This window comes from Euprymna scolopes, chromosome 2, assembly GCF_053919585.1.
Source record: "Euprymna scolopes isolate OS-2025 chromosome 2, ASM5391958v1, whole genome shotgun sequence".
Lineage (NCBI taxonomy): Eukaryota > Metazoa > Mollusca > Cephalopoda > Sepiida > Sepiolidae > Euprymna > Euprymna scolopes.
The window spans coordinates 120712042-121147218 of NC_136483.1; the positions used below are offsets into that span (position 1 = coordinate 120712042).

A 435177-nucleotide genomic window follows, 5' to 3' on the forward strand; every position below is an offset into this window, starting at 1 on the left:
CCCGTGTTTGAGGATTTTTATGCTCAAATGTTGGTTTTTGTCCCAACGTTGACAAATAGCTTTTCTCATTCTTCACCAAACCTTTGAAAAATAAATACTTTTGAATCTTCGAATTTCCCCCAAGTGTAGGAAAAAATTATTTCGAATATCCGCGTGTGTTCTTTTTTTTTTTTAATCCTTTTGGTCGTCAAATGTTTTCAAATGGCTGTTTTGTTTTTGTTTTTTGTTTTTTAGAGTGAATTCTTGCCCGAATTTTCGTCATTCAGTTCTTGTCAGCAATTATTGTAGATTGATCTAGGAAGTTCTTGAATCGTCCTCGTCGCCAGTTGTTTTAGACCTGTGCTAGGGATTACAAATGAAATAAACCACAAATAGTGTAAAGTGTATAAAATATAAAATGTATTTATCATAAAGAATACAGGAGCCACTAAAGTTGTATGAGAGGAACGTGTTCATAGCATGCGGTTAAACATGGTATGAATGTCTCCATTTAGTCTCTGAAACCTGAGGTATTCATATTACTGGTTGATTCCACTTAGTTCTGAAATAGGGGTGATTTGTACCCAACAACATTTACATGTATACACAAATATGAATGTATATTTTTTTGATTATCTTTTTTCTTTAAACAGAAACACACAGGGTAAATAAAACCAATTACTCTTGCTTTTTCTGTGTGTTTTTGTTGTCTGTAGTGGCTCAGTCCTTCATTCTTTGTTAGAATAATTGGTCAAAAAGGCACAAAATTGACAAGTGTTATATTACCAGTGAGTGTAGAGAATGTATGTATAAATTCTACTTAGTGTGTTTTTCGTGAGAGACATGGAGAGGTTTTTGTTGGCAACCGATTGAAGAAAGGAATGCAATCAAATGTGTCTGGTTGCATTTTATTGTTTCTTTCCCACTTGTGTCCCGCATTTATTTATATTAGTCGAATTCCTTTGTCTAGGAGTGATGTCAAATTATGGTCAAGTTTTGAGACATATTTATATCTTTACTCTGTTCGCTATTTTTGGAAATCTGGTGTTTTCCAGGATCATCCGATTCAAAATCTGGCACTATCCAGCGATAATCCAACATAAATACAAAATATGCATACATTAAAATATCATATTTAAGCATATTTTACAACCAGACAATAGGTTTTATATATATATATATATATATATATATATATATATATATATATATCCTATTTAGAATAATTAGTTTAATTGTAATTGTCATGTTAATAGCTTTGACTACCATCTTGGATGCCATATTTGGAAAAGCAGAAGGTAAAAACTTGATTACTTGGATATGTTGTCCCATACAGCATAACAGAGCTTTTCTGCAAAAATCAAACATTTAATTCTGGAGTGAATACAGCTACAAGAAAATTACAAAGTGACGTACACCAATTTCAGGAAATAAATTAGTTTGTGATTCACTTAAAGTTTGTTTTGTTTTACTTCAGGCTCCTGAAGTGATAAGAATGAAAGATGAAAATCCTTACACATTCCAGTCTGATGTGTATGCATATGGTGTGGTCTGCTTTGAACTTATGACGAGTTCTCTACCATATACACACATCAATAACAAGGACCAGGTATGATAAGTTTCTTATATCTTTCTTTTTATTGTTTTTATTTTATTTTATTTTTTTTTGCCTCATAATGTTTTTCTCCCTCCTTCTCTTTCTGTTTTTCCTTGTTTCTTTTCTCTTCCCCTCTCCATTTTATCTCCTCTCTTTTTCTCCTCTCTCTCTCTCCTTCTCTCCCTCTTATACTCCTTTTCTCTTCCCTATCTTTCTTTTTATCTTTGCACATTGTCAGTTGTCTTTTATAACTTTAAACAAATTTCATTTTTTGCACCTCCTGTTACGGATTTGTTCCTAGTCTTGGGGTATTGGAACACCGCAAACATATCAATGAAAAATAAAAGAGTAAAAAAATAAAAATAATTTGAAAAGAAAAATAAATTTTTATTAACAAAGAAAAGAGAAAACAAACTCAAAAATAGTAAAGAAAACGAATGTCTAATAAGCTGATTATAATCTATAGTGTAAGGGAAATAACTCTGTTTTCTAGTTATTTCCCTTTAGATAGAAGTAAATGTTTTTATAGTAATGTTTGTTTTTATTTTTAGACATAAATGCTTTTTGGTCAAATATAATTCAGAAAAATCTATATTTACCAGTTTTTGATGAAAGAGATTTTTCTCTGTATCATGTTTGGTTCATCTGTTATTTTAACGACCCGAGTTTTCTTGTTTTCCTTCGGTCGGAGTTATAATAGGTGGTTGCCTCTCATTGCGTCCCAACGTCGTGTCATAACTGAGTTAAAAATATCGATCTTTCACTATTCATAGCTATTGCTAGAGAAGGTTCTGGAACAAACGGTTTAGAATGTTTTTTGTTCCATGTTTTGAAAATCTCCAGAGATGCTAAAAAAAACGTTTTACATTCAAATTCTTAAGTAATGCTTTTTATATTATTTTATATAATCTTTTGTTATTTCCTTTTAATTAATTTATTATTTTTATTATTATTATATAATATGTTAAGTATTTTTATTTTGTTATAATTAATATCTATTAATTATATTTTATTTTTATTATATTATTATTTGGATAATTAATATTATAATTATTAATTATATTAATAATTATTTTTATTATATTTTTTTATTATATATTATTTGGATAGTTAATATTATCTTTTGTGTAATAAATCATAATTTCCTCATATCATAAGAGGAAAATATATCATTCTATGACACCTCCTTACATGCATTTGAAATTATTTTTCTAATCTTTTTCTAAAATAAACATTGATAGCTCATCAATGAATATTTCAATGCTTAGTTTTCTGTTTTAAAACTTTTCTTTTCTCTATCAGATCCTCTTCATGGTTGGTAAAGGTCGTGTACGCCCTGACCCTACTAAATCCAGATCAGACACACCGAAAGCTTTCAAACGACTGATGATGGAGTGCTGTAAATATGATCGAAACGAAAGACCTTTATTCCCACAGGTACACAGTTTCATTTCTTTTACTTCCCATATTCGACTCTGTGCTCTTCTCCTATAGCAGTTGCATCAACTTTCATTGACATAACGTTAAATGTGATTTTCATCAAGGTTATATTTGGATCTTAACACGAAAGTATTTTGCAAAACCTATGAATAAACAGGCATAAGTGTTATGCCTTTATTTCAGACTTTATGGCATGGATAGGAGTAGATTAGATTGGACGATTGTCTAAGATGGTCACACTAACTGGTATCTCCATAATAATAATGTCAGCCTCACAGATATGCCCACAAGGAAAGTACTGTTACTACATCTAAAGAGGGCTGCTCTCTCTCCTACCTTGATAAAATACAAAATCAACTTTGAAATCTAGTGGGGCATATTCTCTTCCCATTCAGCCTTTTATCACAGAAGAAACATTGCTAGTTTTTCTCTAATCTAGGGTTAATTTTGAGGGTAGCTGCTCGACTGAGCTTCAATCTCTGGTTCCACTGTATAAAACATTCATGGCAAAAACTCGTCTAGCTAGAAACACTTTAAATAATTTTCCCTTTTTCTTTGGTACATTGAGCTAAACAGAACTTCCATGAGAAGAATTTCTTATTGAGCACTACCAGTCTGGAACAAGATACCACAATGCTGCTTCCTAGCTGACTACAACATGGTTATTTTCAAATGTAATATTATTGCGTTGTCATTTTAAATAATCAAATTCTGGCCACTTTCAACCATTATCTGCAATCCTCAAAATGTTTGTCTTACCATCTACCTCACAAACTCTTTAACCCTTAACCTCTTAAGTGACCTTTAGGCCTTGCTAAACAGTGATTCATTAGTACAAAAAAATGTATAATACATGTTAGCATTTTGTGCAATTCTTTTTTGACAAAAAACCTTGAAACCTTGGTTGTAGACCAACCAGGTTGCAACACGGAAAAGCATAAAAAGTCTTGCGTAGCTTGTGGAGTTAAAGTCCATCAACAAAAAGAACTGCTGCTGCTACTATTATCAGCATAAGTGCACGTAAGTCAAATTGCATTTATCCCTAACTCATACCAGCAATTGCTCTCTACACTAGTGAAGAATTGATCAACTCAATCAAATATCACATCTATCTCTCCCCAATGCTTCATTTCTGGGAGTTTTTTTATCAAGAAGGGGACCCCCCTTTGCCAAAATTTGCTACTTCTAATTTGTCGGAGGGAGAAAGTTTGTTTTCATTAAAAAGAAAATGTTATTGTCCAATTTAATGTTTAGCAATATCCACTTACACTGAGTTGCTATTGAGCCAAGCATTTTATCATATTACGCTATCTCCATTCACTAATAATGTCAGATCTTTGTTTTGTGCTTTCTTCGTAGTCATAATTCTAACACCTGCCTCTCTCACCAACATCTGTATTATCTATCGATACCTTGTTTTTACAGCTTCTCCATGAATTTCACTCTGCAAACATAGAATGCTGATCACTGCTCTCACATTCCACAATTGCAATCGTCCAACTTGCTTCTCATGCTCTCCATCTTCCAAATAAAACAGTTATCCATTGCAATTTACTACTATTAAATATTTCAAACACTTCTGAGATGAAAGGGTGCTTCTATATTATACAAACAAAAAAAGTATTGAATTTCAAGTAAAATAAATGGTATCTACATGACTGTCATGTCGTAAATGGTAACATATCCAAACATTACGGAAAACGATAAAGTTGAAAAATAATTAATAATGAAAAACTGTTTTCAATAAATTTATGAGGAATAAATTTTGTTTGATATTTTTAATTGTATTTGTCACGTGATAGAAGCAACAGAACTTAATTATCTCCCCTGTCAACTTCTCTTTTTTAGTACACATAATATAGTGATTTTACTTCCTTTTACAAATTTCTTTTTTCATTAATAATTATTTTTCTACCTTTATCGTTTTTTTGTAATTTTTGGATATAGTACTATTTGTTTCACTTGAAATTCAATTTTTTTTTTCATTTGTATTATATAGAAGTGCCAATGAAAGAATATAAAAGCGATTAACAAATCTAACTTGAACATCATGTACGGATGCACAAATTATTTTTGTTCATTATTTTTTTGCTCTTTTAAATTTTACACTTTTTTTGCACCCTTTGTTTTGAACCCCCTTTTTTTTACTTCTTTAAAAAGACTATCTTTTAATGTTTCTTTTCTTTTTGGTTTTTAAATTTAATTTATTTTACATTTCAGATCCTTGCCTCACTTGAGTCACTGAAGCGATCACTTCAGAAATTGCAGAAAAGCCACTCCGAGCCAACTTTGCGACCGCAGTCGTCTGATGACTTTGACCTGTTTAATATGTGTGCATCTCCCAAAACACCTATCAACTGTCAGTATACGCAATTCCAGTTCTACGGCCTGGATACCTGAGTGACCCTCCTAAGATCAGCAACACGAAACGGCAGCTGTAAAAGCAGCAGCAGTGGCGGCAGCAGTAGTTTGGGTGGGGAAAATAAAAAAGAATGGCTCTGTGCTGTGGGGTGGGGGCAAATGAAGGGGAGGGAAAGAAGAAGGAAAGAGTAGCACAAATAGTGAGGAGTAGGAAGAGAAGGAAGGTATGAATGTTATTGAGAGAGTAGGAGGATGAAGACAATTGAGCAACTCCTCCACTTATATCCTATATTGTTTTTTTTTTCTTTTTTAAATTTCTTCTTTCCATCTTCTACCCTAAATGCAGGTACTCCATATCTCTCAATCCTCTCCCATTCTCCCCTTTATTCACTCGGTATCTCCTTTTTCTCCTTCCCTCCTCTCCAAGTAGCCATTTTCATCTACTGGTCTCTTAAAATTCTGTTGTTGAGCAAGTATCTCAACTCTACTTTTGAATGATACTGAAACACCAACAAGATTTTAATGAAAATAAAAAAATAAAAAAAAACAGGAAGCTTCTTTTTTTTTTAACAGGGGTTTTGGGGTGGGTGTAAACATATATGTAATATTTCTGTGGGTAGTACCATGTCTTTCTTTCATTAGGAACTCTGGACATCCAAAGAAAATGACAAATGTAAAAAAATATATATAAAAAAAAACTTTAAAAAATGCATGGATTTCCAAAAAGTTTAAAACAAAACTAAAAAAAAAAAAGAAAAATTAACAAAACACATTTTACTTTAAAAAAAAAAAAAAAAAACATTTAAAAAAGGTTGGATTTCAAGAAAAAAAGGGGGACCCCAATTTCTGGCTGTTTTTCTTATGTATATATTCTTGGCTGGTCAAAGAGGTCAAAAGAGGCAATAACAGGGGGCTATTTTGGTTTTTGATTCTTTAAAAAAAAAAAATAAAAAAAAAAAAACAGACAAATTTTCCTGCTTACTTGCCAGTAAAATTAGGCAGTTCACATTCAGAACAAAGTTAGGCAATTTTTGTTTACTTTGAAAATATTTCTGTTTTCATACATAAGAACACTTACTGTTCACAAACTGAACATAATGGTTAGGCAGTTCAGATTCACAAGGCAGTTTGTGTTCAAAAAAAGAAAAGCTGATCGTTCTCCTTTACAAAAAAGAGGACAGGCAGTCGTCATTCACAAAAACAAGAGGACAAAGTTAATTAGCTTAATAGGACATATTTAGGTCATTCTAACTTACCAGACAAAATTTACGCTTTTCCAGTTCATCAGAGGACAAGAGTTAGGCAGTTCTTGTATATGAGAAGATGACAGGCGGTTCTTATTTACAAGGCGGCAAATTTGCTGCAGATCTAATTTACAAAAAGGCTAAGTTATGCCAATTTGTGTTCTCAAGTGGAAGAGTATGAGCTTCATGACCATTCATAAAGGAAAGAGGACAAAGTTACGTACTTACTGTTTATAAAAAGTGAACTCACGTCTACTGTTCACAAGAAAGATTCATGAGTTAGGCGATTCTTGGTTATAACAAGATGACATAAAACCAAACAAAAATTCTGAAGTGACTTTGGAGACGAGATCGGATTCATTTTTAGGATGCGTCTATTCAATCTGCACCTTAGATGATGAAAATGATATTTCAAACAAACGGGTGACACCAAACGATGGACAGAGCTTCTTATAAGTATGTGTGTTTCAAACTTAAACCTGATGGCAGGTTGACGGACAGAAATGCTCTGATGCATCCAATAATAAACATCATTATCACACGAACATTACAAAAACAAGGTCTCTGTTGTGTGTGAACGCAAAGAATTTGTTTGGTGAAGTTTTTTGTTTTTTTTTAATTTGCAAAATTTTATTTATTTATTTTATTTTCAATGATCTATTTGTTTTTGTTTACTGCAATATGCCCCCCTCCATCATGTCTGTCTTTGAAGAATTTTATTCTTTCATAATTATCAGTAAAATCTTTTTCATTGTATAAAGAAATATACAGCTAATGGCAGATATTTATTTGCCAACAAATACATTAAAATCATTAAAAAAGAATCGTTTTGAGTATTTGTGAACATGTTTCCCACAGTGTGTGACTATGTGTCTGCCACATCTCTTATATGTTCTTAATGTTCTTAATGTATAATAACAAATTCATTTTTTATGTTCTTAATGTATAATAACAAATTGTACTTATCACTTATCGTACAGTTTATTATTGATATAGTTCCATCCAAAATGATATCGAATCCTGTTTGTCTAAGATCTACTGTCTTTAGTTCTGTTTCAATTTTAAGTGATTTTCTTGTTATGATTTGCATGTGTATAAAATGAAACTTTTTTTTTGTTTTCTTTTCCAGAATAAGATTTAATTTATTTTCTTTTTATCTTGAGATTCTTCAGCATAAAATGCAAATACAGAGAGGCAACTTTTTATGAGCAAAACATTGACAACAAAAAATAAGACATTACACGATTTACTTTATTCTTATTTTGTTGGATTATTTATCCATATATGTATCTGGGTTGATTGTATATAAAAGATTTTGTCTTGAAAGGTGAGTAAATGAGTAAGTTAAAGTGCCATATTGGGTTATATCTAGATAAAGATATACAAATATGGGAAGGCTGCAGTGCTAGATTGAAAAATCTTTAGAAGGTACTTGTACAGTTTAATCAAGACATTAAAAAATGTAAATATCGAAAAAAAAAATGTTATATTGTACATATCCGTTATGGAATGAAGTTCTAAAAAAAAAAAAAAAAAAAAACTTTCACTTAATTTCCAAGTAGTTTTTTATTTATTTATTGTTTTTTATTTATTTATTTATTTTTTTTTTTTTACAGTGAAAAAACAATTTATGATACCAAGCAAAAGGTTTCATTTTTAAGAAGAAAAGCTAGTATTGAAGATGGGGAGGGAGTGTCAGCATTTTAAACTGTGGCATGTTCAAAACATTCAAAGATGGCTACCTTCAACACGCTGTCATAAAAACGTTTTTTCTGCTGTAAAAAAAACAAAAAAAAACTACTCAATCAAATGAAGTTAAATTTTTTTTTCCGGAAATCTTCAGTTCAAAACGGATACGTACAATATAACGGTTTTTTTTATATTTTCATTTTTTAATGTTTTTATTAAACTGTACACATACCCTTTAGAATTCTGCAACAACAGGAAAGATGTCTTCTGTCCATTTGCAAGAGACAGTTTCACTGTTTACATTTGAATTATTTTTGTAAAGAATGCACCCTATCAAATACTTGTGTATGTAACTATGTCAATAGCAAAAACAGCATTTCATGGTTACAGTAGCAACCTTCAGACAATGCGAATAATATGGAATTGTAGTGTCAGTTTGTAATTCTAAATTGTTCTCTTGCATATCTGCATATTGATATCTGCTGGTATCAATAGTTTCTTTACATGCATTTCACTTTAGCTGATAGTAAATACTTTCTTTAAATAAGTAAGGCAACTTCCAAACTTTCCCCTTTTCCCTCTCTCTAGCTATATATATATATATATATATATATATATATATAAGCTAGAGAGAAAGAAAAACTCAACTTTATAGGTATATATGGGAGTGGGCAAGTGTGTCATATATATATCTAGAGAGAGAGAGACACACACACACTCGCCTTCCCCCATATATACCTATAAAGTTGGGGGTTTTTTTTTTTTTTTTTTTGTGGCTCTGGCATTGATGTTAAAAACCTACTTTTTTTAACTTTTAATATACTTAGTCATGGATATGTGAACAACTACATACTCGTTTGAAAAAACAAGTGTTATTTATTTTTTATGGTTTCTTATTAGGTGATTGGTTTCATTTCACTATTATGCGGAATTCTCCTAACAAATACCCCGGATATCTTAGCACTAAGTGAGACTAACCTACACTCCTCCATCCCCTCTAACTACTTTAACATGCCCGGATATCTCCCACTCTGCCCTAAGGACTCTGACAGATAGATGCACTATATTCGAAACACCCTCCCCTTGCCTAGAGAAATAAAACTAGAATCTGACGATCAAGCCTTTATGTGCTTTAGACTTAACATGCAACATAGCATTAGTTAGTTTTATTTTCTCTACCGCTCTCCCTCTACCCAGGACTGTACCCTAATAAACAAAGTCTCTGACAGCATAGATACAGCACTCTCCCTCGACACTAGCGCACAAGTGCATGTATTTGGGGACTTCAATGTCCACCACAGTAACTGGCTTGGATTTTCTACTTACACAGATGCAGCTGGTAGCACAACACATAGCTTGTCTATATCTCATTCCCTATCACAGATGGTTACGTTTCTAACCCGTTTCCCTGACCAGCAAGAACAACACGCACCACTTTTAAATCTGTTTCTGACCACAGTTCCCAATGATTGAGTTATGAATGCCCACAGCCCACTTGGGAACGCTGATCATGTATCATAATGGCTGAAATCGCCCTAAACTCCAGAGCCAAAATTGAAGAGCCACTGCTCAAAACAACGAGATATTATAAAAAGGCTGACTTGGATGCCATCAGGGATCTCATCAGAGACGCTCCATGGCGAAATATCTTTTCACTTCCTGCTGAACATTGCGCAAATGAGACCACTGAATGGTTCAAAACGGCAATTGAAGCACATGTTCCCACATGCAAATGGTTTACTTCAACTTGTGCAGCTGCAATAGTGCAAAGGCAGCATGCGTACCACAAATTTAACCGACATAAGTCCAGATCAAACAGACAAAAGTATATAGAAGCCAGAAGTAACTGTAAAAAAGAAATAGCGACAGTTAAGAGAGAATTTACTGAAATCACCAAAAAAAGACATCGAAGCACAAAAATTAGGAACCCGTGACTTCTTGAAAATCTATGACAGTGTAGTAAATAATGGGCAATCAACACTTCCCCCACTATCCAACAATCATGAGGTTGTTTGCTCAGCAACCAAAAAGGCTAGCATGTTTGCCAGTCGGTTTGCCTCCAACTCCACACTGGACCCTGCTAACCACCCCCTCCCTGACTTTCCTTTGTGGACAGACGTTACACTAGACGATCTGAAAATCACTCCTTCTCAGGTGCATGCTATCATAAAAAAAATCTTGACACTTCAAAAGCATGTGGACCTGAAAAAAGTGCGCCGCCGAAGTAGCTCCAGTTCTCTCCAAACTTTATAACAAATGCCTTAATGAATCTTGCTTTCCTGCCTGCTGGAAAACTGCTTCTGTAGTGCCAGTTTTCAAGAATTCTGGTGAAAGAACTGACCCAGTAAATTACCGCCCCATTAGCCTCCTCCCACTTTTCGCCAAAATATTTGAGCCAATAATTAACCAAGCTCTAGTCCATCACCTTACAGATGCTAAACTTCTGATTGACCAACAATATGGATTTAGGCAAGCCCGTTTCCCACCAGGCATCCTAACTGTAATCTCTAAGCGTATATACATTCACTGGACAAAGCAGGGGCGGGTAGAGCGGTAGCTCTAGATATATCTAAGGCTTTTGACAGGGTATGGCATAAGGGTCTTCTCAAGAAAATCAAATCATACGGCATCACTGGAAGAATACATAACATAATTAGATTCTTAGATAAGAGAAAAATCCAGGTTGTCCTCGATGGTCGTACATCTAAACAATATGATATAAATGTGGGAGTGCCTCAAGGGTCTATCCTTGGACTTCTATTATTCCTAATATTCATAAATGACCTCCCTGACAAAATTGTCTGTGAGATGGGTATATATGCTGATGACACCACGCTCTATAACAGACACGACAGGGAAACAAATGAACACATATCTAAAGAAATGGCAGAAACACTAGAGGATGACCTCTAATCTGTAATGGAATGGGGACAAAAATGGATGGTCATGTTCAATGCTGCCAAGACTAAACTTTTTTCCTTCAATAACTACAAGATACCTTCCCTACCACCAATAGCAATGGCCAAAGACTCTTTATCTGAAAGTACATCTTTTAAACTCCTCGGCCTAACATTCACAGGAAGCGTGTGTTGGAACAATTACATTGAGAGCATTGCCAGGACGCTGTGAAAAAGGTAGGTTCTCTCTACCATGCTAGAAAGCTACTAACGCCCAAAAGTATCTTGTACCTCTATAAGGCCACCATTTGGCCATGTATGGAGTATGTTTGTCATATTTGGGCTGGTGCATCTGCTACTAGTCTCTGATTCCTGGACAAGGTTGAAAAGAGAGGCACCAACCTAATAGGTCCTGAACTGTCATCTAAGCTTCAGCCTCTGTCCCATTGATGAAATGTAGCATCCCTCTGCCTGTTCTACAAGTCTTTTAACAGTGAATGCTCTGACAAACTGCAAGCCCTTGTACCCCCCTCAATGTAAATATCCCCGACAGACCCGACAAGCAGCAAAATCCCACCCCTTCACAGTAGAGATCTCTAGATGTAAGAGAGCCTTCTACTCCAGTAGTTTCTTCCCCAGAACCGCTAGACTTTAAAATTCCCTTCCAGGTTCCTGCTTCCTCAACTGTACTGACATGCAGAAGTTCAAGTAACGTGAACTGACATCTTGCTGTCCAGCTCCCCACATAGTACCCCTGTAGAATATGCCCCCTAATAAAAGTGGCAGTGTGCCTTGTTTAGGGTGAAAATGTAATAAAAATATTTTTTTAAATTCTATTTATGCATAGTTTCTACATTCTGCATAATTGTGTAGAATTTAAGATGAAATTGTTCTAGTACACCAAAAATTCATATATAAAGTGACCTTGTCAGTGTGTGTGTGTGTGTGCAAAAATTTCTTACCAAACTCCTCTCTGTATATTTGGTCTAGAGTTGAAATTTGATATATAGGGTATTTGGACATTTAGCACACTTTTGATTTGGTTTTTAACTAGTAAAATAGACGCTATGGGGTCAAAATTGAAAAATGTATTGACCTTGGTCTTGGGTAAGTTGACTATACTCTTTTTTTTTCTGTGCATACACTAATTAAAAGTTATAGGTTAAACATTATTTTTTGCGGTTTTTGTATATGGATTTAGGTCATATGCTAACAGATAAGACTGAAGAGCTATGTGTTTTAATTTCGATTCTAGCTGATGACACACAAGTCATTTTTACTTTTGATATCACTACTATATATTGGGTACAATCTATTGATGTTGATTCAAAATGGATGCTCATGGTTGGTAGGTTGTTTTTTTTTGGGGGGGGGGTAGTTTTTCTTTTTTTTGTACTGGGAGATTTTATGTTTTGGGGCATTAAAAAGACATCATTTTTTTCTGTTTTGCAAAAGGCATCCAAATTTACTTTCCCTAAGAAAAACTTTCTTAATTTTGAATTTCCTGTTGCAACTTTTAATTTTTAAATGTTTGTATGGCGTGGGTATCTAATAATTTGCGAACAGTAATTACGCATGAGTAAATGAGGAACTGTGTCTTCCAACACTGAATCCTAAGTTATTGCATTGTTATAAAAGTTTATCCCCAACTCAATGAATCGTCTCTATAAAATTCTTATGGATTTTCACAAATTTAGAAGACGAAAGAAAAATCGAAATGCAATGTGTAATTATCAGATGCTAGAAAAACACAATTGTAATATTTTCACATAAATTTATTCATAAAGATTGGATGTATTAATTTACAATAGATGTTATATTGTAATATTAAATAACTGAAGGATTGGTATGTCATAAACTAAATAACTTAGTATATATATATATATATATATATATATATATATATATATATCCATCCACAGAGAGACTCTTGTATCACATCAACTCAGTGTGACGAATAGCACCCATCCTAAGCCAGGCTTGAACCCACAACTATTTGGATAACCTCTCGACTATTGGCTGACTTTTGGCAATGGATATCTCGATACTTTTTATATAAATATTGTCAACTACTTGAGTGCCCTATTTCTATCTTTACAAAGAGCTTTGGATTGCACTAATTGTGTGTGTGTGTGTGTGTGTGTGTGTGTGAGAAGCATTTAAGCTAAATTCAAATAAGAAATATATAAAAATACTAGACTACCCATGATCCATTGGGTAAATATGTTATATTAGCTATGGAATTCATGTATGAGCGTGACACTTGTGACGTAAAAAAAAATAGTTTTTTTGTTTTTTTTGACATAACAGAAACGTTTCTATGAAAGTATATTAAAATGAAAAATCACGGATGGATCACTCAAACATGAAAAAAAAATCATCCCTATTCGTATAAAGTTACCTATTTTTCCGAATAATCACTCAAAAATCGAAAATTAAACATGATTTTCCTACGAATTGAACGCAGACGAAAGTCATTTAGCAGCAAAAACGCACATGAACCTACTGATGAGAAATATAAGAATGAAAAACCCATATTGGAATCCTTCAACCAAGTTATAGAAACTTAAAATCTAAAAAAGAATAATTAATAAAACCTGAAGCAAAAAAATAAAACCTAAATAAATAAAATAAAATAAAACTAATATTGAAACCGATTAGTAAATGTGTCAACAAATTCACCATTCTCACACAACTATTTTGTATCTAGAAATGTAAACAAAAAATAAAAAAAGAAGGAAGGAAGGAAAAGAGACAGATAGAGAGTAGTAGTAGTAGTAGTAGTAGTCTTGACTTTAGTACAATTGTTCTTATGTTTGTCAACGGGTTAAAGTTGTTTAGTTGTAAGAAAATAGCGACAGTATAGTTGTAATAAAGAATAGTTGCAAAACACCCCCACTCTTCCCATGTTAAATGATAATTTCGAAATAATAACGTTAATATTCCAGTGTGCATGTCAAAATCTGCAAAAGAAGCGATTTGTGTTTATTTGTTTACGTTGTTATGGATTAATGTTTATGCGCGCATGCGCAACCGGATGTCGTAAACTGGAAAGCGGGTTACATCACTCGTTACATTTGAGTTTTATAATTATATAGATATATAAAAATAAGCAAAAGGCATTTAATAAGTATCTGATTTGCACTTTGATTTTTAAAAAGCCTCGTTTGCTGTTAATACACAATACCTTTGTGTATAAATTTTATAAGTTATATATTATTTTATATGAAAGATGTAATATTTTTATATTCATTCACAAAATATGAATTGATGTTCCTTCTGCTAGTCATGATAATAAAAACTGGTTTATTGACTCAAGTTAAAAATCTGACAATGTAATCTTTTAAATTATACATAAATATTCTCACTTGAAGTAGATATGATCTTATGATAATATTGTTTTATTAAATTATATAATGAAATAAAGGGGATATAATTTTAAGGATTATGATCATAAAAACATTATTTTGTAAGAATTAAATTATAGTTATAATTTCTCATAGATAGGTGAACACTTTAGTTTTTTCTATTTTTTGGGGGTTTGTGTTTAGTCTGTTAAGAGCTCTATTCTCCCTTGTGTGATACCTTTGGCATGTCTGATATCAATAAAGCCCTAGGAATGAAACTGTTCAGAGGTTGTCAGATAGTGTGTCTTGCAAAAGGATTGGTATTGCCAGCCAAACATGTGTTATATGATGTCCACCAAGCAGAAATCCCTTATGACTCCCCCCCCCCCCACACACACACCACCACCACCTCGGTTGTTTATGAGATCGTTTGCCATTTTCAATGGCTAAATTATGAAAATGAAAAGTGATTTAGAGGGGTCAGTGCTAAAGAAAAACAACCTCTCAAAAATTCCTGGTTATCTAGTCATTTCCTGTTTGTGATTGAAGTTGTAAAAGTATGCCAACAAATTTTGTTTTTAATTTTCTTTTTTATTGTTTGTTCAACGATGAACACCACTTTAGTTAACTCTGGAATTTGTCACAATTTCTATTTCAACAACGATTTTATAATTTTGTCTTTTCCTTTGTTCTTGCCAACTCTGACAACGGAAGTGATGTGATATTTAATGTTTGCCTTTTATAATACTGGGCATGTCTATCTGTCAAACCTAATTTAGTATGAATGAAATAAATTTTAATTGGTCAGTTAAAAGAAATCATTTCAGATGAGAAAGAAGGGGGCGCATATAAAATGTGACTCTTTAGAATGACTAAAGTATGATATTAAAAATGTACTGCTAAAAAACAATTCAGCAGTTTTATTAAGAAATAAACTAAAGCAGTAAAATAAGTCATGTAACTTCCCCTCCCTCCTTAAATATTGAAGTAAATTTAAATTTGCAAATCAAAAACCAATAAATAAATAACATGCTTGTTTTCATTATTCATATTAATGATAATGCTGTATAATTTAGTCAGGTCCAGCTAATAAGTATTAATATTAAAATAAATATAATGTTGGACTTATTTTTTTAAACTTAAACTACAGTTATCACCTAACCGATTGGTTTGTTTTTATAGGTTGAGATGGAAAAAAATAATTCAATACCTCTGAGTAGGAAATTAGAATTATCTCCATTGTAAAAAAAAAAAAAAAAAAAAAAAAGATGGCATACTATTTCCATTGCATCCCAATTTATATACAGTTTTATTAAAGTTTTTTTTTTTGTTTTTTTTACATTACAAACTATTCAAATCAATTACTGATTACTTTTGATTAAATATATACGAAATTCTATTAGTCTTACATGCAATGGAACATAAAAAAAATAGGTAATCTTATTTTTTTCTTATTTTGTGCCCCTCATCCCTCACCCATTCTGTTAATTTCTTGTAAGAAAATATTTACATTTTTAGCAAGATAATTTAATGAGATAATTTTCTAAATAGAGATATAGATATTGAAATAGACACAAAAGAAAGATTTCAAAAACTAAATCTACTAAAGAATTTTTTATTTTTAAATAAAGTAATATACTTTTGGACAAATTAAGATTAAAAACATTGCCTACAAACACGGCAGGCAGATTCATCAGTTCCTGTTGGAGATCCACTTTACCATCTCTATCTGCCTTTAATGACTAAACACTATCATTTTACTTCATATGAGATTATATGTATATATGTATGTGCATATAATGATAACAGATTTGGATAAAACCCAATAAATGTACGAGATAAAATGGAAAAAGCGGACATACTAAAACCAAGTTAATTCCTGAAATGATAATATTTCATCTGTATTGTTCAGTCTTCATCAAAAATATACAAAGGATTGGTCTTTTTAATTTACAATTGAAAACTTCGACATGAGAAGAAATAGAATGGCTGAAAGAAAAGGAAGAGAAATATTAAGTTTCTTTTTACAAAAACATTTAATGATTTTAAAAAAATTCTTTTTCTTTTAAACAGTTATGATGAAGAAGAAAAATTTTTTTGTTGAAATTCATTTCAAGCAAAGATGAACAATGAACACCTCATCATTTGTATTGTCTTACTATATCTGCTTGTTTCCATTTATTTTTATTGTCATTTGTAAATTTGGCTTGAATTTATTAGATGGAAACTAAACAAAAATCCGTGCATATTTTAATGTTGAGTAATGTTGATTTGATGCAGAGAAATGAATTTTTGGCGAAACATGGCATGCATTTGATTGCAAACGAAATAAAACAAGAATTAAAGATATGTGTCAAATATCACGTGTCATTGATACAAAATTGCATTTGTCGGTCATATAAACAAAAATTTACATAAAAAAATTATTAGAATTTTTGGAAGATGTTAAAACCTGAATCATAAAATCTGTTGCCAACTTAATTGGATTCACCATTAAATAATCCCCCCCCCCCAAAAAAAAAGTTAAAACAAAATTAAACCAAATCTACCACGAGTTAAGGCCAAGAAAGTGCATATTTTTAGGAATATATGAAAACCAACAAATAAACAGTGAAGAAATGACGTTTGTAAAACATGTATTTCATCTTTTGGATGATTTGATTAACCATTTTGCTTACTTGATCTCTTGAAAATGTAGCTCTCCTAAGTGTGTCTTTAAATGATATCAGGTGACGAAGTCACAATTTGGAAGTGTTAGTGATTGTGGAGATGGTCTTTAGTTACTATTGCTCCTATGAAAATGTAAAAACAAAACAAAAAAAAAGAAAACGCATGATCTTCAAATTGGAAACAATTATTAGCTTATTCCTGCATTAATTGGGGTGGATATCTGAAACCCTAACACCCATGAGAGGATCGTTATACACAAGTCGAGCATTTGTTTACGGCATCTGATATTCCCAAACAGCAACCCATCTTAATACTAATCAGATGCAATTTTACCTAACATGATATGATGGGAACCGGTGTGTCAATGTAAATTAAAACTATTGCTAATTAATGTAAAGTGCATAAAAAATGAAATTTTCAAACTAATTTTTACATATGGAAATGATCTCTAAATGTTTTTAATGTTTAAAAAATCTTATAAATCATTTCCACTATTAAAAAATGTCACTTTCCACCATTTTTTTTAACAAATCCTCAGGTGTTAACTTTTCTGGAGCTTTACTGTTAAAAAATTGTTTTCACACATTAAAATCAGCCAGGTTCATAAGAGAATTTCTTTCTAATGTGTTTTACACCAATTATGTTTTGGAGTTTACAAGTTTTTGTTTTAACTATTTTGGACTATTATTTATCACTTTGGAGAAACTCGAGTATTCAATCATATTTTGGATTTTAATGCTTCAATTGATTTTTAAAGAAATTTATTTCTATTAAATTGTATTGAGGTTTTCATTGAAATGCGAAAAGAAATCCAATTTAAAATCAATTCCTGACGATGAGTTTGTATTTTTTATCTCTATGTTATTTTATTTTACTTTTAAATGTTTGTATTCAAACAAGTTCCACGATTGGCCGAATCAATACAGTTGTGGAATATGAAATCCGTTATCGCCGAGTTTAAATCCCATTTCAGATTTTTTTGTTCAGTTCTGCACTAATACTGTTGAAAGGTATAAATTTACCCCACCACTGAGTAAAATAGTGGCTTGTGTTCAACTAGAGGTATAGAATTGTTTCTAAAATGTATTGTTTTGCCATTGACTTGAAAGACAAACCAAACTCGTTAATGAAGAAAAATTAAATTATTTTCTCTGATCATCTATATTCTGCATGCTTACCCAGCACGGATGACTTGTGCAACCACTCTTTCAGGCATTATCACCACCCTTTAGATGGGATGGATTTATTGCCTGGCAGCTTCGTCTCTGAGAAAATACCAATGGGATCAATCAGGTTGCTTTGTACTAAGTCCAGAGTGTCCTTTGGGGGTGGGGCGTCTCTACATTAAAATGATTGTATCTGTTTTCTGTCATGTACATATGGAACGTATTCATTAAATTATTGATTTAGTTTTGATATAGGGATTGTTAAAATATACCAGCTACTTGTTATTCGGTCAAATGTTGGATAAAATACATTTTTGGGGTTGTATATTTCTTGTGAAATAGGGTTCAAACTTTTTAATGTACACACTGTCCAAAATGTCACTGACGCGTTTATTTTTGATGCTATCTTTCTGTAATGTTAACACAATCTGATTAAGACATTGGGAAATTTTTTTTAAAAATGCAAAATTTAAACAATCTTTATTCATGAAAAATAATGTCTTTTAAATGTTGCCCATTTTCAGCTTTGCATATTTGTGCTCTTTCCAAAACATTATGACAGATTGCAGAATCTCTGGATTGTGATTTAACTCCCTTATTTCGTTCCTGATATTTTCCTTCAATTCTTGCAGAGTTTGAGGTTTGTTAACATAGACCCTTTCTTTAAGATATCCCCACAAGAAAAAGTCAGGGCTAGTCAAGTCTGGGGAATGTGGTGGCCATTTGACATTGCCATAGTAAGAGATAATGTTGTCGGCAAAGAATTGCCTGATTTTGATAAAACAATTTCATAATTTGCATACGTTGTTCAATGCTATACTTATCCATAATTAATTTCCAAAATATTATCTGTAAAATAGCTTAGAGAAAAAAATAATCATTAATGGTAAAATGAGGTAGATTTTCTGTCCTTCAGTGTCTTTTTGGACACCCTGTTTATATAATTAACTTTTATGCTACATTTTTAGTCTTGGGGACTTTTTGATAATTTGTTTTTAAGTTATCAACTATTATGTTTTAACCTCTGCATTTTTTTATTTTTAAATTCCGTTAAAACTTTGTGTAAAAAGAAATGTTCACAATTTTTGTTTTTGTGTTAAAGTATTCATTTTTTGGCGGGGGGGGGGGGGGGGGTAATCAAATTTAAAAATGGAAAACTATTTTTATTGCATGTGATAAAAAGAAATGGTCATCAACGATTAACAAATTTAAATTAAATTTACAATCTCAATGCTTTATAAAATGTAAAAAAAAAAAAAAAAAAAAAAAAAAGAACACTTCATTTCAGATCAGTACAATTTAAAGCCAAGAATGAATGTGTGCAAAAAAAAAATTTTTTAATATCACAAAATAGGGGAGGTAATCCAACGATTTTTATATTATAATTGAATCAAATAATTAGTGATAATAATTGAAGAGCATGTATTTTAAGATAAAAGGAATTGTGTATGCAAGGGCACAACCGGACACAAAGACAGTCTGCCTCATATAAAGAGAAATTATTTTAAAAAGAAAACAAAAATGCTTAACTCTAGAAGAAATCCCTGCTGTTGCTGTCTAAACCAAAAACATTTTGAAAGAAAAAAAATATTTGGAAATTGAAATAAAATTAATGAAAAAATACAAAATGATTTAAATTTTCTTTCCTTTTCTACTAATGATGGAAAATGTCTTTCAAAAATTTTTTTTTTTTTTTTTCATAAAATAAGAAAAAAATGAACTATGAAAAAGATGTAATCTTTACAATATATGGAGATATAATTTCATTTTATAGATACACATATATACTACATTAAATTATATAATGTGTGTATGTATGCACAGAGTGTCATCCAAAAAAATGGGCCCTAAATTTCAATAATTTCTTCATTTTCTGCAAAATTAAATGAAACTTTGGTGATATAACTGGTTTATTATGTATTAATCATTTTATCATCTCCATTTAAGTCTGGAGTTGAAACGCAACACAAATTTCTTTGTGATATCCTTACCAATCAATGTATGGCTTTAATCTTCTTTCTTCAGTTTCATGATCATCTTGGGTTTCCATACATAGTTCTGTCTTTAAAGTAGCCCCAGAAAAAGAAATTTGTGGAGCACTAAAAATCAGTCTTGAAACTGATCACACAGCCTCTAAATTTTTCTTTCAACAAATCCTAGGGTAGGTGAAAGGTGTGAGAGCTTACTTCATTTTCCTGTAACCCGAATATTACAATCAGCAATGGATACAGAATCTGTAGCTTTATTTTGCACAGTGCTTCAGACTTTTCTGAACAGATCATGTTATCAATCAGCCTAGCAGTACATTTCTTGGTACATTGTTTTATATATATATATATAGAGAGAGAGAGACAAGGGATGTGCAATAAGTAATGCCTCTGACCCACTTCCAGTTGTCTGCTCTATCTGCAATTTTGTATGTGCAATGATTTATATCTTTACGGGTTATGTGGCAAATTACAGCTCTGAACTAATTGTGGTTTCTGTTTTACAGATGTTTGAACTGAGTCAGGTGTGAAATCGAGCCTGTTGAATGTCGAGCAGTGATCCGGTTTTTGTATTTGAAAGGACGCACACCACAGAAGACTTTTGATGAAATGAAAGAAACTTATGGTGATAATGCCCCATCATGTGACCTTGTAAAATGCTGGCATCGTGAATTCAAACATGTCTGGAAGTCTGTGGAAACAGCTCCCAGACCTGGTCTCCCCCCTTTCTGCCATTGATGAGGCATCTGTCCGTCAAGTTGAGGCTGCCATTTTGGAAGATCGGTGCATTACTATTCGCCAAATAGCCCAAGATGTCAAGATTAGTATATGCATAAGGTGTCTGCCAGATGGATTCCCAGGTTGCTCACACCATTCCAGAGGCGAGAACGCGTCGAGTGCTCGAGGATGAATTTGGAGATGTGCCAAGAAGATGAGTCAAAGTTTTTCAAAAGACTGATTACACAGGATGAAACCTGGGTCCATCACTATGATCCAGAGACCAAAGCCCAATCAATGCAGTAGAAGCACTTGGACTCACCACCTCCAAAGAAGGCAAGGGTGCAGCCCTCCGCTGGCAAGGTCATGCTCACAGTCTTCTGGGACCAGGACGGAGTAGTGATGACAGATTTCCTGGCAAATGATACCACAATTACAGGAGCCTATTATGCTTCACTTTTGAGGAAATTAAGGGAAGCTATCAAAATCAAGAGGTGGGGCAAGATCAGCAAAGGTACCCTCCTCCTGCAGGATAACGCTCCGATCCACAACTTGCATGTCGCCGGATCGAGCATGTGGTTATGAAATCCTCTCCCATCCTCCCTACTCTCCTGACCTTGCACCCTCTGACTTTCACCTCTTCCCAGCCATCAAGTTGTTTTTGAAAGGAAAGCGTTTCCCAGATGATGCAGCCTTGATTTCTGAAGTCACGTGGTTGGAGGATCAACCTGGGGTGTTCTACAAAAACGGTCTCCAGAGCTGCATCAAACGATGTAGAGAAAGACTAATAACTGTGCCAAGTTTCGTTGCTCTACTGCTATGGGAAGTGGGTCAGGGGCATTAATTATTGCACGCCCTTCATATATGTGTGTGTGTGTGTGTTACACACCTGAACTACATTAATATATTTACATATGCAATCTGATGCGGACAAGCTTTATTCATTCGGATGAGTTAAATAAATTAATTGGGTAGTCTCCAACTAACCTTTCTCGTCCCTTGATCCAATGTATTCGAGACCTTTTAAAATGGTTGTAAGTAATAAATTTCACACGATAATCATTTACGAGTCGCATTGTCTGTTTTGGGAAAGATTTCAAATGCATTACAAGGAAACACTGGTTGACTGACAAGTGAAATTGATGAAAATGAATAAAGTTTTTCAATGCAAATAATCGTATTTTAAGCCATTATTAAAATATCAATGGCTTTTGTACTGGAACACTGGTTCAGTCGATCCCTCAACAAGACCATTAAAATGCAACAGAGATCATTCAACCACAGGCCATGCTCTCTAGTAGTGGTAACAAATCGCTGATAGAAAATTTGTGAATTTGGAGCTAAGTTATTATTTTCTGAATTCCTTAATAAACATTGTAAACGTGTTTTGTATCTTTTAATTTGTATCTTCTTAATTACCCAAAATATTTTATTTTCATTCTATTTTAACTTGTTAATTATTTTTTTCTTTGATAAATTTTGTAATTAAACAATTTTACCTAAGAACATTTACACCAAAACTGAACTGGTGTGAAATATTTTTCTCAATTTTTCAATTTCACAATAGTTGTTTTTTTATCAGTTTATCACAAAATTTGAATAAAAGATAACATTAGCATGCCATAACTTCAATCAATCGTAATTCCGTCAACATTTATTTTTTATATTTAAATATTGACAGTTTTAAAAAAAATGTTCCATATTTGAATATGGAAATATTTTTTTAACTTTGCAAAAATACTAATAGTGTTTTTTTTGTTTTGTTTTTTTAATTTATTTATCTTAAAAAATGAATAAGCTTTCGATATTAACAAATCTTTATCAGGTTCTAACATTTTTTTTTTTTTTTTTTTTTTTGTAAGTCATTTTTTAATCTTACAAAGTTTGTTATTAAATTTGTTGATAATTTTTAAAATCTTTATTCGGAAAAATGATAAGACAGAAAAAAATTAATTGAAAACTTAAAGGATATTTCCTAAGTACAAAGTAGTAGAAATTTACTAAGGAATTTTACTTTAAAACATTATTCTTCATTTTATAAAGTTTTTTATTAAATTCATTTTTAATTTATAAATCTGTATCTGGGGTAAAAAAAAAAAAAAAAAAAAAAAAAAAAAAGATAAGGCAGCAAAATTAAATTAAAATTTAAAGAATGTTTCCTATAAAAGTGTAAAGTAGAATTTTTTTCCAAGTTATTTTTAAAAGTAATTCATAGTATTTTCATAAAGTCTTTTTTTTGTTTTTTAATGTGTGAACTCCGATCAAGAACAAAAAATATGTTTCTTAATTTTTCAATTTCACAAAAATTTTGTTTTGATTTATTGCAAAATATTTTTAGCAAAATTCTAACAAAATGTGAAGTTAGCGTTCCATAACTTCAATCAATAATTATTATTTATATAAATATATATATATATATATTATTGTTTATATAAATAATGTTATTATTTAACAACCAACTTTTTAGAGATAAAAAAAAATCGTTACTTGGCTTTCTACTTTTTATACTATCATTCAAATATGAAACGATTTTTTCAAAGTGTCAATATTTTATCTTAGATAAAATATTTTATCTAATACGATGAAATATTTTATCTAATAAGATAAAATATTTCATCATATTAGATAAAATATTTTATCTAATATGATAAAATATATGATAAAATATTTTATCATAGATAAAATACTGACACTTTGAAAAAATCGTTTCATATTTGAATCATAGTATAAAAAGTAGAAAGCCAAGTAACGGTGTGTTTTTTTTTTTGGGGGGGGGGTTAAAAAGTTGGTTGTTATTGATGATTTTTAAAAATATTTATTTGGAGAAAAAAAAAATAGACAAAAAATTAATTTAAATCTTGAAGAATACTCAATACTTTAAAACAAAAATGTTTTTCATTTTAGGAAACTATTAAATTCATTGGTAATTCTTAAAAAAGAATATCTCTTATAAAATATAAAGAAAAAATTTTTCTAAGGAAATGTTTTTTTTTTTTTTTTTTTTTTTTTTTTAATTAATAGTATTCTATTTTTTTTAGGATGCTCCTCCTAAAATATCAAAAACTTGGGGAAAGAAAGTCATTTTGTTTGAAGGGGAGTTCAAATAGAAACATTGCTTTCGACACTGTTTGCAAACCACGCATGCACGAACCGTCGTTATGTTCTTCCATTTTAAATAGCTAAATTTGCACATTATAACATCATGTGGATGTATTATTGGCAGCTCCCGTAACTCTCGCTTCTCCTAATAGTCATTTTTCTGACAAAGAGAGAAGAAAAAGCTGTATTCTAGGTCGGCAGTATTTTTGCGATGTCAGAAAAGTCTGTTTCTATGTCTATCATTGTGGCCATGTCATTAATAAGGGTGCTGAAGGTAAACGTTTTATCTAGGCTGACATCATCCACCTGATAGTCAGGGACCCAAACTTTAGATTAACCATTCAAGAGGATGTCCTATCAGCAGGTGCAAAGTACTGGGGCTGCTGTATTGCCATTTGGTGAATGGATTCTGGACCATGCATAGCTTCTGGTGGGGCTTGTGGATGCCATATTAGTGGGTAATTGTTACAGCTTTACCTTATGTGCTACAAAAAAAAATATTTCTTCATTTCTTTTTCTCTCTTACTTTCCCTCTCAGCCCTGCTTTAACCAAGTCTGTCAACCTGTTCCACAAATCCCAAAACTTCATGAAAAGTCTCCAGAAAAATACACAATTAAACCCAGATCTCCATCTTCCAACGTAGATCCCCACTACCATGTTTCCTTCTCCAACATCAGGGGTCTACGTTCCAACTTTCCAGAGGTTGAAACCACGGCCACCGAGAGTAAGAAGAAGACCTTTTAACTGAAAAATGTCTGCAGGCAATGTAGGTAAGATTTGTTAGACTGTCAGTACTATATCAGGGCCATTTGCAAAAAGAGCAATAAAACATTTTTAAAAAGAAAAAGGAACACAGTTCGATTAATACTTAAACTGAACTTTATTCAATATAAAATATAAATATTATCTATGTAAAATTACGTGATTTTAAAGCAATATACAATACTGATAAAACTGAGGGAACATATGTTCCACTATTAAGGATTATTACGATATTATGTTCTACCGTTAACAATAACTACGATATTATGTTCCACTATTAAGGATTATTACGATAATGTTCCACTGTTAACAATTACTACGACATTATGTTCCACTATTATAGAGTATGAAGGTTAAGGCTCAACAAATGATCAGAAAGTGTGAAAGTGGTTTCAGAAATTCTGTAGTGGTAGCGAGAATCTAAAATGTACAGGACAAATGTGGTTTCAAAGAACATTTTAAAGCAATTGTTGAGGAAAACTTGCGTCAGAGAAATGTCATTTTGCATCATGTAATAACAGACATGAAATTGTGTATAGTTTTAGTATAATATACTAGCAGTTCTGCCCGGCTTTGCTCGGGCCCTATGTGCTGTTCATAAGATTATGTGCATATGTATATATTAAAAAGTGTGAATATATAAAGTAATGCCTTTCTGTATAATAGTATTCCTTAACTACCATAGAGAAAAAACAGACAGACATTTTCACTTTTATAGATATATAAATAGATAGATTGGATGTAATATATAGTAATGATTTAAAAAGTATACGAAAAAGACTCATGCGCCACCACCGAGAATCAAAACCAAAACGTTCTGCTCACAATTTATTTTGCCTCTGCCGTAAATGACTGGGCTATGGAAACATGTTTACTTCAAGGCTAAAAATTAAAACATGAACCAATAGCTACTACGTTATGCATTTGTAATGCCGGCGTTCGACCTTCACCTGGCAAATTTCATTTTTTTAAATTTTCACACTTTTGCACCGATTTTTTTCTGGGCTAAAACCTAAATATAAAGTTTTACATGGATTCAAATACCTTATATATTAAGTTTCATATCTGTAGACCAAAAACTCTAGAAGGTAGGCAAAATTTGTAAAACAAAAATATATATGTATACATAAATATATATGGAAACAATTTTGTGTTTACTATAAACTTTTTACGCAAATATTATGCAAGTATAAATCATGTAGAATATCTGCATGAATATAATTACACATAAGTTAACTAAAGATGATTATCCCATTAGAAAACTGAAGCAACAAATAGGGAATTAATTAAAATGAATGTTTAAAAGAATATGCAAATTAGCTAGATCTTTTGCTAGTGAATGCATTTCCACAACCCATGTATAAGAAAATTGTATTTTCTTTTTAAATAAATAAAAAAGAGGGTTTTTAATATGAATATCAATACACACAAAAGAAAAACGAATTTATAGGAGTATAGATTGTATTATTATATATATTCTACCTACGTATTGAGCACTTTTGAAGTAAATACTTAAAGTTTACGCATAAATCTATACTTTCGTATATTAATTTTATGTGAGTAAATGAAGTAGTTATATATATATTGCATGTTGATTTTGTCACAAATCAGTAACTGTTTGTGTAGCGATTAACTCACATAAGAATTGAGACAAAAAGAACATTTGGAATCAACAAATTTTTAATCTCAATACCAAATGATGCTATTTCATAAATTACATATGAATTGACAATCAAGTACTTTTGAGTCTGTGTTGATTGTAGAGGATGTACAGAGATGATATCTCTCTACAGTGAAGGGGTGGGAATTTGTTGTTAATCCAAGTTATTTATGAAGAGGGGAAAAGTGCTATGAGTTAATCATAGCACTTGTTATTAAAGTACTTGTAAAGCAGGTATGAGGATGTAAGATTGTTGTGATGAGACGGGTTGGAACTTGGTTGATAGTGCAAGACCAGTGGTGGGATTCAATTTTTTTAAGAACAGGTTCTAAGAAAATGTTAATAAGAATAAAGAATCTACTATAATGTAGTTATGAATACGGGGTTTACGTAATTTTAACAACCGGTTCGCCAAACTCATAATATTTTAAGCACCGGTTCACACGAACTGGTGCAAACCGGCTGAATCCCATCACTGTGCACGACCTATTAAATTGGAGACCCCTTTTTTGGACTCGGTCTAAGAGGGAGAAATTAGTGGGAGATGCACCAGCCTAGATGTGGCAACTTCATACTTGGGCGAATAGGTGCTTTGTAGAGGTACAGAATACTGTCAGATTTGATTAGTTTTCTTGCCTGGTAGAGGGAGCCCATCTTGCAGCAGCCTTGGCAATGTCTTCAGTGTATTTGTTCCAATTCATGTTGTATGTAAATGTTAAGCTGAAAAGTCTGAATGATGAACTCTCAGGTAGAGCATTAAGTTATGGCAATTGGTTGTTGAGAAGGTTTTTTTGTAGTTGTTAAAGGAAAGAAACTTGGTGTTCTTAATAAATGTTGCCATCTTTTTTCATACCGATTTCACTACAGACTTGGCCGGCCAACCTTCCTGTGATTTAAGACATCCAGAAGGATAAACATGACTATAATAGCATAAACGATACGCACTTAAAATATAATAAATCCCCTAGCAGAATGCGTTGAGTTTGATCAGATTTCACGTTGCAGATCAATCTAATGTGTGTTGCAGTTGAATGACACAAAACTAAGTGACGGCCTGATATTTACTGCCATACATTATAGTACTTTAAACATGCGGTAATTGTGTGGTTGGCTCGTGCATTTTGTTTATGTTTACGCTTTTGTTTTACTTTGAGAAATGGATCCAAACCATATTTCTTATCTATGCGGAAATCTTTTGATTGGTCGATTACTCTAATGCAATAAGTATGACAAAAACACATCATCCAAGGAGGCTGTAAAGTATAACAGCTGAGACGTTGATTGTTTCATCTCGGTTATCAGAAAAGCACAATGAACAAGACGGTTTCTATATAAGCAATCACAATAACGATGATAGTTCAAATGATGTAATCAATAAAAATAATAGCAAAACCCTAAATTGGATTTTCACCTTTTCAACTTTTTTACCATAATTTTTTTTAAAAGTTGAACTCCAAATTAAAAAAATATCAACTTTAAAATTAAAAAAAAAAAAATTCTAATTATAAAATTATGCACCTGTGAAATTAACCAACCGGATGTTATAATTAGTTTTCATTAAACAAATTGAATAAATAACCAATCAACTGTTTGGCTTTAATTACACATCTGTGATTCGATTGTTTGTAAATTAATCGAATGCGTCTTTTCATACTAATTCAATGTTCATCTATAATGCAGGTTTTTTTTCTTTCTGATATTGCCTACAAGCAGATCAAATAAATGTCATTTTTTAATTTATATTTCGTTGAGAGCTTTTACTCTCGAATTAGAAAAGTTCAACTTTTCTAATTCGAGAGTAAAAGCTCTCAACGAAATATAAATTAAAAAATGACATTTATTTGATCTGCTTGTAGGCAATATCAGAAAGAATGACAAAATTGATTCATACAAAAATTCAGTTAGATTGGGAACATACAACGGATTTGGAGAAATGGTTGAATATGCAGTTACTAGTATGAAACAATTTTGTGTGAACCCTGAAAAGAAGAATGGCGACTTTGGTTGTAGTTTGTCTTCGCACATGTGGTCTTGAGCCTAAACCGTTAACTGCATGGGGGTTTATACATCTGCATAGAACAAAGATAAATATGAATAAATGTATTTTAGCGTCCAAAAAGAAAAAAATTTTTTTAAATCAGTTCCCATTTCGATCCTCTCTCGATATGATATTATCTTGTGTTTGCCATTTCACTGCAAGTGGCTGGCTAGAATGAAACTCCAGAATACAGTATTCATTTATCAACTTTACCGAGTTACATTCTTCATCCTAACTTTATCCTTAACTATCAACTTCATCAATGAACCTAAAATTCTATTTGGTTGGTTGGTTGTTTTACAGCATATCAACCCTTTTCGGGTTATTTAATGCCGAATCCAAAGATTTTGAAGAAAATTTTTTTAATAGAATATATTTGTTGTTTTCAAGTCAGTTTCTATTTAACCCATAGTTGGAACCCTAACAGGTACTACCACTCCGGGTCAGAGTGGACCTGGGAGCAATGGTAATTAAAGGGTGGCTCCACACTCCCCAAAGCCCACAAGCTGGGGCCTCACCACTGGATATAGTTTAAGGTCATATCCAGGACCCCCATTGAGAGACTTTTACTCTCTGCAGGGGGGGGGGCAGTGTATTCTAATGCCCCACCGACAGGGCCAAAATTCTATTTGGAAAATGGCCTCCAGTCTGTAGAAGAATGAGGCCAAAAGTAGATGATCACATCAATGCTATCTTTGGTTTAACAATTATAAGAAATTTTTCCAAATACTGACTGCCATACCTTTGCTGAGAGGTCGACATTTCAACTCCTCAGCTTAAAATTCATAGGCAGCATGAATTGAAATAAATATATAGAAGATACCGACAGTCTGCTGCAAAAGAAGGTGGGTTGCTTCTATTAGGCTAGAAAATTTATTACAATTGCCAGTGGATACAATACTGCATACATAGGCACTTGCTTATAAAAGATACTGGCTGGTGTAAGAATTTTTTTTTAACCTGGTAGAAGAAGCCTTGTAGTAAACTTAGCAGCATCTTCTATCATTGATTATTGTAACAGAAGGATTTGAAGTTAGATTCCAGTTGCAGTTAGAAGTTAGTGAGGAAAAGTATGTGATGCAAGATCCTGTTAGAAATGAACCTTTAGACTTCTATGAATGTGTTTTAACTACCTGCTAGAGTAAAAAAAAAATCTAAGAATTGTGTCAACCTACATTACGAGAGGGGAAAGTAAACAACATCCCTCCCTCCATTGTGGGATAACAGAAATAATTTATTTTTAAATAACTGCACTACTTTAAATTTAAAATAAAAACTTTTTTTTTTTTTTTATAAATTCAGACTATCAAAATTTAAGGGCCAACTTCCTTATTTGCTCAAAGATAAAGATGGGGTGCAGCTAGTTAGAATCAATCAATAAGAATGGCATCAACTCCAAAGAGAATTTGATATTGCCAATATCAACAAATTCTTCATCTAAACTTGCAAACATAATTCCATCATTAATAAGCTAAACATATAGATAATAAAAGAACTTTTATATAAAGAGGGTGAGTCAGATGAGGATGGTTTTATAGGGTTCACATAAAATATCTGAAACCCTAACCCTAAATTTCAACTACCCTGACAAGTAATGCATATAGTTGCATATAAAATTAATACAAGACTGTTACATAAGCTGTTATGAAGTATATTTACTCATAGAAAAATTAGTTTGTATGCCGTTTCCAAAAAAAATGGTAATTTTAGGCAGCACCAAATTAAAACGATTTGAAATATTAACAAAATTATCAGATTTTTTTTAAGTGAAAATGCTATCTCTATGGAAGCATCATTTTTTTTTGCTAAAATATTTTAATCCTTTAATACAGTGTAGCAATAGCCCACCACTTTGAAAACCTTAAACTTCTTTTTGCCCACCAGTATGAATTTTTTTTTTTTTTTTACATAGGCATCACCACTTATAAAGGCCAAGAGGACACTCAAGGATAAGGGTTAAAGAGTGTACAGTAGACATTGGACGGACAATATAGTAATCATTAGTAATGAAAATTTGGTAAATTTGCTAACTTATATAGAACGGCTCATCAAGAACTTATTTACGTTAGACTTGAACACAACCATATTGTAGTCAGCCGGAAAGCAGGAAAACGGAAGACAATTCCACAGGCGTGCAGTTCTAAGAAAGAAGCTTTGTTCATGGAATCTATGTTTAGGTTTAGGCACAGAAAAAGAGTGGGGGGAATTATTGATAGTGTTTGCAGCTAGACGAGTGTTTCTTGTGAAAGTTTGGTGAGGGGGGACCATAGATTGAAGCTCAGTTGAACACCTTCCATGAAAATAACAATACATCAGAGACAAACTCGCAACATCTCTTCTGTGAGATAGAGGTTGCAGGGAAGAGAAAAGGACATCTCCTACGAGGCTACGAAGTCTATTTTGAACTCTATCAAGGCAGGACAAGTCCTTTCTAGCAGCTCCTGCCCAGATGTGGCAACAATATTCCATCCTTGAACGTACCTGGCTCTTATATAGATAGAGAATAGCATCAGCAGTAAGATATTTACCGGATCGATAGAAAGATCCCACCATTTTTCCAGTGGCCTTGGCAACAGATTTGATGTACGTGCTCCATTTAAGATCAGGAGTAAAGGTCAAGCCCAGAAGCTTGTCAAAACTTGAGGCCTCCTGAAGACGAGAGCCATTCATTTCAATTGATGCCAGATGTGGATCAGAATGTTGATGATGTAAAGAGAGAAGCTTGGTTTTAGATGCATTAAAAGTAACCAGCCACTCCTTTCCCCATTGTACAACGTGATCAAGATCAGAGGAGAGAGAATCGGAGAGAACTTGGTTGTTTACTGTCTTAGATGTGCTACCATAGATGGTAGTGTCGTCAGCAAAAATGTCTACGAATGATTGGAAGATCATTAATGTAGATCAGGAAAAGAGTTGGGCCCAGGATGGACCCCTGCGGGACACCGGCATTAATACTGTGAGCTTCTGATTTTTGCCCCTCAACTACTACTCTTATGAACCTATCAGAAAGAAATGATTTAATAATTGAGAAGACATTTCCAGCTATACCATAGCTAGAGATCTTAGGAAGTAAACCTTTATGCCATACCCTATCAAAGGCCTTAGATATGTCAAGAGCAATTGCCCTAGAAAGCTTGCCTCTGTCGAGAGATTTGCTAATCCCATGAGATATAACTGTAAGCACATCTGCTGTAGATCTAGCAGAACGGAAACCATATTGAGTGTCACTAAGAAGGTTATTTTTGTTGAGATGGTTGATTACTTCTGTATTTAACACAGATTCCAACAACTTACTCATGACGCATAGGAGACTTATTGGCCTGTACTGAGAGGGGGATGAGCGATCACCTGAATTCTTAAATACAGGGCATACTGATGAGATTTTCCAGGGAGATGGGAAACTATTCTCCTTAAGACAACGTTTAAACAGTTTTGTAAGTATGGGCGCTAGTTCAGGTTGAAGTTTTTTGAGTACTATAATTGGAATACCGTCAGGGCCAGTTGCTTTACTGGAATCAAGGTTTTTGATTAGCTTGGCAACATCACATACAGATATACGTATATCACATAGCGTGTTTTCTGATACAGGAGGAAATATTGGGGGTTGGTGGCCTTGGTCGCAAAGGGTAGAATTAGCTGCAAAGTTCTTGACAAAGAGTTTGGCTTTGTCTGATGCTGACGAGATTACCTCAGGTCCATTGATAATAGTTGGGATGGAGCACACGCTTCTGTTCAGGATTCTGTTTGATATTTGCCAAAATTGGTGGGAACCAAGCCGCTGCTCAGCTACTTTGGACTTAACAGATTGAGCATACAACTCTCTTGCGTTCTTTATTACTTTCTTACAATGGTTGCTGGCAGTCCTGAAAGCGGCTTTAGTTTCCATACATCTATTACGTTGGAAGCAGTGGAAAAGGTGATTTCTGTGTGCAATGGCAGCAGCACATTCTGGAGAAAACCATGGCTGGCTGTTAGGTTTTTGCTGAAACTTTTTCGAGGGTATGAAACGGTCAATACCTACAATTAACCATTCCGTCAGGTCTAATACTATAGAGGACACATCCTTTTTAAACATGGAATGCAGAGGTAGATCAGATATAAATGTACGGAAGCTATCCCAGTCAGCCTTAGTGTATCGATATACTGTACGATGGAGATGAACGTCTGGGGACATATTACATTTCATTTTTATCTTAATTGATACAACTGAGTGGTCGGAAGATCCAAGAGGCGACAGAACAGAAACTGAACATAGTTCAGGGCAAGTTGTGAGAAAAAGGTCTAGTAGGCTCGCATACTGGCCGTCATTGTCGGGCACACGGGTGGGTTCCTGAACAATCTGAGTGAGGTCATAGGCAATGGAGAAATCATGACAGAACCTCCCCTCATCATCGGCCTTGTTTGAGTGGGTTAACCATTCGACGTTGTGAACAATTTAGGCAATCTATTTCAACCACAAAAGTCCAAACCATCATCTCTGAACATATATATCATACACTTATCTAAATTAGTAGTGTTTAATATATCAAGACACTATCTGACATAAAAATTAATTTGTACAATATTATTGAATGTATATTTAACATAATCAGATCCTTCTTAGCTTAAACAAAGATCCAGATTGTTCTTAATGAATATGTGGGCAAATCAAATATCCTCATATTGAAGGCAATGGCTGAATTCTTTGGAAAATGACTTCCAATCCATAGAAGAATGAGATAAAAAATGGATGGTCACATCAATGCTATCTTTGGTTTAACAATGGGAATTCTATATTTTAACTAGAAATAAAAACATGATTAAAAATCAATAATTTTATGATTCTATATACTCCCCACCCCCTCATATCTGGGACCACCATAAAATATTAGGAAGTAAATATGAATGGATCCATTGTGTTCTGCAAACGAATTGATGTCATAGACAGTTTGTCATTATTAACCAAGGCAAAGGGTCAAGATAGAGAATTTGGAAGTTTCAATTGAAATAAGCTGAGAAATCAAGGAAAGATCAGATGTATTGGATTTCCGTTAGAAAGTAAATCTATTTAGTGGACTTTGTTGAGAAGAGATGTTTAAAGAGAATGACAGGAGACAGTTTTAAGGACAACGTCGAGAGATGAATCAGAAAGGTTACCAGTGAGTGGTCTCGGCAGGTGGATTGGTTCGATTGGATTTCAGTTAAGCCTTAGCTTAAAAGATGGGAATAGAGCTAAAAAGTAATGGCACTAACGACAGGATCCCAACAATATGGCAATGTTCAATAAGTTGAGATTTTGGCAATGTCTTTATCTGCATTTGTTGTTAAATGCACAAATCATGTGAGCCATGTTTCACTCCTGGTTATCGATTGCACAACAATCAATATGGCCAGAATAAAAAAAAAACAAAAAGAGAAAACCATAGCACAAATGGTCAGTTTTTGCAGTTCAATTCTAGTAGGGATAACCCAATAATTTTTTCCATCTCTCCTCAACACTATCCTAGTCTAATAATAAACCCAACAAGCATTTATTTATAAATTTATAGTTGCAGATCCGTCCTTTCCCCTAAAAAGCAGTGAGACATAAGAAAATAGAAGTACAAAAGAAAGCAGATCAAACTGATGGAGAAACAGACAAGTCTTCGGGAAATGAGTCCTTATTTATTTGCTTCCTTACAAAATTAGGCACAAGGAAAAGGGCATTATGGATTGGAACAAAAAATTAAAATTGCCTTAGTTTAGAAGGATTTCTCCTTGACTGATTGAGGATAAGGCATATGATGTATAGTATCAGAACAGATACTACAATTTGATCTTGAAAAAGGCCTAGTAAATCTAACATTGATCATTTCATGCACCCGTTCAGTAGGAATCGCTGTATTACAGTCTCTCACAAGCTGTGACTAGTAATTGACCGACATATTAATCAAAAACCTTTCTCTTTTTTTTTTTTAGCTAATTGAATCGTTGAACAAAATGTACAAAACTTTTATGACAAATGTTATTATGCAGTGGAATTTAGGTTTGCTTCATGAATAAGCAAAATAAAAAATGTTTCACACAAAATCATGGCTACTTTATTTGTAAAAGAAGGAAAATGGAACCAGAAACTGACAGAAGTTATATTTAATACTAAAAGAATTATTTGAAAAATCGAAAAATAAAAAAATGAGTTTCATCAAACAAAAACATTATTTAAAAACATTTGCTTAAATATATAGATATGTATATATATAGAATATAGATATGTATAGATACATTATATACATATGTATTCTCTCAGAATGTATGTATAAAAAATCAAAATTTATAGGTATGGATAATCCAAATAATTTGTCATTTTTTTCATCTCTCTTCGATGCCATGGTGTTGTATCTTTTCACTCCCTGCAGAACAGTGTGTAAATGAGATTACTGATTGGTTCAAAACAGCAATCAATTGAAGCACACATTCCCACACAGACGTTCTTTAGCAAACCACACTCTCCACAATGATTCGCTCTCATTGTGCAGTTGCCATTGCTCAAAGGCAGCATGCATTTCACAGATTTATCAGACAAAAGTTTGCAGGAAATAATTGTAAGAGAGAAGTAGCCACAGCCAAGAGCTGGTATTCAGAAGTCATTAAAAAACGTATAGAATTGCAGAAATTAGGGACTCGTGATTTCAGGAAAATTTATAACAGCCTAGTAAATAATTGTCAATCAATAATCCCCCTATTATCCAAGAACTTGGAGTTTGTCTGCATAGTAACCACAACGGTAAATCTGCTTGCCCGATGGTTTGCCTCAAACTCCACTTTAGATCCAACTACTACTCCCTACCAAATTTTCCTTTGTGGATTGAAACCATACTCAATGATCTGAAAATCACCTATTCCCCTGTTCATAATGCCATAAAAAACCTAGACACCTCAAAAGCATGTGGGCCCAATATTATCCCAACTCTTCAACAAATGTCTTATTGAATCTTGCTTTCCATACTGCTGGAAACTGCTTTTGTTGTACCAGTTTTTAAAAATTATGGTGAGAGAACTGCCCCACTAAATTATCGCCCCATTAGCTGCCTTCCTCTCTTCACCAAAATCTTTAAGTTCTTAATCAATCAAGCACTAGTTGCCACTTCAAAGATAATAAAGTTCTTTCTGACTGACAGTATGGATTTAGGCAAGCCCGTTCTACTGCAGATATCCTAACTGTAATCTCTAAACATACATACTATGCACTGGATAAGGGGAGGCTAGGTCACTAGCCTTAGGCATATCTAAGGCCTTTGACAGGGTTTGGCACGATGGTCTTCTAATGAAAATGAAATCCTATGGTATTACTGGACACATACTCAAATTCTTCTTAGAAAAATCCAGGTTGTCCTCGATGATTCTACAGCTGAACAACATGATATAAATGCAGATATGCCACAGGGGTCAATCTTTGGACCATTATTTTTCCTGATATTCATTAATGAACTACCTGATAAAATTGTCTTTGAGATGGGTATATTTGCTGATGACACTAACAGACTTGAGGAGAAAATTAATGAATACATATCTAAAGAAACTTTAGAGGAAGACTCTCAGTCTGTAGTGGAATAGGGCCGTAACTGGATGGAAATGTTTAATGCCATCAAGACTAAGTTTTAATAATTATAAGAAACCTTCTCAACCACTGATTGCCATGGCTAATGATACACTACCTAAAAGTACTTCCCTCAAGCTCCTAGATAGTGTTAAAAATAAAAATTTGCCAACCTAATGTCCCACACTTTCGGCTAAACTCCAAGCTCTGTCCCATCACCAAAATGTGACATCCCTGTGGCTGTTTTACAAGTACTTTAATGGTAAGTGCTCAGATGAACTTAAGCACTAGTACCCTTCAATGTAAATACCTCCGACAAACTCAACAAACAGCAAAATCCCACCTCTACACTGTAGAGATCCCTAGATGTTGTAAAGCCTTCTACTAAAATAGCTTCTTCCCTCAAACTGCTAGACTTTGGAATTACACTCAGGCCTCTGCCTCCCTGACTGTACTGACATGCAGAAGTTCAAGTGTAATGCTCAATTCCCTACATAGTATCCTGGTAAATCTGGTCCTTATTAGCAGCCCCTTATGACTTAGTGGCACTGTGCCTTGTTCGGGTGAATAAAAAAACCTGTCCAGCTTACTTATCAGATCAACGAAAAATGTTTCACAAGAAAATTGTGTCCTATTTCAATCAGTAACTTTTAGCCATTCCAATTTGGCATCGAGCAGACAAGACAGACATTTTAAACAAAAGTTGGAAGTGAATAAGACACTCAGTTATTTCGATGACCATAAATAACCCCTCCTTGCCACTCTCATAGCAAAATGTGACTCTACCTACTCACCTAACTACCTACATACCTACTTACCCTCCTCCCATACTTACCTATTTAACACCCTACACCTATCAACCCATCACAAATTTGGAAGGTGGACAGTGAAATAAAGTAAGTAGTATTAATAAAATAAGAGCGAAAGGCATGAAAGGCTGCGACTGGAACAGTTGACTTTGAAACAAAGACATCCAGCATTATCCGGAGCAATAGCTTGAAAGTTGGAGACCAATTTTTTTAACATTAAATATTTCTTACTTTCTTTAGATTATGCTTGTCCTGTACTATACTCAAATGTCTAACTTGAAGCATTTGTGTTGTTCCTTTAATAAATATACAAAATTTATCATCCATAATAAAGATGCATGTGTATTTACTTGTATCTCTATATTTAATGAATTTATATTAAATTGAAAGAAATACACGCACTTCGATCCCATCACAAAATTGTTAGTAAGTAAAAAAACATGCCAGACGGGAACCATTTTAAAAGATGAGAAGAATCGAGTAAATAAGTTAGACAACCTCGTCATCTGAAATGACTTCGAAAAATAATCCTCCATACTAAATAAAAAGTCGATGACTGCTTTTTTCTATAAGTTATTTGAAATAATAATCATAATAATAATAATAATAATAATAATAATAATAATAGTATCAGCTTATAAAAAAAATTAATTACTGACGTAATTCTATCATAGTTACTCTAAATATAAATTCAACACTGTTTAAGTCATCAAAAATCCTATTAATAATTTATATAAGAAAAATTAAATTACTGGCATAATTTTATGATTCTATAGTAGTGCAAACACTGGCAAGGCATAAATTTTTCCATCATTTTTTATATATGGGGGGGGGGGAATTAGGTTGTCCTACAGGAGATGTTCTAGTAGTTACACCAGAATAGGAAAGCTTGAATGAACTTTAATTGGTTTCTGTCTAACCAAATATCACTTGATAACGGTGTGAAACAAGGTGACATCATTGCTCCCACATTATTCTGCACATATTTTGTTGTGATGCTGCTGCATGTTTTTAAGGATTGCAATATTGGGGTGAAGATTCCGTCTCGTACATCAGGCAAAATTTTTAATTTTAGACGTCTCAATGCAAAGTTAAAAAAACTCTAGAACCTCGTATGTAGATGCTGCAGACCTTGTTTTACATTCAGAGGAGAACATGCAATTGATTATGGATAAGTTATCAAGGACATGTTAAGCTTTTGGACTCATTATCAGAATGACATATGTTGAATCAAACATCTTTGTTGATGGTAAGAAATTAAAGATAACATTCCATATATCTTGGTAATAGGGATTGTACATTTGATGCTGAGATACATCACAGAGTAGCCAAAGCCAGTTCTGCTTTTGGCAAACTGGAGTAAACGCGTATTGTCAGATCAGGGAATTACATCAAAGACAAAACTTAGTATTTAGGCAGCATGCGTTATTACTACTCGGCTATATGGGTTAGAGACTTGGATAACATATAGAAGGCATTTCAAGCTATTCGGACGATTCCATCAAAGTTATATTTGGATAATACTTAATATTAACTGGAAGATTTTTACACCTGACTCTGTAGTCTTCGAACGATCAAATAGCATCAACATAGAAATGAAAATCATTCAAAATCAGATGCGCAAGATTGGACACCTGGTTAGAATGAAAGGTAAAAAATTCTCTGTTTTATGGCAAGATAGATAGAGGGAAAAGACCATGACATAAACCAAGAAAAAGGTTTAAGGATTCTCTGAAAAACGACTTGAAACTATTTGAAATGGAAGTAAATTTGTAGCAGAAACAAATGGAACTTTTTTCTTCCTCAAATCAAGGCCTCTCCCCTGTGGTATTTGACCACATACTGACCAATCAGGGGTACGGCGCATTGATCCTTCCTATCCCCTAAGGAAATCGGCCAGCATCTGGTTTCAGGAATAAGAACTCGCCCTTACTAAAAGAGACACCAAACAGAACGGACCTCCCTTTTCTTCTTTCTCTCCACCTCAGTGATTTCTAACGGTATCGACGATTCCACTGGGAATAACTACCACGATAGCACTAGGTAGCCAGAGTCCAGCCTTTGACCAGGAACATATCACATTCTCCTTAATAAACCTTTTCTGTGTTACATTTTATGAAGTTGTTGCGTTCGTCATTTCAGAAGCTTGTATTGAATTATTTATTTTATTAGGTTGTGCATTAAAAGCATTCTAAACCCTAAAAATTCCTGGGAAGCCCAATCAAAAAACCGAACATTGTGGAGGAAAAACAGAGAAAGATGTAAGAATTTTGAAGAGTGATGTGTATATCATGCTACCTTAAAGCATACTTTAAGCAGACGTAAATATAGTATCAGAGAATATACAATGGGAACTGAAGTACACTGTCAAAAGTTGGATTTGTAAATCATCTTAAATCACACAATTAAAGACACGAGGGACAATTTTATGAGGAGGCTAGTACAGAACAACCTCCAGTTGTCATATTTGTGGGCTAATCTGCAAATCTAAAAGTGTTCTGACATGACAGTCATAGTGTTAACATGCAAGAATAACAGTTTATGTCACATATGTGAACGTTCATGTAGGACTGAAGCTGGGTTAAAAATTCACCTACATGCACACAACCGCACAGCAGTTAACTGAAGAAAAGATGGCAAACTTCAAAAAGAAGCAATCATCATATTTCATGTATCACATAAAATGCTATAATCATACATGAAATATTTACTTATTTGCTTATTATTAATCTTCATCTTCTAGTTGTTTCACAATGTTTCGAACAACTCACCCCCTTGGCCTTTGTCAGGTGGTTAACCGTAATGGGATAGGAATGTTGAGTTCCCTTAACTGTATCCTCAATAATTACTGCCTTCCATAGTTGTTGTCGTCTCAAACAGTGCTCACCTGGAACTGTAGAGATCCAACGTCTCTATCCACTGTGCCACGGGCCCCGAATGGTACAGTTGGGGGACTCAGCATTCCTATCCCGTTGCGGTTTACCACCTGATGAAGGCCAGAGGAATAGTTGGTCAAAACGTTGTGGAACAACAGCACCAAGATGAGGAAATAAATAAATAAATATATAAATCACTCATCTCAAAAGGATTCCAACAATTATAATATTTTATGTATTAATTTTCAGTATTTACTTCATCAGTGCTCAATACATGAGTAGAGCTAGAAAGTAAGCTATGAAAATACATGGCAATTAAATTACGCCGAATCTTCTATGTTACATCTTCATATATGGCAATTAAGCTACACAGAATCTTCTACATTTCATCCCCATTGGGAAGCGTTCGGCTAGAATTCTAGCATAACAATTTCTTATGAGGAGGAAATGTTTCATTCCATTATCAAGTGATATTCGATTAGACAGATTAGACCAATTAAAGTTCATTCAAGCTTTTATATTCTGCTGTAACTACTGAAGCATCCCCAGAAAACTTGTAGAACAGCCTAGTTTCCCAAAACACACACACACACATACTAGTTGTTACCCTCTATAAAAAAATGACAGAAAAAATTATGCATTGCCAGTGTTTGCACTACTATAGAATGATAAAATTATGCTTAATTGTTATATATTTTCACAACTTACAATATCTATCTATCTATCTATCTATATATATATATATATATATATATATATATATATATATATATATCTTCTTCTATCTATCTTCTATCTATCTTCTTCTATCTATCTATCTTCTTCTATCTTCTATCTATCTATTCTATCTATCTTCTATATAAATAAAATGAACTCATTTTTTCTCGTCTGATTTTGACATTAATAGGATTAAAAATCAAGATATTTCATGCAAATATAATATGCACAAACGGCAGAACAATATCTGAGGTGTGTTATAGGCTTATTATTTCTCAAATTCCTCGATAATCTTAGATTTCTATACTTTTTCTGCTGAGAAGTCACGGCCAAAATCGGTTAAGATCAATGGAAGTGGTAAAATATTTTCTCTCTAATAAATTCCTCCTCCCCCTGCCACCACTTAACACCGTTTGGGGATCGTTCACAAGGAACAGTTGAGAAGAAAACACCGGTTTGGCTTCGTAGTTCTTTCATGTGAAGTTATTTAAAATCACTAAACTAAGCTGCAGTGCTCTGTGGTGTAGTGGTTAGCGTGCTGGACAATTCACATTATATTTTCACGTTCGCGCCGACCTACCGTAGTCGTTTTTTTTTGTTGTTTTTTTTTTTCCTAAACAACTGGAATGGACTTTTCTTGGTGGCCGAACTGTTAACGTTGCAGATGTTTTTTTTTTTTGTTTTTTTTTTCCACACTTTATTTTCCTACTTTTACCTACCATAACATTTTTTAAAACTCCCCCCCCCCGTCCCGGAAACAAACACTCGGGCAACGCCGGGTATCCCCGCTAGTATATATATAAAAACGTAATTATTGATTCGTTCAAAGTCGATTAAAATAAATTTGTCTAATTCTTAATTTCTTATGTTATTGAAAAAAAAAAAAAATATCATCCCGGAATTTTGATAAAATTTTCCATTAAGGCCCGTCTCAAGTTCGTATATGATAAAATACTTTTTTGGGTGGCCATTGAGTTCCATAGCGACCAGTAGACTTAAAATAGCACGGATCGGTAAGTGCACTAGCATCATTTGTTTATCTTAATTTTTTATTTTTTCCTGGCGAAGCCTACCTAAAATAAATTTGTTTAATTCTTAATTTCTTATGTTATTGGAAGAAAAAAAAGGTAAATATGAAGAATTACTCCACCCTCGAAAATTCCTTTAAAATTACCACTTTTAGAGGTTTTCGGGGTCGCTGAAAACGAAAATAACGTTTATAATTAAGGCAAACGAATAGTTTCCAAGATATGAAGACATGTTAGTTTAAAAAAGTGGAGGATCACTTTTCCATAATAATTTAACGTAAAATGATCACCCACTTTATGGCCTTTTTTGGCGGGGGGGATTTCTTTCTTCCCTTGGAAAATCCTTTAAAATTACCTGTTTAAATTGGTTGGAGGGCCGGAGCGTGTTTTGACGGCCGCGGCCCCTCCACCGCCCCCCACTAAATGTAAACAGAATTTTTGTAAAATATTAAACAGTTCTTCTGTTCGGTTAATGCTGGCACGTTACTTATGTTAAAACAGTTAAACTGCATAAGCACCTGTTAAAAAACTATACAAATTCTATAATTGAATATCCCCCTCCAAAAAAAAGAACGAAAAACAAACCGGCAATTCACCCCTAAAAAAAAAATATCAGTGAGTGCATTTCTTCATATCTTGGAAACTACGTGTTTACTGGAATTTTAAAGGATTTTCCGAGGGTGGAAAGAAAGTCCCCCCCCCCTCCCAAATCGTGACCACAAAGTAGGTGATCATTTTATGTTAAATTATGATAGAAAAGTGATCCCCCACATTTTTAGAACTAACATTTCTTCATACCTTAGAAACTACTCGTTTGCCGTAATTTTAAATGTTATTTTCGCTTTCAGCGACCCCGAAAACCTTTAAGAGTGGTAATTTTAAAGGAATTTTCGAGGGTGGAGTACTGGAGTAATTCTTCATATTTACCAAAAAAAAAAAAAATAGCATCCCGGAATTTTGATAAAATTTTCCATTTTCTCACGTTCGTATATAACAAAATACTTTTTTGGGTGGCCATTGAGTTCCATGGCGACCAGCAGACTTATCCGCTCATGTAAATTAAAAAAGTTTGTAAGTGAGAAATTATCAATAAACGGTTTAGTTACTTTTTTTTTATACTTCATGAAAAGAGTTAAGCCAACGTAAGTACGTGAGAAATTATTAATAAATGTTTAGTAACTTTTTCCTTTTATTATTCTTAAGGAGTAAAACTTTTTTTAATCATGAAAGGAGTTAAGCCAACGTAAATGAATAAATGAATAAACGTTTGTGCATGTGACAAATTATCAATAAATGGTTTAGTTACTTTTTTTTTTATTATTTACGAAAAGAGTTAAGCCAACGTAAGTAATGTTTGTAAAAGTGCCAAAGGCAACGTAAGTAAATAAATAACGAAAATATTATGTGTGCATGCGTTAGCCTTGACTGAGGGGGGGGACTAAGGAACGACCATTAAATAAGTCGCCATGGAACTCAACGGCCAAGGAGTACCAAAATAGTTTTCAGGATATGAAGAAATTTCTTTTCCGAAAAGTGGGTGATCACTTTTCCATGTAAATTTACCTTAAAATGGGCACCCACTTTCTGGCCACCTGAGGAAGGGGGGCATTAATTTTCGTGTTTATTGCTTAAAGGTTTTTTGACAAGGCAGTTTAGTACGTGAGTGCATATTTAACAGCCTTCGCTTATGCTCGTGTGTAGCGTAAACAAAGGCTACATTTGTGAAATGGAAAATAGTCCCAGAGTTCAGGGGTTATTACCATGCAAAAGAAATCAAACAAAAAACTTTTTAGTCAAGAAACACACAGAAAAATTTAAAAAAATAGCATCAATTTTTTCTATCGAATTCATTTGCTGTTTTTATTGAAAACTATTTTCTCCCGGATTTTTGATAAAATTTTCCATAAAGGGCCGTGTGTCTCACGTTCGTATATAGCAAAAAAAATTTTTGTAGATTTTGGTGTGCTAAAAACGAATCTGCAAACCGTTTCCGTCACAAAAAAATAGTTTTTATGATATGAAGAAATTACTTTTTCGAAAAGTAGGCGATCACTTTTCCATGTAAATTTAACTTAAAATAAGCACCCACTTTCTAGCCATCTGAGAGAGAAAGGGGGGGATTTTCCCCATGTTTATTGTCTAAACAGTTTTCGTTTATGCATAAACGAAGGCTACGGCTGTGAAATGGAAAATAGTCCCAGAGTTCAGGGGTTATTACCATGCAAAAGAAGTCAAACAAAAAACTTTTTAGCCAAGAAACACACAGAAAAATGACCCTCTCTCAGGTGGCCAGAAAGTGGGTGCTCTTTCTAAGTTAAATTTACATTGAAAAGTGATCACCCACTTTTCGAAAAAGTAATTTCTTCATATCATGAAAACTTTCTTTTTGCGACGGAAACGGTTTGCAGATTCGTTTTTAGTACACCGAAATCTACAATAAAATATTCTGTTATATATGAACATGAGACGGGCCTTAAAGTAAAATAATACCGAATTTTTGGGGCAGATTTGCCGTTTAGTTGTACAAATATCCTCAAACCAGGTAATCACTAAAAGGGACTCTTAAAAGTCGTCACCTGTATCGAGCAAAAGTTTAAAACCACTGATTATATGTCAGCCTACGTCACAGTAACATATATTGAGTGAGTTCCTAACAGTATTTTGTATAGTTTTTTAGTTAAAACTCATTTTCCCAAAATTTCCCCAAACTTAACGTGTTTGATACAGTCTGCCGCCATTTATATTTTTCAAATATACCGATAAACACTGCATGTTTTTGAACCGATTAAACATTATACATTACATAAAAACACTACAATCTTATCCAGTTAGGTACAACATTTACTTTTCTTGCCTTTGATAACATTTATTTTTTGACAACTTCTTTGTATCTGTGTTTAGTAATACAAACACTTTTCATTTAATGTAACGTTTAGTCGGCTCAAAAAACAGTGTTTATCGGTGTATTTGATTTGGTTGGTTGGTTGGTTGTTTTTGTTTTACGGCATATCAACCCTTTTCAGGTTATTTAATGCCGAATCCAAAGATTTTGAAGAAAAATTTTTTAATAGAATATATTTGTTGTTTTCACGTCGGTTTCTATTTAACCCGTAGTTGGGACCCTAACAGGTACTACCACTCCGGGTCAGAGTGGACCTGGGAGCAATGGTAATTAAAGGGTGGCTCAACACTCCCCAAAGCCCACAAGCTGGGGCCTCACCACCGGATATAGTTTAAGGTCATATCCAGGACCCCCATTGAGGGACTTTTACCCTCTGCAGGGGGGCACTTGGCGTATTCTAATGTCCCACCGACAGGGCTACCGGTGTATTTGAAAGATACAAATGGTGGCGGACACTGTTGATTACGTTAAGTTTGAGCAAGTGAGTTAAAACTAAAAAACTATACAAAATACTGTCACAAACCAACCAATTATTTCAGCCTATGTCATGGTAACATATATTCGGTGGGTTTTTGACACTGTATTGTATAGTTTTTAGTTTTCGACTTACTTTCCCAAACTTAACGTATTCATCAGTCTGCCACCATTTCTGTTTTTCGAGCTGATTAAACATTTTAAATTATATAAAAACACTAAACAATTATCCAGTTAAGTAGAAACATAACTTACCTTACCTTTGCTTTCATTTATTTGTTTTTGAACAACTTTCGAATCTGTGTATAGTAACACCCCTCTCCCATGACTCAAATATTAATTACTAACTCACATTTTTGTATACAGAAAACAAAAAAAAAAACATTTAGCATTTCAACATTTTTGCTACGTTCAGCTTTATCCACTGATTGTTGATCGAGCCTAAGCCATGATTGACGGTAATCCCGAGGATCAGAATCCAATTCTGCAAGATAACCATTTCTTTTCATTTTCGCCTTTTTTTTTTTCTTTTTGGAGTGGATTGCTGTACTAAGAATATAAAAAACATGCATTTTCTCTTTTTATTAGAATTTTCCATTACACCAAATTGAGCCACAGCAACGCGTGGCAGGGTACAGCTAGTGTATATATATATATAAATATATATATATATATATATATATATATATATATATATACATATATGTATATATATGTATATACATATATATATATGTATATACATATATATATATATATGTATATATATACATATATGTATATATATGTATATACATATATATATATGTATATACATATATATATATATATGTATATATATACATATATATGTATATATATATATATATACATATATATATATATATATATATATATATATATATATCCTATATATATATAGCCTGGATTGTTTGTAAGTGTGTGTTGAGCAAAAAAAAAAAAAAAAGTTGCACTAAGCAGCCAGGCTCAAAGCTGTAACGCAAAGGAGGAAAAGAAAATGGAGGTGTGTAAGAGTGTGTGAGGGTGTTGGTTGAGAAAAAATAGTGATAGTAAGAAGGCAGGCTCGAACCCGTACCACGAAGGAGGAAAAAAAAAAGGCAGGCTCGAACCCGTACCACAAAGGAGAAAAAAAAAGTGATAGTAAGAAGGAAGGCTCGAAACCGTACCACGAAGGAGGAACAAAAAGTGATAGTAAGAAGGCAGGCTCGAACCCGTACCACGAAGGAGGAAAAAAAAAGGCAGGCTCGAACCCGTACCACAAAGGAGAAAAAAAAGTGATAGTAAGAAGGAAGGCTCGAACCCATACCACGAAGGAGGAAAAAAAAAAGATAGTAAGAAGGCAGGCTCAAACCCGTACCACGAAGGATTTTTGCTACGTTCAGCTTTATGCACGGATTGTTGATCGAGCCTAAGCCATGATTGACGGTAATCCCGAGGATCAGAATCCAATTCTGCAAGATTACCATTTCTTTTCATTTTCTCCTTTTTTTTTCTTTTTGGAGTGGATTGCTGTACTAAGAATATAAAAAACATGCATTTTCTCTTTTCATTAGAATTTTCCATTACACCAAATTGAGCCACAGCAACGCGTGGCAGGGTACAGCTAGTGTATATATATATATAACTATATATATCTACATATATACATATATGTATATATATGTATATACATATATATATGTATATACATATATATATATATATATATATATATATATATATATATAGTCTGGTTTGTTTGTAGGTGTGTGTTGAGCAAAAAAAAAAAAGGTTGCAGTAGGCAGCAAGGCTCAAAGCTGTAACGCAAAGGAGGAAAAGAAAATGGAGGTGTGTGTGAGTGTGTGAGGGTGTTGGTAGTGTTATAGTGATAGTAAGAAGGCAGGCTCGAACCCGTACCACGAAGGAGAAAAAAAAAGTGATAGTAAGAAGGATGGTTCGAACCCGTACCACGAAGGAGGAAAAAAAAGTGATAGTAAGAAGGCAGGCTCACACCCGTACCACGAAGGAGGAAAAAAAAGTGATCGTGAGAAGGAAGGCTCGAACCCGTACCACGAAGGAGGAAAAAAGTGATCGTAAGAAGGAAGGCTCGAACCCGTACCACGAAGGAGGACAAAAAAGTGATCGTAAGAAGGATGGTTCGAACCCGTACCACGAAGGAGGAAAAAAAAGTGATAGTAAGAAGGAAGGCTCGAACCCGTACCACGAAGGAGGAAAAAAAAGTGATTGTAAGAAGGAAGGCTAAAACCCGTACCACGAAGGAGGAAAAAAAAGTGATAATAAGAAGGCAGGCTCAAACCCGTACCACGAAGGAGGAAAAAAAAGTGATCGTAAGAAGGCGGGCTCGAACCCGTACCACGAAGGAGGAAATAAAAAGTGATCGTAAGAAGGTAGGCTCGAACCCGTACCATGATGGAGGAAAAAAAAGTGATAGTCAGCAGGCGGGCTTCAACCCGTACCACGAAGGAGGAAAAAAAAGTGATAGTAAGAAGGCAGGCTCCAACCCGTACCACGAAGGAGGAAAAAAAAGTGATCGTAAGAAGGCAGGCTCGAACCCCTACCATGAAGGAAGAAAAAAAAGTTATAGTCAGCAGGCGTGCTTCAACCCGTACCACGAAGGAGGAAAAAAAAGTGATAGTAAGAAGGCAGGCTCCAACCTGTACCACGAAGGAGAAAAAAAAGGTGATCGTAAGAAGGATGGCTCGAACCCGTACCACGAAGGAGGAAAAAAAAGTGATAGTAAGAAGGCAGGCTCGAACACGTTTTATGAAGGAGGAAAAAAAAGTGATCGTAAGAAGGATGGCTCGAACCCGTACCACGAAGGAGAAAAAAAAAGTGATAGTAAGAAGGATGGCTCGAACCCGTACAACGAAGGAGGAAAAAAAAGTGATAGTAAGAAGGCAGGCTCGAACACGTATTATTAAGGAGGAAAAAAAAGTGATCGTAAGAAGGCAGGCTCGACCCCATACCACGAAGGAGGAAAAAAAAGTGATAGTAAGAAGGCAGGCTCGAACACGTATTATGAAGGAGGAAAAAAAAGTGATCGTAAGAAGGATGGTTCGAACCCGTACCACGAAGGAGAAAAAAAAAGTGATAGTCAGCAGGCGTGCTTCAACCCGTACCACGAAGGAGGAAAAAAAAGTTATAGTAAGAAGGCGGGCTCGAACCCGTACCATGAGGGAGGAAAAAAAAGTGATAGTAAGAAGGATGGCTAGAACCCGTACCACGAAGGAGGAAAAAAAAGTGATAGTAAGAAGGAAGGCTCGAAACCGTACCACGAAGGAGGAACAAAAAGTGATAGTAAGAAGGCAGGCTCGAACCCGTACCACGAAGGAGGAAAAAAAAAGGCAGGCTCGAACCCGTACCACAAAGGAGAAAAAAAAGTGATAGTAAGAAGGAAGGCTCGAACCCATACCACGAAGGAGGAAAAAAAAGTGATAGTAAGAAGGCAGGCTCAAACCCGTACCACGAAGGATTTTTGCTACGTTCAGCTTTATGCACGGATTGTTGATCGAGCCTAAGCCATGATTGACGGTAATCCCGAGGATCAGAATCCAATTCTGCAAGATTACCATTTCTTTTCATTTTCTCCTTTTTTTTTCTTTTTGGAGTGGATTGCTGTACTAAGAATATAAAAAACATGCATTTTCTCTTTTCATTAGAATTTTCCATTACACCAAATTGAGCCACAGCAACGCGTGGCAGGGTACAGCTAGTGTATATATATATATAACTATATATATCTACATATATACATATATGTATATATATGTATATACATATATATATGTATATACATATATATATATATATATATATATATATATATATATATATATATATATATATATAGTCTGGTTTGTTTGTAGGTGTGTGTTGAGCAAAAAAAAAAAAGGTTGCAGTAGGCAGCAAGGCTCAAAGCTGTAACGCAAAGGAGGAAAAGAAAATGGAGGTGTGTGTGAGTGTGTGAGGGTGTTGGTAGTGTTATAGTGATAGTAAGAAGGCAGGCTCGAACCCGTACCACGAAGGAGAAAAAAAAAGTGATAGTAAGAAGGATGGTTCGAACCCGTACCACGAAGGAGGAAAAAAAAGTGATAGTAAGAAGGCAGGCTCACACCCGTACCACGAAGGAGGAAAAAAAAGTGATCGTGAGAAGGAAGGCTCAAACCCGTACCACGAAGGAGGAAAAAAGTGATCGTAAGAAGGAAGGCTCGAACCCGTACCACGAAGGAGGACAAAAAAGTGATCGTAAGAAGGATGGTTCGAACCCGTACCACGAAGGAGGAAAAAAAAGTGATAGTAAGAAGGAAGGCTCGAACCCGTACCACGAAGGAGGAAAAAAAAGTGATTGTAAGAAGGAAGGCTCAAACCCGTACCACGAAGGAGGAAAAAAAAGTGATAATAAGAAGGCAGGCTCAAACCCGTACCACGAAGGAGGAAAAAAAAGTGATCGTAAGAAGGCGGGCTCGAACCCGTACCACGAAGGAGGAAATAAAAAGTGATCGTAAGAAGGTAGGCTCGAACCCGTACCATGATGGAGGAAAAAAAAGTGATAGTCAGCAGGCGGGCTTCAACCCGTACCACGAAGGAGGAAAAAAAAGTGATAGTAAGAAGGCAGGCTCCAACCCGTACCACGAAGGAGGAAAAAAAAGTGATCGTAAGAAGGCAGGCTCGAACCCCTACCATGAAGGAAGAAAAAAAAGTTATAGTCAGCAGGCGTGCTTCAACCCGTACCACGAAGGAGGAAAAAAAAGTGATAGTAAGAAGGTAGGCTCCAACCTGTACCACGAAGGAGAAAAAAAAGGTGATCGTAAGAAGGATGGCTCGAACCCGTACCACGAAGGAGGAAAAAAAAGTGATAGTAAGAAGGCAGGCTCGAACACGTTTTATGAAGGAGGAAAAAAAAGTGATCGTAAGAAGGATGGCTCGAACCCGTACCACGAAGGAGAAAAAAAAAGTGATAGTAAGAAGGATGGCTCGAACCCGTACAACGAAGGAGGAAAAAAAAGTGATAGTAAGAAGGCAGGCTCGAACACGTATTATTAAGGAGGAAAAAAAAGTGATCGTAAGAAGGATGGTTCGAACCCGTACCACGAAGGAGAAAAAAAAAGTGATAGTCAGCAGGCGTGCTTCAACCCGTACCACGAAGGAGGAAAAAAAAGTGATAGAAAGAAGGCAGGCTCGAACCCGTACCATGAGGGAGGAAAAAAAAGTGATAGTAAGAAGGATGGCTAGAACCCGTACCACGAAGGAGGAAAAAAAAGTGATAGTAAGAAGGCAGGCTCGAACACGTATTATGAAGGAGGAAAAAAAAGTGATAGTAAGAAGGATGGCTCGAACCCGTAGCACGAAGGAGGAAAAAAAAGTGATAGTAAGAAGGCAGGCTCGAACGGTACCACGAAGGAGGAAAAAAAAGTGATAGTAAGAAGGCAGGCTCGAACCCGTATTATGAGGGAGGAAAAAAAGTGATCGTGAGAAGGATGGCTGAAACCCGTACCATGAAGGAGGAAAAAAAAGTGATAGTAAGAAGGCAGGCTGAAACCCGTACCATGAGGGAGGAAAAAAAAGTGATCGTGAGAAGGATGGCTGAAACCCGTACCATGAAGGAGGAAAAAAAAGTGATAGTAAGAAGGCGGGCTCGAACCCGTACAATGAGGGAGGAAAAAAAAGTGATAGTAAGAAGGCAGGCTCGAACCCGTACCACGAAGGAGGAAAAAAAAGTGATAGTAAGAAGGAAGGCTCGAACACGTATTATGAAGGAGGAAAAAAAAGTGATAGTAAGAAGGATGGCTCGAACCCGTACCACGAAGGAGGAAAAAAAAGTGATAGTAAGAAGGCAGGCTCGAACACGTATTATGAAGGAGGAAAAAAAAGTGATCGTGAGAAGGCAGGCTCGAACCCGTACCACGAAGGAGAAAAAAAAAGTGATAGTCAGCAGGCGTGCTTCAACCCGTACCACGAAGGAGGAAAAAAAAGTGATAGTAAGAAGGCGGGCTCGAACCCGTACCATGAGGGAGGAAAAAAAAGTGATAGTAAGAAGGATGGCTCGAACCCGTACCACGAAGGAGGAAAAAAAAGTGATAGTAAGAAGGCGGGCTCGAACACGTATTATGAAGGAGGAAAAAAAAGTGATAGTAAGAAGGATGGCTCGAACCCGTACCACGAAGGAGGAAAAAAAAGTGATAGTAAGAAGGCAGGCTCGAACCCGTATTATGAAGGAGGAAAAAAAAGTGATAGTAAGAAGGATGGCTCGAACCCGTACCACGAAGGAGGAAAAAAAAGTGATAGTAAGAAGGCAGGCTCGAACACGTATTATTAAGGAGGAAAAAAAAGTGATAGTAAGAAGGCAGGCTCGAACCCGTACCACGAAGGAGGAAAAAAAGTGATAGTAAGAAGGATGGCTCGAACCCGTATTATGAAGGAGGAAAAAAAAGTGATAGTAAGAAGGCAGGCTCCAACCCGTATTATGAAGGAGAAACAAAAAGTGATAGTAAGAAGGCAGGCTCGAACCCGTACCATGAAGGAGGAAAAAAAAGTGATAGTAAGACGGCAGGCTCGAACCCGTATTATGAAGGAGGAAAAAAAAGTGATAGTAAGAAGGCAGGCTCCAACATGTATTATGAAGGAGAAAAAAAAGTGATAGTAAGAAGGCAGGCTCCAACATGTATTATGAAGGAGGAAAAAAAAGTGATAGTAAGAAGGATGGCTCGAACCCGTATCAGGAAGGAGGAAAAAAAAGTGATAGTAAGAAGGCAGGCTCGAACCCGTACCACGAAGGAGGAAAAAAAAGTGATAGTAAGAAGGCAGGCTCGAACCCGTATTGTGAAGGAGGAAAAAAAAGTGATAGTAAGAAGGCAGGCTCAAACCCGTACCATGAGGGAGGAAAAAAAAGTGATCGTAAGAAGGATGGCTGAAACCCGTACCATGAAGGAGGAAAAAAAAGTGATAGTAAGAAGGCGGGCTCGAACCCGTACGATGAGGGAGGAAAAAAAAGTGATAGTAAGAAGGCAGGCTCGAACCCGTACCACGAAGGAGGAAAAGAAAGTGATAGTAAGAAGGCAGGCTCGAACACGTATTATGAAGGAGGAAAAAAAAGTGATATTAAGAAGGATGGCTCGAACCCGTACCACGAAGGAGGAAAAAAAAGTGATAGTAAGAAGGCAGGCTCGAACACGTATTATGAATGAGGAAAAAAAAGTGATCGTAAGAAGGCAGGCTCTAACCCGTACCACGAAGGAGAAAAAAAAAGTGATAGTCAGCAGGCGTGCTTCAACCCGTACCACGAAGGAGGAAAAAAAAGTGATAGTAAGAAGGCGGGCTCGAACCCGTACCATGAAGGAGGAAAAAAAAGTGATAGTAAGAAGTCAGGCTCGAACCCGTACCATGAGGGAGGAAAAAAAAGTGATAGTAAGAAGGATGGCTCGAACCCGTACCATGAACGAGGAAAAAAAAGTGATAGTAAGAAGGCAGGCTCGAACACGTATTATGAAGGAGGAAAAAAAAATGATAGTAAGAAGGATGGCTCGAACCCGTACCACGAAGGAGGAAAAAAAAGTGATAGTAAGAAGGCAGGCTCGAACACGTATTATGAAGGAGGAAAAAAAAGTGATAGTAAGAAGGATAGCTCGAACCTGTACCACGAAGGAGGAGAAAAAAGTGATCGTAAGAAGGCAGGCTCGAACCCGTACCACGAAGGAGGAAAAAAAAGTGATAGTAAAAAGGCAGGCTCGAACACGTATTATGAAGGAGGAGAAAAAAGTGATCGTAAGAAGGCAGGCTCGAACCCGTACCACGAAGGAGGAAAAAAAAGTGATAGTAAGAAGGCAGGCTCGAACCCGTATTGTAAAGGAGGAAAAAAAAGTGATAGTAAGAAGGCAGGCTCAAACCCGTACCATGAGGGAGGAAAAAAAAGTGATCGTAAGAAGGATGGCTGAAACCCGTACCATGAAGGAGGAAAAAAAAGTGATAGTAAGAAGGCGGGCTCGAACCCGTACCATGAGGGAGGAAAAAAAAGTGATAGTAAGAAGGCAGGCTCGAACCCGTACCACGAAGGAGGAAAAAAAAGTGATAGTAAGAAGGCAGGCTCGAACACGTATTATGAAGGAGGAAAAAAAAGTGATAGTAAGAAGGATGGCTCGAACCCCTACCACGAAGGAGGAAAAAAAAAGTGATAGTAAGAAGGATGGCTCCAACCCGTACCACGAAGGAGGAAAAAAAAGTGATAGTAAGAAGGAAGGCTCAAACCCGTACCACGAAGGAGGAAAAAAAAGTGATAGTAAGAAGGAAAGTTCGAACCCGTACCACGAAGGAGGAAAAAAAAGTGATAGTAAGAAGGAAAGTTCGAACCCGTACCACGAAGGAGGAAAAAAAAGAACCCGTACCACAAAGGAGGAAAAAAAAGTGATAGTAAGAACGCAGGCTCCAACCCGTACCACGAAGGAGGAAAAAAAAGTGATAGTAAGAAGGATGGCTCGAACGCGTACCCTGAAGGAGGAAAAAAAAGTGATAGTAAGAAGGCAGGCTCGAACCCGTACCATGAAGGAGGAAAAAAAAGTGATAGTAAGAAGGCAGGCTCGAATCCGTATTATGAAGGAGAAACAAAAGTGATCGTAAGAAGGCAGGCTCGAACCCGTACCATGAAGGAGGAAAAAAAAGTGATAGTAAGAAGGCAGGCTCCAACCCGTACAATGAAGGAGGAAAAAAAAGTGATTGTAAGAAGGCAGGCTCGAACCCGTACCACAAAGGAGGAAAAAAAAGTGATAGTAAGAAGGCAGGCTCCAACCCGTACCATAAAGGAGGAAAAAAAAGTGATAGTAAGAAGGATGGCTCGAACCCGTATTATGAAGGAGGAAAAAAAAGTGATAGTAAGAAGGCAGGCTCGAACCCGTACCACGAAGGAGAAAAAAAAAGTGATAGTAAGACGGCAGGCTCGAACCCGTATTATGAAGGAGAAAAAAAAAGTGATAATAAGAAGGCAGGCTCCAACCCGTACCATGAAGGAGGCAAAAAAAGTGATAGTAAGAAGGCAGGCTCGAACCCGTACCACGAAGGAGGAAAAAAAAGTGATAGTAAGAAGGATGGCTCGAACCCGTACCATGAAGGAGGAAAAAAAAGTGATAGTAAAAAGGCAGGCTCCAACCCGTACCACGAAGGAGGAAAAAAAAGTGATAGTAAGAAGGATGGCTCGAACCCGTACCACAAAGGAGGAAAAAAAAGTGATAGTAAGAAGGCAGGCTCGAACCCGTATCACAAAGGATGAAAAAAAAGTGATAGTAAGAAGGATGGCTCGAACCCGTACCACAAAGGAGGAAAAAAAAGTGATAGTAAGAACGCAGGCTCGAACCCGTATCACAAAGGATAAAAAAAAAGTGATAGTAAGAAGGCAGGCTCAAACCCGTACCACACAGGAGGAAAAAAAAGTGATAATAAGAAGGCAGGCTCGAACCCGTACCACAAAGGAGGAAAAAAAAGTAATAGTAAGAAGGCAGGCTCGAACCCGTACCACAAAGGAGGAAAAAAAAGTGATAGTAAGAAGGCAGGCTCGAACCCGTATCACAAAGGATGAAAAAAAAGTGATAGTAAGAAGGCAGGCTCGAACCCGTACCACAAAGGAGGAAAAAAAAGTGATAGTAAGAACGCAGGCTCGAACCCGTATCACGAAGGATGAAAAAAAAGTGATAGTAAGAAGGCAGGCTGGAACCCGTACCACAAAGGAGGAAAAAAAAGTGATAGTAAGAAGGCGGGCTCAAACCCGTACCAGGAAGGAGGGAAAAAAATTGATAGTAAGAACGAACGCTCGAACCCGTACCATGAAGGAGGAAAAAAAAGTGATCGTAAGAAGGATGGCTCAAACCCGTATTATGAAGGAGGAAAAAAAAGTGATAGTAAGAAAGCAGGCTCGAACACGTATTATGAAGGAGGAGAAAAAAGTGATCGTAAGAAGGCAGGCTCGAAGCCGTACCACGAAGGAGGAAAAAAAAGTGATAGTAAGAAGGCAGGCTCCAACCCGTATTATGAAGGAGGAAAAAAAAGTGATAGTAAGACGGCAGGCTCGAACCCGTAGTATGAAGGAGGAACAAAAAGTGATAGTAAGACGGCAGGCTCGAACCCGTATTATGATGGAGGAAAAAAAAGTGATAGTAAGACGGCAGGCTCGAACCCGTACCATGAAGGAGGAAAAAAAAGTGATAGTAAGACGGCAGGCTCTAACCCGTATTATGAAGGAGGAAAAAAAGTGATCGTAAGAAGGCAGGCTCGAACCTGTACCATGAAGGAGGAAAAAAAAGTTATAGTCAGCAGGCGTGCTTAAACCCGTACCACGAAGGAGGAAAAAAAAGTGATAGTAAGAAGGCAGGCTCGAACCCGTACCACGAAGGAGGAAAAAAAAGTGATCGTTAGAAGGCAGGTTCGAACCCGTACCACGAAGGAGGAAAAAAAAGTGATCGTAAGAAAGCAGGCTCGAACCCGTACCATGAAGGAGGAAAAAAAAGTGATAGTCAGCAGGCGTGCTTCAACCCGTACCAAGAAGGAGGAAAAAAAAGTGATAGTAAGGAGGCAGGCTCCAACCCGTACCACGAAGGAGGAAAAAAAAGTGATAGTAAGAAGGATGGCTCGAACCCCTACCATGAAGGAGGAAAAAAAAGTGATAGTAAGAAGGCAGGGTCGAACCCGTACCATGAAGGAGGAAAAAAAAGTGATAGTAAGAAGGCAGGCTCGAACCCGTACCATGAAGGAGGAAAAAAAAGTGATAGTAAGAAGGCAGGCTCGAACCCGTATTATGAAGGAGAAAAAAAAAGTGATAGTAAGAAGGCAGGCTCCAACCCGTACCATGAAGGAGGAAAAAAAAGTGATAGTAAGAAGGCAGGCTCGAACCCGTATTATGAAGGAGAAACAAAAGTGATCGTAAGAAGGCAGGCTCGAACCCGTACCATGAAGGAGGAAAAAAAAGTGATAGTAAGAAGGCAGGCTCCAACCCGTACAATGAAGGAGGAAAAAAAAGTGATAGTAAGAAGGCAGGCTCGAACCCGTACCACAAAGGAGGAAAAAAAAGTGATAGTAAGAAGGCAGGCTCGAACCCGTACCATAAAGGAGGAAAAAAAAGTGATAGTAAGAAGGATGGCTCGAACCCGTATTATGAAGGAGGAAAAAAAAGTGATAGTAAGAAGGCAGGCTCGAACCCGTACCACGAAGGAGAAAAAAAAAGTGATAGTAAGACGGCAGGCTCGAACCCGTATTATGAAGGAGAAAAAAAAAGTGATAATAAGAAGGCAGGCTCCAACCCGTACCATGAAGGAGGCAAAAAAAGTGATAGTAAGAAGGCAGGCTCGAACCCGTACCACGAAGGAGGAAAAAAAAGTGATAGTAAGAAGGATGGCTCGAACCCGTACCATGAAGGAGGAAAAAAAAGTGATAGTAAAAAGGCAGGCTCCAACCCGTACCACGAAGGAGGAAAAAAAAGTGATAGTAAGAAGGATGGCTCGAACCCGTACCATGAAGGAGGAAAAAAAAGTGATAGTAAGAAGGCAGGGTCGAACCCGTACCATGAAGGAGGAAAAAAAAGTGATAGTAAGAAGGCAGGCTCGAACCCGTATTATGAAGGAGAAACAGAAGTGATAGTAAGAAGGCAGGCTCCAACCCGTACCATGAAGGAGGAAAAAAAAGTGATAGTAAGAAGGATGGCTCGAACCCGTACCATGAAGGAGGAAAAAAAAGTGATAGTAAGAAGGCAGGCTCGAACCCGTACCACGAAGGAGGAGAAAAAAGTGATCGTAAGAAGGCAGGCTCGAACCCGTACCATGAAGGAAGAAAAAAAAGTGATAGTAAGAAGGCAGGCTCCAACCCGTACCATGAAGGAGGAAAAAAAAGTGATAGTAAGAAGGCAGGCTCCAACCCGTACCAGGAAGGAGAAAAAAAAGTGATATTAAGAAGGCAGGCTCGAACCCGTACCACGAAGGAGGGAAAAAAAGTGATCGTAAGAAGGATGGCTCGAACCCGTATTATGAAGGAGGAAAAAAAAGTGATAGTAAGAAGGATGGCTCGAACCCGTACCACGAAGGAGGAAAAAAAAGTGATAGTAAGAAGGCAGGCTCCAACCCGTACCACGAAGGAGGAAAAAAAAGTGATAGTAAGAAGGCAGGCTCGAACCCGTACCATGAAGGAGGAAAAAAAAGTGATAGTAAGAAGGCAGGCTCCAACCCGTATTATGAAGGAGAAAAAAAAAGTGATAGTAAGAAGGCAGGCTCGAACACGTACCATGAAGGGGGAAAAAAAAAGTGATAGTAAGAAGGCAGGCTTCAACCCGTATTATGAAGGAGAAAAAAAAAGTGATAGTAAGAAGGCAGGCTCGAACCCGTACCATGAAGGAGGAAAAAAAAGTGATAGTAAGAAGGCAGGCTCGAACCCGTATTATGATGGAGAAAAAAAAGTGATAGTAAGAAGGCAGGCTCGAACCCGTACCATGAAGGAGGAAAAAAAAGTGATAGTAAGAAGGCAGGCTCCAACCCGTACCACGAAGGAGGAAAAAAAAAGTGATAGTAAGAAGGATGGCTCGAACCCGTACCATGAAGGAGGAAAAAAAAGTGATAGCAAGAAGGCAGGCTCCAACCCGTACCACGAAGGAGGAAAAAAAAGTGATAGTAAGAAGGCAGGCTCGAACCCGTACCAGGAAGGAGGAAAAAAAAGTGATAGTAAGAAGGCAGGCTCCAACCCGTACCAGGAAGGAGAAAAAAAAGTGATATTAAGAAGGCAGGCTCGAACCCGTACCACGAAGGAGGGAAAAAAAGTGATCGTAAGAAGGATGGCTCGAACCCGTATTATGAAGGAGGAAAAAAAAGTGATAGTAAGAAGGATGGCTCGAACCCGTACCACGAAGGAGGAAAAAAAAGTGATAGTAAGAAGGCAGGCTCCAACCCGTACCACGAAGGAGGAAAAAAAAGTGATAGTAAGAAGGCAGGCTCGAACCCGTACCATGAAGGAGGAAAAAAAAGTGATAGTAAGAAGGCAGGCTCCAACCCGTATTATGAAGGAGAAAAAAAAAGTGATAGTAAGAAGGCAGGCTCGAACCCGTACCATGAAGGGGGAAAAAAAAAGTGATAGTAAGAAGGCAGGCTTCAACCCGTATTATGAAGGAGAAAAAAAAAGTGATAGTAAGAAGGCAGGCTCGAACCCGTACCATGAAGGAGGAAAAAAAAGTGATAGTAAGAAGGCAGGCTCGAACCCGTATTATGAAGGAGGAAAAAAAGTGATAGTAAGAAGGCAGGCTCCAACCCGTACTATGAAGGAGGAAAAAAAAGTGATAGTAAGAAGGCAGGCTGGAACCCGTATTATGAAGGAGAAAAAAAAAGTGATAGTAAGAAGGCAGGCTCGAACCCGTACCATGAAGGAGGAAAAAAAAGTGATAGTAAGAAGGCAGGCTCCAACATGTATCATGAAGGAGAAAAAAAAGTGATAGTAAGAAGGCAGGCTCCAACATGTATGATGAAGGAGGAAAAAAAGTGATAGTAAGAAGGCAGGCTCGAACCCGTACCACGAAGGAGGAAAAAAAAGTGATAGTAAGAAGGCAGGCTCGAACCCGTACCACGAAGGAGGAAAAAAAAGTGATAGTAAGAAGGCAGGCTCGAACCCGTACCACGAAGGAGGAAAAAAAAGTGATAGTAAGAAGGCAGGCTCCAACCCGTACCACGAAGGAGGAAAAAAAAGTGATAGTAAGAAGGATGGCTCGAACCCGTACCATGAAGGAGGAAAAAAAAGTGATAGTAAGAAGGCAGGCTCGAACCCGTACCATGAAGGAGGAAAAAAAAGTGATGGTAAGAAGGCAGGCTCGAACCCGTACCACGAAGGAGGAAAAAAAAGTGATAGTAAGAAGGCAGGCTCGAACCCGTACCATGAAGGAGGAAAAAAAAGTGATAGTAAGAAGGCAGGCTCGAACCCGTACCACGAAGGAGGAAAAAAAAGTGATAGTAAGAAGGATGGCTCGAACCCGTACCATGAAGGAGGAAAAAAAAGTGATAGTAAGAAGGCAGGCTCGAACCCGTACCATGAAGGAGGAAAAAAAAGTGATAGTAAGAAGGCAGGCTCGAACCCGTATTATGAAGGAGAAAAAAAAAGTGATAGTAAGAAGGCAGGCTCGAACCCGTACCATGAAGGAGGAAAAAAAAGTGATAGTAAGAAGGCAGGCTCCAACCCGTACCACGAAGGAGGAAAAAAAAGTGATAGTAAGAAGGATGGCTCGAACCCGTACCATGAAGGAGGAAAAAAAAGTGATAGTAAGAAGGCAGGCTCGAACCCGTACCATGAAGGAGGAAAAAAAGTGATAGTAAGAAGGCAGGCTCGAACCCGTATTATGAAGGAGAAAAAAAAAGTGATAGTAAGAAGGCAGGCTCGAACCCGTACCATGAAGGAGGAAAAAAAGGTGATAGTAAGAGGGCAGGCTCCAACCCGTACCACGAAGGAGGAAAAAAAAGTGATAGTAAGAAGGATGGCTCGAACCCGTACCATGAAGGAGGAAAAAAAAGTGATAGTAAGAAGGCAGGCTCCAACCCGTACCACGAAAGAGGAAAAAAAAAGTGATAGTAAGAAGGCAGGCTCAAACCCGTACCACGAAGGAGGAAAAAAAAGTGATAGTAAGAAGGCAGGCTCGAACCCGTACCATGAAGGAGGAAAAAAAGTGATGATAAGAAGGATGGCTCGAACCCGTAGTATGAAGGAGGAAAAAAAAGTGATAGTAAGAAGGCAGGCTCAAACCCGTACCACGAAGGAGGAACAAAACGTGATTTCTGTTGCCCAATCAATTAAACCAATTTCATTGACTGAGCTATCATCTTCTGCACACACAATTCACCATAATCTGACAGTGTACTTTCAATATCTCCAAAACTGTTCACCATGAATATATGAATATGATGAGACACTCCACACACACTTCCTCGCAGTTCTTGTCCCCCATTCACTAATGCATTCGTTTGGCCAGGCTACCACCAGCACAACATTTCCTGTTCATAAATTCCATGCTTGAATTCTGACACCAACAGGAGACCTGATGAACTTCAATCTAGGATTAAAGTATAGTATCTGTTCTGTCTTTGGTAAGATGATGATAAATTCTTCTAGACATACTTTTATTTTATCTCGACCCAACATATCCCCTTTTGAGGAGCTGAAATTTCTCCAATTTAAAAATCAATTGTGTCTAAGTTTGCCTACTTGTGGAAGGAAGGAGGTAAATAAGATAATTTCAAACTTCTTGTTTCAACATCAAATCAACACAACAAATGAAGAAAGAATGTGAAGAGATTAAAGAGTATATAAGATCCAAATGTAATCCATTTCAGCCTAGGTTATCATGACCTGAAAATAAATCACTATCAATTTTTGTTCTGTTTTTTTCATTAACTTGTTGGTCTCTAACTTAAAAAAATGGTGTTTTGGTGACATACCACATGACTCTGCTTAAGTTTATTGCCCCGAAGAATTCCATAACCGTTTATTCAAATATGAATTCATATCTGATGTCCCGCTTGAGGACTATATTAAATCACTGGCCTCATTTATTATTATTCTCTATGGCAACAAAACGCTCATAGTTTGGGCAAACTTTTACAGTGCACAAGTCTGACTTCAGTAGCACCATTCAGGGTCCACTGCTATTGCTGATGTTTCTAGCTACTATATCCAGCTGCAGCCAATGAACTTAGCACAGCAACTAATGCCCCTCTTTTCTAACCAGGCACTGGAATTCTATTTGTTCATCCAAGGACTAACACTATTCTTTTCAGGAAAATTTACTAATTATAATTTAATGTGTTGCCTACTGTTTTTAGTCTACCTAGTAGTCATCCAATCATGATGTAGTGTACACACGCGACCAGCATTGATTGAAGAGTGATGTGTTTTTCCAACCTCAGTGATATCAATGTGTTGACCACTAATGTTAGACAAGTAAATTGACAAATTGGTGACTGCCTCACCCCTCGAAGGTGATGTGGCACAACAAATAGAAATATTGACCAAAGCAGATTTGACTCACTACAGCTTTATACCAATGGGCAAAAAGTAGACTCAACAAACATATCCATCATGCTTCATATATTCAAAATTTCCTCCAGCAAAAGACATGTAATTATCAGCTACATCCAGAAATTCATATTGTGCAAAAAGTACCCAGAATTTTGATTGGCAAAGTCATCATCAAAAAAATCCTGTCAGTTTAAAATGAGCAAATACAGATGCATTGTGTTGATTACCTCGTTGATGAAAGACTCAACTCTGAACATTTTATGCGTTGACAACAGTGCAGACCTACTTGCACTTGTCACTTTAAGCTACTTCATCGATTTCAATAATTATGCAGACAAACTTGTACTTCAATCAACTTTGCAGTTGTAAATCTACACACTTTTACAAATCTTTGCAGATTCACTTTCAATGTGTGCATGTTCAGTAAGACTGTTGACGGAGATGTTGGCTCAGAGAGTGATGACAATAGACGAAATAACATGTTAATTTCTGCCACACAAGCTGAACTGTTCAAAGATTAAATATGCAGTTTTGTTAGGAGTGCTTAGTTGTAAATTAAATTTTAGAAAAATTAAAATCAGACCAGAAAATATAGTTGTCATTTTTATAAAATGTCAAAAGAGAATTACTAAGGAAAAATTATAACTTAAGTTCATGATTTTCTTGTTAAAGTACTTCAAGTCATAATTCTTGCTTAACTTTTTTCGGTTGTTTATAAATATTTTTGTTTTCATTTCAACATTGCTAGAATTTACTGCTTTATTATTTTTAAATTAAAGATAAAGACTTAAGGTTGAATATTATTTTTTAAAAAATATATAATACTGTGTACCAAAGCTCAGTATTACTAAGTTATCAGTAACAAATAAATTAACTTCCAATTTCTATGAAATTCGCCCAACTTACCCACCATGCACATTTGGAAATGAAACACACGGCTGACGAGAGAAGTATTTCCTGAAATATTGCAACATAGATGTGTCACTTTACCATCTGATGCAAGTAAGAACATTCTGCATAGTTTGTTTGTTCCACCATTACATCTTAAATTGCTTCAGTTAAATCCCTGCATTATTCTGCTTCCCTATAAACCGAAATTTCTTTTATGTATTATTATTGGCTCGTAAAGAGCTTTCACACAGGTCATCAAAGATCTCATTGAATACAGCCTGTGGTGTTCCCTGGAAGCTGAGTGACAACAAGTCTCCCCAGATTTTCCAATACTCTCCACCTATTTTGATAACATTTGCAAATAAATTTGCATCATCGTAACAGCTGCTTGCCATTGATGTCTCGTTGACAGTGGCCATTGGTCTTTACTGGAATTTGAGTGGCAATAAACCTCCCCAAAGACTTATACAGTGGAGGTCTGGTTAGTGCTCATTCCTCGGTCTTTCTTTCCTCCTTGATTACTTGGCTATTCGGTCTCATTCTTTTTTTGAGAGGAGGGGGACAGTGATGTGGTAATGAGGGGATAGGGGTGGGGTTAGAGAACTTATAGGTATGCAGCTCCAATGTTCTTGGTTCCATGTAGCGCTTCATGCTTTGTCTCTGTAGCAGTTTGTCTGATCTACACTTGTGGTTCATGTGTGTTAGTCTCCACATTCAAGGGGTTTCCCTAATATTTCTGCTGTTTTCATTATTGTTGTTCGTTATTATTATTATTATTATTATTATTATTATTATTATTATTATTATTAAAGGTTTAAGTTTGTAATAGTAAGGAGAATGAGTGTAATGACTGGTAACGAGGAATGGCCGACCCTCATCAATGCTAGCGTCATTTCAGCAACATGCACATAGATAAAAATTGCTCACACCTCACCAAAAACAAAACAATAATAAAAGTGTCAGATTCTGTATGATAGTCAAACAAACTTACACATTTATAATAAAGTTTTATTTAACAATAAAGATAAATCTTTTTTTCTTTTTTGTATTTTTATATGCGTGTGCAGTGTTGCTATGTGAGAGAAAATTCAGTCATTAAATGATTTACGAGATGCTCATAGTTATTGGAAACAGCTTCTTGGAAATAAATGTTAGGTTTTTTAGAACCAGGAATGGTCGTGAGGACATAATATATTTTTCTTAAATAGAGTCTGATAGGACTGTACCAAAAAGAGGAAAAGAGAAAAAAACTTCCTCCGACTGAGGCAATTGTGTTTTCTTTAGAGAAAAATGTTTCTTCTTTTTTCAACAAAAGGAAATAAAATTTGTTGTATTAGTTAGTTCCAGTAATGTGATAATTTTGCTCCATAAATGTGTCTGAAATGTTATTTATCAATTGTTTGAAAACATTGGTTTAAATTGGCTTAGAATATTGCAAAACTCTAAATAATTTATGGGACTGAAATAAAAATTAACCCCCAACAACATATCCGAACACGTGTAATTTAAGAAATTACTGTAAATAAGTAGGGACATGACGAAAGTATGGAGTATGCTATTAAACGCTGAAAAGTACTTTCTAGATGAGTGCAAAATTTGCCATAATTCACATTTCTTAGTAGGGTCGCCTCGGGCGATGAGTGATAAATTAATCCTACCTTTCAAAGAAGGAGATAACACTTGGGAGATGGCGTCAATAGAGGAGTGTTAATGCCAGCTTTAAGATACGGGAGAAATTAACGCACCTGACGATTTCATTTTACAACAAATCAACCAATCAACTACAACCAATTTGTGACGTCAGCAAGAGAACTGTGCCTGCCAGTGCGATTTTAGTTTCTCATGGCTCAACTAACAAAATATTCTAATCGGTAGTTGCATTTTTTTTTTTTTCTTTTTCGATTTACCTCAGGAATCCAGTACACCCCGAACCGCCTTTATTTTAAAGGAACACAAGTTTCCAATTTTGAGGAATTTCAGTTTTTGAACAGATTATTAAGAATTATTATTGGGTCGGATACGAGTCGAGTGATATAATCCCAAGTCCAGCGAGTCCCACCTTGCGACACACTCGCTTTCTCGCAACAAAATCAGTGCCCCGGAAAATTTTTATCATACTTAGAATAAAAATAATAACTACAAAAAAAGTAAGTATAAAATCCATTTTGGTGCTAATGCACTTACTGATCCGCGCTATTTTTTTAAAATCGTATTTCCAAGTTTAAACTTCAAGTTTTATGCTATTTTTTTTTATTCAATTGTAAAGTTAAAGTACAGAATAGGTACAAAACACCTTTCCCTCCCATGTTAAGAATGGCTTTTTCAATAATAACATTATTATTTCAGTACCTCCATTTTTGTCATATTTATATTTTTTTTCTTTTAAACTTTTATTTATTTTTTGTAAAAATCTTTTTCAAATTCTAAAGTTGTTGAGCTCATTTATCACTCCCATCCTCCATTATAAAAAAATAAAATAAACAAATCCTAGTAATACAAAATGAATCTTACCTTTGAATTCCTCGTAAAATTTAACGCGAGAAAAATTGTTTAATCTTAAGGTGCTAATGAGTACCTATTTACTATGCCTCCCCACGGGACAGAGTTAGACACCAGGGTCGTTTTTTAACGTGGAGAAAAGGTACAAAAATAAAAATTGTCTCAGTCGTGAAGGATTTCTCCTCCACCGAAAGAGAACAAGAAATAGAAGTGCAGCATCTGAAGAACAGATGGTATTTATTTGCTCCCCCACCGAGCAAATTAGGCACAAGGCCAATTTTTAATGTGAGGAGTGAAGGGAGGGGGAAGGGAAAAAGGGGACCAGCTCCCGAGAGGTGGGAAATGGGAGCTGGTTAAAGGTCAGGCATGTGGGGTTGCCCCCACATCTGGTCTTTGCTAGTCATAGCTTGCAGTATCTGCCGGAACAGATGGTATTTATTTGCTCCCCCACCGAGCAAATTAGGCACAAGGCCAATTTTTTAATGTGAGGAGTAAAGGGAGGGGGAAGGGAAAAGGGGGCCAGCTCCCGAGAGGTAGGAAATGGGAGCTGGTTAAAGGTCAGGCATGTGGGGTTGCCCCCACATCTGGTCTTTGCTAGTCATAGCTAGTCATAGCTGCAGTATCTGCCGGAACAGATGGTATTTATTTGCTCCCCCACCGAGCAAATTAGGCACAAGGCCAATTTTTAATGTGAGGAGTGAAGGGAAAAAGGGGACCAGCTCCCGAGAGGTGGGAAATGGGAGCTGGTTAAAGGTCAGGCATGTGAGGTTGCCCCCACATCTGGTCATAGCTAGTCATAGCTTTGCAGTATCTGCCGGAACAGATGGTATTTATTTGCTCCCCCACTGAGCAAATTAGGCACAAGGCCGTTTTTAATGTGAGGTAAAAACCAGCTCCCCTAAAAGGGGTCACTCTGGTTACCAAAAATAATAATTGTTCCAGTATAGAGGGTTTCCCCTCCATTGACTGGTACAAATTATCTTAAGTGCAGTATCTGCCGGAACAGATACTACACTTTGATCTTGTCCCGAAGGCCAAGGTGCTAATGAGTAATGCACTAATGCAGTAATAATGCACTTACTGATCCGCGCTATTTTTAAAATCGTATTTCCAAGTTTAATTAAAGTTTTATGTTTTTTTTTATTCAGTTGTAAGGTTAAAGTACAGAATAATAGGTACAAAACACCCTCCCCTCCCCATGTTAAGAATGGCGTTTTAAATAATAACGTTATTATTTCAGCACTGATCACTCTCTGCATGAGTACCGATCTTAGTATAGGGCTTTGTTTTCAATTCAATTTCCTGACAAACGGACAATATAATATTATTATATATTATTATAGCTTAACACCCGCCACTAAATTCCACAACGAGATTCTACTTTTTAGGCGATTACGTGTAAGCACCCTGAAAAACTTGGCGGAAAGAAGAAAATAACATTTTAGAATTTATCAGTCTCGCATATAAATTTAACGCAAAATGAAACTCCATTTCTGGGTCATGTTAGTGCTCTAGGAAAGTTAAATAATCTTTCTTTGCCATGGGAGATAAATTCTGTGTGTTTTTGTTTATGGGGGGGGGCATTATATATGTTTTGCAACCTTACACACTCATTGTTAGAATGGTTCGGAAATTGTGGATCATTTTGTGTTAAATCTATACACGAAATTCAACTATTTCAACTAGAAATTTTGAAACAATTGTTTTTTTTTTTTGTTTTTTTTTTTTTTTCGCCAAGTTTTTCAGGTTAGGTTAAGGTAGGTTCAGGTTCACGTGTATGAAATAATTACGTAAAAAAAAAATCTCATTTTTATTTTTGATGGAGGTGATTTAACTGAGTGTGCTAAAAGTGATTATATTATCAAAAAAACAAAAAAACACGTTTTTCTATTAGTTTTTTATTTTTTTTTATTTTTTTAATGTTTGTTTGTTTTCTTTTAACAGTCAATATCCGAGGAACGAAACGAACTACCCAGATAGCTTGATTCTTTAATCGCCAACAATAAACTTAATTCTGTTTTGGCAACGAACACGCGTTGTCATTCTCTGATTGTCACAAGTTGAGATTGCTACTTTTGTTTTAACTCCACACAACAACTCATAAACTAAATGTGCGCAACCACATGACGCGAGGAGGAAAAACTAAAATAGACATTTCTTTACCTCTTGTCAGGATTAACAGAGCGCGCACACAAAAACGATTATTAGCAACCAAAACGCCGGATGTGTGTATATATATGCGTCTACCTACCTGTGTCTGTACATATAAAAAAATAAAAACGATCGACAAATAAAGATGAAATTAAGACGATTATAAACTAAAGAAGGAAATTATTTTTCAAAAAATGAAAACGTAAGATAACAAAAAAGAAGAAGAAACTCCTTTAAACTTCTTGACACAATCCTTGACACACCTTCGTTAAATATATATAAGCACGCAAAAAAAAAAACAAAAAAAAAAAAACAAACATTCAAGTGGTTTCTGTTTAACACCTACACACCTGTATGACGTGACAACGTTTTAACATTTTTATTTCCTCAAGTGATGCCATGGGGTAAAAAGTTGAAAGATTTTCGTTATTCGAGAGTTTAAAACTAATTTCTTGATTATTTTAGTGGGCAATATTGTTATTAGAATTGACCCTGTCAACTAAGTTTATTATTTTAAATAAACTACCCCCTCCCATATACGCACACAAACACCTCGACAGTTATGGTTATTTTTAAATAATCATTAAAAAAAAAAAAGAAGAGTCCTTCCACTCTCCATTCATAGTTTTTTTTAAGAGTAAATTTGTTTTTGTCTGGTAAAAAAAAAAAAAAAAAAAAAAAAAATTAATCGACAAACCTTTTGTATCGTTCGATTGTTATAGTTATTAATTTTTAACAAATACACACACAAAAAATATAAGACCTCAAAAACATACCGTCAATTAATTTAACATAAAAAAAAGTTTTATAGCAATTGAATAACTTTCTAATCATGTCTTCGCGAAAGGAGAGACGAAGTACGTTGGCCTCCATTTGGTCACGTCCAACGGTTCATGAATTGGATTTTTTCGACAAAGGAAAATACCTGGTTGTCACTTCAACCTACAAAGATATCGTTCGATGGTGGATGACTGTTTTAAAGGTGTTCTATCCACAGGATTCCTACCGAGAAAAGGGGGACTTAATAAAGATGAAGCCGTGTCCGGGGGTCACGCTCAGGCTAAACAAAACATCTGGCATTTTGAAAATTGAAGGAAAGAACCATTGGACCTGGTTTGTGGATAACTTCGCTCATATTCTTGAACAAGGAAATTCGGATGCTGAATCTCTTGCCGAACATTCCGACACTTCGGTTACGCGATATTTACATTTGGACAAAAATTTAGACGAGGTAAGTGATTTTTTTTTCTTAGTTTTTGAGGTCTAATGCTATTTACTTAATTGTCATGTCGAAACTAGTAACTTATCTCAAAATTACGAAATATGATAAAATAGAAAATTAATTATTAATAAAAATAGTTTTCGAAAAAATTGCAAGTTAGACTAAAATAATAGGTTCTAATTTATAAGTTAGTTCACTTGTTTAAGTTATATTTTCAAAAGTAATAATGGTGGATCAATGGATCGTGACATCGTGAAAGTAAATATTTTATGTAATAATTCAGTAATATTGCGACATGACAAATAGACAACATTGGTTTTTAATGGAAATTCAATTTTGTAATTTGCGTCCTTCTAACGAACATGTGCCAAAAATAGGTTACTTCTATGGGAAGGGACCCATAATGTCCGAATGTTTTCGATGTGATTTATGGAAAAGATCGGACATGGCTGATTGATTGGCTGACCAGGCAATTAGTATCGGCATTAAATGGAACAAGTTTTTCACTTTTTTATCTTTACGTAAATTATTCCCTCTCTCCCCATGTGTGTTAAGAATGGGCTTAACAATTTTCTTCACATTGATAAGTGAATTAACTTTCTTTTCCATTTATAAAGTTTTTTTTCAACTTTTTATTCATTTATTGAAAGAATTTTTTTTAATCTAACCTAACCGGAAAAGGTTTCAGTGACCACTACATATGGCCAGAACAAATCTTCGGCAAAGACATTTTCATAGCAGTCACCTTTTCAAGCCCACGGATATCAGAACGTGCAGGATTACGTTGTAATTTGCCCAGCCACACACATAAGATAAATGAACTACGTTGTACTCCATGTGCAGTGATACAACAAACAAACTGGAATGTTCCAGAACACCCATATATAAACCTTTGCATGCGAAAATCAAATCAGTTTAGTTTTTAGGGAGTTGAGTTAATACTTTTTGGGCACTCCCTAATAAAATAAATATTTCAACACAAGCTACTGAATAAACGAGCAAACACTTCGTAAAACTTCACAAGGAAAAGGTTTATTGAAGCAAGGGTAAGATGCCAAAAAGATATATCAGGATAGAACTCGTCTGCCTTTGCCCGGTAGTTATTCCCAAGTGGGAATCGTCGATACCGGTGTAGGCAGAGAGAGAGAGAGTGAGGAAACAGGTCCGCTTTCTTTGACGTCTCGCTGGAAAAGGGAAGAGTTTTTTTCGTCCGGGACGGAAGCAGTTATAGTTCCTTAAAGGGTAAGGAAGATCCCTGCGCTATGCCTCTGATTGGTCAGTATACACAGTCAGGGGAGCCACTGACGCACAAGAAAAGAGTTCTATTTGTTTCTGCTACAAGTTTTATTCCATTTCTTTTCTTGTTTCCTCCATGACTGGAGCTAAAGTAACTCTGCCTTGGAAGGCATTAAAATTCCTTGTCTTGAATTTGCGCGTCAAGCAAATGAACCTTAATTCTCATCATGGAAAATTCCCACAGCAAATGAGAATGATTTTTTTCTTTCCAACAATGCTATTTTAAACTACTGTTTTCTTATGTGATGAACACACACACGCATGACGCTTAATTAGCTTAATGACTTTCTTTTCCCCTCAAAAAAATAACCATGAATGTTATTTTGTTCATAAAAATCAGTAATCTTAAACTTCATGGCCTTTTATGAGACACTCATAAAAGCTAAGCCTGTCTAATGAACACTTATTGCAAAAAACCTTAACGTTGGAACAATTTGAATTCATGTTTCTTAAATGCGTAACTAAACGTTGTTTCATTTCAATACAGCAATTTCAAGTTCAGTGTTAAGTGTTGTCGTTTTTCCAAAATTATTCACATTTTTTTTTATTTTATGTGTGAGGATAGGATGTAGTTTGGTGGAAGCCTTTTGGCAAATCACAGATTACGTTAAATTTACCTTTAACGGCACCGTGGATACAATACTACTTTTGACTTCTAGAGATTCCTGCACCTGCAAACTCGGTCTTTAAAAATTGATAGATCCTGATTATGAATTGGTGAACACCGACTCACACCCTTAACCTATAGGGTACATTTCTGTTTGCATTTGTTGCAATTTAGTGTTCCAGTACTAATTGACTGTTCGGCGACGGCTTCATCATTTCAGGCTTGTGTTGTAAATCGCAATCGTAAACATTCGGGCTGATATGCGTCCCTTTCTATAGAAATACTGTTTTTTTTTTTTGTTTTTTTTTTTGTTTCAGTAGGGGGAAGAAGACTGCAAATAGAGAGTAGAGGAGGCTGATAAACTGGAATGAGGCAATATTTATGAAGAAAAAGGCAACAAAATGCTGTGGCAATCATTTCCATTCACTGGAAGGATATTTGCTCATATTTTGAAACGTGTTGATATGATCACAAACTCCTATTGACTGTTAAGAGAGCTGAGTCGTGCATAACTTTGTGTGCGATAAAAAATTAAAAAATGTTGAAAGATCGTTAACACGGAAGAGAATGATCAATCGAAACATTTTAACGTTATAAGATGAATCTTGGTACGAATTACAAGACTTTAGCAAATTGTTACAATAGCCAACAAAACAAAAAGGGTGAAACAATAAATATACAACAAATATTACCACAATTAAGATAAGTTACTCTTCTACCTACCTTGATAAATTTTATTGTTTTAACTTATTTTAAAGCGTTCATTTGCAAAAGTAGTGTCAAGTATGTTCAGTTAGAACAAAAAATGGCGATTTTTGTAGCCACTTGGACCCTCGATAATTAAAAAATCGAAAATTAAACAAAATACTGGTAGAACATTTTCGTATGATTGGTGACATTTATTGGAGGGCTTTCTACCAGTATTTTAATTTTTTAGTTTAGAGTGATTATCAAGAGTTCAAATGGCTATTATAAAACCACTATTATTTTGAGGGCCCAACTATTCTAGAAAATAATCATTTTTATGTAGTATCATTTGAGAGTTGTAGCAAGAAAAGCCTTATGCCAATTAGCCTGTTAGCTTATAACTAGTTTGGACTTGAAACAGTTCAAATTAGAACCATTTGTTCAGAAGGAGTGGATGGTAAAGCATTCAGGAATTCATCTCTCAGTAATTAACAAAATTTGATTGTGCTTTTTTTTTTTCTTTTTTTTTTTACAATATATATCTGAAGGGTAACCTGAGTCTTTAAGCACCATGGAACCTTAGGCACCAGCAACTAGGTACTCTACACAAACTTCCCTATAGCATTACTATGGTACTTCTGGGGCAATAAACACCAAACTTGTCATCACTAACAAAGAGGCCTTGTTTCCCAAGAGTAGCATTTACTGAGCCAACCAAACATAGTCGTTTTGTGCCAGATTTTACAGATTTGAAGTCCTTTTCTAACTGGCTTTAAAACGTTTACGGCAGAAAGGCAACTGCACAAAATTTTTCGCTATTAAATTACTTTAGTCTGCAAACTATTTCTGTGCTTCTGAAGCAGTGAGATATATCAGTTAAGTGTCATATTTTTTTTTTACAAAAGTTAATTCAGGTTTTCATTTTTCGACACTTTAAAGTGTGTCAAATCTTCCTCCACACAAATGTAATTATGATTTCCACAAACATTTTTTATGTTAATTGCTTTGTATATGTTAATTGCTTTGTATATGTTAATTGCTTTGTATTGCTACACATCTAAGTATAATGCATGTAATAGCGTGTAATTTATTTGTTCCAAAAATATTTTCATCATTGGAAAAAAAGATGATGCTTAATGCCACATCCCTCATTACAAAGTTATAAAACAAGAAATTTGTAATTATTTACTGATAATAATACTTGGGTGCACAATACTTTAATGACCCGTTAAAACTTTGAGAGTGATAGGTAGTCTGAGCCATTGAGAGGATATGAGGCTGTCATGAAAAAGCAGATGTATGTCAATCAAGCCACCAAGTATTTTAAAATTAACAAGTCATTGCTCAGGATCACGTCTGAGGTAATCCACGTCAATGAACATATTGGAAACATATTGTCTTTGCTCATGAAAATGAACTTGCTGAGTGCATAAAGTTGATGTAGGATGGGGTTGGGGATTTACTTTCGAGATGGCCCCTCTTCATGAAGTTTGTCGAAACCACTATAGAACCAATAGAAAAGGACTTTTACATGATGATTTCGGCCTACAATGATTTCAAGCCAGAGATCATCAAAGTAGGATTCAGTTGTACAGGCATCTGTCCTTTCAATGCCCAAATTAGTCACTGTGAAAAGTCAGCCTCGTATCACTGCTCCAGCATATCCCTCCACATTTTCCTTCACACCAGCTTCTCCATTATTTGCACTGCACTCCCCCCTTCATCTTCATCCCCCTTTCCAGGACATTCATTCTCAGATATGCCTGTTTCCTTGATGAGTCATCTTCATCCAACTTATTGAAAGACTTCAAACTGCTGATTTCCCAATTCCAATCTTCATCATCTAGATTAGCTAGAATACAACAATTCTGATATGGGGAGAGCCTCACAGCAGATCAAAGTAAACAGGGAGGTATTTGCTGCTAAGGAGGTTGCTACAGCATCTAGAGAAAGGAGAAAGGGGTAAAAGAACACCAGAACAGAAGACGCCATGAAAAAGCTCACTGTTAACATTGAAGGATACTAACTCTGAGGAATGTTACAGAATGACATTTACTGGATTAAGTGTGGCATCTATAATTCATGGTATCACATATAGTGCACCAGTATTAAGATTTCACTTAAAGACTTCCCGAATGAGGAATGGCTGTGTGATTCTTGCACACAGTGTCTCTAGTGCTTAATGCCCTGAGATTTGGTGTCTATTGCATCAGGCGACTGAAATTTTTGGAAAGCTAACCTGAGTTTAAAAAATATTCAGTACTTCAAGGGACCCTTGGACCCTTCATTTGGATCCTGCGTAAACATTTTTTAATGACTGCTGCCTGAAAACGCATGCACAAAAGGTTTTAATAGGTTCATTTATCTAATTATTATTTTTTGAAATTTGCTTTATTTTATTTTGTGTGTGCTTTTATTTTATATTTTATTTTTATTTCATTTTATGTTAAATTTTAAAAAATAATAATAAAAATGAATTAAAATGAAATCAAGCACAAAATAAAATAAAATTGATATAATTAAAAAAAAAATAAAATACAGACATAAAATAAGTAAACGAAAGTGATAGAAATTCAATAGATAAATGAACAAATAAAAACCATTTGTGCATGCGTTTTCAGGGAGCAGTCATTAAAAAAAAAACGTTTACGCAGAGTCCAAGTTCCCCTTGAAGTGCCAAATATTCAGCAAGTATATTTTCTTCTCCAATGAACACAAATCAATTTTTATTTGTACAAACAAGACATTACAAATATATTTTGCATATGATAGTAAAAAACAAATTAAAATTAACTTTTATGAAGATGAAACCGTGAAAAAGGTGGTGCCTAATGCCCAGTTTATTATATATATATATATATATTAGTGGTGGGACGATTAATCGGAATCGTTAATCGTAAGAACCGTGTATTTTAGGGGAAATCGGAATTGCATCGTTAAAAAATACCTTAGATTTACGATTCTTTCATTATGATACTCTTATATTTTTAAGTTGAACTGTTTGTTTGAAGTGAGATTTAATGCTGTTAAAAATTTATGATAAAAACGTCATAGAACTTTTCATAACCTATTTAATATGATGTACAAGAATTTTATTAACTACTTTAAAGGCAATCTTTATTTATCTTAATGAGTTTCGAAATTTCTTTGAATTTTTTCTTTCTTTAATTCTTTGAATTAAAAAAACAACTTTTTTTTTTTACGTTTAGCTTAACTTGCTTTTATATTTCACCATTTCGATTTTAAAACCGACCTTGTCTAACTCTGCCCTCGTAGGGAGGCTAGTAAATAGGAAGTAATATGGCGACTGAAAAACGTTTTTCGACCACCATAAAAGCATTACAGTATATTTAAACCCTGAATAATTTCCGCTATGTGCCCTTGCTGTTCTAAGTTAACTAGCCACTACTTGTGTTTCAAATTTAAAAAAAAAAGTGCTTTAAAATAGTACAAACACTAAAGCTTTTTTCGTTTTCGAAGGGGGGTTTCAGGCGCCCCTATTATCCCAAAGAACCAGCTATGTAAACACTTTGCAATATTTTTCAATAATTATTTTTTAAAAAATTCGGGTTTGTATTACTGTACACATAGATTCGAAAAAGTTGTCAAAAAACAAATATATAACAAATAAATGTTATCAAAGGCAAGATAAGTTACTTTTCTGCCAAACTGGATATATTTTTTGTGTTTTTATTCAATGTAACATATTTATTCAGCTCGAAAAACATACAGTGTTTACCGATGTATTCGAAAATTCAAGATGGCGTCTGATTCTCTCTTTAGCACCATAAGTGTGGGGAAAGATGTTATAAATAAAATATTGTTAAAAACCCGCTCAATATGTTACCGTGACATAGGTTGACATATATTCGGCGGGTTTTTAATAGTATTTTGTATGGTTTTTTATTTATAACATCTTTTCCCACACTTACGGTGTTAAAGAGAGAATCAGACGCCATCTTGAATTTTCGAATACATCGGTAAACACTGTATGTTTTTCGAGCTGAATAAATATGTTACATTGAATAAAAACACAAAAAATATATCCAGTTTGGTAGAAAAGTAACTTATCTTGCCTTTGATAACATTTATTTGTTATATATTTGTTTTTTTGACAACTTTTTCGAATCTATGTGTACAGTAATACAAACCCAGAATGGCTTTTTAAATAATAACGTCATTATTTCAGCACGGATCAATAAGTGCATGAGTACCAAATTAAGAAATTATTTTCTAAAATATTTTGTTTATATATGTTTATATTTTGTTTTTAAGTAAAATTAAGAAATTGATTTAAAAAATATTGTTTATATCCATCATTCAAAAGCTTCACTGATTTCTGTTATTATGATTATTTATGATCTGTTTGATGGATGGATATATATATATATATATATATATATATATTATTATTTTTATTTATTTATTTTTTTTTTTTTGAGCGTTTATGTAATTATTAACAGGAAAATTGTTGAAAGTCAAAATGGAATCCGCACTATTTTTCAATATTATTTTCAGGTTTAATTAAAGTTTTACGATACCCTTTTCTTATTGTTTTTGTATTCTTTTGTTATTTTTATTTTATTTTATTTTATTTTTTTTGCGGGGGGGGGCGGATTTAAAAAACAAACAAAATGAAAGCAAAACAAAACAAAACGAATTTGGTGCTTATGCACTTATGTTACCCTTATTTTTTTTTAATGGTTTAAGTGCCTCGCCCAGTGTTTGAAGAGTTTAATTGTTTTTTAAAGGAAAATTGGTGAAAGTCAAAATTAGCATTTGTGGCGATAAACAAAAAGCTTTAGCATGTACGTACCTCTCATGGAATGTCGTAGATCGAAACACAGTGAAATGTTATTTGGTGCTAGTGCACTTATTGATCCACGCTATTTTTAAATAGTACTTTCAAGTTTAATTAAAGTTTTACGGTACCTGTTTTGATTAAATTGTTAGGTGAAAGTGCAGAATAGGTACACAACACCCTCCCGTCCCCATGTTAAGAATGGCTTTCTAAATAATATAATTATTTCAGCACGGCTCAATAAGTGCATGAGTACCTTTTATTTTCTTGAATAAAATAAAAGCTACTCGACTAGAACACTGCTGTTTTTGTTTTAATAACTATTTTTTATTCAAAAATAAAAATTACAATTGTTCAAAATGTTTTTTCCCAAAGCTATTTGTTTGTAATTACCATATTTTTCATGAACATGCTCTAAAAATGTTTCAAAATTATCTAATATTTTTTCACTTTTCATGTTATAAGCCTCTCTATACATGGCCTCATCGACATGAGACCATTTCATTTCTCCTACTGATCCCGATATGTATTTCAGTCTTCTTTTAATACGAGACCAGTAGGCTTCAATATTGTTGGTGCAAACACCAGTAAGTGGATCCACAAAATTTTGTGAATAGTTTACAGCCCAATGAACATAATGAAACTTGAAAATAATATTTAAAAATAGTGCGGATTCCATTTTGACTTTTACCTATTTTCCTGATACAAAAAAATATACCCCCCCCCCCAAAAAAAAACAGATAAAATCATAACAAAAATCATGCGCAAATGTTAAGCCAAAATAAATAATAATAATAAAAAACTAGGTCACCACGCAAAAATTCTTTCCTTGTAAAAATAACTTCTCCCTCAGTCGAACAACGTACAACATCAAAGGGGTAACATTCGTGTACATCCGCCCTTTTTCTTTATATTTTTAGATATATAAAATAACTCCTGAAATTGATTGTTATTATTTTCATGGTGCATGTTTAATTCATGGTTAAAATATTTGTTTTGACTTTTATCTTCAATGAAAGAAATTTTACGAAAAAAATCAAAACGTTTTCGAAATTCCCTTAATTGTATTTTCACTTTTTTGCTGTACCAAATTTTTTCGCTACACAAAAACTTTCGATTATATAATGGTATATTTCAAAACAACAATTCCATGAGAATCGGAATCGTACTTGGTATCGGAATTGTTAATCAACATTTTCCTGGAATCGCAATCAGAAAAAATTTAGGAATCATCTCAACACTAATATATATATATATATATATATATATATATACACACACACGTAGTGGTAGATTTTAAAATTCAAAGCATATAATTTCAAATATTATAATTCAACTTCAGAAATAAGCACTTAAAAATGTCATCCATATGTATGCATGTTTCATAGAAGCACTTTATTATTAAAACTACTTTAAATTAAAGCTTGAAAATGTACATAACCAAATATATCTATGTAATGTTACCTGAAATTGTGATTGATAAAATTAAATATACTGAAAAGGAAAATCATATACGTTTTCAAGTTTTTTCCTTGAATGTAATTTTGATGATAAAGTGGTTTTCTGAAATATATGTACATATGGATAGACATTGTTAAGTGTTTGTTTATTTCTGTAGCTGGATTATAATATTTGAAATTTTGATTAATATTTTGAATATTAAAATCTACCCAATTGATCTATGAAAGTTCTGATTGATAATCTATTACTTATTGGATTTATTTTCATATGCATTATTAAAAAATATCCTTGGCATTTGATGTTTTTACAAAAAATATATGGATTAATCTTAGCCAGCAAAACTCCTGAGTTGCTTTAATTTTTTAACTAAGAGCATCTTTTTATGAAATCGGAAGTTTAGGTTACTTGATGAACGTAATCAGTTGCCTGAAACAGTAGCTTTGTTATTGTCATAACCATGTAATTTGTTTACCTAAAATTAATATATATATAGAGAGAGGGAGGGAGGAAAGAGGTGTGCGAAGACATATTGCATATTATACATTCAAAATGGTTAGTAAAAAATGTATATTGTCTTGTATATTAGTATACTATTACAGTATTCTACTAGTATACTAGGATAGAAAGAGAGGGAGAATGTGGGGAGGCATATATTGCATGTGTGATTTATACATAAAAAACGTTTAGTAAAGAATATGTATATATCTCTGTCTCTACTATTATATAAAAGGAACTTTGTGTGTGAGTTCCCTATGGATTCGGAAACGGCTGGGCCGTTTTTTTTTTGTTTTTTTTTTTTTAATTTCACACGAAGGTATCATAGCAACAGAACTGAGATCCATATTCAATTAACAATTACCTCACTTCTTCATCCGTCCAAGTTGGACCACTAGAGCAAAGAATTAAAACAAAATGTGGCAGGAGTCAGATGTTCTGATGAGGTTGTGATTATTAGTTGTCCAGAATTAAATATCAATGCATTAGGCCGTTTCTAAAATTTTATTTTTAATCTTCAAATTAGTATTGCATGGAAACTTTTATCAAAATGACTTGATTCGGCATTGAATGACGTAGAAAAGGGTTGATATGTCATAATATAAGCAAACCAGTGATTTCTGATATAATAGGAATTGAAAAATCTCTTGGAATGAAAAATTTAAAAAAAGTTACGAAAGATGACATCAGCTGTTTTAATTTGTATTTCTTGTACACCTGCATTCCTAAAACTCTTTTTCTCTGGATTTTGACATACTTCCCCATTTCCAGGAGCCAAGTGCTCCCTTTGATCTTTTGAGAAGATCTGTTCCCCCTATCTACCCGGCTTTCATGGTGTTAAAGTGTATATGTTATGGTCTAGCACTTTAATTTTCGTTCTAAGGCTTTATGCATCATCACAAAGTATCAAAAACAAATTAATTACTAATGATTATATTGACCTTGTCATACTTACTGAATAACACAGAAGGCTTATATAATCATTTATTTGTAAGTTTTCAAAATCCAGGTGTTCAAAGGCAAACACCAAACAATGTTTGACTTATTTTTCTTGTTTTTGAAACAATGTTTTTGTTTACATATTTTTCAACAATTTAACCGTACTAATAAAATGGGAGAAAGCTTATATATTTTTAATGATAAACAAAAATTTAGACTTAATTATCGATTCGACAATTCAAACAATAAATATTAATTGTTATTTAATAGTAATGTTGGATACTGGGATGTGGCCATTATCAATCTGAGCTTTCATACCTTGATTTTTTTTTTTGTTAGGCAATGATAGCCATCATCTTGATAGTTTGATAACCGAACTTTTGCAAACTAAGAAAATCATCTCCTAACAGAATAAAATTCATGTGTGTTTGAAATGAAATTATCTCAATTATTTTTAGTAGTTAGCTGATATTTTTTATGCAGCAGGCATAGAACGGAGTAGGCCAGAGAGAACGAGAGAAAAAAAAAGTTAATTGTATTCATAATGTTTTCAAAGAGGAGTTAATTCCTAGGAGCATGATATCATGACAATGGAAAAAATAGTACACTAAAAATAAAAAGGAAAAGATAATCCTGGGATGATGGTATCATGACAAATAAAAATATACTACACAGAATTAGGTAAGCATAAACCGACTGTTAGAATGTTAGGAAAAAATTTTTTTCACATTCATTCATTTAGATAACATTAAAACACTAACTTTCATTGTTCATGTAAAATGCCAAAATAAACAAAGAGAAATATGTTAGCCAAAGAAGAACAATAACTTTATAATTTTCTAGTTAAAACAGACAAGTTCAAAAACTTAACATTCTTCCTTAGCTAGCTTTTTTCTTTGACGTCTTTAGATGGTGGCTATATTTTTTCCAGCCTTATTTTATTTCAGTATTTATTCACATAGTCAATGAAACTTGGTATAACAAAATTTTATTGGTTTGTATTTTAAAGGAAAAACAGTTTTATTTCAAACTACATATATTTATAATTTTTTTTAGGAAAAAAAAAAAAAAACGGTTAGCTGACACTAGTCAAGATAAATATAAAAAAACTTTTGCATATATTCATTTAGATTTGTTCCTTTAATTTGCCAAACAGCACATTCTGGAGCAATTCTAAAAGTGCAACCAAACTGAAAACAATAGTTATACAAAACTAGCATACATACACACCTTCAATATATGATAGTAATTTCTCTTTCAATATGCTTGTCCCCAGTCATGAATCCTAAATGCATGTTTGCTAGGCCTGTTATAGGTATTGCCTTAGTAAATTGTAAAATTTTCACAAAGGAAAAAGTTCTCTTTCATACATCACTCTCAACATAATCAATATTTTATAAATTTTAACAAAATGAAGATATTTTCCATTGCATTGAGTAGGGAGGATGGGGGAGGATTACATAACCACATGCCCGTGCTTCTGATCTGGCGACATGCGAGTTGTGGACCGGAGCGTTGTCCTGCAGAAGGAAGGTACCTTTGCTGATCTTGCCCCGCCTCTTGATTTTGATAGCTTCCCTTAATTTCCTCAAAAGTGAAGCATAATAAGCTCCTGTAATTGTGGTATCCTTTGCCAGGAAATCTGTCATCTCTACTCTGTCCTGGTCCCAGAGGACTGTGAGCATGACCTTGCCAGCGGAGGGCTGCACCCTTGCCTTCTTTGGAGGTGGTGAGTCCAAGTGCTTCCACTGCATTGATTGGGCTTTGGTCTCTGGATCATAGTGATGGACCCAGTTTCATCCTGTGTAAATCAGTCTTTTGAAAAACTTTGACTCATCTTCTTGGCACATCTCCAAATTCATCTTCGAGCACTCGACGCGTTCTCACTTCTGGAATGGTGTGAGCAACCTGGGAATCCACCTGGCAGACACCTTATGCATATGCAAATGGTCATGAATGATAGTTTCCACAGACCCTGTACTAATCTTGACATCTTGGGCTATTTGATGAATAGTAATGCGCCGATCTTCCAAAATGGCAGCCTCAACTTGATGGACAGATGCCTCATTAATGGCAGAAGCAGGGGCGACCAGGTCTGGGAGCTGTTTCCACAGACTTCCGGCCATGTTTGAATTCATGATGTGAGCATTTTACAAGGTCATATGATGGGGCATTATCACCATAAGTTTCTTTCATTTCATCAAAAGTCTCCTGTGATGTGCGTCCTTTCAAATACAAAGACCGGATCACTGCTCGACATTCAACCGGCTCCATTTCACACCTGACTCGGTTCAAACACCTGTAAAACAGAGACCACAATTAGTTCAGAGGTGTAATTTGCTACATAACCTGTAGAGATATAAATCATTGCACATGCAAAATTTCAGCCAGATCAGACAACTGGAAGTGGGTCAGGCGCATTACTTATTGCACGCCCCTCATACAACACATAGCAATAAAACACCGACTTTCAGAATATTTACTGCAAACAATACACATGGATCTATTAGTTTCTTTTCAAGAAACACTAACAAGCGCTCTATTTTCCCTAAATACATCACAATCTACATTGCCCAGATTTAGTCCTCCTTTAATAGGTTTTCAGATTGCGTAAGGACGGCAATAGTTTGTGCAGCTTTTCACATTCATTAACAGAATGTTTATTGGGCATATTAAAAAATATTTTGAAAAGACAAATGTAAATAATAAATCCTTTAGAGAATATACTCGTAGGGTTTCACAAATTGGGCATAAATTAACATATTTAGTTTGACAAAAAAAAAATCAAAACAAAATACATTTATTGATTAAAAAAAATTGACCTGAAGGTATTTATGCATAATAAAAGAATTACATTCATAGACATAAATAAACGTAAATACTCTTTACAGTCAATACTGAAAGTAAACAAAGGGTTTTTCAAAGGTATAACTTTCTATTCGACAGTTTAAATGCTTCAAAATCCATTTCATTTTTTCATATAAATACATAAACACATTATAAATGGTCAAAAAAGATTGTTAATGGATTTTTGTAAATATTGAACACAAAGGGTTTCAGATATATTAATGACAGCAATAGCTTCTGCATAGTTTCACATTCATTAAAGGAACCTAATTGGGTGTATTAAAAAGATTTTGCATAAAAAACATATTTATTTGCAAAAAAAAATATTTATCTGAAGGTATGTGTAATAAAATAATTACATTCGTATACATAAATAAACTTAAATATATTTAAAGTCAATACTGTAAAGATAAAAGTCTGAACTCTTACAAACTAGGAGGAGAATTAGAATCAGTTAAAATGTTGTATCGTCTTCATGCTCTTATTAATTAACAAATGGATACTTATGCAGAATACAGACCATGCTGAAATAATGTTGTTTATAGACCCAGTTTTAACATGGGATGCATCTAGTAATTTAATAAGCAAGAACTACACGATACAGTTTATTTCTACTTGAACATCATATGTGTAATACAAAACAATTGTGATATTATATCTAAACCAACGCAGCAAATCAGTATAGAGTAAAACAAAGAATAGGGTGCCTTCTGCTTTACACACATATGGAGCATAACACTACATCAATCATGGCTGCTATTTACCAACATTCAACGACAGTGACAGAGTTGTTACACAAGTAATCACCTTAATACAGTAGTAACTGCCAGTGCCCACCAGTGTTATTAAGTGAAAGTAAACATCTTAAAAAAGCACTATCTCCCAGTTACCACTGATACTAGTCATAACTGCCACTGGATGACACTGCACTCCACTGAATGACAGTGTCTAACAATTGAAGACAGGCGATTTCATTTCTGAACAGTCTAACAATTGTAAAGGCAGCCTGTGTTTGACAAATACCTCAAAATGCCACTACACGCCAGTGACCACCGGGTCTTGCCACTGGCATCCAGTGACAGCTAATTTCATTTTGGAGCAGTCAAATTTAGGCTGATACTGGTCATAGCTGCCAATGAGTGATAATGATTGCCATGAACCGACAGTGACAGTTGCAAAGGCAAGTAACTGCCCATAAGCAACACTAATCGCCAGTAACCACCGATGTCAACTATGACAGCCAGTTGATCCCATTAGCTGCAACTGCCAGACATGAAGCCACATGATTTCACTTTGACCACTACCACCAGTGCCTGCAATTTTCCAGAGTCCACAGTGGCTATTACTAGTAACCGCCACCATCTCTGTTCATATTTTTTTAGCTGTTTATCCATAGTCAGTAATTTATGTGACTCACATGATAATGCACTAGATAATCATAGGTTATTTTGTTTTTAAGGGGATAGGGGTCCTTCACAGAATCTATTTTGGCTTTGGGTCATATTTCCACCGGGAAACGCCAGTACACAGGTCCTGCTAATATATACTAACAGTACCTTTCTGGTGTTTCTAAAGGAAATTTTTTTTACCAGTTACAAATTGAGTTGGGACTGTTTTTAAGGTGTTACCAGAGGCTAATCTCCACTGCCTGTTTTAAAATTGAAATTATTTAAATACCTTCTTAAATTACAGGAGTTGATTCTGATGTCATGAAACGCCAACATAAACTAAAAAAATGATTGCTTCCTTTATATTATTTAAAAATTGATATTTTGTTTTATTGACGAATTACAGCATAATAATAGTGGAAGGATAAAGTATGAATCTCTTCTTCTTATACAGGTTAAAAAAAACGAACCTTTAATCTCACACTCCAAGTTCCTGTCTCAATGTTGGTAGTCATAGCTGCTTTGATGAGTCATAGAGATGATCAAACATATAATATTTTGATTGTAGAAATTCGCCTTTGAACCAAAGTACAATAGGTTTGTAACAACAGATGCCACATACAAATTTATTACATCTAGACTATTGACCACTATCTTATGTAACTTTAGAAGGACATTTTAGACACATTTGGTCGTTATGATAAATCTTACAGTTCATCCTAGGAACAACATCATCACCAGTGCAAACCTCTTTAGAGGAAGTAATTCCTATTTTTCCCTCTAAATAGCAAGTCCTTTTACCATTCCCAGGAATTACCAGGAGGTATTCTGCACTTTGGACAGATATGGAGTTGCACCTTCATAACTGGATCATAAACTCATTAACATAACATAATCTTTCCCTTTTCCGTTAAAAAAAATAATAAAAGTTTCCCCTGACTAATTCCATTCCTTCTGATTGGATGAGTTCTGGCCATTCCTATATTCCGGAATAACAGCATACTAGATGAACATTAATGTACCATTCAAACATGGCGTCGCAATTATACCTTCTTTTGCCCTATGAATTTGTTTCAGTAATTAATTATATTTTTTTTTCAAACATTGTTACGTTTTCTTTTTAGGTACTTCATTTATATATACTTTACGTAAATCTGCACAATTTACTGGATTTTCTTGCTGTATATATTTTTCCCAATTCTCTGTTTTTGAAGACAAACAACAAACATTTATTTCTTCTCTCTCGGTTGGTATTTGTATCTCACTATATATATTCTTCCCATTTTAAAACTGTTAAACTATTTTTATACTTAACTATGTTTATTTTCTTTTTACCACCTTTTATAATAAAAAATATATAGAAATACATAACCTTTCTTTAACAATTTATTTTTTAGTTATCACATAGCTTTTCAAATAACTATGTTTATTTAAGTTGATATCTTATATATTTCGTCAAACAGTTTAGATATTTTCCATTTTTTTCATCTTTCATACTTCAATTGACAGACCTGCACGCATGTTTGAAAGTTAGGGTCTGGTTTTAATCACAATTACTGATTGTTTACACGAATTTTAAGGTGAATTTCATGATATAAGGAATTAAATTCAGTGGAGTATTTTACTTAAATTCATTTTTCGAACTGATTCTTGACAAAGTGCACACATTGTTTTTATTTTTTTTTGGGGGGGGGATTTGAACATTAGGTCCACCTTCACAATTTTCTTTATAATGACTACTTTTAATGGTTTTCGACTATGCTGATTAAGAAAATCTCATTTAAAATTTGTGGAGATAAAGACCTGTATTATGCACTGTAATTCACTGGCTGCCAGATTTTGTACACATGTGCGATAAACAAATCTACTTCTTTTCTATCAATACTGCCACCCCACATTTTTTTTTTTTTCTGGGTATTCTGATATCGATTATGATGGTTAAATTTGAGGGCATTTTTCTTCTGCATCTTCTCACCAATAAAAAGGGGGTTTAAGATGCGGATGTTAGGGGTGTTTATTCCGAATGCCATTCTTAAGATGGGGAGATTGGTGGTATCTATTCTGAAAGCCGTTCTTGACATGGGAGGTTTGGGATTTTTATTCCAAACGCCATTCTTTATATGACAATACTCAAAGAAATGAAGTCGTATTTGTTTTGTTTTACACGTTAAAAAAAGATGATATAAAACTGGAATTTACTTTAATACTATTGGTGGAAGAGTTGAAAAGAATAAGAAGACTTGAACAACAAACGGAAACAGCTAGGACTGCTACCACGGATTTTGATCACTCTAAACATTTCATATACAGTGAGAATCCCTAACCTCTAAAATTTCTGTTTTTACTTTCTATTATTATTCTAATGGAACATTTTTCGTCATTTTATTAATTCATACTAATTTACACATTCCCTTAATTGCTTCTTTTTTTTTTTTTAAATTCAAACAGTACCTGTATGTTATCGCCTCAAACCAGCATTAATCCCCAATGAAAGCCAGATTATTTCATTTTGGCCACGCCGTCAATGTCCGCAATTGCTCAGAGATGGTAGTGGTCAGCAATAACAACTGTAGTTTACTTTTTTGTGAGGCGGGGATCAAGCTTCCATTGAGCAAAGCTGGTTAACGGGTCCTGCTAGTTAGATATATTATATAAAATTTGTTTATTGGCGGAAAATAATGTATTTCTTCACATTTGACAAATAAAAAATAGCCTTATGGAAACATAAAAGCATGTCAAATTATAGTTGTCGTCATTATAATTTTAATATTTCGAGCAGACCTCATATCTTTATCAAAAATAAATGTCAAAACTGTAGAGAAAAACTGGAATGTTCAACTTTGTGTGGCATTCATTCTTTGTTTTAATGTGCAATGTGTTAGATCCTTGATGAAGCAAATTTGTTTTTGTTTTTTTTAAATGAACATGCATACATTATTTTTTATTTATGATTCATTCTGTTACATAGAAAGGAATCTAATAGAGTCCTTGGTTATTTAATAAGAACCTAAATATTCATTTATTTACAGCAGTTTAGATCAGTTTCAAGATGGGGGGGGGAGCCTAGCCAAAAAAATTTTGATTTTCTTGAATTTTTAATAATAAACTATGTTTTTTGGCTTTTGTTAGCCAGTAGATCTAATTTGATTTGATCAAAATATGCTTGAGAAAGCCAAAAAGCAGTTTATAATTAAAACTCAAGAAAATTAAGAATTCTTATATGTATATATATTAACTGTACTTACAGGATGTTTTCTTCTTGATATTTTTGAAAATTTTCATTTTTTAGTAAGATTTTGAAAATGAAATTTAATAACTACAGTACTTTTTTATTATTATGGAATCAAATTGTTATAAAACTATAATTAATTTTGTTAAAATAATGTTCTTTTAATCTCTACTTATAAAATTATGATTCAACAAATTATAATTCAACACTTGTCCAGTGATACAAATGCAACATTTTAATTTTCCTGCAGCAACTCACAGCATGATGCATAATAGAGCTAAAGTTATAAGTATATAAGGTTCACAATATTTCCTGAGCAACACTGAATAGATCTACACTTATATATAAATAAATGTTTGGAAGTACAAAACTTATACAGATTTAAATAGAATATGCGGAAATTTCTCGAAAACTCTTCAGGAAAAAAATCAATAGCAAGCAAAATAATATTATTGGTGAAATTAAAGAGCACTACATGGGGATTCGGATGTGCCTAGAATTAAGAAGAGAAAAAAAAGATTAAAAGAAAGATTTAATCTGTATATACAGAATTTAAAAGTGACTAAAAATTGGCACAACGAGGGGGAAAAATAAATAAATAAAAACGAGGGGGGAAAAATAAATAAATAAAAACGAGGGGGGAAAAATAAATAAAAAGAGGGGGAAAAAATTTTGAAATACGAGAGGGGAAAAAAAGGATCAAAGTTCTCCAAGCAGAAATAATGCTTTTGTTGGCTCCTTTTGCCGGCATAAAGGTTTTCGAACCGCAATAGAGATAGACTCCAAAATTTTTAAATGGTTTTTGGAGTCTGCTCTGTGTAATAACTCAAACCACTCTATTTTATATTTATCAGCACAGCCAACCAAATGCTGGCTAATAGCAGAGTCCAAGGCTACAGAAGGAGGGAGACTACCAGATCCTACCCTCCCCTGTCTGATTTTAGATGGAACGTACTGGTTTATACTAGTTAGCATACACTACGAAACCTGCTTTTCTTTCTTTTCGCAAAGATAGTTTACCCTACACCCAAAATAGTAATACTGTTTATCAATTTAAATGCCAGTGCGATGTTGGTTATGTCGGGCGAACATCTTTGCATTTGCTAACTGTATAAACCATTTTTTTTATTCTTAATTCTTGGCACATTCAAATTCCCCCCCCGTAGTACTCTTTAATTTTGCCAATAATATTGTTTTGCTTGCTATCGATTTTTTCCTGAAGAAATGATAGCTGAAAGAGCTGTTGAGAAATATACAAATACACATAAATGACAAATTCTATATTTCAAATTTCAAGATGTTGACCATCTTACCATTTATTTCTTTAAATACATTGATATGCACAATTCTTGACAACACCTATTTCATAGCGCAGAATCAATCATGTAATTATTTCAAATTTTGAATTTATTCTGCCCTTAACTCATCAGAAGAAAAATAACTTATCAACTTTAAAAGAAAATAAAGGAATATGAGCATGATTACACAATTCAAAAGTTGGAAGAGAAGTTGCAGTTATTTATCAATGTGTTGCACCATCTTTAAATTTATTGAATTTTGTCATATATATATATATATAGAGAGAGAGAGAGAGAGAAAAGGTGTGAGGGCTATTTCAGGACATTTTTAGTACATTAAATAAACAATATTTGAACAAAAATATGTACTTAGATCAACTTGACACAAATATCCTTAATTATACTTTATTCTATGAATTCATCTTTTGTTTCCATGACTGCTTATATTCGGGCCCTAAACCATCCACAAACTGATATGAAGTGAACGCTATTCATTTCAGACATCACTTAGACAATAGCAGAAACTAAGGTACTATGAGAATGTTGATTAATATCTTTCAACAATGTTCTAAATGTAATAGTCCACGGAATTTAAACTTGGTGAGTTAAGGAGCCCACATTTTGGAGTCACATGACTGTAAATATTCTCTGATAACTAGTCTTGGCTTACAATGGCTTTCTGAGAATGTGCAGAGTTTTGTTGAAAGATATATGGCCTTCCAGTGCATATTTTATCTAAGGCTTAACAACCATTTTAAAAACATCAATAATATCTAACAGCATTGATCCTAAAACTTTGTGGGGAAAATGTAAGGTGGCATATCATGACTTTCACTGTTCACAACGAAAATCATTTTGCATCCACCACACCGATTACTTCAGGAGAAAATACACATATTCACCTTAAGGGAAAACATTGCTATCATAACTATCTAACTCCAGCCGAACCTTATGAACAAATGATTTGGCAATATACAAAAGTTACTGATTTCTAAATTATGTTTTGCAACTAAAACAACTTTGATTTCATGTCTTTTTATTTATTGATTTAACATCTTCTGAATGGGTTATCTGAAATATAAAAAAAGGAATAATGATATAAGTAATTTGAGTGTCTAATTAAGTTACAGCAATGTTCTCAAATAGCCTTCACACTGTGTGTGTGTTTTAGTATATCATCGAAAATGATAGAAAAATAACCAGTGTTAATATTTCTGTAAAATATTTAATATTTATGTAAAATCAAAATTACAGCAATAATTTAATTTTTCATAAATTATCATTTATGATAACTTAAAGAAAGATCGGCTTTTTATTTAGAGTGGGGGATTTCTTTCCAAATTCATTTCAGGTGATGGGAGTTGTCTGACTTGCTATTTGTTTTCTTGCTATTTGCTTATACTACTTAATAGGAGATAGAAAAAAGTTACTTTATTTGCTTGCTTTTGTGTTATGGGAATGATTTATATTTATTTATTTTACAAATAAATACAGATTGGTATTTATTATAGTGGAATATATATATACTAGCAGTTCTTCCCAGCTTTGCTCGGGGCCCTGTGTACTGTTTATAACTTTATGTGCATATGTATATATTAAAAAGTGTAAATATGTATGGTAATGCCTTTCTATATAATAGGCTTCCTTAGCACTGTAGAGAAAAATTGGTAGAGACCGCAGACGTCAATTTTTTTAAATTTCGACCCCTTAACATTTATTGTTCTGGGCTCAAATTCTATTAAAATGTTTGACCCATGTCCAAGTGACCTACATCTAAAATTACAAGTGTTTAGACCCAAAATTGGCGGAAGAGTTTTACAGAGTCTGCAAAGGTCAACTCTGTAAACTTTGAGCCAAATTTTCGCCTAAAAACTGATTAAAAAGCTTGCTGCATGTCTGAATACCCTTTATGTAAAATTTTCAATGTTTAGACCCAAAATTGGCAGAACAGTTTGCTAGAGACCACAAAGGTAAAATCTTTTGAACTTTGATCCCCTGAAAGCCAAATTTTCAGCCAAAAACCGATTAAAATTTTGCCTTATGTTTGAATACACTTTATGTTAAATTTCAAATGTTGGCTGAGTAATTTGGTAGACCATAGAGGTAATTTTTTTAAAACTTTAACCCCAATTATGACCCCTTAACATTTATTATTTGGGGCTCAAATCAAATTATAAAGTTAGATCCATGTCCACTAACCTATATCTAAAATTTCAAGTGTTTAGACCCAAAATTGAGGGAGGAGTTTGGTAGAGTTCTAAAAGGTCAAATCGTTGAACTTTGATCTCTTAGCAGCCAAATTTCTGGCTGAAAATTAAAGATTTTCCCAAACCTGACTACCCTTTATTTCAAAACTCGAGTCTGTAGACCGAAAATTTACAGTTATTTGGTAGGGAAGTGTACACAGATAGACAGACAGACATTTATATATATATATATATATACTAGCATTTCAGCCCGGCGTTGCCCGGATGTTTGGATGTGTATGTTGAACAAAAAAAAAACAAAAAACAAAAACAAAGTGATAGTAGGAAGGCAGGCTCGAACCCGTACCCCGAAGGAGGAAAAGTACGGGGGAAAAAACTTGACGTCTTTCCTGTATGACCACCACCAAACCGGAAGTGACGTAGGTTTTAATTAGTGCTAGACAATTGAAAGGAGAGGATGACTTTCAAAAATATCGGCGAAAAAAACGACCTTCCCCCCTGTAGAAAAGTGCCCAGTTGAAGGTGAAGATATTAATGTTTTTAGCCAATTTTTCGATATTTGTCGTCTGAAAGGTCGAACTTCAAAACGATACTGATCTTGGTAAAATCCGTCGCCCCTGTCGAAAGTTTTAGGCAGACATGCATATATACATACATACATACATACATTTATATATTGGTAACTAACAATTTTCGAGCCAAACCGATTAAAAAGCTTGCCCTATCTCTGAATGCTCTTTGTCAAATTTCAAATGTTTAGACCAGAAATTGCCTGAGTAATTTGGTAGAGACCACAGAGGTAAAAAAATTTTTAACTTTGACCCCTTTTATGACCCCTTAACATTTATTGTTTTGGGCTCAAATTAAGTTAGATCCATGTTAAAGGAACGTATATCTAAAATTTCAAGTGTTTAGACCCAAAATTGGGGGAGGAGTTTGGTAGAGTTCTCAAAGGTCAAATCGTTGAACTTTGACTCCTTAACAGCCAAATTTTTGGCCGAAACGGATTACAAAGATTTTCCCAAATCTCAGTACCCTGTATATCAAATTTCGAGTCTGTAGACTGAAAATTGACAGTTATCGCGTCGGGAAATGTACACCAACACGTTCACTTATATAAATTAAATGAAATACTCGAGTGCTGTAAGAATACAGGTTGTATAATACTGTAAACATACAGTCCAAATAAATATTAGTATCAATATTTATAAGACAATACCAGGCAGATAAAGAAAGCTCAAAATATATATTAGAAATTTAAAAAAAAAAAAGAGAGAATAAAACAAACGAATTGGGTTTCATCCAAGACTTATCTTGAATCTGAGTAAATAATTCTCGGACTTATTATTCAAGATAGTAATTACCTTTGAGGCGAGCCACTGAAAATCAGAAAGAAAACCTTTTTTTTTTAACAATGTGTCATGTATTCTGACCTGGTTGTTTGCCAGAACAATACAAAGAAATTGGGTAAATGAGCCAAAATAGCTTTTCACTTTCGAGTGTTGACTATGACACTTAACTATGGAAGGACGGAATGCATAAATAAACAAATACTTCTGTTCAATATGTTTTCAAGTCTAAAGGGTCATGAGAGTGGTACTTAACTTTGGCTTCATAGTGTTATGCAGAATGTGACACGCATGGCAAAACACTAGTCTGTCACCAGTTATACTCCCAGCAAGAGTATATATTTATACACCTTGATGGAGTGTTCATTTACGAACCCTAATATTCTCAAATGATTACCCATGTAAATACTACCTAGACTTAATGTTGCTTAACGTTCATGATTTGATGAGAACCACTGTGTCAACATGATTTACTCTAAAAGTTAACTGATATGAGTTGGACAATACTGAAAATGTCTTAACCTAAAGGAAGGGTCTTTTACAGAGATGCATCTAAAAATACTAGTTTCTAAAATTCATGAAATAAAGATGAAACTCTTCGAATAAAAGTTACAGAAATATATTTTAAAACATGCAACATGATCAAAAAGTATTGAGACTATTTTTAGATGTGTCCTTGCTTACCTACGAGAGGTTCTGTCACACTTAAATTTAAAATGGATGCATTTTTTTTTTATTGAGTTGATTTTTAGCTACACCGAGTCTAACATATTTGGAGTTTGTCCAAATCAGATGAAGGTTCTTTGTGTGGCTTTTATTTAAAATCTTTGAAGAAAAGGCCAATTTCTCTAAAAGATCATGAGTTAATGCAGCTCAAATTAGCATAAGATTTACAATAGCAATGAGATTAACACACTCCTTTGCACCAACCACTCCTTTGCATCAACCACTCCTTTGCATCAACCGACACAAACATCAAAAAGAACTCTACCAATGCATAATTTCATACCTTTTTCGATTTAAAAATTTGTTTTGGTGCAGTGATTTGAAGTCAGGTCAAATCCGTCCAATCATTTATGATTTTAAAAGAGTTTTCTACACATTTTATGTGACTCCATTGGTTGGTTAGTATCTATTTACTTGCCTCCCCACAAAGACAGTTAGGCACATGGTCAGTTTTTAAGGTGTGGAAAATTTAACTTCCTTAAAAAGGGGCACTGTAGGTTAGGACAAAAATAGAAATTGCATATTTAGAAAGATTTTGCTCCTTCATTGAAAAAAAAAAAAAAAGAAAAGTTTTTCAACCAAGTGGATCAGATAAAAATGGAGTTGAAACAAAACAAACAGGTGAGACCTGGTGTAGTATCAGCCCTCGTCGGACTATGCCAGCTTCCTTTGAATGAAGAAGTTTATAGGAAATTTCAAATTCACAAGTTGTCCACAACCACATCTATATCCCAATCAAGGGAAGATGACATATGATGCCTAATATTCCTAAATAGTCACCCATCCGATACTGTTGCTTAACTTTGACAATTTAATGAAAAACAGTGTGTCATTGTGATTAAACTGTATATGGAGTTGACACAGCTAAAAATGGTATTTCAGACTTTAGTGTGGCAGACCAACGGATTGACAGACTCTGGACAGTTTTTTTTATAGAGATATGTGGACACATGTAAAAATATGAATTTGTTTAATGGTGAAATAGGTATTTTAAACTTAAGTTTGACATGCCAAAAAAATATGCTATTTAAAACTTGAGATGGCAAACCAGCAAATAAACTCATGGAGTCTCTATCCACTTGCCTCCTCATGAGGGCAAAGCTTGAAAAGTGTAGCTCCATAAGTTGGCCAGTCTGTCGTTTAAGTTTCAAATAGTATTTTTATTACTAAATGATCAGATTGTCCTGGATATGATCTTGATCTCCATCTGTTAAGGTTAGGATTCCATTTACGGCTTAAATATAATCCTAATTCTGGATACATAAGTGAAACTGTATCCTGTCCCATATATATTTATACTTACATCATAAATATTTTGAAGATATTAACAACTTGAACCATAAACAATTTTACCAAAATGACTTGTTTTAACATTAAATAACTCAAAATGTTAATAAGGCATAAAAGGAAAATAGATAAATGCAAAGTTGGAATGAAATCGAAGATGAGATGGTAAAAGCATTTTCCATGCATCCCTGTAAGAGGCCCTGTTTGTCTGCAACACACATTTGGAATAATATTTTTATCGCTAAATGCAGATTTAATAGAAATATCTTAGGTTCTTGTTTAGTTACGTAAGACCCTAATAATCTTGTATATTTCTCCAGCTCTTCTGAACATTAACTCAATCTAATAATATTAAACCAGTAGGAAAGATGGCCAATTTACTAGATCTGAAGGTCTCTTTTTAGTCTTTTTCACCTTTTGTTTTTTGTTTTTTTTTGCAATGTTTCACTTTGTTCTTCTCTTTCATTCACTCTCATTGTTTTTTATTGAATACTTTTCTAAACGTTTTAACATTAATTATTTGAATCTACATTTCATATTCTGCACCTATATTCTCAATGTCACTGTGGTTTAATATCATTAGACGTATAAAAGAGATTGAAGAAAATTATAAATCATCTGAGAATGCTATGGATTTCTCAGTTTGGATTTCTACATTTCCAACATGCATCTATTTATAAAAATCACACTTTTATGCTAATAACATAGATGGCCTAAATGACCTAGAATTTTTCCACATTTACCTTGAATACTAAGCCAGTCTAATAATCAGCAATGGCTATGTTTATGACGCTGACTACGTTTATAAAAGCATAGAATATGAGATAGATGTAAATAAATAATGCTAAAACAGTTGTTTAAAAGAACAAAGAAATAAACAGTGAATGTTGAAGAAACCTGCTGAGGAACGAACAAAAAAAAAAATGGTGTGAAAAATGAACCAATGAAAACACAAATTCACATATCGACATATGAACCACCCTTGTACATACATGTGTGTTGATGTTTTATAGTCACAGATAAATGCAGCCATACATGCATACTTGTTACAATCATATGATGTTTACATCTATAGAATTACGTTCTTACTAATATTCCTGCAAACATATTAGCAAACAACCAGAAAAACATAGTTGCATGTGCAACTGCACAATTCTCCATTTGTCTACATGCACCCAAGTGTATAGATATGCAGATGCATGGATTTATTTGTATACTCAAAAAAGTTTCGTTAAATGCCTAAAAACAAAATTCTGATGCTTATTACAGTCTTGGGCTAGTCTACTGTCAGATGCCAGGTTCAATCCTTATCTGGTCATCCTTTTGATTTTTAATTTAATCTTGATATGATTTTTTTTATATAACTGGAGTCTGGTAGTCAAGAAATATTTAATCGTCTCTTTTTACAAATAAAGTTGTTGATAGATCTGTTAATATTAAACCTCTTTCTGATCTCTGCATTTCATAATGTTACTTCAAAAATAATTCTTAAATATTTAATTTCAAAGACATTGAGTTTCCCATTATGTTTTGCCAGTACAGTCCATATTTCATTTTCATATACAACAATAGGAACCATTAATGAATTGAAAAGTTTTAATTTAAAAGGCGTTTATATGTTCTGCCTACTCCATATCGCTAAGATATCCAAATGTAAAAATTTCTATTCTTCTAATATCAGATGAAGATCCTGGACCGACTGAACAAAGAAAAACAAATTCCTCTTCTTTTTTTTATTTATTTATTTTTTTTACTTTAACTATTTTGTTGTCTACTGATATATTCTCTCCAGAAAAGGAAAAGCTTTTACATTACTTGCTCAGGTTCACTTTTGTTCCCCATTTCAAGCTCAGATGTAGTGAGCTTCAACTTATCGAAGACAGCTGTAACCAGTGTGTTGTCATAAGCATAATGAATATTAATAAACAGCTAATTGCTAAGCACCAGTGTTGGTTACAGACTTTCAGTTCTTTCATTACAAATTTCATGAAAACGTTGAAGAGGACAGAAGGTAAGAGACAATTCTGGCGTACCCTTACAGTTACTGTAAACAAATTTGTGGTATGACTGTGTATAACAAGTGTGTATTCTGTCTACATACATTCACACTCATACTTATGTACATATATACATACATGAATACTCACACACACACACACACACACATATATATATACTAGCAGGCTCTCAATGTTGCCTGGTCAATATATGCATAAATATTATATTTTCATTCATGCAGATTTATCATTTATCATATTCTCTATTGATTATTATCCTATATATGATTTCAAAATTTAAAAAAAAATTGGACTTGGGTATAATCCGCTAGAATCAAAACCAGAACGTTTAAAATTCCAGGTTTAATTGTTATTTATCTCTCCAATGTCAATATTGTCTGAGCTACCAACAGATGGATACGAATAGTTAAAAATTAAGCAAGTTTGAGTTATGAATATTTAATTTTGCACAAGTAACAACAGAAGTAATGTTTTATTCGACTTACCAAGGTCAACTGTTTTGTTTTCGATTTTGACTTCTTAGTAGCAATTTTTGCTGGCTAAAAACCAAATCGAAAATGTTCTGCAGGTCCACATGCGCTGTATATCAAATTTCAAAACTGTAGACCAAATATTTAGAGAGAAGTTTGGTAGAGACTTTTTGCACACACACACACACACACACCGACAAGGTCGCTTATATATATTTCCATGTGCTAGAACGTTTTTACCTTAAATTTTACACGATTTATACAGAATATAGAAACTATGCATAAATAGAATTCACTGTAATAATGAAATCAAACCAATCATCTAATAAGAAACCATGAATAATAAGTAATTAACACTCATTTTTTAAAGGAATATGCAAATTAGTTAACCTTAATGTAGTCGCTTTCATATCCATGACTGATTATATTAAGAAGTTTGCTTTAATAATTTTTAAATAGAAAAAGTATGCTTTTAATATCAATGTCAGAGTGAGACAAGCTCAACCTTATGTTCATATATATAGTTTGTAATTTCATCATAGATTCACACACATGTAATTCACATTTCCTAACTAATATAGGCGTAACTGTATGCATGTGCTTCCACAAATATATAAAGATTACTACATATATACAAGGATTGACATATTATTTAATCATCGTTAACATCTCTCTTCCAACTTCATATATACATATGTTTATTTAAGCGCTATTTCAATTATTCTAATCAATTTTTAAGACTATGCTTGCCTATCTATCTATTCATGAGTGACGATTTGTACCAATGTCTACATACCATCGATCATTTTGATCAGTTGTTTAATAAGCTATGTTTATCACAAAATGTTAGGATTGCTAGCGTTTCATGGGCGTATAAGAGACACGAACCTAGTGACTTGAAAACATTTTCTCAGTATTTTCCAACTGGTCTCTGGTTCTCATTCTTTTTAATTTCCAGAAATGACTAGATAAAGATATGCAATTGCCTTATATCGTTTGTGAAGGAGTGAAGTTTGCATTTAAAATGGGGTGTGCTTTCAATGTGATGTTGAATCTGTGGGGTGAGTTAGCACTGTAAAGTTCTTGTGTATTTTGGCAGCAAGTCATTCTTAAGACATTAAAAACTATAGATTACTTTAATGGGCAATCTAATTCTCTTGCATTTTCTATAACACTTTGGCACTGGTTGTGGGCAGTTTTAAAGATGGTTTTGGTTTCAGAACATCTATTTCATTTAAAGAAATTGAAATAGTGAATTATTTTATGGTATGATAAAATTGTGGGGTCTGCGTTCGCACATGGCCTCCATAGAATGGAAATAGGCACAATCTTTAAAGACTTTTCATAGCTATCTGCGTAAGTATACTTTGATAATTATGTTTCAGTTTGAAGTTAACCAGTTTTTTAAACGTGTTAAAAATAACCAGACTTTCCAATTTGATAAAAGTTCCATTATAGCATATTCATTATGGGGTGGAGCTGGAACGGTCGAACATTCTAGCTCGAGGTAGATAAAGGCAAAAAGTATCCATGCATTAACATGGGAGGGGAGACTATCTTTAAGTACTATTCTAAGCTGGGAATGAGGCAACAGACTTATTTAAGTAGATATTAATAAGTCCTCACCTTTTTTTTTTTTTTTTTAATGGAGAGTAGATAATGCATGTGGATGTGTTATCGGCAGCTCCAGTAACTCTCACTTCTCCTCTTTTGTCCTTCAGTCCTCTGAGTCCAATGAGTGATTTTTCTGACAAAGGGTAAAGAAAAAGCTGCTTTCCAGGTCGGTAGTACTTTGTAAACTGTAGCCTGAGATGTCGGAAAATTTCTATGTCTATCCTTGTGGTCATGTCTCTAGTAAGGGTGCTGGAGGTAAACGTTTCATCTGGGCTGACGTTACCTGCCTGATAGTCAGTAGAACCTTGGATTAACCACTAAGGAGGCTGTCCTATCAGCAGGTGCAAAGTACCGGGGCTGCTATATTGCCATTTGGTGAATGGATTCTGGACCATGCAGTAGTCTCTGGTAGGGCCTCTCAATGCCATACTAGTGGGTAATTGTTACGGCTTTACCTTATCATGTGCTACAAAAAAAAAAAATTTGTCTTTTTCTCTCTTACTTTCCCTCTGTCCTGCTTCAACCAAGTCTATTGACCTGCTCCACAAATCCCAAAACCTCAATATGACAAATCTCAAAAAAAAAAAAAATAAACCTAGAACCCCATCTTCCAACATAGACCCCTACTACCAGATCTCCTTCTCCAACATCAGGGGTCTACGTTCCAACCTTCCAGAGGTTGAAACACAATTACAGGAGACGAAACCGGACATATTCTTTCTAAGTGAAACTGGCATAGGGCCAACCACTTCCCGAGACGAATTCATAATTAAAGAATACTCTAACTTAACATCTAAATCTGACCCCCAAGATCGCCATGGGCATGGAATATGTGCCTACATCAAAGATGGCTTTCCATGTGGAAGGGATATCTCCAGACAAGACCCTAATTTACCTTATATGTGCTTCCGGGTTGCACTAGCTTACACCACTGCATTTATATTTGCCCTCTATCGCCCCCACAACAGTGGGGTTACTATCTTTAAGAGCATATCTGAGAAAATTGACCACATCCTGTCTGCTCATCCTTCGCCTAACATTCACATTTGCGGTGACTTCAATGTCCATAATGTGGAATGGCTGACCCACTCAAATAAGACCGATGACGAGGGGAGGTTCCGTCATGATTTTGCCATTGCCTATGACCTCACTCAGATTGTTCATGAACCCACCCGTGTGCCTGATACTATCAGTCAGTATGCAAGCCTTCTAGACCTTTTGCTGACAACTTCCCCTGAGCTGTGTTCATGTTCCGTTCTATCTCCTTTGGGATCCTCCGATCACTCTGTTGTAGCAGTTTAGATAAAAATGAAATGTAATAAGTCTTCAGATGTACCTCTCCACCGTACTGTATATCGATACTCTATAGCTGACTGGGATAGCTTCCGTACATTCATATCTGATCTACCTCTGCATTCCATGTTTAAGAAGGATGTGTCCTCTATAGTATCAGACCTGACTGTAAACTTAATTGTAGGCATAGACCGATTCATACCATCAAAAAAATTCCAACAAAAACCTAACAGCCAGCCATGGTTCTCCCCAGAATGTGTTGCTGCCATTGTGCGCAGAAATCACTTTTTCCATAGCTACCAACGTAATAAACGTACTGAGACTAAAGCTGCTTTCAGGACTGCCAGCAACCACTGTAAAAGAGTAATAAAAAATGCATGAGAGCTATATGCTCAGTCCGTTAAATCCAAAGTAGCTGAGCAGCGGCTCGGTTCCCACCAGTTTTGGCAAATAGCAAACAGGATCCTGAACAGAAGCGTGCGTTCTATCCCAATCATCATCAATGGATCTGAGGTCATCTCGTCAACATCAGACAAGGCCAGACTATTTGCCAAGAACTTTGCAGCTAATTCTACTCTATGCGATGAAGACCATCAACTCCCTGCATTTCCTCCTATAACAGATAGCATGCTATGCAACATGCAAATATCTGTGCGTGAGGTTGCCAAGCTAATCAAGAACCTTGATTCCAATAAAGCAACTGGCCCCGACGGCATTCCAATTATAGTGCTGGAAAAGCTATAACCAGAACTTGCCCCCATACTTACAAAACTGTTTAAGCGTTGCCTTAAGGAGAAGTGCTTTCCAACACCCTGGAAAACCTCATCAGTATGCCCTGTATTTAAGAATTCAGGTGATAAGTCATCTCCCTCTCAGTACAAACCAATGAGTTTTCTGTGTGTCATGAGTAAATTGCTGGAATCCATATTAAATAAGAAATAGTCAACCACCTCAGCAGAAATAACCTTCTTAGTGACATGCAATATGGTTTCAGCTCTGCATGATCTACAGGGCAATTGCTCTTGACATATCGAAGGCCTTCGATAAGGTATGGCATAAGGGCCTACTTCACAAGATTTCCAGCTACGGTATCACTGGAAATATTTTCTCAATCATTAAGTCATTTCTCTCTGATAGGTTGATAGGAGTAGTGGTTGACGGGCAGAAATCAGAGGCCCACAGTATTAATGCTGGAGTCCCTCAGGGGTTTATCTTGGGCCCAACTCTCTTCCTGATCTACATGAATGATCTCCCAAAACACATACTTAAATCATTCGTTGACATCTATGCTGATGACACGACCATCAACACATCAAAGGCCGTAAATGACAAAGTTCTCTCTGATTCTCTCTCCTCTGATCTTGAGCACGTTGTACAGTGGGGGAAGAGGTGGCTGATCACTTTTAATGCATCCAAAACCAAGCTTCTGGGTTTGACCTTTACTTCTGATCTGAAATGGAACACGTACATCAGGTCTGTTGCCAAGGATGCTGGGAAAATGGTAGGATCCTTCTACCGCTCCAGAAGATATCTCACTACTGATGCAATTCTCTATCTGTATAAAAGCCAAGTACGTCCAAGGATGGAGTAGTGCTGCCATATCTGGGCAGGAGCTGCTAAAAACAGCTTATCCTGCCTTGACAGAGTCCAAAATAGACTTTGTGGTTTAGTTGGGGATGCCCTTTTCTCTTCCCTGCAGCCTCTCTTCCACAGAAGAGACGTTGCGAGCCTGTCTTTGTTTTATCGTTATTTTCATGGCAAGTGCTCGTCTGAGCTTCAATCTCTGGTCCCCCCTCACCAATCTTTCACAAAAAATACCCGTCTAGCTGAAACCACTGTCAGTAATTTTTCCCACTCTTTATCTGTGCCTAAATCAAAACGTAGATTCCATGAACAAAGCTTCTTTCTTAGAAGTGCATGCATGTGGAACTTTCTTCTGTTTGCCTTTTTCTCACCTGACTATAACATGGATGTCTTCAACATAAACAAGTTTCTGTTGAACCGCCCCCTTAAGTAAGACACTTATCAACTCTCCAATACTAACGATTACTACAATATTATCCTATTGATTACTGTACACGCAATAACCCTTATCCCCAAGTGGCCTCCAGGACTTAATAAGTGGTGACTTCCTTGTAAAAAAAAAAAAAATTTAGCAGAAGGGTAAACAGACAGAATGTGATCAATTTTCTCAGAGATACTTTCAAAGATAGTAAGCCCATTATTGTGGAGATGATAAAGGGCAAAGATGAAGTTATACTTTGAGCTACATGGAAATACACATACAGTCACAAATTTCATTTCCATGATGATCTTGAGGGGCGGCAGATTTTGATGTTATTTAAGTAACTTTTAATTATAAAATCATTTGTAGAAACTGACAGGCTGGTTTCACACAGAAAGAAGTGACACATTTTGATCTTCTGTAAGTTGATTTAAAACCTCTAGAAGGTTGGAACACAGACCTCTCATGTGGGAAAAGGAGATCTGATATAGTAGATATTCACTTTATAAGGTGGGGAACTAGGATTACACTTATTTTTTGTTTTATGTTGAAATTGGAAAGATTTGGAGAAGAGATTGGTAGATGGCTTTTGAGAATGAGTAAGCAGATTATCTTTGTAAACCAGAAAAAAGAAAAGCCCTAGCAATTCCCACCAATATATTTATTGGTGGGAATTGCTAGGGCCCACTAGAAACTGCTGCACAACCCAAGCTCGATTCACCAAATGGCAGTATAGCAGCTTTGGTATTTTGCACCTGCTTATTGGACAGCTTCATTGGGAGTTACTCAAAAATTTTGATCTTTATACTATCAGGTGAATAATGTCTGCCCAGGTTTAGTAGTTTATGCTAGTGCAATTTTATTTCAATAAAAAATTAACATTAAAAAATGTTTATGCAAATCAAATAGAGAAAAGAATTAAACACACACACACATACATATAGACACGAGAAATAGTCACAATTTTTTTTATAGATGTATTAAAAATTCTGAAAACCAGGTTTATGTAAGATTAAGTAAAGGCTCTGCTTACATTTGATGAACCATCAAGAGCTGATCACCCAGTTTCTCTCCATTGGCTTTCTTCTTAATAGAAAAAATGTGTTTATTTCAAGAATAATTTTAGAATACAGTTTTCAAAGTAAGGGCCCTATTTGTGTCACTGGATAGGTGAAACTGATTCACCAGTTTATTTTCAGCTTCTTTTAACCATTCCTATTACTATGTAGAATATTTTTTGCTCAGACAATTACTCAGAATCCAAAAATATTGTACACAATTGGGTTATTGTTAATTTAATGTTTCCACTGAATATACAGTGGGGTTATTTACCTGCTTACTTCTCGATGCAGCAGTAATGTTAGACAAGAAGTCCGTTTAACATTGGGGGTGGGGTTTCACAGTCTGAAAAGTTATTAAATTTAACCGTGATATTCTCAAGTACTGGCATCACACACATAGATGACTAACACATAATGTTAAAAATAGCAAGTGTATCATTTAATAGGGTGTCATTTTAGTTGTGAATTTTGAATTCTGGTGTATAATTTTATAAAATCGTTTTTTCCCACCTTAGCTGATTTCCACTTTCTGTTCTGAATATATCAGAAATAATTTCTGGCATTTCTGTTGATGCCCAACCCTAACCACCTTAGTCACTGGCAATAACTTTAATGCCATAACCAAGAAGATTAACTTGGTAGAGTGAGCCATCTTTTTGTAGCCTCAAGTCAATTCTTGTCTGATGGCTGATCTCTAGTCTACACTGGATTAAGATTAATAACAATTCTTTTAACTTAAGCTATGAGATTAACGATTAACAATCATAGTATGCAAAGGATCATTAGATATCTTTTCCTTATATGAGGGTCATTCCAAAAGTAATGCTTCCTATTTTTTATTTCCCTGTAATAGATCAGAGAGGATTTCAAATTGCATTGTTATGATGACTGAACTTGTGCACCTGAAAGTTTCATATCTCTGTTGCAGAAATTGACAATGTGAGATTCTAAGAAAGCAACTTTTATCATGAACATACGTCAGAAGCAGAGATGTGTCATTGAATTCCTTCCTGCAGAAAAAAATTAAATCAATCAACATTCATCAGCACCTGTTGAATCTTTACAAAGCCGATGCAGTTGAAGTCAGCACAGTTAGATGTGTTTGTTAATTTCAGAGTGACGACAGACATATGAGTGATAAAGTATGCTGCAGACGCTCATACACAGTCACGACCCCCAGAAAATACTGTGTACCTCGACCAATTTATTCGTGCTGATGGGCAGATAATGGTGAATGAAATGTGTATAGAGTTGAATGTGGATGTCGGTGTACTGGAAACGATGTTGTCATCACTAGGATACAGCAAAGTCTGCTAGGTGGCTTCCATAAATGCTTACACAGGACCAGAAGAACCAGCAACAGGATGTTTATTAAGACTTGTTGAATCAGTACAAAGCTGATGGAATCTTCAACTGTTCATTACTGGTGACGAGAAGTGGTGTCACCATTACAAGCCAGAGTTCAACCAGCAGTTGATGGAATGGCACTACTCATGCAAAGAAGTTCAAAATGTAAACATTTTTTTTTTGTATTCAATCTTCACCCTAAGCAAGGCAAGTGCCACTTTGAAGTTGGGGGCTACTATCGGGGACAATTTGCAGGGGCATTATGAAGGGAGATGAGTAGAAAGATGTTTGTTCACATTACACTTGAACTTCTGCATATCAGTACAGTTGGGAAAGCAGTATCCCAGAAGGGAGTTCCAAAGACTTGCAATTCTGGCGAAGAAACTATTGGAGTAAAAAGCTTTCTTACACCTAGGGATCTCTACTGTAAAGGGGTGGGACTTAGCTGCTTATCAGATCCGTCGGGGGTAGTCACGTTGAGGAGGTACAAGTGCTTACAGTTCGTCAGAGCAGCCACCATTAAAGTATTTGTAGAACAGGCAAAGGGATGCAACATTTTGTCGATGGGACAGAGGCTGAAGCTTAGATGACAGTTCAGGACCGATCAGGTTGGCGACTCTCTTTGAACCTTTTCCAGGAGTGAGAGACAAGCAGCAGATGCACCAGCTCAAATGTGACAGCAATACTCTATACATGGGCGAATGGTGGCCTTATAGAGGTACAGGATACTTTCAGCCGTAAGTAATTTTCTGGCACGGTAGAGAGAGCCCACCTTCTTTGCAGCAGTTTTGGCAGTGTATATATTCCCTGTAAATGTTAGGCCGAGGAGTTTAAAGGAAGTACTTTCAGACAGTGTATTCTTAGCCATCTTTTGGAACAGTAGGGGCATCATCCTCCTGGATTTCTTGAGTGTAAACTCTGACCATTATGTTGAAACGTTGACAAAGCTGAAGGCCCAGATTCCCTGTTTAAGGCCAGAGAAAGAAGCAAACATTTTGTTTGCAACATGACAATGCCAGGCCACACACAAGTTTGATGACTGTGTAACAAAGTTTAGCTAGACAATGATGTCTTACCGACCACTTGGCACTGTCAGACTTCCAGTTGTTACAACCTCTGAAGGCTTCTGCATTATGTGAGCAGCATTTTTCCAACAACAACACCAGAATTGCAGCTGTGAAATGCAATATTATTAAAGATCTGTGATTTTTTTTTTTTTTTACATTCTTATTTGACTTTCAGCTAAAGGTCTGTACATGAGAATATTTGGATCTTACTCTGTCACACTTATTTGTGTATTTAGAATTTTTTTTTTTCTTTTTTTTTTAAAGAGAGGGAGAGAGAACCCCTTCTTCTCTCTCTCTCTCTCTCTCTCTCTCTCTCTCTCTCTCTCTGGGATGAAGTGGAATTTTTAGTTCATTTTTTTGAGAATTAACATTATTTTATTTCTTTTCTCTGTGTTACTCTATCAAGACTTGCAAGTCTTGTCTGGCCTATTATTTACCTATAGGTAAATTTGATATTCAGTTTAGTAAAGCTATATAAAGAAATAAAGGAATGTGATTTTAGGATTATTGGTATAGCTTGTAATCTATTACTAATGATACTATTACTATCTTTTTAATGATCGATTCAGTTTACTATTTCAAACTAATGTACTAACATTCAATGTTCAATTTGGAGATGGGAGTAATATAGTATTTTTATTCTGTTATAATACAATTCTCTCAGGCATTATCTCCTCCTTTAGTGAGGGGATAGTGTAGCATATGTTCGTTTGTCATATTAGTACTAGCAAAAATATTCAGTTTCATAAGATTATGTAAATAGCATGCCATGCTAAGCATTTCATCATCTGTGCATTCGTTTTTATTTAACTAAACTTTGAAATGGAAATAATCCTAAAGATAATTTTGCTATGCCTGTTGAAATATTTACAGAGATGTGGAGTTTCCTGAAAGTCAAGAGTTTATTTTAAAACTTAACTGCAACTCTCAACCCTAACTGCTTCATAAATTGTTGACTCCAACTATTATTTCCCACCACAAAAATATGGAGACGGATAAGATTTAAAAAAAAAATTCTACTAAAAAACAAATTCGACTCTTCACAAAGATACTGAGTAGGATAAAAAAAAAATTCGACTCTTCACAAAGATACTGAGTAGGATAAAAAAAAAATTCGACTCTTCACAAAGATACTGAGTAGGATAAAAAAACAAATTCGACTCTTCACAAAGATACTGAGTAGGATAAAAAAAACAAATTCAACTCTTCACAAAGATACTGAGTAGGATAAAAAACAAATTCGACTCTTCACAAAGATACTGAGTAGGATAAAAAAACAAATTCGACTCTTCACAAAGATACTGAGTAGGATAAAAAAAAAATTCGACTCTTCACAAAGATACTGAGTAGGATAAAAAAAATTCGACTCTTCACAAAGATACTGAGTAGGATAAAAAAACAAATTCGACTCTTCACAAAGATACTGAGTAGGATAAAAAAACAAATTCGACTCTTCACAAAGATACTGAGTAGGATAAAAAAACAAATTCGACTCTTCACAAAGATACTGAGTAGGATAAAAAAACAAATTCGACTCTTCACAAAGATACTGAGTAGGATAAAAAAACAAATTCGACTCTTCACAAAGATACTGAGTAGGATAAAAAAAAAATTCGACTCTTCACAAAGATACTGAGTAGGATAAAAAAACAAATTCGACTCTTCACAAAGATACTGAGTAGGATAAAAAAAAAAATTCGACTCTTCACAAAGATACTGAGTAGGATAAAAAAACAAATTCGACTCTTCACAAAGATACTGAGTAGGATAAAAAAACAAATTCGACTCTTCACAAAGATACTGAGTAGGATAAAAAAAAATTCGACTCTTCACAAAGATACTGAGTAGGATAAAAAAACAAATTCGACTCTTCACAAAGATACTGAGTAGGATAAAAAAAAAATTCGACTCTTCACAAAGATACTGAGTAGGATAAAAAACAAATTCGACTCTTCACAAAGATACTGAGTAGGATAAAAAAAAAAATTCGACTCTTCACAAAGATACTGAGTAGGATAAAAAAACAAATTCGACTCTTCACAAAGATACTGAGTAGGATAAAAAAAAAAATTCGACTCTTCACAAAGATACTGAGTAGGATAAAAAAACAAATTCGACTCTTCACAAAGATACTGAGTAGGATAAAAAAAACAAATTCGACTCTTCACAAAGATACTGAGTAGGATAAAAAACAAATTCGACTCTTCACAAAGATACTGAGTAGGATAAAAAAACAAATTCGACTCTTCACAAAGATACTGAGTAGGATAAAAAAAATTCGACTCTTCACAAAGATACTGAGTAGGATAAAAAAAACAAATTCGACTCTTCACAAAGATACTGAGTAGGATAAAAAAAAAATTCGACTCTTCACAAAGATACTGAGTAGGATAAAAAAAACAAATTCGACTCTTCACAAAGATACTGAGTAGGATAAAAAAAATTCGACTCTTCACAAAGATACTGAGTAGGATAAAAAAATTCGACTTCACAAAGATACTGAGTAGGATAAAAAAACAAATTCGACTCTTCACAAAGATACTGAGTAGGATAAAAAAAAAAATTCGACTCTTCACAAAGATACTGAGTAGGATAAAAAAACAAATTCGACTCTTCACAAAGATACTGAGTAGGATAAAAAAACAAATTCGACTCTTCACAAAGATACTGAGTAGGATAAAAAAAAAATTCGACTCTTCACAAAGATACTGAGTAGGATAAAAAAAAAATTCGACTCTTCACAAAGATACTGAGTAGGATAAAAAAACAAATTCGACTCTTCACAAAGATACTGAGTAGGATAAAAAAACAAATTCGACTCTTCACAAAGATACTGAGTAGGATAAAAAAAAATTCGACTCTTCACAAAGATACTGAGTAGGATAAAAAAACAAATTCGACTCTTCACAAAGATACTGAGTAGGATAAAAAAAACAAATTCGACTCTTCACAAAGATACTGAGTAGGATAAAAAAACAAATTCGACTCTTCACAAAGATACTGAGTAGGATAAAAAAACAAATTCGACTCTTCACAAAGATACTGAGTAGGATAAAAAAAACAAATTCGACTCTTCACAAAGATACTGAGTAGGATAAAAAAAAAATTCGACTCTTCACAAAGATACTGAGTAGGATAAAAAAAAATTCGACTCTTCACAAAGATACTGAGTAGGATAAAAAACAAATTCGACTCTTCACAAAGATACTGAGTAGGATAAAAAAAAAATTCGACTCTTCACAAAGATACTGAGTAGGATAAAAAAACAAATTCGACTCTTCACAAAGATACTGAGTAGGATAAAAAAAAATTCGACTCTTCACAAAGATACTGAGTAGGATAAAAAAACAAATTCGATTCTTCACAAAGATACTGAGTAGGATAAAAAAAACAAATTCGACTCTTCACAAAGATACTGAGTAGGATAAAAAACAAATTCGACTCTTCACAAAGATACTGAGTAGGATAAAAAAACAAATTCGACTCTTCACAAAGATACTGAGTAGGATAAAAAAAAAAATTCGACTCTTCACAAAGATACTGAGTAGGATAAAAAAAAATTCGACTCTTCACAAAGATACTGAGTAGGATAAAAAAAATTCGACTCTTCACAAAGATACTGAGTAGGATAAAAAAACAAATTCGACTCTTCACAAAGATACTGAGTAGGATAAAAAAACAAATTCGACTCTTCACAAAGATACTGAGTAGGATAAAAAAACAAATTCGACTCTTCACAAAGATACTGAGTAGGATAAAAAAACAAATTCGACTCTTCACAAAGATACTGAGTAGGATAAAAAAAAAATTCGACTCTTCACAAAGATACTGAGTAGGATAAAAAAAAAAATTCGACTCTTCACAAAGATACTGAGTAGGATAAAAAAAAATTCGACTCTTCACAAAGATACTGAGTAGGATAAAAAACATATTCGACTCTTCACAAAGATACTGAGTAGGATAAAAAAACAAATTCGACTCTTCACAAAGATACTGAGTAGGATAAAAAAACAAATTCGACTCTTCACAAAGATACTGAGTAGGATAAAAAACAAATTCGACTCTTCACAAAGATACTGAGTAGGATAAAAAAACAAATTCGACTCTTCACAAAGATACTGAGTAGGATAAAAAAAATTCGACTCTTCACAAAGATACTGAGTAGGATAAAAAAAAATTCGACTCTTCACAAAGATAATGAGTAGGATAAAAAACAAATTCGACTCTTCACAAAGATACTGAGTAGGATAAAAAAATTCGACTCTTCACAAAGATACTGAGTAGGATAAAAAAACAAATTCGACTCTTCACAAAGATACTGAGTAGGATAAAAAAACAAATTCGACTATTCACAAAGATACTGAGTAGGATAAAAAAACAAATTCGACTCTTCACAAAGATACTGAGTAGGATAAAAAAAAAATTCGACTCTTCACAAAGATACTGAGTAGGATAAAAAAAAAATTCGACTCTTCACAAAGATACTGAGTAGGATAAAAAAAAATTCGACTATTCACAAAGATACTGAGTAGGATAAAAAAACAAATTCGACTCTTCACAAAGATACTGAGTAGGATAAAAAAACAAATTCGACTCTTCACAAAGATACTGAGTAGGATAAAAAAAATTCGACTCTTCACAAAGATACTGAGTAGGATAAAAAAAAACAAATTCGACTCTTCATAAAGATACTGAGTAGGATAAAAAAAAATTCGACTCTTCACAAAGATACTGAGTAGGATAAAAAAACAAATTCGACTCTTCACAAAGATACTGAGTAGGATAAAAAAACAAATTCGACTCTTCACAAAGATACTGAGTAGGATAAAAAAAAATTCGACTCTTCACAAAGATACTGAGTAGGATAAAAAACAAATTCGACTCTTCACAAAGATACTGAGTAGGATAAAAAAAAATTCGACTCTTCACAAAGATACTGAGTAGGATAAAAAAACAAATTCGACTCTTCACAAAGATACTGAGTAGGATAAAAAAACAAATTCGACTCTTCACAAAGATACTGAGTAGGATAAAAAAAAATTCGACTCTTCACAAAGATAATGAGTAGGATAAAAAACAAATTCGACTCTTCACAAAGATACTGAGTAGGATAAAAAACAAATTCGACTCTTCACAAAGATACTGAGTAGGATAAAAAACAAATTCGACTCTTCACAAAGATACTGAGTAGGATAAAAAAACAAATTCGACTCTTCACAAAGATACTGAGTAGGATAAAAAAAAAATTCGACTCTTCACAAAGATACTGAGTAGGATAAAAAAAAAATTCGACTCTTCACAAAGATACTGAGTAGGATAAAAAAAAATTCGACTCTTCACAAAGATACTGAGTAGGAAAAAAAAAATTCGACTCTTCACAAAGATACTGAGTAGGATAAAAAAAAAATTCGACTCTTCACACAGATACTGAGTAGGATAAAAAAACAAATTCGACTCTTCACAAAGATACTGAGTAGGATAAAAAAACAAATTCGACTCTTCACAAAGATACTGAGTAGGATAAAAAAACAAATTCGACTCTTCACAAAGATACTGAGTAGGATAAAAAAACAAATTCGACTCTTCACAAAGATACTGAGTAGGATAAAAAAACAAATTCGACTCTTCACAAAGATACTGAGTAGGATAAAAAAAAATTCGACTCTTCACAAAGATACTGAGTAGGATAAAAAAACAAATTCGACTCTTCACAAAGATACTGAGTAGGATAAAAAAAAAAATTCGACTCTTCACAAAGATACTGAGTAGGATAAAAAACAAATTCGACTCTTCACAAAGATACTGAGTAGGATAAAAAAAAAATTCGACTCTTCACAAAGATACTGAGTAGGATAAAAAAAACAAATTCGACTCTTCACAAAGATACTGAGTAGGATAAAAAAAATTCGACTCTTCACAAAGATACTGAGTAGGATAAAAAAACAAATTCGATTCTTCACAAAGATACTGAGTAGGATAAAAAAAACAAATTCGACTCTTCACAAAGATACTGAGTAGGATAAAAAACAAATTCGACTCTTCACAAAGATACTGAGTAGGATAAAAAAACAAATTCGACTCTTCACAAAGATACTGAGTAGGATAAAAAAAAAAATTCGACTCTTCACAAAGATACTGAGTAGGATAAAAAAAAATTCGACTCTTCACAAAGATACTGAGTAGGATAAAAAAAATTCGACTCTTCACAAAGATACTGAGTAGGATAAAAAAACAAATTCGACTCTTCACAAAGATACTGAGTAGGATAAAAAAACAAATTCGACTCTTCACAAAGATACTGAGTAGGATAAAAAAACAAATTCGACTCTTCACAAAGATACTGAGTAGGATAAAAAAAATTCGACTCTTCACAAAGATACTGAGTAGGATAAAAAAACAAATTCGACTCTTCACAAAGATACTGAGTAGGATAAAAAAACAAATTCGACTCTTCACAAAGATACTGAGTAGGATAAAAAAAAAATTCGACTCTTCACAAAGATACTGAGTAGGATAAAAAAAAAAATCTGACTCTAGAGCTTTTCTTTTTTTTTTTTTTTTAATTTACAAATTCCTGCAGAGAATTGTTGACACAACTAAATCTCTCTTTCTTTCTAATTTCAAATACATTAAAAAAAAAAACCCCAAAAAAACCCCCCCAAAAAAGTTTTTAAAAACATTAATATAATTTTACTTCATGAAAAAAGAGAAAATGAAAAATTATTTACATGAAATTGGAATACCTTTTTGGTGAGGGTGGACCTGTAAATTCACCCTTGTCCGTTCGTCTGTCAGCACTTTTCTCAATAACTATGTCTTGAAATTTTTTGAAATTTTACACAAATATTAAACATGATATGAGTAAAACAATAATAGAACGTATTTTCTGAGAAAACTCTGGTTGTTCCCCTAGAGGTGCCTTTTGGGTTAAAATGGCTAAAATTGACACTTTTGTGCTTATTAAAAAAAATTGATGCCTTGGATTTTAATAAAAATTTCTGAAAAGTTGTAACTAACTGATTTCTATATAATTTTGTTTGTCTGTACTTTGCAATAACACTTGGGTGTGCCCCAGGGGCTCTTTTAGGGCTAATAAAAACACTCCATTTTTGGGACCATTTTACCATATTTGTCCAAAATTTTCTGTGTATGTCTATTTAGTAGTTTTTCATGGTGCTGAACTCAAATTTAAATATGTTAAGGCTTTAGGACTTTTGGGGCTAAATTGAGAGGGAGGGAGGGATGACTTAGTCATTTTTTTTTTTTTTTTGCATGGTACAGAACTCAAATTTGCATATGTTAAGGCTTAAAACGGCACTGTTTGTTCATTTTCACCAGGATTTGACGTCCCCTGGGAACTTTTGGGGCTAAATGGGGTGGGGTGGGGCAAATGAACCTGGTCATGTTTTTTTATTCCTCGTTCACTTACGGAGGACCATACATGCTTCACTTGTTATTTTTAATTTTTAAATGTGTCGGCTGAGCTTTGTCTCAATTCAGTTTTGAATAGCATTTTCAATGATTTGTTTTAAGACTATCGGTTCTTGTTTTTTTTTTTTAAGTATGATGAGAACATTTTGTTGAATACTGATCTCCGCATCAACAAAATGTTCTCAATCTCTGAACTCCATATGAAAGCATTTCCTCTAATTTTATTTTTGTTATTGTTTATCTGATTATAGAAAGGATTATGGGTATTTGGACTAGGCTGATTATAAGGACACAGTGTTTAGTTACTTATCCCTGATCTGCATTTGACTGTAAATTGCTATAAAATGAAAAAAAAAAAGATGTTCATAGATCTGTGATAGAAAATAATAAGGAAAGGAAGGAATAGTGAATTGGAGGGGAGAGATAGTATTCTTAATATGATATAATAATAGTTTGTAGGTCAGGTATTCTTTCATCTTACTCCCTCAATTATTCATTCAAAATGATGCGTATGTTAAAGTTGGAGTTATCGAACTTGGTGGCTTTCTTCTATATATTTAGTTATGTCTCTTGTCTCGAGTGGATATTCAATATGGCATCCGGCCTTCAGTAACACGTGTTTATCCTCATCGTGGGCAGTACTAAGTGAACTAACAACACGTACTTCACCTTCTGATATTTTGTTAAAAGAATACATAATAAAACAGGCTCATATATATATATATATATATATATATATATATATATATATATATATATATATATATACTAACATTTCAGCCTGGCGTTGTCCGGGTGTTTGGATGTGTATGTTGAGCAAAAAAAAAAAAAAGTGGTAGTAGGAAGGCAGGCTTGAACCTGTACCGCAAAGGAGGAAAAGAACGGGGAAAAAACCTGACGTCTTTGCTGTTATGACCACTGCCAAACTGGAAGTGATGTAGGTTTAAATTAAGGCTAGACAATCGAAAGGAGAAGATGATTTCGAAAATATCAGCGAAAAAAGCGACCCCCCCCTCCTGTAGAAAAGTGCCCAGTTGAAAGTGGAGATACTAATGTTTTAGCCAATTTTTTGATATTTGTCGTCTGAAAGCTCAAACTTCAAAACGATACTGATCTTGTGAAAATCTGTTGCCTCTGTCGATATATATAATCTATACTCCTATAGATTTTTTTTTTTTTTTTTTGTGTATTGATATTCATATTAAAAACCCTATTTTCTATTAGTATTTATTTGCTTTCCCACCAAAGCAAAATCTGACACAAGGTCGTTTTTAATGTGGGGTTAAAACCAGCTCCCCGAAAAAAAGGCAAAAGGGGCACTCTGGTTGGGACCAAAAATAATAATTGTCTCAGTATAGAGTTTCCCCTCCATTGACTGGGACAAATTACCTTGTGCAGCATCTGCAGAACAGATACTATACTTTGATCCCGGCCCGAAGGCCAAGAACAACAGAAAAAAGGCAACTCTCTTTTCTATTTATTTAAAATGAAAATACAATTTTATTATATATATGCATTCACTAGCAAAAGATCTAGCCCATTTGCATATTCTTTTAAACATTCATTTTAATTAATTCCCTATTAGTTTATTCGCCTTTCTTATGGGATGATCTCTTTAGTTAACTATTACGTGTAATTATATTCATGCAGATATTCTACATAATTTATACTTGCATAATATTTGCGTAAAAAGTTTATAGTAAACAGAAAACTGTTTCCATATATATTTATGTATACATATATATTTTTGTTTAACAAATTTTGCCTACCAAACTCCTCCTAAAGTTTTTGGTCTACAGACAGGAAACTTCATATATAAGGTATTTGAATCCACGCGAAACTTTATATTTGGGTTTTACCCGGTAAAAATCGGTGTAAAAATGTAAAAAAAAAAAAAAAAAAAGAAATTTGCCAGGTGAAGGTCAAACGCCGGCATTACGAATGCATAATGTAGTAGCTATTGGGTCGTGTTTTAATTTTTATCCTTGCATTATAAATGTCTTCATAGTCCAGTCATTGACGACAGAGGCAAAAATAAATCGTGAGCTGAATGTTTTGGTTCAATTCTCGGTGGTAGCGCACAAGTTTTTTTTTTTTTTTTTTTTTTTTTAAACTTTTTCAATCATTACTACGTATTACATCCAATCTATCTATCTATCTATCTATAAAAGTGAAAGTGTCTGTCTGTCTACATTTCCCTATGCAATAACTCTGTCAATTACAGGCTACAGACTCGAAATTTGATATACAGGGTAGTGAGATTTGGTAAAATCTTTGTAATCCGTTTTCGGCCAGATATTTGGCTGTTAAGGGATCAAAATTCAACGATTTGACCTTTGAGAACTCTACCAAACTTCTCCACCAATTTTGGGTCTAAACAATTGAAATGTTAGATATAGGTTACTTGGACATGGATCTAACTTAATAACTTGATTTGAGCCCCAAACAATAAATGTTAAGGGGTCATAATAGGGGTCAAAGTTTTTAAAAAATTGACTGTTGCGGTCTCTACCAAATTACTCAGACAATTTCTGGTCTTAACATTTGAAATTTTACATAAAGGGTATTCAGAGATAGGGCAAGCTTTTTAATCAGTTTGGGTCGAAAATTTGAGCTACCAGTATATAAATGTATGCATGCTTGCATGTCTGCCTAAAACTTTCGACAGAGGTGACTGATTTTCACAAGATCAGTACTGTTTTGAAGTTCGAACTCTCATATGACAAATATCGAAAAATTGGCTAAAAACATTGATTTCTTCACCTTCAACTGGGCACTTTTCTACAGGGAGGGGGTCGCCTTTTTCGGCAATATTGTCGAAAGTCATCCCCCCTTTTTGATTGTCTAGCCTTAATTTAAACCTACGTCACTTCCGGTTTGGCGGTAGTCGTAACAGCAAAGACGTCACGTTTTAATCCCATTCTTTTCCTTCTTCGTGGTACTGGTTCGAGCCTGCCTTCCTTCTACCAATTTTTTTTTTTTTGCTCAACATACACCTCCAAACACCTAGGCAACGCTGGGCTGAAATGCTAGTATATATATATATATATATATATATATATATATAATTTTCCTACAAAATATATGTCTTGTTGGAAAATCATTAAAATGTAACATCCCAAATCAACACCTTTTTAAAAATATTTTCTAATTTTATTCAATTAATGTAATGACAAAACGATCCAATATATAATTCACAAAAATCATATTAGATAGAAAAAATCTTAAAGAAAAATGTGCGACCGTTATTTAAAAAAATATATTTTGTTCTATATACATAGTAGAAAATATATTTTTAAAAAAACCTTGCACGTTTTTTTATTAGAATTTTGTTAAATGTATAAAAAATCTCTTAAATAGATCAATATATTTTTTTAACTTATTTAAGTTTTTATAAATTATTGAGTTCATTTTATCCCTTGACAAAATAAGTAATCTGTTAACTGTTAACAGAAGGGGGAGTATGTACACATGTATATTATATCTAATGTATATGCGTGTGCATCTGTGTATATATGTATGTATACATACATGTGTGTGTATGTATGTATATATATATATATATATATATATATAAGAGCAAATAGTTAATAAAACATGTTAAAAAACACTTTGAAAAAGAGTTAAAAACATATTTAATCTGAAAAGGAAACACTTAATAAGCGAAATTTCGAAGAAATACTTTCCTTCTCATCAGAGGGTAGGAATTAGCAAACTGCGGGATCGGATTTTGCATACAAAAGTATTTGATGAAACTGCAAGTAAGTCAAAGATCTTACTTGAAAACAAAAAGTGAAGCAGAGGGAACATAGTGAAAAAAAAGGTGATTTCACGTGAATGGACAGCCAGGTGAAAGGAAAAGCATCCAATGACGGTAAAATCCAAAAATGTAAATCCATGATCAGATTGATCTGCCCATCTAACTCTGATTTAAGTGCTGTAAGCAAAAATATCTTAGATAGAATCATCCCTTCTATTAAAGAAAAAGTAAGTTTCCCTCTTTGGCTAAATTCAGATTCCGTAATTAATTGGTTTGTCTCCCTTAAAAATAAACACCTTTGACATCCAAAATTATTATCAATCAATTTCTCCAATCCTTTTAAATAAGGCTCTAATCTTTGCTAAAAGAAATTCTTACTTAACTAATTTAGAAATTAAATTAATTCTCCTAGCGAGAAAGTCCCTTATACAATTTAATAATAAGTTTTGGACTAGAAAGGACACCCTTGATAATCTTGATGGCCTCTTCTGACTCTGCAGAAGTTACCGATTTAGTGGGACTCTTCTTACTGAAAGAACTTAAATACCACTTTAAACATATCCAAGGGGGCCTTTATAGAGATGATGCCCTTTTTACTACAATAGCCAAGCCAAGAGAGTACAACAAAACAATTAAAAAATTACATAACTTCTTTAATAACTTTGGCCTTTCTATAATTATAGAACCAAACAAAAAAACTTCAAATTTTCTAGATGTTACACTTAAGCTTAACACTGAAACTCATAGCTCCTATCATAAACCCAACCTTACACTTTTATACATCTATAAATCTTCTAACCACCCCAACTCAATTATAAAATCCATAATACCATCCGTCTCTAGAAGAATTTCTGCTGATAAAAAACTTTTAATCAAAATTCTACTTTCTTCAATAATGCCTTAAGGAACCCAGGATACAAGGAAAAGAATACAACCATTATGCTCCTCCTGCAGGCCGCCTTAAATCTGTAATCACACACAATATGACTTGTAAGAAACCAGTTCAAATAAAAAGATCTGCCACTATCAATAAGAATGAACCAGTTTACATATATAATCCAAACTAAAATACTAATCCTAATACTTCTAACCCACCCAGTCGCATCAGAAGAAAGAAAAATATTTGGTTTAATCCTCCATTTAGCGTAAATGTCAAAACTAATATACCTAAAGAATTCTTCAACATTGTACAAAACTCTTTCAAATGCCCACACAGATATAGTTCTATTTTCAATAAAAACTCAATCAGGATTTCTTATTCAACAATGCCTAATTTAGCACAAAGAATCTTAACTTCTAATAACAAAAAAATTAAATCAGCCCAAAAAATCCCTTTCCCAAGTAAACCCAAAACTAACTGTAATTGTAATAACAAACATCTTTGCCTACTCAATAATGATTGCATCCATAAAGATGTTATATATTCATGCACAATTAGTGAGCTCCCACACAATCCTCCCATAACAGACTCTAATATTTTGTCTTCAAGTTATCCTTCTTCCCATCCTCCATCTGATATAGTTACTAATCCAATATACCACTCGAGCAGCCCCTCCATCTACAATCATACAACCAGCAATAATAATAACAATAATAATAATGAGAATAATATTTCTCCTAACAGCCATTCTAACACTAGCAACACTCATTATCCCCTCCAAAATAGTCTTCATACAATCATTGTCCCACCCTTTGTTGAACACTATGAACAAAATTCAAACTATTTAACTAATACAAATCAGCAAATTAATATTAATATCAGACCTCAAGCTTTTAATAAAGTACATACATATATCGGCGCTACTTCAACATTAATTAAGAAAAGAATATCAAACCACATTTCTTCTTTTAACAAACATAATTCTAATAATAACCAAGGAACTTCTCTAACCACTTTAATTAAAAAACTTAACTCTAATAATACCCCCTTCTCAATCAAATGGACTATCATAAAAAAAAGTTAAGTCTTATACTCCAGGCTCTAAGTCATGTCGCCTCTGTACAACTGAAGCTATAACTATAATTACTTCTAACAATAAAATAAATTCTAAAAACGAACGGATCTCTTTCTGTAAACATAAGTCCACATTTAATTATGGTAATTTTGAAATTACATAGTTATTACTTTAACCTTTTTGATAGATATATCATTTTTCTTAACATTATCGTTTTTTCTACATTTCTTAATACTTTATAACTTAATAATCCTATATTTTAATTCTTTATTTCTTCTTTGCTTGGCCGGTTTTTTATCTGCAATTTCCGTTTTAGTCTTTAAATATTCTTATCTATCTAATATATCAATCTACCCACACATTCATATCCTGTATGTATATTTACTTATATTTTACTATATGCATTTACTTATATACTTACTTTATCCGGAATTTGCAGATACCGGCCATCCTCTCCCCTTAAAATTTTTTTTATTTTTTTATTTTATATTTTATTTTTTTTATTTTTTATTTATTATTTATTTATTTATTTATTCCATTTAGTATCTTTTAACAATTCTTGCTGACATTTTCTTAAGTAATAACCTGTACATTTCAGTTGACCTATTTTTTTGCCCTATATTTTTTGCGCCTTTAACATCTTTTTGTCTGGGTCATTTTGACATTTGCTTTTCTATTTTATATTTAATTCTATCACCATTTAATTATTTTTCTCTCTCTCTCTCTTCTTTACTAATTTTCTTTAATTGTAGAAAGTATATCTTATTTTTCTTTTATTAATATTATTGTGAATTATTCCACGGATTTCGGCCTCTTGGATTATTTTGGACCATCTTGGAAAATTAAATTAACTTTCTTGGACTTACATTTTTGGATTTTACCGTCATTGGATGCTTTTCCTTTCACCTGGCTGTCCATTCACGTGAAATCACCTTTTTTTTTCACTATGTTCCCTCTGCTTCACTTTTTGTTATCTTTGACTTACTTGCAGTTTCATCAAATACTTTTGTATGCAAAATCCGATCCCGCAGTTTGCTAATTCCTACCCTCTGATGAGAAGGAAAGTATTTTTGAAACTCTGCAGATTAAGGACTATCCACTTAAGTGTTTCCTTTTCAGATTAAATATGTTTTTAACTATTTGCTCTTATTATAAGCTCTATCTACTGTTTGGTTTTCATTTGTTGAGATTGTCGGACTGACTTCCTCATCTTGGTTGTTATAGTTACAACGTTTCGGCTGTTTTGCCCTCCTTCATCAGGTGTTTTGTATCGAACTGGGAAACCGTTTGTTAGGAGTCTCGAACCCAACCCTTTATTATTATTATGGGGGTACCGTGTTCGGACTCCAGCTAGGCTCTGTTTTGAATGTTACTTTTCACTGCCTTCGTTCAGGATTGAACTCAGCACCTTTGGGTAACTGTAAACTTTGATACAACGTCTAGGACCACTCGGCCATATGTCACTAGGACAATTCTTAGTTGGTTTTGTTAATGTTAAACCTATGTTGTTATTCAAAGTTTTCTCTCTCTATTAGAGGTGTCCAAATTGCATTCAGCTCTATGCTTGGTTTGCTCAGTAGGTTGTTATGTCCGAGCATGTGAGCTGTTTCTTTAAGTTTTCTCACTTTCCAGTGGGTTTCTCTGTTTATTATTTTTACTTCATCCCCCCTCTCCATCCAGACATGGTTGGCTATACCTGATTTTTCCGTCTCCCCTTTAGTTACCGCTGTTCAGTATTCTTCCACCCTTACTTTGAGGGAGCGGCATGTTTCACCCTTGTAAACCTTTCTGCAACTGCATGGGATGGAGTATATGCAGTTCTTGGTCATGTTCTCCTTCACTCGTACCAGATGTCGTCTGAGTGTTGACTCGCTCTTGAATACTGTCCTGATGTTGTAGGGGGCACATATTCTCTGAATCTTTTCAAAGATGCCTCGTATGTATGGTAGGCAGACCGTTGATGGTTTTTGGGTTTCATTCTCCTCTCTTATACTATTAATACGTCTGGTGGATAGTATGCTATCGGGGTAGTTGTTACGATGGAGGGTATTCTTCAACCTGACCATTTCTTAGTGGTATGTAATGGTGTCGCTACTTATTGTCTCTGCTCGATGTTGTAGGCAGCGTGCAATTCGATGTTTGATACTGTATGGGTGATGGGAGTTGAAGTTAAGGTATTGTCCGGTGAAGGTAGGCTTGTGATATACGGATGTCTTAAACCCATGCTCTGTGCGTGATATGAGTATATCAAGGAAGGCCAGTTGGTTATCTTTTTCTTTCTCCATTGTGAACTGTATCAATGGTCTTATTGAGTTCACATGGTCTAGGAGAGCCTGGATGTCTTCCTGATGGGGCCAGAGTATGAAGGTGTCATCAACGTATCTTAGCCACATGGTTGGCTTTAAGAGAGCTGAACCTAAGGCCAAGTCTTCGAAGTATTCCATGTATATGTTCGCCGTCACTGGTGATAATGGCGAGCCCATAGCTAGCCTCTCCTCTTGTCAATATAGGTCAGTACCCATTCTGAAGTAGGTTGTTTCTATGCAGGATGTCAGCATTTCCATTAAGTTTGGCAATGGTACACATGTGCGCTCTTCTATGGAGAGGTCCGCAGCTAGTTTGTCTTGAATTACTGCTAGTGCCTCACTAGTTGGGACTTTAGTGAACAGGCTAACCACATCTAGGCTTACCATTTGGTTTGTACTGATGGGTGCTCCCTTGATCAGTTCCGTGAAGTGGGCAGAATTCTTTACATGTGTTGCTGACTTGCCTGCTAATGGGTTTATTATATCCACAAGATACCTGCTCAGTGGGTGGCATGCTGAGCCTCGGCAGCTCACTATGGGTCTGAGTGGAATACCATCTTTATGTATCTTGGGGAGACCGTACATATGTGGTAGCTTACTGTAATGCTGGACCAGCTGTCTATATCTCATCGGAGCGATGTGTTCCTTGTTTTTGGTAAGGATTTGTAACAGCTTTCTTTTGGTTTTCAAAGTTGGGTCCTTCTTTATTTTACCGTAGCTACCATCTGTGATTAGGCCTGCCATTTTTTTCAGAGTACCCCGTAATAATAATAAAGGGTTGGGTTCGAGACTCCTAACAAACTGTTTCCCAGTTCGATACAAAACACCTGATGAAGGCCGTAGGGCAAAACGGCCGAAACGTTGTGACTATAACAACCAAGATGAGGAAGTCAGTCCGACAATCTCAATAAATGAAAACACCTCATCTGAAAAATACAGACAATTACTACTATTTGGTTTTATTGAGCTTTTACATCTGGTTGAGATTACTTTATAAATATTAATTCTTTAATATTTATAATATGCTTTAGTTTTACCATCTTGGATCATTTTGGTAAATTTAATTGTAATTTTTATTTTATATATATATATATATATATATATATATATATATATATATATATATATATATATATATATATATGCTAGCAGAAGTACCCGTCATTGACTGGGTTCAAAAACAGCCTCCAGAAAATGGACTGTGATTGATGAAAGTATGATAGGTTATGAAAAGGAGGGGGTTGTAAAGAGATAGATTTTGATACTCAAAAATTTTACCCTAAGCAAAATATGATGAAAGTAAAGATAATTTTCGTGAAAATATATTTTTTATATCAACTTTGTTTCCATTCGTATCCAAGAGTGACCAACAAAATGATGTTTCCTTACAAAGAGAAAATATTATATATATAATAATATAAATATACAAGAAATAAATGTTACCATAGTCAATAAAAGTTACTTTTATGGAAGAAAAGTTCATTGCTTTGCATTTTTAAGTAGTTTCTAAAAAAAAATTTTTTTTTTTTTAATTCACGAACCGGTTTAAAAAAATATCAAAATGGCAGTGACTTTGAAATGGAGAGCCCCGTTTTTAATTTGAGGGAGGGGCACCTGAGCATTCTGTGTTAACAATTTAAGAGAGTTCTGTCAACGTAAGGAATATTTATAAACATATTTTAATGTTTTCCATTATTTTTTGCTTGAAGAATATTCGATTATGGCATGTGTAGTTTATATAAAAATTCATTTAAGTAGTTATCGCCTCAAATTTCATTTAAATTTCGGTTCGCTGAAATTATTTCAAGTAAAAAGCATTAAAAACTATTTCAAAACAAAAAAAAACATGAACTGAACTTTTAGTGACTATGGTAACATTTATTTCTTGTATATTTATTTTTTCATGTAGCCATTTGTTGGCGTTTCTGCTGAATACTCTTACTAAATAATATCGACGAAATATCGAAAAACAAAGAAACAAAAACAGTTTTGAAAAATAATGAAGCTTTACTTACTTTAGTAAAATAATCCGAAACAGCAAAATGGGATATTAAAAAAGTAAACACGTAATTACTTTAGATTTTTAAAGCAAAGAATCGATATGAATAAGAAGAAAATGGCGCCCTTTTCAAGCAGAACAGCTTTGTTTCAGTTTTACAGTATTGAACGGTGTAATATTGCGCCGTCGGATTCAGGGTTTTACTATTGTAATGTAAAGAACACACAGAAATGTTGTAATCAACTGAATTCCCTCTAGTACACTGTAAAAAAAAAAAAATGCTTAAACAGATATATGAATAAAAATAAAAAAGTTATGTAAATGTTTTTAAAAAGACATGTACTCACGTGAGCAGGATTTTTTCCTTCTTTTGACACAATAACAAATAACGTTCTTATTTTTTATTATTTATCTATTTATCTATTTTCGAAAGAGTGCCACATGCAAGTGGAGAAGGAAAAAAACAGTTATGCAAAATTTGTGTCAAGAATTGTCTAAAGTTCCGACTTTTTTTTTTGGCTTTAACTTTAATAAGAATGCGAATCTATGAGGTGAACTCAAAAAAATAAATAAAAGCTAACGTGAATTAAAATTAAAGTAAAGATGTTATTGTGGACCCTCACCCTTTTAAAAAACCTGGTTAAACTTTGTGACATATTTACATTCTATGGAGGTCAGGCGCGAACGAACACCCAATAATTTTATTATACCATATTTCTTCAAACTGAAACATAATTATCAAAGTATACTTACGCAAATAGATATGAAAGATCTTTGTTAAAGTTTGTGCCATATTTCCATGGAGTACAGACACTAACGCAGACCCTACAATTTTATTATACCATCCCTATTTAAGTTGAAACATACTTATCAAAGTATTCTTATGTACATCTATATCAAAAACCCTTGTAAACGTTTTTTTTTTTTTTTTTCATTTTCTATTTCCATACTTTGGGGGCCACGCGCGAACGCAGACCCCACAATTTTTATGAACCACCGTTCTGCCAGATCAAACATACCCATTCCTGATCTTCGATACATCCTCTATCATTATATGTAATCAGTTTTTTAAAATAGTCAACCATATAGGAGCCTATTTGTGATCAGACACACGCACAGACGTTCAGCTTCATATTATAGATATACAGTTGTACCAAAAAGAAAGTCCGCACTTGACATTTTCTTTTCAAAACCCACAAATTTAAGCTAAATTGAATGTAACTGTTTAAACAACCTATACCTTATTTGATTCGCCTTTTATCTCTTCTCTATATAAATAAAATGAAGTCATTTTCCCCCTCTGAGTTTTACCTTAATAGGATTAAAACTCAAGAGATGTCATGCAAATGTAATATGCACAAACTGCAGTACATTATCTGAGGTGTGCTATAGTCCTATTACCTCTACACTTGCTCGATAATCGTACATTCCTATATTTTTTCTCGTGAAAGTTCACTGCCAGAACCTATAAGAATCAATTGAAGTTGTAAAATCTTTTCTCTCCATTTGATTACTCCTCTCGCTGCTCCCCATTTACACTGCCGCTTCGTCGTTCACGAGGAACCAAAAATGAACGCACACCAGTTAGGGGTTTTGTAGTTATATACAAAAACTGAAATGCTTCCTACTATGGGAAATGCACAACGCATAATTATACATTGCTTATTTAAAATTTATTTCGAAACATTATTACACTAGTATAGAAAAAACTAGTCTATATTTTTTCTGCCAAAACCTGTAAGAATCAATGAAAGTTGTAAAATCTTTTCGCTCCATTTGATTACTCCTCTTCCTGCTCCCCATTTACACCGCCGCTTTGTCGTTCACGAGGAACTAATACAAACGCACACCGGTTAGGAGTTTACATACAAAAACTGAAATGCTTCCTACTATGGGAAACGCACGACGCATAATTATGCATTGCTTATTTACAATTTATTTCGAAACATTACACTAGTATAGAAAAAACTAGTCTCTCCTTTTCTTTTTCTTTCATTAACATATATTTCCTTTACATTCCGTTTCGTTCGCTTTCATTTTCTGTTTACTTTTTTCCGATTACTGCTTTACATATTAATTTTCCGGTTAACGCATTACAGATTGTAAGGTGCCAATTTTTTACTTACAGCGATTACGAACAAATCAATCTCCATTAGTAACAAATCAATTTAGGGGTGCTTTAACATATTTACCGACTCACATCGATCATTACTACATTTCAAAATATAAACAATGCATTTTTATATGCATCTCCGAAATGGATTTGTACATTGCATTTACTTCATAAATTAACTGAATTGGTAAACTCGCACTGAAATAAATTCTCATAACTTTCTTTCCCTCACGTGTACAAACATTTTCTTCCCTGGGGGAAATTACGTTTGGTCCTTAATCTTTAAATTCCTATTTCAGTCACCTAAATTAATTAGTGTGAAAGGAGCTTAGGAATTTCGACATAGAATGATATGCCCATACATTACGCCAAAACCATCGTTCACATTCCGCAAGTCAACTTCGATAGGTTTCTGGGTATGCTGACACCGTTAAGCCCTTCTTAACAGGGGGGAAGTTTGGGGTGTCTATTCTGAGACCAGTTTAATTGGAAATGTTTTGCTTTCATGAAGGAGAATGGGATAGTTTTACATGGAACATTTTTGGTTATTAAAAACAGACAATCACATGACATATTCATCAGTGTTTAATATGGGCGAGTGCCATTTGATAACCAAAACAAACCCAAAACATTTATTGGATAAAAATTTATCAAAATATAATTGGACAAACATTTAGTGAAAAATTTGCGTTAAAAAATTAGACTTTTAATACAGCAATTTCGTAATGAAAGCAACATTGGATTTTTATAAAATAGTTTCTTTTTTCTCGGACAAAGAAATATTACGAAAAGTTTTTTGGAACTTAAAGCAACTATATAATTCGAAAAAGATTCATTGAAAAGTTTGTGTAAAACATTTAAAAGTTTAATAAAACAATTTGGTAATGAAAGCAACATTTTATTTGTATAAAATAGTTTTTTTTATTTTTTTTATTCCAACAAATAAATAATTGAAAACGTTATTTTGAATTAAAACAACTTTGAAAAGTCAACAGTAAATTATTTTAAATGATTGTTTTTTCTTTTTCTTTTTTAACGGGGAAGTGGGTTGTTTTCTTTATTTCTTTATTTTTTGTTTTGTTTTAACGGCAATCGTTGTACACTTTAAATTTTGGGTTAATAAAAAAAATTACAACGGAGCGAAATTTAAGTTTCCCTTCCAGTTTTACAACAACCGAACAAATAAGGGGGATTGATTTACTAGGATGTTTATTAGAAGCTGAGCACTTATTAAAATTATTTTAGTGTTGAATTTTTTGCATTTTCGTTACATTGGCTACTTTGCAATCGCTGGTAGCCCACTTCAAAAACTGAATACAAGACGAAATTAAACAGAATTTGACCCCCCCCCTTCCCGATTCCATTTCATTTCCACCGAATTCAACCGAGCGTTGTTTAAATGTTGAAACACTAAATCAACATTTTATTTTTTTTTTTTTGCATAATTAATTAATTAATGATGGGGTATTTTTTTCTGTTGACAAAAAACTAATTTGTACATTCTCTTGAAAAAAAACAAAACTTTTCTCTACTTTCACCTAACTATTTACACTGTTCATATAAAACATTCATCTTTTCTTTTTTAATAACAATTCCGTTTGCAAAAAGAAACGTTTACTGCCAATTTTCTTTAAAAAGAAAATGCATGTTTTCCTGCAAAAAAACAATTTATGGTAAAAAAAAGGAATCTTTTTTTGAGGAAAAAAAAATTGCAGAAATTATTAAAAGTAAATAAACTATACAAAATGCAATTTTTCTTGAGGAATGTGTTCCATTTTAACAAACTGAGCCACAGCAACGTGCGGCCGGGTACAGCTAGTTCCTCTATAATTTCCGTCTTTTCTCACAAAAAATTCAAATGCAATATTATAATATTTTCTTTGTATGCACGATGGTGAAAACATCAATGTAAGAAATATTTTTTATATCGAAAATAAAAAAAATTGAGATCCTGGATCACTAAGAAAAAAACAAATTAAAAAATTGTACTATTTTTGATAACCTTTAATTTAGACAAATATTTAATTATTGTTTAAATTGTCAGGGTAATCAGTGATTTTAAATTGGCTTTTTTCTCACTTAAAATGCATTATTTAAAAAGGATTAATTTAAGTTATCATTACATGTTTAAGAATAAATCAGTAAAAAGGTAACTAAATATTCTAATTAAATAAACACTTCCTTTTTATTACAACAAAATAAGATTACCTAAATCAATGAATATTTTTTTAATCTTCAAAGATATAGAAATTAAGGTATAATAATGTTTCAATTACTCTATAAATTTGGAAATAACATTGACTTTGTGGCATTTTGGGCTCCCATAGAACTTATGCATGATGCTTTGTTTGCTGTTTTGATTGTGCAAAGCTGGATCTGTTACTAAACTCTCGCTTTTGGGGGTTAATTAAGCTTTTTTTCCTTTTTTTTTTTGTAAAAACAGGGTGTATTTCTGTTTTTTTTTTTTTTTTTTTTTTTTTTTTAATTCAATATCTTAAGATTTCACTAATTATCATGAAAACTAATATTTATTTTTCAAGGGATTTTTACAATAAATTTATTTAAATTTTTAATTTAGCTTAACTTTCCATGTAAAAATTTTTCAACTTTTTTCTTTTTTTATGTGTAAAAATATTTAAGTTTTCATTTTTCAAATGCAATAAAAAAAGTAATCGGAAACCTACAAAAAAAGTTGATAGATTGCCTTTCAAAACCATGGGCCCTATCAGTTGCCACTATTTAATTGCACGTACCGAACAATTTTTTTTGTATTATAATAATTCTAGTCATAATCTATTAGGTTACAACCCCTACCACTATTTATTCTACTTTAATTTCATTTGAAACTTATTTGTGATATATTTGTAAAGTCTATAACATCTGATGATTAACGACACAAAACTAAAAACTCACTAACTTAAAAAAGTTCATTTATACTGCACACTGCTTCGTATATACGGAAAGAAATGAAAGATGGACTGATACATCCTATGAGACTGGCATGGGAATATGTTCAAAGATTTTGTTGCATAAATCAAGTCTGGACTGATAAGAAATGACTGATATTGTTGTGGTCTTGAAGGCCAATAATATTCAAGACAAACACAGTAGTGTGATTAACAAATAATGTATTAACAGAAGTATGTTATCGAAGTACACATCATAATTCTGGGGCCATAACTGCCACAAATCGCTGCCCTGACAATTAGATGTAATTGCATTTATTGTCTGGGTAAATCCATTATTCCTGAAATGGGTATATCAGCTTACCCCATAACAGATATAGTAACATAAGTAGCCCTTTGTATTGTGCTTTTTTATATTTGATAATCATAGGAGTTGCATCAACCAATCGTGATCTACTTCTTCACATCTATAAAAAGCAACACTTTTTGCAAAGGTGACAAAGTATTAGAGAAGGAAATTGATTTTATATTGGGGAGGGGTGATACAATAATTATATTGATGAAATTGTTATAGCAAATAAATGAAATGTGATGAAAAGATGTAAAATTATGTAAAAATCAACAGAATAAAACAAAAAGACTCTATTAAATTAGAATTTATGTTGTAACATCTGGCTTTATAGCTCTCCGGTTATTGAAGAGCAAGAACAGTTATCTAATTTTCTGGTATTATGACCTTAAGGTGTGTTGGTTGTGGAACATGTGTGAGGGGGAGGGACTGTATCCTTCTATGGTTCATCTTTCATATTCATTGATCTCTCACCGAATCCAGCAATGCAATATGGTGACATTCACTAAGGTTTCCAGCTAGTGAGGTTAATTATGCAGCAATGTGACGTACATTGCTGCATAATTATGCTGCATAAATGTCCTCACGAAACTAAAAATAAAAAAGTTTAAATGCTTTTAGTTTAAGTAGATTAGAGATCTAATTTTCTTTAGCCGCGTTTCTATTTTTGAATAATTCTGTTTATAATTTAGAATTTCTTTTCATTTTTTTCATAGTATTATGATAATACTAGATGTACCTATAACCCGTTGAGTTACACTCACTGCCACTATTTTATTCTACTTCGATTTCATTTGAAAATACATTTTCTGGTAACACATTTTTTTCTTTTCGCAAAAATGAAGTTAAGTTTCTTTACTTCTATTGGATGACGTAGAAGTGCAAGGACATATGCCATCTAATTTATATACATATTTGTGGTATGTATAAACATTATTAGATGGCTATGCTGAAAAAGTCTTTCTCTAAATGCTTGCCAAGGCATTAAGAAATATTAGAGAGTAGTTGAATCAATTTCATGGAAAAGGGTGAAAAATACCTAGATAGCTAAAAGAGAGAAATCAGTGACTTGTTCCGTTAATTATAAATTACAGCTAATTAGAACAATTAAAACAAAATTATTTTCAAATCCTGGAATTAAGATATTTTAGCATTTATTTTGTGTTGTTAAAGTAGAAAAAAAGCCCTAGGGAAAAAATAATTCGCTCAGCTTTAGTATAAAGTATTTAATGCTGTAAATATTCAAATTGTTATTACATCTAAAGAAATAGTAGAATACCCCCCTCCCCCAAAAAATGTTGCTTTGATCATCTCTTTTTTTGCTTCAATTTTTTAACACTATTTCTGGCCCTGTCGGTGGGGCATTAGAATACGCCGACTGCCCCCCTGCAGAGGGTAAAAGTCCCTCAATGGGGGTCCTGGATATGACCTTAAACTATATCCAGTGGTGAGGGCCCCAGCTTGTGGGCTTTGGGGAGTGTGGAGCCACCCTTTAATTACCATTGCTTCCAGGTCCACTCTGACCCGGAGTGGTAGTACCTGTTAGGGTCCCAACTATGGGTTAAATAGAAACTGACGTGAAAACAACAAATATATTCTATTAAAAAAAATTTTCTTCAAAATCTTTGGATTCGGCATTAAATAACCCGAAAAGGGTTGATATGCCATAAAACAAAAACAACCAAGCAACCAACACTATTTCTACTGTAGGAATGAAACCATATCTGACTACATCTGGTTTGTTAGTTTCTTTGAAAAATTAGTCAACACTTTCCTCAAAAACTTGATGACCTCTATATTTTTTTTTTACTTTACTATTCATGTAAAAACTGCTCTTTTTTGTCGTCTTTTTAAGTAAATTACTATATTCTCTTCGCTTGTTTATTTACAAAATGGTTCAACACCCAAATCATAGAGACAGTAATTTTATTGTATTTTTTTTTTTTTTTTTGTAATTGTAAAAACAAAGATCAACTTATTAATTTGTTATAATTGAAAATTACATTAAAAAATTCATTTGTTTCATATCCGAAACAACTATGTGAATTAAGTTCTTTGGAAAAACCATGAGTGGGTTTATAAACAAGTGTTTATTGAACACGAAACCTATTTATTTTACACCTTACCAATTTGATTTAGACCGAACACCATTGAAATACTGACTTACATTTTTGTGAAACTTTTACACAAATTTTGTTCAACTATTGCTTTCAAACCTTCATTGTAACAAGTAAATTGCCTCGACGACGAATGGAACTTCTGAAACTACCTACTTGCTCTGGTGTTGATGTCATTTTAGAAAACATTATGATCATACAAGAAACGAATATTCATTTAATTTTTCATCTTTGGTATTAAGAACTTATGAAGCTTCAAAATTGTATTCTTAAAGAAATTATTTGAAATTAAAAACTACACTCCAAATTATTAAGCAAGTAGATTTCTATCTAAAATATTGCAAAAATAGTAATTGAAATCTACATTCTTAAAATGAATCAAAAAGTCAGCTCATACTTTTCAAACAACTCGTTATTTATTTTTGTCACTTTTGTTATTGAAGATCAGAAATAGTTGTCCAATTGTATCGTATTATGAGTTGATTTTCGCGTGCATTTGTTGTGAGAGTACAAATCCGTCATGCTGTATTCTATTAAGTCCTAGACAAATCTTGTGTCAACTTAAAGGTGGATTTAATCTGATATTTTAACATTCTTGATACACATGCACAGAAAGCTGCATGTGGAAATCACAAAAAAAATCAATTTTTTGTTAAAATCAATTTATATAGCTGCATTATAGCTTCTAAGAAATGATAACATGGAAAATGTAGTTTTTCATATTTTATTCCTCATCCATAAAAATGATTGAAGAAAACAATATAAAGAGGTACATATTACTTATTTATACATAGATATATTAAAATATACTGCAATGATTTTCCTAACATGTATCAATGAATATATTGATATTTATTAAATATAATTTATATGCTTAATTGATATTAATATATTGATATTTGTTAATATATTGATATTTGTTAAATATCATTATTTATATGCTATAAATATTCCTAAAAGTTATTTATGGAAATCAAATCTGCTTTACTTACAAAATAAGTGGGAAATTTTCTTGCTTGATATATTTGTAGTCTACTTGGCAAGATGCGAAATCTTTACAATATAATAAACTATGTAATTCACAATTTTGTTGTTTTAGCCTTTTTACTGGTGCTCCATTCTTCCTACGTACGACAACCTTTACGGTTTCACATGTGAGGGGGATACAGAGCAAACAGTAGTTATTAGTATAACCTGGTCCTGAATGTGACAATGCAATAAAAATTACCTCTATCTACAGGAAATGAATGAATAGCGCTGTTCAATATAAAACTTATGATTTTGTTGTTGCAAGTTTACACGTTTCACATTAACTTTAAGGTAAGTGCAACTATTTCAAATTCAAACATTTTTAATCAGTTAAAGTAGTATACTTGAAGCATTGTTTGATGTGTATATAAAAGAAATTTAGATTTACAGAAGTCAGAACAATGCAGAGATTTAACGGATAGACTCACATTGAAGCAACAAGGTATAATGGTGGAACCGACCATGCAGTTACGCTTTATCAAATCAATACATGTGTGTGTGTATATGTGCAATCATATATATATAATGATGTAATTAATTGAGGAAGTTTACGAGGTAAATGTAAAAGTAAGCTTCAGTCCAATAATCGTATTAACATTTATATTATCCCAACCAAGTTAAAAAAAGAAAAAAAATTATTGGAGGTATTCTGTCAAAAAATAAATTTGTACATGTAAATTTCTAATTTACAGTTTTTATTTATACTTATGGTGTATGTGTGCATGTGTGTATATATATATATATATATATATATATATATATATATATATATATAAGGTAAAAATGCACTTTCATATAAATAATTGAATTCATTCAAAAACATATTGCGAAAACACACACACACACATATATATATTAGTCTGTTTATGATACAAACATTATTGGTTATGTATGTGCATACCTGTTTCAGTGGAATCTCAATATACAACAATTACACACACACACACACACACACATATATGTCAAATTCCATGTCAAATCGATAGGGGGTAAAACCATGTCCGACACTGATTTTTTTCAAATTTGCTACACTTATAAATCTCCATGAAAGGAATTGAATGCCACTTTTTAAACATCTCAAGGTCAAGGGGTTCTTGAGGTATGACCTTGACCTTTTTACAAAAATGTGAATTTTTATGAAGAAGTGACCAACTTTAAAAGACGATATCTCTATTGTTTATGGGTCTACTAAGTTCATTCATATATCATTTTAAAGTACTTGGATTATCACATATAAATTTTCTGATTCCATACCTAAAAAAGTTCTAGATGTTCTAGATTCTGATTAACTGCCTCAACGCTAATTATATCACTATTTACCATAACAAAATTTGTGTTGCATTAAAAAAACAAAAAATAAAACAAATGAAGAAAATTCAGTTTCATCAACAGAATTTTTTTTTTTTTTTTTGTACTTTTTGACCATGAGGTCTTTATGCAAATATTAATCAGCATAATTTTATCTGGGAATATGTTTTTTCATGGTCAAATTAAAAAAGTTGACCTTGACCTTAACTTTTAACCTGAATTATCACAAAAACCGTTCTTTCAATTTCTTTTAAATTTTGACAGAAGATTTGTCTATCTTATGACAGTATATATTCTAAATTTCATGATGGGACTTTCACTAGATCTATCGTTACAAGCGTTTTAAAGAAGTGTACAAATTCAAAATGGCGGAACGTAGTACTTGCGACTTCATATAAAAAATTTTGATATTTCCCAATATGGTCAAGTTTGATATCTTTGTAAAGCTATTTTGATGCTGATTAATATTTACATAAAGACCATGGTCAAAAAGTAAAAAAAAAAAATTTGTTGATGAAACTGAATTTTCTTCATTTGTTTTATTTTTTGTTTTTGTTTTTTTAATGCAACACAGATTTTGTTATGGAAAATAGTGATATAATTAGTGTTGAGGCAGTTAATAAGAATCTAGAACATCTAGAACTTTTTTAGGTATTGGAATCAGAAAACTTATGTGACTATAATTCAATAACTTAAGTGTTATTTCTTCCGCCCGTCACACCAATAATTTCCTGGGTAAGATTGACACTGTTGTCCAAACTTCCAACTTCCAAACTTCTGTATACGTAACGCACCTTCTCTCAACTCCAAACAAACTTCTGCTAATTCAACTTATTTCTTCAAAATCCAACTTCAAAATGAACATTCCTCTAAAAAATCAACCCTCTTTTATCTCCAACCAGGAGCATCTCATTTGCATATCGGGTGGTCACATTGCAGGCTTATAAAGAGATAAGGCAGCCATTTTTGTTTCTTTCTTCTTCATTCATTTCATTCCACGACCGACCTGTTGAATTATGCACACGTGCTAGTTAGGTAAGTCGCACGTTTCCCTACACTCCTCCCTGATCTCATGATTACACACAGGGCAGGGGGGCAGTCGTCTTTGTCGGGTACTTCTTCGAAGAATCAGGGGAAGCACTTCCTCGTTGCCATCTTCCTCATTACCACCGTTATTGCCCCCAGTCTGTTCCATTATCCCCTCTTGTGGTTCCCTATGCAGTGTTTCACAATCAGGGCAAGGGGGCAGTATCCGTCTTTGTTGGGTACTCCTTCGAAGAATCGGAGACATCACTTCCTCGGTTCCATCTTCCTCAGTATGTTCCATCATCCCCTCTCGTGGTGCTATAGGTGGTGTTTCACAATCACGGCGGGTGGGCAGTATTCGTCTTTCTCGGGTACTTTGATGAGGAACTGGTGGTATTACTTCCTCATGTCCATCGTCCTCATCACTATTGCCACTAGTATGTTCCATCATTCCCTCATCTGGTTCTGTAGGTAGTGTTTCTATGCTCACCTATAGGGGCAATAGGCGATCAGGATCATCCCTGAACTGTATGTGATCTTCCTCATTATCCTCAGAATCAGAAGAGGTATAACAGGGGTGGATATCTTTTACATGACGTGGTACATCATTAATCAACATGGTCTGAGGACTTATGATTTTGTCTATTTTTCCTCTGCAAAATTTTACAGTGCACCCAGCATTTGGGGGTTTTACCCAAACACGGTCTCCCACTTGATATGGTGTATTGACAACGCTAACCACTGATGGTGTGACATCAATTCCTTTTATACGCTGTTCATAGCGGTAAATCCCATTAGCTGGTGCAGTTTCTGGTGTTGCATCGTCCTTTGGTGTCACAATGTACCAGTACACAGCTTCTGGAATAGAACACTGTGTCCTGGCCGCAATTCTTTTAATGGTGCAGTGACACCGCTCCGCTATACCGTTACTTTCTGGAAAATATGCACATCGGTAATGCATTCTAATCCCCCATTCCTGCGTAAATTTCTGAAATTCTTGACATCGAAACGTAGTGGCGTTATCAGTCAGAATACATTACATCCATTCCTACTCGATACCAGTTGTCCTCCACCTCAAGCTTCCCTTTTTGCCATTGGGACGGTGCCGGATCAAATCGCTGACACTCTTCACACGAGCGTATAGCTGCCTTGATTGATGCTCTTGTAGTTGAAGGACACACTCTTCGGACAAAATATGTTGTCCTCCGAATTCTGGGATGTCCACTCTGCTGATGTATTGTACGGATCTGGTCAGGTGTTAATTGATTTGTTACGGCCACGCATGTCTGTTGTGGAGGATCAGATCCCTGCCTCATTACATCAATCCACCTCTTTGGTACTCTAGTCAAGCTATCAGCCAAATTCTGCATCGACGAAACTAAGGTAATGTTCACCTGCAAGCTGTATTCATCAACTATACACTTTATTATGGCCAGTCTCCTTCGTACTAACATCTCACTTGCAGCTCCGGTCTTAACTCGAGCCTTTCCAGTCAAGGTGTCGGTCAACCAGTGGTAAACACAACGAGTCAGTGTGGAGATGCACAACCTTAGCCTGCCATTGCAATGCAAGATTAAGCCCTTTTAATGTGGCATCAAGTTCTGCCAAATTTATATGCTGGGCATCATTTTTCGGACGAAGCCAGCATGCATCTTCCACAACAGCACCCAACTGTTCCAACACAACACCTGTAGCCAGTGAACTTGTGTTAACCCATGCATTCAGTTCGTTTCCAGATACTTGCCACTCACCCTGGGCAGGGTCGTTTCTATGTAATCTGGACAACATTTCAGCCATCATTTGCTGGAGAGAATCATCATCCACCATGTCGTCCCATCCTTTGGTTACTGCAGTTACTCATCTTTTTAACTCTCCTGTTGCCGATCGGAGCCATCCACAGACAGGTAGATGTCCTACTAATTTACCGCAAATAGAAAACACAATGCGTCTTGTCAATACACTGGGTAACTCTGGAATCGCACTCCCTCGCTTCCATCGCAAAGTATTGCCCTTCTCATAGACCTCTAGATCTAACACAGGCACCCCGTCCTTTAGGCGCTTAGGGTCCTTGCTTATTAACCCAAACGATTCCATGCCTCTTAAAAATCAACCCTCTTTTATCTCTAACCAGGAGCATCTCATTTGCATATCGGGTGGTCACATTGCAGGCATATAAAGAGATAAGGCAGTCATTTTTGTTTCTTTCTTCTTCATTCATTTCATTCCACATTCCAAAAAAATGTTAAACATTTCTTTTGTTTGTATTAGAAGATAATCTATAGAACATTTAGTTTTAAGCTACTAGTAAAAATAAAAGCTAAGAGCATAAAAATATGATGTGGATTTATTTTAGCTGTGTGAAAAAAAAACATAAAACATGACCTTTTTCTTGCCCAGTCCTTCAGCATTAACACATCTGACAAGAAAGTGCTAAAAGATATTAAAATGCTTTGGTTTTTCAGTAAGTGAAACTTCTATCACCTATGTTAGACATCTTTTAATTTTTGAAGTCACAGTCCATTTACTTGAGACTACTGCCTGTTATAAAAATAAGTTCTCAATATATGTAGTAGAGGGATTGGTGAAGATAAAAAGCAATAAAAAATTATAAAAAAGATAATATTAATGAAATCGTTTTGCTGTTGAGTTTGACTTGGAAAATTCATGCTACAAGATTGACATTTTGCCAGTCACCATAAAAATGTAAGTTCTATTTTCATTAATTTTATGTAGAATTTTAGTAGATATTTTTATTAAAATGGTGAACCTGTAGGAGCGTCACTCCTACTAAAAATGTTTCTGTTCGGTTTAATGCTATTTTTCAGTGAATTATTATTGAATGGACACTTATATGCAAGATTATTAAAGAAAAAAAAAATTAAAAGTTAATATTTGTAAGGGGGTGCTCACTTTTTAGTTATGACGTTATAGTAAATCGATACCCTATTTTGTAAACACGGAAATGAATTTGTTTCTTTTGCCTATTTTTTGTACTTGTATTTTAGGTACTGTGTTGAAATAATGTTATTATTTCGAAAGCCATTCTTAACATGCGGAGGGTGTTTTTTAGGGACCTCCAAACGTTTGTGAAGAATTTTGTACATAATCCCGTGACGTCAGACTTGTGTTTACTTTACGAAATATGGAACGGCAGAAGCGAAGTAACGTTTTAAAAACCTTTGTTTACCTTCTTCAAACAATCTTTGTTATAATTTTGTTAGGTTTTAAGTTTTACACAGTTTAATGATTAGTAATATTCTAAACATTTATATATTAACTATAAAATACAGTGTTACTAAATATTTACGACTGTTCCTTTGGTTAATTATGGGTTTCCATATCTTATTTGGTAAAAAGGGACAAACTAGAAACCGTAGTGATCTTTGAAATAGTTTATTTTTCGCACAATAATAGTTTTCAATCGTCTTTAATCTGGCAATGAAATAGATGACAAGAGTCATGTTTATATTATAACTTAATATTAAAATTTAAGCAGTTTTTTTTTTAATCTATGTTGTATAGAACATTTTGAAATAATGGAGTTTTAATCTTTTAAAAATTAACTTTTAGGAAGTTTTTTTCTTCAATTCAACTGGAGAAAAAGACGTTATTTGAAAAGGATATAATAATATTAAATTTATATTAATTTTTTAATTCCAAATTCAAGGTAAGTTTTTGTCCAATTTGTGCATTTAAAATGTAAAAAAATAAATATTTTGTATTTCTTGGAACTCTTATCTTTCATAATAAATAGTAATTTCGATCAATTTAAATATATTTCGTTAAAATTTTGAAAAAAAATAAATATAGAGGTGGGGGACACGCACCAAAAAAATATTTCTCATATATTTTACGGAAATTTCATTGTAAAATGGATAAGTATTGAAAACTTCAGAAAAATCTGACCATTAGTTGATTTTTGCTAGATTTATCAAACACGGGTGTGTTTCACGTTCTGAATGCTTACTACGTGGGAACGTTGTTTTAAAGCGTTATTTATGTAAACGTGAATTTTCGTCTCGCATTTTTATTAATTTCATACGCTGAAAAAAATGGAAAAATTATTACTTGTTTATTATGCCCTTTTTTTAAATGGCACAAAAGTTATATTTATAATATTATAATAAAGTTACATCGTGTTACATATAAGGGGTTAATTCTGTGGCGAACTTTGAAGGTGCCTAGTGTTTTGTAATTATTTTGTGCTTCCACCTAAGAATTTATTAAAAAAAAGATATTATGAAACTTTAACCTAAAAAAACTATTGAAAAATAGCAAGTTACCAAAAATATATAAGCACTTTTTTTTCTATTTTGTAAATACGAAAGTAGGGTTTTTTTTTCGTGTGTGATGAAAACGAATATCACATTTAAATTTCCATAAATAAGTAGTTTTCCGGATATTTGATAATGTAAGTCTTTGTTGTAAGTGATGGTCATTGTTGTATGTGCAAGCACACATTTTTGCCGGCAAAAATATTTTCAAATTAGAAATAATAAAAGTCCGAGGATTAACCCCTTATGTACACCTGCATTTATATCATATGGTTTAGATGTACAACCGGCAATGATAATCTGGGTTCCTCTTTTATTTAAGAAGGATTTGATTATTTTAAGTATTCATCCAGTGACCTGATTTTCCTGAGAAGACTATCATGCCATACGCTATCAAAATACTTAGATATATCTAGGGCTACCGCCCTACCCTACCCTGCTTTATCCAGTGTATGGCTCAGAGATTACAGTTAGGATATCAACTGTAGACCAGGCTTGTCTAAATCCATATTGTTGGTTGGTCAGAAGTTTAGCATCTGTGAGGTGGTGGACTAGAGCTTGGTTGATTATGGATTCAAATATTTTGGAGAAAAGAGGGGGCTAGTAGGGCGATAATTTAATGGGTCAGTTCTTTTGGCAGTCATGAAAAGAAGATTCTTTGTTGTAAAGTTTAGAGAGGACTGTAGCAAACTAAGCAGAGCATTGTTTTAATAGCACAGCCTGGATGAGATCGGGTTCACATGCTTTTGAGGTGTTTAGGTTTTTGATGATTAAAAATTACATTTTTTGTGATCTTTTTTCACTTGCAGCAAACTTCTCTTGTATTTACATCAGATTTTTTTTTTTCAGACTTTTGGACTAAGGTTTAATAATTATCCTTTCTTAGATATAATCCTTTTTCAAGTGATCTATCCAAATGGATTCAGCCAGTAAGAATAGTCTTGAAAAAGGATGCTGCAACCCCTTTAAAATTCATAAGAAGAAATACAAAAAAGTTTTAAGGAAAATATCACAAGAATATGCTGATAAGAATAGACTGTTTAAATTGAAGGTGAAAGTGATATTTTTACAACCAAATGGACCCTCTCCATCTTTCTATTATCCATCACATCCAAATATATCAAGTTTGAAATATTCTGATATTCTTAGCTCAGTTGATCCAATAACTGAAACAGGAATATCTTATAAACTTTCAAAAAATGAGATGAAAAATGCATCATATATTTTAGAAAGAAAGATTATGAAAGAAAAATCTAAATAAATACTTTAATGTTCATTATTATAAAAATGTTTCAGTAAAACAGATTTTTCATTTTGAAATGTATCCTAATGAACACATGTTGATTTCTTGTGTATATAGTGTATACTTAAGACTTCTAAAAATGTCAAACTGTTTACCATCGCCATCAAATGTTGTTTATTCTTTTCATACTATAACCTAATTAAATCTCAACGCACTTTTAAAAAATTTTTATTACATCACTTTCTGTATCAAAATCTGTGTTGTATAAGAAAAGTATGAAAGTCATAAAACAGTTTGACTTCACAACCAGAATTTGCATAAAATTCAACATGTCAATAATTTTTAAGAACATGCATTTTATAAATTTTTCATTGAACAAAATTACCAATAAACAGAAATTGCCTTTTAGTAGATTTAGAATATTAGTCATCAAGAAAGATTTGTTCACCATTGAGATCACATATCATATAATTTAATAAACCCTTAACACCTTTCAAAATTCTTTTTTTACTATATATCACTTTTTCCATAACAAAATTCGTGGTGCATTAAAAAAAAAACGGTGCTTATGCACTTTTTGAACCGCGCTATTTTTCAAATTGTATTTTCAGCTTAATTTAAAGTTTTACGATATGTTCTTTTTTATTAAATTGTTACGTGAAAGTACACATTAGTTACAAAACAACCTCCTCTCAACATGTTAAGAATGGTTTCCGAAATAACGTTATTATTTCAGCATGGTTCAAAAAGTGCACAAGTACCAAAAAACAAATGAAGAAAATTCAGTTTCATCAACAAATTTTTTTTTTTTTACTTTTTGACCAAGGTCTTTATGTAAATATTAATCAGCATCAAAATAGCTTTACAAAGATATCAAACTTGACCATATTGGGAAATATCAAAATTTTTTATATGAAGTTGCAGGTACTATGTTTCGCCATTTTGAATTTGACCACTTCTTTTAAACGCTTGTAACGATAGATCCAGTGAAGGTCCCATCATGAAATTTAGAATATATACTGTCATAAGATAGACAAATCTTCTGTCAAAATTTAAAAGAAATTGAAAGAACGGTTTTTGAGATAATTCAGGTTAAAAGTTAAGGTCAAGGTCAACTTTTTAATTTGACCTTGAAAAAAAATATTCCCAGATAAAATTATAGATCCATTCAAGTACTTTAAAATGATATATGAATGAACTTTGTAGGCCCATAAAAAAGAGATATTGTCTTTTAAAGTTGGACACTTCTTCATAAAAATTCATTTTTGTAAAAAGTCAAGGTCATATCTCAGGAACCCCTTGACCTTGAGATGTTTAAAAAGTGGCATTCAATTCCTTTCATGGAGATCTAAAAATGTAGCAAGTTTGAAAAAAATCCATGTCGGACATGTTGTGTGCCCCCCTCCCCCCCCGGCAAATTTGTCGATTTGACATGGAATGAGCCATATATATATATATATATATATATATATATATATACATAATATAATATTCTACATGAAATATGTTATGTTCTTACTTCTATCAGGTGGTCAGATGGCATATCCATGATGCTATATATTTTGGGAAGTCATCCCTTTGTCAAGCATGTGTTGATTTTCAAATGTGGAAACCTACTGTAGTATCTACAGTAGGATCCACATAGATACTACAGTAGGATCCTCCTACAAACCTAAATTTCTTTTATATTACTTTTAATGTTTTTGTTTGAAAAAAAAGTCATAACAAACATAGTTTTAACAACAACAAGATGAGTCATACATGTTCAACCTTTTATGTTGTATTTTTAATGTGGTTTGTATAGACAAATCGAATAATACATGAAAGGAAATAGTTCAGAAAGGTTAGTTTAGGATAAAGATGAAAAAAGATCAGTTCGGTTAGTAGATTGCTTAGTTAAGTCCACTAAATCATTATCATTAGTTTTACTTAACCAAACATGGGTATTATCCACCATGATTTTTTTTGTGTGTCTAATTTAAAAATTGAGAAAATACCCCCCCACCTCCCAATACTCTAAAAAAAATGATAAAAATTGAGATAGTATAACCCCCACATTTATATTTAAAACAGAAAAAAAATGAAATGTGCTGATGAAAAAACAAAAATACCACCACCCCAATTTCCTCATTCTAAAATTAAGAAATCATTCGGTTATCATTTTACATTAAATTAATATCGGAAAATGATCCCCCCCCTTAAAATATAAATATGTATTTATTTTATTTTTTTGTAATTCGTTTTTGTATATATATTTTCAGCCTGTTTACATATAATTGACAAAAAAGCCCCCACTCCTCCACACACATACAAACCGAAAATAATAGAAAACCTTACTGGATAGAGTTTGTCCAAATGAATCCCCAAGATGAATATTTAAATAAAACACATGATGCTAGCCATTGGCAAAATAGAAAGATATTTTGTTTTCATTTGCATAATGAGAAATTTTTCTAGATGGGAACATTTTCCGCATGTAATATACTGAACTAGCAGGACCTGTGTGCCGGCATTGCCTGATGGAAGTATGACACAAAGCCAGAGCAGAATCGGTAAAGTCCTCCCCTCCCCCACAAACAAATAAAACTATGTTTGTTATTGGGGAGCCACTGCCGGCTCTGGAAAATAGTGGACACTGGCAGCTGTGGCCCAAATATAATTGTCGTCATTTACTAGCAGGCATTGATTGCCTTCGTAACTAGAACTCACTGATGGTCATGATCGGTGTTGTCCTCCGTTGGAATGCTCCTAACTGAAATTGTCTGTCCTCAACTCTTGGACAATTGCATCCACTGGATGTCTCTGGCAGGGAGTTCTTATCACTGGTAGTTAGTGTTGTATTGAGGTGGTGGACCTTGTGTTACTTTACAATTGTTGCTGTCGGTTCCCTCCATTAAGCTGTAAAAAATCCTGTTATAATGATGAGAAAAACGTAAAACACAGCAGAAACATAATGTTGTTAGTTTCAGCTATATGTGACTGCTTCCCAGTGTAACTGTGTTAAAAAAGACCTAGTTATTTTGAGGCATGTGGGAAGAGTAAATCTAAAGAGGGGGAAATATTTGCTACTGCTTATGTAGACCGCCCCCCCCAAAAAGGAAAAAACCTTGCCAAAAGCAGGTGTTTCTCTGAAGACCCCTGATACTTGGAAAATAGAAATCTAAATAATCAATTCATCTATTATGTTTATTTGAATGATTGTGTTTATTGATATACAATGTAATAGAGAATATTTCCAAAGTAGATAATGTTATTCGCCCTTTGAAAAAAAGTTATGCTGTTTATTTTGTTGCAAAAGCATGGATTACTATACATGGTAATTGTGTAATTAAGTAAATTTGAGCTGTTTGTCTTATTTAACGAAATGTGTATGAAAAATATTATCGTCTGAAATAATACAAAAATATAAATGGAAAAAATCAACATCTAAATTATACTTGCCTGTGAGCTTAAATATGGCAGGCATTGAATGAGTTCATTGAAAATGAATGTGGTTATCCAAAATGCATAATTATCAAGCAGCCAAAATTACAGAATAAAAATCCTAGAATCATGAAATCTATCAATGCAGTAACGGGTTGTCCCCTCTATAAACAAACTAGTAGGGTGCCCGGCATTGCCTGGTTATAAAATGTGCGTAAATATATTTTAATTTATGCAATGATCGTATTTATAATTATAGAGTAAATTCTCTGAGCTATCAAAAAAGGCTAAAAATTAAAGGACTTAAAGCTAAAAATGTATATGTACTCGTGCTTAGAAGTTAGTTTAATTACTCCTGCAAAATTCAACTTTTTTTTTCCAATTTTGATCTCTTAGCAACTATTTTGCCAGGCTAAAAACCAATTCAAAAGTGTTCCTGAGGTCCAAATACCTTATATATATCAAGTTTTAAGTCTGTAGACTAAATATTCAGAGAGGAGTTTTGCACACACACACACTCATATATATATATATATATATATATATATATATATATATATATATATTGTAATGGTTTTGGGGACTAGCCCAAGGGTTTGACGTATATTGGGATCCCGGATGGAAATCCCATGTGCCGGTAGCCTCTGGTTAGGAATTTCATGGGGAAATTCTCCTCCCAAACGCATGTTGTAAGGTAAAAGAGATATGCAGTGTGCCGATTGTAATGATAAATGCAAATGGCACTTGCCGAGGTTCGAACCAGCATTATCGTCATGAAACACCTTAATGACATTCACGTTAATAACACTGTGCAACACTAAAAAAAGTACAGGATATCTGCAGCAATTTTTGTATACCTAGTAACGTGGAAATTTTATTTCTGGCTTTCTTTTTGTTGAATTAGGTATAATTTGTGCAAAATTGCCACAGTCATAAATTTCAGTAAAAACGTCAAAAATGGGTTACTGACGACTTTGCAGTCACATATTGTGTATTAAATTATAAATCTTAAGAGAAAAACACAGTTTAATATACACATATTATGTACATTATTTGTTAAATCATTTATTTGAAAAAGTCAGCCGAAATGAGCTATTTTTCCAGATTTAAGAGAGCTAGATGACAGAGCTAGCTTGGTTAGCATAATATTTTCTAGACCAAGGGCTAATTTTTTCAAAAGTAAAAACATAATGCTGTAGCACATGGTTTGGTGTTCACCACCTTCCGAAAAGCCATGGTATTCATCAAGAAAGGCATTTTTTAATGTAGGCTAAAAAAATCAAGGAAAAGCTAAAACCTGCCTCAGAACCTTATTTGTAGGGCACGGGAAAAAATCTGAGGGTTAAAAATAGATATCCATTTAATAAAGTATTTTTTAACTAAAAACTACAATAAAGACCGGATTATTGTGTATTTTAATGTTTTAAACATAAAGGGGCATTTTATACATTCTTTTCTGAAAATTTACTAAATTAAATGCAAAAGATAGAAATGAAATTTTATCAACCCCTTACTTTATGTACGAAAGAATCTAATAACTTGCTAGTGGGCGTTTATAATGGCTTAACATGTTCACATTATGGAATCCTTATTTTTCTTTATAAAACAATTGACTTTTTTTCTTGTCTTTATTCTTTAGATGCAGTATAGGCTTTGACGATGACTTCAAGACAGTGCAAAAATGATCCAAGCAAATTCTGCTACATATGTGGCGAATTAACATTTGCTAAAGAAAGGCGCAACATTACCAGCCATATCAAGAAATTGTACAAGGCGTACTTTCATTTTGATATAGGAGACCAAGACAAGTCATGTTGCCTTACATGTGTGAAAACATTGAGCACATGGTATGCAAAAAAGAATGTTCACATGAAGTTTGGTGTGCCAATGATTTGGCGAGAGCAGAAAGATCATTCTAATGATTGCTATTTTTGTCAGCAAGACTATACGGGCTGTACAACAGCAAAAAAAAAGAAACACATTGTTTACCCAAATTTGCAATCAGCAATGCGTCCAGTTGAGTACTCAAAAGAATTACCTGTACCAAAACCCCCTGATCAGGAAATGTGGAGTTCAAGCAGTGGGAATGAACATTACAGTGATGAAACAGTAGAATTTTCTAATTCAGAAAGCAATAATAAACCAATACTATTTTCTCAAGATGCTCTAAATGACTTATGCAGAGATCTTTATTTAACCAAAGACAAAAGTGAACTTCTTGCATCAAGGCTTAAAGAACGAAATCTTCTTAGAAAAGGTGTGAAAATAACATTGTACAGAAAACGTGCACAAAACTTGCATGTTTTGTTCACTTTGACAGATGAGTTATGCTTCTGCAATGACATTGTTGGACTTTTTGAACAGCTGGAAATACAATATGATAACACCAACTGGCGAGTTTTCTTAGATGCATCCAAGGAAAGCATAAAAGCTGTTTTGCTTCACAATGGGAACACCCTGCCATCTGTTCCTATAGCTTACAGCACAACCATGAAAGAATCATATGAAAATTTAAAAACAATTTTAGCAAGCATATATTATGAAGTCCATAAATGGCATGTTTGTGCAGATTTCAAGGTTATAGCCATGCTCACTGGCCTTCAGCCAGGCTATACTAAATGTTGTTGCTTCTTGTGCTTATGGCACTCTAGAGCAAGGGCTGAACACTATGTACGCAAGCACTGGCCTGCTAGAGATGAAATTGAGCAAGGAAAACATAACATCAAACACAAACCACTTCTGCAAAGTGATAGAATCCATTTACCACCTTTGCATATTAAACTCGGTTTGTTCAAGCAGTTTGTGAAAGCACTAGACCAGGATTCCTTGGCATTTGCATATCTTGCAGAAAAGTTTCCTTCATTAAGTCGAGCTAAAATAAAAGAAGGTATCTTCATAGGTCCCCAAATTCGAAAAATTGTTCTTGATAAAACTTTTAACACACATCTCACGAGAAAAGAAAAATGTGCCTTTGAGTCATTCAAGAAAGTTTGTGATAACTTCCTGGGAAAACATTGTTCAGAAGTATGACCTTCACCGAGGTGAACGATTTATATGACCTTCACTGAGGTGCGCGACTTGACACACAAAAATAAACCGCCTCTTAATCACCTGCTAACGCACGCGTCTTTTCCGCAAACGTCCAATCCTAATACCCGTGCTCCATCCCTCAGACGTTCGGGATCCTTGCACTCCAACCCGAATTGAGCTAACTTTTCTCTGACGTGCGACGCAGATTGTACGTCTTCATTGACGTACACATCATCAATATAGGCTGATGTTGCGTCCTCAGTGGTCTTTTCCTGGGACAACACTGCATTTACGATGGTCTTCATGATTTGCGGTGCCACATTCAGCCCAAAGCCAAGCCGAGTAAGGCAGTATCTCTGACCCCGGAACCACACTGTCTGGAACGGTCACAATGTCTCATCCACTCGCACCTGCAAATAAGCCTTCCGCAAGTCTACTATAGACACATTGGAGCCCTTCTGGCGCCATTCTCTCAGCTTGCTGGCACACACGTCAGCATCGGCAGTGTACGTCTCAATGTATCTATTGAGTTCACGATAGTCCAGCACCGGACAAACTTTTGATTTGTTATGCTGGACTACCGCCATTAAGGGAATCAGACCCTTGGGTGGTCCCAGCTTGTTGGGGTAGGGGATCAGCCATCCATCCTGGATCCATGCCTCAAGTTCCTTCTCGTATTCATTACGGGCCTCGTCGGGTATCGAGTACTCTGCAATGCTATTCTTGAGTTCGGTTGGCGCCCTTCCTTCTGTCCACTTCCACGATGCAGTCCATGCTTTTTGGTGAGGGTTGTAGTCCACCTTAAAATCAGGCCGATCAATGTGAACTGCAGCACACACTGGGGTTTCCAAAAATCGCACAGACCCATCTCTTCCGATAACCACTCCCCCCAGTGCCTTAATAGCATCATATCCCAACAGTACATCGAATCCCAGTAAATCCCCTCGCATCACCAGCACATTAATCTTTGCGGCCACACCAGAGTCTGTGTGGACTTTGACAGTTCCGGCTCCACAGCAAGCTTGCGTATTGCCACCTATTGTGGTTACTTTGATGTTCTGCTTTGTCCAGTTTCAACACAACTTGGCACTCATGATGGTGTGTGAGCACCCGGAGTTGAGAAGAGCTGAACAAAGCACTTGGTCCACGTACACATTTATTGTCGGTTGCGCCTCAATTAAATCTTGTCCGGGGAACAGGGCGGCGCTGACATCCTGCCCCCTGATGCATTTCCCGCACAATTTTGGGATAAATGTCCATAACTACCACATTGGAAACAGCACGTGCGCCCCCGCCCCTTGTTAGTACAATTTCTTGCGATATGGCCTCGCTGGCCACAGCAGAAACATCTCCCATTGGTCGTGGGTCTCAAACTGGGACTCTTTTCAGCATTAGTCTTGGCTGCCTGCGCCATCATTACAACCGGTTCCCTCAGGTCCTCCTCATCTCTGATAATGACTTGAGCACGTTCTAACAAATGTTCCATGGGCGTTACAGATACGCTGGTGGAAGCCCTCAATAGTTGCTGATATACACTTAGGCCGCCTCCAGCCAATCTCAGGGGAATCACGGTATGCACCCCCTTTACTTCACAGAGGTTGCAGGTCAGCTCAACCCTTTCGACCCAGTCGACAACAGAAGTGGATCCGACGAATTCGGGTATCAGTTTTAAATCAAACTTTGCCCCAGCCATAGTTATCCAGGAAAAGAGACAAAATGAAATAGCCGAAATAGCTTATGACCTTCACCTTCACCGAGGTGAACGATTTATATGACCTTCACCGAGGTGCGCGACTTGACACACAAAAATAAACCGCCTCTTAATCACCTGCTAACGCATGCGTCACTGTAATGTCCAATGACAACAACAACAACAACCTTCTCACTCGACCTGCCTTTATATCACTATCTCAATCCCTTCTCTTGCGCATGCGCCTGTAGATTCCTGACAACCTTGAGACTTCCGCTTATAAAAACCCAAGTTTTGTTGTCGTGCATGCCTATACAAGGCACAAACACGAGGGCGTTTGTTGTGTTGGTAAGTACTATAAGAAGACTGTGCAAGTTGTGAATGATCTATTGCATCATTTTCATGATATGGGATGTAACATGTCTCTAAAAGTTCATGTGCTCCACTCTCATTTGGATTTTTTTGCTGAGAATCTTGGCCATGTGAGTGATGAACATGGCGAAAGGTTCCATCAAGATATTTCATTAATAGAAAAACGTTTTAAAGGAAAATGGAACACTAGTATGTTGGCAGACTACTGCTGGAATTGAAAAAAGGATGATGACACTCTACACAAGAGAGTTAAGAGGATAAATGTTGTTTAAACTGGTGAATTCGGTGGTTTTTTTTTTTCAAAATAATTAATAATATAGTACATGAAAATGGTACCTAATCCAGAGAAATAAATGTCAGATTTGAATCAGCCTACTTTTCTTACACCGAAACAGGTCTTATATGTCTTGTACTTTTTTTTCAATTCAAATTTGTTGCACAGTGAATTAGAATAAGGCAATAAGATACTGTTCTGATTATCACAATGAATTACTATAGGTTTTTTTACTTAGATCTGGTTTTAAAATAGATTTTAGAAGGGTGTTCAGAAAAATTGCCTCCTGCGTATAATGAGTAACATATTCTGCTTCACAAGTAGAAAGGGCAACAATTTGTTGCTTTTTAGTTTTCCAAGATATCATAGGTCCCGTCTTTGACAGTCTAAAACAATACCCTGCTATACTCTTTCTATCCTTAGAGTTAGCCCAATCTGAATCCGAAAAGCCTTCTAAATTTAGAGGATATGTAGATTTTTTAAATCTTAAAGATTGTTCCTTGATTCCTTTTAGGTAACGAAGGATTTGTTTTGCACGATTAAGGTCTTTAATTGTCGGTTTCGATAAGTTTTGAGATAGCTTTGTTACAGTGTAACATATGTCAGGCCTTGTTGCGGTCATCAAGTAGATGATGCTCCCTACCATTTCCCTGTATATTCGGTTATCTATGAATTTTGTTTCGGTCCCTATATTTTTATTTATGTCCATTTCGATGGGAGTTGAACGTGGCTTACAATCTTGCATTCCGAACGTGAGCAGAATTTTCTCAATGTATCGTGATTGGCTCATAGTTATAGTTTCATTTTCACAGGTAAATTTTATACCGAGGAACCATGACAGTCGTCCAAGATCGGCCATTTTAAATTTTTTATTTGATTCATTTTTAACATCTCTTAAACTGTTGTCACAGTTTGAAGCGAGTAATACATCGTCAACCCAAAAAACCAAAATCAACAATTTATTACCTACATTTTTGGTATACATGCACGCGTCTACGGGACATTGTTTGAATTTCTGTTCTATTAAATAATTATGGAGTGTTAAATTCCAATTGTGTGCACTTTGTTTTAGTCCATATAACGATTTATTTAATTTCCACATCCAATTTTTATTTTTCATTTTTCTCTGTAGATTTCACAGTCAATCGGAGCATTTAAATAAGCATTTTTTACATCCATTTGATGTATTTTTAAATTGTATTGAATGGCAAGTTGTAATAAAATTCTAATTGTCGTTAAATTTGTCATTGGTGAAAATGTTGTACAATATTCCACTCCAGGAATTTGTGAGAAACCTTTTGCCACAAATCTTGCTTTAAAAGTTTCACTGCCAGAAGCTGTGATTTTTTTGGAAAAAACCCAGTGTGAAGAAATCATATTTTTATCTGTTGGTTTTGCCACTATTTCGTATGTGTTATTTTCAGATAAAGCTTTCAATTCGGATGCCATAGCTTGTTCCCATTCTTGGTGATTTGCTGAATTAATCGCCTCATTATAACTTTCCGGTGCGCTGTTCAACAAATAACAGTAATCCACGGCGTAATCTTTTATCTTTTCAATTTGTAAGCAGTCTGGCCTTTTTCCCTCCCTTATTGGGTATCGACGTGTCTGGTTACTATTTTCGTCAGAAGTACTGTAATTGTCGTCGTTATTAATATTTTCATTGTGATCGATTAAGATGCTAGGCAATATTTCACGTTTTTCATTCACTGGATCGCCATTTTTTAAATTTAATGTATCCTTGAATTTTACACATCTAACCCTTTTTATGGCATTTTGAGCTGCGAAGTAGATTAAGTATGCCGGGCTATTTTTATCATAACCTACGAAAGTACCTTTTTCGCTTTTAGTATTTAGTTTACTGGTGTTTTCTGTAAATGCAAAACAATCAGAACCAAATAGATGCATTCTGTTAAATTTAGGTTTTACACTGCAAAACGCTTCATACGGCGTTTTTCCTAGCCTCTTATTGAACAATCTATTTCTGATATATGCTGCTGCCATTAAAGCGTATATCCATAAACTATGCGCTAATTTCAATTCGATAAGTAGGCATCTTGTCATCTCAAAAAGGGTTCGCCATGCCCTTTCAGCTGTGCCATTTTGAAAGGGGACTTGTTTTTCGTGTTTTATTTATGTATTTTGTCTGTATTCTCCTGTCTTATCCGTCCCCCCCCATGCTACAAAGTAAACAATAAAAACAAACAAAATGCCGGAAACTAATGATAAAAAAAAAAAAAATGCCGGAAATTATTCTCTATTAGAGTAGATAAACTTAGGACTTTATTTAAGTAGTATACTTCATATATACTATTACTGCAAGCTTGCCTGTATTGAAAATGCTTGCTTCCTTGCTGGCCAATCAAACCATCTAATATTGGTAGCCTTATGTTCCAGTACATTCGAAATATAATACAGTGCAAAGAAACAGTTACTCATGAAAACGAACCTCCTAAAGTAAAACCTTCAACTTCAATAATTATCTAAACTCGAATGTAAATTAATATTAAGCCGACTTTACAAATTGATAATTGTTAATTATTGGATTTTAATTAATTATAAGGTGAAACTCTAATGATTCAAACTCGATAGATAATGACAAACTTCCACCCATTAATATGGGAGGGGAGATTATCATCAAAAGTGTCCTGAATTGTTAACTTAGCACCGGACTTACTACTTAGATATAAATAAGTCACTTGTACCCCCCCTTTTTTTTTTCTTTTTAAATGGAGAGTAGATAATACAGTGGATGTGTTATCGGCAGCTCCAGTAACTCTCGCTTCTCCTTTTTTTGTCCCTCAGTCCTCATTCAATACGTGATTTTTCTGACAAAGGGTGAAGAAAAAGCTGCTTAAAGGTCGGTAGTACTTGGTGACCAGTAGTCTGAGATGTCGGAAATTTTTCTGTGTCTGTCTGTCCTTGTGGCCATGTCACTAGTAAGGGTGCTGGAGGTAAACGTTTTCTCTGGGCTGACGTTATCCGCCTAATAGTCAGGGACCCGAACCTTGGATTAACCACTAAGGAGGCTGTCCTATCAGCAGGTGCAAAGTACTGGGACTGCTGTATTGCCATTTGGTGAGTGGATCTGGACCATGCAGTGGTCTCTGGTGGGGCCTCTCGATGCCATACTAGTGGGTAATTGTTACGGCTTTACCTTTTCGTGTGCTACAAAAAAAAAAATTTTCCTGTCTTTTTCTTTCTTATTTTTCCTCTCTGTACTGCTCTAACCAAGTATGCCGACCTATTCCACAAATCCCAAAACCTCAACATGAAATATCTCCAGAATAAAAACTCGATTAAACCTAGAACCCCATCTTCCAACGTAGACCCCTACTACCAGGTCTCCTTCTCCAACATCAGGGGTCTACGTTCCAACCTTCCAGAGGTTGAAACCCAATTACAGGAGACGAAACCGGACATATTATTTCTAAGTGAAACTGGAATAGGGCCGACCACTTCCCTAGATGAGTTCATAATTAACAGATACTCTAATTTAACAGCTAAATCTGACACCCAAGATCGCCATGGGCATGGAATATGTGCCTACATTAAGGATGGCTTCCCGTGTGGCAGGGATATCTCTAGAGAAGATCCTAATTTACCCTATATGTGCTTCAGGGTTGCACTTGCTAACACCACTGCATTTATATTTGCCCTCTATAGGCCCCACAACAGCGGAGTTACTATCTTTAAGAGCATATCTGAGAAAATAGACCACATACTGTCTTCACATCCCTCGGCTAACATCCACATCTGTGGTGACTTCAACGTCCATGACGTGGAATGGCTGACCCATTCAAATAAGACAGATGATGAGGGGAGGTTTTGTTATGATTTTGCCATTGCTTATGACCTCACTCAGATTGTTCGCGAACCCGCCCGTGTGCCCGATACACTCGGTTAATATGCAAGCCTCCTAGACCTTTTTCTCTCAACTTCCCCTGAGCTATGTTCATGTTCTGTTCATTCTCCTCTAGGATTCTCCGACCACTCCGTCGTATCAGTTAAGATAAAAACGAAATGTAAGAAGCCCTCAGACGTACCCCTCCACCATACTGTATACCGATACTCTATGGCTGACTGGGATAGCTTCCGTACATTCATATCTGATTTACCTCTGCACTCCATGTTTAAAAAGGAAGTGTCCTCTATAGTATCAGATCTGACCGAATGGTTAATTGTAGGCATAGACCATTCATGCTATCTAAAAAAATCCAACAAAAACCTAACAGCCAGCCATGGTTCTCCCCAGAATGTGCTGCTGCTATTGTGCACAGAAATCACTTTTTCCATAGCTACCAACGTAATAGATGTACTGAGACTAAAGCTGCTTTTAGGACTGCCAGCAACCACTATAAAAGAGTAATAAAAAATGCAAGAGAGCTATATGCCCAGTCTGTTAAATCCAAGGTAGCTGATCAGCGGCTTGGTTCCCACCAGTTTTGGCAAATAACAAATAGGATCCTGAACAGAAGTGTGCATTCTATCCCAACCATTATCAATGGACCAGAGCTCATCTTGTCAGCGTCAGACGAGGCCAAACTATTTGCAAAGAACTTTGCAGCTAATTCTACCCTATGCGACGAAGGCCATCAACTCCCCATATTTCCTCCTATAACACAGAACAAGCTAGGTAACATAAAAATATCCGTGCATGAGGTCGCCAAGCTAATCAAGAACCTAGATTCCAGTAAAGCAACTGGCCCTGATGGCATCCCAATTATAGTGTTAAAAAAGCTTCAACCAGAACTTGCTCCCATACTTACGAAACTATTTAAGCGCTGCCTTAAGGAGAAGTGCTTTCCGACTCCCTGGAAGACCTCATCAGTTTGCCCTGTATTTAAGAATTCAGGTGATAAGTCATCTCCCTCTCAGTACAGACCAATAAGTCTCCTGTGTGTTATGAGTAAGTTGCTGGAATCCATATTAAATAGAGAAATAGTCAACCACCTCAGCAGGAATAACCTTCTTAGTGACACACAATATGGTTTCCGCTCTGCAACATCTACCGCAGATGTGCTGACGGTTATATCCCACAGGATTAGTGAATCTCTTGACAAAGGCTTCCTTTCTAGGGCAATTGCTCTTGACATATCAAAGGCCTTCGACAAGGTATGGCACAAGGGTCTACTTCACAAGATTTCCAGCTACGGTATAATTGGAAATGTTTTCTCGATCATTAAATCATTTCTCTCCGATAGGCTCATAAGAGTAGTGATAGATGGACAAAAATCGGAGGCCTGCAATATAAATGCTGGAGTCCCTCAGGGGTCAATCCTGGGCCCAACTCTCTTCCTGATCTACATCAATGACCTCCCTAAACACGTACTTAAATCATTCGTTGACATCTATGCTGATGACACGACCATCTACGGCAACACATCAAAGGCTGTAAATGACAAAGTTCTCTCTAATTCTCTCTCCTCTGATCTCGAGCGCGTGGTTCAGTGGGGGAAGATGTGGCTGGTTACCTTTAATGCATCCAAAACCAAACTCCTATCCTTACATCATCAACGCTCTGATCCCCATCTGGCATCAATTGTGATGGATGGCTCTCGTCTGGGTGAGGCCCCGTGTTTTGACAAGCTTCTGGGTTTGACCTTTACTCCTGATCTGAAATGGAACACATACATCAAGTCTGTTGCCAAGGTCGCTGGAAAGATGGTGGGATCCTTCTACCGCTCCAGAAGATATCTCACTACTGATGCAATTCTCTATCTATATAAAAGCCAAGTACATCCAAGGATGGAATACTGTTGCCATATCTGGGCAGGAGCTGCTAAAAACAGCCTATCCTGCCTTGACAGAGTACAAAATAGACTTCGTAGCTTAGTGGGGGATGCCCTTTTCTCTACCCTGCAACCTCTCTCCCACAGAAGAGACGTTGCGAGCCTATCCTTGTTTTATCGTTATTTCCATGGTAGGTGCTCGTCTGAACTCCAATCTCTGGTCCCCCCTCGCCAATCTTTCACGGAAAACACCCGTCTAGCTGAATCCACTGTGAAAAATTTCCCCCACTCTATATCTGTGCCTAAATCAAAACGTAGATTCCATGAACAAAGCTTCTTTCTTAGAACTGCACGCCTGTGGAACTCTGTTCCGTCTGCCTGCTTCCCACCGGACTACAACCTGGATGTGTTCAAGTCCAACTTTAACAAATTCCTAATGAACCGCCTCCTTAAGTAAACACTTCATCAAATCTCCACACTAACATAATGTACTTGCAATAACCCTTATCCCTGAGTGGCTTCCGGGCCTTGATAAGTGGTGATCACTGTGTAAAAAAAAAAAAAAAAAAAAAAAAAGAGTACAGCGCCGATTTCTCGTGTTTAATACGGTGGTTAATTAATAGAAGTTCAAAGTCTTTACTAGTAAATTCAGTCCCATTGTCTGAGCGAATACATTTTACTAAACCGTACAGGGCAACATCAGCTAAATATTTCTTAGTGGCGAGGATAGTGTCGGATTTGTTTTTTAGAAAATAAACCATAATTAAACTGGAAAAATCATCAATAAAGTTCAAAACGTACCTTAGATTATTTCCCCCCATCGGGCTGATCGGACCTGCTAAGTAACAATGCACAAGTGAGAGAATTTTTGTAGCTATTTTGTCTGGCGTTCGGCTTTTATCTTTTGTCATTTTCCCCTGTGCACACACATCACAATTTGGGAAATCGTCTGAAGGTATTATTTTCATGCCTTCGACTACATTTGGTAATTTTTAAATATCAGCTGTATTGCAGTGTCCTAGAATTTTATGCCAGGTTTCTAAGTCGTGACAGGCAGTTTTTGAGGGAACCATACTTTTTAAATGTCAAATACTGTTCCATTGGGGTATGTAAATTTTGATGTATTTTGGCCAAATTGTATATTCGCGCGTTGTTTAATTGCAGCCTGCACGGAAAATATGTCTTACTTAAATGTAGGTATGAACAGAGCATTGTTTAGAATACCTTAGATTTCGCCTTTATTATTTTTTAGGGATATTTTAGCATCGCCTCTTTTCAAGACTATATCATTTATTTGACTACTGTCGGCAAGTTCGACAAAATGACTTTGAGAATTAAAGTTTGAATCAAAATTAATAAAATCAGATTCCTTGGTGATAACGTGCGCTGTAGCACCGCAATCTACAAGGAGATTTTTACCGTGTGTGGTATTGTCAAAGTTACATGTGAATAGAAATGTATGTTCTTCCTCAAAGTTCTCAACATTTTTTTAAGGAGTCCATTTTAGAGCGTTTATATCGACATTGGAAACTTTTGTGGTTGGGTCATCCACAATTATAGCAGATAATTTTATTCTTTTTCTTGGGAAAATTACTTTTGGGGAATATGTTGCGGTGAGGTGCGTAATTTGGTGGTGCTTACTTTCGAGAAGCATTTTTGAACTTCATAATATTGCTGGAGTTATTATTGTCCACGAGCATATGATTAGTCTCTTCGTAACTGTGCAATGCCACTTTAAATTCGCTGAAATTTATGGGTTTGTCTTTCTGAGTTATAACAGTTGTAAATGGTTTAAAATCGGCTCGAAGTCCCTTGAGGGTCATTGATATCAACAAGCTATCACTTATTATTTCACTTGAGAGTTTTAAGGCATTGGCGGTTGTTTCTGCCCTTATAACGTAGTCGGTTATCGTTTCATCCTCGTTACGTTTCAAAGACGTTAATTCTGTATATAGGGATATTATTTTTGGTTTCCCTTTTGATAAATAATGTTCTCTTAATATGTTCAATGCTTTCCTCCCATCATCCAATGCGTCTCTTATAATCAGAGACAGACTTCTATCGTCTAAACATTGAATCAGTTCTGCAAAAACAGTCACGTTTTTTTCGAGAAATTCGGGGTCGTTTGGATTTTCTGTTGTAGATTGTATGACTTTGTGTAGTTTTCGAATCCTTAGATATCCCAGAAATTTTACCTGCCACAATTCGAATTTAGATTCCGATCCGTCAAAGAAAAGACGTGGCTGGGCGCATAACCTGTTAAGTTTTGAGACATTGTGTTGAACAAAGATCGCGGCGTAGTTCAGATCAGTAACCAAGATGGCGACCAAGAATCAAATGCGGTCCGTGGCGTAGTAAATGGCGAACTGATTGAATCCAAAATTCAACAATTTTTATAATAATTTTGGGATGTTTTCATTGGTTGTTTAGCACAGCCGTTGGTTATAAAAATGATTGGCGAATCCATTCGTCTCATACCCCCATTAGCACTCTGTTATTGAGGACATATTGGCTTTTTGAGTTACGAGAATACTCTTCTCCAACTCAACAGAATAGGGGTTTTAGATCGCCATTGTTCTGTTGCTCCTTGATTAGCATTCGCTGTGGCATGGATAAACCAGGTTTAGGTGCTACCACAGGTCTCAGGTGTTTTCTATCCAATGATCTGTCCTCTATGTTTCCCTTCTCTGTCGCTCTACTCCTTGTGGTAACCCTTATGGGTGTTTTATTTTGGTATTTATTGATATCATTTCCCAATATCATGGACACAGCAGTCATTGGTAAATCATTGATTACCCCTATTGTGGCCTCTCCCGAGTACCAGTCTGATACGAGGTGGACCTTAAATAACGGGACTGTTATTGGTTTGTTTCCTATGCCCTTTAACGGAATCGATCTGCCTACAGCTCTCACTGTTTCCTTGGGCATCTGTTTTCTTTTCAGTAGGGATTGGGATGCACCCATATCCCTGAGAATGTTGATGGGTTCCCCTCGACTCTCTTTATCTCAGGCGATATATCCCCTTAATATGAAGGGTTTATATCTTATCTATTTCCTGGGATATCACCCCTTGTAGTTTGCCTGGGATGTTCTGATTCATCTCTGTGAATCGTTTTGCCTGACATTTCACAGCTACATGACCCGACTTTCCACAGTTGAAGCATACTATGGGTCTCGTTTCCCATCCCAGTACTGGTCGGTTGGTTGTGTTGAGAGAGTTTCTGATAGGTGCCCACGGATTGTCGTTATTTGTACAACGCTCCCTAGCCTGTGAATGCATAAGTCCTTCGGGTTTTGCCCTGCTTCTATTATGAATCAATGTTTACTCGTTGGCTGACGTGGCTATATCGAGTGCAGTTTCAACCTTTTTGTCGGCTAGGTGCATCCTCATGTCATCGGGTATACAGTTTTGAAATTCCTCAATCAACAGGATTTGTTTCAACCTGTCAAAGTTACCCTCTACATTCTTGGCATTGCACTACTGATCAAAATAATTCTCTTTTAATTTAGCAAACTCTATGTATGTTTGTACCTTGCTTTTTCATAAGTTCCTAAACTTCTGTTGGTAAGCTTGTGGGACGAGCTCATACTCTTTCAATATGGCCACTTTCACTATCTCGTAATCGGCGCAGTCTTCCGACAGAAGTGCTGCATACGTCTTTTGGCCCTTACCGTTCAATACTGTCTGCAAAAGCATTGCCTAGCATTCTCTCGGCCAGTTGATGTTTAGGACGGTCCTCTCAAAATGTGCGAAGTAATCATTGACTTCTTTCCCCACAAATTTCGGGACTAGGCACACCTGTTTTGTCATATCAAATCTGTTTCTGTCTTCTCATGGCTGATGAGCTATATTCAGTTCGCTCATTCTCTGCTCTTGCTCGATTCAAGCTTTCTCTATCTCCATTTTCGCCATTATTCTCGTTTTTTGTAATTCGACTTGATCAGGCGTCATGGTCATCTTCTCTGCTAGTAATTCTTCCAGCGTTTCTTCCCTGAAGATGTCATTATCTACCATGTGTTCGTCTATTATTTTCTTATCAAGTGACTTTTTCTCATAGCTCCTCTAACCTCCAAGTCTAGTTTTTTCCCTATTATGATTAATTCTTCTTTCTTGAACCTATATAACCTATCTGGGGATGGATTTTCTATGAACTCGTCGATGTCCGTCATTCTGCCTTATTTGTCCGTGTACAATGTTCAGGTATTCAAATGAAGATTATTATTCAAGCAAGGCGGGGGGGTGGGGGTCACACTTGTTTGGCGTGTAACTGATCCTCCGGCGGTCCCCTATATGCTTCGTGTGTACTGATCCTTCGGGCGAGCCCCCATGTAATGGTTTTTGGGACTAGCCCAAGGGTTTGACATATATTGGGATCCCGGATGGAAATCCCATGCGGCGGTAACCCAAGGCTAAGAATTTCAAGGGGAAATTCTCCTCCCAAACGCATGTTGTAAGATAAAAAAAAAATATGCAGCATGCCAGTTGTAACGATATCACAACCAAATGCCACGTGCCGAGATTCGAACCAGCATTATCGTCATGAAACACCTTAATGACATGCACGGTTAATAATTAGAATAAGGCAATAAGAATGACAATGACACAATCGGGTATGAACGTACTAGAAATACATTAATTTATTTACATGAGTGTAATACAGGTGGATGCAAAAAAAAAAAGATAAAACAACAATAATGCATTTGGGGGTGCAGACAACATTACGGGTTGAGATGAGGAGGGGGGTGAGCGATAATAAGGTTTATTCATGGAGATGTATTGTCTCTTTCCCCCTTTTTTTGAACGAAAATCAAGTTACAGTTAATGTTCAGAATCAGACAGTAATATGTTTTCTTCTTTCTTTACACATGGAAAGAAGTCAATTTATGTATAGCTAAAATAACATTTGAGCATAAGGATATGGGATTGGGTTGAGCGGATTGGGGAGAATGAAAATTGGAGGATAGTTAGCTCTGTTAGTGTTAGTGATAGTGTTCCTGTCGAGTGTGCGTTGTTAACATAAATGTCCTTTCTCTCCTTTGTCACCGTTTTTTTTTTTTTTTTTTACTCAACATTATCCCTAACGCATGATTTTTCGGTATATAGTCTTCCATTGGAGGGATATTCATCTCCAAGAATAATATTCAGCCAAGGTAAATCCAAGCTTTGAGTTGATTTCCCTTTTTAGTCCGTTGGCGATCCGGTTTAAGTGGGCTGTATTTTATTCACCTCTGCAACTTTCTACGCTGGTGTTCAACTCCATTTTCTCAGGAGCAATGATTTCACGAAGTGTCCTCGTTGCTTGCAGCAGCCCAACTGAATTTCCTGCTCAAATCTTCTGTCCACATGTTTCCTTCTGAGTTGGTTGTGGGTTGGAGTTTCTGTCTGCCTCACATCCGTTCACATTCGCCATCTCCTCACAAGGCAGTGGGATGGGGTGGGGATTCTTGTCTCAGTGACTTCCTTGTGAGTGGAATGAAAAGAGGGTGGGGTGGGTTGTCTATTTCGACTTGGTTTTCAATCGTCGCTGCTTGACAGGTGTGGGTTGGGGAATGGGGTGTCTGCTTGACTAATACATACATTTATTATGACATAAGGAGAAAGGGGGTGTATAGTCTTTTCTTATAACAATATATAATATAAAAGTGAGCTTGTCAGTGTGTGTGCAAAATGTCTTTACTAAACTGTTCTCTAAAGAAATTAAACGTTCTAGCACAGACATGCTTATATATATATATATATATATATATATATATATATATATATATATATTGTTACACATGCGATAAAAGGGGGGAGGAAATTTACGACAAAAGCACATCCATCATTATCTTTGTAACACATTATCAAAGGAGGGGGGGGGGAGATAAAAGGGGAATTTATGGGAAAGCAAAATCCAAGTATTTATCGCACATGTGACACAGGTAAAAAAAAAAAAACAAGGCCTAGAGACACGAACACAATTGCGAGAAATAAAAACGAACACAGACACCAGTGATAATATTTCAAAGTTAATTTTATTATAAAATTTTAAACTATGGTAGGGAGTGGGGATGAGACTAAGTAGAAATAAAAGAAACGGATTACGAGGGTGTGAAAGGGGTATGTTGATATAATATCTGCAAATGCCGATGAGAAATATAACTATACAAAAAACCCCACCAATATCAACAAATACAATAGCAAAATGAACTCATATAATATATGAAAGAGAGAATTATTCAGAAACACACTTATAGTTTTTATTTTTATTTTTATTTTTTCCCCTTTTGTTTTTTGTTTTTTTCTGCGTGAAGTTTGACCTTCACCTTCATTTAATTTGCTTCGGACGACAGTTCGTAACATGTGATATTCCTGTATAGTATCCATCCAATGTTTCGGTTGTTTTGGAGTGCTGTGTCCCTTGTGCTTGTGGAGTTGACATTCTATTTTTTGATGACGCCGGCTTGTTCTCCCAGGCATTATCTTTTTCTTTCGTTGTTGATGGAGGGGAGGATGTCGACATTGGTTCGTTCTCTGTCGTTTGGTGAAGTGGAAATTTGTGTTGTACCAAAATGTCTCTTTCCCTCTCTCTCCCTCTCTTCTCTATACATTTCTTATCCCTCTCTTTTCTTTGTTGCTTAGCAACTAGCAGGGGTCATAAAGCATGTCGTTGACCAAAATGACCCGGTCAACTCACTAGCTTGTGTGCTAAACGTCTTTCTCACATCTCTCTTCTATACTGTCTCTTTCTCTTTCTCTCTTTAGGTTTAGCCTCTTCCTCTTTCTTTTATACTGTCTCTATCTCTCTCGCTTTTTTTTTTCTTTGTTCATTTTGCCTCAGCGACAAAATATGAAAAATAACAAAGAAAACGATACATTTCTCGTTGGCTTAAAATTAAATATTTAAATTTTCATTTAAATACATCATCCAATTTAAGGATTATGTCACAATAAGGCATGTCAGTGTGCTAGGACGTTTTCTTCCTAAATTCTATGCAATTATGCACAATGTAGAAACTAGGCATAAAAAGAATTAAGTGTAATAGTTAAATGAAACCAATTTCATAAAAATATAATAATTAATTAATGAATGCTCGTTTTTTTTGAAGGAATATGCAAATTAGTTAACCTTCATGAAGTTGCTCGCATATACATGACTGAGTATATTCATAGTTTGTTTTAATAATTTTTAAATAGAAATAGTAGGCTTTTAATATCAATGTCAGAGTGAGAAAAAAAACTCAACTTTATAATTATATAGATGACCTGGTGTCAAAGTGTAGTGTATTAGTAAATATTTTATAGGGAGAGAATATAATTACTACCCTCCATTCTGTAGAACACCTCTCTATGTGAATATAATGCAGTTTGAACTTATTACTTTTTTTCACTTTCTAGCAAAGTGTTATTTTTAGGAATTGGTCAAATTAGGCATGCAATACATAAATTTACATACAAACATTATCAAACATCATTAAACTGGTTAAAAATGAAGTTTTAGAGACTCCACTATAAATTATATAATTGGAGTATGTGGACAGAATGACAGAAATATAGAATGATATAATATTTATACAAATTATTTAAAAACTATATGTTGATGCAATATATATATTTATACTGTCAGTTTTTAAACTTATCATAAATCTATGATGTTACGTCAGAGCTATAATTATTTTTTGATAATGTTTTAAGATTTATTCATAACACATTTCAAGTAGCTCAGATCATAGAATATTAAAGAAAATCTCAAGGTTTCAATTTAATTTCCAGTTATGGCATCTGCATTATTTGTTGTGAATTTACTTCTTTTTTTTTTTTTTTTTTTTTTTTTTTTGTAGAAATGTAAAATATTGCACATATGCTATATGCAATATTTTCCATTTCTAAAATAAGTTTGGGTATTTGTTTAAAAAAAATTGTGGCAGACAGACACAGAAAATCTCACTTTGATGAGTTAATATAATTCTTTCCGTACATTGAAAGAATAATGTAGTAGCACACGTATATTGTCTTAGTTAAGTCTTTAACAAGCACACATATAGTGTCTTAGTTAATGCTGTGTTTGCAGCTAAAGATGAGAAGAAAATGTTTTTCAAAAAGAAACTAAGTTAAATTTATTAAACTGAGTTTAATTTCTTTTAGTTGCCTTTGTTTACACTAATTAGCCGAATGGATCTGATAAATCAGTACAGGTATAAGAACATACAGAAAAAGAACTAATTATTTTCCTGATAACAATTTAATGAAAACTTAGAGTTGCTGAGACAGAATTTTGAGGAAATTCTCTACATATTACAGCAACATTGGGGGGGGGGGGAACTAGAATTTGCATCTTTGAAATATTTGCTTTGAAATTCAGCACATCAGCTGTCAAACGCCATATCAAACTGATACTCCCCTTTTGTCTTGGAACAACTGTGACGTTTTCAGGGATTGACCATGATGTTGCTTTAACGGCATTGCACTGCATGTTGTGAGGCAAGAGTTTTGCTTCAAATCCAACTTCAGTTGCAACAAGAATAGTTTTCAGAAATTCTCAACTGCAGCTAGTGCCGTGTTCATCGGACTTCAAACAAGATTTCTTTGCAACATCAATTAAAAAAGTGGATGCGTTGTTATTAGATGCTAATATTGTATTGCTGTTAATGTCATCTGCATTATTTTCTTCTTAATTATGAGTCTTTTGCCAACAAACCATGAAGCTGTTGCTTCTGATCTGACTTTTTTTTCTACACAGAATTAACTATTGAGATTCTTAGCTTCAATGTATTTGGAGTCATTGCTTTTTCATTTAAGACATAGTTGATCCAGTTTGGACTTGTCTGATGGTGTAGATGGTGTAGTATGTGTTATATCACTGTTTAATGAAGCACTGCCTGCTCTGTCAGAGTACATACTCCTGTTGATCAGGACAGATGCAGTGTGATATGATCGTTTCTCATTTCTATCAAGATTGCTGTATTCACTAGTGAATGAGCCTTTTAGGTGACTGATGTTCCCCCCCCCCTTCATAAGAGATATTTTTTGTGGTCCTGAAAAAAGATGATAGCAAGGGTATTTATTGGCAGTTATTCAATAAATTTATGTCATTGCAATACTTCAATGAAAGTGTTAAGTATAAAAAATGGATGAAAAAATTAGCCTTTTCTGCTAATTTATGACAGCTGTGTAGGTTTATGTGTGTGTAATCTAACAAAATATGCATAAAAGCTTGCACTGAGTAGACAAGAGAGACGGTATAATTTTACAAAAATGTACTAATAATATCAAAATAGCCAAAACACAAGATTTGTTTTTAAACATTGTAAAATTGGAGGGTCAAATTTGATTTTTATCCAGAAATACATATTGAAGCTTGCTGAGATTGGTTGAAAAGGCCTGAAATGTTATTTTAATGAGTCTGATGAGTAAAATAGATAAATTGCCTATCCCCACTCAGGCAAATTTTTATTGAAAATTAAAAAATCAGGCAAAAAAAAATTATCATTTTCTGTACTAGTGAACTAAATACACTACGAAGCTCAGTAGTATCTGTGGTAGGTCTTATGGGTATTTTTGTGCATATTTGACCGTTACTGTCTCATTTGGGTTGTATATCTCTTACCAAGAAGAAAATGGGCTTAGAAGAACTACTTCTTTTACTTTTTTGATGAAAGATTTGATTTTTTGGAAACGGTAGAAAATAAAAACCATACATATTCTGAAAATAGAAGTATTTGTTGTGATAAAAATCAGAGAGAGGATAAAATTCCTTTAAACGGGATGTTTTTTATGAAAGTGGCAAAAAACATAAAAATATACCAAATTTAGACATGAATTCGATTTAATTGTGAACTGAAATTTACTGTTCACTAATTTTCTTTTCTTCTTAATCAGAACCATGTTTAGGGTGAAGGAGAAAAATAGTTGAAAAGTGTATGCAGACTATCAGATGCAATAAAAACAAGTCAGTTGTGAAACTGCATATCTTTGCCTAGCAATGTAAGAATCGGTCAAGGCTTATTTGAACAGAACCAAGGTTATTGCCACAAGTGTGACATTCACTTTTTCTGTGATCTTGATCTTTGACCTTGATATTCCAAAATAAAATTGATTCTAAATGCGGCCTGAAGTTCTATCATTAGTTTAAAATTTATAAAAATAAATTTTAAGATATAAATAAAATAAAAGTCAGCTTTGCTGTTTATGAATGTCCTATGTGATAGATTCGACAATATATTGTTATAAACCCCTGAATGCAATATTTGATTCCATATAAAAATTTATTCTAGAAAAATTGTTTTATCTTTGTACAGAGTTTTGTTTTCAATTGCACCATCAGACATACACGCACATATATTATGACACACACTTGAGTAATTCCATTGTCCTACTCGACACTGAATTACATACCAGACATATATCTTTTTAAGAGAGTGATGAACTGACTCGCGGAAATTTAGGTGACCAATGGTCAAAATAAGTAGCAGTTTGCATAGGTGTGTTGGGGGGACAGAGAATGTTCTTGATTACAGTGTTAACAGGATGTTGATTCATTTGTTGTTTGTTGTTATTTTTAGACAATGATTCTATACTATCGGTTCTATCAAAAGACTTTTTCTTATGTTTCTCTCTCTCATATATATATATATATATATATATATATATATATATATATATGTGTGTGTGTGTGTTAGCTTATCCATGTCCCAGCATTGCCCTAGAAATCAGAATAAGTGACAAAATTTCAATCTCTAAGCCCAACCTAAAATTAATGATGAATACATGATAATGATGTAAGTAGTATTGATACGAATAATAACAAAAAATTTAATACTTCGACTATTACTACTAATAGTAACAACATTACTAATAGTAATACTGAGAAAAATATAATCCAAATAATAATAATGATACTACAGATAGCAATATTTAAAATGATACTAATACTAATAAAAATAATCCTAAAGATAATGTTAATAACAGTAAGGAAAATAATAATCATAAAAATAATTGTAACAATTGATAATATTAAAATCGATAAGAATAGTAATAATATAACAAAATAGTAATAATAGAAGAAAAAGAATACTACTACTACTACTACTACTAATAATAATAATAATATAAATGTAGAAAATCAAAATAGTATTATTAATAAAAATATTAACAATAATAACAATATTTAAATCCCCAATGACATCAACATCAACAATAATAATAAATTTATAATGTCAGCATCCACTGGATGAGTGTAAAGTGGACTAGGGCCTTAGGAAGGCGTATTGCCACTCAAATTCTAGTGAAGACCAATGGTCATTGCTAGAAGTCAATAGCAAGTGGCTGTTGTGGTGATGCAAATTCATTTGCAAAGATTATCGAAAGAGGTGGAAAGTATTGGAAATCTGGGGAGACTTGTTTTTACCCAGATTCCTGGGAACACCACCAGTTGTGAACAATTTTTGATGTTGACCTGTGTGCAAAACTCCTAGTGAGTAAATGATGATGATGATGATGATGATGATGCTCGATTATGAGTTAGCAGAAAATGATGTTAGGCCAAATTAGGTTCCGGATATAGAAATCCTTGTTTTGGGTCGCTTACCCTTGTACTTTGATAATTGTTAGGTGAAGAATGGTTTGATAAGTAATCTTGCGTGATGAAAAAATAATGTTATTTGAAAAGCCGTTTTTAACATGGAAGAGCCTTTGTTAACTATTATGTGTTCAACAAATAATTTAGAAACTGAAATACTCTTCTAAAGTTATATTACAAATGAAGATTAATATCAGGATAATATATATACATAATAATATTGATATTTTCCGGTTACAGAAACAAACTGGAGTTTAAATAATTTGAGGTAAAAACAGAAACTGACTGAAACTAAATACAAAATCAACACAATACTTAATAACTCAGATTTTGTGTTATTTTATATTAATAAAAAAACAGTTTTTTCACAGGCATTTATGCAGAATACCTACCGAAGTGTTTGCAGTATATTTTCATTAAATTGTTAGTACAGAATAGTTTGAAAAGGCCTTGGCCGTATTCTGCATACCTTTTTTTAAATAAATAAAACTTAATATTTTTTTTTTTAGTTAGATAGAAATAAAAATATGAGCCATGCTTTTTTTATTATTTTTTAGATAGGATTTTCAAGTTAAATTCAATGCTTATAGTAAAAATAAAAGTAAAAATTTTCTTTTGAATAAAATAGTTCTGTTTTCGGGGGAAGGCGCTCTGTGTTGATGAAAAAAAAATGCTGTGGTCATACTCTGGTGTGAATGTCTTTGAATAAATTCAATGTTTACGGTATGTTTTTATTTTAAGTCTACAGACTCGAGATTTGACATAAGGGGTATTAATAAATTGGTTTTCAGCCAAAAATTTGGCTGTCAAAGGTTCAAAGATTTACCTTTGAAAACTCTACCAAACTCCTCTGCCAATTTTGAGTCTAAACACTTGAAATTTTAGATGTAGGTTACTTGGACATCGATCAAATTTGATTTGAGCCTAAAACAATAAATGTTAAGGGATAAAAATTGGGGTCAAAGTTTAAAAAAATTTGACCTCTGCGATCTGTACCAAATTACTCAGCCAATTTTTGATCTAAACATTTAAAATTTTACATAAAGTATATTCAGCCATAGGGCAAGCTTTTTAATCAGTTTTTGGCCGAAAACTTGGCTGCCAAGGGGTCAAAGTTCAAAAGATTTGATCTTTGCAGTTTCTAGCAAACTATTCAGCCAATTTTGGATCTAAACATTTGAAATTTTACATAAAGGGTATTCAGACATGCAGCAAGCTTTTTAATCAGTCCTTAGGCAAAAATTTGGCTTCCAAGAGGTCAAAATTGAAAGAGTTGACCGTTGCAGACTCTACCAAATTCCTTCGCCAATTTTGGGTCTAAACACTTGAAATTTTAGATGTAGATTACCTGGACATGAGTCAAACCTTTTAATATATATCTATATATATATCTCTCTCTCTCTCTCTCTCTCTCTCTCTCTCTATATATATATATATATATATATATATATATATATATATATATATATATATATATAGTCATGAATAGGGTCCGAGCAAAGCTGGACTGAACTGCTCGTAAATAATAAAAGAAAGGTTTAGTTAAGAGAAAAAAACGAATTTAATACAATAAATGATTGGATGACTAATGTTATGCATTGTTTTGCTACGGTACTCAAATAGATTTTTGATTGCAGGACCTGTTTTGTACAAATGGTTGTAAGAGACACAAAATCCCATTTTAACGTATGTAATGAAGCAAATTTAAAGTGAAAACAATGTTGGCTTCTTCTGTTTAGAGCCTCCATACATATTAGAATGTAATATAAAACGGAATGATGAAAAGAATAAAAAAAACAGCGTGCATTGTGTAAATATGTAACGTGAGTAGATGTGTATCTTCATTTTGGATGAGTAAGCAAAATAATTTATTTAAATTATGGTTCTTATATTCTTAAAAATTAAGTTAAAAGAAAGAACAATTATAATATGATATGTAATAATAGTTTTTTGTGCTTGGTTAAGTGTATTCAAAATCAACACTCCGAATGTTTTTTTGTTTTTTTTTTGAAAATACAAACTTCTATTCTGAATAGCGACTGTTTCTAATATAAATATCTGAACTATTCCATTATTTCATTAAACTAAGCATGAAAGTGAAGCGGTTAAAATTTTTAGGATAACATAGTATGTAGTAAATGGCTGTATTTAAAAAGATGAATAATATTTTGGTGGCATGTGGGTATGTATGGCTATGAATAAAAACATCCAGGCTCCATGGGAGGACTTAATTTCATGAGAATGAAACTCTTTACTACTACTTATGTATGATTATGTATTTGAGAGAGTGAGGCAAAGAGGATAAAATGTAACATTTATTAAACAGTGACGAAATGTTTTTGTGTGCAAATGTGCTGCAGTATTTGCTAGAAATGGTGAGTGTTAAAAATTTACATAGCAATTGCTTTTGTTCCCATACTGACGGAAGTTACAGGAGAAAAATCGACTTCATTTTATTAATATAGATAGAAGATATATAGTAAGTTTTGAAAATATATATGACAATTAAGTTACACAAGCTGACAAACTCTCATGAGGATGGAACATGAAAAATTCTGTGTAGCTTAATTGGCGTATATATTTTCAATATTTACCACCTAGCTCTACTCATGTATTGTATTGAAGTAAATACTGAAAATAGATACATAAAATTATATATATATATATATATATATATATATATATACACACACGCACACCTATTATTGAATTTAGGTAAAAAAAATGACACAAGACAAAAGTATGAATTTATTAAAATGTTGGATACAGTGCATAAAGGGAAAATATTGAAAGTTGTTAAATTAAAAAGAAATTATGTCTATATTTAAAAGTAGATGATGGCTCTCAGTTACATTCCTTCCTCACCAAAAAAAAAAAAAAAATTCTATTTAGGTGAATACCTTGAAAAAAACTAACTATTTTAGAATTTTGAGTTAGGTAATTAGTTTTGTATATAAACTAAATGTAAACATAAATAATGTAAAATAATCCCTTATTTCTAAACCATTCTAACTTTTTAGGGCAATTTACTAATTGTTTTTTAACTACTGGCACAATGATAAAAGTGCATGTAATCATCTAAAAAAAATATAACACAGAACTTAGGAAAAAAAATACCTGCTCTAAAACATTACAATGGTCCGGAAACAAAATCAGGTGAGTTTTACCATGCTGAGTCAGATTAAGATACAGGCTTCTGATAGGGCCTATCTGTAAATTCCTTTAAGTTTCAGCTTTGCAACCATACTAGCCTTCAAATTGAACCCTAGTTTCTACATCTTATTATTTATTTTATGCTAAATTTATATGCGAAACCGATTCCCCTGTCTACATTTAACAAGTCCGATAGCCATTTGTCGCGTGCTCTCGTGTAATGAATGAATACGTGAATGTAGGATTGACATGAAATTCTTAAAGATAAACTAAAATGACCGAAAAATGTGCTGAAATGACTTAAATATATAAAAAGTAAATGACTTAAAATGACTTTAATGAACTTAAGGATGAATTGAATGACCTTAAGAATGACTTGAATGCTTAAAAAATAACTGGAATCCTTCAAAAACAACTTGAATGATCTGGGGAATGACTTGAATGGCTTTGAGACTGACTGGTTGTAAAGTGGGTGATCATTTTACATTAAATTAATACAGAAAAGTGATCCCCCACTTTATATCACAAAGTTACAAACATAAGTACAGCATGTAGTAAGAACAGATACTACACTTTGATCTTGTTTATATATTTTATTGCTTTTAAAAAATTTTGAAAATACAATTAAGTAAAAAACAAAAGATTTTTGAACAACAAAATTAGGCACAAGGCCCTACAAGAAATTGGGGAGGGGAAGGGTTCAGGGTCTTTGTGACTAAAGTGATTAAAAAGTAATAAATACTACACTTTGATCTTGGCCAAAAGGCTAAGAACAGTATCTATTAACAACAGACATTTGATCTTAACCAAAAAGGCCAAGCACAAAAGTGTTACGGACAGACCGACAGGTTTATAGAGTCACTTGCACGTGACTAAAAATAATTGTTTTATTTTCAACAAGCTTTTCAGTATTTACACATGAATACCTTTAGGCAATTATGTAGAATATGACGACCATTCCATTTTATTTTTACTAACCTGACAAATGGAAATCTAAACTGAACAAACATTTAAACATGGTCAACTGCAAAATGAAAAAGAAACGAGCGACGGTGGTTGAATATATAATGCTTGCTGCCATGACTGTCCTGAGCAGAAAAGTGTTGGGCAAGAAAGACGAAAACTCACAAAGTAGTCATGTCAATACTACTTGTACCTGGAGGGGTCATGCCAATTGACAACCCCGTTTCTGGGTCGGCTTATCACACGCCGCTACCATGAACACCTCACTCACTTAACTGAGCTGTAGTTGATAATGTGAGTAGGCAGGTGTGCTTGCAGCCTGTTTGGACAGTCATTTAAAAATTGACAAAGTCGTGGTGTGCCTACCAACAATGAACACCACTCACCATACATACCAGGTGGTGCTGGTCAGGTAAAATGCAAAAATTCACACCAAAAGTTGGTTTGTATGATTTACGTTTGTTCAGCATCAGACTGCAGGTTCGTGAGTAAGTGCATCATTTCTGGAGGTTGTTGCACTACGAGATAGTCTAGAGTGTTCTTTAGATTGTCGTGTGGTGTGCATCAGCAGCAAAAGACGGCTCTGTGGCTTAGGATTATCATCATTTTTATTGCGGATGCTTCTACCTTTTTTCAAATTGTCTGTGCACTTAATTGTAATCCCTACATATATAGTTCATAGCCATCAACATATTGAACCTTTCTTTGTTGTTGTCCTTGTCATAGCATCCGCAGCTGCTCCTTGCTCCATTGCCAATTACTGCTTGCAGAGTAATCACATGCTTTCAATCTGGTTAGATATCCGTACAAGTGCTGCACAAGCAAAATACTCCCACCGTACAAAGCCATACAGGAAAAGCTATGTTGCCCATTGCCTAAAACTGGTCTTGTAGCATGTCGCTACTCACTGTCTTCCTCTACGTCCGATATTCTCCAACTAGGAACCTGCCAACATGTTTAGTCATCGTCGATGTGTCCACTACTGCCACTGTGAATGAAGACTTTCACTCTCATCTGGCAACACTTGAGATGTCTTGCTTGTGGGACTCGTGCTGCAGCAGTAATTTCTTATTCAGTAATGTGTAGTCTGCATCTTCTGACAGTTAAATTCACATGTGTCATCAGTTAGCCCGCTGTCCCTAAAGCAAAGGAAGATGGAGAATCATCAGAATTGTTTCACCATTTTCTGCCAGCTGATTATTTCCCATATCATCAATTCAAACGATTGCTGATTTGTATTACCGTCTAGTGAAGCATCCCCATCGGTAATCAATACTTCAAATTGGATTTATTGTGTTTACTAGATTTATTGCGTTTACTAGATGCAATTGTGAAAAGAGGATTGTTCACCGTCATTACACTAAAAGTTGCTGTTGTGTGATGAGGTGCAAGTGTTTCTCCTCCAAGGTCTCTTGCCATTGCCGAACATAATTCAACAGCACAAGTCAAGAAAATCAAACCAAGGTCGTCTACTAGAGTTTTTTTAACTCTTAACATCACTTACTTAAATCGATATTTTTATGTTTATATCCCTGTTGTAACTGCTGATTAGACTGAGCTAGTGTTCAGAAAAGAGCGAGAACATTTACAGGTCATTTGAACCGTTTGTAAATCTGATTCAAACATTTTTTAAAAACATCAATGGATTCATAATATTGAAACCTCGTTATTTTAAAGCATGTCTGGGTTAAAACCACAAAATACTTCCAAGCAATCAAAAATCTCCCACTTGTGTGAAAACTGAAAATATGTCGACATGACTGCAAGTATAAACTTTGGAAAATGGTTGATTCACATTAAATGCTTGTAATTAGCATTGATCTATTAAAAATGTTAATATATAAAGTTGTAATTGTTTGTTCACAGACTCATTTGTTTTAGGATACAGACAACCCCTCTTCCAAACACTATTCTAAAACTACATTTCTTAGTGTATTTTGATATAAGTATATTTAATTTGGATCAAAGAAAAGGGTCATAATAATAGTGTGGGTTTTGTGTTTGTCAGATGTACATAAAATGGAAATAAATCTAAACTCATGATTTTGGAGATAATATTTTTAAGTAAAGAGTGGGTGCATTTCCCTTATGATTTCATATTGTCATGTTATAAACAACAAAAATCAACAATCCATAATTGATTTTTCAATTTAGGATAGTTTTTAATTCATTGCTTCACATGTACCAATCAACTTGCTATAACTAACATTTTTTTTTATTTTGTCAAAATAAATTGTTTAAGAATAATGCTAAAATTCATCCATTTTCACTGTAAATAATAATGGACTTGATAAATCTGATGTTAACTTTGAAGACAAATGTATAGGCACATAAGAAATTTATTGTAGTAAGAGAAAAGGAAAAAAGGTGAAATTTTCAGAAGTCTCTCTGTGTCTGTCTGTCTGTCTCTCTCTCTCGCTTTCTCTCTCTCTTTCTCTCTCTCTCTCTTTCTCTCTCTCTCTCTCTCTCTCTCGTTATGTCTACTGAAGGATGGGTTTGTAAAATGAGTAGTGATTGTCCAGGGATATTTAAGGTCAAGCAAGCTAACAATAATGTCCCAATTTCATGGGACAGGGTGGTAAAAGGGGTAATAAGTGTTTGAAATCTAAATGTGATACATTCATCAAAGACTGTATCACATTTAAACTTCTTTTGGACGCCAGGTGACAGATTTAAAATATAAAGAAATGGGTGGGGGTATGCTTGTATTTTTGTGAAGGAGAACAAAAGAACTTCTCAAATAGTTTTGTGGAATGTATAGACAAACATTATAAACCTCCTTTTAACATTGAACTTCATGTAATGTTACGATTTTCAATGTTTGTTTCAGATTCCAATAATTTATTTTTTTCCAAAGTAAGCAATAATGCATGTGGAATTTAAAAAAAGACTAAGATATAAAATTCTGCCAAATTTAATAATAATATATTTTTAATTGTGAATTTAGCAAAGAATAAAATTTATTTGAAGCTAATGAGTATGTAAACATAACCTTCTTTATTACAAACAGTACAGTTAATGTCCATGTTGGTGGTTGAGAATGCCAAATTCTAAATTTAGTTTTGTTTCATAATTTACGTGGTGGTAATCGAGAATGTTGGATTTGATACCATAGATTCGGCTTTGTCTCATAGTCTAAAAAGGTGATTAGGATTCTAAATATTTGAACTGTAAGAAATAAGCCAGAAATAAACAATCTGACAATGCAATCTACACAAGAGCACAAACTGACATAGATATACTGCAACATAATGGAAGAGCACTTGATGGGTTCAGAGCTAGAAAATGGGCTGACAACAAGGTTTTACCTGACCCTCTAAATCAATTATAGTCGAATAACAGATGAACTGATACTAAAGGATAGTCGTTCCTCCTCCATTTTATGCAACTTGAAATAATATAGCACATGTAAACCATTTTAGCATGAACATGTGCTTGAAGGCAAAGGACAAGTAGGCCCAAGAAAATTTGCTAATATGTGGAAGCCTGTGTCTCCTGCTCAATCCATACAAATCTTTGTTGGCAGAAATGAACGCTGTCCAAAATACAAATTTTCAGGTTTTTTTCAAAGTCTTCCATTTTCATTGTGATACTTTTTATGAACAAGAGCGGAGGACCACTTGAAATAGAAAAAATAAAATATTAAATACAAAAAAACATTTCCATGCTTCAAAAAACCCTCATAACTTTAAAATCAATATATATATATATATATATATATATATATATATATATATATATATTAAGGCAATCATGAAGGGAAGACGTATTCCTTCAGAATTCATTTTATGTTAAAAAAAAAAAAAAAAAGACCGAGGAGAAAAGGAAAATGGATAACGACTAAAAAAATAAAAGTAGGGAAATAGAGAAAAAAAAAATCAAAACGAGTCAATTGACAAAGTTTTGTACCCCCAAGAAAATTATGAAATATATATATATATATGAGAGAAAAGAGAACCGTTTGAAATATTCAAATTGAGTTTTCGAAATACTCAACCCATTCTCTGTATGTATTTGTCAATTATAGACTATGAAATGATAAAACAAAATAATCTACAAATCATTCATATATAAAATAGAATCTATTAAATATTTATATTATAATATTATAAATTCGAAAATATTAAAACATGAAGTATAAGTTTTTACTAAAATAACTGGATTCAGTATTTAATAACCTGAAAAGAGTTGCAATGCCATAAAACAACTAAACCCAACTAATTACTTAAACTCTGTCTACCCTAATTCTATTCTATCCGGGGTTTGATTTTAAATAACATTTGGAAGCTTAGCAAATGTGTAGTCACCTGGTAAAATATATAATTTTTAATGTAAAATGTAATGCTACATATTTTTATGTGCACACATATGACGTGTACAAAGATAAATGGTAGCCAATCAATACCGAGATATTTTACTTCTCTTGTGCTAAATTACACTTTTAAAATTATTATATTACTCTATTAGAAAACAAATTTTAATTGGTTATTTGATTTGCTTCAAGAAATGTTTGATTTCTAGAATAAGGAGAAACATTTAAAAAATGGCTCTTGTTTAGAATCTGACTTTAAAAAACAAAAATACATATAAATCCTTATGCTGTATATACCTGCCATGGAATAAAGATGTCATATTCCAAAAATTATGTAAATTGATCAAGTAATTTTTTTTTTTTTTTTAAACTAAGAAAATCAAAATTTATTACAGAGCAAGGCACTATTTTTTGATCTGCCATTGTTTATAAATAAGTGTAAGATAACACAATTTGAACAATCGAGATCAAAATCAACTTTACTTTTAAAATTGCTAAAAATCGTTAAAAATTATTTTATATATTAAAAAGAAATTACTTAATCAATTTGCATGATTTTTGGAACATGACATTTTCATTCTGTGACGAGTATGAGCATCATATAAATTTTTTTCTGTATATATTTTTTAAATTGAATTCTAAATAAGAACCAAAAATATATATCCACCATAATTTTGATGATTTCAATTCTGATGTTAAGCATAAAAACCACAGAAATCGTTTTTGGTTAGACACAATTATATGAAATGGTTTAAGTGCTTTACATTGGTTAAACTAAATTTTTTCCAGTAATTATTTCCTATTTTTATTTAGTGCCATTTTTTACTTGTGTACACATTTAATAATAGTTTTAGCTGGTTAATTACTTACCTATGCATCAGTGTAATTACATTTTTTACTCATTGTCCAATCTAATTATAATATGCTTAAATACAGTTTAATTATATATTTTTACCTACCCTGGTCTAATATTTTGTACCTACTTATTTTTTACCTGTACAAATACACCATTTGTAAATGCATCCATGTATCTTTTAAAGCGGCTCCATCAGTCTCTCACGTAGGTTTGAAATTGTCATTTCATCATTAATCGTGCAAATTGAATATTCTTGCTTACGTTTAACTTTTATCTTAATATACTTTTCACCTGTCTAATTATTGAAATCCTTTTTTCAGGTTCAAGAATTCATAGATATGATTCCTGACGGTGGCGGAATCATGGGTCATGATTTTATTCTGCTTCTCTGGAAGTGTCTCCTGGACGACTGGTTTGGCGTTGGTGCAACTGTTTATATCGTAACACCCCGCATTGATGCAGAACGCCTCTTCAACATTTACCTCTTAATGATACGCAATAAAGGTACTGGCTTCAATGTTACCTTACTGACTCCTGAGAGAGGTGCTGAAAAGTTCAGCAAGATCCTCGACACGGCTAAGCAGATGATGAAGAAGACAAGGACTTCGCATCACACGCTCCTTGTGTCTGATGTCAAGCGCGAATGGGTCAGCAAAAAACTGGCTATTAGACATGAGGAGTTTTCGACAAATTTTGTTGCTGCATTTAAAGAGCACGAGGCTGAGGTGCTGACAACTACGGCCTACTTTCATAAGAGCCACTTCCATTTTAACCAGAAGGACACAGTGACGTACAATAAACTTCCAACATCAGAATTACGCAGGAATTATCTCCTCCCACTAGGTTTAGGTGAGAGGAATTTTTGAAGGATTATTTTCAAGGTGTTTTTTCACTCCTTTTTTTACTCATTTAAAAATGTGTTTTAAACAAAAGATTATTAATAAATGGACTATTGTTCCTACTATTTTTTTTTTCACAACACAAAACCATGAAAAAGACAGGTGAGGAGTCGGAGTCAGCAATTTTTCTGGGAGTCATTTTTTTTTTTTGCTGACTTTCGTATGTCTGTATTGAGATCACAACATTATCAGGCAAAAATGAACAGTGAAACAAAAACGGTCTGCCTCTGTAGATTTTAATTGGTTCCCAGTAAGTGGCAATTTCGATGGAAACTTTAAAAAATGGACCAAGGGGGCAGCAGCCGAATTGTTGTGATATAAAAAAAATAAAATAAAAATGGGACATTAGTCTTAACATGAATAATAATTACAATAATAAAACATAATTATTGCTGAATTTTTTCAAACCATTTCATTTCAGCCGCGTTTTGAAGTGTTTTACAGGTTGACCAACCAATAAAAATCAAAATTTCTTGCAATATATTTTTTAGAAAGAAATGAAATAACATTTAAAAAATTTATTTGTGAGGTTTGTGAGAAGACTGCGAAGTGATATTTATGATGTGTTATTATTGTCGGTCTTACTGAATATTTCACTTATTCATTCCAGATTGAATGGAATGAAAAAATAACATTTTTATTTGATTTTTTAATCTTTTGTTTGCATGTTTTTTGTTTTTTTTATTTGTATTAAATTTCACTTTATTAAGTGGAATATAATATGCTTAAAAAAACAGTTATTTTCTTTGTTTTTGATTTTCTTCCTTTTAGATTTTTCTCTCTCTCTCTCTTCTACCTCTCCCTTTTTCCTTTTCCTTTCCTCTCTCTTGAATTATTATTTAATCTTTTTCAAAACTTTTAAATTATCCTTCAAGAAATAAAAGTGAAAACGTTTAACCTTGTTTTTACTATATTTCTATCAAAAAACAAATATTTTTTTCTTTTAGTTAACAATTATCATCCACTCTTCCTTTCACCTGCTTTCAACATTCCACATACTTGTGCAATATAAATATTTTTAGAAAGGGAATATAACAACTATTTTATGAAATTTTCAGTGAACCACATGACACTTTTATTATGTCCATTTGATGTGGCATGAGGCAGCGGGAGGGTTGAATTTAATTTTGAGAGCTCAAAACCAATCAGTTATATTGATGCCATGAAATAATAATGGCTTTTTTTTTTTTTTTACACAGGCATCACCACATTATCAAGGCCAAGAGGCCACTCAAGGATAAGGGTTAAAGAGTGTACAGTAGAAATTGGAAAATATAGTAATCATTAGTAATGAAAATTCGGTAAATTTGTTAACTTATATGGAACGGCTCATCAAGAACTTATTTACGTTGGACTTGAAGACAACCATATTGTACTCAGCCGGAAAGCAGGAAAACGGAAGACAATTCCACAGGTGTGCAGTTCTAAGAAAGAAGCTTTGTTCATGGAATCTACGTTTAGGTTTAGGCACAGACAAAGAGTGGGGGGAATTATTGATAGTGTTTTCAGCTAGACGAGTCTTACAATTGTTTTGACCCTGATCTGTTTCAATGTGTAGGAAAGAATGGTAGGCCTATTACTTTTAAACACCAAAGCCTGTCATGTTTTTATATGCAAGTTTTTTTTGTTTTTTTTTTTCTGTGAAAGAATGAATAGGAAACCGATAATTCTTATATTACTATGTCATGGATAAATTCAGCCCTCCTGCCATACTTGCATTTGTTGCAATGTATCATCTCATGAGAAGCTCAGCCTTAAATAAACAAAATCTTTTTTAAAAAAGTTTTTTATATAGTTTGATGTTTGACATTTATATTTTAATAGTCATAATCTCTTAGAATCTTTTGATAATCAACAATTATTTTTTTAAATTTTAATTGTAACTTTAAATTTTACTTCTTACATGATAAGCAATATGGCTGCAGCCTGTAATATATCAAACTACAGTAGCCTAAAAAAACGGTCACTACTTTAATGTCCATGTGCTTTGCAGATTTTGTTAAAATTTAATTGTTCAATTTTATTTTCAAACTTTTGCAAATTACTAAAACACAAATAACTAAATCAATTATGTAAATCTTTCTCATTTGTCTCATTTCCAACATTAGTTTTTTTTTTCCAAATTAAACAAGTCTGAAATTCAGATTCGCAAATTATCAAGACATGAAAATATGGTAGAACCCCGAGATAGTTTTTTTGGTGTTTTTTTGCAGGTTAAGGTGTGGAATACAATGTTTTTCCGACCCCTGGTTACAGTATTTGCCCCGCCTTATGATGTTATTTGTAATGTTATTTAATTATATACATGTGTATTATATACTGTACTGTATTTTGTTATGAATTTTTAATATATACTGTATAAAATTTTGCTTATGCCCCGCCATACGGTGATTTCATCTTACAATACCAACCCCGGAACGGATTAATGCCGTATCGTGGGGTTCTATTGAAGTGACTTTTTGTGATACCGTTGACAGATACAAGCAACATAGCCGAAATTTGTAACAAAATATAATTAAAAAAAACAACAAAAAGCATCAAAGTAAAATGAGATTCAAAGAAATTCTGACTATTATAGTAACTGTATCAAAAATTGGACTGTTTTTTTTTTTATGGTGGTATGCTTGTAAAGAAGTATAATGTATGTTATAGTAAAGTATGAAAAAGTATTTATGACATTTAAGCTACACAGAGGCGTTTGTATTTCATCCTCTCGGGCATATGACAATTTCTTAATGCGATGAAATGTCTCTTTGCCACTTAATTGACATAAATATATTTTCATACTTTACTACGAAGCTCTATTAACATATGTTGAAGTAAATACTGAAAATCTGTACACAATATATTATCGCTTTAATAATATTGTATGTGTATACACTATGTATATATAATATATATATATATAAAGTGATTGGCATCAATATTGAAACCACACAATGACTCCAGTTTCGTCCTTACAGCACTCTCCTTAGATGGGAGCTGGATTAATACTCTTTATTGTTCTAGCTAACTGTATAGGTGCCAGTTCGTTCCTTGTAAGATCAGAGGAGTGCCTTAAGTTGGATTCCATAATGGTGCCAATTATTTTTATTTATTACCATCTCTATACTCATGCTATTGACAGACTAAGTTGTTTGAATCCATTCATAAAATTGAATTGATTCAGCAAATTGATCTGGCATTCTCCCTCCTGATTTTCTTATGAAATATATCTGAAATAAAAATAGTTATGAATGTGAAAAAAAAAATTTTTTTAAATCTTTTTTATAGACTGAATAAAATTATAAAATTTGATTTATTGTTACATTTTCTTTTCAGTTCTTTTTTATTAAAAGGTTTGATACTACTTGTGGTTTTGTTATCAATATTTAATGCCAAAACATTGATTTTTTTTGTTTGTTTGTTTCATGCATGTGAGAGTCCTTTAATTGAAATATAAAAGAAACAATAAAGTGTTCCATTTTTATTTCATGCGTTTGACAAGACTAATCTGAAAAAAAAATTGGGGGTTACATCAGCTGAAACATTGTGAGAATGTCCCAAGATGAGAACAGTGGTCTGAATAATCCAAATCAACCAAAAAACAGAAAGTTTCATTTCTAAGCTTAATGCTGGCAAGTGATGTTAAATGCATTAAATAGGAAAATATTTTTAACTAAATGTTGATGAGACCAACTGCAGAAAGAATGAAAAAGGAAACTGAATATAACTGAGTGAAAAAGTCTAGGATATGCCATTGTCACAACTGGTTTCAGTCTCAGTAGATTAGGCTAATAATGCTCAAGAAAAATCACACTTCCTTTCAGAGCTTTTATGTTGCAAGTGAAACATTTGCATTTATGAGTGATTTATTTTTTTCAAATGCCAACCATAAATAATAAAACCTTTATCTTTTGTATTAAATCCTTGCTATTAATCATGGTCTGTGGCGGCTTTCTGTGTTCAGGTTCAAATACCTTTTTATTTTACAGAAGCCTATCAAATGTGCCAATTTCTTTGAATATTTCACTCTATCCATTGTAACATTACCTTTGTCTTCTGGTAGTATTATATCATCATCACCTTTAGACGACTTTATGGTTTATAATTTTTGCTTTAATATATTTAGGTTTTGGAGGCTTTGATTTCTCTTGTGCTTGTCTTATCCATGTTAGTTCACCTCTTCGAGCCTAGGTTTTATTTAATGTTATCTCTTCATTTGAAGCTATCATGTCAAGTAATGGAATCCGTTTGATAGTTGAGGTGAAGTTTAGATCTTTGGTAAGCACTAATTCCTCTGCAGTTGTCAAAGTTTTTTTTTTATTTTTGTTTACAATGGTGAATGATGGATTTGAAGTTTTATATCCTTAGCTTTCAGTTTTTCTAATTTCTTTGGCAAGATTTGATCTCCTAAAATTCTTGCTTATTGGATGACATATTGAATGCAGGTTCTTTCACCACTCAGGAATGGAGCAAGGGTGTTTGAGATTTTGGCCTGTAATTGATGTTTCTTGCAGCGGTTGTTGTGGATTCTATCTTGGATGAATTCGTGACCTACTCTTTTTGCATTCCTTTGTTTTTTCCTGGAACTAACTAGTTAAGCATGATCAAACAAGCTTTTAGATCATGGCATAGAAATATGATGTGGTTGTTCATTTTTTTTTTATATTATTTTTCAATTTATTTCCATTTTTGTATTGAGTTCATACTGATTTGATGTATTTCAGAATTTTTTTTTAATTAGGATTGATAAATTGGATTACTGTTCTCATCTTGGATGTTATTCGCATAATGCTTCACCCAATGTGATCTTTGGCCTCACAAGAATATTTATTTTAAACTCAGGAAGTGCTATGGAATTTTGAATAGAACCTTTTATTTAATCCACAGGGGTAGTTTGACCGGATAGAAGTAATACGTAATTGTATTCTTAGTATCACCGATAATTGAACCTTCAACTGCTAGAAGACTGTCACTGAGAACTTTAAAAAGACAAGCCTGAAGGTCGAAAGTTACATTGGCCAAAACATTGTGAGAATAACATCAATTTTCATTTCAAAAGTTAATGAAGATATGGATATACATCTAACAAGGAATATATATAGATATATATATATATATACACACATCTAATAAGGCAAAATAGGACAAAACAAAACAATGTATCTTCTCGGTCTTCCTTTCTGTTCTTTAGTTTTTCATGTTTCTTGTTTAGTCTTTTTTTCTATTTTGTCAGCCATATTTTTTATTCCATTATTTTCTGATCTCTTTATCTTTTTTTTTTTTTGCAAATTTAATATCTCTAAACTAAATTTATTCATTTGGGTTTCTACTTTGCTATTCAAGTTTTGTTGGTTCATTCTTTTGCCTGTATTTTTCAACGTTGAGTCTTATAATTACAGGTTTGGCACCAGCATTCAATGATTTATTCTGTATTGAGTTGTGCAGGATGAATTTGTTTGTCTTTTTACTTTCCTCTAATTTTCCTTTCTTAGTGATGGTGGTATAATTTTATCCTGTTCCATACTTTCTTTGGTGTTTTCTATTTCTGTGAGATTTTTAGTTGCATGATTACTGGTTTCTACAGTTAATGTTTCTATTATGTTCGATTTCTATTTGTGACTTTTCATTGAGAGCGATTTGTAAAAGCAGCAGTTACAATAACAGCATCAGCAGCTGTTATTACAATGTCTGAAATATTTGCTCGATATTGATTAGATCAAAAACTTAATTTTGATTTGGATTTAACCAACTGGAAACAATTTTTCATGTGAGCAACATGCTACTTCCCAAAAGTTATTTAAGCAAATACTTTGGTGTTGTTCGATTTTGTTAGCCCAGAGAAGATAGCTATGTAATCATCCGATGTCACTCAGTTCAACCAAAACTAAACTTTACTCTTGGCGCACAAATCAAATCTGCCTTCAGTCTCAGGTTATTGGCATGGACACATAAATGATGACCCGTTAGCACATGGACTTACTCTCAATACCAGTTTGATACACACTTACGATATGAACTCTGCTAGCCTTTAAACTAATTCTTACCCTTATTTGTATGCATGAACTTTGGAATAAGTTTCTCCTATTGTGAACACTCAATACCATTTTCCTTATCCAGACTCGTGGACTTATAGTAATGTTTTTTTACTAATATCTGTTTATTAGATGTTTAAGATAACCAATAAAATTACTTTAAAAAAGGGGGGGGGTTAAACTGGAACTTTAAGTTCTACAGATTTACTACCTTTCTGTGTTCGTGTAATCAGTGGCTTGTATAGTTAATATTTCAATTACATTTCCACGCATTTACATTATTTCTAATTTTGAAAACTAAGTTTGACAACGTGTCTCATGTTCTTTATGTTGTTCAAGTGATTGCTTTTATAGCAGCATCATCATCATCAGTAATAGTAGTTTACTTACATACATAGACTAATTTTTCCTAGAAGAGACCAATCTTTGTGGTGAAAATTTTATAAGTAGGAATTAAATTGAATATATAACAAACTGATTAGCCGAGAATCAGCCCTACATTCTTAAGAGGTCAGCCTGGTGAAAGGTCATAACGAACATTTTTTAAGCACATCCTTGAATTAAGCTGATCTGCTAGGCCTCTTATGATTCATAACTTTCATATTCAGATGTTCTTTTTATTATTAAATCCTCGTTGTGATTGCTTTGATTTTTTAGGACGAGAAAGTTAAACAGATGAAAGAAAAATATTAATTTAAAAAAGAAAATGATGAAAAATAATTTTGTTGTGTTTAAAACCTTTCAACCATCATTTGTTAGAACAGCTAAAGAAGAAAAGAAAAGAAAAACGTAAAATGTGTTTTATTTAACAAGCAAAATATAACAAATCACACTAAAAGCGAAAAAAAAAAAAAAATTAAGAGAAAATTTTCAAAACAAAAAAGGGAAGATAAAAAATAAGTGAAATAGAAAGAAAATCTTACAAAAATAAAGAAAAAAAAGCAAGAAAAAGTAACAATAAAGAAAAGAAAAGGCAATATTGTAACACCTTCAGTTATCTCCTCTCAACATCGCAAAAAAGATGATTTTACTTTGTAAGATGATTACATGTGAACACCCTCCAAAACCTGAAGAAAGAAAATTTTAAAATACAATTATTTTAGAATTTAAAGTAGGGAATAAGTTTTGCATATAAATTTAACCTAAAACAACCCCCCTATTCCTTTTTTTCACGTCAGTTAACAATTAGTATAAGTTAGATTTGAGACATCCCCAAATCAGAAGCAATCAAAAGCATGTGTTATCATCGGTTAAAATAAAGTTATTTTTCTCTTAGGCCATGTGACACCATGAAAGGGGAGACCCATCTTCAAACTTATACTAAGTATAATACTTATTTTATTTTTTCTAAAGGAGAGTAGAAAAGATATTATGGATGCATTTTTGACAGCCCAGAAATTCTTGCTTTTCTTATTTTGCCCCTCACTCCTCATCTCAAATGAGCGACATTTCTGACAAAAGAAGGAAGAAAATGCTGGCAGATTTGTGCGAGCAGTAACCAGAGATTATTAAATTATCTTTCCATTGTATTCTTGTTGCCATGATAAGGATGCTGGAGGTAAACATTTTCCTGAGCTGATGTTATTCACCTAATAGTCAGAGACCCAAACGGAGTAACTCCCAAGGAGACTGTCCTTTGCAGATGCAAAATACCAAGGCTGCTGCATTGTCATTTGGTGAATAGTTTGAATCATGCAGTAACTTTTGGTGGGGCCTCTTGATGCCATATTAGTGGTTACTGTTATGGCTTTTTCTTTTCAATGATCTACAAAATCTTTTTTTTTTTTTTTCACTCATTCTTTTGTCCCTATTCTCTTTCTTGCTTCCTCGCTGCCTTGTTCTAAATAATTCTGCTGACCTGTTCCACAAAATCCACAACCTAAGTATGAAAAATTCCAACAAACAAATCAAGAGAAAACCTAGAGCCACAATTTCCAACATAGACCCTCACTACAAGGTTTCCTTCTCTAACATCAGGGGTCTGTGTTCCAACCTTCCAGAGGTTAAAATACAATTACAGGAGACCAAACCTGATATATTGTTTTTGCGTGAAACGGGCATTAACTCAACTGCTTCCTTAGCCGATTTCTTCATTAAAGGCTATTGTAACTTCACATCCAAACCCAACCCTCAGGACCACCATGAACATGGAATATGTGCTTACATTAAGGATATCTTCCCCCTGTAGCAGAGCTATTTTCAAAGAAGATCCCAGCCATCCTTATATGTGCTTTAGAATAGCACTTATAGCACAGCATTTATTATTTCCAAACAATGGAGTATCTTTGAGAGTATCGCTAAGCAAATTGATCATACAGTCTGCTCATTCCTCAGCCAACATTGACGTCTGTGAAAATTTCAATGTTTACAATATTGAATGGCTAACCCACTCAAACAAAACAAGATGAAACGAGATTTTATGATTTCTCCTTTGCTTATGACCTAAAACAGATTAAGGAACCCACTCATATGTACCTGATGCTGATGGGACAATTTAACAGTCTTCTCGATCTTTTTCTAACCACATGCCTTGAATTGCATTCATCCTCACTTCTGTCTCCACTACGATCTTCAGATCACTCAGTTGTCTCAATAAAGGTAAAAACAAAGTATGACAAAACCCTAAATGTCCCTCTCCATCGAACAGTGTATTGTTACGAATGCCTCTCCATTGGGAATAGGAACGACAAAGGAGGATTACGTGACAAAAAGAAAAAAAAAAGGAAAATAATTTTTGGTCTTCAGGGTTTGAATGCATGGAATATATCGAAGAGGGGGGGGTACTTTTCTCAGTAAAATAAAATAAAACAAAATAGGCACAAAACAGTGAGAGAAAACAGGCAACCCGGTCTTAAATTTTAAGTCAACTTTATTACAGAGAAAATAATAGGCTAAGGGAGGGGTGTGTGAAAAAAGGAATTAATTAAACAACAAAAGAAAAACAAATCATGAGGATGTGGGGGGGGAGTATTATGCTAGTGTCCAAAAATGCCAATGGAAAATACATCAATGAATAAAACTTTTAAAACAATAAAAAAATAATGGCAAAATAAACCAGTCACCGATACATTGCACGAAGAAATATATATAGAGAGAGGACTTACTGTTCATATTCTTTTTCCTATGTAAGGTTTCTTGTCAGTTTGTCGTTTTGGGGTTCCTTTCCCTTTTTTTTTTTTTTTAAATCTTTTTTTTATTTTAGGTGTTTGGTTCCGCAACTTATGTCCACAACTCGAATATTAATTTATAAAGTCCGTAAGTCATTCTTTTTTTTATTTTTTTTATTTCAGAATATTCTGTTCGAAACCTTTGTAAATTTGTTTCCTGTTTAGTTTTAACTCGTTGAGTGTCCACACTCATCCACAGCTTACGCCCATTCTCAACGATAGATAACCCGAAGTGGGGTTCATCATCTGTTCGCCATGATGGTTTTTCAGAAGTGTCCCTATAAAAACGTGTTCTTTTTTTCTTCTTCCTCCTTTCTCTTTCTCTCTCTCTTCCCTGTTTCCATCCATATTTCGCTTGTCTTTCCTTTACCCTTCTTTGTTCACTTTTTGGCGCTAAGAAACCTGAAACCAAACGGGGTCATAAAGTGTGTTGACTGGATAACCTCACCAAATCACTGACTCATACTGAAGGGGGTGGGAAGTGTTAATATCGGTTGAACGTTTTATTCAACTCTTTCCTCCTCTGTCTTTTTTTTCTGCACTCTCTTTTTCTCTCCTTTTGCTTCCGCGACAATAAGTCAAAATGTAAAGTTTTCTTTTAAAACAATCTATTTCTAGGATTATGTGACAGTATCAATATTCAATGATTGACTGGGATAACTACCGAATAATGCTCTATGTTTAAGAAGAATGTGTCCAGTATAGCATACGACTTAACTGATTGGTTAACCATCAGCATAGACAGCTACATACACTCTAAGAAATTCCAACAGAAACTGAATAGCCAGCCACTCCTAGATGTGCTGCCACCTTTGCAACCACTACTTCAATTACTTTAAATGTAAAAGATGTTTTGAAATTAAAGTTGCTTTTAGAACTGCCAGCAATCACTGAAAAAGGATTATGCAAGAGAGTCAGTTCATCAAGTCCAAAGTAGAAGAACAGAAGCTTGGTTCCCATGAGTTTTGGTGAATAACAAATAAGATCCTGAACAGATGCGTGTCTTCTATCCTGATCATCATCAATTGTCCTGAGGTTATTTTGTCAGATGCTGACAAATCCAAACTCTTTATTAATAATTTTGCATCAAATTCAACCCTATGTTTTGTTATCAGGGCCACCTACCTCCCGAATTTCCTCCCAAAACTGAAAATAATCTGAGCGACATTCACATATCTGTTTGTAATGTTACCACACTAATCATCACCTTGATGCCAACAAAGCAACTGATCCTGACAATATTCCAACAGTGCTCAATAAGCTGCAACCAGAGCTAGTACCCATTCTTGCAAAGCTATTCAATCGATTCCTAAAGGAGAAATGTGTCACAACATCTTGGAAAACGTCATTAGTCTGCCAAGTATTTTAAAAAATTGGAGATTAGTCTTCAGCTTCTCAGTACAGACCAATTAGTCTGTGTGTCAGGAGTAATTTGCTTAAATCCAGTAAAATTAAGTAAAAAAAATTGTCAAAAATTGTTGGATGCAACGATGACGATGATGATGATGGTGATGATGATGGAAAGAGAGAGCATTGTTAGGAAAGGTTTTAGTGGATTTGATAACTGACACCCCCATTAATTCTACCTATGAAAGCATAAAGCGGGAGGTGCTGCTCCGAACGTCAGTCTCAGCAGAGAGGAGTTTCCAAACGTTGGTCCATGACAAACTTTTAGGGGATCGTATGCCAACGGAGTTACTCCGTAGAATGAGAGAACTGGCAGAAGATGTCCCGGCCGACAGTGCCCTTATAAAGCAGCTCTTCATTTCGAGGCTGCCGTCTCAAGTAAAGGCAATTTTGGCACCTATGGTTGAGAAGCAATCTGTAGATACCATAGCAGCAGCGGCGGATAGGGTGATAGAATTCTCTAGGGGACCTACCACCACTGCGATCCCTCAGCCACAGGCTGAAGTTTTTACACACGCTGCTGCGACTGGGAATGCAAGCCGAGACGCCATGTCTTTGGCTATACTTGACGCTATTGAGCGTCTCACCAAAGAGGTGAAAAAATTAAACGCAACTAGATCACCATCGCCCATACGCCGCTACCGAGGTCGCTCGCCATCTCCCCATCGCCGCCGCCAGTCTAACACGCCAGGGCTATGCTTTTACCATAGCCGTTTTGGAGCAGAGGCACAGAGGTGCACAATGCCCTGTTCGTTTTCGAACCAGGAAAACTAAGGTCTGGGGACTTGTGCACGGCAAGCTCTCCACCGGGTATGCACACAAACCGTGCCTATTATAGACTCGCTATCCCAGGCATGTTGCTTGGTTGATACGGGAGCCGCTTGCAGCATATGGCCGCTAAAACTCCTCGGTAAAAAACCACCAGTATCGCCAATCACACTGCAAGCGATAAATCACTCGGCAATCCCCACATATGGTCAAATTTCTCGTTCTCTAGACTTGGAATTACGGAGAGACTTTACGTGGGTCTTCACGGTGGCCGACTTACCATACCCCATACTAGGCGTGGACTTTCTGCACCACTTTAACCTATTAGTGGACATGCGAAGACGTCGGTTGATAGACGCTAATACGGAACTTTCCGTCTCTGGGGTAAAAACAAACACCCCCGCTATCAGCCCGGTATTCTTCATTGCTGCGTCTGATGACCCATACCAGACTTTACTGCAAGTGTACCCGGAATTGACCAATTTAAATTTTGTGGTCAGCAAACCCACTCACTCAACAAAGCACCATATTGAGACCACAGGTGAACCTGTGTTCTCACGACCACGCCGCCTCCCTGCTGATGAACTTAAGGCAGCAAAGGCAGAATTTAGCCATATGCTGCAGCTGGGAATAATTCGCCCCTCATCCAGTCCATGGGCTTCCCCTTTGCATATGGTCCCTAAGCGTGATGGGGATTGGCGTCTGACTGGGGACTACCGACAATTGAATGCCATGACGGTACCCAATCGTTACCCAATCCCACACATTCAAGACTTTGCTTCCTCGCTGCATGGTTGTAAGACCTTCTCTAAGCTAGATCTGGTTAAGGTTTACCATCAGATCCCGGTGAATCCGGCCGACATACCCAAGACTGCGGTTACAACTCCATTTGGAGCGTTTGAATTTTTAACTATGCCCTTCGGTTTGCGAAACGCGGCTAGTACCTTTCAGCGCTTCATGGACAAAGTAGTGCGTGACTTAGACTTTGTCTATAATTATATAGATGACATTCTCATGGCAAGCGCCTCACCTGAGGAACATGTCACTCACCTCCGCCTACTGTTCGAACGGTTTCAGAAATACCAGGTGAGGATTAACCCTGGTAAATGCGTTTTCGGTGCTTCGTCGCTAGTTTTCCTGGGCCACATTATCAGCCCAGACGGTATATCTCCATTACCAGAATAGGTGAACGCTCTACAAGACCTTCAACCACCTACTTCACTTCGCCAACTAAGGCACTTTCTTGGTCTGTTGAACTATTACAGACGTTTCATCCCACACTTTGCGGATCTTCTAGCTCCTCTTTCCGACCTGTTACGCAACAGGAAGAAGAAAAACGAGCAAATCTCACTTAATGAGGTCCAACTAGAAGCGTTCAACGAAGTAAAAACAAAGCTAGCGATGACATCCTTACTTGCACACCCCGTACCTGATGCCCAGTATTCTCTGGTCGTTGATGCATCAGGCACAGCTGTAGGTGCATTTTTGCAACAGCAGCGCCAACAACAATTACAACCTCTCGCATACTTTTCGAGACGGCTAAAACCGGCAGAACAACGTTACAGCACGTTTGGCTGCGAACTTCTAGCAATGTACCTCGCAGTGAAACACTTCCAACATTCACTCAAGGGCCGTCAATTCGCGATCCACACCGATCACCGTTCGCTTACATACGCACTGCGTGCTAAACCGGACAAATATTCTCCCCGTGAAACTCGCCACTTGGATTTTGTTTCACAATTTACTAGTGATATCCGACATATTTCCGGTGAACAGAATGCTGCGGCAGATGCTTTGTCTCGCCTTCCCATTAATTCTCTGTCCTCACCATCGGATATCGACTTACAGCAAATGGCCCTAGACCAGCCAAGTCTGGACACTTTGGATCACGTCAGGGTCACCATTTTTAGTGGGGTAGTTATACCCCAGCTAATTATTTATCTTTTAGAACCCTCAATAAAAACGACAAACTCCTTTTAACATTAAACATTTGCAAGTATTTATTCAACGGGATAATAGTGGTGGAGCTCGAAGTTATTGAGTCAGGTCCAAGTCGGACTGTCGGTGCTGGGTGAGGAGGAGAGGAAGGTGTGTCTTCGCTCGCGGCTCTGTGCTGACTGTTGGATGTCCCCTGCACTCTTTTTGGGGACAGTAGGATCAATGCGCCCTACCTGTCGATTGGCCAGTCTATGGCCGAAGAACTTACAGGGAAGCATTAATCCGCCAGAGAGTATAGTTCATTGGGGGGGGGGTGCTACATCGTTACGATATCAATTTAATACACACACCCACTGATTTGTGGATTTTGATAAAGGAAAAACGGTTTTATTTCTTGATAATTTCTGTTGACATAAACGGCCATTAAAAAAAAAAAAAGAACACCAGCTGAAAAACAGACACTTCAAAATAAAGATATCTCAAAAAGAAAATGACAGAAATGGCGTCGTTTGGTGATTTGACAAATGCATTTGGATAGACCTCCAATATGAAGAAAGGCTGTTAACCAAATTCTGGGTGGTCAAAAAAATTATTATTGGGCCACCTGACATATAGGTCGGATGTAATGAGTTTCTTTCCATAAGGAAAACAAGATGGTGGATACAAAGTCAAGTGTCTGTTAGTCATTATCCGGGGAATTTGATCACCATAAAAAGATAACCAAATTATTTGTTTTTACTCATACGAAATGGCACTTGGAAGGAAAAACCCTTGGTTATGTAAATGAAGGATGGACCCTCCCACATGAATGATGGTGAAAGGTAGGGACCCTCTCACGGATGGAGGGTGAAGGCAACAAACTCTCTTGTTGGGAGTGGCAGATTAAGGGAGAAGAAGAAAAGGACATATTTTTTTTAAAAAACTACCTGACATTGGTTTTCTGAGAATTGTGAAATGGGATTCTAGGAATCAGAGGTGAGGTTAAGCCCACTTAATTCTCAATATAATGAAAGGCAAAAATAGCCCCTGACAGAAGACACTCTGCAAGCTGCCTTGGATTTTTCAGAGAGAAACCCCTGACTTATGTTTCACCCTATTCTAAACCCCTGAATCTACACTGTACAAAGACAAGTCCTCAGACTTAGTTATTTACCATAAATTTACTAATGGAAGCCGCCAGTCTCCAGAGCATTTGTATTTAGAGTCACAACTTATGAACGATCAGTTTTGTAACTTTCAGTGAATAAGTATTTTTTTTTTTTTTATAAGAAAAATTTTCTGTTTTTTCCTTTATTTGTCGAATTGAAGGTGCAGTTGATTTCAGATTTATCCTGACACAGACCAAGTCATTGTGAAAAGAGAACTCAGCCTGAAGTCAAAGCGACATACAGCCAACCCAAGATAAAAGTGTTGCTACACAAACTTAGGGTTGTGTACACTTTGTGTGTTCCTAGCATCTGAGAGGTATTTTCCAGTGACCAGTGAGGGTCTGGTCATCCTTGAAGGATCCGCCACTAGACAAAGTTGAAAGTGTAGCCACCAGAACTTAGGGTTAGTGCACATTTTCTTGCCCATGCATATGATCTGGCCCCTGCTGGGTTACAAAGTTTGTAACAAACTACCTCAGCAAAAACAACAAACTTAGTGACAAGTAATATGGTTTCTGTCCTGCGAGATCTACAGCTGATGTATTGACTGTAATTTCACAAAGGATCAGTGAATCGATCGACGGGAGTTTTCCTATAGCTCTTGACATATCGAACGCATTTGATAGGGTTTAGCATAAAAGTCTACTTCACAAGATTTCCAACTATGGAATAATTGAAAATGTCTTCTCAACCATCATCACAGCCCTTAACCGATCTTCTTCGGTAAAAAACAAAATAAAAAATGACATTAGGCAAACATGAAATGCACGCTTTCTCAGTTTTAAAAAAGATCTTAGCAAACGCTACATCGTTGGTTTTTCCCAAGACAGATACATCACTTGCGTTATTCGCAGATGCTTCCAATGTGGGCATCAGAGGAGTCTTATAATAATTTGTTGATGGTTTATGGTAACCATTATCCTTCTTTTCTAGAAGACTTCAAGATGCTGAAAGAAAATACAGTACTTTTGGTAGGGAATTGCTTACTGCTTATTCCATGGTAAAACATTTCCGATTTATGTTGGAAGGTTCAAATTTCACTATTTCTACCGATCACAAACCACTGTCACATGCTTTATTTGCTAAGCATGGCAAACATTCGCCCAGGGAAGCTCATCACTTGAATTACATCTCACAATTTACTTTGGACATAAAATATATCAAAGGCACCAAGAATATGGCCGCTGACACATTATCGCCTTTCAGCCTGTTTACGATACGGATCATCATCAGATCGCTAAGGAATAATTAATCTTATGATGATTTCCTAGTTTTATTTTTCGAAACGAGTTCCCTTGCCTTTCTCAAACGAGTTTATTTGGTGCGACACTTTGACTGAACACGAATGTCCATACATACCTTTCCAACACAGATGAGCAGTTTCTTCAAAATTACACAATTTATCGCACCCAGACGTCCGAGCGACACAGAAGTTGGTGACGTCACTCTTCTTTGGACTGCGATCAACCAAGATATACCCTTCAAGCAGGGTCAGCTAAGCCACTCCTAACAATACAGTGCTACCTAGCACTACAACTTCCATCAAATCTAGCAGACCCATAACACGTCCATTCTGTTTTGCTACCTATACCCAGTGAAAAACTTGCAGTATTTGTATTATTTCTTGTCTAGGAGGAGAGTCTTGTAGCACTCGTTATGGCTGGGTGGAACAAATCCATGGCAGGAACATTTCATAGCAATCACTGCTTCAATGCCCATGTGTATGAAGAATGTGTAATAACACGACGTTGTGATGCAATCACCGCACACATAAAATAAAAGGAACTATGTTATGTTTCCTCGCATATAAATACAGTAAACAGGCTGGAACATTCAAGAAGGCCTGTATATAAAGATTTTCCCGGTAAAAATCAAATCAGTTTTTCCTCTTAATTTCTCAAGAACAGCACATATTCAGAATAACTCCGTCACTGAGAGATGTTAAAATCCCGTCCTGAATTTAATTTCCCATCATGGAAAGTTACAACATTGAACGAAAATTTAAATCTTCTTTTAAACAATTTTGTTTCAAACTACTATTCTTATGATTTGAACACACACACACACACACGCATTCACTTACATGATTCGTGGACTGCTTTTCTCAAAAACAACCTAATGGACTTGAAGCTACATTTGGCACTCTGATCATAAAAACATCAGTAATTTCAAACCTTTTGCTATTCTCACAAAATCCTCACTTCACTAATCCTTCATTATGAACATTCAAAACAAGAAAGCAGTTATGTTCGAACAATTTAAACTAATATATAGATGCACTGAAACTAAAGCTGTTTTCAGAACTGCCAGCAACCACTGTAAAAGAGTAATAAAAAATGCAAGAGAACTATATGCGCAATCCGTTAAGTCCAAAGTAGCTGAGCAGCGGCTTGGTTCCCACCAGTTCTGGCAAATAGCAAATAGGATCTATCCCAACCATTATCAATGGACCAGAGGTCATCTCGACAGCATCCGACAAGGCCAAACTATTTGCCAAAAACTTTGCGGCAAATCTACCCTATGTGACGAAAGCCATCAACTCCCCATATTCCCTCCTATAACAGACGACACGCTATGCAACATACAAATATCTGTGCGTGAGGTCGCCAAGCTAATCAAGAACCTTGACTCCAGTAAAGCAACTGGTCCCGACCGTATTCCAATTATAGTGTTAAAAAAATTACAACCAGAACTTGCCCTCATACTTTCCAAACTGCTTAAGCGTTGCCTTAAGGAGAAGTGCTTTCCAACACCCTGGAAAACCTCATCAGTATGCCCTGTATTTAAGAATTCAGGTGATAAGTTATCCCCCTCTCAGTACAGACCAATAAGTCTCCTGTGTGTCATGAGTAAGTTGCTGGAATCCACAATAAATAGAGAAGTAGTCAACCACCTCAGCAGAAATAACCTTCTTAGCGACACGCAATATGGTTTCCGCTCTGCTAGATCTACAGCAGATGTGCTAACGGTTATATCTCATAGGATTAGCGAATCTCTCGACAAAGGCTTCATTTCTAGGGCAATTGCTCTCGACATATCAAAGGCCTTTGATAAGGTTTGGCATAAAGGCCTACTACACAAGATTTCCAGCTACGGTATAACTGGAAATGTTTTCTCTATCATTAAGTCATTTCTCTCAGATAGGCTCATAAGAATAGTTGTTGATGGGCAGAAATCAGAGGCCCACAGTATTAATGCTGGTGTCCCTCAGGGGTCCATACTGGGCCCAACTCTCTTCCTGATCTACATCAATGATCTCCCAAAACACATACTAAAATCTTTCGTTGACATCTATGCTGATGACACGACCATCTACGGCAACATATCAAAGGCCGTAAATGACAAAGTTCTCTCTGATTCTCTCTCCTCTGATCTTGAGCGCGTGGTACAGTGGGGAAAGAGGTGGCTGGTTACCTTTAATGCATCTAAGACCAAGCTCCTATCTCTACATCATAAACGCTCTGATCCCCATCTGGCATCAATTGAAATGGATGGCTCTCGTCTAAGGGAGGCCCTAGGATTGTATAAGCTCCTGGGTTTGACCTTTACACCTGATCTTAAATGGAACACATACATCAAGTCTGTGGCCAAGGTCGCTGGAAAAATGGTGGGATCCTTCTACCGCTCCAGAAGATATCTGATTCAATTCTCTATCTATATAAGAGCCAAGTACGTCCAAAGATGGAGTACTGCTGCCACATCTGGGTGGGGCTGCAAAAAACAGCCTATCCTGCCTTGATGGAGTACAAAATAGACTCCGTGGCTTGGTGGGGATGCCCTTTTCTCTACCCTGCAACCTCTTTCCCACAGAAGAGACGTAGCGTGCCTGTCATTGTTCTATCGTTATTTCCATGGCAGGTGCTCGTCTGAGCTCCATTCTCTGGTCCCCCCTCGCCAATCTTTCTCAAAAAACACCCGACTAGCTGAAACCACCGTCAATAATTTTCTCCACTCTCTATCTGTGCCTAAATCAAAACATAGATACCATGAACAAAGCTTCTTTCTTGGAACTGCACGCCTGTGGAACTCTGTTCCGCTTGCCTGTTTCCCTCCCGACTTCAACCTGGATGTCTTCAAGTCAACACAAACAAATTCCTGATGAACCGCCCTCCCCCCTAAGTAATGACACCTTACCAATTCTCCAATACTATTGCTACACTATCCCTTTGACTACTGTACACACAATAACCCTTATCCCTGATTGGCCATTGGGCCTTGATAAGTGGTGAGTGAACTCCATGTTAAAAAAAAAAAAAAAAAAATATTTCTTAAGACTTAAATACATGTTGCTTATAATACAGTGATTTCGTTTCTTATCAAGTGTTGTTATGTTCTGGAGTTTATTTTTATTTTTTTACGTAAGATTAGTGAAACCGGTCTTAAAAAGTGATAAATCCTGATTATAAATGGGTTATCCTACTGAACTACATTTCCTACAAGTGATCACTCCGCTGTGAGTTATTACCCACAATTGGTGAACCTCGACTCACATTCCACAACCTTTACCCTCGAGTAACCTTCGGACCTTGATAAGTTGTGACTCCCTTTAAAAAAATAATAAATAAATAACAATACGCCTACACTTTGCAGATATTTTTTAATTAATAAAAGTTTTATTGACAAAATGTTTTGTTTTATAAAATTTGGAGTGTGCAAGTCGACGGACGTGGTGCCAAATTCTAAACTCGTTTTCAATTTTGGAAAAGTTAGGTCACGTGATCGCAGTCACATAATTAATTGAATTAACTCTTTGACTTACTATGGATATAAACAACATGAGCCAATTTTAGAGAACTTATAACAATGTGGAAACATTTTAAGGAAAAACAAAATACTAAGAAATGAAAATCTTCTGTGTCCACTTTCTCCAGTATGTCAAAGGGAAACGATTGAGTTTTTTTTTGTTTTGTTTTTTTAACTTTTTTTTGAATATTAAAATTAACAAAAGTAACCAATTAAAAAAAAAATAAACAGAAAAAGAACGATAATCTGGAAAGAAAGAGAGAGCCTGTTTCCTCCGTTTAACTATAGGTGGCGTTACTGTCTGTTCACCCAGTTATAGAAGCACAAAATGTATATAATAGCACCCTTGAAATAAAAATAAATGTTTTTGTTATATTTTAATTTTAAACATTTTTTTTTGTTTGTTTTGCAAACATATTTAAGTTTTACATTTTTTTTCAAACATATTTACGTTTTTTTTTTTTTGTTTTTGCAAACATATTTAAGTTTTATTTTTTCAACCATATTTACATTTTTTTTTGTGTGGGCTCTGTATGAGCCCTTTCTAGTCTCGCACAAAAACACGCGTTCACATCTCAAGCCATTTTTCTTGTCATACATATACGCGCACACAAACATACGTGCGCACGTACACACACGTAGATATATTCACGTTCGTGTATATACACTCACATTCACGTGCATACACACACATGCTAACGTACACACATGTACGCACACATACGCGCACATGTATGCACACATGGGCAACGTCACTTCCCCTTTAAAGGAAATCCACACATGCACAAAAGACCACCGGAAACAACTATAAAAGCAAGAGACATAAGCTGCTTCCCTCTTTTCCATTCGGCTTCCGACCTGAGAGGTTGACGGACCAACCAGCCTCTTTCGGGGCGCACGCGCCCGCGCGCCTCACGTCAACTGCTACTATGTGTGGGGGCAAGAGTCAACAGACAGTACGTACACCTTACACGCTTTCTATCTCCATGAACTGAATTGACTTTCCCTCTCTCTCTCTCTCTCTCTCTCTCTCTCCCTCTACAACAATAGACTTTCCTTCTCACCAGTTAACAGCGAGAGACGCACGCCAAACTAGATTAACTTTCTCACTCTCTCTCTCTCCACAACAATAGACTTTCCTTCTCACCAGTTAATAGCGAGAGACGCACGCCAAACTAAACACGTGCTGTACCCTTTTCTTTCATTTGTTTCTTCACAAAATAAATTCTAGTTCATTTAATTCAATAAACGCGTTGTTCGTTTCTTCCTAAAAGCAATTCATTTTTCCTCTTTCCTAACGACTGGGGGATATGTATAATATATCCACCAGTCCACTAAAGCTCTTTCTTTGATCACGCGCATATATATATATATATATATATATATATATATATATATATATATATATATATATATATATATGCATATATATATATATATATATATATATATGCATATATATATATATATATATACGCATATATATATATATATGCATATATATATATATATGCATATATATATGCGTATATATATATATATGCATATATATATATGCATATATATATATATATACGCATATATATATACGCATATATATATATATATACGCATATATATACGCATATATATATATACGCATATATATACGCATGTATATATATATATGCATATATATACGCATATATATATATATGCATATATATATATACGCATATATATATGTATGCATATATATATATATACGCATATATATATATGCGCATATATATATACGCATATATATATACACGCATATATATATATGCATATATATACACGCATATATATATATACGCATATATATACGCATATATATATATATATACACGCATATATATATACGCATATATATATATACGCATATATATATACGCATATATATATACGCATATATATACGCATATACATGTATATATATACGCATATATATACGCATATACGAATATATATACGCATATATATATACGCATATATATACATATATATATATATATATATATATATATATATATATATATATACGTATATATATACGCATATATATACATATATATATATATATATATATACGTATATATATATATATATGTTTGCAAAACAAAAAAAAACAAATATGTTTGAAAAAAAAAAAACTTTAATATGTTTGCAAAAAAACAAAAAAAAAACATGTTTAAAATTAAAATATAACAAAAACATTTATTTTTATTTCAAGGGTGCCATTATATACATTTTGTGCTTCCGTAACTGGGTGGACGACAGACAGTAACGGAGGAAACAGGCTCTCTCTTTCTTCCAGATTACCAAAAGAAGTATTGTTTTGTTTGTAAAAAAAAAATAAAAATAAAATAAAGGTGAGCAGAGAACTTTTTTTCTATTCCACTAGAATGTGGAATCCCTTTTCACTTGCCCCTTTTAGAGATTTATAACGAACATAAGTTTTAATTAAAAACAAATAATGAATATTTTTATTTTTTGTAATTTTTTCTCACCATGGTCATAAAAAAAAAAACGTTAGCAATAGACAAGACACAGGCTGACACAACTAATTAGGGGAAAGCATAAAACTTCGAAATATCACAATAGTTAGACAATACAGAAAATGTGACAGTGGATGCATGCATTCTCACAATTCTGAGGCAGCATGTTCAGGACTGCAGAACACAATGCGAAAGGAAAACGTTGGTATATTCTTCAGCAAACACCAGTGTAGTAGTGTACTTACTACTGGGTCTAATGTGAATGTATATTGTGACAATATTATTGTCGCACGTTTGGTAATAGTTTTTAATCAGGAAGAAAGACGGAATTTTATCAAGGAAACGTTTTACTTTATATCATGCTATTTAATAAGTAAGGAAAATAATTATATAGTTAGAAGCAAAAGTATACAAGAGTTCCTCATTCATTAGCCTCGAATGCAGTCGTCCACTGGAATTTTGCTTCAAATGAACCATGAAAATCTGAAGGAAGGAAAGAAGGGAGATAACTTTCTTTAGTAGATGAAAATTAATCAAAAAAAAAAAAAAATTAAAAACGGAAGTTTATTTCCCTGTTCAAGATCGTATTTTCGCACGTGTTTTTTACGCTGGAAAGGTAAGAAATGAAACGAAGTAATAAAAATCGATCTCAACTAATATAGTTGAGATCGATTTTTATAGAAACAGTATTATTGTCTAGCATATTTATCATTTTCTGTGTTTCATTTATTTAATGAAAGCTATTAAATCTAGAAGGAAAACTTCGTGTAACATTCATAGCAAAACACGCTACTGTAGTATTTTGCTTAATGTCAATCATTGCATGATTAATTATTGTTTTAGATTCATTTAAACATCTTTTCAAAACTTTCTCTTCGGCTTTACTAAAACTTGCGCATTTTTTAAAATTATTGGTGCTTATGCACTATTTTTAATAGCTTTTTTTTTTTTTTTTTTAGTTTAATCCAAGTTTTATTATTATTAATTAATTGTTAGATGAAAGTTCGGTACTAGTGCACTTATTGATCCGGGCTGAAATTATTAAGAAAGCCATTCTTAACACGTGGAGGGGAGGCTATTCTGTACTTTAAACTTATAATTTAATAAAAACAGCATAAAACTTTAAACTTGAAAATACTATTTAAAAAATAGCGCGGATCAATAAATGCACCGAAAGTCCTAAATAGTGACAAAATACTGAGGCTATCTCGGTGGCCGTGAAAATACCCTCTCCTCCCCATGTTAAGAATGGGTTTCTGAATTATGTTATTTCAGCACGGTGCAATAAGTGCATAAGTACCAAGTTATTAACTACTACTTGTAGATTATTTAATTTCTTTCGTTCATGATTTATTTCAGGTAGCGAGTTAGATCTGTTACCACTTGAAAGTTGTTTCGTTCGGGGTCTTAATTTAAATATGAAGTTTGTTTTAGAATTTAGGACGACAGTTTAGTTTTGTTTTCGTTTGTTCGTTCGAGTGACTTTTGTTTTTTAAACTTTTTTTCGAACTTACCAAGTTGACGAAACGTCCCCTGTGCATAATTTCTTCGGTGCTAGTACAGAGAGTGATCCGTCCGCGCTATTTTTTAAATTGTATTTCCAAGTTTAATTAAAGTTTTATATGTTTTTTTAGGTTTGTACTGTACACATAGATTCGAAAAAGTTGTCAAAAAACAAATATATAACAAATAAATGTTATCAAAAGCAAGATAAGTTACTTTTCTACCAAACTGGATATATTTTTTGTGTTTTTATTCAATGTAATATGTTTATTCAGCTCGAAAATCATACACTATTTACCGATGTATTGGAAAATTCAAGATGGCGTCTGCTGACTCTCTCTTTAACATGGTAAGTTTAGGAAATGGTGTTATAAATAAAAAAACTGGATAAAATACTGTTAAAAACCCGCTCAATATGTTACCGTGACATAGGTTGACATATATTCGGCGGGTTTCTAATAGTATTTTGTCTAGTTTTTTTTATTTATAACACCTTTTCCCAAACTTACCGTGTTAAAGAGGGAGTGAGGCGCCATCTTGAATTTTCCAATACATCGGTAAACACTGTATGTTTTTCGAGCTGAATAAGCATGTTACATTGAATAAAAACAATAAAAACATATCAAGTTAGGTAGAAAAGTAATTTACCTTGCCTTTGATAACATTTATTTGTTATATATTTGTTTTTTGACAACTTTTTCGAATCTATGTGTACAGTAATACAAACCCGTCATATCTTTAAACTCAAAATTTATTCACAATGTAACAGCAATGAAAGTTCTTTGGTTCTGGTAAGTCCCTTTGCAAAATGGTTGCCCGATTTGCTACCATACGCACGGAGCCTTTAGTATGAATTCCTATTGTTGGAATGTCAGTTCCTTGTTCCATTGGAACATATATAAAAGCCAAGTACGTCCAAGGATGGAATACTGTTGCCATATCTGGGCAGGAGCTGCTAAAAACAGCCTATCCTGCCTTGAAAGAGTACAAAATAGACTTCGTGGCTTAGTGGGGGATGCCCTTTTCTCTACCCTGCAACCTCTCTCCCACAGAAGAGACGTCGCGAGCCTATCCTTGTTTTATCGTTATTTCCATGGCAGGTGCTCGTCTGAACTTCAATCTCTGGTCCCCCCTCACCAATCTTTCACGAAAAACACCCGTCTAGTTGAATCCACTGTGAAAAATTTCCTCCACTCTATATCTGTGCCTAAATCAAAACGCGGATTCCATGAACAAAGCTTCTTTCTTAGAACTGCACGCCTGTGGAACTCTGTTCCGTCTGCCTGTTTCCCACCGGACTACAACTTGGATGTGTTGAAATCCAACATTAACAAATTCCTAATGAACCGCCCCCTTAAGTAAACACTTCATCAAATCTCAACACTAACGTAATGTACTTGCAATAACCCTTATCCCTGAGTGGCTTCCGGGCCTTGATAAGTGGTGATCACTGTGTAAAAAAAAAAAAAAAAGGATCCATGAAGATCATGGAGAACACAGCAGGAAAAATGGCGCCTATAATCAGGCATAATGTGAGCCTCATGGGACTCAAGAAGAAATAAGATAAGATCCAATAATTGGATATTAACATGACGAAGAGTTTCTTGAATGTCATTCTGGATCTGAATAGGTTCAGCAAAATAAGTTGTCTCTACTTGTAGAGATATGTCCTTCGTTCACCGACTGCTTGGTGTCTATGAAGGAATTGTCTTGGCTCCCTAGTGAGGGAACTGCTGGTTTGAGTCTGTATCGTTCCGTGTTCTTTCTCAGACTGAAAAATAAATGCATGAATACAAAAAAGGTGCCAAGTCAAATCACCTGACACATTAAAATTTAAACCAATCACAGACCGCCTACTAGAACTGCATGGCCAGCCTAAAAGAAAGATGGTGGTTGTATGTGGAAATTTCTCACGCATTGCCAGGGAGGTGAGGAAAAAGTAATGAATAATCATTACTTTTCCTCAATACAAGTTAATTAATAAAACGGTCGGATAAACAACGAATAGCAAGTAAATCGAATAAACATAAGTCTTAACTTAGACAATTTTATAATTTCAATGTTTTAATTCAGTTAAATTTCTTAACTTTAATATGGTTATTTTTTGACAATTCAAAATTGAGATTCAATAATTATAACTTTAATTCAGTTAAACTTTCTTAATATTACCCTGCCAAGGAGGAGAGGAAGAAGTAGTGGATAATCATTACTTTTTCCCAATACAAGTTAACTAGCATGGGTGCCCGGCGTTTCCCAGGTGTTTGGAAGTGTGTGTTGAGCAAAAGTAGGAAGGTAGGCTCAAACCTGTACTGCGAAGGAGGAAAAGAATGGGGAAAAACGTGATGATTTGTTGTTATGACCACCGTCAAACCAGAAGTGACATAGGTTTTAATTAAGGCTAGACAATCGAAAAGAGGGGATGACTTTCGAAAATATCGGCGAAAAAAAGCGACCCCTCCCTGTTGAAAAGTGTCCAGTTGAGTGTGAAGAAATTGTTTTAGCCAATTTTTTGGTATTTGTCGTCTGAAGAGTCGAGCTTCAAAATGATACTAATCTTGTGAAAATCTGTCGCCTCTGTCAAAGTTTTATGCAGACATGCAAAGATAGATACATACATTTATATATTGGTAGCTCAAATTTTCGACCCAAACCGATTAAAAAGCTTGTCCTATCTCTGAATACCCTTTATGTAAAATTTCAAATGTTTAGACCAGAAATTGTCTGAGTAATTTGGTAGAGACCACAGAGGTCAAATTTTTAAAACTTTGACCCATATTGTGACCCCTTAGATCCATGTCCAAGGAACCTATATCTAAAATTTCAAGTGTTTAGACCCAAAATTGGTGAAGGAGTTTGGTAGAGTTCTCAAAGGTCAAATCGTTGAACTTTGACCCCTTATCAGCCAAATTTCTATCCTAAATGGATTACAAAGATTTTCCCAAATATCAGTACCCTGTATATCAAATTTTGAGTCTGTAGACTGAAAACTGGCAAGGGAAATGTACACAGAGAGACAGACAAACAATTTCACTTTTATATATAGTTCTGTATAATTTTTATGTTCTTCATGTAAATATAGTCATATCTTGCTAAGATGTGCAGACTGTTTTGATCATTATTGATCTCATCAAACAGCAAAAAAATTTGAAAATTTAAAAAAGTTGAAAAACTTTTTATACGTTTAGAGGAAAAAATATTTTTCCATGTCTAACGTATAGAATGGCTGAAAAGTCCTTAGATCGTTAGTACAGTGGTAAATCTCCAGCTTTGAATACTGCAGTTTCGATTTCGATTCTAACTGATGGCATTCAGACACTGTTTTACTTGTAACATTATGACTCTCTAATAAGATATAGGAAATCTGGACAATTAAAATATCATATTTAATATGTTCTAGACTACCCGTGACCCATTGAGTCAGTATGTTATATTAGCTATGGAATTCATGCATGAGCGTGACACTTGTGACGTAAAGAAAATAGTTTTTTTTTGACACAACAGAAACATTTCTATGAAAGTATATTAAAATGAAAAAAGAATATAGATAGATTTCTATGAGTCGTTCTGTTTATTATAATTGATTATTATTGAAAAAAAAAAAATTTACGGTTACTGAATTGTAAGTGGTTGGCCATACTTATAGGTAACTGTGCACTGAACAGATACCAAAATAAATTCAAATTTTGATATATCTGCTTTTTTTTTTTTTTTACATCGTTCATTTCTGTATTACGTTTAAGTTATTTTAAACCCCACTCTTCCCATGTTAAATAATAATTTTGAAATAATAGTGTTAATATTTCAGCGTCCCAATTGTTCCTTTGTGTTTTTTGTTTTTTCACGTTTAAATTATCCAAATAAACAATTGTTAATACTGTCTGCTTTTTTTTTTTTTTTTTTTTTTTTACATCGTTCATTTCTGTATTACATTTAAGTTATTTTGAACCCCACTCTTCCCATGTTAAATAATAATTTCGAAATAATAACATTAATATTTCAGTGCGCAGATCATGCGTGCATGCGCAACCGGATGTCATAAACCGGAAAGTGGGTTACATACATCGTTACAAGATCATTTGAGTTTTATAATTATATAGATTACAACTTTAATTCAATTAAATTTTTTTTTTTAATATTAATATATGTGTGCCACTGTTGTCAATTTTCAGTTTAAACTTCAAAATTCTCATGCATCCAGACATTAGCTAATTTCCACTATATGGACTGACCTGAGGAGCTTCATCCTTACAATTAGAACAAAACCACTCCCTTAAGGTATCTTGTTGATTAACTTCCACGCAACTGAAATGGTACCAGCTTTCACAGGAATCACAGCATACCATTGGCGATGTTCGATCATTAGGAACAGAACAGGTTGGACAGAAAAAGGGACTTCCTTCTTCTATAAACTCAGTTGATGCAATATCATCATTACCCTTAATTTCCAAGGGCACAAGGTTTATAAAAGGAATGGACCTGTTCGCACTCATCCTTAAGAACAACCGCGGAGCGAACATTATTGTCGCTTCCAGTAATTAATTTGATTATTTTACCAAGATTCCAGAATTGTCTGGTTTTGTTGGGAGTCTTAATAAGTACTATCTCTCCAACAGATAACTTGGGGGCACAATTGCTCCCGATTTTGGCATCGACTTCTCTTAATGACGAGAGGTAATCATTATGCCAGATACGGTGGAATTTTTCAACAAATTTATTCCTTATTTTGAGGGAATGTAATAAGGCAGTCCTATTTGGAGGGTCAGGACATAATTCAGCATCATAATTATTAATAAGCAAACGAGGTTGATATCCTGTTTGAAGAAAATGATTTGGAGTTAAAATACTAAAGTCTTTTTCGGCAGAAGCAATATAAGTGAGGGGTCTGTCATTTATTGCCTTTTGCACATCAGAAAGTGCAGTCAGAAATTCAAAATAATCCAACTTTCTTCTGCCAAACAGTTTCCTCAAACATTGTTTGACAGTTTTAATTAGTCTCTTCCAGGCTCCCCCCTGCCAGGCAGAGTAAAGGGGAATTGTTCGATGGACGATGTGTATGGATTTAAATTGTTCCTTCAACTCGTCCGATTCGAGCATGTTCGATAACAATATTCCGGGTGCAACAAAAGATTTCGCGATATCGGAATATATGAGTAGGGATACCAAATAAATTGGTAAACCTAATAAAGGCCAGCATAAAAGAGCGGATGCTCATATCCGGCAATAATTCCAAGTGAATTGCACGCAATCTCATGCATGTAAAGAGTAATATGTACATTTTAACTTCTACTCCTTCAACTTTGATAGAAAATTTACCGGTGAAATCCACCCCGATTTGTTTGAATGGGCGAACAAAGTTCACCCTATGAGCAGGCAATACTGACCCTGCAGGTGCCTTACAAGGCAGGGCATTTATTTTTTTACATATGGTGCAAGTACACATGAAGGCTTTCATGACTTGTCTCCCCTGAGGGATCCAAACCCCAGACAGCCTTAACTTACTGAGGGGGTTGTCATGTGACAACAGTTAAGATGAGCTTCCTTAATCACCAGTTTTGTTAAATAATTATTTTTTCCCAACAAAAGGGGAAACTTGACCTCGAAGGGCAGAATATCAGAATTCTGTATCCTTCCTCTGGTTCTAATTAACCCATCTTTATCAAGGAATAACCCTAAGGCAGTTATCCTAGGGGGAGGCAACTCTTTCCTTTTCCCACTATTTTTTAAATAAAGTTTCAACTCACATTAACATTTTTGAAAACCGACAACAGTAGCACAAAATGCAATGAAACATTAAAACATGACATTAATCACAAATCAAATATAGTAATTCAATTTAAACTTGCTAACGAAATGGTCGCCAGCAATTAATCTCAATTTAAATTAATCAATGATTTAAAATGAAATTAATAGCCAATGCATGCAATAAACACATTCAAAGTGTGACTTTTACAATTAACATTTAAATTGCGAAAAAAAAAATCATTAGCAGTTTCTTACTTCCTGCTTTTTTCTTTTTTTTTTACATCTACAGAATTTGAACCAAAGTTTTTTTTCTTTTCTTTTCAATTTAGTTACGTACAAATGATCCACGTGGGATCTTAATTCGAAAAAATGCAACTATAATACGCTAGTAATTTACGACCCCAATTTCAAGGTCAAATTAAATTATTATCTAACGCAATTTTAAACATAAGAAGAATTACAAATTTTTTTACTTACTATTTTTTTTTTAGAGTGACGTTAAACGAAACTTAATGTCTTATTAGTTTTTAGCGACATAAGTTACATTAACGAAATAATTACATTTCTGATTCAACGAAACAGAAAAAAAATATTTTATCTTTTAATCTGCTCAAATTATGAAAAAAAATTCTGCTTGTCTTAAATCAAGAATTTACACAAATTATAACTAATCATTACGTTGGCAAAAAAATGAGATGTTATTACGCTTTGCAAAAAAACTGAGAATATATTTAAACTAGCCATTTTGCATAAAAAAATGAGAATCTAAACATTTGCACAAAGAGAATCATTTTTTTTTTTTTTCTACATTTTGCAATACAATGAGACTGTGAGAAATTTCTTTCTTACACACTCAATTTCCTCCCTGCAGTAGCAAATGAATTCCACAAACAAAAGCCATACCTTTAAACTCAAAATTTATTCACAATGAAAGTTCTTTGGTTCTGGTAAGTCCCTTTACAAAATGGTGGCCCGATTTGCTACTATACGCATGGAATGTTAGTTCAAAGTTCCTTTGGGTGGATCCATGAAGATCATGGAGAACACAGTGGGCATGATGGCGCCTATAATCAGGCATAATGTGAGCCTCATGGGACTCAAGAAGAAATAAGATAAGATCCAATAATTGGATATTAACATGACAAAGAGTTTCTTGAATGTCATTCTGGATCTGAATAGGTTCAGCAAAATAAGTTGTCTCTACTTATAGAGATATGTCCTTTGTTCATCGACTGCTTGGTATCCATGAAGGAATTGTCTTGGCTCCCTAGTGAGGGAACTGCTGGTTTGAGTCTGTATTGTTCCGTGTTCTTTCTCAGACTGAAAAATAAATGCATGAATACAAAAAAGGCGCCAAGTGAAATCACCTGACACATTAAAATTTAAACCAATCACAGACCGCCTACTAGAACTGTATAGCCGGCCTAAAAGAAAGATGGCAGTTGTATGTGGAAATTTCTCACAACACCGTCAAATCACAAATATTACAAATTATTAGTTTTAAAATAAAAATAAAAATTATTAAAATTTAAAAATAAAAAAATATGTAATTAATATAAAATATATTATATAATTAATATAAACAAAATATGAAAATTTGTTCCATTCTGTTATGTAACCAACCCGGAACATTCTACATATAAACCGAGTCACCGGTTTTCACCGGACCCTTAAAAAACAGAGACTTCTCCCTGAACATTAACACGCTTTATTTGTCTCTATGTAAATAAACTTCTCTTTCAGTAATCAAACCACAGTGTATATTTATTTATTCCTTTCACGGATTATTTTATCGGAACTGTTTACTCCCAATATTTCATCCGCTAAAATTTTAATCACGTGATTACGGTGTAGCATCAATAAAATCCATTCATTCAAATGTTGCTTGTTATGGATTTAGCTGAATATGATATTAAAAATCACTTTATTGATACTTATGCACTTATGTTACAGGGCTGGCAGGTGTATTGTAACTATTCTGTACTTTCATCTAACAATTTAATAAACAAAATATATCGTAAAACTTGAATTTTTAACTTGAAAATACTATTTTAAAAAATAACACGGTAACATTCACCACTTTATTTTACATATTTCTTTTCCAAAGGACCGTTTGAATACATTGATTTAAATTTAAAATGTGTAATTATTTCTAAAAAACAAAAAAAAAAAATTCAGTTGTGCTTGTGCATAATGCTTCAATTTTGAATAATTTCACAATTATGAATGAATTAAAAATCACTTTATTGTATTTATGCACTAGGCTCGTAAGTGTATCATAACTATTCTGTAATTTCACCTAACAATTTAATGAACATCAATAAAGTAAAGCATTTAATGCACAAGCACAATTGATTTCTTTTTTAATATTTGCACAACACTTTAAATCAATGTATTCAAACGGTTGTTAGGTGAAAGTACATAATAGTTATGATACACCCACTAGCCCAGTAACATAAGTACCAATAAAGTGATTTTTATTATCGTATTCAGCTAAATCCATAACAAGCAACACTTGAATTAATGGTTTATTTTGAACTAGCAGGGGGTACCTGGCGTTGCCCGGGTGTTTGAAGATGTGTGCGTTAAAAAGAGGTGTAAAAGAAAAAAAGTTTTGGTTGGAAGGTCGGATTGAACCCTGAAACCTTGACACGAAGGTGGAAATGAAAGGGAAAAAAAGCCAGTCACCTAATCATCTGTGCCATGATGGGGAGGAACTGATGAGGGCGTTATATGAAGGTTTATGAAGCGAAATGAACAGGTGCGAGGAAGTCTGACCTATTTTTACGCTGCAAGAAGAAGCGAACACACACACATTTTCGCTTTTATATTTATAGATGCCCCCCCCCCCCCCGGTTTAGCTAATATATGACGGGAGTAAATTTTCTGTAAATGCAAACAGCAGACTTTATTTTGTAAACGAATTAAACCCATAATGATTTATGTTGAATTTGTTCTATTAGTGTCCAATCTGGCGAAGAATTGAAACTGTATTTGCCCCCCCCCCCTTGAAAGCAGAAGGACCCAAATATGTATAATGTTATTTTTATGTGTTTTATGCGCGTAAAATTGAAAGAATTAATGGCAAAAAAAAGGGGGGGGGGATTTAAGAAAGGTGTTACAAAATCATTTGTAGGTGTTTAGTGCCCAAGAAAAAGTGAAAAAAAAAAACGCCCTGAAAACTTACTGTGTAAAATGCAATTATGTTTATTTTATTTTGTTTTTATTTTTTTTTGTTGGTTTGTTTTCTGCAATAAAATCAAAGAAATGAAACAAACAGGAAAAAAGTTTAAATGGAAAAAAAACAAAAGAAGTAAATAAAACCAGAAAACTGACCGTGTATAATGAATAAATGTCTAATAGATTTTAGTCATAATTTTTTGTTATTGTTGGTTTGTTTTATGCAAAACAAGTATTTTGTATAATTGTTAGGTGTAAGTATAATGGTTTGTTATGTGTTTTGTTTTGTTTTCTGTTTTGTATTGGTTTCTTTGTTGTCGCTTTTTACCAATTGGAATGTTGTCTGGTTCCATATATATAGCGTATTAGTAATTGGACTTATGAAACTACCATAAATTCAATGTATAGAAATAAATAATGAATGAGTAACTAATCCGAAAATAAGAAGTCAGCTCTCCCCCTTAGTATCGCGTATAAAATCACTGAAAACATAATAGAAGGAAAAATACAGTAAATAAAATATATAAATCGAGTAATCGTTTGAACGTTTGAAGAACGCTAGCAGCTGACAGTTATAGTTTGTTGTAAAACCTTGAATCCAAGGCTAGTTCGTTTCGTTTAAGTAACCCTTCGAAGCACAGCCCCCCCCCAAAAAAAAAAGGAAAATAAAAGAAGAAAATGAAAAAAAGAAGAAATAAAAGAAATGGTATAAGTAACCCATGTAATAGATGTAATCAAAAGTTGCGTTTCACCCGATGGTAAAATGCCATTCCATTTTTTTTAAGCAACTAAGAACTCAAACCGGTGTTTCCTCCCAAAATCCCCTGTGGACGTATCTGCAACGGTCTTAAGTGGTCACGGGGGGGGGGGGGGTATGAATGTAATAGAGAGAAAAGATTTTACCACTTCCATTGATTCTTGCAGGTTTTGGCAGTGAACTCTCACCAGAAAAAATATAGGAATGTACGGTTATCGAGGAAGTGTAAGGGTAATAGACCTATAGCACACCTCAGATAATGTGCTGCAGTTTGTGCACATTACATTTGCATGAAATGTCTTGAGTTTTAATCCTATTAAGGTTTAACTCAGAGGGGAAAAATGACTTCATTTTATTTATATAGAAGATAGATAGAGAAGAGATGAATTCGCATGTACTTTAAAAAAAGTATTTCGTCACAAAAATGTATTGTAAAACTTGAATTTAACTTTTCTTTCATTTCTTTTTACTTTTTTAAAATCAGATTATTATCGATAAGAACTGACTTGTTCCTTTTGGTTTGTCTTATTTGAATTATATTGCAAAGAAGCCAGCAAACGAACAAAAGTGTCAAAAAAAATAAATAAATAAATAAAAATAAATGTTACCATGACTAATAAAAGTTACTTTTCTACCTACATTGCTCATTATTTTTAGTACTTATTTTTTTAGAAATAATTACACAACATTTTAAATTTAAATCAATGTATTCAAACGGTCCTTTGGAAAAGAAATATGTAAAATAAAGTGGTGAATGTTATTGCGCTATTTTATTTTTTAAATAGTATTTTCAAGTTTCAAGTTAATTCAAGTTTTACGATATCTTTTTGTTTATTAAATTGTTAGGTGAAAGTACAGAATAGTTACAATACACCTGCCAGCCCTGTAACATAAGTGCATAAGTATCAACAAAGTGATTTTTAATATTCTATTCAGCTAAACCCGTAACAAGCGACATTTGAATGAATGGTTTATTTTATTGATGCTACACCATAATCACGTGATTAAAATTTTAGCAGACGAAACATTGGGAGTCAAGAGTAAACAGTTCCACTTTATCTTTGGTTATCCGTATAATAGGCCACCTTAGGACATATCAAATTGGCGACGGAGATGAGATGCGAACTCAGAAAAAAAAAAGTGAGCATGTGGTGAATGCGAAAAAAAAAAAGTTCTCAGAGTTTATATCCGATTAAGAAAATACTTCTTAGAAAGCAAAAGACGAGTATTCACGAAGAATTTTTATATTCTTATTGACGTTTTTTTTTTTAACTTTCTGAAAAGTTGACGTCATATCGTCTCATGTTGAAAAGCAATTCAGAGGTGTTTTGTTTTGGTTAATACGATAAAATGAATTGTATCGTGGAAATTGTTTTTCTGTCATAAAAAATTCTTAAAAGAAGTTTACGTATTTGAAAAAGACAAAAAGGATGTAAACTGTTGATATTTGGTATGGTGAATTTTTTTTTTCTCTTCAAACATTTCTCAAGTGCTGACAATTTTTTTTTTCGTGACGAGATCTAAAGAGGAATATCTTATTTTTTGGAACAAAATTTTGTATACGTTGACTTTGTATTTGTGCGTTTAAACAAAACAAAAATATCTTCCGAACAAATAACAGAGTTAACGAAAACGATAATTGAAAGCTTGATTGCTCAGCAAAAAGCTCAAATTGAATTTCAAAAACGGATGTTGATTCAGCAAAAACGTTTTGAATCACACGTAATTCAGCAAACTACAGAGAATCATCTATTATGTGAAACTGTGTTGTCGCAAAAATCTGAAGATGCAGCATCTAGATTTTTTTCAGCAGAGGTATAGCCAACTCTCTAACAGAGTTCAAATACAACCCTAATGAGGTGATACATTCCCTGCCTATTATCGTAGGTTCGAGATGATTTTTACAAAAAGATGTGAGAAATGGTCGGACAAGGAAAGAATCATACTCCTACTTCAGAAATTGGGTATGGAAGAAAACACAAAATTTACAAATTTGATTTTACCAAAGAAACTGGAAGATATTTCTTTTCGGAAACTGTTTGAATTTTGTATTCGATATTTGGTGAAAGAGACAGCCTTTTTCATACAAGATATAAGTGCTTGAACATGCAAAAAGAAGAAACTGATGACATTGTCACATATGCAGGTAAAGTCAACGCCCAGTGTGAACTATTTAAATTAAAAGATTTGTCAGTTGACATGTTTAAGTGTTATATATTTGTTCAGGGATTGACAGCACCGAAGGACAAGGATTTAAGGTTAAGGATTTTATCGATTATGGAGCAAGATCTAGAAATTAACTTGTAAAAAGTGACAGAAGAATGTCAGAAATTGATAAATGTGAAAAGGGATACCATTAGGATAGAGGGAAAAACTACATCCCACGTCCTAATGGTAAAACAAAAAATATTTCCCAAGAACAAAGGAAAAAGTTTTGAATGTTGGAGCTGTGCGGGTTCGCACTTAAGAAAAAATTGCCCTTTTAAAGACCAACCTTGTGCCAAATGTGGTTTGGTTCGGCACTGGGAGGCTTGGTGTCCGCACCGAGCCTCCCAGTACTGAACTAAACAAAATAAACAAAGACAAAAATTTAAGTCTAAAGTAAATGTGGTGTTGTCAAAAGAAGTGAGACAAGGAGGTAAAAGAAAATTTGTCAATACCAAAATAAATGGTCACATAGTGAAACTACTTTTGGATACAGGTAGCGATATTTCAATTATCGACGAAGTGATCTGGAAGAGGATTGGGTGTTCAAAATTAGAAAAAAACATTTAAAATTGCCAAAGGAGTATCCGGCAAGAGATTAAAATTCTTGGATCAAAAACTTTTTCTGCAAAAGTGTCAGTTGTTCCAGGTATAAATTCTTGCCTCTTCGGAATTGATTGCATCATTTTGTTTGATTTATGGGAGCTACCCATGAATTCATTTTGTAACAGTGTGAATGTAGCTGAAAAGAAAAATTCCAAACAAAATGAGGATTTTCTTACAGTCTTAAAAAGTGAATTCCCAAGGATTTTTTCCGGGGGGTTAGGTATGTGTACTAAGACCGAAGTGAATTTTGAACTAAAGCAAAATGCGAAACCTGTTTTTAAGTCAAAAATAAATGTGCCTTTTTCTTCAAAAGAAGATATTGAAATTGAACTGCAGAAACTGCAGGACAATGGTGTAGTCGAAAAAGTTGACTCTTCTAAGTGGGCAATCCCCACTGTATATGTTAAAAAGAAAAATAAGAGGATTTGGGTATGTGCTGATTTTTTTACAGGCCTCAATGGATCATAGTTATCCACTCTCATCCCCTAAAGACATTTTTACAAAGCTGAATGGAGGGAAAATTTTCTCCAAAATTGATTTATCTGACTTTTACCTTCAGGTAAAAGTCAGCGAAGAATGTTCGAAGTGTTTGTGTATCAATACCCATTTAGGACTCTTCAGACTCAAAAGCTCCCTTTTGGTTTGAAAGTAGCTCCAGCGTTATTTCAGCAAATAATGGACACAATTTAGATTTTGCAATCGCATATTTGGATGACATTCTTGTAAAGAATAGATATGTGCAGGAACATAAGGAGCATATCAGAACAGTTTTCCAAAGAATTGAGGAATTTGATTTCAAATTGAGTGCTGAAAAATGTGAATTTTTTTTTAAAACAGATAAAATATCTGGATCAAATCAATGACAGCCAAGGCAGAAGACCGGATCCTCAGAGAACAGAAGCCATTGAGAGGATGCCAGGAGCAATGTTGCCCAGTTACAATCTTTTTTGTGTTTAGTACAATATTATGCTATCTATATCCCAAAAATGCATAAGTTGAGAGCACCATTGAACGAATTATTAAAAAAAAGGATGAAATGGATTTGGTCAAAGGAGTGCCAAAGCGCATTTGAAGAGATTAAGAAATGCTTTCTATCTGATTTAGCATTAGCACACTTCGATCCACAGAAGGAATTTAATTGTGATGCAAGTGATTATGGTATAGGAGCAATACTTCTCCATAGATTGGAAGACGGATCAACGAAACCAATAGTTCATTCTTCCAGATCACTTTTGCCTGCAGAAAGAAACTATTCTCAAATTGAAAAAGAAAGTTTAGCAATAATTTATGCAATTAAAAAATTCCATAGATTTATTCTTGGCAGAATTTTTACGTTGCAGACTGACTACAAAACCTTGTGGACTATTTTTGGATCTAAAAAAAGCATACCCACTCACACTGCAAACAGACTTCAACGATGGAGCATGATTCTGTTGAATTATAATTTTAAAATGGAGTACATTTCATCCAAAAATATCGGACATGCAGATGGACTATTCAGATTGATTCAAAAGTGTGCAGAACATTTAGAGGACACAGTGATAGTTGCATTAAGAAAGGAAAAAGAACTCTCCGGACTGCTGTGCAACACGATTCGAGAGTTACCAGTGACTCTGGATGACATCAATAAGGCAGCAGAAACAGATGAATTCATTGTAAGAACGAAAAACCAGATGCAATTAAATGACAAGTTAAAGAAAGACTGAAAAATTTTGCCATTTTCGATTTGCTCACAGACTTTATTGTATGCAGACAGTCGTCATACCGACCACACTGCAAAAGAGAGTGCTAAAAGAATTCCATAGTGGTCATCCAGACATATCCAGAATGAAGGTCTTGATGCACGGATATACATATTGGCCTAATATGGACTGGGATATCGAAAAAATGGTAAGAGAGTGTCAACGGTGTCAGCTAGCAGCAAAGGCACCACCTGTGGCCAAAGACGGATGCACCATGAATGCGGTTACACATTGACTATGCAGGTTCGTTGAATGGACATTATTCTTAGCTTTACAAAATCGACGGAAGTGTTTAAGTGTAAACATCCGACATTGACTAGTACTATAGATACATTAAGATGTTTCTCCAGTCGTTTTGGAGTACCTAAAGCAATTGTCATTGACAATGGCACCCAATTTACCAGCAAAGAGTTTGAAGAATTCTGCAAGGCCCTATCCATTGAACATTTAACAACTGCAATATACCATCCAAGGTTAAACAACCTCGCAGAGAGATTTGTTGATACGTCCAAAAGAGCTTTAAGAAAACACCAAGACATGGACACTGATGAGAAGAGTCTTAAAATTTTTTGTCTGTATACAGGATCACTCCTAACCCAAACACGAATGCCGGTTTGTCACAAGCTGAACTAATGTTCGCACGGAAAATCAGATCCGTATTTGACAGGATTTTACCAAATGCAACCAAGACAGCAGCAACAAGAGAAAATCACTCGACAAGGTCCTACAAACCTGGTGACAAAATATTCTTCTTGAACTATAGGACTGGGAAAAGCTTTTGGGAGGAGAGGATGATTATGAAAAGAATTGCGGACATGCTATATTTCGGTAAGAAGTAGTAAATTTGACTGTCGCAGGCATATGAATCAGCTAAGACTTCAACACACTGATGACTACAAACAGGCAGAAGATAATGAACTGCCCTTAGAGGTATTGTATGACTCTTTTAATATTCCTCTGCCCATAGCACAACCTACTCCGAGAGTAGTATCTTCTACTTCAGGTCAAAGAGTACCAGTTTTACCACCAGCTCCATCCCTCAAATGGTGTTGAGGAGAAAAAGTACAAGGATGAAAAGAAAAGTTAACCGACTGAGCCCCAGACCTAAAAACAAACGGTATTAAGCAAAATTCTCCAAGGAGAAATTGGCTTGGGGGAGGTGTTATGTGGAGATAGGTAACCAACCCGGAACATTCTACATCAGGAACCGAGTCACCGGTTTTCACTAGACGCTTGTAAAAAACAGAGACTTCTCCCTGAACATTAACAAGCTGTATTTGTCTCTATGTAAATACGTAAATAAACTTCTCTTTCAGTAATCAAACCACAGTGTATATTTATTTATTCCTTTCACAGAATACTTTATCTTTGATTGTCCGTATAATAGGCCACCTTAGGACATATCACATTCCCATCTAGTGGAAGAGTTGTGGAGACGGCGTGAGAAAGGACACGCATTTCCACGACGAATTATTAAAAGCATAAGACAACAATACACTTTTGAAGAAATGTTTAATTTTCAAAGTTGTTTTATTTTGTATATATAAATTTATATTTTGTTACGTGGTTCGTTACTTCAGATTTTATTTTGTTCATTTTTCTATCAAGACAATAATACACTTTCTAAAAATTGTTTCATTTTTTTTTCTGTTAAATAAATCATTATGAATATATAAAAATGTACATTTTGTTCGTTTACTTTATTTAATCAAGTGCTTACTTCCAATATTAAAATATTTTTTATATTAATTATTTTTTTTTTATTTTAAAACATTAATAATTTTTATTTTTATTTTAAAACTAATAATTCGTAATATTTGTGATTTGACGCTGTAAAATACTGATGTGACCCTTCTAGAGTTGTCAAACTTTGCCAGGACTTAACAGCAAGACTACTGGTATTAAATATGAAGAATTACTTCGAAAATTCTTTTAAAATTACCACATATAAGTTTTCGGGGGCACTGAAAACGAAAATAACGTTTAAAATTACCGCAAATGAATATTTTTCAAAATATGAAGCACTGTTAGTTTAAAAAAAGTGGGAGATCACTTTTCTGTAATAATTTAACGTAAAATGAGCACCCACTTTGTGGCCACCATTTTTTGGTGGGAGGGAGAGACTTTCTTGCCACTCTCGGAAAATCCTTTAAAATTACCACTAAGATATGAAGAAATGCACCCGCTTTATGGCCACCTTTTAGTGGGGGTGAGGGGGATTTATGTTTTTTGTTCTTTTTTTGGAGGGGGTGGGGAGGTGTATAGATTTTAATAGGCGCTTCTACAGTTTAATTAACTGTTTTTCCATAAGTAACGCGCCAATATTAACTGAGCAGAACAGCTTCCATAAGTAACTCACTGACATTAACCGAGCAGAAAAACCGTTTAATATTTCACAAAAATTCTGTTTACATTTGGTGGGAGGCGATAGAGGAGCAGAGGGTGTTGTCACAAATGCCACAAACCCCTCCCCCGCCCCTACAAGTTCTATAATTGAATATCCCCCTCCAAAAAAGAACAAAAAACATGAATCAGTAGCCTCCCCTCCTCCCCAAGAAAAAGGTGGCCATAAAGTGGGTGCATTTCTTCATATCTTGGAAACTACTTGTTTCCTGGAGTTTTAAACGTTAGTGGTAATTTTAAAGGATTTTCCGAGGGTGGAAAGAAAGTCCCCCCCCCCTTTCTAATGGTGGCCATAAAGTGGGTGCTCATTCTACATTAAATTATTATAGAAAAGTAATCCACTGTTTTGAAACTAACAGTGCTTCATATCTTGGAAACTACTCGTTTGCCGTAATTTTAAACGTTATTTCTGTTTTCAGCGCCCCCGAAAACCCATAAAAGTGGTAATTTTAAAGGAATTTTCGAGGATGAAGTAATTCTTCATATTTACCAAAATATTTTTGGTAAAACTTTCGTTCCATTTTAATCTTTTTTTTTTTATTGTGTCCCCCCACCTCCAAAATGAAACTAATTGGAAGAATCACATTCGACAATCATACTTTTTATATATAAAAAAATGAAAGTTTTTTTTTTTTTTTTTTTTACGAAAATAAAATTTTATTAACAAAAACGAAATAATTTAATTTTTAAATGAAAAAAAGTCAAATTGGTATAGTTTTTTGGTATTTTTTTTACATATCCAACTCACCATTCACATTGGAAATGTTGACTTTTATAGGTTTTAGGGTATGTTTACAAAGACTAAACACCTCAACCTCCCCATGTTAAGAACAGCTTTCGGAATAGGCACCCCCAACCTCCCCATGTTAAGAACGGCTTTCAGAATAAACACCCTCCAAACTTGTCAGCATGCCCGAAAACCTATAAAAGTTGACATGTAATGTAAAATGTACCAAATTTAAAATGGAACGAAATTTAAATTTCCGTTCCATTTTTATGACAACCGTAAAACAGAGCATTCTCCGCAAGTTTTACCGAGACATGTTATTTGTTAACTTTTTGCAATTTTTTCATAGTGGTAAGAAAATGGTGATCAATTTGTATTGATATTTAATGATGGAATGAATCCGTAAGTAATCGGGTTTGGTTAAAGTAAAAAATAAAAGGGTATGATTTGGCAGATTATATGGCAACAATTACTGTTTCATAAAATACGAATTTTTATTCAATTGAATGTCTAAATCTATTAGAGGAGTTTCCATTATTATCATTAAAGTTATTTGTATTTCTAATTACATCTTTAATGTTATCTTTCCAATAATTATTGATTGGAATTTATTTGATGAGTTTTGATTATTCTGACTTTACTCTCATTTTGATTAACTGGATATTGCTTGTCTGATTTGCAGAAATTGTATTCCATAGGATATTGGGACAGTATTCAGGAGAAACATCACTCTTTCAAAGAGTGATATCAACTCTTAATGTAAAGAATCTGCTTGCAAAGATCTGGTACACTGACTTTTAAAATGCATTTCCTCAACACAACCAATGAAAATAAATTCCTCTTTCATCTTTTGATTGCAGAAGTTCCCCTCTGAACCAAAGTATCATAGGTTTGCAACGGCAGATGCCATATACAAATTTATTATGTCTAGGCTATTAGTCACTATCTTATGTAACTTTAGAATGACATTTTAGACACAGTTAGTTGTTATAATAAAATCTTACATTTCATCCTTGGAGCAACAACATCACAATCACAAATATCTTTAGAGGAAGTAGTTCCTATTTTTCCCCTCTAAATATCAAATCCTCCTACCACTCCTAGTCAACACAGAGAGGAAATATACACATTATATATTGTGCTTGCACCCTTTGCAACTGGATCATAAACTCATAGACATAACATAATCTTTCCTTTTTTCGATTCAAAAATAATAAAGCTTCCCCAGACTAATTCCGCTCATTCCGATTGGCTGAGCTCTGACCATTCCTATATGCCAGATTAATGGTCTTTGCATGCTAAATGAACGCTAATGTACTATTCAAATATGGCGTCGCAATGATACCTACTTTTGCCTTCTGAGTAAATTGCTGTGTTCATTTTCTTACATTTTATGGCATCAGTTTGTATTTCCTCTCTCTCTTTCTCTCTCCCTCCCTATCCTTCTCTCTATATATTCTTCCCAACTCTTTCTCTCTCGCTCGCTTTTTACATTTCTTTTTATGCTGAAGAATAAAAAATATTTCACGGCGATGCCTAAGAAAAGCAACAAACATTTAATTCCTCTCTCGCTCGCTCACTACATTTGTTCCAGTAATTTTTTTTTTTCAAACATATTTATGTTTTTTTTGTTTTTTTTAGATGTACTTTATTTAAATATACTTTATTTAAATCTGTGCAATCTGTCATGTTCATCCCTGACTTAAAAATAAATGTTTATATATAAAAATATATAAAAATACATAAACATTTTTTATCAATTGATTTTTTTATTTTTTAATCACATATCTTTTCAAATAACTATTTATTGAAGTTAATATGTTATATATGTTGTCAGACTGGTTAGATATTTAAAAAATATATTTATTTACAGAAACATGAAAAGAAAACAAAGAATGTGTCACATCTTTTTACAGTTTTAGCAGTTTCAAAAAGATGGATATGCAACAGAAAATAGTTTAACAGTTTTAAAATCTGAATATTTCACATGTGTTAAAAAACATTAAATTGAAACAACATAAGTATGAATCCATTAGATGATATTGCCAAAACATTTATTTCTAAATTAGCAACGATCATAATAGCTTGCGCAGGTTTAAAAAAAAGTATATTTAAATAAAGTACATTTTTAAAAAAAATGTAACTATATTTGCAAAAACAAAACGTAAATATGTTTGAAAAAATATTAACAAAAAATATCTTAATATTTTGCCCCAAAATATATAAGTAAGCAGTTTTGAAGAATTATAGATGTATTGTCCATTTTGGGCTTCAATACTTCAATTGACAGACCTGCGGGTGTGTTTACAAGTTATGGTCTGGTTTTATGCACAATTACCGATATTTTTTTTTTTTTTTTTTTACACCGATTACTTATGCTACAGTTTTAACGTTAATTTCATTACATTATTTGTTATATACGTGTGTTTTCACCAATTTTGAATTTAGTGGAGTATTTTATTTAATTTTCTTTTCCGCACTGATTCTTGAGATTGCCACACATTATCTTTTTTGGGAGGGGGAGATTTTTACATTGGGTCCACCTTCACAATTTTCTTTAGAATAATGACTTTTATTGGTTTTGAACTATGAACTATACTAATTAAGAAAATTTCATTCAAATTTTGCAGATAGAAATACCTAGAGATATAAAGACTTGTATTATGCTCTGTAATTCACTGGCTGCCAGGTTTGTACGCACATGTGATAATCAAATCTACTTCTTTCCTAACAACACTGCCCCCCCCCCCTTTTTTTTAACATTTGCAGGTGGATATACTGACAACGATTATCATTGTTAAATTTGGGGGAATTATCTATGCACCTATGACATGGCTACATATGAAATTGTTACAAGAGAGTGACATAACGCTGATTAGAGAATGTTCCTTAGACATACATATGTACGGAGCACCTTTTGCATAATCTGCAAGTACTTTGTGGAGATGATTGTTGCAGGAAGAATCATACCTGCTATATCAGAAGGCAACTTTGGGTTTTTGGTGGCAATGTAAAGGGCCACCAAATCTGCATTTTTCTTTGTTTTTTCTTTTTGATTATAATACCTTCAAGAAGTGCTGCCACATTAATACCAATAATAAAACAATATTTGTGGTAAATCATATCAAACTGTTGGCATACACACAATATTCTATTGGTATTTTTTTTATTATCGCACATGTTGTAGATTATTGAAAAATAAAAACTGGATTCTACTTCTTAAGCGAATTACATGCAAACGGCCTGAAAAAATGTCTCCAAAAAAAATTTGTTTTCGCCATTGATCGCTCCCATGGCGTTTTTTTTTTTTTTTTTTTTTTAGATAATGTTTAAACATGAAAGCATATGTTAACTGAGATTTATCAACCTATTTGTGTTTCCACTATTTTTAAGATGTGAAATATAGGAACATGAAATTCTGTGGGAATGATCACCAAAATCATTTATACACGTCATAGGAGAGCCATAGTTGGGATTCATTAAAACATAGTTATACTTGCATCAGCATACGTTGAAATTGGAATGATACATCGACAAGTTATATAGGTCTTTCTGCAAGGAAAACATGCACATTTATATCTCCATTTTTCTTTAATACAAGTTAATATTTGAAATGACTGCATGTAACAAATTTTACATTAATAAGTATTTGAAAAAGAAATTTATCAAAATTACTGGATTCGCCATTAAATGAGCATGAAAAGGGTGGATATGCCATAAAATAAAACTGCTATTGAATCTGAATTATAGAAAATTATTCTTAAAATTGGAGCAAATTTTGATCCTAACACATTTTTAAACCCTTCCTCTTTTTAAACCTTATTGAAAGTTGAAAAATAAGGTAATTTTATTTTTAAATGATTATTATAATTACTTTATTAAAAAAAAAAACCCTTTAATTTATTACTTTATATGTTGATGTTAAATTTCTGGATTTTTTTGTTTTACAAGAATAACTTTTGTTCTACTTTGTCAATCTTCATGCTTTATCATTTTTCACATTCACATTTTATTCCTACCCTGCTATTACACCATGACCTTTTTGACTTGACGTGCCAAATTATATGATTCAGCATGTTTGAATGCCTGGGTGTTAAATTACCATATAATAAATCTATTTATGAAGAGTAAAGTGTCTGGAGAGAATATTTCTGTTGAAACATGTCTATAATGTTTTAACCTGTCCAATCATATACTTGGTTCAAAAATCTGATGGATTAAATGACATTTAAAAAAAGTCGATGCACTTGGAAATTGTACTTGCAAACCTAATCTGACCAATGAAATAATATTTTGGACGCCTAAACAACTTCATGTGAATGTGCCTCCTTCTGCTTAAGAATCTGGCAGTTTGTTTTGGCCATTAGAAGAATTTCCTCTTAATTGAAATAAATATTTTATTCGTTTTATTCTGTTTTTCCTGTCTTGTATTTGTCAAATGGATGCTGTTGCTGACTATGGAATGACGATACCAAGTTAAAATCCTATCATACCAGTTGTGCTCACTTATGTGGTTGTATTGTTAGAAAATGTTTGACATCTTTCTCTCCCTGGCTCTGGGTAAAAAATAGCAACTTGTTTTCACATTGAGTGTTGATAAAATCGTTTTTTTATGAGGTATGTAATAATTAGAATAAGAATTCTACCAGAATTATTCAACATTCATAATTACTTGAAAGATTCATATATGCTTTTGCTTTTAAACACAGAATATTTCCAAAAATGTTTGTAGTTTTTCTTTTTGTATTTGACTTTTTGAATTGTAACAACACTTTTTTTTCCTGTTTTCCAATTCTCAATAAAAATGAGAATGTATATTAACAAATTTTCATTCAAGTAAAAATTATTAAACATCTACATTTTTTTAAATGCAGGAAATGCTGTTAATATTTTTACTTGTCATCAGAAACGTTACTTTCTCCCATTTTTTTTTTTTTTTTTTTTTTTTTTGGAATACAAGATTTTTTATTTCATAATGACTTCTGACAGAAATATAGAAATGTTTTCTTGTTGATTTTTTTTTTAAATGAATATAAATTGTTTGTATCTAAGTAATAAAATGATCAATCTAGCAATTCATGGTCAAATGTAACTTTTTAAAATTTTTTTAAATATTATAATTTGAAACAATGTTTTTCATTTAACAGCATTACTTGTATGAAGCATTAGTCTGTGCTGCACTGAAACAACCTCTGCATGAATACAATGTTATCCACAGATTTCATATCATCGTTGTTTAACTATAAGTAATTTACGTGATTAAAATATGATTTATTCATAAATAGTGGATTGCAAATTGATTAAAGGTAAATAAGTCACAAATTTTATAAGTCGCCAAAGTATATTTGCTTTAAAACAATTTATGAAAATAGTGACAGAAAATTGCGTCCCTGCAGAGGGTTTTTTTGTGCAACACGAATATAGGCACAGGTTCTTTTTTTATGCATTGACTTCCTGCAGTAAAAAGTATGTAAATGTACTTGTAATCTTTAGACAAAGCATTTTTTTCTCTTTACCTTAGTGACAAATCTGTGCTAAGTTTATGTTTCAATGTAAGTAGTTTATGTGATTAAAATAGGATTTGTAACATTGCTAGTGTTGGTGGGACAAAAAAAATCCACATGGACAAAATTTTATTTGTGCAGAGGTCGTATTTTGCCACACAGACTTAGGGTTATGTTGTTTTTTTTTTTTCATACGGCACTCCTGTACGAGGTAAATAAATACATTTAAAAGTATGAAGCACAATAATGAGCTGCCAAATGTAGAAGATTGCAAAAATAAATATTATTTGTAAACGCTTCCTCCCAACATCAGTCATGCTCTAAAAAGAATGAAGAAAGAAGATAAATATTTGAAATTGCCCAGACGAAACCAACTTTTTGTTTGGTATGTTCTATTTACATAAAAAGTGGGAAGATTCTGAAATCCTTGTTCTTTACAATCTTTAGTTTTATTGAGAGAAAAAAGAACACAACTTTCTCCTCAAATAAAGACAATTTTAACTTACAACTTTCTCATGAAAAAAATTATATCTACTTATAAAAAAAATAGTAATTTGACATAAAGATATACGGTGTCTTTTTTTTTATTGTATTTGTTGAAAAGTTCTTTTCAGTTTGATACTAGTTCATTTTCATTCATTTTTTTCTGGTTGTTTACATATTTTTGCATCAGTCAGTTTTTTTCTAGTTCAAAAACTGTACTAGTGCAAAATATTGTAATTAATTTTTTAAAATGAAATATTTGTGTAATTAAGTTCAAAATATTTTATTTAAAATTTAACTTATAAATAAATGTTATTTTCTAGTTTAGTGATAACTTAAACATAATTTGTTATCTTCGCTGATAGAGAAGCTGAAATACTTTTTGTTTGAGACAATTAACAAAAAAAAGAAATTGATAATATAATTTAGCTCACTTCTATTGACATTTTAGAATATCTGACATTCAATCTGATATTCCTGTATTGCACACTAAGGTAGAAAGTTTGACTGTGTTGTGAGTTTAAAAGATGAAATAGTCATGTCATTTATTATATAAATCTCACCTGTCTGTTTAAATGTATGTATGTACGTCTGCCTTCAGAGGTGAATGGATTTTCACAAGATTGGTATTGAAAAATTGGCTAAAAACATTAATTCCTTCACCCTCAACTGGGCATTTTTCTACAAGGAGGGGTCACTTTTTTCACTGATATTTTCGAAAGTCATCCTCTCTTTTCGATTGACTAGCCTTAATTTAAAGCTTTGCTACTTCCGGTTTGGCGAGAGATGCAATTGCAAAGACCTCATATTTTTTTTTTTTTCACGTTCTTTTCCTCCTTCGCGGTACAGGTTCAAGCCTGTCTGCCTACTACCACTTTTTTTTTGCTCAACACACACCTCCAAACACCCGGGCAACACCAAGCACTAAGGGTAGTTTTTCATAAATATCAGAGTATCAATTCAAAGTAAGGGGACAAGTTTACCAACACAGATATCTTATTGAACAGTTATTTTTAGAGATGATATTCATTGAAATCTTTAAATGTTTGATAAGTCAATTCTAGTGTTTGTAAAAAACTAAAAGCAGGTGAAAGTTGGCGCTACCTTCTCTTTGAAAGGTTTATTTAGGAGAGCCTGGGAGGATGGATAAGATTTATAATAAATATGGAATGAGGATGAACTGAATGCAGAATTTTTCATGAGTACTTAAGGTAATTATGGTCGAGATTTGCATATCAATAAAGAGGTTGTTTATTTTCCTATACTGTCTGAATTATAAAAAGAGTTAATTTTTTTATAAACTTCATTTGCCTAATCTTTATCGGAGATGAATTGTTTAATTTATCAATATTCCACATTGATAATTTTCTGTAATTCTACTTATTCCCTCCTCTCTTACTATCTACGAATGTTAAAAGGAACATTAAAGGTTTGTGTGACTGGATAGAGTACTGGGCACGCAAGTTGCACAATTTCTATAAATACAACTCTCTATCATTCCTTTCTTCATGTAGCTGTGATAAATATACATGAAGCCTTTTTTATTTACTATTAATCAAATATTTAGCAAAATCAAAAGTCAAATAATGTATAGCATAACCATAAATTAAAAAAAAAATTTAAAAAAAAAAAAAGTAAGCATGACTAATTTTTCCCAATTATTTTTCTAAACATTCCACTTGACGATGCCAGGTAAACGCAGTTAATGCATGAATACTAAAAGAAAAAATAAACATATTTTTATCCTGGCCTGAACATCAAAATAAAATTTTTTATCAATTTTTATGAGGGTCGTTCCAAAAGTAATGCCTCCTATTTTTTTATTCTGCCCAAATGGATCAGAAGGAATTGCAAATTACATTGTGATGACTAAACTTATGCATTCATGATCTGAAAGTTTCATCTTTTTGTTGCAAATATTGACTGTGTGAGACTCTAAGAAAGCAACCCTTGTCATGGACGTAGAGAAGTAGAGATGCATCATTGAATTCCTCCGTATAGTTAGGAGATAGGTTTACTGATTTCAGAGTAGTGACAAAAAGCGTTCCAAACGTCTATGCAAAGCCACCATCCCAGAAAACACTGTGTTCCTCGACCAACTCATCCGTGCTCATCAACAGATAATGGTGAATGAAATTTGTGTAGAGTTGAATGTGGGTCAGGGTTAGGGTCAGTGCAAAAGCGAGGATACAACAAAGTGTGTGCTAGGTATGTTCCATGAATGCTCACGCAGGATCAAAACGACCGCTGACAGGATGTCTGTCAAGACTAGTTGAATCAGTACGATGCTGAATGTGATGGATTCTTGGACCACATCATCACTGGTGACGAGACTTGGTGTCATCACTATGAGCTGAAGTCCAAACGAAGTCTATGGAATGGCATTACTCACTCACACTCCCCAGCAAAGAAGCTCAAGATGCTGACGTCTGCAGGCAAAGTAATATGCACCGTCTTCTGGGACAGGAAGGGCGTCATCCTCCTGGATTTCTTGGACCAGGGTTAGTTGTCAACTCTAACTGTTACGTTGAAATGTTGACAAAGCTGAAAGCCCAGATTGCTTGTGTAAAGCCTGAGAAAAGGGAACCATTCCATTTGCAATAGGACAACACCAGGCCACACACAAATTTGAAGACCACAGAATGTGTGACAAAGTTCTGCTGGACAGTGCTGTCTCACCCACAGTATGGTCCAGACTAGTTTGGACCTCTTAAGCAGGCAGTATTTCCCTAACAACACCATAATCACAACCATGAAAAAATGGACTGCCTTGGTAAGCACTAACTTTTATGACTGATGCATCAAGGCTCTCATTCATTGCTGGCAAAAGTGTATTGAGAATAGTAGTGACTATGTAGAAAAATAAATTCTAGAGCACAAAAGTCACTCGTTTTAATGGTATGACCACTGTCTTCATAGCTTTTCTACTTTTTGAGTTAAAATTACTTTTGAAACGACCATTGTATGTCTGCAATTATTAATGATACATTTTTATGTTTTTATTTTCAGAAAATATTCAGCAATGATAACTCCACGTTTTGAATTGTCACAGGATGAAAAGTTCCTTTATATAAAAATTGATGCTTTACTTGCTAAGGTACGTAGTTGGCTGTTCTTGATTAGTTTTCTATATAAGAAATCTTTTGTTTAGGTAACTTTTATGGTTGACCTTGAATGCCCAAGAGGTATTTATTTCTAACCATCTTTTTATATTAAGCCTAACATTGTCACATTTAGCCCCCCCCCCCAGGAAGTAAATAACAGCTTAGTCACTGGTTAGAAACTTTCTTGCATAGAGATTGTTTATGGTGAGAATCATCTGCCACAGAAGAGTTCATCATAACTCTCTGGATTTATCATTGATTCATACACAAAGATCATAATTATGCTTAAATTACATTTTTGTCTTTATTGTTTCAAGGAGCAAGAGGGCAATGTAACTTAGGCTACAAGCAAAGGCATATCTCACACTGGCAAAGCCCATTCCCCCCCCCCCTATACATTATATCAAAAGTTACATTTAACTGTACACACTTGTGAGCATCTTTGCAACACATTTTGGCTGACATGTCTGATTCTATTGATAGCCATTTCCATTAATAGTTGTTAGCTTTCTACTTGTCGCTCTAAATGTGACATACTGTAACACTAGGCTTCTATTAGAATACTGTAATAACAGTGTAGAGAGTCACAACAATAAGCACCCACAGTTGGCGTGTGCCCTCTGTAGAGAAGCACTGACACTCTAACCTAAAACCTATCCGATACAAAAAATATGAAAATAAGAAGATTAATGCAAATTTAGGTGCTATTGTAGTTTGAGGTAGCAGCATAAAAAGACGTTTTTTATTTTTTTTCATGACCGTGATATCTCATTCATATGAGTTTGTTGTCAGTTGGGTAAAAGAAGACGACGAAAAGAAAAATATGATGGCTACTTGGATGAAGAAGCGAGTGAGTTGTGGAAGAGAAAAGTCTCTTGTGCTGACCAAGTACAATGCTGAGAGTTAAAGAGTTTCAATCTATTTTTTCTTTCTCTGCTTTCACATTTTCTCTATATTTATGTAAATAAAACCAAATGTGTGAGGGCTTTCAAAGATATCTGACAAGAATGATGAAAGCTATTCCAATCAAATGTAAAGAGGAATTCCTGTCTTTACAAGAAGATATGTTAATCGGATCTAACAACTTGGAATCATTATTGGACAAAAAATTTTCTATTAATAGATATAAATTTTGAAATTTGTTTCGACAAAAAACTTTCTTTGATGCAAAACTTTTTCTGCTTTTTTTTTTTTAATCTTGAACTTTTGTTTTATTTTGAACAGATTTCAGACACTGAAGTTTTTGTTGATGAAGATGAATTTTGCTTTTATTCGACTCCTTACTATCTCCGGTAAGTGACCATTTAATAATCTGTTGGGGGGGGGGGGGCTTCATCATTTTATTCATGTGGCAGCTATTCAAATTTTTTCATTGTTTTGTACCTTTAAATTAGTGATGGTATACTTATTGTTGAAATCGCTCTTCTTCCTCTCTCCTTTGCCTGCTCACATTCACCGCCATAATAAATGTAGAAGTATCATATGTTTACTATAACTTTTACCTTCCAATTATTACTCTCTCATTTGATATGACTAACATTCAACCTTAACACTCACTTATGTTAGCCATTTTGACATCCTCACCCATTACTACTTAGTGATGGGAAGAGGGGAAGGCACAGATAACGAAAAACAAAAATAAAAAAAAGTTTCTTTTAAAACTTATCTCTCCATGGAAGTATTGAATACAGTGGTGCTTCATAGCCAGCAGCTTCACTCTTAGATCTAGGCCAATGGCATCATCAGGAGGATACCATACCAGCCAGTCTCAGAGCTTTATCCTCAACTCCTAACCCGACTGGTACTGCAACTCCCTTCCATGTTAGAATTTCCATATTTGCTCTAGTGTTGACTATTGTTCTTTTGTTGCATATATTTTCATCCGTGTGATCTTATATTGATGTTTTTCATAGTTTCATTAATGAGCATCAAATTCTATTTAATTCAGCTAGGTTCATCCCTTTTCAGTCACAACCAAAGTGATCCCTTTCTGTTATTCTTCTTGCTTCTTTTTCTTTAAAATCCAGATCGATTTTTGATTAGGTGCAGAAAACTTTTTTCAAATTAACCTCTATTCCAACATAGTAATATTTTACCTTGCATCCATTGTCTTTGCACTCTTCACTCTTTTTGGTCTTTACCCATCATCTATTTCATGCGCTTTCGCTTGTAACATTTTTACTTCATGACTTGATTTGTCTATTTAATCTTAGTCGACATTTTGACAAAATGTGGTTCATTGTTTCTTTTTGCCCGCACTTAGCTTTACCCTAACCCTGCTCTTCTCCCAGAATGTTAAATTTGCTGGTGAATAAAGTACATCCTAAGTCGATTTTTATCATCCCATGCTCTTTCCAATTAATCTTCCTCCCTATCATTATCAACTTCAATTGAAAACACTGTTCTTATGCATTTCTTTTGCATTACTCTGTACCAACTTTGTTTCCCATTCTTTTTTCATACTCTTTCACCTCTCCTTCTTTTTTGCATTTCACTATTTTTCTATCTGAATTTTTGGCAGATTTTCCTTGATCTTTCCATCTTTAAAATATCTAAATGTCATCACTACTCTAACTTTTCTGGCTTCATATTCTTCCTCTAATGCAAAAGATAACTTGAGTGGAACCACACGTCTGTATAGTGCTGATGTTAGCATTTTTGCTAAACCTAGATATTTTCGGTTGTAACATCTTTTTATTCCTTTTCATGTTCTTCTGTGTTGATCCACTCTCAATTTTTTCTTTTCCTTTTTTTCATTTCATGGATCCTTGTTTTCAAAATGTCCTCCCTTTATTATTCTTATTCTTTTCTATTTCTCTAACCCGAATTGTTTTTCTTCTGCTTTTATATATTATCTCTGCTAATTTTCCCAGTTTTCCTTCGTTGTTTCTTTCATTTTTCCACTAGCTTATTTACTTCTTTATCAAATTTCTTAAAAAGGTGATTAAAACTTTAAAACGTCATCCTTGTTTTGCATTTAACTGTTTCCTTATTTCGATTCAGCAAGGTTTTCTTCCCACTATGATTTGAATCCGATTGAATTATCCCTAACGTTTCACAATCCATTAACCTGCACTGCTGAGCATCTTTGCTATTTTACACTTCTTCCCATAGTGAATTCTGATACCTCAAAAATGATCCAATGCCTTTCCATTACATGTCATTATCATTATTTCTGTTCCAAGTCCTTTTTCCATGTTATCTGTCTATATTGGTACCTTATTTTTCTCTGTTCCTGGAATTTTGATAGCCTTTTATTATTTTTACTTTGTGTTGCAATCATTATCCCGCATCCGAGGAGGAAATTCATTGATTCTCAGTGTCCTGTCATGCATGTGAAATGTCTTTTTGCTTTGTCTCTCATCTTCTGGGTTGTCTTTTAACATTCCTTACATATCCTTTACATTTTGAACAATACCTGTTCACATGATATTTTTATATATAAGCTTCTGGGTTTGACCTTTACTCCTGATCTGAAATGGAACATGTACATCAAGTCTGTTGCCAAGATCGTTGGGAAAATGGTGGGATCCTTCTACCGCTCCAGAAGATATCTAACTACTGATGCAATTCTCTATCTGTATAAAAGCCAGGTACGTCCAAGGATGGAGTACTGCTACCACATCTGGGCATGAGCTGCTAAAAACAGCCTATCCTGCCTTGACAGAGTACAAAATAGACTTCGTGGCTTAGTGGGGATGCCCTTTTCTCTTCCCTGCAACCTTTCTCCCACAGAAGTGACGTTGCGAGCCTGTCTTATTGTTATTTCCATGACAAGTGCCGTCTGAGCTCCAATGCGGTCGACATCTGGAAGGTGAATAAAACTATAAAACCAATTCATCGTTTTGGAGTGATTGAATCTTTGTCCAAACATGTTCCATCTCGCCTTCAAGACACGAGATGAATTCAGATGGACCAACACCGACGACGCATGAAGGTATGTCCAAATAATACATGTACCACACACACACACACACACACACACACACACACACAATGGCATATGAACGAATAGACTGAGCAACTAGACGATCACACAAGGTTAACCCTGATTAGATATAACACGCGACGTTCCCCCTTATTAGATAAATACACAACACCGTCTACCTGAAACCACTGTCAATAATTTTCTCCACTCTTTATCTGTGCCTAAATCAAAACGTAGATTCCATGAACAAAGCTTCTTTCTTAGAAGTGCACACCTGTGAAACGCTTCCGTTTGCCTGTTTCCCACTTGACTACAACTTGGATGTCTTCAAGTCCAACATAAACAAATTCCTGATGAACCGCCCCCTTAAGTAAGACATTTTATCAAATCTCCAATATTAACAATTACTACGATACTATCCCATTGATTACTGTACACGCAATAACCCTTATCCCCGAGTGGCTTCCAGGCCTTGATAAGTGGTCACCACCATGTAAAAAGAAACAAAAAAAAAAACTTCACCATCCACACATATTTTCTCTGCATCTGATTTCTCATCCATCTCCATTGGCTTAACTAATTTGTGTGCAACCTACATGTAATTCAACTGCACTTATTGTGTACCCAATGCTTATTAAACCACAGAAAATAAAGTTACACTCAACTGCTTTTCCATAAACTGAGCAGATGGACATTTTGTGGGAGGCTTTCCAACACTACAATCATTGACCATCACTTTGGTCTTGATAACATTCACTCTCAGACTGTCACTTAATTTATCCAAATCTTAACATGTGGATCTTCCATTGTATCACAGAGAAGCATTAAATCATTGTCATACAACATCTGTTCTAAACAAACCATATGAAAATCCCTGGACAATACTTCTAAGACACAAATGAAAATCAACAAATTCAATACAGAATCCTGATGTACTCCTACTTTAACATTAACACCGTCACTAAATGTTCTGTTAATTTTAACCCTCTATCAAAAGCTCTCTTCAAATCCATAAAAATCAAAATACAGGTTCTTTTTACCAAGGTTGCATTTATCTCAAAATATATATAATGTCAGTGGTATTTTGCTTAGGCATAAAACCAAACTGCATTTAATTTATGCTTATCTGAGTTGTCAATTATTCTGTAAACTATATTCAACAATCAACTTTCAACGTCTGTAATTACATCTGCAGCTCTTCCTTTAGCCTTGTAACAGTTCACATTTGGATGGAACAATCCCTTTCTGATCTGATTTGTTAAGTCTTGAGTCATCTCAATACCTCTATTTCATCCTTCAGTATTTCTGCAACAACACCTTACCCTTACCTTTCTTCTCATACAATTTCTTTCTCAATTCTTATGATTGAACCAGATCCAGCTTCTGCAACTTTGAAATGTTTTCAGTTCTATGAAAACTCAGTATTCAATCAATCTCTTATTTGAAAGCATCTCTCTTGTCCTCTTCATTCTTAGCTAATGTCTCATTGTCATTCTGAATGCACTTCTTTTCAACAATATTCATATTTGTATTTGCTATCTGTTTAGCTACCCTGAATACTTAATTCATTTGCTCAGCCTCCAGCTTTGCTTTGAAGATGACTCTTTTTGCTGAAATCTTTACCAGCTGATATCTAATATCCTTATTCACAAGACACATTTTCCAGTTTTGTTTGATGCATTTTTCAAGTTTTTAATTTTTTTTACTTAGATTACATTTACCTGGCAGTATTGTTGAAAATGGTGAAGAGCAGTGTACATACAATGAAGGTAAGTTGCTGTTGTGTGTAAATTGTTGATAATTTGAAATGCCATTTTAATCTTCACGCTAAACATCATACATTTTATAAGAACTAATAGTTTTTTTTCTCTTTAAACAGCTATCCAACAATTAAAAAAACAAAACCTTCCATATAAATAAAATGTTTTTAGATTTAATAAAATAGGCAAGAAAAATAAAACGGAAAATCTTTTTTATTGAAATAATCCACTGAATCAGAGAAATAGAAAAAAAGTGTTTTAAGCAAATGAAAATTAACAAAAAAAAAAAAAAATGGTGCAAAGAAGTGGAAGTTTCAACTCTAAATAGTATTCTTTAAAAAGTAAAATATGAAAAGTTGGGTTCATAAAATTGTTTTACTTTTTATTTTCCAATTGGCATCGATTCTTTGTCTATTTTTGACAATTGAGAGATATTCTTCTCTGATCAAGGTCCATGGAAAGAAAATTTTCTAGTTTGCCTTTTTAATTTTTTACCTATCTATACAATATTTGTGCTTATCTCAGCAATGCTGCTAATATGATAAATAAAAAGAATTCATTCTAACTATAGATAGTAGCTTTCCTTATAAAGAAGATAGTAGCTTTCCTTATAAAGAAGATAGTAGCTTTCCTTATAAAGAAGATAGTAGCTTTCCTTATAAAGAAGATAGTAGCTTTCCTTATAAAGAAGATAGTAGCTTTCCTTATAAAGAAGATAGTAGCTTTCCTTATAAAGAAGATAGTAGCTTTCCTTATAAAGAAGATAGTAGCTTTCCTTATGTAAAGAAGAAGTAGGTGACAACTGATTTTATATTTTTCAAGTTAATTACAAAAGTTTTAGCTAAAAATGGGGTTGTATAGTCTGACAGTATAAGGCCTTCGTAATATGTCAATATTTGTTTATTTTTCAGGTGGGGTGGGGGCATACTTCCACCAGGCAACGCCGGTACATGGGTCCTGTTAGTTTATAATAATAGAATAGGGAAAAAACTAAAATGAATGTTTAAAAATCCTACTTAATTAAAATATTGTAAACATTCAATTTTATATACCAATATGTTTGTAAAATTGAATATGTTAATGTTGAATGCAACTTACAAGAAACAATTCATATCTGTATTAATAAATCTGAGACAAGGCAATGTTGGGCATATACAGCTTTTGGTTCTTGTCCAGAATTCCCTAATTAAAACAACAAATATAAAGAAAAATCTGTATGATGTACGTACCCATGACAAAATAAAAATATATTAAAAAATCACATAAATTGATCCAGCAGTTTTATAAAGAAAATCATTTTTAAGTAATTAATGATAATTTGTAAGTATTACAACAAAATCTTACCAGTTTGAATTATTGTTGAGTTACCTTCCTTGTTTCTTTGCATTTTTTTCAAAATGGCAGGTAAGATAAAATTTGATTTTATTATTTAGAAATAAACTATTGAATCAATTTACATAAGTTTTGAAATGTGATATTTTCATGACAAATATTTTAAAAATCTATATGATGTATGTACCCATGAGGGTACATACATCATATAGAGTTTAAAAATATTTATTTTTAATATAGCAAAAATTCTGCACAAGAACTCAGTCATTTTAGTATAAAATGATGAAGAGTTTAAATATATGATGTTCTATTTCATAATATTCGTTAAGAATTAGTAATATAGACTGGCATGTGTTATCATTTGAACAACAGATGTGACACACACATTGGAAAGAATAAGACTAAAGAAAAAACTGTGGGATGACAAAGACGTTTAATTTATTAACAGTTTGTCTAAGAAGACATGTATTACATAAATAGTAAACTAAACAAAGAGCATAATTCTTCTCAAGAGGAAGAGAAAATATTTTGTTTGAATTTTATGCTGCAGAGGTAAAATGGAACTCTTGTGCCAGATGTAGCCTCTTGTATTACAATCAATAATATATAATCAATGAAAATAACTTTATCATTTACAATTCTTATATTTCTAAAATATTTGGAAGATGCAAAGAAATTGCTACCTTGAATTTTCACGTGAAGCCATTTATATATATATATATATATATATATATATATATATATATATATAAAATAATTTCTAGATGTAATTTATATTCAATCTATTATTTTGTTTTTATCATCAAGAGTAATTAAATATATTTTTTTCTTCAAAGGTGCATTCTCTCTAAAATTTTCCAAAAAGGTCCATGGCAAATTCTTTGACGGTTTAGACATGCTTACAAGTTTGCTCACCCCAAAGGGGAAAACGCATGCAAAGGCCCCTGTCATTGAAGTTATCTCGAGTAAGTAAAAAATAAAATCATTTTTTCTTGTTTCTCTATTTACTGATTTATAAATAATGATTTATTTGTGACTCTGTTAAATTGACATAATATACAATTGAGTTTCTCATCTTCTAGAAAACTGTACATACATAAGCAAATAGAAGAACCAATGATATAATTTGTTATTAAATTATTTCAATTGGTAAAAATTAAACGAGAGAAATTGTTTAAATAGTTTCTCTGGCATAAATTGACTCTGGTTTGAGCAGGACCTCTCTTTGTTGTTTTGGTTAAGAGCATATATTGCCTGTCGTGGAAGCTAATTCCAGCCGTGTCAGGAAATCTGTATTTTTCTCCTTCATAATGTTCTATGATTCAAGCTGCAGGTTTTACTATATCTGTTGCATATAGTGTTTCAACCAAATTAAAATCTGTAGTGTGTATGGAAAATCTTAAAAATTCATATAAGTTATAAACGAAGAAATAAATAAAAAAAATACATTGGTAAATCCAAGTAGACTTTAAGAAATATAGTTAACAAAGAATAATTAAAAATGAAATTTTAGTAATTTTTAGTCAGTTTGTACTTAAGTTTATTTCAATATAAAATGATAAAAGTTATTTTATTGTAAAACTACATAAACTTGACTAAATTTGAATTTATACATTGTTGCAAATTATTTTTTTGTTATGTATTTTTAAGAAATTCTACTTGGACGTATTAGTGTAATTTTTAATTGCTTCATTTTATATGGATTTTAAAATTTTTCTGTACACAAAAAATTTCCAAAAACTGAAAATCTCAACATATATTTTTTTTTCTTTTAACATACAAGTTTTTATTGGGGTTTATATTTTTTAAAATTTTTATTTTGAATTTATTTAGAAATAAACATTTTAAATATGAATTTATTGGGAAAAAAAATAAAATAGAAAAAAAAATCTGTTTTTTGGATTATAATTTCATTGGAAGACTTTATTCTAGCCAAATTAAAATCCAAAACACTAGTATTCCAACTAAATGGATCTTTTTCCAAATTATGATAAAAAATTGTAAGATGCATTCATTCAAGATAAAGTTGCTATTTGATAGTTTCTTTATGAGATGCTCCAAATAGTTAAAATTAATAATAGAAATGTTATTCAATTTGTGTTTTTGTGCAATTTTCAAATGTTTGAGATGTGTATATGTATACATATTAAATGACCCATTAGCCATTCCATAAATTCCATATTAAACAAGCATCCATTTTAGGATGAAGCATCGGAATCAAACTTATGTCTCATTGATTGGAATTACTCAATCACATGCCTAACTTTTTAATTAAAATAAATTATCTTTACTTTTTCAGAAGACAATGATAATGCTAATAATGAAAACGAACTAAACAGTGAAGCAATTTTATGGTATGCAAATCCTGATGAAACAGATTCCCAAATTGGCATGCATTCTGGTTATGGTTTCGCAAATCAGAGGTCGGCTGTGTTTGAAAAGTTAAATGTACGTTAACCTCCACACATTTTTTTTTTCATACCCTCCTTTCCTTTATAAACTTGTTTTTTAAATAATGTTTTGAAAATTAAATAAATTCAGTAATTTTGTGTTTGTCCATTAAATATTGTAACTTTCCACCCTTTTTTAAAAAAATGATTATGACTGCGCTTTTAAAAAATATGTAAAATCTTTTAGAATATTTACTTTGTATTTTGATTTTTATGTATTTTTCAGGATGAATTTGCAAGTGTGATAGAAATAAAAGATCCTGACAATTCATGCATAAAGATGCGAATGAAGAAAAAAATGGAGCTTGAATCAAAAAAATTTGATCCTGATTATTTTATGTAAGTTAAAAACAATTTTCTTTTGTTGGCACAAATGTTTTCTATTGCAAAACCGTGAGCTGCTGGACCTGAAATAAAAATTAAAAAAAAAAAAAGAATTCTATATTTTCTTGTTCTTATAGTAAACTAGGGAGAGAAACAGTATTGCATTATAAAGGTACCTTGAGCCACATCATAGTTAACTAATCATGATAAGGGTGGTTGTCATCAAAATGTGAAAATTAAAATGTATTAAAATAGTTTAGAAAGGGTTTTCATAAAATTGGCGTAAGTTGGAATTGTATGCATTTTGGTAGTGTTCACAGATCACTGTCTGGAAGGCAAGAAATAACACATTTTAAGTTGATTAGTATTAACCATAGAGCTGGAGATGATACCTCCAGAAGATCGTCTTTTTCTCTCTCTGATATGCTTTTAAAATTAACTTTAACCTGAACTGGTTTGATTAAAATATTTTTCATTTTCAAAACATATGGATTGATAACCTTGTCATAAAAGAAACAAAAGAACAAAAAAATATTTTAGATTAAAAAATAAAACCAAATAACAATTTTGTTAATTTTGTTAAGAAATACAAATTTTTGAGAATTTATTTTCAGTTAGTAAGGGTCCCTGGCATTGCCTGCATAACTGAATATTTTATATTTAGCTTTTATGTATTTCCTGTTCAGTTTTATGTGTTGCATTATCGTGTATAACAGATTGATTTACATAGACATTTATTCTTGGAATAGAAATGTAAAAGGAGGATGCATAAAACACGTAAGGTGTTATGCAATTATCAAAGAAAGAATACATTGTTGTCCCAAATACAATAAGAAAGACACATGTTGCCAGAGCCGTAGATAAAGAATTTCATGCATAAACAATGTATAAGTAAATGGTATTCATTTTGTTCTGCCAGAACTGTTATTAGGAAAGACTGATGGATGCAGAATCGGTGTTCATAAAAACCATGCAAAGATGGCAGTCAGTCAAATAATATCCAGCAACTTTGAATGATCAGTTAGAAAGAGACTAACCTCTTATTCTAACTTTTGTGCAGGCATGGAACAAGTTTTTTTCATTACTGGACAGGAGAGTGCATTGCTCTATAATGGTAGGCCGAATAATTCCAAGGGAGGTAACTCTGATAATTTTGCTCTTACAGTTTGACAACACAAAATAAGTCTACAAAAAGTCTGAATTGAGATTTTATTTTAACAAAGCATATCAATTTCATAAGAGAAAATGAAAAAAATGTCCAGCAACAAAAATCTTTTTGAAGGTGTCGTTTTTATGCAGGTGTCTTTCTAACATTATTTTTCTGAATTCATATCAATATTTTTTTTTTTTTTCAAAAGACAATCCATCCTTACTACAACTATTATTATTGCTACAACTATACTATTATTAAGATTACTATAAAATTGAAAAGATACACCTGAAGAAGGTTCGAAGTTACATTGACTGAAATGATATGGAAATAACTAAGTTGAGAATAATAATCTGATTATTATGAATCCTCAATCCTCATCTCAAAAGTTCCAAAACAAAATAAATTATTAATGAAAAGAACTGACGCCATTTAATCTGTGCATTTCATGACGAAAATGTTAAAATTTCAGATACACCCATTTTAGTCTGCGCATTTAAACGATGGACATATGTAAAAATGAATTTCACAAATGGACATTTATCATAAATTAAATCTTCTTGCAATCTAAACCCAACTTTATATTTTATTTTGATAGAATTTTCATTCTTATCTCTTATAAATATGTATGAGAAATCTTATCGCTCATTTTCTCACATAATTTAACTTTAATCATTCTTATTTACACTGTTTTAATCTATTCACAGCCATTAACATTCCGTGTTATTTATCTTGTGTCATCTTTTATTTGATGATAGATTGTATTATGATTTTCGTTTAAAAAATTTAATATCCTAGTTGTTGAAAATTCAAATTATTTTTGTAAAAGTTTTATACAATACTTAACTCAGAATTTACCCAAGAAGAATTTATAATAAATATGAAAACCTGATATTTTGTCGTCTGTAATTAAAGAGCTCGGTGAAATTATTTTTAGTGATGAGCAATGTTTCTGTGGAAAAAAAATGGTTTGTACAGAAAGCGTTTATTCTGGATTTTTTTTATAAATCCAGTCATGTATATAGTTTAATCATGTTGAAAATCAAAGTATATTTAACTATAAAAGCAAACATAAAAGGTTTATTTTCAATTGTTTGTTTTTAGTATGTCAGCACTTCGGGTGCACAAAAGCTTTCGTACTCAATGCACCTATTTTTTTCACTTTTAATATTAAATAGCTCACACAGAATTACATGTTTTAGTTCCTTAAGGTATTGTAATATGGATATACAATGATTTGATACGAGTGTGTGTGTGTACATCTAAATAAATACATGCAAAAGTTTTTTCCATCTATCTTAACATGAAAGCAGATTTTTCTTTAATTCTACGATACAACATAACAGTTTGAAATACTGTATATATATATATATATATATATATATGTGATTAGTTTTTTAGAAAAGAAATCCAGCAGAGTGCTCAATTAAAAGGAAAATCCGAGATATAAGAGCATATTTATATTTTGTATTTTGTGTACAGAAAGTTGTGAGATGAGACAAGTCATTGGTACCGTCGGTTTCAAGCCTGATGATTAGGACCATTTAAGATATCCATATCAAGCTCTCTTCAGCCAATACTCATCTCAGATGTATTTACTACTCCTCACAAAGAAAAAAAAATTGAGTATATTAATCTCAGAAATAAATCAAAGAAAATTTTTCAGATAGATTTTGGATTTCTGTAAAAGATGGAAATTCCCATAGTCAACCAGAACTTATGCATTTTGGAACCAGTCCAATTTTCAGTTTTGTAAATCCTCGCTACCTGGCCCAAAATATACCCCTATTTTCTGAGATGCAACCATAAATCGTGCTCTACATGAATCCTCAATGTAACTTTCACAGTACCAGGATACCAGGAATCCTGAAAAGCAACAACTATATAATCACCAGTTGATGGTAATTTTTGTCATTTCTATTCTGTTATTTTACTAAAATTCAATTATGTTTCATGGTTAAATTTTAAATTCTGAAAAAACAACATATAGACACATATATTCGATTTAAGAATTTATTGTTTGACAAAAGGAATATATAGAAGGGGTTATGTAAATCTCCTTAATCCATGGATTTTCAATAATGGCTCATATCATCAGAGGAAGTGAAATGCGCTTATCAAAATGTTCAGCTGCGAATGGACGCTAATTTTGCTTTTCAGCAGAATTATTGAAAATAGTTTTTAATAATTCTGCTGAAAAGCAAAATTAGCGTCTATTCGCAGCTGAGCATTTTGCTAACCGCATTTCATTTCCTCTGATGATATGAGCCATTATTAAAAGCGTTAAAAACAACAAAATGGTATTGTTTGGAAATCAAATTTGAAAAACTTGAAAATAATTTTTTTTAAATTGACGAATTCAGAATAAAAAAATAACTAGTCTAGTGAGACAGTTTTCTATTTTTAAGAGAATACTTTAGTCAGCTCAGTACATGACGCGCTTAGTGACCGTTTTTCTGTAAGCGGATTGTATTTCTATAAAAGTTAACATTTTAAAGAAATTTCCACACAATTAATAATTATCAAATATTTACATACTAAACATGAAACTAATTCTGAAACTATTATGAAAATGGATGATATATGCCGATTTATTTTATCAATTTTGAAATATTCTTCGTCAACTTTGCGCTGTCGTAACTTTGCTTCCTGCGGTAGTAAAAATAAAAATCAAACACAATAGAGATGGACTTCTTTGTTTATATAGCCTGTAAAATTTCAGCCATATCCAATCAAATTTAACCCTGCGCATATGTATCCAAACGTAACATATAAAATGTAAACATTGAAAGAATAGTTTTCCTTTTTGTTGTCATTTTTTACCATTTTTTTTTTCATTTTTAACTTGGAGCATAAAAATATTGAACGCATAAAAGAAAAATAAATTAAGATCATTCGAATGCTTATTCTCTTCTCTTTTCATCAATATAATTCTTTTAAAAATTGACCAACAAATAAAAAAGATATGACTTGTTGAAGCACATTAGGTATGTAATATTGCTGATGTCCACAAAAATACAGCATATGCTTGTAATGCTAAATAATTGTTAATGCTACTTCGTTACACCATTCGCAATCGTTTACCATATCATTCTCTTAACCTCTGCTCACATATTTTTGCTAGTATGTATATATATATATATATATATATAATGCAGTGATGAGTGTTCTGATTTTCCCAGAGGTAGAAGAAAACAGAAGATTTAAGAGTCAAAGAGACCTCTACAAAGTCAACTAAAATAACAATTCACCAACTAGCACAAAAGATGAGAAAGAAAACTATACTAGCTAAAGTTGTTAAAAATAAATCAAAACTTAAATATGTGTAGTGTAAGTTGCATCTAAAAATGTAATTTAATAAACCCTTCTTTTTTTTTAAATTTTATCTTGAATCTTTGTCCCACTTTTTCTTGGAAACTACTGGATTGATCTGCCTGAAATTTTGTATGAACCTTTGTTATGATGAGCTGCAGCGAATTAAGTATTATGATATTTGTTAGATGCACAGATTAATATTTAATGTAAAATTAGTAAAATTTAACCATATTCAACCATCAATTTGGCATAAAGCACTCTTTCTAAGTATAAGGCTGTAACTTTTGCCCGTTTTTTAATGGGCTAAAAAGTTTAGTTATTTTATAGTTTCAATATAGATCATCATATTGCAGGCAACCATGCTTACATGCTGATTTGACAAAAATATTGTTTTGCTACTAAAAATATTGAAATTTATGTACAATTTGAAATTCACATATAATCTGAACCCACTATCATTTGATGTCAGATTTTTCTAGATGCTCACATTTCCTCATAGTAAAGTTTCACATAATCACTGTTTTAATATCCATACAAAATATTTGCAGGAATTTTTTTTAAATTGTCACTTGTATCGATTGTGTGGATAGAATATGCATCAAAATCAAGATGAACTTTTTGTGACAGTTTTTAATTTTTATTGGTAATTCCTTACTAGATTAGAGTAGCATTGATTTTTTTTTTCATGGGGGTTAAAAATGCTTAAAAGATTACATAGAGCAATAAAAATAATTTAGCAGAATTTTCTTTTAGTTATTACTTAATTAATTTTTGTTGCATATTTTTGAGATATAAAGTTGATATAGTTTGAAAATAGAATGAATATTAGTTTAATTTATTTAATATAAGTAAAATTATGACAATTTAAAGTGAAAATGCTTTGTTTTAAAATGTGATCATATATCTACAACTATGTTGAAACATTCTGTACATAAATAAATGCAAAACTAAAATGATTTTGTCTGAAGAATAAAATGAAGATATGAAAATATGAAAAACACTTCACAAACCAAAAGAACAATTTCTTATGCAAAATAAAAATTTTAAGTAACAAAACTTATTCTTTTATAATTCATGCAGTAATTTTTTTAAAAAATTCAACATTTAAAAAATTTTAAGCATTGTAATTCAAAACTTTTGCAAAACAGAATTTTAATTATAAAAATATAAATTTTCAAAGAATATTGAGTTTAATCATTTTGCAATTACACAAATTGTCAAATATCAGCTACAAATTAGAAAAAAATTGTATAAAAATGGGTTTGTTAAAAAACAACAACCCTAAGCTATCTGCTAAGCTAACAGATTTAAGAACAACAGCTTAAGAATAATATTTAAGTAAAGGTATCAGAATTAGCAATGTCTGAAGAACTTCCAGTCTTTGTGTCCTGACCAAATAATGCAAAAAACAAAATGAACATTACAAAAAAAAATGATATCTTATATAAAAACAATTTTTTCTTTATAGTAGGTTGAGAAAAACTTGTACACTGTATTAAATTAATTAAATAGTGAAAGTTCTACCACATCCATTCTGTAGTTCAAATGTTGCACCATCTGACTATGATCTATTTTGATCAATGTAGCTCTTTATGAAAAGTCACTAATTTGAAATTCAAGAAGCCTTTAAAACAAAAGGACTGGTACTTTGGCCAAAAGCTAGCAGACAATGATGTTTTTTACTTTCAAGAATAGTTGTTTTTTAATAAATTCTTGCAATTCTTTTGTTTTATATTGTACATAAATTTCTCAATTTACTGATAAAATTATTTGTTAGCCTTTGAAATCAGGTAAACTTTTTACAATTATACATAACCACCCATCACTCATATTTGATTTGTTTTCAGCGATATTTTGTACTTTATCTTTGGAATCCTAGCAATTCAAATATTTGATTTTACATAAAACCTGTGAATGTATGCTAATTTAGGTAATAAAGTTATGAAAAGCATTTCTTACTTCTGGAGATTGGTGTTATTTACTCCTTTTAGCATTGAATTGAGAATATATTTTAACACTACAAGCCATGCAACCCCAACTTTGATTTTAAGACAATTTCCAAAGTTTTATTGATAAAAACATTTTCCAAAAGTAAATAAAAAAAAAAATTTTATGTTGATTTTGCTGATATTTTATTTTCAGAGCTGATTTTCTTGATGAAGATGAGATGGTCTGCACGGTTTGTCATTATATTCCTCCTTGGGTGAAATTATGGAATGAATCTCAAGAAAAAGGAGTTCCGTATCAAAGTCTGATAAGTATGTAAACTCGGTTTAACATTTGTTTTACATGCTGGCTTTTAGAATATTGACTTCAAACATTTTTATTTTTAAATCATTTCCATAATTTAGGCAAGATTTTTATAGGCTGGATGCCCTTCTTGACACCAACCTAACCTGGTGAGATGATGGGGACCAACATTTTTATTAAGACACCATCTTTGGTTGATTGCCCATCATGGCTAAGGAATATTTCACCTGTCCTTAAAATCACGTTTCTGAATTAACTATTACATGCATTCAGCAATTCTATGAATTCAGTTGTCTGTTTGTGAATCGGGTATGATTTTTGGTGAGGCTCCAATTTTGGAACTTTGGGGAATCACTTCTTAGTTGCCATTACTTTCAGATGCACTCAGACCGAGAATGATAAGATCTGTCAGGGTCCCATCTATGGGTTAAATAAAGTTTGTTATCAACTACACTAAGCTGCTTTGGACAGTCTTAAACAAAGTGTTCACCTGTACCCTCCCCCCTCCCAAATTCACCTTTCCAACTTTTCAAGCTCTCTACAATCTATGCTTCTAGATATGATACAAAACTACATTTGGTGATTAGGGTTCAATCACCCCTTCTTTACCATTTATAAATCTGTTTACTCTGCTGGGTGTGGTAGCACATGTCACAATTCTATCTATGGATTCAATTTACAATCTATGGAATATGCGCCTACAAACCATTGTTATATGAAATAGTATCTATTAAATATTAAGAACTTTCAACATAAAAACGTTCATTGTTCAATAACCCCAAAAAGTTGATATCTCACCTTTTGTGGGTGATGTCTGTATTTATTCCTTCTGCAATTTTCATAAATCCAAATTCTTCTGGATGTATTTTTCAGGATTAAGACAAGAATACAACAAATATTAAGAGACAATTATTTTAATGGCAAAAAAAAAAAATATTCATGCATTAGTGTTTCATGGAAGAAGTAATTTCTTTTTGTATCATTTGCTTTCCAATAATGGTGCTACCATTTGAATAGAACATCAAATTCTGGTTGGAAAAAAATATACCTTTTCTCGTGTTGCATATTTTGATTTACTCTCTTCAGCCATCCAAGAAACCATTCTTATGACAACTGATGAAGATATTATAATTGTAGGAGACAGTGTATCCCAACTAATGACATCTAGGCCCAAACTTTTCCTTTTTCAGAAAAAGTATAAATAGATATCTTAAAGTTTAATTTTAGAGCCAACATTAAAAGACTAGCACCTTTCTTTGAATAATGTTTTGCCATAAAGATCCATATTTATTTTTTTATGGTTTTCAATTGCTTTGAAGTATTTGGGGCTCTTGAACCAATTCTAGGGCAAGTATTTCAACTAATTCATTAACATTCAAATACAAAACTAAAAAATATTTCAACTAATTCATTAACATTCAAATACAAAACTACTCAGCAGAGTATTTTTCAGGTCTTGCTTTGCCAAAGTTGTTTCAATTGTTTTTTAATTTAATTTTTTATTAATTTATGTTGCAATATTTTGGACTTGTAATGGGGTATGATCCCACACAGTCGGACGATTCTATTTATAAACGATGCTGCTAGGAACTGACGAATCGAATTAATTCACGTTCTGCTACCAACCAATCAGAAACCAGAATTGCTTCATAAATATTAAACCTTTTCTGGGGCAATTTCACATGTTTTTTTTCGTCTCGACACGGTAAGAATATTTTGCTCTGTGGAACTGTCTACTGCAAACAAGTCACCTCTCAGGAATTGTGTGTAACAACGAACCATCTGAAACTGTTCTGTCTACTGCAAAGCAGTCACCTCTCAAGACTTGTTTAGAACAACGAACCATCTGAAACGTTTCTGAAACTAAACATGGCTTACACTTCTAGAATTTAATTAATAGTTCTCATTAACTCTATAAAAATATAATATTTATACTATAACACATGATTTGTTTCATCAATTATGGTAGTATTCCCATCCCCACACACACTCAAGAAAAATGTCTCTGGAGTGAAATAAATCTGTAATGAGTTTTGCCAGTGACAATAAAAAATGAGAAAATTTCTGTTCTCGTGCAGTGGAAAATGATCATATGAAGATTGTCTCACGTTATTGTCAGGTTATGTATCTTTCAAATTACCTTTTTAGCTACACTGACTCACTATTTCAGAATCCTTTTACTCTAGCTTATTACCTGCTTAGCCATTTATTACCCACCAGTTACCATGGAGAGTGAGTACTGGACACTGAATTATGATATCTTGAAAGAGACAGCTTTATAGAACATGTCTTTTTTATATCACAACATATAATCAGATAGCTTTGGAGATCTCTGTTGAGATGAAGTTATAGAAGTTTTCAGACAGACACTTCTGGATTTCCCTGGAGATGTGACATGAAGCTGAGTCCTGCTGTATGTATGGCCTTCTCACCGAGCATTTGAAAACAGTGGACAGCAACTTAATATAGCCATTTGAATTGAGTCTTCCCCTTTACAAAGATGTAGAGAAGCATTGACATAGCCTTCATTATAATAAGTAATACAGCAATACAAAATATCCTTAATCGACTTTAAGAATAATAAAACTGATTGTTGTTGATGATTAAACACACACAAAGATGGTTGTACGGCAATTTTGTTATATGAAATTCTATCTCCACTATATCTATTTAAAAGAGAGGGAGCCTATACTTTTAGGGGTTATATGTTTGCCTTGCATCTATCCTTGTTAAAACTACATGATCACCTATCCAGATTGTTGTTTTTCTGTCTCTGCAAAATCTACATGTGCATTCAGAAATACCTTACTACTTGGCCAACCATGTCTAGTCTACCCTTCATATGATTCATTCAACCTCTGAATTTCATGCAACTGTAACGTAAGACTTAATTTTTCTTTTATGCATGAAATATCTAAAATTTTCTTTTTGCAGAACTGAATTCTGATGAGCAGTATCAGCTGACGCTTTTGCCGAAAAAAGAATGTATCCTTTTAGATGTTGTCTACAGTAGAAACAGGTGCTCACAAGACTCTTGATTTTTAGAGGATATTTGTCCCGAGCAGTTTTAGAGGTAGATGAGGGCGTCTGATATGATATTTCCTCCTCCTCCTCCTCCTCCTCCTCCTCCTCCTCCTCCTCCTCCTCGTCACGATGTTCAGTTCAACATCCATATTACATGTTGGCCAGCTTTTAGAAATTGACTTCGAAAGTAATTTATCTCTGACCAGGTCTTTATCCCCCTTTCTTTCAAGTCTATTCATATTACTTCTTCCCATGTTTTATTTCGATTTCCTCTGGTGAGCTAACCCTGCTACTTCAATTGTTCTACATCTGCTAACCCACGAACTGTCATCCATGTTTTTTCAAACCTTCCTTTTTTGCACACATTTTCCAATACTGTCCAAATTTAATCTTCATCTGAGCTTGTCTTTAAAACTTGCATTACACATCCATCATATCATTCTCATATGATTTCTCTTCATGCAATGCATGTCCTCAACTGTCATTCACCAGGTTTCACTTCCATACATATATTTTTTACACATGCCCAATAGACTCTTCCTTTGGTGATCAACAGTAGTAATGCTCTGTTGATTAGTAATGGCAAAAGTTTACTTATTCTTGCTGTCACCTTTGCACATGTTTCACACTGTGCTCCAAGGTATTGCTAAGATAAAATTTCTGTACAACCTCAATCACGTTGCCATCCACATGTGTTTTCTCTATATCTGAGTTCTTATGCATGTTGTTTTACATGTATATCCGTGCACTACAGAAAATTGAAGTGCACCCAACTAACTTATCACACTCATATTTTTACTCTCACACTTTTTATCTTTGTTGCTTACACTTTACAAAACTATGACAGTGTTATTGCAACAACCCCTTCGATCCTCATTTCTCCTCAGTCAAAATGAATGTTTTTCTTTGATAAGCTTCAGTGACTGACTTCACCTCAGACTTGAAATGGAAGATTTACATTAAATCTGTTGCAAAGGTTGTTGGGAAAATGGTTGGATTATTTTACCACTCCAAAAAGTACCTCACTCCTTACCCAATCCAAAAAGTACCTCACTCCTGACCCACACTCCTGACCCAATCCTCTATCTGTATAAGAACCCGACATGTCCTCAGATGGCATACTGTTGTCGTATCTGGGGAGGTGCCACTAGGAATACTCGTTCCTTTCTTGACATTGTATAAAATCGGTTACATAATCTAGTGGGGATGATGTCCTGTCTTTTCAGCTTCTTTCACACGGAAGAAATGTTGGTAGTCTCTCTGCTACATCTTTATGTTCCTGATAGTTGCTTGATTGACCGCCTTAGTATCCCCCCCCCATTTAAAACATTCACAACAAGAACTCATCTAGTTTCAACCACAGCAAAGAACTTTCCTTTCTCTCTTTACCAAGAACCAAACAAAATTTCTTTGGTTAGTAATGAACCATTAGTATTAAAAAATTCTATTTGAATTACCGCAAAGATTCCCAACATGTAATGCCAAATAATAACACATGAGGTGATGGACTTCCAAAGCAACTACTTTATGATGAGCTATGTTTTGAAATGCAGAAGCATAAGCTGAAGTAGAATTACAAAGCTATCCATGCAATTAGGAACAACTTCATTCATGAGGGCAATAGATGAGGATAGAGCTTGAGGTAGAGCTAGGTAGAGAGGGACAGTTGGAAAGTTTTCAAAAAACAACACAAGCATCAGTTCCAAATGATCATGATTTCAATATGAACATCATCAAAAACTGAAGAGGCATGAAATATAACAACCCTAATCCCAAATATTTCCGCAAATGAAACAACCTGTATGATGTGTAATCACTACTAGTGATTACTACAATATTGTCCCATCGACTACTGTACACTCAACCCTTATCCTCGAGTGGCCTCCTGGTGGTGACTCCTATGTAAAAAAAAAAATGAATTTTGCTCACGCAGATGTACACTGCAAAACCAGTTTCAAAAGACGGCTCATAAATGTTGTGGTAAGTATGTTTGTCTGCCATTTGTTACATAGCATGCAGAACTGGAGTTGGTCTAAAAAGCCACTTCCGAAGTCACAGATGAGCAAAAGATGACATCATGTGTGTGTGCGTGTATGATTACAGGTTCGATCTGTGGTCAAGGAATGAATGAAAAAAAAATGAATTGATATGAAATATTTGTAATTCTATAGATCACAAAATACGAACCATCTATCCAGCAGATTAATTAATGAGTTCAGTTTAAAAATTCCGAAAGGTTGACAAAAATTGAATAAGAGATGATATGAGTAAATCCATCAAAATGTTATGACTATAATAACAACTGCAATGAGGATAATAGTTTGACTTGCCAGGATTACAAGATCGATACGGATACATATCGTTTCATTATTAATATTACTATAATTCATTTTTGACTTCCTTAACTGTTTTCCTTTAGACCTGCTTGATGATGCGGAAATTCTGACAAGTGTTTACCTCGGACTTGTTGATATCCTTTTTGCCTATTGTTATGACGTCAGAATTAACCAAGGAGAAAAAAATGTAAGCACTTTGAACTCATCATTTTTTTTTTATTGGGAAATGTTTCTACTCAAATTAACAGTGCAAGTTCTATAAGTTAGATTTTATGCTATGCACATGTGTTATTGTTTTCGAAAAGTAATATTTTAAGTTTTGTTAAGCAGAAAGAGGTTTTTATGTTTTTAACGTTTTCCATGTTTTCAAAACTCATGTTTTTTATTGTTTCCTAACTTTTATAATTAAAGTCACTTGGAAAAGTTGACTTCTTTACAAAAAATACTAATACTTCAAGTTAGCCACTGCTGATGATGCTTAGTACGATGATGATGCCTGAAACACAACAATATAAATATTGCAAGTGCTCGACTGAGCTCCAATCTATGGTCCCCTCTTGCCAAACTTTCACAAGAAACATCTGTCTAGCAGAAAGCACTATCAATAATTTCCCCCACTCTTTATCTGTGCCTAAACCTAAACATAGATTCCATGAACAAAGCTTCTTTCTTAGAACTGCTTGCCTATTGTCTTCCCTTTTCCTGCTTTCCAGCTCACTACAATATTGTTGTCTTCAAATTAAACGTAAACAAGTTTTTGATAAGCCGTTAACAAATTTACTGAATTTCCATTACTAACGATTACTTTATTGTCCAACTGTCTACTGTACACTCTTTGACCCTTATTCTCAAGTGGCCTCTTGGCCTTGATAAGTGGTGATGCCTTTGTAAAAAAAAATGAAAATTTCCTACTACAAATTATATGTAGCTATCGAAATAGAATTTATTCAATCTGCACAAAAATATTGGGTTTGTTCCATAATTTTTACAAAAAGATTAAGAAAAAGATGACAAAAAATCTTTACAGAATCGAACAATAATTTTCTCTACAAATTTTGATTCCCAATAGTTGTCTTGATAACAGAAGGTGAAGCAGAGGGAATATACGTGAAGTCACCTTTTTCTTCACCATATTCCCTCTGCTTCACTTTTTGTTTTCAAGTAAGATCTTTGACTTACTTGCAGTTTCATCAAATATCTGTAAAATCCGATCCCGCACTTTGCTAATTCCTACCCTCTGATGAGAAGGAAAGTATTTCTTCAAAACTCCGCGGATTAAGGACTATCCACTGATTAAGTGTTTCCTTTAAAAATTAAATATGTTTTAAACTCTTTATCATAGAGTTTTTTAACATGTTTTATTAACTATTTGCTCTTATATATATTATAAATATATGTATGTAACTGTAATATCACGCAGTATTAGTGAATCTCTTGACTGGGGCTTTGTTTCTAGAGCAATAACTCTTGACATGTTAAAGGCTTTTGATAGAGTATGGCATAAAGTTTACTTCACAAGATTTCCAGTTACGGAATAGCTGAAAATCTCCTCTCAAATGTTTTCCTCTATTAAATTTATAAGATCGGCAGAAATAAGAAATTCATAGTATCAATGCTGGCATTCCTCAGTTCCATCCTGGGCCCAACACTCTTCTTGATCTTCATCAATGATCTCCCAAATCACATTCTTACATCATTTGTAGACATTTATGCAGACTACATCTATGGTAACACTTCAAAGGCTGGTAATGATCAAGATCTCTCTTTTCTGACCTTGAGCATGTGGTGTAGTGGGGGGAAAAGATGTCTGGTTAATTTTAATCCATCTAAAATCAAGCTTCTTTCTTTCCATCATCAACACTCTGATCCCCATCTGATCCCAATTGAAATAAGTGCCTCTTGCCTTTTGAAAGCATCATGTTTTGACAGCCTTTACTTTGAATCTGTTGCCAAGATCACCAGATAAATGGTTGGATCATTCTACCACTCCAGTAGATATCTCACTGCCATTGCAGTCCTCTACCTGAATAAGAGCCAAGTACATTCTAGAATGAGGTATTATGCCACATCTGGGTAGGAGCTACTTGGCGCACTCTATCCTACTTTGACAGAATTCAAAACTGGCTTTGATATCTAGTAGTGATGCCCTTTTCTCTTTCCTGCAACCTCTTTCTCACAGAAGAGATGTTGCAATTTTTGGCCCCCCCTCTTTTCACAAAAAAAACACTCGCCTAGCTACAATCACTATCAACAATTTCCCCCACTCTTTATCTGTACCTAAATCTAAATGTAGATTCCATGAAGAAAGCTTCTTTCCTAAAATAGTCCGCCTGTAGAACTCTGTTCTGCTGGCCTGCTTTCCAGTTGACTACAACATAGTCGCTTTCAAGTCCAATATAAACAAGTTCTTGTGTAGCCATCCCTTTAAATAATTAAATTATCCCAATTTCCACCACTAACAATTACTATCCTGTTGTCTCAGTGACCACCGTACACTCATTAACTTCAAGTGGCCTTCAGGCCTTGATAAGTGGTAACTTCCTTGAGTAAAAGAAACATTTCTAAAGAGATGAAGAAAATTAGAATAATGACAGAGCAAAATTTGTAATTAAAATATATGTAACTTTTCACTCCACATCAATAATTACAGTCTCATAACATTCAAATACATGTCTATTAAATCCAGAGTCAAGTTCGCTCTATTTCATTTAACAAAATCCAACAAATTTTCTGGATTTTTTTTAAAATGAACAATTTTGTGAGACAAAAAAAAACAAAAACATTTTTTTTCCTTGATTCCACTGATACTTTTTGTTTTTATTTATTTAAATTTTTTTCTCTTGTTTCTACTTCTCAACTATTATTTTAATTATACCCAGCTCGAGTTTTAATTCAATCTGCACATCCAAGAAACATTGATTTCAGGTAATTACATTGAAAAAACTGAGAAAATGATAGTTGAGAGAAAATAATTTCAAAATAAAAATGGAGGATTATGCCAAATGTAATTAAGACAGCAAGAAAAGACTGATAATATAATTTAGCTTCCTAACCTTCCCCATTGCTCAGTTTGACAAGTTAAGCCGACTGTCAATGATTGAGATTAATTTAAGACAGATGTCCTCCTAATGAAGTAAGAAAATGTTTTTTACAAAGGTATCATTTATTGCCTGGCTAAGTAATAAGAATAACAAAGATATTTAAAAATTATCTTCAAAATTTACATTATCTGTCAAGTAGATTTTGGTGGTGTCAAGTTTGATTGGAAATGGGTTTTTATTGAAAAAGAGATTTAAATTTCCATACCATCCAGGAAATGTTTTTTCCCCATGCAAATTTTATTGACATTCTATACATAAACTGATTGTTACAATTGTGACATTTTTCCTTTTTTTGTAACCTATGTTCTGATCAGAACATTGTTCATTAACTTCTATGATTAAAGACACTGAGTGTATGCAAGCCATGTGGGTCATTAAATAAGGTTTGTGAAATTAAAAGATTACAAAAAGCATTTCATTTTTGATTGGGATGTATCAGGATACATCTCAAATATTGTGCAACAGCGAATTGGTTTGCTCAAATCCAAACTGATTTTCAGCATCATTTAAAAAAAAAGATTTAGCTTTAATTTTATTTTTTTGCATGGTAAGAATTGTAGATATTAAATATAATTTTACAAAAAAAAAAAATAAATAAAAATAAAAAAAATAACCCATTTTATGATTTTGTTCAAATTTTCTATTTCTTTTCAGTCTGAATCTGGTTGGACACTTGCCAAGTTGAGTTCCATGATGAGTTGTCTTGTGGTAAGTTTCTTTAATCCTATTCCCTATTATTAGCATTTCAAGTTGATTTTTTTCTTCTTCGATAATTGTTATTTTATCAACTTGCATGAAAAGAACTGTAAAAGATGCTTAAAACCGTTTGAATTATGCAAAAACCATAAGTAGTTCAAAAGTTATGAGAATTTTAAATGCCAAAATTTAGGCTTTTCCGTGGACATTTTCTTTAGAAAAAGTGGGCTAAATTACGGACCTCAACATTTCAAGAAATTTATTTATTTTTCAAGCTATTTTCCTGAAACTTGGCACTCTTATGTAAAATTGTGTGCTCTTTCTGATTATGCAGTCAAATTTGATGTATCTATTTACCATAAGCCATGAATTATAAATTCAGATGTACAAATTTCATTTTTTTTTTAAACTGGCACATGGTGTATCATACAGTGGGTGTCTATTCATGAACAAAACTAAGTATTATAGTGGTATTTAAATATAGATTTATTGAGAGCAAGCATTTTCCTGCCTCCTCACCAAAGGAGAGCTTAATCTGAGTGTAGCCATTGAATGCCTAAAGAGCATTCATGGCCGGTATTTACTACTCCCCGCAAAAAAAAAAAAAATTGAGTATATTAATCTCAGAAATAAATTGAAGAAAATTTTTCATATAGATTTTGAATTTCTGTAAAAGATGGAAATTCCCATTGTCGACCAGAACTTATGCATTTTGGGACCAACCCAGTTTTCAATTTTGTAAATCCTCTCTATCTGGCCCAAAATATACCCCTATTTTCTGAGATACAACCATAAATCATACTCTAAATGAATCCTCGATGTAACTTTCACAGTACCAGGATACCAGGAATCCTGATAAACAACAAACCAAGGCCGCCAACCCTCAATATTTCCTCCTGTATCAGAAAACACACTATGTGATATACAAATATCTGTATGTGATGTTGCCAATCTAATCAAAAACCTTGATTCCAGTAAAGCAACCGGCCCTGACGGTATTCCAATTATAGTACTCAAAAAACTTCAACCAGAACTAGCACCCATACTTACAAAACTGTTTAAACGTTGTCTTAAGGAGAATTGCTTCCCTTCAACCTGGAAAATCTCATCAGTATGCCCTGTATTTAAGAATTCAGGTGATCGTTCATCCCCCTCTCAGTAAGTCTCCTGTGCGTGTGTTAAATAGAGAAGTAATCAACCATCTCAGCAAAAATAACCTTCTTAGTGACACACAATATCGTTTCCGTTCTGCTAGATCTACAGCAGATGTGCTTACAGTTATATCTCATAGGATTAGCGAATCTCTCGACAGAGGCAACCTTTCTAGGGCAATTGTTCTTGACATATCAAAGGCCTTTGATAGAGTATGGCATAAAGGTTTACTTCAGAAGATCTCCAGCTATGGTATAGCTGGAAATGTCTTCTCAATTATTAAATCATTTCTCTCTGATAGGTTCATAAGAGTAGTAGTTGATGGGCAAAACTCAGAAGCTCACAGTATAAATGCTGGAGTCCCTCAGGGGTCCATCCTAGGCCCAACTCTTTTCCTGATCTACATTAATGATCTTCCAAATCACATCCTTACATCATTCGTAGACATTTTTGCTGACGACACTACCATCTATGGTAGCACATCTAAGACAGTAAACGACCAAGTTCTCTCCGATTCTCTCTCCTCTGATCTTGATCACGTTGTACAATGGGGAAAGAAGTGCTGGTTACTTTTAATGCATCTAAAACCAAGCTTCTATCTTTACATCATCAATGTTCTGATCCCCATCTGGCATCAATTAAAATGAATGGCTCTCGTCTTGGGGAGACCTCAAGTTTTGACAGGCTTCTGGGCTTGACCTTTACTCCTGATCTTAAATGGAATATGTACATCAAATCTGTTGCCAAGGCCGCTGGAAAAATGGTCAGATCCTTCTATCGATCCAGTAGATATCTCACTGCTGATGCAATTCTCTATCTATATAAGAGCCAGATACGTCCAAGGATGGAATACTGTTGCCACATATGGGCAGGAGCTGCTAGAAAAGACTTGTCCTGCCTTGATAGGGTTCAAAATAGACTTCGTGGCCTGGTAGGAGATGTCCTTTTCTCTTCGCTGCAACCTCTATCTCACAGAAGAGATGTTGCGAGTTTGTCTCTGCTTTATCGTTATTTTCATGGAAAGTGTTCGACTGAGCTTCAATCTATGGTTCCCCCCTCGCCAAACTTTCACAAGAAACACTAGACTAGCTGAAAACATTATCAATAATTTTCCCCACTCTTTATCTGTGCCTAAACCTAAACATAGATTCCATGATCAAAGCTTCTTTCTTAGAACTGCACGCCTGTGGAATTGTCTTCCGTTTTCCTGCTTTCCAGCTGTCTATAATATGGTTGTCTTCAAGTCCAACGTGAACAAGTTTCTGATGAGCCGTTCCACTTAAGTTAACAAATTTACCGAACTTCCATTACTATCGATTACTATATTGTCCTTTTGACTACTCTACACTCTTTAACCCTTATCCTTGAGTGGCCTATCGGCCTTGATAAGTGGTGACGCCTATGTAAAAAAAAAAAAAAAAAAAAAACTATATATTCACCAGTTGATGGTAATTTTTGTCATTTCTATTCTGTTGTTTTACTGAAGATTCAACTATGTAAACAAAGAATAAAACAGTAATTTTTTTACCTTGTTTCCACCTTAACATTTAAAATGATTACTTCTATAGGTTTTAGGGTATGCTGAAAACGATTATCGCATTTAAATTTTCTGCAAATAAGTAGTTTTCTGAATATTAAGCAATGCCATTTCTTGGTACACACGAGCGTGCAAACCTAACCTCGAGAAACTATGCGCAAACACATGTATCAAGATGGCCACCAGCAATAATATAAGAAATAACATAGCTTAATATCTGGAAAGCTACTTATTTCTGGAAAATTTAAATGCAATATTCGTTTTCAGCATACCCGAAAACCTTATAAGATAGTTATTTTAAAGAAAAATGTTAAGGTAAAAATTTACAAAATGCATCACTATGAAATTCTTTATCGAACCACCTAATTATTATTATTATATTATTATTATTATTATTATTTAGAAATCTTCAGTTAAACAAAAAAAATGGATTTGTTTTACAGATTCGGAAAATTGTCTTGACAATGAGCTAAAAATAAATTAAAATTTCACAATATCTTTTTTATTTAATTGTTAGGTGAAAGTACAGAATAGTTAACAAAACACCCTTCCTTCCCCATGTTAAGAATGGGTTTCTTAATAATGTTGTTATTTCAGCATGGTAGCATAAGTGCACAACAAATACCTTTTATTTGTTATATATTTGTTTTTTTTCTTGTTTTGTTTTTTTACCACTAAAAAACAAACACATGTACTTAGTACATTTTGTTATTTTTTTAAGTACATGTGTACTAAAAGCGTTAAAAACAATAAAATAATATTGTTTGGAAATCAAATTTGAAAAACTTGATAATGTTTTTAACTTGACAAATAAAAAATGAAACTTTTTTTCTGCTTTCATTTTGAAAGCAGAAAAAACAGTTTTCTATTTTTAAGAGAATACAAACTCAATAATATGCTGACAGCAATGGTTAGTGCATAGCGAGCCGTTTCCCTTAAGCACTTTGAATTTCTATAAAAATTTTAAAAAAATTTCCGCACAATTAATAATTATCAAATATTTACATATTATACATGAAAATAATTTTGAAACAATTATCTATATGAAAATGGATGATATATACCGATTTATCTTATCAATTTTGAAATATTCTTTGTCAACTTTGCTTGGTCGTAACTTTGCTTCCTGTGGTTGTAAAAAAAAAAAAAAAAAAACATCAGTAGAGATGGACTTCTATGCTTATATAGCCTGTAAAATTTCAGCCATATCCAATCAAATTTAATCCCGCGCATTTGTATCCAAACATAATGTATGAAATGTAAACATTGAAGAACCAGTTTCCCTTTTTGCTGTCATAATTTTTTACCGTTTGTTTTTTTCATTTTTTAACTTGGAGCATAAAAACGCATAAAAGAAAAATCAATTAACATCATTGAAATGCTTATTTTATTCTCTTTCCATCAATGTAATTCTTTTAAAAATTGACCAACAAATAAAAAGATATGACTTGTTGAAGCACATTAGGTATGTAATATTGCCGATGTCTATGAAAAATACAGCATACGCTTGTAATGCTAGTATTATACATCCTCTTTGGCCATTTCTTAATCTCATTTTAGTTTTATAACTTAAAGAAAAAAATTGCACATTTACATGTAATTTGTTGGTTGTGATTTTTGTTTGACAAGCCTTAACTTGAATTCCTTCCAATCTTGCTGCTCTTTCCTGAAAAATAACCTATTCACTGGTACCTGCGATTCTTTTCATCATTTTTCTTAAAATTATGACCCATTTGTTTTCTTTTGCTTGATTTTTATCAAATTATTTTATTGAGATTTTGAAAGTTAAATTTAAGTATTGCAGTATCATTTAGTCATTAAATTATTAATTGAACCAAATTGTTATATATATATATTAATACGATAGCATGTGTGTTATTTATTTGTTTTCTGTGTCACGTTTACATCCGAGTCGTTTAATTAAATATGGACTTCCATTTCTTGTAATAAATAATTTTACCAAGTTTCCGTTTTTATTATAGCTGATTGCACTCAAGATATATTCTTTTTATAAATAATTTTATTTAGAATTCTTCATAAGTTTTAGTTTCGAAGGAACTCAAGTTATATTCTTTTCATAAGTTTTGATTTCGATTTCAATTATAGCTGAAGTTTCGGTTTCAATTCAAGCTGATACACTCAAGTCATATATTTTCTATTTTTGAAATTGCAACTTTATAATATATAAAAATCAATAGAATATTAATTCCATAATAATATATATACGAAATCTGCAAGAATTATTTAAGCATACTTTATACCGGGCTATGCCGGGCGTCCCTGCTAACTTTGATAAATACTTTTGCAGTTTTAACAAAATAGCTACAATAATATCAGAGCGTCTCCATTTATGCTGAACATCTACAGAATGCCAATATCAATATATTTCATATGAATGAGTCCCCTGAGGAATTTCCTGCTAGTCTATATATTAATATGCTTATTATCTTCGACCGTTATCATCCTGACCAACCCTTAGAATGAAAATGGAATATTTTAAATTAAACCCCCCCCCCCAATTGTTATAATACTGAATTCCTTTAGAATGGAAATAGAATTTTCCAAAAATCCCAATAAACAATTGTTTAAGATGAATAAATTATCGTCAGTCATTGTTTGGTCAGTGCAGATCACAATACTAATAAGTAAAATCATAGAGTGGTATTGTTGATTAGGAACTTTTTAAAGCTACGCAGTTCATGTGAAAGCATACCTACTTAAGTGTTATGTTGAAATAAGTAAAATCATAGGGTGCTCTTGTCTATACATTAATATTGTAGTACCTTTTAATGTACCAGTATACGTGTGTCACGGCTTCCAGATTATAATTTATTTGATCAGGATATCCTATTTATTAAAAAGGATGATTGAAGGTGGTAACATACTGTGAACATTAAATCGTTCATATCTATATATACTAATAATTTAATGTTTGTATTATTATCGTATCTATATACTAATAATTTATTGTTTGTATTATTATTGTATCTATATACTAATAATTTATTGTTTGTATTATTATTGTATCTATATACAAATAATTTATTGTTCGTAGTATGTTATCACTTTCTATCCTCCTTTTTAATAAATAAGATCTCCCAATCACTGAGGAAACAATCTAAAAAAAAAAATTTTTAAATAAAAAAAAAATGTTACTTTTGGGCCGTATGTGAAACTACGAGTAAAATATACCTTCTTGATCTTTTGGCTAGGATCCAAGAGTAGTATTTGTTCCGTCTAAAGATGATATAATGATATTGTGAGGTTTCTGTTCGCACTGGGTGTCCATTCAATGGAAATATGTCACAGACTCCTATTAGAATATGACATGTAAATAGGTAATAACAAGGTCTATTCTAACACTACATTAACTAGATCACTTAGTTTTAACAAAAGGCTACAATAATATTGCAGGATCTTCATTCACACTGAATGTCCACAGAATGCCTGACAGCAATATATTACATATGAAATTTCACAGGTCCTGCTAGTAAAACTCTAATTTTTTTAATGTTTTAATTTCTATTTATAGAATTATTGAATGGAAATGGCTTCTAAAACTTTCAGTCTTTTAATGCATGAGAATTTGCTAAGAATTTTAAAGCCAGAAATGACTTTCTATTTAACAGTCTAAATGCTTCCTTTCAAATTTCAATGGTCAATTAATTTATATTTTGCTTTTTATTTTTTTTAACTAGTAACAAAATGCTAGTGAATTTAATTTCATGATTATATTTTACATTGTTGTACTTTTGAGTTAAATAATATAAGTTATTAAGTGGCAAAAGAGCCAGGAAATCCCAAGTACAAGAGTTGTGGTCACACAATGCTATAGAGATTTGTAAAACGTTAATGTAAATTTGTAAGCTACAAAGTTACATTGAATATTGACTTTTTTTTATGAAGTCGGTGGAACTGCAATTTTTTTCAAACCAACCTTTTCAAAATATCCTTCAATTCATTATTTGTAGGCCAATCTTAATTAAAATTAGACTACAAATAACAAATTAGCAGCTATACATTGTGTCCCAAAATTAAACATCCATTTTGAAATATAAAATAGTATAAAAAGAGGTCCCTGATTTTGGGACACTCTCTATATAAGGGAGTGCTGGAAAATAAAAACTTAGTATGACATTTTCTTTTAATTACAATTAAAAAAAATAGTAATACTCAGTTTTTAACTCCAGTACTCCTTTATTTTGTGTTTATTCATTTTGTAATCTTTTTGTTTTTAGATAATATCAGGGTTTTTTTTTTTTTTTTTTAACGTTTTTATAAATATGAAGAACATGAATTGTGTAAATGTAACTCCAGCCATGATTATAACTTTTAATCTTGACTTTTTATCTTTGATTTCCAGGCCTTTAATGATTTAAAAACTGTCATTGTCTCATCTTTCCGCCGTAGCCTCTCTTATCCGCTTTTCCGTAGCTGGAAGTTGAATATGTTGGTTTTATCAGATTTGACAACACTTTTCAGAGGAGGTAAGTGTTAATACATTTTTAATTTTTGGAAAATTTTTCATTTTCTGAATAAACCTTCTCTCTCTAAAATAAAAGGAAGGAGGGAATAGATGGAGGGGGACTATGTGTCTCATAAATAATGAAGAAAGGGAAGAGGTGTAAAATATAGAGAGGAGGTAAACAATCAGAAGAAAGGAGGAAAAATAGTGGTAGGAGAAAGTTTGAGAAGGGATTATGTAATCGGGAGGTATACCCAGAAAAAAGAGATGGTTGATGGAGAAGGAGTACAATTTTAGAATAGAAAAAGTAAGAAGATAAAAAGCAATTGGCTTAATTTTTAAGAAATTTACTTTTTTAAAGTATTTAAAGTACAGTTCTAGTGAATTTTGATATCTGCAAATTGATTTTAATTTAAAATTTTTATGTGAAAAGTGTTGTGTAAATATTTCCAAATTCATTTTTGATTGTTTTATCATTTTTGTCATCTTGAAAGAATTTTGCTTTTTATTTAAATTTAGGTCGTTTGCAAATCCTGAAATCTTTATTGGTTGTAAAAGAAATAATGCAAGGATACGAGTTGAACCACATCTTGAATGATCTTTATATCACAGATTATTGTGTTTGGATACAAACATCAAAGTAAGTCACAATTACGCCCTCTCTCTCATGCATATATATATATAAATTATATTTACAGACAAGTGCTTCATCTTTTAACGCGTCAGCAGTGTGGCTGTACAACTAATCCACTGTGTGGATTGAACCTTAAGTTATCAATCCCAAGGTTTAACATCTATATCAGTTGTCCCTGTTTGTGGGACATTAGAATACACCTACTGCCTCTCTGCAGAAAGTAAGTCTCTCAATGGGGCCATCTGTTGACTGTGGGTGGTAACCCATAATGCTTAAGGACAGGATCCTGGTGGTTAACCAGATCATGTTTAAGTATGGCCCACTCATAAATATGGCCAAATATGTCACTTACAGGCTGATTCCTAATAGGCTAATTGAAATTGAAACTAAAAACTATCAATAGATTGACTACTTTTGTACATGGTGGAATGATAAAGTTGTCATCCTAAAGAAAACAACACTACAGCCTTATTAACAAAATCAATTCAGGTAACTTGATTATGTAGTAGAATTGACATTTATTCAATGTAGCCACCTTCAACCTCAATCACGGCCTCGATACGGATTTGGCTGGAACTGGAGGCATGCCTTTTCCACAAGCGTTGGTGGGAGTTTGGCGAATGGTAGCGATCAGGTTGGTTCTGGTGTTGTAGGAGGTTATCTTAGTGATGTTCTTGACGTATGTCCAAACAAAGTAGTCCAGTGGGTTCAGATCGGGGAGAAGGGGAAGGGGCAGTGAGAGAAGAGTACAAAGTCGTAGCATTCCTTCTGAAGCCACATCTGGATCTCTTTGGACTTGTGGGCTGGCACCGAGTCCTGCTGTCACACCCATGGTTTGCCACCTGATTGCACCAGGGGATCACCACACTCTTCAGCACATCCAGGTACATTTTCGTGTTGACTTTCAAGCTGACTTCAAAGATATGATGTGGCATAACCGTGGCTGGAAACTTTGTTTTCATCATCCTAGGCATGTCCCTATTATTCGTGGCAATTCAGTGATGCACCATGAATTATTACTACTCATTTCACTTTTACGTTCAGTAATCTGTTTACACGAAACCTTTTTAAAAGAAAACATAAACATAACTACACACCCTGCAATAACAAACAATAAAATCCCACAAAGACAGATTAACTTGAACAAGCAATTGCCGTATCTGTGATCTTACAAAAAACTTTAACAATATGCTCAGTTTACATACCACCTAATGACACACCCAGTGAAATAGAATCAAACAAACTGACCAATCAACTCTCAAAACCATAAGTACTGTTGGGACATTTCAATAATCAAAGTATAATATGGGAAAGCAATGAAACAAATAAAAAGAAAAATTCATTGAAAATAAATCAAAACAATTTTTGTCTATATAACGACACATACATACACCCGATAATAGATCTTACTTTATACAACCCATCCATATATCTGAATATATATAACAACATGTATACTTACACCCAGCAATGGACTCAACCATAGATTTTACTTTGTGACCCATCCATATACCTGGATTAGAATTGGGAAACATAGGGTGACATATGTGGGAGTGACCATTTTCCAATAATATTAGAACCCGAACACAACTCTGAAACAAAAAATACCACGCTAAAACCTAAAACATGTTAATTTGGGAAAACTTTCAAAATCGTCATATACATAGCAAATGAAAACATCTCAAAATCACCCACCTCTACCTAATACAATAAACCATTGTTTACTAAAGAATGCAAAGCTATCCACAAATGTCAAGCTGTACTAAGAAAGAGATTCCAACATCAGAAAATCTCAATCAATTTAAAAATTACAGAGCTATAGCCTGACATAGCATTAAAGAGTTAAAACACCTGGTGCAACTACGTATCCAAAATATACACAAAGAATAAGGATGTAACATGATTAGGACAATAGAAGGCAAAAAAATAGCAATCCACCTACAAAACATCTCACCAAAAACAATCAGATATTCACTAAAAAAAAAGATATAACCAACATAATAGTTGAAAACTTTGCCCAAGTCTCCTCTTCCAAACAGAAAGATTTTTTAAAAATTAAATAAAATAATTGAAGATGTGAAAAACCTGGATTTTAAATCTCAAAAGACTGAAAATTACTATCAAAACTTATCATTATCAGAATTAGAAGAATCTCTCTCTAAAGCTCACAATATAGCAGAAGGACCTGATAAAATTCCATATGATTTTCTGAAAAACCTACCAAAAGTATCAATGAAATATTTACTCAAGATACTCAGTGAAATATGGCATTCTGGAAATATCCCCCAAATCTGGAAGCAGGCCATGATAATTCCAATCACCAAACAAACACTCTAAACCAAAATGATACTAAGTCATCAAGCTTTAAACCAATAGCATTAACAATCTGCTGGGAAAACATTGGAAAGAATGATAAATATCAGATTAATCTGGTTTCTAGAATCCAAGAACCTAAGAACCAAATACCATATTCATCCAACATTTTCTACAAAACCAACGATTTAATGTAAGAATAGGAACATTTTCTGACATTCAAGAACAAGAAAACAAAGTATCATAAGGAAGTATCCTTTCCATAACACTGTTTAACATAAAAATAAATATTATTGTTCAAAATCTAACTACAGGAATACATTGCACACTCTACATGGATGATAATATATTAGAAATATATTATAAATCCAAATGCATTTATCTAATAGAGCGTAAACACAAACTTTGTTCAAACAAAATAACAAAATAGAAGAAAACTGTTTCAAATTCTCACAAACCAAAACGAAATGTATACACTTTTGTAACCTACGAAAAATGCACATTGAACCAACCCTAACATTGAATAAAAATCAAACATAAGGAGTTGATGAATATAAATTTTTAGGGATTATATTTCACTGAAAACTTTCATCACGTACTTAAGGGAAAAATGTAACAAAACCATGAACTTATTGAAAGTAGTAGATCACACTGATTGCAGAGCAAATAAAACAAATGCTATTAAAACTATACCAATTCATAGTGTGTTCCAAGCTGGACTATAGAGGCTTTATATATAGAGCAGCAAGTCCTATATATTTGAAAGAACTTAAAAGAATCCACCACCAACGATTGAGAATCGCATGTCATGACATATCAGTCATGTGACTGTTTCAGCCATTGAGCATAGCCATTGTTTACTAAAATGGGGGTGGTGACTTGACATGGATAATTGATTCTTATCAATTACCAATGAAACAATTTTGCAAACAGTTGTATCAAAGGTTCGTGCAAACGTGTGCTGCTGTATCTGTGAGGATCATCGGATTGGTAAGTGGGCCTGCAAGATTGATGAGAAAATTTGATGGTGTATGTGCCTCTGTATGATTGGTTGAAAATGAGTAGTGAGTGGGTCTGCATGATTGTTTGTGTTCTTAGTCTGCAAGTGTGTCTGCAGATGAGTGCAAATGAGTCTGCACTTGTTGGTTATGTCACCTGTGTTGTGGAGTGACTTGTCAAGATTGGTGGTACACTATGGTCAAAGTCAGTTGAAATCAGTTGCAAGTGGGTCCTGTACTGGTGTCGGGGAACACGTCATTCAAGTAGATTGGGCTCCCTATGCGTTGATTGAATCATTGAATGTCCAGTTTTTTAGTTTTTCAGTGTGTGTGTTGCAGTTTAACTTGTCTTGAACTGGTGCAACTTCTTCCATAGTTATTTTTTGATATCCGTGAATTTGATGTTGCTTGATGAATGTCTGTGAAAGTTGTCATGACTGTTGTTGGATGGAGTTGTATATGATTGCTGAGCTTGACATTTATATTCAGTATGAAGTCAAGAGCTTGTTGGTTCTGGTATGACTTTGATAGCACAGCCGGGATGACATCAGGTCCACATGCTTTTGCAGTGTCAAGCTTTCTTATGATAGCATGCACCTGAGCAGGGGTGATTTTCAGATCGTCTAGTGTGGCGTCTGTCCGCAAAGGAAAGTTGGGAGGGGGTGGTTAGCAGAGTCCAGTGTGGAGTTGGAGGCAAACCGTCTGGCAAACATGTTAGCCTTCTCAGTTGCAGAGCAAACAACCTCATGATTGTTGGATAGTGGGGGAATTGTTGATTGCCCATTATGTTGTAGATTTTTCAGAAGTCTTGGGTTTCTAATTTCTGTGCTTTGATGCGTTTTTTGGTGGTTTCAGTAAATTCTCTCTTAGCTGTCGCTATTTCTTTCTTAGCTTTCTTGGCTTCTATGTACTTCTGTCTGTTTGATGTGGACTTATGTTGGTTAAATTTGCGGTACACATACTGCCTTTGCGCTATGGCAGCTGCACAAGTAGAAGTGAACCATTGGGGAGAGTGGGGCTTGCTATAGAATTTGCACGTGGGAAGATGTGCTTCAATTGCCACTTTGAACCATTCAGTGGTCTCATTAGTGCAATGTTCAGCAGGAAATGAAGATATTTTGCCATGGAGCGTCCCTGATGAGGTCCCTGATAGCTTCCCAGTCAGCCTTTTTATAATATCTCATTGTTTTGAGCAGTGGCTCTAAAGTTTAGGCCAATTTCAACCAATACCACTGCATGATCGGCATTCCCAAGAGGGCTGTGGGCATTCGTTACACGGTCATCAGGAACTGTGTTCAGAAACAGATCTAGAAGTGATGCATGTTGTTCTTGCTGGTCTGGGAAACGGGTTGAAAACGTAACCATCTGTGATAGAGAATGAGATATAGAGAAGTTATGTGTTGTGCTACCAGCTGCGTCTGTGTAAGTAGAAAATCCAAGCCAGTTGCTGTGGTGGACATTGAAGTCAGCAAATACATGCACTTGTGCGGAAGAAGAGTGCTGTATCTATGCTGTCAGAGACTTTGTTTATTAGGGTACAGACCTGGGTTGAGGGAGAGCAGTAGAGAAAATAAAAGTAGCTAATGTTATTTTGCATGTTAAGTCTAAAGCACATAAAGGCTTGATCGTACGATTCTAATTTAGTTTCTCTAGTCAAGGGGAGGGTATTTCGAATGTAGACTCCAAGACCATGCATATGTCTGTCAGAGTCCTTACGGCAGAGTGGGAGGTATCCAGGCATGTTAAAGTAGTTAGAGGGGATGGAAGAGTGTAGGTTAGTCTCACTTAGTGCTAAGCTATCCTTGGTGTTTGTTAGGAGAAATGCTTCAACATCAGCTAAATTAGTTCTAAGCCCACAGATGTTTGTAAATGCAAACCTCAAGGGAGAAGGCAGGTAGGTTTTGTTTGAGTTTTGGTCTGGTTTTAGCGTAATTTTTGAATGAACTGTCATTTTTATTTTTAAGAGTTTCAGTTTAGGTAAGGGGTGCTGAGCAAGTGGTTATGCAGAATACCAGACATGCAACACAGGCAGACCATCAGCTGTCCCTCCATCTACTAGGATTGTGGCCTCAGGATAGCCCACCGGGGATGAGTGCAGGGTCCCTTTCCATGCGCGACAGTTGGCTCTGAAAACTGGTAGCCATACGTCAGTGAGCACTGGAACGGGTAGTTGATCATCAGTGGGCACTAGAATAGATAGCTGGACATCAGTGGGCACTGGAATGGGTGGCTGGATATCAGTGGGCACTAGTGCATTATCATATATGAGTCATGTAAATTATTAACTATGGATAAACTGCTACAAAAATATTAACACAGAACACAGGTAGATGGCCATGGTTGCTACTGGCAGTCATTCTCGTTTAAAGAAAATTGCAGGCACTGATAGCAGTGGTCAAAATGAAAACATTTTACAAGTCAATGTTATTTGCAGTAATTGGGATTGTGATCTTTTTAGATGGTTACTACTACTTGATTGCATTGGTGGGCACTATCAGTTATTCCTGTATTGACATGATTACTTGTGGGCATTGGTTGCTTTAACAACTTTTTGTCACAATCGTGTTGGTGAATAGCAGCCATAACTGATGTGGAGTTCATTGCATCGGTGTAAATGTTATATTACGACGTGTTTTGTAATTATGTAGAATACGGACCGTGCCATATTTTACATACTGTACTTATACTGTATATGGTAGGTATTGTTTACTTAATTGTTAGATGCTTCCTGTGTTAAGAGGTAGCCAATAAATAATATCAGTGTTTCTGTATGGTCCGTATTCTGCGTAAGTACCATGTGTAAAATGGTAAGAGCCTGAATACGATCTGGCACGTTGAAATAGTATAAAAACTATTCATTATAAAAGGTTTTTGGAATTGTTTCTTAATATGCCCAACTACATTCTGTTAACCTGCGCAAGCTATGGTGGCAATCCGAAAACTGCGCTGATAGTACATTTAAGAAACAATCGAAAGGAATTTTAAAGCATTTAATCTGGTGAAAGTTATATGTGAGAAAAACCCTTTGTTCAATCAATAATGTATCATGTAAATATCCCATAAAAAAATTATCTATAAGTTTTATGTAGAGAAGAAGGATAAGAAAGAAAAGACGGAAAAAAGTAAGTCATGGGTCTGCCATTTCAACAAGTTTGTTTACATATGAGAATGAAGAATAACTGAACAGTGAAGAAGATGAAAAAAAAGAAAATAACGTGCCCTTTAAACATCCTGTAAGAAATCTTGTTAAAGTTTTATGTGGAAGGAGATGAAAATGACAGATGTGTTCTGTAAACATCGTCTAAGAGATTCTGTGAGGTAAATATCTTGATAATTGTTATCATATGCTTGATTGCCATCTTTTTTTGTTTTTTAACCATTAAAAAGTACTGGAAACCGATATTCCCTTAATTCGAGAAATGCAAGTGAACATCCAATGGGATTGATCGGACTTTTCGAAAGGAATATTCATTATTTCAGATATCTGACACGTAAGTCGATGCCTCCGTTCAGTCTCGAAAGACAAAGGATACCCCCTGTAGGGACAGCTGCACATGTAATTGTTAGGCAAGGGTTATGCAATCCTCAACCACGTCTCTCCTGAATCGGCACTGTTTTGAGTCCAGTAGCAAGGAGAAGTCCGGGACGACTGGAAACAATGCCGAGATAAGCAGAGAGCACCGACAGCACCTGGGAGTCCCAAATGGTCACCCATTTAGTACTGACCAGGTTCAATGTTGCTTAACTTCGGTGATCCCGTGGGAACCGGTGTATCCAATACTTAATTATTACGCAAGTACATAATAATGATTTCACCTGAAATGTGTCCGTGATCTTTTTACTAATGTAAAGTATTAACAATTCATAGATGATGGAATGATAGTCAGCCATCCTCTGTGGATTAAATAAAAAATACATTAAATTTAATTGTGTTTTTGCATTATTAAAACGTCTTATGTAAGTGGTTCAAGGTGAATAATTACAGTCCACAAACTTAAATACAAATTAGACTGAACTCACAAATTAAATATTTTTAGTATTTCATTTGTTTTTTTTAATCTTTATTCAGTGTATCAAAGAAGTATTAGTATTACATATAAAAATGTACTATTACATTTGCTTGCATTGAAAATTTGATAGAATTCCAGATTATCTTCGTTTTAAAATTTATTTCCTGAAATAACATTTTGAAGAAAAATTTTTATATAATTCTTGATGGTAATTTGCAACTCATGACGTTTTACAATTCTAAAAACTATCTACCCTAACGTACACCTAATTCTATGTGAATATACTAGTATACCTATACTGTCAAAATATTTTTCTCTCTAAATTTTTTAGATGAGGATTGATAATTTATATTATTTGAACTATTGTTCCCATCTTAGATGTTATTCATGTGTTTTTTGGTTGATTGTAACCTCCAACCTTTTTGAGTGAGTCTTGACAAAAACGGGAATTTATCTTCCTCAGTACCGTTGATACTAAGAGTAAAATTGTGAATTACTTAACAATTCATAGATAGTCAGCTATCCTCTGTGGATTAAATAAAGGATTCTCAAATTCAGCCTGAAGAAGGTTGAAGGTTATATTGATTGAAACTTGAGAAAAATGTCCAAGATGAAAATAACATCTTTCATTGCTTCAGTTTATTGCATAATTCAGTATCCCAGGCGATTTTTAATTGCGAAGATTAAATAATAATTAGTATTGATTCAAGCATTGTCAAGATTGGATATCCAGAAATGCAAATAGAAAATTGTTTGTAAGTGCATTGTTTTAGATATTATTTGAAGTAGTGAGTTTTAATAAAGCAAATTCTTTTTCAAGAACCAAATTTACTTTTTTTATTTGCGTTAGCTGATTTCATGGCTCTATTTTTTCAGTGTCAAAATATTGGAGTTGCTTACAGAAGAATTGTCAAAGGTAAGTAAAGTCTGAAACAAGAATGAGAATTCTGAAGATGTGTCCGTTAGCATGATGATGAATGGGTGGAGCTTTTTACGGAGTTGCTTGGATGCATCTGACAAAAGGAAATGCATGAAAGGAAACGCGTGCAATACAATGAATGAAGGCATTTAATTTTTTTTTTCTCAGTTTGTTCAATTTTAAAGGAAGGGCATGTTTGGCCTAATGGATACTCTAAAAGACTATGAAATCAGCTGAGTTCAAATCCTGTCACACCCATTGTGCTCAATTACATGCTAATACCCTTGGGGAAAGGTATGAACTCCCTTTCTTTCTGATTGTGGGTGAAATAGCAACTTATCTTCAGTAAATTGTCTATCATACCCTCTCCATAAAATTGTCATGCTAAAAAAACATTTAAAATTTTGGACCTCGGTTGCCAGTTTTATGCATATTTAATTGCAACTTTTATGCTTATTTAATTGCAACTTTTATTGCCATTGTGCATACATTTTATAACAATTTCAGCTACATGTGCAGAATTTGAACCAGACGTAACTAACTGTCCACTCAGCTTTGCTTGAAACATGACCTCAACCTCCAGCTTTCGCCGAGCATCAAATCATAACAATGTTACTCAAAGAAAATACTGAAGGAAACATTAAAATATAATAAAATCATCAGATAAAAAATATAACAAAAATAAAAAAGAAACAAAGACCTATCGTTTTATTCTTGTAACAATTTTTTTTAAGTGAAAAAAGTAAACACGTTTTTTTTTTGTCAGAAAACCATTTTTTTGTTTTTCACATTTTTTAAGATTTTAAAAAGCGCTTTATATGTTTTTATGTTTTTTTTGCATTTTTTTATTTTTGTGGTACTAATGTAAACTTTTGTTATTTGTTTTTTTTTTTGCATTTTTTTTGGTCATGAACAATTTTTTTCTGTAAGCAACCTTTTTTTTTTTTTTTTATTAAATTAAGACAGCCAGGATATTTCCTTAGAATTAGGCTTTTCTATAGTCGCATTTTTTCTTTGTAGCGATTGTTTTGTTTGGCAATATGAAACATCTTTCGGTGTCTGCAACTCAAAGGTGGAGATATTCATCTTGTATAAGCTTGTTAGGAACGGCTGTTTGAGAGTGTGTTGTTTTTGGATAAAAAAAAAAATACAATTTGCTTGGTTTTTTGTTTTCCCCAGTTAAAAAAAAAATTTATTAAAAAAAATAAAACAGAAATTGTTACAGTAGGTTATTGTTTCTTTTTTATTTTTTTTTCTGTTAATTTTATTGTTTCCTTCAGTGTTTTTTTAGTAGCATTTGTTATGCTTTCAAAATCGGCGAATGCCGGCAGTTGATGTCATGTTCCGAGCAAAGCTGATCAGTTGAGTTACGTCTGGTTGAAATTGTGCACAAGTACCCAATTTCAATTGATGTACTCCCCTTCCCTCTTTACGTATGCTGTTCATCAACAGAATTGTTGTTAAACTTAGCAAAATATATAGCTAGTCAACAACCAGACAATGCATTTGATAATTTTATATATAGACACTATTGTTTCTCTGAAGGCTGTTTCCTAATTTGGTTTTCTTAAGAAATTTTATTTATTTTCAGATTGTGATAAAACACGCAGACTGTGATCTGGATTTGTCTTGTTGGGAAAATATTGCGATTGGAGAATTGGAAGATGTAGAAAACGTTTGCATTGTATCGTCAATGTCGCAACTAGAAATCAACGAAGGAAAGGAAAAAGTCAGAAAATCAAATCAATCTGATAGCAACAGCAGCAGTAGTGGGAGTAGCAGTGACAGTAGCTTTGTGGATAGTGATGATGACAGTTATGCTGATAGTGATGATTGTAGTAGTGAAACTAGTAGCAGTAGCAGTAGTAGTTGTAGTGGGAGTAGCTGGAGTGAGGATGATGAAACTGAAAAAGAGGATGACATTGAGGAAGGGTCCACTTCTGTTGACTTGAAAGCGGGCATAGTGGGAGAAGGGGTTGAGAAAGAGGAGGTGAATAGCTTAGGGGAAGAGGATGTGGGGATCAAAGTGTCTGATCTTGAAAGTTGATACTGCAGTTGAGTGGCTTTTTGTTTTAGTCTTGAAATAGTTTGTTAAAAAAAACGAGCTCAGTTTTATATGTATATACATATAGTAATTTCAAAGTTATGAGGGGTTTATGAAGCATAAAAATGCTATTTTTTATATTTAATATTAATTCACACTTGGTAACAACAGCTGCTTGTTTATGTACATAACGTACGAAAAGGGAACAAATTTCATTTGCTGTTAATTTGTATTTAATCTTTCATTTTTTTAATATCCACGTTAAAAGTCTAAACAAAAACAGTTGTTTATATTCCTAGTACTATCAATTCTGTAACAAATGAAAAAATAAAGATGTTTCTTAGAATTGGAATTAATAATCTAATCAACATTTTTTAGGATGTAACTTTTTATATAGAAAAAAAAGGAAATCTTTGATTAATAAATGTTATTTACACTCAAGTTTTTGTTAAAAAAAACAAAAACATTTAAACTCGCAAAATAAAAATAGAAAAAAATCTGTAATAATATTTTAACAAGAATGGATATTAAAATATGTTTCACAAATGAAAGTATTATTTTCAACTGAAGGGCAAACTGATAAGGATGTGCCCATTTATTCAATTCATTCTGTGATGACAATGTTTTCTTAGTTGAACATGACTTAACAATCGGAAGACAGATGTTCCACTTGAGGAAATTAATTTACAAGTCAAACACCTGAAGATTATCTATAAATGCTTACTTGATCGGTTATTTAGTTCTGAAAGACATTTTGGAAAACTTAATTTCCTCCAGTGCAACTGTATTATAAATTAACAATTAATTTGCATAAATTTTCATTTAATAAATACTATAGCTAACTGGATATTTCTTTTAGTAAAATACTTTTTTCAAATATTCCCCATTTTCATTGGATAATCAATAGAGATGATTGTTCAATGAAATGCTATATTTGTTTCAAACAGAAAATTAAAAATGGCGTCTGGAATTACTGGGTACATAATTATTCAGATTTTTTACTTTATTTACATTTATGCTACGTTTTAAAAATTAAATTCAATCATTTATTATATAAGAGTAAATGTAGAACAGTTGCGGTAGCAGGTTTAGTTCACAGGGTAGGGTCAAGGAAAACATAGGAGAAAGTGATAAAAATGGACTTTAGAGAAAGAGGGATAAATAAAGACCTGGCCAGAAATAGGTTTTGTTTAGAACTCAGTTTTTTAAAGGAGTATGTAGAACAGATGTTGACTCGAATGATGATATTTATTCACAAGATTGGATTCTAATTTAATTAAATTTAAAATTGCAAGGTCTATCACTTCAAAAATGATACCCTGTACTCCCACTGTGCATTTAATCAAAGCATTCCAGCTATTATGTGATTGCAGATATCGGAATCTACTGTGATAAGTTCAATTGCATTACAATTACATTAAGTTTATGGACTCAAGGTTTATCTAAGCAAAGTTTAACATTATTTGAATGAATGATGAATATTAAGATTTTAGGAGACAAATCTACTAAAAATGAAACAACTTTTAATAGGTGTTTTTCTTTGGTTTAACAAAAGTGAAATCGAATGTAATGGCAAAATTGAACTTTTGATGGCATAAATGCATGTTCGATCAACTTTCATTTAAATATTTTTTAAAATGAATCTATTTCCTGTCAACAAACTTTGTCATATACAAAGAGAATAAATTTTTTTTACATAAGTCTTGTGCGGACATTATAACAATTTCCTGTATATAAACTATGAAGATCTAACAGTATAGGGAGATCTGTGTAGAACAGGAGACTTTGATGGTATGACCATATTGAAGGAATGAGTGAGAGTTTTTGAATCGTTAGATGTAGACCAGTTGATGTAGCAAGTTCAGTTTACAGAAGAAGACAAAGAAAAACACGAAGGAGAGTGATAAAACATGGAAGAGAGTAATGAAGATGCATTTGAGAGAAAGAGGGATAGAATAAAAACTTGGCCAGAGATAGATTAGTTATGAATTAGTAGTAGTGAATTTGTACATGTAAAACAGAACTGAATATGATGAACTATCCAATTAATTATTGTCTAAGTATGAAATATGTTGAACATAATAAAACTTGAGAAAGGTATGAACCCCCTCTCATTCCACCCATTCATGGACTAAAATGAACAATTACTGTTCTACAAATTTATTTACAAAAGTAAAACATAGTAAAACATTTCTTTAGAAAAAATAGTTCTTGAAATGTTTTTGTGTCTATAAATCCTGCTTGGGTTGTTCAATCTCAAAATGCCTTTAACCTGTTGTTTTGGGGGAGCAAGTAGAGCTGGTGTTATAGTCGATGTGAACGTAATAAGTATGGTTGAATTTAAATTCATTTTAGCAGCATTCCATAACCTGCTATGGTATCGATTACTACCGCAATATTATTTTGTCATTAAACAATCCTGAAGTGTTGCAAAGAGACAAATAAATATATGCAATTCAAAGTTTTTCATGTTTTGATATATTTTTATATTAATAAAAAATTTATATACATTTATTTTGTGTTTTCTTTTTAAAATAGTAAAATGTTTTTTGCTGAGCTTTTTCACTTGCCTTTCCTCCTTTTACTTGGAAAGATTTTTTATCAATTAAAATGAACAACTTCACATAAATGATCACATTCAGCACTAAAAGGGTAGATATACCACCAACAAAGCTCTGCCAAAATTGTTTAATTTCTAATTTTCCTCTAGTGTATATCTGGATCAAATGATGTGTTCCTACATTACCATCACCACATTCCAACTGGTTGCTATGCTAATCATTCTGTTTCCACAGAAATTTGGAGTTGATACAGCTTAGTCTGGGATAAGTAGTCGATTCTTTTGGCAAACCCAAATCAAAATGTTTTCAAAAGTTAAAAAAAACTAGTTGTAACACCTGTAAATGAACATTAACAAAAATCATGTTAGCATCCAACAAAAAAAAATATACATTGTTTATTTTATTTTAAACAGGCCCGGGTGCCAGGTGTTGCCTGGGTGTTTGGAGGTATGTGTTGAGCAAAAAATAAAAAGTGGTAATAGGCAGACAGGCTTGAACCTGTACCTCAAAGGAGGAAAAGAATGTGAAAAAAACAAAAAATGTGACGTCTTTGCTGTTGCGCCTATCGCCAAACTGGAAGTAGCGAAGGTTTAAAATAAGGCTAGTCAATTGAAAAGAGGAGATGACTTTCGAAAATATTGATGAAAAAAGCCCCCCTCACTTGTAGAAAAGTGGCCAGTTGAGGGTGAAGGAATTAATGTTTTTAGCCAGATGCTGCACTTCAATTTCTTGTTCTGTCAGTGGAGGAGAAATCCTTCACGACTGAGACAATTTTTATTTTTGTTCCTTTTCTCCACGTTAAAAAACGACCCTGGTGTCTAACTCTGTCTCGTGGGGAGGCATTGTAAATAAGAACAGGCAGCCAGAACCTCTCCATTGCCCACAACCTAGAACTTTAATGGAAATGATCCAAACATCTCCCTCATAGTCTCTTTTTTTCTCTCCCTCGACACTAGCGCACAAGTACATGTATTTGGTGACTTTAATGTTCACCACAAAAACTGGCTTGGATTCTCTACTCGCACAGATGCAGCGGGCAGCTCAACACATAGTTTCGCTATATCTCACTCCCTACCACAAATGGTTACGTTTCCAACCCGTTTCCCTGACCAGCAAGAACAACACACATCACTTCTAGATGTTTCTGACTACAGTTACCAAGGATTGTATAACAAATGCTGACAGCCCACCCGGGAACGCTGACCATGCAGTGATAATGGTTGAAATCGCCCTAAATTTTAGACCCAAAACTGAAGAGCCACTGCTCAAAACAACGAGATATTATAAAAAGGCTGACTTGGAAGCCATCAGAGATGCCCCATGGGGAAATATTTTTTCTCTTCCTGCTGAACAGTGCGCAAATGAGACCACTGAATGGTTCAAAACAGCAATTCAAGCACATGTTCCTATGCGGAAATTTTATAGCAACCGACATAAGTCCAGTTCAAACAAACAGAAGTATATAGAAGCTAGAAGTAACGTTAAGAAAGAAATAGCGACAGCTAAGAGAGAATTTACTGAAACCACTAAAAAACGCATCGAAGCACAAAAATTAGGAAATCGTGACTTCTGGAAAATCTACAACAGTAGAGTAAATAATGGGCAATCAACAATTCCCCCCACTGATCAACAATCACGAGGTTGTTTGCTCAGCAACCGACAAGGCTAACATGCTTGCCAGCCGGTTTGCCTCAAACTCCACACTGGACCCTTCCAACCCTGCCTGACTTTCCTTTGTGACAGGGTATGGCATGAGGGTCTCCTCAGGAAAATTAAATCATACGGTATCACTGGTAGAATACTTAACATAATTAAATCCTTCTTAGATAAGAGAAAAATCCAGGTTGTCCTCGACGGTCGTACATCTAAACAGTGTGATAAAAATGTGGGAGTGCCTCAGGGGTCTATCCTTGGACTTCTTTTGTTCCTAATATTTATTAATGACCTTCTCGACAAAACTACCTCTGAGATGGCTATATATGCTGATGACACCACACTCTATAACAGGCATGACAGGAAAACAAATGAACACATAACTAAAGAAATGGCAAAAACACTAGAGGATGACCTCCAATCTGTAGTGGAATGGGGACATAAATGGATGGTCACATTCAATGCTGCCAAGACTAAACTGGTTTCCTTCAATAATTACAAGAAACCTTCTCTACCACCAATAGCAATGGCCAGTGACTCCCTGTCTGAGAGTACATCTTTCAAACTGCTTGGCCTAACGTTCACAGGAAACATGAGTTGGAGCAATTAAATTGAAAACATTGCCAGGGCTGCTGCGAAAAAGGTAGGCTCTCTCTACCATGCTAGAAAACTACTGACACCTGAAAGTATCCTGTACCTCTATAGGGCCACCATTCGCCCATGTATGGAGTATTGTTGTCACATTTGGGCTGGTGCATCTGCTGCTAGTCTCTCGCTCCTAGACAAGGTTCAAAAGAGAGTCGCCAATCTGATAGACCCTGAACTGGCATCTAGGCTTCAGCGTCTGTCCCATCGACGAAATGTTGCATCCCTCTGCCTGTTCTACAAATACTTTAATGGTGAATGCTCTGACGAACTGCAGATACTTGTGCTCCCACGACGTAGACACCCTCGACAGGCAGCTAAATCCCACCCCTTCACAGTAGAGATCCCTAGATGTAAAAGATCTTTCTACTCCAGTAGTTTCTTCCCCAGAACCGCTAGACTCTAGAATTCCATTCCAGGTCCCTGCTTCCCTAACTGTACTGACATGCAGAAGTTCAAGTGTAACGTGAAACGACATCTTGCTGCCCAAATCCCAATAGTTACTGCCCCTGATAGTAGCCCCCTTCACCAAAGTGGCAATGTGCCTTGTTTGGGGTAAAAAAAAAAAAAGAAAAAAGATTGTCCATGTGAGAAACAGTGTGTAGATGTAAGCCACACAATTATAAAGATTGTCCCTGAGCTTTGTTGATGGTGATTGCAAATGACAATCGAGTTTGGAATTGCAATCTCCTAAATTGAAATGGCGTATTCAATGGAATCATAGGAATGGGTGGAACGAGGATATCTCCTTTGGAAGGTTCTGTCAAGATTGTTGCTTCTATGATGATGTTCATTAATTTTTTACTGGAAGCCATTAGGGCAGGTCGATTTTGGAACCCCGGTGAGGCAATGGTGATGATAGTTGGGGTTTGACATAAAAAAGACCTACACAAAATATTTTTCTCAAAATCGTTATCTTTGCTTGAGGAAATGACTTTAAAAGTTTAAAAATTGAAGTGATTAAAAGTTTTTCGGTGAATTGTTAAGAAAATGAAATCATTATTTAGAATATATTTTAAACTACATTTTTAAATAAAATGAGTGAGGATAATGAATTAATAAAATAAATATTAAGTGTAAAGGCAAAATTATGTTTTTTAAATAACGACCAAAGTTCGCTTTTTCATTTCAGAACTTTTTGGGGGTGGAAACATTTTAGATTTCACCGTTGCAAAACACCCTCGTTATTGATATTGAAAATTAGCGTTTGTTTATTATTTAATTTGAAAACATTGATTTAGGCTTAATTATTTCGAAAGGAAAAATGAAAAAGACTTGTTTAAAAAATATATTATTATATTTCAAGTGTCTGCAGTGAATTTAAACATTTTATCTTATTTAATTTGGTTGGTGCAAAAATAATGGGATTTTTTTGGACGTTTAAACGAACGCCGAAAACATTATTTTTGCACCGACCTAATATTTCACATCAAATTCTATTTGAAATTTTTATTAAAATATGGTAATACTCCAGTTTTATATTAAAGCAAAAAAAAAAAAATAAATAAAATAGTCCATACAATTTTATTCTACACATTCTTTACGAAGCATAACCACGTAAATTTTCAAGTTTTTCTACTTAATAAAAAATACTTTGCAGAAAATTAGTGTCAAATTTTAATTTCTTTTATTTTTAGGAAGTAATTGTTTTTAAGCAGTGTTTTTCTTCTAAAATTATAGTTTTAAAACCTATAAAGATTAATATGAGTAAATAAGGAAACTTCTTTAAAGGTTTTTTGTTATTTGTGCATCTATGTTATTGTGCTAAAATAACTTTATTTAGAAAGCCATTCTTAATATGGGAAGGAGCACTGTCACTATTTAATAATAGTTAGCATTTTTAATAAAAAAAATAAAATAATAAAAATTTAATAAACAGAAATTTCATAAAAATTAAATTTAACTTGAAAATACTATTAAAAATAGCATAGTAACAGATGCACAAGCACTGGTTTTTCAAACTCTAAACTCGTTTAAAATGGCACAGCTACACCAAGAATAAATCTCTTTATGGATAAATTCATGTTATCGAAAGAGGAGCTAAAATCTGCTAAAAATGTCTAAACACTAATATGCCTCTGATTTGGTTTGGTCCTCTCTCTTCAATACATCTAATTCAACTCTACAAAGTTTTTCATTATTTCTTATAACTAGCACTTATTTTTTTATGTATGAAACTGAAAGATAGCCTAATACAGTTTCCGTCAGTTATAATCCATTTATTCATTTTACTTTTCAGATTAGAATGTAAGTAAAAGCATGACGTTCAGTTTTAACCCGTGGCTCACAAAATTTGCTGGTCCACCTTGTCATTTGGATGAAACAGCACCCCCAACTTCACGACAAGCCATCCAGTTATCCCCACTTAAAAAATAGTGAGATTTCTAAGTTAATTGCCAAGGAAATAATTAGTATTCGGGAAGCAGTCAATCCACAATTGCCCTTATTAAGGTAACATTATATAGAACAGAAGGTCAATATATTTTGCTATAAGAGGGCCAAACAGATTGATTGCTGCAAGAGATTTTGTGTCAAAGTGAAAAGAATGAAGGAACAGCTAGACAGACTGTTTGATATATCTTCTTGTAGCTGTAAACTTTGTCTTGAGATGTAATGACTGAAAATTGTCAAACAAGGCACATAATCTGCACTTGTCCTTCTAACAAGGAGGTAAAATTAATTCTATAGATTCACCTGCAATTATTTTCCTTTTTTGTGAAAAATAAAATAATATATTGGTATTTATTATGTAATCTGGCTCTATTATTAAACATGCAAATTTTCCAATTTTCAGGTTCCACTAGAAAAACTGCCATTTACAGCAATTTTTAAATTACTTGATGGAACAACAAAAAGCCTAACAGTATTTACTGGTCCTTTGGGGAAACTTTGTATCAATAATTATCAAGATTTGCCTGAAGTAGAATTCTAAAAAAATTAGTGTCCTACCCGATCATCATTATCTGACAGCAGAAGAAACAAATAATTTAAGTGTGAAGACCAGAGGCTACTTTTTGAGTATGCAGTTGGCATTTCTTGTGGAGAAATTAACTTAGAAAATTGGGCCCTTGAATCAAGGAAGATACCTAACATAAGCCACAAGGTTAATGTGTTTATGGACCAGAGGTGTCTATCCTCAAACACTATGAAAACACTATTAAACATTTTGGTCAAATTTATCATCCAAGTGTATGCAGTTAGTTGGTTTGAGATTAAAAGCAACATTTTTTTTTTTTTAAGCAACAACAGTATATTTTAATATGATTCAGAGAACACAACAGTTAACTGAAATCAAATTACTGTTTTAAACTGTTCAAAATATAGTGCTTTTGCACTACTTCCGGAAAATATATCGATGATAAACTCAGATGAATTGGATGTGAGAGAAGAGGGCATTCAAACGATTTTGTCCATTAGGTAAATAAATATTTATCCATTAAATTTTATTAGTTTTCTTAATTTACCCAAACAATAGTTAGTTTTATTCATATTACATCACAAAAATATGAAAAATAAGTGTTTTAAATAATTATTTTTGTGTTGTTTTTTCCAGAAATAGTGAACAACTCAAAAAGAAAAAAAAATGAAAAAGATTACTGCTATCAATTTTGCAGCCACACACTGGTCAAATTTGATTGATTTTTCTCAAAAAGTTGTATATGGGCAGGAAGCAAGACATAGACACATTATTACAAAGTCATCGTGCCAGCAAATTAGACCTTCATTTTCCTCAAAAGGAAATTATACAGAACAATTTAGTTCTAAGTTTATATTATTGCCTCTAATAAAAAATTGAAATACATGGTTCTGTAACTGTTCAAGTTGTTATATTGTGTAATACATCTCCACATATCTTTTTAAATTGTGAAATTTAAAAGACTTAGTTGCTAATTTACTTTTTTTGTTTAATCAATCCAGTAAAAGTTTAGATATTTTGCTAGTTGTGATTCATAATCAAAATTATAATTCATGTATTTATTTTTCTTCAAATGTATTTCATATAAATATATCAATTTTAATTGGATTTTTTATAAAAATAGTGAAATTTCAAAGTCAGTGTTGTGAAAAATGCTATGAAAATGAAGAATTTTTCAGCATATACCTGATTTTTAAAATTAAATGCTCAATTTTCTGTTCAAGATGGAAATCTAATTGTTGGTATATGTTCTTATCACATTAAATCCCAACTATCATCACCAGTGCCATGTTGATTTTCTGAAAAAAGTTGCAAATCGACCTGCCCTAATGTACCATTGCAACGCTTGGGTTGGTTTATATTTCGCAACATGATAATTAGTACATCAATTTTCAATTGCATTAAATGCAGTGGCATCCCTGGCAAATCTATTGAATCAAAAAATTCTGTTGGCTAATTAACCACTTCATCTGTTTCAACAACAAGTGTGACGACTTGGAATTTTAAGCTGAATAATATTCAGTTCATGGATGCCTTTTTTTTAACCAACTTTTCTTTTGATGTAACTAAATTACGGAAGTTATGAGGCAACAAAATTCGCCCTTAACTCGGATCAACCAGCACTTTTCCGTTCCTAATTTCCAGCAATTGATACAAAACTTTCTCTGTGGATCGATTGCTCTGCAACTACACACAAATATTTTGTTAAGTTTAATGCCTTCACATGGCGCCAAAAAGTAGAGTATTTGAGGCAAGCATTTATTTCACCTGCTGGTGTTGATTGAGGAATTACAGGTAACGTTTGTCTGAAATCTCCTGCAAGTAATATATATATATATACACACACACACACACATTAAATATTTGTAAGGGTGTTTATAACAGCAAATCATGTAAAATATTTATACAGATATATTTCAGACAAGGTTAAAATCTTTTATTTGAATATTTTTATCGTCAGAATGGTTCATATATATAAGGAGATAAAAATGGAATTATGATCATTAGATGAAAAACAAATAAAATAAAATTACATTGTGTTTTTTACATACAAGTTATAAAAAATGTGTTTAAACAAAACCCCCCTCCTCCTTTTCCATGCTCCCCTCCACTTATTTATAGGGGTTTATTCCTTAAGTATTGCCAGGACATCATTCAATATATCAAGGGTTCCATTATCCAGTCCAGTTTGGGTTAAAGCAGTACTAATCTGTAACAGAAAGACAAAATAAGAAAAAGGTTAAAAAATAAGATTCTAAAAAGCATTTGGTTTTCATATAAATTGTTCATTATAACTTTATGCACAACAATTGAAAAACTGATTAATTTGGAGGAAATCAGAAGAAAAATGGACAAATTGAGATGATTTCTAATTAACATCATGGACCAGGAGCTGCATTTAATCATGTTTTCAATGCTGGATCACACTAGAGTTTTGTTATAATGATAGTTTATCATGATTGTTAAATTAATTTTTTAAATTTTAAATTTCTTGGATGAAAGCAGCTTTTCAACGTGAAGCAATTTTTCTAAGAATGAACTAGCTTTTTATAACCCATTTGAACATTCTGTAACCCTCAACAAAAGACGAACAAACACAGATTCTTTCAGATTCGCATTGGGGGAAGAAAAAGAAATTAAAATTGTGGAAATTGAGAATAAAAGAAAGGAAATGTCCCATACCCTATCCTGAGCTTTTTTAATCGTTTTAAGGCGTCGGGTTTGAACAACAGCAACAGGACTACCATCAATGGACATTAATCTCTCTCCTTGCTTTGGACTGCGATCAAAAGAGCTCATGGGAAGTCTGAAAAAGGAAAGAAAATGTGTAGAATGTAAAAATAAAGAAAATACATTTTTTGATTTAAAAGCATAATGATAGACAAAGCCTCTTATTAAGTTGCTTAGATATTTCAAATCTTACAGTGCAGTCACATGATGGTTTTCTTCTTTCAACAATTGATTCATTTCACCAGCCGTCACCCTTTATCCTTCAATAGCTGTCTCATCATTATAATATTTCACTCCATCTTGAGATCTGTTGTTAGGCAGTGTCCGAGGCATCATTCAGGTCTATATTAGAGCATGCCTCACTTAGAGGACAGTCTGTGAGGATGTGTCCAGGTCGCCACCAACATGAGTGTCCTGTACACAGAACAACCTGCATAAGTGGAGCTGTGTTATGGCAACCTTCGCTTGGGTCCGGTTAAGTATTACCCACTATTTCCAGGGGAGTTCAGACATTTTCTTTTGGTGCCAAAAAAGCCTCTGTGTTGTCTTCGATTGATTTATTCTATCAACACAGTCAGTAGGACAATGGGTGTTGTTCATCTGAGGCCTGTGACAGTGGCAAAGCTCTTGTGGAATGGTAATTACTGTGGCACTTCTTGGGATCCAAACAGGAGATAGCGAGTGTCGTTGCTCTGCTTGTCACATTCTGCCTTTGCTATCATGTTTTGATGCATCTGTGGCGGAGGAATTTCAGACATCCTATAGACCGATGGCAGGTTGGTTGATTTCAGGTTACTGATAATCATCCTGTCTCATTGTTTAATAAGAACTCATCAGTATTTCATCAATTTTGGTCATCATTTTCAAATCTTCACACAGTATTCTCTATATTTCAACTGACTATTCATTCCACAAACCTTTATTCTTACCCTTGAGTAGATTTTAGCCTTGATTAAAATTACCATACACATGTGCGCACTATAAACTATAAATAGATATAAAATCCGGGGAAAGGAAGTGAAGCCGTCACACTAACAGAGTTCGCTCGCTGACAGACGCGACAATTTTGAAAATGGGCAAACAATATAAGCTAAGTTAATTTAACAAATCCTAATATTACCAAAATGGCAACTGCTTTTTTTTTTTTTTTTTTTCTTAATTTTGACTAATGTATTTTAACTATATGCGCATATATTGTCTTTAACTCTTTGCTTCCATGCGAGTCGTTTCTTCTATTTATTTTTTATTTATTTATTCACTTTGTTTATTTATTTCTCTTTTTGCTTTTACCAACTGTGTATACCTTCTCTTTAAATGTATTTATTTAATGCATTTTAATTACATATGCGTAAAAATGGTCTCTAACACTTAGTCACACGCGAGCCGTTTTTATGGTCAGAAGAACTCTACTCGATAACGAATAGCCTATGCAAGAATATAGAAGAGCTAGGACCACCTTTCTTTCTACTATAGAAGACAGAAGAACTTTATTTAAGTAGTATACTTAATATATGCAATCACCGTACGCTTGCTTGTATTTAAGTGTCCTCCATGATACCCATACCATACCAAACCACTGCACGTGGCTCATAATTTGACTGGCACTATATTTGTAACTGCAATATACATAATCCCAGCTGTGATACTAGGGCTAATTTTCTGAATAGATGCAACACTCTGCGCCTGACCTTAATGACTACAATTCCAAATCCCAACGAATTAGCTGTCCCTATAACTGGGAGGGAAAAACCTAATAGCTAGCTACGAAATCTTATACATTTTACCTCCAAGACGATTGCGTTTGTCTTACCTGCATGCATAAAAAAAAAAAAAAAAAAAAATTCCTCCCTTCTTCAGACTAAACCTTACCTGTAACTCAAAAATCCTAATGGAAATCCATCTGTAAATAAATAACCCCTCTTCTCTTGAACGCTAACAATCTACTCCTTCCAACCTATCCGCCACTAAACTCCCACATTGCTCCGCATCTGTAGTTGAATCGCTAACTTCCAGCCCCTAATCCCTCACATGCAAACTGTTTTAATAACCATCACTAAACATCTATACATTTCTACCTCTAAGGCATGCATTACAGCTCATTCCTATCCAGTAAGGGACTTAACAGCCTATGCACACAAAGGCAGGTACTTAACAGCCAAAGTACCCAGAAACAAAGCGATATGCACTACACAACTGTCTCGAGTTTTGCAACGATTAATTACGTTATTGAAACGACACTCCTTGTTATGCAAAACGCCCCATGACTCTTACTAAAAAATACCTACAACTTCAACTCTATTCGCACCTACTGAAAACCTGCCCATATATATCTATTCACCTAATTACGCATGACTCAATACTTGCTGTCTTATCCATGCTATATTGCACTTACATCTTAACCCTCCTATCATCTAAAATAGCTCGGGCACAACTCGTAGCTCAATTCTTAATACCTACTCATACTGTAACACTATACTAGACCTAAGCTAACATTAATAAAATAAAAAAAAGGGTACGACTAAAATCACATTATCTCCTCCCTAACAAGCCCTCTTACGAACATAGACGCTTACACTGCATGAACTTCACCCACCCCCTTTATCCATTAACAAGTAAATAGCATGTCCCTAAATCACTTTGAGGAGTGTAACTAATCAGTAGATATAATCCCCCACAAACTAACCCAGTAACACTAACAACGCGGGGTCGCAGAAATACCTGGATTAGAACCTAGGCGCGGAGAAAACCCTCTCAGGGCTGACGGACCCAGTAGGTCTTCCCAGATCATCCGTCTAGGAGAAGGAAAACTCTGAAACTAAACCAAAGGGGAGAGAGGCCTCTTCAGTCTTGGATGACAACCTTCCTAGAGCTGGTGACTCAAACAAATTCACCGGTTTGCAAACCTAAATTGCTTAAGGAGTAGATAGGCTCTGTCTATCGCCCGGCTTCCATACTCCTTCTTTGCCTATTAGTCAAGCGCAGAGACACTATCTCAGTGATTCGACAGAAACACCCAGCAGTAGATCTTGTTTCCTGGCTAGGGCAATGAACGCCGTTCTTCCCCATTCCCAGCACGCCCCACCCCTAAAACTGAACATTTGGGAGTGCTTGAGTATAAGATATGCCTGAGCGGTTAGATTGGGTTGACCTTCTTCTAAAGGGTTGAGGGTACCGGATTGACAGTTCCTGGCTGCTGTTCCCGACTGGTAGTACAGGAGCCCTAACTCTTTGGTAGCGCTTAGAGCGGCTGCTCCATCAACAGTTGAATAATATCGGGTTGTTTGCAGTGCCATGACGCGCATGGAAAGGGACCCTGCACTCATCCCCGGTGGGCTTTCCTGAGGCCACAATCCTAATTGGAGAAAGGTCAGCTGATGGTCTACTTGTGATGCATGTCTGAAGCTCCGCATAACCTCTTGTTTAGCTCCCCCTTACCGAAACTCTTAAAAATAAATATGACGACAGTACAATCTAAAAATAAGCTTAAACCAGGATTAGGGACAAACAAATTCAACTTGCCTCCTCCCTTGAGGCTCTCATTCACAAATATCCGTGGGCTTAGAACTAACTTAGCTGATGTTGAAGCATTTCTCTTAACAAATACCCCGGATATCTTAGCACTAAGTGAGACTAACCTACACTCCTCCATTCCCTCTAACCACTTTAACATGCCTGGATATCTCCCACTCTGCCGTAAGGACTCTGACAGACATATGCACGGACTTGGAGTTTACATTCGTAATACCCTTCCCTTGACTAGAGAAACAAACCTAGAAACAGATGATCAAGCCTTTATGTGCTTTAGACTAAACGTGCAACACAGTATTAGCTACTATTATTTTCTCTACCGCTCTCCCTCGACTCAGGACTGCTCCATAATAAACAAAGTATCTGACAGCATAGACACGGCACTGTCCCTCGACACTAGCGCACAAATACATGTGTTTGGTGACTTTAATGTCCACCACAAAAACTGGCTTGGATTCTCTACTCACACAGATGCAGCGGGCAGCACAACCCATAGCTTCGCTATATCTCACTCCCTATCACAAATTGTTACGTTTCCAACCCGTTTCCCTGACCAGGAAGAACAACACGCATCACTATTAGATCTGTTTTTGACCACAGTTCCCGATGACTGCATAGCGAAGGCCCACAGCCCACTCGGGAACGCTGATCATGCAGTGATAATGGTTGAAATCGCCCTAAACTCTAGACCCAAAACTGAAGAGCCAGTGCTCAAAACAACGAGATATTATAATAAGGCTGACTGGGAAGCCATCAGGGAACTAATTAGAGATGCTCCATGGAAAAATATTTTCTCTCTCCCTGCTGAACAGTGTGCAAACGAGACCACTGACTGGTTCAAAACTGCAATCGTTGCGCATGTTCCCATGCGGAAATTTTATAGTAAGCCCCACTCTCTCCAATGGTTTACGTCGACTTGTGCAACTGCCATTACTCAAAAGCAGCATGCATACCGTAGGTTTAACCGACATAAGTCCAGTTCAAACAGACTGAAGTATATAGAAGCTAGAAATAACGTTAAGAAAGAAATAGCGACAGCTAAGAGAGAATTTACGGAAACCACTAAAAAGCGCATCGAAGCACAAAAACTAGGAACTCGAGACTTCTGGAAAATCTACAACAGTGTAGTAAATAATGGGCAATCAACAATTCCCCCACTAACCAACATTCACGAGGTTGTCTCCTCAGCAACCGACAAGGCTAACATGCTTGCCAGTCGGTTTGCCTCAAACTCCACACTGGACCCTTCCAACCACCCCCTACCTGACTTTCCTATGCGGACAGACGCCACACTAGACGATCTGAAAACCACCCCTGCTCAGGTGCAGGCTATCATAAAAAACCTTGACACCTCAAAAGCATGTGGACCCGATCTTATCCCAGCTGTGCTATTAAAAAAGTGCTCAGCCGAAGTAGCTCCAGTTCTCTCCAAACTCTACAACAAATGTCTTAATGAAGCTTGCTTTCCGGGCTGTTGGAAAACTGCTTCTGTTGTACCAGTATTCAAGAATTCTGGCGAAAGGACAGACCCATCAAATTATCGCCCCATTAGCCTCCTCCCACTTTTTGCCAAAATATTTGAGACCATAATTAACCATGCTCTAGTCCATCATCTTACAGATGCTAAACTACTGACTGACAAACAATATGGATTTAGACAAGCCCGTTCCACAGCAGACATCCTCACCGTGATCTCTGAACGTATATACCAATCACTGGACAAAGCGGGGGAAGGCAGAGCGGTAGCTCTAGATATATCTAAGGCTTTTGACAGGGTATGGCATGAGGGTCTCCTCAGTAAAATCAGATCATACGGTATCACTGGTAGAATACTTAACATAATTAAATCCTTCTTAGATAAGAGAAAAATCCAGGTAGTCCTCAACGGTCGCACATCTAAACAATATGATATAAATGCGGGAGTGCCCCAGGGTTCTATCCTTGGACCTCTATTGTTCCTGATATTCATAAATGACCTCCCCGACAACATTGCCTCTGAGATGGGTATATATGCTGATGACACTACACTCTATGGCAGACACGACAGGAAGACGAATGAACACATTTCTAAAGAAATGGCAGAAACACTAGAGGAAGACCTCCAATCTGTAGTGGAATGGGGACAAAAGTGGTTGGTCGCGTTCAATGCTGCCAAGACTAAACTAGTTTCATTCAATAATTACAAGAAACCCTCTCTACCACCAATAGCAATGGCCAACGACTCTTTATCTGAGAGTCCATCTTTCAAACTCCTTGGCCTAACGTTCACAGGAAACATGAGTTGGAACAATTACATTGAAGGCATTGCCAGGGCTGCTGCAAGAAAGGTAGGCTCTCTCTACCGTGTTAGAAAACTACTAACACCCGAAAGTATCCTGTACCTCTATAAGGCCACCATTCGCCCATGTATGGAGTATTGCTGCCACATCTGGGCTGGTGCATCTGCTACTAGTCTCTCGCTCCTTGACAAGGTTCAAAAGAGAGTCGCAAACCTGATAGGCCCTGAACTGGCATCTAAGCTTCAGCCTCTGTCCCATCGACGAAATGTTGGATCCCTCTGCCTTTTCTACAAGTATTTTAGTGGTGAATGCTCTGATGAACTGCAATCACTTGTGCCCCCACGACGCGAGCACCCTCGACAAACCCGACAGGCTACTAGATCCCACCCCCACACTGTAGAGGTCCCTAGATGTAAAAGATCTTTTTACTCCAATAGTTTCTTCCCCAGAACCGCAAGACTCTGGAATTCCATTCCAGGTCCCTGCTTCCCCAACAGTACTGACGTGCAGAAGTTCAAGTGTAACGTGAACCGACACCTTGCTGCCCAAATCCCTACATAGTACCCCAGTAGTTGTTGCCCCTGATAGTAGCCCCCTACACCAAAGTGGCAATTTGCCTTGTTTGGGGTGAAAATGTAATAAAAAAAAAAAAAAAAAAAAAAAAGAAGATTAATAACTCATCAGTAAATAAATATATTGCAAATTGAATTTTTCTTCTAGTTTCAATAATAATCATAATGCATGCTAAACATAAACACTTATTAATTCAATTGTAGAACAATTTTTTTTTCCCACAGAAATCTAATAACATAAAAATAAGTTTTACTGAAATGTTCTAGATTTATCAAATAATAGTTGAATATAATTTGAAATTTTTTTTTAACAAAACTGGCATCAAATGCACAATATAAATTACATGATTTTCATCTCATAATAAAAACAGTACAACTGAAAAGAATGAACCACCAACTAAACAAAGATGGACTCTTCAATTTTGATCGACCATCTTTGCCAATTAAAGCAAAGCACCTTCTACCAGATATGTGTATACGTGGAAAAAAAAGTTTAAAAAATTCTTTTTTAGTGGCACCATTAAATAATCAATTTTAGCCAAGATTCAATCATGCTTTGCAATCCTCAAGTCTCATCATTCACCTGCCACAATGCATTAATCCTTGTACCTGAGTAGCCTTTGTGTTTTGATGAGCGATGACTTGTTAATAAAATACCCCCACCTACCAATTTGTGGGAGGGGGGTAATCAGAGGGATATATCCTCTCAATTTTTTTTAACTTCAGTTTAAAGTTAGACCATGACCAATAATTTTTACCAATTTATTCATAATTGGTGAAGCCATGTGGCCACTAGGCAGTACATAAATAAATATAGTAATAAACTTGATAGAAAATGTAACCTTCATAGCAGAGGAAAAAAAAAAAAAACAATTTTGTGTTACTAGTAATATTGGTAGATTAGAAGATTCTTTTTAATCACTTAAAAAACAAATTAAATTCTTTACCATTTATTCATAAAAATGAATTCATCAAGAATATAAACCCATATTTTTTTTTTTTTATTCTAGTTTTTTTCTTTTTTGTATCCTTGAATAAAAGAAAGTTTTGTTACATTTTTCTTAATTTTTCATCAATTTCTTAATGATCCGTTGATTGGCTTAAAATAATTATATATAGAGCTAAAAGTTTGATCCATCTATTATAAAAATTTGTCTGTAAAGAAAATACTCTAGTTTCATGTTGAATTTTGCTGAAACTATTTTCCTAAAAATATCACAGGTTGGTGATTATATAATATATATTATATATATATATAGAATATATATTATATATATATCGTAAGGAGATGCAGAAATTATTATCACATACAGAAATTATTATCAAATACATGTCAGTAGGACTGAAGTCTTAATCATATTTAAAAATCGATTTGTATAATATGGAAATATAGCCACCAATGTTGTTTTGGATGGCATAAGACATTAGGAGTTAATAGAAAGTTTTAAAAGATTTCTCATCCGTTTTTATAACATCTGTCTTATATTTTATTTTTAGTCATAGCAACAACCTATACATACCTTGGGTCAAATTTAGGGGTGATGGCTGGTGTTCGGAAATCTCTATTGTATAACTGATTTCCTCTTGGTGTTTCTAAACTGAAATTGAAAAAATGTTCAAAAAACATTTAAAATCATTCATTATATACAGATGTTAGTGGTTTACAGTATATCAACCCTTCTGAGATTTAATGCTGTGATATCAGTTAAATTGGCAAAAGTTTTTATCTACTTAAAACATTTATTCAAAGTTACAAGCAAACGGAGGTCAGATTTCATTATCAGCAAACATTATGTAAGCACCGTGAGGATATCTGTCCCAAAATGACCATTTCATAGCATTAACATTTTTATCATTATTTTGCTTAAAACTTTTCAAATATATTATGTAGATTATTATTTATTGATGCATGAGAGAAGATATTCATTTTGGAACAAAATGATGGTATTTTAAGAATTTAAAGTGCTCGTCTTTAAAATATAATTGTTTTAGTAGAATTACCTTGAAATCTGTGATTATCCAGAATGTTTTATGGTCGATGGGCATTGCTAATAGAAGTGGCACAAAACTTTTGTTTGGGGAACTTATTTTACCCATCTTGGGATGGGTATTTTTCCGTTTTTTTCTTTATTGATGTAATTTATTATCACTACTACTACTACTACTACTACTACTACCACCACCACCACCAATACCACTCTCTCTACAAACAATCCTCCCAACACTCCTTACCTATTCTGTTCCTTTCTAAAATAAGATTATCAGTTTTTATATTCTGCAGATGATGCTTATATTATTGTAATGAGTTTGAGTGAGCACTGGAGATTATTGATCTGAAGTAGTTTTTTGTTTATTTTTTATCTATGATAATGGATAAAAAAGTAGGTACAGGCAAAAATGGATGAATAAAGGGAGAAAAAGCCGATTTATCATAATTTTTTTTTAGGTTCCCAACTACTTTTTGATTGTATTTGAAAGATTAAGGACTAAACTTAATTTCCATAAGGAAAAAATATTTTTACATGTTTAAAAAAAAAAAAAGTTATGAAAAATATTTTCACGACGAGCTAACCAATTCAGGTAAATTTTGAAGTAAATTCATTGTAAAAATCGTTTAAAAGATAAATATTAGTTTTCTGGGTCTATTCAAAGATAATTAGTAAAGTCCTAAGATATTGAATTAAATAAAAAAAAAAAAAACACCTGGTTTGTGCAAAAATAGTCTAATTGGACCCAAAAGCGCAACCAACTAAAGTTTTGTAAACATGAAATATAAGGAAGTCAAAATTTCAGCAGTTGAAAGACTGAAAATGACGTCATGTCATTAAAAGGGAGGAAGGGGGTGTGCTAGTTTTCTTTTTTTCCCAAACGTGCATCCGTACATTCCTATTCTGAATGTTTGTATCATTTTTTAATTCAATTATTTTTCTATGTTCCTGTTTTTAAATTAATTATTTTTTTTTTTAATTATTGTTCAAGATTATATAAAAATTATGTTACGCCAAAAGTTTCACATTCATTTAAGCAAGGAAAATATTAAAATCTTACATATAAAAATTATGCGAAACCTGTAATTAAAAAAAAAAAAAAAAGAGTAGAAATATTTTTTGCTATTATAATTTTTTTTTTGTGAAAATATTAAATAAACAATGCTTAATTCAATAATATCAGTAGTTCAAGAAATTAATTTTTCTTCGAGTTATAATGAATTTATTAATAGACTTTAGGGGCTTTTATTGTAATGTTCCTGTAAAAATTAAATATTTGTTTTTTAATTATTATAATTTACAATGTTTTATTTTTATAAAAAAGCAAAAATAAATTAAATCATTTTTTTTTTACTACTGAAAACCATAACTTTAGTAAAGGTATTTTTTTGTTTAAACAAAATAATACATTTCCACTAATATTTAAATAAAAATAATGGGTTCAATATATTCTGTGATTATTATTTGATAAATATTGAAAATTTCATTAAAATTAGTTAATTTCCTGATTTTTGGTGAATTTTTAAGTGAAGGGAGGGGTGAAAATGTTCATTCATTTTGCACGTACCTACTAGAAGAATAGTTCGACTCAATATATTGGGCAGAGCTTGGTTGGAACATTACTATATCTAGGTGGCAGATTCATACTGTGCTGCAGGTTTATTATTTGCTGTCCTTATTTTACTGACATTTTCTCAGAAAAATAGGGCACAAATAGTCTTTTTACTAAGTATTCATTGCATAATTTTATTCTTATCGTAAAAATATTTGAGAGTTATTTAAATAAATAAAACAAACATTTTACCATTTTAATCTATTATTGTACAAACTTAAATTTTAAAAATAAATATTTTCTTATTGCAAAAAAGAATTGTCAACTAAATATAATTTAAATAAAATGAATTCCACTTTTAAGTCAATGGCGATAATTCTATACACGTCTTATTTGATTTACGAACAATTCATTTAAAAATCGGTGAAATCTAAATTTTTAGCAGCCAACAACATCAGATAATTATCAACCTTTGGGAATTGGACAATCACATTTTTAAAAATGACATAGAAGGTTGATAATGCATATACAAAAACAGGTAAAGTGCATTATTGTACAAGCCATTATCCGTCAAAAACTAAAATGACTATTTTCAGCTTTTGCAATGCATTTTTCATGTTCTATAGATAAAATTTTTGTATCTACCACAAATAAATATTTGATTCTTGCTGTAATCATCTTGTACATTCATTTATTTACAATTATTTTCAAATTCATTCATCTTATGACTTATTGTTCTAAAAATATATTAAGAAAAAATACAATATTTTTACAATAAACCTATTGTTAAATGAACACAAGTTGTTAGTTTAAACCTATATTAGAGGTTGATTGGTTGTTTTTGTTTTACGGCATATCAACACTTTCCAGGTTATTTAATACCGAATCCAGTGATTTTAAAGAAAATTTTTTTAATAGAATATATTTGTTTTTTTTTTCAAGTCAGTTTCTATTTAACTCATAGTTGGGACCCTAACAGGTACTACCATTCCGGGTCAGAGTGGACCTGGGAGCAATGGCAATTAAAAGGTGGCTCCACACTCCCCAAAGTCCGCAAGCTGGGGCCTCACCATCGGATATAGTTTAAGGTTATATCCAGGACAACCTATAATAGAGGAGATATGAGTTTTTCAAAGGACAGAGAAAGAAGGTCAAAATCCAGAGAGAATAATAAAACCGAACACCATAGTCTTCAGAGGTTGAAGATTTCCAATGAGATATATCAAAAGCAAAATTAACAATTTTGTAAAAATTAAAATCAAATAAAAATAGGAATACTTACGCTCTCATACCAGCACGCATCCGTGTTCCCTATATTAAAAAGAATAAAAGATTAAAAGAAACTACAAATATATAACATGTATACAACCTGAAAAGCATATACAATTTAACATGGCATAAAAATGCAGACATCAAATAGCATTTGAAATGCTGTTCTAATAGACAAATTCAAATCCTGTCAAATTTCTCCAATGTTAATTTGCATTTACGTTAAAATATTAAATATTCAATATGGCTTATATCAGCATACCAAAATAAGCCATATATGCTATTACTGATATCATTGAGTAATTTTGGAGTGTTTGCCAAAAAGTTAACTAAATTTGATCGAAGAAAGGCTTAATTTAGAGCCATTAAATTATTTCTGAACTGACCACAAAGTATCATTTTACAAATGATGTAATCAATTATGTTATTCAAGAAAATATTAAATTTCAGCAAGAAACAGCAACAAATATTTCAATTTTATTTTCATAGAAAATTGTGTACACAAAATAAACATTTAAATATTTTCCTGTTGTCTCATTAACAGCAAACATTTTTACATCAACAAACATGCCTCAATTGTGTAAAAGTCTTTGATAGAAAACTAAATGCCCATTCTATTTTTCTCTAACCATAGGTCGTTATTAAAAAGAAAAAGTACTTCAATATTGTTTTATATTTTCAGATAATTAGATAATTTGAACTCTTGCTGTTGCGATGACCTTAAAATAGGAAGTACTTTATCAAGAGTTCAAAAGTGTTAGGGATGAGAACATAAAACGGAAGTTCAATTAGCATGTTGAGAACTAGATAGAATTTATTTGAAAGTTAAATATGTTAAAATGTTCTTAAAAATAGGCAGAAGTAGTATTTGTGTCTCTGCCTAAATAATGTATCTGAAATCATAAAATAAACATTTTTTTAATATAATTGACTGTATTAATTATCAGTACTTAACAGGCAGTACAAATGACTTCTGAAGAATCTCTACCAGACACATCCAGTCCTGAACAAAACCGAATCCACAAGTAAGTCTTCCATTATCATCGCCATACTGATGCAGACAAATCTAGATGAGTATATTACATGCTTTCCGAGAGCATTGCAAATTGACAATATCAGAGAGCCAAGCCAATCAAAACTTGTCCAACTTGTACCAGAAGAAATTTAGATTTATGAATTATTTGCCACATCTATATAACACATTTAATGAACAAGAAGCAATCAAAAAGGAAACATTAATTTCATATATTGCAAGATGGTCTTTTGAATAGGCTTATGAGGTGGAGACACGAGTAAAAATGAAGTATCATCTAAAGACTATTCTATTTAAAAGAGGAATCACAGATAAACACTCAGCTGATACTCTTATATTCAACAACTCATTCAAGTCACACAAAATAAAAGCACAGGTTTCACACACAGCAGGGATAAGAATGCACCATCAGATACTAGACAGGGACAAAAAGCATTGTTACAAAGAAGAAATTGGATTCTATAAGGACAGAGTGGAGAAACATTTTTCTAAAGTTATGAAAGATATTTACGCAGTCAATATCTTGTACGCTGGAAATTATTTAAGTGAAACAATTTTATTCCTCTTTTTCCTCCCCTTCAAATTTTTTTTTTTTTTTGGCTCATTTGTAATAAAGTCTTAATTATAAAGATAAAACATTAAAATCTCAACATAGAATTTGACTGTTTGTCATATCCACCTTTCCCGTATGCAGTGTTTTTTTTTCTTTTGATAATTAAAAGAAATACCTTTTTAGCTGTGGACAAAGGTGCTTTCAATGATTTATTTACAAAGCTGTTTTGACGAGTTGTACGCCTGAAACAAAAAAAAAATATTACAATAACGCAAAACAAATCGTTTTTTGTCTAAAAGTAGATAAAATGGTGTTTCAAACAAAATAGATTTAAATAGTTCGATACAAAAATGTATTCATGTCAAATACAATTGAACATGTTTATAAAATTATGATCTCCAGATTAGACTCTGCAAACTTTATTTATTATGAGAGTCATTACAAAAATAATGTCTCCTATATTTTTATTCTGTCCGAATGGATCAGAGGGGATTGTAAAATGCATTGTTATGATGACTGAGCAAGTTTCATCTCTGTTGCAGATATTGATGTTGTGCTAAGAAAGCAACCCCTGTCATTCCTGTCATGGATATATGTCAGAAGCAGAGATGTGCTATTGACTTCTTCCACGCAGAAAAAATTTAATCAAGATTTACCTGTGACTGTTGAATGTTTACGAAACCAATGCAGTTGATGTCAGCACAGTTAATTTCAGAATAATGACAGACATATGAATGACAAAGCGTGCTCCAGGCGCCCATGCATAGCCACCACATTACAAAACCCTGTGCGCCTTGACCAACTTATCTGCACGGATTGGCGGATAATGGTAAATAAAACGTGTGTCGAGTTGAATGTGGGTGTCGGTGCACTGGAAACGATGTATCCCTAAGATACAGTAAAATGTCTACTAGGTGGGTTCCACGAATGCTCACGCAAAACCAAAAGAACCATCGATAGGATCTGTTAGAACTTGAAGCCAAAGATGAAAGATACTTGGATTGCATCATCACTAGTGACAAAATATGGTGTCACCACTGCAATCAAGAGTTCAAGGGATTAGTCCCTTTATAATTATAAAGAAGCCTCCAAATTCTATCAGTGTAAAATGTTTAAGTCTTAAATTCAGTCTTGGTATCATCCTTTCCCACCCTCTTTTAGAAACTGAGTTTCCCATATTGTTTCCCATACCACATCATAGATTCCTATAAACAAATTTGACTGCCAAATAAATGCTTCCATCTACAAAACTGAATTACAAGCCTTAAAAATGGCATAGGAAATGAAGATTTCAACAGACAGAAATATCTCCTAATTCATAAAATCCCTCATAAAAAAAAAAAAAAATTAATCAAACTACTGCCAAAGCGTTTCATTATAACTCAGTTTCTAAAAGACGGTGGGAAAGGATGATACCAAGACTGAATTTAAGACTTAACACTGATAGAATTTGGAGGCTTCTTTATATTGGAATAATCCCTTCCCCCCTCTTATTTTTTTTTTTTAATATTTAAACCGTTTCAAATTAGTTTAATCACCAATTAGAAAGCCCTTTCCAGTCCTGGGGACACTAACTAAATCTGGTACTAAGGGTTACCAAATAAGCATAATCTTTTTTTAACAGAGAAAAAAATAAAAGGGAAATTAATGCTTATACTTACGTTTGTGCAACACTTCCATCACTGTTACCTGAATGAAAAGAAAGAATATAATAAATCTTTTCTATATCAATAAAATGGTGACGCTATGTTTCTCTCAGCTACTTTCTCATCTCCTATTCATCGATTTATTGAAAAAAAAAAAAAAAAAAAAAAATTGCAATAGCATAAACTAAAGCAAAGACAAATGATAACATCTAATTTAATAAAAATCCACTACAATGCATTCATTTTTTTGTTTTTAAAAACAATGTTTATCGCATATCTATACACAGCATAGACAACACTAGAAGTATACACATGCAAAGTCAATTTAATTTTTAAGAAAAGTAAACATTCAAAATAAATTCATATTAAAGTGGAAATCTTCACATTAAGTATCCCAAACTGATTTTTCTTTTCAATATACCAACATTATTTTATATTCATATATGATGCTGCAAGATATTAAAACAAAATTTGTTTTGGTATCTCAATTAATATTAGAGCTATGGTTATTTAAAGTTAGTCAGACATTGCATTTTGTGCATTTCAAGTATTGAATAACTGAAGTTAAAAGCTTCAAACAAATGAAAATTTGTATAAATATAATGCAATAGTTTATTAAAAAAAAAAAAATATGGATGAAATTAATAATTCTTAGATACATCCAGTCTTAAATGATGGTGAAAATTTTTATAAATGTAATGTTGGTAAAAGAAAAATAGAGATGGAATTAATACTTCTTAGATATGAACAGTCTTAAATGTTGTTGAAAATCACATACCATCACAAGAAATGTACGGAAAAAATACAACTTTGTTCATGTAAGTTTCATTTTAGCAGCTAACATATTGAAACTAATGATCCTTGACATCACAAAAATTAAAGTAATTTTTTTTCATCTGTACATTCATATGTAAACACGGTCTGATGCACAATTTGGCAATGAGTGAAAAAAAAAAAAAAAAGAAAAGCCAAATGTATACCTCAACTATAGTTTTTGTAAAAAGTTACTCATTAAAGAAAAAAAAGAAAAGAGTAGAGAGAGAAAAAAGAAAAGGGAATAGAAAAAGAGAAAAATTGGGAAGAGAAAGAGGAAAAGGACATAAGAAAGAGAAATGAGAGGAGGAAGAAAGAGAGAGAAAAAAAGAAAAAAGAGGAAAGAGAAAAGAAAAAGAGAAAGAGAAGAAAAAATAGAAAGAAGAGAAAAAGAGAAAGAAAAAAGAGAAAGAAAAAAGAGAAGAAAAAGAGAGAACAGACAAAGAAAATAGGTTATAAAAAGAGCAAACCTCTTGTTTCTATCTATCTATATATATATATATTATATCTATATATATATATATATATATATATATATATATATATCTATAAGTGAACGTGTCTATGTGTGTGTATCTGTCTGTCTGTGCACATTTCCCTATGCAATAACTCTCAATTTTTAGTCTACAGACTCAAAATTTGATATACAGGGTATTGAGATTTGGGAAAATCTATGTGATCAGTTTTCGGCCAGAAATTTGGCTGTTAAGGGGTCAAAGTTCAACGATATGACCTTAAAGAACTCTACTAAACTCCTCCGCCAATTTTGGGTCTAAACACTTGAAATTTTAGATATAGGTTCCTTGGACATGGATCTAACTTAATAACTTGATTTAAGCCCAAAATAATAAATGTTAAGGGGTAAAATTTAAAAAAATTGACTGTTTTTTGCTCAGCATACACCTCTAAACACTCGGGCAACGCCAGGCACACATGCTAGTATATCTATAAAAGTGAAAGTGTCTGTCTGTGTACATTTCCATATGCAATAACTCTGTCAATTTTCAGTCTATAGACTTTAAATTTGATATACAGGGTATTGAGATTTGGGAAAATCTTTATAATCTGTTTTTGGCCAGAAATTTGGCTGTTAAGGGGTCAAAGTTCAACAATTTGACCTTTGAGAACTCTACAAAACTCCTCCCCCAATTTTGGGTATAAACACTTGAAATTTTAGATATAGGTTCCTTGGACATGGATCTAACTTAATAACTTGATTTGAGCCCGAAACAATAAATAGTAAGAGGTCATAATAGGGGTCAAAGTTTAAAAAAATTTGACCTCTGCAGTCTCTACCAAATTATTCAGACAATTTCTGGTCTAAACATTTGAAATTTTACATAAAGGGTATTCAGAGATAGGGTAAGCTTTTTAATCGGTTAATGTGAGCTACCAATATATAAATGTATGTATGTATGTCTGCCTAAAACTTTCGACAAAGGTGATGGATTTTCACAAGATCAGTATCATTTCGAAGCTTGAAACTTCAGACGACAAATATCGAAAAATTGGTTAAAAACATTAATCTCTTTCACCTCAACTGGGCACTTTTCTACAGGGAGAGGTCGCCTTTTTCGCCGATATTTTTGAATGTCTAGCCTTAATTTAAACCTACGTCACTTCTGGTTTGGCGGTGGTCATAACAGCAAAGATGTCATGTTATTTTTCCTTCTTCGCAGTACGGGTTCGAGCCTGCCTTCCTACTACCACTTTTTTTTTTTTTTTTTTACACACACCTCCAAACACCTGGGCACCCATGCTAATATCTCTATAAAACTTAGATCAGCTTGCTCTGTCGGTGAAAACGGCATTCTGCTTTTCAATTTCTGATTTCAAAAATTTGTTTGCTTAAAAAGAGAATGACCATTTATTTTCATTAACACAATATTATTTTTGTAGGTTATAAGCCCATAAATTTGACATTTTTCTGTATTTTTCATGCATATTTTTTATTTCTGTCACTAATATTTTTTCTAATTTCGTGTGAAGATCAACTGTTATTTGTTTGTAGATTGTTTTGAGAAGGGATGATGAATATAAATTTAAAATTTGGTACGTTTTTAAATGTCCCAAATTTTTTAAATGCAATGATGGGTTAACAAATAAAACTTTCACTTAATGTCCTTGGGTTTTGGTTTTTAAGTGAACTTAGTATTTTGCTTAGCTACTTTTAAGCATCATATAATCTTAGGCTTAACATATTTTTTTACAATTTTAATATTTAAAAAAAAAACAGTAGTGTATGTTTTTAATGTCCCAAATTTTTAAAACGATTATTTTCATTACAAAATGTGTTCAGTTACTTTATTTCGTTTAAATTATGCAAATAGTTACATAATCATTTATTTCTTTTTTTTAACCAATTCTGACATAAACAATGATATAATATATACTATGAGCCAGCGAATGAATCGGAAGTTGGTGACAGCTGAGAGTATAAATGCATTAATTATCAAATAACGATAAGAGAATCGCTTTCAAAGAAAAAACAAAAATGTTTTTTTCCTTCCAATTTCTTAAAAGTAGTCTTATTTTAACATGTTTTTCTTACAAATAAATGTAGTTTAACTAAATCGAGTTAAAAAGACTGATTTAAACATAAATATACAACATTTAACTATAACAAAAGGCAAGAACAAATTATTTTTCTATAACCATATTTAGTGCTTTTGGTAGTAGTCCTGCAACTTCTTGAGTTTTCTTTTCAGTACTCACTTAAAAAATATTTTCTCTTCTAGGGAGGGTGAGAAACTTGATTTTAGTAGTACTCATAGGAGCCTCCTTAATTTTAATTATTGCTTGCAGTAGTGCTCTGGAGGCCTCCTGAATTTTATTTTTTTCACACATCACTTAAAAAAAATGTCTTCTGAAGACAATAACAGACAATATTATCTCAAAATCACATTTTTTTCTTACCTATTAAGGCTAACAGGTAGTTTAGTTATAAATAATTATCATGGGAGGGGGAAGAAGACATTATGTTTACATGCGTATTGCTTTCTACTTTTGTTCATTATTTTTTTACTCAAAATAAAACATGGATCCCTTTATATGGATGTTTCACTAAAGATGTGTTATAAAATTAATATTGTTTATCATATTTATATTAGATTTCCCTATTTCTCATATTATTGCTATATTTCACTTGTTTATAACAGCAAAATATATTATTTTTACAAATCAAAAGTTTCTAATTATTCATTTAGTGAAGTTTACAACTTGGAAATGATTTATAAAAATTAATTTAAAATTCTATATTTTTCCTAATAAATTTAAGAATTTTTATTATTATAAAATGGAACAATTTTTTCAAAGTGAAATTATAAATTAAAATCAAAACAAAATACGTATTTTAATATAACAATAACATCAATTCCAGAATATCGTTTATATCGAAAATAATTCATCATAAGGTTCAGAAATTAAAATTTACCAAAATTCTGAATTTTCAAGGATTCTACTCAGGTAAATACAGCAGTATACTTACTTGGGCTTGTTTTGGCATTCACCCTGCTGAGAGTGAGCCCACTCCATCTAAAGAATTTGCCACATTCTGAATGATCGCTAACCATATGTGACAGTCCACTGCAGTAGCAGATACAAGTGTAAACCAATCATGGTTCCAACATATAAGAGGTTAGGGCGAATGGAGAAGTTTGGTTCATTGTTCTGAGGTTTTCAGCTGACATCCTCTTCATTTTTTCTAACCTTGAGTTTAGTGACTTTCAGGATGAAATCATCTGGATGATAAAGAATGTGACCGAACCAGCAAAGACATCTTGAGAGGAGAGCTTGCAGCAGAGAGGATATGTTGGAATGAGTATGAACAATAGCATTTGAAATGAACTGTTATTAACAAACACAAAGAATAGTAGCTCTCATAGGCCAGGGGACATGTAGCAAGCCTTCCCATGGCGTCCGAGTTAATCTTTTGAGAGACTGATTGTTGCTCTATGCTCATCTCAGCAAAAACTGATGCTGGGAAAAGGGGTAGACCCTTGGCCTCAGAGAGTTCTCAACTATTCAAAGTTACCAGTTTTAATACTAAACATCTGTCACAAAGATCGACTTCCTGTTCAATCTCAAGGCTAGGCTGACGTCCTGTGCCTTCAAGAGACATAAAAAACATTCTTTCCAGCTTAAATTCCAGGTATGTCTTTAGTCATTTTCCATGTAAGTGCGGTGCGTGGAAGTGCCAATTACATGCAGAAGATGATTTTTGAAGGTTGCTGAGACAAGTTGGCTGACAGTATAAAAATACTACAACAGGAAACTAACAAAATGATAACATCTCTCTACAAGCCACTTTCAGTCCTGTTCAAATGGCCTGCCAACTGCACGATGGACAGTAAAACCCCACCTGATTATTAGTGACTTCAATAGCCACAATACACTGTAGGTCACGATCATATCAATAAAACCTAAGAGTTCATTGAAGAATGGGCTCTATCCTATGAATTAGCTATACTGAACAAAGCCAAAGATAAACCATCTTTACTCAGCGCATGCTAGAAGGGTTATAACCTCGATTTGGTATTGGTTACCTTTTAATTCAGACATAATTTCAAGAACTCTACAGCACAACCAATACCCAAGTTTCAGAACCATACCATCTACAACCAATTGTCCAGCCTATCATCACCAAGCCCAAACCTTGATTTAACTATCGTAGAGTTAACTGGGAAAGCTTTCCACTGGACCTAGACAATAAAATCGTCTCTATCCCCCTCTCTTAAGTAGATATGAATCTTTTTAATACTACATGTGGCAGTGTGCAAGAACTAACATCCTAAGGGCCTGCAAAGTGAACTATGTTCCTAGTCTCAATGACTTCAGTAAGGTGATCCAGGAGCAATATTACCATGATCTCTTCTCTGCACACATGCTTCACCTCAACGAATCACTGTTGAGCTCACTAAGCAACGCTAGGTAAAAAAATGGAGAGAAGTAAATAACATGATTTATAAAAGCAATGTGGCCTGGAAGACAGTAAATAAACTTAAGGCTATTATATATATTTTTTCTTTTTTCTTTCTTTTAAAAACCTTTGAGATGAGGGTTCATAATTTATGTATTGATTCTTTTGCGAACTGTTATCCCCATCTTTATAGTTGTCTCATCACATTTCAGTCAACTCATCCTATGGATTAGGAATGCTGAGTCTTATAACTGTATCAGTGGATAGAGGCGTTAAGTCTATTTGGTTCCAGGTGGGCATTGTCTGAATATAGCGGTTTCAATCTCACCCAAGCAGGCCAGAGGATTAGTTGGCCAAAACGTGACGAGACAACAACTATGGAAGGCAGTAATTACTGGGGATACAAGACTGAGCATTCCGATTCTGTTACGGTTAATCACCTGAAGAAGGCCAGAGGATGAGTTGACCAAAACGTGGTGAACCAATGACAACTATGAAGATGAAGATAACAGTCCACAAAAGAATGAATACACAAATTGAACGCAGTTAATCAACTACAGCAAAGAATGGCCGAGGTAACTCTTTACCAACTGTTGCTGAATGGTAAGCTGTTGAACAAAAACGCAAATGCCTGAAGCATATGAAGACTGAAATGAAGATCACCATGAAACACACGGATGACATTTTACGATTTATAATGAAGGAACTGGACCAAGTAAAGAATATGTACCCTGACCAACTTCATTGCAAAAAAAGATAAAAGAAACACTTTTTCTTCAACACCGGTTTGACCTTGACCTTCGCAATTCATACACTTTGTCAACAAATATTGTGTCAAGAAAATTTTTTTAAACCAAACTTTGTATTGATATATCTTTTTATGGTCACGGTACATATTCTCTACTTGGTCTGGCAGAATTAAAAGCATCTATGAAACATCTTAAACCAGGCAAGACTTCAAGTTTAGATGGCATCAGTACTGAGATGATACAATACTTTGGCTTGGGGACACTCGAGTGGCACTTTATATCAACTGCGCCACTGAGTATCAAATCTCCAAGATCTGGAGAAAGGCCAAATTGACTGCCTTCCTTAAAGAGAAAGACCTGATCCTGACTACTAGCATGGCTACCGTAATATGATGGCCTAGCGACGATTATAATTTAGTCTGGTGACGTCATGAACATCGGTCTGTTGAAATTTGGTCACGTGTCTCATGACTAAACCGGAAGTTGGTTTAATGTTTTGGAGGGTTAAATAAATTTAAACATGCCGTCGAGATGTGTAGTTCCAAAATGCCGAGGTAACTATGAAAATGGACCAAAAGTTACCGTGTTTTCATTTCCAAAAAAAAAAAAGGAAATAATTTACCAGTGCATTAATGCAATAAAAAGAAGGGATTTTAATCCATCTAAATATAGCAGAGTAAGTGTTAAAATGTTTGAGATATTTAAAACAAAAAAAACGCGTTTTTTTTTTATTTTTATTTATTTATTTTTTATAACGTATTTTAAAATAAAAATGAAAGTATGTATATAAAAAATGAATTTTACATGTAATTTAAGTTATGTGCTGAAATAATAAATTATTATTTAGAAACTTATTTAAAATGGGGAGTATGGTGAAAATATTATGTACTTTCACCTAACAATTTAATAAAAGCGATATTGTAAAAACAGAATTCCTTGTTTAAATAATTCTAAATAAGAAAAATCATTTATCTTTTTAGTTCAACTATTTTACCGTGCAATATTTATAGGATTCTTCAGGCTTGAAGTAGTTTATATATATATATATATATATATATATATATATATATGTGTGTGTGTGTAGGTGCTAATGCAGAGTGATCTGTGCTATTTTTTAAATTGTAAATTTTTACGACGTGCCCCAGTGTATTATAAACCCCTCAACCTCTCCATGTTAAGAATGGTTTTCGGAATAAACACTCCCAACCTTGAAAGCCGTTCTTAACATCGGGATGTTCAGGGGGTGTTTATTCCAAAAGCCGTTCTTAATATGAGGAGGTTGGAGGTGTTTATATTATGCTGGGCCAGGTCGTAAAAATATATATTTTTTTTGTATTTTTCTCCTTTTTTTACTTTTGTTAATTTACAGAAATTTCCCAATTTTTTATGTTATTTTTTGTTTATTAAATTGTTAGATGGGAGTAAAGTAAGCCACCCCTTGCCTTAAATTTAGAATATTTATTAGGCACTTCTGCTGTTTAACATTCGTAAGCAAATTTAAAAAGCCACTTTCGGCACATAGAGGTAAGGCTTTGTTAACTTTTATGTTGCGCGGATGGAACTCTCCTAAAACGAAAACAATTTGTTTGTAGATATTAAACTGCACTAATACCTATTATTAGTTACGTAAACTGCATGAATACCAATTTATTTATTTACCAAATTATATTGAAGTTTCCAGCTGTAAGATGGTTACCATTAAATTAAAGCTTTATAACAATTTTGATTAATTCATAATTTAATGGCCAAACAAGTGCGTAAACTATTAATAGTTAATGAAAGGTAAAATTTAGGTAAATTTTTAGATTAGATCCACCTCCACAATTTTCTTTTAAATGACTACTTTTATAGGTTTTCGACTATCCTGAATACGGAAATCGCATTAAAATTTTGCAGAAATAAGTAGTTATCGGGATATAAAAAGTTGTTTTATGCATTGTATTCTTTGGCGGACATCTTTTTTACGCGCATACGCACGCCATAAAGATGGCCGCCAAAGAATACAATGCATAAAACAAATTTTTATATCTCGATAACTACTTATTTCTGCTAAATTTCAATGCGATTTATATAAACTTTATGCCCTAGAATTTCAATCACTTGTGAAATATTGCTATAAGTTGACTTCAAAAGCTCTTTCTCCTACTACTTTTGAAAGGCAAAATGTTAATTTGGTTTTGCAAATTTTCAACGAATATACTATTCAAGGTTTGCTAACCTTAGGAAAACAGGAATGCTTGCCAAATTATGCAGAAATCGCAGAATACATTCAAATATTTTATATTTGGTGGACAATACTGAATGTGAAAACACCATATAAAGGTTGTCGACTTCGTAATAAATATGCTAATCCACTTACATTAAATAGTGATAGTTATAGTTTCCTAAATGTGTTGTGTGATTGGTTAGAAACTTGGAAAAGCATTCCTGGAAGAACTGGTAAGTTAACAAAGGAAACATATACTGCTTTGCACGATACTACTTACGCAACTTTAGAATTGACTAAATATTGTATAAATGTACTGAACATGGTGTATATATTACCAGGAAAGTTTCAGACAGATAACCTTGAGGCAAGGTTTGGCCAGTATCGACAACTTAGTGGAGATCAGTATAATATATTGATACGTCAAGTATATGAATGTGAAAAAAAAAAAAAAAAATTCAGGATGTTGTCAGTTTTAAAATTGAGCTTACCAATTAATAATCAAACTATTGAATTGAAAAATTTAAAAGAAACTAACTGGGATTAAATGACAAAGGAGCAAGAGTTACATGTTTATAAATTTAACATAGATGTAACAAGATGATGTTAATCAATGCAAGGAAGTACTTCCTGTTATATTATACTTAGCAGGTTATTACTATCATACAGTTTTCAAAAAACTGAAATGTAACAGCTCCAAAAATTTAATATCCGGGAGAGAAAGAAATAGCTGAATTAAACAGTTACTTTCAGGGTATTAAGAGAGGTTCTCTGCTATACCCAAATGATATAACTAATAATTTTGTCTTATATAATTATATAGTTATAAACAAACTTACAAAATGTGATTCTTTTTTTACATTCGATTCATCAGAGAAAATTAGCCATGTACATAACTTTAAATATTTTGGCTGATCAAAATCGATTATTTCATGTTGACTCTTGTGATGAGGGTTACACTATTCAGCAAATTGAAAAAATGCTGATATGGAGTTCATCGAATTCCCTTATAAACAATTTTTGTCGCAAAGAGTAAAAAAAAGAATATCAGAAAAAGAAAAATTCAAACTTTGTTTATACTAACATTTGTTTGAATTTAATTTTTAACTTATTGTTTTTCATTCAATTAAACTAATTTATTGTCCATATTTCAGTTAAACTAATTTATTATTTGTTTTTCAGTTTTGATTTTTAAAATATTGTTTTTTTTTATTTGAAAAAATATTTATTGTTCATTTTTATTTATTTCTATTGAATAAACTTCAGTTTCATACAAATCAAATCGTATTCCTTTTCTTTCTAAACTTTTTAACAACTTTTCTCCCTTTTAATTCGTTTTTTATTATTAATATTTTTATTATTAATATTGGATGAGTTTCAGCACAAAGTATCATGTTTATCTTTTTTAATCCAATTTTGAAGTTTTCTAACGCTTTCTGTAAAAAATGTCTGCTCATTATCAACAGTCTGTGTTCCACTTATCTTGCTTGCTAGGACCGATGGCGATGACGTCATTTTTCAGTAGTCACTCTACTAGCTACAAACCTATATCCCTGCTGTATGTCCTATTCAAGTTCTATGAATGGCTCATCCTCACACAAATTGCCCCAACCATGGAGTCTCATCTAACTCCTGACCAATCTGGTTTTCAGCCCAGTAAGTCGTACATGGACCAAGTACTGAACTTCACTCAATATATAAAGGATCAGCTCTAAGTTACTGGTACAGTTTTTATAGACCTTATTGTAGCCTATGATACAGTTAATCATGAACCATTTTTGCTGAAAGTTAGCAAAAAACATTTAAAAAAAAAACATATCCATAGTATGTGTCATTGAATCTCTTTTAAAAAAAAACATTGATTTTTATACAGAAATAGAGGGGAAAAAGAGCAGGTAGAGGGCGCAGAAGAATGGCCTCCCACTGCTCCACATATATACAGATGATATGCCATTATACCGCAACTTTGCAGGTTCATCTATATAGAAACATGTGCCAACCCAAACATGTTTGTCTATGTGGACAACATAATGCAACTCAATCAAATGACTTCAAAGTTATCGAAGATCGATTGATGCAAATATTCATGCAGTTATCATATTACTACAAGTGGCATCTCAACCCAAACCTAGGCTAAAACAGGATTGTACAAGTAGAGTAATAGGCTTTAAACAAATTAATGAGTTTGTGCTGGACAATGTCTGCTTGCAAAATTTCCTAAAGAGCTCAATGGTCAACAGAATCAACAGCCCATAGCAAAAACATTGTTTGAATGTTTTGCACAATGTTTTTTTCAAGGACATAGTGAACAAGAAGATTTCCAAAGAAATACAGCAAATAAAAAAATGGAAAATCTTTTTATGTTTTTTTTTTCTTAATGTCTTCAATAATTACTTAAAAATAATATACCTCTAATCTGTGAGGGTCAGCAAATGTGAGAAACTCATAATACCATAAAAGATAAAAAATATCACTTACCATTGAAATGTACAAGTCGCTGAAAGTAAAGAGAAATTTAAACTATAATAAATTCTTGAAATGAAAAAAAAAATCCTGATAACATTAAAATGAATTTTCTAAATCTACAATATCTATAATTTTGTAAATTTATTTATCATATACAAAAACTATGAAACATAATTTAACTAGCAATAGTCAAAAAATTAAATTTTGCTATTAAAAAAAAAGATTAGTAGGAGAGCTTGCTGCTAAACCTAGGATTAGTAATTATAAACAAATAAAACAAAAAAAAAAAAACAGCATAAAAAATATAAAAATAATTGAAGGATGAGGAAGGCTAAGCGTCTTTGGAATGGACCGAAAGTGGGGGATGATTTTATGTTAAATTTATATATGAAACTGATCCCACTCACTTTAATTAATATTTTCGTTTTTCTCACCAATTTTTTTCTTTTTAGAGTATACACACATAATCGCCTAAAACAGTAGAATTAGTAGAATTTTTTTTTAATTTAGTGTCAAGTTTGAAAGTATTTGAACTCTTAAACCTAAGAAAAAACAGTATTTTTTGAAAGAGCCACTATTTTATAAAAGAATCACAAGATTTTTGATAGTGAATTCATTTGAAGAACATTTGAATTCTAAGAAAATTTCTTTTTATAAAATAAAACATGTAAGTGTACTTTATTTAAATTTAACTATATATTACACATATATACTACACATTTAACAGGCAAAAGTTAGAGCCTGTTGACTTAGAATACTTTATGCTAAATTGATGTTTGAATATGGTTAATTTTCATTGATTGAGATTGTCGGACTGACTTCCTCATCTTGGTTGTTATTGTCACAACGTTTCGGCCATTTTGCCTTCCGGCCTTCGTCAGGTGTTTTGTATCAAACTGGGGAACCGTTTGTTAGGAGTCTCGAACCCAACCCTTTATTATTATTACGGGGGTACCGTGTTCGGACTCCAGCTAGGCTGTGGGACATAGTTGCTGATTCTCTGTTTTCAATGTTACTTTTTCACTGCCTTCAGGATTGAACTCAGCACCTTTGGGTAACTGTAAACTTATAATGATACAACGTCTAAGACCACTCGGCCATATGTCACTAGGACAATTCTTAGTTGGTTTTTGTTAATGTTAAACCTATGTTGTTATTCAAGGTTTTCTCTCCATATCAGAGGTGTCCAAATTGCATTCAGCTCTATGCTTGGTTTGCTCAGTAGGTTGTTGTGTCCGAGCATGTGAGCTGTTTCTTTAAGTTTTCTCACTTTCCAGTGGGTCTCTCTGTTTATTATTTTTACTTCATCCCATAGGGGGCGATGGTCCCCCCTCTCCATCCAGACATGGTTGGCTATACCCGATTTTTCCGTCCCCCCTTTAGTTACCGCTTTTCAGTGTTCTTCCACCCTTACGGCATGTTTCACTCTTGTAAACCTTTCTGCAACTGCATGGGATGGAGTATATGCAGTTTTTGGTCATGTTCTCATCCATGCGGGGCTTCACTCGTACCAGGTGTCGTCTGAGTGTTGACTCGCTCTTGAATACCGTCCTGATGTTGTAGGGGGCACATATTCTCTGAATCTTTTCGGAGATGCCTCGTATGTATGGTAGGCAGACCGTTGGAGGTTTTTGGGTTTCATTCTCCTCTCTTATACTATTAACACGTCTGGTGGATAGTATGCTATCGGGGTAGTTGTTACGACGGAGGGTATTCTTCAACCTGACCATTTCTTGGTGGTATGTAATGGTGTCGCTACTTATTGTCTCTGCTCGATGTTGTAAGCAGCATGCAATTCCATGTTTGATACTGTATGGGTGATGGGAGTTGAAGTTTAGGTATTGTCCGGTGAAGTTAGGCTTGCGATATATGGATGTCTTAAACCCATGCTCTGTGCGTGATATGAGTATACCAAGGAAGGCTAGTTGGTTATCTTTTTCTTTCTCCATTGTGACAATAACAACCAAGATTAGGAAGTCAGTCCGACAATCTCAATCAATGAAAACACCTCATCTCAAAAATACAGACAATTACCATGGTTAATTTTGTGCTCATTTTTGCATTAAATACAAATTCTTATTAATGCATAAGTGGCATCAAACATACCATAATACTTTGTTCACTGGACCTTATCATAACAAAGGTCCATACAAAATTTCAGTCAGATTAGCAGAGTAGTTTGAGAAAAAATGGAACAAAGAGAAACATAATATGGATATATTAGATATAATTAATAATAAAATAGCTCTAACTAAACATTTAAAACCATTTTTGATATTCATATTTTCAAATGCATTCAAATAAAATTTGGTGTGCCTTTCTTATTGATTTTCAAAGAACTTTGTACACCAATATTTATATATAAAAAAAATTCAAAACCTGTTTCCCCAATTTAAAGGTTCCAAATTTATTTTTAATGAAAACTTACTGAACTACAACTATCAAACTTTGATAATTAGCTAAAATCAGACTATTTGACCAACCATATTTGAACATATAATACCTTAAAAGACATTTTTTCTTTGCTTTTAAAATCAAATTTGACCAAATTACCAACATTGTATGCTTTGGAATTGAGTTAAGCATGCAATCATCCTTTTACGTGCTAAACCAAATAAAAAAAAAGAAGGGTTTTACAATATTCATTTTTTTAAATCACCGATACAAGGTTATATGAAGCAAAATAAATAACATTCAAAAACTTATAGATAAATCAATTTCCTTTCGTTTGATAAATGGTTTGACAGGATTTTATAAGTTTAATTTTTTTACCCCCATGCTACTTTAGTGACATTTTACAAACTGTAAACAATACTAATTTCACAGAAATCTTTTTAAAACCAGTTAATCAATTTTTATTCATTTTTCACAAATTTAGAAACAAAAAACACAATCATAAATTATATTTTATCAACACACTAGAAAAGGTTATTTTTGCACGAATAATTTTGGGGTTGAATTGTGTTCAGCAAAAATGTTGTTAGGCAACATGCAATCATCCTTTATCCAATATTACACACAATGGCATGACACAAATCTTTCAATATTTTCACTCCTCAATGTTAAGCATTTCTTTTTAATCTGATTAGGTTATTTTGTTTTATAGCATATCAACTCCATTTTAGATTATTCAATTCCGAAATTGATCATTTTGGTAAGAGTTCTTATTACATTGTTCTTACTATGTGTGTGACCCGATGAGGAGCCGTCGATGCCGGGCGAACCTTGCTAGCTGATTAAGAAATCACCTGTATTCTGGGTGACACGATTTCAGGGGAATTTGCACAGTTGAATTCTGATGATGGGGTTGATAATGTTTTAAAAAGAATACATTTGTTTCTTGCTAGATAATCAAAATGATCTCCCTCCAACCCAAGAATAAATAGCCGAAACACGTGTCTATGCCAGAGTGAAAATCATAAAAATAATTCTTAAGCACAACAGACGGACACTTATGTTGATAGACCGCCGATAGAGATCGTTGTCAAGTGGTTGAAGGGGAGACCACCCAGGAACATGTCAGGCAGACCCGTTGAGTGTTAATTGAATGTGACAGCTCGTATTCCTAGAATGTGGACGTTTAATTCTTCACTGACGTGGCGAGAGGAGTGGAGGAGAAAAGATGAGAGAGAAAAACCTTTTATTTTCTTTTTTTGCTTCCATAATTGTAAAGGTCGCTTTTTATTATTGAACCTAAAATGTAGTAGGCAAAAAAAAAAAAAAAAAAAAAAAAAAATACAACTAAAAACAGACGGAACAAAAACTCGCTTCTTGCAGACACGTGGGTCGTAACAAGCACAATCTACTCGTCAGAATCACCTACACACAATCTGCAGAACCCTCCTGCCTTTATAGCGTCCGGGAACGACATATTTGCATAATCGCGCGAGAGCAGACGCGATTCAACGATAATTACATTGGGTAAACGCTAATAAAAGCCCATGGACGCCATCTTGGAACTCTCTCTTTCGCTCAGCCCAAAACAGATGTATCCGAGGTAAGCTCTCTATTTCTCATTTTGGTTACTGCTAATTCTGCTACAATTATTTTCTTTTCTTTCTCTACTGCGACCAGGCGGGAGTTCGGCAGGACATTACCCCTCCCCGAACAAAAGCGCGGCTGCTGATTGGTTGACCGCCACTTGTGGACATATGGGGAGAGGTGGGGGTTGCAGCTAACCGATATTGATAAAAGAAGGTGAAGGAAAGATGAGAGCAAGACTTTTTGCCACACGCCTGGGCGACACACTTCCTCGATAAACATGTCTCTGAGTTGAACTCCCCGAATACTGACGATAGAATAAAACGAAGTACTTGGTAACAGAAAGAAAACTGTCAGCCCGTTTGCATGATTAGGCCAGTGTGTAACTATTATTTGTAAAGCCGAAAGCAATAATCATTCTATGTTAAGAAAAGCTAATTAAGCTTTGACTTTTTTTTTCTTTGTTTGAAAACGCCGTTGTTGAATGCAATATATTTCTCAGACACCATAGGTGACAGTTTGGAAGCTGATTCGAAAGTGGAAACAGAGCGGACGACGACGACAAACTTGACCACTAGACGAAAACACGGGTAACGCCACAGGTATCGGCTATAGTTGCATCTCAACCCCAAGCCTGTGCGTCTGAGCTGCCCTGTAGGGGTTATATGGCTACATATTTAAGAAATTTATTTTGTACATAAATCGTCTTGAATCGATTGAATTGTTTCACTGATAATTAAGATCCTGACAGATACTACTAGTTTAGGTGAAAGTGAATCAGGGAATAATGATAAAGAAGAGTAGATCAGACACATTTTGTATCATACTAAAGATAGTAACGGGTAGAGAGATTTGTAGTTTATAAGGTTTAAAGAAAAGGTTAACACTTTGTACAAGAGTATCCAAGGCAGGTTACTGTTGTGTCCATAAATTTTACTTTACCCAAAAATGAAACACTCACATGTCTAACCATTTTAGGTCAGAATGGATCTGGGAATAATGATTACAAGGTGACTTCACATACTCCAAAGTTCTCAATTTGGAACTATTTTAGTCTGCAAAAATGCTACATAATGTATGTACATAATATATATATGTACATAATGTATGTACATACACACACACACACACATATAACATGACTAGTCCCTTAACCCTCTGAGGTCGTGGGAGCACTGCATTATTTCATGTAGTGTGTTTTATGCAAGAATAGTCTAGTGGCGCCCATCCCTCTCCAGGCTCTACATACAGTGTCTAGCCTTCCCAAATGGTCACCCATCTGGTACTGGCTAGGCTCATTGTTGCTTAACTTCGGTTATCTGGCAGGAACTGGTGTGTCAATGTGATTGTGCCATACTATATATATATATATATATATATATATATATAAAAGCGAAAATGTATGTATGTATGTTTTCCCCGATGTCCACGAAAGGCTTCTTTCAAACAAGCGCTTGCTCGCTTCACAACTTTTTAAAACTTTTTATATCATCTATAAATTGTAATATCTACGAATTATCCACGGAGCTCGCGTCTCTATTTAATTTTATTCACTTTCAAACCTTAATTATTCCACATTTCCCGCATCGGCACGCGTTACATTCGCTTTTCGGTATAAAAAAAGCAAACCTCGACTCTAATCACAGGCCCAGAGCCAGTTTGTTCAATGTCGACTTCGTCATATCAGACTCTAGCTTTCATTTCGCTCCTTGTGAGCGGCTTTTTAAAAACAAATAAACCCATTTATTCAAAACTGTCCCGCACAAAATAACTGCTGAATACCTATCGCCGTCACGTCAATCAAAAACGTGCACCTGTTTTTTTTTAAAACACTTTACTATTTTCCAACTGCGCGTTGTCAAAGCTTCGGCTTTTTTTCACATACCCCGAAAAAAAACCCGGGCAATGCCGGGTACCCCTCGCTAGTATATATATATATATATATATATATATATATATATATATATATATAGATATATATAAATAATGAAATAAGAATTACAGTTAAATTTACCAAAATGATAAAACTAAAGTAAATTATAAATATTAAAGAATTAATATTTATAAAGTAATCTCAACCAGATGTAAAAGCTCGATAAAAGGCAGAAATCCGTGGAATAATTTACAAATAGGTACAAGGAAACGGGAATGAATTCCAATAATATTATTAAAAGAAAGATAAAATGTGCGCAAAAAAAAAAAAAAACATGGAAGAAATGTAAAACTCGACTGTCGGGGCGAGGCTTAATTAAGAAATTTTGGAGTACTTTGGATCATCTTCCAATTACACGATTCCCTTGGAATTTACTTGTGCGAATGGAAATTTAACTAACTTTCTTGGATTCTGCATTTTTGGATTTTACCATCATTGGATACTTTACCCTTCACCAGACTATTCATTCACATGAAATCACTTTTCTATTCACCATATTCCCTCTGCTTCACTTTTTGTTATCAAGTAAAATCTATGACTTACTTGTAGCTTCATCAAATACTTTTTTAAGCAAAATCCGATCCCTCATTTTGCTAAATCCTACCCTCTGATGAGAAGGAAAGTATTTCTTCGAAACTCCGCAGATTAAGGACTATCCACTTATTTAGTGCTTCCTTTTTAAAATTAAATATGTTTTAACTCTTTTTCAAAGTGTTTTTTAACATGTTTTATTAACGACTTCCTGATAATTAGGCTCCACATGATCTTACTGAATAAAAATTTACTTAAATAGTGTGTAATATTTGTGCCTCCAACTCAATCTTAATTCTTTTCAGGTTACTACTTGCTCTATGCAGGATATTGAATACTATGAATTATGACTCCTGAGCAACAGCAACAAAAGGATAGAAGTTCTTTATTCTAAGTGACACTGTGTTTAAATACAAATGAAATTAAAGAGGCTTCCAGAGCACTACTAACACCAACATAGAAGGAAAAAAATAAACCCAAAAAACAATGTTTAAATTTCAATCATGTTTACTTCTTGATAACAATAAATGACCAAAGAACTGATGTTATGTTTGCCCTTTATATAATAGATTATTTCAGCACAGTCCATAAATTGCAGAAAAACTGCTTTTTTTACTTGGTGCCTTGAAAAGTTTTAAAATTCATGAACATGAAGGGATGCCATTAGCTGGAATCCAAACTAAAATGTTCTTTCATTCTACCAACTGCAATGTTCATTAGAAAACGTTTGAATTAACATTATTAGTTTTCAGTGTTAAGAAAAGAAAGAAATGTATGCATGTGCAGAACAAACAATGAAAATACGAAATTTAACCACATCCTCGGCAAACTATTTGAAATTTCTATCTCATGAAAGTAATCACTTTTCCTGAATTTTATATATCATATATTTGGGACAATAAACTTTATGGGTCTTTGGTCAGTAGTTTTAGACTTTTAGCTGGACATACAAACACATAGACAAGTGCCATTTATATAACAGATCAAAAATAAATTTTAAAAAACCTTTTTCATAGTTGAATTTAGTTGATTTTCCTGGGCCAGAGGACGTTTTTTGGCGGTTCTACAAAAGAAAACAAACATAAGAATAAAAAAAAAACTAACAATGGCTATATGTAAGATATGTCCATTCAATTTAACCGTTTAATGATGAAAATTTGTACTAAAATGATGGACAACTCCTTTACATAAATTCTCCCAACCCCTAAATCTATTTCAAATCCAACTCCTTTCACCAGGTGACTTTTATTTGAAAAAAAAAAAAAAAAAAAAAAAAAAAAAAAAAGTTTATTTTCAGATGATAATTTCCATTGATTTTATTGTTAGTAAGTATGGCTAAAAGATATTTTGATTTTAAATAAGCCAAATTGTTTTTGGAATTCAGCAACTCCTGACTTAGAACAGCCCCTATTTCTTAATTCACAGTAGTTGCTTACAGCTCAGCGATAATTTGCTTTTTTTGACGTGGATAAAAAAAATGCATCAAAGATTTTGTATTCATCGGAGATTCTTTACATGTGACTCTCTTGTTAGAAAAACATCCACTGAAATTAACAAGTTGAGGTGAACATCTCAGAGTAAAAAGAAACTAGTAAGAAAAATTTTTTTAATCTCCGAGACATAATCAATCATTAACTATTAGAAGGGTACTTATTTAAAAAGTAACGTTGCCTTTTTTTTTTTTTGGTTTAAAAAAAAAAAAATTTGCAAGCAGCTAATCCATGGGAAATCTTGAGGTGTATCACTAGTTTACAGCAGCTTTGGTTTCAGAAACACCTATCACACACTTAGCACCATTTCTGATATAGTAAATATTTAAACAATTTTTTTTTTAACAGATAAGAAAACACTTACGTTGTGCATCCTTGTTCTTCTAAAACGGAAGCTGAAAAGAAAATGAATTATCATATTAACATCGCCATGTGTTCAATAATGCCATGACAGAAGAGGGATGAAGAAGAAAGTGAGAGAAAGAGAATATTTATTAATTTCATAGCATTATAATACATATATATACAACTTTGGTATCATTTTAAAGATGTGATATCTAAGAAATACTGATACTTTTGATAACCCTAGTGTTGATACATAAAACTTATTTTATAGTTTGCACAATTTATAACTTCAGTTTCAAACAGACACAAAATAATAAAATATTTTTTATTCACATGAGATTGATGTAACTACTTACCAAAATCAGATGATATTTTATCAAAGGCTTGCTGAAAAAAAAAAAACATGAATTAAAACAAAGAATCAAATGATATTTTGAAACACTGTATCACTATTGAGTCAGCACCAGGTTAAAAAAAAATAATATTTACATGGGAAGTTCATCTCACTATGTAAGTTTATTGTAAAACAATTATCTATTTGAAAAGTGAAAAATAATTTTTGGTAGTTTGCCAATTCTTTAGCATATGACCTTGCTTATAAATTAGTTCACAGCTAAATCACTAAAATTAAGAAATATCGAATCTGAGAAACTATTTAGGAATAATAGGTGTTCTAAGTGCAAACATTTCACCCAGGTGTATAAACAGGTACCAATTTTGCTGGAAGTAGATGTGGTGACAAACTAGTGTTCTGTCACAGGGATGATTCACACCTTCTGTATCACTTAACACTATAAAGTAGGTGTTAAAAGCAATAGGTTAATAGGTATATATTAGTCATTGTGATTTTAGCATAGTAAACATTAGTGGGAATTTTGTAAATTGGATTACTTAGAGGAACGGTTCAATAAGAACTTGTTCACGTGTGATTGTAGTCAGCTGGAAAGCAGGCAAACGCAATAGAGTTCCACAGGCGAGCAGATCTAAGAAAGAAGCCCTGTTCATGGAATGTACGTTTAGGTGTAGGCACGGATAAAGAGTGTGGGTAATTGTTGATAGTGGTTCTGGCAAGACGAGTGTTTTTCGTGAAAGTCTGGCGAGGGGGGACCAGAGATCGAAGTTCAGATGAGCACCTGCCATGAAAATAACGATAAAGCATGGACAGGCTCGCTACGTCTCTTCTGTGGGAAAGGGGTTGCAGAGAAGAGAAAAGGGCATCACCCAGTAAGCTACAAAGTCTATTTTGAACTCTGTCAAGACAGGATAAGCTGCTTCTAGCAGCTCCTGCCCAGATGTGGCAACAGTACTCCATCGTTGGCCGAACCTGGCTTTTATATAGGTAGAGAATTGCATCAGGAGTGAGATATCTACTGGAGCGATAGAAGGATCCCACCAGCTTTCCAGCAACTTTGGCAATTGATTTGATATACGTGTTCCATTTCAGATCGGGAGTAAAGGTCAAGCCCAGAAGCTTGTCAAAACATGAAGCCTTCCCAAGACAAGAGCCATTCATTTCGATTGATGGCAAGCGGGCGGCAGAGCGTTGATGATGTAAAGATAGAAACTTGGTTTTAGATGCATTAAAAGTAACCAGCCACTTCTTTCCCCATTGTACCACGTGCTCAAGATCAGAGGAAAGAGAGTCAGAGAGAACTTGGTTGTTTACTAAAACAATATTTTTTGTTTACAATGTTATAAAAATACATGAACCCTGATGTTTTGTCTACTTTGATATCTAGGTGGATTTGTCATCTTGCAATTTTAGAATACAGTGTTTTTAAACGAAGTAAACATTTCTAAAAAGGTAGTTGTATACAATAAAAAAGAATATTGCTCATGACGGTATATTTATTTCTTGATGCATTCTACAGGATTTTTTCTTTTTCTCTGCAATATTCTTTTTTATTGTATACAACTACATTTTTAGAAATGTTTACTTGGTTTAAAAATACTGTATTCTAAAATTGCAAGATGACAAATCCAACTAGTTATCAAAGGTTCATGTATTTTTGTAACATTGTAAACAAAAGCTTTATTGTTTTAGTGAAATATATGCACAACACTTAGAAATTTTAATGAATAATAAATAAGATACATCTTTACCAAAAAGAAACAAAGAAAGAGAAAGAAAAAGAAAGATGGCTGTACTACAGAGTTTTAATAATAAAAATTTAATTCAGTCTTGCTTTTTTCTTATTAAAACATGAAAACCTAAGACACATACAAATATAATACAATTACATGGAATCAGAAAAGAAAAATTTGTATGGCAAGATAAAAGGGAATACATAAAAATAATACTTACATTTTCAAAGTAGATATTGTCTAATGGAGAATTATTCTGTTTATTTTCTTTCCTGAAAAAAAAAAAACAAAAAAAACAAAGTCCCTCATATTACTAATATAGTCATAATGCAGGTGAGTTTTCTTTTAGAAAATGTCATACAAGATATGTTATAATGCCAATTTTTGGTGGACACTCATGTTTGTGTTGATAATCTCATTTAATGAAATGGTTTATTTATGGAACTGGGAAGAGAACAGGATCACAACAGAAGTTAGTTTTACTGCTTGCTCAATGGGTATACGGTGGATCAAAAGTCTAACTCGTACAGACGACTAAATCTCTGTGTGAACAAAATGTGTTTATTTTCACTGTTGATCTATTAGTCCAGTGATACGTTTTTTTATCTTCAGCAAGAATCATATCACTAGCTGCAGGATTCAAACACTTTCACTTCTATCCGACGTATGCAGAATATATAAACACCAGATACACATACACCAGTACACATGCAGAATATATATATATACACCCGTGGAAGTTAAATTCTACAGGTGTTTATTTCATTTATCTTTATATTTTACTGTTGATAGCATTTAACTTGAAATAATGTTTCTCAACGTGAATAATACATATAAAAGAATAAGACTGCTTTTGTAAAAATAATTGTTATTGTCTGCTAAATAAATATCTTTTCTATATAAATAAAACAGTACATGTGTGTGTGTGTGTGAAAATATTTAACTGATAAACTCTTAAACCAACAGAAGTGTGTAATATATTGAAAGTGGTCACATAACACTAAAATTAATAGGAAATAGTAGTCATACACTAAGGATGGCTTATAACAAGTAAAATCTGTTTGGATGAATAATACAGAAATATGGTGGCAAATAAAAATACAAAATGTTCATTTCAACTTGCTGACATATTTCTATTACTTCTTACACATGTGCAAATTCATTCATAGTTTGCAGTGGTTTAATTTGAAATCTTATCTATTTGTCACCACCCGAAACAGTAAGAAATTCATTCATAGTTTGCAGTGGTTTAATTTGAAATCTTATCTATTTGTCACTACCCGAAACAGTAAGAAATTCATTCATAGTTTGCAGTGGTTTAATTTGAAATCTTATCTATTTGTCAATACCCCAAACAGTAAGAAATGTGGCTGGAACGATGTTTTGGTTTCAAGCTGATGACACCCAAGTCATTTTATTTTTAATCTTCTGAAATCAATACTATATATTAGGTACAATATAATAATCAATAGAGAATTGGTTCTATAATAATATGAAATCTGTATGAATTAAAATATATTTAAACATATTTTATGATTGGGCAAGCCCTCCCCACTCCCTCCAGCTCGTAAATAAATAAAATTAGCTATACACATGGACGATAAAACACTTTGGATAATCAGATTTCAAGAGGTTTCTGCTAAAATATATTTTAAAAACCAAATCACTTTAAGTCTTCAAAATACCAGTTTTGTTCAGAAATGAATATACTTTCAAATAAATTAATAATAACGTACATTATATATTTTTTTTAGAGTTTTAAGCAAATACAGTGATAAAAATGTGAACATTATAAAACAGTGTTTTTGGTAAGATTTTGTAACAACCCTCTTTGATTTGTAAATGCTCATACCGTGTTTGTATTAAGAATTTTTTCATTAAATTTGGAAACTAGCCAGAAGAAATGTCAATTTTAATAGTTTCAGGTATCCGAAATACATTTGACCACTCGTTTTTTTGTTGTGTTAAAAAAAAAAAAAAGATTCCAACATTACGAGTATGGAAAATTTTGAAAAAATTTTCTTCAGACACCCACTGTTAAATAAAATCGTTTTACTATGTTTAGCCATTAAAAGAATAATTGTATGTTGTTTTCTCTCATGGTAGGTAGCAATTTAAAACATGATATCCGGAAAAAAATCATTTTGCGTTTGAATGTAGACTGTAGTAAAAGCAGCAGCGATAGTACGGATGTAAACAGATGTTTTTTTTTGTTGTTAAGTTTTATTCCCGATCAATTTTTTTTTTTAAATTGAAAATCTGGTTATAAAAAAAATTCTTACATGTTTAGTTAGAACTATTTTGTTATCAACCGTATAAATATTTAACAAATTTGGGTAGTGGTCAAATTTTTTAAATATTATGTTTTGCTTTGAACAACTGAAGATATACACTGAAATATGATTTTTTTTGGTTCACGTGTACGAGCAGTACAACCCTTCTATATTTTTCTAATGTTCGTCTTTTTTAAAATGTTTTCAGTGGATTATTATCGAATGGAAACTAATCTACCCGATTATCATAAAAAATTTTTTAAAAATGCAAAAATAAATATTTAAATATTTGCAAGCAGTTAAGAAATAAAAACAGAAAAAGACATGAAATGTAATGAAAAATCAAAATCAAATTCATTCAAAATTTGTAAATAATGTCAGCTTTTGCAAAAAAGTATCAAGTATTTTTTGTCCCACTGATTTAAATCTGTGGGACAAAAAATACTTGATACTTTTCCAAAGGTCACATTTTCTGTTAGAGTGACATCACTTGTTTTAAATAACATTTATTTTTGTCTGTTTTTCATAATTCTTGTAAAGTTTAAAAACAAAAACAAAACTCACTTAATCCTACATCTAACCCTAGGTAGGAGTGAAAGCCTCTTCCTAAAACCTTAGCCCTAACAATAATGCTAAGTCTGAGTGGTAAAGTTCCCTACCAAACAAAATTCCTCAGTAAGCTACATATAAGTGTAAAAAAGAAGACCTTTCCGTAAAGAAAAAGTGCATATGATTAATCTCCCATAAAAAAATAAATTGGTTAACTGGCCTAAAACGCTAGAATTGTCTTGAAATGATGAATTATTTTACATTAAAATTATGTGAAACCAACCCCCCACTCTAAATTCTAAAATTGTTTTTGTTTTGTTTCTATCAAATCTTCAGGATGTTCATACATAGTTTCCCTTAGCCCTATCATTAACCCAAAGTCAGAGTGGCAACCTCCCCACCATAATTGCATAAAGACCCTCTTAAAACCACAAATAATCGCCTTTTAGAAAAAAAAATACCCAGGATTTATCTACCATAGAAAAAAAGGGGGGGGGGTTAACTGCCCTAAAATGCTGGAATGGTTCAAAATGGGAAATTATTTTACATTAAATTCTAAAATATTTTTTGTTTATCTTTCATTAAAGTTTTTCAAGGTGTTCACATGTAATTGTCTAAAAAGGTAGAATCACATATTTTGGAGAGGTGGTCAGATGGGGAGGGTTTACAGAAGGTATTAATCTACAATAATACCAAAGAAATATTGCAATATATTCATTTTTAAACAGTCTTAGATTTAGATTTTAGATTTTTGTACATAAAATGCATTACAGTCAGCATATTTATATGCATCTACAGCAAATAATTGGGAAACTGTTAACTTCTGGAAATTTTCAGTACCATATTCTGATTCCTTGCACAAAAATACACATGGTAAATTTCATTGCTTAATCTTGTGTTTTAACAAAGATATAACATTTTTACTGAAAAAATAGTGTAAAAAATGTGACAAAACACATATGGTCTTAAAGAGGGAAAAATATCCAAATGTGCAAGGCACAAAAATACTCATAACTTCTTTAATTTTAATTGAATTTTCAAAATTAAAAAAAATTCTTTCTTAGTTTATCAAACTCTTTTCTTTTATTGAAATATGTAAAGCCATTTCAATATTTTTCATGTGTATTGCTAATAAACATTTATTTTTTTTCATTTATTGGAAGTTGTACTGATTTAAATCTTTTTGAAAGGTTCTGTTTTTATTGTAAAAATAATTGTTAGCTAAATATTTTTTAACTAATTTTTTTAAATTCATTTTATGTTATGAAAATTACATCAAAATAAAAAGAATGCAAAAATTAGGCTTTAAAACTTGAAATTAACAGATTTCTATTTATGATGCTATATTTGATTTTAGAACAATATAATTTTTAGAACAATATATAATAGAAAGTGATTTTAGAACAATATATAATAGAAAGTGTCTGTCTGTGTACATTTCCCTACGCAATAACTCTATTTTCAGTTTACAGACTCGAAATTTGATATACAGGGTATTGAGATTTGGGAAAATCTTTGTAATCCGTTTTTGGCCAGAAATTTGGCTGTTAAGGGGTCAAAGTTCAACGATTTGACCTTTGAGAACTCTACAAAACTCCTCCGCCAATTTAGCGAATAAACACTCGAAATTTTAGATATAGGTTCCTTGGACATAGATCTAACTTAATAACTTGATTTGAGCCCAAAACAATAGATGTTAAGGTCATAATAGGGGTCAAAGTTTAAAAAATTTGAACTCTGCGGTCTCTACTAAATTACTCAGACAATTTCTGGTCTAAACATTTGAAATTTTACATAAAGGGTATTCAGAGATAGGGCAAGCTTTTTAATCGGTTTGGGTCGAAGATTTGAGCTACCAATATATGAATGTATGTATGTTTGCGTGTCTGCCTAAAACTTTCGACAGAGGCAACGGATTTTTACAAGATCAGTATCGCTTTGAAGCTCGATCCTACGGACGACAAATACCAAAAAATTGGCTAAAAACATTAATTTCTTCACCCTCAACTGGGCACTTTTTTACAGGGAGGGGGTCGCCTTTTTCAACAATATTTTCGAAAGTCATCCTCTCTTTTCGATTGTCTAGCCTTAATTTAAACCTACGTCACTTCCGGTTTGGCGGTGGTCATAACAGCAAAGATGTCACGTTTTTTTTCCTCCTTCATGGTATGGGTTTGAGCTTGCCTTCCTACTACCACTTATTTTTTTGTTTGCTTAACACACAACTTCAAACACCCGGGTAATGCCGGGCACCACTGCTAGTTCATTATATAATGGGTAATGTCAAAATGCAATATCAGAAAATCATGTTTGCATTGCGTCTTTAGTGATCAGGCAATCTCATTTGTTAAAATTTCATATGTGAAAGTTGACGAGGGTATTATATAAATACATATATCGACATCAGTTGAATTGAAATGACTACTTACAAAACTTGCATTGGTATTGGATTTGTATCATTTGTTGCGGCCAAAGATCCCAAAGCACTCTTAAAAGTTCCACCAACAGCTGCAAAAGAAGAGAAATGACTTCTAACAAGCAAGAACAAGCAAAAAAAAATATTTTTACACAAAAGTGAATTCTTAAAAATAGAAATTTTAAGCCAACATGAGCGTGTAATATATCGAAAGTGGGTATGTTAACTAGTTTTGAATAATGCTTATTTTTCATTCAACTCTTCAAGTTGTCTGGTGGGGTTAGAAGTTAAATCAGCTGAATGTGGAAACGGGGAAAAAAGGTAACTGGAAACAAGATGAGGAATAACATTATTAAAGGAGAGAAGATTTTTGCTAAATCATAAATCACTTGGCGCTGAGAAGTGTGGAACAGTAGAAATAAATTATTTTGCTCCCATCAGTGTGTACATCCCCTTTCCATCCCCAAATAAAATACCAGTGGTTGGAAGTTGATTTTATTCCTTCAAGCATGGCAGAATCTTATTCTACTATGAAGAGCTTTTCCTAATGAGTTTACATTCAGCTTTTCTAGCAGTTTGTTCCAATCATCACCAATGATGATAAGCAGGAGCAGCCAATCTCAAACTAGACAAGAAATCCAGATATGGTGTCCTAAATGGATAAAGCCATAATCACTATACAACACATGTATATTTTCTGATAACACTTTGGAAAACTTTTCTTAAGTTAGGTTCTCATAACCTGTCAAGAGATGGGTATAATTTTTCTCCTATAAAAAATGCAGAGTCTGTTTGTTTCATAAACATAATCCCCTTCACCTTATGTATCAACCAAGATACCATCATATACCTGTTCAGGCCTCTGTTATTTTTGTGAGCTGATATTGCTATTGTATTATTGGATGTGGCAGGTACAGCAAACCAACATTCTTCTTTGTTAATGTTAATAATAATCTTTGTTAGTGGACCCCCCCTCCCCCACTGGGATTTACGTAGTAATGAAATGTCTTGCCCCTTTCAAAATTTATATATATAGAAAAAATACAAATGTAAAATCAACAGAGTCTACAAGGAAACAAAGTTCTTGGTATGTGTTTTAGGACAAAAATATATTATCGTATTCACAGAAAACCTTTTTCTTTTATATAATGAGAAATCATATCTATGGTTTTTTTTGGATGCTTCAACTACATGGCTTTTCAACATGAACAGACTTCTATTCTGGTTAGAAGCTATATTGTGCAATAAAGAGGTGGAGAAATTTCACTTCATCATTAAGCTGACTGCTCTCTTGGCACAATCTTTACTGTAACTCTAAACTTCATTTTCCAGACAAATTCACATGATCAAGCATGGTTACCAAGATTCATCTAAGACAAATGTTTTTGTCATGGATAATATGCATTTTGCTTGGCTGCCAACTACCTCTAATCTTGGTTTGAGATTTATTCTAATTTTCTCTTATACTGATTACTTTGGACATTCATGTCACACTGGATTCAAACTGTGATTTCCATTTTCAATAATTTGCTTACTTGTAGACAAAACAATAACATCCTTTCTAACTGTTGATGATAATTTTTTTTTTCTTCAATATATTGTTCTAAGCATACACCAATATCCTAAATCCTTCATAGGATTCCCAGCCCATTGCCATAGTTTTGTTGTACAACATAACTTTTTCTGCATCATTTAATACATAATTCTGTTGTTTTTTGTCTTTATATGCATATATAACTTGTAAATAAACAATCCGCAAACAATCGATTCTAGTTAAGCCATAGATTTTACCTTGATTGGTAGTATCACTCCAGGTCAGAGCTAACAAAGTAAAGTAAAACTCAAATTGAGGTTATTGCAGCATTTCAAGTATATACACCAGTGCCATAGTGTTGCAAAACTAGCATTTCAGGTTCAAACTGACAAAATTTAACTTTAAGCCACATTTATTTTGAAGAACGTTACAAAAAAAAAAAACAAAAAAAAAAAACTATTAAATAAAAATGTTTTGTCAGAATAATCCAATTAATGTTGATAACATACTCTTGGTTGTATTATCAAAGTACTCACCTATAAAATCTCCTAATGTCATCTTTCGTAAAGGCTGAAAAATTATAAAAATATAAATAATATGGAGAACATAACATCATTATTAACTAATATATATATATACGAGCTGTACCCTCCCGGCCATGTGTTATCATACCCGAGACTGGTTGACGCAAGTATTAGATTGATTTGTATCTCAGAGACACACGCAAACACACACAGAAGCATACACGGAAGCACAAACCTAAAACACATACACACACACAAACGGAAGCACACACAAAACATGCAAAAAAAAAAAAAAAAGAAAAACACGTATGCACACACACACACAAACTCACGCAATTATAGAAAAAACACACATGCAGAAACACACGGACGCACACACGCATAACCGAACTCACACACCCACCCTTCTAAATAGCAAGGAGTAGACAGTTTAAAGGCTATAAAATCACACATAAGGAGATTTGGAAGTAGGAAGCACAGTTATTTTTGCTAGCATATGATATGATTAGGTACCGGCAGCCAAAATTTTAAAATCGCCTATGATTAAATTTGATTCTCTCATATAAAAATACACACAAATACAAGAAAAACAAAACAAAAATCATGAAGATGTCTTGTTTAGTCTTCAAGTTATGATCATTTTCATATTTGCAAATGTAGCATGAACATGTTTACATTACAACATGGCAACTTTGAAAGCAACTGACAAAAAAAGTAACCGGTAAAAACGTCACAAAAGATGCTTTCATCACTCTTAGTATTAGAAGACAATAGGAAATAAAAGTATAATCATATCTAATTCAATTTCGGCCTTCATTTTTGAGATGTGAAAAGTGAACATTGCAAAATTGCACTGGTGGGCACTTTTTGAAGTATCCGCAAATAAAACTGAATTAAAGAAAATTAAATATGAACATGCAACATAATTCTATGTATAGTGGTTATTATGCCTATTTTTTTTTCAAACAATTCCAGCTGCAAGTTTTTTCATTAAAAGTCGATAAAAATACTGATATCTTCAATTTCAATGGCGGAAATAAAGTGCCGAATGTTTTAAACGTATACAAATTTCAAAATCACAAAAACTATTAAAGATATAGTGTGAAATTTTGCATGCATAATCAATACATATTGTGGAATGTCATATCCAAATTTCAGTTCTGTACACCTTGTAGTTCTAAAATAATAAACTTAAAAATAGCAATAATTCACTGTTTATCATGGCGAAGTATCGTATATAAGCAAACGTACCTGTTCAACACCAATTTACATTCAATACAAAAGGAAGCTGCATGTTAATAATAGAGTTCTCTATACAATTGATATTTCCTTGTGATTCTGTTGAACTCTTCGCTGGGAACTGACCACATTCATCCATTTGAGGTGGTTACCTCAAACCCCCAATCAAACACATACAGAGAAGAGACTTTCTCTATTTCTGACCTTGCCCATATAAAGGCATTTATTTTCACCTTACACTTGTCCAGAAATTTCACTTGTCCTTCTTCACTACTTGTGACAGAAACTACTTGACCTAAATAAAAGTCATTGTCATAATATACTGCCACAAACTGTCCTTGTTTGCTAAAGCTGTAGTTTCCAAACTCTGCCTGATCAACTAGAGCACTTCATCTGTTTCGCTTTGTGATTCTTCATTGTTGGGAAGTGTTTCATAGTCATTTATTAGGTCTGAGCCATTCAAAAATGCTTTCAAGTGGCTTGCTAGTAACTCTAAAGGTCGGTCAAGTTTTAAATGTTTAGACTTATTGCCCAGAACTATTTCATCTTTGAGGGCTTCAAGTCTACTATTCCTGCTTCCTAGCACATGTAGCATTTGTGTGACATTCTCTTCACTGAAACAAGCCCCACCATGTTTCTTCACCCTCTCGATGAGATTTTTTCTTATGGCTTGCTTCCTTGCATTTTTCTCCTTTTCTTGTTTTGTTTTCTCCAGTTGTTGCTTTCTCTTCTGAAGTACCACCTTCTGTAATGCCTGGTGTTTTATTCGGACTTCTTTAGATTTGGATCCACACAATCCAAGCAACTTGTTCCTTTTCAGATTTATTATCAAGCCAAATTGAAGTCTTGTTTTTCTTCAGCATATTGATGGTGTTTATGGTGGTGTAAAGATGCATGTCGTCTCTTGAAAATGCTAAAATCCAAATCATCAAAGCATTCTTCTCCTATCAAATTGGTTATCTGGCTATGCTGCTGCATTTGCTGACGTTTCTTTTCATCTTTAATATCTTCCACCTGGCAGGAAGTCTGTCAGCTGACGTTAAAGAACATCTTTGTATGCTGAACAAAGTCTGTGAAGTAAACTTTGAACAATAGTCTTGTTTTGTGCATCCATTTTGCAGAGGGCAGAAAAAACAGGGTTGTTCAAATTGATGTTAAAAAGTGGTGGAAAGTGTGCAACTGTCAATTGTTCGGCATCATGTTCCCATCTTTCAAGAGCAGCATTCATTTCCATAACATAGCAAAAGAAGTCCAAGTATTTTGGTTGTCTGCTGAATGGGATCCAGTAAGGTCCAGTAACTTTGTGGTATAACAGTCCAAGTGCAACCATGGCACAGTCAATTGAATCACTCCTCGTGTCATAAAGCACACTTTCTTGCTTGAGATTCAATGATGCCATGAAATCTTGAAAAAATGTCACAATAAACCTATTCCCTCTAAAACTTGTTATGCTAGAATTTTGTAACTGAAGGTGACAATAGGCTTCCCATGAGGCTCTGCATCCATTTTTTTTCATCACCTCTTGGTCCCAACACATCACAAGCAGTCCTGATAAAGCGATATGCTGCATTTTCTGAACTTGAAGAAAACCTTTTGAATTTTTTAAGACCATCTCTGCCGATTTTCTCATTTAGATGTTCCCATTTTCTCAAGACTTTTTTGGATTCAGAACTGAGGCCAAGAAGGAAGTGAGCATTACAATGCAAAAACTCCATGTTTTCATCAATGCCAAGTGTATTCATCCTGTTTATGTTAAAGGCTTTGTTGAATGACTTCATGACACTTGCTCTATCACTCATAAGACCAGTCAGATTCTATAACATTGACCGGTATCCACTTCACTATCTGTATAGAGATCAGCCAATTCCTGGAGCAGATTAAAGGCTACATCAACAAGTATATCTGAATCTTCCTTCAATGCTGAAGTGAATTCACATAAAAGCAACTGACCACCATCTGTTGAAAGTTGGTCTCCCACAATCTTTTGACGATTTCTAGTTGTTCCATCAGAATGTAAGTCTACATTGCTCGATTGCAGTAATGCTTCAGCTATTTTTTTTTTTGGCGAGGACATGCCCTTTGTCAGCATACCTTAGAGATGATCGCTCTGATGGCAGGTCTTTTGAATCTATAGCTGTGTGAAAGATGTGTCTTGCTACAATATCAATTATCTTTCCACAATTCTTGCTTGCCCCATCAATTCAATGACACACTTGATGACATCTTTGGTGTACCGGTTGCTATTATGTTGGGAAGTGTTTCATAGTCATTTATTAGGTCTGAGCCATTCAAAAATGCTTTCAAGTGGCTTGCTAGTAACTCTAAAGGTCGGTCAAGTTTTAAATGTTTAGACTTATTGCCCAGAACTATTTCATCTTTGAGGGCTTCAAGTCTACTATTCCTGCTTCCTAGCACATGTAGCATTTGTGTGACATTCTCTTCACTGAAACAAGCCCCACCATGTTTCTTCACCCTCTCGATGAGATTTTTTCTTATGGCTTGCTTCCTTGCATTTTTCTCCTTTTCTTGTTTTGTTTTCTCCAGTTGTTGCTTTCTCTTCTGAAGTACCACCTTCTGTAATGCCTGGTGTTTTATTCGGACTTCTTTAGATTTGGATCCACACAATCCAAGCAACTTGTTCCTTTTCAGATTTATTATCAAGCCAAATTGAAGTCTTGTTTTTCTTCAGCATATTGATGGTGTTTATGGTGGTGTAAAGATGCATGTCGTCTCTTGAAAATGCTAAAATCCAAATCATCAAAGCATTCTTCTCCTATCAAATTGGTTATCTGGCTATGCTGCTGCATTTGCTGACGTTTCTTTTCATCTTTAATATCTTCCACCTGGCAGGAAGTCTGTCAGCTGACGTTAAAGAACATCTTTGTATGCTGAACAAAGTCTGTGAAGTAAACTTTGAACAATAGTCTTCTTTTGTGCATCCATTTTGCAGAGGGCAGAAAAAACAGGGTTGTTCAAATTGATGTTAAAAAGTGGTGGAAAGTTGGCAACTGTCAATTGTTCGGCATCATGTTCCCATCTTTCAAGAGCAGCATTCATTTCCATAACATAGCAAAAGAAGTCCAAGTATTTTGGTTGTCTGCTGAATGGGATCCAGTAAGGTCCAGTAACTTTGTGGTATAACAGTCCAAGTGCAACCATGGCACAGTCAATTGAATCACTCCTCGTGTCATAAAGCACACTTTCTTGCTTGAGATTCAATGATGCCATGAAATCTTGAAAAAATGTCACAATAAACCTATTCCCTCTAAAACTTGTTATGCTAGAATTTTGTAACTGAAGGTGACAATAGGCTTCCCATGAGGCTCTGCATCCATTTTTTTTCATCACCTCTTGGTCCCAACACATCACAAGCAGTCCTGATAAAGCGATATGCTGCATTTTCTGAACTTGAAGAAAACCTTTTGAATTTTTTAAGACCATCTCTGCCGATTTTCTCATTTAGATGTTCCCATTTTCTCAAGACTTTTTTGGATTCAGAACTGAGGCCAAGAAGGAAGTGAGCATTACAATGCAAAAACTCCATGTTTTCATCAATGCCAAGTGTATTCATCCTGTTTATGTTAAAGGCTTTGTTGAATGACTTCATGACACTTGCTCTATCACTCATAAGACCAGTCAGATTCTATAACATTGACCGGTATCCACTTCACTATCTGTATAGAGATCAGCCAATTCCTGGAGCAGATTAAAGGCTACATCAACAAGTATATCTGAATCTTCCTTCAATGCTGAAGTGAATTCACATAAAAGCAACTGACCACCATCTGTTGAAAGTTGGTCTCCCACAATCTTTTGACGATTTCTAGTTGTTCCATCAGAATGTAAGTCTACATTGCTCGATTGCAGTAATGCTTCAGCTATTTTTTTTTTTGGCGAGGACATGCCCTTTGTCAGCATACCTTAGAGATGATCGCTCTGATGGCAGGTCTTTTGAATCTATAGCTGTGTGAAAGATGTGTCTTGCTACAATATCAATTATCTTTCCACAATTCTTGCTTGCCCCATCAATTCAATGACACACTTGATGACATCTTTGGTGTACCGGTTGCTATTATGTTCCTTCATAGAAACATTTCTTTTCTCAGCCTGATTAAGAAAATCAAATTTCATCTGTTGAATTTTTAACTCATTCTTCTTTTTCTCTTCTTTGCTTTTCTTATGAAGTTTTTTTTGAATTGGAAAGGAGAGTTTGGTCTTTTTGAGTTTTAGTTTCAACTTAAAAATTTGTTTTGACAATTTTGATTGGGCATTCTTTCCATCTTTTCTTTCTTACTCAATCTTGTTTCCCATCTTTTCAAACGCTTGTAAAATGCTGAGTGTCTAATTTTTGAAAGCTTCTGATTTCTTTGCTGCAGGGTAGTCAAGGTACTTTCCTCATATTGCTGTTGTAATGATGACAACAAATATTTATTTCTTCTTAGCTCTTCATTTTTCTGCTGCAAATCGTCATGAAAAGACTGCATCTTTTCTGAAAGTACATCTTTTATGGTCTCCACTTTATCTTGTTCTTCTTTCAGTTTTTTTCTGCATATCTTCCATCCCTCCCTTTATTTTTTTTTATCTGAATAGTTTTTGAGCCAGAGAGCAATAGTGAGTTTTCTAGCTTGCTTTCATCATCATCAGTCCCAGTTTGTTGAATCATCAATATCTTTCTACAGGCTGGCATAGCTGCCTTCGGTGTACCTGGACTAGATTTTACAATGGCTGTGCTGACATCCTCACTGACTGGTTGATACCAGTAATCTGCTTTCATGAAGTCTTCATAATTGTTATTACGATGCCGAGATTTTCTTTAACTGTTTCCCAAAAAACTGCCTATCAATAGAACATCCAGATAGATACTCTGCAACCTGACATACCCAAGATGATGGAAGTACTTCTTTCTTTTGGAAGGAAACTAAGTCCAGAATGATGCCATTTGTAAGTGCAATTATTCCTGATCGCCCTGACAAACTTGAACTAAGCAGTTCATCTCTTGTAACAACAGCACATGACAAATAATTTCCAACGAATGTCAAATTTTCCATTAAAAATGTTTGGAATCTGTCAGTCATTTATGTGCAAATTGGCATTAGCATGCGCTTTCTCAATTAAGTATCTTATTCTCAACTGATTGATGGTGATGAAATTGGATGCAAATTCGACAATATCATCCTAGGTTTTTTTCTTCATCTTTCAGGTAAAAAAGTTGTAAAAGGAGTTTATTGTTTATGCTAACTTTGGGAATGGCCTCTTCCAGTGAAATTGAAAATCTCCTTTAATTTCTTGAAATTACAGTCGTCTGCAATAAAAATATTCCCAATTTTAAAATTTCAAACATGCAGCAATGGGGGAGGGGGGGGGGTGAAAAAATATTTGCAAAATTTAACTGATATTTTTGTCAGCATACCCACTCGCAAATACTATTAAAAAAAAAAAAAAAAAAAAAAAAAAAAAAAAAGAGGGGTTCAGTGTGTTCCAGAGAAGTAGATTTATTTATCAATAAAAGTCTTCATTTAAAAAGAAAATTGTGGAGGTGGACCTAAATGTAAATATTTACCAAAAAATTATCCGCTCATGTAAATTAAAAATGTTTGTAAAAATGAGAAATTATCAATACATGGTGTAGTTACTTTTTTTTTTTTTTTTTTTTAATATTCATGAAAAGAGTTAAGCCAACATAAGTAAATACATGAATTACAAATGTTTATAAAAGTGAGAAATTATTAATAAATGTTTAGTAACTTTTTTCTTTTAATATTCATAAAAAGAGTTAAGCCAACGTAAATAAATAAATGTTTGTAAAAGTGCTAAAGGCAATATAAGTCAATCTATATATATAAAAGGCAAGATGTGATCATTTTATGTCTCGCAAAGGATTTATTCGACGGCATTTTCGACGGGCTTACTATGTCTTAGAACTTTTTAAATACCGTCTAAATAATATCTACGATTTGCGAACGCGCGTTGCATCTAGATTTATTTATATCGACTTTTATAAGATTCACACTATTTCGCTCTGTCGCCTGTTTGTTTGGCTTTTTAGTATAAATACAGTGAAACTAAATTCAAATGGTTCGTGGGCTTTTGCGGCGAAACGTCCAGAAAGCAATCAGCTTTTGATCAATGTGGAGTTTCTCCTTATATCAGACAATTGCTATTCGATTTGGACAATCCCCTTTAAATGGGGAGCTCCCCCACCCCCACCATCATCTTGGGGAAGCGAAATCTAAAAATACTGCCACGCGATGACCTCATTTACCGTCTACCTGTCAATCAAACCTCTTTCACTTGCTTTATAAGCCTTAACTTAACATACTAATTAATTACTCTCACTCATGGCCGAGACGGTTAAGTGGTTGGCTTTTGTTTCCACCTTCGCGTCAAGGCTTCCGGATTCAATCCCGCCCAAAATTATTTTTTTTTTCTTTTACACCTTTAAACACCCGGGCAACGTTTTTTTTTCTTTTAATTCAAACAGGGTTATTACTTTCTTTTTTTTTTTTTTTTACATAGGCATCACCACATTATCAAGGCCCAGAGGCCACTCAAGGATAAGGGTTAAAGAGTGTACAGTAGAAATTGGACAATATAGTAATCATTAGTAATGAAAATTTGGTAAATTTGATAACTTATATGGAACGGCTCATCAAGAACTTATTTACTTTAGACTTGAACACAACCATATTCGCTTATTCTTTAGTTTAAACCTCCCTCCTCCCAATATACACACAGCGTTGTTATCTTAAAATTGCAGGTTTGATCTGACAGGTTTATTTATGCCATTTTTTTTTTTGTTTTGTTTTTTTGATTTTTTTAACATCGTCTTTTATCTAATATTTAAACAGGGTTATTACTTACCCCCCCCCCCATACACACACACACCTACAAACCGGGCAACGCTGGGTACCCCCTGCTAGTAAATAATAAATGCTAAAATAACAACCTTTGAAGAAAAAAGAGACATAACTGTTCCGAACTTTCACCTAACAATTTAATGAAAAAGGAAAAAAGACACTTTCTAACTATTCCGAACTTTCACCTAACAATTTAATGAAAGAGAAAAAAAGACACTTTCTAACTGTTCTGGACTTTCACCTTTTTAATTCCTCTTTTTGTTTTATTTTTGTTTCAGATTTTTTTTTACCTAATTAATAAAGTGTCTCCAACGTAAAAGTTGTTTTTGTTGTGTTAATTTGAGTCTGTTCTGTTTAGAATAAAATAAATTGGTACTAGTGCACTTATTGATCCGTACTGAAATAATAACGTTATTATTTAAAAAGCCGTTCTTAACATGGGGAGGGGAGGGTGTTTTGTAACTATTCTATACTTTAACCTTACAATTGGATAAAAAAACATATCATAAAACTTTAATTAAACTTGGAAATAGGATTTTAAAAATAGCGCGGATCAATAAGTGCATTAGCACCAACAATGAAAACAATGGTACTTATGAAGTGAACTATTATTTAGGAAACATGTGAGGGGGAGCGTGTTTTTTAACTAGTCTGTATTTTCACCTAACAATTTAATAAATGATACAAGAATAAAATATATTAAAACAATATTTATGAAGCAAACCACTCTTAACTCTGTGTGTGTGTTTTATTAATTAATATGTATTTTCAGCTAACAATTTAACAAATTATACAAAAATAAAAAATAAATGTTAAAACAAGAAAACAATAGTACTTATGAAGCGAACTAACATGTGGAAGAGAGGGTGTGTTTTTTTTTTTTTTTAATTTAGTCTAGTCTGTACTTTCAGTAGTTATGCACTTAGTGAACTGTGCTGAAATAACATTTAGAAAGCCATTCTTAACATGAGGAGGAGAGGGTGTTTTGTAACGCTTCTGAACTTTCAACTAACAATTTAATATAAAAAGTTATTGTAAAACTTTAATTTAACTTGAAAATACTATTTAAAAATAGCGCGGTTTGCTAAGTGAATAAGCACCGTACTTTCATCTATGGACGGCAATAGTTTTTTACATTTATTCAAACTTTAATTTTATGCAGTTGCATGCCTTGAATTGAATATCTACCATGCATCAAATCATTTTCAAATAAATACAAAATGCTAGAAACGCGCTGTTCAATTTGCTTCTTGTCTAGCATTTTTTATGCTCTTTTGCCAAGTTTGTTTACTTTCAAGAAACAGGTTTAGAATGCCGATAAACGAATATTTAGATACTCAAACGTTTTAAAATTAAATCACTAATTTTATAAATGGTTTATCATAAATACTCCCTATTTATTTCCCCTCCAAAATGATACAATATTAATTTAATTTTTGAAAAAATCCAAAATAAAATATCGCTCATTTTTTTACATTAAGAAGCTGAATACTTGTGAATATTTAAAATATTCAAACGTAATTTTTACAAATGGTTCAATTATTTAATAAAGGTATGCAAACATTTAGTTGGGGGATGGAGAGGACTCTTTACTTGCATACCTTTATTGAATAGATGAACCATTCTATATTCACCAATATATAGTTTTTGTGACTTCATTTCCTAATCTTATTGTCTTCTATATAAGCTCCAATGAAATTTGTTGAGCTTTATATTATCCCGATAAGTCTCTTCTTATAGAATTGAATTTATTCTATTCTCCTAACCCTCTAAGCTATATATATTTATTACACACACACTAGCAGGGTTACAAATTAATGTACAGAAATGGTTTCTTATCGCTTATATTGAAATTGAAGCAGTATAGTTACCTATTTGGTAAAATACTAAAGTCAAACAACTTTCATCCATTGACTCGCACATTTTCGTCGTGTTCACGGTTCACGCAATTTTGTCTAAAAGACTCCATAGGTGTCAATTTTCTTTCGCCTTGCGCATTTTTGCGAATAAAGCTAGGTACAATTTCTCAGCACCATTTTATAGGAAATTGAATAAACTTCAATTTAATATCACGTTTGCAATAGTTATTATGAATAGTTAATTCACTAGAAGCAAATTAAATGAGAAAAACATTTTAAAAAGAATTTTGCATTTTTTTTTTTTTAATATTTGTTGTAATTCTTATATGTAAATAAAGATCATTCTTTGCTTAATTTGATGCTATTTATAGTTTTTTTATTGGTCGAATGGTAAAAATTTGCGAGAGTTTTAACTAAGGGGTATGATTTTCTTGATTTTTTAAAAATTAGCAGCTAGCGTTCCACGTCAAAATGTTATCACTTTTGTTGGTGCTATTAAAATAAATCAGTAAAATTGAATTTTTATTCAACAAATACAAAATAAACACCATATGAAAGAGGGAGATTTGCTCTTTCATGTAATATATATTTTATCCAAAAAAAGATTTAAACAAATGAAATAAAGGCTGGTGAATATAACCTTCCACTCATTTTTCAGGCTGCTGCCGGTACCTAATATGATGCTGGGTTAAACAGTGCTGAGAGGGAAAAGATAACAGAATACCGTTTTATGTATAAAATAAAAAGAAACTGGAATCTTAGTAAGATCTCTATCATTCCAGTAATTATAAGAGCACCTAGACTCATGAAAAAAAATTTCAATTGCACTTAGAGGGACGGTCAGAATATTAAAAAGATCACTCAGTTGAAATATATGAGATAGCGGGAGACACACACACACACACACACACACACAAACAAATGCATGCACATATACACATGCATGCAAAATAAAACACGCATACACATGCCAAAACACACGGACGCATATGCACAAACAAACTCACGCAGACACGGAAAAACACACACACACACACAAAATAAACACAAACACGCACACACAGAAACACATGGGTGCACACACACACACACACTTTGAAAAGAGTAAGGAGTAGACAGTTTAAAGGCTTTAAAATCACACGAGATTTTGAAATACATAAAATGTCAATTTATGGTTATGATTAAATATTATATTCAAGCATTATAGTTTACTGTGTAAAGAAAAGAAACAATGCTAACCATAAATTTTATTTTTTTTATCTTTTTTCAGGGATCATATTTTTTTAGGAATTAAATGTAAAAGAATAAAAAAAAAAAACTGGAAAAGTAAACGACCTATTACAAAACAAACTAAAATAAAAAAATAAAAAATAGCATTGTGTTTGGTATGGAGAATCGAATTAAAAAAAACAAAACGATGCTTACAGTAAATGTTAATTATGTTTATATCAGGGATGTTTTTTTAAAGGGGTTAATTTCGTGGTGACAATATCTATGTAGGTAATGGTATTACTATGTAAAATTACGATTGTGAGCGGTTAAGATTCTTTGTAGTTGGTTTAATATTTATAAAACAATTGCTTCGTGTAGAGCGAGACGTCATGCTTGTGAAGGTCTAATGCGTTCGTATTTTGAATAAGTTGTTTATCCCCTGATTAATGGATCTGTCAGTTCTCAGCCAATAAGAAAAGCTGGAAATTTTGAAGGAAGAAATTATTTTTTTAATCAGTAACTGGAAAGATAATGGTATGTATGAGTGTATAAATCAGTCACGAAGGGTGCCGGGGGAAAATAGTAATAAGGTGTGTGTATATAGTTCCAGTGATGAGTGGGGATTGTAAGAAGACTGTAGATTTAGAAATAGGAACTACCTTATCAAAAGATGTTGCGATTGTGATGACGTTGCTCCTAGGATTTTATTATAATCAAATGTGTCTAAAATGGCATTCTAAAGTTACATAAGATAGTGGTTAATAATCTAGACATAATAAATTTGTATGTGGCATCTGTTGTTGCAAACATTTTGGTCCAGAGGGAATTTCTGCAATCAGTTTATTATATAGTAGATAGTCTTGGAATTTTTTAAACCTTTAAAGCTATATGCAAAAAAAAACAAACTTTTAGTTCCAAGTCTTTCGCTGGAAACTTCTTTTGCTTGTAAGTCAATTAATCTTTTGTAATCACTGCATTATTTATGCTAATCCTAATATTATTATAGGGATCATCAATTGTTTACCATAAAAAAAATTATTTGAGAGATTTAAAAAGAAAACAGTGACTAACTTACAGGTTATCATGCAGGGCCAACTTGAAGAAAGAGTAAGAATGCTAGTTGCAATGATAGTATAAACATTACCTCCAATTTGCACTACTACCAGTAAGATATAGATTTTGAAACAGTTTGTATCTTAGAAAATTCAAATTTTTGGCAAAGGTCAACAGTTCACATTTACAGAATGCTTTGACCAAGAGATATAAAATAGACCTGGTTTAATTTGCTTCATAAAGATCTGAATGTAACAAGATATGAAAATATTTTTTCTTGGTTTAATTGTTTTATGGAATAGCAACCCCATTTAGGATTTATATTATGCCAAATTGTCTGAAATATGATAACTTTATGATTTTGAAATCATTGTAAATGAAGAATGCAACTGAAGTTAAAACAAACATCAGAAAAATATTGATATTAATGAGAAAAATCTAAAGAAAAATGAGGCAAATAATAACTCTTCATACAAGAAGACCATAAATTAAAACATCTTTATTTTTTTCTGCCAATCAGTTTAACATCAGTCAACAAAACATATTTTATAGAATCAAGAACCTGAAATAGAATCTAGATTTTAAAAAAAATTATTCTGCAAAATTTTCTATGATTTTGTTATAAAACTTTAACAAATATGTAATTATTTTCTTTAAAGTTGAATAAATATTTGTGCTTATTTTTAAAATATTTAAAACCAAAATGGAAGAAAGTTAAAAAAATTACAACCCAGATGTAGTCGAAGGGAGCATGGCTAAGGTGGAAATGAAAGGATAGAGTTGATGTAGAAATTGTAAGTGAGCAGATATGAAGATATACATAATGTTTTTCCTAAAATATATCTATTTCTTTAGATGGAATGAAACTTGGAATTTTGTTTTATTACAAAATTACAAGTTTACAGCAGATTCCATTCCAATTTTCTCATGAAATATTAGACAAATGGAAAACAGAATTTATCAAATCTAAAACGACCCCCCCCCCCCCAAAAAAAAACAGAATTTACTAAACATGGAAACAAAAGTACATAAATTAAGAATGTAGAAGACAAAAAGGGCCAACCTTTGGAATCTGTTGGATGCTTAACTGACAAAACGTGTCAATATAATTCATAGTAGCGTCAACCTTGCGTTTGATGTCCTGTACTTTTGATTCAACTGAAAATAAAATGCAATCAAAGATTCAATAAAATCGCAAGTGTTTTTTGAGATAACAACCTACAGTAAATAGGATTCAATTTGCAAAAGTAATATGTTAATTGAGGTGAAAATGAATATTACAAATTTTTTAATGAAAGGAGTTGGAGGCAATTTTGAAGATTAAAATTTCATCTGATCATTTATCTTTTCTATCTATATCCTACTGCACATCTTGTTTCAATGCAAAAAGGGATGATGTTAATCACTAAAATAGGTGGTAAACATCGACAAGATTCTAATTCGAATGGTGTTAAGACTGCGAGAGAATTTAGAAAACTTTCCATGGTTGATGAGCATCTTCAAAAAAAACATACTGTAGAAGTATTGCTGACCTGATTGAATTATATGGTTTGAACTATCATGCTATTAAATGGATATCTTTCATTAACTCATCTAACACAAGTCTTGAAGTAGTTCTTCTGAATATATCAGAAACAAATTTTCACTGATACCAGGAATGCATAGTCTGTCAAAAGCACAAAGTCTCAGAAGAGACCATTCATTCATGAGGAGGTTCCTTAGTTGATTATATTCTTAATATCTAGTCAAAATATTTTGCAAGCCTTATTTAAATAAATAAGTCTAATATTTTCAATATAACTTTCTATTCACCTACACAGAAATCAGAATTCAGGATATTTTAAAAGTGCTAGGATTTCATTAAGCAGATCTGATTGAGCAAAATGAGCATGATTTTTGGATTCAATGCAAAAGAAAAAAAAGAAAGAAAGCGATCTGAAAATAATGCAATATATGTTCGACATTGAACCCATTGGCCATGTTTGTTGGTGGTGTTCATGAAATAAGCTTTCGCGGTTGGTGGTGTTCATGAAATAAGCTTTCGCGGTTGGCGGTGTTCATGAAATAAGCTTTCGCGGTTGGCGGTGTTCATGAAATAAGCTTTCACGGTTGGCGGTGTTCATGAAATAAGCTTTCGTGGTTGGTGGTGTTCATGAAATAAGCTTTCGCGGTTATTGGTGCAATTTGTAGACACACTTGGGATCTTGAAGATGCCTGACGCTAAACTTCTGGACCTTTGCTTTGCCTCAGAATTTTTTTGGTTTGATTTGCAACATCATGATAAATGATGATCTGTTCAGCAATCATCAGTCCCTGACGCCAACTAGCATGTTGAATATATGGTAACAATATTTGGCACTAGTAATCTATTTGAAATTGGATGCTGCCAAGTGGTTTTCTGTCAGAAAAACGTGTTGGGAATCACCAGATCATGCTAAACTTTCTACTCCTTCTTTTCAGATTGTTCCTTCCCACAACATGTGATCTTGTATAATTCGTGATAAAGTCACCTTGCAGAATCAGTTCTCATTGTAGCGAATTGAAGAAAATTGTGTATAAAAGAAGTGTTGGAGCACACACAAAGAAAATGATGGCATGTTAGTTGTTGGGTAGTTCAATTCTGAAAGTCATGAGTCTTTCTATAACTCCTATAGATAGTTCCTTTAATTTTAGAAGAATATCGCTTTTGATTGCAAAGCCAACTCCATAAATTTATGACAGTTTTATATCCAGACTCTTCATGTTCTCTCAATTACCCTTCAGCTGCATTTCATTTAAACAGACAATGTCAAACTCAAATTTTTTGCAGTTCTCTTTTTGGAGAGTAAGATTTTTGATTATTCATTAGAATACAGGCATTCCATGTCCCAAAATTTTAAGTTTCATTCTTTTTATTTGGATTCCTTTGTTTCTGTTATGTTAATATTGTTCATTTGTTTTTGACCTCTGAAGTTAACCAAGTCAGGAGATTTGACTGCTGAAGCTGACCAGACAGGAGATTTGACCGCTGAAGCTGACCAGACAGGAGATTTGACCGCTGAAGCTGACCAGACAGGAGATTTGACCGCTGAAGCTGACCAGACAGGAGATTTGACTGCTGAAGCTGACCAGAAAGGAGATTTGACCTCTGAAGCTGATCAGACAGGAGATTTGACCTCTGAAGCTGACCAGACAGGAGATTTGACCTCTGAAGCTGACCAGACAGGAGATTTGACCTCTGAAGCTGACCAGACAGGAGATTTGACCTCTGAAGCTGACCAGACAGGAGATTTGACTGCTGAAGCTGACCAGACAGGAGATTTGACTGCTGAAGCTGACCAGACAGGAGATTTTGAAGGGACATGTTATAGTTCCTTTCCCTAGAAGGTGATAGAGCAGATCCTTAAAAGGACTACTCAGTCATGAATGCAGCTGCCTCTCATTTTCCCTGCTCCATTCAGAAAAAAGTGACCATCACATAGCCTGCCCTCATCATCAGTTTACTGAAAGATTTTTTGCCTAGTTGATACCATCGCCAGAATACAGATACCTGGATTTTTTTCAAGTGTATGCAGTTTCACACTCCAAAATACACACCTTTCTTCACAAATCTATGTGCAATTCCAATGGCCAGGATACCTCAATAACTGGTCATAAGTCTTCATACACTGATCAGACTACTGTCTTCATTAAGCTCTTTCGTCCAGGAACACTTGAGGATTACTTCACCCATAACCTTTGCAATGCCCTGGTCTGAAAATTTCGGCTTAACTTAGAAGGGCCTATGTTGTCAGGCAGCATGGAATATTCACATATAAGTTGGCCATGCATGTTGTGGTTATTCGAGTGCAAGACATCTGGATTTAGCAGTTTTCATGACGGAAAGCAAACAACTGGTACAAAGAAATATGTCAGTTGTAACATAGGTAGATGTGAGGGGGTTGGTTAAGGCTGCCATTACCACTTATGCTACTTTTGGTAAATTTCAACAAATGAAAAAAGTAAATTCCCATCAAGTTACTAAAAAAAAAAAGACAGTGGCAATCTTCATGGTGAAAAAGACTTACAAGTAAATAAATTTGTCCATTATTCTTATACTCTTAGTTTTGCTTAAAATCATGATTTGTGATTTTTTTTTTATTTGTTTACTAAATTCGATATTATTAAATAGACAAAATAGCTTTTGTGAAAAATGCTAATAATATAAGCAATTTTTTAATTATGACCACAGCAAAAATTGACAAGTATATATTTGTTAAAGAATGTACTGATCCAAGGTGTAGTTTTTTTTTTTTTTTACCAAAACAAAATCACAAATCATAAGCTGAAGAAAAAAAAAATACCTGTTTTTAGTGACAAACTTCATTTACTCATAAACCTTTTTCATTGGAAATTCAAACTTGAAACATTTCCGAATGAAAACACAAAAGTGGATAAAGCTAATTAGGGGCGAGAGGGGGGGGGGTGCAAACAAAAAACTGATAAAAACAATTTTATATTAAAAAACTTGTTTTCAATTAACTTTTAAAAGTATATAATATTTAAAAATCATTTTTCAGCGTTTACTACACTTTATAAGAATAAAAAAGTAGAAAAATGAAAAAAAGACAATGACTATCGTAGTGATCATTCAGTCTGCTATTACCATAATGTGTTGCCTAATATAACCTCTGATCTTCAGGTGAATCTTCTACCTCGTCATGATTGATGGAATGGGAACAATCTACCCACAATGATTAAATTAAAGGTATAGTTTGAAATTTTGTATAGACTCCTGAGTTTAACAAAGATACACCTGAAAAAGGTTGGCGTTTACATCGGACAACATTGTGAAAATAACATCCAAGATGAAAATAGTCTAAATAACCCAAATCATCAATCCTTATCTCAAAAAACAGATTTTATTAGTATTATATGAAGTATAACTATAGTATAGTTTTAGTATAATTATTAGTATTATATGAAGTGACAAAACAATAGAAAAGTGGATGATTAGTCAAATTTGATTATTATATCAAGTTTGACACAATAAATAGAAATTAAAAAACAATAATTTGATACATTGTCGATCGAAATCCAGAAGAAAAGTTTGTAGTTTCTGTTGTTGTTGTTCTTTCGTCAGACCATTTCCTTCATCTCCAATGGGGACTTGAGGAACAGTTCTTTCTTTTTTTACTTGACGTTTACGGGGCATCTTGCTTTTTGCTTAACTTTCAATTTCACACTGAAATAGGAAAAATAAAAATATGTAAAAATTACAATTGCATTATTTCTATATTTGTATTTTGGTTCTATTGTAATACAAGTTTTATATTTGTACTTTAGTTTTATTGTAATACAAGTTTTATATTTGTATTTTAGTTTTATTGTAATACAAGTTTTATATTTGTATTTTAGTTTTATTGTAATACAAGTTTTATATTTGTATTTTAGTTTTATTGTAATACAAGTTTTAAACTAAACTTATAAAGTTGAAACTTGCATTTAGTGACAACTACCTGTGACGATTGAAAGTGATACATGGAAGGAAATAAGGTAATAAGGGATTTTCATGGACTTAAATATATGCAGTCATGCACATTATTAAGGTGAGTTTTGAAGAGCTGACCAGTTACAGGAAAGTAACTTTCTAGACATTATCTTCTCTTGGGAATGGAGGCATCATTAAGAGGGAGTACTGACTGAACTATACACCCCAGTCCATGAGAAGTGATTTTCCAGGGCATTCATGTATATCAAATCAGATGAGGAAGAATGCCAACAAAGGATGGAACTTAAATTATTTTAAAGCATGTTTTGTTGAGTTCCAATGTAAACAAAATCCAAAATTAAACAAAATACTAGAATAAATGCTACTGTGACACTTGGGGTTGATTTCTATCAGATTGACAAGTTTTTGCGGTTTTTAACTTTTAAATTCAGATGAACATATTTTGACTCGAACAAAAATCCATTGATTGAAATAAGCATCATCAGAATCAACGCACTTTTGCAAATGTAAAACAAGTGTATTTATGCCAATAACGTAAAAATCTTGCGTTCTTTCGCTTAGGTCTTTGAAACATTTCTCACACAGAAAGTTGTCGAGATGTTTATTAAAAAGTGGTAATCAGTAGGTATGAGGTCTGGAGAGTATGGTAGATGAGGCAGAATATCGTAGCCCAATTCTTCAACTTCTGCAGGGTCGGTTTAGCAATGTGCGATCAGGCATTGTCATGAAGAAGAATTGGGCCTGTTCTGTTGACTAATGCTGGGTATTGTTGTTAAAGTTTGATACATTTCATTCATTTGTTGACAGTTCTTGTCTACCTTAATGGTTTCGCCTGCATTCAAAAAACTGTAATGGATGAGACAGTCAGCATAACCTTTTGGTGCAACTCTGGCTTCGGGAAGTATTGTGGAGCTTCGTCGGGCTGAGCGTCGCTGATTGTCGTAAAGAACCCACTTTTCATCACAAGTCACAACCCAGTTGAGAAACAGGCTGTTCTTGTTGCGTAAAAGGGAAGATAACACTTCATAACGGCGGTTCATTTAGTAGTTGTTCAATTCATGAGGCACTCATTTATCAAGTTTGTTCCCTATGAACTCTGAAACGACTGGGCTGATTTTTAAAATGTTTCACAACAATGTACTTGATGTGTCTGCGAGTGTTCTTATGTAGGTTTTATATTGGAATGTATCAAATAAATCAGAAAAATCTGATTAAAGAAAAAAAGTCTAATTTGACCAAAGTTTCACTTTCTTTATAAGTCATGGAAGCCTCTAATACTTCACATGTGGCAGCTTCAAGGGAGCAGCAGTCAGCACATGACCAGAATCTCCATTCAGAAGATGAAAATCAATCGGGCACCACCAAAAAATATTTCCTCTCATGTATTTAACTAGCGGGGGGTACCTGGCGTTGCCCGGGTGTTTCGAGGTGTGTGTGCTCGGGCAGGGGTGGGGGATGTCAATCAAAACATAAGAATAAGCGAAGTAAATATTTAAAAACAAAACACAAAAAAAACTAACGTAAGGCAAACGAACGATGTTAAATGTAAAAATGGAAAAAACAAAAAAAGAAAACACGAAACAGAAAAACGAATGGTAAAACTTCTTTAAAAAATCTGAAAAATACCCCCCCCCAAAAAAAACATGTGATAAATGGCTTAAATAACCTGTTTCAATATTAAAATTTAAAAAAAAATCGCAAAAATAAAAGAAAAAAGAAGACATCTCACACCATGAATCGAACCCAAAACCTTTAGATAATGAGTCCACGCTCTAAGCAACTGAGCTAAGACAACGTCGACGAAATTGTCGTTTTTTTAATAGTTAAAGTAAATCATGTTCCGACGTCGTATGATGCATGCGTAGAAGCGAACTTGTCATGAGAGAACGGTTTTTGCTGGCCCTTCCCTGTAGAAAACTGATGATTTTAGGGTGAAGAAATTAATGTTTTTGGCCAATTTTTTTTATATTTGTCGGCGAAGGTTGGAAGTTTAAAATGATACTGATATCGTGAAAATCCGTGACCCATGTCGAAAGTTTTTGCGAGACATACAAACACACATACAAACACAAATTTTTGCGGGATAGTATTCATTTACTGCTGAACGCCCCCCCCCCCCCGAAGATGTTATAGGAAAAAGACTAACCCACATTTTCGCTTTTCTATATATAGACTAGCGAGGGATATCCGGCGTTGCCCGGGTGTTTGGAGGGGGGGTTGGGGTAAAAAAAAAAAAAAAGTAAGTATGAGGATCGAACCCGAACCCTTTAGGCAAAGTTGTAAATTAAAGTGTGAAGAAAAAAAAAATGTGCGATGTTAACCATTGCCCCACCGCGAGATGCTAACGGAAACACGTTTGAATTTATTTAATTAGTTGGATTTAGCAGGTGCCCGTTTTAAATGAGGTCAAGTTTTGACTGCGGGATTGTATTCATTTACTGCTGAACACTTTTTTTTCCTCCGAAGATGTTATAGGAAAAAGACTAACCCACATGCGGCTAGCGACAAATATTGAATATTTATCTTCCCGAAATCGACCAAATTAAATAGACAGGCGAGCTTTGTTGTTAACTGTGAGATATTACGATTTGTATGTGATATAAAAAGTTTAAAAAGTTGTGAACCGAGCGACCGCTTCTCTGAAATAAGCCTTTTGTAGACACACAGAAAAAGCAAACACACATACATACATTTTCGCTTTTATATTTATAGATGAAATCTGCTTTTATAAAATATAGGTTAATTTATAAATGAATAATTACTGAAAATTCCATGAAAATCTGAACATTAATTGATTTTTGCTAGATTTTTTAAACACTGCTATGTTTATGCTTTCAAAATGATCACTACATAGGAACATTGTTTTAAGGTGTCAATGTGAATATGATTTTAATTACGCATTTTCATGAGAAAATTATGATTATAATATTGTGAAAAAACACAAATTTCTAAGGGAATGCCGAACGCATTCTCAACAACAAAGTGTCTGGAGTTTGTTCACTTTCTTTACAAGTCATGGAAACCTCTAATATATCACATATGACAGCTCCCAGGGAGCAGCACCTGACCAGAATCTCCATTCTGAAGATGAAAATCAAGCAAAGGCTTTGATTGTCTCATGATGCAGAAATTACTTCTGCTATATTTTCAGCATTTCACAGAGAAATTTTGGAGTACATAAACAAAATCGAAATTTCCATCTGCAAACTACCGATTTCCTGTGTCTCGGATGATGGCTACACAGAAGGAATTAAAGATCTCTCTTCCCATTTACATCCACCAGAGGCCAATGGTTATTTGGAGCAACCTTCACTTCCATATACATTTGGATTTACTATGAATAGAGTTCCTTCATCATTTTCAATTAGACTTCCTCAGAACCAGATCATGAGACCCACATTTAGTAATAGTGAAATGGAAAACGATCGAATGAGTTTCTATAATTTTTGTCAAGACTTGAGAATTGTGCTACAGTAAAATAACATTTTTTGAAATGCTCTTTGTCCAGGAGACCGCTGCTCTTGATTAATCACTTGAGTTGTGTCAATACAAATCATCAGCAGGCATTCTCAGTGTTAAAAAAAGAATGTCTAGATGTCAATGATATTATTGACAAGATATTTCAAGAGATCATTGATTTTTCCCCCAAAAGAGATGATTCTTATACAGATCTTGGTGGTTTCATCAGCAGGACTGCTTCTATCTTGTAGGAATTGGCCAGCTCACTTGATTGCGACTTCTCTGAGGATGATTCAGCAGGGGCTCGATTAATGGTCGAAATTTCCAAAAGTTGAAGGGATAGCTGATTCAATTATGTGGAACTAGAATTCGGTCTCTGTCTTGTTGTGAGACACAGGTGAAGCAATCAAGTGTTTCCTAATTATAGGCAGTGGATTACCTGGGATAGATCAAAGCAATCCACTGGTAACAGTTTCAGAATCTAAAGGAGCTTCTACAAGCAGAAATGCTTTTCCAAGTGATCTCAGATTTCCAACTTCCCTCTGGATACGCTAGTAAATTACGAGGTGCCTTCAATAAGTTTCCAGACTTTTTTGTACAGACATTTAAAATTGTTGTAAACTCTTGAAAATTCAATATGTTATTGCTATGCATCTTATGAGATGATTGATAATTTTTATGATTTCAAATTCAAATGAACAGCTACAGCAGGAATTGGTATACACCTGATTGTCACAACCGGTGAATTTCAAAAATGCAATCTGGATGGGAAGACACTTTAGAAGAATGATATGCAATAAAATTCTGTTCTAAACTTGGAAAAAATGCCACAGAAACATATGGAATACTTCAGACTGCTTTTAGACTATCTTGCATGAATCAAGCATCAGTTTCTGAGTTGCATAAGGTATTCAAGAAAGGCAGGGAGGGATGATAAGATGTGTGGGAGTAGTGAGGAAGTCAGAACACCAGAGTTGATTGGCCAAATAATGAATTTCATAGATAGGGACCTTCGTGGGTCTATAGAGACAATAAGTGCACAGTTTGATGTCAGTGTGGGAACTGTACACACAATTATTCGTGAGGAACTAAAGATGCGGAAGATTTGCGCAAAGTTTACTCCAAGGGTGCTCAGAGAAGATCAGAAACAAAGATGCCATGAAAGTAGGGAGATGGTCAAGCTGAGCAATTCAGATCCCACAGTTCTTGATGTTCTGGTGATCTGTGATGAAAGCTGAATTTACAGAGACCAAGAGACAGAGTTTCCAGTGGAAACATGCTGGTTCTCCTAGACCCAAGAAGACAAGACAGAGCAAATCCACCAAGAAACTTATGATCCCTTTTTTGACAGCACAGGTACGATCTAAATGCATTGGGTTTCCACTAGACAGACAGTCAACAAGGAATACTATGTTGAAGTTTTAAGGGAGTTCAGGAAGAGATTCTGTCAGAAGAGGTCAGCACTCTTCAAATCGGATCAGTGACATTTTCACCACGACAATGCACCAGTCCACAACTCCATCCTTGTCACAGACTATTTGACCAAGATGGACATCGATACACTTCCTCACCCTCCCTATAGTCCAGACCTTGCTCCCTGTGACTTTTGATTATTCTCTAAGCGCAAGGAAAACTTTAGAGGGTGTCGTTATGAGACAACTGAGGAAATGAAAGAGGCTGTGACGAGAGTCACTGACACACTCACATAAAAGGCCTTCCATAAGTTGTTGGAATGGTATAAGTGCATTGCAGCCAGAGGAGATTACTTTGAAAAGGATTAAAGTTTCATATAAGTACTATCAATAAAAGTGCCCATACAAAAAAAGTCTAGAAACTTATTTAAGACACCTCGTACCTCCTGTCATTTGCATTACCTTTGGTCAAGGAGGAAGGACTGTTTTGGTGAATTGCTTGTTAGATACTGGCAGTAGGTGAACTTATTTGTCTGGTGATCTCTTGCAGTCCTTGGGTTCTAATGGTTTAGATTGCCATTTGAAACTGACTACGCTACTTAGAGAATGTGAAAGGAAGTTCAGAGAGGACGTTGATTTGACTCTTACTAGACAAGTTCTGGTGCTGGTTGATGACCCATTGATATCTTAATTTGAAAAATTGGCACTTACTGTTGAAGTAGTTCAAACGGACTGGATGTTCTCTGGCTGGACAATTTTAGTCTGGTACAGATTTGGTGTCTATAGGGGGAATTATGGGACTTGATGTAGTGCAAAATGTAGATCCCTTGCAGTTGGTGCCTTATCTGCAAGGTCGAGTGTACTCTGTACCTGCTAGTCTTATTCCCTTTGGTGAGGTAGCCTCTTTTTTTTCTAGAGATCCTGCCTCTGTTTCAGGGCATTCTCCTTTCTTTAGTTCAGTAATAGAGAACATTTCCCAGATAAAATCAGCTCATGTTTGCTTTGTCTTGGAAGCCAATTCTACTTATGTAGACCCCTAGATGGATGCCTTTCCCTTCAACAATGTCGAGAGAGGATTGGAAAAAAATGTTCAGCATTGAATCATTAGGCATTTAGAACAGAGAAAGGGTTTTAAGTTATGACCAAGATCAGATCCAGCGGTTTCAAAAGTCCATAACCTTCAAGGATGGAAAATATGTTCAATTGCTCTGCATGCAGATAAACTTGTTCAGATACCTTCAAATCATGCAATTGCCTTGCACATTTTCGATTGAGTTGTCAGGAGCCTAGAGAAACATTGCATCAGGAGTATATGAATGTGTTCCTTCAGCAGAAGCAGGAGGACATCATTGAAGAAATACAAAAGTTTGGAGATTATATTTAGATACCACATCGACCCAGTTCTAAGGCAGATCTAGCAGCAACTACGAAGAACAGGCCAGTATTTAATTGTAGTCTGAAGACCAGTGGCTTGTCTTCACTGAATGAGGTTACTTAATCTTGGGTGAACATGATGTCATTCAGGTTCAACAAATTTGTCTTGTTTGCAGATATCAGGAAAGCATGGTTCTCCTCATCCTGGAGGAGGACAAGAACAGGTTTTGTTTAAAGATGGTGATTGCTTTAGTTGCTTCTGCTATTTGACTCTGATTTTTGCGTTCATCTCCAGCCCCTTTATATTGGAGACTATCCTGACGTTTCATGCTGCCCGATACCGTTTAGATGAATCTCGAGCAGCGATGGAGAACAAATTTTATGTTGACAACCTTGTGGTAACTAACTCTGACCCAGTGAAGCTTATAGGACTGTATTCTCAGGTCAAAAAGCATTTGTAGGAAGGTGGGTTTGTGGTGCAGTCCTATAATACCAATTGTGATGGCCTTAGGAGTGAAATGAGAAGGATGGTACATTGAGTGCTCATGAGGGCATATGGGAGATGGTGCCCGGGTACCAGTATGATCTTCTTTTAGAGAAGTTGTGCATTGCTTGTTAGATGTGATGCAAATACATCTATCAAGAGGTGGATTCAAAATATTTGATCCTTTATCTCTCTACCTAGACAATAATCATAAGTAGGGTGTTGGTGGGAGAATTGTGGAAGTGGGGTTTGAATTGGGATAAGGAAGTCCCTCTAGAGTTTCAGTCATCTTGGAAGAACATTGTAGAGAACTTATCAAAATTAAGTGATATGCATTTTAGCAAACAGGCTCATGATGGGAAACAAGCCAGAGAAATGTATGTGTACTGCCTTTAAAGAAGCGTATGACTTTTTTTTTTTTTTTTAACAAAGGGGGTCACCACTTATCAAGACCAGAGGCCACTTGAGGATAAGGGTTAATAAGTGTACAGTGGTCAATGAGACAATGTCGTAGTAAGTGGAAATTTGGTAAATTGGATTACTTAAGGGGAACGGCCCCTCAAGAACTTGTTTACGTTAGACTTGAAGACGACCATATTATAATCAGCCAGAAAGCAGGCAAATGGAAGAGAGTTCCACATGTGTGCAGTTCTAAGGAAGAAGCTTTGTTCATAGAATCTAAGTTTAGGTTTAAGCTTTGTTCATAGAATCTAAGTTTAGGTTTAGCTTTGTTCATAGAATCTAAGTTCAGTTAGGTAGAAAAGTAACTTATCTTGCCTTTGATAACATTTATTTGTTATATATTTGTTTTTTTTGACAACTTTTTCGAATCTATGTGTACAGTAATACAAACCCGAAATTTTAATTTATATGCTAAAAGAAATGTTAATAATTTATATACTAAAAGTTCATGAGAAATGTAAAAAAAAATTATATTTATTGGTGTTTGTATGATGAGAAATAAAAAAAAACGGAGCTTCTGCAGTTTATTTTGACATAAAAAATCAGCATTAGCAGCAGACTTCATATGCGGGGATGTAATATTGCCTTAGTAATTGACTGCATCTTCCGCCCCAGCATCCCCTTTCACCTCTTAATCTTGTAAATAATTCATTAATAAACTTTCAAAATATATTTTTCTTGTTCTCCATTCAATAAGCTCTCCAGTGATATTTGTCTTTTTGAAATCGGACAAGAAATAAGAAAGTTATGACAAAATAACTGTGAAAAATCTTGATAGCGGTCACAACTTTGTTAAGGAAATCCATTGATTCTATTGTCAAAAATTAGCCTCAAATTTCAGCTTTAGAATTGTTGTAACTTTCTTATTATTTGTCCTACAGAGGTGGTTCAAGTATCATTAGAATGGTCTCTGCATACTCTTTCTGCTGAGCTGTTCCATTTTGAGATATGTTAACTTTGAATTTTTCTTTCACGTACCTATATATAGGTAGAGAATTGCATCAGCAGTGAGATATCTACTGGATCGATAGAAGGATCCCACCATTTTCCCAGCGACCTTGGCAACAGATTTGATGTACATGTTCCATTTCAGATCAGGAGTAATGGTCAAGCCCAAGAGCTTGTCAAAACATGACCCCCCCCCCCCGAAAAAAAAAAAGATGAGAGTCATTCATTTCAATTAATGCCAGATGGGGATCAGAGCGTTGATGATGTAAAGACAGAAGCTTGGTTTTCTATGTATTAAAAGTAACCAGCCACCTCTTTCCCATTGGACCACATGCTCAAGATCAGAGGAGAAAGAATCAGAGAGAACTTGGTTGTTTACAGTCTTTGATGTACTGCCATAGATGGTAGGGTCATCACCATAAATGTCTATGAATGATCTAAGGATATGATTTGGAAGATCATTGATATAGATTAGGAAGAGAGTTGGGCCCAGGATGAACCCCTGAGGGACTCCAGCATTAACAATGTGAATTTCTGATTTCTGCCCATCAACCACTACTCTTATGAACCTATCAGAGAGAAATGATTTAATAATTGAGAAGACATTTTCAGCAATACCGTAACTGGAGATTTTGTGAAGTAGACCTTTATGCCACACTCTATCAAAGGCCTTTCATATGTCAAGAACAACTGCCCTAGAAAGAAAACCTCCGTCAAGAGATTCGCTAATCCTGAGATATAACCATAAGCACATCTGCTGTAGATCTAGCAGAACAGAAACCATATTATATGTCACTAAGAATTTTATTTTTGCTGAGGTGGTTGACTACTTCTCTATTTAACAGATTCCAGCAACTTACTCATGACGCACAGGAGACTTATTGGTCTGTACTGGGAGGGAGATGACCGATCACCTGAATTCTTAAATACAGGGCATATTGACAAGATTTTCGAGGGTGTTGAGAAGCAATTTTCTTTAAGACAATGCTTAAACAGCTTTGTAAGTATGGGAGCTAGTCCTGGTTAAACTTTTTTTAGCACTATAATAGGAATGTTGACAGGGTCAGTTTTTACTGGAATCAAGGTTTTTGATTAGCTTGACAACATCACACAGTTATTTGTATGTCGCAGTAGGAAATACAGGGGGTTGGCGGCCTTTGTTACATAGGGTAGAATTTACTGCAAAGTTCTTGGCAAAGAGTTTGGCTTTTTCTGATGCTGCCGAGATTACCTCAGGTTCATTGATGATAGTTAGGATAGAGCACACACTTCTGTTCAGGATTCAGCAATGGAGAAATCATGACAGAACCTCCCCTCACCATCTGTCATGTTTGAATGGGTTAACCATTCCACATTGTGAACATTGAAGTCTCCACAGACGTGAATGTTAGCCAAAGGATGAGCAGACAGGATGTGGTCAATTTTCTCAGATATGCTCTTAAAGAAAATAACTCCACTGTTTTGGGGATGATAGCAAATATAAACGCAGTAGTATGAGCAAGTGTAAGCCAGAATCAGATATAGGATAATTTAAGATCTTCACTGGAGATGTCTCCACCACATGCCCATGGCATCTTTAATGTATATTCCATGCCCATGACGATCTTGGGGGTCTGATTTGGAAGTTAAGTTGGAATGTCCTTTAACTACAAACTCATCTAGAGAAATAGTCGGTCTAATGCCAGTTTCGCTTAGGAATAATAGGTCTGGTTTAGTCTCCTGTAATTGGGTTTCAACCTCTGAAAGGTTGGAATGTAGACCCCTAATGTTGGAGAAGGAGACATGATAGTAGAGGGTCTACGTTGGAAATTGGGGATCTGGGTTTAATTGTGTATTTTTTTCTGGAAACTTTTCATGATGGTGTTTTGAGATTTGTTGAATAAGTTGACAGACTTGCTTAGAGCAGGGCAGAGAGATAGTAAGAGAGGAAAAGAAATGAAGAAATAATTTTTTTTTGTAGCACATAAGTTAAAGCCGTAACAATTACCCACGAATATGACGTCGAGAAGCCTCACCAGAAGCTACTGCATGGTTCAGAATCCATTCACCAAATGGCAATACAGCAGCCCCAGCACTTTGCACATGCTGATAGGACAGCCTCCTTAGTGGTTAATTCAATGTTTGGGGTTCCTGGCTATCAGGCAGATAACGTTAGCCCAGATAAAATGTTTACTTCCAGCATCCTTACTAGTGACATGGCCACAAGGATAGACTTAGAAACAGAAAATTTCCGACAACTCTGGCGACTGTTCATGCAAAATACTGCCAACCTTCTTGCTGCCTATTATGTTCAGACTAAAAAATCTGCTTGGATTTTCGCCAAGGCACAGGTTGCGCCAGTGAAGGATAAGACAACCTACTTTAGCTGTTTTTCTTGCCCTGTTTGTCTACTATGTTGGATGGATGCAAGGGTATCCACTCTTCAAGGTTGTGTATAGCAACAGATGCTCAATACTCTCATAGATCTTATCACAAACTGTGGCCAGTAAAAGTATTTTTGCAAGAAATAGATTAAAAGATATTTTGCAAATAAGCCTTGATTTGGAAACTGAGTATGGTAAGTGCTGACAAAAAATGGGGGACATAGTTTTGAAAGCCGATTTATCATAATTTTTTTGTAGATTTCCGACTACTTTTTGATTGTATTTGAAAGACAAAAGACTAAACTTAATTTCCAAAAGGAAAAAAATATTTGTACACATGAAAAAAAAAAAAAAGTTATGAAAAATTACACACAATCTTTTTTTTAAGTAAACATTTGTGTTTTTTTTTTTTTGGGGGGGGGGGGACAGCAATTTCTTCTCCTGACAATATGAGATTGTCCGCATCGATGTTTTCATTTCTTTTTCTAACATGTATAGATTTATTTTCTTGCCTGTCATTTTTCTGTTTGGCAAGTTTGAAAATATTTGTTTGTCAGCTTTTTTTTTTTTTTGTTGGTTTAGTCGTTTTCTTCCAATTCGAATGTCGTCTGCTTCCATTTAGATAATCAAACTTCCAAAAATTCAATTAAAAGATAATAAATAAATAATAAGTAACTAAGCAGAAAATAAAAAGTCACCCCCGCCCCCTTAATATCACCTTAAAAATTACTAAAAACATAACAGAAAAAAAAATTAAGTAAATAAAATAAAAAGTCGAGTTAGCGTTTCAACATTTGAACAACGCTCGTGCCTGACACTGATGATTGCCGGTCTCGCCCGATCCATGCTTGACGGGAATTCACAAGTGAAAATGTGGGCCAGTTCTTTGAGGATCCGCAGGTCTGGCCCTGGCGATTTCCGCAGGTCTGCGAGAATCCGAGAGATCCGAGAGATTTCCGCAGGTCTGCGAGGTCCGCGAGATCCGCAGGTCTGGCCCTGGTATACGGTCTGGCCCTGGCGATTTGTCAGTCCTGATGGATTTCAGTTTTTTTGAGAACCTTCTCTTTGGTTATAATGACCTTAAGTTCAGAATCCATATGCTTGGGCGTGAATGACGGAAGATGTATCCTCTTTCATGAAGACATTGCAGCACTGTTTATTCAGTACATTGGCTTTATCCTTATCATCGCAGGCAAGTGATCCATCTTCTTTACGTAGATCTGGGATACTGCGCCTGGTTGCTCTCCTGCTATTTACATAGTTCCAGAAAGCTTTGTTGTTGGAACGTGTCTCTCTGGCTAATTTGGACTCAAAGTCTTTTCTGGCTTTTCTACTTGTGTGTGAAGCCTAATTCCTGGTTAAGATATACCTCTGGTAATCATGGCTGTCTTTTGTGTTAAAAAGCAATGTTTTTTCTTCTTTTTTTATGAAGAGCAGCGCTGTTCATCCACAGGGTTTTTTTCTTAAGAGTGCATTGATCTACAATTCTTGTAGGGGTGAATTTTTCCATAGCATCTATAATAGATGATTCTAAAAAGGTCAGCGATTTCTTGTGTAGTTTTGTCTCTTAGTATGTCCTCCCAGTTCAAGTCCAGCATAGTTCTTATGGCATTATAGTCTGCTTTATCATAGATGTAGCAGGTCTTGCTAAGGCGAGTATACTGATGATCAAATGAGAATATAAATGAAATACCCGCATGATCACTTGCCCCCAAAGGATCCAGGATTTTTAACCGCGCAACCATTTCGAACTCATTGCTAAATATAAGGCCATCGCATGTGGGGGTTTGGTTTTGCCTGAACCTGGTGGGTTCGGTAACATGTTGCAGGAAGTAGGTGTCCTTGATACATTCCACAAATCTAGAAGGTGGGCTGCTGGGATTGACATTCTTGGGGAGTTCAGGCATGGGAATCCAGTTGGTAGTGGGATGATTAAAATCACCTGCTAGGTTTATGAGAACAATTCATGGAAGATGCCCAAGAAAGAATCCTGTGTAAGTCTTCATCCAATGGGATAGCCACTGCTGAGCTGCCGCTTCTATAGAGACTACCAACCAACAACCCTGCATTATTCCTTCCCCTGATGGTGATCCAGGTATGATCCTTATGTGAAGTGCAGAAATCTGGATATATCTGCTTAGCGTTGAGTAAGGATTTGGTATAGATGCACATTCCCCGGGTATTGGATGCAAGCAAGTCACTAGTGAAAAGATCGTAGCCAGTAATGTTCATTGTAGGTATATCTGGTATATGCCCCATCTTTGGTTTGATTTCCGTAAGGATTATAATGTCGTAAGCGTTAGTGTGAGTTAGAAGTATAAGCTCATTGTGTTTGCTCATCAAAGAATTATCCACATTGGTCTACTATATTGAAAGGTTGCCTATAGTGCATGCAGTCCGAGATTGTTGCCTTGAAGACTCATATATGCTATTAGAGTTTGTTGAAGTAATATGGGATCTGGATTCGGAGCCTGCTCTCTACGATCTTGTTCTGTTTGATGACCCAATGCTTGGTGGGGTTTTTGTTTCTTACCTTCAGGACCTGGGCTTGCAAGTTTTTTGAGGCAAGCTGCTGATTCTTGGTTAGATCTGGTCTTGTAAGTCTTGTTGGCACTCTTGTGTAGTTCCCTGGCCTTTGCTAGTATTTGCTTCTTTTGACCAAGTGACTCCAGCTCAACTTTCAATACTCTCCTTTTTCCGCTTCTGGGAGGTCCTAGGCTGGTACCCTTGCTTATTTTAACTTTAATTTTGAATTCTTCTTTTAGCATCTCTTAGACCACATGGATATCCTCATCAGGAGTGTCTGATTCCGGGAAGTTAAAAACAATAAGATTGAGCTTCCTTTGTTCAAAATCCTCGAGCTCCTTCAAACCCTCTCTAAGGCTCCTTGTGTCATGAGATGGTGGAAGGGTGCAGGTTCTGGTGAGTTCTGTTACCTTCCCTCCATATTCTTGATTGTGGCAGACATCTCTGCGTTGGCATCTACCTGTCTCTGTTCCATCTCGGCCATGTCCCGAATCCCAGTGAGATTCTGGGTTCTGGTTCGAGCCTGTTCCTCCATTCGAGCAAGCCTATCCTCCAACTCACATTTAAGGCTTTCGATGTTCTGGTCAACCATTGTTATGCCAGCTTGTAACTTGGAGAGAGATATTTTTGTCTCCATATTGGCAGTAACCAGAGAGTTCAAAGTTGTTATAGTCGCTGTGTTTGTTTTGACCAGAGAATCTAATGTTTCCCGCATTGCCAACTGATTTCTCTGTATAGCTACAACGTGTAAGTAAAGCCTTCTTGCTCCCTGCTTGCACGAGGTGCAATACCAGGAGATATTGTCAGGATCACCAGAGATGGCCTCATACAGTTTGGGTGTTATTTTCTGACACTTAGCATGAAACCAGAGCAGACATACCTCACACTCTACAGCTTTATCTTCATCACACACTTTCTTGCCACAAAAACCACGCATTGAAAATTGGAAGACGGGCCGGAAAAGCAGTGCTATTTATAGCAGCCAGGGTTATGGCTTTGTTATGACTTGTTGAGCAAACAGCAGTAGATTTAGAAGAATCAGCAGTATTGCCAGTAAGAAGAGCTGGAGGCCATATTTATCAAATCTTTTTATGTACTTGTTTTTGTTGTTTTGTTTTGAAAAGTGACGCGACGCACTTATTCGGGCAGTTACTTTGCGTTGTCGCAATTACCATGCAAGTGAAATAAATTTACTGGATTTTTTTTTTATAGCAAAAAAAGTATAAACATTAAATAAAAACACTAAAAACGGTAATCATGATGAGAGTGATCCGTGCTGAAATAATAACGTTATTTAAAAAGCCATTCTTAACATGGGAGGGGAGGGTGTTTTGTACCTATTCTGTACTTTAACCTTACAATTGAATAAAAAAAAACATATCATAAAACTTTAATTAGACGTGGAAATACGATTTAAAAAAATAGCGCGGATCACTCTGTGCATTAGCACCCTAAAAACTTATCCAGTTAGGTAGGAAAGTAACTCATCTTGCCTTTGATAATATTTGTTTGTTATATATTTGTTTTCTGACAACTTTTTCGTACCTCTGTGGATTGTAATACAAACCCGAAACTAAAATATACTAGTTCTGGAAAAAACAAAAAACAAAACAAAAACAAATGAGTTTTCATTTCGGCGTTTCATGTGTACGATAAAACTCGTTAAAATTTATAGCTTAAAAAAATCGGATACTTCTGCAGTTTACGTTTCGTACGTTATTTCTAAATTTGCTGGGGATGTTAAACTGCATAAGAGTTAAACTATCTAATAAAGAAAAGATACAATAAAAATTGAATTAGACTTGAAAATCTATCTTAATAAAATCGGGGGAAAAGGGATTACTTTTACAGTTTATGGATCGTGATACTAAATAAAAAAGTATTTAAAATTCATTTTTTTTTTTTAATACCAAGGCCCGTAAACTGACGTTTTTTTTTTTGTCAGTTTTCATTTAGACGTTTTTTTGGGGGGGGGGTTGTTTTTTTTTTCTAAATTATCGGTGATGCGGGGTGTTAAAACGGCTCATTTAAATAAATTATATATTTTAAAATATGTTCTATATTCTTAAAAGATTAAAAAAAATAAAACTGACAATATATTTTGCAGAAAATGTTATTTTTTTTCTTCTTTTTTTCAATGAAATAAACAAACAAATGTGCAAAACTACAAGATTTTGAAACTTACCGCTCGTTTGTTTGTAGCAAAAACGATCACGAATGTTTTCGACTAATCAGCGTCGAATGTCGCAAACTCTCGTTCAATTCACGCAAAAGTCACGCGCACGCCTTGTTCAAAACCAACTTTGGCCGACGCACAATTACGTAAAAAGCCGAAAAAAGCCAAATCCGAACGAACCGGCGTGAAAACTGATTTTCAACATGAAAATAAAGAAAATGACCCACCATATATTTTTAAATGACAATTTTATTGACGAAGAAAATAAAAAAAAAAATGTGCTTCATTTTTTTTTTTTTTTGTGTTGTTGCGAAGTTTTTGTTTTTTTAATTGATCTAAAAAATTAAGTTTTCACGAGCGGTTTACAAAAACATATTAAATTTACAATATGTACCTATTTACTATGCCTCACCACGGGACAGAGTTAGACACCAGGGTCATTTTTTAACGTGGAGAAAAGGTACAAAAATAAAAATTGTCTCAGTCGTGAAGGATTTCTCCTCCGCCGAAAGAGAACAAGAAACGGAAGTGCAGCATCTGAAGAACAGATACTACACTTTGATGTTGACCAAAAGGCCAAGGGGGTAATATGTAATACAGTAATTATTTACATATATTTTGTTTACAAAAACATATTTTTATGTTTTTCGTTCTATTTTTTTTGGGGGGGGGGTACTCAATTATAGAACTGAAAATTTTCACCTCATTAATTACAACAAATACATTTATGAAATTAAAAAAAAAATAGTTTTCACCTCATTTAATAGTAAAAATAATGCTGTCAGTAACTTTTCACGAACGTTTACAAAAACATTTTTATGTTTTTCATTTTTTTTTTTTTTTGCTTTTGTGGAGGGGTATTCAATTGTAGAACTTGTGCAGTTTAACAGGTGCTTCTGCAGTTTAATTAATCGTTTTTCCGTAAGATATTTACCAAGTAGAATACCGTTTAATATTTCACAGAAATTCAGTGTTTACATTTGAGGGAAACGGTTGAGGAGTAGGGGCGGGTATGTTGTGGCGGCCGCGCGCGGCGCGTTACTTACGGAAAAACGGTTAATTAAGATGCAGAAGCACCTGTTAAACAGCACAAGTTCTACGATTGAATACCCCCCCCCAATCAAAAAGAACGAAAAACATAAAAATATGTTTTTGTAAACGTTTGTGAAAACTTACTGACAACATTATTTTTACTATTAAATGAAGTGAAAATTATTCTTTTTTAATTTCATGAAAAGTATTTGTTCTACTTACTATTAAATGAGGTGAAAACTTCATTTTATGAAAAATATTTCTTATTTAAAATGTCCGCATAGTAAGAAATCGATCACACATAGTGTAAACGAAGGCGGTGAAATGAGGCAAAGTAGTCCCAGGTTCCAGGGGTTCATACCATGCAAACGGCAAATTTGCGATGGGTTTGATTATCAGATTCGTTATCAGCGACCCCGAATACCCCCAGAAAACCAAATTAGAGTGGTCGGTGTTCTGTTGTAACATAACATAATATTTACCGAAATGAATAAATCTAGTATATAAATTTCACCTGTCTGTTTAAATGTATGTATGTATGTATGTATGTATGTATGTATGTATGTATGTATGTATGTCTGCTTAAAACTTTTGACAGAGGCGACAGATTTTCACAAGATCAGTATAGTTTTGAAGCTCGACCCTTCGGACGACAAATATCGAAAAATTGGCTAAAACATTAATTCCTTCACCCTCAACTAGGCACTTTTCTACAGGGAGGGGTCGCTTTTTTCGCCGATATTTTTGAAAGTCATCCCCTCTTTTTGATTATCTAGCCTTAATTTAAACCTACGTCACTTCCAGTTTGGCAATAGCACAACACTTCTTTTTTCACTTTCTTTTTCTCCTTCACGGTACATGTTCGAGCCTCCTTACTACTCCTTTTTTTTTTTTTTAAACGCTCGCAATTTTCCTTTTTTTTTTTTTTGCTCAACCAACACCCTTACACCACAGTCACCGAAATATAGAAGGTATGTTTACTGAAAAATGCCTGCAGGCAATGTAGATAAGCTTTGTCAAACTGCTACTGTCAATACTATATGACAGAATTTTTAAAAAGAGCATTAAAACATGTTAAAAACAAAAAGAAAGGAACCCAATTTGATTAATAATGAAACTGGAATTTATTCAATATAAAATATAAATATTATCTATTTTAAATTACGTAATTTCAAAGCAATATACAATCTAATACTGATAAAAATGAATTATGAATTTAGGGAACAAACAATTAGAGAAACATAAAACAAACAATTCTTGGCCTTCAGGACAAGACCACAGTGTAGTAGTATCTGTTCTGATGCTACAATTCACTTTTTCTGTCCTCAGTTGGTGGAAGACAAATTTTTCATGACTAGGACAATTTTTATTTTTGTTCCTATCCAGAGTGCCCCTTCTTCGGGAGATGGATTTCCCGCACAAGATTATCTGTTGAAATATTTAAATAACTATTACTTTTAATACAGAAATTATATTTAAAGTTTTGGTTTTCTATTCTTCTATGTTCATGTTCCCATGTTTTTCATCAAAATGTGTAGCGTATTTTCATCAGTTACATGGTTAGAAATCCTATATTCGGCTATACTCTTCATTTTCATATCAGTGCAGAATACATGTGTTAGAATAAATTGCTTTGACTCTTTGGATTGGAATTAAGGATTCCGCCAATATTGATTTCTCGAAAACACGTGTATACTTTTAAGTTGATAAAACCTTTACGAAAGGCATTCCTGTTTATTCTTCTTTTATCTCTACTTATCATTTCAATTTTATCAACTTAAAAAAAAAAAAAAATGGGCCAACTACTGCGGCCAGACAGATTCAATGTACAACCAACAGCTCCGAATTCAGAAAAATCAATAAACACTGGAAACTGACGTTCGAGTATTACTTACGCACTTTAAACAATGGGAAAATAGAAAATAATGCACAAAATCTCTTCGCCTTGATTAATTCAGTATCAGCGACAATATTCAAAATAATAAGTGATGCTACAGATTACAATGGCGCCATAGAAACGCTAGACGCTGTTTACATAAAACCGGCAAACGTTATATTTAACCGACATCAACTTCTGATGAATAAACAGAAACCAGCACAAACTATGGACGATTTCATGCAACAACTGGAAGTACTTGCCAAATCTTGCAAATTTCCAGCAGTAAGCGCTGAGGAGAACAAAAAGCAATACATCTGTGATGCTTTCATTAGAGGCATCTCCTCCTCGTCTATTCATCAGTGCCTACTTGAAAAAACATTCTCAACTCTACAAGAAATCTTTAGGTCTCTAGAACAAGTGGAGAAGCATACGATAAGCTTTGATAACCACCCAAACATAGCCGCTACCGTAATTAAACCAGAAGACACTCCCTTAGTCGCTATAAAAGGAAATACCCTACCAAAAGGAATTTGTTTCTTCTGTGGGAACACACGACATTCACGGGCGATGTGTCCTGCACGTAACACCAAGTGTAGGAAATGTAAGAAAAATGGCCATTGGGTGAAGGTATGTAAATCTTCCTCCTCCACTGCTGCTGTGTTATACGACCCGGACTCCCCCCCCCAATCTCTTCTGACTAGGAACGGATGCCAAAGACATTACATACACGAAATGCAAAATAAATGGGCAAGTAGTGAACACTATGGTGGACTCTGGCAGCGTGGAGACGTTTATCAGCAAAAATACAGCAAGAAAGCTGAAACTTTTTATTATTCTCAAACAGAAAACCGTAGCATTGGCGGACCCTAATCATCATGCCAAAATCATCGGCGAAACTATTGTTGACATCTCCCTAAACAATAAAAACTACCACGCCATGATAGTGGAAGCAATTAAGGACCTGTTCATTGATATGATTATTGGAAAAGACCTCCTAAAACAATATAAAACTGTGACCCTGAAATTTGACGATCCCAGAGAAGAACTTGTTATCGGAGCAATGGGCAAGAGGGACAGTTTTCCATGTATCAAAATTTCTCTTCCTCCCCTTTTCTCTCATCTTTCTACACAGACGACCCCTATTGCCACCAAATCTCATCATCACTCATTCACTGACAACATATTTATTAGAGAGGAAACTGACAGAATGTTGAGGGAAGGCATAATAGAGCCCTCTATATCTCCTTGGTGAGCCCAAGTTTTAGTGACCTCTAACAAGAATCAAAAAAAAAAAGAATGGTGGTTGACTACAGCGACACCATAAATAGATTTACATAACTGGATGCCTATTCCATGTCTAACATTAATAAAATGGCTGATGACATAGCTCTATACAACGTTTTTACAATGCTCAACCTGAAGTCTGCTTACCATCAAATACAGTCACGCCGATCGGAAATACACAGCATTTGAAGTAAATGGAAAACTTTACCAATTTACTTGTATCCCTTTTGGCGTCACTAACGGAGTAAGTGCCTTTCAAAGATGCATCGATGGCATTGTAGAAAGAGAAAAATTAACAGACACTTTTGTGTATGTATACAATGTCACAATATGCGGAAAGGATCAAAAAGAGCATGACTACAACCTTCAAAGGTTTTATAATGTAGGGAAAAGATACAACATCACGCTCAACTAAAGTAAAAACATCATTTCTGCTACTTCTATCACATTTCTTGGTTACACAATCGAGAGCAATCAAACCACTCCTTGAAATGCCAACGCCTCTAAATTTCCAGTCTCAAAAACGAATAATTGGTATGTTCTCTTACTATAGTAAATTCATTCGAAACTTTTCTCATAAGATACTGCCTCTCAACCATAACAAGGAATTTCCACTACCCCCGTCTATTCTAAATTCTTTTCAGACGCTGAAGACCAACATAAGAAATGCTACCCTTATAACTGTTGACCCGGATAAAGAATTTGTAGTAAAAACTGATGCCAGTAATTACTGCATTGCTGCTACTCTAAACCAACAGGGTAGACCTGTTGCATTCTTTTCTCGGACAATAAACCCGAATGAGATTAGACATCATGCTGTCGAAAAAGAAGCTGCTGCGATTGTCGAAGCTCTCCGAAAGTGGCGACATTTTCTACTCGGGAGACATTTCAAAGTTATTACAGATCAAAAGAACATCAGTTTTATGTTTGATAATAAGAGGAAATCTAAAATTAAAAATGATAAGATATGTCGTTGGCCAGAATGACACAATTCAAATTCAGTATTGTTTACTGTCCAGGAATAGAAAATACAGCTGCTGACACATTTTGTTGCATCTCTGCATTAACGCACACTTTGCAAGACCTCCGTGACTTGCATGCTACACTATGCCATCCTGGTGTCACGCGATTCAGCCACATCATCAGGACAAGAAACCTTCCTTTCTCTTTAAAACAAATTAAAAATATAACGGACTTGTGCTCCTCCTCTGAAACCTAAATTTGCCAGTTGTAACAAAGGAACACTCATACAGGCTATGCTACCTTTCCAGCGATTAAACATCGACTTTAAAGGCCCTTTACCTACTTCCATGCATGGTAACAAATACTTACTCACTATAATTGATGAATGTACTCGCTTTCCCTTTGCCTTCCCCTGTAAGGATATGACTAGCAAAACCGTGATCCACTGCCTAAACCAACTATTTTCAATTTTTGGTATGCCCAGTATGATACACACTGACCGGGCTGACGACTTCCTTGCAGGACAAATCAAAGATTACTTACGTGGCAAAGGTATTGCCACCTCTAAAACAAGTAGATACCACTCTGAGGGTAATGGGCAAGTTGAGAAACTCAATGAAACTTTATGGAAGGCCATCCAAACGACCTTACACTCTAGCAACATGAAACTGCCCCATTGGGAAGATATACTACTAAACGCTCTCCATTCAATTAGGTCGTTACTATGCACTACCACTAATATGACTCTTCATGACAGAATGTTCAAATATAGTCGTAAATCTTCCTCCGGAATTTCTGTTCCCACTTGGGCGAAACCAGGCCCAATATATGTCAGAAACCATACTAAGTCTAGTAAGTTCGACCCTCCAGTAACCCCTGCTACCCTATTAGACATCAACCCCTACTATGCTCATGTACAACTACCCTCTGATGTGGAAACTACTGTCAATGTGCGAGACCTGGCTCCTAACTCCTCAAATCAAGAAGACCAACACAATGAAAACAATCCTGCAAGCCCTGAAGCCCCTAAAGAACCACCAACTGACGAAGACAATACCTACGTGAAGGAGAAGAATCTCTTTCCTGATCCTGAAAATATCCATGCTCCCCAAGATGTGGATGCTGAGGACCAAAATCCCTGTGAGTCAGTGCGGAGATCGTCCAGAATGCGACGATTTCCAAGTAAATATAAGAACTTCTTAACCTTGTACTGAACAGACTAAATTTAACTTCTGTAATTCCATACTTGATTATTGTTGAAGGGGAAAATGTTAGAATAAATTGCTTTGACTCTTCTGGAAATAAAGGATCGTAGTTATTCCCCTTGGCCGGCATTAAGGATTCCGCCATATTGATTTCTCGAAAACACGTGTATACTTTTAAGTTGATAAAACCTTTACGAAAGGCATTCCTGTTTATTCTTCTTTTATCTCTACTTATCATTTCAACATGAATACGAAAATGAAGTTCACATAACTACTAAAAGACAATCATACTATAATGTGAACATTGATTAAAAACTAAGAAAATATAGTAAACATCTACGATATTAAATCAGGGTGGTGGTGAATTTGGGAAGGGACATTATTATTATTATTTCACTCATTAGGAGTTGTCTCACAGGCCATCATCAGTGATTTCTCACTGGCAGTAACCTGTGGCATTTGCTGGAGACTGAGTGACAACAAGTTTCCCTAGATTTCCAATGTTCTCCACCTCTTGACCACTCATGCAGATAATTGCACGCAACAGCCATTTGCCATTGATTTCTCATTGGCGTCGGCTATTAATTTATCCTGTGGTTTGGATGACAAAATGCCTACCCAAGGTACTAGATTTGTACTATACACTTCCAGTGGAGGTCTGGTTAGTATTCTCCCACTTCGGACGTTCCATCCTCCCTGACCCTTCGTAACTAGTTGGTGTGGTGCCAGTTGGTGTCATCTACAGTTTTTTTGGCACTTCACGGGAAACGTGGACCCTGCGTGAACAGGTTTTAATTTAATGACTTGTCCCTGAGGTTTTCTTTCACTTTCTTCGTATATATCTCATACACTTTTTTGTAATCGAACATGTATTTTATTTTTTGAATTTCTTATATTTCTTTAATTAAATTTGATTCATACTTTTATTTCATGCTTGTTTTTATTTTATTTTCATTTTGTTTTAATTTATTTTTATTATTATATTATATTTTCCATACTATTTTTTAAATTTTTTGTTACATTTATTTTTTATACATATTCAAATAATGCTTTTGGCCTTTTTTTGTCTCAAATAGTACCTTCAAAAAAGTTTTCTTGATTAAATAAACCAATGAAAACCTTTTGCGTATGCGCTTTTTAAGGAGCAACTATTAAATTAAAACCCGTTTATGCAGGGTCTGCATTCCCTGTGAAGTACTTTTTTTTTTATTATTGTAATAATAATAATAATAATAATAATAATAATAATAATAATAATGGTGCTTGTGCAGTGTATGCACCGTGCTATATTTTAGATAGGATTTTCAAGTTAAATTAAATTTTTATGGTATCTTTTGTTTTCATTAAATTGTTAGGTGAAAGTGAAGAATAGTTAGAAACCCCCTCCCCTCCTGTTAAGAATGACTTTCTAAATAACGTTATTATTTCAGCACGGTACATACAACATTTATTTATAAGATAAAACACAAGAAAATATGTTAACTAAAATTTAATGTACTCTTTATTTGTAGTTCATATCAAAACGTTAATTAAAACTGATTAATTAATGAATTTTTAAGATGAATTTGTGTTCGTATGTTTCAGGAGAGAATAGAGAATTTCCTATTTTATTTCCCATTTCAGTCATGTAAATTATTTACAGATAAAATGTTATAAAACAAACAAACAAAAACTTTTAAGTTTTAAATATATTTCAAAGAAATAAAATATTGAATTCATCGAGCGTTTTAGTTAAAAAAAACAACAACAAAACAACAAAACAACAACAAAAATAAAGCAAAAAACTGTCATGGAAAATGCTTCTAAGTTTAAAATATTTGGAAATGCTCAATGAAAAGTTTTATTTATTATTTAAAGAACGGAATGAAAAATATTCTCATATAAAAATTGTTCATTTTGCAGTTTAAAAAATAAAATAAAATGAAATATTCGACTTCCTTTGATAGAAATAAAATTCCTTCGATAGAAATAAAAGTTCACTTACCATTATATATTGTTAGATTAAAATTATCCCAATGTGCAATAGAAACCGATGTTAAGAATGTGTGAAAAAATATTGAATAATTCGACCTCCTATTTTTACAAGCTTATAACTACTTGAAAAATGGAATTCAAACCCTAATTTTTTTTTCAATTAAGGGAGCAAAGACCAAATCTTTTTAAAAATAGCAGGTTTAATAGCAAATTATGCAATATTTGTTTTTTTAAATCGGTTTTCTGTAAAAAAAAATTAGAAGAAAATCAACGAAATTTTTCTTTCTTACGTTATAAAAAATCGATATAAATTCGAAAAAAATCACTTACCATTAAAATACTATTGAATATTTAGTTCCATTCTTCATTGTTCAGAATTTATCCGTATTTATATTTTAAATTCCATTTTTTTTTAAATAAAAGAATTTTTTAAACGACTGTTTGAAAAAAAGCGCCATTTTTAAGTCATCATTTGTCCTTGTTTGAACTACGGATGGACAGAACACAATAAAAACCACATGTTTATGTTAGACGTGTAGTCTTGAGCCTGGAGAAATATGTGTTCCTATAGTTTAATAATAGTCAAATTTTACTTATAAGATTTTGCCTTTTTAAAAAAAAAACACTCTAGGAAATTTATTTTTTTCTTTTCTCAAAGAAATACACAAATTTTTGATTTATTATATTTTCATTCTTTTTTGTCAAACGAAATAGTTTTTTTTTTTTTAAATATCTAAAAAAGGAAAACATTGAATGAAATAGAAAAAAATCTTGCCAGCGTCCAATACTTACTGGACCATATAAGCAGAACATAGGCTTCCAACTAAAAAAAAAAAAAAAAAAAAAAATCAACGTGGTTTAAAAAAAAAATTTTTTACACTTTAGACTTTGCAGGTAAATTTTCAGAAAACACTTCTTTTTTTTTGTTTTAATTTACAATATATTATTTATTGATCTTTTATCTTCAATTTGTGATATATAAAACTTTGGTACATTAATTAATTATTTAAATTTAAATAGACATTTAAAAATGGGGGATGGGATTAAAAAAAAAAACGTTTGTCTAGAATATTATATTCGGTTTATTGGAAAGGGCATAAAATTTCACATTGACCCTGAAAATATCGTAAAAATTGAACCAATAGAAAAATTTTGATGGATTTTTAAAGTTTAAAAATTGAAAAATATTTAACTCGTAAAATTCAATTGATTTCATTGTGTAAAAAAATGGCAGCATGAAAGCGCGCCGGCACTTTGTAAACACTGTTTTTTTTTAAATAAAAAATAATATTTTTATTACTTTTTATAAAACTTTAATAGTTTATTTTGGAAGTATAACCCATAAAGAAAATAAACAACCCACTTTTAAAAGAGAAATTACGAGTTTTTTTTTTAAATATTTTTTTCGCAGTTTCGTGCTAGGGGTGTCAAAAATTCCCCCAAAATTCTGATACACCTAAATGTGCAATTATGATTCTTGTAATGATAATCTAAATGGAAAATTGTTTTTTTTTCTTTAGGAGAATAAAAAAACATATAATCACAACAACCATAATATAAGGCACGAAAAATATTTTTTATGGCCACATGGTTGAACACCGGACATTTTAGGCGCTTTTATGCCTTTACCTACGTTGATCTGGTAATGACGTCACGTTGTCATGTTCACTGGCCTACTCTCTCGCGGTACGGGTTCGAGCCTGCCCGCCTACTACCACTTTTTTTTTTGTTTTGCTCAATACACACCTCCAAACACCCGGGCAACGCCAGGCACCCAGGTTAGTATTTAATAAAGTAAATGCTAAAAAAATTCATATCATTGAAAAAACAATGTGAGCAAAAAGAAACATAAACAGTAAGACTGTAGGATTTTATTTATTATTTTATGTAAAATTTGAACCAAGTATTAATTATGTTTGTAAAGTATACATAAAAAAATAAAATTGTGTCCAAATATTTAACAATTTGTTTCAGTACGATTTGGTTGACGGACCATTATTTTTTTCACCTCGCGGTTTTCACCTGACACTGGTACTGCCAGATCTTCCAGGGTTGCCAGACTATAATAAATATTTGAAGGCAAATTTTTCAGGAAAAAAGGCCCCAAAAAGCTAAATTCAACAGCAAAGCCTTTTTTAGATAAAAAAGGCCAAATTGAAAATTAAAGAAAAGTTGACTTTTAACAGTTTTTTTCTGCATTAGTTTTGTCGGGTTTTCTTGACAAAAACGGTACCTATGAAATTGAAACTGAAAAAATATGCCCCCCCCCTCCACCTTCAAGCATATTTTTCAGTTCTAATTTAATAGGGAACGGTTTTATTGTTAATATTTAGGCAAATAATTTCATTACAATACATTCTACAGTTTATATATTTTTAACATTATACAAGAAAACGTTAAAGGATATTTAATACTATTTTAATATTAAATGATTTAAGGAAAAGTTGGTAAATTTGTAGATGAGAACTGTTGTGGACTGGTGGATATATTATACATCCACCAGTCGTACAAAATAGGAAAAATGGGAGAAATTGGGAAAGGAAAAATAAATTGCTTTGAGGAAGGAACGAACAATACGTTTACTTGAATTAAACGAACTAGGATTTATTTCGTGAAGAAACAAGTGAAAAAAAAGGGTACAACATGTGTTCATGTCCACGTTCGTCTCTCGCTGTTTACTGGTGAGGAGGAAAGTCTGTTGTAGTATAGAGAGAGATAGAGAGAGAGAGAGAGAATGAGAAAAAGTCAATCCAGGCCATGGAGATAGAAAATGTATAAAGTGTACATACTGTCTGTTAGCTTGTGCCCCCTACATAGTAGCAGGGGACGTGACGCGCATGGGCGCCCTGAAAAGGAGGGGGGGCGAATGGTCCAACAACCGCTCAGCTTGAGAGCTAAATTGAAAAGGGCTGGAAACAGCTTGTCTCTTGCTTTTATAATTGTTTCCGGTGGTCTTTTGCGCATGTGTGGATTTCCTTTGAAAGAGAAGTGACGTCGACCACTGTGCATACGTTAGCGTGTGTGTGTATACACGTGAATGTGAGTGTATGTACGCGAACGTGAATATATGTGCGTGTGTGGACGTGCGCGCGTATGTTTGTGTGCGTGTATGTATGTGACAAGTAATATAGCTTGAGATGTGAACGCGTGTTTTTGTGTGAGACTAGAAAAGGTTCCCACAGAACTCTAAGGTGCTCCCGTCCCCCAAAATAACAGATAGATCTACTTTTTTAGACAATTACATTTGAATATCTTGAAAAACTTGGGTAAAACAATTTAGAATTTAGAGTGAGAGATCAGTTTCGCATATAAATTTAACATAAGTTGATCACCCATTTCTAACAGGATAGCATTTTAAGAGCATATAACCAGAATTTCTTCTGTGAAAGAAGATAAATTGTGTTTTTTACAAGATTATTAACATAAATTATTTAAATACTAGCAGGACCCGTTAACCAGTGTTGCCCAGTGGAATCATCCCTTCCCCTTTAAAAAATTATATACCAATTCATACCATCCAAAAAATTCCAACAAAAACCTAACAGCCAGCCATGGTTCTCCCCCCAATGTGCTGCTGCCACTGCACACAGAAATCACTTTTTCCATAGCTCCCAACGTAATAGATGCACTGAAACTAAAGCTGCTTTCAGAACCGCCAGCAACCACTGTAAAAGAGTAATAAAAAATGCAAGACAACTATATGCGCAATCTGTTAAGTCCAAAGTAACTGAGCAGCGGCTTGGTTCCCACCAGTTCTGGCAAATAGCAAATAGAATCCTGAACAGAAACGTGCATTCTATCCCAACCATTATCAATGGACCAGAGGTCATCTCGACAGCATCCGACAAGGCCAAACTATTTGCCAAAGACTTTATGGCAAATTCTACCCTGTGTGACGAAGGCCATCAACTCCCCATATTCCCTCCTATAACAGACAACACGCTATGCAACATACAAATATCTGTGCGTGAGGTCGCCAAGCTAATCAAGAACCTTGACTTCAGTAAAGCAACTGGTCCCGACAGTATTCCAATTATAGTGTTAAAAAAATTACAACCAGAACTTGCCCCCATACTTTCCAAACTGCTTAAGCGTTGCCTTAAGGAGAAGTGCTTTCCAACACCCTGGAAAACCTCATCAGTATGCCCTGTATTTAAGAATTCAGGTGATAAGTCATCCCCCTCTCAGTACAGACCAATAAGTCTCCTGTGTGTCATGATTAAGTTGCTGGAATCCACAATAAATAGAGAAGTAGTCAACCACCTCAGCAGAAATAACCTTCTTAGCGACACGCAATATGGTTTCCGCTCTGCTAGATCTACAGCAGATGTGCTAACGGTTATATCTCATAGGATTAGCGAATCTCTCGACAAAGGCTTAATTTCTAGGGCAATTGCTCTCGACATATCAAAGGTCTTCGATAGGGTTTGGCATGAAGGCCTACTACACAAGATTTCCAGCTACAGTATAACAGAAATGTTTTCTCTATCATCGTCATTTCTCTCAGATAGGCTCATAAGAGTAGTTGTTGATGGGCAGAAATCAGAGGCCCACAGTATTAATGCTGGAGTCCCTCAGGGATTCATACTGGGCCCAATTCTCTTCCTGATCTACATCAATGATCTCCCAAAACACATACTAAAATCTTTTGTTGACATCTATGCTGATGACACGACCATCTATGGCAACACAACAAAGGCCGTAAATGATGATGTTCTCTCTGATTCTCTCTCCTCTGATCTTGAGCGTGTGGTACAGTGGAGAAAGAGGTGGCTGGTTACCTTTAATGCATCTAAGACCAAGCTCCTATCTCTACATCATAGACGCTCTGATCCCCATCTGGCATCAATTGAAATGGATGGCTCTCGTCTAAGGGAGACTCCAGGCTTTGACAAGCTCCTGGGTTTGACCTTTACACCTGATCTTAAATGGAACACATACATAAAGTCTGTGGCCAAGGTCGCTGGGGAAATGGTGGGATCCTTCTACCGCTCCAGAAGATATCTCACTAATGATGCAATTCTCTATCTATATAAGAGCCAAGTACGTCCAAAGATGGAGTACTGCTGCCACATCTGGGCGGGGGCTGCTAAAAACAGCCTATCCTGCCTTGACAGAATACAAAATAGACTCCGTGTCTTGGTGGGGGATGCCCTTTTCTCTACCCTGCAACCTCTTTCCCACAGAAGAGACATAGCGAGCCTGTCATTGTTCTATTGTTATTTCCATGGCAGGTGCTCGTCTGAGCTCCATTCTCTGGTCCCCCCTCGCCAATCTTTCTCAAAAAACACCCGACTAGCTGAAACCACCGTCAATAATTTTCCCCACTCCCTATCTGTGCCTAAATCAAAACGTAGATACCATGAACAAAGCTTCTTTCTTAGAATTGCACGCCTGTGGAACTCTGTTCCGCTTTCCTGGTTCCCTCCTGACTGGATGTCTTCAAGTCCAACACAAACAAATTCCTGATAAACCGCCCCCCCCTAAGTAATGACACCTTACCAATTCTCCAATACTATTGCTACACTATCCCTTTGATTACTGTACACACAATAACCCTTATCCCTGAGTGGCCATTGGGCCTTGATAAGTGGTGAACTCCATGTAAAAAAAAAAAAAATGGTTGTTGTTGTTGGCCAACCTCAACCTCCTCATGTTAAGAACAGCCGTCGGAATACACACCCGACCTTCTCATGCTAAGAACGGCTTTCAGAATGGACTCCCCTAACCTCCCAATGTTAAGAACGGCTTTCAGAATAGACTCCCCATTGTGTGTGTGTGTGTGGGGGGGGGTGTCAAAATATTTGCCCCAAAATTATACGTTGATAATTGTTGTTAGGATACCACCCACAAATACTATAAACCAACAAAAAAATTGGGGGGGGGGGGACAGTGTCCGTCGGAGAGAATTAAATTTGTTGCTTATGCGTGCATACAAATCTGGTGGCCACTGATATAAAAATGCATAATACAAGTCTTATATTTCAAAAACTACTTGTATCTGCCAATTATAAATAAGATTTTCTTAATCAGCATAGTCGAAAACCTATTAAAGCCGGCATTTTAAAGAAAAGTGTGAAGGTGGAGCTAACATAAAAAATTTGCCTATAAAAAAAGATAAACAAAGGTAATGTATGTGCAGTGTCGATAAAGAGTCAGGGAAAGAGGAGTAAACAAAATACTCCACAGGAAGTATAATTTGTCTAAAATCAAACATAACGACTAACGGCCATTTTGTAAGGATGGTTGTCAAAGTATTCGCCCCAAATGTAACCTTAATAATATCATATAAGGTTTGATAAGCCGCTAAAAAAAAAAAAAATCGAAACATAAAAAATGATACCCGTACATTTTTTTTTCAGGATTTGTTTTTGTTTGGGGGGTGGGATAGTGGCGTGTTGTTAATGTGTGCATAGGTAAGTTTAAGGTTATTAATATTTAATTTTCTGTTTATGAGCATTTATTATGTTTGTATTTGGTTCATTTTTTAAAACCGAGGAGATAAGATTTTTGGTGTATATACCTATTTTTGCCTAATACATATTTATATCAAAGAGTTTTCTTGTTAATTTATTTGGAACTGATATTTTCACCTGTGTATTTTTATGGGTAAGCACCAGGACAACATTAAGAAGTTTGTAAAATTAAAATTAAATTATATCTATATTCTAAAGTAGATGAGGAAACTCAGCTATCCCTCCTAAAGATGTGATTCTACTTTTTCCAAATAATTACATGTGAACATCTAGAAAAAAATACTTTATAATTAATAAGTTTCGCATATAAATTAAACATAAAATGATCCTCCATTTTCGGGCCATCATAACTTTTTAGGGTAGTTAACTTTTTTCTATCTCTAAGTCTGACTAGCAAAATTGTAAAACCAGATGAAATCGCCTTAAAAAGTAAAAAGCACAGAATTTATCTCCCATAGCAAAAATGTGCCCCAGTTTAGATGAATTTTTCTTTCACTGACCAAGGACAGACTAAATAAAGTATAGTATCAGAACAAGTACTATGCTTTAACGTAAGGATTGATTCACAACTGGGACAGATTATAATAAAAGAAATGTTTGTAGGCGATATAATTTTTTTTAAGATTATGACATAATTAATGCTTTGGAGTTAGCATCTATTTAGTATTACACATGAACTCTGAAGAAAACATTAAAATGAATAAATATGCTAGTATAATCGACAGATTTCTAAGATTGCGGTATGATTGCAAGGTAATGGGTCATTAGCTGAGACTCCACATCTACTTTTAAATATAGATATGATTTATTTTTGATTTACCAAAGTTCTTAATGTTTTCCTTTTATGCATTGCATCCAAGATTTTCATTAACTTATGAGACTTTTATCCATCCTTTTTTATCCTATTTTTTTTTCATATTTAACCAATTTTACCATTTTACTAGTTCCAATTTTCTCATGACATTTTTATTGGTTCAGTTTGTACATAAGTTCCTATTTGTCTATCATATTCTTAGAGAAGAATCATTTCAGTCGCCACAATACCAAATTTACTTAAAATATCTCTAAAATATTGATAAATTTAATTTTAGTCATAACTCTAAAAGTAGACTTTGTTTCCAAGAAAATCTATGCATCATTATTAAGACAAGTGCACCTATTAATCTAAGATAGAAAATCTATAATTATTGATTTTTAAAGAAACTTTTGGGACTTACTTAGGAAAAGTATATGATTATTTTTAAACATTTCTTTTTAAATAAGACTTTAAATATTTGAGAGATGATTTAACAGTTAAAAGTTGGCAAATTTTTATAAATTGAAAATAAATTGATTCCATTAATTTCAAAGTACTAGGTTTAAAGAATTCCAAACGAAAAATCCAAACATTAATTATTTCAGAGGAGATATACTCAGCGACCGAGTGACCTGACTGAACAGAACCAAGGTGCCAGTACTAAAAAAAAATGTCTCCAGAACGGTTTCATACTCAACTGTGAACCCTTAAACATTTAGGTGTAAGATTCCCTTAGTTCGAGCCTTTAGTCTTTAGAAAAATATTTTTTTCCTGCTATGACAAATGTTAGCAGATGTTGATTCTGGGGCTGTTTTTGTCACGCAGATCCATGAATCGAGAGAAAAAAAGGCCAAAATGAAAAAATCTACAAGTTTCGACATCCGAACTACTTTTTAAATTACTAATTACTAATTATTATCCAAAAATATTTATATAAAATGATCAGAAAAAGGCTAAATTTGAAGTCAAATTAGAAAAAAGGCCAAACAAAAGTTTTGAAGGCCTAACTGCTTTAAAAAGAACCAAATTCGTGAAATTTGGCCTTAAAAAAGCCAAACTGGCAACCCTGTTTCGTAACGCCCGATAATCACTCAAAATGAGTGGATTTTGTTAGTAAAGGGAGGTAAATTTTTCTCAACTGTTGTTTTATTAACAACACGTGGTCTGAAACAAATTCCGAACAATGTCATAGGAAAGAAGATAAGTCAATAATTATTGTTTAAAGAATTTTTCATAAAACCAATCGATAAATCACTTATAACAAACAAACATTTTCTGGTCTAGAAAGTTCAATATATTTACTTACATCCTTTAAACTAAACAACAACCATTTCTTGTCGTTTACCAGAGGTATGGCTTCTTTTAAAATGAATTTAAAGTTTTGTGATCAATGATAGACGAGAGAGATTTAGTTTCCTGAATCTACTAAAATAGTTTAGATTTTCTGGAATATTTGGTCGTTATATTTACGTTTCGGTCGATATAACCTCCGACCTTCTTTATAGATGCATGTGGTCGAACTTTGGAACTTGGACGGAATTTCGAATTTAACTTTTTATTAGATTTAAGGTTCCCAAAATTCATATTAGAATTGTTTACATGGTCCTTATGACATAAAGGTTAAATACGTTGCGTAACAATTATATGGCCCTGTGAATTGTGTAGTTGAAAGATACGAAAATCTACGTGAACTACTTATAAGAAAATCTGAAAAATGATATTTTTCATTGAAAATATGTTTAAATAATTAGTGCTTGTTAAGAGAGAGTCGACAGATCGATGAAAAAATATGTCGTTTTAAGTAAAAACAATATCACGTACTTAATTGCCATGCCAAAAATAGTAATATATCCAAAAAATTACGAAACTTTATCTAGTAGAAAGTTATTTATAGTTAAAAGTAATTTTTACGGAAAATTGCATTTGGCAGACGTTTAGGAAATTGCCTCCACCTCCGAATTCCATAATTTACACTTTCTTTCTTTTTTTTCGCATTAATCTGATCAATTACAAACTTAACTTTCAGATTAAAAAAAGAAATTTCGAAAAAAAAAAAAAAAAAGTGACTTTTATCGCCGAGAATTCGTTTTCGGGTTTGTTTTACTGTACACATAGATTCGAAAAAGTTGTCTCAAAACAAATATATAACAAATAAATGTTATCAAAGGCATGATAAGTTACTTTTCTACCGAACTAGATATGTTTTTAGTGTTTATATTTAATGTAACATGTTTATTCAGCTAAAAAAAAAAAAAAGTGTTTACCGATGTATTGGAAAATTTAAAATGGCAGCCGACTCTCTCAATGAGGCGGTAAGTTTGGGAAAATGAGTTATAAATAAAAAAACAGACAAAATACTGTTAGAAACTCGTTCAATATATGTTATTGTTACCGTGACATAGGCTAACATATATTCGGCGGGTTTTAAATTTTAAATTGTCTCAAAAGTACCATGACAATATTGAGCGCCAAAGCGTTAAATTTATAAGAATATTAAAAATGAGTCCCTCATTCATGAAAGATTTACTTAAACTGAAGTTTTCATTTTAAACATGCCCGTGCGTGCGGGTTAAAAATTCAAATCAACCAATGAGAAAGGCTGTAATTAAAACAATGTGTTAAACTGATCAACTACTGAAGTGATGATTCATGTAATTTCTCACCATTTAGAGGTTGGAAGCAATTTCCTAAATGTCTACCTTGCATTTTTCGTAGACGTTATAAAATAGACTGTCAGAATCTACACACAGGGGACATAACCCGGAACGAATATTTTAGATTACTTCTTTATGGCAGCAATATTTGTTGTCTATCGCTATTGTCTATTTTTTTTTTTATTTTAAACAAACACAATCACAATGAATTTTCATATTTTTGGGATATATTACTATTTTCAACATGACAATTAAGTATGTAATATTGTTTTTACTTAAAACGACATATTTAAAAACTTGATTTGTCGACCCTATCTTAATAAGCACCATTTTTAACATAAAGATCAGCAGGGGGCGGGGGGGGGGCAGCTTTGTCTGGTCATAGAATAAACTTAAATATATTTTAAATCATTTTTCATATTTATTATTACAAAACCAATTCTCTATTGAATATCATATTGTTGTACCCAATATATAATACTGATTTCTAAAGATAAAAAAAATGACTTAGATGCCAGCAGATAGAATCAAAACCAAAACATTTAGCGTTCCAGCCAGCTATCAACAGATAGATAAGAAAAATTTAAAATGAAACCATTTCAAGCTATTAATGAATTTGTGCATGTGCAAAAATAACAGGAATATGTTGGAAAGCTGAAATGAATATTTTGCATTTTAACTTGCCGACATCCATCCAAAAATGATTTTACTCGTCATAAACCATCCTTAGTGCATGATTACTATTTCCTGTTAATTTCAATGCTATGTGACCAGTAGTTTACGAGTTTATCGGTTAAATATATAGTCACACAGACACACACACACACATATACATATATTTACTGTTTAATTTATATAGAAAATGAGTAGTTGTTCAAAAATATATTTTATTAGAAATTTAGGTACTTCTTTGGAATAAGAATGAAAATTGAAAGCTACAAAATTGAAATATCAAATTAAAAACTAATGTTATCTGTTTAATTGTCATGTCATAATTAATTGAAAGTATCTTTAATTTTATGAAAATCCTAAAAGGTTTTGTGATTTTAAAATATCTAAGTAAATGTTTATTTAATATACATATTAGTAAATATTTATTAGTGAAAATTTGTTTTTGTCACAAAATAAAATCTTTTATTTTGAACTGCCATCTGAAATTAGCGACCACTTGCCCCCCTCCCCCCAAAAAAGAAAGAAATCGATCATGGTTGAAAATACTTGTTTGGCTAAATAAAAGTAAAAATAACAAACTTCACCTAACATTGAACAATCTACATAATACAAATCAAACTGTTTTTTTATTCTTTATTTTTTTATTTATCATAACCTTAAACTAGCCCAGAACTACTTTTAGTTTGGTTTGTTATTGTGTATCAGAACTTGATTCAGCTTTCTTTGTTATTATATTACAATTGCAAATTTTTGGATACCTATTTCTAAAAAACACCAAAAACAATTAATCCTCCCCTTTATCCACACACGAAGAGAAATCGGGTGGAGTGGGGCAGGGAAAATGTATTCTAAAGCATTAAATATTGTTTCTGCACTTTATTTTATTGTATAACTAGCCTGGGTGCACAGCGTTGCCTGGGTATTTGTAGGGGTGTGTTGAGCAAAAGAAACAAAAAAAAAAGTTGTAGTAGGCAGGCTCGAACCCATGACGTTGAAGGCGGGAAAGAAAAGGTGTGTGTAAGGGTGTTGGTTGAGCAAAAAAAAAAAAAAAATTAGGAGTAGTAAGCAGGCTTGAATCCATAACGCACCAGGGGAAAAGGAAGTGAAAAGAAACAAACGGTCTTATCAATACGCCCACAACGATTGTGACATCACAGGTGGTCAAAATAAAGTCTTATATCCGATGTCATTGATGCGAGGTTTAATGACTTGCAAAAATGTCAGCAAAAAAATCGATCCCTCCCTGTAGAAAAGTGCCCAGTTGAGGGTAAAGGAATTAATGTTTTTAGCCAATTTTTTTATATTTGTCATCCGAATGGGTTGAGCTTCAAAACAATATCAATCTCGTGAAAATCCGTCGCCTCTGTTGAAAGTTTTAGGCAGACATACAAACATACATACATACATTTAAACAGACAAGTGAGATTTATATAATAGATGCCCCACTCCCCCAATAAAATAAAAATATAAGCTTAGTTAACCTTCACCTACCTCCATCTAGCACAAATTTTGATTTCCCTAAATATTTTGTTGTGAAAACAATGTGTAATTTCTTACTTCTGTGAAATGTGTTAACAAAATAATTTATTCATGAATTCACGATTTGTGTATTTATTGTTATTTTATATAGTTTTAAAAATATTAATTTAAAAGCAAGACTTAGCATAACGTTAACATGTTTTAGAATTTTTTCTATGATGACTAATAATTTTTATTGTTTCTATTATTTAAATTACTGTTCTGCACACGTTATACAATATACAGACTTAATAAAGCCTGGTTTTCTTAACATCCGTAACAGATATATAGTTTACTGTATATATATATATATATATATATATATATATATATATATAGTATATAAAGTTTACTAAACTAGGCAATTCCCCAACAACAAGCATTCAAAAACTCAGTTAAATAATGAAAAGAATTCTGTAAAATTTAACTTTATTTAATGTAAAATTGGTAAATAATTTGTTTTCTGTTATTTTAGATGGAAACTTTTGTTTATAATATAAATATAACATCAAACTGACTTTTGTAAATATGTCATTCATACGTGTGTGTGTGTGTGTGTGTGTGTATATAATGTTCATGTCATTTTTAATGTTTCAAAGTTGAAATAATTTTGTAACATTTGTTTAAATTCTTTTCATCTTCATGTTTTCTTGGAAAATATATCTATATTAGAACTTCAATAACTTGACAAATTATGTATTTTCCAATTTTCTATTTCACTTGAAAAAATTCTATGCTAATTCTATGTTAAATACATTTCACTGATTTATTATTTCTCATTCTAATAAAAAAATAGTTATTAAATGTTTTAGATCATGTTTTTATCTTTCCTCTTATTAATAATACAAATGTTAATAAAATTTAATTTTCTAAAAATCTGAAAGATTTTTTCCACCATGGCTGTTTGGAAATAATAGCACGAATCAAATAATGCATTTTTGGATATAAAAATGAAACAAAAAAAAAAACATGATTTTTATTTAAAAATACCCATCACTAACCCAAAGCTGTCAATCTCACAGATGGCTAACTTCATACTATGCTTATGTTGATTCCATATTATATAACAATTCGTTTCAAGGATTAAAATAATCTTTTTATGTTCTTCTTTCTAGGAAACGTTTGGACATTATCATGTTGGATCCAGTCGAAGAAGATAAAGTGAAGAATCTTCATAAGAAGCTTCACAGATCCTTCAAGACATTACAGGAATGCATTCCTGCTATGAAGACATGTGCAGCGAAACAGGAGAATGTCCTAAAAGAACTCTGCATGTTTTGTGAACAATACCGGGAATGTCAGATGGCAACAGTCGAAAAATTACAATTACCTCCACAATTGGCGGATGTGAAACCAAAGCTTCTTCATATGATTGTTGAACAGATAAACAAACAACTCAATGAACTTCGGTCCATTATGTAAGTAGGCTCAAATGGGATAGAATTCTCCTGACATCCAATCAATGACAACTTTTAGATTTTGGAGAGAGGGAGTGCTGTTTCAAAAAATATTCTCTCTACTTGATCTTTTGACAGATAATTTAGTTTACAAATGCCTTTTTTAGAGATTTGAGCAGAGGGATTAATTGCATAGCAAACTGAATTACTTCTCTAAAAATGGAACAGATAAGTTTTTCAAATTTCTATTTTTGAATCTAATCAGTTTGATAATCAGTTTGATAATCAGAAAAAAAATGTTTCTGCAAAAAAGAAAATAGTCTGAAGTCATGCATTTTGACACCATAACTTATTGAAAAATTATTGGTTGTATAGAATTCTCCCTAAATTAAAAAACAAAAATATAGAACAATCTTTATGATATATATATTATTTTAATTGGAATTCATTATAGAGATGAGTATTATTTATTAATTTATTTAATACGGATTATTATTCTCATCAACAACAACCAATAAAGATGAGGATAATAGTCCGCAATAAATAAATTAATATAAATAATACTCATCTCTATCATGAATTCCAATTAAAATAATATATATACCGTTCGGTACGGACCCGACCATGGAAGATCAGATAATAAATAAATGTGGATTTATAAGATAAAAATCCAACCTTGATCACCCTTCAGGACCCGTAGCGCAGTTGATAGAGATGTTGAATCTCTACGGTTCCAGATACGCATTGTCTGAAGATAACGGTTTCAATCTTACCCAAAGCTGGCCAGAGGCTTACTTGGCCAAAATGTGGTGAGACGACAACAACTATGGATGGCAGTGATTGCTGAGAATGCAGTTAGAAGATTCAGAGTTCCTATCCGTTGCGATTACCACCTGACGAAGGCCAGAGGAATAGTTGGCCGAAACATCGTAAAACAACAACTAGTAAAGATGAGAATAATAGTCTGCAATAAATAAATTCATCTTCATGATGTATATATATATATTGTGATGAAACAAAAAGATTGTATTTCAAAAATCTGGTACATTGATCAAATAGCTTTATTTTTATAAAGAAAATAGTTTTTTTAATGATTTTAAGTGATTAATGAGAAATTGTCCACATTACAAGTTTGAATTATTGTGCCCTTGTTTTTACAGGATAAGGACATGAAACATTCTCTGTTTGCTTATTCATAAAATCTGATTTTCTTAGTTAAAAATGAAAGAACTACTTGATCAGTTTATGCAATTTTTTGCCATATGATATTTTTGTTCAATCATGGGTACACACATAATACAAATTTTTTATTTTTGTGTAATATAGGAGTAATTCTGGACAAGAATCAAGAAATTTTTAGTTGGGACTTGCCCATTCTTAGCCATTCTGATCATCCAGAAGACATACTACATTAAAAACCTATCAACATTGCTAAGAAATATTTCAAACTATTTATGTGATGTTGCTTGGGAGTTTTCTAACTTTCATTTTTGTTTGGTTTATTGACTCTTCCCCATTTCCCAGTTGCCTTTTGTTTTAATTTCTAGTAAAAAAACACTTTTGAAAAGATAATTCATTAAAAAATTAATTAAATAATAATTAAATCATTAAAAATGTATTATTTTATAATAAAATTGATAAAATGTTGAAAGTTGAATCCCATAAATATTTTAGAGATTTTTTCTTTTTTACAACAAAATAATATGTGTGTGTGTGTGTGTTACTTGGATTATTCTGACTGCTGTTATTATCTTGGATGTTACTTTCACAACATTTTGGCTGATGCAATCTCTGACCTTCTTCAGGTGCATCTTTTTGAACTTGGGAATCTTTTTGTCAAACTTGAAAACTTGTACAGAATTTCCAACTGAATTGTTGATTTAATCCACAATGGTAAATTGTTCTCATGCTGTCAGTCATGACCAGGTAGAAAAACTATTTTATTTTTTGTGTAATTTTTAGTTATTATCTGTAGTAAGAATTGAACTATCAATCTTCAGAAGATTGTCACTTTAACTTATCCTGCCTTGACAGAGTTCAAAATAGACTTTGTAGTTTAGTGGGAGATGTTCTTTCTTAGAACTGCACACCTGTGGAAATTTCTTCTGTTTGCCTGCTTTCCAGCTGACTACAATCTGATTGTCTTCAAGTCCAACATAAGTTCTTGATGAACCGTTCCCCTAAGTAATCCAATTTACAAAATTTCCACTACTTATGCTTACTACGCTAAATCCCATTAAGTATACCCAATTAACCCTTATCCTCGAGTGGCCTCTGGGCCTTGATAAGTAGTGACTCCTATGTAAAAAAAAAAAGACTGCCATGGATCCATATGATTGAAATAAGTGTACTGAAATCTTACATGTCTTTTGTACTAAAATCTTAACTCTTAATTTCTCCACATTTTAATAAATTTCTGTCGGTTTGTATTTTTCCCTTCGACAGATGTGTTCTAAAGAAGGCCTAAAAGATTGTGTTTTATCTTTTTGTTTGTTTTTCTTCCATTATCTTTATTAAATTTTGTCACCCCCAAGACGGGAAAAATCACAGATAGTTTGAGAATAGAAAATTATTCTGGCTTCAAGTCACTGCATATACTATGTTATTGACATTATCTTAAATCATTTAAACCCCTTAATCATACGTTAACCACAATCTTTTGAATTCTTCATCTACATTAATCCATAAGGATGCCTGTTTTTTTTTTTTCATTTCTTTTTTTTATTACATTTTCACTGCAGACAATGCACTATTAAGGATATAAGTTGCAGGGATACTATGAAGGAAGTTGAGCAGCAAGATGTCTGTTCACATTACACTTGAACTTCTGTATGTCAGTACAGTTGGGGAAACAGGAACTCAGAAGGGAATTCCAAAGTGTAGCAGTTCTGAGGAAAAAACTATTAGAGTAGAAGGCTTTCTTACATCTTGGGATCTTTACTGTGTAGGGGTGGGACTTTGCTGTTTGTCAGGTTCTTGGGGTTATTTATGTGAAGGGGATACAAGGGTTTGTAGTTCGGCAGAGCATATACCATTAAAATACTTGTAAATTAGGAAGAAGGGGGCAACATTTCATCGATGGGAGAGAGGCTGAAGCCTAGCTGACAGTTCAAAACCTTCTAGGTTAGCGACTCTCTTTTGAACCCTGTCCAGAAGTGAGAAACTAGTAGCAGATGCACCAGCCCAACTGTGACAACAATATCCCATACATAGGCAGATTGTGGCCTTGTAGAGATACAGGATATTTTCAGGCGTAAGTAACTTTCTAGCATGGTAGAGAGAGCCCACTTTCCTCTCAGTAGCCACAGCAATGCCCTCGATGTATCTGCTCTAGGTCATGTTCCCTGTGAACATTAAGCCAAGGAGTTTGAATGAAGTACTTTCAGGTAATATATCTTTAGCCATAGCTATTCGTGGTTGAGAAGGTTTCTTGTAATTATTAAAGGAAACGAGCTTAGTCTTGGCAGCATTGAATGTTATAGAACAATTCCGCATGCAGGCAGGCCAGAAAGTCCATCTGCCTTAATGGGCAGACAATTAAGGTCCCCTTTAACTCTGTCATATGCCAGAAATCAAAAGATGTGGTACAGAAGAAATAGGAATACGGAAGCTGAGACAGTAGAATTTATTATGCAGAAAGGACATAATACTGCAATATTAAATAAAGAAAATGGGAACAGTGTTCTAGCTCATGCTGACCAAATAAGATCCCAAGGAGAACAATCGGATGAGGAAATGCTTTCAGAGCTGCCCATTATTGACGTAACAGAAGAGTTACTGCAGAATGAGACTGCGGAGGAAGAAGTAGAGAGGTACGAGGTAGAAGAAGAAGAAGTAAAATGGGACAAGGCAGAAGAGGAAGATCAGAATATGCAGGAGGAACATTGCGATTATAGGAAAAGACATGATAAATCCAGATCTACAAGGAAAAGGAGAGAGATAAAGAAAGATGTTCAGGAGGGCACAAAAAAAAATACAAGAAGTACTCGCGGCATAAAACCCCTCCGTTATAGGGAGATGTAGTCATATGCAAATTAAGTATAATTTGCATATGAGCAGATAGCTCATATTTATAAACCGACACCAACTAGAACAGGTGGTTGTTGAACGCTTGCTTAGTGTTATACACGACATATCAATATATTTCTTTTTTAAAACAGCTGTTGTATATTGGTCCTTTTTTTAAAAAAATGTAAAGTTTAATTGAATTACTTATGATATTGCTTGATCATTACATTATTTGAATAAAATTGTTTCAAATTAAAATATTTTTTTAAAACAAATCAAAAATTACATTTAAACATGACTTGCCAGAGATAATAGCATTTAAATATAGAGATCGATCAATACATCAGAATCTAAAAGTACATTTTTATTGTCTCCACTACCTACGTTTTATTATCCTCAATACACACAACTTTTCTTTTCCAAATTCAGTTCTGTTTATTTTATTAATAGCCCCCAGCTGCTGTTTTTCTTTTCCTTTTCATTTTTGGCTGCAGCTAAAGTATGTGTAACACCTTTCTCCTCTTTTCTTTATATTACATAAGCAATGATGAGGAGGAGGAGGAGGAGGAGGACGAGGAGCTTTTCATTTCCAAAATTTCTATAGAAGATCAAAGAGTTGAGATGGCCAAATATAAAAACAGTAATCATGAAAACCTGCACTAAATTGATCATAGTATTTCATCTCGAAAATACATGAAGAAGCGTAGATGGACTAAAATGCCTCAAACGAATAAATATATTAAAATCTAAAAGTAAATTTAGATTACTCAGACAACAATTTTTATCTTGGTTTTTATTTTCACACTGTTTTGACTGATGTAACCTTTGACCATCTTTAATTCAGAAAATTTTATATCTGTTGAATTTATAAACATTTGTATCTGGATAATTCAGAGGATTCTTCTACCTTGAGAATCTGTTGAACTTGTGAACTTGTACAGAATTTTAAACTGAACCATTTATTTAATCCCAAAAAGCAGATTGCTCTTAATCTATTGGCCATAACCGTAATCTTTTTTTTTTGTTATTTTAAAGGTTATGATTAAAGGTAACTATCCTTTCTTTCAGGCTCACCTACCAGAAATTATTTGACAAAATTCATAACTGCAAAATGCAAACATTTCAAAACCTTCCTCAAATAAACTACCTAACCCGACCAAATCGGACATTTCCAACTTTGGCAGTTATGTTGGAGTGGTTAGATGATTCTGAAAAGGAACTTTTTCATCAGTATCCTTTCTTTTGACCTTTCCTTCCTTATTTTGTGTTATTTTTTTTTCTACTTTTAAAAAAAAAATTATTTACACAGTGCCTCCAATAAGCTCCCAGGCATTTAAAATTCTCGTAGACACTTGAAAAATCAGCATGTTATTGCTATAATGTTTTGAAATGACTGACCAATTTTTATGATTTTAGGTTCAAATGAACAGCTATAGCAAGAATTGGAATACACCCTACTAAATCCTGATTTTCACAACTGGTGAATTTCAAAAATGCAATCTGGATGTGAAGACACTTTAGAAGAACGATATGCAATAAAATTCTGTTTTAAACTTGGAAAAAATGCTACAGAAACATAGAATGTTTCAGACTGTTTTTGAACCAGCTTACATGAATCGAGCATTAGTTTTTTGAGTGGCATAAGAGATTCAAGAAAGGCAGGAAGTCTGTGAGGGATGATGAGAGGTGTGGAAGGAGTAAGAAAGTCAGAACACCAGAGTTGATTGGCCAAATAAAGAATTTCATGGATAAGGACCGTCATGTGTCTATAGAGACAATAAGTGCACAGTTTGATGTTAGTGTGGAAATTGTACACTCAATTATTCATGAGGAACTGAAGATGTAGATTTGCACAAAATTTATTCCAAAAAGAAAGACATCATAACATCAGAGAGATGGACAAGCTGAACAATTCAGATCCTGCGTTTCTTGATGCTCTGGTGACCTGCGATCTAGATCTACTGGTATGGCCCAGAGACAAAGGGACAGAATTCCCAGTGGAAGCATGCTGGCTCTCTCAGACCCAAGAAGGCCAGACAAAGCAAATCAACCCATAAACTTATGATGATTCCTTTTTTGACAGCACAGGCATAATCTACATGCACTGGGTTCCCACTGGACAGACAGTTAACAAGGAATACTATGTTGAAGTTTTAAGGGAGTTCAGGAAAAGATTTTGTCAGAAAAGGTCAGTGGCATTTCCACCAGGATAATGCATCAGTCCACAACTTCATCCTTGTCACTGATTATTTGACCTAGATGGACATCAAGACAGTTCCTTGCCCTCCTTATAGTCCAGACCTTGATCTCTGTGACTTTTGGTTATTCTCTAAGCTCAAAGAAAACCTTAAAAGCTGTCATTATGAGACAAGAGGACTTCCGTAGGACCTTCCAGAAGTTGTTGGAACACTACAGCAAGTGCATTGCAGCCAGAGGAGATTACTTTGAAAGGGACTAGAGTTTCATGTGCCAATAAAAGTGCCTATATGAAAAAAAGTCTGGAATCTTATTTAAGGCACCTTGTATTTCTCTGTTTTGGTTTCCCTTTTTTCCTGTTTATCTATTTTTAAATCAGTTTTTGTAAAGCTCTTTTATTTCTCGTTATTTGGGACATTTTTTGACTCTGTCTTAAAATTAAATTTAAGAATATAATTGAATTAAAGAATTTTAAGGCGCTCCCCAAGTTGAGTCATCTCCTTTTCCATATCTGAGAAAGCTCCTGAATGTACAGAATTATTTCACTGATAGTCTTGATATAATAATGATTTTTGTAAATGATTTGTACAAGGCTTTTAGCACAGTCATAAAAATAAAAAGAAAGATATCATTTCGGGTCATCTGTTGTATGAAGGAGTGGCATTTAAAAAAGGTATAATCATTTGGGAAAATATAAAAATAAAAAAGGAAGGTCTAAACATTTGGAGTAATCTATTACTTAAAGAAAGGTCTTAATTCTGTATATATATATATATATATATATATACTAGCAAAAGTACCCGTCGTTGTCTGGGTCCAAAAACAGCCTACAGAAAATGGACTGATTTATGAAAGTATGATAGGTTATGAAAAGGAAGGGTTGTAAAGAGATAGCTTCGAATTTGGGGGTATCAAAACCAAAGCAAAATATGATGAAAGTAAAAATAAAATAGATAAACCCCATAATTTGTTATACCATACCTGTTCACACTGAAACACTTATCACAATATTCTGTGGATCTATATTAAAAAACCTTGTTAAACTTTGTGACATATTTCCATTCAATGGAGGTCAGGTTCGAACAAACACCCCATACTTTTATTATACCATATTTCTTCAAACTGAAACATAATTATCAAAGTATACTTACGCAGATAGATATGAAAAGTCTTTATTAAAGTTTGTGCCTATTTCCATTCTATGGAGGCCATGTGCGAACGCAGACCCCACAATTTTATTATACCATCCCTATTTAAGTTAAAACATACTTATCAAAGTATTATTATGTACATCTATATCAAAAACACTTGTAAACGTTTTTTTTAAATTTTTTATTTCCATACTTTGTGGACCAGGCACGTACGCAGACCCCACAATTTTAATGAATCATCATTATGCCAGATCAAACATACCCATTCCTGTGTCTTGATATATCTTTTATCATTATATGTGATCAGTTTTCTATAATAGTCAACCATATAGGAGCACATTCGTGACCAGACACACACACAGACGTTCAGCTTTATATTATATATATATATATATATATATATATATATACTAGCATGGGTGCCCGGTGTTGCTTATGTGTTTAGAGACATGTGTTGAGCAAAAAAATATTGGTGAAAAAACCGACTCCTCCCTGTAGAAAAGTGCCCAGTTGAGAGTGAAAAAATTAATGTTTTTAGCCAATTTTTCGGTATTTGTCGTCTGAAGCAAATACTGATCTTGTGAAAATCCGTTGCCTCTGTCGAAAGTTTTAGGCTGACATGCAAACATACATACATATATTTATATATTGGTAGCTCAAATTTTCAACCCAAACCGATTAAGAAGCTTGCTCTATCTCTGAATATCCTTTATGTAAAATTTCAAATGTTTAGACCAGACATTGTCTGAATAATTTGGTAGGGACTTTTTTAAAACTTTGATCCCTATTATGACCCCTTAACATTTATTGTTTGGGGCTCAAGTCAAGTTATTAAGTTAGACCATGTCGAAGGGACCTATATCTAAAATTTCAATTGTTTAGACCCAAAATTGGCGGAGGAGTTTGGTAGAGCTCTCAAAGGTCAAATTGTTGAACCCCTTAACAGCCAAATTTCTGTCCGAAAATGGATTATAACGATTTTCCCAAATCTCAATACCCTGTATATCAAATTTTGAGTCAGTAGACTGAAAATTAACCGAGTTATTGTGTAGGGAAATGTACACAGACAGACAGACACTTTCACTTTTATCTATCTATTATATATATAAAAGTGAATGTGTCTGTGTGTGTGTCTGTGTACATTTTCCTACGCAATAACTCAGTCAATTTTAAGTCTACAGACCTGAAATTTGATATACAGACTACTGAGATTTGGGAAAATCTTTGTAATCCGTTTTCGGACAGAAATTTGGCTGTTAAGGGGTCAAGGTTCAACGATTTGACCTTTGAGAACTCTACCAAACTCCTCCACCAATTTTGGGTCTAAACACTTGAAATTTTAGATATAGGTTCCTTGAACTTAATAACTTGATTTGAGCCCAAAACAATAAATGTTAAGGGGTCAAAGTTTTAAAAAAATTTGACCTCTGCGGTCTCTACCAAATTACTCAGACAATTTCTGGTCTAAACATTTAAAATTTTACATAAAGGGTATTCACAGAGAAAGCAAGCTTTTTAATCGGTTTGGGTCGAAAATTTTTAGCTACCAATATATAAATGTATGTATGTTTGCATGTTTGCCTAAAACTTTCGACAGAGTCGATCCTTTTTGAACTCTTTTATTTTGTTATCCATGCCATGGGGCAACAAAAAGTATGGAATATAAAAATATTTATTTGGAGACATAATGTACACTTCCACTGACTCATCAGGAGCATCCAGAGATTTTGTTTTCTTTACTTAATGGGTGTGTATGTGGGGGGGGGGTCTGAAGTGATTATTAGATTTTACCTCACTTTAATGATGTTGTAAATACCTCGGAGATGATTCCAAGTCAATTCAAACATATTCAATTTTCTCATACAATGTTCCTTCTGCTGCTGAAATATTTTCCCTTCTTTATGTCTCCTTCATCAGACCACTGTTAGAGTATGCTGGCCAGATCTCTAATGCATGATATCTAATGCATGATATGCAGCATATGGAGAGAGTTCAAAAAATGATGCAGGGTCTATCAGATCTGGCCCTATGAAAACCAACTTAAAAAGCTTAACTTTTTCTCCCTTGAGTGCTGACAATTGTGTGGTGAACTCATTTTGGTATACATCAGGACCAATTATTTGCTCCTGCACCAGAAAGAGGTCTATACAGACACTACAAAAAATTTCAGTACCGATTTTGATTGAAGCAAAGGAGAGACGTTTCCTCAATCAGAATCTCTGGACCTTTGAATAGATTTCCAAGTAAGATAATGCACCAACAATGCAAAAATTCAAGGTGGATTTGGATAGGTGTTGGGTGGCTGTATCCTCTTCTGTATAAATTTCTACCACCCTTTTCCTACATGTCAATTAAATCACGGTTGTTTTATTTTTTGCAAAATAAATTGAATGGAATATCAACTTATCAATTAGTTTGATTCAACTACTTTATCACATATCAACACTTTTGTGTTAATTCATGCGAAAATGCGTTATTGGAAACAATTGAAAACACGTTACTATTTTATCCATAGCTTGAAATACGTGTGCTTACTTTTCTCTGTGATACTGCAATATAATTGAATTCTACAGATATGACTAAATTTGAGCACAACACATTCTTGTCTTTAGCAGAAATGTCTAATTGATTTTTTTAAATTCCTATTTTAACAAAAAAATAAACTTTTTGAAAAATCTGTATCAAACTAAATATTTAAACTTGATTTGGACCCATGTTAATTTGACTTTTTTAGACATTCTGTTTCAGATTTATATTTTAACATAATTCAAAAGTTCTTTGATTCCTTAACTTTCCTTTGACTTTGTATCAAAAATGAATTTCTGGACTCTGTAAATTTTAAGGATGAAACCCTTGTACAGAAGTGTAAGACTAAATGGCTTGAAGAAGACACTAAAGTTATTGCAAAATTCGAAGGTAATGTTTTAAAATCTTTTTATTTTTTTGTATACATGCATGAGAATTAATAAAGCTAAGCACATAATACAGTTAAAGTTCTGGTGGTGCAAAAATATATCAATAAAAAATGACACTAAATTATAACAACAACATCTTGTGATATTTAAAATATTGGATTGAATAGCATTTAAACTAACATATCAAAGTTTGATTCTGCCAATTTTCAATTATTATAGTTGTACCATGTTTTTGCTACTAAAATAATTTTGTTGCAGTTTATTTAAGTATAAATTATCTAGTTCTATCCAGATGACTGCTAATATAGTAATATTTTTTAATTGTGACTGAAAAATCGAAATCAGTAAGAGGCAAAACTTATATTCTTAATTAAAGAGTAGAAAAAGAGTGGCATTCCAGCCTATTTCTCAAGGCATTTCATTGTTGCATTATTAGGCAGTGATAGCTGATATTTTAACTGCAGGAATTTATTACATTCTTGGACAAAATGTTTTTTGCTTTTTATTGCATTTTCACCCCAAGCAAGCCACACTACCAGTTTGATGTAGGGGGCTACTATTTCGGACATGATTGCAGAGATACTATGTAGGGAGTTGAGCAGCAAGATGTCTGTTTACATTACACTTGAACTTCTGCATGTCAGTATAGTCGGGGAAGTAGGAAACCAAAAGGGAATTCCAAAGTCTAACAGGTCTGGGAAAGAAACTGTTGGAGTAGAAGGTTTTCTGGTATCTTGGGGTCTCTACTGTATAAGGGTGGAATTTTGCTGAGTGTCAGGTTTGTCAGGGGTATTTACGTCGAGGGGATATAAGAGTTTGTAGTTCGTTGGAGTATATATTTGTAAAACAGGTGGAGGCATGTAACGTTTTATTGATGGGAGAGAGCTGACAGTTCGGAACCTATTAGGTTGGTGACTGTCTTTTGAACCCTGTCCAGGAGTGAGAAACTAGTAACAGATGTACCAGCCCAAATGTGATAGCAATACTCCATACATAGGCAGATTGTGGTCTTGTAGAGGTACAGAATACTTTCAGGCGTAAGTAACTTTCTAGCATGGTAGCAAGAACCCACACAAATGCCCAAAGATCAACCCCTTAGGTACATTATATCATATTGTTTTGACGGACAAGCATTGAGGACAACCTGAATTTTTTTCTTAAGAAGGATTTAATTATATTAAGTATTCGTCCAGTAATACCATATGGTCTGATTTTCCTGAGAACATTGTGCCATACCCTGTCAAAAGCCTTAGATATAGATCTACTGCCCTACTTTCCTCTGCTTTATCCAGTGCATGGTATATACGTTCAGTGATTACAGTTTGGATATCTGCAGAAGAACAGACTTGCCTTGTTGATCAGAAAGAAGTTTAGCAACTGTAAGGTGATGGATGAGAACTTCATTAATTATGGACTCCAATATTTTGGTGAAAAGACAGGAGGCTAATGGAGCAATGATTTAATGGGTCAGTTATTTCACCAGCATTCTTGTAAACTGGCACCACAGAAGCAGTTTTCCAGTCAGGAAAGCAAAATTTGTTAAAGCAGTTGTTGAAAAGTTTGGAGAGAACTGGAGCATCTTCGGTGGAGCATTTTTTTAATAGTACAGCAAGGAGGAGTTCAGTTCTACATGCTTTTGAGGTGTCTAGGTTTTTTATGATATCATGCACTTGAGAAGGGGTGATTTTCAGATCATCTAATGCGGTTTCTGTCTGCAAAGGAAAATCAGGGAAGGAGAGATTTGTAGAGTTTGAAACAAACTGACTGGCAAGCATTCTCAGTTGCCGTTCAATCAACCTCATGATTGTTGGATAGTGGGGGGGGGTGCCTATTATTTATTACACTGTTGCAGATTTTTCAGAAATCATGAGTTCCTAATTTCTGCACTTCAATGCATTTCCTGGTGGTTTCAGTGTATTCTCTCTTAGCTGTTGCTATTTCTTTCTTACAATTACTTCTAGCTTTTATATCTTTTGCCTGTTTGTACTCGACTTATGTCAGATAAATCTGCAGTATGTTCTGCAGGAAGAAAAAAGATATTTCCCCATGGGGCATCTCTGATGAAATCCCTGGTGACTTCCCATTCAGTACCTTGTTGTTTTGAGCAATGACTCTTCAGCTTTAGGTTGAGAGTTTAGGATGATTTTTACCATTATCACAGCATGATCAGCATTTCCGACTGGACTATGGGCATTCATTACACAATCATTGGGAACTGTGATCAGAAATAGATCTAGAAGTGAGGCTTGTTAATCTTGTCAATCTGGGGGACAGGTCGGAAACATAACCGTTTGTGATAGGGAATGAGATATAGAAAAGTTCTGTGTTATGCTACCAGCTGCGTCTGTGTAAGTAGAGAAACCAAGCCAATTATTGTGGTGAACATTAATGTCACCAAATACATGTACTTGCGTGCTAGTATCAAGGGAGAGTGCTGTATCAGAGACCTGATTGATTAGTCCTGACTCAAGGGAGACCTATAGAGATAATGTAAGTAGCTTACCTTATGCTGCGGGTTAAGGCAAAAGCAAATGAAGGCATGGTCATTATTATTGACTAAAGGGGAGGGTGTCGTAACCATCTGTGATAGATATAGAAAAGTTCTGTTATGCTACCAGCTGCATCTGTGTAAGTAGAGAAACCAACCCAATTATTGTGGTGGACATTAAAGTATTTGTGCTCTAGTATCAAGGGATATTCGTAAATGCAAGCCTCAAGGGAGGAGGCAAAGTAGTATTGTTTGAGTTTATGCCTGGTTTAATCTTTATTTTTGATTGAACTGTCACTTTATTTTATTTAAAAGTTTCAGTTTAGGATGAGTAGTGCTGGACAAAATGGTTGTGTAGAATACCAAACATGTAACACAAGTAGATCATCATCAGGATTGTGGCCTCAGAAAGCCCACTGAAGATAGGTGCAGGGTCCCTTACCATGCACAACATGGCACTACAACCATTCAGATATTATACAATGATGGAACAGCCGCTCCAAGTGCTACCAAGAGTTAGGCTTTCTGTACTGTCAGTTGGAATACAGCAGCCAGACAAACTGTCAAATCAGTACCTTCAACCCATCAAACAAAAATCAACCCAATTGTATTGGCATATATGGCACTCAAGCACCTCCAAGATGCTCAGTTTTAGGAGATGGGAATGTGGCGGGAGTGGAGAACGGCATCATTGCCCTAGTCAGGAAACAAGGTCAAACATTGGGAGTTTCTGTTGATCACACCTCTGTGTCTGGCTAATAGGCAAAGGAGTATGAAAACTAGGCAACAGGCAGAGCCTATCTACTCCTTAAGCACTTTAGGTTTGCAAACTGGTAATGTTCAAGTCACCAACTCTAGGAAAGTCGTCGATCAGGACTGAAGAGGTCTTCCTCTCCCTATGATTAGTTGAGTTATTACTATAGATTATATCTACTAAAATGTTACGCTCCTCAAAATAATTGAAAAGGATTTAACTATGCTTTCCGTTTCTTTGTTAATGGAAAAAAACATGCAATGGGAGCATTTATATTTGCAACTAGTTGATTTAAGAGAGGAGCAAAAAAAAAAAAAAAATGGTCCAAGAGTGAAAGAAGGAAGAAATTATTTTTTCAATATTTTTCCATGAATTTTTGTTAATTTTAACTGAAAATTTCTATTTTGCAGATCATTATTATTATATCATATAATAATAAGTGAAAAAATTAATCCTAAAAATAGTAAGACTGCATCTTGGAGAGGATATATAAAAAAACAAATTGCAGGAGTCCAACCAAAATGACTTACAAGCAGATTTTTGATATTTTAAGAAAAGAAAATGTGAAAACATCTCTTTCTGCAGTAAAGCGAACTTTTGGTAAAAGGGAAATCTGGATCTGGTCGCCCTAGAGCATCCACTTTGAAGGACAACCACATGCTTAAATTAACTGTTTTGAAAGATTGAAAGAACACTTATGTTAACCATAGTAAAGAATTCAAAACCGGGGCTGGAAATTCTCTTTCTAGATATACAATATCTAGACAAATGAAAGAAATGTGATTTTCCTCTAAAAGGTGTGCAAAGAAGCCATTTTTATCTAAGAAGAACATCAATGATAGAAAGAGATTTTTTTCGTGTTATGGCAAGAAAGATACAGACTGGTTCAGGAATGTTTTCTGGTTAGATGAATCAAGATTTTGTCTTGTTAGTGATGCTCCTGATGCTCCCAAATAGTGCAATCAAAAACTGGAGAAAGATTTTCGACAAGTGGCATTAAAATGAGTTAAACACGGGAATGGAGGGATAATGGTATGGGGTACTTTTACTGCAGCAGGAGTTGGGAAATTTATTAGATGTGAGAAGTCAATCAATGCAAAGGAATACATTTGAATATTAGAAACAGAACTGTTACCAAGTATTCAGAAGCTGGGAATATCACAGAACATTATTTTTCAACATGATAATGCCCCTGTACACACTGCTGAAGTCACAAAAAAATGTTTTTTTCTGATAATTCAATTGATGTGATGTTTTGGCCAGGTCAAGGCCCCGATTTAAACCCAATCGAGAATATTTAGTCCATAATATCTTGTGCATTAGCCGGATGAACTTTCTCGAACAATGACAAACTGTGGGAAGCTGTGCAAAGTGAATGGAATAGCATCTCCTCTTCACAATGTTCCACTTTGGTTGAGAGCATGTCTAAAAGGAGTGATCTTTTAAAGAAAGCAAAAGGGAATGCGATTCCATCTGAAGCATTTATTAAAGTAAATGTCTTGTTCTGTGTTATTAGTCTCGTTTAAGTTTCCTTGTTCAATTGTTCTTTGTTCAATATAGTTTTTAGTGCAATAAAATGTATCGAATGTGTTTGGGCCATTTTTTTGCTGACGAGTGTATGGTAAAAATATTGTTCATATGTTAGTTTAAGAATAGGATAAAATGTTTAAGTATGATTCAAAGCGGTATAAGGAATTAAGATAAAAGTTGTTGCACAACTGAATATTTAAGTTGATAAGAACGAAAGATAAAATGTATCTATTCAATATAGATTTATATAACTGATTAAATGTACATTTCAGTACAGGTATAACTGGAAGTAAGGTATAAACTATTGTAATTTGAGTATGAATAATTAGATATAAATAGCAGTATGGTCATATTTACAGTAGATACGAACATATAGAAATTGTAGATATAAATATTACTTAAATAAAGTTCTTTTGGCTACTAGTTTTAAAGATAAATCCTCTCATTAAAATTTGGAAGTGTGTTTTTGCATAAACATAAGTAGCGGCTCTTTTTTTGTATTTATTTAATTTAAAAAAAATGGTTCCAACTAAGGTTAAAATACAGTATTAATGGGGTGAAAATGTAATAAAAAAAAATGTTTAAAAAAAATAGGCATCTTAATGTATTAAGATGGTGTTCAAGTATGATTAAGGGGTTTAAATTATTTTAAGATAATGTCAATAGCCAATATATGCAGTGACTTGCCATCAGAATAATTTTCTATTTTGAAACTATCAATAAAGAAATAAAACATCTTTTAGGCATGTTTTTCGTTATTATTAAACTATTAGTATTATCATTATTATGCTTATTATTATTATTATTAGTAGTAGTAGTTTATAAGTAGTTTGGTATAAGATTGATAGTTTTCTGTAATAAAATATGTTTGTTTAATTTTAAGAATGTTTCACATAAAAAAGAAAGTTAACACAAGAAATAAATATTTTATTCAATTAATATTACACATTTATTGAATAAAAATAAGAATTGCTCAGCTTTTTCTGCTTATTTTCATATAAAATGTTAACAATAAATATTAAAAAATAATATTATATTATTATATATTATATATCATAATACATAATAAATACTAATCAGATACATCATATTGCCAAAGAATTTTTACTAATACTAACTATAAAGTCATTCAATTAAAATATGTTTAAGCATAATAATACTAATAATTTGTCTAAGAATGTGATAAATTCCTTCCTAATAATAATAATAATAATAATAATAATAATTTTTCTAAGAATGTCTCCATAATTAAATATGATAAATTCCTTCAGTTAAAATATCTATTGGAATATGTTTCCTTAAGGACACCAAATAAGCTATCAGAGTCTAGAAAACAGTGGAAGTAATGCAACAATGAAATGTCTTGAAAAATTTATAAGTTTACAAAATGTGTAAATAAATAAAAATGAAAAACTAAACAATGAAGTTATAAGTTTACAAAATGTGTAAATAAATAAAAATGAAAAACTAAACAATTAAGTTATAAGTTTACAAAATGTGTAAATAAATAAAAATGAAAAACTAAACAATGAAGTTATAAGTTTACAAAATGTGTAAATAAATAAAAATGAAAAACTAAACAATGAAGTTATAAGTTTACAAAATGTGTAAATAAATAAAAATGAAAAACTAAACAATGAACGAGCAAAACATGTTGTGCTTCTCAAAATGCAAACGGCAAAACCTTGATTGTCCTTCACTTGCTACTCTTCTCCATTATTGTTTTTGATCAACTGTAAGCAAACGTGACTACCACTTTAAACACAAATGAAGGATGTGATAAAAATGGGATAAGTAAAGATATGGCCAAAGTTAGTTTGGAAGTCAATTTCTTAAAGCTGTCCAACACATGCCAGCTCGTAAAATGGATGTTAAAGTGAAAATGATGATGTATATTTGAAAACTTGTGAGAATATTGTAAATTACATTTTGTGATGAATTATTTATATTGTTTATTGTATTTTGCAGGACGACTTGCTTATCTTCAAGAATTTCTTGATGAAACTTAATCACAAGTTACACAACCCAGAGAAACTTATTTATTCATATGTTCATCAACTTTAATGCTCTCTTGCAACAAATAAGCAATGCTTGGATGGAGACAAGACCAATTAAAACAATTAAAGACCAAGCATATTTTCAGCATTATGTCAACAACTTTTTTTATCATGAAATTTGCAGCTATTTGCTGTTTCAATATAAATGTAACCCATCTACATGTTCATAACTTATGAATGAGATGAGAAAACAAAAAAACTCTGGATTTCCAAGTGATCATTATGTATCTGTTGTTATAAAATAAAAATTTTACATATGTTTAAAATTCATCTTAAAAGGAAAAATTTCCAATCCTGGATTGTTACATGTGAATCAGTTGAGACAAATCTATTTTGGGTTTAGTCATCCTCACGTGAAGAATGATTTTATGCAGGTTTATAAAACCAATTAAGAGCCGTAATTTGAAATTTTTGTTTGTAATAAACAGATTTGAAAGACAGACAGAGATTCCTAACTGAAATATAAAAACCAATATCTTTGACTGTTAAGTACTAAACAATTTTTAAATATTAATTATTTTCAGTTGTTAATGTTTTGTTTTTTTGTTCTCTAAAGAAAAACATTATTGCATCTGTATTTCAAAATCTTTATTTAAAAGAGAAAAAAAATTGTTGAATTTAAAAATTTTGCTGGAAAATTGTTGAATTTGAATTTTGCTGGAAAATTAAAAGAATTTCATTTGTATTTTATAATCTTTATTGGATGACATTTAATGAAAAAAATATTAAAAAAATTGTAGCATATGCTCTTTTTACTATATTTAATCTAAATTCTACTATGCATATATGTTTGTGCATATATTTTATTTTTTAATAGGTCAACCTTTTTAAGGTAAAACCTTGATGATTGCTAACATTTAATTGTAATTAATATATATTCACATATATAAATCAACAATATTTCAGTAACCAAGATTTTATTCATTTTGCTGTTCCCTTTTTTTAGTTCAAAGTCTTCATACATTTCTTTGTTTCACATATGGATGAGCAACTGAAATTAGTGTATCAATTCCAGATCTTTTCACTGTACTCTTCAGAAATCCAAAGTTCACCCCAGGAAAAATGTATTATGGAAAGGCAAAAGAAAAAAAAAAAAAATAAACAAAAAATAAACAACTTACATCGATGCATTTTACATTGGAGAAAAAAATATATATTATCCATACAGGCAGCCACTTTTTTTTTAATTAAAATTTTTTTTTTAATTTCTTTCTTTTTGCTGCTGTTTTATTGAGGTAAGCATTACATTTCTGACAAGCACATAGTCAAAGGATTCAGAATCGACAATTGTTTTGATTGTTCATTTTTGGGCAAAATCGTTCATCAAAAATAAGTGTACTGAAGTTTTGAATTGGAGAAATAAATTGTAAAATGAGTGGGATTTGTGTTTCTATCTTTCCTCCAAGCTGCAAAAAAGAAAATGTGCAGCAAAATTCAGACAAAGCAATGTGGACCTTAACGAGAGAGAGGATCATTGAAATGGTAACTATGAAGAAAGTTCAAAAATCACAAGGGTCAAGTACTCACTACCAAAACTCAAGAGAACTGTTTTATAAAAGTTAGAAAACTCTTCAACAAAATCAAACACCCAGTCGAGCTGACTAATTTGGGTCACATTATCAAGTTGAGGGTACATGTTTGACAGTTTGTCTAGTTGTTGTTTCCGACTGACATTAGCACAATCATCAGGATGGTTGTAGTGGCATGTTGTGCATAGAAAGAAACTCTGCACTTATCTCCGGTGAGCTCTCCTGAGACCACAACCATCTAAATGAAGAATCTACTAATAATCTACATGTGTGTGCATATTTCAGAACAAACTGATCTACTTTGCCCAACCCATGCTACCTTCAAACTAAAATAATCAAATGAAATGATGTCACAAACAAAATTCATGATCAAACCATACACCATCAAAACAAAACCAATTCGCCTCCTCTTTTGATACATTGTTTAATTTGCAACCACCACTTTTTATGTCGAATGTCTACAGTTTGAAAAGACATGATGAAATGAACCATATATCTCATAATAAATATGAAGGGTCAATGTATGTTTTAAAACTTAAGGAATTGAAGGCCAACTTAACACAGCAAAAAATTCAGAAAGGGAATGTTGCCTCTGTTACTGCCAGCTATGAACTCAGTCAAATGATTTTCATAAATGGGAAATCCTACACTGAAGGAGATTTTATAAAACAATATTTTGCAAAAATGGCAGAAATTGTGTGTCCAGAAAAGGCATGCTTGTTCAAAAATATTTCATTGACCAGAAACATTTGCTGAACTGAACATATGCAATGATTTGAAGCAACACTTAAAAGCCGAATCATTAAAATTTGAACACTTGCAATTGATGAGACCATTGATATCACTGGAATAACACAACTTGCAGTCTTCATCAGAGATGGTGACAACAAATTTAACATTTATGAAGAATTGATTACACTGATCCCCATGCCTGATACTACAACAAGTCAGAACATATTTGTGTTCAAAGATTCTGAATTTCGATCATGTGCTGATTTTAGTCACAAAGACAGTGAACGTTATCATAGGTCATTCTCTCAACCATCGTCAGTTCAGGCAGTTGTTGAAGGATAATGAGTTCATCGATGTTCTGTTCTATGCAGAGGTACACTGGTTATCTTGCGACAAAGTGTTGAAAAGATTTTATTGAGACAAGAAATGATTATGATTTTAGAGATGAAAGGTTGAAGCACTGATGAACTGAAAGATGAGAATTGCTGTGCACATTACTGCACATTTGAATGATCCCAATTTAAAATCGCAAGGTAAAAACAAGCCAATCACTGCTTTATATGTCGAATGTTTCTTTTTGAAATTGAAATTATGAAAGTCTCAAGTATCTAGTGAAAATTTGGTCCATTTTTCTACATGCAAAACTGCTGATACAAATATGTATGTAATATTGCTTAAAGTTTTTGCCAAGTATGACATTCACCTGAAATCATTATCAAAAGAGTTTGAGAAAGGATTTGGTGATTTTGCATTTTATGAATGCCAGTTTGTATTGTTTTTAGGATAATTTAGTTTTGATGTTGCTGAAACTGAAGAAAACCTGCAAGTGGAACTATTAGAAATTCCGTCGGATTCCTCATTTGGATCAAAATATTAGGAAATGGGAATACCTGATTTCTTTTCATACATTCCAAAAAGGTTTAGAAAGTTTATGACAAGGATCACGGCAATGTCCAGCTCCACGTATTTGTGTGAATAGTTATTTTCTTTCATGAAACCAACGAAAACATCTTTGCAAGATTGACTGATCAACGTTTATCATCTCTCATCAATAGCAGATTTTAGAGTCGCAATAAAAGTATTTACTAGTTCAAATATTTTAAAGAATAAGATTTTTGTCTGTTAATTCATGTATAATGTTTTGTTTGGATATTTGGCATGTATTTGAATATTTTGTAGAGTCGCAATAAAAGTATTTACTAGTTCAAATATTTTAATAGTTTGTATGTTTTTTGTTTATTTTTGGAGTTTGCAATAAAGTAAATTAAGTTAAAAAAGAAAAAACAGTATAAAGAATAAATTGAATTTCTAAGTTGATGGTCAGTTTTAGATTAAAATTTGAAAGTTGTATAGGAAATGGATGTTTCTGTGGATGATAAATTATTTTACTATGTTGAGGACGATTCACTAGACCTTAAACGATCTATTTTGGAAATTTATTTGTACATTACATATGCATCTAGGATGGCTGATTGCAGTACTGACTTGGGGAACACATAGGAATATTCCTTTACATAGCATAAGTGACAGAGCCATTCTAATGGGAATCATAAAAAAAGGATAAAATAGACTGCTGCTAATACATAATGAATTTAATAAGTAAAATGTGTTCCCAAGGTCAAGTTACACAGGATAACTTGACTTTAGCTGTGTGGATGGCAAGATATCATATAAGGCCATTCTGAGATATATGGGAAGGCCCTAGTTTTGTATTTGAGAGCACTCCGGCAAAGGCATTGGAAAAGAATCGCACATCTTATTGTAAAACAATAGTTAAGGGTTTAGCTATACAAACAATGCGTAAAATTAAAATTAACTTAATGCTTCCTCAAAAGTAAGGGTTATAGTTAGGAAAAGTGTAAAGTTTTTCTGTGGATCTGTGCCGAGTTTGCTGAGAGTCTAGAGATTGGAAGTCCAAATGAATCACTATAATAGAACAGGTACCTTGTGTAATATCTAATTGGGGGCTGACCACCTGAGATACTGTAAGTAGGAGTTTCTGGTTTTGATCCTCGAAAGTAGAAGAATATGAATGATCTGTAGGATCAATCTCTAGGGAATACAAATCAATCATAGGGTAACAGAACTCACACCCAGTGGAAATGCCATGAGGCCAGAAAGGGATTTCCGACTAAATAACATGAGAGAGCAGTCAATGATTGACTAACTAAAATAAAAAAATAATAGGGATGGGATCTGACCTTTCTTAATCCGAGGGAAGGGGGTAGATATGAAAAAAATGTAAAGACTGCTTTCTTATGAATAGGAGAATAGGGGTGCAGTAACAAAATGTACATACATTTTTGAAAATGTGTGAGGAAGGAATAGGGGATATTATGACTCCCAGGCAGCACCAGGTTACCCAAGACAGCAAGTGAAATAAAAGATAACACTGGTATGTTCAATGTTATTGAAATATGAAATATTTTCGATAGATTTTAGAGTCGCAATAAAAATATTTACCCAGTCAAATATTTAAAAAAACAGTTTATATAAAAAAAGATTTGGAATTTTAGTTTAACAAAACAATAGTATTTACATAAACAAAAGGATTGACGAAATTTAGTTAACAATCACAAGGATGACCTGTGACATAAGGCTTACATAGGAGATAACAAAGAAACAATAATAATATATGCACGTAAAACACAGGAGGAGGGAATTAGTCAGGAGAGTTAGTTGATTTTACTTGCAATTGGTCAATATATTTTTATGTACATAAAAGCATATTTGGGCATATATAGCAGGACGTAGAATCCAGATAGAATGTTTGCAAACTTTGAGGGAAGCCACAACCTGTGAAAATCAAGTTATATGTAAAATATGACTTGGTATTTAGTGTTTCCTTTGGAGGAAGATATCTTCTGTTACAGTAGGCACCTCCTCAGCTTTGTGTAAAACATCAGCGTTTTACATAATAACAGCAATGTCATCATTTCGTGTGTTTACTATTTTCTTTGTCAATTTCTATGGATGGGCATTGGCGCTATAATACTTAGTAACTTTTTTTTGCTATCAGATTTTCATATTTACGTTGTAAAACAAATAGATTTTTTTAATGAATTACACAGATGAGAGTTAATAAAATAAAATTAATTTAACATCTTCTGCTGACACTTATGTATATAAAGGTAATATTGCTTAAAGGTTTTCATACTTTTTTGGAAAAGGTGCAAAAAATAAAGTTCGCGCTCTATCAATTTAAATAATCCAATGAAAACAAATTTTTTTAGGTCGATTTTGGATTTCCAATTTTAATATTATCAAGAGTCATATATTCTATTATATGAATATATTTTTTAATATTGGAAACCTGTTCTAAAAAAATCTTTGTTTAAACTTCATATTGTGAAATATTGGAATTTAATATTATTTAAAGTAATTAATATTATTTAAAGCAATTAAAAAAAATTTTTAAAAGTAATTATTATTTAAAATTCTGTTTTTTGTTATAATTCAAATAATTATATTACTGAGAAAAAAAATTATCAAGAAAAAGTGTTTATTTTTCTAACATAATAATATTGATTTTATATCGAATTTTATTTACAACTTTAGGGTAAGTGAAATAAATAATGGGGCTTTATATATAAAAATAACTATTTTTTAATTATTTGATCTTTTCAGCTTTAAAAAGTGTTAAAATTTTTATGGACCTTCATTTATTTTGTTTAGTTTTCATAACATGAAATATAGGGGGTGGATAGAACACCTAAAAAAATATTTTCTCTAATATATTTAACGAAACCTACTTTTATTATGTAATTTTATTTATTATTATTATATTTATATATTATATTTCATATTTCATATTATTATAATTTTTTCCATTATGAAAAAAATATCGAAAATATCAGAAAAATATGCTATTATTTGATTTTTGCTAGATTTTTAAAACATGAGTATGTTTATGGCTTCAAAAACATCACTACATAGGAATGTTGTTTTAAAGCGTCGATAATGTAAACACAATTTTAGTCTCGCATTTTCATTATTTTTGTATGCTGTAAAAATTTTGAAAAAATATTAGCAACCTATTTGAAGCTTTTTTTAAATGGTAAAAAAGTTAGGATGATAATATCAAATTAAATTACAGTTACAACGTGTTACATATGGGGGGGGTTAAAACTGTGGTGTGCGTTGGAGATACCTATGTTACAGGATTTCAAGTAAAAGACAACTTCTGGAAAAATTGAACCAGATGAAACGAAGGTTAGTGGCCCAGTATTGAACGGCAATAGTGTATAAGTAAACACCGTCGTGAGATTATTGTTCTTTATGGCATACATGTTTTGTGAACTGTGATCAAATGTGTAACACACACACACACACACACACACACGCACACACACACTCCTACACAGGATATAAAGAGAAGTGTATTTTATTTATTTATTTATTTTTTTTTACATGGGGGTCACCACTTATCAAGGCCCAAAGGCCACTTAGGAATAAGGGTTATTGCGTGTACAGTAATCAATGAGATAGTATTGTAGTAATCATTAGTATTGGGGGTTTTGATAGAGTGTCTTACTTAAGGGGGCGGTTTGTCAGGAGTTTGTTTATGTTGGACTTGAAGACGTCCAAGTTGTAGTCAGGTGGGAAACAGGGATGCGGCAGAGAGTTCCACTGGCGTGCAGTTCTAAGAAAGAAGCTTTGCTCATGGAATCTACGTTTGGATTTAGGCACAGATAAAGAGTGGGGAAAATTATTGACAGTAGTTTCAGCCAGACGGGTGTTTCTCATGAAAGATTGGCGAGGGGGGACGAGGGATTGGAAGTCAGACGAGCATCTGCCATGGAAATAACGATAAAACAAAGACAGGCTCGCAACGTCTCTTCTGTGGGAGAGAGGCTGCAGGGAAGAGAAAAGGGCATCCCCCGCTAAACCACAAAGTCTATTTTGTACTCTGTCAAGGCAGGATAGGCTGTTTTTAGCAGCTCCTGCCCAGATGTGGCAGCAGTACTCTATCCTTGGATGTACTTGGCTTTTATACATATAGAGAATTGCATTAGTAGTGAGATATCTTCTGGAGCGGTAGAAGGATCCCACCATTTTCCCAGCATCCCTGGCAACAGATTTGATGTACGTGTTCCATTTCAGATCAGGAGTAAAGGTCAAACCTAGAAGCTTGTCAAAACATGGAGTCTCCCCAAGACGAGAGCCATCCATTTCAATTGATGCCAGATGGGGATCAGAGCGTTGATGATGTAAAGATAGAAGCTTGGTTTTGGATGCATTAAAAGTGACCAGCCACCTCTTCCCCCATTGTACCATGCGCTCAAGATTAGAGGAGAGAGAATTAGAGAGAACTTTGTCATTTACGGCCTTTGATGTGTTGCCATAGATGGTCGTGTCATCAGTATAGATGTCAACGAAAGATTTAAGTATGTGTTTTGGGAGATCATTGATGTAGATCAGGAAGAGAGTTGGGCCCAGGATGGACCCCTGGGAGACTCCAGCATTAATACTGTGGGACTCTGATTTCTGCCCATCAACCACTACTCTTATGAACCTATCAGAGAGAAATGATTTAATGATTGAGAAAACATTTCCAGTAATACCGTAGCTGGAAATCTTGTGAAGTAGGCCCTTATGCCATACCTTATTAAAGGCCTTCGATATGTCAAGAGCAATTGTCCTGGAAAGGAAACTTTTGTCAAGAGATTCACTAATCCTATGAGATATAACCGTTAGCACATCTGCTGTAGATCTTGCAGAGCGGAAACCATATTGCATGACACTAAGAAGGTTGTTTCTGTTGAGGTGGTTGACTACTTCTTTATTTAATATGGATTCCAACAACTTACTCATGACACACAGGGAACTTATTGGTCTGTAATGAGAGAGAGATGACATCACCTGAATTCTTATATACAGGGCATACTGATGAGGTTTTCCAGGGTGTTAGAAAGCACTTCTCCTTAAGGCAATGCTTAAACAGTTTCGTAAGTATGGGGGCAAGTTCTGGTTGGAGCTTTTTCAGCACTATAACAGGAATGCCATCAGGGCCAGTTGCTTTACTGGAATCAAGGTTCTTGATTAGCTTGGCGACCTCAAGCACAGATATTTGTATTTTACCTAGTGTGTTGTTTATTATAGGAGGAAATACAGGGAGTTGATGGTCATTGTCGCATAGGATAGAATTAGCTGCAAAGTTCTTGGCAAATAGCCTGGCCTTGTCTGATGCTGACGAGATGACCTCAGGTCCATTGATGATGGTTGGGATAGAACGCATGCTTCTGTTCAAGATCCTGTTTGCTATTTGCCAGAACTGGTGGGAACCAAGCCGCTGCTCAGCTACTTTGGATTTAACAGACTGAGCATATAGCTCTCATGCATGTTTTATTACTCTTTTACAGTGGTTGCTGGCAGTCATGAAAGCAGCTTTAGTCTCAGTACATCTATTACGTTGGTAGCTGTGGAAAAAGTGATTTCTGTGCGCGATGGCAGCAGCACATTCAGGGGAGAACCATGGATGGCTGTTAGGTTTTTGTTGGAATTTTTTGGAGGGTATGAATCGGTCTATGCCTACAATTAACCATTAGGTCTGGTCTGATACTATAGAGGACACATCCTTTTTAAACGTGGAATGCAGAGGTAGGTCAGATATGAATGTATGGAAGCTATCCCAGTCAGTCATAGAGTATCGATATACAGTAAGGTGGAGAGGTATGTCTGAAGACTTAGTACATTTCATTTTTATCTTAACTCCTACAACAGAAAGAATATGTCCGGTTTCGTCTCCTGTAATTGTGTTTCAACCTCTGGAAGGTTAGAACGTAGACCCCTGATGTTGGAGAAGGAGACCTGGTAGTAGGGGTCTACGTTGGTGGATAGGGTTCTAGGTTTATGCGTGTTTCTTTTTTGGAGATTTTTCATGATTGAGGTTTTGGAGTTTGTGGAGCAGGTTGGTAGACTTGGTTGGAGCAGGACAGAGAGGGAAAATAAGAGAGAAAAAGACAAGAATTTTTTTTTTTTTTTTTGTGGCACATGAACAGGTAAAGCCATAACAATAACTAGTATGGCATCGAGAGGCCCCACCAGAGACTACTGCATGGTCCAGAATCCATTCACCAAATGGCAATAACAGCAGCCCCGGTACTTTGCACCTGCTGATAGGACAGCCTCCTTAGTGGTTAATCCAAGGTTCGGGTCCCTGACTATCAGGCGGGTAACGTCAGTCCAGATGAAACGTTTACCTCCAGCACCCTTACTAGTGACATGGCCACAAGGATAGACATAGAAACAGAAATTTTCCAACATCTCAGACTACTTTGTCAGAAAAATCACTCATTGGGAATGGGGACTGAAGGACAAAAAAAGGAGAAGTGCCTGGAGCTGCTGATAACACATCCACATGCATTATCTACTTTTATACTTACAGAATAGAGAACACATACATGCATTAAAAAGAAGCTTGTTGTCTGGTGACACATTTACATGAATATGTTTTGTGTATACACTGATATACTAAGTATTAACATTATACAAACTATTGGACCTTGTATACACACCAGATGACATGATCCGTTATATGACATATATATATATATATATATATATATATATATGCATATATATATAAATACACATTAAATAGACAGCTACACTACATACTAGTTATGCATACTGCGCGAGCCTTTCCTAGTCTCACACAAAAACACGTCCACATTTCAAGCTATATTACTTGTCGCATACATACACACACACAAACATATGCGCGCACGTCCACACACGTACATATATTCACGTTCGCGTACATACACTCACATTCACGTGTATATACACACACGCTAACGTACACACATGTACTCACACACATGCACACGTACGCACACAAGGACGACGTCACTTCCCTTTTCAAAGGAAATCCACACATGCGCAAAAGACCACCGGAAACACCTATAAAAGAAAGAGCAATAAGTGGCTTCTTCCTTTTCAGACTAGCCTCCAAGGTGAGTGGTCAGCGCACGCGTGTACCTCACACCATTTACTACTATGTGGGACAAAAGGCCAACAGACAGTACGTACACTCTTTATCTCTCTATCTACTACTTGTGACAGAGAACACCACCGCATAGCTGACGGCTAACATGGCGCACAGTTTAACTGATGTCAACCCTCTATCCTTTTCTTTGTCTACACGATGGACTGCCATTTCTCGTTCCATTATATTACTCACTTCTCTTCCCATGCATGAACAAACGATAGTGACCCGAACGTGAGATGAACACACATTTCCTTTTTCCTTCCATACTACTAATCCTGCAACAAACGATGGTTACACCCGCGCGGACATGAACACGTGTTATATCTAAAACATTGATTCTTTCAACAGTAAATAAACGACACGTTTATCTATTCCAGCAATTGAGTTTTTGTTTCCTTCATTCCATTCGTTTCATTATTTTTCTTTTGTAACGGGATTAGGATTTATATATTCTAGTCCCCTACAATACACACACACGGCTATACAATATATTCATTCATTTGGAGTATACTACATTGTAAGAGTGAAATAGCTGCAGCCTTATTTTATCTTGTGGATCCATGGTGTAATGTATAAAGTACTTGATAAAATTCAGTTCTTAGTGACACTCTTCTGAAGGTTGAAGGTTCAATCCTTAGTGTAGGCATTACTCAAAATACAATTGTAAATTACCCAGGACTTCTACCCAGTCATGACTGATGGAACAAGATCATACTAACCCCACCCCCTTGGGGATTAAATAAAGGGTTCCGTTTGAAATTCTGTGCAGATTTCTGAGTTCAACAAGATACATCTGAAGAAGATCGAAGGTTACATTGAATAAAAAATTGTGAAAATAACACTCAAGATGAGAACAGTAGTTTGAAAAATCCAAATAGAACGGATGTGTATTTGAAACGTAACTGCATAATAATGCTTCTAAGGAATATATCTGTTAAAAATGGGTTGTGCAACTGCAGGACTAGATTGAAAGTTGTAACAATGCAGCAGCATCTCATCAAAGCCGTGGAGTGGTGCGTTATTCAGACGCACATGTTCCCATTCCAAGAAATAAACATACTTCATATGATGCTTTATGGATATGAAACATCAAGAAAAAAATATAGTTTGTAGCAAGTTTTTAGCTTAAACTTCTGTCATGACTGAAATAAAAAAAAAAAACAACTAATTTTTCTACATATCAAACAAGAACAAGAATGACATCTGGTCAATAAGCCAAGCGTCTTATAAAGATGTGTAGATTTCAAAATCTGTATTTGATGTGCTATTACGACCAAATAAAAATAAACTGATATTCCAATATTACATTGCTACATTTTAAAAATCATTTAAATTAGTCCCAAAACGAATCCAGCATTTAAAAACCTTTCTGCATTAAGATTTAATAATAAGATAGTGTCTTATTTATTTCAAAATTTTAAGAGAAGAAACGAAAGAGAGATTTTTCATAATTTTATTAAACCTTACATGCAAATATTATTTTCAAGAGAAATATCATTATACAAATGGATGGAAGCTAAGTAACTAGACATGCTAAACCTGTTCCTTTCAATTGTAAGCATAATAATGGTGTCAAATGAATGTTTAGTCCAGTTGACAATAATGAAATCCTATCTTTTTAATTGTTTTATTTGTCTGTTATATAAACCATTGTTGCAGTATCAAAAAACATATAAATTGAAAGTGTTTATGTTTCTGAATTTTGGAGATGAGGATTTATAATTTGTATTTGCACATCATCTTCAGAGTTATTCTCACAATGTTTTGACCGATGAAATCTCTGACCTTTTTCAGATGTATCTTGTCGAACTCAGGAATCTGTATAGAATTTCAAACAGAAAGCATTACTTAACCCATGGAAGTAGCATGCTTTTTTTTCCATTTGCTGTGACCAGAGAGAAGTCTTAAATGATTTTTAATTGTAGGATTGAATCTTCAACCTCCGAAAGAGTGTCAAGTGGAATTGAATTTTACTTATTGCATTACTTCCCTTCAAAGGGGAGGCCTAACACTGTTTATGTCACAATCAAATAAATTTTCTTTTATTGAATGCAATTAAATTATACCTTGTGTCTTAAATACTTAACCATGGTGATCCTCCAAATCACAATCCATAATCTTCATGCCTATCTTATCTAACCTGATGTCATTTCCTCTAGCTAGTGCTCTCACAAGAGATAATGGCCCTAAAGGTCAGCTATCTGATTCCCTGCTTCCTGCCTAACCATTATTTCTCATATGTGTGTTAATGTTTGCCCCATTAATTTAAATCACCAAATAAGTAACAGCAGCTATATTGTTACTCTTGAATGAGATTATAAAATTAAAAACAATATTTTGCGATATTTACACTTATTTGCATGTTGTAAGCAGTCGTCCCAACTTGATTATTTTGGCACTCTCTGGCATAAAGATAGGTGCCTTTTGTTATGGTTGTTAAACTTTTGGAAGCCTCTTCTGCAATGAATGCCTTTGATGTATCAGCTAATTTTTTTAAGTTGCTTTGCACTGAATAGAGTGTTCATAGCTGGTGGTAGCAGACTGCTATGAAGCAAAAAAAAAAAAATAAAATAACCAAAAAAACTATTGAATTGACCTTTAAAGCAATGCACAAGCAATACACAAGCAATACACAAGCAAAATAATAAACAGATTTAAAGGTCAACACATTCAAATACATGTGTGCAAAAATGATTAGGTCTTTTGAAAATTAATCACTGATTTTAAAAATGAACATTTATTCATTGAACATTTCTCGATCTTTTTTCACCAATTTGCTTCAGATGATTAGACATTTTGTTGGCATTTTAATAAAGAATTTCTTTAACTATTGCTTCTTGGTTCTTTATCTGTATTATCAACAGAGAATTTCTCGAACCACTCCTGTATGATTCGATCACTTGTAAATCTATTTTGCATGTTCTCTTGATATTGGCATCTGTTTGGTCAGTTAACAGGGAAAGGCATAAGAAGATAGACAAGAGAAAGAGGAATAAATAAAGACCTGGACAGAAATAGGTTAGTTTGTAAGTCAAATTTTAAAAGTCCTCTAACGCATACCAGCATGTAAAAAGTAACTTTTACCTCATTGCATCATTTGCTTCAGGTTGGAAGAGAATAAAAAATATTTTGATCACCAATTCTTTTAGAAGAGTTATCATAGGTGATTGTGCCGTTTGCATAAATGTCAATGAATGCTCTTTGAATATTATTAGGAAGATCATTGATGGAGTTCAAGCAGAGGGTTGGTCTTAGAATAAAACTGTGAAGCACAGCAGCATTGATATGCGCTTTCGACTTCTGCTCATCAACAGCTACTTTTATAGACCTATCAGATAGAAAGGATTTAATGGGTGACAGATTTTCAGACATTTCATAGCTAGCAAACTTGTGAAACAAACCTTTGTGCAAAATCCTAATAAAAACCTTTGATATATCAAGAAATAAAGCTCCCATCAATAGATTTACCGATCCTGTGCAATATTCCAATCAGCACGACAGCTGTTGATCTTTCAGTATGAAATCCATATTACTTGTTATTAAGTAGATATTTTTACTGGTGTGATCAACAATTTCTTTATTTATGATAAATTCAGACAACTTATGACACAAAAGAAACTGATAGGTCTATATTGAGATGCAGAAGGATGATCTTAAGTATTTTAAAATACTGGGCAAACTGATGAAAGTTAAGCAAAGTATCCTTTAAGCAACAGTTAAACAGTTTTGTAAGAATGAAAACTAATTCAGGTTGCAGCTTCTTTAGCACAGTTGCCTTACTTGTATCAAGGTTTTAGATAAGTTTGCCAACATCCCAAACAGATACATGGATGTCGAGTAGAGTATTTAGATTCATAGATGGAAATTCTGGCAGTAAGAGACCATGATTAATCAGGGTAGATTTTGATGTAAAATTCTTTGCAAAAAGTTTGGCTTTTTCAGATGCTGAGAATTTCTCCTTTGCTTCATTAGAATTGACATCTTACATCTGTTCAGAACTTTGTTTATGGGAACAAATTTTATTCTCAGCCATAACTCTTTCATATTTTTGCAAATGCAAGAGTGCTATATTCAATCTTTTTCATTGCTTGCAGGAATTCTTAGAGGCATCTTTGGCTTCAGAGCATTTATTTCATTGAAAGCAATTGAAATAATGATTTCTACGAGCAATGACAGCAACACATTTAGAAGTGTGCCATGGTTGGCTATTAAGTCTATGCTGAAATTTTTTCGAGGGTATAAATCTCTCAATGCAAATACTTAATCAACCAGGACAACTTTTTTGGAGATGCAATATAGTGGAATCTCAAGCTTCTAAATATCTGATATAAAATTGTACAAATATTTGTTCAAAATATTAATTGATGCCATGTTGACTGACTTTGATTTTGCTGTTCCTTATGATGATGATGTTGTTAAACAATATGATGATGTTGTAAAAATATGATGATAATGTTGTAAAATATGATGATAATGTTGTAAAAATATGATGATAATGTTGTAAAAATATAATGATAATGTTGTAAAAATATGATGATAATGTTGTAAAAATATAATGATAATGTTGTAAAAATATGATGATAATGTTGTAAAAAATATGATGATATATCAAAAAATATGATGATAATATTGTAAAAATATATGATGATAATATTATAAAATTATGATGATAATGTTGTAAAATTATGATGATAATGTTGTAAAAATATGATGATAATGTTGTAAAAATATGATGATAATGTTGTAAAAATATGATGATAATGTTGTAAAAATATGATGATAATGTTGTAAAAAATATGATGATAATGTTGTAAAAATATGATGATAAGGTTGTAAAAATATGATGATAATGTTGAAAAAAATATGATGATATATCAAAAAATAGGATGATAATATTGTAAAAATATATGATGATAATATTATAAAATTATGATGATAATGTTGCAAAAATATGATGATAATGTTGTAAAAAATATGATGATAATGTTGTAAAAATATGATGATAATGTTGTAAAAAATATGATGATATATTAAAAAATATGATGATAATATTGTGAAAATATGATGAAATGTTGTAAAAAATATGATGATAATGCTGTCAAAAAATATGATGATAATGTTGTAAAAATATGATGATAATGTTGTCAAAAATATGATAATATTGTAAAAAATACGATGATAATATGGTAAAAATATATGATGATAATATAAAAATTATGATGATAATGTTGTAAAAATATGATGATAATATTGTAAAAATATGATAAAAATATTGTAAAACATATGATGATAATATTGTAAAAATATAATTATAATATTGTAAACATATGATAATAATATTGTAAAAAATATGATGATAATATTGTTAGAAAATGATGATAATATAGTAAAAAATATGATAATAATATTGTAAAAACTGATGATGATATTGTAAAAATATAATGATAATATTGTAAAACAATATGATGATAATACTGTAAAAATATGATCATATTATTGTAAAAAATATGATGATAATACTGTAAAAATATGATGAACATATCGCAAAAATATGATGATAATATTGTAAAAACGATGATGATAATATTGTAAAAATCTGATGATAATATTGCAAAAAATATGATGATAATTTTGTAAGAGATGATAATAATATTTTAAAAAATATGATAATAATATTGTAAAAATATGATGATAATATTGTAAAAATATTATCATCATATTGCAAAAATATGATGATAATATTGTAAAAAATATGATGATACTATTGTAAAAATATGATGATAATATTGTAAAAAATGATGATAATATTGGAGAATATGATAATAATATTGTAAAAATATGATGACAATATTGTAAAAATCGGATGATATTATTGTAAAAAATATGATGACAATATTGTAACAACTATGAGGATATTATTGTAAAAAAATGATGATAATAACATTGTAAAAAAAAACAACCAATAATATTATAAAAATGGTGATAACATTGTAAAAAAATGATGACAATAACATTTTAAAAATGATGACATTAACATTGTAAAATATTATAATACCATTGCAAAAAATGATAATAATATTGTAAAAAATGATAATAATACTGTAAAAAATGATAATAATATTGTAACAAATGATGATAATATTGTATAAAATATTATGACATTATTGTAAAAAATATGATGATAATATTGTAAAAAAATGATAATAATATTGTAAACAATTATAATCATATTGTAACAAATGATAATAATTTTGTAAAAAATGATGATGATATTGTAAATAATATGATGATAATATTGTAAAAAATATGATAATAATATTATAACAAAATGATGATAATATTGTAAAATATATGATGATAATATTGCAAAAAAATGATAATAATATTGTAAAAAAATATAATAATATTGTAAAAAATGATAATAATATTGTAAAAAAGATAATATTGTAAGAAACATGATGATGATATTGTAAAAAATATGATGTTAATATTGTAAACAATGATGATAATATTGTAAAATATAGTGATAATATTGTAGAAAAAATGATGATTATATTGTAAAAAATATGATGATAATACTGTAAAAAATGATCATAATATTTTATAAACTGATAAAAATATTGTCAAAATGATGATAATATTACAAAAATATGATAATAATATTATAAAAAATATGATTATTATACTGTAGAAAATGATAATAATATTGTAACAAATAATAATAATATTGTAAAAAATATGATGATAATATTATAACAAAATGATGATAATATTGTAAAATATATGATGATAATATTGCAAAAAAATGATAATAATATTGTAAAAAAATATAATATTATTGTAAAAAATGATAATAATATTGTAAAAAAATATAATAATATTGTAAAAAATGATAATAATATTGTAAAAAAGATAATATTGTAAGAAACATGATGATGATATTGTAAAAAATATGATGTAAATATTGTAAAAAATGATGATAACATTGTACAAAATGATGATAATATTGTAAAATATAATGATAATATTGTAGAAAAAATGATGATTATATTGTAAAAATATGATGATAATACTGTAAAAAATGATAATAAAAATTTATAAACTGATGAAAATATTGTCAAAATGATGATAATATTGTAAAAAATATGATAATAATATTATAAAAAATATGATTATTATACTGTAGAAAATGATAATAATATTGTAACAAATAATAATAATATTGTAAAAAATATGATGATAATTATTTAACAAAATATGATGATAATATTGTAAAAAATATGATAAAAATGTCCAAAATATGATAATATTATGAAAAAATAAGATAATATGGTATGAAAAATGATGATTATATTGTAAAAAAATATGATGTTAATATTGTAAAAAATGATAATAATACTGTAAAAAATGATGATACTCCTGTACAAAATATTATGTTAATATTGTAAAAAATATGATGTTAATATTGTAAAAAATATGATGTTAATATTGTAAAAAATGATGATAATATTGTGAAAAATGGTGATAATATTGTAAAATATAATTATAATATTGTAGAAAATATGATGATAATATTGTAAAAAATATGATGATAATATTGTAAAAAATGATAATAATATTTTAAAAAAATGATGATAATATTGTAAAAATGATGATAATATTGTAAAAAGGACGATAATATTGTAAAAAATATGATGATAATATTGTAAAAAATGATAATAATATTGTAAAAAATGATAAAAATATTGTAAAAATAATACGATAATATTTAAAAAATATGATGATAATATTGTAAAAAACGGTAACCATATTTTAAACAATGATGATAATATTGAAAAAAAAATGATGATAATATTTTAAAAAATATGATGATTATATTGTACAAACATGATAATATTGTAAAAATGATAATATTGTAAAAATGCTAATAATATTGAAAAAAATGATGATAATATTGTAAAACACTGATGATATTATTGTAAAAAAAATGATGATTATAACATTGTAAAAAATAACAATAATATTGTAAAAAATGGTGATTAAATTGTAAAAAAATGATGATAATAACATTGTAAAAAATGATGATAATAACATTGTAAACAATTATAATACCACTGTAAAAAATGATAATAATATTGTAAAAAATGATAATAATACTGTAAACAATGATAATAATATCGTAAAAAATGATGATAATATTGTATGAAATATTATGATAATATTGTAAAAAATATGATGATAATATTGTAGAAAAATGATGATAATATTGTAAAAAATTATAATCATATTGTAACAAATTATAATAAGTGTGTAAAAAATGATGAAAATATTGTAAATAATATGATGATAATATTGTAAAATATATGATGATAATATTGTAAAAAAATATGATAATATTGTAAAAAATATGATAATATTGTAAAAAATCATATAGTAAGAAAAATGATGATAAAATTGTAACAAATATGATGTTAATATTGTAAAAAATTATAATAACATTGTACAAAATGATGATAATATTGTAAAAAATGATGATAATATTGTAAAATATGATGATAATATTGTAAAACCATGATGATCATATTGTAAAAAAAAAGATGATGATATTGTAAAAAAGATAATAATATTTTAAAAAATGATGCTAATATTGTAAAAAGGATGATAATATTGTAAAAAATGTGATAATAATATTATAAAAAATGTGATTATTATACTGTAAAAATGATAATAATATTGAAAAAAAAGATGATAATATTGTAGAAAAAAATGATGAATAATATTTTTAAAAAATATGATGATAATATTGAAAAAAATATGATAATAATGTAAAAATATGATAATATTATGAAAAAAAAAGTTTCTATTGTAAAAAATGATGTAAATATTGTAAAAAATGATAATAATATTGTAAAAAATGGTGATAATATTATAAAAAATGATGATAATATTGTAAAATATGATGATAATATTGTAGAAAATATGATGATAATATTGTAAAAAATATGATGATAATATTGTAAAAAAATGATAATAATTTGATTAACAAATGATGATAATATTGTAAACATGCTGATAATATTGTAAAAAATGTGATAATAATATTGTAAAAAATATGATGATAATATAGTAAAAAATATGATGATAATATTTTAATAAAACATGATGATAATATTGTAAAAAATGGGAACAATATTTTAAACAATGATGATAATATTGAAAAAAAAATGATGATAATATTGTACAAAATATTATGATTATATTGTAAAAATATGTAATAATATTGTAAAAATCATAATAATATTGTAAAAAATGATAATACTATTGTAAAAAATTATAATAATATTGTAAAAACTGATAATAATGTTGTAAAAAATGATGATAATATTGTAAAAAATATTATGATAATATTGTAAAAAATATATTAATATTATATTATTAAATATGATGTTAATATTGTAAAAAATGATAATAATATTTAAAAAAATGATGATAATATTGTAAAAAAATGCTGATAATATTGTAAACAAATAATAATAATAACATTGTAAATAATGATAATAATATTGTAAAAAATGGTGATAAAATTGTAAAGAATGATAATAACATTACAAAAAATGATAATAATATTGTAAAAAATTATAATAATATTGTAAAAAATGATTATAAAATTGTAAAAAATATGATGATAATATTGTAGAACATATGATAATATTGTGAAAAAAATGATGATAATATTGTAAAAAATTATTATCATATTGTAAAAAATGATAATAATTTTGTAAAACATGATTACAATGTTGTAAATAATATGATGATAATATTGTATAATATATGATAATTATATTGTAACAAAATGATGATAATATTGTAAAAAAAGATGATAATATTGTAAAAAAATATAATATTGTAATAACAATGATAATATTGTAAGAAAACTGGTGATAATATTGTAAAAAATATGATGTTATTATTGTACAACATGATACAAATATTGTAAAAAATGATGATAATATTGTAAAATATGATGATAATAGTGTAGAAAATATGATGATAATATTATAAAAAATATGATTATAATATTGTAAAAAATGATAACATTGTAAAAAATGATGATAATATTGTAAAAATGAGGATTATATTGTAAAAAATATGATAATAATATTGTAAAAAATTATACTAATATTGTAAAAAATATGATGATACTATTTAAAAAAAATGATGATAATATTGTAAAAAATATAATGATTATATTGTAACAATATGATTATAATATTGTAAAAAATGATGATAATAGTGTAAAAAAATGATAATAATATTGTAAAACATGATAATAATATTGTAAAAAAATGATGATAATATTGGAAAAATGATGATCGTTTTGTAAAAATATGATGATAATATTGTAAAAATATTATGATAATATTGTAAAAAATGATAATGATATTGTATAAAAATGATAATAATATTGTAAGCAAAATGATAATGTTGTAAGATAATGTTGTAGTAAAAGAAATGATGATAATAACATTGTAAAAATGATAATTATATTGTAAAAATGACGATAATATTGTAAAAAATGATAACAATGTTAATATTGTAAAACTGATGATAATATTTTTAAAAAATGATGATATATGGTAAAAATGATGATAATATTGTAAAATATGATGATAATATTTTAGAAAATATGATAATAATATTGTAAAAAATATGACGATAATATTGTAAACAATGATAATAATATTGTAAAAAATGATAATAATATTGTAAGTTAATAATGTAAAAAATATGATGATTATATTGTAAAAATATGATGATAATATTGTAAAAAATGATAATAATAGGGTAAAAAATATGATGTTAATATTGTAAAAAAATGATAATAATATTGTAAAACATGATGATAATATTGTAAAAATGATGATAATATTGTAAAATATGATGATAATATTGTAAAAATATTATAATAATATTGTAAAAAATGATTATAATAATATAATTATAATAATATAATTTACAATGATGATAATAACATTGTAAAAACTGATAAGAACATTGTAAAGAAATAATAATAATATTGTAAAAAATGATAATAATATTGTAAAAAAATGATAATAATATTGTAAAAAAGGACGATAATATTGTAAAAAATATTATGATAATATTGTAAAAAATATGATCATAATATTGTAAACATATGATGAAAATATGGAATAAAAAATAATAATATTGAAAAAATTATGATAATATTGTAAAAAATATAGGGATAATATTATACAATATACGATGATAATATATTAAAAAATGATGATATTATTGTAAAAAATATGATGATAATATTGTAAAAATATGATGATAATTTTGTAAAAAATATGATGATAATATTGTAAATAAATGATGATAATAGTGTAAAAAATATGATGATAATATTGTAAAAAATATGATAATATTGTAAAAAATATGATAACATTGTAAAAAAATAAGATAATATTGAAAGAAAAATGATAATAATATTGTAGAAAATATGATGATAATATTGTAACAAATTACAATATATTGTAAAAAATGATAATAATATGTAAAAAATGATGATAATATTGTAAAAAATATGATGATAATATTGTAAACAATGATGATTATATTGTAAAAGAATGATGATAATATTGTAAAAAACATAGTGATAATATTGTACAATATATGATGATAATATTGTAAAAAATGATGATAATATTATAAAATATATGAAGATTATATTGCAAAATAGTGAGGATAATATTGTAAAAATATGATGATTATTTTGTAAAAAATATGATGATATTATTGTAACAAAATTATGATAATAGTATAAAAAAATATGACAATAATATTGTAAAAAAATGATGATATTGTAAAAAATTATAATCATATTATAAAAACTGATAATAATATTGTAAAAAATAATGATAATTTTGTAAAAAATATGATGATAATAATGTAAAAAATATTATAATGTTGTAAAAAATATGATAATATTGTAAAACAATAAGATAATATTGTAAGAAACATGTTGATAATATTGTAAAAAATATGATGTTAATATTGTAAAAACAGATAATAATATTGTAATAAATGATGATAATATTGTAAAAATGATGATAATATTGTAAAATATGCAGAAAATATTGTAGAAAATATGATGACAATATTGTAATACATATGATGAGAATATTGTAAAAAATGATATTATTATTGTAAAAAATGATGATAATATTGTAAAAATGATGATAATATTGTAAAAATATGATATTTATACTGTAAAAAATAATAGCAATATTGTAAAAAATGATGATAATGTTGTAAAAATATTATGATAATATTTTAAAAACATATGATGATAATATTGTAAAAAATGGTAATAATATTTTAAAGAATGCTGATAATATTGAATGTGATGTGATGACATTATTGTAAAAAATGATGATAATATTGTAAAATATTATGATCATATTGTAAAAAATGATAATAACATTGTAACAAATTATAACAATATTGTAATATATGATAATATTATTGTAAAAAATGATAATAATATTGTAAAAAATGATAATAATATTGTAACCAATGATGATAATATTGTGAAAAATATTATGATAATATTGTAAAAATATGATGATAATATTGTAAAAAATGATGATTATATTGAAAAATGTTATAATCATATTGTTAAAAATGATAATTATATTTAAAAAAATGATATCAATATTGTAAAAAATATGATGATAATATTGTAAACAATATGATGATTATATTGTAAAAATATGATGACATTATTGTAAAGAATTTGATAATAATATTGTAAGGAAATATGATGACAACATTCGCAAAAATATTGTAGAAAAATAATAATTATATTGTAAAAAATGTTGAAAATATCGTAAAAAATATGATAATTATATTGTAAAAAAAATGATGATTATATTGTAAAAATATGATGATAACATAGTTAAAAATATTATGATAATATTGTAAAACATTATAATCATAGTGTAAAAACTCATAATAATATCGTAAAAAATTATGATAATATTGTAAAAAATATCATAATAATATTGTAAAAAAATGATGATAATATTGTAAAAAATATTAGTATATTGGAAAAATAGAAGATGAGATTGTAAGAAAAATGATGATAATATTGTAAAAAATGATAATTATATTGTACAAAATGATGATTTTATTATAAAAAATATGATAATTATATCAAAGAAATATGATTATAATATTGTAAAAATATGATGATAATATAGTAAAAAAATAATGATAATATTGTAAAAATATGATGATATTTTTGTAAAAACTTTTATAATAATATTGTAAAGAAATATGATGATAATATTATAAAAAATGACAATAATATTGTAAAAAATGATAATAATATTGTAAAACATGATAATAATATTGGAAAAAAATGATGATATTATTTAAAATAATATTATGATAATATTGTAAAAATATGAGGATAATATTGTAAAAATATGATGATAATATTGTAAAAAATGATAATAATATTGAAAAATTATAATGAAAATATTGTAAAAAATACAGTGATAATATTGTAAAATATATGATGATAATATTGTAAAAAATGATGATCATATTGGAAAAAATATGATGATAATATTGCAAAAAAATGATGATAATATTGTCAAAAAATTAAAATCATATTGTAAAAAATGATAATAATATTGTAAAAAATGATGATAATATTGTAAAACATATGATGATAATATTGTAAAAATATGATAATTATATTGTAAAAAATGATGATAATATAGTGAGAAAATATTATGATAATATTGTAAAAAAATATGATTGTATTGTAAAAAATATGAGAATATTGTAAAAGAAAAGATTATAATAATATTGTAAAAAAACAATGATAATATTGTAAAAATATATGATGATATTATTGTAAAAAATTATAATCATAATGTAAAAAATGATGATGATATTGTTAAAAATATGTTAATTTTCTAAAAAATGATAATAATATTGTAAAAAATGATGATAATATTGTAAAAATGATGATAATATTGTAAAATATGATGATAATATTGTAGACAATATGATGATAATACTGTAAACATTATGATTATAATATTGTAACAAATATGATGATAATATTGTAAAAATGGATAATAATATTGTACAAAATATAATGATAATATTTTAAAAAAATATTATGATAATATTGTAAAAAATGGTAACAATTTTTTAAACAATGATGATAATATTGAAAAAAAAATGATGAGAATATTGTAAAATATATGAATATTATATTGTAAAAAATATGATGAGAATATTGTACAAAATAGTAATCAATTTGTAAAAAAATGACGATAATATTGTTAAAAAAATAATGATAATATTGTAAAACAATGATGATAACAACATTGTAAAAAATGATAATAATATTGTAAAAGATTGTGTTAATATTGTAAAAAAATGATGATAATAACTTGTACAAAATCATAATAATATTGTAAAAATGATGATAATATTGTAAAAAATATTATGATAATGTTGTAAAAAATATGATGATTATATTGTAAAAAATGATGATATTTTAAAACATTTTAATAATATTGTAAACAATGATAATAATATTGTAAAAAATGATGACAATATTGTAAAAAATATGAGAATAATATGTAAAAAAATTATGAGTATATTGTAAACAATATGATGATATTGTAAAAAAAAGATAATATTGTAAGAAAAATGATGATAATATTGTAAAAAATATGATTATAATATTGTAAAAAAATTATGATATTGAAAAAATAATAAAAATATTGTTAAAAATTATGATAATATTGTAAAAAATATGATGATAATATTGTAAACATATGATGATAATATTGTATACAATGAAAATAATATTGTAAAAAATATAGTGATAATATTGTAAAATATATGATGATTATATTATAAAAAATGATGCTAATATTGTAAAAAATATGATGATAATATTGCAAAACAATGATGATAATATTGTAAAAAATTATAATCATATTGTAAAAAATGATAAAAATATCGTAAAAAATGATGATAATATTGTAAAAAATATTATTATAATATTGTAAGAAATATGATAATACTATTGTTAAAAAATAATTATAATATTGTAAAAAAATATGATGATTATATTGTAAAAATATGACTATTGTAAAAAATATTATAATATTGTAAAATAAAAGATATTAATAATATTGTAAAAAAATGATGGTAATATTGTAAAAAAATATAATGCTAATATTGTAAAAAAATTATAATCATATTATAAAAAATGATGATAATATTGTAAGAAAAATGATGATAATATTGTAAAAAATATGATGTTGATATTGTAAAAAATGATAGTAATATTGTACACAATGATGATAATATTGTAAAAATGATGATAATATTGTAAAATATGATGATAATATTGTAGACAATATGATAATTATATTGTAAAAAATATGATAATATTGTAAAAAATATGATAATATTGTAAAAAATATGATATTAATATTGTACAAAATAGGATGATTATATAGTAAAAAATATTATGATAATATTAAAAAAAATGGTAACAATATTTTAAACAATGATGATAATATTGAAAAAAAAAACGATGAGAATATTGTCAAATATATGATGATTATATTGTAAAAGATATGATGATAATATTGTAAAAAATGATGATAATATTGTAAAAAATATGATGGTAATATTGTCATAAATTACAATCATATCCAAAAAAATATTATAATAACTTTCTAAAAAATTATGACAATATTGTAAAAAATATTATGATAATATTGTAAAAAATATGAATAATATTGTGGAAAATGATAATATATATTGTAAAAAATGATGATAATTTTGTAAAAAATATGATAATTATTTTGTAAAAAATATGATGATAATATTGTAAAAATATGATGATAATATGGTAAAAAATTATGATAATATTGTAAAAAATTATAATGATATTGTAAAAAATGATAATTATATTGTAAAAAATGATGATAATATATAACAAATATAATGATATTATTGTAAAAAATATGATAATAATATTGTAAAAAATGATGCTAATAAAGTAAGAAATATGATGATAATATTGTAAAAAATTATGATAATATTGTAAAAAATATGATAATATGATAAAAAAAATGATCATAATATTGTAAAAAATGATAATAATATTGTAGAAAATATGATGATAATATTGTAAAAAAATATGATAATAATATTGTAAACAATGATTATAATCATGTAAAAAATGATGATAACATTTGAAAAATACGATGATAATATTGTAAAAATATGATGATAATATTGTAAAAAATATTACGATAATATTGTAAAAATATGATGATGACATTGTAAAAAATATGATAATAATATTGTAAATAATTGATTATAATAATGTAAAATATATGATGATTATATTGTAAAAAATTTATGATATTGTAAAAAATTTTAATCATATTGTAAAAAATGATAATAATATTGTAAAAAATGATGATAATATTGTAAAAAATATGATAATAATATTGTAAAAATTATGATAATATGGTAAAAAATATGATGATATTGTAAAAAATGATGATAATATAGTAAAATATGATAATAATATTTTAGAAAATATGATGATAATATTGTAAAAAATATGATGATAATATTGTAAAAAATGATAATAATATTGTAAAACATGGTGATAATATTGTAAAAATGATGATAAGATTGTAAAAAATATGATAATAATATTGTAAAAAATATGCTTGTAATATTGTAAAAAATGATAATAATATTGTAAAAAATGATAATAATATTGTAAAAAATATGATGCTTATATTTTTAAAACATATGATTATAATGTTGTAAAAATGGTAACAATATTTAAAAGAATGATGATAATGTTGAAAACAAAAAGATGATAATATTGTAAAAATGATGATAATATTGTAAAACAATGATGATAATATTGTCATAATTATAATCATATTGATAAAAATAATAATAACATTCTAAAAAATGATGATAAGATTGTAAAAAATATGGTGATAATATTGTAAAGAATATGAATAATATGGTGGAAAATGATAATAATATTGTAAGAAATGATGATAATATTGTAAAAAATATGATAATTGTATTGTAAAAATATGATGAATATATTGTAAAAATGTGATGATAATATAGTAGAAAAATGATTATAATATTGTAAACAATTTGATGATAATATTGTAAAAAATGATGATAATATTGTAAAAAATTATAATGATATTGTAAAAAATGATAATTATATTGTATAAAATGATGATAATATTGTAAATAATATAATGATAATATTGTAAAAAATATGATAATATTGTAAAAAATGATGATAATATATAAAAAATATGATAATAATATTGTAAAAAAAATGGTGATAATATTGTAAAAACTGATAATAATAAAAAAATGTTAATATTGTAAAAAATGATAATATTGTAAAAAATGATTATAATATTGTAAAATAATATGATAATATTGTAGAAAATATGATGATAATATTGTAAAAACTATGATAATAATATTGTAAAAAATGATAATAATAATGTAAAAAATGATGATAACATTGTAAAAAATATGATAATAATATTGTAAAAAATATGATGATAATATTTTAAAAAAATATGATGATAATATTGTAAAAAAATATTAACAATATTTTAAACAATGATGATAATATTGTAATCGTATTGTAAAAAATTATAATAATATTAAAAAAAATGGTGATAATATTATAAGAAATATGGTGATAGTAAAAAATATGATGATTATATTGTAAAAAATATGATGATAATATCGTAAAAAATGATGATAATATTGCAAAAAATATGATAACAATATTGTAAAAATATGATGATAATTTTGTAAAAAATTTGATAATTATATTGTAAAGGAATATGATGATAATATTCTAAAAAATGAGAATAATATTGTAGAATATGATAATAATATTGTAAAAAATGATAATAATATTGTAAAAAATATGATGATAATATTTTAAAAATATGATGATAATATAGTAAAAAAATGATGATAATATTGTAAAAATGAGTCTAATATTGTAGAAAATGATAAAAATATTGTGAAAAATACGATGATTATATTGTAAAAATATGATTATAATATTGTAAAAATATGAGTATTATATTGTAAAAAATATGATGATAATATTGTAAAAAATATGATGATAATATTGTAAAAAATTATGATTATATTGTAAAAATATGATAATAATATTTTACCAAATTATGATAATATTATAAAAATATGATGATTATATTGTAAAAAATATGATAATATTGTAAAAACTTGATGATAATATTGTAAAAAAATTAGTCTAATATTGTAGAAAGTGATAAAAATATTGTGAAAAATACGATGATAATATTGTAAAAATATTATTATAATATTGTAAAAATATGAGTATTATATTGTAAAAAATATGATGATAATATTGTAAAAAATATGATGATAACATTGTAAGAAATATGATAATAATATTGTAAATAATTGATTATAATATTGTAAAAAATGAGTATAATGATGTAAAAAAATGATGATTATATTGTAAAAAAATATGATGATAATATTGTAAAAAATATGATGATAATATTGTAAAAATTATGATTATATTGTAAAAAATATGATGATAATATTGTAAAATATGATGATAATATTGTAAGAAATATGGTGATAATATTGTAAAAATATGATGATAATATTGTAAAAATATGATAATATTGTAAAAAAATGATGATAATATTGTAAAAAATGATTGTAATATTGTAAAAAATTATAATAATATTGTAAAAATATGATAACATTGTAAGAAATATGATGATAATATTGTAAGAAATATGATAATAATATTGTAAAAAAAATCTGATTATATTGTAAAAAATGATGATAATATTGTAAAAAAAATTATATATGTATATATATATATGAGAAGAAATGCATTCTTCGAAACTCTATGGAATAAAGTGTTTTTTGTTTATTTGTACTCCTTGTCGAATAATTAAAACTTTGTATACCTACCTTACAAGTTTATATTTTTTTTTATTTGAATAAGTTTTCAATAACAAGATTTTTATTTTATATTATATTTAAGCTTTATCTCTTTTTTTTTATTTATTGAACTTTTACATCTAGTTTGGATTATTATATAAATATTTCTATAATATATAAATTCATTTGGAGTTTACATTTCTCCATTTATAAACTGAATATTATCCTTTCTGTTCAATTTAAGCTTCTTCTGAGTTGTGCTTTATCATTCTTTCCAGATATGTTTGACTATGAATACATACCATTCTCTGCAGAAAATATTCCTATCCCTTTTAAACAGGAATACATTTTTAAATTTGTTAAATCACTTAATACCTTCTTAAAAATATAAGATTGAATGCTTTACATTAGGATTTAAACTCCACCAATAATTATAAATAATATAATTCTTCTGTTTATCAATAACACCCGGAATCTTTAAATAATAATCTTCCTATTAATTCTTCGAAAGAAGATTAAAACCACAACTCACCCTACACATAACTCCCACGTAGACGAATTTGAAAACTCTATGCTAAATTTAGTTAAGAAAATCAAATTTAAAAACCAAAAATACCATTCAAACCTAATTTTTATTAACTTTTTTTGCTGCAAAAATTAAGAAAAATAAATATCTATTCCTCCCCGCCGATAAGACAAAACATTATTATAAACTCGACTACTCAATATATAAAAACTCATTTAGAAAGAGCTCCACAAAAAAATTACTGAGCTCTATGAATATCCATAATTCCACTGAAATATTGTCACCAGGCACACCTAGACTTATCCTTAAGGACCATAAAACTTACTTTGACGACAACCCATCATAATTTTAAACACATCTTTATAGAGATGATGCCCTATTCGTTACTAGAGCCAGACATAAAGAATATAATAAAACAATTAGGAAATTACACAGTTTTTTCAACAATTTTTCTAATTTTCTTGCTTACCACGTTAAACCTTAATATAGTCCCTACCATAAGCCCAATTTAAATCTTTTATATGCTCACAAATTTTCTAATCACTCTAATTCTATTATAAAATCCATAGTACCTTCTGTCTCTAGAAGAATTTCTTCACTTTCCACAGACATTAAAAAAATCTTCAACCAAAATGCATCTTTCTGCAATAACGGCTTAAAAACCTAGGGTATAATGAAAAAATCAACATAACCATAATAACAGGGTTATTATGGTTAACAACCATCTAACATCTGTAATTACCCATAACATGACTAGAAATAAAACATATTTCAGAAAAAAATCTACTCCGCTGATTAGTAACTATAATAACCAACCGCCTTACCAACATAGCTCTGCCCAATTCAATAATCATAAGCTAAACCCCCGCAACCGTCATAGGAAAAAGAAAAATATTTGGTTTAATCCATCCTTTAGTTCAAATGTCAAAACAAATATACCAAAAGAATTTTTAAGATTGTGGAAAATGCTTTTAAGCAACCACATAGATATAGTACCATATTTAATAAAAAAATCTATTAAAATTTCCTACTTTACAATGCTCAGGCAAAACACAAACGATAATAGCATCTAACAAAAAAAATCAAATTAGCTCAGGCCACTCCCTTCCCCATAATGACAAAAACTAACTGCAATTGTAACAATAAGCTAGACTGGCCACTCAAGAACGATTGCATCCACAGGAATGTCATATATTCGTGTACTGTTGCTGAGTCACCTTAAAACACACCCACAATAGTTGCGAATAATTCTCCCATGACAAAAATACCTCATCTGTCTACTACAAAAATAACTCCAATTTGTGAATCGACCGATCCACCAATTGTTTCACCTACAAACAACAATGTCACAACCAACAACACAAATAATAATAATATCAATATTGATGAATATAGTGATGATAGCAATAATAATAATAATAATAATAATAATAATAATAATAATAATAATAATAATAATAATAATAATAATAATAATAATAATAACATTAATAATGATAACCCGCCTCATTTTTCCCAAAACACTTATAATACTCTAAACTCACCTCTGAATATAGATAAAAATATCCCAGTACAAATTCAATCTACTTTTGCTAATTATAACAACTCTGAATTAAACCATAATCACACCCCAAATCCTACCAGAAATCCACATACCATTAACACTACATGAACACCAGGTAATATACATATAATTTAAATAAAGAAAATTACCAAGATTTTAACATTCGGAGCTAAAGTAATGTTTTTTTTTTGTCTTTTTGAAAACTTTTTTGTCTTTTAAAAAGACAAAAATAATGTTACTTTAGCTCCGAATGTTAAAAATGGAAACTTTTTAAAATTTCATGTTGGAATATTTAAACCAACAGGAAATACAGTTTAGTCAAGACATTAAAAGACTTGGAAAATAGCATAACCAAGACTAATAATTAAAAATATTACACTGACATTTTTAACCCACAAGAAAAAGGAGCATAGTCAAGATATATAAAAAATACAATGTACAAGAAAATCTTGAAAAAAAAATACAGCATAACCCCCCCCTGAACGATGAGATAATTATGGCGTAATTCATGGCCTTGGTAGAAGCCGTTTTGGATGATGACGATAGTGTCACACTAACATTTAATATGAACTGGAGTATAAAAGTTATGTTTTAATGAAGGAAGAATATGAAGGATATATTTACGGGCATACAGGCATAATAAAAATGGAAATAAATGAGATTTGAGAGAATAGGAGGGATACCACGTAACAAATGCTACCTAAAACATAAAACAAGTTTTGTCAATAAAAAATTAAGAATAACGAAATTTTTATCCTTCCCTAGCAGAATTTTTTTTAAGTGATCAATGGGGGGAGGGGGCCCAGGAGGTCTCCAGAATGCTACTAAAAGTATTAAGGAGGTCTACAGTGCACTACTAAAATTATTTTTAAAGTACGTTATTTCTTATTTAAACAATAATTTTATATGAATTCTTGTTTTACAACGTTTTCTTGTTGTCACGGATAAGATTTTATTTGTTTTGTTCATATAAGTAGAAGTCTGTACAAGTACCTTATTTCTTATTTAAAAATAAATCTCGATGATGTTACACGAGTTTTTGTTGTACGGCTTTTTCTTCCAATCATGGGTAAGGTTTTGTTTGCCTTTTAATATGGATAGAATTCTGTAGAAGTACATTATTTTATTATTTAAGAGTAACATGTCTTGCCTTTGGTAGCAGTAATTTGTTGTACACTATTGTTATTTGTAAGAAAACTACTTTAAAATAAGTTAAAATGCAAAAACTTATTCATGAAAGTAGAAAAGCAATTTACCTTGCCTTCGACACGTAAGTATGTAACGTTTTCCTCTGAAATGCATTGTTTTTTGTGATTATTTTTCCACTGGTTTATTTTCCATAATTTTTGGAATTCATACCAATTTCGACATAACACGTAAGTACGTAATAATGTTTTCACCTGTTTATCTATCACTTTCAAGCTAAATATAATGAATAAACAAAAACAATTTCATAAGTGAGCAGTGAAAAAATAAAGCTCAGGAGGCTCCTAGAGCACTACTGAAAGTTCTAATTAAAATTAAGGAGGCCTCCAAAGCACTACTAAAATCAAGTTTCTAACCGCCACCACCAGAAGAGAAAATAAAAAAAAAAATAGCTGTGAACAAATAGTTCTCCAGAGCACTACTAAAAGCACCAAAAGAAAGTAAGGATATCCTCAGAGCACTACTAAAACTAGTTGCTAATCGCCCCTATCTGTTTTATTAGATGTTAAAATATGTCCTCGTATAACGTAACAAACACTGTTACAAGCAGACACAGAGTTGCTATAATATAGATTTGTTTCACTCTCTATTGGTATATATGTGTCGTCTGAGTTTCTTCTATGTAGCCATATCATTATATATAGTGTCTTAAAAAAATCTTAAAATTTCGAAACATTTTAAATAATTTTCTTTAAATGCAAAATTTTTAAATTCTCTAAAAATAAGTGTTTAGAATGAAATAAGGAACAGACATTGTATCAGTTTCATTGACAAATATTCAGAGCATAATAAGAATAATCTGTTCCATCTAAAATGATCTTAGAACGCAGCGTAAGGTTTCTAACGTAACGAGATGTTTCATCAATCTTTACTGATTATTGACTGACCATCTTGGTTACGCACTTGGTTTTGAATTTGGTCGAGTAATTTGTTTTATCTCCATCAGATGTTCCTTATATGGATGTGTTAATTATGCAGCACGATCAGCTAGCGCCGTTGAAGGTGGAAGGTTGTTATTGGGTGTGACGTTATTTCAGTAGACCACCTTCAACACAGAACAACTTTTTCCTGGTTGCAATACTTTTGACGCTTCACACACTACCATACTTCGCCAGCATGTGGGTACACGGAACATAAAATGTATGCCCAATTGCTCACAAATTCCTTACATTGCATTCAAACGAATGCAGTGTCATTATTGGTAAATATTTCAGTCGGTTTCGTTCACAAAAATGTGTCGTCAGTTGACGAATGTCGTTATATTGAAAAAAGCGACGGATCATATTCAATAAATTTTAAAAAATGGCTATCACCTTCATTGCCAACCGGCCCAAATCTTTCTTCACGCTCAGAGCGCTTTATTTTTCGATGCACTGGTGCTAAATCAATCGATTAATATACTTCGTCGGCTGTGACAATCGATTTAATGAATTCTTTAGCCACCAGACCTAGCAAAGTATATTTACCGTTTTACTCCAATGTGGCTACTCTTTTCACGCCACAAATTAATATTGATTCATATCCCTTTAAATAAATGCCATCTTTTAATTTTTCAAAATACGAGTAAAATCAATAAATTCTTTACACGTACAAGATAAAACTAGAAAAAATATTTCTCATGAATTCCTATCAAAATTACAATGCTTGCTTCTAACAGCAGAAAAAGAAAGCGCAAGTACCGTCTTAGTTTTTCTGCACTCTGTAACGTTAGTCATGGTTTAAGACAGCGTATTTTAGACATCGGTGGCGTCTTTGGAGATTGCCAAGAACCGAGTCCTAGGAGAACAAGGGAGAATGACATCAGTTACTAAGTACTAAGTGTTATTCTCCTTTAGCAAAAGAAAATCAGATTACTAGACGAGAAATAAATAAGCTCACCATGTTGAACAGGATTGCACGTGGGAAAATATGAAGGGATTCTGTTAGATTCATTAACAATCAATATATTTGTAATTAAATTAGCGAATGAAAAAGATGGATAAAAACATGTTATGAATGCGAGACAGCCCACCCCCGTACCAAAGCGGCATTCATCCTAGGCGTTTGTGGTTCAAACGTGAATCTAACATCAGTGCCTCTCATCTGATGTGTTACTTACGCAACACAATCAAATAGAACCCAAAACTAGCACGAAACTTACTTCCCGCCAGGCAATATGACGACGTTTAGTTTTTGCAATTCTCGCAGGGAGGTATCGACATCCTTCTACATACAGCGTCTGGTATCCCGAAATGGTCACTCGATCGGTAATAATCAATAGCTCAATTTTGCTTCCGTGATATTATGAGAACCGGCGTGTCAACGTGATTATGCTGATCAGAGTTTTGTAAATGTAATTTCAAGGAAAACATGATTGAATAACAAAATATTTATATAACTATAATTTTGCAAGAAGATAAAAAGCAATTTTACTAAAGAAATGTTCATTTCGGAAAGTTAATGCAAACACATGTTTTAGTATTGTGACATGAGGGCTAGAGATGTCCATATATTTGTTAGTGTGAACATGCGTGTGTGAGTAATGTATGTATATTAGTAATATGAGTGTATGAGTTACAATCACAGTGTAGTATCTGTTATGCTATACTTAAATTAATTTGTCCTTAGTCAATGGAAAGGAAACCCATAAAGAGTAAGTTTTATTTCTAGAGTGCCCCTTTGGGGGAGTTGGTTTTCCCCCACATTAAAAACGACCTTGTGTCACATTTTGCTCTCGTGAGGAAGTAAATAAGTAGCAACAGTCAGTGTTGCACTGTTGCACTGCGTATATGTTGGCATACTTTATTTTGTTAGTGTGTGTAAATGCGTGGTAATTTGCTTCCGTTATTGCCTATGTGTATGTGCTCGAGATGATGGAGCTTGTATGTTTGAAGTGATTCTTTTTTTTTTTTGTGAATTACAAATATTAGTCATTTGTTCTTGTTTCGTGTAAGGTATTTTTTGTTTGTTTATGATTTACAACTATATTCTTGTTTGTTTGAATTTTTGTTTCTTTTTTGTTTTTCTTTCATGCTCACACACCTATGAAATGTTTGTTCTTTTTAGTTGCCTTCGATTTACGTCGTTTTTTTAAAAATTTGTTTTGCGTTTTCAAACGTCGTATTGTTAGCTATTGATCTCAGTTTGATGATTAGTCGTGATCAAAAGATTATGTTTGCATGTCCAACATCGAAGGGAAAACACTATGTGGTGTGTCTACCGAAGCCGGGAGTACCAATTTGTAGCATGGATCCCCGCTCCTGGTATTGGTTATTTTTACCCGACATTTGTGTTTTAGGGATGTTTTTTTACACAGTGGTCACCACTTATCAAGGCCCGGAAGCTACTCAGGGATAAGGGTTATTGCAAGTACAGTACGTTAGTGTGGAGATATGATGAAGTGTTTACTTAAGGGGGCAGTTCATTAGGAATTTGTTAACGTTGGACTTGAACACATCCAAGTTGTAGTCAGGTGGGAAGCAGGCAGACGGAACAGAGTTCCACAGGCGTGCAGTTCTAATAAAGAAGCTTTGTTAATGGAATCCACGTTTTGATTTAGGCACAGATAAAGAGTGGGAGGAAATTTTTCACAGTGGATTCAGCTAGACGGGTATTTTTCGTGAAAGATTGGCGAGGGGGGACCAGAGATTGGAGTTCAGACGAGCACCTGCCATGGAAATAACGATAAAACAAGGATAGGCTTGCAACGTCTCTTCTGTGGGAGAGAGGTTGCAGGGCAGAGAAAAGGGCATACCCCACTAAGCCACGAAGTCTATTTTGTACTTTGTCAAGACAGGATAGGCTGTTTTTAGCAGCTCCTACCCATATATGGCAGCAGTATTCTATCCTTGGACGTACTTGGCTTTTATATAGATAAAGAATTGCATCAGTAGTGAGATATCTTCTCGAGCGGTAGAAGGATCCCACCATCTTTCCAGCGACCTTGGCAACATACTTGATGTACGTGTTCCATTTCAGATCAGGAGTAAAGGACAAACCCGGAAGCTTGTCAAAACACGGGGCTTCTCCTAGACGAGAGCCATCCATTTCAATTGATGCCAGATTGGGATCAGCGTGTTGATGATGTAAGGATAGGAGTTTGGTTTTAGATGCATTAAAGGTAACCAGCCACGTCTTCCCCCACTGAACCACGCGCTCGAGATCAGAGGAGAGAGAAACAGAGAGAACTTTGTCATTTACAGCCTTTGATGTGCTGCCGTAGATGGTCGTGTCATCAGCATAGAGGTCAACGAATAATTTAAGTATGTGTTTAGAGAGGTCATTGATGTAGATCAGGAAGAGAGTTGGGCCCAGGATTGACCCTTGAGGGACTCTAGCATTAATACTGCAGGCCTCTGATTTTTGTCCATCGACTCTTATGAGCCTATCAGAGAGAAATGATTTAATGATTGAGAAAACATTTCCAGTTATACCGTAGCTGGAAATCTTGTGAAGTAGGCCCTTATGCCATACCTTGTCGAAGGCCTTCGATATGTCAAGAACAATTGCCCTAGAAAGGAAGCCTTTGTCAAGAGATTCACTAATCCTGTGAGATATAACCGTTAGCACATCTGCGATAGATCTTGCAGAACGGAAACCATATTCTGTGTCACTAAGAAGATTGTTTCTGCTGAGGTGGTTTACTATTTCTCTATTTATTGTGGATTCCAGCAACTTACTCATAACACACAGGAGACTTATTGGTCTGTACTGAGAGGGAGATGACTTATCACCTGAATTCTTAAATACAGGGCATACTGATGAGGTTTTCCAGGGAGTCGGAAAGCACTTCTCCTTAAGGCAGCGCTTAAACAGTTTCGTAAGTATGGGAGCAAGTTCTGTTTGAAGCTTTTTTAACACTATAATTTGGATGCCGCCAGGGCCAGTTACTTTACTGGAATCAAGGTTCTTGATTAGCTTGGCGACCTCATGCACAGATATTTGTATGTTACCTAGCGTGTTTTGTGTTATAGAAGGAAATATGGGGAGTTGATGGCCTTCGTCGCATAGGGTAGAATTAGCTCCAAAGTTCTTTGCAAATAGTTTGGCCTTGTCTGATGCTGACGAGATGACCTCTGGTCCATTGATAATGGTTGGGATAGAACGCACACTTCTGTTCAGGATCCTATTTGTTATTTGCCAAAACTGGTGGGAACCAAGCCGCTGCTCAGCTACTTTGGATTTAACAGACTGGGCATATAGCTCTCTTGCATTTTTTATTACTCTTTTACAGTGGTTGCTGGCATTCCTGAAAGCAGCTTTAGTCTCAGTGCATCTATTACGTTGGTAGCTATGGAAATAGTGATTTCTGTGCGCGATAGCAGCAGCACATTCTGGGGAGAACCATTTACCAATTTACCAAGAACCGTACTTACAGTGAATGTGTGGTTATAATTCTTATAAATGTCGAAGAAAGGAAACGAAGGATATCAAACGGGTGTGCATGCATATTAAGATGGAGATAAAAGAACGATTGTGGAATATTACGGTCACCAAATACGTAGCAGCGTAGATCATAACTTGTTAAGACGTTGACTTTTGCTAATCCACATTAACAATCATTATTGTAGCCAAATTAGTGAATGAAAAAAGAAAAATGGATAAAAACATTAATTTTATGAATGGGTCACTAGTAAGAAAGTGATAGCTAAACACAGAAACGAAGTTTTGTAAATGAAACTTCAAGTAAAACATCATTAAATAACAAAATATTTATACACCGTAAGCTGGGGTAACTCTAGCCACCTGGGGTGACTTTGAACGATTAAAAAAATAAGAATAATGATAATGATGCATAAATAATATATGATCTCTGCATTTTTTAAACACAATTTCTAGGTCCTATACGATTTTATAATTTTACAGACACATTGTGATGCAGCAGCGAATACTTACTGCGAAGCTATTTTCAATTCAAAATGGCTACTCGACTGCATGATTTTCTCTGCTGAAATTTATAGCTTCAAACTTCTGTGCGCCCAGAGAATATTTCTCATTTTCTTTTTTAAATATTTGGTTATATTAAGCAGTAAGAAGGATAAACACTATGAATATAAGTGAATTAACACATTTTTGGTGAGATTGGGGGTGGTCAAAGTCACCTCACAATGTATGGACCTGTGTAGAGTGACTTTGGCTACCACAATTTTGCATAAAATGTAAAATTAAATACTTTATTTTGACAAGATATTTAATCTTTTAACCTTTATTTGCCTGTTAAAAATAGCAGTAGTGTTTATACAACGATTATTTCTGTGTTTTAGTCACCAAAATCTGAAGATCATATCAACCAGTACAAGAAGGGAGACGCTACAACTCAACTCCAACTGAAGATTTTAGAAAGCTGTTGCAAGATGGCAAAAGTCAGAGGAAGGTGTGCAAAGACTATGGAATACCGAGGTCATCTCTTCAAAACTTCCAGAAAGTGTAATCTGGTGTCAGATTAGGGTTTCTCTTTTGTTACTATTGACCTTAGAATGACAGTAAAACGGTACCTTGACAAGCAAGGCAAGACTGTTGGAAGTTTCAAGGATAGCCTTCCAGGTAAAGTCTGGTGTTACAGTTTTATGAGGAGACACAAAGACCAAATCAAAATCGTCTTTGTCAGAATAGTTCAAGGAAGAGAACAGAAATCAGTAGAGAAACTATGCTAACTTATTCTGACAATCTAAATATCAGTCTACAAGGAATATATATAACAATAAGGTGTTTGCCACTAAATCTGTATTACTTAGGCTTTTCTCTAACAACAGCGTTTCAATCTCAATGTGTTCGCCACTAACAGCATCGATTTCATTACTGATCTCTATTTTTCAATAATCTTAGCCTTTCAAGGGTTAAAACGTAATTGACAGTTTGTATTATGCTTCTCTTTTATGAATGGCAAGCACCGGTTACACTTGATCTATGTGCGTAAATACTCTTGTTCCAGCATGCACTTGTTTTTCTCACATTCAGGTTCTGCACACCAAAGATAAGCTCTGTTATAACCGCAATAAGGTAAATCAAAATTATACCCACCATTCGATCCAGGTTCTGACCCATCACGTCCGTCACATTACAATAAATAATAAAACATATAAAATGCACGCATGACTTTGCCTCCAGATGTATATAATAATAGATTAACTATTCGATAAACTATATGTTTTTAGACGCTATGACTGAAAAGAAATGTGAGGTGTTATCTATCTTGTCTCAAAGACATGGTTACATATCCTGTCTGAATTGCCGAAAAACAAAAGGTAATCGCGATACTGTCCTACTGTCCCAGTGATCCGGACGAAAAGAGTAATTTCTCGATGTCGATATATCTGGTAATCTTGTGACTGGATCAATCAATGGTTGAATCAACTAATGTGAACTATCTGCCACACAATATAAAAAAAATTTACGTACTAAACAGAGATTGTATTAAATTTAATAATACCTTATCCTCTGTATTGCGTAGAGAAACGGGAACAGAGAAAGATAGATAGATAGATAGATAGATAGATAGATAGATAGATAGATAGATAGATAGATAGATAGATAGAGATAGAGATAGAGAGAGTGAGAAGCAGAGACAGAGAGAGATAGAGAGAGAGAGGAAGAGAGAGAGGGGGAGATAGAGAGAGAGATAGAGAGAGAGAGAGAGAGAGAGAGAGGGGGACAGGGTCAGAGGCATAGAGAGACAGAGACTGAGATGTAGAGAAAAAGACAGGCAGAGACAGCATCTGAGGATTGTGTTCCCAAGAACAAAATAGTTTAGCAAAGCGGCCATGGGCGTATACACACACTTATAACAAAGATACACATGACAGCAATATTTGGATTATTATCCAAATGTACTAAAAGTATGAATAAAGCTGGAACTTATTTTTTGGAAATCTAAAAATCTGGTAACTCTGGACTGGATATCTTTCAATTATTGTATGAATTAGATTAAAAATAAACATTTCGTATTTATTGATTTTACTGGGAATATTGCGTAGAGCCACAAAGAAATTATTAATTAAAAAAATATTATTTGAATATCGAAATGTGAACATTCGGTTATCTATGAATCATTACAGCGCCAACGAGTAAAGAAGTAGTCTTTTTTTTTTTTTTTTTACAATTTTCTTACAATTTTATTCTAGCTGGGGTATGATGCATCCCATCGGCTGCTAGACATCCACTTGTTGTCTTATACATTCACACCGAGAGATATAACACTCCATTTAAATGCAATCGTTTGTATCTCTCTTGCATTTAGTTCACATGGTATATTTGTCAGGTAGTTTTTGAAATTATTTTTCATGATTCCGGTTGCTACTGGAATGATGGAGATATTTCTAAGATTCCAGTTTCTTTTCATATCGTATCTTAGTATTTCGTTATTTTTTCCCTCTTAGCTCTGTTTACCTCAGCATCATTAGAAACACTAACTTCTACTAATGTTGCTTCTTCTTCCTGTCCCATATCACTATATCAGGTTTAATATCTCCGTTTCCGAGGTATGTTAGCTGTAGTAATTGCATAGCTACAGTGGACGATATATAAATTATTTAAAACTATTCTTTCTTTCCTGACTTTCTGCTACATTCGATATTCAACTTTCTACAGATCGTCCAGCGAAGATTTTTACCCACTCCATTGTGTCATATTATATAGTAGTTGTCTCCCAGCAGAATCTTACAATTAGATATCAGATGGCTCACATTCTCTATTTCTGTATGGCAGAATTTACACTTATCATTGCTGAGACCATTCATCTTAAAAGCGTTGGATATTAAATGTTGATATTGGGCAACCATCATAATTCTTTCCTGATCACAGTGGAACAAACCATTTTTTAGCCAGTCCACAAACCCTTCCTTATCTATATATTTCTGAGTCAATTCACCCAGAAAATGCTTGGTATGCTGTTAGTTGACCCATTCTTTCAGTTTAGAGAGGGGAATGGAAGGTCTTGGTGCATTTTTAGTGACTATTTTGGGCTATTTCCATAGCAGGCTTGTTTTATGTTTCTGCCTCATTTGTAAGACATTTTTGTCCAAAATGTTTAGTCAGTTTTATGACGAACGTTATTTTGTTGGCTCTTGTTTCTTGATGTTGATTAGGTTTGGATTCAACGAGTTCGTTAGATATTGACACTAAAATGTCTAATGCGTTAATTTCCTTCTGTGGACAATCAACACTACCAAAACTGTATGTTCTTACAGGCATGGTTAGTTGGTTAATGGTAGTTACCTTGGTTTTGTTTGTAAGCTGTGTTTTGCAAATCTTTCTTACACGGCATACATATTATCTGCCATTTCTCCCCTCATCTTAACATGCTGAATTATATCCTTCTCTTATATGCCAAGGTCTTTGTATTGTTCCTGCTCTTTTAGATCTTTGATGTCAGTATCTTCAGCACGCTACATATTTTTGGTATGGATCTTTTTCCTAGTCCTGATGGAGCATTTGGTCTGAGAAAGAAAACCATTATGAAATAATAAATCGTAGACGCCGCTGTCATTCATTTATAGTTTAAGTCGATGTGACGTTTTATGACGCCTTACAACTTCCAGTTAAACATTCAAACTTACATCTCGCAAAATATAAATAGAATAATTTTCCTCGAGTTTTTCCTACGCCTTCTAATTTTTATAGTCACGTAACATGCAACCACGTCGATCATCGCACTCACAGGACTCACAGGACAAGAGCCGACCTCATTAAGTAATCGATAACATTTAAAGCATTTACACCTCCCACACCCAACTAACCTCAGGTATCGTCTCATCTCACTCTCCTCCTCTCTCATACACAAAGCCACTGGTTGCCGCGACATCCACAATCCATATCGACTTTATTTTTATTTTTTTTTTACATAGACTAAAGGGAAATGTACCACTAAGAGTAAAATAAGATTAACTCGCCTCCACCGCTTATCGCCTTCCGTTATAATCGCTAACAACAACAACAACAACAACAACAACAACAACAACACTTAGCAATTAACAATAAAAAATAACCAATCTATCTTATTTTCCAATTGAGTATGTGTGTGTGTAAGAAAGAAAGAGAGAGAGAGAGAGAGAGAGAGAGAGAGAGAGAGAGAGAGAGAGAGAGAGAGAGAGAGAGAGAGAGAGAGAGAGAACGCAATTTCCAGTCAGGACGTTGATCTCGCTGGGAGTTTCAAAAGAAAAAAAAAGAAAAAGAAGAAACAAATATAAGCATA

General features: G+C 33.2%; 5 protein-coding genes across 22 annotated transcripts in view; 4 read left to right on the top strand and 1 right to left on the bottom strand.

Annotated features, from left to right (window-relative positions):
- The window catches only part of LOC145295484 (serine/threonine-protein kinase B-raf-like), a 235035-nt gene extending 228890 nt beyond the window's left edge, over positions 1 to 6145 (top strand). For all 13 annotated transcript variants that reach the window (XM_080141478.1, XM_080141476.1, XM_080141469.1 and 10 more), the window contains 3 exons: positions 1457 to 1588; positions 2879 to 3013; positions 5237 to 6145. In XM_080141478.1, coding sequence (XP_079997604.1) covers positions 1457 to 1588; positions 2879 to 3013; positions 5237 to 5416 — 447 coding nt within the window. In that variant the 3' untranslated portion in view covers positions 5417 to 6145. The remainder of the gene's footprint in view (positions 1 to 1456; positions 1589 to 2878; positions 3014 to 5236) is intronic.
- Positions 6146 to 63738: 57593 nt separating this feature from the next.
- LOC145295620 (uncharacterized) lies at positions 63739 to 176678 on the top strand. 2 transcript variants are annotated; one of them, XM_080141483.1, is made up of 3 exons: positions 63739 to 64086; positions 66383 to 67820; positions 172803 to 176678. In XM_080141483.1, the coding sequence occupies exons 2-3, from the start codon at positions 67422 to 67424 to the stop codon at positions 173346 to 173348; spliced, it is 945 nt and encodes a 314-aa protein (XP_079997609.1). In that variant the 5' UTR covers positions 63739 to 64086; positions 66383 to 67421; the 3' UTR covers positions 173349 to 176678. The 2 variants fall into 2 exon arrangements, with proteins under 2 accessions (XP_079997609.1, XP_079997608.1); XM_080141482.1 differs by lacking the exons at positions 63739 to 64086; positions 172803 to 176678 and adding an exon at positions 142182 to 145913 and having other exon boundaries at positions 67690 to 67820.
- An 18892-nt stretch (positions 176679 to 195570) lies between these two features.
- LOC145295646 (protein SHQ1 homolog) lies at positions 195571 to 267279 on the top strand. Its single transcript, XM_080141484.1, has 15 exons — positions 195571 to 195704; positions 222950 to 223037; positions 224269 to 224336; positions 228683 to 228741; positions 230901 to 231029; positions 232364 to 232512; positions 232741 to 232853; positions 239446 to 239561; positions 242488 to 242538; positions 244997 to 245100; positions 248669 to 248722; positions 255763 to 255886; positions 256384 to 256504; positions 264696 to 264735; positions 266330 to 267279. Exons 2-15 carry the CDS (start codon positions 222963 to 222965, stop codon positions 266783 to 266785), a joined length of 1659 nt encoding a protein of 552 aa, XP_079997610.1. The 5' UTR covers positions 195571 to 195704; positions 222950 to 222962; the 3' UTR covers positions 266786 to 267279.
- A 9191-nt stretch (positions 267280 to 276470) lies between these two features.
- On the bottom strand, positions 276471 to 362563 carry LOC145295662 (borealin-like). Of its 2 annotated transcripts, none has more exons than XM_080141486.1 (16): positions 362545 to 362563; positions 337782 to 337944; positions 333805 to 333899; positions 320534 to 320567; positions 318477 to 318555; positions 313446 to 313497; positions 311497 to 311527; positions 311160 to 311190; positions 310311 to 310368; positions 302873 to 302891; positions 291724 to 291751; positions 290238 to 290304; positions 288490 to 288518; positions 285188 to 285265; positions 277241 to 277364; positions 276471 to 276767 (listed from the first exon to the last, which is right to left on the bottom strand). In XM_080141486.1, exons 2-16 carry the CDS (start codon positions 337912 to 337914, stop codon positions 276684 to 276686), a joined length of 942 nt encoding a protein of 313 aa, XP_079997612.1. In that variant the 5' UTR covers positions 337915 to 337944; positions 362545 to 362563; the 3' UTR covers positions 276471 to 276683. The 2 variants fall into 2 exon arrangements, with proteins under 2 accessions (XP_079997612.1, XP_079997611.1); XM_080141485.1 differs by lacking the exon at positions 362545 to 362563 and adding an exon at positions 353425 to 353565.
- A 7531-nt stretch (positions 362564 to 370094) lies between these two features.
- LOC145295688 (uncharacterized) lies at positions 370095 to 393477 on the top strand. 4 transcript variants are annotated; one of them, XM_080141490.1, is made up of 5 exons: positions 370095 to 370147; positions 374984 to 375286; positions 380342 to 380503; positions 385421 to 385536; positions 392276 to 393477. In XM_080141490.1, the coding sequence occupies exons 2-5, from the start codon at positions 375003 to 375005 to the stop codon at positions 392314 to 392316; spliced, it is 603 nt and encodes a 200-aa protein (XP_079997616.1). In that variant the 5' UTR covers positions 370095 to 370147; positions 374984 to 375002; the 3' UTR covers positions 392317 to 393477. The 4 variants fall into 4 exon arrangements, with proteins under 4 accessions (XP_079997616.1, XP_079997617.1, XP_079997613.1 ...); XM_080141491.1 differs by having other exon boundaries at positions 370129 to 370224; positions 374989 to 375286; XM_080141487.1 differs by lacking the exon at positions 370095 to 370147 and adding an exon at positions 370154 to 371933.
- Positions 393478 to 435177: the final 41700 nt, after the last annotated feature.

Coding starts and splice junctions, on each gene's coding strand:
- LOC145295620 (XM_080141482.1), top strand. CDS start 142,202: ATGACTTCAAGACAGTGCAAAAATGATCCAAGCAAATTCTGCTACATA.
- LOC145295646 (XM_080141484.1), top strand. CDS start 222,963: ATGATAACTCCACGTTTTGAATTGTCACAGGATGAAAAGTTCCTTTAT. Junction 245,101..248,668: donor TTAACCAAGGAGAAAAAAAT/GTAAGCACTTTG, acceptor ATTTCTTTTCAG/TCTGAATCTGGTTGGACACT. Junction 264,736..266,329: donor TTACAGAAGAATTGTCAAAG/GTAAGTAAAGTC, acceptor ATTTATTTTCAG/ATTGTGATAAAACACGCAGA.
- LOC145295688 (XM_080141487.1), top strand. Junction 375,287..380,341: donor AATGAACTTCGGTCCATTAT/GTAAGTAGGCTC, acceptor CCTTTCTTTCAG/GCTCACCTACCAGAAATTAT. Junction 380,504..385,420: donor GAAAAGGAACTTTTTCATCA/GTATCCTTTCTT, acceptor AACTTTCCTTTG/ACTTTGTATCAAAAATGAAT.
- LOC145295662 (XM_080141486.1), bottom strand. CDS start 337,914: ATGCCCCGTAAACGTCAAGTAAAAAAAGAAAGAACTGTTCCTCAAGTC. Junction 311,528..313,445: donor ACAATATCTACTTTGAAAAT/GTAAGTATTATT, acceptor TTTTTTTTTCAG/CAAGCCTTTGATAAAATATC. Junction 288,519..290,237: donor CTTTGTCCACAGCTAAAAAG/GTATTTCTTTTA, acceptor TTTTTAATATAG/GGAACACGGATGCGTGCTGG.